Here is a 525,783-nt window from a genome sequence, read left to right on the forward strand (position 1 = left end):
TTAAAAAAAAATCAGTTTTTATTTGGAACATCACTAAAACTCAGTCTGTTTTTCCCGATCCAATGCAAAGGCTAGCAAAGTTCTACCACTGTGCAGAACGTTTCTGTGATAGAATGGAGATAGCTCTAAGATGCAAACCTTTGATCCATTAGACCCCATGAAATATTAGGCTCCCATTAGTTTAATTCAATTTGGTGCATTTACTGAACTACTCTTAAATTTCCAACATTCAGCTATTTTTTTCTTAAGTATATTTAAAAAAAATATTTTATTCCACACATCCATTTCACGTGTTGCCATGTTTGTCAGTATATTCAAAACCATCAGTGGTTTTAAATGCATTGGATCCATCAGGATTTTCCTAAAAAGGTCTAAGTAAAAATACAAAGTAAACTGACTGAGTTGATTTCTCCCAGTATGATTTATTGCTTTTGAATTTGCTCCAACTGCTGAACTCGCCACAAGTCATCACTGCCTTGAAAGAATTTGGTACAGTAAAATAGGTCCTGAGATGTGAGTGTATATCGCTTTAGTGATGTCATTACACAAGTTGTTATGACAGGTACATAATGCACATTACATGTAGGTCTCCTCTTTTCCAGAATAAAGAGCTCCAGTCTGCTCAATCTTTCTTGATAGTTACATCCTCTCAATTCCGGTAACATTCTTGTAAATCTTTTCTCCAACATTTTAATATTTTTTTATAGTATGGAAACCAGAACTGCACACAGTACCCCAAGGGTGGCCTAACCAAGGTTCTATATACATTTAACATTACCTCCCTGCTTTTTTATTCTGTTCACCTGGAAATAAACCTCAGTTCTTTGTTCGCACTAGTTATGCTCTTATCATCTTGTATTGCTACTTTTAATGATTTAATATCTGTATTCCCATTTAGTTTCTTAGCTTTTAAGGAATAAGTGGCCTCCTTAATCCTCCTACCAAAATGAACCACCTCATACTTAGCTATATTGAATTTCATTTGCCATTTATCCACCCATTCTGCAAGCTGTTTGTCTTCCTGATTTTGGTGCAAGTCTTCCACATTAGCTACACACACCAATTTGGCATCATCTGCAAATTTCAACACCATTCCTCGAATTCCTGAATGCATATAATTTATGGATATGTAAACAAGTGATCCCAGCATGGATCCCTGCAGGACACCACTTCCCATTTTCTGCCAGTCTGAGAAACTTCCCTTATCTCCTACCCTCTTTGTTTCAATCCCTTCTGCTACCTGGTCCTTAACTTCACATGCCCTGGCCAGTGTCACACTGGCCTATCGGTCCCTGGATTAGTTCTATCTCCCTTTCTGAAAATAAGAATTACATTTGCTGTCCGCCAGTCCTCTGGCACTATTCCTTTTTCTATTGAATTTTTATATATGGATACTAGTGCCTTTGCTATTTCCTCCCTAGTTTCTTTGAGTATCTGTGGGTGCAATCCATCCTGATCTTGTGTCTTGTCTTCTTTACGTTTGGCTAGTATCTCCTTTCTTTCTATCTTAACTTTTGTAATATCCCTCTTGACTTCTTCTACTACTGTCATTTCCTCTTTGTTACTCTCCTCAGTGACTATTTATTCATCGTTGCTGGGTCAATATCCTGGAATTCTCTACCTAACATCATTGTAGGAACAGTCAGCAGGACTGCAGTGGTTCATGAAGAAGGCTCATCAGCACCTTTGTGGAGCAACTAAATGAGCAATAAATGTGGCCTTGCCATTGTCCCACATGCTGAGAAAAAAAAATATTTATAGTAGCACTGTGGAATTTCTACAATATTTCTGAGAAAAGTATGACATGAACTTTGGGAGTTTGCATGCAAGTATTAATTCTTAATAGATTATGTTAGTTTTCTTTTGTAGGAACAATTATACTGTAGAGGTATAACTACAGTAACACAGTGAAGATGTTTGAAATTTTACTGCTGCTTTCAGTGTTTTGATTATTTTTGTTGGTTTATACCTCTTCCTGTCATTTTCAAATGCTTCAAATACTCTTGAGAATATTTATTTTTATTTGAAGATTGTCATTCAGAGAACTGAAATGGAGTGCAAACCAAACCTTGCCCACAGCCTTTTATATCAAAAAGATGGTTGTTATTACAGCTCGCCAATGATTATTCTTGAGAAATAAATGTGTTCCTTTTAACAGTTTTCCCCCCCCACTCATTTAACCCCTAAAGCCATAAAGATTCCATCACAACAACTGTTCCTTTTTTGATTTATATATAGCCATATTTATTTGGCCACAGCAAAATGTGAAAAAGTCTGATTGACAGAAATCTTCTATCTTTGCATTATAGGGACTTAAAAAAAATCCAATTTTTCTATGCTTCTACTTATATTGGGTGTGGATCGTTAAAGTGGGCAGCAGGTCTTGCACACCCAATTTTCCGATATGTAATTTTGGGCAGAGCAAAGGGTCAGTGCTATCAGCATGCAAGACCCACATTTCCATTTCTGTAAATTATTTAAATCAGGTTCTATGCTGAATTTCACAGGCGATTCACCCATATAAAATCGGTACATAACAGGGAAGTGGGTCTGGCTTGCTTGGGAGTATCTCTTATTGCTGTTATTCATTGAATGCTAAAATCTATTTTTTTAAGCTATATGTGCATTGAACATCTTGCATACTTTTATTTCCCTTTTACATTTTTGCCTTTTTGTTAAGCCTTTAGTTTACTAAGACACATCTTGCTAGAGTTTTGGCAATTATTGCTGCAATACCTCAGAGGTTGTGTTTGCTGCAATCAATATCCAAGAACTCATGTTTACACACATGTCACTCCTACCTGGTATGTCACAGGAGACCTTTCTTCAACACTCTGCTCCACTGCAGAGGCAGTGACTCAGCTGTATAACCTGCTGCAGGCTTATTTACACATAACTTCAAGCACTTGGATGGCTCTTGCTGTAGCTGTGAAAGTCATTGTGGCATTAACCTTCTATGCAGAAAATCCTGTTGGGCAATCTTCCGGGCGCATCTGCTAGATAAGCCAATCTTCAGTTCATTCCACTATAAAGCAATTAACTGATACTATGTTTGCCAGGTGAAACACCTTTAATCACTTTTCTAGTGAAAGATCTACTGGGGAGAACATAGACCATTTACTGCCTGACAGGCTTCCCAAGAATTCAGGGCATTTTAGATGAAACGCATGAGACTGTTAGGGCTCCACATCAAGCCAAATACAGACAGCAATATAAAGGGGTACCACATAAATGTATAGGTGGTTTCAGACCACAGAAATGTGATCCTGCACATTACTGCCTATTATCCAGGCAGTAGCCATCATGCCCTTAATATCCAGCTGTCCATGGTGCTGGCATTATTTGACAGGCCTGACAGAATGAATGGATGGCTGTTGTGAGACCAGAGCTACCATTTGCATTGTTCCAATTAGGCTGATGGTCCCACTTAGAAATACCCAGGCAACAGCAGTGTGCAGATATGAGACTTATGCTACCATCAGAGTTACTGTGGAGCATACCACAGGGATATTGAAGCAAAGATCCCATTGTATGGACCATCGAGGCAGGGGTACTGCTCTACAATCCAAAGTTTCTAAAATAGTCATCTTCGGCTGCATGCTGCACAATTTTGCCAAGGAGTAAGCACAGATAGAGGTGACTCAGAATTACTTCCAGTAATGCACACCACTTGCTATTGACCAGCTGTGTTTTTCCAAAGAATTTTTACATAGAATTTACAGCACAGAAACAGGCCATTCAGCCCAACAGATCTATGCAGGTGTTTATGCTCCTTACGAGCTTCCTCCAATCTTACTTCATCTCACCGTATCAACATATCCTTCTATTACTTTCTCCCTCATGCCTTAAGAGGAGCAAAAAGAAAAAAAACTGCAGACGTTGGGAATCTGAAACAAAAACAGAAGATGGGGCTGAGTGTTCCCAAGGCTAAGGAAATCGGATAGAGGTGTTTGAAATTATGATGGGTTTTTATAAATCAGGAAAATCCAGAGGGATAGGGGAGGCTCGAGCTGAGTGAAGAAACAACTTACAGGGATTAATATAAAGAGAAAAATTGAGCAGATGGGCCTTCTATTTTAATTTCCAATATGCAATAATTTGCGTTTCTCCATATTGATCTTCAGTTCCCACTGATCCATTACTAAATTCTACTGCTGTCTGTAGTGCTTTGTACTCAGAAGTTGAGCTCTGTGGGATTTTTAAACCATCCACTACCCTGTGGGGAAGCAAAAGGTTTTCTAATCTTGAGATTTGTGTATTTTGTACTTGTGCCCTCTAGTCATTGGCTCAGACTAATGGAATTGGATGTATACTTGAAAAGAAAAAAATTGCAGGGTTATGGGGAAAGAGTAGGGGAGTGGAACTAATTAGATAGCTCCTTCAAATAGCTGGCATGGGCACGATGGGCCGATTGATTCTCCCACATTATTGTTCCAAGAATACGCTGTACCTTCTTTTCACTCAGGCTGAACTATCATCTTTCAGCTCCCTGCCAGCACTGTTACCTTACTACAACCCCACCCAACAAACACTGTCTATACAAAGGAGAGATAAGATCAATATTTATTTTGTAATATTTATTTTACAAATGTGCTGTAAGCCCTACACCCATGTTTTTTTTTGTGATCTTATAAAGCTTATCCTACTCCTCAACCTGAGGCTGTGTCAAAGTGCCCCTTAGTGGGAGGAACAACAGTAGTGGCAGGGTGATGTTGGCTGGTGTGGCGTATTGGGATGGGTATGGCCTAGAACCACTGGGTGCAGATTCATGCAACAGCTGGAACTATGCCACACAATGCAGTGGCTGTGAGAAACATTGGAACATTAGGAACAGGAGTAGGCCATTCAGTCCCTCAAGCCTGCTCCCCCATTCATAGTATCATAGTAGATACAGCATAGGGGGAGGCCATTTGGCCCATCGTGCCTGTGCCGGCTTTTCAACAGAGCTATCCAATTAGTCCCATTCCCCTGCTCTCTCCCCATAGTCCTGCAATTTTTTTCCCTTCAAGTGGTTATCCAATTCCCCTTTGAAAGTTACTACTGAATCTGCCTCTACCACTCCTTCAGATAGTGCATTCCAGATCATTACAACTAGCTGCGTAAAAAATGTTTCCTCATGTCGCCTCTGGCTCTTTTGCCGATCACCTTAAATCTGCGTCCTCTTGATACGGACCCTTCTGCCATTGGAAACAGTTTCTCCTTATTTACTCTATCAAAATCGTTCATGATTTTGAACACCTCTATTAAATCACCCCTTAACTTTCTCTGTTCTAAGGAGAACAACCCCAACTTCTCCAACCTCTCCACATAACTGAAGTCCCTCATCCCTGGTACCATTCTAGTAAATCTCTAAGGCCTTGACATCCTTCCTAAAGTGTGGTGTCCAGAATTGAACACAATACTCCAGCTGAGGTCTAAACAGTGTTTTATAAAGATTTAGCATAACTTCCTTGCTTTTGTACTCTATGCCTCTATTAATAAAGCCCAGGATCCCATTTGTTTTTTAACGGCCTTCTCAACCTTCAAATTTGTGTACATAAACCCCCAGGTCTCTCTGTTCCTTCACCCCCTTTAAAACTGTACCATTTAGTTTGTATTGCCTCTCCTCATTTTACCTACCAAAGGTATTACTTCACATTTCTTTGCGTTAAATTTCATCTGCCATGTGTCTGCCCATTTCACCAGTCTGTCTATGTCCTCCTGAAGTCTGTTACTATCCTCCAAATTGTTTACTCTACATTTCCGAGTTTCGTGGCTGTGGCAGAAGAATGGTCCAATGAGGCTGATGGCTGATCTGCACCTCAACTCCATTTGCTCCATATCCCTTGATACCCTTACCTAATAGAAATCTATCCGTTAAGTAAGGGTATCAAGCGACATGGAGTCTTGAAAGCTCCAACTGTCCTAGCATCCACAGTCTTTTGGGGCAAAGTTCCAAATTTCTACTCCCCTTTGTGTGAAAAAGTGCTTCCTGTTTTCGCTCTTGAATGGCCAGCTCTAAGTTTAAGATTATGTCTCCTTGTTCTTGATTCCACCACCAGAGGAAATAGTTTCTTTGTACCTACCCTATCAAATCTTTTAACATTTTAAAAACCTCGATTAGATTAACCCTCAAAATCTCCTATACTCAAGGGAATACAAGCCAAGTTTATGCAACCTGTCCTCATAATTTAACCCTCCAAGCCCCAGTATCATTCTGCTAAATCTGCAATGGCCCACTATCTTAAGTGGAAGCTGCCTCATTGGACCATTCTTCTGGCACATCCCCAGTTGGAAAACCAACAATTTGGATGAGAGCAGACTGTAGGGTATATCTGATGTGGGTGAAGTCCAATGTTACTGCTCACCAAACACCTCTGAGTCTGTTAAATCTGACAGCAACAGACTTATGTAACCGGCTTCCCAAGGTCTTAATGATGCCAGTTACAGCACTTGTGAGACAAATGTTCTGCACTTGTTCTCTCCTGCTTTGGAGCTTCCTTGCAAATGGCCATGAAGATGCCATTTGTTCCACGGTACTCTGTATTTGAATAAGTCCTTCCAGCATGGTTACAGTGATGTTGAAGTTACACATTCACCACCAGTTGCTGCAGGCTGCACATGGACGACTTAAAGGATGCTGTAAAAGAGTTTTGCTTATGTGTTAACTCCTGTCTGAAGGCAGGCTCAGTAGGCTATCAATCACTTGCTCATATTGTTGAATTACAGCACGGGCTCACAGCATGACCAACGGGGTGAATTTTCTCGGGCCTCTCTCGTTCTGCCGCCATAACTTAGGCAGAAACTCCATTTATGCACGTAAATGGGGTTTCTGCCAAAGCTATGACAGCAGAGCGAGAGAAGCCCCCAAAAAAATCCCCAAGTCTTTCTTTGTCCACTCCTATCACCTCCACTTATTAGTATCTGCTGGTGCTTGGGGCAAGTAGGATGCTTGATGTAACATGCTTCAAAGTGCCTGGATCCATGGAGTCACTTCCTCTGTCCTCCTCATCTTGGGAAGAGAAAGGAAGAACTTTACAACATATGCCCAGACAACAACTTCCAGGTCAGATAAAATAATATAAAAAATTTACACCCATCATGCAGCTGCTTTGCAAATGTAGCCCCTGTTGTAAAATTTAGAAAGGGAGTTGTGAATGAAGGATCATAATAAATATAGAGGATATTTGCTGGGTGGTAGCATCATATCTCCAAATTTGATCTTGCCAGTGCCTTCTACAGATTTATGGCCAAAAAGAGCCATCTGCTTAAACTCTCACAGCTGCTTCAACATAGCTGGCCTACTGTTTGCCTCTTTCTCTCCCAATGGTTGTGAGCAGCATAGCCCTGTAAGCAGAGCACATTTATGAAGATGTTAGCAAGTGCTTGAGCAGCCCAAACAGTATTGTCCTGACAAGTTCCCTACTTGTGCTAGGCCTTCTCACATTAGCTTGCATGGTGTTTTCCCACTGGTATTCTTTTGCAGGTGTCCTGTGTAGTGCTGTGAGTACTATTTTCACTATCATGCTCCTTGTAATTGTGCCATGCGGCATCTGTTGAACGAAGGAATGTTGCAAGACAGGGTCAATGTTCCGTGCATGCTTTGTAGCTTATCTCTCCAAGGGTGTAGGAGATGAATATTTGTATTGGGTCCATGCCTTATATAAAAAAAAGTGGCCACACTTACCTAGGTATTGTTGATGCCACTGGACATTTTTTCCTCATTTGCTCCCACTATGGCAGACCGAGGAGTCTGCATTCACTCGATCAGCAACCTCCATGAATGCAGCTTGCACCCGAGACTTTACAAATGGGTGATCGGCACCGAACCGGGTTTCTTTCCTTCACTAAATTTAGCTCTCATTAAGTTAGGTTCACAGGACAGCAGGGTTGGGATATGTAGATTAGGATCCAGTTATGATTTCTGAACCAAATTGCTGCAGACAATGAAAGATAGTTTAACATTCTAGTGATCGCTCACACACTGCTGCAACAAGTCTACTCATTCGAACTCAGCAGGGATCATTGCAAGTTAGGTTAGTGGATTCTGCTAAAAAAAAAAGGCATTTAGTTCATTCTGCCACAGCCATTTGCTCTTCTAGGCTCTACTAAAACTATTTAATCTCCAGAGAGATGCAAATAACCAGTAAAACTTCTAAGACCAGAAAACTCTGTGAAAGGTCTCTGATTCTCCCAAAAATAATGTAACATAACTCGATTTTTATCAGTCTGATGACACTTACAGATATGGTAGTGTAGTAGTTATGGTACAGGGCTGGCATCTCGGAAGTTATCAGTTCAAATTCCACCAAGTTGCGAAATTGAATTCAATGAATCTGTTCATATGTGGGCAGGCAACAGAAAAAATAAAAATGAAAGTTGCTGGTATGTGGTAAACAGTTAACTTGTTCACCTCTATCTAGTCTGGCCTTCACCTGACACTAGTCCACACAATGTGCTTGAGGCTTGACCCTTCACCCAGCAAGTCGCCCAGTTGTAAAGCAAATGTTAAGTTCCACTACTTTCTCACAGCAACCAAGGACGAACAATGAATGTAACCATGCCAGTGTCACCCATGAACTGAGAATAAAAAAAATTCAACCTCACTAATTACATTTTACAGATAACATTTCCATGATCCCAAGCAGGTTAGAAACTATTGTGTTCTAAGAAGCATTTGATCATTTTGTCTAAGCATATCCTTATAATCTTTCAATCTTATTCTTAAATGGATATTGATCAACACATTTTTTTCCAAGTATTAATCAACAAAGCAATAACTGCTTCTAAAGGGAGTCCCACATTTCTGCTATCCTAGAAGAAAAAATCCTAATCTCTTGTCGTGTATACCATTACTTTTGTACTTATGCTTGTTAGTTCTGTAATCTTAAATACCCTGCTTACATCTACATGTCTTAGTATTTAAATTTTTTTCCCCTCGTTCGTGGGATGTGGGTGTCGCAGGCAAGGCCAGCATTTATTGCCCATCCCTAATTGCCCTTGAGAAGGTGGTGGTGAGCCGCTTTCTTGAACCGCTGCAGTCTGCGTGGTGAAGGTTCTCCCACAGTGCTGTTAGGAAGGGAGTTCCAGGATTTTGACCCAGCGATGAAGGAACGGCGATATATTTCCAAGTCGGGATGGTGCATGACTTGGAGGGGAACATGCAGGTGGTGGTGTTCCCATGTACCTGCTGCTCTTGTCCTTCTAGGTGGTAGAGGTCGTGGGTTTGGGAGGTGCTGTCGAAGAAGCCTTGGCGAGTTGCTGCAATGCATCCTGTGGATGGTACTCACTGCAGCCACGGTGCGCCGATGGTGAAGGGAGTGAACGTTTAGGGTGGCGGACGGAGTGCCAATCAAGCGTGCTGCTTTGTCCTGGATGGTGTCGAGCTTCTTGAGTGTTGATGGAGCTGCACTCATCCAGGCAAGTGGAGAGTATTCCATCACACTCCTGACTTGTGCCTTGTAGATGGTGGAAAGGTTTTGGGGAGTCAGGAGGTGAGTCACTCGCCGCAGAATACCCAGCCTCTGACCTGCTCTTGTAGCCACAGTATTTATGTGGCTGGTTCAGTTAGGTTTCTGGTCAATGGTGACCCCCAGGATGTTGATGGTGGGGAATTCGGCGATGGTAATGCTATTGAATGTCAAGGGGAGGTGGTTAGACTCTCTCTTGTTGGAGATGGTCATTGCCTGGCACGAATGTTACTTGCCACTTATCAGCCCAAGCCTGGATGTTGTCCAGGTCTTGCTGCATGCGGGCACAGACTGTTTCATTATTTGAGGGTTTGCGAATGGAACTGAACACTGTGCAATCATCAGTGAACATCCCCATTTATGACCTTGTGATGGAGGGAAGGTCATTGATGAAGCAGCTGAAGATGGTTGGGCCTAGGACACTGCCCTGAGGAATTCCTGCAGCAATGTCCTGGGGCTGAGATGAATGGCCTCCAACAACCACTACCATCTTCTTTTGTGCTAGATATGACTCCAGCCACTGGAGAGTTTTCCTCCTGATTCCCATTGACTTCAATTTTACTAGGGCTCCTTGGTGCCACACTTGGTCAAATGCTGCCTTGATGTCAAGAGCAGTGACTCTCAACTCACCTCTGGAATTCAGCTCTTTTGTCCATATTTAGACCAAGGCTGTAATGAAGTCTGGAGCCAAGTGGTCCTGGCAGAACCCAAACTGAGCATCGGTGAGCAGGTTATTGGTGAGTAAGTGCCGCTTGATAACACTGTCGACGACACATTCCATCACTTTGCTGATGATTGAGAGTAGACTGACGGGACGGTAATTGGCCGGATTGGATTTGTCCTGCTTTTTGTGGACAGGACATACCTGGGCAATTTTCCACATTGTATGGTAGATGCCAGTGTTGTAGCTGTACTGGAACTAGTTTGGCTAGAGGCGCGGCTAGTTCTGGAGCACAAGTCTTCAGCACTACAGCCAGGATGTTGTTGGGGCCCATAACCTCTGCTCTATCCTATGCACTCAGACGTTTCTTGATATCACGTGGAGTGAATCGAATTAGCTGAAGACTGGCTTCTGAGATGATGGGGATATCGGGAGGAGGCCGAGATGGATCATCCACTCGGCACTTCTGGCTGAAGATGGTTGTCTTTTGCACTCACTCCGCCTTCATTGAGGATGGGGATGTTTTCAGAGCCTTCTCCTCCCATTAGTTGTTTAATTGTCCACCACCATTCACAACTGGATGTGGCAGGACTGCAGAGCTTTGACCTGATCAGAGAATTGCTTAGCTCTGTCTATATAGCATGCTGCTTCTGTTGCTTAGCATGCATGTAGTCCTGTGTTGTGGCTTCACCAGGTTGGCACCTAATTTTTTAGGTACGCCTGATGCTGCTCCTTTTAATTACTTGCATTATGACCCCTTGAAATCTTCCCCCCCCAACCAATGAAAACAATTCCAGTTTTTTTTAATCCTTCCCTTAGTACATAAATCCCTAAATCACAGAATCATCCCTGTCACTTTTCTTTGAACCCGTTTCAATGCAGTGAAGACAAATATTATTATTCAAGAATAAGAGTCCTATGGGGTAGAGGGCTTGTTATATTTTTATTGCACCATTTATTTTTCTAATTAGTTAAAAAGACAGTTCCAAAAATCACAGCATAAAAGTATGTACCATTGCAAATTTTTCTAAACTTATATATTTTAAAATGAATTTGCTGTTCAAAATGAAGGAAATTAACAGAGAGGAAACTTTTCGTCTATCAATTTGGGCTGGATTCCAAATCGGCTGAGAAGCCAGCGTCTACACCATTACCCATTAATTTCCCTACACCCCCCCCCCCCCGGTTTTTCTATATAACCCAAACTTCTGAAAATTCCTTTAAATAGAATATGTATTCTCCTAAGACATTTTTAAAATCATGTACATTTTACAAATACAGGTCACTCGAATGTACCTAATTGAACGTGCGCCGAAATAGAGATGGAACAAAAAAATCACTAGTTCCTATCACTACTTTAAAAAAAATGTATGTAACGCGTTGGAGGGCGGCACACGAATGACAGACACGCTGTGATAAGTAAACACAAATTCCTGAGAGGCTGCATTAAGAAACTTCAACTAAAGCTGGAGTTTTATTTCTTGCAGTCTCGACCCTGTTGCCTCTGGAGTAGATGAAGGTGCGGGAGGGAGTCCGCCCGGCTCAGACCAGCCCGCAAGCGCCGCGGCCGTTAGAATCTTCCATTCAAAAAAAAACACACGGCGAATGGAACCAAGGCAGAGAAGGTTAGGCCGACAAAATAATCACATAACAACACCTACTACACCGTATCTGTGAGAGTTCACAACTGAAAAACACCTCTCCAGCCTTTTTAAAAAAATACCTACCTCCCTTCCTCCTCCTCCTCCTCCTGCTGCTGCTGCTCCTCCTCCGTCCGGCCCCTTCTCCCCGCTGACGCTCGAGCTGCTGCTGCCTGTCACGCAGTGAAACCGGAATTGGATGTCGTCGAGCAAGCGAGTGGGTGGGTGGTGGTAGGGGGAGAGAGGGTACGCTCAAGGTGCAAGCAGACGTGTAAACACCGAGTGGGAGATACGCGCAGGAGAGGGCTGCTCTCTTATCTCTACGCCGCGGCGAGTCTGCCTGGGTGGCCATGGGGCTGCTGGAGCGCGCGAGGAAGCAGTGGTTCCTGGTGGCCATCGTGCTGGTGATCACCTTCGCTAAACTGCAGCCTTCTGTGGGAGTGCATGGAGGTGAGTTTCAACAGTCAGTCATAGAAACCAAGGCAAGGGGAGAGGAACCTGACCATCTCATCAGTCCGACGGCTAACGTTGACCGGCACAGGCCTGTATGGATAAAAAAATTTAGAGAGTAATTTACTCTCATATGTACGTCTGAAGCTCTTCTAATACCTGGTAGTAGAGGGACTATTGCTTTTGATTTGCCTCTGTGCATACACTACACAAACGTTGCACATGACACGTTGCAAATTCACTTCCGTGTTTGCTTACAGCAATGTTATATTATTGGTGTATTAAAACATGAATGAGAAAATATATATCTAGCTACACTATGTTCAACCAACATGGCGGTGTTTATATTTTTATTGTGCTACAAGGGATGCCATGACTAAGTTTCAATGTCCTCCTGAGATAAATGTGAAACATATTTAACAACACTGCCTTTTTGTATCGTCGACGCAGCGTTTTTAAGGCACTGTTTTATTTTAAAATATATATTAAACATACTGGTTATTCTGCACAGTAACACGTGCTAAAATGTTATTGCATTGGTTTCCTAATTTTGGTACAGCTGCCAGGATCTGGTCATTATTAAACTATTAGAATGAACATTACCCGTTTTATTGAGAAATGTATCGAGCTGATGTTTGTGCGGGATGTAACTTCACCTTACATACTCTTTCTTTTAGATCAAAATTATGACCAGATGAAAAAATAATGTTGGGTTTGGGTGTGAATATACAGTTTATCAGAAGTACTGTAGTCACTGTAACTACCAACTTAAATAACCACTTATTTAATATTTTTAATACTATTATGCTTTCTTCTATGTCCAGGATTTTCTATATACTTCTTGACTTCTGATCATTTTTCATTAGCTAAATATAAAGCTTAAAAGATCCTGTCTTTGGATGAGATGTTAAACTGAGGCCCCACCTGCCTGCTCAGGTACATGTAAAAGAATCCTAAACTGAGCAGTGAGTTCTCTCGGTGTCTTGGCCAACATTCCTCCCTTAAACAACACCTTCAAGAACAGATTATCTGGTCACTCATTCATTTGCTGTTTGTGGGACATTGTGTGCGAATAAGCTGCTGCATTTTTTGACGTAACAGTGACTGCGCTTCAAAAAGTAATTGTGGTCTTGACAACTGTGGAAAAATGCTATATAAATGCAAGCTAGTTTGTTTGTTCTTGAAAATGTGATGATCCAAGCTTTATGCTAAGTTTTTTTTCTGAAAAAGTAGCAGTCCTGAATGAGAATGCAATCATTTTAGAAATCTAGATTTGGCTAGTTGGTAAGACTAGTACTAAATCTGTTACAGGAAAATGCGATGAGGTATTTACAGACATTCAGAAGAGCTAATGCACTTCTATTTTGTTATATATTTTGATTAATGCTTGTAAAAATTTGAGAAAATTAATATGCAACTTCAGTTGAGTACAAGACAAAACTGGAGAACAGGTAGCTTATTGTTAATTTCTGTTCGGTTCATTTATTGGCTTTAACATACATTTCAGCCATTTTCTAAGAAACTTTTTTTTACTTAAAAAATGATTTCTGATGTTTTGGCTGAAGCTCTGTTCAATCAGGATAGAAATCATACTTATATTAGAATCATTTTGATGTTTTGATTAACAGTTTATACTAGGAAAAGATACTGTGTGTTTTATACATTCTTTCACTGTAGTATAAAGTGAAAAAAAACTAGTGTTGTAACCCTGATTTTTTTTAAGAGTTTGTGGAACGTTGCCAAATCCTAAAAGTGCCCATTGCTTACAGGGAAACTTTAACGCTTCAAATATGGGTGCTTTTACAATTAAAATGTTATTTTTGTAATTCATTCTACAGAAAAATGGAATCACTTGCCATTTAGAAAACAGTCAACTCTTTTAAAAGCTTTTTTTAGATTAGTCAGTGACATTTGTAGATAAACACTAATGTAAAACAAACTCTGTACAATGGCTATTTTTGGGGAAAGTGAAGAACGTGAGATTTTATAAGTAAAATTATTTTGTGTTTTTTTTAATACATATAGGACCGTTGAGGCCAGAGATTACTATAACTTATGTTGCTGTTTCGACTATATTTTTAAACAGCGGACTCTCGTTAAAGACTGAGGTAAGCTTTTTATGATTCAAAACTAGTGCAATCAAAACATAGGTTTGTAGAATATTGGCGAATTAAACCTGGTTTAATTCTGAACGACCAAAACATTGTTGTTTAGAAATTCTAGCAATATCTAATATTAAACAAATATTTTGTATCTGTCTTCACAGTAGAAGACACAAAAAGCATATCAGAAATAGTAGGCAAGCAAGGCAGTGAGAAATTTAAAGTAATTAATATCAGCGGAGTAAAAGTACTTGAGAAACTATTGGGACTAAAAGCCAAGAAATCGGCTGGACCTGAAGGCCGACATCTGAGAGTTCTAAAAGAGGTGACTGCAGAGATAGTGGATACATTGGTTAAGACCTTCCAAAATTCCCTAGATTCTAGAACGGTCACAGCAGATTGGAAGGTAGCAAATGTAACTCTGCTATTCAAGAAAGGTGGGATAGGGAACTACAGCCTGACATCCATAGTCGGGAAAATGCTGGAATCCATTATTAAGGAAGTGGGAACAGGGCTTAGAAAATCATAATATGATTAGGCAGTGTCAACATGGTTTTATGAAAGGGAAATTGTGTTTGACAAATTTATTAGAGTTTTTTGAGGATGTAACTAGCAGGGTAGATAAAGGGGAACCAGTGGATGTATTATATTTAGATTTTCAAAAGGCATTTGATAAGGTGCCACCTAAAAGATTGTTACACAAATAAGGGCTCATGGGGTTGGCGGTAACATATTAGCAGGGATAGAGGATTGGTTAACGGACAGAAAATAGAGAGTCGGGATAAAGGGGTCATTTTCAGGTTGGGAGGCTATAACTAGTGGGCTGCCACAAGGATCAGTGCTTGGGCCTCAGCTATTGATAATTTATACTAATGCTTAGATGAAGGGACCGAGAGTGATGTATCCAAGCTTGCTGACAATACAAAGCTAGGTAGGAAAATATTCTGTGAGCAGGACACAAAGAGTCTGCAAAGGGATTTAGACAGGTTAAGTGAGTGGGCAAGATGGTGTATAATGTGAGGAAGAATAGAAAAACAGAATATTTTTAAATGGTGAGGAACTATTAAATGTTGGTGTTCAGAGAGACTTGGGTGTCCTCGTACAAGAAACACAAAAGTTAGAATGCAGGTACAGCAACCAATTAGGAAAGCAAATGGCATGTTGGCTTTTATTGCAAGGGGGTCGGAGAACATAGAAACATAGAAAATAGGAGCAAGAGTAGGCCATTTGGCCCTTCGGGCCTGCTCTGCCATTCAAAATGATCATGGCTGATCGTCTAACTCAGTACCCTGCTCCCGCTTTTTCTCCCTATCCCTTGATCCCTTTAGCATTAAGAAATATATCTAGCCCCTTCTTGAATATATCTAATGATTTAGCCTCAACTGCCTTCTGTGGTAGAGAATTCCACAGGTTCACCACTCTCTGAGTGAAGAAATTTCTCTTCATTTCGGTTCTAAATGGCATACCCCGTATCCTGAGACTGTGACCCCTGGTTCTGGACTCCCCAGCCATCGGGAACATCTACCATACATCTAGTCTGTCTAGTCCTGTTAGAATTTTATATGTTTCGATGAGATCACCTCTCATTTTTCTAAACTCTAGTGAATATAGGCCTAGTCGACCCAATCTCTCCTCATACGTCAGTCCTGCCATCCCAGGAATCAGTCTGGTAAACCTTACAGTCAGAAATGGGGGAAATTATAATGGGGAACAAAGAAATGGCAGAACAATTAAATGCATACTTTGGTTCTGTCTTCACAAAGGAGGACACAAATAACCTGCCAGAAATGAGGTGGAGATGCCGGTGATGGACTGGGGTGGACAACACCAGGTTATAGTCCAACGAAGGAGAAAGCCTCCGAAAGCTTGTGATTTTCAAATAAAACTGTTGGACTATAACCTGGTGCTGCCAAAATGTTAGGGAACCAAGGGTCTAGTGAGAGGGAGGAACTGAAGGAAACCAGTATTAGTAGAAAAAATAGTGCTAGGGAAATTAATGGGGCTAAAGGCTGACAAATCCCCAGGGCCTGATAATCTGACATCCCAGAGTACTAAAGGAAGTGGCCCTGGAAATAGTGGATGCACTGGTGATCATCTTCCAAAATCCTATAGACTCTGGAACAGTTCCTACAGATTGGAGGGTGGCAAATGTAATCCCACTATTTAAAAAAGGAGGGAGAGAAAAAACAGGGAATTACAGACCAGTTAGCCTAACATCAGTAGTGGGGAAAATGCTAGAGTCGATTATAAAAGATGTGATAACAGAACACTTGGAGGGCATTAATGGGATTGGACAAAGTCAGCATGGGTTTATGAAAGGGAAATCAAGCTTAACAAATCTACTGGAGTTTTTTGAGGATGTATCTAGTAGAATAGATAGGGGAGAACCAGTGGATGTGGTGTATTTGGATTTTCAGAAGGCTTTTGATAAGGTCCCACACAAAATATTAGTGTACAAAATTAAAGCACATGGGATTGGGGGGAATATACTGGCATGGATTGAGAATTGGCTGACAGACAGGAAACAGAGAGTAGGAATAAACGGGTCTTTTTCCGGGTGGCAGGCAGTGACTAGTGGGGTACCACAGGGATCAGTGCTTGGGCCCCAGCTATTCACAATATATATCAATGATTTGGGTGAGGGAACTAAATGTAACATTTCCAAGTTTGCAGACGACACAAAGCTGAGGTGGAATGTGAGCTGTGCGGAGGATGCAAAGAGGCTCCAATATGATTTAGACAAGTTGGGTGAGTGGGCAAGAACATGGCAGATGCAGTATAACGTGGATAAATGTGAGGTTATCCACTTTGGTTGTAAAAACAGAAAGGCAGATTATTATCTGAATGGTGATAGATTGGGAAAAGGGGAGGTGCCTCGAGACCTGGGTGTCCTTGTACACCAGTCGCTGAAAGCGAGCATTCAGGTGCAGCAAGCAGTTAGGAAGGCGAATGGTATGTTGGCCTTCATTGCAAGAAGATTTGAGTACAGGAGCAGGGATGTCTTACTGCAGTTATACAGGGCCTTGGTGAGACCACATCTGGAGTATTGTGTGCAGTTTTGGCCTCCTTATCTGAGGAAGGATGTCCTTGCCATGGACATTTTGGCAGCACCAGGTTATAGTCCAACAGTTTTATTTGAAAATCACAAGCTTTCGGAGGCTTTCTCCTTCGTTGGACTATAACCTGGTGTTGTCCACCCCAGTCCATCACCGGCATCTCCACCTCATTTCTGGCAGGTTATTTGTGTCCTCCTTTGTGAAGACAGAACCAAAGTATGCATTTAATTGTTCTGCCATTTCTTTGTTCCCCATTATAATTTCCCCCATTTCTGACTGTAAGGGACCTACATTTGTCTTCACTAATCTTTTTCTCTTGACATATTTATAGAAGCTTTTACAGTCCACTTTTATGTTCCCTGCTAGTTTACTCTCATACTCTATTTTTGCCCTCTTAATCAATCTCTTTGTCCTCCTTTGCTGAATTCTGAACTGCTCCCAATCCTCAGGTTTGCGGCTTTTTCTGGCAATTTTATATGTCTCCTCTTTGGATCTAATACTAGCCCTAATTTCTTATTTAAGCTACGGTTTCCTGTTTTATTTTTGCGCCAGACAGGAATGAATATTTGTTGTAATTCCTGCACATGTTCTTTAAATATTAGCCATTGCTATCCACCGTCATCCCTTTTAGTAAAGTTCCCCAATCTATCATAGCCGACTCGCACCTCATACTTTTGTAATTTCCTTTATTTAGATTCAGGACCCTCGTACAAGAGTAAGAAAGTCTTACTACAATTGCACAGGGCTTTGGTACGACCACACCTGGAGTACTGTATACAGTTCTGGTCTCCTTATCTAAGGAAGAATATACTTGCCTTGGAGGCGTTGCAACGAAGGTGCACTTGATTAATTCCTGGGATGAAAGGGTTGTCCTATAAAGAGAGGTTGAGTAGAATGTGCCTGTATTCTCTGGAGTTTAGAAGAATGAGAGGTGATCTCATTGAAACATTTAAAATTATGAGGGGGCTTGACAGGGTAGCTGCTGAGAGATTGTTTCCCTTGGCTGGAGAGTCTAGAACTAGGGGGCATAGTCACAGAATAAGGGGTTAGCCATTTAAGACTGAGATGGGGAGGAAATTCTTCACTCAGAGGGTTATGAATCTTTGGAATTCTCCATCTCAGAGAGCTGTGGATGCTCAGTCATTGAATATATTCAAGGCTGAGATAGATAGATTTTTGGACTCTAGGGGAATCCAGGGATATGGGGATTGGGCAGAAAGTGGAGTTGAGGTTGAAGATCAGCCGTAATCTTATTGAATGACGGAGCAGGCTCGAGGGGCTGTATGGCTTACTTCTGCTCCTATTTCTTATGTTCTTATTAGCCTGTGTTTCATTTTCAATTAATTGTATCTTGTATAAGCCAAAAAGTCATTATATTCTTCTCTATTGCATGCAGGCAGTTAGTTGGATCCAATTATTGGAATGTGGAATTTGTGCCTGTACTCAATATCCAGTTTACTGTCTTGTATTTTAAAATTTTAAGTTGGGAAACTTTTTTGTCTTTTAAAAATAGGAACCCATTTAATAGATAGTAAAATCAATTTTTTGGGGAGTAGCATATTTTCAAGGATTTATTGCAATAATAGTTTTATCAATTCTTTTTTCTTGTTGAGGATGATTATAAGAACATAAGAAATAGGAGCAAGAGTAGGCCATACGACCACCCCCTTCCCCCCCGCCCCCGCCGAGCCTGCTCCGCCATTCAGTAAGATCATAGCTGATCTTCGACCTCAACTCCACTTTCCAGCCCGATCCCCTAGTCCCTTGATTCCCCTAGAGTCCAAAAATGTATCAATCTCAGCCTTGAATATACTCAATGACTGAGCAGCCATAGCCCTCTGGGGTAGAGAATTCCAAAGATTCATAACTCCCTCTGAGTGAAGCAATTTCTTCTCATCTCAGTTCTAAATGGCCAACCCCTTATCCTAAAACTACGCCCCCTAGTTCTAGACTCTCCAGCCAGGGGAAACAGCCTCTCAGCATCTACCCTGTCAAGCCCTCTTAGAATCTTACATGTTTCAATGAGATCACCTCTCATTCTTCTAAACTCCAGAGAGTACAGGCCCGTTCGACTCAATCTCTCTTCATAGGACAATCTAGTGAACCCTTGTTGCACCACTTCGAAGGCAAGTATATCCTTCCTTAGGTGAGGAGACCAAAACTGTACACAGTACTCCACGTGTGGTCTCACCAAAGCCCTGTACAATTGCAGCAAGACTTCCTTACTCTTGTACTCGAACCCCCTTGCAGTAAAGGCCAACATACAATTTGCCTTCCTAATTACTTGCTGTACCTGCATGTTAATGTGTTTCTTGTACAAGGACACCCAAATCCCTCTGAACACCAATATTTAACAGTTTTTCACCATTTTAAAAATATTCTGCTTTTCTATTCTTCCTACCAAAGTGAATAACCTCACATTTCCCCACATCATACTCCACCTGTCACCTTCTTGCTCAGTCACTTAACCTGTCTATATCCCTTTGCAGACTCTTTGTGTCCTCCTCACAGCTTATTTTCCCACCTAGCTTTGTATTGTCAGCAAACTTGGTCCCTTCATCTAAGTCATTAATATAGATTGTCAGTAGCTGAGGCCCAAGCACTGATCCTTGCGGCACCGCACTAGTTACAGCCTCCCAACCTGAAAATGACCCGTTTATTCCTACTCTCTGTTTTCTGTTCATTGACCAATCCTCTATCCATGCTAATATATTACCCCAACCCCATAAGCCCATATCTTGTGTAACAACCTTTTGTTTGGCACGTTATCGAATGCCTTTTTGAAAATCCAAATATACTACATCCACTGGTTCCCCTTTATCTACATCCTCTGATTACATCCTCAAAAAAAACTCTAATAGATTTGTCAACTATGATTTCCCTTTCATAAAACCATGTTGATTCTGCCTAATCATATTGTGATTTTCTAAGTGCCCTGTTACCATGTCCTTAATAATGGATTCCAGCATTTTCCCGACTACTGATGTCAGGCTAACTGGCAGTTCCCTGTTTTCTCTCCCTCCTTTTTTGAATAGCGGTGTTACGTTTGCTGCCTTCCAATCCACGGGGACCGTTCTAGATTCTAGGGAATTTTGGAAGATCACAACCAATGCATCCACTATCTCTGCAGCCACCTCTTTTAGAACCCTCGGATGAAGGCCATCAGGTCCAGGGGATTTGTCGGCTTTTAGTCCCATTAATTTCTTCAGTAGTTTTTCTTTACTAATAATTACTTTAAGTTCCTCATTCTCATTAGACCCTTGATTCCCCACTATTTCTGGTATGTGTTTTGTGTCTTCTACTGTGAAGACAGATACAAAATATTTGTTTAACGTCTCTGCCATTTCCTTATTCCCCATTATAATTTCTCCTGTCTCAGCCTCTAAGGGACACAAGTTTACTTTCGCTACTCTCTTTGTTACACACTTGTAGAAGCTCTTACAATTTGTTTTATATTTCTTGCTAGTTTACTCTTATTTTCTATTTTCTCCCTCTTTATTAAGGTTTCCTCAAGATGTCAGCCTTGGCTAAGAGGTAGCACACTTGCCTCTCAGTCAGAAGGTTGTGGGTTCACGCCCCATTCCAGAAACTCGAGCAGATAATCTAGGCTTACACTTCACTGCAATACTGAGACACTGCTGCATTCAAATCCCAAAAGTGCCCATTTGGTGTCTTTTAGATGAAACGTTAAATTGAGGTCCCATCTGCTCTCTCAGGTGGACATAAAAGATCTCGTGAGACAATTCGAAGAAGAGTAGGGGAGTTCTCCTGATGCTCTGGCCAACATTTATCCCACATCCAACTAAATCAGATTATACGGTCACTTGTCTCATTGCTGTTTGTGAGACCTTGCTATGTGCAAATTGGCTTCAAAGTTTGCCTACATTACAACAATGGCTACACTTCAAAAGTACTTCATTGGCTGTGAAGCGTTTTGGGGCATCCTGAGGATGTGAAAGGGGTTATATAAATGCAAGCTTGTTCTTTCTATTTGTCGGGTCTTTCTATGTTGTGTGGATGCTCTAATAAAGGGTGATGCACTTTCAAGTCTGTGCCAATACTGCTGTAAAACCAGCTGCTAGGATATATGTGAAAATAGCTGTTGATTACTTTTTTTTCCCTGTTGCCCACTCTTAATTTTTCCAATCCCCCTCCCATGGAGAAGTGTTTGCCCTCTGTTCAGTTGTCTCCACGAACACATGGCTGATATTTTCTTAACTCACTATGTAATTAGTTGTGGGCACAAATTTGCATCCTACCAGTTTGTAGCGCAGAGTGCCGCCACAACTAATTTGTATCACTAGGGCTGTTCTTTTAAATTGTGCCATTTTTGGTTAATTTTCATGGTCATAAAAGAAAAATCTCACTGGTGATGTACAAACTCATCAAAAATTCAGTTGCTGCTAGCAGCAGTGCCCGGGAGACCCATGCCCCATTCCAGGAGACTCCCGGGCAATCCAGGAGAATTGGCAACCCTAGTCATTCTTGCTGTTGATCTCTCAGCAGCTCTACTTGTTATTTTTGTTCTTTTGCTTTGTCTTTGGCAGTTATATGAATTGACTCTAATTCTTTGTCTATCTTTTATACACGTAACATTTCATTTCTTGTATTTTTAAGCACTGTGGGAGCTGTATAGTTTGAATTGTATCTTTTGCAAATTTAAGCCGACTTAGATTTGATCAGCTATCACTCCTTAAACGTCCTTGAAAACAGTGAGAGATTTTTTGGCTTTGAATAACTGTTGACCACATTCAGAAATAATTGACTGTTGTACCCTTAACTGAACAAATCAGTCTGTGTTTATTCAAAGTATCTTGGCTCCTCTCTCAACTTTTGCAGGCAACCAGCAAAACCTATCTATTAAGTTAACTTTGCTGTTTTGCATTTCATCGCAGGGATATTTGAACCAATTAAAAATCAGTCAGCAGACGTTGCAGGAAACATAATGGGCTGGATTTTCCTGTGAGTGGTGAAGGAACAGTGCCCACAGTTCGTTAGACTTGCACTTGCCCATAGACTTTTCATGGGCTTTTGCACGTTCATTTCCTCTTATTGGGCACTCAATCCAACGTGGCGCCCTCTACAGGGCATCTGGGACCTGTGTGAACAGGGCAAGCAACTGTATATCCCCATAACCAATCAGATTGAAGCATTGTTAATGAGCAGCGCAGTCAGAACCAGGAAGTATAATTTGGAATAGTGAATTCAATGTCAAATCGGGTACAGACAGCAAAATAAAGAGAGGGTAAAAAATATTGAATTAAGAGACAGAGATAAAAGAGACAGAAACAAAAAGTAAAAAAAAACTTTTAAAAAAAAAATGTCCAATATCATTAAAATGTGAAGGAACGAAACTTGTAAAAGTTAATTTTCAGTGCCAGAGAGGTGGTCTGGCAGTCATTAAGGCATACCATGCCATTAAAAGGGTGCTTCGACTTGAAATGACTTGATGTACCTTTTTTTGGCGATATTAGTTCGTATTCATCAGGTTAGTGCAGGAACTTCAGTTGTTCCATTCATTTGAATGGGGAGCCAGTCGGCGAGATGTTGTTCTCACAAAGCTTACGGAGGAGCAGGGCACATGGTACAGCAACTTCCGGATTTCTGCGTTTAACTGCGCATGTCCGGTCGCCGAAGTTGCTCTATCATTTGCACAGAAATAATGGTGAGCCCTGTTAGCCTCGCCATTATTTTCACAGGAATATCCGGCCCAATGAATCAAGAGCCAGAAACAGCAAATCAAACCAAGTACCACAAAACTGGCCAGTCAAATGATTCAACAATTTTTTCAAGCCCTTGAGTCAGCTATAAGGTTTCCTCACAAACCTGGATACAAATGTGTAATAATTAATCCATAATACTGGGGGAAAAGCCACTAAACTTACATAGTCATTGTGAGAAATGCCTCAAAAATTTTTTCTTCACACAGCATTATTCTCTTCTTGGGGCTTGAATTTATTGTCTTCCCAGAGCTTTGATTATTCAAGAGGGCTGGGGAATTAATCAAGAGAAAGAACTTGCATTTATATAGTGCCTTATCATGCCCTCAGAATATCCCAAAATGCTTAGAACCAGCCGTTTACTTTTGAAGTGCAATCACTGTTGTGTAGGGATATGTGGGATTGGTGAAAATGGTTTGCAAAAAGGGTCACTGCACATCTCAATTTTATTATTTTCAATTATGGCAAATATTGAGATGATATCCTTAACATATTGTGAAACTAAAAACATCACTAACGGAGAATTAGAATCAGCAAATGGTTATGTTTTGGGCCTTTTCTACCCTCCTTATCATAGATTAATATGTCTGTCATATCTTAGATCCCTCTCATGGGTGAGTCCCCAATCCCATACCTTTTGAGAGTGTCTATCCTTGCCTTGAGTTCTGCTTTTGTTAATGTGCCTGAGAAAATGAACCTATCTGGTAATTACATTTAGCAACTAGACTTATACTTCCATAAGATGCCACTCTTGTTTTTGAAAGCAATAGATTGTGACATCAGATGTTGTTTTAAATTCATAATAACAAATGAATTTATTTTACAAAGCATGAACAAGGACGAGTAGTCATATAATATAGTTATCTATATTTCTTGATTGCATTTTAACCCGGGCCTGAATGATTAGAAATGTGAAGAAATTCTTGGTTATACTGTTAAAAGACTGTAACAAAGCAGTATTCTGGTGTTTTATACTTATGATGTAATGGGTTTGAGAAGATGAGTATTCTAGACAGAACAGATCTGAAAAAAAAAGTTGTACACGTTAAAATATGTCTGATAGTTTTGTTCCAGCTTTTCTGCAAGCTTCTGCTGTTATTTTAAAAATTGATCCACTTTTTTCTCCCTTACGTTTCAGGAGCTGACGAGTGCATTGATGCATGTAAAACTTCACGTGTTTGTACAGATCTTTACTCTTGGATTTTTTCCTACTGCTATTTGGTTTTTTCTTAAATTATTAGCTCTGACATCTATAAACCCATGGCTTTTAAAAGGGTAAGTTTTTTCCCTAAAGTTTCTAAAATACTTGACGTATAGGCAATTTTAGTTTGTTTATTTGAGATGTGGGATTTTCTAACCCAAAAGCTTTGGGTTAGAAAGCTTTTGGGTTAGAAATCCAGTGATTACTACTTGTATACGTTTTTAAGTACATGACTGGTAGTCTGCCATGAAGGTTCTTCCAATATTTCCTTCCTGACTTCACCCCCCAAAAACACAAAAAAGTAAATTTGATAAAACATTAGAAATGGGGGCGACAAGAGTACAATACTGACAAAAGCAATATTGCATATCTCCTACTCACACTTGATTCCTTGTAGTAGGATAGAGTTTAGTCTTGTGGGGTTGAGTTCTTGCATATTTGGTTAGAAGTAAATAAAATAAATTTATAAATAAAAGTATTGAACTTATTTAGCACAAAACGCTGTTTCATATTGGAATCATTGAGAAATACCAGCCCCACCCCCTGGGACATTGACGTATGTATTCTAAAACAAGACTTAGCATTGTGCATTTGTATATATCTCTGGGGACTGGAGATCTCTGAAGTAGCTCATTTGGGCTCAAGTTAAGAATGCAAACGCACAAGAGCTACGTTATTACTGAATTTCAATTTTTTTAATATAACTTGATCTCAATTAAAACATAAAACATTGCTTATTACTCTACAAAATGAAGGCTAGTTCCCTATCTGGAATTCAAGTGCTGACTAAATTACTGTAGGTATATATGGATAATGGGTGACAAATGAGTATCATCTTTAATGCTAAGAAGGAAAGGCAGTAACGTTGAGAAAGATGAACTGTCCTGTTGTCGATCCAGCTTTGCTCTATAAAGGTCCCAAACTTTTCAGGTACAGACATTCTACTCTGTGGCCGAGCAATCATATCTGATTTATGTCAGGATAAACAAGCGGTGAAAATTCTGTGTCCTCAGGAAAGCACAGCACCGTTTGTTGCTGTTAGGAACTTCAATATTATATGAAATCTATAACCATCCTGTGATGGAATATTGTAGTTATGTTTGACTTTGGAAAAAAATGATTTATTGCTTTTGGTCTCATCAATGAAGATTTCCTACTCCATGCCAGAGTCCACTGTCTCCAACATTGAAGAGGTGTGGGTAGCTGTCGGTACTCTAAAAGATTATGACTGGAGCAGTAGTGGAAGGGTTGCTAGTGCTCAAACCAGTCTTCTGTGTTTATGCCAGGCGCATAAGAGTTACTATGCTGCAACACAACATTCTGAAGGAGTTCAAAAAGGCCGTACAGACGATGCATCACATAGCGATTTTCTTGTGTAATGGAACAGTGCTGTCAACTGAAGCTCTGTCTATTATACATAGAAGTTCAAATGCATTGGCTGCCCCCTGTTGATATCCCAGTACAATTTTCCCCAAGTCTTTCTGTACCTTCAGTAATCACATGAAACATCAGCCTTTTTTATAGTTCTGATTTAAAAGAAAAATGTAAATTTTGGAAATCAAAGTTAAAGTGCTGGAAATGCATAGTCAGATGATACACATCTGAGAGAGAAAGATAGGTTGCTTTGGGTATGACCATCGTTGGATCTTTCTTGTTGTAGTTCTCTCTGACTGCATCATACTAAGGCACCAAATATGTAAACAAATTGAACTCGGGACCCAGAAGAGATATTTGGAAACTATCGTTACCTAATTTCAGTTTGTGCCTTATTACTTTTGTATTGAAGAAAAATATTATAAAATAGTACATATTGAGGAAAGACAAGAAAGGCCAAAATACCATTTGCCTGTTCTTTGCAAGGCCCAGAAGGACAATGTCCAGTCCGAAGTTAACATTCACCAGAAGCCTCAGGCACCAATATGAATTTGTAACTGGGACAGATGTCCTTTGCATTTTTTAATTGATACCTTTGCAATCTGCTTGTAGTACAAATTTTAGAAATAGGTATTTTACTGAATTTGAAACTGTTTATAAACAGTACACAGGTTTAACCTCTTGAGCTGTGCAAAGCCATAATAGTTCACTTTGTGGGTGGGGGGCACCAATTACCATATCCCGCTGGCTAGTTCATTGTTAAAGTCTTTATATATATATATATATATTTTTTTTAAAAAAAAAATTTTAGGACTTGTTTGGCATATCTTTTCTTATTGAAAGTGCATTACATCAGGTTGCTGACTGCTCTAAATCTTGGTCACAGATTTTGAACTTCAAATCCCTGCCCAACACTCTATAATGGGATAGTCAATAAATATTGTAAAGTGTAATGGATTTGTAATATGAGGAAGACACCTATTTTATTCCATATCAGTTTATAATATCAAGCAGGAATTTCTGATATATAAGCAGATAGCAATGAGTACATACTAACTATGTAAAATGTGTTTTAAGCCATAAGTCACTGAAGAAAATTCTAGTATTGTACTTAGATGTTTACAGAATGGGTATAAAATGCTACTAGAGCTTTAAGGGGTTAAGTTGGTGCAACACAAAACTGATGGACTGGTATAAACAATACAAAATAGGTAAATGTTTTGTTATTTAGCACAATATGGAAAATACCACAGTTCTAAGGTTGTTTTGGGCTTATGTTTTAGTTTGCAGACTGTTGGCTGTATGCCTCCTCCTGTGTCATCTGCTGTAATCCTAACCAAAGCAGTTGGTGGAAATGAGGTGGGTGTGATTTATGTTTTGGTCATTATTTAAATATTAGAGACTAGTTCACTAGAAGTGAATAAATTTCTTTGAATGTTTTTTTGTTTCACTTGTGTCTAGTACTATGTTTATAATACAGGGCGATTTTTGAAATTGGCTCTTTTTACTTGTGGTTTTGACTTCCAGGTTAAAATGGCTTGTTTTAAGCTAAGGTGGTATCACCAGCAGGAGGAAGAAAACGAGGGTCAAACAAAATGGCAATTGCCTTCAGTTGATCTTCTGCTACCTGTGTAACAAATGAATCAATTTCTCTTTTTCCCCAATCCTTTAAAATTTCTCCTCTATCCTAAGCTCATGGGAAATACTTCCATGACTACTGGTTGTCCATAAATAGCCTTTCTTCATGTGTGAGTTGTGCAAGCTATTTAAACTTGGGAACAACCAGCCTATTCACTCATCAGCGCTTTCCAACAAAGGATAAGCGAATAGTGATCAGAAGTGGGAAGTCCGACTGATTTTTTTTTCCCCTTCGTAGTTCAGGGCTGTTGAGGCCAATTGTGGTGAAATTACTGCTGCCCGCGCTGAAATCAGCTAACTCGTCAGAGACCAGGTTCGAACCTGGCCCCTCTCTGGTGCATTTTGTAACTAATGTTATGAAAGTAGTTTGAAGAGCAATTGCTTATACCATTGTTCCAGTCTCCAATGGGTTCAAGCTGGATGAATAATTTCCTTTTAAAACTGGGCATTCTCCAATGGCTGCACACCTACAGAACATGCATATGAATGCAGTGCGCTGGTGCACACAGTTTTTAACTTTTTATTTATTTTTTAGCTAGTTTTAAACCATTAATGAGAGGAACTATTGTGTGGATAAATGCTTCTAGAATCACTTCAGTTGTAGTACATTAGGAGATAAAGGGCTTTGCCAGTCAGAATGGTGGCACCATCACTGACTTTGTTTTTGCTGGAAATCCACAAAACGATCGTTTTCATTAAGTCATGTCTTGTGCAACTATATTGCTTACGGTAGCAAACAGGAGAGAAATTGTGCATTTAGCTATACAGACAGAATAATGCCATTTATATAAAGAAGTACATAGGAACAAGAGTAGGCCATTTGGCCCCTCGAGCCTGTTCCATCATTCAATGAGATCACGGCTGATCTGTGACCTAACTCCATATACCCGCCTTAGCCCCATATCCCTTGGTTAACAAAAATCTATCAATCTCAGATTTAAAATTAACAATTAAACTAGCATCAACTGCCGTTTGTGGAAGAGAGTTCCAAACTTCTACCACTCTGCATGTAGAAGTGTTTCCTAACTTCACTCCTGAAAGTTCTGTCTCTAATTTTTAGGCTCTGTCCCCTAGTCCTAGACTTCCCAACCAACGTAAATAGGGTAGATAGTTTCTCTCTATCAGTTCCCCTTAATATCTTGAAAGCTTCGATCAAATCACCCCTCAATCTTGTAAATTGCAGGGAATACAACCCTAGTTTGTGTAATCTAACCTTGTAATTTATCCCTTGGAGTCCAGATATCATTCTAGTAAAGCTATGCTGCACTCCCTCCAAGGCCAATATATCCTTCCTAAGGTGCGATGCCCAGAACTGAACACATTACTCCAGGAGTGGTCCAACCAGGACTTTGTATAGCAGTAGCATAACTTCTACCCCTTTGTATTCTAGTCCTTTAGCTATAAAAGCCAGCATTCCATTAGACCTTTTGATTATTTTCTGTACTTGTTCATGACACTTCAATGATCTATGTACATGGACCCCTAAGTCTCTTTGGACCTCCACTGTTTCGAGCTTTTCACCATTTAGAAAATACTCTGATCTATCCTTTTTAGGTCCAAAGTGGATGACCTTACACTTGCCTACATTGAAATCCATTTGCCACAGTTTTGCCCATCCACTTAATCTATTACTATCTCTCAGTAATTTTATGCTTCCATCTACGCTGCTTACGATGCTGCCCATCTTTGTGTCATCGGCAAACTTGGATATGTGGCTCTCTATACTGTCATCTAAGTCGTTAGTAAATACAGTGAATAGTTGAGGCCCCAACACAGATCCCTGTGGGACACCACTAGTCACATCTTGCCAATTTGAGTACCTGCCCATTATCCCTACTCTCTGTCTTCTGCCGCTCAGCCTATTTCCTAACCAGGTCAATAATTTGCCCTCAATTCCATGAACTTCAACTTTAGCTAATAGTCTCTTATGAGGGACTTTATCAAATGCCTTCTAGAAATCCATATAAACAACATTCATAGACATTCCCCATACTTTAGTCACCTCTTCAAAAATTCAGTCAGGTTCGTCAGGCACGACCTATCCTTTACAAATTCATGCTGGCTCTCTCTGATAAGATGAAAATTTTCAAGGTGTTCAGTCACTCTATCCTTAATTATAGACTCTAGTAATTTTCTGACAACAGATGTTAGGCTAACTGGTCTATAATTCCCTGGTTTCCCCCTCTCACCTTTCTTAAATAGTGGAGTGACAGGTGCAATTTTCCAATCTAAAGGAATGTTTCCTGAATCAAGAACTTTGGAAGATTATAGTCAGGGCATCTGCAATGTTCTCACCTACTTCCTTTAAAACCCTGGCATGGAAACCATCTGGTCCTGGGGATTTGTCACTCTTCAGTGCCATTATTTTCTTCATTACTGATAAGAACATAAGAAATAGGAGCAGGAGTAGGCCATACGGCCTCTCCAGCCTGCTCCGCCATTCAATCAGATCATGGCTGATCTTCGACCTCAACTCCAATTTCCCGCCTGATCCCCATATCCCTTCGTTCCCTTAGAGTCCAAAAATCTATCCATCTCAGCCTTGAATATATTCAATGACTCAGCATCCACAGGCCTCTGGGCTAGAGAATTCCAAAGATTCATAACCCTCTGAGCAAAGAAATTCCTCCTCATCTCAGTCTTGAATCGCCTCTGTCATGTGATTATGCCCCCTAGTTCTAGACTCTCGAGCCAGGGGAAACAATCTCAGCATCTACCCTGTCAAGCCCCCTCATAATTTTATATGTTTTAATGAGATCACCTCTCATTCTTCTAAACTCCAGAGAGTATAGGCCCATTATACTCAACATATCTTCATAGGTCAACCCTCTCATCCCAGGAATTAATCTAGTGAACCTTCAATGCACTGTCTTTAAGGCAAGTATATCCTTCTTTAGATAAGGAGACCAAAACTGTATGCAGTAATCCAGGTAAGGTCTCACTAAAGCCTTGTACAACTGTACTACGACTTCCTTACTCTAGTACTCCAACCCCCTTGGAATAAAGGCCCAACATGCCATTTGCTTTCCTAATTGCCTGCTGTACCTGCATACTAACTTTTTGTACGAGGACATCCAAGTCTCTCTGATCACCAACATTTAATAGTTTCTCACCATTTAAAAAATATTCTGTTTTTCTATTCTTCCAACCAAAGTGAATAACCTCACATTTCCCCATATTATACTCCATCTGCCACCTTCTTGCCCACTCACTTAATCTGTCTATATCCCTTTGCAGATTCTTTGTGTCATCCTCACAGCTTACTTTCCCACCTAGCTTTGTATCGTCAGCAAACTTGGATACATTACACTCAGTCCCTTTATCTAAGTCATTAATATAGATTGTAAATAGCTGAGGTCCAAGCCTTGCGGCACCCCTCTAGTTACAGCCTGCCAACCTGAGAATTTGCTTATGTTAATTAAGGTGAGTCCCCATCTCTGATTCAAAATTAGTTTCCTTGGGGTGTCCAGCATGCTATCCTCTTCCTCTACTGTAAATACTGAAGCAAAGTAATTATTTAACATGTCTGCCATTTCCTTATTTTCATTCACAGAATCACCATTATTAGTTTTTAAGAGGCCCACATTGCTCTTGACCACCCTCTTTTTCCTAATACAATTGTAAACATTTGTGTTGATTTTGATATCCCTTGCAAGTTTCTTTTCATACTCCCTTTTTGTAGCTCTTACTATCCGATTTGACACTCTTTGCTATTCTTTGTATCTCTCCCACTCACCAGGATCTGTGCTATTTTTACAATTTTGTATGCTTTTTCTTTTAGTTTTATGTTTTGTCGTCCATGGCTTTTTTTTTGGCAAGTAGACCTCTTGCTCCTTAGGGATATAAACTGGTTCTGTATCACATTAAATTCTTTTTTGAACACCTCCCACTGATCTTCTGTTGTTTTACCCATTAACAGATTTGCCCAGTTTACTATGGATGGTCTCTGTCTCATTACGTTGAAGTTGGCCTTCCCTTAATCTTAGCTGATACGGATTTCTCTCATTCCAATACAACATTGAACTCGATCACATTATGATCGCTATTAGATGAATGTTCACACACCGTTAGGCTGTTAACTAAATCTGGCTCATTACTCAATATTAGATCTAATATGACCTGCCCCCTTGTTGGTTCTAGGACATATTGATGCAGAAAGCTGTCCTGAACACACTCAAGAAATTCGCTACCTTTCTGACATGAGCTCATCTGATTATCCCAATCTATAGGAAAGTTAAAATCCCCCATTAAAACCATTCTGCCTTTGCTACATGTTTGTCTAATCTCTGCATTTATACATTCTGCCACTTCATAGCTGCTATCAGGGGGCCTATACACAACTCCCACTACAGTCTTAAATCCTTTTCTATTTCTTAATTCTACCCATAAAGTCTCCACTACCTGCTTAACTCTCGTTATATCCTCTCTTATCATTGAAGTAATTTCATCTTTAATCACTAAGGCTGCTCCTCCCCCTCTACCAGTTTCCCTATTCTTCCTATAGACCTTATAACCTGGTATATTCAGTTCCCAGTCCTGACAGTCTTGCAGCCATGTCTCAGTAACGGTTACCATGTCGTACCCTCTAAGTTGAATTTGCACCTGCAATTCATTTAATTTGTTACTTGTACTCCATCTGTTTGTATAAGGAACGCTTATTTGGGCCACACACCCTAACCTGTCCTTCTGCTCTAGTACTGTTTTTCTCTCACATTTCTTATTTCTCTCTCCTGAATTAATTACTTTATGTCTTTTAGTTTTCCCTTTACCTGTAGAGCCTAAAGCATAATTTCTGACTATTACTCTACTCTCTTTTCGTTTGTTTTAGAATTATTATTTATACTACCTTTTCTACCTGAGACCCACCCCCCCCCCCATTTACTAGGATAAAGTCCTTGTGACTGCCCTATTTATCCTTTTCGCTAGGACCTGGTCCCAGCCTGGTTCAGGTGGAGCCCGTCGCAACAGTACAGTTCCTTCCTGTCCCAGTATTGGACCTCTTGCCTACCTTTTCCTATGTTGTTGATCCCAACATGGACCACAACGACTGGATCCTCCCCCTCCCTCTCCAATATCCTTTCAAGCCGGTTCAAGATGTTCCTCACCCTGGCACCAGGTAGGTAACATGCTACGTGAGACTCTCGATCCTGCTTACAAAGGATGCTATCTGTCCCCCTAATTATTGAAGCCCCTTCAACTACCACATCACGCTTCGCCTCATCCTCCTCCCTTTGGACAGCCTCCTGCTCTAGGGTGCCATGGTCAGCATTCTGGCTGTCCTTCCAACAGTCTTTATCCTTATCCTCACGGGTAGTAAGTACATTGTATCTGTTGGATAGGATCAGTTTCTGCGGATCTTCGTTCTCTATCTCACCTTTATATAAAAAATAAAAAAACACTGTATAAAAACAGGTTGGAAAAATAAAGGGGAAAATTAGTAGCTCTTAAGAGCTTTTGAAATCCATACTGCGACTCATCATTTGATAATTAAAGATTACGGTAGTGTAGTTTTATACTTTAACAGAATTATCCTTTAATGAATGACTTAAATTACCTTTTTAAATATTCTGGCTGTATTGTTACATGTGCATTTTATCATTATATAGGTGAGGGTAGGGGCAACAGTGTAGCAAATGCCCTCCTAGTTGCTGTTGGTGAAGGTTTATAAGCAATTCCTAGCAGTGTGTAAATAGGGTGATATGTCCTTCTTAAAATTTCAAACTCTGTTTCATTCTCACTATGAAAAAATGGTTGCTCATCATCTGCCTGCATGGTAGACATCAGGAACGCATGCAGTGGGGATTTTGAATTGGAAAAAATAGATATTTGCTAAATTGTTGAATGAAATGGGCAGGTGGAGCATGTTTCAGTGGGGGAGCATTTGAGGAACAATGATCGTAGCATCAATAGGTTTAGAATAGTTATGGAAAAGGAGAGGGAACAAGCAAATGTGAAAATGCTTAACTGGAGGAGGGCAAATTTCAGTGAGTTAAAGAGGGATCTTGCCCAGGTGGATTGGAATCAAAAATTGGTAGGCAAAGCTGTAATTGAACAATGGAAGGCCTTCAAGGAGTAGTTGGTTTGGGTACACTGTACACACATCCCTATGAGGGGGAAAGGAAGGGCCTCCAAAGCTAGAGCTCCCTGGATGACAAAAGATATAGAGATTAAAATGAAACAGAAAAAGGAAGCTTATGATGAATGTAAGGTTCATAATACAGCAGACAACCAGGCTGAATACAGAAAGTACAGAGGAGATCTAAAAAAGGGAATAAGAGGGGCAAAAAGAGAGAATGAGAATAGATTAGCGGCTAACATAAAAGGGAACCCAAAAGTCTTTTACAAACATATAAATAGTAAAAGGATAGTCAAAGGTAGTGTGAGACCCATTAAGGACACAAAAAATCTTCTCATGGAGGCAGAGGACATGGCTGAGGCACTAAATGAATACTTCGTATCCGTCTTCACTGGAGAAGAGAATGCTACCATTGTAGCAGTAAAGGAGGAGGTAGTAGCGATATTGGATAGGATAAAAATAGATAAAGAGGAGGTACTTAAAAGATTGGCGGTACTCAAAGTAGAAAAGTCACCCGGTCCAGATGAGATGCATCCTAGGTTACTGAGGGTGGAAATTGTAGAGGCTCTGGCCACAATTTTCCAATCCTCCTTGGATATGGGGATGCCGGAGGATTGGAGGATTACAAATGTTACACCCCTGTTCAAAAAAGGGGAGGGGGATAAACCAGACAATGACAGGCCAGTCAGCCTAACGTCGGTGGTGGGGAAACTTTTAGAGACGATAATCCGGGACAAAATAAGTTGGCATTTGGAAAAATAGGGGTTAATAAATGAAAGTCAGCATGGATTTGTTAAAGGAACATCGTGTTTGACCAACCTGATTGAGTTCTTTGATGAAGTAACGGAGAGGGTTGATTAGGGTAGTGCGGTTGATATGTATATGGGCTCTCAAAAGGCATTTGATGAAGTACCACATAACAGATTTGTTAGCAAAATTAAAGCCCATGGGATTAAAGGGAGAGTGGCAGTGTGGATACAAAATTGGCTAAGGGATAGAAAGCAGAGAGTAGTGGTGAACGGTTGTTTTTCAGACTGGAGGCAAGTATACAGTGGTGTTCCCCTGTGGTAACATCACTGTGGGAGTACCTTCACCACACGGACTGCAGCGGTTCAAGAAAGCGGCTCGCCACCAGCTTCTCAAGGGCAATAAATGCTGGCTTTGGCCGCCCACGTCCCATGAATTAATCAAAAAAAGTCAGTATTAGGACCACTGCTCTTTTTGATATATATTAATGACCTGGACTTGCATATGAGGGTATAATTTCAAAGTTTGCAGATGACACGAAACTCGGAAATGTAGAAAACAATGTGAAGGATAGTAACAGACTTCAGGAGGACATAGATGGACTGGTAAAATGGGTAGACACACGGCAGATGAAATTTAACGCAAGGAAGTGTGAAGTGATGCATTTTGGTGGGAAGAATGAGGAGAGGTAATTTAAACTAAATGGTACAATTTTAAAGGGGGTGCAGGAACAGCGAGACCTGGGGGTGCACATACACAAATCTTTGAAGGTGGCAGGACAAGTTGAGAAGGCTGTTAAAAAAGCATATGGGATCCTTGGCTTTATTAATAGAGGCATAGAGTACAAAAGCAAGGAAGTTATGCTAAACCTTTATAAAACACTGGTTAGACCTCAGCTGGAGTATTGTGTTCAATTCTGGACACCATACTTTAGGAAGGTTGTCAAGGCCTTAGAGAGGGTGCAGAAGAGATTTACTAGAATGGTGCCAAGGATGAGGGACTTCAGTTATGTGGAGATACTGGAGAAGCTGGGGTTGTTCTCCTTAGGACAGAGAAGGTTATGGGGAGATTTGATAGAGGTGTTCAAAATCATGAACTGTTTTGACAGCGTAAATAAGGTGAAACTGTTTCCAGTGGCAGAAGGGTCGGTAACCAGAGGACACAGATTTAAGGTGATTGGCAAAAGAGCCAGAAGCGATGTGAGGCAACATTTTGCTTATGCAGCGAGTTGTAATGATCTGGAATGCACTGCCTTGAAGGGTGGTGGAAGCAGATTCAACAGTAACTTTAAAAAGGGAATTGGATAAATACTTGAAGGAAAAATTTTACAGGGCTATGGTGAACATGCTGTAGACATAGCTAAGCGATTCCACAACCAAAGGATCAGATCAAAGCTCTGCAGTCCTGTCACATCCAGTCGTGAATGATGGTGGACAATTAAACAACTAACTGGAGGAGGAGGCTCTGTAAACATCCCCATCCTCAATGGTGGCGGAGTCCAGCATGTGAGTGCAAAAGACAAGGCTGAAGATTTGCAACCATCTTTAGACAGAAGTGCCGAGTGGATGATCCATCTTGGCCTCCTCCCGATATCCCCACCATCACAGAAGCCAGTCTTCAGCCAATTCGATTCACTCCATGTGATATCAAGAAACGGCTGAGTGCACTGGATAGAGCAAACGCTATGGGCCCCGACAACATTCCGGCTGTAGTGCTCCAGAACTAGCTGCGCCTCTAGCCAAGCTGTTCCAGTACAGCTACAACACTGGCATCTACCCAACAATGTGGAAAATTGCCCAGGTATGTCCTGTCCACAAAAAGCAGGACAAATCCAATCCGGCCAATTACCGCCCCATCAGTCTACTCTCAATCATTAGCAAAGTGATGGAAGGTGTCGTCGACAGTGCTATCAAACGGCACTTACTCACCAATAATCTGCTCACTGTTCCACCAGGACCACTCAGCTCCAGACCTCATTACAGCCTTGGTCCAAACATGGACAAAAGAGCTGAATTCCAGAGGTGAGGTGAGAATGACTGCCCTTGACATCAAGGCAGCATTTGACCAAGTGTGGCACCAAGGAGCCCTAGTAAAATTGAAGTAATTGGGAATCTGGGAAAACTCTCCAGTGGCTGGAGTCATACCCAGGACAAAGGAAGATGGTTGTGGTTGTTGGAGGCCAATCATCTCAGCCGCAGGACATTGCTGCAGGAGTTCCTCAAGGCAGTGTCCTCGGCCCAACCATCTTCAGCTGCTTCATCAATGACCTTCCCTCCATCATAAGGTTAGAAATGGGGATGTTCGCTGATGATTGCACAGTGTTCAGTTCCATTCGCAACCCCTCAGATAATGAAGCAGTCCGTGCCCGCATGCAGCAAGACCTGGACAACATCCAGACTTGGGCTGATAAGTGGCAAGTAACATTCGAGCCAGACAAGTGCCAGGCAATGACCATCTCCAACAAGAGAGAGTCTAACCACCTCCCCTTGACATTCAACGGCATTACCATCGCCAAATCCCCCACCATCAACATCCTGGGGGTCACCATTGACCAGAAACTTAACTGGACCAGCCACATAAATACTGTGGCTACAAGAGCAGGTCAGATGCTGGGTATTCTGCGGCGAGTGACTCACCTCCTGACTCCCCAAAGCCTTTCCACCATCTACAAGGCACAAGTCAGGAGTGTGATGGAATACTCTCCACTTGCCTGGATGAGTGCAGCTCCAACAACACTCAAAAAGTTCGACACCATCCAGGACAAAGCAGCCCGCTTGATTGGCACCCCATCCAGCACCCCAAACATTCACTCCCTTCACCACCGGCGCACTGTGGCTGCAGTGTGTACCATCTACAGGATGCATTGCAGCAACTCGCCAAGGCTTCTTCGACAACTCCTCCCAAACCCGCGACCTCGACCACCTAGAAGGACAAGAGCAGCAGGCACATGGGAACAACACCACCTGCACGTTCCCCTCCAAGTCACACACCAACCCGACTTGGAAATATATCGCCGTTCCTTCATCGTCGCTGGGTCAAAATCCTGGAACTCCCTACCCAACAGCACTGTGGGAGAACCTTCACCACACGGACTGCAGTTGTTCAAGAAGGCGGCTCACCACCACCATCTCAAGGGTAATTAGGGATGGGCAATAAATGCTGGCCTCGCCAGCGATGCCCACATCCCAGGAACGAATAATAAATAAGGAGCAGCGGAATGCAACTAAATGGATTGCTCTTTCAAAGAGCCGGCACAGGCACAATGCGCTGAATTGCCTCCTCCTGTGCTGTACTTACTATGATTTCATTAAAGAGCCTACAACCCAAACACATCTAAGCTCTCAGAATTCTTTTTCAATTGAGAAACTGAAGTAAAGGGCCAAAGCTCATAGTGCAAGACACAGCCAAGGCTGAAAAGAGTAAAAGGGAAATAGTAATTGGTAGATCAAAATGCTAAGGATTATAGAAGGAAAGAAAGCTTGAGTGAGATAAGGGGTTCCAGTGTTTTAAGGTCCTAGGAAAGAATAAGTTAAAGTAGAGTATGCAGCGTGTCTTGATTTCTACACAGTGATGATGCACGGTGGAGGATGAGGAGATTTTCAGCATGGAAAGAATGAGAGAGGAAAATTCAGAGGAATGATTACCATAGTTGTTCTAATTTAAAGTAGAGACAAGAAAGATTGCACTGGAAAGAGAGAGGTTGGAGGCGAGAGATAAGAGGATAGTCTATCAGACAAGAAGCTTTATCTTGCATTTTGTCTTGGAATAAGAATGTGAGGATTGCATTAGAAACACTTCTTTAGATATGGGAGCAGTACTCGAATCATTGATGGACTTTGACTATATAAAGAGTTATGAGCTGCTGAAGGGGGAAAATAAGTGTTTGGCACAGAAAAAGAAATCAAGTTTCTTGAAGGCAGCTTTAACAGTGGAGGAAATATGAATATTCCATTTGAGGAGAGGATACCAAGGACATTGATAGATGAGAAAAGGACTAAGGATGGAGCTGTCAAAGGTAAGAGGAGGCAGTTGTTGATTAAACTTCTGAAATTCATGAAGAAACGGTCTCTGAAGAATTGAAAGAAATAAGATTTTAATTACCCTATTGAAGGGCATGAAGGAAATCAAAATGCAATGATACACTTAGAGAAGATTACAGTTTGTGTGCACTAAGGGCACATGATCTGAAAGTTGTTAAATGTAGAGTGGAATCGGTGGTGTGAGTATATAGTTTTGGATGATGAATGGAGGTCATTGATCTGAAGAGGGAGCAGAATGGGGGAGAGGAGCCAGAGCCCTGAGGAACCCAAGACTTAATGGAAAAGAGTTAGAGGACGAGCCATCAACTACAGTACAATTTGAGAGGAATCTGAATATCTATAAGCATAATTCTGGTATGAGGCTATACGATGATAATTTGCTCTGAAGAACACAATGCCAGATCCTGTCTAAGGTTTTTGTGTTGTCCAAGGCAATAACGGACGATTGACTAAAGTGTTCAAAAACAGCATTCCAGAGGTGTATAATGTAGACAGCAAATTCACCAGTGGAACAGCAATGTTAAAATCAGATTGGCAATCATGGAATAGGCTAGAATATTTAAGACAATGGATAATTAAATTGAGTGTTAACAGCAGTTTCTATAAATCTAGAAAGTAACAATGTAAGGGCAGCAGCGTGGACGTTTTAAGAAATGTATGGATCCTTTTTCTTGGGGATATGGCAAACATGAAGAAATTTCTAAGGAAAAGGAAAGATAGTCCAGGAGTAAGAGAGATTAAACAAACAATATAGGGCAGGGGTAAATTCAGAGGCACGTGTCTCATGGACAGTGGGAGGGCATACCATCAGGACCAGAGTCTAGAAAGCAGGGGTATGACAGACCTAGTTGGAATAAAACTCGAGGTCAGTCATAAGTCGACTAAAATTAAGCAATGGAGCAAGGTTCTTTACAAAATAATTTGAGATTAGAGTTGGAGAAGAAAAGTGAAGTGGAAAGGTCAGCAATTTCTTCAGGAAGGTTAGCAATTATGCCATGAAGATGGAAGCAAGGTGGGAAGGAGAATTCATAGATATTACAAGAAACAACAAGGACCTGAGGAACAGGTGTTGGTGGGGCATTCAGATGACAGTTGATGCTTTTGATTTCAATAACATTGTCTTTATCAGCTCTAATAATAAATTTACAGAAATTACAAGTAGATATAAAATTGGCTCAAGATGTTGCAGACTGATTAAGACTTCTGGAGTGACATGCAGAATTTTTGCAAGACATAGGCATGATGGAACCAACATGCAATACCAGATTTGATAGAAGAGGAAGCGATGAAACCTTTCATGCCAACTAGAATAAAATCAGTTACTTCATTGGCACAGAAGAAGAGTACAAGCGGCAATTGGACCATGTGAAAGCAGTAAAGAATTTTCAAAGACCACCTCAGCAAAAGTTAAATAACTTGCAGTGCCAGGTAAAATGGGAATAGCTTTCAGTGTAATGTACTCCAGGATTTTCTTTAAGAGGCAGATGTGGTCTGATAGGCCCAGCCCTGAGAAGACAGATACGGTGTTAAAAGTTAGAATTGAAGATGAATTTGCCTTTGAATTTACCCCTGCCCTATGTTGTTTGTTTAATCTCTCTTACTCCTAGACTATCTTTCCTTCTTAGAAATTTTGAACATTAGTTGAATTACCATGCCAGTCGGGGATATTGATTTATACGTTGTTCATAAGTTATTAGAGATAGCAAGATCTCTGCATTATTTACAGACTGATAAGTACAAGAAGAATGATTGCTGTGGTGATGAACATTGAAATTTTTGAGACTGGTGATTTCAACAAAGGGGAATTATGCATACATTTTTGATAAACTTTTTGCAGATGAATGTTGTTATATATAACATGATATCTATTTTATAAGAGCCAAATTCATATTTTTTGAAATCAGAAAAATTAGCTGATCATAGTCATACCACAATGAAGCATATTTCTTTCTTTCATTGGCTTATGCCCACCCCTCACACAGTTCCCTTAGTTAACTGTTTACACTCCATTTGGTAAGTGACAGGTCATGTCCCCTTTGGGATGGTGTGTCCTTTGTGATCAGATTTGTTAAATTTTCCTGTAAAGCATAATGGTTTATTGTAATGGTAAAGGTATTACCATTACCTGCAGACAGAATTTAAGCCTTCCTGCCTGTTAGTTGATATTTCTGACCACCAGAAGTAATTATGCTTAAAATTATTTTTTAGTTTTATTCACCCAATAGGGTAACACATTTCCTGTGTATTAAACTGATTGAACACAAATTTAAAAAAAAAATTTAAATGTTAAAATGGCACAACTACAGGAAGGTTTTCCAGTTCAAATGCTCCCATTAAGGTTTATGTAAATATTGGGAACATCATTGTTTCCAGCCTCCACCAAAACCATGTTCCCTTTCCATAAAACTCTATCCCCTCTCTCTGTTGCTTGGTCAGGCTGAGTTAGGCTGTGCAAGTCCCAGAGTTGAAACCCCATATCCTATCCACGATCAAAACCGTTTACTTTCACTGTTGCACCATCATCCTTATCCATGCTTTCATCGGCTCTAGACTCAATTTCTCCAATGCCCTAGTTACTAATCTCCCGATCTCCACCCTCCTTAGAATCTAACTTACCCAAAACTTTGACACTTGTGTCCTGACACGCACCAAGTCTTCCTTGCTCCTCACCGGCATCCTCATTGAACTACACAAATTCCCCGCTCCCTCAATGGATTGAATTTAAAATCCTTGCCCTCGTTGACAAATCCTTCCATGACTTTGCACATCCCAATGTACTAGCCGAGGTTGCGTCCCCGGCCGGGGGGGGGGGGGGTGGGGAAGCGCGGGTCGTTAGCAGGACAATTAATGTAGTTAGTAGATGTCAAGTAGCTGATTTTAAATTGAATGTCACCCAACTTCAAATTTAACGTCTCCATCACGGGTTTCCTGGAACTCCTGAATCTTGCCAGTGAAACAGAGGCGAGATTGAGCTGCAGTTTATGTGGATATTTAAACTTTTAATAGCCCTATTTGAATAAAAGCTCAGTTATTGCAGCTGGTGTCTCAGTTCCCTCTGGCAAATGTTTGGCAGAGAGTTCTTGTGTTGGGACAGCTTTTGCAAAACTTTGGAGCCTTCCAAACTGACAAGATCAGAATGGGTGACGCAATGGATATATTCGAGAGGACATCTGAGGAGGAAGAAAACTACCATGCACGGCAGTCAAGTCATGCTGTGTTGGGATCTGCAGGTGCACAACAAAAATCTGGAGAACAGCAAAGAGGGGAGCTGAGTGGAGAACAGTAGAGGGCAGCAACAGAGGGGCTGAGGCCGCAGGAGGCACTACCCATGTGAGGGAGTATACGGGCAGAGGCTGAGCTTCCTCTCTGAAGAACAGTGCCTACGCAGGCTCAGATTGAGCCGGCAGGTGATCGCAGACATTTGCAGCCTCCTTGAAGAAGAGCTGCTCCCTGCTGGATCTGGTGGCCATTCATTGCCCATCGCAGTAAAAGTCACCGCTGCCCTCAATTTCTTTGCCTCTGGCTCCTGCCACTGCACCACCATTGACATTTCCAGGGTGTGGATGGATGGGTTGTTTGCCAGGGCGTCTGATTACATGAACTTCTCCCTCGATGGCAATAGCCAGAATGAGCGGACAAATGGTTTTGCCTCTCTGGCTGGCTTTCTATATGTGCAAGGCGCAATCGATTGCATACAGGTGACAATCAGAGGACCACTAAATGAACCAGGAGTTTTCATCAACTGAGGGGAGTTTTGGTCCACCAATGCACAGATGGTGTGCAACCATAAGAAGAGATTATTGCAGGTTTGTGCCAGATTCCCTGGCAGCTGTCATGATCCGTTTATACCGCGCCACTCCAACATTCCAGACCTCTTCCAAACAGGAGACAGACTTAAGGGCTGGCTGATTGGAGACTAGGGATACCTCCTTCAAACTTGGCTCATGACACCTTTGAGGAACCCCACCAATGAGGCACAAGAGCGCTACAACCAGAGCCACATGACCAGAGTGGCATGTTGAAGATGTGCTTCAGATGCCTGGATAGGTCTGGAGGCGCACCTCAGTACTCGCCAGCGAGGGTGCCCAGAATCAGCGTGGTGTGCTGCATCCTGCTCAACATAGCACAGCAGAGAGATTTAGAAGTGGAGGAGGACGAAGCTGCTCGACAATCACCCTCTGATAGCAACAAAATTGAAGAAGAGGAGGAGAAATATGAAGATGGGGCACCCATCGCCAGACCAGCCATGCACTTTGCTGCCATCGATGCCCTCATCTCTCACAGGTTCTCTTAGTCAGAGTAGGAAAGAACAGACATTGAAATAATCAATCCGGCTCCCATCACCACCACCACCAACCCCTCCCCCCACCACACAAAATGCTCCTTCAACCATGCATACACCCATTGCACATCCGCCCAATGGATCGCACCATGTATTGGCATTCATTATGAAGCAAACGAAAGGATGACTTACCACTCGAGACGCAATAATGGGCATGATATGGAAGTGGTGCTAATTAATAAATTTTATGTGCCAGTATTAAAAAAAAAGGAAGCTTCACAACATAACACTCCTTCAAACACCCATGTGTGTAACCTTGGTGAACTACAATTTCTTGAACTTACGTCGCCTACCGCTTCTACGTGGTGCATTCCTTGTGGCTTCAGCCGACGTAGAGGCAAGCTGCTATGATCCATGCCCTGAGATGCTTTTGGCCTACGAGCTCTGGGTTTTGGAGCCCGCCAAAGACAGCTCCACCTACACCAGACTGGGCTATTGGGAGAGAAGGCAGCATGTCGGGTACTGGTTGTGGGGGGGGTGGTGGGGGGGAATGGCTGCTACGTGGGAGCGCTTTGAGTGGAGTTCCTATTTCCATGTCCCCATTCCCCATCATCCCTCTCCTGGTCCAGCGCCACATCACTCCTATCACTGCTGGATAGTAGCTTGGTGTAGATCAGTGATGCGTTGTAAAGCCATGGATAAGTTATCTGCCATCCTGTTTAAGGCGGCAGACATGCTGGCTTCCAAAGTCAGCACGACTATGGTCATGGCCTACATAGACTCATTTGAGAGCTGTGCTGGAAACTCCATGGAGGCGGCCACTCTCTTCATGGTAGACATTCTCACTATTACCTGGGAAAACAATCCGCTAGTGTTGGAGTTGGGCTCCTCCACCCTCTCCGCTATTGTGGAGAGTATCCGTGACACGTTTTCCAGTACCTTGCAAAGTTGCAGCTGTACGTCAATCATTCTCATTCTCATTCTCAACGATGGCCCCCGGGTTTAGCATCTGTGTCTAGCTGAGCAGAGCTTGGAGAGGAGTGGGCCGTCCGACGCGGACTCTCCACAGCTGCCCCTGCCACCAATATCTGCTCGTGCTCATTCGTGAGTTGTGATTCACCAGTTGAAAACCCAAATAACTGTGTAACAGGACCCACAAAGTGCCAGTATCTGGGCTGATGCAGTGCATTGGAGGAGGCTGACTATCAGACAGATGCATCAGAGGGTAACTATCAGACGGATGCATCATACTGCACCATGATTGGGGTGAGTGGCAGAGACGGATGGATACTTGGGGAGGTGAGGTCGTGCGTCGAAAGTGAACGATGGGTGATGCTGAAACTTAAGTGTGTGTGAGGAGTGATATGATGGAGTAGGCATGCCAAGACAGAGTGAGATGGGGAGGGGGGGGGTGTTGTACACCACAGAGTGTGGGTGAATCAGCAACTGTACTCACTTTTCCTGACCTGGTTAGGTCACTAAAGTGCTTCCTGCACTGCAGCCAAGATCTGGGCACAGTGCTGCTGCTGCTCACCTCAGCCACCTCCAGCCACGCCTTCGTGGCAGAACCAGGTTTCTTCCTCCCATCACTGGAGTGAATTATTTCCCTCCTGGCCCTCACTGCACTCAGCAGTACTTCAAGGGAACCATCTGTGAACCTGGGTGCTGGCCTTAGCGCTCTCTGAATCCATTGCTTCATTTCCTCCTTTCTCCTCCTCCTTAATAGTGGACTTCAAATCGCCTCGTGGGTGCGCAGTACACCCGCTGCACAGCTTGGCGATGCAAAACCCGGAAGCAAAAGTTATCAGCTTCAATTAAGCTGCGACCGCAGAGTCCGACACGCTCATTTCACTTCCAGATATTGCATGCGAAAATCCCCCCCCCCCCGGGTTTATGTAAAAAACCTCTTTGTAAATAAAATACCTTGGAATATTTTTCTACTTAAAGATACTATATGATACAAGTTATTAATTTATTTTTGGTTGGCTGCCTGTATTTCCTGCACCCAAGCCAGTGATCAATATTAAACCTATCTCAAATCAGTATTTTAGTACATGATGCACAAAAGGATGATTAACTTTTACAGACAAGTCAATCAACATGTTGATGCTAAATCATTGTTACGTTTCAGTTCACTTCCTTCTGAACTCTGACATTCCTTGTTCACATGTACTAGAGTTAAAGAAGATAAACAGGTGAGGGGAAATAATCTTGTTTGATAGTTTCAGTCAGAAATTGCCTAAAGTTCCCAAATAGAGAGTGAATTATTGTGAACAGAATAGAATGTGTATTCTGCATTCTCCAATGCAATTGTGCATTTAAAACTGAAGATCTCAAATAATACAATTATAAACAGCTACAAGGAACCTTGCACTTTCTAAAGAATACCAGTAATGAGTTTGCATGGGACAAGCCAATTTAAACCATTATTGTTTAGCAGTTACTGTATATATTCATGTATCAAAAAGTAGAAACTTATGTTCCCATTTGGAACTAAAATTAGGGCAGGAATCGTCTTCAATGTGATTTATATCCTCCCACGGGTTTTCCTCCAGTGAAACAATTTTGCCAAAGATGGCTGTCCCAATAGCAATACACCAGTGTATTTCTGTCAACAATTCCTTTTGGCTATTATTCCCCTCTTTACCACCTGCACTGTGATATTTAAATGGCAGCTTTCCATTCTAGCTCCCAATTTTAGTCCAAGCTCCCACTTCAGGTTTAAAATTGGAGATGGCCCAGCAAGAGCAGTACAGGGAGATGAGATTGAAAATCTGCAACGCAAGATAAGATTGGAGTTAGAAGGGAATTTGCATTAGTATTTATGTATCAGAGCTTTGGAGAAGTGGAGCAACAGCAGATGGGAATGCAGTGGTGGAAATGAGAAAGAACAGGAAGAAAATGCATTTGTGAAAATTGGCTAGTATGATGGTTAAAACTTTGGTAGATGGAAGCTTTGTAATTTTGACTCTTGTTTTGTACAAGAGACATGGATATTTTGGGAGGGGAGTTGTCTTATACTAGGTTGCCTTGTTCGCAAGTATATACAATAGACTTAATTGATCATAGAATCATTGGTTTCCTTCTGTGCTGTAAGGTTTAATCAGTCTATTGTTCCTGTGCTGGTTTTCTGAAAGAGCTAATCCCATTCCCCTGCCCTTCTCCCATACCCCTTAAAAAAATTCTGTTTCAAATATTTATCTATTTCCATTGTAAGGACAATTATGGATGCTGCTTCCACCCCAAGTTCTGTTAGGACCTTCATTCTGTTGGTAATAAATTTAAGCTCTCTAATTTCCATCTCACTGACCAGTGGAAATAGTATGTCCTGATTTACCTGATCAAAACCCCTCATTATTTTGAACAACTCAATCTTCTTTGTTCCAATGAAAAGAGCTCCAATTTTCCTAGTCTCTCCTTGTAACTAAAGCTTCTCATCCCTGATATCATTTTAGTAATCCCTTCTGCACCCTCTCCATGGCCTTGACCTCCTTGACCTAATGTTAATGTCTCTTAAAGTTTAATTATTGTGTCTGCTTCTGAATTAGGTAGCATTGGTAAACTCATAATAAACTATTCTGTTTATATGAATTAGGAATTAATTGGGTGAATAGAGTGTAGTTTTAAATTCAGATTTTATTCCAAATTTTCTGTTGTGAAATGTACTTCTTATTTTGTATGTGTCTACTAAAAACAATTGGCACTTGTAAAATAAAGGTACATTTAATTTCTATCCAAGGTTGACTTTCTATTGTCAAATTCCTCCTACCAACTGTATTTAAATTGCACATTATAAATGCAATTTAAGAAGGGAGAAGGATAAACTGGGTAACTATAGAATAGTTAGTCTAATATCCATTGTCAGCAAACTCTTAGAATCCATAATTCAGAATAAAATTACTGGCCATTTAGAAATGCATGGATTAATCAAGCTCGGCGAGCTCAGATTTGTTGATGGGAAATTGTGTTTAACAAATTTGATATTTAAAGTTGGTTATGGCAACAGGAGACTGGTTTAGGGTAAATGGATATTGCTCTGATTGGAGAAGGGCTGGATGTGGGGCTTGAATCCACGACTTTTTGACTCTGCGGGAGTGCTACCACTGAGCCAAAGTGATGCATCAGCAGCAGCAACAACATGCATTTATATAGCACCTTTAACATAGGAAAACGTCGCAAGGTGTTTCACGGAAGCGCAATCACACAAGAAAAGGGTCTTGAAGGAGGTGAGAGAGGTGGAAAAGGGGAAAGGTTTTGGGAGGGCATTGCAGAGCTTAGGGCCCACACGGCTGTAGGCATGGCCAGCAGTGGTGGGGCGAAGGGAGTTAGGGATGTGTAAGAAGTCAGAGTTGGAGGCACGCAGTGTTCTCGGAGGGGTGTATGGCTGGAGGAAGTTACAGAGATTGGGAGGGGCGAGACCATGAAGGGATTTGAACATGAAAATGAGAATTTTAATTTGGTCAACTAGAAGCCAGTGTAGGTCAGTGAGCACAAGGGTGATGGGTGAGCGGAAATTGGTGAGGGTTAGGATACAGGCAGCAGGGTTTTGGAACCAACAACAACAATTTGCATTTATATAGCGCCTTTAACATAGTAAAACATCCCAAGGCGCTTCACAGGAGTGTTATCAGACAAAATTTGACACCGTGCCACATAAGGAGGTATTAGGACAGTTGGTCAAAGAGGTAGGTTTTAAGGAGCATCTTAAAGGTGGGTAGAGAGGCGGAGAGGTTTAGGGAGGGAATTCCATAGCATATGACCTAGGCAGCTGAAGACTGAGGCGATAACACTTTTAAGTATTTTGGAGAGGAAAGGAAGGTTGGAGATGCAGCCATAGTTTGCAAGGACAGAGGGTTTGAGGGGGAGGGGAGCGGAAGTGGTGATGACGGCAGTTTTGAAAGGAAGGGAGTACCTGAGGCGAGGGAACTGTTAGCAATGTTAGGTAGCATAGGGGCCAGGAAAGGAAGTTGGCTGGTCAGCAGTTTAGTGGGATTAGTGTCGAGAGAGCAGGATGTAGGCCTCGTGGACAAGATGAGCTCAGAGAGGGCATGAAAGGAAATAGGAGAGAAAGTAGAGAAGGACATGGGTTTAGGACTAGGGCAGGGGGGAATCTTGGGGGAAATTTAGCTTGGTGAGCAAGGGAAAGGGGGTCACCTGTGAGCCAAGTTTTCGTCATGGCCATGATGTCAATGCAGTCATCCACAATATGGTGGACAGACATTCTGGAGGCAGATGCGGAAAGGGACAGTGATTATTGATCCACTGGCAAAGTCTAAGAGTCAGCAATGGGAGGAGTTAGCGAGATAGGAAGGAGGTTGCACGTTTAGCCCCAGTGGGCCCTCTGGGTGGGAAGGTCGGCAGGAGCGGAGGATGGGGCAACTGGGATTGCTGATCGTAAGGAGGCAGCAACAAATGCTTCAATGGGCCCTTTGAAGAATAACAATAGAGGCACGGAGGGTAGCTGTGGGCTTGTCCAAGAGGGTTTCAAGTCTGGGTCTTCGGGAGGAGAGTAGGAAGGCAGAGGATTAGTGAGGGGTTGGGTTAGGTATTTTGGGGGCAAAGAACCTGAGAGGGGAGAAGTAAAAGATGGCATGACTGGGTGATAGGAAGGGGAGGAGATAGGAGAGAAGGCCCAAGAGGGATAAAGAGAAAAAAAAGGGAAGATAGAAGTAATGGGCTCAGGTCTGGAGCAAACGAAAATGCACGTGTAAATGGACACAGAGGAATTTCATGCATAGCAAAGATTAGGATGTATTTATTCTGTTGTAAGAGATCCCGTGGTGGGATGAAGTTGACTTATAGATAGGGTGCAGTCAACTTGGAGCATTGGGGAACTAATATCCAGGTTTGGAGGAGATGTGGAGGGCATGAGTACAGAATCTGTTTGAGGGGCAGGGTATCAGTGAGCGCACTGCTGGAGGTTTTCCTGTGGAAAATTGGAGAGTTGACCATGGGCCAGCATAGCTTGATCCAGGTGATTAGTAGAACACACCAGTAGATCCAGTATACCAGTGAAGGGAGAAATGGAGTCAGCTGCAGTGGGTGGCAAGTGGAAAGTGGCAAAGCCTAGGTCATTCAATAGCAATAGAGCAGAATGCAGAACTGATGGGAACCAGCAGGAGCAGATCAGTGCCAGCTCAGCAGAAAACTGAGAATGCAGGAGCAGGCCAGATGCTTGAATAGAGACAGCCTAGCAAAGAATACAGTCTCCAAAGAAAGTGAAGGCAATGGTGGAGGTCACTATAAGGTCCAGAAGCCAGCGGAGAAATGGACATTGGTGCAGGAGAAAATGGATTTCTGTCCAGAACCCACAAGCAGCAAAACAAAGCTGAGAAACCAACAGTCCACTGAAGTATAGTTAGAAGCTCAGCAGGTAACTGCAAAAGGTGGGGAATGGACCGTAGGCTATAACAGGTTACTGTAACAGAGCAGAGTCATGGTAGCCATGTCTTATAGCGTAGTCCAGTAGAACAGCCAAGTCCTGATGGCAGAGGAAACTAGGAGTTCAGGAAGTCAAATGTGAGCAGAGTTCCAGCCATTGAAAAGAGCACAGTGAAAACAAAGAAAAAGCAGGGATGGCGGGGGTGGGGGGGGGTGAACAAAGTGTTTTGCATAGGTGACTTTAAACTTGTAGCTTGAACTTGTACTTGGGCTAAAATGGACCCACGATTAGGGCAGAGGATCTTAAGCAGTGGAGGAGAGGAGACTTGGAGGGAGGGCAAAGGATGGCAATAGATGGCCAAGGATAGAGTTGCAAAGGAGAGGAGCTCAATTAACGAGCTGCCAGCCCAAGACCCATCTTGAATCTAACTCCAGTTAGTGTACTGAGTGCAGGACTGTACTGCCATAGAGAACTTACATCATAGATTCACCAGGATGATATCATGGATGGGAACTATAGTTATGAGGGGAGACATGAGATATTGGACTATTTCCACGAGAGCATAGAAGGCTATTAGAAGATTTAAGAGATTTTTAAAATTATGAAGGATTTTGAAAGGGTGAATATGTTTGGGTAGTCGTCAAAGAAAGGGAAGAGCGAGATTAGGAGACATTTCTTTACACAGAGGATTGTTGGAACATGGAATGCTTTGCAGTAGGGAGCAGTTGAGGCAGAGATGAATGCATCTTTTAAGGGAAAAGTGGATAAAAATTTGAAGCAGATGAAAATACAGTGCAGTGGGATTCATTTTAGATTGTTCTAATAAAGAGCTGGCACATACGTGATTGCCTACTTCTATTGTGTAAACTTCTGTGGTTCCATTGACCACTGTTGAGGCCTGGAAATAGTTATTGGCGTGGTGGGAAGAGTCAGAAAAGAGGCGCCACAGATAACTTTCGGGAAAATGTGAGTGTAGGCTGAAGTGAAAAAAAATTAGCTACAACTGAGAGCTCTAAACGTAAGTTATTGAATGATCCAAGAGTTTCAGAAGGTAGATTGTTGCCAAAGGACAAATATGCACATACTCAAGGTCAGGACTGTAACCCAAGGGACAGTTGTTTAACTTTAACTTTAAGCTTGAAAACTGCAGTCTATATTTTACTTCATTAATTGAAACTAATGTCCAATAGAAATCAGGAACAGTCTGGCACCAAGAGTAAAGAAATTGATTATACATACTGTGACTCTTTAGCAGCAACATGTGGTGGAGTGATGCAGTCCAAGATTAAGTGAGTAGTGCTGTAGGGGGAAGTGCTTCTCCCTGTCATAAATACTTTTTTAATGTTTTCAACATGAGAGGTGATATCTAATTTCCTTGTGAGAAAGCATTCTGCAAAACACCCATCTTATCTGGAACATTGTGATCAATATCCTGGACCGCAAAGGATGTTGATCCCACTTCAAAATAACAAGAGTTGACTGAACACAGATCTGCTGCATAAGTCATTTGAATGGCTTTCTTGTTAAGAAAATGGGAACTGTTTCTTGTGTAGCAGATGTTGCAAGTAAATATCCCAGACAAATGCTTTAATGACCATTCATATGAGAAAGTACTTCTATATTGAAAGGTCTCTGCCTCCTTCCCCCCCACCCCCAAAAATGTAGCAATTATTATAGTGTGGCAGTGCATTACATTAAAATTACTTAGAGGGATACTTCCTCATTGGTTTTATGTAGATATTGGGGTAGAGTTTCAGCTTTGGGCACAATCGGGAATTGGGCGCATGTTATGGCGGCTGGTTACGTTCGACTTTCTGCTAAAATGCATTTGCATAATCACAAACGTAAAATCTTCATGAACCAGCACAGTACAGCAGCTTAACAGAGTGTAATTGGTGTACACTAGTCAGTTTCTTAGTAAATTAAATATTTTTTAATATGTAAAAACATTGAAAAGGTGCCTGTGCACCTAAGAAAACTAGCTTAATTTGAAGACCCTCCTCAAACGGCTGCAAACAGGCACAATCAGCGGAAACTCGCTATCCTCGTTATTTCATTTGGGGGGTTTGGCCAGTTTCGTGGGCAGGGCTGGCTTCAGCGCAAAAGGTTGCGGAAACTTGAATTACTCCGGACGTAATTTACGCCCAGCCTAAATAAAAATTCCTCGATCTTTTGCTCTGGTTCGGCTGGACTGCACTGATGAAACCAGCGCAGTCCAGTAGAACCTTTACCCCAATATGGTGTGTTTCTGGTATCGGCGAGCACTCCTCTCATTTCTAGTGCTATTGATGTGACTTGCTGACTTCAGTTAGCTTGAATTATTGTGTGACTGCTTTATAGCAAAGCACTACATTCAGTCAATAGGCGGTATATATATTTTTCCTTGATTCAGAGAGCACTATTTGGATATAGCCATAGTTCAGGGATATTAACTAGATTTAGCAGAGAATCCCATCCTGGAGAATCTATGTGTTAAAGGGAATCCCTATGCCCTATATCACTTAAGTGCATCTCCCTCCCCCCGCCCCCCCCCCCCCCCCACCACATGCTTTGTACCAATGGATGTTTATAAAGAAGTGCTGTAAAGAAAATAATGATGGCTAAAGTTCAAGCATTTGATTTTAGGCAAACCTATTTGTATTAGAAAATTTTAAAAAATAACTTATTGTACTCATCAAGTTGATGGAGATCAGTTCTGGGGAGTGGAATGCAATAGTAGGTATTCAAATGTGCCCAATACACCTAAGTTTGTGCCAGCAACAAATACCTGTGCATACAATTTGTCAACAATGGCCAAAACTCTCTTTTTCTCCAGATGTTACCGCAAATACACAAAATTTGGTTTGACATTATAGTCAGAAGACACGAGGACACTTTTACTCTTGTAAATTGGTCACCCATTGAGTGTTTCAGTCAACCATTTCGAGGTCAGGTGTAGCACAGCCAACTGTAAAGTAAAGCTTGAACTTCTGCACTGCACAGTGTGCCTCAATCCAAACCTCACAAAATAATTCTTTACCACATCAGTGTGACATTTTTCCATTTCCCACAGCAGCCGTCCTGTGGCCTCTGAGTGAGATTGCCAATTAGTGCCTCTTTGGGGGCCCACGCTGGATTGAGACTGTCCAAACTCATTTAATTTAAGACACTTGCATCCATCAGACAGTGTCTTTTAATAGCACTTTTGAGAAATTTTCTTTTTTGGCAAATTTCTGAAGATATGTTTTAAAAATTTAGAATTGGAGAAATGTACAAAACATTTCTGAAGACAGTATTTGTGAATTAAAAAAAGCACCAAAAAGATAAAAAGCTACTCTTATCAAACTGTTGTGTCTAGTGTTGTATTTTGGAAGTTAGGGGCTAATTCATTTTACAGTTATATTTGCATGTCTTTCCAGGAATGTTTTTAATTTTTCACCATCATATCTCTCTACTTTTTGTTGTGGAGAATCATTTATAACAAAATTTACAATACAGTGTGCCATTTTTGTGAAATATTCTTTCCTTCTAAGATTTTAGCTGTTGTTTGCATCATTTTTTTTTAAAGAAAACATGATGGGACTGTCACATCGCTGCAATAATGCCATGATTTTACTGGCCTGTACTTACAAAATGTACTTTTCTAATGCCGCTTAAACCATTCCTTGTAGTCTAATTGTTCATTTGACACTTACTTTTAAGTTTTACATTGGACAGTGGTTTTCCAAAGTTTTTGTGTATGGGACCCCCTGCACATATTGATTGGCAGAGAGAGAGAGAGAGAGAAGTGGAAGCATTTAAGGAAGGAGCTCCAGAATGTACAGTTGAGGTGATTGAAGGCTCTGCAACCAATGGTGAGATTAAGGGAGGGGGAGATGCCCAGAGTCAGTGGTCTGAAGGGTGCAGCAAGGCCATGGATGAATTTGAAAACTAGGAGAGAGATTTTAAATTCGATGCATCGGTGGACAGCAAGCCACTTTAGGTCACTGAAGATGTGGGGGGGTGGGAGGTGGTGGGAACGGTGGGGGTGGCAGCAGGATTTTAGAATGGCATAGGATACAGGTGGCTGAATTTTGGAAAAGATGAAATTTGAGGAGAGTGGGAAGCCAGCAAAGAGGATATTGGCGAAATCAAGTCTAAGGTGACAAAAGCGTCGACAAGGAATGCAGCAGTGGATGGATGAGGTTGGGCCGAAGCAGTCTTGGTGATGATGGAATGTGGGATTTCCAGGACAAACAAGAGGCCAGGGTTTTGTATGGTCTCGTTCAGGCTTAGTGTGGTCAGAGAGGAAGAGCAAGTCAGTGGAAAAGGAGTGGAATGAATCGCGGGGGGCCAAAATGATGGTTGCAATCTTCCGAGTGTACAGTTCAAAGATGTTTTGACACCCTATGAGTGGAGAGAGCGGAGAGAGACAAGGATTGATATTGAAGAACTCCAGAGCTGAATACACTGGAGATGAGGTAGTTGCTTTGACAGGTAGGAATGGAACCATGGGAGAGGTGATCAAGGAGGATGGAGTAATTGACCATATCAAACACTGTAGAGAGGTCAAGGAGGAAAAGGAGAGATAATGCACCATGGTCACAGTCACAGAGGATGTCTTCACTAACCTATGTTGGTTCCCTGTCCCCAAATGCATTGAATTTAAAATCCTTGTCCTCGTCTTCAAATTGCTTCATGGCTTCACCCCAACCTATCTCAGAAACTTCTCCCAGCACCCTTCTATCCTTTCCCACACCTCTTACATTTTCCAGCTGGGCTTTGTGCATTCCTCTCTCACTTTTCCTAACGCTCGTTGCAGAGTCTTCAGTTGCCTCGGCACTACACTCTGAAACTTCCTCCTTAAACCTTTTCTCTTTTACCTCTGCTTTTAAAAGCTTTCTAGAAACTCATTTTTTCAACAATGCTTTTATTCACCTCTCCTAACTCTCCTTTGTCTGTTCCTTTGTCCCTTTTACCTATTTTATTTATTTATTTGGCTCTCACTGATGTGTGCAGGGCAGAAACTGGAGTGAAGAGATTTGAACAGTGACTTTTGGGAGCGACAGGCACCGAGCTTGAAGGCATTGACACATTCGAAGACCTTGGAGGGAGGGAAAGGAGGTAATTTGAGAGGATGGGTGGATCAAGGGTGGGCTTATTGAGGAAATGTAGAAATGATAGCAGTTTTGAAAGGAAGAAGGGTGGCACCAGAGCAAAGAAAGCCATTAACGGTGTCTGCAAGCATGGGCCGGAAGAGATGTTGAATGGTCTGGAACTGAGCTTGAGTGTGTTGGGGGAGGGAAGATGGGAGAGAAACTACAGAGTGATAGGGGTGGAGACTTTGTGGGGGATGAGGAAGGAGAGGGGGCTGCACAAATAGTTGTAATATTAAAGACAAAGATCGTCACAAGCTCTTCGCAGTTGGTGCAGTGAAACCTGTACAAATGGACAACCCCATACAACGGACACCTGCAAAAACGGACACTTGTTGACAGTTCCAAATAACTTACATTGTAATAGATACAAACTGCACCTTGAAACCACGGACACTCGCCGACTGTGGACAGCCTTCAATGCAACAAGTCCATCTACAACTTAAAACACGGGACACAAAGGTAAGTGCAAGGCAGCAGCAGGTGTAAGAAATGGCTTTTGTGGAATGGAGATCTCTTTACCCTGCAGCCATTGTGGCAGAGAAACAGTTCTGTATCTCTGGGCTTGAATGCTTGCATGGCTCTAGAGCGGTTTCTCTGCTGTTATGGATGCCGGGTAAAGAACAAAAGCCGGGATCTGCCGGCTGGGAGGTGTGAGAGTCGGGAATCAGGGGTTCCGAAGTGGCGGGGGGGTGCCTGAAATTGCGGTGGGGGGTTGCCTGAAATTGTAGTGGGGGGGTGCGAAATCATGGGGGCTCGAGTTGGAGGAGAAGGAAACTGGGGAATGGGGGCTTGGGGAAGAGGGAGACTGGGGAATGGGGGCTCGGGGGAGTGATGGAGGCTGGGGGGGGCGGTGGTAGATGGAGACTGGGGGCTCGGGGGGAAAGATGGAGAGAAAGGTCTCCCCTCTTCCCCACCCTCGCTCTCCCCTCTTCCCCACCCTCGCTCTCCCCTCTTCCCCACCCTCGCTCTCCCCTCTTCCCCACCCTCGCTCTCCCCTCTTCCCCACCCTCGCTCTCCCCTCTTCCCCACCCTCGCTCTCCCCTCTTCCCCACCCTCGCTCTCCCCTCTTCCCCACCCTCGCTCTCCCCTCTTCCCCACCCTCGCTCTCCCCTCTTCCCCACCCTCGCTCTCCCCTCTTCCCCACCCTCGCTCTCCCCTCTTCCCCACCCTCGCTCTCCCCTCTTCCCCACCCTCGCTCTCCCCTCTTCCCCACCCTCGCTCTCCCCTCTTCCCCACCCTCGCTCTCCCCTCTTCCCCTGCTCACAGGTGGCCTCCTGGTTTTTTGAACTTCTCGCACAACAGCTGCTGGCTCGAAACCACAAATAAAGATTCTCAACTACAGGCGACCCAACCTTTAGAAGGTAAACCCAATAACATTTGTAGACGTCATGTGATCAGACATCATGTGACCTGACACCATGTGATCTGACGCTATGTGTTCAGAACATCATACGGTCAAATCTCCAAGAATGCCTCCAACCAGAGTTGGCAATCTTACTCCACCAGTATGTCAGGTACTGATGAGCTGCTAACAGCCCCATACCCACCCCCCCCCCCCAACCCCCCAGTACTTCAAACATTAGCAGTTGCAGCACATGGAGGAAGGAAGTCCCGGACAGGGGTCTTCAGGACATTAATCCCCCCCAAATTTGGCTGGGATCTCCCAGGCACTCCAGCCCTACAGCATCCACCTCGTCATGAGCAGGCTGCCAACGTAGCAGATCCCAGTATCAGGACATCCCTCCCTCAATAGAAAAGGACCCCGGGATGGTAATGAATTTGGAAACCCAACAAACAGAAATTAGAACTGAAATCACATCCCGCTGGCAGGGCTCCAGAATTAGGCACAATCCCAGGTGAGGGCAAAAAAAAGAAGGAACGCTGCAGGAGATACAGCCAATCCCGGGATATTTGGCTCAGCCGGTTTACTGTACATACAATGACCATTTTGAAAATAAAGCACCTACAAATAAAGGATACCAGATGCAAGTCCCTTAGGTGTCCCTAATTTACAGGTTTTACTGTATGTGAGGTGAGGATAGAGTGGGTTGGGGAATGCGGCTTGAGGCTGCAGTTTGTAATGGAGAAAAGGAGCATTGGGTTGTCTTTGCTTTCCAAGGTGATCCAAGACTAGCAGGAGGATTTGGCCGAGGCAGGGTAATGCCTGACCTGGTCAAGCCAAATCTGGTGATGAACGACTGGTTCGGTTACGCCCCAAGTGCGCTTGAGTTAAGGGAGGAAATATTGAGGCTGTACCAGAGGGAATAGCAGGGATAGGAAACAGTGTGATTTTGTGGCATTGAAGGCATCAAGGCAGAGGCAAGGGACAGGTTGAGCAGTGGCAGAGGTGTCATGGTGGATAGAGGGCTTGGAGGAAAGAGAAGTTGAGCGTTTGAGAGTAAATTCGGGAGGGAGATCTGGTGGAGTTTTTTAAACAAGGGTGGCTGGTGAGGATTAGTAGGTTTGGTGGTAAAGGAGATGAGCAAGTGTTCAGAAATAGCCTTTTGATGATTGAAACCTCAACATCTTTATGGACAATAAACTCTACAGAATCATAGATTGTACAGAAACTATGGTGACTAGTTATGTTATTTCTTTGTCAATCTATTGGTTGAGTCTATTCAAATATAGACTGGGGTAAGATTAAAGTTTGTGGGCAAACATGGGGAGAGGGAATTTGAGAATGCATCCAATTTGCTGCATGTACAATAAGATGGGATGCAGTGCTAGATCTGATTCTGGGTAACTAAGCAGGACCAGTAGGCAACCTGGTGATGGAAGAACACTTGGAAAATACTGACCGTTGAAAATGAGTAAAGAAAAATAAGAATCCAAGATAAAGGTTTTGGGCTGGAAATGAGCTAATTTGCATGGGATTAAAGAAGGACCTAACAAGATCAATTAAGTGCGAAAAAAATAGCAGTTCATTTATTTTAATGGATGGAGAATATGGCAGGTTCATTAACAGGCAGAGTAGGAAAGAACAAGAGAATCAGTTGCAGAAAGTCGGAGACGATCCTAAAGCAGATCAACTGGTAAATTTTAAAGAAATTAATGTCACTATTTGGGAGAAAGGGGTTAATTGTGGACACATCTATTGGAGTGCGACTTGTAGTTCATAACCAAAGACACTAACACTATAAAGACACTATATTTGAAGAAGTGAAAAGTAGCCAACCATTTCTGCTTAGGAGTATGAAATTAAGGAAGAAAACACAGCTTTTGACCTTAATTACTTCTTAAAAAATCACTAGAAGAGTAATGGAAGCATGAGTTGTGTGATTCCTACAGGTCAATTGGATTGCTAGAAGGCAACATGACTTAAAAACTCAATATTCTTAACAAGTAGTCAAGCTCCCTTGGCATTGCACACAAGGAGTGAAGAACATGTATAGCCTTTAGGTGAAGCGGGGTTAGAGGTTAGGGGATAATTGGTACATTCTCTATGGTAAAGGTGCTGCATTCTAACTTTGGACATTGTGGCAAAAGAACAAGTATTTCCAGATATTTTGTGGAACCAGTAGCAGAGAATTTGAATTGGGGAAAAAAATCCTCCTGAAAAGGAATGTACTCAATCTTCATGTGGAGACAAAAGGATAAAATGCTACTATCTGACTTTCAGTCTCCTTGCTGACTGACAGGAACGTGAAGATATCTCAAAACCTGCAGAATATCCATGCTACTTAAGATGTGATTTAGTAGATGTATGGATGTTGCTGCAAAATCATTGAAATAGAAAGCATTAAGGGTGGTTTATGAGTGATGAAAAGAAATGTAACAGTGAGAGCTGAAATCCATTGTGAAGCAGAGAAGACTTGAAGATTATGATAAAAGTGACCAGTGGAAAAACTTTAGTTATTGGGATGTTAGAAAGAAAGAAGAAAGAATTTGTATTTATTTAGTGCCTTTCACAACCTTAGGATGTCCCAAAGCGCTTTACAGCCAATGAAAGAGAGAGGTAACAGTTTGTTAAAAAGTTCAATAGGCCTATTTCTGAGTGGCATGTGGTTTCCGCAGGTATAGAAAGTACATGACCAGAAATTTGTGGCTACCACCAAAAGCAGTCCAGAAGACAGATGTAAATATATTGAACAACATTTTTGTTAGATTCTGAGAAATGCTAGAGACTACTTGTGGTAAATCAGACATATATCTTGCAGGGAGATATCTGCATTTTTTTCCTGGATTTTCTGCAGAAGCACTGTAAGTAGGAAATCTGTATAGTTAGCATAACCAATGTAGTGGCTAGACCTTTAAGGGTTAAATAGGTACAGTTCATATTGTCATTGTATCTTCACTGGCTGTAAAGCTCAAAGTTTAAAATTAAATACAGTGCCCGCTGCTTATAACGTTCGTGTGAACGTGATTTGCCCGTTATATGCAATGGCCGATATAACACATACACAATCTGTAGATCGTGTTAGTGGCCTCGTGCCGGCCGCCTCGGGACCTGCTGCTGATACCCGACACCAGACAGCCAGTTCGCACAACCCCGCTTCTCTCCTTCGCTCACCTGCAGCATACTCTCCGCCTTGTCAGCACCATTCAATTATGCGGTGTTCGTAGAATCCATCCCACTGAATTCTTTACTCATTCACTTCATTCCTCGTTGAAGTTGGAATAGGAAGCTCTAGACACCTGTAGCAGATTATAAAAGTGCTAAATGCTGGACACTGGCACCAGATCATAAGAGCGTTAAACTCTGGACACCGGCAGCAGATCATAAGAGCGTTAAACTCTGGACACCAGCAGCAGATTATAAGAGCGTTAAACTTTGGACACCGGCAGCAGATTATAAGAATGTTAAATTCTGGACACCGGCAGCATCTTATAAAACGGTTATCAAAGGGTAGGTTAATTGGGGTAAGCAAACAGTAAGTAAATCAACAATAATCTCTCAGGTAGTTTAGGAAAAAAAACATTTCTAAATATAATGGACGGGCAGCTGAGGCAATTGCCTGCAATTCCTGCGCCATGTGGGAATTTCAGGATGCCTCATGTGTCCTGGAAGGCCGCTTGTGCAGGAAATGCCTCCAGTTGTTTGAGCTCAAGCTGAGGGTTTCTGAGCTTGGGCAAATGGAGTCACTGCAGAGCATAAGGGAGGCTGAAGGTTTCCTGGATCGTATGTTCCAGGATGTGGTCACCCCGCAGCCACAGAGTTCAGGATAGCAAGTGGATGGCCATCCAAAAGGGTAGGAAGAGGCAGGCAGTGCAGGAATCTTCTGGTTCTGTGGCACACTCAAACCGGTATTCAGTATTGAAAACCAGTGAGAGTGACGACACATCGAAGGAGTGCAGTCCTGAGCATGGCACCATGGGGCAAAGGACTGCACGGGGGGGTGCGGGGGGCACAGTGAAGTGTAGAAATGCAGTAGTTAAAGGGGATTTGATAGTCGGGGACAGACAGGCATTTCTGTGACCGTCGATGTGAGTCCTGCATGGTATGTTGCCTGCCTGGTGGGAGGGTAAAGGACATCACGGAGAGGGTGCAGAACGTTCTGCGGGGGGAAAGGGAGCAGCCAGAAGTAGTGGTCCATGTGGGTACCAACGACATATGAAAGAAAAGGAATGAGGTCTTGCGGTCAGAGTTTCAGGAGCTGGGAAGGAAGTTAAAAAACAGGATCTCAAAGGTAGTAATCTCTGGATTACTCCCAGTGCCACTTGCTAGTGAGTACAGAAATCGGAAGATAAGACAGGTTAATACGTGGCTAGAGACAAGGTGCAAGAGGGAGGGCTTAAGATTCTTGGGGCATTGGGATCAGTTCTGGGGCAGGAGGGACCTGTTCAAGACGTAAGGGTTGCACCTCAACAGAGCTGGGACCATTGTTCTTGCGGGGAGGTTCACTAGTGCTGTGGGGAAGGGTTTAAACTAATTTGGCAGGGGTTTGGGCACCAGGATGTAGCAGTAGAAAGGAGAGACAAGTTGCACAAAGGATTGGAAGAGACTGATAGCACTAGACTGAGAACTAGTACAGCATTAGGTGGGATCAGAATAAGAGGGAATACAAGAAGGTCTAAGATAGGCTTAGAGTGCATGTGTGTAAACGCACGAAGCGTGGTAAATAAGGTTGGTGAGCTGTAGGCGCAAGTAGCTACATGGGAATATGATGTAGTGGCGAGAAAGGAGACCTGGCTCAAAAAAGGGCGGGATTGGGTACTAAATAGTCCTCGATACTAGTTTGGGAAGGGAAAAAAGGAGGGGGGATATCAGTATTGATTAAGGAGAATATTGCAGTGCTGGAGAGAGAGGATGAACTTGAGGGGTCAAGGACATAATCTATTTGGTTAGAATTAGGAAACAGTAGAGGTGCCATTACACTACTGGTTGTATTTTATAGGCCACCAACTAATGGGAAGGATATAGAGGAGCAAATTTGTACGGAAGTTACAAAGAGGTGCAAGAACTGTAGAGTAGTGATAATGGGGGCCTTCAACTATCCTGATATAGACTGGGATAGTAATAATGTAAAGAGCAAAGAGGGGGAGGAATTTCTGAAGTGTGTTCAGGAGAATTTTCTTGTTCAGTATGTTTCTGAACGAGGCAGGAGGCATTGCTGGATTTAGTTCTGGGGAATGGAGTGGGTCAAGTGGAGCAAGTGTCAGTGGGGGAACATTTAGGGAACAGTGATCATAGTATCATAAGGTTTAGATTCGTTATGGAAAAGGACAAGGAGCAATCTAGAATAAAAATACTTAATTGGAGGAGGGCCAATTTCATTGAGTTGAGAACTGATCTGGCCCGGGTAAATTGGAATCAAAGATTGGCAGGCAAAACTGTAATTGAACAATGGATGGCCTTTAAAGAGGAGATGATTCGGGTGCAGTCTAGGTACATTCCCACTAGGGGGAAAGATAGGGCAACCAAAGCCAGAGCTCCCTGGATGACGAAAGAGGTAGGGAGTAAGATGAAGCAGAAAAAGGGAGCGTATGACAGAAGTTAGGTTGATAATACAAGTGAGAACCAGGTTGAATATAGAAAGTACCGAGGAGAAGCAAAAAAGTAAATAAGAGGGGCAAAGAGAGAGTATGAGAATAGACTGGTGATTAACATAGAAGGGAATCCAAAAGTCTTCTATAGGTACATAAGTAATAAACAGGTAGTAAGAGCAGGGGTGGGGGGCAATTAGGGACCAAAAAGAAGATCTATGCATGGAGGCAGAGGGCATGGCTGAGGTGCTAGATGAGTACTTTGCCTCTGTCTTTACCAAGGAAGAAGATGCTGCCAAAGTCACAGTAAAAGAGGAGATAGTTGCGATACTGGATGGGCTAAAAATTGATAAAGTGGAAGCACTAGAAAGGCTGACTGTACTTAAAGTAAATAAGTCACCCGGTCCGGATGGGATGCATCCTAGGTTGCTGAGGGAAGTACGGGTGGAAATTGCAGAGGTACTGGCTATAATCATCTAATCCTCCTTAGATACGGGGGTGGTGCCAGAGGACTGGAAAATTGCAAATGTTACACCCTTGTTCAAAAAGGTGTAAAGATAAATCCGGCAACTACAGGCCAGTCAGTTTAACCTCGGTGGTGGGGAAACTTTTAGAAACTATAACCCGGGACAAAATTAATAGTCACTTGGACAAGTGTGGATTAATCAAGGAAAGCCAGCATGGATTTGTTAAAGGCAAATTGTGTTTAACTTGATTGAGTTTTGATGAGGTAACAGAGAGGGTTGATGAGGGCAAATGCGGCTGATGTTGTGTATATGGACTTTCAAAAGGCGTTTGATAAAATGCCACATAATAGGCTTGTCAGCAAAATTGAAACCCATGGAATAAAAGGGGCAGTGGCAGCATGGATACGAAAATGGCTAAGTGACAGTTAAAAGAGAATAGTGGTGAATGGTTGTTTTTCAGACTGGAGGAAGGTATACAGTGGTGTTCCCCAGGGGTCGGTACTGGGACCACTGCTTTTTTTTAATATATATTAATGGCTTCAACTTGTCTGTTCTGGTCACAATTTCAAAATTTGCAGATGACACAAAACTTGGAAGTGTAGTAAACAGCGAGGAGGATATTAATAGACTGCAAGAGGACATAGACAGGCTGGTGGAATGGCGGACACATGGCAGATGAAATTTAACGCAGAGAAGTGCAAAGTGATACATTTTGGCAGGAAGAACGAGGAGAGGCAATATAAACTAAATGGTACAATTCTAAAGGGGGTGCAGGAACAGATAGACCTGGGGGTATATGTGCACATATCTTTGAAGGTGGCAGGACAGGTTGAGAAAACAGTTTTAAAAAAAAAAGCATATGGGATCCTTGGCTTTATAAATAAAGGGATGGAGTATAAAAGCAAGGAAGTTCCGTTGAACCTTTATAAAACACTGGTTCGGCCACAACTGGGGTGTTGTGGCAAATTCTGGGCACTGCACTTTAGGAGGTATGTGAAGGCCTGAGAGAGGGTACAGAAAAGATTTACTAGAATGGTTCCAGGGACGAGGGACTTCAGTTACTGGATAGACTGGACAAGCTGGAGTTGTTCTCCTTAGCGCCGAGAAGGGTGAGAGGAGATTTGATAGAAGTGTTCAAAATCATGAAGGGTTTAGATAAAGTACATAAAAAGAAACTGTTCCCATTGGCAGAAGGGTGGAGAAGCAGAGGACAGAGATTTAAGGTGATTGGCAAAAGAACCAAAGGCAACACGAGGAAAAATGTTTTTACACAGTGAGTAGTTAGGATCTGGAATGCACTGCCTGAAAGTGTGGTGGAAGCAGATTCAATTGTGGCTTTCAAAAAGGATTGGATAAGTACATGAAGGGAAAAAATTTGCAGGGCTATGGCGAAAGAGTCGGGGAATGGGACTAACTGGATTGCTCTTACACAGAGCCGGCACGGGTTCGATGGGCCGAATGGCCTCCTTCTGTGCTGTAACTATTCTATGATTCTATGATAAACTCTGGGCACCAGCAGCAGATTCTAAAGGCACTAAACTCTGGGCACCGGCAGCAGATTATAAAAGCACTAAACTATGGATGGCGGCAGTAGATTATATATGCGCTGCAAGAATTTCTCACTGATATAATACACTGCCTAATTTGTCCTTCAGTTTTCGATGATTAATGCAGTTTCTCCCAATGAATTGTTTAAAAGCCAATATGAATATATTTTTAAAAAGATGCATCAGTTTTTCATGTGTATTTTACTCATACAATATCACAGGTGAGTAAGCACAGCTGTTTCTGCCCAAAATAAATGGAGCACTTAAGATGTTATAACCCGCAACTTAGAAATTGCCCATAATGCAAATGGATAATGGTTATCACGTTTTGGCTGATATAAGCGACTGCCCATTTTAAACGTGGATGTTTTAAGTGGTGGGGACTGTACTTAACATGATAGCTTGGAAATATTTTAGTTCAAATTTACAACAAAGGTTTCTTTTCTGTTATGGTTTAATATAGTGATGAAGCTGGTACAGAGTTTATTGCAATTACATAACTTTGATTTTAACTGACATGCTTTCTTATCAACCATTTTACAGTTAGTTCACTGATACTAGTGAACTTTTATGTACGGTTAAATAATCAAATTTGCATTAATTCCTGAGTATTTAATAAAACTCAGAGTGCTCATTCTTAATATTTATTGAAGTACTATATATGTAAAACATTTAGTCTTATTAAATATTAACATTCTAGTGAGACTTGGGTATTTATAATAGTTGCTTTCAGACAAAATTAGTGGCCTCTTGTATTTATTACTCCTGGAGGATTTTCTAGGATATTTTTCAGATTGTACGAGCATAATATGCAAATATTTGTACTGTAGCTTTTTGGTTTTCAAATTGGGAAAAATGATTGCCTATTAATCTTAGAAGCCCTTACATTGAGATGACATGGTTCATCTTGTTTTTGTAATGTGCACTGCCAACAGCCAGTTGTGCTTTTGTGAACCTTGAAGAATTATAGTATAATTGCCTTCACTTTATAAATTTGTGTCTTTATTTAAAAGATAATTTTTATTCCAAAGAAAAATCTGGTTGTAATTTTGAAGTTCTGAATTAAAATGGAACAATAGTGATCAAAATATTGTTTATATGTTTTAAAATAATTATTTAATATCCAGTACTTAATAAAAAAACCTTGGTTGGAAATATTTACTGTGCTGGTACTTTATTTAGTGCACATAACTCAGTGTATGTGAAGTCAGGGAGATAAAAAATACCAATTATAAAATGCACAGAAATAGAAAAATGAAAATCTAATTGAGCAAAGATCTGATTATGGCCTCTGAAGTGCACCATGATGCTATACTGAAATCACTGACGCCCCAGAGGAGAAGAGCTGTAAGACCCCCTATAGACATTTGAAGACCATTTTCAAACTATAATCCATTGAAATGCACTGGTAATTTTTTCCTGCCAGGACACTCCCTGCCTTGTGTCACTTCTTGTGTTCTCATGGGACCAAATCAACCAATAACAACCATGTAGCCAGATGTCTGGTTTGTCAAGAATCCCAAAGGCCAACCAGTGGAACACAGCAGCATTTGCTGTGGGCTGAAGATCAAAGATTTTTGAGCATTTCTTTTGGGGCACATTGTGTGTTGCTCATCTTTCAGTTCCCATTCACAGAGAGAATTAAAAACAATAACTGAAGGATCAGTGGAACTGTAAAGCACAACTCTTTTTTTAATTAAAAAAATTGGCAATATGATCCATGTATTCTGCAACAACAAAAATATATTAATTACTAAAATTTTCATTGTGCTGTTGAATATTACCTGGATTTCCAGTTAAAACATAGCAGAATTAAACTGAGGAAAACATTTCACTAAAACTAATTTGCCTTATAAAGCAGTAAACTAAAGTGCGGTGTGCAGTTTCTCCTCCTTTCCCCCGTGTAAAAAAATATTTGTAGGTTATTTAGTACTTAGCTAAATGAGCAGTATTTCCTACCTGGGGTTTACTTGTGGTAGAACAGCTAAACCTGGAAAAAGTCAATTACATAGTTAAAGAAATGATGTACCTTATTTGTGACCTGCTTTAAAAAGATAAAAATGTTGTGCTTTTAATTCCCTTTAGATATGTTTCTTAATTTGCTCTCAAATTTTTGTTTGTCCCTTTTAATATTGAACATTTTGATGCATGGTAACAATATCTGTTTCCAAATTGTAGCTTAGAAGAAACAAAATCTGTACTTCTACATCTCTTAATTGGACTGCTACAGTCTACTGCTTTTAATTCAAAGTTGCTAAATTCAGTGCACATTACCCTAATATTTAGAATTCTAAAATAAACCACAGATACATTAACCTAGTGCTTATGATACTAGACTAGCAACCTAGATGTTGTGAATTCAAATCCTGCAGTGGCAAGTTGTGAAATTAAATTCCACACCAGAAAAACATCCATGAAAGCTTTTGGATAGTCATATAGAAAAAAGAAAGAACGGACTTGCATTTATATAGTGCCTTTCATGACCACAGGATGTCCCAAAGCACTTTACAGCCAATTAAATACTTTTGAAGTGTAGTCAATGTAGGAATCGCGGCAGCCAATTTGCACACAGCAAGCTCCCACAAACAGTAATGTGATAATGACCAGATCATCTGTTTTTTAGTGATGTTAGTCGAGGGCTAAATATTAGCCCAAGACACCGGGGAGAACTCCCCTGCTCTTCTTCGAAATAGTATCGTAGGATCTTTTACATCCACCTGAGAGGGCAGATGGGGCCTCGATTTAACGTCTCATCCGAAAGATAATGTCATTCAGGAAAGGGAGCACTCTACCTGGTCTGCCCTACATGTGACTCAGTCCCAGACTATGTGGTTTTCTCTTAATGTCCTCTGAAGTAAACAATCGCTACCAAGTTCAAAAATAACCAAAACAAAATGAGACTGACTTATTGGCAATGTGCAATGTCCCAGGTAAAGTATCTGGTCTCTCCAAGTCGCACACAATCTTGATTTGGACATATATTATCATTCCTTCATTGTCACTGGGTCATTAGCCTGGAATTTCTTACCTAACACCATCAGTGTAAGGATGGCAGCGGTTCAAGGAGGAGGCCCATCACCTTCTCAGGGATGGGCAATAAATGTGGTCTTGCTAGTGTCACCCACATTCTAAGAGGGGAAAAAAGCTTCTTCTGTTGTGTTTCAACCTCAACTGTAGAAGAGCATTTTCATTGCATATGTGTAAATGTCTCCACTAGCAACTGACTTAAAACTGTCCAAACCATCTTCACTTTAAACCATTAGAGAAGTTATTTCTGGCGCATCAGTCTGAGTGGAATTCAGCCTGAAGTCCATGAGGTGAAATGATGCACTCACTCTGTCCTCAGTGAATGATATTTTAAAGATCTCAGTATGAAGCTAGTTGCTATCTTGGCCTCAATGTTAACTTCCCTGCCTAGCAGAAACCAGGTGGGGATAGTTAAAATGAAGTGGAGGACTTACCCATCGTTTTGTTTGCTGCATCCCCACCTGGGAGTAAAAATCAAGACCCTTGTGTTGCCCAAAGATTGATTTTTTAAAAAAAAAGTATATTTACTAGATTATATGTATTGTACAATATGTTTATACATTCTTGCTTTACCTTTGCTCACTTTATATGCTGCATAATTTTATAATAAATGGGAAAATAAGGTCTAACACTTCCATCCCAATTTATTTTCTATTTATAACCCTAGCAACATATTTTTGAAAGGAATTTATTTTTTGTAGCCCAAGAAAAATCAGAGCGTACAAACATAAGAGTGCACTAGCTAATGGAGACGGGGTAAGAAAGAATGGTAAAAAGACAAAATTAAAGGTTCTTTATCTGAATGCATGCAGCATTCATAATAAGATGGATGAATTGACAGCATAAATAGAAACAATCGGGTATGATCTCGTGGCCATTACAGAGACGTGGTTGCAAGGTGACCAAGGTTGGGAGCTAAATATTCAGGGTTATTTAACATTTCGGAAGGATAGGAAAAAAGGTAAAGGTGGTGGGGTAGCTTTGTTAATAAAGGATGAAATTGGTATAATAGTGAGAAATTATCTTGGTTCAGAAGATCAAGATGTCGAATCAATTCGGGTGGAGGAAGAAATAGCAAGGGAAAGAAATCACTGGTGGGAGTAGTATGTAGGCCCCCTAATAGTAGCTACACTGTAGGGCAAAATATAATTCAGGAAATAAGGGGGGTTGTAAAAAAGGTAATGCAATTATCATGGGCGATTTTAACTTTTACATAGGTTGGACAAATCAAATTGGCAGAAGTAGCCCTGAGGATGAGTTCATAGAATGTATTCCGGACTCTTAGACCAATACGTCGGGGAATCAACCAGGGAACAAGCCATTTTGGATCTGGTAACGGGTAATGAAACAGGATTAATTAATGATCTCCGAGTAAAGGATCCCTTGGGAAGCAGTGATCATAACATGATAGAATTTCACATCCAGTTTGAGAGCGAGGATCTTGGGTCTGAAACTACTGTATTAAACTTAAATAAGGGCAATTACAAAGGAATGAGGGTGGAATTGGCTAAAGTGGACTGGGTAAAAGATTAGATGGTATGATGGTGGATAAGCAGTGGCAAACATTTAAAAAGATATTTTATGACTCACAACAAAAATATATCCCTGTGAGGAGGAAAGACTCCACAAAAAGGGTGAACCGACCATGGCTAACTAAGGAAGTCAAGGATGGTATCAGATTAAAAGAAAAAGCATACAACACGGCAAAGATTACTGGTAAGCCCGAAGATTGGAAAAACTTTAAAAACCAGCAAAGGATGACTAAAAGAATAATAAAGAGGGAGAAAATAAATTACGAGAGTAAACTAGGAAGAAATATAAACACTGACAGTAAAAGCTTCTACAAGTATATAATAAGGAAGATGGTAGCAAAAATAAACATTGTTCCCTTAGAGGATGAGACCGGGGAAATAATAATGGACAACAAGAAAATGGCAGAGGAATTGAACAGATATTTTGTATCTTGTCTTCACAGTAGAAGACTCTAATAACATACCAATAATAGTTCAATCAAGGGGCAAAGGGGAGGGAGGAACTAAAAACAATCACTATCACTAGAGAAAAAGTACTAGGTAAACTAATGGGTCTAAAGGCTGACAAGTCCCCCTGACCTGATGGCTTGCATCTGAGGGTCTTAAAGGAATTGGCTACAGAGATAGTGGATGCATTGATTGTAATCTTCCAGAATTCACTAGATTCTGGAAAGGTCCCAGCGGATTGGAAAACCGCAAACGTAACACCCCCATTCAAGAAGGGAGTGAGACAGAAAGCAGGTAACTATAGACCAGTTAGGCTAACATCTGTCATTGGGAAAATGCTAGAATCCATTATTAAGGAAGTAGTAGCAGGACATTTGGAGATTCATAAAACCATGTTGACTCTCCTTGATTGTATTATGAAGGAGAAATCATGTCAGACAAATTTATTAGAGTTCTTTGAGGAAGTAACGGGCAGGGTGGATAAAGGGGAACCAATGGATGCAGTATATTTGGATTTCCAAAAGGCATTCGATAAGGTGCCACATAAAAGGTTACTGCACAAGATAAGAGCTCATGGTGTTGGGGGTAATATACTGGCATGGATAGAGGATTGGCTAACTAACAGAAAACAAAGAGTCGGGATAAAAGGGTAATTTCCAAAATGGCAATCTGTAACTAGTGGGGTGCGGCAGGGATCAGTGCTAGGGCCTCAACTATTTACAATATATATCAATGACTTGGATGAAGGAACAGAGTGTCTTGTGGCCAAATTTGCTGATGATACGAAGATAGGTGGAAAAGCAAGTTGCGAGGAGGGCACAAAGTGTCCGCAAAGGGATATTGATAGCTTAAGTGAATGGGCACAAGTTTGGCAGATGGAATATAATGTGGGAAAATGTGAAGTCATCCACTTTGGGAGGAAAAATAAAAAAGCAAAGTCTTATTTGAATGGAGAAATACGACAAAATGCTGTGGTACAGAGGGATCTGGGTGTCCTCGTACATGATCATAAAATGTCAACATACAGGTGCAGCTGGTAATCCGGAAGGCAAACGGAATATTGGACTTTATTTCTAGGGAGATGGAGTATAAAAGCAGGGAAGTCATGCTACAACTGTACAGGGTGCTGGTGAGACCACACCTGGAGTACTGCGTACAGTTCTGGTGCCCTTATTTAAGGAAGGATGTACTTGCATTGGAGGCAGTTCAGAGAAGGTTCACTAGGTTGATTCCAGGTATGGAAGGGTTGTTTTATGAGGAAAGATTGAACAGGTTGGGTCTATACTCATTGGAGTTCCGAAGAATGAGAGGAGATCTTATTGAAACATACAAGATTCTGAGCGGACTCGATAGGGTAGATGCTGCGAGGATGTTACCCCTCATGGGAGAACCTAAAACTTGGGGGCATAGTCTCAGAATGAGGGGTCGCCCGTTTAAGATGGAAATGAGGAGAAATTTCTTCTCCCCGCGGGTCGTGAATCTTTGGACTTCTTTTCCCCAAAAAGCTGTGGAGGTTGAGTCATTGAATATGTTCAAGGCTGAGTTAGACAAATTTTTGATCAGCAAGGTAGTCAAAGGATGTGGGGAAAGGGCAGGAAAGTGGAGTTGAGGTAAAATTCAGATCAGCCATGATCTCATTAAATGGCTGAGCAGGCTCGAAGGGCCAAATGGCCTACTCCTGCTCCTATCTCTTATGGTCTTATAGATGAAGCTGTTCAATGATGTCACTTACTCATTGTAATTTCATTTTTGCTATAGTCACATGGTCACCAGAGAGCAGTGAGCACGGTTCATGTCCCAATAAAAGCTGAAATTTTCAGTTGTGTTGTTTTCACAGATTAATCACAGCACTCAAAAAACAAAGAATAAGCCATTACTACAATGGAAATTGTCAATTGGTTACCAGGGACCATATGGAAACTATTGACCTTTTCCTAGGCCCCTGCTGTACGCTATTCATGAACCACTTACTAGGAGGTACAATAAACGTGGTCCATGTTAACTTGCTTCCCTTTTAAAATTTATTCCATCTTCCCCCTTTCTATTGAGTAATGCATTCCATTTGCTGAGTAGGTTTCCTTAATAGCCTAGCTGAGATAGGGAATTTGTCATGTGAAGCATCACCTGCATTTTTGTCCGGCTGAATTAGTAGACAGAAGCATTAAACCGATGACCTACCCTGTAAAAGATTAGGTTCTGTTCCATTGGATTATGTTCTTGATGGTACAATTGCCAAAATAGAAATTTCTATCATTAGTGTATGAATGTGCATGATCTGATTTTTAGACAAAAACTCACTGCCAGGGAGTTGCAGATGCTTATTCCCCTGCTCACCCTGCCCCCCACAGCGTTTTGCCATGACAATATTTTGTATATGGACTGATAGAGACTGGGGGAATGGCTAAACTGAATGTATTTTTGCTTCTGCATTGAAACAAATTGCGCTTTATTAAATTAAGACAGATCTTCTAAAATGCTATGATTTCATCTATTCTTGAATATGTGAAGGAAGCAAAAGGTATCTGGTGACATTAGCCTTGTGGTCCAAAGCCTTTACAGCATGTTAGCAACTGCAGGACAGCTTTCAAATGTGTAATTTTGTTGGATTGAAAATGTAGTTGCTGGGTAGGGGGAGGGGAGAAAGAGAGGAAAATCCTAAAATGTTTGGTAAAGTAAGAATTAATTAACTGAGATAGCCTGAGGTATGGCTGAGAAGTGCAGAAAATTGGTTGACTGCATCTAGTGTCACTCTTCATGGAATCATTTACATTACTTTTAATTGATTGTGTTATTGCAGAATACTGTATTGCACTGTATTCTTCAAATCTTCCTAAAAATATTTGATAACTAACTGCCTGATTTTGAATATGAGAGTCTGATTTTGGGGATGGCTGGCCAGTAATTTTGAGAAATGGAAAAGTAGTCAGAAAAAAAAATCTCTATTTCTAATATTGGATTTTGGAAAAGGTTGTGCAATGGATGCCAATCCCTTATGTATAAAACAACCCACTCACACATGCAAAAGCATATCATTTTGCACATCTGCAAAAACATTTTTTTAATGTCCAGCTCTGTTTAATGTCCCTGTTATCTAGCTTTTCCTCTGTTGTCCAGTTCAGTGGGACAGCCCTTGCTTGGTTCCACTCTTACGTATCCACTTATAGCCATAGCATATCCAGCAATGGTTTCACTTTCCTGTCCTGCAGTATTACCTCTAGATTCCCCCTGAATTCTGTCCTTGGCCCCCTCCTCTTCGTCATCTACATGCTACCCCTTGGCAATAACATCCGCAGACTTGGGGTCAGTTTCCACATGTATGCTGACAACAACCAGCTCTATCTCCCCACCACCTCTATCGACCCATCCGCTGTCTGTGTTGTCAAATATCCCATCCTGGATGAGCTGCAATTTCCCCCAACTAAATATTGGGAAGACTGAGGTGTTTGGCCCCCACCACGAGCTCTTCACCACTAATTCCATTTACCCTCTCCGGCTAAACCAGAGTGTTTGCAATCTCGACATTCTATTTGATGCCGAATTGAGCTTTAGAACCCATGGCCCCGATATTAGAATGGAGGCGGGATGGCAGCAGGGTGGGGGGGTGAATGGGCGCGTGGGTAACCCGACCAATTAAAAAATGCCCATTTCCCACGTGATTGCAATTCAGTTGGTGCCACTTAACGTGGCTTCCGGGTTTGCCGTCCAAAAGCTGCGCAGTTGGGCGTACTGTGCACCCCATCACAGGCTGTCAGCTGGAGGAGCTCTATTTAAAGGGCCATTGCTTCAAAGGCTTTTGCTGGAGCAAACACCCACAGAACACAATGGAGTAGCAGAGGGGCAAGGTTGCTGCAAGGTTTAATGATGCCTCACTCCAGGTGCTACTGGATGGGGTGAGGAGGAGGAGGAATGTGTTTTATCCAGCGGACAGGAGGAAGTGCCCTGCCTCTGACACCAGGAAGGCCTGGCTCGAGGTGGCAGAGGAGGTCACCAGCAGCAGCAACATCTCCTGCACCTGGATCCAGTGCAGGAAGCGCTTCAATGACCTAACTAGGTCAGCCAAAGTGAGTACACTTATCTCCTACATTCCGTGCTGCACATCACTGCCTACCCCCGCCCCACCCTACCAACTCATTCTGCACTGCCAAGACTACTCTTATCACATCACCCCTCACACTCACTTAAGGCTTATCCTCAACTTACTTGCACTTTCTCACCTCCCCATTCGTCACCCCACCACTACCACTCACCCCAATCCTCATCCAGTTTGATAGCTCCGTTTCATACTGACCCTCTGATGCACCTCTTTCACGGTCAGCCTTACCCAAAGTAATGCATTCATCGGTTGGCCACTTCACCATCACTCACTCACACATCCGTACTTTCTCCCCTTCTAGGAGAAGAGAGCGCAAAATGCACGCGAGACGGCGAGGACCGGAGAGGGGCCACAACAAATACTGGTCCTCACAGACGTGGAGGAGGAGGCCTTGGAGATCAGCCGCACCCTCGAGTGCCTGTCTGTCGGGGATGGCGAGGCTGGCACTCCACAACCGTCTGGAGACACAACTTTAACATTCATCACACACAATATGAATTGATATTAACATGCCTTCAACACCTCAGTACACTCATCGCAACATGACACATCTGTGATGATGCTTAATATTGCCTTCTGTTCTCTTACAGGCCCTTCAGCGACCGCAGTGATGGCGGTGGGCGAATCCTTAGAGGACCTGCCGGCCCATGAGGGTGCACCGTCACATCTTAGTGAGTCATCCACCAGCACAGATACTCACACCTCGCTGGGTCCTAGTAGTCAGTTAGTTGGGTTGGCACCCAGTGAGTCACCACACACAAGTGAGCACGAGCAGACACTAGTGGCAGGGGCAGCTGTGGAGAGTCCGCGTCGGTGGGCGCACTCCTCTCCAGGCTCTGCTCAGCTGGACGCAGATGTTGAACCACGGGGGCCATCCTTTAAAAGGAGAATGATCGAGGGACAGCAGCACATTTGCGAGGTACTGGAACAGGTGCCACGTGCACTCTCCACAATAGCGCAGAGGATGGAGGAGTTCAACTCCTGCACGAGTGCAATGGTGGCACAGGTACAGGAGGGAATCTCTGAGATACTGTCACAGAGATGTGAGCAACTCTCTGAGATAGTGTCACAGGTAAGTGCGGGAATGTCTGCAATGGAGAGAAGGCTAGCCTCCGTTGAGCTTCAAGCACGGCCCTAACAATGGTCGTTTGGACTCAGGGTGAAAAACATTCTGCCGCCTTAAACAGGCTGACAGATACTTTAGAAGTGGCCTTACAAATTGTTGTCCAGCAGGGTGGTAGGAGTGATGTAGGCCTGGCCCAGGAGAGGGATGACGGCGAAAGGGGACGCCACTCAAAGCGCTCCCACGTCTCACCCGTTGCCCCCCTCAACCAGTACCCGCAGTGTTGCCTCCTCTCCAAGTGGCCGAGTCTGCCCCTGCACAGGTGCAGGTGGAGCAGTCTTTGAAGGGGCCCTCACGGGCTCCAAAACCCAGAGGGCGTAGGCCCAAAGCATCTAAGCAGTCAGGGCATGAACATGAGCAACCTGCCACTACCTCTGCTGCAACCACAGGGGATGCACCACATAGAAGTAGTCATAAGAGGAAGGCGAAGGTTTTGTGAGCACAAGGGTGTCTGACAGACTGTCATGTTTCTCATTTATATTTGTTTTTTGTTATATTCACATTAAATATTATGATTGTCACCACTACTGCCTCCTTGTCCATTCTTGACTGGCTTTTGTAATAGGGCCCTTTCATTAGGTTCACCATGAATGGCGACACTTGAAGCCACCCATTGGGACACGATACAGTGGGTGTATGTGTAGTTGCAGTACTGTTTTGTGCAAGGAGGGGTGGGCGGCCTGGTGTGGGCACTGCTTTTTCCATGTGGTGTGACGACTGGACTCTTCATGATGTTAGGAGAACCGTTCACATATCAGTGACTCCCTGGCCTCATGAGCAGCCAGGTGAGCCGCTGCCCTGGCCATGGGTTCCTCCTCCTCCTCACTGTGGGTGGCAGATGTGGATGGGGCCTCCTCAAGCGGCACCCCTCTTTGTTGTGCACAACACACTACTATAATGCGTCCCACTCTGTCTGGTGCATATTGAGGCGTTCCCCCAGAACGATCAAGGCACCTAAATCGCATTTTGAACAGCCCTATAGCATGCTCAATTGTAGACCTCATGGCGATGTGGCTGTCGTTATATCGAAGCTGTTGCTCGGTGATGGGGTTCTTCAGAGGTGTCATGAGGTACATGTGCAGGGGGTATCCCTTGTCCCCGAGGAGACAGCCCTTAAGAGTGTTCGGTAAGTGGAAGAGGGGCACAATGTTGGATTCCCTCAGGATGAAGGAATCGAGGCAGCTGGCAGGGAATCTGGCGCACACGTGAAGGAATCTTTTGTGGTGGTCACAAACGAGCTGAGTGTTGATGGAGTGATACCCCTTTCTGTTGATAAACAGTCCTTGCTCGTGTGGAGATGCTCGTAGTGCGATATGGGTGCAATCGATTGCACCCTGCACCCGTGGGAAGCCAGCCACAGAAACAAGCCATCGGTGACCTGCCTTATGCACTTGTGTGCAGACAGACTGAGACCCCGGCGATGTCCCTGGTGGCCACCTGGAATGATCCGGAGGCGAAGAAGTTGAGGGCAGTGGTGACTTTGACAGCGACGGGTAATGAGATGCCGCTTGGCCCAGCCGGGAGCAGCTCGGCACGAAGGAGGCTACAGATATCTGCAACTACCTGACGACTGACTCTGAGCCTCCGTATGCACTGCTCCTCAGAGAGTTCCAGGAAGCTGAGCCTCGGTATGTGGACCCTGTGGCGAGGGTAGTGCCTCCTGCGACGTCGCTCTCTCTGTTGTTGCCCTCTGCGCTCTTGTGCAGGTGCCTGTGATGCAGCACTGTGCTGTGGAGCTCCACGTGGCAGAGGTGGACGCTGTGCCTGGCGAGGCTGGTGATGTTGCTCATCCTCGGATGTAGTGGTGAATGCAGCCATGGCGTCTCCCCCCCCCCCCCCCCCCCCCCCATCTTGATGGTGTGAGCTTGAGGGGGTCCAAAAAGTTGTTAAATATGTGTGAACAGAAGAATTGTGAGTGGAAAGTAAGAATTTTCAGTGAAAACACAAAGATCTCGCAGCCAAAAGTTTGTGTGAAAGAACTGAGTGCCCTGCAGCAAGAACTCACCTTATCTCCCCATCTGTCAAACAAGCATTTGAATGTGCAACTGGCTGCTGCCTGACACACGTCTGGTAGAACATGGAGTGTTTCCCACAGCATGGGAAACACGCTGAGGATGTTTCAAAATCAGACCCCTGCCTCATTGTGGATAAAATTAAGTACTTCAAATATGTACATAAGTCTCTTAACTATCATCCCGCCGGCTATAATTGCCGTTGGGACTTCCGCGTTCGGGGGACACGCGTGCACCCAGACGCGTGAATGGGGAACCCGGAAGTCTGCAGGTTGGAGCCGGGTTCCGAACCCGCTCGGAATTTCCGCGATTTTCGGAGCTCCCGCCCCCAACACACCTGCTACTTCATTCCAAAATCGACCCCCGTATGTTCTCCATCACAAAGATGCCTACTTTCATCTCTGTAATATCGCCTGTTTCTGCACCTGCCTCAGCTTATCTGCTGAAACCCTCATCCATGCCTTTGTCACCTCCATACTCGACTATTCCAGTGCTGTCCTGGTTGGCCTCCCATTCTTAACCCTCCAATGCTCGGGCATTCTCCATCCTCTATAAACGTGACCTCAGCCCAAAAATCTGCTGCTCACACCAGGTCCTGCTCACTCATCACCCCTGTCCTTGCTGACCTACATTGGCTCCTGGTCTCCCAGCAGCTCAAAATTAAAATTGTCATTCTTGTATTTAAATCACTTCATAGCCTTGTCCCTCCCTTTTTAGGTAACCTCCTCCAGCCCTGCAACCTGCCTCAGAGCTCTCTGTTCCTCTGACTGTGGCATTTTGTGCATTCCCCCACAGCGTTCAGCCGTCTATGCTGTGGAATTCACTCCCAAAGCCCTTCCGCCTCCACCGTTCTCTCCTCCTTTATGGCCTTTTTTAAAAACTTGCCTCTTTGTACCTTCCTCCTTGTCTCGGTTTCATTTTCACCTGATTACATGTCTGAATCTCCTTGTGACATTTTTCTACGTTAAAGCGCTAAATAAATGCAAGTTGTTATTTGATGTAGCTTTTGTCATGTGCTACTATATTTCCATCATTTTTTTGGATCAAATTCTAATCCTAATTATTTATTTAACTTGCCTTGTCTGGCAAGTATTACCAGTTCTTGCTTAGATCCATCTTAAATGGAAGGAAAACATGTATGATTAGTCTTGACCCAAAGAAATACAACTCGATTCCATACTGGTACTGTCGTACAGTTAGGGGATTCTTCATTCAGTGGTAGTGTGCTCTGCAGCATATCACAGTGGCACAGCCAGGCGCCACCTTTTCTGGAGCAGCATTGAAGTATCATGGGCACTCCAGACTCCCTCCTTCCCTCTAACTAAAATCCTTGGGTAATTCACGCATTCCTGCAGAATGGTAGAGACCTCGGCTATGTTCCGATTATGGAAACCATAATTAGTGAGGTGGATATACAGTAAAATGGGGAAATGGTTGCAGGGATTGCTCTGGCTTACACCAATCTGACACTTCGGCACCCTGCCAAGGAAGTCAGCCTCGTGGTAGGCATATCTCTGATAAAAGTCAGCTGCATGAGGACTGGGATTAAGCAGTTGGTGATGAGTGAGCCTGGTATGGGATATTGAACTTGGCATCTGGAACATCAAGATGGCTGGCATGTAGAAAACTGACCTGCATAGGCTGTTTAACCACACTGAAGACATATGTTCATCAAATAATTGATGAGGAAGCTCTGAGGCTTAAGTTGATAGCTGCAGGACGATGCATGCAAACACATATTCATGTACCCAGGCTTCAGTACCTACCTAGACTGGGTTATAGAGAAATAAATGTCTCTGCACCACCAACTGGTGGAACCACCATTGAATGAGTTATTATGTATGTCCGTTTAGTCACTTATGTTTTGGGGTCTTTTCTAACTTTCTTTTCCTAGATTATTTTGGCTCTTGTATCTTAAAACTTAAAACATTCTCATAAGTACCACCCAAAACCTCTGAGAATGTCTGCCATTGTCTTGGCATTCAGGTAAGCTTTTGGTAAAATGCTCAGGAAAATTAAACAGCAAATCCTGCTTGGCAATTGCATTTAGCTATTACACTTCTGCCTCAATTAGATCTTTGTTACAAATTCCGGTCTTCCATTGATACCTTCTCAGGTGTGGTGACATCAGTGCTCCATTAAGCGGTCTGATCTGATTCACTTAGTTCAGTTGGTAAATTTTATCAAAGTAATGACTAGTTCAGTTGGTCGCCTTGCTTAATTTACACAGAATAACTCTGCTGCATTCTGTCTCATAGCCCAGGGCATGACTTTCTCCCCCTGCAGTCATCTGAGGCCTTTTTGTCTCAGCAGCTTCCCTGTTGCAAACACTAGACTGCCTTTCAGCTGTCACTGTGTCCCTCTTATCCCCCACTTCACGACAGCAGAAATCAAAGGGCTTTCCAACACACTGGGTTAAAGGTGTTTTCTGATTACCCAGACAAGCTTTGTTTAGTAGAAAGAAATTATTCAAACTTAAAATAGTGCTATGTCATTGGTTCAGTTTATATATGATTGACTGTTCTTTTTAAATTTGAAATGTCAGATGCTGAAAATCCCCAAAGTCCCAGTAACTCTTCTGGGATATAAAAAGGTGGTGTTCTGTTTAAATCAAAAAGTCAGTTTGAAATTATTGAAAGAGAGAATAAAGTTTGGTTATGACCCGTTTTTGGGTCCACAACCAGTAGTGCACAAACAGCACACACCCCAACTGGGAGGCCTGAGGTGGGCCTGAAATCGGACCTCTGGCCTCATTATCAGTTTGTTTGGGGGAGGGGGGCGGGTAGTGCCAATTGCAAGGACAGTGGAGTCAGGGGAGCACTCCTGCTCCTCCTGACTTCACAGGAATATTCTTTTTAAAATGTTTTTTAAAACTTACCTGTTGACTGGCTTAGGCTGCAGCAACCACTTAGGAGTCCCGAGCGGCTCCTGTTCTGCTCAATCAAAACCAATTTCTGCAAGGGAGGTGTAAGGGGACTAATGCCTGTTTTAGGTGTCCCCCAGGGACGCCTGCAAAGCCACTTTTACCAATATGCTGGCATCGGTAAAGCAGGCGCAGCAGGCAGATTTAGCATAGTGTGGATCAAATTTTACCCTTTTATGTACTGTGATTGGATTTAAACAGACTGCCTTTAAATTAAAACTACAACAACATGCATTTATATAGTACCTTTAACATAGAAGAACATCCTGCGGTGCTTAACAGGAGTGTAATCAGACAAAATGGATGCTGAGCCAAGGAAGAAGATATTGCTTGGTCAAAGAGGTGTATTGTAAGGAGGGTCTTAGAGGGGGAGTTGGACGTGGAGAGTGTAGGCTCTAAATGCCTGAAGGTACAGCTGCCAGTGGTGGGGTGAAGGGAGTGGGAGATACACAAGAGGCCATAGTCAGAGGATCGCAGAATTCTTGGAGGGTTGTAAGGCTGGGAGAGGTGACAGATATAGGGAGGGGTGAGACTAGTATGCTTATATGTTCCTAATCAGGCACAATAATTTTATTTCTTTGTCTTGGAGGATTGCAGCAGTATTTCTCTATCCAAATATGGCATACTAGTGTAATTTAAAAGTTTTTTTTAAACCATAGACTAGTTTAAATAATCTGTGATCCTGTACAGTTCAATAATCGTCCTTTATATAAAAATAATGTGCATCTGAACACTCCACAATTACTTCTCTGTCATAGGAAACCTATTTTTAAAAATTGGACAGTGCATTGGGTATTCAGAGGACTAGATGTATGTCTGTGCAAGCCAGAAGTGGGAAAGCTTACTATATTATAACAAAGCTCTAAATGTTGGCTTGCTTAATTACCTGACAATTTCTGTTTATTACTGCTGGTAGCCTGCAAGCATTTTCTGCTGATGTTAATGGAAAGACAGGAGGATGTATTGGTATTAATAGCAGACTGATTGGACATCATGATATTGCATGGTCTGATGCCTTTGGGTAGGCTGTGAATGCTACAGGTTGACAGGCAGGTGATGAGGCAGCTCCAGCCAGGGCCAGCACAGGAGGGCTAGCTAATATGCTGTCTGCCCTGAGGGCCTATGGGAGCACAGTTGGATTATTATGTTAATGCATGAGCCTGCTGCCCTCTTCCTTTCCCAGCTGGGTTCCCTGTTGTTAGGAACTGCTTTGTGGTGACAGAGGAGTAATATGCTTCATGATTGAAAGGGCAAAAGAGCTTGAAAAAAGAACAGATATGTACAGATATGTAAATTTAATAGCAAGACTGTAGGAGGGTTCTAATATATGATTTTCTACAAAGTTCAACAGGAAATGGATCCCATTAGTCAATTTACTGAATGAAATTAATTTTTCTCCCAATTTCTGAATGACAGTAATTTATATTCAGTTGATACCTTATTACATTATGGCATTCAGTTGTTCTGCATTGTACATGTTTTGTGACACTGAACACATAATTTTGTTTCAAAGCATAACCATTGTCAGTATTAGATATGTGTATAGCAGTTTATTGTAAATCGGGCTATAGTTCATTTTTGTTGTGTTAACAGTTGCTAAATATGGAAGGGGATTAATTAATAGTTACTCAGAAGTCTGCTCGAGAAGTTAAGAAATTAATATTTGTAATTACAATGATTTGTAATAACCACTGAGCACAATATATTAATGATTCTAACAGTAAATGGGAATGAATCCTATACGTCTTTATCGCTTAGTACAAGTGCAATAGCTTGTTTAGATTTGGATTTCACACCAGTATGACTTCAGAGCTCAAGCAGCAAGACGGCACAAATGGTAACTTGTGACAGTAGAATCCATGCTCTGGTTCACTGGTTAAAACATATGTATAAGTCACTATAACAGTTACTTTCATGCTGGGTGGTCAAATGACAAAAGATTGCTTGTGCCGGCTTGTAAGACACGTACCCCAGCTAACAAATCATATGTACCTGCAGGAAGGCATTTTGTAGGCTCGTTTGCTGGCAAGAGGGGACATAAGTGCACCAACATGATCTTGTTGCATTGCCGTTTGTCTTACTTGTCCATGGGATCAAATTCTAAGAGGTATGTTGAATTCTAAACTGGTGCACTGTAAATGCTGCAAACTATATCTCGGTGGTCTTGTACTGCAGACTCTGGTTACTTGTGAAAACAAGCCCTACTATTGAATGAATAAATATGAACCTATATCACATTGGAAGATGACTTAAGAATATTTTTGGTAAGTAAGGACTATGATTTTTGGACAATGACTCATATGTAAATTATTTAAATTTTACTTTGCTCAATAACTTTACATTTTGATTTTGATCATTTAGGTACCAGTTAAGAAACAGATAACCAAAAATATTTTAAACCCATGCGGTTTATTTTCACCAGTTTTCCCCTTTCCTCCTCTCGAAGATATTGGCTTCTTGTTGTGACCTGATTCCACAGTTGCCACGCAGCCTTCAGTGCCTAGCCCAAGTGACTATGATTCTTGCACGAGCCTTGACAGCAATTATTGTCAAGCTAAGTGACTGGAGCTAGTAAGGCCGAACATGATACTATCGTGGCTCTGTTCTTTTTCTTCTTTTTCTCTTTTTTTTTACACAGCGAGTGGTTAGGATCTGGAATGCACTGCCCGAGGGTGTGATGGAGGCAGATTCAATCATGGCCTTCAAAACAGAACTGGATAAGTACTTGAAAGGAAAAAAATCTGCAGGGCTATAACGATAGGGCGGGGGAGTGGGACTAGCTGGACTGCTCTTGCATAAAGCCAGCGCAAACTCGATGGGCCGAAAGGCCTCCTTCCGTGCTGTAACCTTACTATGATTCTCCTTTCTTTCTCTCTCTCTCAATCTCTTTCTCTTTCACTCTATTTCTCTCTCCATCCTTCTCTCTCTTTCTCTCTCTTCTCACCTCACTCCCCCGCCCCCCCCCCCATCTCCCACAACCAAGCTGGATAGTATCAGGATCCAAAGCCCTAGCTGATTTCCTCTCTTCCGCATCCTGCAACAGCGCTGAGGCCAATTGCAGCAACACTACTACTGTGCCAACTGAGATCTGCTGATTGAGCTCAGACCGGAGATCAATTCTTTGGCAGAGCTGCTCACTGGATAAGCTCACTGGTGCATCAGGGGAGCCCTTTTCACGGCTCCTTCAAATCGAATTGTCATGTAATCACCATTTATATGGATGTAGTAATTGGCCTAAATTTTTAAAAAAGGCAGCATGAATACTGCAGTTTTGTTCATGTATAGCACAGATTATCTTTTTTAAAACTTTAGGAATGATTTCATCTGGATCACAGTGTCTTGAATTGCTTTGTTTTATTGCAATGTGGTTACCATACATATTCAAGTAAAAAATGACCCAAGTGCAAGACAACACCCCCAGAATTCCGCTTAGACCCTCCCTGTCAAGAATCTACAATTCTCGTATAAGAGTCAACATTGCAAAACTTCTATCCACTAAAGAACATCTACGTGTCAGCTGGTGTCCGCAATGCATTTTCTTTGTTCTTTCTGATTTCAACCAATGCATTTCTGTTAGCTGTTGTTCCACTCCGTTAGCGTTATGATATTTAAATAACAACTTCTGTCTTGACATCCGCTGCTGATTTCTGCCTGGATTACATTGCTGCATTGTCTCCAATTTTAAATCAGCAGCAGGAGCATGGACTGTAGCTGGGATCCCGGGGGAAAAGTTTCCATTTAAATATCACAACACTTGGAGGAATGGAGCAGAGCAGTGGCTGGTAGAAATGGAATGGTATGGTGCTGCAGATGGGTCTGTCTTTGGAAAAACTGTTCTTGTAGAAGGGAAATGTTGAGGTAGAATATGACCTGTGTATAAAATGACTCCTCTACTTCAACCAACAGAGACATAAATTTCCAGTCATATACATGAGTAAATATAGTATTTACAATTTTTTTGCAGTTATTGACCATGGGCCTGTTTTATAATACTTTCTTAAAACAACTTTTTGACTGGATCCCAAATAGTACATCCTATTGAAAGTACTAAACATGTTTTCAGCTTTCTCAAGAAATTGGCTGTTAACGGTGTTGACTCTTCAAGTGAACAGGTCGTTTGCAATTAGGATGATAGATGTGTTTTTAGGGATTCAAAACTATAGTGGAAGTATGATATTGGAGGTACAGAAGTGTTAAACTGTCCTCAGAATGAAAAATTATTTTTCCCACATTTCTCCTGTGCCCAATTTCACCTAGAAAATTAATAAGTCTTTACCTTTTATGTAAATATTTATTTTAGATAAGCTGCATTTTGAGTTCTCTTCTTCCATCTCTGTTAATTTACTCTTTAGCCTGTTCATTTATCTGGAGGATTTACACTCTTGATAGATTCTTTATTTAGATTATCTAGTCTGGATTTCTGTTTTTCAATGCAATTCATTTCAGAACTCCAGAAAAGTTCTTTGTCCAACAGTTTTTCTGGATCACTCTTGAGTTCACCAGATAACGACACAACTGGTAACTTCCCTGGCTAAAAGTGTTTAACATTAATAGGACAAATTGTGGATGCAAAGTAGGAGGGGAAAGGGAAAAATGGAGGTGGGATCAAATGCATGAAGAGAAGGATTTTGAGAAGGTTTTTAAAAGGGTGGGAGGGAACTTGGCAGGAGCATAATGGATGACTAAGATAAGTTAATAGCAAAGAATTCCTTTGTTAGCTCTGCTAATTTCTGGATCAATTACCCAAATATATCATTGCATCAGAAACTTTATTTGCAGCGTTAGTGTTTTTGTATCCATATGGTCTCCTGTAGGAATCCTGGGAATTATTGTGTAGAAACTGATCAACATAAAGGCTTAGGCTAACATTTGATGATCTACTCATTTTCTTTCTTTGGAAGTGCGTGTGTTTGTCAGATCAGTGGATAAATGGATAGCATTCTTGATAATTTTCCTTGATGCACTGTTGAATTTCCTTATTTTGTTAATTACAGTAGTTTTTCAACCTATTTGTGTAATGCAGCGTATTAAGGAAGCTTAGTACTTGATTTACACGAGCTCTCAAAACAATGTGCACAAGTGGCGATTATAAGGCCAAACAACAACAATAACTTGCATTTATATAGCACCTTTAACATAGTAAAACATCCCAAGGTGCTTCAAAGGAGCATTATCAAACAAACTTTGACACTGAGCCACACAAAGAGATATTAGGACAGGTGACCAAAAGCTTGGTCAAAGCGATAGGTTTTAAAGAACATCTTAAAGGAGGAGAGAGAGGTGGAGAGGTTTAGGGAGGGAATTCAAACTTAGGGCTTAGGCAGCTGAAGGCACGGCCGCCAATGGTGGCGTGATTAAAATCGGGGATGCGCAAGAGACCAGGATTGGAGGAGCGCAGTGATCTCACAGGGTTGCAGGGCTAGAGGAGGTTACTGAGATAGGGAGGGGCGAGGCAATGGAGAGATTTGAAAACAACGATGAGAATTTTAAAATCGAGGTGTTGCTGTACCGGGAGTCAATGTAGGTCAGCGAACACAGGGGTGATGGGTGAACGGGACTTGGTGCGAGTTAGGATACGGGCAGCAGAGTTTTGGATGAACTTAAGTTTATGGAGGGTGGAAGATGGGAGGCTGGCGAGGAGAGCTTTGGAATAGTCAAGTCTAGAGGTAACAAAGGAATGGATGAGGGTTTCAGCAGCAGGTGAGCTGAGGCAGCGGCGGAGACGGGAGATGTTACGGGGGTGGAAATAGGTGGTCTTGGTGATGGAGTGGATATGTGGTCGGAAGTTCATCTCAGGGTCAAATAGGATGCCAAGGTTGCGAATGGTTGCTGCCACAAATTGTTCAGACTGAAAAGATACTCAACTCCCTGTGGCTACCTACAGTTCTATTCATTTATGGTTGCCAAGACATGAACTGGTCATCCAGACCCTAGAAGCAGTGCAGTGGAAGACAATGTGACTGATCCTTGGTGTCAGAGCTATAAGAAATGACCTGATAATCTAGGGTTCTTTGGCCTTAAAAAGAAACAGGGCTGTACAACAAGAAGGCCCAGGTTCAGGATTGTGAAGTTCAAATTTAGGACTGATATCAAGAAGTATTTCTTTACACAGAAGGTGATCAACAGCTATTACAGGTTGCTAGAAATGTTGCTAAGGCCAGGGCACTGGACTCATTTAAGGAACAGCTGGATGCTCCAATGGAAAAACGATAGGGTTGGTATTCTGGAAGGATGAGATCAAATGGGCTGAAGGGCTGTCTTCATCTAAATTTATCTTGTAATTGGAAAGTGTGTAGCAGTCTAAGGGTTAATATTGTTCCTTTTTTCTCTAGGTTTAGAATAATCTCTAAGCACATAGAATAATAGATAACTGACAATGAGTTGCAAGGTATTAAATCAATCAGGTGGTGCTTATAACAACACAGTCCATAAAAAAAAAGCTGGACTATTTTCTGGATGTCAGCAGACCCTTGTGGTTGAATTTTATCCTTAGATAGTTTCTACAAAAAATCGTAAACTAATTTTTAAACTACTTGGCAGTTTGTTCTTTGAATGGCATACTGCTTTTCCCAAGCAGTGCTAACAAATAAAAGGTATCACATTGTGATCATATTGCTGTAAGAAATTTGAAGTCCTCATGACATCATGGTCATGATCTCGTGGCCCTTTCCTGTCCCACAGGGTTTAAAAGCATGCCTTATGAGCAGAACCATTAATTGCCTCCCCACTGTTGGAAGATTCTAACTTGTATTTTTTGGAGAGAAGATAGTAATTTCTTCTTCCACCTCCTTTTTCTTCCTCTTTTTTTTCTTTTCTTTTTCCACTGTCTTCCCTCTCCCCAGTAGAGCTGGTTATGAACATGTGTCTGTGTTGATCATTGTAACTGGATATCTTGAGGATTTTGTTAACTCAGAAAGGAGAAGTAGGATAAAGATATGTCCTTTCTGGCAGTTGCATCTCAACACCTATTGCGCAAATGTCATTTCATGAGATCAATTCCCAAAAGACAACAGTTTTGGGTGTACTTAGAAATGTGTAGGACTGGAAAAGACCATTATGGTACATCTGAATGCAAGCAATCTACTATCAACTACTGTTGAAATTTTAGATTGTGAGCAAATCCTGGATCAATTGGAGTTACCTATCTCTAAGTTTTCCTAGGTTCCCCTTTCCTCCACCTCCTATAGACTAATTTTTCAGAGTCCCAGCCAGAGTAGACAAATTTTGAGTCTCGCTGAAAAACACTTCACAACATGCTATTATCATCCAATTTCTGCATTCTTTCCTCATACCTCGTAGAACTGTTATCTCCTGGAACTCGTTTTTGATCACCGTTGGAGTGGAATTTTGCAGATTTCTGTTTTCCCTGAATTGGCCTGGGGTTTTTTTTCTCCCTAGAGATTACATGGCTGCTGGTGGGTGGGGAGCATTGTGGGTTATGATGCTTAGCTGCAACATGACTGCATGGGACAGGCTCGATGGACCAGATGGTCTTTTTCTGTATGTCCTTTTCCTATGTTTCATATGTAACTCAACTCTCTAATTCCAGGGAACAACTTCCTGGCTTTTCTCTGAACAAAGCAACCTGGCTAAGGGACTGCATGACATCTTCCAACTTGTACTTAACTGACTGAGCATTATAACTTACCATTCGGTTTGCTTTGTTTATTGGTGCTGCTGTGTGGTTATTTGGCGTGTTAAGTGTGAAATCTGCCATCATTTACAGATCATTTCCACTTTACCTTGTAGCTATTTTTAGACTACTTATAGCATACTGAGACTTTTTTCCCTTTCAATTTTCAGAATCATGGAATTACCCCTTTGGCTCCATAGTGCTGTTTACTCTCTGGTATCTTGCCCAAGTCACCATTGTTTGTTTTTGTGACCCTGGACAGTGAGTGTTGGCAGGTTATTTTACCAGAGGAGACATCACAGCTGAGTTTGATCCTGTCCTTGCCCAACATCTGTCCAAGTGTTTTACCACGGGTTGCTGGACAATGCTCAGAAGTAGCAACCCTCACTGATTTTTCACTCTCTAATCAGGGATAATGAGGCCAGTTGTTGCACTCTTTTTATTCATTCATGGGATGTGGGCATCGTTGGCAAGGCCAGTATTTATTGCCCATCCCTAATTGCCCTTGAGAAATTGGTGGTGAGCTGCCTTCTTGAACCGCTGCAGTCCATGTGGTGAAGGCTCTCCCACAGTGCTGGTAGGTAGGGAGTTCCAGGATTTTGACCCAGTGATGATGAAGGAACGGTGATATATTTCCAAGTCAGGACGGTGTGTGACTTGGAGGGGAACGTGCAGGTGGTGTTGTTCCCATGTGCCTGCTGCCGTTGTCCTCCTAGGTGGCAGAGGTCGCGGGTTTGTGAGGTGCCGTCGAAGAAGCCTTGGTGAGTTGCTGCAGTGCATCTTGTAGATGGTACACACTGCAGCCGCGGTGCGCCGGTGGTGGAGGGAGTGAATCTTTCGGGTGGTGGATGGTGTGCCACTCAAGCGGGCTGCTTTGTTCTGGATGGCGTCGAGCTTCTTGAGTGTTGTTGGAGCTGTACGCATCCAGGCAAGTGGAGAGCATTCCATCACACTCCTGACTTGTGCCTTGTAGATGGTGGAAGGGCTTTGGGGAGTCAGGAGATGAGTCACTCACCGCAGATTACCCAGCCTCTGACCTGCTCTTGTAGCCACAATATTTATGTGGCTGGTCCAGTTAAGTTTCTGGTCAATGGTGACCCCCAGGATGTTGATGGTGGGGGATTCGGCAATGGTAATGCTGTTGAATGTCAAGGGAAGGTGATTAGACTCTCTTCTTGGAGATGGTCATTGCCTGGCGCGAATGTTACTTGCCACTTATCAGCCCAAGCCTGGATGTTGTCCAGGTCTTGCTGCATGCAGGCATGGACTGCTTCATTATCTGAAAGGTTGCGAATGGGACTGAACACTGTGTAATCATCAGTGAACATCCCCATTTCTGACCTTGTGATGGAGGGAAGGTCATTGATGAAGCAGCTGAAGATGGTTGGGCCTAGGACACTGCCCTGAGGAACTCCTGCAGCAATGTCCTGCGGCTGAGATGATTGGCCTCCAACAACCACTACCATCTTTCTTTGTGCTAGGTATGACTCTAGCCACTGGAGAGTTTCCCCCTGATTCCCATTGACTTCAATTTTACTAGGGCTCCTTGGTGCCACACTCTGCCAAATGCTGCCTTGATGTCAAGGGCAGTCACTCTCACCTCACTTCTGGAATTCAGCTCTTTTGTCCATGTTTGGACCAAGGCTGTACTGCCACCTTGGCTGAGAGCAGATAATAGCACAGATGAATGATCTTATCTGAGACTTCCCTGGCCTGTATGGCTCAGCTACCCACCCTGTAAACTTTTTTGTGGCATTGGAGGAACCATTCATCTGATATTTTTACCAAATATTCTCAAAATTCCATTTTTAGAGATTATTGTGCAGAAATCTTTGTCATCACATTTTCCTGCCTTGATAAGTTAGGTTTACTGTACCCATGACTAAAATTTTGTGCAGATTTAGACAGTTATTTTTTTCATTGGTTGTTAAAACTATAGGTAATCCCAGCACTAAGTACTGTACTGCTACAAACAGGTGGATTGACAGTTGCCAGATAAAGTGAAATCTCATTCCATCTGAAAGGAGTTGCACTAGATTCTATTTTTTTTAAAGTCGGTTGGCTGTCTAACATGTACAGAAACCCGTCATCATGCTTGAATCTCTAAATCAAGATACTCTATGCAAGTGGAGTTTCAATATGCCTGATAGGAAGGGCACACACTCTTCTCGTGGGGACATAATCCACTTGCCAAAGTCCAGGCAGCTTAGCTACAGGTTGGCAGAGCCAAAGGTTAGGGATCCTCAGTTATGTATATAGCTACTGCTGACACTAAGCAACCCCCAGGATAGAGTGGTGGTAAGTTTTCAACTGCTGGTCTAGGCATTACCTCACCTGTTGGGGCATTGGATTGCATGGTTATATGCAACAACCTTAACCTGAATTGAGACGTTGCTGTTATTGAACAACTTCAAGAAAGACCAAAGTGCCCTTCAACTCTGCTCAGTACACTCCTGAAGGATTATGATCCCTAGGAATAACATTTGGGACAGATACCCTTGTATCTTCCAACCAATAGCTTCAAAATCTGCTTTCTAAATATGTGCAGCCATAATACTACACTTGGAGACATCATATCCCACTGTTCAAAATCATAAGTAATGTGCCCTAGATCCCCAGGTGAGTCCATCTACAATACAAAGTCATCCACGAAAAAGAACCATGCTTGGAAATGGAGAAAAGTTTGGAACAGCCACTCTGAGGCCATCCCTTATGATGCATCCAACACACTGTTGATGAAGACATCAAGTAAGCTGGGTGACCGTGCACAACCTTGCTTCACTCATCTTTTGAGAGAGATGGGTTCAGTTGATCCTTCATCTATCCTTATATAGATCTTGGAATTAGAGCACGCATGTTGGATAAAGTCCAAGATTTGGCCATGGACTTCCATAGCTTTCAGCTTCTTTGAGGATCACCTGAGACTTTAGCTTAGATTTTAAAATTGGCATTATTTAAAGGTGGGCAGTAGCTCTTTTTAAAATAAATAGGTTAAAGGAGGGATTACAATAACACAGATGAAAATCTAGGTTACTAGATCAAAAGCTTTATGAAAATCAATGAAAGAAATATGAATGGGTTCGCTCTTCAGGACTGTGAACCTAAAATATGTGGCTGTTTTGCCACCATCCTTCTGATCACCATATGGCCACCTACTAAACACCATCGAATGATAGTTCCCCCTGTTGACGTGTTACTTGTAATCTATTTGCACTCATCTTCCATCAAAGATGCTTTTTTTTAGTGTATTGATCCTTAAGGCATTGTACGTGGTTTTTAAAGGTAAACGGTTCAGTGCTCTTCTCTCTCAATTCTCTTGTGAATCTACCATCCCTTTACTCCCTTTCCTTCAAAAAACTACCTAGTCACACTGTGATGCCTATCCCTCAGGTCTCTGACCTGTCCCTTGCTGTTAGGGAGCTTGTATCACTGGTAGTTCTGATGGATCTGTTTTAAGACACGAACATAATCCACACTGCAATTTTCCTGGGCCCACCACTAACACAACACAGGCATTGAGTATCCTCTAAGCCAGGGTCTACTTTTATACACCCCCTCATTTGCTGGCAACTAACTGGGCTGCTACAATAATGAAGCCATCATGATCAATGGATCAGAGTAATATTCTGGCATGGGTGGAGGATTGGTTATCTAACAGGAAGCAGAGAGTTGGGATAAATGGTTCATTCTCGGACTGGCAACCAGTAGCCAGTGGTGTTCCGCAGGGGTCGGTGCTGGGTCCCCAACTCTTTACAATCTATATTAACGATTTGGAGGAGGGGACCGAGTGTAACATATCAAAGTTTGCAGATGATACAAAGATGGGAGGGAAGGTAGAGAGTGAGGAGGACATAAAAAACCTACAAGGGGATATAGACAGGCTGGGTGAGTGGGCGGAGATTTGGCAGATGCAATACAATATTGGAAAATGTGAGGTTATGCACTTTGGCAGGAAAAATCGGAGAGCAAGTTATTATCTTAATGGCGAGAAACTGGAAAGTACTGCAGTACAAAGGGATCTGGGGTACCTAGTGCAAGAAAATCAAAAAGTTAGTATGCAGGTGCAGCAGGTGATCAAGAAGGCCAACGGAATGTTGGCTTTTATTGCTAGGGGGATAGAATATAAAAACAGGGAGGTATTGCTGCAGTTGTATAAGGTATTGGTGAGACCGCACCTGGAATACTGCATACAGTTTTGGTGTCCATACTTAAGAAAAGACATACTTGCTCTCGAGGCAGTACAAAGAAGGTTCACTCGGTTAATCCCGGGGATGAGGGGGCGGACATATGAGGAGAGATTGAGTAGATTGGGACTCTACTCATTGGAGTTCAGAAGAATGAGAGGCGATCTTATTGAAACATATAAGATTGTGAAGGGGCTTGATCGGGTGGATGCGGTAAGGATGTTCCCAAGGATGGGTGAAACTAGAACTAGGGGGCAAAATCTTAGAATAAGGGGCTGCTCTTTCAAAACTGATATGAGGAGAAACTTCTTCACTCAGAGGGTAGTTAGGTCTGTGGAATTTGCTGCCCCAGGAAGCTGTGGAAGCTACATCATTAAATAAATTTAAAACAGAAATAGACAGTTTCCTAGAAGTAAAGGGAATTAGGGGTTGCGGGGAGCGGGCAGGAAATTGGACATGAATTTAGATTTGAGGTTAGGGTCAGATCAGCCATGATCTTATTGAATGGCGGAGCAGGCTCGAGGGGCCGATTGGCCTACTCCTGCTCCTATTTCTTATGTTATTATGATGCCCTCCGACCCACTCCAGCAGCCAGCCAAATAGCTTTTTACATGGAATTGCATTACAGAAACAGGCTATTTGGCCTAATTAGTCTGTGTTGGTGGTTATCCTCCACACAAGGAATAGTGCATGAATAGGGCATATGCCCTCTTCCTATATCCCGCCACTCTCTTTCAACCACCTAGGGCAAATGCCCTCTTCCTATGTCCCGCCACTCTCTTTCAACCACCCATCTAACCTAGCCTTAAATGTTCTCATGGTCGCTGCATCAATCACCAACTCCAATAATGAAATCCACAGCCTCACAACCCTCTTTTTTAAAAAAAAGTGTCTCTTGCTCTTTGTCCTACATTACTTTTCATTTAATCTTATACGTATGTCCTCTAAGTTCTAGACCCCTCAACCATTGGACACGGTTTGTTTTATCTACCTTTTCCCAACCCGTCATAATTTTAAACACCTCCATCAATTCATCCCATAATCGTCTCTGTTATAACTAAAACAGTTTCGCCTGAACACTGCATGTACAAATTGTGCTCGAGTCTGGTTGCTGGCAGTCACTAATATCCTTTATAGCACACACTACAAGGCACTGCTTCCTTTTTTTAAAAAAAACAGTGCCTTCCTTTTTCTTTTATCAATAATTTAAAAAAAAATTTGTTCATGGGATGTGGGCATCGCTGGAGAGGCCAGCATTTATTGCCCATCCCTAATTGCCTTTGAGAAGGTGGGGGTGAGCCGCCTTCTTGAACCGCTGCAGTCCGTGTGGTGACGGTTCTCCCACAGTGCTGTTAGGAAGGGAGTTCCAGGATTTTGACCCAGCGACGATGAAGGAACGGCGATATATTTCCAAGTCGGGATGGTGTGTGACTTGGAGGAGAACGTGCAGGTGGTGGTGTTCCCATGTGCCTGTTGCCCTTGTCCTTCTAGATGGTAGAGGTCGCGGGTGTGGGAGGTGCTGTCAAAGAAGCCATGGCGAGTTGCTGCAGCATCCTGTGGATGGTACACACTGCAGCCACTGTGCGCCGGTGGTGGATGGGGTACCAATCAATCGGGCTGCTTTGTCCTGGATGGTGTCGAGCTTCTGGAATGTTGTTGGAGCTGCACTCATCCAGTCAAGTGGAGAGTATTCCATCACACTCCTGACTTGTACCTTGCAGATAGTGGAAAGGCTTTGGGGAGTCAGGAGGTGACTCACTCGCTGCAGATTACCCAGCCTCTGACCTGCTCTTGTAGCCACAGTATTTATGTTATAATATTCTTCTTCCTTCTGTTAGGCCCTTCTTCTTCTTGAGATTAGGCTTCTCCTCTCACACCTTGGGCTGGTATTTCTCCCTTCTCAGCCTCAGGTTACCAACTTCACTCTCCCCAGCTTCCCCCAAACACCTGTTGACTTTTACATGCCCTTTTTCTGACTAGTGCCTCAAGTTCTGCAGTCTCACTTGGCTTCCTGGTTCCTATCTCTGGTATCTGATTGCATTCCTAGCATCCACTCCCTGGCCTTGTAACGCTAATTTTTTTTTCCCCTCCTCAGGCTGGGCATATTAGTTTCACATTCCCCAATCACCTGCTCTGAATAATGCTGACTTTTATCAGGCCCTTCATCCAATTCCTGTCTTGGATCAATAAAATGATTTGTCATGTGTTAGCCACAGACCAATTGGAACCCACAAAACATGCAGCAATGGATGAGCTCAGTGCGTGTCACTTATTTCTGAGCCATCTGTATCTAATCTGCATAACCATTAGCCATTTAGCCCCTCATAATTTCACTAATTAGAGTAGATAGAGTTGCAATAATGCCCTAAACCTCCCTGTCCTTTAGCAATGTCAGTGTTGTTACCCTTTTATACTGCCTCTATTAACTATCTCTGGGTTCTTAAACTGGTCAAGCTTTGCTGTCATGGTTTGTGCTATTGGAATAATTCAAGTGGATTACTGCTTTCGAACTCACTGCGATTCCTCTGTTATTCCCTTAAAAAAAATATTTGTAGGTTATGCTATTTCTGTGTAACATGCAGTCAAATAAAATGTTCAATATTGCCTTAGTTCCTGCTGTGTGATTTAAACACAAAAGTCGATCATCAGTCGCTATCTACCTTTATGCCCATCATTGGCAAGAAAAAATCTTGCCAAAAAAATCCACCTTGATCAAATGACACCCGCTTTAATATTGAATAGCAAATTGGCTGGATGTGCTTCTCTTTGTGTGCCATTCTGTGTTCTCAAGTGGAGTTTTTTTTAGATAGGGAGTTGAGTAGTGTATGTCACATAACCACTGTACAGTAGTTCACAACAGAGCGGGAAGAAACATACTTATTTCTTTCAGAATGTACTTCATTTTTCAAAAGGGAATAATTATTTCAAGTAATGGTCCTCAAACTTCTCTTTGTGGGAGGAGAAAACTTTGTAAATGGTCACTTGACACCCCTCATGCTCACGCTCCCATTTATTTATTTATTTATTTTATTCTTTTGGGAACCCACTAAAATTCAGTAAAATAATGAGAACATGCTGCTATTAGCCTGAGGCTATGCTCATTACTAAAGCCTAGATGTTGATTTGTTTTGGATTGTAATGTTATTGTGGTTTGTCCTCTGTACCCTCACTTATATAAAATTAGCCCCTTGTACATATAAATTGACCATTTCCTAATCCTGCATCACCACTTTCCAGATCAGGATATGTAAAGGTTATTAAACAGACTTTAGTTATGTTTCTAGATTATTTTCTCTGATTTGTATGAGTGCATGTTTTGTATCTATATATATATATATATATATATATATATAGATGACAGCAGTGTTGAAATTCCAGCATGTAAGTATAAAATACTCTGAATAAAATTGTCTGGAGAAATAAACCTAGTTTGATATTTATATGTGGTAAATAATGGGTGCAGGCACAGCTGAAACAAACTGTAAAAATGTAATTCGTAAAGATTTTTGTTATTAACTGTCACCATCTGCAGAATAATATACAGATAAATGATGTGTAATACCTAAATTTGTGATTAATAAGTCCCATATGAGATGATGAAGTAATTTCAGATAGTAAGTGAAAAATAGTCAGCAATAGTGTAACATGCAGATATTGTCCTGCTTACATGCTCTCTCTGGTGTCAATCCCATTCATCAATGTCGGCAGACTCTGTTCTCATTAAACCCACTTCCACAAAAAGGACTTAATTTCCTTAAGAGGACAGGACACCTGATTCAATTTAACACACATTACCAAGAAGTTTAATCTATTGCCTCTATTCTGTGAAGGGCCTTGCCTGGATTGAAAGATATATTCATGCTTAAAAAACATGCTGAAAGATATTAAATGTTGCTTAGTTTTATTTTTTTCATTTGCTTGTTGCACTTTGAGTATATTATCTAGCTAATAGTCTTTAGATTTAAAAAAAATTAAATACTAAATAACATCACTTATTTTTGTTTTTGATTGCAAAGCTTTGAAAAAAAATGTCCTTTGGAATTTAATGTATGTAAGTACACCTTTGTTATTAAAATGTAGACTATCAACTGAGGTATAAGACGGTCCTTAATAAATTGATTTCTATCCTTGTCTTTCTTGAAAGTGCTACCCATGTAAGCTGCATGCTGAGAACATACAAATCATTTGTCTTCAAGTGTTGTACCTCTGATCTTGAGCACCAATTGTTCTCTATGCCACTGATACCTCATTCCTACTGTTCTTTAATAATAAGTTCTTCATCTAACTTGAAGAAGACATACATAAGGAATGATTTAAGGCTTCTGATTTTTTTTTCTGTTTTTTTTTCCTGAATTCAGTTTTTTTAAAAATCAAATAAATAAATTTGTGCTTTTTAGGATCAAAGATTAAGTGGAAGTTTATAATTGGAAAACTGTGTTTAATCAGAAAAATAATTTTGGAATGACATAAAATACTTCAAATAAATAATTACATCAAGATATACAAATATATCATGGCAAAATATAATGCTAAAAGGAATTGATGCACAGCAATAGTTCGCATCCTCAGCGTCTGTTTCATGCACTGAACTTCATTCAGCTTTCTGTGTGTAATGTAGGCTACTTCGATGTTCTTGATGTAACAGTTCAAGCAATGACGTAGAGAAAATTTAAATACTTTCTGCGCCATCCAGGGAAAGCAGCTGTGTGTGTTACACCAGAACCATAGTTTGTCAATGTTGACTTTTCAGCATTTTATCAGGTTTAACTCTAATTTTGGAATTCACCTTTTGGGGGTATTTATTGGTTTACTTCAAAAATAAGAGTCAACAATAATCTGCAATGTAACCACTCACTGCGTCAATTGGATGTTTTCTATATTTTCATAAAGAAGCCATATCACACAAAAAGACAGCACAATATGTTGAATCAGTGCAGTATTCTCCTATGAGTTGCTTCCTTTGATTTTTTCCCCTTGCAGTAATTCTTCTGTTCCCTAGCTAGGCATCTCCTTCATCTCAAAGGATACAGCAAGTTAGCTGCTCCCAGGCCACTTCAATACTGCTCTTTGCCAGCCACCAAAAGAACACGCAAGAATGGCCCAGCGGAAAATCCCCAACTGATTTTTCCTCCTCCTTGAGATGAGGGGTGAAATTTTGTGAGACCCCCTGCCATCAATGGATTTTGCATGCAGCGGGCGATTTATCGGAAAATCGTGGGCTGTACTGCCTATGAATTTTCCATCCATTGATTTCAGCAGGTAGAAAATAGCAGTTAATGCACCTGCAATTTTCCAATAAACTATCTGCTATGTGTGAGGCCCCACCATTGGCATAGTGTTTCGGAAATTTTCAACCAAAATGTCTGGTCATTGTTCTGCACTTCCCAACAGCATAGTGACTGCAATTGGTAACCCGGTGAAATGAAAGGTTGAACACACTCTCCCTGCACCCATGCGTCACCTGCAATATTTTATCTGGTAGTAACACTAGTTATCCAAATAATCCATTATACTTATACAGGCATGCTAATTTAAGGTTGTTTACCCACATATCTACTAATAATACTTGTCTGGTCAAAATGCTGCTCCTGACAGAAGCAAATATCTAATGAAGTAGAAGAGTGCCTTGACATTCTGTGAGATCATTTTAAGCACCACCATGTTAAAAGTTGGACTTATCGTGTGTATGATAGACTTGTGCTTTGTGGTGCTTGTGTGAGATACACGGTTGTCATCTCCCTTTGTGATCTCTGTGTAGGAATTGGGAAAATATGTTTCAAATGCCAAATTTTACTTGGGATGGTGTACAACGGTGGGGAAAAGTGTTAAACTACATTACTTTACAGTTTATTACAATGTCTTTATCAAGGCATTGAAAATGTTTCTGTGTGGCAGGAAATACCATGTCACATCCTTGTGAGTGAGCAGAGGTTGTTTGTCTGGATACTGCGATATTCAGGGCACAGTGGAACTGTGGTCCATTGCCATCATTTATTGATAAGTCTAGAAAAATCTAATGAAATTATCAATGTTCTTGAATTAATTATGAACATGAATAAGAAAGCTAAATACTCTGGAGCCAGGGATCTCATTATCTATTCAGTCTTATCATTTGCTCTTTGGGAGCAGTATGTAGGTTTAGCTTTGTCTTTTGAACGTGGCTTTGGATTTGTTCTGATTTCAAATTTACTGTAACTGTTGGCACCTTTTTTTGTTTATGGTGTTTTACAAATAAATAGTGCTAAAGTCTGATGCATTTTACTTAGTTTCTCAGGGGGAGGGGAGTGGTATGGATGTACTTCCCTGGTTTTGAGGGACCAAGCTGGATTTACAGAGCACGTTATCTTCATTACCATGGTACTGTATAATGCTTGGCTGGGTGATGTTCAACATCCTTATCTTGTTTTTATTTAGTCTCTGCACCTTTTCAAGATTTACATCATAATATCTTGGATATTAATGACTTGAGCTGCAATTGTTTTTTTTGTTGTAATAGCTTTTACACTGGGTTATTTTAGGTAAGTCCCAATCATTGCCTGGAAGAATCTGAAATTTGTTACATACAGTATTTGTTAGTGTCTTAGTAGTATCCTGCACTATAGTTCTTTCCGTGTAACTGTCAGTAAAAAATCAAATATATTTACACTGTTGTATTTGTGTTTACTGGGTTAATTTTAGTATGATATAAGCATTTACTGCATTTGACAAGTTAAAATACTGCAAATGTCATTCATCAGTAGCAAGTACTTTATGATGTAAGAAAGAAATACTCAAACAATCTAATCTTGTTTTACAGGCAGCTGCTATTTTCAATTCTGCTTTTGGAAGTTTTCTGGTAAGAGCTTAAGTATTTAATGACTACATTGCAAAAGATTAATTTTGTAATCACTGTTCAATTGCAATGCTTAAGTATTTATTACAGAGTTAATTCTGAAATGAACAAAGGCACAGCGATGGATTTTATTGGCCGGTTTCCTTATTAAAGGCATATTTCAAAAGAAACCATCTGTTTTACGTTATGGTTCACTTTTTAACTTCGGATTTTGTCTTAAATGCACTGATGAATAGGATGAAGATTTTTTCAAAACTGTGTGTGGGCATTCTTTAAACTTTAATCAGATTATTCCTACCTCATAATTTTAAGTCACTTCCTGTAAATACTTTATTAGTATCCTTAATACTGTTGACTTTAACATTAACCTTTTGCCTGCCCTTCCTAATTGTTGCTGCAAATGAATGTTGCAATGACAAAATTTAGGTCACTGTATTGCAGTTATTGAGATTATTTTTACAGTGTAGCAAGGCATAGCTTCCCTCTGGTGGCTGTTAATGTTGACTGGAATGCAATTCTGAAATGTCTCATTTACAGGTTACTATTTATAATGTAAAACTACCTTTCAATAATCTTCTTATAGTGAGTCTTTTCACTACATTTCAAAGCCTTTAGAAATGTATTTTTTAGATGGGATGTCAATTGATTACGTTATAGATGAGATTAAATAGAAGCATGTATCAATATATAGATCATTTTTTATGAGGTTCATCAAATACTCGTTACTGAACATCAAGGGATTGATATTTGGAAGATAAATCATGACCCATGGATAGTGCAGGAAATGATAATTCAATCTGTAGCTATTGTGTGTGTGTGTTTTTTTTTGCTTTCCACTTATCAATTGGTTAGAAGTTCTTTTCTCACGTAACAGTCAAGAGACAAATATCGTACAAACCTTTATATTGATATTTGTTTGATTACTGTAAAACAAAACATTTTGAGAACTTCGATGTTAGATTATTTTTAATGCAGATGCCCTAGTTATATTTGATAAATGAAGACAATTTACATAAATTCCAGACTGTGTGGTTTCTTTGCATTGTGCCAGAGAGAATTGCTGTAAGTTAGAAACATAATTTCATTATCTCCTCCCCTTCATTTTACACATGCTGCTTTACAATAAAGTAGATTAGAATAAATGATTTGATTTCTCTCTTTGATGTACGTAATAATATTTGATGGCAGATCAATTACAGTCTGCTCAATGGTTAGCTAATAAAATCTGCTTGTATCATTATAGTTCCATGTTATGGAAGGTAGAACTTTCACACATGGTGTTTAATATTTTTCTAACTACTGCATTTATTGGAATATGGTGTTAAGTGTTGTGAATATTTCCACAATTACAAATTATTTCAGACAGTGAAAGTTAAATATATAAACAACAAACTCAAACTTAATCACTAATACTTTCAGATGCAACTATTTGTGACAGTAGAAGAATGTTTGTTTGCAAATATGTTTAACCAGTAACCAGATCAACGCGTTCACTTATTAGAATAAGTACAATTATTGTGTTTGTATACCCAGTACCTTGGCTGTAAACATGAGTCTTGAGTAAACTACTTTTTAAAATTACTGGTTTTATTAGTAGTATTTAAACTGATGTTTTTCCCACAGATTTGTTCCAATGAATGTCAGCTTCACACAGACAACGTTTGCACTGTATGTCTATTGAATTGTGGAGATGGTAAACATACTAGTCATGTCCATTTTTCTTGCAAATTTGTGACATGAATTTAATTACTGTGATGGCCAGTAACTCTCAAATTTAATTTTGTTAGGCAGCACCAAGTTGATTTTTAGGGTAATGGATTTCTTTATCCTGGTTGAAAAAATACGTGATCCAAATAGTAACAAGATAGGACAACAATTATTTTTTTTCTAAAAGAGTTGGAGGAACACAGAGTTCTCAGAGGGTTGTAGGGCTGGAGGAAATTACAGAGATAGGGAGGGGCGAGGCCCTGGAGGGAACATGAGGATGAGAATTTTAAAATGGAGGCGTTCGGAGATCGGGAGCCAATACAGGTCAGCGCACACAGGGTTGATGGGTGAAAAGCAAAGGTTTTCAAAAAAAAACGAAACCTCCCATATAAATGGTAGGTGATCATAATAGGAACAGTAATATTTAAGGGCTGTTTGTTAATTTTGTATGAAATTGTTGCGGATTTGGTTTGACTCAATTCCTCACAAGCTGAATGAAAAGTTATTCTGGTTCACTTTCTTTGCGGTGCTTTTCGAGATGCGGACTGCTGGTCTTATTCTGCATTTAATGTTTGGTGTGTGTGTGTGTATAATATTTATAAAGTACGGTTTTCAAATGTTCTCAAGATTCTTCACATGCTTTAAATAGATATGCAGATTTACTCTGCTGACTGTTGTTCATTATGCAAGTTCAACAATGTATTTTTACTTACCGTTGAACTCGGAAAACAAAATTCTAGTATGGCTATACTTTGGTAGTATTTTGCTAGCTGTATGCATGTTGCTGGAAGATAAAAATATTTTAGAAACTACACAATTGTCAGAAAGGATAATTAAAACATGATTGTTCTTATTGGTGTATACCATTTATACCAACACCAAGTCAGTTGCTTCAAAGTAAGCCAATAGTCCCAAGTGAAGCAGAAAAGTATGCTAAAGTTACAATAAACATTGCTGTAGGATAGCCTTTCACCTCACTGTCAGAGAGGCAGATGTTTATCTAATGGGATGCACAAGAAGTTCATTTTGTTTTTTCCTCAATATACATTGAACAGAAATCTAGCAATTAGATTAGACAGTGAAAACTTCAGCAGTGTCTTGTTTTGTTAAACCCAACTTCAACAATTGTATGGGCTATACCTTGTAATGTGCAGTGCAACTAGGTTTGGAAAACGTTTTTAATTCATCATTTGAAGCACTCGTGGTCCATAAAATAAAATCCTATTTCTACATTAATAATGTTGCAGTTGCACAGAAACCTCTCCAAGTAATTTACTTAGATTTTATTTTTAGCCCCCCAAAAATAAACATTTTTGCCCCCTTCCTCATAGGCAAGAGAGAAATATTAGGGTAAGTCACGCTAGGTTGTGCATTCATGATCTTTCCAGTGACTGGTTGAAGACCCGAAGTTTGGGAGCTGGATGCCTGACCACTTAGCTGAGGAATGCTTCATGGCATCTTGGAACCTAAAAGGGAGGAGGGCGGGAATTAAGTTTAAGACAGGTATTTAGACTCTGTTTCCATGCACCTAAAATCTAAAAAATTGATAGAAAAGTGTGTGTGGGGATGGTGGGCTTCCATTGTGCCTGCCACGTTAAAGGGAATTTTAAAACAGTCAGCTGCTGATGAACTTTGGAGAGTGTTGAAATTCTTCTTAGCCAGCCAGAAGCTGTCATTTGTATTTCTATGGTCTTTGTGTCTATTTATTCGTTCATGGGACATGGGCGTCTCTGGCAAGGCCAGCATTTATTGCTCATCCCTCATTGCCCTTGAGAAGGTGGTGAGCTGCCGCCTTGAACCGCTGCAGTCCGTGTGGTGAAGGTTCTCCCATAGTGCTGTTAGGTAGGCAGTTCCAGGATTTTGACCCAGCGACGATGAAAGAACGGCAATATATTTCCAAGTCGGGATGGTGTGTGACTTGGAGGGGAACGTGCAGGTGGTGTTGTCCCCATGTGCATGCTGCCCTTGTCCTTCTAGGTGGTAGAGGTCGCAGGTTTGTGAGATTCTGTCGAAGAAGCCTTGGCGAGTTGCTGCAGTGCATCTTGTAGATGGTACACACTGCAGCCACGGTGCGTCGGTGGTGAAGGGAGTGAACGTTTAGGGTGGTGGATGGGGTACCAAACCAGTGGGCTGCTTTGTCCCGGATGGTGTCAAGCTTCTTGAATGTTGTTGGAACTGCACTCATCCAATCAAGTGGAGAGTATTCCATCACACTCCTGACTTGTGCCTTGTAGATGGTGGAAAGGCTTTGGGGAGTCCGGAGGTGAGTCACTCGCCACAGATTACCCAGCCTCTGACCTGCTCTTGTGGCCACAGTATTTATGTGGCTGGTCCAGTTAAGTTTCTGGTCAATGGTGACCCCCAGGATGTTGATGGTGGTGGATTCGGCGATGGTAATGCCGTTGAATGTCAAGGGGAGGTGGTTAGACTCTCTCTTGTTGGAGACAGTCATTGCCTGGCACTTGTCTGGCGCGAATGTTATTTGCCACTTATCAGCCCAAGCCTGGATTTGTCCAGGCCTTGCTGCATGCGGGCACGGGCTGCTTCATTATCTGAGGGGCTGCGAATGGAACTGAACACTGTGCAATCATCAGCGAACATCCCCATTTCTGACCTTATGATGGAGGGAAGGTCATTGATGAAGCAGCTGAAGATGGTTGAGCCTAGGACACTGCCCTGAGGAACTCCTGCAGCAATGTCCTGGGGCTGAGATGATTGGCCTCCAACAACCACTACCATTTAAATGTGCTGATCTCTATGAATATGTGCATGCCACTGTGCCACAGCTGGTATTGCAGCAGCACCCCAAGAGTCTTAGCATCCCTGCAGTCAGCCTTGGTAAAAGGACAGCACAGTGGTGATGAGCAGTAGGTGGAGAAACAGGGAAAGCAAGTGTGTGTGTGAAGCATGATAGAGCAGCAATAGGAGGAAGGTGCTGGTTTGATTGTGAAGTTTTTCTTTTTATTGAAGATGATTGTATGATCAAGGAGAGAGAGAAATTTGCCCTGTGATATGGAAACAATTGTTCGTGGCTCAGGAGAGGGCCAAATGAATTTCTTCAACATGGCTTCTATCACAAAGTACAAAGAATTAACAACATTCTGCAAGATGTACAGAAACTGCAATGCCATTTTGAATGCTAAATGCCAAAGACAGTATCAAGTCTGTCCCTTATAAGACAGATAGCATCCAGCACTATTACAGGAATTCTTTGTACAGAGCCACTTGCGTGTAATTTACAATGCTGTGGCCTGTTCAGGCGTAGTCAGTGCAGCCACCAGAAAAACCATAGAGGAAGTTCAGTTGAAGCATTTCTCAGATGCACACCAGGGCAAAAGGATTAGTGGCCATTTATCTTTTAAGAACATAAGAAATAGGAGCAGGAGTAGGCCAATCGGCCCTTCGAGCCTGCTCCGCCCTTTAATAAGATCATGGCTGATCTGATCCTAACCTCAAATCTAAATTCATGTCCAATTTCCTGCCCGCTCCCCGTAACCCCTAATTCCCTTTACTTCTTGGAAACTGTCTATTTCTGTTTTAAATTTATTCAATGATGTAGCTTCCACAGCTTCCTGGGGCAGCAAATTCCACAGACCTACCACCCTCTGAGTGAAGAAGTTTCCCCTCATCTCAGTTTTGAAGGAGCAGCCCCTTATTCTAAGATTATGCCCCCTAGTTCTAGTTTCACCCATCCTTGGGAACATCCTCACCGCATCCACCCGATCAAGCCCCTTCACAATCTTATATGTTTCAATAAGATCGCCTCTCATTCTTCTGAACTCCAATGAGTAGAGTCCCAATCTACTCAACCTCTCCTCATATGTCTGCCCCCTCATCCCTGGGATTAACCGGATTTGCACCTGTTTTTCAGATGCTATTTGGGAGCAGGGCATAGGAAAATTTAACCTAATATTTTTAGATAAGCACCATTTTTTTCTTATTTGGTCAACCTTTATACAGTACAGGAGCTTAACTAAATTTGATTTGTTCTTCTAATTTGATTAGATCTGCAAGAATTATATGCAAACTATGCCCCCCACCCCCCCCCAGTTATATTTTTGTCATGTTGGACATGGTGTCCTCCTGCTCCTGCCAGCATAAATCCAGACTTCTCCAAGTGTGGTCTCTATATCCACAGAACCAGGCTCACGAAACCGACCAATATAGCCAGAGAGTGAAGCAATCCAGACAATCAATTGCCTCTGGTTGTCAGATGGATGTATAAAAACAATTCAGGCATCTAACTTCCTGGTCCTAGATGGTGTACATATCAAGAAAAGAAGAGATTGTGATTGATCTCCAGTATTCTTGTCCTCAGCCATCTATCTACCCTGTATTGTAGATGGGCATGAAAAGTATTCAAACTGTATTTCTCCAATGGATAATCCAGCTATTTACCATAATTTTCTTGGGCTTCCAAGCCAAACATGCCAGCTTAGAATTGACAAAATGGCAAATACAAAACTGAGCACAGCCTCCAAACAACAGCCTCAACCACTGAATAAAACCAGTTGTTCCTTGCAGTCTTCTGTTGACCCTGATGCATCAGGTTTTTACCTAAGAGCACATCTAAAACACAAACTAGTTATAGAGTACACATCACTATAAATGTGTACTCCTGCTCCTCCTGGCCCCACAAAGAAAGTTTTAAAAAAAAGTAAACAAAACTTACCTATTTGGGCCTCATCTGGCCCCTTCTCCTCTTCCCTTTGTGGCAGGAAAGCCACAACAGGTCATCAGTTAAAATAGCATTCTGGGCCTACTGATGTCACAAACCCCCCAATATCCACCACTGTAAAAAAAAAAAGTGGCGGGCCTGTGCAAGGCGTGTTGGGGCGCGTTCTCCATTAATAATTCAAACCTTGTGGCAATTTTGTCATTGTGAAACTCTGACTTGTCTGGGAAAGCAGTTCAGAGAATTTTTAATGTGATCTATTTTAACATAATGGAGAAAACCTCTTCACATTTGATGCTTTCTACAAGACAGGAATACAAAAACTATCTGTTGTATCTAAAGTGAAAATTTTAGAAGATGAACAGGCATTAAAAAATCTCTAGCTAGGAATATAAACAATTTTTTAAAATGGTGTGGGGATAGAAACTGTTGAACAATACTTACTAGGTAAGGTTAGTCAATAGATTATAGTCAATTGATCTAATTAGTCAAAATCAGGTATTAATACCTACATTCCAAGAATGTGTTCAACAAATCAAAAGCAGAACTATGCCAGTTCTTAAACTGCTAGGACTGACTCATGTTTGTGTTTCACCAGAATGTACCAGGGCTCCAATGGTTAAATTATGAGGAAAGATTACATAAACTAGGCTTGTATTCCCTGGAATATAGAAGTTTAGGGAGTAATTTGATTGAGGTTTTTAGGATTTTGAAAGGAATTGATAGGGTAAATAGAGGGAATTTTTTTCTGCTGGTGGGGGAGTCTAGGACAAGGGGACGTAACCTTAAAATCAGAGCCAGGCCATTCAGGAGGGAAGTTAGGAAACACCTCACAGAATGGTTGGTAGAAGTGTGGAACTCTATCCCACAAAACGCAGTAGATGCTAGCTCAATTAATAATTTTAAATCTGAGATCGACAGATGTTTGCTAGCCGAGTGCATTAAAGGATATGGAGCCAAGGCGGGTAAATTGAGTTAGGATACAGATCAGCCATGATCTCATTGAATGGTGGAACAGGCTCGAAGAGCTGAATGGCTTACTCCTATTCCTATGTTTATTTCGTCACCAACTAATGTCGATTATGAATGTACCAATCATTTTTGGACTGGAATATTGGCCCTCAAGCTCAGTCCCCTATTTTGGCACAAAGCACACAATAGAAAAGAGAAGGCTGAGGGGTGACCTGGTAGAGGTCTTTAAGATTATGAAAGGGTTTGATAGAGTAGACGTGAGTCACTAATAAATCCAGTAGGAAATTCAGAAGAAGCGTCTTTACCCAGTAAGTGGTTAGAATGTGGAACTCGCTACCATAAGAAGTAGTTGAGGCGAATACCATAAATGCATTTAAGGCAAAGCTAGACAAACACATGAGGGAGTAAGGAATAGAAGGCCATGCTAATAGGGTTAGATGAAGAGGGGTGAGAGGAGGCTTGTGTGGAGCAACGCCGGCATGGACCAGTTGGGCCGAATGGCCTGTTTCTGCGTTGTACATTCTATGTAATTTGCATGCTGGCTACTTTTTCCCACACCACCCTGCTGTTTTACCCCAGTCCCTGATATTCCTTGGTTTGAACGTTGTTGAATTCGTGACTCTGATGAATACCATGAATGAATAAATATTCCAAAGATCTTTTGTAGAATATGCTATTAATGGGCACATACTGTGGGGGAGTAAGAAGATAGGCAACAGAAAACCTGTGAGTATTGTATAGAAGTCAATTCATCTGAGCCTGGTAGGGGTGTGATTAAAATGAATACCCAGGAGTGAATTGGTGACATCAGCTCCTGTGGACAGTGTCTCAGCACCTACGTATAGAATTTAAATGAAACTGTAAGCAAAAAACTGTAGATGCTGGAAATCTGAAACAAAAACAGAAAATGCTGAAGACAGTAGGTCAGTCACTCTCCATGGAGAGAACAGATAAGTCAGTTCTGACTAAGTATTTAGCCCTGAAACATTAACTTACCTGTTCTCTCCACAGATGCTCACTAATTTGCTGATTGTTTTAAATGAAACCAGGCTTAATTTTCTTTTGCAGAATAATGAAATATTTATCTGATCATTTTATTTTTTTTATGGTGATTGTAAATTCTGCCAAAAATCAACAATTTACACCATCATATTTTCTACTTACTTCAAGTGCTTGTCCCTTTTTTTTAAAAAAAAGGGCTTCACATCACATGCTGACATTTTTGAACACTCGATCAATTTTACTTGGTAGATAATTCTCCCTTGAGTCATACATTTCTGGTAGAGGGATATTGATAGATTAAGATAAAAGAGAATGCACTGTACATGGCAACATGGTTGAAAACTGTCTGAAGCAGGTGTTAGAAATGCAGATGAAGCAAACTGACTAAAGACGAAACAAATTTGAAGTGAAAATGCCAGTAGTCTGCTTGATCTGCTCTGTATGTGTAAAGTTTCAGGGACTTAAATTATTAATTCATGTTGTTTCAGGTAGAACAGTGCTTTTAGAAAGGTCGCTTTTTACACTTATTGAGGCTTGTTCAAAATATTGCACATTTCCATTTGTCAACTGGTATGTTTTCTGTTAAATAGTTTATACACGTGGATCTTGTCAAGCACAAATGTTCCATCAACCAAAGCACGATAATGAATTTTTAAATATTTGGTTATTTTTTCAATCTGGTAACTGAAACGTGTTTTCTTTTTAAAAAAAAACATTTAGAATTACTTAGCGTCTTGTAATGTCTCAGAAACATCTCAAAATGCAGTGAATCACTTTGAAGCAAAGAAGGAAGACTATGCTGTAGAAACATGGAGGAGGACAATGTTGATGTTCCAAAAAGAAATAAGAGAACAATGGATCCACGTTAATGTTTTAAAAAATTTATTATGGTAATTTTATCATAAGTATGAACTAATGGCAAACCTTGTAGGAACTGCTCCCAAGATTGTTCTTTCAATCATTCCCTTTTCTGTTACTGGTCTTCGCATTACTTCAATAAATGGTGATTAAAATTTGTCTGCAATAATAGTTTCATACTACAGTGATATGGTTTATTTACTAGAGGAAACTGGAGTTTTGTCATCTGAACTGAGCATTAATTGCACAGTCCCTTTGGCCTTGGAATTGCATGACTACGGGAACTTAAGTTGTTAAGGCTGCAACATTTAGAGATTTGATTGGTAGGAGCTCTTTCTTCTTAAAAATAGTATGCATCTGGAGGGGCAAGTAAGATCCCAAATTTGCATAACTTCTGTCTGTTTGGTCATGCTATGTAAATTAAGGTGTCACAAATTTTATTTGAGCTGCTTTTATTTTTAAAAAGGTATGTACTATTCAGAGACAATCAGAATGGATTTGTAAAAGGCAGGTCATAGTTCACTAATTTAATTGATTTTTTAGGCAATCACAGTGTATAGATAAAGGAAATTCAATGGCGTTGTACATATTGATTTTCAGAAGGCATTTGATAAGGTGCCATTACAAAATCAAAGTACTTGATATATTAGAGAATGTAGTTGCATGGATAAAAAAATAGGGGACAGGAAACACAGAATAGAGGTAAACAGATCAAAAGCAAAATACTGCAGATGCTGGAAATCTGAAATAAAAACAGTAAGTGCTGGAAAACACTCAGCAAGTTAGGCAGCATCTATGGAGAGAGTTAATGTTTCAGGTCGATGGCAACATCATCAGAACTGTTCTGATGCGGTTCTAATGAAAGGTCATCAAACTGAAACATTAACTCTGTTCCTCGCTCCACATATGTTGTCTGACCTGCTGAGTTTTTCCAACATTTTCTGTTTTTATGTGGGTATTAGTGTGCCTCAAGGATCTGTACTGGTATTTCTTTTGTTTTCTTTTGATATAAATGATTTGGACACAAGAGAAATTAATTTGAAGTTTGCTGATCATACCAAATTAGGGAAAACTCTGACGAAGAATGCTGGAGGACATACATTGATTAGTGCAATGAGCAGATAGCTGGGAGATGAAGTTCAATGCAAAGAAATGTCCGGCTAATCTATTTTGGTGGAGTTGGTTGAGGGATTGTAGTGGTACCAAGCCGACATGCAACAGATGTCTGAATCCATGATTTAAATACTGAGAATTGCTGCTTAGTCAGCCCAGTTTTATTAGCATAAACTACATTTAAAGTAATTCATTCTGTGAGGTTGAAAACTTATGATAGTGTCATAAATCTGTAAGTTAAATCGTGATTAGTTGAATACTGTACCAGCTGAAGAATTTTAATGTAGTTAAAGCACACACTGTAATGTTAAAGCAGAATTTTATACCTTGGTACACTAATTGTAGCATTTGTTTTATTAACCAATATGGAGTTATTTATTCTGTAGATTAAGGCAAGAGAATTAAACTGCAATAGTGTCTAAAGTATTAAGAACTGTACAAATTAAATAAAGCCTTGTTATATTTTCTTTTTACCTTAATTGTTTTTTTTCCAATTTTTTTTTTCTTAATTTATTTTTAGGCACTAAGATGCCAATACTAGGGATAAAATGAATAAAACCAGATACTATAGCCAGGATGTATCAATTTTTGTGGGAAACAAAGGGTTAATGGTGTCATAAGCAACTTATTCTACAACACACAAAGTGATGAAGTTGTGAACGGGTTATAGAGTCATAGTCATAGAGTTATACAGCACGGATAGAGGCCCTTCGGCCCATCGTGTCCGCGCCGGCCATCAGCCCTGTCTACTCTAATCCCATATTCCAGCATTTGGTCCGTAGCCTTGTATGCTATGGCATTTCAAGTGCTCATCCAAATGCTTCTTGAATGTTGTGAGGGTTCCTGCCTCCACAACCCTTTCAGGCAGTGAGTTCCAGACTCCAACCACCCTCTGGGTGAAAAAGTTCTTTCTAAAATCCCCTCTAAACCTCCCGCCTTTTACCTTGAATCTATGTCCCCTTGTTATAGAACCCTCAACGAAGGGAAAAAGCTCCTTAGTATCCATCCTATCTGTGCCCCTCATAATTTTGTACACCTCAATCATGTCCCCCCTCAGCCTCCTCTGCTCCAAGGAAAACAAACCCAATCTTATAAATGCTTGTTCATAAATGAAATAATATCTCTTCTGTTATCTCTTATATTTGGTTTCTGTCAAAGATGCACCTGCACACCTGTATAATAAACTTACTAAAAAGCTTTTTTGAATTATGTTGAAGGACACTAAAGTCTTATTTATACTTGAATATGCTTTTACAACAACATAGCTGCTAATGAAGTTAAATTTTCGTAGTGTGCTTTGTGCTAGAATGAGTTTGAGGGCTAATATTCCAGCCCAAAAAAGATTGGTTCATTCACAATAGTTGGTGACAGGATAAAAGCAAACATGGGTCAGTTGTTCAGAACAGGCATAATTCTGCTTTTGATCTGTTAAACACATTAATGCCTGTTCTTGACTAATTAGATCAATTGACTATAATCTGTTGACTAACCTTACCTAGTAAGTATTAACAGTTTCTATTCCAACACCATTTTAAAAAAGTGCTTATATTCCTAGTGAGAGATTTTTTAATGTCTGTTCATCTTCTGAAATTTTCACTTTAGATTTGTATACAACAAATCGTTTTTGTATTCCTGCATTGTAGAAAGTATCAAATGTGAAGAGGTTTACTCCATTGTGCTAAAATAGATCACATAAAAAATTCTCTGAACTGCCTTCCTAGACAAGTCAGAGTTCCACAATGACAAAATTCCCTCATGGTTTGAATTATTAATATATTGGAATCTACGAGGTTCAGCAAATCTGTTCACTGTTATTGATAGGAAACTTCCTGCTTTTATTTTTTCAGACAGACAATGAAATAGGGAGTTCCTCAAGTGGCTACATTCAGTGTGGCTGATGAAATTTACAAGGAATGGTGGGCTTCAGTGTCAGTGACAGTTAATACACATTTAGTGCTTTCGTGATAGACTGCAGTCTGCAGACGTAACAGTGAAAAACTGATTTATCCCTAACTGACTCGACCAACTGTTAACCCTTTGAGTGCCAGATTTATTTTGTAGTTTTCAAGTTTGTGCCTTATTAGATATTCTACTCACTCCCTATACTAAACGAGATTCTAGCATGGCTCCCACCTTTCAGAGAAGCTTAGGTTGGAAAGTACACCCAAAAGCTAGCACAAACGTGGAAACCTTTTAGCCATCCAGGAGCAGGAATGGCAGCTCAGCATTCCTGGTTACAAAGTTTTCAGACGAGATAGAGAAGGGGATAAAAAAGGAGGGGGGATGGCAAGATTGGTTAAGGAAACAATTACAGCTGTGAGGAGGGATGATATGTTAGAAGGATCATCAAATGAGGCCATATGGGTTGAGCTAAGGAACAAAAAAGGGGCTTTCACACAACTGGGAGTGTACTTTAGACCCCCAAACAGTTAGAGGGAGATAGAAGAGCAAATAATGTAGGCAAATTCCTGAGAAGTGCAAAAACAATAGAGTAGTAATAGTAGGGGATTTCAACTACCCTAATATTAACTGGGACACAAACAGTGTGAAGGGTACAGAGGGTGCAAAATTCTTAAATTGCATTCAGGAGAACTTTTTTAGCCAGTAGCAAGCCCAACAAGAGAGTGGGCAGTTCTGGATTTAGTTTTAGGAAATGAGGCTGGGCGGGTGGAAGAAGTATCAGTGGGAGAGCATTTTGGTGATAGTGATCATAATTTAGTTAGTTTTAGCATAGTTATGGAAAAGGACAAAGGTAGAACAGGAATTAAAATTCTCAATTGGGGAAAGGCCAATTTTATTAAGCTAACAAGTAATTTAGCAAAAGTGGACTGGAAACAGCTACTTGAAGCAGTGGGAGGCATTCAAGGGGAAGATTCAAGGGGTGCAGAGTAAACATGTTCCCACAAAGATTTTTCTGGGGCTGCCAAATCTAGAGCCCCCTGGATGTCAAGGAGCATACAGGGTAAGATGAGGCAGAAAAGGAAAGCTTGTGTCAGACACAGAGAACTCAATACTACAGAAAGCCCAGAGGAGTATAAGAAGTGCAGGGGTGAAATTAAAAAGGAAATTAGGAAAGCAAAGAGAGGGCATGAAAAATTATTGGCAAGTAAAATTAAGGAAATCCCAAAAATGTTTTATAAATACATTAAGAGCAAGAGGATAACTAAGGAAAGAGTAGGGACTATCAGAGACCAAAAAGGTAACCTGTGTGTGGAGGCGGAAGATGTTGGTATGGTTCTTAATGAATACTTTGCATCTGTCTTCACAAAAGAGAGGGACGATGCAGACATTGTGGTTAAGGAGGAGGAGTGTGAAATATTGGATGGGATAAACATAGTGAGAGAGGAAATATTAAGGGGATTAGCATCTTTGAAAATAGATAAATTACCAGGGCTGGATGAAATGTATCGCAGGCTGTCAAAAGGAGCAAGAGAGGAAATAGCGGAGGCTTTGACCATCATTTTCCAATCCTCAGTGGATACAGGCTTGGTGCCGGAGGATTGGAGGACTGCTAATGTTGAACCATTGTTTAAAAAGGGAGTGAGGGATAGACCAAGTAATTACAGGCCAGTCAGTCTAACCTTGGTGGTGGGCAAATTCAGAATCAATTCTGAAGGGCCGGGATAAACCGTCACTTGGAAAGGCACGGAGTAATCAAGGACAGTCAGCATGCATTTGTTAAGGGAAGGTCATGTCTGACTAACTTGATTGAATTTTTTGAGGAGGTAACCAGGAGGGTCAATGAGGATAGTGCATTTGATGTAGTCTACATAGATTTTAGCAAGGCTTTTGACAAGGTCCCACATGGCAGACTGGTCAAAAAAGGACAAGCTCATGGGATCCAAGGGAAAGTGGTTAGTTGGATCCAAAATTGGCTCAGTGGCAGGAAGCAAAGGGTAATGGTCCACTGGTGTTTTTGTGACTGGAAGGCTATTTCCAGTGGGGTTCCGCAGGGCTCAGTACTAGGTCCCTTGCTTTTTGTGACATTTTTAATGATTTGGACTTAAATGTAGGGGGCATGATTAAGAAGTTTGCAGATGATACAAAAATTGGCCATGTGGTTGATAGTGAGGAGGAAAGCTGTGGACTGCAGGAAGATATCAATGGGGCTGGTCAGGTGGGCAGAAAAGTGGCAAATGGAATTCAATCTGGAGAAGTGTGAGGTAATGCATTTGGGGAGGGCAAACAAGGCAAGGGAGTACACAATAAATGGGAGGATACTGAAAGGCGTAGATGAAGTAAGGGACCTTGGAGTGCATGTCCACAGATCCCTGAAGGTAGTAGGGCAGGTAGATAAAGTGGTTAAGAAGGCATATGGAATATTTTCCTTTATTAGCCGAGGCATAGAATATAAGAGCAGGGAGGTTATGCTAGAACTGTATGAAACACTAGTTAGGCCACAGCTTGAGTACTGTATACAGTTCTGGTCACCACATTACAGGAAGGATGTGATTGCACTAGAGAGGGTACAGAGGAGATTTACGAGGATGTTGCCAGGACTGGAGAATTTTAGCTATGAGGACTGATTGGATAGGCTGGGGTTGTTTTCTTTGGAACAGAGGATGCTGAGGGGTGATTTAATTGAGGTGTACAAAATTATGAGGGGCCTACGTAGAGTAGATAGGAAAGACCTATTTCCCTTAGTAAAGAGGTCAAGTGATTAGTAGAAGGATTAGAGGGGCGCTGAGGAAATTTTTTTTCATCCAGAGGGTGGTAGAAGTCTGGAACTCACTGCCTGAAAGGGTGGTAGAGGCAGAAACCCTCAACTCATTTAAAAAGTAACTGTATGTGCACCTGAAGGGCCGTGACCTACAAGGCTATGGACCAAATGCTGAAAAGTGGGATGAGACTGGGTGGCTCATTTTCGGCCGGCACAGACACAATGGGCTGAATGTTCTCCTGTGCCGTAAATTTTCTATCATTCTAATAGAATGGCCTCTAACACATTGTACAGTACATAGAGCTGAGAGAAGTTGAGTGTACTGTTCACACGAACTGAAGGAATGGGAAAGATTGTGTGAAGAATTTCTGAAAGGAAGAGATAAAGAAAAAGTGTGAATTTTATATAATGTATAGAATTCCTTTTCAGAATGAAGCAATGTATGCATTTTCCCAATTCACCTGCTTGAATGCTCCTGGTTTGGACTGAGGGCTGAAAAGGATGTATCTTGGCATAAAGTCATGTCTGGGATCACATAGCTGAGGCACAGCCCTGTAGCTATAGGTCTGCAGCCCATTCTCTTGGCATACGTTTCTGGCCCAACGAGGAAGGACGCATTGCTGGACTTGGTTCTAGGGAATGAGACGGGCCAAGTGGAGCAAGTGTCAGTGGGGGGGAGCATTTAGGGAGCAGTGATCATAGTATCATAACGTTAGAATAGCTATGGAAAAGGACTCTGACCACTCTAAAGTAAAAATACTCAATTGGAGGAGGGTCAATTTCAGTGGGATGAGAACAGATCTGGCCCGGGTAAATTGGAATAATTGATTGGCAGGCAAAACTATAATTGAACAGTGGGCGGCCTTTAAAGAGGAGATGGTTCGGGTACAGACAAGGTACATTCCAACGAGGGAGAAATGTAGGGCAACTAAAGCCAGAGCTTCCTGCGTGACAAAGGAGATAGAGAATAAGATGAAGTGGAAAAAAGTGGCATATGACAGGTGTCAGGTTGATAACACAAGCGAGAACCAGGCAGAATATAGAAAGTTCAGAGGGGAAATGAAAAGGAAATCAGAGGGGCTAAGAGTATGAGGATAGACTGGCGGCCAACATAAAAGGGAATCCAAAAGACTTCTACAGACATGTTAACAGTAAATGGGTAGTAAGAGGAGAGATGGGGCCGATTAGGGACCACAAAGGAGATCTACTCATGGAAGCAGTGGGCATGGCTGAGATACTAAATGAGTACTTTGCATCGGTCTTTACCAAGGAAGAAAAAAAAAAGGAAGATGCCGCCAGAGTCTCGGTAAAGGAAGATATAGTTAAGATACTGGATGGGTTAAAATTCAGAAAGAAGAGGTACTAGAAAGGCTAGCTGTACTTAAAATAGATAAGTCACCTGGTTCGGATGGGATGCGCACTAGGATGCTGAAGGAAGTAAATTGCGGAGGTACTGGCCATAATCTTCCAGACATCCTTAGATGTGGTGCCAGAGGACTGGAGAATTAAAATGTTACACCCTTGTTCAAAAAAGGGTGTAAAGATAAACCCAGCAACTATAGGCCAGTCAGTTTAACCTCGATAGTGGGGAAACTTTTGGAAGCGATAATCTGGGACAGAATTAACAGTCACTTGGACAAGTGTGGATTGATTAAGGAAAGCCAGCATGGATTTGTTAAAGGCAAATCATGTTTACTAACCTGATAGGTTTTTGATGAGGTAACAGAGAGGGTAGATGAGGACAATGCAGTTGATGTGTATATGGCTTTTGAAAAAGCGTTTGATAAAGTGCCACATGGTAGGCTTGCTATTAAGATTGTGGCCCATGGAATAAAGGGGGCAATAGCAACATGGATACAGAATTGGCTAAATGACAGGAAACAGAGAGCAGTGGTGAACAGTTGTTTCTCTGACTGGAGGGAGGTGTGCAGTGGTGTTCCCCAGGGGTTGGTGCTGGGACCACTGCCTTTCTTGATATATATTAATGATTTAGACTTGGGAGTACAGGGCACAATTTCAAAATTTGCAGATGACACAAAACTTGGAAGGGTAGTGAACAGAGAGGAGGATAGTGATAAACCTCAAGAGGATATCGATACTCTGGTGGCATGGGCGGACACGTAGCAGATTAAGTTTAATGCGGAAAAATGCGAGGTGATGCATTTTGTTAGGAAAAGGAACAGAAGGATCTTGGGGTATATGTGCACAAATCGTTGAAAGTGGCAGGGCACGTTAAGAAAGTGGTTAAAAAAGCATACGGGATCCTGGGCTTTATAAATAGAGGCATAGAGTACAAAAACATTGGTTTAGCCACAACTGGAGTATTGTGTCCAGCTCTGGGCACCGCACTTTAGGAAGGATGTGAAGGCCTTAAAGAGGGTGTAGAGGAGTTTTACTAGAATGATTCCAGGGATGAGGGACTTTAGTTACGTGGATAGACTGGAGAAGCTGGGATTGTTCTCCTTGGAAGAGGGAAGGTTGAGAGGAGATTTGATCGAGGTATTCAAAATCATGAAGGGTCTAGACAGAGTAGATAGAGAGTGACAGTTCCTATTGGCGGAAGGGTCAAGAACCAGAGGACATAGATTTAAGGTGATTGGCAAAAGAACCAAAGGTGACATGAGGAAAATTTTTTTACACAGCGAGTGGTTAGGATCTGGAATGCACTGCCCGAGGGAGTGGTGGATGCAGATTCAATCATGGTCTTCAAAAGGGAACTGGATCAGTACTTGAAATGGAAAAATGTGCAGAGCTACGGGGATAGAGTGGGGCATTGGGACTAGCTGGTTTGCTCATGCATAGAGCTGGTGCGGACTCGATGGGCTGAATGGCTTCCTTCCGTGCTGTAACCTTCTATACCTTCTGTGATTCTATGAATGTAATTGCGTGGTACAAAGGTGGTAAAATTTGCAGTATTTTTATTCTGTCTTGTCTATCCAGTGACATAAGTACTCTTGGTTGAGGGCAACTATCTACAAACATGAATTCATAGTATCTTAGTAGGTACAGCACAAGAGGAGGCCATTAGGCCCATCGTGTCTGTGCCGGCTCATTGAAAGAGCAATCCAATTAGTCCCAAACCCCTGTTCTTTCCCCATAAGCCCTGTAAATTTTTTCTCTAAGTATTTATCCAATTCCCTTTTGAAATTTACTATTGAATCTCCACCACCCTTTCAGGCAGTGCATTCCAGATCATTACAACTCGTTGCGTAAAAAAAAAAGTTTCTTCATGTCACCTCTGGCTCTTCTGCAGATCACCTTAAATCTGTGTCCTCTTGTTACCGACCCTTCTGCCACTGAAAACAGTTTCTCCTTATTTACTCTATCAAAACCGTTCATGATTTTGAACACCTTTATCAAATCTCCCCGTAACCTTCTCTGTTCTAAGGAGAACAACCCCAGCTTAGAATCAGAGAATCATAGAATGGTTACAGCATGGAAAGCGGCCATTCGACCCGTCGAGTCCATGCCAGCTCTCTGCAAGAGCAATCCAGCTAGTCCCACTCCCCCGTCCTATCTCCGAAGCCATGCAAATTTTTTCCCTTCAAGTACTTATCCAATTCTCTTTTGAAAGCCAGGAATGAATCTGCCTCCACCACCCCCTCAAGCAGTGCATTCCAGACCAGTTTTTTCTCATGTCGCCTATGGTTCTTTTGCCAATCACCTTAAATCTATGTCCTCTGATTCTTGACTCCTCTGCCAATGGGAACAGTTTCTCTATCTACTCTGTCCAGACCCTTCATGATTTTGAATACCTCTAACAAATTTCCTCTAAATCTTCTCTGCTGTAAGGAGAACAACCTCAGCTTCTCCAGTCTATGCGCGTAACTGAAGTCCCTCATACCTGGAACCATTCTAGTAAATCTCTTCTGCACCATCTCTAAGGCCTTCATATCCTTCCTAAAGCGCAGTGCCCAGAACTGGACACAATACTCCAGTTGTGGCAAAACCAGTGTTTTATAAAGGTTCATCATAACCTCCTTGGCTTTTGTACTCTATGCTTCTATTTATAAAGCCCAGGATCCGTATGCTTTCTTAACCACTTTCTCAATCTGCCCTGCCACCTTCAACGATTTGTGCACATATATCCCCAGATCTCTCTGTTCCAGCACTTCTTTTAGAATTGTACCCTTTGTTTTATGTTGCCTCTCCTCCTCCTTCTTACCGAAATGTATGACTTCACACTTTTCTGCATTGAATTTCATCTGCCATGTGTCTGCCCATTCCAGCAGCCTGTCTATGTCCTCTTGAAGTCTATTACTAGCCTCCTCACTGTTCACTGCCCTTCCAATTTTTTGTCATCTGCAAATTTTGAAATTCTGCCCAGTAGAACCAAGTCGAAGTCATTAATATATATCAAAAAAAAAAGCAATGGACCTAGTACCAACCCCTGGGGAACTTCACTGTATACCTCCCTCTACTCTGAAAAACAACCATTCACCACTACTCTCTGTTTCCTGTCACTTAGCCAATTTCGTGTCCATGCTGCCACTGCCTCCTTTATTCCATGGGCTTCAACTTTGCTGACAAGCCTATTATGGGGCACTTTATCAAACATTTTTTGGAAGTCCATATATACCACATCAACCGCATTGCCCTCATCGACCCTCTCTATTACCTCATCAAAAAACTCAATCAAGTTGGTTAAACACAATACAAATGGTGCCATGGGATCTTTAACGTCCACCTGAGGGGGAAATCGGGGCATCTGAAAGCACTCCCTCAGTACTGCATTGCAGTGTCAGCTTAAACTTTGTGCTCAAGTCTCTGGAGTGAGACTTGAACCCATGACCTTCTCACTCAGAGTTGAGAATTCTACCACTGAGCTACGAGTAATTTTGGCAATCCCGTGCTCCCAGTGAGAAGCTTTACTCCAAGGGATCTCAGATTAGAGAATATTGCGTTGTTGCCCTATCTGGATGATTTGTGGGGATCTTAGCCATAGAGAGTGGCCAGAACCTAAATGATGTTTCCTCCTGGGTGCTGGGGGGAAGGGATATAACTGAGGGGTAAATAAACTACTGGAAAGAGAGGCAAAGCAGCCAGAAGTCATGTTTCACATAGGAACCACTGACATAGGAAACGGTGGGTTGCACCGGGGAGATGTATTGAGTCATATTTCTGTGGGTATAGGAGTTACACTGGAGAGACTTTTAATTTGGTGGGTTTTTTTAAAAAACAAAATGCAGAGGGAGTCTGAGAAGTTATAAGAACTTATAAGAAGTTATATGTTCTAGATTGAAGAGGATGGTAATGTCAGGAGTACTTCCACTGCCACACGCTGAACCAGTTAGGCAGAAACCAATTAGATATATCAAGACTTATCTAGAAAGATGATGTAGAAGGGTACAAATTCCTCCAACATTGAGACAAGTTCAGAAAGCTGTTTAGACAAGGTGTACTTCATTTAAACTGGACTGGCACCAAAATCCTTTCAGAGAAGGTTAATAAGGTAGTGGGGGAGGAATTAAATTAATGATAACAATAGCAAAAAATTTAAATATGGAAAAGAATGTTTGCAGGACAGGCTGAAGTGTTTTATACAAAGGCAAGGACCAGAAGGAACAAAGTACCTGAGTTAGAAATATGTGCAATGGTTGTGGGTTGACGAGAATTGGATAAGTACTTGAAGAGAAAAAAATTGCAGGGCTATGGGGAATGGGCTGGGGAGCGGGACTAGCTGGATTGCTCTTGCAGAGAGCTGGCACGGACTTGACGGGCTGAATGGCATCCTTCCGTGCTGTAACCATTCTATGATTCTATGATTTGCCTTTAACAAATCCGTGCTGGCTTTCCTTAATTAATCCATACTTGTCCAAGTGACTGTTAATTTTGTCCCGGATTATCGTTTCTAAGAGTTTCCCCACTATCGAGGTTAAACTGACTGCCCTGTAGTTGCTGGGTTTATCCGTACACCCTTTTTTGAACAAGGGTGTAATATTTGCAATTCTCCAGTCCTTAAGCACCACCACTGTATCTAAGGATGATTGGAAGATTATGGCCAGTACCTCTGCAATTTCCACCCTTACTTCCCTCAGCATCCTAGGATGCATCCCATCTGGACCAGGTGACTTATCTACTTTAAGTACAGCCTTTCTAGTACCTCCTCTTTATCAATTTTTAGCTCATCCAGTATCTTAACCACCTCTTCACTTATTATGATTTTGGCAGCATCTTCTTCTTTGGTAAAGACCGATGCAAAGTACTCATTTAGTACCTCAGCCATGCCCTCTGCCTCCAAGCATAGATCTCTTTTTTGGTCCTTAATTGGCCCCACTACCCGTTTACTGTTTACATGCCTACAGAAGACCTTTGGATTCCTTTTTATGTTGGTCGCCAGTCTATTCTCATACTCTCCCTTTGCCTCTCTTATTTACTTTTTCGCCTCCCCTCTGAACTTTCTATATTCAGCCTGGTTCTCACTTGTGTTATCAACCTGATAACTGTCGTACGCCCCTTTTTCTGCGTCATCTTACTCTTTATCTCTTTTGTCATCCAAGGAGCTCTGGTTTTAGTTGCCCTACCTTTCTCCCTCGTGGGAATGTATCTAGACTGTACCTGAACCATCTCCTCTTTAAAGGCCACCCATTATTCATTTACAGTTTTAACTGCCAATCTTTGATTCCAATTTACCTGGGCCAGATCCATTCTCATCTCATTGAAATTGACCCTCCTCCAATTGAGTATTTTTACTTTAGAGTTGTCCTTTTCCTTTTCCATAGCTAATCTAAACCTTATGACACTATGATCGTTGTTCCCTAAATGTTCTCCCACTGACACTTGCTCCACTTGGCCCACCTCATTTCCCAGAACCAGATCCAGCAATGCCTCCTTCCTCGTTGGGCCGGTAACATACTGGTCAAGAATGTTCTCCTGAACACACTTCAATAATTCCTCCCCCTCTTTGCCCCTTACACTATTACTATCCCAGTCCATATTAGGATAGTTGAAGTCCCCCATTATCACTACTTTATGGTTCTTGCATATCTCTGTAATTTCCCTGCAAATTTGCTCCTCTATATCCTTCCCACTAGTTGGTGACCTATAGACTACCCTCAGTAGAGTAATGGCACCGCTATTGTTTCTTAACTCTAACCAAATAGATTCTGTCCTTGACCCCTCCAGGACATCCTCTTTCTCCAGCAATGCAATATTCTACTTAATCAATACTGTCACCCCACCTCCTATCTTTCCTCCCCTATCTTTCCTGAACACCTTGTATCCAGGAATATTTAGTACCCAATCCCGCCCTTTTTTGAGCCAGGCCTCTGTTATCGCCACAACATCATATTCCCATCTGGCTATTTGCACCTGCAGCTCACCAACCTTGTTTACTACACTTCGTGCACTGACACACATGCACTGTAAACCTATCTTAGACCTTCTTGTATTCTCTCTTAGTCTGATGCCATCTAATACCGTACTATTTCTTACTCTTGTGCTATCTGTCTCTCCCAATCCTTTGTGCCCCTTGTTTCTCCTTTCAATGCTACATCCTGGTGCCCAACCCCCTGCCACGTTAGTTTAAACCCCCCCACCCCCCACAGAACTAGCGAACCTCCCCGCAGGACATTGGTCGCACCCTGTTGAGGTGCAACCCATCCGGCCTGTACAGGTCCCACTTCCCCCAGAACTGGTCCCAATGCCCCAGGAATCTAAAGCCATCCCCCCTCCTGCACCATCTCACCAGCCTCGCATTCATCTGCTCTATCCTCCTATTTCTATACTCACGAGCAAATGGCATTGGGAGTAATCCAGAGATTACTACCTTTGAGGTCTTGCTTATTAATCTCTTTCCTAACTCCCTAAACTCTGCCTGCAGGACCTCATCCCTCTTTCTGTCTATGTCATTGGTACCGATATGGACCACTACCTCTGGCTGTTCACGGTCCCCCATCAAAATGTTCTGCAGCCACTCAGTGACATCCTTGACCCTGGCACCAGGGAGCCAACATACTATCCTGGAATCACGTCTGCAGCTGCTGAAACGTCTGTCTGTTCCCCTAACTATTGAATCCCCTATCACTATTGCTCTCCGGACCTTTCCCTCCCCTCCTGTACAGGTGAGCCACCGATGGTACTGTGGACTTGGCTCTGGCTGCACTCCCCAGACGGACCCTCTCCCTCACCTTATTCAGTACTGAATACTGGTTAGAGAGCGAGATGCCCTCAGGGGACTCCTGCACTATTGGTCCTCCTTGTCTGTCTGACAGTAACCCAGTCCCTCTTTGCCTGTACTCTCTGAAGCTGTGGGGTGACCACCTCCAGAAACGTGATATCCATGTAGCTCTCAGCCTCGCAGATGCACTTCAGTGACGCCAGCTGCTGCTCAAGCTCCAAAACCCGCAGCTCAAGCTCCTCCAGCTGGCGACACTTCCTGCATCTGTGGTTGTCCAGGACACTGGAAGCATCCTGGAGTTCCCACATGGCACAGCATGTGCATTCGATGGGACTGAGGTGCCCTCCCATGCTTCTATTATTTATATTATTAACTAAACTTAACAAAAATAAACTTAAAGACTTAAACAAACACTCACCAGAAAAATGATTCTTCTGTCTCTCCACATAATTGAAGTTCCTCATCCCTGGTACCCTTGTAGTAAATCTTTTCTGCATCCTCTCTAAAGCCTTCACATCCTTCCTAAAGTGTGGTGTCCAGAATTAAACACACTACTCCAGCTGAGGCCTAACCAGTGTTTTATAAAGGTTTAGTATAACTTCCATGCTTTTGTACTCTATGCCTCTGTTAATAAATGTAAGGAATCTTACAACACCAGGTTATAATCTTACAACCTGGTGTTGTAAGATTCCTTACATTTGTCAACCGCAGTCCATCACCGGCATCTCCACATCATGTCTGTTAATAAAGCTCAGGATCCCATATGCTTTTTTAACAGCCTTCTCAAACTTCAAAGATTTGTGTACATAAACCCCCAGGTCTCTCTATTCCTTCACCCCCTTTAAAATTGTACCATTTAGTTTATATTGTCTCCTCATTCTTCCTACCAAAATGTATCACTTCACACTTCTTTGCATTAAATTTCATCTGCCATGTGTCTGTCCATTTTACCAGTCTGCCTATGCCCCCATGAAGTCTGTTACTATCCTCCACATTGTTTACCACATTTCCGACTTTCGTGTCATCTGCAAACTTTGAAATTATACCCTCTCTACCCAAGTCCATGTCATTAATATATATCAAAAAGAGCAGTGGTCCTAATACTGACCCCTGAGGAACACCTCTGTGTACTTCCCTCCAGTCAGAAAGCATTACTTTCTGCTTTCTGTCCCTTCGCCAATTTTGTCTCCATGCTGCCGCTGTCCCTTTGATCCTGTGGGCTTTAATTTTGCTTACAAGTCTATTATGTGGTACTTTGTCAAATGCTTTTGAAAGTCCATATACACATCAACCGCACTATCCTCATCAACCCTCTCTGTTACTTCATCAAAAACTCAATCAAGTTAGTTGATTACAAATTACAATTACTTCCAGGCTATTCAACTTCTGTTCTTGACTCTGATTGTAGAATCATTAATTTTATAAGAAGGTGACAATAAAAGTTTGCCACACAGGGATCAAGGTTGTATTTGACAGTTTTACATAGAATTACAAAGAATTTTACAGCACAGAAACAGGCCATTCTGCCCAACAGGTCTATGACGGTGTTTGTGCTCCAGACGAGTCTCCTCCGACCTTAATTCATCTCACCCTAGCAACATATCCTTCTATTCCTTTCTCCCTCATGTGCTTATCCAGCTTGCCCTTAAATACATCTATGCTAATCGCCTCAACTACTCCATGTGGTAGCGAGTTCCACATTCCCACCTCTCTGAGTAAAGAAATTTCTCCTGAATTCCTTATTGGATTTATTAGTGACTATCTTATATTTGTGGCCCCTAGTTTTGGACTCAAGTGGAAACATCTTCTCTACATCTACCCTATCAAACGCTTTCATAATTTTCAAGACTTCTATCAGGTCATCTCTCAGTCTCCTCATTTCTAGAGAAAAGAGCTCCAGCCTGCTCAGTCTTTCGGAAGTTGTACCCTCTCAGTTCTGGTATCATCCTTGTAAATCTTTTTTGCACTTCCTCCAGTGCTTCTATATCATTTTTGTAATATGGAGACTGGAACTGTGCACAGTACTTGTAAGTGTGGTCTAACCAAGGTTAATAGGTTTAACATTCTCTGCTTTTGAATTCTGTTCTTCTAGAAATGAACCCCAGTGCTTTGCTTGAACCTTTTATGGCTTTATTATTCTACATTGCTGCTTTTAGTGATTCGTGAATCTGTACCCCTAGATCTACCCCATTTAGACCCTTATTTTCCAAGGAGTAGGTGGCCTCCTTTTTCTCCCTACCAAAATGCACCACCTCACATTTATCTATATTGAAATTCATTTGCCATTTACACAACTGTTCTGTGAGTTTGTTAATGTCGTCTTGTATTTTGTCACAGTCTTCCTCAGTGTTAACTATGCCCCCCCACCCCCCAATTTGGTGTCATCCACAAATTTTGATGTTGTACTTCTGAATCCCGAGTCCAGATCATTTATGTAAATGGTGAACAACAGTGGTCCCAGCACCAATCCCTGTGGAATACCAGTTTCCACCTTCCACCAGTCTGAGTAACTACCTTTAGCCCCTATTCTTTGTTTTATGTTTTGTAGCCAGTTTGCTATCATTCTGCCACTTGTCCGCTGACGCCACATGCTCTGACTGCAGTCATCAGTCTACTATGTGGTACCTTATCGAAGGCCTTTTGAAAATCCATGTATATTACATCCACTGCATTACCCTTGTCTACTCTTTCTGTTACTTCTTCAAAGAATTCAATAGGGATGGATAATCATGACCTTCTCTTTTGAAATCCATGCTGACTATTCTTTATTATATTTTCAGTTTCTAGATTTTTTTTCTATTGCATCTTTGAGTAAAGATTCCAATATCTTTCCTACCACAGACATTAAGCTAACTGGTCTATAGCTCCCTAGATTAGTTCTATCTGCCTTTTTGAAAATAAGAATTACATTTGCTGTCCACCAGTCCTCTGACACTATTCCTTTTTCTATTGAATTTTTATATTTATATATTTAATAGTGCCTCTGCTTTCTTTTCCTTAGCTTCTTTGAGAATGCGTGGATGCAATCCATCCGGACCTGGGGCCTTAAGATTTAGTTTGACTAAGAGATACATAGTCAACATTTTAAAGTATCCTCTTAATTAGATTTTTCTGTCGCTTCATTTCTCTTTATTTCTCTTCTATCTTGCAGTATCCTGCAGAGTCATGAAGCCCCAGACTCAATAAAAAAAGAGTTGAACATTCCATTTAGTAAAATTGAATCTTCATTGGTTGTCTGCCATAAGTCTATGAGTTAGTGCAACAAGGATATTTTTCTTTGCTGCACTTGTCTATAGGCTTTACACTCTGTTAGTCAGAAAGAAAGAAAGACTTGTATTTATATAGCGCCTTTCATGACCTCAGGACGTCCCAAAGCACTTTACAGCCAGTGAAGTACTTTTGAAATGTAGTCACTGTTTTAATGTAGTAATGTTGTGAGTATTAAAGATATTTTAATTGAATTATTTCAAGGAGAAGCAATCTTTTCACACATCCATTTGTTTTTAGCTGCATGCACTATATTTTGAAAGAGGTCTTTGCATTTCCTTTGAATAACGTTTAAATTACAATTTTATGATTTTTGGAATATTTCCCAAAAAGGTTACTGTAATTGTAATACCAGTTTTACCCGCAGCCACAGAGTTCAGGATAACAAGTGGGGTGACCATTCGAAAGGGTCGGAAGAGGCAGGCAGTGGAGGAATCTTCTGGGTGTAAGATGAAGCAGGAATAGAGTATATAGGAACAGAGGAACAGGAGTAGGCCATTCAGCCCCTCGTGCCTGCTCCGCCATTTGATAAGATCATGGCTGATCTGTGATCTAACTCCATATACCTGCCTTTGGCCCATATCCCTTAATACCTTTGGTTGCCAAAAAGCTATCTATCTCAGATTTAAATTTAGCAATTGAGCTGGTATCAATTTCTGTTTGCGGAAGAGAGTCCCAAACTTCGACAACCCTTTGTGTGTAAAAATGTTTTCTAATCTCGCTCCTGAAAGGTCTGGCTCTAATTTTTAGACTGTGCCCCCTACTCCTAAAATCCCCAACCAGCGGAAATAGTTTCTCTCTATCCACCCTATCTGTTCCCCTTAATATCTTATAAACTTCGATCAGATCACTCCTTAACCTTCTAAACTCGAGAGAATACAACCCCAATTTGTGTAATCTCTCCTCGTAACTTAACCCTTGAAGTCCGGGTATCATTCTAGTAAACCTACGCTGCACTCCCTCCAAGGCCAATATGTCCTTCCGAAGGTGCGGTTCCCAGAACTGCTCACAGTACTCCAGGTGTGGTCTAACCAGGGTTTTGAAAAGCTGCAGCATAACTTCTGCCCCCTTGTACTCTAGTCCTCTCGATATAAAGGCCAGCATTCCATTTGCCTTATTGATTATTTTCTGCACCTGTTCATGACACTTCAATGATCTATGTACCTGAACCCCTAAGTCCCTTTGGACACCCACTGTTTTTAACTTTTTATCATTTAGAAAGTACCCTGTTCTATCCTTTTTTGATCCAAAGTGGATGACCTCACATTTGTCGACATTGAATTCCTTTTGTCACAGTTTTGCCCATTCACCTAATCTATCAATATCGCTTTGTAATTTTATGTTTTCATCTACACTGCTTACAATGCCACCAATCTTTGTGTCATCAGCAAACTTAGATATGAGACTTTCTATGCCTTCATCTAAGTCGTTAATAAATATTGTGAATAATTGAGGCCCCAAGACAGATCCCTGCGGGACTCCACTAGTCACATCCTGCCAACGTGAGTACCTTCCCATTATCCCTACTCTCTGTCGCCTTTCGCTCAGCCAACTTCCTAACCAAGTCCGTACTTTTCCCTCGATTCCCTCGGCTTCTATCTTAGCTAACAGTCTCTTACGTGGGACCTTATCAAATGCCTTCTGGAAGTCCATATAAATAACATCCATTGACATTCCCCTGTCCACTACTTCAGTCACCTCTTCAAAAATTCAATCAGGTTTGTCAGGCACGACCTACCTTTCACAAATCCATACTGGCTCTCTCTGATTAACTGAAAATTCTCGAGGTGTTCAGTCACCCTATCCTTAATTATAGACTCCAGCATTTTCCCCACAACAGATGTTAGGCTAACTGGTCTATAATTTCCCGGTTTCCCCCTCTCTTCTTTCTTAAAAAGCGGAGTGACATGTGCAATTTTCCAATCTGGAGGGACAGTTCCTGAATCTAGAGAACTTTGAAAGATTATAGTTAGGGCATCCGCAATGTGCTCACCTACTTCCTTTAAAACCCTGGGATGGAAACCATCTGGTCCTGGGGATTTGTCACTCTTTAGTGCTATTATTTTCTTCATTACTGTTGCTTTACTTATGTTAATTTTATCGAGTCCCTGTCCCCGATTCAATATTAGTTTTCTTGGGATTTCCGGCATGCTATCCTCTTTTTCGACTGTAAATACTGGCGCAAAGTAATTGTTCAACATGTCCGCCATTTCCCCATTGTCAATGACAGTATCCCCACTTTCAGTTTTTAAGGGGCCAACACTGCTCCTGACCACCCTCTTTTTCCTAATATAACTATAAAAGTTCTTCGTATTGGTTTTGATATCCCTTGCGAGTTTCTTTTCATACTCTCTTTTTATAGCCCTTACTATCTGTTTTGTGACCCTTTGTTGATCTTTGTATCTTTCCCATTCGCCAGGATCTGTGCCACTTTTTGCCTTTTTGTATGCCCTTTCCTTATGTCTTATACTGCCCATTACCTTTTTAGTTGTCCATGGCTGTTTTTTTTGGCAAGTAGAGTTCTTGCCCCTCAGGGGTATAAACCGATTCTGTATCACGTTAAATGTTTATCAGTCGTTTTACCCATTAACAGATTTGCCCAGTTTACTGTGGACAGTCTCTGTCTCATCCCATTGAAATCGGCCTTGCCCAAGCCTAGAATCTTAGCAGCTGATTCACTTTTTCCCTTTCAAACACTACATTGAACTCGATCATGTTATGATCACTATTGGATAGATGTTCACGCACAGTTAAGCCGTTAACTAAATCTGGTTCATTACTCATTACTAAATCTAGTATGGCTTGCCCCCTTGTTGCCTCTAGGACATACTGCTGTAGAAAACTATCCCGGACACACTCAAGAAATTCACTACCTTTCTGACAGTTGCTAGTCTGCTTTTCCCAATCTATGTGAAGGTTAAAGTCCCCCATTAAGACCACTATGCCTTTCTTACACACTTGTCTAATCTCTGCATTTATACAATCTAGCACTTCAGAGCTGCTGCCAGGGCTCCTATATACAACTCCCACTATAGTCTTAGATCCTTTCCTATTTCTCAATTCAACCCATAAGGTCTCTGTTGGCTGCTTACCTCTTGTTATGTCCCCCTTTATCATTGAAGTGATTTCATCTCTAATCATTAAGGCTACTCCTCCCTCTCTTCCATTTTCCCTATCTCTCCTGTAGACCTTATAACCCGGTATAATTAGTTCCCAATCCTGACCATCCTGCAGCCAAGTCTCAGTAATAGCGATCATGTCATACCCTCCAATTTGAATTTGTACCTGTAGTTCATTTAATTTATTCCTTATACTCCGTGCATTTGTAAAAAGAACTCTTAGTTGGGCCACACACCCTAGCCTGACCTTCAGCTTTGATGCTGGGTTAATCGCCTTATGCCTTCTAGTTTTTATTTTATCTGTCGTGCCAAAAGTACACTTTCTTTCCGCTGCGCTACGCTTTTCCCTTTCACTTGTTCTTGAACAACTGTTTGTACTATTTGTATTGTAGATTTCCCCTGGGTCTTCCCCTCTCTTGCTGCTCTCAACTTTATTCCCTTCTGACTCCCCGCTCAGGTTCCCATCCCCCTGCCACTCTGGTTTAAACTTGCCCCAACAGCACCAGCAAACACCCCCGCGAGGACATTGGTCCCGATCCTGCTCGGGTGTAACCCGTCCTGCTTGTCCAGGTCCCACCTTCCCCAGAACCAGTCCCAATGTCCCAGGAATCTAAATCCCTCCCTCCTACACCATCCCTGCAGCCACGCATTCATCCTGTCTATTCTCCTGCAACTATACTCACTAGCACGTGGCACCGGTAGTAATCCTGAGATCACTACCTTTGAAGTCCTCCTTAAATTCACCTTGCAGGACCTCATTCCCTTTTTTACCTATGTCATTGGTACCAATATGGACCACGACTACTGGCTGTTCACCCTCCCCCTCCAGAATGCCCTGCAGCCGCTCCGTGACATCCTTGACCCTACCTGGGAGGTAACATACCATCCTGGAGTCACATTTGCGGCCGCAGAAACGCCTATCTGTTCCCCTTACAATTGAATCCCCTATCACTATTGCCCTGCCACTCTTCTTCCTCCCCTTCTGTGCAGCAGCGCCACCCGTGGTGCCCCGAACTTGGCTCTTGCTGCTTTCCCCTGATAAGCCATCTCCCCCAACAGTATCCAAAGCAGAATATCTGTTTGAGAGGGAGATAGCCCCAGGGGACTCCTGCTCTACCTGCCTAGTCCTTTTACTCTGCCTGGCGGTGACCCATTTCCTTTCTGCCTGCGTAATCTTTACCTGCGGTGTGACCACCTCACTGAATGTGCTATCCACAATAGTCTCAGCATCGCGGATGCTCCACAGTGAATCCACCTGCAGCTCCAGCTCCGAAATACAGTTAGCCAGTAGCTGCAGCTGGACACACTTCCTGCACACATGGTCGCCAGGGACACTGGTAGTGTCCATGACTTCCCACATAGTGCAGGAGGAGCATATCACGGGTGTGAGCTGTGCTGCCATGACTTGCCTTAGACTCTCAGACTCTCCTCCCGCTCTAGGTCTCTCCTTTTATACTGTGCTCACCTCTCGGACTCTCCTGCCTCACCTGTGATGTCGCACAGTAGTTTTCTCTTGTTGCAGGTCTGCTGCTGCTTCTATTCCCCAATCTCAGTCTTCTACGCTCAGGTCCACTGCCGCTCTGGGGAAAAAGTTAGGAAAAGCAAGGCAAAGCAGCACCTCCTTCCCCCAACTCCCACACTTACCAAACTCTCGGCAGATCACTCTGTCCTGCCGCACTCCGTCCTGTCACACTGACAGGCTCCTGTATTTCTAACAGTTTGTGACTCAGATGAGTCAGGCCTGCCCCACCTTCAAGTACCAGTTTAATCTAGCTAACCAATTAACTTACTGCAGCAGCTCTCTCTGTTGAAGCCTGACAGAAACTTAAAAATTTAAACTTTAAATTTGAACTTAAACAGTTGATAGCAATTGAACTTAAACAGTTGAAAGCAATATGCACTTGATTTTAAAGAGATTAACCCTTAAACTCCCACACTTACCAAACTCTCAGCAGTTCACTGTGTTGTCTGCACACCGTCCTGTCACACTGACTTGAGTTTTTTGATGAGGTATTAGAGAAGGTTGATGAGGGCAATGCGGTTGATGATGTGAATATGGCATTTGATAGAGTGCCACATAATAGGCTTGTCAGCAAAATTGAAGCCCATTGAATAAAAGGGGCAGTGGCAGCATGGATACGAAATTGGCTAAGTGACAGGAAACAGAGTAATGGTAAACGGTTGTTTATCGGACTGGAGGAAAGTATACTGTGGTGTTCCCCACGGATTGGTACTGGGACCACTGCTTTTTTTGATATATGTTAATGGCTTGGACTAGGGTGTACAGGGCACAATTCTAAAATTTGCAGAAAACACAAAACAAGTAGTAAACAGTGAGGAGGATAGTAATAGACTTCAAGAGGACATAGACAGGCTGATGGAATGGGCGGACACATGGCAGATGAAATTTAAGGCAGAGAAGTGCAAAGTGATACACATTGGCAGGAAGAATGGGAAGAGGCAACATAAAGTAAATGGTACAATTCTAAAGAGGGTTCAGGAATAGAGAGACCTGGGGGTATATGTGCACAAATCTTTGAAGGTGGCAGGACAGGTCGAGAAAGCAGTTAAAAAAGCATACAGGATCCTGGGCTTTATAAATATATGCAGAGTACAAAAGCAAGGATGTTCTGTTGAACCTTTATAAAACCGTGGTTCGGCCACAACTGGAGAATTGTGTCCAATTCTGGGCACAGGAAGATGTGAAGGCCTTAGAGAGCTTGCAGAAAAGATTTAGTAGAATGCTTCCAGGGATGAGGGACTTCAGTTATTGGATAGACTGGAGAAGCTGGAGTTGTTCTCCTTAGAGCCGAGAAGGTTAAGAGGAGATTTGATAGAAGTGTTCAAAATCATGAAGGGTTTAGATAAAGTAAATGAAAATAAACTGTTCCCATTGGTGGAAGGGTCGAGAATCAGAGGACAGAGATTTAAGGTGATTGGCAAAAGAACCAAGGCAACATGAGTGAAAACTTTTTTTCGCAGCAAGTAGTTATGATCTGGAATGCACTGCCTGAATGGGTGGTGGAAGCAGATTTAATCGTGGCTTTCAAAAAGGAAGTGGATAAATACTTGAAGGGAAAAAGCTTGCAGGGCTACAGGGAATGCGACTAACTGGATTGCTCTTACAAAGAGCTGGCCTGGGCTCGATGGGCCAAATGGCCTCCTTCTGTGCTGTAACCATTCTATGATTCTAAACTGGGGTTGTTCTCCTTCGAACAGAGAAGGTTAAGGGGAGATTCGATAGAGGTGTTCAAAATCATGAACGGATTTGACAGAGTAAACGAGGATAAACTGTTTCCCATGGCAGAAGGGTTGGTAACCAGAGGTACAGATTTAAGGTGATCGGCAAGGGAACCAGAGGCGACATGAGGAAACATTTTTTTATGCAGTCATTCGTAATGGTCTGGAATGCACTGCCTGAAAGGGTGACGGAAGCAGATTCAATTAACTTTCAAAAGAGAATTGGATAGATACTTGAAAGAAAAAAATTTACAGGGCTATGGGCACAGAGCAGGGGAATAGGATTAATTGGATAGCTCTTTCAAAGAGCTGACACAGGCACGATGGGCCGAATGGCCTTCTTTTATGCTATAACCATTCTAGAGCTGTCCAACCTCTTCCCACTTTCCAGCTCTTGGTCCGTAACCTTGTAGGTTACGGAACTTCAAGTGCACACCCAAGTACTTTTTAAATGTGGTGAGGGTTTCTGCCTCTACCACCTCTTCGGGCAGTGAGTTCCAGACCCCCACCATGCTCTGGGTCAAAAGATTTCTCCTCAGCTCCTCTCTAATCCTTCTACCAATTACCTTAAATCTATGCCCCCTGGTTATCGACCTCTTTGCTAAGGGGAATAGGTCCTTCCTATTCCTGTCTAGGCCCCTTTATACACTTCAATTAAATCTCTCCTCTGCTCCAAAGAAAACAACCTCAGCTTATCCAATCTTTCCTGATAGCTAAAATTCTCCAGTCCTGGCAACATCCTTGTGAATCTCCTCTGTACCCTCTCTAGTGCAATTACATCCTTCCTGTAATGTGACCAGAACTGTACACGGTACTCAAGCTGTGGCCTAACTAGTGTTTTATACAGTTCTAGCATAACCTCCCTGCTCTTATATTCTATGCCTCGGCTAATAAAGGAAAATATTCCCTATGCCTTCCTAACCACCTTATCTACCTCTCCTGCTATCTTCAGGGATCTGTGGACATGCACTCCAAGGTCCCTCTGTTGCTCTACACCCCTCAGTATCCTCCCATTTATTGCGTATTCCCTTGCCTTGTAAGCCCTCCCTAAATGTATTACTGTTGTAATGTAGGCAGCCAATGTGCGCACAGCAAGTCCACAGGAATAAGAGTTGACCATTCAGCCCTTTGAGCCTGTTCCGCCATTCAGTTAGATCATGGCTGATCTGTACCTCAACCCCATTTACCTGCCTTAGCTCCCTATTGGTTGATTCCCTTAATTAACAAAAATCTATCAATCTCAGTCTTGAAAGCTCCAATTGCCCCAGCCCTTTAGAGGAGAGAATTCCAAATTTCTACTATCCTTTGTCTGAAAAACAGCAATGAGATTAATAATACAACAACAGCAACTCACTTTTATAGAGCTCCTTTAACATAGTAAAAGTCCCACAGCGCTTCACAGCAGCGTTATCAAACAAAATTTGACACCGAGCCATATTAGGACAGGTGACTGGCCAAAGTCGTCGGTTTTAAGGGACGACTTAAAGGAGGAGAGAGAGGTAGAGGGGTGGAGAGGTTTAGGGAGGGAATTCCAGAGCTTGGGGCCTAGGCAGCTGAAGGCATGGCTGCCAAAGGTGGAGCAATTAAAATTGGGGATGCGCAAGAGGCAGGAATTGGAGGAACGCAGACATCTCGGAGGTTTGTAGGGCTGGAGGAGATTACAGAGATAAGGAAGGATGAGGCCATGGAGGGATTTGAAAACAAGGATGAGAATTTCAAAATCGAGGTGTTGCCAGACCGGGAGCCAACGTAGGTCAGCGAGCACAGGGGTGATGGGTGAATGGGACTTGGTCCGAGTTAGGATACGGGCAGGAGAGATTTGAATCAGCGTAAGTTTATGGAGGGTGGAAGATGGGAGGCCGGCCAGGACAGCGTTTTTAAAAAATTTGTTCATGGGATGTGGGCGCCGCTGGCAAGGCCAGCATTTACTGCCCATCCCTAATTGCCCTTGAGAAGGTGGCGGTGAGCCGCCTTCTTGAACCGCTGCAGTCTGTGTGGTGAAGGTTCTCCCACAGTGCTGTGTTAGGTAGGGAGTTCCAGGATTTTGACCCAGTGACGATGAAGGAACGGCAATATATTTCCAAGTCGGGATGGTGTGTGACTTGGATGGGAATGTGCAGGTGGTGGTGTTCCCATGTACCTGCTGCCCTTGTCCTTCTAGGTGGTAGAGGTCACGGATTTGGGAGATGCTGTCGATTGGAATAGTCAAGTCGATTCACTCCATGTGATATCAAGAAATGGCTGAGTGCACTAGGTACAACAAAGGCTGTGGGCCCCAACAACATCCCGGCTGCAGTGCTGAAGACTTGTGCTCCAGAACTAGCCACGCCTCTAGCCAAACTGTTCCAGTACAGCTACAACACTGGCATCTACCCGACAATGTGGAAAATTGCCCAGGTATGTCCTGTCCACAAAAAGCAGGACAAATCCAATCCGGCCAATTACCGCCCCATCAGTCTACTTTCAATCATCAGCAAAGTGATGGAAGGTGTCGTCGACAGTGCTATCAAGCAGCACTTACTCACGAGTAACCTGCTCACCGATGCTCAGTTTGGGTTCCGCCAGGACTACTTGGCTCCAGACCTCATTACAGCCTTGGTCCAAACATGGACAAAAGAGCTGAATTCCAGAGGTGAGGTGAGAGTGACTGCCCTTGACATCAAGGCAGCATTTGACCGAGTGTGGCACCAAGGAGCCCTAGTAAAATTGAAGTCAATGGGAATCAGAGGGAAAACTCTCCAGTGGCTGGAGTCATACCTAGCACAAAGGAAGATGGTAGTGGTTGTTGGAGGCCAATCATCTCAGCCCCAGGACATTGCTGCAGGAGTTTTTCAGGGCAGTGTCCTAGGCCCAACCATCTGCAGCTGCTTCATCAATGACCTTCCCTCCATCATAAGGTCAGAAATGGGGATGTTCGCTGATGATTGCACAGTGTTCAGTTCCATTCGCAACCCCTCAGATAATGAAGCATTCCGTGCCCGCATGCAGCAAGACCTGGACAACATCCAAGCTTGGGCTGATATGTGGAAAATAACATTCGTGCCAGGCAATGACCATCTCCAACAAGAGAGAGTCTAACCATCTCCCCTTGACATTCAATGGCATTTCCATCGCCGAAACCACCACCATCAACATCCTGGGGGTCACCATTGACTAGAAACTTAACTGGACCAGCCACATAAATACTGTGGCTACAAGAGCAGGTCAGAGGCTGGGTATTCTGTGGCGAGTGACTCACCTCCTGACTGCCCAAAGCCTTTCCACCATCTACAAGGCACAAGTCAGGAGTGTGATGGAATACTCTCCACTTGCCTGGATGAGTGCAGCTCCAACAACACTCAAGAAGCTCGACACCATCCAGGACAAAGCAGCCCGCTTGATTGGCACCCCATCCACCACCCTAAACATTCACTCCCTTCACCACTGGTGCACTGTGACTGCAGTGTGTACCATCCACAGGATGCACTGCAGCAACTCGCCAAGGCTTCTTCGACAGCACCTCCCAAACCCGTGAACTCTACCACCGAGAAGGACAAGGGCAGCAGGCACATGAGAACAACATCACCTGCACGTTCCTCTGCAAGTCACACACCATCCCGACTTGGAAATATATCGCCGTTCCTTCATTGTCGCTGGGTCAAAATCCTGGAACTCCCTTCCTAACAGCACTGTGGGAGAACCGTCACCTCACTGACTGCAGCGGTTTAAGAAAGCTGTTCACCACCACCTTCTCAAGGGCAATTAGGAATGGGCAGGGTCAAATAGGATGGCAAGGTTACGAACGGTCTAGTTCAGCCTCACAATGGCCAGGGCAAGGGATGGAGTCATGGCTAGGGAACAGAGTTTGTGGCCGGGACCAAAGACAATGGCTTCAGTTTTCCCAGTATTAAGTTGGAGGAAATTTCTGCTCATCCAGCACTGGATGTCGGACAAGCAGCGTGACAAATCAATGATCAAATAATCTGTTTTGGTGATGTTCGTCGAAGGATAAATATTGACCAGGAGAACTCCCCTCATCATCGTCGAAATAGTGCCACGGGATCTTTTACATCCACCTGCGAGGCCGATGGGGCCTCAGTTTAACATCTCGTCTGAAAGAGTGCCCCTCCTCCAGTGTAGCACTGAAGTGACAGCCTAGTTTCCGTGCTCAAGTTTCTGGAGTGACTTGAACCCACGGCCTTCTGACTGAGAGACGAGCGTGTTATCACAGACCCATGGCTGATAGTAATAGGGAAACTATTACATGCATACAATTACAGTCAAATATTAACAGCAACGCATGAAATATTTGAAACAGATGTCATGTTTCATATATCTTAATAGTCAAAAGAAAAGTACATTCAGATAAAAGCTTGCAAGCTTATTCTCCCCACTATTTGTCCATCAGTCATATATTCAGATGGTTAATTCTATACTTGAAAAATTGGTGGCCTCGATTGTTAATTAAATGCTCTTTAAGTTATGAATTTGTAGGTACCAAGTATGATAGTTTCAGATCCTCTATAACAAATTGTTATACTGGTACCTACAAGTAGGATAGCCTGTCAGGAAATACATTGTAGCTTTGCTTCTCATGTTCTCTAATTGCATTTTATTTGACTTTTCTGATCTATGTTACCTTTTCCTTTTTCTCCTATTAATATTTATCTGTATAATTAAAATGTTTGTGTCGTGTTGTTGTACAATATGTCCATAGGGCATGAAAAAGTATCCAGTGAGAATTGGCTTAAATGACATATTCATTAAACAATCAACCGGTCAAAAAGCACAAACACAAAGGTAAATTTTCACTGGCTCTGCCGGGCAGAAACGGGGTGGTAATGCCTGAAAATCACGGGGAACAAACTTACAATCCAGTTCCCACTGCTGTGCTGACTGACACCATTTTGCTCAGGTCCTTTTGTTAGGCAGCCTAGGAGTTTGCCAGAAGGAGGCTTATTTAGATATTTAAATCAGGGTCCTATGACATCAATAGGACCCCAAAGCCATTTTGACTGATCAAGGTGGAAGTAGTGCTGAATGGTGGATTGGGTTGTGAACTCTGGTTGGAGGCATTCCTGGAGGTTTCATCATGTGATGTTCTGACCACATGACATCTGAGCTTGTGATGCATGATCACGTGACATCTCTTAATGTTATTGCATTCACCTTATAAAGGTTGTAATTCAGTAGCTTTGCTTATGGTTTTGCGCCAGCAGCTGTTGCGTGAGAAGTTCCAAGAACCACGAGGCAAAGAGGGGAAACCGAGGGCAGGGAAGAGGGGAAACCAGAGGTGCAAAGAACTTTCATTCCATCAGTAACTAATGGAAACTCACTAATAGTAATACTGGTAACATTCCAATTCCGCTCATAACTAACAGTAATACAACAATGCAGTCTATATGTAACAGGTAATAATAAGTGTAATGCCCTGATACCCTACCTGTAACTAGTAGTAATCCTATAACCGGCTGATATTCACCCTGAAACCACAGCCAGCAATCCCCTGCGCCGCACAAGATGCGGTCAGGCTCCCCATTGATGCCACATTAGGTGGCGAGGGAATCCAAAGAGAGAGGTCCAATCTCTCTCTCCCTATCTCTTTGGACTTCAGTTCTGTGCGAAGGTGACACTCCTCAGTCAGAGGGAATTGGGAACCTGAGTCAGAGCTGATCTGTACTTGGACCACACGTCAAAACTGGGTGGCACAGACTAACCTGAACCAAACCGGGAGATTGCACAAAGTGCAGTGGGCTCAGTGTTTGGGGCACTTCTCACAGGGCACATCATCCTGAACTCATCTCGGCACCAACATTTCTAAACACTCCCTGAGCTCAAACTCAATAAAGGAGAGTTTTCATAGAATTATAGAAATTACAGCATACTAAGAGGCCATTCGGCCTCCGGTGCAAGTGCTCTCTCCTGTAACCCCAATCCCCCGCAAATTCTTTTATATTCTTTTTCAAATATTTATCTCCTTCCCTTTTAAATTAAGTTTTAGTCTTTACCTCAATAGCTATATGTGGCGAAGGATCCCACAATGCTAATAGCCCTCAATTCAAGAACCTTCCACCTCTCATTCCCCCATCGTTCTTCCAGTGGGAATCCTTGGTTTCCGTTCCCTACTTGCCCACCAATGGAAACAGTCTTTCACTATTTACCCACAGAAAAGTCCCCAGTTTTCACTAACCCCTTTACTGGCTGCGCCCCTCTCAGTGCCGCTGCAGCTCACCATGTTGTTGTTGCTGCTCCTGGCTCTGCAGGAAATGCTGGTCCAACCCCCACTTGAGCTCCAATCCTCCAAACTCCCAGCCCCCTTCCCTCCCCGACCTCTTCCCTCCCCGACCTCTCATCCCTTGATCCCCCATCCCCAATTTCCCTCTCTCCCCGAGGCCCCGTTCCCCAGTCTTCCTCGCTTCCCCGAGCTCCCAGTCTCCCTTGCTCCCTGCCCGCATTTCCCATTCTCCATCTCTCTCCCTGAGCCCCCATTTCCTCAGTCTTTTGTAGTGAAAATTTGAGTTAGAGATAACTGTTTTTAATTATTAGGTTTGCTCTTTATTGGAATCGAGATGTATAATAAGAAGGTAAAGTTGTGTATTTTAATTGTAATTTATAATATAGACCACTCTGAAGGGTCAATTCCACGTAGTTAAACCATTGTGTTTGTAAATCACTTTTATATTGTTGCTTGGAACATGTCCTTAAGGGATTTTGTGTCCTTTTTCTATATAACTGGGATAGTGAAATTCTGTTAATTTGACTTACTAGAAATATTAAGCACATTATATCAAATAACTGCCAGCAACAATTCACTCTCCAGTGCTGTGACTTCATTTTAATTGATTTTCTTTCCACGTTCTATCAGCCCATGTGACATTGTTTACTGTGACAAGTTGTTTATTAAATGCATTAAAAGCAAATTGTTTTAAAACGATTTAACATATAATGTGGTTTTGCTGCATTCTATTTGGCACCAGTACAATCATTCTTGGATTAGGTTGCTATTTACAAAGCTTAGGCAGGTTTGACCATTTTATGTGCCATATTGAGGTAAATGGCACACAAAATGGCCAAACCTGCCAAGGTTAATTGGCGAATGCATCTTGGGGCTTTCTAGTGTGTTTATAATTAATGGATATTTGCAATTCCAGTATGCCTTGTGGTAATCTGTTTTTCCTTTCCAAGGAGTTTGTTTATCCAATGCTACCTAAAGGCTTATCCATTTTTTTTTGTTGCCATTTTTGTACACTCTTCTATTGTTTATACAGTAAATCTTAACTATTGGAATTTTTGTCACATGTTAAAAGTGTAGAGTTCTGGATCAAAAGAATTGCAAAAAGATTACTGAAATATGAAGTTGAGTATGGCATAATAGGGTTTATTTTGATGTCCAGGAATGCTCCTGAAGGTGTTAATTTTAAAAGCAGGGACCAGAAAATTCTGTTGTGACTTCATTGAGTACCCACTCCGAATACACATTTCTCAACCCTTTTCTCATTGATAGATGCAGCTTTTGCATTAAATGTACAAGACCTTGATTGTGTGTGATTAATGCATTTAACTGAAGGCAGTGATGTGTAGAATTCACTTTTCCAAGTTTCAAGCAGAGGTCCCACCCATTATTAAATCTTCCCATTCAAACTATGTGCGGAAGATTTAATGTATGTGCGGAAGGGAGCTTACAAAGGGACACAACCACTTAGTAACACAGCCATAGAATCATAAAACATTTATGGCACAGAAGGAGGTTGCTCGGCCCATCGTGACCGTGCCGGCCGAAAATTAGCCACCCAGTCTAATCTCACTTTCCAGCACTTGGTTCGTAGCCTTGTAGGTTATGGCACTTCAGGTGCATATCCAAGTACTTTTTAAATGAGTTGAGGGTTTCTGCCTCTACCACCCTTTCAGGCAGTGCGTTCCAGACCCCTAACACTCTGGGTGAAAAAAAATTTCCTCAGCTCCCCTCTAATCCTTCTACCAATTACTTTAAATCCATGCCCCCTGGTTATTGACCTCTTTGCTAAGGGAAATAGGTCCTTCCAATCTACTCTATCTAGGCCCCTCATAATTTTGTATACCTCAACTAAATCACCCCTCAGCATCCTCTGTTCCAAAGAAAACAACCCCAGCCTATCCAATCAGTCCTCATAGCTAAAATTCTCCAGCCCTGGCAACATCCTCGTAAATCTCCTCTGTACCCTCTCTAGTGCAATTACATCCTTCCTGTAATGTGGTGACCAGAACTGTACACAGTACTCAAGCTGTGGCCTAACTAGTGTTTTATACAATTCTAGCATAACCTCCCTGCTCTTATATTCTATGCCTCGGCTAATAAAGGAAAATATTCCATATGCCTTCTTAACCACCTTATCTGCCTGTCCTGCTACCTTCAGGGATCTGTGGATATGCACTCCAAGGTCCCTCTGTTCCTCCCATTTATTGCGTATTCCCTTGCCTTGTTTGCCCTCCCCTTACACTTCTCCGGATTGAATTCCGTTTGCCACTTTTCTGCCCACCTGACCAGCCCCATTGATATCTTCCTGCAGTCCACAGCTTTCCTCCTCACTATCAACCACATGGCCAATTTTTGTATCATCTGCAAACTTCTTAATCATGCCCCCTACATTTAAGTCCAAATCATTAATATATTCACAAAAAGCAAGGGACCTAGTACTGAGCCCTGCGGAACCCCACTGGAAATAGCCTTCCAGTCACAAAAACACCAGTGGACCATTACCCTTGGCTTCCTGCCGCTGAGCCAATTTTGGATCCAACTAACCACTTTCCCTTGGATCCCATGAGCTTGACCTTTTTTGACCAGTCTGCCATGTGGGACCTTGTCAAAAGCCTTGCTAAAATCTATGTAGACTACATCAAATGCACTATCCTCATTGACCCTCCTGGTTACCTCCTCAAAAAATTCAATCAAGTTAGTCAGACATGACCTTCCCTTAACAAATGCATGCTGACTGTCCTTGATTACTCCGTGCCTTTCCAAGTGACGGTTTATCCCGGCCCTTCAGAATTGATTCTGAATTTGCCCACCACCAAGGTTAGACTGACTGGCCTGGAATTACTTGGTCTATCCCTCACTCTCTTTTTAAACAATGGTTCAACATTAGCAGTCCTCCAATCCTCCGGCACCAAGCCTGTATCCACTGAGGATTGGAAAATGATGGTCAAAGCCTCCGCTATTTCCTCTCTTGCTCCTTTTGACAGCCTGCGATACATTCATCCAGCCCTGGTAATTTATCTATTTTCAAAGATGCTAGTCCCCCTAATACTTCCTCTCTCACTATGTTTATCCCATCCAATATTTCACACTCCTCCTCCTTAACTACAATGTCTGTATCGTACCTCTCTTTGTGAAGACAGATGCAAAGTATTCATTAAGAACCATACCAACGTCTTCCGCTTCCACACATAGGTTACCTTTTTGTGCTCTTTCTTTAGTTATCCCTTGCTCTTAATGTATTTATAAAACATCTTTGGGTTTTCCTCCTTATATCAAATATGGATTTGCTTGCAAAACACCCCAATCGCACATTAATGCTTAAGAGACAAAGAAGAACAAACAAGTTATGCCAAGATGATCAGCTGGCACCAGTGCTGGATTTCACGCACATGCCGTTATGCTATCAACCATGTTTGCAGACCCTTACACACTTCCTTTACAATGATGAGTGTAATTACCTCTGCAGGAAGCACAGAATCATAGAAAGGTTACAGCACAGAAGGAGGCCATTCGGCCCATCGAGTTCTCGCTGGCTCTGTGCAAGAGCAATCCAGCTAGTTCCACTCCCCTGCCCTATCCCCGTAGCCCTGCAAATGTTTTCCTTTCAAGTACTTATCCAGTTCCCTTTTGAAGGTCATGATTGAATCTGCCTCCACCACCCCATCGGGCAGTGCATTCCAGATCCTAACCACTCGCTGTGTTTAAAAAAAAAAAAAATTTTCCTCATGTCACATTTGGTTCTTTTGCCAATCACCTTAAATCTATGCCCTCTGATTCTTGACCCTTCCGCCAATGGGAACAGTTTCTTTCTATCTACTCTGTCTAGACCCTTCATGATTTTGAATACCTCTATCAAATCTCCTCGCAACCGTCTCTGTTCCAAGGAGAACAGCCCCAGCTTCTCCAGTCTATCCATGTAACTAAAGTCCCTCATCCCTGGAATAATTCTAGTGAATCTCTTCTGCACCTTCTCTAAGGCTTTCACATCTTTCCTAAATGCGGTGCCCAGAACTGGACACAATACTGCAGTTGTGGCCGAACCAATGTTTTATAAAGGTTCATCATGACGTCCATACTTTTGTACTGTATGCCTCTGTTGATAAAGTCCAGGATCCCGTATACTTTTTTAACCGCTTTCTCAACCTGCCCTGCCACCTTCACCGATTTGTGCACATATACCCCCAGATCTCTCTGATCCTGTACCCCTTTTAGAGTTGTGCACTCTAGTTCATATTGCCTCTCCTCGTTCTTTCTACCGAAATGTATCATTTTGCATTTTTCTGCGTTAAATTTCACTTGCCATGTGTCCACCCATGCGGCCAGCCTGTCTATATCCTCTTGAAGTCTATCACTATCCTCCTCACTGTTTACTACCCTTCCAAGTTCCAACTGCATAACTGTGCCATCTGCTTGATGAAAACTTCCAGACAACCTGCACTACAGGGATGGCATTGCCAGTAGCAGTTCAAGTTCCCCTCTCAATTTTTGTTTTGAGCTCCTTCCAGACTAGCACAGAGAACATCTGCAGTATCAGCCAATTTACTGTTCACAGGTATATCAAGCAGGTGACTGTTACATTGTTCAGCAGGGCCAGCATCTCCTTTCCAATTGAAAAGGAACATGACACAGCTTCTCAATTTCATGACATTGCTAATTTTGCCAAATCCATGGAGTCACTGATGGCAACCAGGTGGCCATTTGGGACCGTAGACACGGGGGTTCTACTCCATCAGCGTTCAGCTGGCCAGTGATCGGGAACACCAGATCATTTGGGGCAAATCTGCTTCTCCGGCAGCAGTCACAGAGCTTTCATTTTAAGATAATTAATCTTTCTTTGATGATGATCACTCTTATTTGATGATGAAGGCAGACAACAAAAATAGATCCTTAAAGATTGTCAAGTTTTTGTGTCTTTCGAGACCTTTTTACCCTAGATTGCTTTGGCTCTCGTATCTTGAACCACTCTTATAGGTGAGGCCAAGCTCTCCACACCCTTTGAGAGTGTCTATCTTTGCCTGGATCTCTAAGAATGAGTACGGTAATGCGCCCACGTTAACCAACAAACCTTGCTTGGTAATGACTATTAGGTACTAGCCTATTTTATGTCACCATAAGATTTCCATTCAGTCTTGAAAGTGAATAGAGATGCACAACAGACCTTACTTAAAATATAAAAGATCAACTAAATTTATAAAATAAACAATGAACAAGTGAATGATTTAACAGTTATATAATAGTAATAACTTTACCGTACAGCTATATGAGCTCGACTGATAAAATAATAAACAGTTTGTAACTCCAATAACTAATACAATTGCTAGTTCTGGACTTATAGATCACTAGAGGATTCCTCAAGTCTACCTATTATTTCTAAACTATCAAATTCTTTCACCTGAAACTTTCAAGGTAATTGAATGCTGAGAGAAATTTTTAACTAATTTCTTGAAAGAGGTGGTTCCCCTGTGTTTCCGAGAGAGAAACTGCCCTTCTCGAGAGTTCATAGTATCATAGTAGGTTCAGCACAGGAAGAGGCCATTTGGCCCATCATGCCTGTGCCAGCTCTTTGAAAAAACTATCCAATTAACCCCATTCCCCTGCTCTGTCCCCATAGCCCTGTAATTTTTTTCTCTTCAAGTATTTATCCAATTCCCTTTTGAAAGTTAATTGAATCTGCTTCCACCACCCTTTCAGGTAGTGCATTCCAGACCATTACGACTCACTGCGTAAAAATATTTTCCTCATGTTGCCTCTGGCTCTTTTGCGGATCACCTTAAATCTGTGCCCTCTAGTTACCGACCCGTCTGCCATGGGAAACAGTTTCTCCTTGTTTACTCTGTCAAATCCATTCATGATTTTGAACACCTCTATCAAATCTCCCCTTAACCTTCTCTGTTCGAAGGAGAACAACCCCAGCTTAGAATCATAAAATGGTGGTTACAGCACAGAAGGAGGCCATTCGGCCCATCGAACCTGTGCCCAGCTTTTGTAAGAGCAATCCAGTTAATCCCATTCCCCCGCTCTTTTGCCGTAGCCCTGCAAGTTTTTTCCCTTCAAGTATTTATCCAATTCCTTTTTGAAGGCCACGATTGAATCTGCTTCCACCACCCTTTCAGGCAGTGCATTCCAGATCATAACTACTCGCTGCGTAAAAAAGATTTTCCTTATGTTGCCTTTGGTTCTTCTGCCAATCACCATAAATCTGTGTCCTCTGGTTCTCCACCCTTCCACCAATGGGAACAGTTTCTCTTTATATACTTTATCTAAACCCTTCATGATTTTGAACACTTCTATCAAATCTCCTCTTCTATCAAATCTCCTCTTAACCTTCTCTGCTTTAAGGAGAACAACCCCAGCTTCTCCAGTCTATCCACGTAACTGAAGTACCACATCCCTGGAACCATTCTAGTAAATCTTTTCTGCACCCTCTCTACGGCCTTCACATCCTTCCTAAAGTGCGATGCCCAGAATTGGACACAATACTCCAGTTGTGGCCGAACCAGGGTTTTATAAAAGTTCAACAGAACATCCTTGCTTTTGTACTCTATGCCTCTATTTATAAAGCCCAGGATCCCGTATGCTTTTTTAACCGCTTTCTCAACCTTTCTTGCTGCCTTCAAAGATCTGTGCACATACACCCTCAGGTCTCTCTGTTCCTGCACCCCCTTTAGAATTGTACCATTTACTTTATATTGCCTCTCCTCATTTTTCCTACAAAAATGAATCACTTCACATCATGAATCACTTCATCAGCGATCAGCCATGATCATTTTGAATGGCAGAGAAGGGCCGAATGGCCTACTCTTGCTCCTATTTTCTATGTTTCACACTTCTCTGCATTAAATTTCATCTGCCATGTGTCTGCCCATTTCATCAGTCTGTCTATGTCCTCCTGAAGTCTGTTACTATCCTCCACATTGTTTACTACATTTCCAAGTTTCGTCTCATCTGCAGACTTGAAATTATACCCTCTATACCGAAGTCCAGGTTATTAATATATATCAAAAAGAGCACTGGTCCTAATACTGACCCCTGGGGAAATCCACTGTATACTTCCCTCCAGTCTGAGAAACAACCGTTCACCACTACTCTCTGTTTTCTGTCCGCTAGCCAACTTTGTATCCATTATGCCACTGTCCCTTTAATCCCATGGGCTATAATTTTGTTTACAAGTCTATTATGTGGTACTTCATCAAATGCCTTTTGGAAGACCATATACACAAGATCAACCGCACTACCCTCATCAACCCTCTCCGTTCCTTCTTCAAAGAACGCAATCAAGTTAGTCAAACACGATTTTCCTTTTAAAAAAAAAATGTGCTGACTTTCATTTATTAGCCCATACATTTCTAAGTATCAATTAATTTTGTCCCTGATTATTGTCTCTAAACGTTTTCCCACCATCGACATTAGGCTGACTGGCCCATAATTGCCGGGTTTATCCCCTTCACTTTTCTTGAACAGGGGTGTAACATTTGCACTCCTCCGGCGCTAACCCCATATCTAAGGAGGATTGGCAGATTGTGGACAGAGCCTCTCCAATTTCCATCCTTACTTCCCTCAGTAACTTAGGATGCATCCCATCTGGACCGGGTGACCTTTCTACTTTGAGTACTGCCAATCTTGTAAGTAAATTATCTTTATCTACTTTTATCCTATCCAATATCGCTACTACTTCCTTTATTGCTACAATGGAGGCATCCACTTCTCCAATGAAGATGGATGTGAAGTATTCATTTATTGCTTCAGCCATGCCCTCTGCCTCCACAAGTAAATCTCCATTATTGTCCTTAATCGGTCCCACCCTTCCTTTGACTACCCTTTTACTGTTAATGTGTTTGTAAAGGACTTTTGGGTTCCCTTTTATGTTAGCCACTAATCTATTCTCATACGCTCTCTTTGCTCCTCTTATTCCCTTTTTTAGATCTCCTCTGTACTTTCTGTATTCAGCGCTACGTGGCCTCTCGAACATCCAAGATGGCGTCTTGGCTGCGCACACGTTTCCTGCGTGACGTGTGCTGGACGCCATCTTGGTATAGGAGTTAGCGAATGCGCCAATACCGAACACCGGAAGCATGTAAAGTAGGGAAAAAATGGATGCAATCAGTGTGCAATGCTGATTTAAAATGATAGACACCATTTTGGCACTTAATGCTCAACTCAATGCACAGTCTTAACCACCACCGTCTTAACATGTCTTAGAGTGTCTGGAGGACCCCCAGCAGCGCTATTCAAAGGGATCATGCAGGATTTACAGGTTTGTGGCTGGATTATTGCTTCTGTCTGCCGATACATTTGTAACTGTTTTTGGAGGTCTCCTATACTTGAATACTAGGACGTGGGGATGTAGCCTAACATTTAGAGCCAGGACGTGCAGGAGTGAAGTTAGGAAATGCTTCTACATGCAAAGGGTCGGAGAAATTTGGAAAGCTCTTCTGCAAACAGCAGTTTATACTAGCTCAGTTGTGAATTCTAAATCTGAGATTGATAGATTTCTGTGAACCAAGGGTATTAAGGGATATGGAGCTAAGGCGGGTATATGGAGTTAGATCACAGGTCCACCATGATCTCATTGAATGGTGGAACAAGCTCGAGGGGCTAAATGCCACTGCCACTTGCTGCCTTCTGTTATGCGCCACCTTCTTCTGCAAGAAAGCGGGACGTGTGTCTGGGTGATGTGCCTGTCGTGGTTGAATAGCTGCCTGTGTGTGGCCTGAGAGTTGCAGCATGCAACAGTGGAAATGTGTAAGGGTGAGAGGAAGCATCTGATTGAAAGAATTGAGTACTGATGAAAAGAGTTTGTTGGTATGGGGGGTGTAATGCGTGGAGCAGTGGATGCGGCTAATGGTGTAGTTGGTAGGAGATGCCACTTGACAGTTGACCTCACTCACCTTGACTGCTTTGTGTGAAAGCATTGAGCTTCTTCCTGCACTGCATCCATGTTTGTGGTGCTGTGCGCCTGGCATTGACTTTGTTCCCCGCTACCTCCCACTGCCTTTTGGCCATATGTCTGGAGGGCCTCTTGCTCTCCACCCCCCCCCCAAATAGGATTTTTCCCTCCTTCGGTCCACCGCTTGCAACAAGGCCTTTAGTGCATCAGCAGAAAACCTTGGTGCACGTACTCTCGCAAGCATGGTACCAACTTAGATCGGCAGATTGGTGGAGTCTGGCATGCAGATTGGAGGATGTGGGATTTAGTAGTGTGCAACTTTTATTCAGTGTTTTAACATAACTCATCAGTGTGTAAACATAGGGATGGGACCTGCATCTGTGTTTTACGTGTGCGATGTCTGATCTCCGATCAGATTCCGGGCAGACAGCAGACATTTATTTTTAGCAAATAACTGGTACCGGCTACCTTTAAGAGATTTGTAGAGACATCCTCCCTTTGAGATTGGGCTCCCCCTGCTGGTGGAAATTGTGAATTGCATTGCATCGATGTGCAAGGCCTAGATTTCAATGCAGATTGACGGTGAGTACTGAGGCAGGACGAAGTTCTCGTCCTGCCTCAGTTCTCGTCCTGCCTGCGCAGGGGCTATTGGCGCAGGTTAATAGCGGATCATGCTACCTGAACCCAATAATAGGTCCTATCGAATTTTTCTCCCCCTATATCTTTAGTCATCCAGGGAGCTCTAGCTTTGGATGCCCTTCCTTTCTCCTTCATAGGGATGTGTCTACTCTGTACCCGAACCAACTCCTCCTTGATGGCCTCCCATTGTTCAATTACTGTTTTGCCTACCAATTTTTGATTCCAATCCACCTGGGCAAGATCCCGTTTTAACTTGCTGAAATTAGCCCTCCTCCAGTTAAGCATTTTCACGTTTGATTGTTCCTTGTCCTTTTCCATAGTGATTCTAAATCTAATATTATGATCATTGTTCCCTAAATGCTCCCCCACGGAAACATGCTCCACCTGTCCAACTTCATTCCCCAGAACTAGATCCAGCACTGTTTCCTTCCTGGTTGGGCTGGAAACACGCTGTTCCAGAAAGTTCTTTTGAACACATTTCAGGAATTCCTCCCCCTCCTTGTCCATTACACTGTTACTGTCCCAGTCTATATTGGGATAATTGAAGTCCCCCATTATCACTGCCCTATAGTTCTTGCATCTTTCTGTAATTTGCCTGCAAATGTTCTCCTCTATCTCCTTCCCACTATTTGGTGGCCTATAGTATACACCAGTAGTGTAATAGCTCCTCTGTTGTTCCTTAATTCTAACAAAATAGATTCTGTCTTTGACCCCTCAACTACATCATCCCTTTGCAGTGCTATAATAGTTTCTTTGATCAATACTGCCGCCCCCCCCCCCAACCTTTCTTTCCTTCCCTATCTTTCCTAAATACCTTGTAGCCAGGAATATCAAGTACCCAACCTCCCCTTCTTTGAGCCAGGTCTCTGTTATTGCCACTATATCATAGGCCCATTTGACGACTTGAGCCTGCAGCTCACCAACCTTATTTACCGTGCTACGTGCATTTACGCACATGCACTCCAATCTCATAGACTGCCTCGCATTTTCCCCCTGTCTGATCCTTCCTATCTCTGAACTATTCTTTATTCTAGTGCTACTTATTACTCCGAGTCCTCTGTGCACCTTGTTTTTCCTCTCTAATGTTGCCAAATTAGTTTAAACCCTCCCCCATAGCATTAGTTAATCTCTCTGCAAGGACATTGGTCCCAGCTCTGTTGAGCAACCCATCCATCTTGAACAGATCTCTCCAGCCCCAGAACTAGTCCCAGTGCCCCAGGAATAAAAAACCTACAAGGGGATATAGACAGGCTGGGTGAGTGGGCGGAGATTTGGCAGATGCAATATAATATTGGAAAATGTGAGGTTATGCACTTTGGCAGGAAAAATCAGTGAGCAAGTTATTATCTTAATGGCGAGAAACTGGAAAGTACTGCAGTACAAAGGGATCTGGGGGTCCTAGTGCAAGAAAATCAAAAAGTTAGTATGCAGGTGCAGCAGGTGATCAAGAAGGCCAACGGAATGTTGGCTTTTATTGCTAGGGGGATAGAATATAAAAACAGGGAGGTATTGCTGCAGTTGTATAAGGTATTGGTGAGACCGCACCTGGAATACTACATACAGTTTTGGTGTCCATACTTAAGAAAAGACATACTTGCTCTCGAGGCAGTACAAAGAAGGTTCACTCGGTTAATCCCGGGGATGAGGGGGCGGACATATGAGGAGAGGTTGAGTAGATTGGGACTCTACTCATTGGAGTTCAGAAGATTGAGAGGCGATCTTATTGAAACATATAAGATTGTGAAGGGGCTTGATCGGGTGGATGCGGTAAGGATGTTCCCAAGGATGGGTGAAACTAGAACTAGGGGGCATAATCTTAGAATAAGGGGCTGCTCTTTCAAAACTGAGATGAGGAGAAACTTCTTCACTCAGAGGGTGGTAGGTCTGTGGAATTTGCTGCCCCAGGAAGCTGTGGAAGCTACATCATTGAATAAATTAAAAACAGAAATAGACAGTTTCCTAGAAGTAAAGGGAATTAGGGGTTACGGGGAGCGGGCAGGAAATTGGACATGAATTTAGATTTGAGGTTGGGATCAGATCAGCCATGATCTTATTGAATGGCGGAGCAGGCTCGAGGGGCCGATTGGCCTACTCCTGCTCCTATTTCTTATGTTCTTATGAATCTGAAGCCCTCCCTCCTGCACCATTGCTCCAGCCATGCATTAACCTGACTTATCCTATTATTCCTATACTCACTAGCACATGGCGCTGGGAGTAATCTGGAGATTACTTTGCGGTCCTGCTTTTTTAGTTCTCCTTGCGTTTTTTATACCAGGAAGTAAGTGGGCTCGAGACTTTCATTGATTTGAATAGTTAGCCTCTTGGGATAAATGTCAGTAAAGTGCAACCAGAAGTCTGTGTATTTGGGTTTTGGAGGGAACTTCTGACTCAGAGTTCAAATATACCTAGAGTTGAGTTTCAAGCCATGCATCCTATTCATCACCAGGGCTGCTTACTTTCATTTCTGCAACATCGCCCAACATTGTCACTGAAACTCTTATCCACACTTTGGTCACCTCTAAACTCAATTTCTCCAGCGTCATCTTTGCCAACCTCCTGTCCTCTATCTCCTTGCCACCATCCTCCTCCACCATCTGTCCTCTCTGACCCACCTCATGGCACCATCCTCACATGGTTCCATTCTCCCTGTCCAAATATAGCCAGCACATCTCCAGCAATAAGTTTTCTGCCGCCCCTGCTCAATCACCTTCAAAGTGCCCCAAGGTCCATCCATTTCATTAATTACATGCTGCTTCTTGAAAATATTACCAGCTGGCATGAGCTCAGTTTCCACATATATGTTGATACACCCAGCACTACCTCTCCATCATGACTGTCGATTCGACAACCTCTGTGCTGTCAGACTGACTATCTGCCATGAAGTCATAGATGAAGCTTCTTTCAGCACCCTTTGGTCCTTCAACTCTGGTCTTCTGTGCAGTGCTCTTTCATCCCACTATTGGTGCTGGAGCTTTTGGCAGCTTCGGCCATACTCTCTGGAACTCCCTCCCTAAACACCTCTCCCTTTCACAACCCTCCTAAAACCTATCCTTTTGCCCACGAATTAGGGGACCATTCCTAGCTCTTTCACCATGGTTTGGCAGCTGTCCTTTCTTCTTTTTTCCTAATTTAAATATTTTTTCATGGCCCTAATATCATTGAGCACTTGCACTGGTCACATTGTGCTATGCTGAACTCATCTGTAGCATTGAAGATCAAGGGCCTCTGTGCCCTATAGTACACCATCTGATTACTGGCCCCATTCTTTATAAATTCCCCTCTAATCCACATGCCCCTGAAAAGTATACATATATTGTGTATGTGACAAAAAAACATCTTTAACAGCATGATAAATAAGCATATAGTTACATTGATCATGGTGTAAGGGGGGAGCAGGAAGATCTAACTGTGGCTACCTCCTAAAATGAGCAATCGCATTACCAGTAGACCCGTCCAAGTGAGCACTTTTTCTAGGTCTGGGAAGAGGAAACAAGAGACTGAGGGTGCGTGATCCCAACCAGAGGCAGTTAGAATCATTTAACAACTTTGCAAGATTGAAGTGATAAATCCAGAGCTGCATAAGAAATATGACTCAGCATTAAGAGGGAGGGGGTGGTGGTGGGGGGGCGATGTCACTCGCAAGTTCTGATCCTCCTGCAATTGCAGGATTCGCAGGTGCCTTAAGCTAGCGCTGTTGGAATTGGGTGCAAGCATATGTTTCTAAAAGTTTTTCTTTACACACTGAAATCCCATTTGTTGACGCATTTTAACTTTGAGCTACTGGTTATAGTGACATATGTGGCAAAATATTTATCAGCCGTCAAATAACAATGATGATTCTAGATTCTAATAGTTGGTCAGAGTGTAAAAAAGTGAAGATTTTGTGTCACCTGTATGAACTATGTTGCTGTTATCAGAAAGTTATTCAGATGTTCTCAGCATTTCCTTACAGACAGTTGTTGCTGCAGAAATGAAATGTCCATTGTTGATCATAATGCTTCTGTGTTTAGGGCAGGAGAAACCAATGTCGCTACAACATTTTTGAAGCATGACTACTGTAGTTGAGGGTACTTGCAGGGCAGGAACTTTATAGATATTTGATCCATCTTTCGGATGAGACGCTAAACCGAGGCCTCGTCTGCCCCTCTCAGGTGGACATAAAAGATCCCATGGCACTATTCAAAGAAGAGCAAGGGAGTTCTCCACAATATTGGCCAATATTTATCCCTCAACCAACATCACTAATGTAAGGAATCTTACAACACCAGGTTATAGTCCAACAGTTTTATTTGAAAATCACAAGCTTTCGGAGGCTTTCTCCTTCGTCAGGTGAAGTATGGGATTCCTTGAACATTACCGCATTTATAGTCAGAGAACAATACCTGGTGATTACAGATAATCTTTCCAACTGCCCGTTGTCAAGGCAATCAAAGTGTTCAGACAGAGAGATGTTACATACAGGACCACCGAATAAACAAACGGCCAGAACAAAAGACAGAGAGAGAGAGAGAGAGAGAAACATCCGAAAGGAAGAGAAAGAGAGAGAATGACCTGTTGTATTAAAAACAGTTAACTTTTTTTTGCTGGTGGGGTTACGTGTAGCATGACATGAACCCAAGATCCCGGTTGAGGCCGTCCTCAACCGGGATCTTGGGTTCATGTCACGCTACACGTTACTCCACCAGCGAAAAAAAGTTATCTTTTTAATACAACGGGTCATTCTCTCTCTTTCTCTTCCTATCGGATGTTTCTCTCTCTCTCTCTCTCTCTCTCTGTCTGTCTTTTGTTCTGGCCATTTGTATATTTGGTGGTCCTGTATGTAACATCTCTCTGTCTGAACACTTTGATTGCCTTGACAACGGGCAGTTGGAAAGATTATCTGTAATCACCAGGTATTGTTCTCTGACTATAAATGCGGTAACGTTCAAGGAATCCCATACTTCACCTGACGAAGGAGAAAGCCTCCGAAAGCTTGTGATTTTCAAATAAAACTGTTGGACTATAACCTGGTGTTGTAAGATTCCTTACATTTGTCAACCCCAGTCCATCACCGGCATCTCCACATCACAACATCACTAAAACAGATTATCTGGTCATTATCACATTGCTGTTTGATGGATCTTGCTGTGTGCAAATTGGCTGTCGTGTTTCCCAAATTATAATAGTGACTGCATTTCAAAAACCACTTAATTGGTGGCAAAGCACTTTGGGTCGTCCGGATGTTATGAAAGACGCTATATAAATGTAAGTTCTTTCTTCTATTGGTATGCAATGCTCCTGAAGCAAAGCAGAGATACATTGGGCCCAATATTACCATGGTGGCAGGTTCGCGGCGGGGGGCGATTGGGCGCGTGGGTAACACGCCCGGTGAAATCAGTCTGCCCCGCGCGCAATCGCAGGCTGATTTGGATCCACTTACCTCTTGTTCCGGGTTCCCCGCTGGTAAGCTGCGCGGCGGGCGGACTGCGCATGCGCAGTAAGGTCTGTCAGCTGGAGGAGCTCTATTTAAAGGGGCAGTCCTCCACTGACTGATGCTGCAAGAAATAGGAAAAATTACAGCATGGAGCAGCCCAGGGGGAAGGTTGCTCCCAGGTTTAATGATGCCTCACTCCAGGTATCATTGGATGAGGTGAGGAGGAGGGGAGGACAGAGATCGTCCCCCCGGCGGGCGGGAGGAAGCGGCCTGCCTCTGCCACCAAGAAGGCCTGGCTCGAGGTGGCAGAGGAGGTCACCTGCACCACAAACATATCGCGCACCTGCTTAGAGTGCAGGAGGCGCTGCAATGACCGCAGTAGGTCAGCCAAAATGAGTACACTTACTCATTCTCCTACACTCCATCTGCCACATCACCGCCCCCACCCCACATCTCCTTCTGCACTGCCAAAACTACTCTGTCACATCACCCCTCACACCCACTCAAACCTCATTCTCATCTTACCTGCACTTACTCACCTCGCCAGTACTCATCCCGCCACTACCACTCAACCCAATCCTCATACAATCTCATGGCTCATACTCACCCTCTCATGCATCTCTTTCACAGTCAGCCTCACTCAACCTGCCACTACCTGTGCTGCAGCCACAGGGCATGCATCACATATGTGTAGTAGGCAGCGTAAAGCAAACGTGTTGTGAGCATGAAGGGGATGCACAAGGGTGTTTGAGGGTTTGTCATGGTTTTTACTTATATTTAATTTCTGATCAACTCACATTACATATTATATTGTCACCACTACTGCCACATCTTTGCGAATCTTGTCTGGTTTGTGCAATAATGCCCTTTCCTGAGGATCGCAATGAAGACCCACAACTGATGCCACCCATTGTGTCACTGCAGAGTGGGTGTAGTGTATTTGCAGGGCTCTTTTGTGTAGACGACTGAGAGACGTCGGCGATGTCCCCGGTGGCACCCTGGAAGGATGCGGCGGAGAAGTTGTTGAGGGCAGTGGTGACTTTGATAGCGACAGGTAAGAAGATGGTGCTCGGGCCAGCCAGGAGCAGCTCGGCATGAAGGAGGCTGCAGATGTCCGTGACTACATGTCGAGTGACTCTGAGCCTCCGTGTGCACTGCTGCTCAGAGAGGTCCAGGAAGCTGAGCCTCGGTCTGTGGACCCTGTGGCGAGGGTAGTGCCCTCTGCGACGCATCTCTCTCTGCCGTTGCCCTCCTTCCTGCTGTACAGGTGGATGTGTCAAAGCACTATGTTGTGCAGCTCCACATGTCAGAGGTGGACGGTGAGCCTGGTGATGCTGTTTGTCCTCCGAGGAGGTCATGACTGCAGCTACGGCGGCCCCCATCCGGAAGATGTACATCTGAGGGGGTCCGCAAGGTAGGTACATGTGTCTGGACACCGGGGTGAGTGTGCAAGTTGGTGAATTTTGTTGTTAGGTGGAGGCCAAACTTTATCCAAAGTGACAGAGTGGCCTCCTGCAATGAGTGAGGGTCTCCCCCCTCCCCCCCCCCCCCCCCCACCTGTCAAATGGACCTTTGCAGCTGCCACAGGCTGATGGCTGCAACACGTCCATTTGAACTGGGAGTGTTTCCTCCTGTACGGGAAACAGTCCCAGTTGTTTGGAAAATCCCACCCCTCCTAAAATATCACGTTAATCAGGTCTGTAAACGACCTGAAATACCAAAATAAATACTTTAATTGCTGTCGGGAGTCCCACATGCGGGGGCTGCGTGCGCATGTCAGCGCGTCAGTGGGGAACCCGGAAATGGGGCGGGTTGGAGCCGGGGTCCCGACCCGCTCCGGGAATCCCCGATTTTCGTAGCCCCCCCGCCAGGAATGCACCTGATCGCGGGTGCTAAAATAGAGCCCATTATGTCCGAATTTAAGGAACTGGATAAAGGGGGCCACTCAGATCTTCCAAGAACAGTACTACTATTGACAGTGTATTTGTAAGCATTATGTGCTTGAACGTTAACTTTTTTACTTCAATAACTCACAGATGTCTGATGCTTTCGTCTGACTTTTCATTTCTTTGATATTAGATAAGCTGAAACTATAGCCAGATATGTACTGACAGTCTTTAAAAGATTGCTCAGGGATTCTCCTTCGTCAGGTGAAGTATGGGATTCCTTGAACGTTACCGCATTTATAGTCAGAGAACAATACCTGGTGATTACAGATAATCTTTCCAACTGCCCGTTGTCAAGGCAATCAAAGTGTTCAGACAGAGAGATGTTACATACAGGACCACCGAATATACAAACGGCCAGAACAAAAGACAGACAGACAGAGAGAGAGAGAGAGAGAAACATCCGAAAGGAAGAGAAAGAGAGAGAATGACCCGTTGTATTAAAAACAGATAACTTTTTTTCGCTGGTGGAGTTACGTGTAGCGTGACATGAACCCAAGATCCCGGTTGAGGACCGCCCTACAGTACTACTATTGACAGTGTATTTGTAAGCATTATGTGCTTGAACGTTAACTTTTTTACTTCAATAACTTACAAATGTCTGATGCTTTCGTCTGACTTTTCATTTCTTTGATATTAGATAAGCTGAAACTATAGCCAGATATGTACTGATAGTCTTTAAAAGATTGCTCAGGGAAGATTGTTCCAAACAACTGATGCTCTGTTCCATTGGTATAATGCTTCACAGTAAACCTCATATTTACTTGACTGTGATATAGATTATTATTTGTTTATAAGCATGCTTTACATCTTGATCTGTGCTACCATTCTCCTTGTCCTGTCTTGATTTTTGGAGCACTCTGGGACTCAAATATGGTGCACAATGCTGTGTTGGTTTTAAAATGTTCCCATACCTTCAGTACATTGTCCCCATGTGACATCCAGATTTTAGAGTTCAACATTTTGAGAGATTATAATTTGTTTTTAAGCCATTTTTTTAATCAAATATATTTCCTATTAAGTTTTTTACATTTTTTTTGTGAAAACAATGTCATGGTTATAAATATGCGTAGATCATCATTGTGGAGATATTCTTGTATTTGAAAACAATAGCACTAAACCTACAAATTATAATTTTGCTCTGAGCAAGATGTGTGTTGCAGTACTAAATCCAGTTTTGCTAAGCACTGCCTCCAGCATGCCTAAAGCCAAACTTTGTGTTGATTTCACTTCACTTAGGCTTGTCCCTACTTACATATTTTTTCAAAAGTAGTTGATTACTTTATGGGGTCTGCTTTGATTTTTGGGTGACCAACTGGCAGAGCATGCTGGTTGGCCGTCTATTCTGGCGGCAAAGAGCCCCGGCCTCATTTAAATCTTGCAACCGAGCTGCGGGGCACCAAACAGGCGATCTGCTGCAGCCCGCCGGATTGAGGCCACACAACAGGGGTGGGACAGCTGCCAGCAAGGTAAGTTGTTGGGGGTGGGGGGGGGGGGGGCTCGTCCCGGGATGGCATAGGCTCAGATTATTTTTGTAGGTTCCGAAGGAGCACTTCTGTTTTTCGGTTCCATCACCCATGGAACTAGTCACAGGGTGTATCCTAAAATGGCAATCGGGGACCTACTTGCATAATGGGATCCCGATTTCCATATTTAAAAAGGGCCTCTCACCTGAAACATGTGACGCTTTGGACACCCGATGGTAGGCCCCTTTCAAAATGGAGCCGGCTGGATCACTGGCATTAATGGGTCAGTAAGGCTACCGACCCCATTTTGAGGCCATTAACGCCAGGCAAAAGCAGTCAAAATTGACCTCTTCTTGATGCATACTTCTGATTGTAGTTAGGGCACCTAAAACGAAGGTTGTGCCCATAATTGTCTTGAACAACAAGTAATTGGGTGAGTTCCATGATTATTAATTCAATTAGGGTTGGATGAATGTGTGGTGTTTGGTTTGCGTGTGCTACAAATTAGCTTCTCTGATTTATACGTTGCAAGCTTGTTGTCTTCAGCTTTGACTAGCAGGGTCAGAGCGATGAAGTGGAACCTGAAGAGGACCCTTGAATTTAATGGGCTTTGACTGTTATTGTCGTGTCTCAGTGCATCATTGATTGTTAAATCAGTTACATTTTGCAATGTTCGATAGACAGCAGATGAATATTTAGTTTAAAAAGGTTTACAGTTTCATGCTCTACTAAAGGAAAAAATTGTAAGTTATTAATAGTTGATGCCTTTTTTTAAAAAAAGGCAGTAAGATTAGAATTTTTAATAAGAAATCTAGATTCACAAAATATGTTTCTATTGAAGTACAAAGCCTTTAAAAAGAATGTTCCAATGTAAGTTATATAAATTTTGTTGTAAGTATCTTTACTCTTCTTGAACCTCTCTGATTTGTACTTATTGTATCCCTTTATAAAAGTTATTCATGCTGTAGTCTTTATAATTATGTTCCACACTCTTAGCATGGCCCCCACACACTTTTTACATTGTATTGCCCATATCTCTATTTGGCTTTTTTTTTACTTTTTCTGCAAATCTTTCCTTCCCTCGCCTCTCTTTTCTGTATGTCTCTATATATCTCTCAGACATGTTCCTTTGCCGGTGTACTTGAACATGTATGGTTGCATATTGTTAGCTGAACACATATGACCCTCTGATGGGAGTAAGCACATTGTAGCAATTACATTCCAATGTCTTCTCTTGTATTACTTTGTTCTTTGACGGAATATTCTAGAGGATCTGAATTCGGACATACCATACTTCTGTTTTATTTTGGTTAAATCTGGGGTACGTAGTGAGATGGTAGCCAAAGTGAACTAGGTGGGGAGGTGGGTTCAAGGATCATGTGGGACTGAAGCCCCGATATTTACTCGGAGCTGGCAAGAGAGTGGGGGAAGGATTCTCGGACAGGAAACCTGGAAGTGAAGGTTTCACACATGTTGTGACCATTTTGACGGTAGAACATCTTTTAAATTTTTTCAACAGCTTTTGTACCCAACAGCAAGCCACACTGACAGCGATCAGGGTCTTCAGGGTTTGGATAGGGGTGGCTGATCGTTGAGTGTTGCGAGAAATCAGACAACATGGATGGGGCGAATCGGACATCGCTGGGGTGGGGGGGGGGTTAGTGAGCAGTTGGAGACTGCGGGGTGTGGGGGCGAGTCGGAGATCACCGGGGGGTGGGGGGAGCAGTCAAAGATCATGGGTTTCAATCGTGGGGTGTGTATAGTGGTTAGCTTGGGGGGGGGGCGGGGGAAGCACTTCTGCTCCTCCTGTTCCACAGTGATGTAAAGGCACTTACCTCATGGATTCAGCCCTTCTTGCCTCCTTAAAAGATTTCACTGATCTACAGCCTCCTGAGAGCGGGTTGGTTGCCCACTCCTCCAACCAGCCTCTGTTAAAACCGAAAGTGGGTGGGTCGGAGGCGAGTTCCAGTCTGTTTTGAGAAATTTCACATTTTTACCTCCATCCCACCCACCTGTTCTTGGATGTTAAAATTCCTCCCAGAGTGTACAATAGCTGGCGCAGCAGAGGCAGAAAGTGTGGAGTGGGCCTGAGGTATTGGGAGGAGGGTCTAGTTCAGGAGGGTGTTTGATGGAGTTGGCAGGAGCTGAGAGGTAGTATGTAGCCTAGGGCTGAAACTACAGCAGGAGGGCTTGGGCTTGGGAATATTTGGGGAGGATGGCACTTCAAACCACTTGGGGATCTGGGATCAAGCAGCATTCAAATGGTTGGATACTGGGAACGAGCATTCATGGGAGAGAGGGCAAAGCACAGGAGTATAAGCAGGACTAGACATAGATGGGCAGCACAGGCCTGGAAGTAGCAATGCCTAGGAGTGAAGCAGCAGCTGGGAATGAAGGACAGAGCCAGTTGGGGGGGTGGGGGAGAGTGGGAGAGGAGGCATAAGAGTAGGAGGAATGAAGGACAAGCTCAGAATTGGGATGGAGCAAATGGTTGTGAAGACATTGCAATGGAAGACCTTGTAATCACACATATGAGGGGCAAAAAAGCAGTATGAAGGGATACTGAACTCTTTGGTTGCGCATACATGGAAGCACAGAAAATATCATGACCCAAGGCTCAACTCAAGAATCAAAATCTGGAACCACAACAGAAACAAAACTTGAGGCCCCTAAGAGAGGGTCTGTGATAGGGAAACTTATTGGAGATGTTGGAAGATGGATTGGGTAAGTTTTTGTGATTTTTTTTTTTTCCCCCAGAATTGTTGAAATTTTTATTTTTATGCTCTAAATTTTATTTTATGAGGTGGAGTGGGAACTAACATGTTCAAAGCACTGTGTGGGGTGGGTGTATCAGGAAAGTGATTTTTTTTTTGTTGATGGAAATTTTTTGAGACAATGAAGTGCACTGTGTTTGTGAGTGTTTAAGCGTTGTTTGATTGGTTTGAATTTTACTTACTAAAAAGTAAACATTGACTATGCTTTGTGTCCTACAAATGTTAGAAACTTTCCTATGCCCGATGGACATACAGAATTTTTAATTATGAAAAGACGTCACAAATATCAGTATACGGCTGTAAAATATATTAAGAACACAAGAAATTATAAGAAAGAAAAGGCCATTCAGCACATTTAACTAACTCTTCTATTTAAGTCCATGTACAGGATATGCTAAGAAAATTTTCACCTCATACCCCATGCCTTGATACCAAGCCCTCTACTTCATTCTTTGTTAAATTAGCCATCAATTATACATGTATATAGGTCAAAAATGACATTAGAAATTTGTGGTATACATGAACTCATTTTCCTTCCTAAAACTACTTGAAATAGTTTTTAAAAAATCATTTATAATTAAATTCATGAATTGATTCTTCAACTACACCTTGAAAAAGAAAAGAAAAATCATTATGGGGTAACACATTGGAACTTCTGTGGCTGAACTTTTTTTGAATTGCACTGCCTTCAACTAAAAAAAAGTGAGTTTGGGTTGACTCCTTTGAAAATGGTTAACCTTTGATCAACATGGGTGGTGGAGGTGGTAGTAAGAGAGCAATGCCCCATCACTTTTAATTTTAAATAAACAAAATCTATCATCTCCCCTCTTCCCCCACCTTCACTTCCACCATCTCTGTGGTGGTGCAAAACATTAATAATTTTCAAGGGAACAACCCAAACCCATAATTTTTTAAAAGGTAGAGGCAAGGCAATCTGCTAAATTGACAAGATGATGTGTAAGGGTACACAGTGTGAGATGGGATGTGAGCTATTCGGTGTGGCAGCAAGGGGGTGGTTGTAAGTCAGTGAACTGGCATAAAGCAGTACAAAAATAATACAGTCTGGTGTGACTAAAATCAGTTGTTTTCTTTCTAGTTTTTATGAATTCAATTGGAGGGCAGCTGCTGTTTTATTAAGTCAGTGAGACCATGGTAATTTTTTCTTTGTATGTTTGTGCAGTTTTTCTAAGCATTAAATATTTCAGCAGAAGCTGATTTACATCAGAACATGCTCCCCTATGGCTCAACAAGGCCTGAAACATAAAATAGCCAGCTGAGGCTCACTGTCGAGGTTTGCGCGTGAATAATGGTCACTTAGGCAGGGTCCCAGAGATTAACTGGCATGCTCTTTCTTTCCTATCTCCATTATTTTTGTGGTGGTCCTAAATATTGATCATTTTCAAGGGAGACAACCCAAATCCATACTTTTTAAAAAAACAATAAAGCTACTGCACAGCAGCCATTATGCCAATGTGCTATGCCACAATTTTTTTTCTTTTTCCAACACCTCCTGGAGTGGAGGAAGGGTGGGGTAAAATTGGCAGAGAAAGAAAAAAATCTTAAAATAAGTAAGTTGTGTTAATTTCTCTTTTCTATAGATCTACTTACTTAATACATGGGACCATTCTTGCTAATATAAGGATATTTTGATAGTGTAGTGATTCACTTCTGCAAATGTTTTAAAATACCAAATTATTTCCAACTTTTTTGTTTATTATCGATGTATTATGTTTTATTGTTTAAAATACTTTGGGTAGCACCTATTTACTTCAGTTTGAACTACAAACATCATAATATATGATTTACATTACTAGGGAGTATATCAGATTGCATAACTGTGAATAGAGATTTGTTCTCACCCCCCAATCCGATCTGCGGGAGAACTCATCGTACCACATATGGAACGAATAGTTGGTGAATTGTGATGATTCCTTTTTTTCATTTGAACAAGATTTGTAATGCACGGTTTAGAGCATCCATATATCACATTTACATTTTCTGTTTGTAGCATGCAGTAATTATGAATAAATTGCCTGAGGTCTCTAGCAACTTCCTTAATAAAATCAGCAGACATTAATTTGGACATTCATGTGTGAAAGAACCTGTTTGATTTGTTAACCCCATATTCTTGACAAACCAAGCCAGGGATAAAGAATTAACATGTGGCTTGCTCAGTGTCCTATGCAAAGCCCTTGAGTAAGTGAGTGGAGAAAATTTGCTGTATGTCATTGAATGAAGAATTATCTTCTGTTGTGAGGACTGGATAACTCTTAAGCTACACAAGGTCAAGTAAATTATGTGGGACATCCTCACATAGGGTAAATGCTGTATTAATCAGATTCTTCTCCATGATTCCCCATATGCCGAGGGGAATCTATTAACTTAGTATCAAACATTGTTCATATTGAACTTGTGGCCAAAATATTTAATCTCTGACCGTGGTTCGAGACTCGGCATATCACGGAGAAGAATCTGTGTTCTACTACAACCTGGTACATCCAATTCTAACATATTTTACCTTCTGTGCTTAATAGAGTATCTTGATTATTCTGGATTGAGTCCCATTATTAAACCTCACTTGAAAACTAAAAATAATTTTATACTATCTATAGTAAGTAGTGCTTTACAAAGTTTGCTTCATGGGTTAAAAATGACCCTTAATGGGTCTGCTAGTAATATTTTCAAGTAGGAGAGATAGCCAAAGTTCTTTTACCACGGAAGCGTTGATGAGCAAAAGTTGCAAGGGCTTTTGTGTTTTAAATGGCTCTTTCCCAAAGTTCAAGTGCAGTTAGTTGTGTCGTGAAGCTTGTATTATTAAGAGAAGTTCTATTATGCTCCCAAACAATTGTCTTCGGGACAAAAGAAAAGCAGGTCCTTCTACCTCCTAACTTGTTTCTTTTTACGTTCTTACTTGCTCACACATGAGGGACCCAGACTCTCTCCATTGTGGCAGTCAATATTCCTGGTAAATCTGAAAAAAATCCAATTGGAATCTTCCCAAAGCATCACAATCACGTGAAACAGAGTCCAAATAAAAAAAAATCTAATTGCTGGATCCTCTTGCTTGAGAAGAATTTCCTGGGAATTCAAAAAGCGGATGATTTGACAAAATAATGGCCAAATTGCATCATAGCCCTGGAACTGATGGCACTGTTGATTTAAATTCCCAATGAGGTTCCCTACAGTTCAGTATTTTTAGCTTCACTGTTATTCTTCCCTTGCATTGAAATGTGATGCTGGATTTTCCCTCTGCAACAACGGGTGGTCTGGTACAAAATCTTAGTTAAGTATGTTAGAACAGCCATCTAATTTCCAAGCTCTCAAAACATCTGAGCAACAAGTGAACCCAATGTTCATGGTTCTTGCATAATTCCACATGACATAAGACTGTAATTGGGGGCAATTTGGTTAGTGGATCAGATCTTTCTGCCTCAAATAAAAGGCCCATCAGTCCTCCTTTTGAAATACAAAAAACAGGTGGCAGCAAGATATCAACCTGTACTCTGGAAAGAGGTTACAACAGGATACGCCACTGGTTGGTCTTGGGATGTTTGCTATTTTTAATATAATTGTGGATCTCCTATGGCGTTGCTTACAGTAAATCTGGATAGTACATTGCTTTATAAGGGCAGGAGCATTATATTGTTTAATGTGCAATGTATTATTCTGCTGCTGAGATGAAACTGTCTCTTTAAGACCACAAAGTCCAATTTCCGTTAAGTAAACACAGATTGAGGTCAGTCAAAGTTTAATTGGTCTTTAGTGAAAGAAGTTTGCTAATTGAGAGCTTCTTACAAATTTCAGGCAACGGATCAGAATTCAGGATGAAACACCTTACATTCGTTCACTTTTTAAAGTGTGATTGCTAAGATTATAGTCATAGTTTATAACATTCTGACACCTTTGTCAATAAGATCATTTCTGAACATTGTAAACAATTGTTTGTTTTAATACTTTTATTTTTAAGTGTGACATAGAAATTTACATCTGGGCAGGTGTGTGTATGTATAAATCACGGTAAGCTGGAGGACATGATAAGGAAGGTGTAGGGGCGGGGATTTTCCGTTTATTGTGCCTTCATGCCTGTATGCTCATCTCCACTGTCAATTGGTTGAGCATCATTGTATCCTCTTTAGGTCAAAGCCAACTTTCAAGCTAGCACGTATCCGTAGTGTTTCACACCTCAAAGGCATGACAGCTAAAGCATCATGCATCCATAGGGTAAACAAATCACTATTGTCTGAAATAACCACTACCTGTTAAGTTACCAAATATCCAATTTACTAAATGTGAACAAATTTGAAGCAGTTCCATTTGCCAGAAAGGTAGCGAAAGATATCAATAAGAAATAAGTAACCCTGACAAAACCAAAGAGTAAAATTCCTCTTTTTAAAGCTACCATAGACATAGAAACATAGAAAATAGGAGCAAGAATAGGCCATTCGGCCCTTCGGGCCTACTCCGCCATTCAAAATGATCATGGCTGATTGTCTAACTCAGTACCCCGTTCCTGATTTTTCCCCACATCCCTTGATCCCTTTAGCATTAAAAAATATATCTATCTCCTTCTTGAATACATCTAATGACTTGACCTCCACTGCCTTCTGTGGTAGAGAATTCCACAGGTTCATCACCCTCTGAGTGAAGAAATTTCTTCCTCATCTCGGTTCGAAATGGCATACCCCGTATCCTGAGACTGTGACCCCTGGTTCTGGACTCCCCAGCCATCGGGAACATCCTCCCCCCATCTAGTCTGTCTAGTCCTGTTAGAATTTTATTTGTTTCGATGAGATCACCTCTCATTATTCTGAACTCTAGTGAATATAGGCCTAGTCGACCCAATCTCTCCACATATGTCAGTCCTGCCATCCCAGGAATCAGTCTGGTAAACCTTCGTTGCATTCCCTCCATGGCAAGGACATCCTTCCTCAGATAAGGAGACCAAAACTGCACACAGTACTCCAGATGTGGTCTCACCAAGGCCCTGTATAACTGCAGTAAGACATCCCTGTTCCTGTACTCAAATCCTCTTGCAATGAAAGCCAACATACCATTCACCTTCCTAACTGCTTGCTGCACCTGAATGCTCACTTTCAGCGACTGGTGTACAAGGACACCCAGGTCTCGTTGCACTTCCCCTTTTCCCAATCTATCACCATTCAGATAATAATCTGCCTTTCTGTTTTTACAACCAAAATGGATAACCTCACATTTATCCACGTTATACTGCATCTGCCATGTTCTTGCCCACTCACCCAACTTGTCTAAATCACATTGGAGCCTCTTTGCATCAATTACCATTCATGAATGAGCAAATAAACCAACCAATCAAATTGCTTAAACAACATTTTCTCATTTCTTTTGGCAGCTGTATTGTTTTAAGTCAGCCAATTAAATAGTCCTAAAAAAAGTAAAATTTATATCATAAGAAATACTCATCAAGCTAACCATTAAATTATCTGTCTCCTGTTGAAACCCATTCAATACGTTTTACCCCTTTAAGGCCTACATATTGCCAGGGACCTGGAGCTTTAGTTCTGCTCCCTTCCTGCAGCTACTACAGTTTTCTTGGGCCATCCATCTTAACATTTCCATTAAGTACAAGGTCTGTGCCTCAGTGCCCCTTTGCCGCTTTGTGCTCGCAGACCCCAGTGTTCGGACTCCTTTTTAGGCAGGTATGCAAAACTAAGGTTGCACACGTTTCAACCCCTTCCACTCCATTGTTTCTGAAATGATGGGACTCTCCAACTCATCCACAGGCCCCAGTTTGTTGCTGGCCCATTCATCTCAGAAACACATTTAGTGAGCCTGGTAATACTACTTTGCATAAAACTCCTGTTCTCTTAAAACCTCTGGCTCACTCAGTGCCACAAGAGATGTACTATTTTGTCTTTTTCAATTTAAAAAAAATCACATCACCAAGTTTGAAGAAAGAAGCTGAGATCAATAAAGTAATAGTGAGTGTTCTCAGAATCCTCACTGGCAATGACCCTGTTCATGGCTTACTTCAGCAGCTATATACTCTCCTTCACAAGACTTTGGCATTTTATGGGGAGGTACCAGTACCTGTCTCATGTGACTGAAGTGTTCTGTCACTTGCTGGTGCAGACTCTCCTGAATGTTTGAGGATCTATCGACAAGTGACATTTTACGAATTTCTCTTCCTGAATGGAAACTATTCCTTGCTAGGGGATTCCTCATTCTCTGCTGCCCTACCACTGACCTTAGAGATGGCTATAACTGCCTGATTGGATGCAGTCGAACTGGAAGATTAATCTTTAACAGCAATATGCATAATATTGCTGAACAGTACACATGTACTGCCATATGTGCTGATTTAGGGGGAGTAGCTGTTAACCCAGTGTTAATTTGGTGGTGCAGGGAATCCCCAATCTGAAATTAGCCTTTTGCCTCGGTCAGGGCGGGCTTATTGCTGGCTGGTGCGTGGTTCACAGGTAGAAGGCAGGGCCCATTCGCAAAGAGATATTTTTATGGCAAACCAAGCCCAGTCGACCCTGCAAAGTCCTCCTCACTAACATCTGGGGACTTGTGCCGAAATTGGGAGAGCTATCCCACAGACTAGTCAAGCAACAGCCTGACATAGCCATACTCTCAGAATCAGACCTTTCGGCCAACGTCCCAGACTCTTCCATCACCATCCCTGGGTATGTCCTGTCCCACCGGCAGGACAGACCCACCAGAGGTGGCGGTACAGTGATATACAGTCAGGAGGAGTGGCCCTGGGAGTCCTCAACATTGACTCTGGACCCCATGAAATCTCATGGCATCAGGTCAAACATGGGCAAGGAAACCTCCTGCTGATTACCACCTACCGCCCTCCCTCAGCTGATTAATCAGTCCTCCTCCATGTTGAGCACCACTTGGAGGAAGCACTGAAGGTAGCAAGGGCACAAAATGTACTCTAGGTGGGGGACTTGAATGTCCATCATCGAGAGTGGCTCGGTAGCACCACTACTGACCAAGCTGGCCGAGTCCTGAAGGACGTAGCTGCCAAACAGGGCCTGCGGCAGGTGGTGAGCGAACCAACACTAGGAAAAAACTTACTTGACCTCATCCTCACCAATCTACCAGTTGCAAATGCATCTGTCCATGACAGTATTGGTAGGAGTGACCACCGCACAGTCCTCGTGGAGATGAAGTCCTGTCTTCACACTGAGGACACCATCCAATGTGTTGTGTGGCACTACCATCGTGCTAAATGGGATAGATTCAGAACAGATCTAGCAGCTCAAAACTGGGCATCCATGAGGCGCTGTGGGCCATCAGCAGCAGCAGAATTGTATTCCATCACAATCTGTAACCTCATGGCCCGGCATATTCCTCACTCTACCATTACCAACAAGCCAGGGGATCAACCCTGGTTCAATGAGGAGTGTAGAAGAGCATGCCAGGAGCAGCACCAGGTGTACCGAAAAATGAGGTGCCAACCTGGTGAAGCTACAACTCAGGACTACATGCATGCGAAACAGCGGAAGCAACATGCTATAGACAGAGCTAAGCGATTCCACAACCAACGGATCAGATCAAAGCTCTGCAGTCCTGCCACATCCAGTCGTGAAAGGTGGTGGACAATTAAACAACTAACGGGAGGAGGAGGCTCTGCAAACATCCCATCCTCAATGATGGCGGAGACCAGCACGTGAGTGCAAAAGACAAGTCTGAAGCGTTTGCAAACATCTTCAGCCAGAAGTACCGAGTGGATGATCCATCTCTGCCTCCTCCCGATATCCCCACCATCACAGAAGCCAGTCTTCAGCCAATTCAATTCACTCCACGTGATATTAAGAAACGGCTGAGTGCACTGGATAGAGCAAAAGCTATGGGCCCCGACAATATCCCGGCTGTAGTGCTGAAGACTTGTGCTCCAGAACTAGCTGCGCCTCTAGCCAAGCTGTTCCAGTACAGCTACAACACTGGCATCTACCCAACAATGTGGAAAATTGCCCAGGTCTGTCCTGTCCACAAAAAGCAGGACAAATCCAATCCGGCCAATTACCGCCCCATCAGTCTACTCTCAATCATCAGCAAAGTGATAGAAGGTGTCATCGACAGTGCTATCAAGCGGCACTTACTCACCAATAACCTGCTCACTGATGCTCAGTTTGGGTTCCGCCAGGACCACTCGGCTCCAGACCTCATTACAGCCTTGGTCCAAACATGGTCAAAAGAGCTGAATTCCAGAGGTGAGGTGAGAGTGACTGCCCTTGACATCAAGGCAGCATTTGACCGAGTGTGGCACCAAGGAGCCCTAGTAAAATTGAAGTCAATGGGAATCGGGGAAAACTCTCCAGTGATAGGAGTCATACCTAGCACAAAGGAAGATGGTAGTGGTTGTTGGAGGCTAATCATCTCAGCCCCAGGGCATTGCTGCAGGAGTTTTTCAGGGTTGTGTCCTAGACCCAACCATCTTCAGCTGCTTCATCAATGACCTTCCCTCCATCATAAGGTCAGAAATGGGGATGTTCGCTGATGATTGCACAGTGTTCAGTTCCATTCGCAACCCCTCAAAGAATGAAGCAGTCCAAGCCCGCATGCAGCAAGACCTGGACAACATCCAGGCTTGGGCTTATAAATGGCAAGTAACATTCGCGCCAGATAAGTGCCAGGCAATGACCATCTCCAACAAGAGAGAGTCTAACCATCTCCACGTGACATTCAACGGCATTACCATCGCTGAATCCCCCACCATCAACATCCTGGGGGTCACCATTGACCAGAAGCTTAACTGGACCAGCCACATAAATACTGTGGCTACGAGAGCAGGTCAGAGGCTGGGTATTCTGCGGTGAGTGACTCACCTCCTGACTCCCCAAAGCCTTTCCACCATCTACAAGGCACAAGTCAGGAGTGTGATGGAATACTCTCCACTTGCTTGGATGAGTGTAGCTCCAACAACACTCAAGAAGCTCAACACCATCCAAGATAAAGCAGCCAACTTGATTGGCACCCCATCCACCACCCTAAACATTCACTCCCTTCACCACCGGCGCACAGTGGCTGCAGTGTGCACCATCCACAGGATGCACTGCACCAACTCGCCAAGGCTTCTTCGACAGCACCTCCCAAACCCGCGACCTCAACCACCTGGAAGGACAAGAGCAGCAGGCACATGGGAACAAAACCACCTGCACGTTCCCCTCCAAGGCACGCACCATCCCGACTTGGAAATATATCACCGTTCCTTCATCGTCGCTGGGTCAAAATCCTGGAACTCCCTTCCTAACAGCACTGTGGGAGAACCTTCACCACACAGACTGCAGCGGTTGAAGAAGGCGGCTCACCACCACCTTCTCAAGGGCAATTAGGGATGGGCAATAAATGCCGGACTCACCAGTGACGCCCACATCCATGAACGAATAAAAAAAAATTGGTTTCTACAAACTTGGGCACATAATTCAAATTGTCTTTGGGTGTGAAATTCAAGTTAGGGAGTGATACCTGTATCTATTGGAAATGTGAATTATCTGGAGAGGGGAAAACACATGCAGCGAACATCAGCTGCTGTTTCCAGGGAGCAATCTCGTTCTTTTGTGAACAGATATCATGGGGAAAGTAATTAAATCAATAATTTGTTTTAATGGCGAGGTGAAAGTGAAAGAAGTTATTACAGTACAACAATCGTATAGGTGTGAATTGGTTTTTCTTTGCATCGATGCTAAAGTTGTAATGTTAGTCCAGAATTGGGGCCCATCCTGACTCTCGAGTGAAATTTGGATAGGTCATTAGTGTACTATTGAGATAATAGTTTTGAATAATACCAGCAGATATCTGATTGGGTGTCTCAGCTACTGCCGACAGTAAGGTACAATACTTTTTATTAGAAATTGCAGCATTCCTACTTGGATGGTAAGTTTTACCCACATATAACTGCTTGAGAAGATTAATGAATGTTCCCAAATGGGAATGTCCATTCCTCCCTTTTGTGCGCCAATCCCATAATTTTGCTGACAATTGAAAACTTTTATGTTCATTTTAGCTATCTATCATAATTTGCCAAGTCATTCATTAGTTTGGCTAACTTTTCACTAAATTATATCAATTGAGGTAAAATATTACAGCAGTTGTCATTATATGTGTGTTTATGTTAGACCATTATATCACAGCATCTCTTAAATTTGTTTTCAACAACAATTTCCTATACTCCATGCTTGACAAAAAAAATTGAATAATAGTGATGAAGGCCATCATAACCCATCAAAATAGATTTATCGCAAGTAATAATTGTGCGTTTTATTTCTTTAATCTATCCAGGCGGAAATAGTATAAATATTTTAAAACATACGTATTATATGCAGAACATTATTACTTCTCTCTAGTGAACATGCAAAGTATTGATGTAAGAGGTGAGAAAATTTGGTATTGGTGTGGACCTTTTAATGCTTTAATCAGAATCTTAAAAATGTAAATCCTGTCTTTATGAAACTTGGAGGGTATTAGTCATGCGAATGTGAATTATGCAAATCATACCTAATTTACATGTGTATATTTAATTAGAAAAACCTTTCATTATCAAAATTTGTAGGTATCATCATTGTGTTAGGAATAATTATGCTAATTAGGCCTAATTTACATGTGTAAATTAGGTTGATTGCAAAAATAGGTTTTCTCCTATAACTCAAAATTACCATGACATTGGTATATTTGTAATGTTTGTTAATGTGCTTAGAATTTCCTTTCTTATGCCTGTGTAATAGGACAAAATATAAAACGAAGAAAGTGCTGCCTGGCAAACTTTTCATTAACTTTAAAAAAAACTTGGTGAGGAATGTTAGTGCTGAGGAATGGAACACTTTAGGGGTGATTTTAAACCCCAAAGAACGGGTGGGTTGGGTGTGTGGGAGTTGAAAATAGTTGTTTTTTGGGTCGCAACCGCAACCCAGCTTTATTTCTGGGTTTAACATTGGCGCGTAAAAATACAGGCTTTCCACTGGGAATGTAAAGTCCGAAAATTTTGCGGTTGCAACCCAAGAAACAACTATTTTCAACTCCCACCCACCCCCTACCCACCTATTTTTGGGGTTTAAAATTACTCGCTTTCTGCTCTGGGCATTCTTTGTCAGCATAAAGGATTATCAGGTCAGGTATAGCACACTGAAGTGCAGAATTGTACCTACTTCTCTACACTGCCTCAGTTATGTAAAGTGTAATTGTTATTGAAGAGAAAGGGCATGTGGGTGATTTCCTGCCTGGTAGTAATTTTGATGCAGATTTATTGTGACATTGAAATAGATGTTAATGCCTGTTTGCAAATCCTAACATTGAGAGATTTGGTGAGTAAAAACACCAATTTCGTCACTGTTTTGGGCGATATGTGAATCCATTTAATTTTACACTGAAAATTCTGAATAATATGGCATACTGTACTGGAGTTATAAGTACTAGACATGATAATAGACATTAATCTTCTCCAGCAGGACACTGGGGAGGTGCCACTAGGTTGGAAACAGGCCAGTGTGGTATCCAAATTCAAAAAGGGCAACAAATTGGACACAGGCAATCCACAGACCCATCAGTCTTACTTTAGTCATGTGTAAAGTAATGGAATCTATTATCAGATGTAAACTTGAAAATTATCTGTACAATAATAACTTAGTTGGCAGTAGTCAGCGTGGAATCCAAGGGGGAAGATCCTGCATGACCAACTCCTTGACTTCGTTTGAAAGTGGACTCTGGTAAGCCCAACTATGTGTTATGCCTAGATTTCCAGAAGGCCTTTGAATGAATTCCACATGAAAGACTATTAGTTAAGCTCAGAGTTCTGGGGATGTAGGGTAAATCTTGGGTATGAATAAGAAATTGACTGAAGAATAAAAAGCAAGTGGTACTTGTTAGAGGTTGAGGGGGAGGAAATAAGAGATAGGAGCAGGAGTCGGCCATTTGGCCCTTCGAGCCTGCTCTGCCATTCAATGCGATCATGGCTGATTTGATTCTGGCCTCAACTCCACTTTCCTGCCTGTTCCCCCTATCCTTTGACTCCCTTGCTGATCAAAAATTTGTCTAACTCAGCCTTGAGTATATTCAATGACTCAGCCTCCACTGCTCTTTGGGGCAAAGAATTCCAAAGGTTCACAATCCTCTGAGAGAAGAAATTTCTCCTTATCTCCATCCTAAATGGGTGACCCCAATACTGAGTGGGTTGCCCCAGGGATCCAAGTTAGGACCAATACTGTTTCTAATTTACTTCAATGACTTGGACTCAGAAACTCAATGCAAATTGCTCTAATTTGTAGATGACACCAAAGTAGGGCGGCGAGGGCAGTGGCATTGAACGAAGCAGCTCAGAAATTACCGAATGAGTTGAATAAAACATTTAGTGGGCAGAATAATGTTAGATGCAATTTAATATAAACAACTGTGAAGTACTGCAGATAGGAAGGAAAAATGGACAACAGTCTTAGTCCATGACTGGTTTTGAAATAGCTACGGATGAAACTGAAAAAAACAGGAGTCTTGGTCTACTCAGTGCACAACATGTCCAGCCAATGCCGAGCAGCAACCAACAAAGCCAATAAATGTTGAACTATATATTCAAAACAGTAGAATACAAGACAGAGGAAGTCATGATCAAACTATATAGTGCTCTGGTCAGATCACATCTTGAGTAATGTGTCCAATTCTAGTCGCTAAGACACAAAGACGACATTCAATCATTGGAGGTGGTACGAAGACCTGATCTGAAAAGGTCTGAGTTGTAAGAAAAGATTGGAAAAACTTGGAGCTTTTCAGCCTTGAAAGGAATCATCGGATAGATGATTGTATAGAGATTTTTTTTTTCGTTCTTGGAATAAGGGTGCCACTGGCAAGGCCGGCATTTATTGGCCATTCCTAGTTCCCCTGGTGTCTTGCTAGGCCACTTCAGAGGCAGCTAACAGTCAATACCAGTTAAGTGTGGAACCAGCGTCACATATAGGCCAGCCTACCTGAGGACAGCAGGTTTCTTTCTCTGAAGGATGTTAGTGAACCAGTTGTTATTAGTGTCAGACAATCCGACAGCTTTATGGTCACTTTTACTGATACAAGCTTTTTATTTCCCGGTTTTTAAAAACTGAATTCAAATTCTTCAACTGCCATAGTGGGATTTGAACTCACATTCACATTCCAGGCCTCTGGATTACTGGTCAGTAAATAGGAAACATTTTTTCACACAAAAGGTAGTGGAAATCTGGAACTCTGTTCCCTCAAAAGGCTGTGGATGCTGGGTCATTGAAGTTTTCAAGACTGAAATCAATACAGTTTTATTAGGTAGGCGTATCAAGGGACAAGGAGAAAAGGCGAGGAAATGGAGTTGAGGTACAGATCAACCATGATCTAATAGAATGGCAGAACAGGCTCTGGGGAAGAATGGCCTACTCCTGTTCCTATGTTTCCTAAATTGGCCAGAGTCCTAACTCGTGCCCCCCCCCCCCCCCCCCCCCATCTTTCATTTACATGTGGCAGGGCAGACAGTGTGCCGATAGCTGACATCTGTAGCATTGGAGGCAGAGGACGATCTTAGCAGCTGATATTAGGGATGGGGATTTGGTGGGAGTCTTCCTGCCCCATTTCCTTGATTTTCCACCCTGGGACCATCTGTTTTAGAACAGTAATTCAGAGGAAAATCCTCCTTCTGTGTTCAATTCCTAGAGTGGGATTTGAACCTTTGACCTTCTGACTCAGAGGAGAAAGACAACCAATTAGGGTGGGTGCCTTTGTTGTACTTTTACAGGTACAGGCTGCCTGGCACGTATTTAATAATGATCAGGTACCCAGGATTTAGGATGGGGTTGACAATGGGCAAAGTCCCACACTGCCTCACTTCTGCTTCCTTACAAGGGTTCGCGGAATTACGGGCTCATGGACTGTTGTCACTGGAACAGGGAAAGCCAGCAGGAGATTTAGTAGAGATTTTTTTAAAGAGGGGGTTAGGAGAAATCTTTTATGCAATGAGTTGTTGGAGCATAGAATGCTTTGCCACAAGGAGTGATTTCATCTTTTAAACAAAAAGTGAATAAATATTTGAAGCAGAGGAATTTATAAGGCTATGGAAAGAAAGCTCAGTTTGGTTCCCGCAGAACCATTGGGCTCCAGACCTCTTTACAGCTTTGGTCCAAGCATGGACACGAGAGATGAAGTCCAGAGACAAGGGGGTCAATTTTAGGATGGCCGAGCGGGTGCGTTCGGGGGGGGCGGGGAGAGTCCTAAAATTGGGGAATCCTGGAGCAGGTCCAGAGCCCGGCTCGAACCTGCCCACTTCCGGGTTCCCCAATGACGCAAATCGGTGCGCGCGTAGCCCCCGCATGCGGGACTCCCACCAGCAATTAAAGCCGGCGGGATGACAGTTTAGATAGTTAGGGATACTTGAGGTCGTTGACATACCTTATTGGGAAGAGATTTTAGCAGGGATGTGATTTTGGACTCTCCTCAGCATGTTCCCCATGCTGGGGGAAACACTCCCTGTTGTTGCAGACGTGTTTCAGTCAGCAGCCATTGGGAGATGCAGAGGATTCCTTGACAGTTGGGGGGAATACCTCATTCATTGCAGCAGGGCACTCTGTCACCTCAGACAGAGTTTTGCCTGCCACACCGTTGTCTCCACACTCAAAATTATTAAATCATACCCTAAACTCTGCTGTCCAAATACATTTACCTACTTTGCGGACCCCCTCACACTCACACCGTCAGGATGGCAGGGTGGTGGGTGGGTGGGGTTCCATAGCTGCATTCATCATTCCATTGGAGGACGAGCAACATCACCAGCCTCGCCAGGCACGCCGTCCACCTCCGCCACGTGGAGCTACACAACACAGTGCTGTGACACATCCACCTGCACAAAGTAATCGTACAACTACACATACACCCACTGTAGGGTGACCCAATGGATGGCATCAAGGGTGTTCATGGAGAACCTCATGAAAGGGCCTTATTCCACAAGCCAGTCAAGAATGGCCAAGACGTGGCAGTAGTGGTGACAATATAATATGTAATGTGAGTTGATCAGAAATCAAATATAAGTAAAAACCATGACAAACCCTCAAACACCCTTGTGCATCCCCTTCATGCACAAGACACGTTTGCCTTATGCTTTCTACTACACATCCGTGATGCATGCCCTGTGGCTGCAGCACAGGTAGTGGCAGGTTGGGTGAGGCTGACTGTGAAAGAGATGCATGAGAGGGTGAGTATGAGATAGAGCCATGTGATTGTATGAGGATTGGGTTGAGTGGTAGTGGTGGGATGAGTACTGGCGAGGTGAGTAAGTGCAGGTAAGATGAGGATGAGCTTTGAGTGGGTGTGAGGGGTGATGTGATAGAGTAGTGTTGGCAGTGCAGAAGGAGATGTGGGATGGGGGCAGTGATGTGGCAGATGGAGTGTAGGGGAATGAGTAAGTGTACTCACTTCCGCTGACCTGGTTAGGTCATTAAAGCACCTCCTGCACTGTATGCAGGTGCGTGATATGTTGGTGGTGCTGGTCACCTCCTCTGCTACCTCGAGCCAGGCCTTTGTGGTGGCAGAGGCAGGCCACTTCCTCCCGTCTGCCGGGTGGAAGATCTCCCTCCTTCTCCTCCTCCTCACCCCATCCAGTAAGACCTGGAGTGATACATCATTAACCTGGGAGCGGCCTTCCTCCTGGGCTGCTCCATGCTGTAATTTTTCCTATTTTCTGCAGCATCAGTCAGTGGAGGACTGCCCCTTTAACTAAGGCTCCTCCAGCTGACAGCCTATGATGTGGGTGCGCAGTCTGCCCGCTGCACAGCTTTCCAGCACAAAACCCGGAAGCCAAGTGGTTTCAATTTACTTATGATCGCGTGTCAAACCCACCGATTTCACTAGGCGCGTTACCCACGCGCCCAGTCAACCCCCCGCTATCAACCCGCCTACCTACTAATATCGGGCCCAAGGCGAGAGTGACTGACCTTGTTATCAAGACAGCACTAGGGGCTATAGTAAAACTGGAGATCATGGGGGAAACTCTCCAGTGACTGGAGTTATATCTGGCACAAAGGAAGATGGTTATGGTCGTTGGAGGCCAATCATCTCAACCCCAGGACATCGCTGCAGGAGTTCCTCCGGGCAGCATCCTGGGCTCAACTATCTTCAGCGGCTGCATCAATGACATTCCCTCCTTCATAAGGTCAGAAGTTGGGCTATTTGCTGATGATTGCACTGTGTTCAGTTCCATTTGCAACTCCTCAGATAATGAAGCAGTCCATGCCCACATGCAGCAAAACATGGATCCAATCTTCGGCTGATAAGTGGCAAGTAAATCTGCGCCACTAAAAGAGAGCATAACCAACTCCCCTTGACATTCAATGAAAGTACCACTGCCATGTCCCCCACAATCAATATCCTGGAGGTCACCATTGACTAGAAACTGAACTGGACCAGCCTCATAAATGCATTGGCTACAAGAGCAGGTCAGAGGCTGGGTATTGTGTGACATGTGGCTAACACCCTGACTCACCAAAGCCTCTCTACCACTTACAAGGCACAAGTCAGGGGTGTGATGGAACACTTTCCACTTGCCTGTATGGGTGCAGTTCCAAAAACTTTCAAGAAGCCCGGCACTATCCAGGACAAAGCAGTCCGCTTGAACGGCTCCCCATCACCGTACCATGGCTGCAATGTGTACTATCTACAGGATGCACTGCAGTAACTCGCCCAGGCTCCCTTAGCAGCATGTCCCAAACCTGTGACCTCCACCAACTGGAAAGACATGGTTGGCAGATGAATGGGAACACCACCACCTCCAAGTTCCCCTCCAAGTCACATGCCATCCTCATTTGGACATATATTGCCGTTCCTTTATTGTCGCTGGGTCAAAATCATGGAACTCCCGACCTAACAGCTTTGTGAGAGCACCTTCACCACACTGACTGCAGTGGTTAAGAAGATAGCCCACCGCCACCTTCTCAAGGGCAACAAAGGATGGGCAATAAATGCCAGCCATGCCAGTGACGTCCACATCCCGCGAATGAATAATTCTTTTAAAAGTGGGTCAGATTAATTTTGGATTTCTCTAACAAAGTGCCACCACAGACACAGTGGCTGAATAGTCTCCCTCTCTGCTGTAAGGCTCTAATCTTGTATTTTATAAGGTGTATGACAAGAATAAATTATTCAGAGTCACTGAAATATGGTTGCTTTTGTTTTGCCTTTGACTCCATTTTATTCCTTTATTGCTACCAGCAAATGATATTGCATTCAATAGTATTTGACAGCATAACTTAGCAAATACAAAGTATGTTGTTGAGACATTGGATTTGAACAATTTGTATTAACTTCTGACTGACTGTCTTAACCACTGGCAGCAGTTTCACATGCAAGCATTTACTGCCTCAAACTGTCTCAAAAAGTAGAACATCACCTTCATAATCATTATACTGTGTGGGACAGCGTTAATGAATTGTGGTTAATATTAAAATTGTCTTCCCTTTATAAAGCAAAATGTGCAAGTATTCTCTTTGTGCAGTTTGGAGTATACATATATCATAAAGACATTGTTAACCTAATCTGTGGAATAGAATACAAGACTAGGGCAGTAATTAATCATGGAAAAATGTGCCAAAAATCATGGGTGGGGGGAAAAAACACAACAATGGAAACATTTAAAACTGGCACGCTAATGCTTTATTGTTCAGGTGTTGTACATATGGTGGAAATTATGTACATATGGAAAGAGTGAGTGGCTTTAGTGGGAATGGTAACACTCTGCTGAACCAGGAACAGACACTCACTTATTTTCATAGCATCCAGGGAAGCTCTTTTTGTACTCACAGCATAGAGGCTGTTTCCATAAGCAGATTGGGCGTCCTATAACTGAAACCTATGCCTTTATATGTTCTGTGAGGGATTATATGCCACAGGACTAACAATTACCCCAAATTACAGTATAATACACCAAAGATCATCTGGGATTCCGGTCAGGTTCATTATCTGGGCCCCCTAAAGTACTTCAGCCTGCTACCGACCCATTCGAGGCCCTCCCAGGATTGACACCTCACCTCAGGCCCGAACCTCCAAGCCGGCTCAGCATGGAAACTGGGCGAATTCCCGCGCTCCCAAAACCAGTGAGCTGCAGTGGGGCGTTTGCTTGGAGCTGCTGTGTTCTGCTGATTTCTTGCCCATTTCGGGCATTATTTAAAATCACCCCTCAATGTCTGATCTCCTTACCAGATCTCTGGAACTGCTTGTGTGTCCTATCTTAGCTGAACGGGAAGCCAAATGCCTGACCGCTGACCTTCCTCCATCTCTGTATGCCCAGGGATTGGCCAGTCAAGCTGAGAAATTAAACCAGCTACTACCCTCCTATGCTTGAGCTCCAGACAGCTAACCCCCACTGAACTCACATGAGTAAAGTCTTTCCAACATATGTGTTAATATTCTTGGAACATCTTTAATGTACCTCCATTGTCTCAGGCTGATGTGGTGTGCAGAAAGCACCATTCTGGGCAGATGTTTCGTCTGAATTCTAATCTGCATTACTTGAAGGTGTATGTTATGGATTTTATCCTTAATGAGTTAAATTTAATTTAATAGCAGCATCTTAATTTAAATTACCTGAAATTCGTTCGAGGTTAAATAATTAAAAATCCCAAAACATAGCACATATCTATTATAGCTTGGATCATACATAATTTTATTAGCACCTATAGCCAATTTATTTTCAGGCCTCCATGCTGGATTGGACACGGAAAGCCAGCTTCCATCTTAACTCAAGTTATAAAACTATATGACCTAAAGTAGAGAAATTTTCCCTATTTGATTCATGACTATCATATTGTGACAAATCTTTTGTATTAGCATTGAATAAAATCAAGTTTTCAGTCATAAAACTTAGCTTATTAACTATATCATACACTTGTACACTTCACTGTGACCAATAGGAAGAATCTTTATATAGTATTTTTATATAGGTTAAAGTATTGCTTCTTCTGCTGGGTGGCAGAAAACTAGTGACTACCATCCATTGGTGGACCTTTTAGATTTTGTCAGGAAGCTTGCTTTTTTTCATACAAATAACCACCTTGGTAACTAGGCGGACACTAATGTATTACAATTATAGTCAAAGACCCTGACAAAAAGGACAATCTTTCAATCATGACCTACTATGCCTAAATTATTATTTATAATTTAGATGTAGAAGGGTATCTTCTAGTACCCAGCATATTTAACCACAATACATAAGTTGAAATACTTAGTCTGGGGTGGAAGTATTACAGTAGTGTTGCACAAAAATATCCCACAAAATCTGGCAAACCTACATTCCTGGAATCAGACAATTAAGGGCAGTCTTTGGGCTAGTTTGAAGTTTTACCCTCCACTATTTATGGAATTGTGCTGAGATACTCCCCATAGTTGATGTCTGAAGTTGCTTAGCAGGGAGGCTCTATTTGACAGTCTCCACTTCAGCAATAAAATTGATATTTTTAATGGGCATTTCTGCAATCTTTTTTCTGTAGAATTGGCTACCACATTTATTTTTTTATAGTCAAAAAATTTCTACCAAAACCAATATTTTCTCTCAGGTGATGGAAGGGAGAACTTTGAATAAAGACACTACTGACTCAGACTTTCCTTTCTCTTGTACCGATGATTATTATGTAAAATAAGCCCTAAGGAGTTAAAGATGGAAATACTTTGACTTGCAGATGGACCTGTTTTGCCATCTAGTGGCATATCCACAAAATTCTTTTTTTTGCTGCATGAATGCGATGCATCTGGTGATGGATCTCATCATGGAATATCGTAGTATGAAATGAGTGAATATTGAATTGGAAACATAAATTCTGTTGTATCTTTGAAAATTTTAACTGTTGAAATATTCTTATGTAATATCAGATCCTCCAATGAAATTGCTGTTTTGTCATTCTGATCTATTTATTTTTAAAACCTAACATGGGAAAATTCTTTTTAAGACAACATTGTTACTGTAAATGGAGTAAACAAATCAAAATTGCCGCTCCTTTGAAAATGTGCGGTTTCTCAATATCCTTATCATTCATAACCTCTTGTGGAGAAGTGCTTCAACATCCTCAGACTTCGAGAGACTTGGCTTGCAGATGGTGATTTTTTTCCACCTTGTTCAGGCAAACCCTCCCCTTGCTATTTTGTTACTCTACTATCCTTTGCTTTAACCAATGGTGGCATGGCTATCATTTACAAATTACATATTGACCTTTCCAACTACACATCTGCTTATACTTCTCTACTTTTCAACACCTGATCTTTTACTACCCTGCCCATCTCCTTCTTGTAGGAATATAGAAATGTAGTGGACCGGAAAAAACCATTGCGTTCCATTTTCCGAGAGATATCATTTTCAAAGGAGCAGCAATTTTGATTTGTTTACTCCACTTACAGTAACAATGTTATCTTAAAAGGAAATTTCCCATGTTAGGTTTTAAAAGTCAAGAAATATCCTTTCCCACAATACCTCTCAATCCTTTCTATCAAATGTTTTGCAAGATACCTATCCAACTGTCTTGTGAATTTGCTGATAGTCAGCCTCCAGTGTCTCCATTGGCAGTCAGTCCACACATTCACCACCCTCTGAACAAAGTAATTAAATCTAAATTGGCTTCAAATCTGCATGCTGTAAGTTCAAAACTACCTGGTTTGTGGCCAGACTAGCAGTTCATAACCAGATATGGCTTTAGTTTTGTTCCTCTCCCTGCTTAAATCTGTCTACGACTACAAAATTATCCTGAAGAGGAAAATCAAATCCAGACTTATTCTCCACCATCAACCATCTCCTCTGTCCTTCTTTTTCATCTATTCTCTTTGGACTTCTTATAGATGATCCATAGTTGTGCCTCTGCCTTGTGCCTCTGCCTTTTGCCTTACTCTTTTCCTCTTCCAAACCATCTCCCACCATCGTTGCATAACTTTCCTCCACATTCCTTCTTACCCTTACCAAACCTATCTTGTGCATGATGCCAGAGGATAGAGAGGTTGATGATGTTGGCAAGCAGAGGGTTGAAGGAGGGGAGCTGACTCATAAGGGAAGAGGGTCAAGGGAACTGACCCCCTTCCCTTTATGAGTCAACTCCTTCCTCAACTCGCTGTTTGCCAACATCATCAACCTATCTCTATCCTCTGTCAAACACCCTGCATCCTTCAGCTGTGATCACCATCACAGTTCTTCCTTCAATGTTAAGATTGAACAGTTGAATTAAGAACCGAGCAAATGTGTCGACATAGTACAGCAGTTTATTTCAATCCTGAAATACCAGCTTTTTGCCACTAGTATGAGCATGTTACAAATGCTTGAACTCTAGTGGCAGAAAACTGTCACTGATTAGTGTAACACTGAAAAGATTTTACATTTTATCAGTAGGGACTGAATTTTTGGACACATCCTGTTGTTTGACCAATATACTCAAAAAAAAAAATGCCAACTCATTTTCTTTGTAAATTTCTAATTCTGGTAGTATAAAATAAAAACAGAAAATGCTGGAAATACTCAGCAAGTCACGCAACACCTGTGGAGAAAGAAACAGAGTTAATGCTTCAGGTCAATGACCTTTCATCAGAACTCCAGTATAAAATAATGCTGGCCTAATGCACAGAATGAATATGGTAGTTATTTATTTTTAAATATTTATGTGAATTAAGTATAAAGGTGTGATTTGTAGTTTTGTACAGTAATGTTACAGCTTTTTCCGAGTGCCTAAAATCGTGATCGAGCTGCAAGAATATCCTGACGTTATGGTCATTATTGTTTGCCCATGCAGTGCTGCTGAATCCAAAAATTGTACCTGGACAGTTCCATTTATTTTGAAGGCTAGTACATGCATAATAGCTGATCCTTCAATATTACAGCAATCTCACCCTGTCTGTACAAAGCATTTCTAACTTGATTTTTTTTTATTATTTAAAGGTACAAAATATGCTTCAGCAGATGTAGAGCCTTATGGCGTGGCTGCGAGGCCTCCGAAAATAAGCTTAATCCATTAAATGAGTAATGTAGCAGGAGACATAGTCTAAAGTTGATGGGTTAAATTAATGTATCAGTGGACAACAGGGGACAACTCTTTGGAAGTATTTCGAAAATGAACTTATTCAAAATGTTGAATTCTGTCATTTTAATTTAAATTGTAAAATAATAAGTTGTAATTAAGAGAAGGCTGATCAATGTTAATGACAACAAATGCTAATTTATTAGCAAATCAGAAAGATGACTGCAACGTAAGCCAATATTGATAGAATAAAAAAAATCACTTGAAAGGGAAAAAATAGGTGGGTTTGCTTTGTAAGTATTTAAAAATGTTGTTCACAATCATATTTTTCAAATGACTGAAAGCAAAGAACCCCAAAGCATGTAACTAGAATTCTATTATTTCAGTATCATTGTAAAAGTACTCCGATAGGTTAATGTTGCATTATATTCCTTTCATTGTAATTTAAGTTGCTGCGGTTTTCTATACTGTTTTGCTGAGCTTGCATATAAAGCTAGATGCTGCATATAAGGCTAGATTCTGCAGAGCAGTCCACCAGAACCTGTAGGTGCATGTAGATAAAACCATAAAAAAGGTCAATAGCTTTTTTAAGTTTTATAAATAGAGCCATAGGGCAAGATATTAGGAGGGAGGCGGGTTGGCAGCGGGGGGTCAACTGGGCTCGTGGGTAACGCGCCCAGTGAATTCGGGGTGCTCCGCACGCGATCGCAGCCTAATTGAAGGGACTTACCTTGGCTTCCGGGTTTCGCACTGGAAAGCTGCGGAGCGGGCGGACTGTGCACCCGCATCATAGGCTGTCAGCTGGAGGAGCCCTATTTAAAGGGGCAGTCCTTCACTGACTGATGCTGCAGAAAATAGGCAAAATTACAGCAGGGAGCAGCCCAGGAGGAAGGCTGCTCCCCGGTTTAATGATGCCTCACTCCAGGTCTTATCGGATGGGGTGAGGAGGAGGAGGAGGAGGAGGGAGATCTTCCACCTGGCAAACGGGAGGAAGTGGCCTGCCTCTGCCACCACAAAGGCCTGGCTCGAGGTGGCAGAGGAGGTCACCAGCACCACCAATATACCACGCACCTGCATACAGTGCAGGAGGTGCTTCAATGACCTAAGTAGGTCAGCCCAAGTGAGTACACTTACTCATTCCCCTACACTCCGTCTGCCACATCACTGCCCCCATCCCACATCTCCTTCTGCACTGCCAACACTACTCTATCACATCACCCCTCACACCCACTCAAACCTCATCCTCATCTTACCTGCACTTACTCACCTCGCCAGTACTCATCCCAGCACTACCACTCAACCCAATCCTCATACAATCTCATGGCTCTATCTCATACTCACCCTCTCATGCATCTCTTTCACGGTCAGCCTCACCCAACCTGCCACTACCTGTGCTGCAGCCACAAGGCATGCATCACATATATGTAGTAGGAAGTGTAAGGCAAACGTGTCGTGAGCATGAAGGGGATGCACAAGGGTGTTTGAGGGTTTGTCATGGTTTTTACTTATATTTGATTTCTGATCAACTCACATTATATATTATATTGTCACCACTACTTCCACGTCTTTGCAAATCTTGTTTGGTTTGTGTAATAATGCCCTTTCCTGAGGATCACCATGAAGCTCCACAACTGAGGCCACCCATTGTGTCACTGCAGAGTTGGTGTAGGTGTATTTGCAGGGCTCTTTTGTGCAGACGACTGAGAGACGCCGACAATGTCTCCGGTGGCACCCTGGAAGGATGTGGAGGAGAAGTTGTTGAGGGCAGTGGTGACTTTGGCAGCGACAGATAAGAAGATGGTGCTCTGGCCAGCCGGGAGCAGCTTGGCATGAAGGAGGCTGCAGATGTCCGTGACTACATGTTGAGTGACTCTGAGCCTCCGTGTGCACTGCTGCTCAGAGAGGTCCAGGAAGCTGAGCCTTGGTCTGTAGACCCTGTGGCGAGGGTAGTGCCTTCTGCAATGCATCTCTCTGCGGTTGCCCTCCCTCCTGCTGTGCAGGTGGATGTGTCACAGCACTGTGTTGTGGAGCTCCACATGTCAGAGGTGGACGGCGTGGCCGGTGAGGCTGGTGATGCTGTTCGTCCACCGAGGAGGTCATGACTGCAGCTATGGCGGCCCCCATCTGGAAGATGTACATTTGAGGGGGTCCGCAAGGTAGGTAAATGTGTCTGCACAACGGGGTCAAGGTTGCAAGTTTGTGAATTTTATTGTTAGGAGGGTGGTGGAGGCAAAACTTTGTCCAAAGTGACAGAGTGGCCTCCTGCAATGAGTGAGGGTCTCCCCCCACCCACCTGTCAAATGGGCCTTTGCAGCTGCCACAGGCTGGTGGCTGCAACACGTCCATTTCAACTGGGAATGTTTCCCCCAGTAGGGGAAACACAGTCAGTTTAGTTGAAAATCCAACCCCTCCTAAAATATCCTACAAATCAGGTCTGCTAACGACCTGAAGTATCACATTAATTGCCTTAAGTGGGATCCCGCCGACTTTAATTGCAGCGTCCTGCATGTGAGGGCTGCGCGCGCATCTAAGCTGGTCACTGGGGAACCCGGAAGTGGGTGGGTTGGAGCCGGGCTCCGGACCCGCCCCGGGAATCCCCGATTTATGGAGCCCCCCGCCACGAACCCACCCACTCGGACGTCCAAAAATTGAGCCCATAGAGTCCAAGAATGAAGAGGTTATGATAAATCTGTACGAGGCAATGATTAAGCAACAGTTAGAGTAGTGTGTTCAGTTTAGGCAACCATTGGAGAAAGGACATTAAAGCCATAAAGTGTAGATTCACTGGGATGATACCAGTGATAAGAAACAATAGTTATGAGGAGGCATTTGAGATACCGGGACTATGTGAACTGAAGCAGAGAAGGCTAAGAGGAGACTTAATAGAGATTTTAAAATTATGAAGGGTTTTGAAAGAACGAATAGGGAAAGATTATTTCCTCTGGGGAATCTAAAACAGATATTAAGAGAGTGAAGAGAGAGGTTAGGAGAAATTTATTTATACTGAGTTGTTGCAACATGGAATGCTTTGCCACAGTGAGTAGTGGAGGCTGATATTACTGTATCTTTTAAGAGAAGAGTCGATAAACATTTGAAGCAGAGAAAGATCCGGGTTTTTGGGGAGAGAACAGGGCAGTGGAATTAGCTCTGGATTGTTCTGGCAAAGACACGATGGCTGAATGGTTGTCTTTCTGTGCTATAAACTTCTATGGTTCTATGGAAACGTAGGTGTCCAATAGATGTAAGGGGAATCACAGAATTGAAAGATCAGCCTGCTTCCATTGATGCATAACCTTACATACTTTATTTTTTACCTCTCAGTGGCACAGCATGCACCACTCCAATTTTTACACCTCAGCTGTTGCAGAGACTTTCTCTCAATGCTTGGTTATTTGAGAGACCCCGCCCCCACTCCCCACAGCAGTCAAGAAGTCATCCTCCTCATTCTGTAACCTGTTCCCCGGGCTCCTTTGATGCAGCGCACCCTCCCCTCAGTGTACAATCATGCAGAAGAGGAACACAGACGTTTAGTGAGCAGGAGGTGAGCGAACCAACACGAGGGAAAAACTTACTTGACCTCGTCCTCACCAATCTACCTGTCGCAAATGCATCTGTCCATGACAGTATTGGTAGGAGTGACCACCGCACAGTCCTCGTGGAGATGAAGTCCCGTCTTCACACTGAGGACACCATCCAACGTGTTGTGTGGCACTACCACCGTGCTAAATGGGATAGATTCAGAACAGATCTAGCAGCTCAAAACTGGGCATCCATGAGGCGCTGTGGGCCATCAGCAGCAGCAGAATTGTATTCCAGCACAATCTGTAACCTCATGGCCCGGCATATTCCTCACTCTACCATTACCAACAAGCCAGGGGATCAACCCTGATTCAATGAGGAGTGTAGAAGAGCATGCCAGGAGCAGCACCAGGTGTACCGAAAAATGAGGTGCCAACCTGGTGAAGCTACAACTCAGGACTACATGCATGCTAAACAGCGGAAGCAACATGCTATAGACAGAGCTAAGCGATTCCACAACCAACGGATCAGATCAAAGCTCTGCAGTCCTGCCACATCCAGTCGTGAATGGTGGTGGACAATTAAACAACTAACGGGAGGAGGAGGCTCTGCAAACATCCCCATTCTCAATGATGGCGGAGTCCAGCACGTGAGTGCAAAAGACAAGGCTGAAGCATTTGCAACCATCTTCAGCCAGAAGTGCCGAGTGGATAATCCATCTCAGCCTCCTCCCGATATCCCCACCATCACAGAAGCCAGTCTTCGGCCAATTCGATTCGCTCCACGTGATATCAAGAAACGGCTGAGTGCACTGGATACAGCAAAGGCTATGGGCCCCGACAACATCCCAGCTGTAGTGCTGAAGACTTGTGCTCCAGAACTAGCTGCGCCTCTAGCCAAGCTGTTCCAGTACAGCTACAACACTGGCATCCACCCGACAATGTGGAAAATTGCCCAGGTATGTCCTGTCCACAAAAAGCAGGACAAATCCAATCCGGCCAATTACCGCCCCATCAGTCTACTCTCAATCATCAGCAAAGTGATGGAAGGTGTCGTCGACAGTGCTATCAAGCGGCACTTACTCACCAATAACCTGCTCACCGATGCTCAGTTTGGGTTCCGCCAGGACCACTCGGCTCCAGACCTCATTACAGCCTTGGTCCAAACATGGACAAAAGAGCTGAATTCCAGAGGTGAGGTGAGAGTGACTGCCCTTGACATCAAGGCAGCATTTGACCGAGTGTGGCACCAAGGAGCCCTAGTAAAATTGAAGTCAATGGGAATCAGGGGGAAAACTCTCCAGTGGCTGGAGTCATACCTAGCACAAAGGAAGATGGTAGTGGTTGTTGGAGGCCAATCATCTCAGCCCCAGGGCATTGCTGCAGGAATTCCTCAGGGCAGTGTCCTTGGCCCAACCATCTTCAGCTGCTTCATCAATGACCTTCCCTCCATCATAAGGTCAGAAATGGGGATGTTCGCTGATGACTGCACAGTGTTCAGTTCCATTCGCAACCCCTCAGATAATGAAGCAGTCCGAGCCTGCATGCAGCAAGACCTGGACAACATCCAGGCTTGGGCTCATAAGTGGCAAGTAACATTCGCGCCAGATAAGTGCCAGGCAATGACCATCTCCAACAAGAGAGAGTCTAACCACCTCCCCTTGACATTCAACGGCATTACCATCGCCGAATCCCCCACCATCAACATCCTGGGGGTCACCATTGACCAGAAACTTAACTGGACCAGCTACATAAATAGTGTGGCTACGAGAGCAGGTCAGAGGCTGGGTATTCTGCGGCGAGTGACTCACCTCCTGACTCCCCAAAGCCTTTCCACCATCTACAAGGCACAAGTCAGGAGTGTGATGGAATACTCTCCACTTGCCTGGATGAGTGCAGCTCCAACAACACTCAAGAAGCTCGACACCATCCAAGATAAAGCAGCCCGCTTGATTGGCACCCCATCCACCACCCTAAACATTCACTCCCTTCACCACTGGCGCACTGTGGCTGCAGTGTGCACCATCCACAGGATGCACTGCAGCAACTCGCCAAGGCTTCTTCGACAGCACCTCCCAAACCCGCGACCTCTACCACCTCGAAGGACAAGGGCAGCAGGCGCATGGGAACAACACCACCTGCACGTTCCCCTCCAAGTCACACACCATCCCGACTTGGAAATATATCACCGTTCCTTCATTGTCGCTGGGTCAAAATCCTGGAACTCCCTTCCTAACAGCACTGTGGGAGAACCGTCACCACACGGACTGCAGCGGTTCAAGAAGGCGGCTCACCACCACCTTCTCGAGGGCAATTAGGGATGGGCAATAAATGCCGGCCTTGCCAGCGACGCCCACATCCCGTGAACGAATAAAAAAAAAGAAAAAGGTGAGGGAGGAGGAAGAAGATGATGATGATGATCCAGGCCCTGGAAGCTGAACAGAAAACATACACAACCTTGATCTCTAATCTAAAAGGACTGAGTTATGAATAGAAAAACTCAAAATTCTTTAGCCCTGAAAGCAGGCGAATAAGAGGAGACCTTGCAAAGACATATGAGATAATACAATTGAAAATATAAATTTCAAGCCCAATTTTAAGTTAAATCTTCACTGTAGGATAAGGGGTCATAGATATAAAAATACAAACTTGCTGTTTTCCTCTTCAGTGCTGTTTTCACAAGGCACCCCACCAATCAATTCAGTCAAGATTGCAGCAGATGGATTTAAAGAACAAACAGCATTACAGCTCAAATGCATGACCATGGGCTCAATTTTAAAAGTGTGGTGGGATGCCAGAGTTGGGGGGTGGTGGTCAATGGGCATGCAGCAAACCCAACGCGATCACGACTTAATTGGTGGCCATTAATCTTGTTTCCGGGTTTGTCCAAAAGCTGCACAGTGGGCGGACTGCACACCCGCATGACAGGCTGTCAGCTGGAGGGTCTGGATTTAAAGGACCATTGCTCCAATGGATTTTGCTGGAGCAAAGAGCCAGAAGACCCAATGGAGCAGCACAGGGGCAAGGCTGCTCTAAAATTCAGCGATGCCTCACTTCAGCTGCTACTGGCCACAGTGAGGAGGAGGGGGGAGCTATTTTATCCGGCCGACAGGGTGAAGCGCCCTGCCTCTGCCATCAAGAAGGCCTGGCTTGAGGTGTTAGAGGAGGTCACCAGCAACAGCAACATATCCCACACCTGGGTCCAGCGCAGGAAGAGCTTCAGTGACCTAACTAGGTCAGCAAAAGTGAGTAAACATACTGATTCTCCTGCATTCCGTGTACCACATCACCGCCTCCCCCACCCCCCCCCCCACCCACATCATTCTGCACTGCCAAGACTACTCCATCACATCACTCCTCACACACACTTAAGGCTCATCCTCAACTTACTTGCACTTCCTGAGCACTTCATCACCTCCCCATTTGTGACCCCACCACTACCACTCACCCCAATCCTGATCCAGTGTGATGTCTCTGTCTCATACTCACCCTCTGATGCACCTCTTTCACGGTCAGCCTCACCCAAAGCAATGTATTCATCGTTTGGCCACTTCACCATCACTCACACGTCTGTACTTTCTCCCCTTCTAGAAGAGAGCCCAAAATGCACACGAGAGGGTGAGGACTGGAGGGGGGCCACAGCAAATAGTGGCCCTCACAGACGCAGAGGAGAAGGCCCTGCAGATCAGCCGCACCCTCGAGTGCCTGTCCATCGGGGATGCCAAGACTGGCATCCCACAAACGTCTGGTGACACAACTTTAACATTCATCACACACAACTTGAATTGATCTTAAGAATGATTGGCATGTTGAACACCTCGGTATGCTCATCGCAACATGACATTTGTGATGATGCTTAATATTGCTTTCTGTTCTCTTACAGGCCCTTCAACGACCGCAGTGAAGGCAGAGGACGATTACTCAGTGGACCTACTGGCCTCTGAGGGCGCACCGTCACATCTTAGCAAGCCATCCACCAGCGCAGATACTCACACCTCGGTGGGTCCTAGTAGTCAGTTAGTTGGGTCGGCACCTGATGAGTCACCTCACACAAGTGAGCACGATCAGACAATGGTGGCAGGGGCAGCTGTGGAGAGTCCGGGTCGGTGGACACACTCCTCTCCAGGCTCTGCTCAGCTGGACTCAGATGCTGAACCCCGGGGGCCATCCTTTAAAAGGAGAATGATCGAGGGACAGGAGCACATTTGCGAGGTACTGGAACAGGTGCCACGTGCACTCTTCACAATAGCGCAGAGGATGGAGGAGTCCAACTCGTGCATTAGTGGAATGGTGGCACAGGTATGGGAGGGAATCTCTGAGATAATGTCACAGGGACGTGAACAACTCTCTAAGATAGTGTCACACGTAACTGCTGAAATGTCTGAGATAGTGTCACAGGTAAGTGCAGGAATGTCTGCGAGGGAGAGAAGGCTAGCCTCCATTGAGCTTCAAGCAGGGCAGGCAGACAGATACTTTAGAAGTGGCCTTAGAAGGCATCACACATGTCCTCCAAACCATTGTCCTGCGAATTGTAGGAGTGATGTGGGCCTGGCCCAGGAGAGGGATGATGGCGAAAGGGGACATGGAAGTGGGGACGGCACTCAAAGCGCCTCCACGTCTCGCCCGTTGCCCCCCTCTCAACCAGTACCCGCAATGCTGCTTCCTCTCCAGGTGGCCAAGTCAGCCCCTGCACAGGTGCAGGTAGAGCAGTCTTTGGAGGGGCCCTCACAGACTCCAAAACCCAGAGGGCGTAGGCCGAAAGTAGCAAAGCAGCCCGGCCATGGACATGAGCAACCCGCCACTATCTCTGCTGCAGCCACCACCACCTCGAAGTAGTAGGAAGAGCAAGGTTAAGGTTTTGTGATCACGAAGGGTATGCACAAGGGTGTCTGACAGACTGTCATGTTTTTCATTTATATTTGGTTTCTGTTAAAGTCACATTAAATGTTATCATTCTCACCACTACTGCCACATCTTGCCCATTCTTGACTGCCTTTTGTGATAGGGCCCTTTCATGTGCTTCACCATGAACGGCGACACTTGATGCCACCCAGTGCGTCACTTTATAGTGGGTGCAAGTGTAGTTGCAGGACTGTTTTGTGTGTGGGGTGGAGGGGCTGGTGTGGGCACTGCTCTTTCCAGGTGGTGTGAGGACTGGACTCTTCACTCTTTCTGATCTTACGAGAACCATTCACATACGGGTGACTCCCTGGCCTCACGAGCAACCGGGTGAGCCGCTGCTCTTCCCATGGGTTTGCCCTCCTCCTCCTCCTCCTGCTGCTCCTCAATGTGGATGGCAGAAGTGGATGAGGAGATGGGGTCTCATCAACCGGTACCCCTCTCTGTTGCGCCATAATGTGCAGGACACAACACACTACTATAATGTGACCCACTCTTGCTAGTGCGTATTGAAGCGCTCCCCCAGAACGATGGAGGCACTGAAAACGCATCTTCAGCAACCCTGACACATGTTCAATTATAGACCTGATGGCGATGTGGCTTTCGTCGTATCAACGCTGTTGCTCGGTGGTGGGGTTCCTCAGGGGTGTCGTGAGCCACGTGTGCAGGGTGTATCCCTTGTCCCCAAGGAGCCAGCCCTTAAGGGTGTTCGGTGCATGGAAGAGGCCAGGAGGTTGAATTCCCTCAGAATGAACGAATAGTGGCAGCTGCCAGGGAATCTGCCACACACGTGAAGAAATCTTTTGCGGTGGTCACAAATGAGCTGTGCGTTGATGAACAGTCCTGGCTTATGTGGAGGTGCTCAGATTGCTATATGTGTGCAATCGATTGCACCCTGTACACGTAGGAAGCCAGCCACAGAGTGGAATCACACTGCCCTCTCCATCTGGCTGAGGTCGTCCATGGGGAAGTTGACGTATTGCGAGGCTCTGCAAAACAAGCCGTCGGTGACCTGCCTTATGCACTTGTGTGCAGACAACTGAGAGATCCCGGCGATGTCACCAGTGGCACCCTAGAATGATCTGGAGGCAAAGAAGTTGAGGGCAGTGGTGACTTTAACAGCGACAGGTAATGAGATGCCGCCAGGCCCAGCTGGGAGCAGCTCAGCATGAAGGAGGCTGCAGATGTCTGCGACCACCTGACGACTCACTCTCAGCCTCGGTATGCAATGCTCCTCAGAGAGGTCCAGGAAGCTGAGCCTCGGTCTGTAGACCCCACTGGCGAGGGTAGTGCCGCCTGCGACATCGCTCCCTCTGTTGTTGCCCTCTATGCTCTTGTGCAGGTGCCTATGGCGCAGCACTGTGTTGTGGAGCTGCAAGTGGCGGAAGTGCACGCTGTGCCTGGCGAAGATGGTGATGTTGCTCATCCTCGGATGTAGTGGTGAATGCAGCCATGGCGCCCCCCCCACCATCCTGATGGTGTCAGTTTGAGGGGATCTGAAAGGTTGGTAAATATGTGTAAACAGAACAATTGAGTGGAAACCAAGAATTTTCAGTCTAAATGGAAGACCTCCCAGCCAAAATTTGTCTGAGAGAACTGAGTGCCCTGCTATAATAAATCACCTTTTATCCTCATCTGTCAAACAGGCATTTAAATGGCTGCCGGCTGAAACACGACTCCTGCACCAAGTACTTGAATTGTTGTTTTAAATATCGTCCCGCTGGCTTTAATTGCCAGGGGGACTTCCAGTTTCGGGAATGGTGCGAGCACCCAGATGATTGGGTCGTGTGCGTTCTTCAGCGTGTTGGAGCCGGGATTCCTTCTCGCTCCAGAAGATCCCGATTTTCTTTGCCCCCAATGCACCCGGACTTCTGTTTTAAAATTGAGCCCAAGTGTTTAGAAGCATCCATCCCTGTTTATGCTAATATCCAAATTAATTGCTGACCTTTCCAATGGTGAACAATCAGTGCAAACTTGATTGCCATCACTGCCGGAACTTTAAGAAGTTGGATCGTTTATTAGTATAAGTATCCTAAAATTCTGAGTCAGTAGACTGCTTTTAGAGTAATGGATTTTGAAAATTTGAAAAGTTTGAATTCCTTAACATTACAATTATGTTTGTGCAAACACTACTTAATTTATGAAATTAAATAAGTTTCAGTTGAATTCAATACAGTTCATGACAATAACTTATAGATACAAAGTACTGAAATTCCTGGGGCTGGGGAAGGTGATGTTGCAGTGGACTTGCCAGCAGGAGTGCCGGAATTTGGGACAGAACCTGGATCCAACAATGGGTCTGCTCATTTTTGGCCCTGTCACAATTCTGGTACTTTTGGGAGCAACAGACAAATGAGCGGGCATATTATAATAGAATGTAAATGAGGAAAATATATTTTAAAACCTATTTTGCTTATTTGCACCATTAGCAAATCTGGGCGCCAGGGAGACTTGAGTTCCTGGTATACAATATTGTTATTGCTTTGGCGATGGGGGGAAGGAAAATGTAAAATTGCTGAAAGCAACAGGAGAAATAAAAGGAGCATTTTGTCTCTTTATTTTCCCCTCCTTCCCAGAGCCTTGCAGGACTACGAACCTTGTCGCAATGAAATTCCTCCTTCCCTTCTTGTTTAGGCAGGTGCCCAGTTGCGCCAGAAATGATGTGGGAGCCTGCCCTTAACATTTAAATTAAGCTGACGCAGGGTTTTCCACAGGGAGGGTGGAGGTTGCTTTTCAGCCCAGGTTCACTGGAAGTTATTCTAGCCCAGGTTCACTATCCACCGAGGCCTTTCCAAGAATTTCAGGGCCCTTGGTCTATTGTGACAGAAAATAGTGGAAAGTACTTTTTCTTGAAATATTTTTATTAAGCATATAAATGAAAAAATCCTATTTACGTTATTCCGGCACCAAAATTTGCGTTGTCATTCATACACTTACCGCAAGATAGTTCTACGCAATACCCTTATATGTAAGTTTGTCTAGACCAAGCATGCAGAATTTCCCAGAGTACCAGAAATGACTGCAGTGCTTACTTTAAAGAGAAAAAAAGTCAACTTTGATATTAATTAATTATGATTCATTGCATACCTTGCTTGCTGTTTGTCTGAGGTCTGGGAATGAGAAAGTATCAAAGGCAGCCACAATAAAATTCTTAATTACTGTCCCAAGGTTACTTCATTGAGTTTATGAAAGAACCATTTTAAAATCCCCTGTGCACGAAGTACAACTAGGCATCTGGCAATTTCAAGAAAAAAAATCATATTTTGCATTTTGTTTTGTCTTTGTATTTATAATACATCTAGCAGAACTTTCATTGAAGTCTTACTATACCTGTTGCAAACTTTTGTTTGCATCTATAGTTTTGCTTTTTTCAAACTAACATGATTGTCACTCTTAAGTCATTGGAGATTGCAGTAGATTTTAATTTGTTGTCATGAGCAGGGCTACCAGAAAAAATGTACTGGTTAAACTTGCATGTAGCAAAACTGCACAAAAAGCCAATAGAAAAGAGATGTCCAGTGCAGATTTCACAACAACTACTTTAACTCTGTCAATGTAGAAAAACTCCCAAAGTGCTTTATAGAGGGGTAAATAAAAAGAAACAGATGCTGAGACATGGTGGAAGAGTTAGGAGATGTGACTGAAAGCTCAATCAAAAAGATGCGTTTTAAGAAGATTTTTAAATGTAGAGAAAGATAGAGGTGGAGGAGTTTAGGGAGAGAGATCCAGAGAATGGAGCCAGAGGTTGAAGGTTGGGCTACCAGTGGTGGACTGAAGGAAGGTAGGTGCAGGGAAGGCCAGAGTCAGAGGCCCAAAGGATGTGGGAGGGAACATAAAAGCTGAAGGAGGTTTCAAAGGTAGGGTGGGGCGAGGACATGGAAAGATTTGAAGGTGAGGATTTCAAGTTCAGTGCATTGCAGGGCAGGGAGTCAGCGTAGATCTGCGAAGGTGGAGGTGATGGGCGTGTGGGACGATGTGGACAGCTGAGTTTTGAACAAGTTGGAGTTTACGGAAGGAGAAGGATGGGACACTGGCATGGAGAATGTTGTGTTAATCAAGCCTAGAGATGACAAAAGCGTAGGTAAAGATTTCAGCAGCAATTGGGGTGAGGTAAGGGTGGAGACAGGCAATGTTGCACAGATGGAAGTAAGCAGTCTTAGTGATGAATATGATGTGGGCTTTGAAACATAACTGAGTCGAACAGCTCATCAAGACTTCACGTGGTCTGGTTCAGGCTGGTTGAATGACTGGAGAGTGGGATGGGACCATGCAAATCTGATAGTTTTTTGAGGACGTCACTAGGGTAGTGGATGAGGGATAATGTACCTCATACTAGGTTACTTCACAAGATAGAATCTTGTGGTATCAATAGGAATTTGAAACACTGGATTAGGAATTGGCTCCAATTCTGCAGCCAAGAAGTTGTAGTTAATGAATGTGGTTCAGCCTGGAGGCATGTTACTAGTTGTGTCCTCCAGGGATCGGTCCTAGGCCTGTTACTGTTCACCGTCTTTATTAATGAACTGGACAGTGGTGTTGGGAGTATGGTCAATAAATTTGCAGATGACACAAAATCTGTGCAAGGGTCAAGACAGTAGAGGAGTGCAAGCTAATGCAAAAAGATTTAGATGTGCTAGGGGAACGGGCCACACAATGGCAATTGGCGTTTAATTTAGATAAATGTAGTGTCATGCATTCTGGTAGAGCCAACACAGAGCACACATATAATTACAGGGAACAATACTGAAAGAGGTTGAGAGAGGAAAAGATCTCAGTGTTATTGTGCACAGATCACTGCAGGTTTATGAGCAAAGTAGAAAAACTGTAGCTAAAGCTAACAGGGTATTGGGTTGTATTAATAGAATCAGTCATTCAATATAAATCAAAGGACACCATTTTGACATTATACAGGTTGCTGGTCAGGCCACATCTACAGTACTGTGCCCAGTTTTGGTCTCCCCTCATGGTAGATGATATAGTGGCCTTGGAAAAGGTCCAGAGGAGAGCAACAGGAATAATTCCGAGCTTAAAGAACCTCAGATATTCAGATAGGCTCAAGGACCTTGGTGTGTTTACTTTACAGCAGCGAAGACTTCGAGGTGACCTGATAGAGGTGTATAAAATAATTAAAGGGCTGGATAGCATTCTTATTGATAGATTATTTCAGTTTAACAGATTGGGGAGGGCCGAAGGACACGAGTTTAAACTATGCGAGTGTAGGCATAGACTGGATGTTAGGCGGTTCTTCTTTTCCCAGAGAGCAATGAGCCTCTGGAATACATTGCTAACTGGTGTGGTGGGTGCTGACTCTCTGCATGCCTTCAAGAGGGAGCTGGACTGGTGCTTGACTGGGGCAGAGATCACATCATATAGAAGGTAATTATCTTTATAGATAACACTTGGGCCATGTGATCTCCTGGATTGGCTTTGATTGCCTGAGGGGGTCGGAGAGGAATTTTCCAGAGTATTTTTTTCCCTTATTGGCCCTGGGTTTTTTCTCTTTTTTAACCTCTCCCAGGAGATTACATGACTGTGTGGTGGAGGGGAGGAATTGTTTAGTCATGATGCTCTGGCCATCACAGTGTTGGGCATGTTTGATGGACCAGCTGATCTTTTACTGCCTGTCAATTTCATATGTTCATATGATTATCTCATGCATCTTGAAATGCTCAATAATTAATTCTTGAATTAATGGATTTTAAGAGTTAACCCACAACTAAGATTGGATTAACTGGTCTATAGTTATCTGCTTTACCCCTTTCTCCTTTCAGTGCAACATAGGCTACCTCTAGTTCGCTGGCAAAATTTGAATATCTATGGAGAGCTGAAATTTTTTAATCAGCATACTATTAGGACCATGTGACTTATCCATTTTCAGAACTAAATCCCTTCCTACAGTTATTGCTAACTATTTCTACAGTTATTTCTAAGAATTTCCAGTACATGAAATTCTCACTTCTACCATCATTTCTAAATACAGACAAAATATTTATTTAATACATCTCCTAACAAAATATTTAGAATCATAGAATTGTAGAATTATACAGCACAGGAGGCCATTCGGCCCATCTTGCCCGTGCCGGCTGTTTGGAAGAGCTATCCGATTAGTCCCACTCCCCTGCTCTTTCCCCATAGCCCTGCAAAATTTCCCCCTTCAAGTATTTATCCAATTCCCATTTGAAATTTATCAAATCTGCTTCCACCATCCTTTCAGGCAGTGCATTCCAGATCATAACAACCTGCTGCGTAAAAAATGTTTTCCTCATCCTGCCTCTGGTTTTTTTGCCAATTACCTTAAATCTGTGTCCTCTGGTTACTGACTCTTCTGCCATTGGAAACAGTTTATCCTTATTTACTCTATCAAAACCCTTCATGATTTTGAACGTATCTATCAAATCTCCCCATAAACTTCTCTATTCTAAGGCGATCAACCCCATATTTTCTAGTCTTTCTATGTAACTGAAGTCTTTTATTCCTGGTTCCATTCTAATAAACCACCTCTGCACCCTCTCTAAGGCTTTGACATCCTTCCTAAAGTGTGGTGCCCAAAATTGGGCACAATATTGCAGCTGGGGCCAAACCAGTGTTTTATAAAGGTTTAACATAACTTCCTTGCTTTTGTACTCTATGCCTCTATTTATAAAGCCATGGATCCCCTATGTCTCAACAGCCTTCTCAACATGTCCTGCTACCTTCAAAGACTTGTGTACATATACCCCCAAGTCTCTCTGTTCCTGCATCTCCTTTAAAATTGTATCAGTTAGTTTGTATTGCCTCGCCTCATTCCTCCTATCAAAATGAATCACTTCACACTTCTCTGCATTAAATTCATCTGCCGTGTGTCTGCCCATTTCAGCAGTCTGTCTTATGTCCTCCTGAAGTTTGTTACTATCTTTCTCATTGTTTACTACATTTCCGAGTTTCATGTCATCTGCAAACTTTGAAATTATGCCCTTAATACCGAAGTCCAAATCATTAATATATATCAAAAAGAGCAGTGGCCCCAACACCGACCCCTAGGGGACACAACTGCACACTTCCTTCCAGTCTGAAAAACAACCGTTCACCACCACTCTTTGCTTTCTGTCCCCTATCTAATTTCGTATCAATGCAGCTACTGCCCCTTTAATCCCATGGGCTTCAATTTTGCTAACAAGTGTATTATCAAGTGCCTTTTGACAGTCCATATACACATCATCAACCGCACAACCCTTATCAACCCTTTCTGTTACTTCATCAAAGAATTCAATCAAGTTAGTCAAACACGATTTGCCTTTAACAAATCCGTGCTGGCTTTCATTTATTAACCCATATTTTTCCAAGTGCCGATTAATTTAGTCCCCCAGTGTTCGGATGACTGGCCTGTTGTTGTCAGGTTTATCCCTCTTCCCCTTTATTGAACATTTTCAATCCTCCAGTTCTCTGGCACCTCTCCCATATCTAAGGAGGATTGGAAAATTGATTTATTTAATACATCTGCACTAAACCTTAATCCTCCACACCAGATTATCCCTCTTCAGCTTGGAGTGGTCCTCCACTCTCTTTAATTTGTTTACTTTTTTAATATGTTTACTATTTCTATTTCTTTTTCTATTATCTGCTACACTTTTTATATTCTCTTTTAGCCCTTCTAATCTCCATTTTCACCTCATCCACTGGAAAAAGAGTTGATTAATGGGTTTGGGATGTATTGGTGCTTTCCTCAGTGCCCGTGAGGGGTTGCAGAGCAATTTTTAAGGACTTCTGAATTGGTTACAGGTCTCTTTTATTGCCTCTCTCAGGAAGTAGAGGTAACATAGGGCTGGTAAATGGGGATGACATCAACCAAGGATGGGGGAGGGGGACAGAGGATGTCTCGGCTCTGATGGCCTTTTCCCTTTCTCCATACATAAACATTACACTTTCTATATTTCTCATAATTTCCTTAAGTATTGTGAGCCTTAATTTTAATATATGCCTACCTCTTAAGTTTCATTTTAGTTTTAAACTCTTTGTTTCCATGAATTCTAAACGTTGATGCACCCCTTTTGCTGTACAGCAAGACATTTATTTTGTACTCCATCCATATCATATTTAAAGATCTGTTGTCCCATTTGATAACTTTTCTGCTCAGTTGATCTGTGCAAGAACCCTTTTTATCTCACTGAACTTGGCTTTTTCCAGTCCAACGTCCTTATCTTTGACTCCATTATCCTTTATGTTAAACATCGAACATAACTGTTGTGGTTGCTATTTGCCAATTGTTCTCCTATTCTCACATCGTTATTTGTCTTACTTTATTTCCCAAAAATAAATTAAACAATACTTTTCTTGTTGGGTTAGATCTAGGAAATATTCAAGAAAGTATTCTCCATTTTGACCACATATAGATTGGAGATGGGTTGGAAGTGGCATACCCCAAAGGTCAGTGCTGGGTCCACTTTTATTCAGAAGATATAATATAAACTTGGGCGTAGGGAGCACTATATTGGAATTTGCTAATGGCACAAAAGTGGGGGATTTGGCAGACAGCAGGAAGGATTGTAAAAGACTTCAAGAAAACATAGACAGGTTAGTAGAATGAGCAGACAGGTGGCTCATGCAATTTAATACGGCGAATTGTGAGGTAATGCATTTTGGAGGAAAAACAAAGCATGAGAGTATACACTCGATAGAAAGATGCTGCCATGTGTGAAGGAGTAGAGTGACCTTGGGGTTTAAATACATAACTCTTTAAAAGTGTAAGTACAGGTAGATAATGCCAGAAAAAAGGCTAATAGCATTTTGGGCTTGATAAATAGGGGCATAGAGTACAAGAGTGAAGACTATGTCCAGTGGAGTGGAGGAGGCTAAGAGGAGTTTCAGTAGAGGCCTTGAAAATTATGAAGGGTTTTGATCAGGTGAATAAACTGTAATGACTATTTTCTCTGGTTAGGGAGTCAGGGATGAGTCATCAATTAAAATTATGACTAAGAGTGGGAAGTTAGGAAAAAATTATTTACGCTGAGAGTTAAAGCATGGAATGCTTTGCCACATGAAGTAGTTAAGGCAAAGACCATTGCTTCTATTAAGGGAAGAGCAAATAAACATTTGTACTAGAGGAGTGGTATTAGCTTTAGATTGCTCTAGCAGAGAACTGGCACAGACATGATGTGCCAAATGCCCTCCTTTTGTGCTATAAACCTCTATGGTTGTATGAAAATGTTATTGCATACCATAAATGTATACACAGGTTAATGCAAAATGATAGCATATCAAAAACATTTTCACTTACTTATCTTCTACCATCTACTTATCTTGTATCTGCTTTCTGAATCAATAAACTGTCTATCTCACTGAATTTCAGTACACAGATGCACTTTGCTTTTGATGGATTGGGCTCAATTCCAAAGTAACAAATCTGACTCTTTGTGTAAACCCTTTAAGCAGCCACCAGTGCACAGAAGTGTCAGCTTTTTCCCCGCAAACATAATGCCAATTTACTCTTCATGCACAAGGAATTTTCTTTTCTGTCTGAACCATCAGTCAATAATACCTCTTATTGAGAAGCCAACTTTTTTATACAAATCTTCAATTTTCTTTGCATGCTGGACTTTTACCTTTAGAAGCTTCCAAGGATAGCAAATTAAACTTTACAAAAGTTTAAGTTGTGTGTGCAGTGGGTTATTTAAAATGACCCCTTTTAGATAACTTGGCTCTTCACAGAGCAGTAGATGTAACTTTGTGCCCACAATTCGCTGCACTATTAAGGAGCGACTTTAACCCTGCCCACCTGGCAAAAAACGGCTTAAATGCAAGAAAATAACGATTGCCATTGATTTTTATGTGAGCAGAGCTATGATAATTACCTTCTAACTGTTTTGGCAAGGGTAAAGGCAGAACGATGCAAAAGTCCCAGGAAAAGATGGAGTGGCATAATAAATGGCGTAAGTCACTTGCTCCATAATTTCCTCTTTCTTTTGCACCGTTCAAGGGTCCCTATGACGTAGATGCTGCATTACAGTGGCGCAAGATCCAAGGAAGATCTGGACCAATAATTAGGAACTTAAACTGTAATGGTTTTCATAAAATAGTCAAATAGATTATATTTTTATGATCGCATAATGTCATATTGCTGAATGGACCTTAATTTGAACATGCAAAGTCAAATTAAATGCTGGCAATATCCAGAAGTTGTCAAATAAGCATCATACAGCACTTGAATTGAATTCCACAGTGCAAATGATTCACTTTATTAGTTATATGTTATTGATAAACAAAAAGTCATAGTTCTTAAAAGTACTCTCTTGTTCTATACTCAGTTTTGAAGTTGCATATTGTTAATGTCATCTAAAAAGCTGAATTTAAATTTGTATGTAAAAGATCTGTTTTATGACATTATTCCTATCAGTAAAATAATGCTTTTGATGCAGTAGAAAGGGAACTTACTGTTTGGCAGTTTGACTTATGTCTGTCAGCACTGAAAATCTGACATCTTTATGGCATATACTTTATCATTTTGTGTGAAAACGTCACTGTGAAATCCAGTAGCTCTGTTCATCATGCAAAATTAGTAATGACAAAGGAAGTCAAATGATGTAGTTATGATGACATTTTTTTGACAGGTAAAATTTCTTTCTTCTCTAGTATTTTTGGTGTAGTAACTTGAATTTATTATATATACTAGTGGAACTCCTGACATTGCCCACAGTAAGCCCTGATAACTATCTCTTTCCTCCCAGCAAAGGAAGAGATGCCCCACCAAAACATTGTTTCTCTCCCTATCTTTCCCCATTCCCCATCGACAGATTTGTTTTTTCTCTCTTTTTGTCTCTCCCTCCCCTTCAACAGGTTGTATTTCTCTCCTCAGAAATAGTGTCTCTCTCTTTCTCCATAGCTGCTTTTACATCTTTCTGTAGACCAAGTGCACTGTGGGGACCAACATTCCAGGCATATACAGGCTGGCCATAACATTTTGTCCACCACACATGCATAGAGATGTTAATGTGTGATGTCATTGTGACAATACCACCAAAATGCACTGTTGCAGCAGTGCATTTACTAACCCCAATAAGACTGCCAGAAACCAGGAAGACCATTGAAAGACCAAAGACCAGATTTTCATTATCCCTGGTGTAAAAAAGAAATCTGGCAGATTTTCATTGATGTTGCTGGTTGTGAGGGATCTATGCTATGGAGCTGGCAGTTGAAGCATTTTTCATGCTTCTCTTCAACCAATCCAATGGGGAGGGGGGGTCTCTTTTTTTTTTCTCTTTCTCTCTCTCATTTTTTCTCCCCATTAACCAGTTCTCTGTTTCTTTTCCTTCTCTCTCACCTCACCAGATGATCTCTCTCCCTCCCATTCTCTGTCCCCTTCCCACCCCCCACATTGTCTGTGTTTTTGTCTCTTACTTTTCTCCATTTCCTGGTCCATAGTGCTGCTGAAGTAAAGTTGAGAGTTTGTTCATTAGAGATGGACTTCCACATGTGTATTTTGGGGCCTTCATTGTCATATTAGTAGCTGTCAGACTCTTTCAGGCAGGGCCCACCATTTCAAACTTATTTGGACAAAAGATTTCTCGTAGCCTCTCACATACATCGAGCTATGGATATTGGTCCCAGTAAGGGACACTCCTAGAGAACGCAGTTGATTTGGGGTCAATTGACACTTTTAAGAGGGAGCTGGATCAATATCTGTTGAGAGGGGAGCTGTGGGTTAAAGAGATGTTAACAGAACTGTTTGATTTTTTTTTTGGATGGGGATACCTGTATTACTTAAGAAAATTATTAATTTTACATTCATTTTTGTCCATTGAAGAGCATGTATCAACTTTAATACTTACCATCTCTTTCAGGGCATTATTATCACACCACTATTACTTCTGCTGTTTGTGAGTATATACCATTTTATATATGATTGTTTGTGTATTTCAAAAGCGTGTGTCTAACTGTAAAACTCCACAAGCTGAATTTAAATCAATAACTATTTTGTTGTCAGGTTGTATTTGATTGTAAGTTCAGTATGCTGCTGTAAAATTCGTACTGTCAGTGCAAGAAAGTGCTTAACCTTGAAAAGAATTTGTACATTGGCCCAGGTTTTGCTGGAATGGGGCATCTTGCGGCATGCCCTGTTAGTTAGACTTGTTCATGCACGTTTAGGTTTTACCAGTTTTTGCCCACAAAGTTGCTGGAAGTGCGAGCTGATATGAGGGCATCTGGGACCTTGGTGAACAATGAGATTAAAGGATTGAAAAATAAACAGAGGAAGGACTGAGAAAGACGGTGAATTAGAGTGGGTGAATTCAATGTCAAATCAGGTACAGAATGAGAAATAGAGAGGGAAAGAAAGATTGGATTAAGAGAAGGAAACAAGAGACAAAGAAAAAGTAAGAATTTTTTTAAATTTACAATTTGACATTTTTTAAATCTCCAACAACAATTCACAGCCTGCAGGAACGAAACTTCACACTTTTAATTGTTCACTTTCTGGGCAAGAAAGGTTGATTGGCAGTCATTAACAATTATCATGTCATTAAAGGGGTACATACGCTGTTATGTACTAGACTTAACTTTTTCTGGAGAGTTGAATGGGCAATTAATGTGCAAATGCATCAACGTCATGAAAATCACAGGGCGGTTAAGGGCGAGATGCCGTTTTCGTGAAGCTAACAGTGGTGCGGTGCAAATCGTCTATCAACTTGTGGCAATTCGCAATTCACAGGGTATCTCCTCCTCGCCACAAGTTACTGGCCGATTTGCACATTAATAACGCCGTGTGTAATTCGCATGCCGTTACTTTTTCAGCAAAATCTGGGCCATTGTTTCTTGCTGTTCTTACATTTCAGTTTACTTGAGACCCACAGTTTACATGGCATCTTTTAATTCGTATTACTTTGATTAACAAAATGATTGAAAATGGCATAAAATGTATCATAGCATGCCCTGACATTGTCATTAAACCTGCTGACATGGGCGGCGCTGTTGTTAGTAGGAATGTATTGGTAGTAGGGGACAGTATAATCAAGGGGATAGACACAGCTCTCTGCAGCCGAGAACGAGTGGGGGCGAGGAGTCAAGTAAGGGAAGATGTGATAAATTAAAGAAAGAAGACAAGGCAAGAGAGAAAGGTAGCAATAAGGGAGTTGATAATCAAGAGAGTAGCAGGAAGGGACAGAGCATGCAAACTTAAGAGTGCGTCAGCAGATAAAGCTAGATGTTGCAAAAATAGTAAAAAGACAGCACCAAAGGCTTTGTATCTGAATGCACGTAGCAATAGTAACAGAATGGATGAAATGACAGCTTAAATAGAAATAAATATATACGATCTGATAGCCATTTCAGAGACATGCTGCAAGATGACAAAGGCTGGAACCTGAATATTCTAGGGTACTTGACATTTCAGAAGGACAGGAAGCTAGGAAAAGGTGGAGGAGGTGCCCTTTCACCTCCTCCCTTCCCAATGTCCAGGGCCCCAAACACTCCTTCCAGGTGAAACAGCGGTTTACTTGTACTTCTTTCAATTTAGTATACTGTATCCGCTGCTCACAATGCAGTTTCCTCTACATTGGGGAGACCAAACGCAAATTGGGTCATCGCTTTCTTTAACACCTCCGTTCAGTCCACAAGCGTGACCCTGACCTTCCGGTCACTTGCCATTTTAATTCTCCGCCCCACTCCCACTCTGACTTCTCCATCCTCGGCCTCCTACACTGTTCCAATGAAGCCCAACGGAAGCTCAAGGAACAGTACCTCATCTTTTGATTGTGCACTTTACAACCTTCTGGACTCAACTTTGATTTCAATAACTTCAGATCATAACCACTGCTCCCATTTTTTCAGAATGCAGGTCCTGGTAATGGTTCTGATGTTGCCATTTACAACTCCTGCAGACCCACCTTTTGTTTCTTCACTTGCCCCATTACCACCCTCCTTCCCTTGCACCATCATCTCTTTTGTCATTCAATCACTCCTGCCCTCCACCCTATCAGAGACCTTCCCTTTCATTCTTTCCTCCCACCACCTTCCCCCCCCCTCCCCCACCACTTTGCCTGGTTCTGTACTTGCTTAAAAACTGTTAAACCTTTAACTTCTTCCAGTTCTGACGAAAGGTCATCGACCTGAAACGTGAACACTGTCTCTTTCTCCACCGATGCTGCCTGACTTGCTGAGTATTTCCAGCATTTTCTGTTTTTATTTCAGATTTCCAGGATCCGCAATATTTTGCTTTTGCCCTTATGTTTATGAGAAACACTTTTTCTCAACAGTAAACAGTATTGATCATGTAATACGTCTCTGATATCTGCACACACTGGATGTTACTTACCAGGCGTTCACTTATGTAAATTAATTTGTGTTAGCCTTAATAATATCAGAATTAACTACGAATAATTTTTGTTGCACTAATTACTAAATCTAATAAACCATCCACCTAAATACCTTCTTTTGCTTGTTTTAACAATAACGTAGTACTTCTAAGGAATTGCTTGTGCTTTCATGAATTTACCTCAAATGGTAAATTTCTCAATGTGTTGAAGGAGCATAACGAGAAATTCTTAAAAGTGAATGGCGAGTTTTAAAAAAACTTAAAAAGGAAAGATTTTGGAATTTATATTGAGAAGGATTGAATACCAAAGCAAAAGGGTTATAAAGACTATACAGTGGTTAAACCTCATCTGAAATACTGTATGCAATTTTGGACTACTTGCTATGGGAGGTATATAACCACTGGAGAAAGTTCAAAGCAGATTTAACAGGATAATGCCAGGGTTTGAGGAATGTAAATTTTTAAGAAACGGTTAAGAGCTACTAGGGCTGTAGTCTCTCAAACAGAGACAAATGAGGGAGGATTTGATAAGAGGTGTTCGAATTAATAAAAGGAATAGTCAAGTTAGATGTTGGTAGATTATTTCCATTAGTTGGTAAATCAAAGACAAGAAGATACATAAAAACAAAAATGTTTGCATGCAAAGTGTTATCGGCATGTGGCCACAAGTGATGATCGATGCCAAATCGATTACAACATTCAAAAATGTACACAATAATTACTAAAAGAAGAATATAAAAGGGTATATGACAAAACAGGAAAATGGGATTAGTTAGAGGAGAAAGCAGGAAAATAGAACGGTGCAAAATCAATCCCTGAAAGGAACCTAAATTCACCACAGACAAGTAGGGCCAAATGGCCTTCTCTACTCCACTGAAATGTTCATGTTTCATCTCTTTACTTCTTTCTTCATTTGATTTACGGGTGGGTTCGTGAATTGTGAGGAGGATGCAAAGAGGCTTCAAGGCGATTTAGACAAGTTGAGTGAGTGGGCAAATACATGGCAGATGTGGATAAATGTGAAGTTTTCCACTTCGGAAGGAAAAACAGAAAAGCAGAGTATTATTTAAATGGTGATAGATTGGGGAATGTTGATGCATAAAGGGACCTGGGTGTCTTTGTACACCAGTCACTGAAAGCAAATATACAGGTGCAGCAAGCAGTTAGAAAGGCAAATGTTATGTTGGCCTTCATTGCAAGAGGATTTGAGTATAGGAGCAAGGATGTCTTACTGCAGTTATATAGGGCCTTGGTGAGACCACACCTGGAGCATTGTGTGCAGTTTTGGTCTCCTTACCTAAGAAAGGATATATTTGCCATAGAGGGAGTGCAGCGAAGGTTCACCAGACTGATTCCCGGGATGGCAGGACTGTCATATGAGGAGAGATTGGGTCGATTCAGCCTGTATTCACTCGAGTTTAGAAGATTGAGAGGGGATCTCATTGAAACATATAAAATTCTAACAGGGCTAAACAGACTGGATGCAGGGAGGATGTTTCCCCTGGCTGGGGGGTCCAGAACGAGGGATCACAGTCTCAGGATATGGGGTAGGACATTTAGGACTGAGATGAGGAGAAATTTCTTCACTCAGAAGGTGGTGAACCTGTGGAATTCTCTACCACAGAAGGCTGTGGAGACCAAGTCACTGAATATATTTAAGATGGAGCTAGATAAATTTCTATTCATAAAAGGCATCAAGGGGTATGGGGAGAGAGCGGGAATATGGTATTGAGATAGAGGATCAGCCATGATCGTATTGAATGGCGGAGCAGGCTCGAATGGCCAAATGGCCTACTCCTGCTCCTATTTTCTATGTTTCCATGTTGTTCAAATCCCCCTTGCTTATCACATGACAATTCCCTGCAGCACCTTTTCTTGGCCTATGTGTAAAGCATAAATGTGTAGAGCTAAATATTCAGGGTTATTTAACATTTCAGAAGGATAGGAAAAAAGGTAAGGGTGGTGGGGTAGCTCTGTTAATAAAGGATGAAATTGGTATAATTGTGAGAAATGATCTTGGCTCAGAAGACCAAGAGGTCGAATCAATTTGGGTGGAGGTAAGAAATAACAAGAGAAAGAAATCACTGGTGGGAGTAGTATATAGGCCCCCTAATAGTAGCTACACTGTAGGGCAAAATATTAATCAGGAAATAAGGGGGGCTTGTAAAAAAGGTAATGCAATAATCATGGGCGATTTTAACTTTCACATAGATTGGACAAATCAAATTGGCAAAAATAGCCCTGAGGAGGAAATCATAGAGTGTATTAGGGACTGTTTCTTAGACCAATACGTCAGGGAAAAAACCAGGGAACAGGCCATTTTGGATCTGGTAATGGGTAACGAAACAGGATTAATTAATGATCTCAAAGTGAAGGATCCCTTGGGAAGCAGTGATCATAACATGATAGAATTTCACATCCAGTTTGAGAGCGAGGATCTTGGGTCTGAAACTACTGTATTAAACTTAAATAAGGGCAATTATAAAGGAATGAGGGCTGAATTGTCTAAAGTGGACTGGGTAAAAGATTAGATGGTATGATGGTGGATAAGTAGTGGCAAACATTTAAGAAGATATTTTATGACTCACAACAAAAATATATCCCTGTGAGGAGGAAGGACTCCACAAAAAGGGTGAACCAACCATGGCTAACTAAGGAAGTCAAGGATGGTATCAGGTTAAAAGAAAAAGCATACAACATGGCAAAGATTACTGGTAAGCCCAAAGATTGGGAAAACTTTAAAAACCAGCAAAAGATGACTAAAAGAATAATAAAGAGGGAGAAAATAAATTATGAGAGTAAACTAGCAAGAAATATAAAAACTGACAGTAAAAGCTGCTACAAGTATATAAAAAGGAAGAGGATCGCTAAAGTAAACATTGTTCCCTTACAGAATGAGACTGGGGAAATAATAATGGAAAACAAGGAAATGGCAGTGGAATTGAACAGATATTTTGTATCTGTCTTCACAGTAGAAGACACTAATAACATACCAATAATAGTAGAAAATCAAGGGGCAAAGGGGAGGGAGGAACTAAAAACAATCACTGTCACTAGAGAAAAAGTACTAGGTAAACTAATAGGTCTAAAGGCTGACAAGTCCCCTTGACCAGATGGCTTGCATCCGAGGGTCTTAAAGGAAGTGGCTACAGAGATAGCGGATGCATTGGTTGTAATCTTCCAGAATTCATTAGATTCTGGAAAGGTCCCGGCAGATTGGAAAACCGCAAAAGTAACACCCCTATTCAAGAAGGGAGTGAGACAGAAAGCAGGTAACTATAGACCAGTTAGCCTAACATCTGTCATTGGGAAAATGCTAGAATCCATTATTAAGGAAGTGGTAGCAGGACATGTGGAGACTCGTAATACAATCAAGGAGAGTCATCATGGTTTTATGAAGGGGAAATCGTGTCTGACAAATTTATTGGAGTGCTTTGAGGAAGTAACGGGCAGGGAACCAATGGATGCAGTATATTTGGATTTCTAAAAGGCATTCAATAAGGTGCCACATTAAAGATTACTGCACAAGATAAGAGCTCATGGTATTGGGGGTAATATACTGGCATGGATGGAGGATTGGCTAACTAATAGAAAACAAAGAGTCGGGATAAAAGGGTCATTTTCAAAATGGCAATCTGTAACTTGTGGGGTGCAGCAGGGATCAGTGCTGGGGCCTCAACTATTTACAATATATATCAATGACTTGGATGAAGGAACGGAGTGTCTTGTGGCCAAATTTGCTGATGATACAAAGATAGGTGGAAAAGCAAGTTGCGATGAGGACACAAAGTGTCTGCAAAGGGATATTGACAGGTTAAGTGAATGGGCACAAGTTTGGCAGATGGAATATAATGTGGGAAAATGTGAAGTCATCCACTTTGGGAGGAAAAATAAAAAAGCAAAGTCTTATTTGAATGGAGAAATACGACAAAATGCTGTGGTACAGAGGGATCTGGGTGTCCTCGTACATGATCATAAAAAGTCAACATACAGGTGCAGCTGGTAATCCGGAAGGCAAACGGAATATTGGACTTTATTTCTAGGGAGATGGAGTATAAAAGCAGGGAAGTCATGCTACAACTGTACAGGGTGCTGGTGAGACCACACCTGGAGTACTGCGTACAGTTCTGGTGCCCTTATTTAAGGAAGGACATACTTGCATTGGAGGCAGTTCAGAGAAGGTTCACTAGGTTGATTCCGGGCATGGAAGGGTTTTCTTATAAGGAAAGATTGAACAGGTTGGGTCTATACTCATTGGAGTTCAGAAGAATGAGAGGAGACCTTATTAAAACATACAAGTTTCTGAGGGGACTCGAGAGGGTAGATGCTGAGAGGATGTTACCCCTCATGGGGGAATCTAAAACTCAGGGGCATAGTCTCAGAATAAGGGGTTGCCCATTTAAGACGGAAATGAGGAGGAATTTCTTCTCCCAGAGGGTTGTGATTCTTTGGAATTCTTTACTCCAAAAAGCTGTGGAGGCTGAGTCATTGAATACATTCAAGGCTGAGTTAGACAAATTTTTGATCAGCAAGGGAGTTCAAGGATATGGGGAAAAGGCGGGAAAGTGGAATTGAGGTAAAAATCAGATCAGCCTTGATCTCATTGAATGGCAGAGCAGGCTCAAGGGGCCGAATGGCCTACTCCTGCTCCTATGTCTTATGGTCTAAAGTTATAGGAAAAAATATACAGAAACAATGGCAAAAGAGGCCATATTTTCCCCCCTCTTAACTTTAGCAAGAAAGTAAAAAAAAAAGTGATATAAGGTTGGGAGAAGGTGTTGTATGTGTTTAGCACTGATCTGAGAATGTATACCCTTCCAAAAATGGATTACTGAACATGAAAGTGGAAAAAAGCTTATTTTTTCTTATTACGGTTATTAATCAGGAATTTGTGCAACTTTATAGTCAATTTGAAATTTAAGTACTTTACTCCAGGTTAAAACTGGCAATAGTAAGCTTAACAAACAAAGGTTTCATAAGACCATGAGAGATAGGAGCAGGAGTAGGCCATTTGGCCCTTCGAGCCTGCTCCGCCATTCAATGAGAACATGGCTGATCTGATTCTGGCCTCAACTCCACTTTCCCGCCTGTTCCCCATGTCCTTTGACTCCCTTGCTGATCAAAAATTTGTCTAACTCAGCCTTGAATATATTCATATGACTCAGCCTCCACCACTCTTCGGGGCAAAGAATTCCAAAGGTTCACAATTCTCAGAGAAGAAATTTCTCCTCATCTCCGTCCTAAATGGGCGACCCCTTATTCTGAGACTATGCCCCCAAGTTCTAGATTCCCCTATGAGGGGAAACATCCCCTCAGAATCTTATATGTTTCAATCAGATCTCCCCTCATTCTTCTAAACTACATTGAGTGTAGGTCCAACCTGCTCAATCTTTCCTCATAAGAAAACCCTTCCATACCCAGAATCAACCTAGTGAACGTTCTCTGTACCGCCTCCAATGCAAGTATATCCTTCTTTAAATAAGGGGACCAAAACTGTATGCAGTACTCTTCGTGTGGTCTCACCAGCACTCTGTACAGTTGTAGCAAGACTTCCCTGCTTTTATACTCCATCCCCCTAGAAATAAAGGCCAATATTCCAGTTGCCTTCCCAATTACCCGCTGCACCTGTATGCTAACTTTTTGTGTTTCATGTACGAGGACACCCAAATCCCTCTGTACTGCAGTATTCTGTAGTCTTTCTCCATTTATACAATATTTTGCTTTTTTATTCTTCCTCCCAAAGTGGATGACTTTACATTTTCCCACATTATACTCCATCTGCCAAATTTTTGCCCACTGCTTAACCTATCTATATCCCTTTGCAGACACTTTGTGTCCTCCTCACAACTTACTTTTCCAGCTATCTTTGTATCATCAGCAAATTTGGCCACAGTACACTCGCTTCCTTCATCCAAGTCATTGATATAGATTGTAAACAGTTGAGGCCCCAGCACTGATCCCCGTGGCACCCCACTAGTTACAGATTGCCATCCTGAAAATGACGTCTTTATCCCGACCGTCTGTTTGCTATTAGTTAGCCAATCCTCTCTCTATGTTAATATATTACCCCCAACACCATGAGCTCTTACCTTGTGTAGTAACCTTTTATGTGGCACCTTATCGAATGCCTTTTAGAAATCTAAATGCACTACATCTACTGGGTTCCCCTTTATCCACCCTGCTCGTTATTTCCTCAAAGAACTCTAATAACTTTGTCAAACACGATTTCCCTTTCATAAAACCATGTTGACTCCCCTTGATTTTATTTTGAGTCTCTTAATGTCCTGCTACTACTTCCTTAATAATGGATTCCAGCATTTTCCCAATGACAGATGTCAGACTAATTGGCCTATAAATGCCTGCTTTCTAACTCCTTCCTTTCTTGATTTTCCAATCCTCTCGGACCTTAGCAGAATCTAGTGAATTTTGGAAGATTACAACCAATGCATCCACTATCTCCGTAGCCACTTCTTTTAAGACCCTCGGATGCAAGCCATCAGGTCCAGGGGACTTATCAGCCTGCAGACGCATTAGTTTGCCTCGTACTTTTTCTCTAATGTATCACCACAGAAGTGAATTTTATTCCCTCCCTGATTAGCTATTTTCATCAAGGCTCCATAACCTGCCTAACAATTAGAGCACTCCAGAGTAAAAAGTAAAATAAAAATGACTAGCTTTCTAGAAATGAAAATTTGACTTGTATAATAAGTAGTTCAGGAACAAGCATGTTTTTAAAAAACAATATTCAAAAGTGCAAATCCCACATCTATCTAAATCCATAATATATTATGATGTGGAGATGCCGGTGAAGGACTGGGGTGGACAAATGTAAGGAATCTTACAACACCAGGTTATAGTCCAACAAATTTATTTTAAAATCACAAGCTTTCGGAGATTATCTCCTTCGTCAGATGAATGAATGAAAAGGTTCTCAAATCGCATATCTTATACTATGTTGGGACAGCATCACACCAATCAAAAGGTGTCGTTGTTATTCAAACAGGCCAGTCACGGAGAACAGCACGTCCCAGTACACTAGATATACATTGTGTCTATTACACAGGCAGGCAGAAAGAAACTCAAAATGGCAGAGAGAGAGAGAGAGAATTTTAAAAAACATATAATTTTTTTCCCCCTTTTTTTGCTGGTGGGGTTACGTGTAGCGTGACATGAACCCAAGATCCCGGTTGAGGCCGTCCTCATGGGTGCGGAACTTGGCTATCAACTTCTGCTCGACGATTTTGCCTTGTCGTGTGTCTCGAAGGCCGCCTTGGAGAACGCTTACCCGAAGATCGGTGGCTGAATGTCCTTGACTGCTTAAGTGTTCCCCGACTGGGAGGGAACCCTCCTGTTTGGCGATTGTTGCGCGGTGTCCGTTCATCCGTTGTCGCAGCGTCTGCATGGTCTCGCCAATGTACCATGCTCCGGGGCATCCTTTCCTGCAACGTATGAGGTAAACAACGTTGGCCGAGTCACAGGAGTATGAACCATGTACCTGGTGGGTGGTGTCCTCTCGTGTGTTGGTGGAACGGACACCGCGCAACAATCGCCAAACAGGAGGGTTCCCTCCCAGTCGGGGAACACTTTAGCAGTCAAGGACATTCAGCCACCGATCTTCGGGTAAGCGTTCTCCAAGGCGGCCTTCGAGACACACGACAACGCAAAATCGTCGAGCAGAAGTTGATAGCCAAGTTCCGCACCCATGAGGACGGCCTCAACCGGGATCTTGGGTTCATGTCACGCTACACGTAACCCCACCAGCAAAAAAAGGGGGAAAAAAATTATATGTTTTTTAAAATTCTCTCTCTCTGCCATTTTGAGTTTCTTTCTGCCTGCCTGTGTAATAGACACAATGTATATCTAGTGTACTGGGACGTGCTGTTCTCCGTGACTGGCCTGTTTGAATAACAACGACACCTTTTGATTGGTGTGATGCTGTCCCAACATAGTATAAGATATGCGATTTGAGAACCTTTTCATTCATTCATCTGACGAAGGAGATAATCTCCGAAAGCTTGTGATTTTAAAATAAATTTGTTGGACTATAACCTGGTGTTGTAAGATTCCTTACATAATATATTAAAAAGCTTATACCTGCACAGACATCATGGGCTTGATTTTGAAAGGGCAGCTGGATGGCAGCAGGGGAGGGAGGGGTAACCCGAGTACGAAAATCTTACCGTTTCCCATGCAATCGCAAGTTAATTGATGGCCCTTTACGTGGCTTCAGAGTTTGCCTTCTGAAAGCTGCACAGTGGGCGGACTGCGCACCCACATGACGGGCTGTCAGCTGCAGCGTCTGTAGTTAAAGGGCTATTGCTGCATTGGCTTTTGTTGGAGCAAACACCAAGAACACACAGTTTGGAGCAGCACAGGGGCAAGGCTGCTCCAAGGTTCAGTGATGCCTCACTGCAGCAGCTACTGGTGGGGGTGAGGAGGAGGAGATAAGTGCTTTACCCCAGGGACGGAAGGAAGGAAGTGCCCTGCCTCTGCCACCAAAAAGGCCTAGCTCAAGGTGGCAGAGGAGGTCACCAGCAGCAGCAACATCTCCCGCACCTGGATCCAGTGCAGGAAGCATTTCAAGGACCAAACTAGGTCAGCAAAAGTGATTCTCCTACATTCCGTGTACCACATCACCGCCCCCCGCCCCAAACAATTCATTCTGCACTGCCAAGACTATTCCATCACATCACTCCTCACACCCACTTAACACTCATCCTCAACTTACCTCCACTTCCTCAGCACTTCTTCACCTCCCCATTAGTCACCCCACCACTACCACTCACCCCAATCCTCATCCAATATCATGACTTTGTCTCATACTCAGCATCTGATGCATCTCTTTCACGGTCAGCCTCACCCAAAGCAATGCATTCATCGGCTGACCACTTCACCATCACTCACTCACACGTCTGTACTTTCTTCCCTTCTAGGAGAAGAGTGCCCAAAATGGACGTGAGAGGGCAAGGACTGGAGGGGGGCCACAACAAACAGTGGTCTTCACAGATGCGGAGGAGGAGGCCCTGCAGATCAGCCGCACCCTTGAGTGCCTGTCTGTCAGGGACGCCGAGACTGGCACCCGGCAAACCGTCTGGTGACACAACTTTAACATTCATCACACACAACTTGAATTGATCTTAAGAATGATTGGCATGTTGAACACCTCAGTATGCTCATCGCAACATGACACATCTGTGATGATGCTTAATATTGCCTTCTGTTCTCCAACAGGCCATTCAACGACCGCAGTGATGGCAGAGGGCGATTCTTCAGAGAGCTCCAGGCCTCTGAGGGCGCACCGTCACATCTTAGTGAGCCATACACCAGCGCATATACTCACACCTTGGTGGGTCCTATTAGTCAGTTAGTTGGGTCGGCACCTGGAGAATCACCACACACAAGTGAGCACGAGCAGACACTAGTGGCAGTGGCAGGGGCAGCTGTGGAGAGTCCGGGTCGGTGGGCACACTCCTCTCCAGGCTCTGCTCAGCTGGACGCAGATGCTGAACCACGGGGGCCATCCTTTAAAAGGAGAATGATCGAGGGACAGCAACACATTTGTGAGGTACTGGAACAGGTGCCACGTGCACTCTCCACAATTGCCCAGAGGATGGAGGAGTCCAACTCCTCCATGAATGGAATGGTGGCACAGGTACAGGAGGGAATCTCTGAGATAGTGTCACAGGGACGTGCACAACTCTCTGAGACAATGTTGCAGGTAAGTGCGGGAATGTCTGCGATGGAGAGAAGGCTAGCCTCCATTGAGCTTCAAGCATGGCTCACAAATGATTCCATTCAGGCCCTGACAACGGCCGTTCGGACTTTGGGTGAACAACATTCTGTTGCCTTAAACAGGCTGTCAGATACTTTTGAAGTGGCTTTACAAAGCATCACACATGTCCTCCAAACTGTTGTCCAGCAGGGTGGTAGGAGTGATGTGGGCCTGGCCCAGGAGAGGGATGATGGCGAAAGGGGACATGGAAGTGGGGACGCCACTCAAAGCGCTCCCACGTCTCAACCATTGACCCCCTCTCAACCAGTACCCGCAATGCTGTCTCCTCTGCAGGCGGCCGAGTCTGTCCCTGCAAAGATGCAGGTGGAGCAGTCTTTGGAGGGGCCCTCAAGGGCTCCAAAACCCAGAGGGTGTCGACCAAAAGCATCGAATCAGTCAGGGTATGAAATTGAGCAACCTGCCACAGGGGATGCACCATGTAGAAGTAGTAGGAAGAAAAAGGTTAAGGTTTTGTGATCACGAAGGGTATGCACAAGGGTGTCTGACAAACTGTCATGTTTTTTATTTATATTTCGTTTTTGTTATATTCATGTTAAATGTTATCATTCTCAACACTACTGCCACATCTTGCCCATTCTTGACTGGCTTTTGTGATAGAGCACTTTCACGAGGTTCACCATGAACGGCAACACTTGATGCCATCCATTGGGTCACTTGACAGTGGACGTATGTGTAATTGTAGGATTGTTTTGTGCAGGGAGAGTGGGGGAGGAGGCTGGTGTTGATGCTGGTCTTTCCAGGTGGTATGAGGACTGGACTCTTCTCACTTCCTGATGTTAGGAGAACCGTTCGCATATCAGTGACTCCCTGGCCTCACGAGCAGCCAGGTGAACCGCTGCTCTGTCCATGGGTTCCTCCTCCGCCACCTCCTCCTCAGTGTGGATGGCAGATGTGGAAAGGGCCTTCTCAAGCAGCACCCGTCTCTGTTGTGCCATGTTGTGCAGGACACAACACACGATTATAATGCAGTCTGTTGAGTGCCTATTGAAGCGCTTCCCCAGAATGATCAAGGCATCTAAATCGCATCTTGAGCAGCCCTATAGCATGCTCGATTGTAGACCATGTGGCGATGTGGCTGTCGTTATATCGACGCTGTTGTTCGGTGATGTGGCCCCTCAGAGATGTCATGAGCCACATGTGCAGGGGGTATCCCTTGTCCCCGAGGCTCCAGCCTTTAAGAGTGTTCGGTGCGTGGAAGAGGCCCAGGAAGTTGGACTCCCGTAGGATGAAGGAAATCTGACGCACACATGAAGGAATCTTTTGTGGTGGTCACAAACGAGCTGAGTGTTGATGGAGTGATACCCCTTTCTGTTGAACAGTCCTGGTTCGTGTGGGGGTGCTCGTATTGCTGAGGTCGTCCATGGGGATGTTGATATAGTGCGAGGCTCTGCGAAACAAACAGTCGGTGACCTGCCTTATGCACTTATGTGCAGACGACTGAGAGACCCCGGTGATATCACCGATGACACCCTGGAATGATCCGGAGGAGAAGTAGTTGAGGACAGTGATGACTTTAACAGCGATGGGTAATGAGATGCCACCAGGCCCAGCCGGGAGCAGCTCATCATGAAGGAGGCTGCAGATGTCTGCGACCACCTGACGACTCATTCTCAGCCTCCATATGCACTGCTCCCCAGAGAGGTCCAGGAAGATGAGCCTCAGTCTGTAGACCCTCTGGCAAGGGTAGTGCCTCCTGCGACGGCGTTCTCTCTGTTGTTTCCCCTCTGTGCTCTTGTGCAGGTGCCTGTGGCGTAGCACTGTGTTGTGGAGCTGCAAGTTGTGGAAGTGCACACCGTGCCTGGCGAGGATGGTGAAGTTGCTCATCCTCGGATGTAGTGAATGCAGCCATTGCCCCCCCCCAATCCTGTTAGTGTCAGTTTGAGGGGGTCCAAAAAGTTGGTAAATATGCGTAAACAGAAGAATTCTGAATGTAAACCAAGAGTTTTCAGTCTAAACACAAAGATCTCCCATCGAAAAGTTTGTCTGACACACCTGAGTGCCTTGCTGCAATAACTTACCATTTATCCCCACCTGTCAAACAGGCATTTAAATGTCCAACTGGCTGCTGCCTGAAACACATCTCCTTGAACATGGAGTGTTTCCCACAGCATGGGATACATGCTGAGGTTGAATTAAAGTCGCACCCCTGCCTCAATCTCCATAATATTAAAGACTTAAACAAGATCATCTATATCAATAAGTAGTTTAACTATCGTCCCACCGGCTTTAATTGCCGGTGGGACTTCTGGATTCGTGAAGCGTGCGCACACAGGTGCGTCTGTGGCTACCCCGGAAGTCGGCGGGTTGCAGCCAGCTTCTGAACCCACTCGGGATTTTCCTGATTTTTGCAGCCCCCAACGCACCCGCAATTTGATTTTAAAATTGAGCCCCATGTCTGTGCCACTTGATTTCTTGTCACACTTATTGTGTTAATTCTTTTCCATATAAATCCCTATGTCCACACTTAATGGGCCGGAACTTGCTCCACCTGGCGTGGCAAGGCTCTCCGCGCATCCTGCGGATAAAAAGTACAAATGTACTCACTGCGTAGGCCATGATGTCCATTTGCTGAGTTTTGAAATCTTCTCCAGTTGTGCGTTCCAAGATCAGTGCAGGCATGTGAGCATGCAAAGACTGTGGGAATTCCAGCCCCACCCACAAGCAACCAATACTCATTCATTTAAAGTGACATTCCATATTTTGGTCTAAATAAAAATTTGACATAATAACATACCTTATTATAAAAAGGCAAAGAAATGATTTATAATGTACTGAAACATACAGAAATTAAAAGTTTTTTAAAAAATAAATTTTAACTTTTTTTAATGATCAAAAAATATTAAAATAAGAATAAATTTTATTTAATTTTTTTTGTTTTGCAGTCATTATAAGCCACTGCGCTTTTAAAAAGTAGTGTAGGGCTGGTATTTTCAAGCGTACCTTCTCGTGGCGTAAGTATCTTCATTCCAGCTGGGCAGATGGGTAAGTTTATGGATGTTTGCTGATTGTGTTGATTGCAGCGTAGGTGGCCCTTTAACTTGTAACTGCTAAAACGCCAGTGAACCAATTCGCAAGTTCACGATTTCTGGGTTTTACAGCACGTGTGCGCATTCACGAATTTGCTCCGATGCATTCAACGGCGTTTGGGATAAACGCCATTATGGAGCGGCATCCAAGGTAAGTGATTTCTGGGCCATCATGTTTTACCCACGTAAACCTGTTTCGCCGATTGCGCAATTACGGGGGGCTGTTAAGCAGCTTTCTGAGTTGTCTGTGCTAACTTAGCAGCGATCTTGATTTAATTTTTAAATAATTTTTCTCTCAAGTAAATTCATTTTCTGCTTCATATATATATTAAATATTTTATTTTTTATTTTTAATACTTTAATTTATATTATTTTTCCCCCTGCTGCTCCCTGTCCTGTTCCTCTGAAGCCTGTTCGTGGCCACCATGGGAGTGAACTTCCTCCAATTCCCTATAATCTCTGAAAGGAGAGTCTGAATATAGGGCAGTAGCTTTTAAAAAGTGTTCAACTGCTGATTGGGACTATTAGGGAAAGATTTAAATTAGTTAGGGGGTGTTAAAGGATAACCAAAACGTGTGAGAAAAACACCAGCAGGGCATATGGGTGAGGCTGTGGGAGGACAGTTACCCAGATAAGGGTTCTGTACACAAGTATACATAACCTGAGCATAATTGGGAGCTAAATATTCCAGACTATAGGATCTTTAGGAAGGACAGAGAAATTGGGAAACGAGGGGGAGTAGCAAAATTGATAAAAGACACAATTACAACAGTAGCTAAAAGGGATTTCAGTCAGGGTGACCAGGCAGTGGAATCAGTATGGGCAGAGTTAAGGAACAGGAAAGGATTAAGACTCTGGTAGGAGTTGTCTAGTGATGTCGTGGGATGTAACATAAATACGGTGATCAGGGAAGCATGTAGCAAAAACAAAATGGTTATAATGGGAGATTTTAATTTTCACATAGACTGGGAGGAGCAGAACAGCACAAGTAGTAAAGGCAATGAATTTCTAAAATATATTCAGGACAATGTTTTAGAACAATGGGGTTAATTTTAACCCCCAAAATGGGTGGGTTGGGGGTGGGTGGGAAGTTAAAATAATGGGCCGGAACTTGCTCCGATCGGCATGGCAAGGCTCTCCGCACATCCTGTGGATAAAAAGTATGAATGTACTTACTGCGTGGTCCACGACATAAGTTTGCTGGATTCTGAGATCTTCCTTGTTAGTGCGTTTCGGTATCAGTGCAGGCCGTGTGCTCATGGAAACATTATGGGACGACTAGCCCTGCCACAAGCAGGCAAGTTAAACTCATAAATTTAAAGTGACATTCCCTATGTTAGTCTAAATAAAAATGTAACTTACTTTATTATAAAAATACAAGAAATGATTTAATTCACTTAAACATACAGAAGTTAAAAGTTTTTTAAAAATACTTATTTTTAATAATTTTTTTTTGTTTTTTGCAGTCACTATAAGTCATTGCGCTTTTAAAAAGTAGTGTAGGGCTGGTATTTTCAAGCATGCCTTCTCGTGGCGTAAGTATCTTTGTTCCAGCTGGGCAGATGTGTAAGTTTATGATTGTTTGTTGATTGTATTTGATTGTATTGATTGTGGTGTAGTTGGCCCTTTAATTCAGGACTGTCAAAACATGGTTGAACCAGTCAGCAAGTTTGCGATTTCTGGGTTTTAATGCACATTTGTGAACTTGCTCCCATGGATTTGACGGTGGTTGGACAGGACACCATTGAGGAACGGCACACGAGCTGAGTAAGTTCTGGCCCAGTAGCTTTTCAGAGCGGGACCACATCCCAGCTCCAATCCGCCCACTTCCGGGTTTGACCCAGGCGCATTTGGATGCATGTGCATAACAGACACCAGGAAGTTCCGCCCACACAAAGCCAGCGGGCCGATACTTAAAAGGGCGATGTACTTCATTGAAATAGTTGAGGTACTTAAGTTTTTGTGTATTACAAAACCAAAATGAATTTAACCTTACCTGTTCTGGTTTCCCATCGCTTCCGATTAATATCAAGTGAAAGCAAGCGGGAAGGGCTGGATCCATGAAGTGAGGGCCTTTATTGCACTGCTCGTGGGCCCCGAGGAGCAGGAGTGTTTCATCCAGACCCAACAAGCTCACCTGGCGCGACATTACCCACCCTTCCACATGCTGGACTCCCCCCCGATCACAATGCTGGCTGGATCCCCCTGATCTCATATGCTGGACCCTTTGAGCTTGAATGCTGGCTGGACCTCACCGATGCTGATTGGCAACCCCCCCGATCCCCATGCTGGCTGTACCGCCACCTACCTTCCCCTTTCCACCCCGCCTCCCCCCCATCCGATTTGTTCCAGGGCCCATGAGCGATCTCTCCCTCCTGCCCCCGCCGCCCCCCCCACCCCGTTTCACCGCTCCTTTCCCTTCCAACAGGCAGCTAGCCTGTCAATCTGGCTGCCTGGCACGTGGGATACCTAGAAGCCAAATACTCACCTTCAATTGAGTTGTGACTGCAGATTGCGACCCACTCACTTGGCTTCCGGGTTCCCCACACAAATATCTAGGGACGGGCTGGGTCCAAATTAAAATCATGCCCAATATGTTTTAGAACCAACAAGGGAACAGGCCGTATTGGATTTAGTGATGAGTAACAAAGTGAAATTAGTTAACAATCTGATGGTAAGGGAAAATCTTAGGAACAGTGACCATTAATATGATTGAGTTTGGTAAAATTTTAAAGGGGGTGCAGGAACAGAGGCGGATCACATACACAAATCTTTGAAGGTGGCAGGACAAGTTGAGAAGGCTGCTTTAAAAAAAAAAGCATACTGGATCTGTGGCTTTATTAATAGAGGCATAGATACAAAAGTAAGGATGTTATGGTAAACCTTTATAAATCACTGGTTAAACGTCAGCTGGCGTATCGTGTCTGATTCTGAGCACCACACTTTAGAAAGGATGTCAAGGCCTTGGAGAGGATGCAGATAAGATTTACCAGAATGGTACCAGGGATGACGGATGTGGAGAGACTAGAGAAGCTGGGTTTGTTCTCCTTAGAGCAAAGAAGGTTATGGGGAGATTTAATAGAGGTGTTCAAAATTATGAGGGATTTTGATAGAGTAGATAGGGAGAAACTGTTTCCATTGGCAGGAGGGTCAGTAACCAGAGGACACAGATTTAAGATAATTGGCAAAAAAGCCAGGTGGGATATGAGGAGAAATATTTTTACTCAGCGAGTTGTTGTGATCTGGAATGTATTTCCTGAAAGGGTGGTGGAAGCAGATTCATTAGTAACTTTCAAAAGGGAATTGGATAAATACTTGAATAGGAAAAATTTGTAGGGCTTTGGGGAAAGAGCAGGGGAGTGGGACTAATTGAATAGCTCTTTCAAAGAGCCGGCACAGACACAATGGACCGAATGGCCTCCTTCAGTGCTGTATTATTGAACGATTCTATACTTTAAATTTAAATAAGGCAAACATTGAAGGATGAGAAATGAATTGACTGCAGTATACTGGGCTGAACTGTCAATGGGTGAACATACAGTGCTACATATTCAAGTAAATATTTGATATGATACAAAACCAGTACATACTCCTAAAAAGGCAAAGATTCCAAATGTAGTTAAGCAGCCACAGTTAATAAAAGAGGAAACAGACAGTATCCAGTTAAAAGAAAAGGCTTACGTAAATGCAAGGAATAATGGAAATCTAGCAGACTTGGAGAGCTATAAAAAGCAACAGAGGGATACAAAGAAAGTAATAAAAGATGCAAAATGGGATATCAAAGCTAACAGCAAAAGTTTTTATAAATATATTGAGAGAAAGAAAGTGGTAAAAGGGAATGTGGGCCCATTAAAGACAATAAGTGAATGGTAGACATGTATTGAGTTTTCACAGTGGAGAAAGAGGACAAAATACTAGTGGTACAAGGAAACCTAAAATAAGTCAAGAGGAGAAATTTAGTGGGTTTAGTATAAGTAAAAAAATATGTTAATGGAGAAAATAAAGGGACTTAAGATAGACAAATCTCCAAGACCTAATGGTTTTCACTCCATGGTATTAAAAGAAATAGGTAAAGAAATTGCAGATGAGTTAGTCATAATTTTCCAAAGCTCTCTAGATACAGGAATTGTGCCTATGGATTGGAAAATTGCAAATTATACTTCATTATTTAAGAATGGTGAAAGGTAGACACCAGGTAACTACAGACCTGTCAGTTTAACATCAGTTGTGGGGAAGTTACTGGAATCTATCATCAGGGACAGAGTGACTGAACATTTGGACAAGAATGAGCTGATCAAAGAGAGTCAGCATGGATTTGTGAAGAGTAGGTTATGTCTGACTAATCTAGTTGAATTTTTTCACGAGGTCATTAGCCTGGTGGATAGGGGAGTGTCTGTGGATGTTGTCTACATGGACTTTCAGAAAGCATTTGATAAGATTCCACAACAGAGACTATTATCAAAAATGAAAGCACACAGAGTTGGCAGTAACTTTGTGACATGGGTTGGTAATTGGTTGGAAGGTAGGAGATAAAGAGTGGAGATTAAAGGAATGATGGGATGTACAAGTGGTGTTCCCCAGGGCTGTGTACTAAGTCCTCAGCTTTTCAGCATTTATATTAATGACTTGGATGAAGGTATAGAGAGTTGTATGTCCAAGTTTGCAGGTGACACTAAGTTAGGAGGCACAGTGAGTTATGTAGATAGGAGTAGGAAGTTACAAAGGGACATAGACAGACTAAGTGAGTGGGCAAAAATAAGTAGAAGCTGTACATTGTGGAAATGTGTGTGGTCATCCACTGGATCCGAGAAAGACAAATCAGAATATTTTCTTAATGGTGAAAGACTAGGAGCTGTAGAGGAACAAAGGAATTTAGATATCCATGTACATAAATCACTAAAAGCCAGTGCAAGGTACAAAACGTAATCAGAAAAGCTAATAGAATGTTGACCTTTATCTCAAGGGAGTTGGAATACAAAAGCGAGGCAGTTATGCTTCACTTGTACAAAGCCTTGGTTAGAGCCCACCTGAGGTACTGCGTTCAGTTTTGGGCACCACATCTCAGGAAGGATATATTAGCCTTGGAGGGGGCACAGCCTAGATTCACCAGAATGATCATAGAGTTATACAGCACGGATAGAGGCCCTTCGGCCCATCATGATGCCGGGGCTTGAAGGGCTAAATTATGAGGACAGGTTGCATAAACTTGGTTTGTATTCCCTTGAGTTTAGATGGTTGAGGGATGAATTAATCGAGGTGTTTAAAATGATAAAGGGATTCCTTAGGGTAGATACCGAGAAGCTATTTCCTCTGGGGTGGGAATCCAGAATAAGGGGGCATAGACTTAAAAGTAGAGCTAGGCCAGTTAGAAGTGAAATCAAAAAGCAATTTTACTTTTTCTTTCTGTCTCTTTTATCTGAGACTTTCAATCTTACCTTCTCTTTATTTTGCTTTTTCTATCTCATTTTATTGTACATTTACTAACCTTGTCTGGCACTTGTTAGTTTGCATGATTTGTGAATGAACTGCACTTCCTGGTTCGCACAGCATGGCTTGCTTCAAGCTGACTGGTTGAGGGGCCTTGGAGATCTTTCACCACTCATACAGCCCGGGAAAGAAAAGTGAAGTTTTTTAAACTCGCAGTTCAAACAAGTTGCTGCCAAAAAGAATGCGATAACTTAGTGGGCAACTTTAAATGTAATGAGCGGCGAGCATTCCTGGTTCGCCGCTCAGAGCAATTATTATTGATTCATCTGATCTAATTTCTTTCTCTCAGATTTAAGATTCGTTAAAGTCCTGTTCTAGAAGGTGGTTGATGTATGTTTGGGAGTTAATAGTAATCCCTATCATGCACACACGCCCATATGTATCAGCTTTTTCCCAAATAATAATGTAAAGACAGAAAGAAATTTTAGGTATGCAAACAGGAAGGGTTGCACAGACTGAAGTTCATACAAAGTGAACCGTATGGAGCCAAGATGTGCTAATCAGGCTTGGGCGAGGAGTTAAATTCAAAACTGGCGGAGAATTGAAAAAAAAAAATCCTCAACTGTAATGTTTATCTCGTTGTATCAAGGGTTTGGCTGAATCTCAAATACTATAATAAAACACTGGGCTACTGTATTTCCAAGAGGAATTTGAAGAGGAATGATCGGACTGCCACGACAGGCCAGACACATGCAAACCTTTGTGGTAAACCACTTTTTAAAAAATTTTATTGAAGTTTTACCACAAAATTTGCCCTTTCTACTCCCAGTTGAATGAATTTGGGGCATTTATATCATTATATGGCTCATTAGCTGCTTGAGATGTGGTAAAGAATCATGTAAGATGACAGTCTTGGCCCATTGGTAGCACTTTCGCCTCTGAGTCAGAAGGTTGTAGATTCCACTCCAAGGACGTAAGCACATAATCTAGGTTGATACATCAGTGCAGTACTTGAGGGTGTGCTACACTGTCGGAGGTGTTGTCTTTCGGATGAGACATTAAACTGAGGTCCCGTCTGCCCTCTCAGGCGGTCGTAAAAGATCCCATGGCACTATTTTGAAGAAGAGCAGGGGATTTCTCCCGGTGTCCTTCAACCAACATCACTAAACAGATTATCTAGTCATTATATCATTGCTGCTTGTGGGACTTTGCTGTGCGCAAATTGGCTGCCACGTTTCTTACGTTACAGCATTGACTGCACTTCAAAAGTACTTAATTGGTTGTAAAGCACTTTCGGGCTTCCTAAGGTTGTGAAAGCTGCTTTATAAATGCAAGTTCTTTCTTTCGTTGTTATGGGCACTTTGTGATTGAGTTCTGATTTTTCCATAATCACTAACTAAATTGGAATTCTTGGAATCCATGCATTTCAAGACCCACATTCATGCAGTTTTGTTAGTGGGGCATAAACTATGAACATGGCCCAAGATTTGTCCTGAAGTGGAACTTAGTTTTTTTTTACTTTTCAAAAGCATTTGTCAAAAATTTAGTATTTGCACAACAAAAGCTTGTAAAATCTGAAATTTTGCATATGTTTTTGTCTTGGTAGCTGCAAGTACAAATATTTTAAATTCAACTGTAGCCGTCTCATCTTCAAAATCACACGTAGAACTTTCAACTTCAGCGGTGACGTAAAGGCAAAGCAAATTGAGCGGGGTGTATAATGGGCGGCTGATCCAATATCACCTATTTCATACCCCCACCAAAGTTGAAAGTTCCGCCCGTGGACTTCTGTAATAGCGTAAAGTAGAAGCAGAACTGGGAAAGTGGTATAATCAATGGAGTTGTTGATTTCAAATTTACTTAACTCAAAAATTGTAACTCTTCTTTTTGAAACTTGGAGAGCAAGATGTCCTCAACAGTCAGAAGAACTAAAAATATACATTTTAGGTTTGTTACAAGATATACTGCATAGAAATTATATGACTAGGAATTTAACATTTACCGTTTCTATAGTTCAGATCATATTCATGCTGCAATTCCTTGCATTTGAAATATCCCCAAATCTGAACTTCTGGCACATAAACTTTATTGCCCTTTCTGTGACCCCTAGAAATTACATTTGCAAGGGTATAATTAGAAACTTTTACTGCATTAATAAACCTAAGCACTGTTATGTGTATTATAAGTGAGGGTAGATTTCTCATGCCAAAAGTAATGACTTAATCAATTAAATGTATTGATAACATAGTTGTGACAGAAACACAACTGGGGTGACTCTATATGATCCCTTTCTCCTGTGGCAAAGATGGTATATCATTGGCCAGTATATGTGGTTGACTGCTTTGGAATTGTACTTGATTTGACTGTCAGGCGGTCCACTTTTACATCAAAGAAAGGACACTTTTGTAATCCTGACGCCCTTGTGCTCTCAAGTCTTTCTATTTGCTGAATCTTTGTGGACTGCAGAATAGCAACTCCATGAGTAGTTATCTCATGCAAACAACATCAGATGCTACATTACCAGGAACTTGGTGAGAGCAGCTAATAGAATTTTGGATTCTGCCTTTTTGTGTTTTAATCAGTCATCGGTTCATTGAGAAAGCTGATTATTGTACAGGAGTAGTATATTGCTATTACTTTGCTTTGATATAGTATTGTATCTATACATGAACCTGACCAAGTAGTTTAGCCTGGAAACAGTGGTCTAGCAGCATGTTATTCACTTTCTGAGGTGAGAAGTGTGGGTATCCCACATGTTTTTGATTTATCATGATTCAGGATCACATGTTAAACATGAACATGCTAATTGTTGAACATGCTAATCCATACCCAGCAGAGAATAAAAGATGCAGTTTTCAGTTCATAAGGGATTCAGTCTGCTTATGGAAACCGTAGTCTGATCATAAACATGAGAAAAGTATTTGGAAAACCCTGAACTATAACTGCCTAACTTATGCATAATTAAATTGATTATGAAACAAATTCATCACTAACTCAAATTTTAGAAATGTATATTACTTGGTTACAATGTCATGTTGCCGTGTTATTAAATGAAAATGTAACTATATGCACACTATACCTGATAAGTACTAATTCACAGAGCACTTCCTCAGTCTTCTGTAGCTTTTAAGAATTTTCTGCAGCATGGAGGGGAACAAACACACTAGGATGCCATAGAATTCTCAGAAATAAGAAGCTTGCAATTGGCCTCTAAAAAGACACAGTAAGCATAGTGTCTACTGTTTTGGAGTGGGCAAACTGAAAAGGAATGCCATGCCCTGAACCACTCAACTATATTTACTTCACAATGCCTGTGTGCCTAAGCATATTGATGAAATTGGAAAATTATACATATATACTACTTTCTGTAAAACAGAAGCAATTTTCCTGGCACCATTATAAGTTGCATATATCCCTTTAAAGTTTATTAAAGCAGGTTTCTAAAAATGCACTAATTGAAAGGATGGTGTGAATGAGGTATGAAAAAGGAATTTTTAGTTATGCAAAAAATGTAATTCTAATGCAAATTGCTACTGTTTGTCTGTGATTGATACAATATCCAGTGTGCACACACAAAATTCTTTGAGAGATGTACTTTTAATTTGATGTTCATTGAACTACTTCTAAGGCTTTGCATATTGCATGGAAATTATATGACTAGGAATTTAACATTTACCATTTTTGTAGTTCAGATCACAGGAGACCAATGTCCATACTGTAATTCCTTGCATTTACATTTCTAAAACTGGCTCACTTATCCGTGAACCTGTGAAAATGTAAAATTGTATAAAATAAAATGTGGATAAGCATTCCAAGGGATATGGAGCGACAACAGATTCTGGCACCCGGATGGGGGATCCAGTTTTATCAGTATAAACTTGGGGAGCCAGTGTTTGGAGATTGTAGGCAAGATATATAAATAAAACAATAAATTAGGAGACTAAAGCTGTTGAAGGCTGCAGCTACCTATATAATTTTAAAATATTGTTAAATCTGAACTTTTAGCTCACAAACAATACTGGTCTTTTTGTGTCTCCTACAAATTGCATTTGCAAGGTTATAATTCTGGGCTTTTACTGCATTATTTTGCAGAAATGAGCCATAGTCCCTACATCGATATATGATTTTGATTTAAAAAATATAAAATACTTGGACAAAATATGCAGATGAGATTGTGAGCTGAAAATCGCCACAGGGTATACCCTTGAATAATTAAAATTCATTAATTGCCCTTGGCTTTGTTCTACATGGTTAGCTTAATATCTCTGATCTAAAAATTAATTATCTTAAAATGTGTAAATTTAAATAATACTAAAGACCTTCTGTGGCGTTGCTCATGGTGAGCGAGAGGATATGTTGTTTTATCCCATGCAATACATTTCACATACAATATATTATCAGACCCACTGATTTGTGGTGATTGAATAAGCAAATTGCATTTTTATTGCACAGTATTTTGTGAGAGTGTTGAAATTTTTGGGATCAAATTCTATAATTTGATAATAATAGTCAAATTATAGAATTGCATGGAAACTGTAAATCAGTGGCATTGATTATTATTATATGTTCATTAACTACTGTGGTTAATTTTATCCCTTAGCCCAGGTTACAGAGGAAGGAGGATAGGGATGATGTTTCAGATTGTAGGTAGGTTGCAGGTACTGCATGCAGCAGCACTAGAGAGTTGTGGGGATGTAAATGCTTTGGTATTGTTGGCACAGTGATTCTCAAATCTGGGAGTACTTTTTTAAAAATTCGTTCATGGGATGTGGGCGTCGCTGGCAAGGCCAGCATTTATTGCCCATCCATAATTACCCTTGAGAAGGTGGTGGTGAGCCGCCTTTTTAAACCGCTGCAGTCTGTGCGGTGAAGGTTCTCCCACAGTGCTGTTCGGTAGGGAATTCCAGGATTTTGACCCAACGATGATGAAGGAACGGCGATGTATTTCCAAGTCGGGATGGTGTGTGACTTGGAGGGGAACATGCAGGTGATGTTGTTCCCATGTGCCTGCTGCCCTTGTCCTTCTAGGTGGTAGAGGTGGCAGGTTTGGGAGGTGCTGTCAAAGAAGCCTTGGCGAGTTGCTGCAGTGCATCCTATGGATGGTTCACACTGCAGCCATGGTGTGCCGTTGGTGAAGGGAGTGAATGTTTAGGGTGGTGGATGAGGTGCCAATCAAGCAGGCTGCTTTGTCCTGATGGGGGTGTCGAGCTTCTTGAGTGTTGTTGGAGCTGCACTCATCCAGTCAAGTGGAGAGTATTCCATCACACTCCTGACTTGTGCTTTGTAGATGGTGGAAAGGCTTTGGAGAGTCAGGACGTGAGTCACTCGCCGCAGAATACCCAGCCTCTGACCTGCTCTTGTAGCCACAGTATTTATGTGGCTGGTTCAGTTAAGTTTCTGGTCATTGATGACCCCCAGGATGTTGATGGTGGGGGATTCGGCGATGGTAATGCCGTTGAATGTCAAGGGGAGGTGGTTGGACTCTCTCTTGTTGGAGATGGTCATTGCCTGGCACTTGTCTGGCGCGAATGTTACTTGCCACATATCAGCCCAAGCCTGGATGTTGTCCAGGTCTTGCTGCATGTGGGCATGGAATGCTTCATTATCTGAGGGGTTGCGAATGGAACTGAACACTGCAACCATCAGCGAACATCCCCATTTCTGACTTTACGATGGAGGGAAGGTCATTGATGAAGCAGCTGAAGATGGGCCTGAGGAACTCCTGCAGCAATGTCCCGGGGCTGAGATGATTGGCCTCCAACAACCACTACCATCTTCCTTTGTGCTAGGTACGATTCCAACCACTGGAGAGTTTTCCCCCTGATTCCCATTGACTTCAATTTTACTAGGGCTCCTTGGTGCCACACTCGGTTACAAATGCTGCCTTGATGTCAAGGGCAGTCACTCTCACCTCAGCTCTGGAATTCAGCTCTTTTGTCCATGTTTGGACCAAGGCTGTAATGAGGTCTGGAACCGAGTGGTCGTGGGGGAACTCAAACTGAGCATCAGTGAGCAGGTTATTGGTGAGTAAGTGCCGCTTGATAGCACTGTTGACGACACCTTCCTTCACTTTGCCAATTATTGAGAGTAGGCTGATGGGGCAGTAATTGGCCAGATTGGATTTGTCCTGCTTTTTGTGGACAGGACAGACCTGGGCAATTTTCCACATTGTCGGGTAGATGCCAGTGTTGTAGCTGTACTGGATCAGTTTGGCTAGAGGCGCAGCTAGTTCTGGAGCACAAGTCTTCAGCACTACAGCCGGGATGTTGACGAGGCCCATAGCCTTTGCTGTATCCAGTGCACTCAGCCGTTTCTTGATATCACGTGGATTGAATCAAATTGGCTGAAGACTGGCTTCTGTGATGTTGAGGATATCAGGAGGAGGCCGAGATGGATCATCCACTTGGCACGTCTGGCTGAAGATGTTTGCAAACGCTTCAGCCTTGTCTTTTGCACTCACGTGCTAGACTCCGCCATCATTGAGGATGGGGATGTTTACAGAGCCTCCTCCTCCCGTTAGTTGTTTAATTGTCCACCATTATTCACGACTGGGTGTAGCAGGACTGCAGAGCTTTGATCTGATCCGTTGGTTGTGGAATCGCTTAGCTCTGTCTATAGCATGTTGCTTCCACTGTTTAGCATGCATTTAGTCCTGTGTTGCAGCTTCACCAGGTTGGCACCTCATTTTTAGGTATGCCTGGTGCTGCTCCTGGCATGCTCTTCTACTCTCCTCAATGAACCAGGGTTGATCCCCTGGCTTATTGGTAATGGTAGAGTGAGAAATATGCTGGGCCATGAGGTTACAGATTGTGCTGGAATACAATTCTGCTGCTGCTGATGGCCCACAGCGCCTCATGGTTGCCCAGTTTTGAGCTGCTAGATCTGTTCTGAATCTATCCCATTTAGCACGTTGGTTGTGCCACACAACACTTTTTATGGTGTCCTCAATGCGAAGGCGGGACTTTGTCTCCACGAGGACTGTGCGGTGGTCACTCCTACCAATACTGTCATGGACAGATGCATCTGCGACAGGTAGATTGGTGAGGACAAGGTCAAGTAGGTTTTTCCCTTGTGTTGGTTTGCTCACCACCTGCCACAGGCCCGGTCTGGCAGCTATGTCCTTCAGGACTCGGCCAGCTCGGTCAGTAGTGGTGCTAAAGAGCCACTTTTGGTGATGGACGTTGACGTCCCCCACCCCGAGTATATTCTGTGCCCTTGCTACCCTCGGTGCTTCCTCCAAGTGGTGCTCAACATGGAGGTGGACTGATTCATCAGCTGAGGGAGGGGGGTAGGTGGTAATCAGCAGGAGGTTTCCTTGCCCATGTTTGATCTGATGCCATGAGATTTCATGGGGTCTGGAGTCAATGTTGAGGACTCCCAGGGCCACTCCCTCCTGACTCTATCACTGTGCCGCCACCTCTGGGTGGGTCTGTCCTGCGAAGGGGTTGGCGGGTTCTGACGGAAATTACGAAAGGAGACTGCCGAAATAACCGAGAAGTTTCAGCCGCTAGATATCCAGATGTTGCAGCTCTTGTGTAAATGGACAATGGATGTCATGGCTGACATATTGGGGGAATTTTAACCCACCTCCAGCATGAGCGGGAGTGTGGTTCGGGTCGGCGTTAAATTCTGAAGATTCTGAAACCCGACCCCAATTCGTCACGATCCTCGATCTGGCTGGCTGCCAACCGGGAATGGGAGGAAAAAAATTCAAATGCGCTTTTGCTGTTAATTTCGACAGGACTTCCGTGTTCCCCACATTTCCAGGTTTCCTGGCCACTACAATCACCCTCACACCCTCCCCGTCTCCCCATAAATATCAGAGCCATTGCTAGAAGTGTTCACTCAAGTTTTGTTTACATCGGAAGCTAGGCCTCAGTTACTCACTGAACTATGACAACTGTACCAAATAAAACAACTTCAATCCACCCCATTCTGTGCTTAGGCGAATCCATTATTAGGAAGTTTTATGGCACATTGACTGATATATTTTGCTCACACCAATTTATATCCCAGTCTTTAGAGCAAAATTCTAAGGCCTGGAGTAAAATATTGCCATGTTTACTATTTTGCCTACATTACAGTAGTGATTGACTTCAAAGGTAATTAATTGGTTGCGAAGTGCTTTGGAACATCCCGTGGACGTGGAAGGCACTATAGCAGTTCTTTATTTGTTTAAAGGGAGGTACTCCAAAAATCCATAGGTTTCTCACTGTGTGCAGTCATTTAATGCTATTCAGAGGGGCATATTTAGGAAGGCAACTGATATGGATGGAAATGTAGTCGAGTATGTACTTAAATTGAATGGTGACCAAACTAGGTTGGCCGAACTTACCTAAATGTGCAGGACCGCCATATAAGCTGTGAGAACCACTGTACTAGGCACTCGAAATTTCTAGAAAAGAATGGGAAAGAAAATTTGGCGGAGTGTAAAACTGGCGGTTGATTCACTATCGCCTGCTTTTTCACCCGGTGATAAAAGTTAAAATTACCCCCATATAAGTCTACCCTTAATTCCATGTTGCTTAATTTTTAAAAATTTTTGCAGCGCTAAACTCTAACTTTTCTGTGTTACTTGTTTTGTTTAATTCAAATTATTGAATAATTCAGTTTTTTGTGCAAGAACAACTATTCACTTGTTATTTATTGTTCAATAAATTTGCTCGATAGTTATTCTGAAACTGGGTTTGATATGATGCTCAACTGCTTTTTGAAGATGTGAGAAAGTTCCTGTAAGGCACAGGATAAATCCTGTAACTAAAGCAATCACAGAAGGATTTTCTGTTCACTATCTTGAGCTCAATATCAAAAACTCATCTGTATCAGGGCCAGCAAACATACTCCCGAGATCATAAGGAGCTGAGACTCGTGAGAGTAATCTATAATACAAAATCTGAAGTATCTGGAGTAAGAAGGGCAGAATAGATCCAAAAATGTAACAGGAGATTATGCGGTCTGAGAGAATTGGAGAGGGGGGGTGGGGCCTGGGTCTGGGAGAACTGAGGAGCTGTATTTAGGGAATATTAAGGTGATCATGGAATGTCAGACCAGTTCAAGAGGGTTCACAGGATCTGAAAGTTTTTGGGGGTTGATCATGGAGTGTGGAATTCCTGGGCAAAGATCCCAGAGTTATGAAGTGGGGAGAAGCCATGGGATGCAGGAGTATTGCGGGCCCCTGTGCATGGTAGCATTGAGTGAGGCGTGGCCGGCAGCATTAAGGATGTGGGGGTCTGCAGTGTTGAGGGGGGGGGGCAAAGGATTGGTGGGATTGAGAGGCAGGAGTGAGAATGTGCTGAGCTTCCTCTGTCCTTTTTAGGACTGTCAGACACTCTTCGCCTACTGGTGTTCCCCAAGCCACTTGCCCCCTTGGGGCTATCAGCATTTTCAAAATGTTGTTGCTAGCCATCAGCCAATGCTTCTATTTTCATTAGTTTAAAGCACAAAATGCATTAATACGGTATTTTCTGACTGTCGGGGAAGGGAAGAAAGGTATTGGTGCCCAGGGAGGCAGGGGAGAAACAAGAGGTAGCATTGGTTAGGATGGAAAGGCCAGAGACAACATTGAGTGAGAGTTATGATTTTCCCATCCCTCAAGTGGGTCGTGCTATAGAGAACGGTGCAGCAACCACACCTGACTGGGAGATGGAGCTGGCATGACTCATTGACAATCTTGTATATAGAAAATAAGAGCTTGCATTTATATACGGCAGGAGCTAAATTGGGCCGCGTTGCACCTGTTGTATAGGCGCTACACGGACTCCTAAGGACCCAAAATGGCATCCGCGATGCGTGCACACACTTCTAGTGTGATGTTCACCGGATGCTGCCTTGGTAAAGACGTTTGCGCATGCACACCTAACGAACACCGACAGCATGTAAAGTAGGGAGATTGTGCAGTAGATTAGTGTGCAACGCTGATTTAAAGGGACAGATTCGATTTTGGAACTCCATGCTCCAGCCAACGCACTGTCTTAACCTCGCACAGCTGAATAGCTCCTAAACGGGTGGAGGATCCCTCGCCAGTGCTATTTAAAGGGATCATATGGGAGTTGCAGGTTAGTTGCTGGATTATTACTTCTCCTGCTGCTGCATTTGTACCTGTTTTTGGAGATCTCCTATACTTGAATACTAGGACTAGGGGACATAGCCTAAAAATTAAAGCCAGGACTTTCAGGAGTGAAGTTAGGAAATGCAAAGGGTGGTAGAAGTTTGGAACTCTCTTCCACGAACAGCAGTTGATGCTAGCTCAATTGTTAATTTTAAATCTGAGATTGATAGACTTTTGTTAACCAAAAGTATTAAGGGATATGGGGCTAAATCGGGTATGTGGAGTTAGATCACAGATCAACCATGATCTCACTGAATGGTGGAACAGGCTCGAGGCCTACTCCTGTTCCTATAATATTTTAATACTCTACAGGGAGTGGGCTGGCTAGCTGACAGACAATAGCAAGGGCACTGGCGGTGTGGCAGAAGTGCAACAGGAGTGCTGTCACCCTGAGAGAGGACAGCAGGTTCATGTTTCATGGAGCCACTGCCACTTGCTGCCTCTGTTATGCGCCACCTTCTCCCGCAAGAAAGCGGGAAGTGTGTCGGTGAGTATCCTGCAAAATGTTTGGGCGATGTGGCTGTCATGGTTAAATAGTTGCCATTGTGTGTGACCGAGTTGTGGGTGTGCAGCTTGCAACAGTGGTAAAGTGTGAGGGTGCGAGGAAGCATCAGATTGGAAGAGTTGAGTACTGATTGAAAGAGTTGTTGGTAGATGGGTGATGGGGGGAGTAGTGCTCAGCAACCTTCATTCACTGTTTTGAAGGAACTCAACTGTTTGTAAACATAAGGACGGGACCTGTATCTCTGTTTTATGTGTGTGATTTCTGATCTCCATTTAGACTCCGTTCATACCCATATCTTATATTTTCAAAATATAAGAGTCCCGCAAACTTTGAGCAGCCAAACTGTTGCTCATTAAAAATTCTAGTGTTCCCATCATCACCATGGTTCACTATATTGCAGTACAGATTCACTTCGCCATTGACTTCCATCACTTCCTGCAGCCACAGTGCACCTTCCCTTTAAGAGGTGCAGGCTGCCTTTAAGTCGTGCTATCCACTCACGATATCTGGGTCCCCTGCTGGTGGATAGGCACTCAACAGCGCAGGTAGGGCTGGCTGCACGCAGCCGTCATAGAAATCACCAGGCAGCATGAATGTTACATGCTGCATGCATCTCAACGACTGGGCACGGGTTAATCGGCACTGCGATCCTCACGCCCGTTTTCGGGGTTAACCAATTTAACCCCCAGTGTCTTTCGCATCCTCAGGATGTCCACAAGCACTTTACAGCCAATTAATTACTTTTTGCCACTGTTGTTTTCTAGGCAAACGTGGCAGTTTTAATGGAGGCAGCTATCTTTTTTTGTTTGTGAAACTGCATGTACTCAGAAGTTAATTATGGCACAATTTGCTTGGTGGTTGAGCAATCTATCTTTGAAATGATATTGTATGGTGATTGGCAAAAGAACCAAAGGTGACATGAGGAAAAACTTTTTTACGCAGCGAGTGGTTGTGATCTGGAATGCACTGCCCGAGGGGGTGGTGGAGACAGATTCAATCGTGGCTTTCAAAAGGGAACTGGATAAGTACTTGAAAGGAAAAAATTTGCAGGGCAACAGGGATAGGGCGGGGGAGTGGGACCAGCTGGATTGCTCTTGCATAGCGCTGGCACAGACTCAATAGGCCGAATGGCCTCCTTCCTTGCTGTAACCGTTCTATGATTCTGTGCCAGTCCATAGACTGGAGGGGGTAGACGAAATTCATTGTGCATGTACAACCATCACATCAGGATGTCTACAAACATTTGTTTCATTCAAAAGCCTTGCAGATTATTGGAATGTGTATGAAATATATACTGAAGAGGATAGATTTTATATATCTTTATTATTCTCTAAGTATTGGTTGTATCTGTACCTTTTTGTATCTTCTCCTTCTGTGTCATTATACTACTTTTAAATAAATGTGGCTACTGGTTTTAGCCTAAATGTAAAGGTCTGACAATATGGTATTTCATGCCTTTTGGAGTAGACAGTAAGATGTGGTACGATTTACACACATTCTCCAGCAATTGTTGGCCTTTTGGCACGCTATCGCACTCACGACATGTGTACAGGCTCCTAAATCCGTGCCCATCATTCCTGCAACTCTATGTTTGAATTCCTCCAATCAAATTTCCACCCCTGCCACAGTACTGAAACGTCCCTTATCAAGGTTACATATGACATCCTATGTGACTGTGACCATGGTAAACTATCCCTCCTCATCCTTCTCCACGTGTCTGCAGCCTTTGACATGGTTGACCACACCATCCTCCTCCAATGCTTGTCCACCGTCGTCCAGCTGGGTGGGACTGCGCTCACCTGGTTCCATTCTTATCTATCCAGTCATAGCCAGAGAATCACCTGCAATGGTATCTCTCCCTGCTCCTGCAATGTTACCTTTGGAGTTCCCCAAGGATCTATCCTTGGCCCCCTCCTATTTCTCATCTACATGCTGCCCCTCGGCGGCGTCATCCGAAAACACGTCAGGTTCCACACGTACGCTGCCGATACCATTTCTACCTTACCATCACCTCCCTTGACCCCTCCACTGTCTCTCATTCGTCACACCGCTTGTCCGACATCCAGTACTGGATGAGCAAAAATTTCCTCCAACTAAATATTGGGAAAACTGAAGCCATTGTCTTCGGTCCCCGCGACAAACTCCATTCCCTAGCCACCGACTCCATCCCTCTCCCTGGCCGCTATCTGAGGCTGAACCAGACCTTTCGCAACCTTGTCGTCCTATTTGATCCTGAGATGAGATGCTGACCACATATCCGCTCCATCACCAAAATCGACTCCTTCTACCTCCGTAACATCGCCTGTCTCTGCTCGTGCCCCAGCTCATCAGTTGCTGAAACTCTCATCCATGTCTTTGTTATTTCTAGACTTGACTTTCCAATGCTGTCCTTGTCGGCCTCCCATCTTCCACCCTCCATAAACTTGAGCTTATCCAAAACTCTGCTGTCTGTATCCTAACTCGCACCAAGTCCCGTTCTCCCTTCACCCCTGTGCTCGCTGACCTACGTTGGCTCCCAGTCCAGGAACGCCTTGATTTTAAAATTCTCATTCTTGTTTTCAAATCCGTCCATGGCCTCACCTTTCCCTATCTCTGAAACCTCCTCCAGCCCTCCAACCCTCCGAGATCTTTGCACTCCTCCGATTCTTGCCTTTTATGCATCCCTGATTTTAATCGCTCCACCATTCGCAACCATGCCTTCAGCTGCCTAGGCCCTAAGCTCTGGAATTCCCTTCCTAAAGCTCTCCACCTCTCCTCCTTTAAGACGCTTCTTAAAACCTACCTCTTTGACCAAACTTTTGGTCACGTGTCCTAATATCTTTTTATGTGGCTCGGTGTGAAATTTTGTTTGATAACGCCCTTGTGAAGCACCTTGGGATGTTTTGCTACGTTAAAGGTGCTATACAAATGCAAGTTATCGTTGTTTTGGCTCATTGAAGGCTCAGTCTACTTATGGAAACTGCTTAAAAAGGTAGAAACTTCAAACCATAACTGTTTTAACACAAAGTGTAGAACATGAAAATTTATCTTTGTAGGTGCAGAACACTATTATCATTTGAAGGATTTTTCCTTTATTAAAAAATCAAAGTAACAGCAGCAGGAATATAGTGGCAAGAACTGTTAAAAGCTTTGCGAATGCGTATATAAATTTAAAACGTAGCATATATTGCTTGTCAATGCTTGCTAAATGTTTTATCTTTCTTACTTCATATTTCTTTGCAATGGGTTTTAAACTGGAGACAAATCTGGATATAGTTACATGGGAAACCATTAAAACTATTGTGGGTGGGTACACTGTTGATGTGTTTATGTAACCTGTAATATGAGTTCATGTTAATGATATTTAACACTGTTTTGGCAAAAGAAATCAAAACTACACAAATAAAATTATTTTTGATTTAATTTTGCTGTAATAGTATTTATATCAGAAAAGACTTGGGGTTTGCCATTGCTCCACAAATAGTTAACTCTCCCTATAGATGGGCTTTGAAATTCCTTTAGGCCTGTTTTCGGGTCTGAAGTGGGCACCGCACATGAAGTGCGCGCCTCAACCGGGAGGCCCGAGGCCAGCCTGAAAATGAGCCTCGGGCCTCATTAATATTATATGAGCTTGCTGCTGGAGCCTGTTGCGCATCCACAGGCAGCTCGGCCATTTTTTAAAAATGGATATTGGACTGCTTGCCTTGCCAGCAGTGCCCGCTCCCTCCCCGACTCCCCGTAAATATCGGGGCCAAATTGTCTTCGGCGTTTCATTTTAGCCATTCCTTCCCCCTTGCACTATTCATTTTTGTCACTTCTCTGATAATACTTTAAAAAAACTCACTAACGTCAGGTCTGATCTGGAGTAAGTTTCTTGCCCACTCTTCACTAATATTCATAAATCCATTTTTGAAAGGTAGGAATCCCAACCCTAACCCTAATTCCAATCTTGTAATCTTTGATTTACCCTATCTGCATCATGTGAGTTCAATAATGAAGAGTTTTGGCTCCAGACCAATGCTAAACACAATGTGAAGACTTATGTAAGCACCAAATGAAAGGATCTTGAACAGCTTCTAGACAAAGCTTCAAACCCTGTTATGTATACAGAACAGAAAGAATTTAATAATAACTAATAACAATAATGTAGGTCGCTAACTACAATAGCATTTCATCTTCTGCTTTCCACCTTCCATACGCCATTTCCATCTCTCTCTTGGCACAGAATTTTCTAGGTTTTGCCTTATATACCCAACATCCTCTCTTGTTCCCCAGGGATGCACGCCTTCCCACAGAATTGTTACAACAGACAAATTATCCATTAGAACATTTATCCACATTATACCCACATCTACCCGTCTTGTCACTTATGTCTTATGGTTGACCTATGACCTAACTCCATATACCTGCCTTTGCCCCATATCCCTTAATACCTTTGATTAACAAAAATCTATCAATCTCAGATTTAAAATTAACAACTGAGCTAGCATTAACTGCCGTTTGCAGTAGAGCGTTCCAAACTTCTACCACCCTTTGCGTGTAGAAGCATTTTCTAACTTCACTCCTGCAAGTCCTGGATCTAATTTTTAGGCTATGTCCCCTAGTTCTAGTATTCAAGTATAGGAGACCTCTAAAAACAGGTACAAATGCATCAGCAGCCTGAAGCAATAATCCAGCAACTACCCTGTAACTCCTACATGATCCCTTGTAGGATGGAGGGGCTGGTGGGGGGTTCTCAATGCTGTTTAAGACCTGTTCAGCTGTGCGAGGTTAAGACAGTGTGTTGGTTGGAGCGTGGAGTTCCAAAATTGAATCTGTCCCTTTAAATCAGTGTTGCACACTGATCTACAGCACATTCTCCCTACTTTACATGGTGCCGGCATTCGTTATGTGTGTGTGCACGAACACCTTTTCCAAGATGGCGTCCGGTGCACGTCACGCTAGAAATGGCGCCATTTTGGGTCCTTAGGAGTCCGTGTAGCACCTACAAAACGGGCGCTACGCAGCCCAATTTAGAGCCCAATATTTTCTGTATGATGGTAAATGTCAGCTGCTCTCACCTTATTAGGTTTTCTCTTGTTCACTTCCAGTCCACTAAATGTGGGGATTCAATGGTATTAAAAAAATCTAATCATGTATATATTTATTTTCTTAAAGTTCAGATTTGCCACCATTTATTCTGGTGACATTTTAATCCATTTTAATTCAAGTTTATACATAAGCTGTAGGTATAAAAAGAATAAGATTAACGTGTAATAACTGTGTAATTGTCAGCTCATTGCAAATTAAATGCATCAGGTCAGAAATGCAGTTTTAAATGTAACTATGAAATTGCAGTATTCCTGAACTGATGTTAAGGTATGGTACTCATTAGCAATGCCAATGTTTAAAAATTCACCACAAATGCATCTGTTACATTTTTCACAAAGAACAAGGGATACCTGATGATTATATACTTTTTCCATCTAACCAAAATGCATGTGGAGAATTGACTAAACCTCCATCGTAAGTAATGGAGAAAATCAGTACTATATAAAAAAAAATCTTATGTTTGTTCTAGCCATTGACCAAAAGTACTAAACGTGATTGGTTCTAAGGAAAATAACTCATCGTTGCCTGTCTATGTCTTCAATGAATGATAACAAAACAGAACTTCTTACCTGCAGATTCCACAAAACGCAAGTTACAGGATATATATAAAATGTCTTGTTCTGAAATCTATCCTACGTGTATAATAAAACCAATGTTAACTGTAATGTCAGGCAATAATTGGAAAACTCTTGCTGCTTGGATGACGGAATTACTTGTGATGGTGCAATAATTGCTTCAGTCTTATAAATAGCATTATAAACATTCAGGTTTTTTTGTTTATTGCTATAGCTTGCAACTTAAGTCAATGTATTCTATATGTGTGCTCATTTACATTTTATAGCACAATGACTGTATCAAAGAACCTCTCCTTTATCAAAAAAATATTGGTTGTAAAATTATTTCTGCTTTTTATTTGAACATTTTATGTACAGATATAAATATTGAAGGCCGAATATGTTTTAATTCGTTACTAGTATACCAATTCCTTCACTTTTTCTGTTTTTGGCTTTGCAGCTGGGCTCTTCCTCTTCAGTGCCATTTACTTCAATTTTCTCTCAGCTGTTCATGACTGTAGTAGTCCCACTCATTGTAGGACAGGTAAGCACAATTACTGGTATTTCATAAGTTTTCCCTGTCTGACAGCTTCTCTGGTAATGATGTCAGAAGTTGCTCTGAATCTGAAACATGAAAGTATAGGGATGGTATTATGCAGCAGATCAAGCAGAAATCAAACCACAGATTAGAGAAGAAGCTTCACATTAGCATAAATATTCTTCAGAGAAATTCAAATAAGTCATAACGCAAACCAATTTCAGCACAAGAAATGTTTTAGTTCATGGTAATCTTTTTATAAATGATTAATTCTTAATTGACATAATATAAAATTTTAAATATTGAGGAAACAATTGTTTTATATAATTTATTTATTGCTAAACATTACATTTAAATTTAAAATAAAACAGCCAAATTTTGCTGCAACATCATAGAAAATTAATAATATGTTGCTCACACAAAGTCACAGTCTGGTGCTTGGTTTCTCTTTGGTTGTTTTGGCTCCCTGTTTCCCACGACAGAGCTGGATTTAAGTAAGCTGCAGTTGGAATGTTAAAGTAAAATAAAGAGAAATTGAGATAAAGGGTGCCGTCCAGTGATTAAATAAGTAAAATATTAAACTTGGCAATCTAGTAGTTTAGCATGTCATTGTGGTGACTTATTTGCTGATGAAAAATGCTTCTATGACTCAATGTAGAATTTCACTTATTATGAAATCTCATCCTGAAGTATACCTCTCAAAATGTAATGCAGAAAATGTAAAATAAAGATTAAAAATACCATTGTATAGAAGCAAACCATTCCTCTCTTCTGCCTATATGATATATTACCTTCTTAATTGTTTACAATTTTATTTTTAATTATATAGCAGCTAATTGCCTGTGCTCACAGTACTTCAGAGGATACGCAATTTTATGATAGAAGCATTATACTATGTAACACACAATGTATTATACTGTTAACCTCCCATGGCATTGTACACAGACAAAAAATTTGATCTTTCTTCCAGTGATGGTCATTAATTCTCATTTATTTTTCTTTCTCTGTCTGTCTTTCTCTTCCTTTTTCTTTATATTTTTATATCATCAGTAATAACTTGTCTCTATAGAAAATGTCCTAGGGTACCATGAGGGGGAGGAGAAATAAGAGGGGAGATGAAGAGAACAACTTAAGAACTGTGATGGGAGAGTTAGGAGAAGTGACTGAAAACTTGATGAAAAAGTTTAAGAACATGTTTAAAGGTAGAAAGATTTAGGGAAGGATTTCCTGAGCATAGGAGCAGGCTGACAGAAGGTTCTGCCACCAATGGTGAAATTATAATAATAATGCAATCAGCCTAGGAGCTAGAAGTTAAAATACACTTTTTTAGAAGTCTGATAAATGATAGGACCAAGGCATTTGCAGGAAGAAATGGCAAACCCAAACAAACAATTCAAGCTCCAGCCAAATACTCTAAATTGAGCCTTGGGTTCCCAACACAAGAGTAAGTCTCTGGGGGAAAAACTTTCCAGGAATTTACAACAGATTACAGACAACTGTATTAAGTAAGAATAAACATTTTTTTTATGTGTTTCGTCTGAGTATAATTTTTACTTTACTTTTACCGATACATTTTCAGCTGTGGGGGAAAATAAATCACAAATGTTCTTGAGTGATCTGCTTGGTCACTTCCTGCTACTTGCCAATTTGGGTTGGTATTTCCTGCTATTTGCCAGTTTGGGATTGGTAACTTTATTTAAAAGATGAGCTGTTTGATTAGTATCATAGAATGGTTACAGCCCATGCCGGCTGTTTGTAAGAGCAATCCAGTTAGTCCCATTCCCCCTAATGTATGAGGTGTCTTGGGATATATATATTTATATGTATTTATAAAAAGCTAAAAACAAATACACTATGTTGTACTATCTGGATACTTTTGGAAAGTGAAGAAAACTCTTTGATTCACTCATGCCTACCTTCATTCAACATCCTTCAATCTGCTCAGTTTTCTGCTGCTTACCCTTTCCTCGTTTGATTTTTTATCCTAACTTTTGATTTGTTCATATTTAGTCAGTTGGGCATTTGATTGGTAATTTAACAGATAAATCCTTATTTCAGCCAATTACTTTTTTTTGTCCAGTGTTTGGGTGTAATGCCATGACGTATGGCAATTTTGAAAAGTGTGATGCAATGGATTCATGGTGGTTAAATCAGTGCCATCTTTAAACACAAGAGTCCTAACATTCCCTTGTAACCACAATCAATTCAGACAGAATCTTCATGAAGATCTCTACCCAGCATTTCTGAGATACAATTGAATAGCTATAATTAATTTTCCCTTGTCCTGTATATTCCAGAAAACAGATTAACTCCCGTCCTTTGATCTAAAAACCTTTCCTCAGTTCCCCAGTAAAGTGCATGCATGTAATTGTTGTTCGAAGTTATATTTGCTGAACTAAAGGTTGGAAAGAAAATAATGTTCCCTATCAAGTAAAAAATGGTTGAACATTACTTTAATACTAATCTACTTATTTTGGAAGTGTGGTATCCCCACAGATGATCCAAATCACTTGTTGTTATATCATGAAGTCATTTGCAAAATAAATTAAAAGCAAGCTGTCACACAAACCAAAGGAAGAGAAGTAACACAAATTTGAATAAATAAAACATGAAATTAGCACTACCACGATAGTTATTGTGTACCATCACAGTTTCATGTATGAGGTGTCTTGGGATATAGTTTATATATATTTATATGTATTTATAAAAAGCTAAAAAAAAATACTTTGTCGTACTATCTGGATACTTTTGGAAAGTAAAGAAAACTCTTTGATTCACTCATACCTACCTTCATTCAACATCCTTCACACAGCCCTGAAGTTGAGCCAAGTCCTGATCAATGATCTGGAGAAACCATTTGATGGCCAATGTCCCTGATGTCTTTGACATAGTAACGCACTGATTTAAGATGTATACTGACACATGCTACATAAAAGCCTGTGCACATTTCTGAAGGCAATTTTTTCACCTGATCAGGAACAGAGTTCTCCACATTCAGTGTTGCCTATTTAGAGCAGACTATCATGGTAGCTTAAGCTCCTCAGGTTTTTCTTCTCATAGTTTGTAAATGGTTTATACAGATTTTCATGAGTGAAATTAGGAAACACTTCTACACACAAAGGGTAGTAGAGGTTTGGAACTCTCTTCTGCAACAGCAGTGAATGCTAGCTCAATTGTTAATTTTAAATCTAAGATTGATAGATTTTTGTTAACCAAAGGTATTAAGGAATATGGGACTACGGCGGATATACAGAGTTAGGTCACACATCAGCCATGATCTCATTGAATGGTGGAACAGGCTTGAGGGGCTAAGTGGCCTATTCCTGTTCCTATGTTCCTATTTATTGATATGTTTTTTTAAATACTGCTTTGAAATTTTTAAAAAATGATGTCTGCTGGTGCTGTCAATGCTTTTTTTAAATGTTGGTTAATTATAAAATATAGTCAAATAATGCTCTGGTACTGACCGACATACCTGTGTCATTACACATTGCTCTGCACAACTGGCACAGAATGATATCTTATAAGGATCTTGACTTCAAGTTTAGAATTAAACGTGGCAATGTATTTCTGGTTGCTGATGGCCATGATAAGTGTCTGTGATGTCTGTCATCCAAGTGTGACACCACCACTTGTCAAATCTATCTCGATTTCTCAGTCCACATTTCCTGGAACTAACTTCATAGGAATTCCTGAATAGCACAAGGGAAGACTAAAAAGAAGAATAAGCAGACGCAGTAAAGGACCAGTCATGCGTCATCGCAATCAGGCATTCAGTGACTTTCAGTTAGTACCATGCATCACTTGGACAACAGCATGTCAGATTACATTGCTAAGGAAAATCCTTTAACCTCAAAACAGGAAGCAGCTCCAGAACACAAGCATACTTAAGTTACCAGGCAGTTCCATCGGGAGGTCTGCCTCAGTGCCAGCTGACATCGTGGCTTGTGCTCTGATTGACACTTTGGTGCAAATTTGGGGTGAATGGCGAAGACCCAGTATATTCAGACTTCCTCAATCTGCACCATCAGGAGATGCTTTTTGTCAATTCTGGATCCACACCAGAGGAAGTGAAAGAATGGCTGAAGGAGGAGAGGGATGTAGGCAGCAGGAAGGGCCCGTAGGTTTTCTGATGCATACGTCGATGTTCTACTTGCTGAAGTGAGGGCTTTAAGGAGACTGCGAATGGGAAGCCCATAAGAGGGTGGTAGAAATATTATGGAGAGAGGAGGCAGAGGTAGTAAGTACAACCTCTAGATATCTCCACTGCAGAACTGTCACACCGTGCGGAAAGAGGTTTAATGACCTTTCAAGCTAGGACCCGTGGGAGAAGAAAGAGGATCGCTCTCTCCCAATGACCAATCAGATTGCAGAATTTTTGACACGCTGAGAACAGTTTCAGCAAATGGAATGTAAAATCCAGGAAGTGAAATGTGCAACATTAAAATCATTTGTAAAAACAGTTACAGAAAGCAACAAAAAGGGAGGTTAAGAAATAATCGAATTAAATAATAGAAGGAAGGAAAAAGTTTTTAAAAAAATGTTAATGACCGAAAACTATTAAAATAAGGAGTAATGAGATTTCCAAGAAATACCCATAGAATGATTAAATTTCCGTCAGAGAGCAGGATTTATGCCATTGCTGTTTGTGGGACCTTGCTGTGTGCAAATTGGCTGCCGTATTTGTATTACAACATTGACTACACTTCAAAAGTACTTCATTAGCTTTAAAGCTCTTTGGGATGTCCTGAGGATGTGAAAAGTGCTATATAATTGCAAATCCTTCCTTTCGTTTAGTACGCCTGAAAGTACAGGACAGGAAACAGAACTGATACACGTACAGCAGTTGAAATAGTGTGATTTCAGAAGTACGCCTGATTAATGACTGCATTTCTGCTGACATTTTAGCTGTCTCACACATGTTTATGTTCAGTAACTCCAAGTTGGTTACAGTGATAAAGTATTCAGCAATTATTGTTTAAACAAAATTTAATCCAGAAAAGGATGTTAAAGTTTATTCTAATGTTCTTGACAATCTTTGTAGCCCCAGTTTTCCTCAATGCTTTTGGCATAGAAACACCATATTCTGAGCAGGCAGGAGCAGAATTTGGAGTGTTACCTGATTACATTGGGTCTATGGTCTTTTTTCTGCCCATCAAAATTTTTGGCCCATTTGAGGACAGACACATAATACATCTGTCCACAAATGTGCAGGCACATGTGAAAGCAGAATTATGTCAGATGATATTCCCACGTTTGCCCTCATATCAGTGCTGGGTGAAAGGGATACTTGTGCACTCCTAATGTCCAGCATTGCTACGACTCCAGAAGCAGATAAAATTTAAAAGGCCAGGGTTTTCCTACTGCAGTACAGAAACCAAATGGGGCAATTATTTTTGTTAAATTTTCAGGCTGGCCCACATAAGCTGTGGGTGGGCCTTCTTGCCAATTCTGTCCAGTTCCACCCTGCCCCAAATGATTCCATTCTCTGGATGTCGGCCCAGCTGGCAAGGCCGGTATTTATTGTCCATCCATAGTTATCCTCGAGAAAGAGGTGGTGAGCTGCCTTCTTAAACCGCTGCAGTCTGTGTGATGAAGGTACTCCCACAGTGCTGTTTGATAGAGTTTTCCAGGATTTTGAACCAATGACAATGAAGGAATGGCGATATATGTCCAAGTCAGGATGGTGTGTGACTTGGAGGGGAACTTAGAGATGATGGTGTTCCCATCCACCTGCTGCCCTTGACCTCTAGGTGGTGGATGTCATGGGTTTGGAAGGTACTGCCAAAAAAGCCATGGCAAGTTGCTGCAGTGCATCCTGTAGATAGTACACACTGCAGCCGCGGTACACTGATAGTGGAGAGAGTGGATGTTTAAGACAGAAGATGGGCTGCCGAACAAACGGACTGCTTTGCCTTGGATAGTGTCAAGCTTGTTGAATGTTTTTGGAGCTGCTTCCACCCAGCTGAGTGGAGAGCATTCCATCACACTCCTGTCTTGTGCCTTGTAGGTGGAAGAGAGACTTTGGGAAGTCAGAAGATGAGCCACTCACAGCAGAATACCCAGCCTCTGACCATCTCTAGTAGTGATGACATTTATGTGCCTGGTCCAGTTCAGTTTCTAGTCAGTGGTCAATGGTGACCCCCAAGATGTTGATAGTCGGGGACTCAGCAATGGTAATGCCATTGCCTAGGATGCTGCCTTGAAGAACTCCTGCAGCAATGTCTCAGGGCTGAGATTGGTCTCCAATGACTACAACCATCTTCCTTCGTGCCAGGTATCGCTCCAGCCACTGGAGAGTTTTCCCCCTGATCCCCATTGACTTAGGAACAGGAGCAGGCCATTCAGCCTCTCAAGTCTGCTCTGCCATTCAATTAGATTACGGCTGATCTGTACCTCAACTCCAGACCCACAACAATGTGGTTGATTCTTAACTGCCCTCTGAAATGGCCTAGCAAGCCACTCAGTTGTACAATCCCGCTACAAAAAGTCAAAATAAGAATAAAACCGGACGGACCAGTAGGCACCGGATTCGACAAAGGCAAAGACAAACCAAGCCCAGTTGACCCTGCAAAGTCCTCCTCGCTAACATCTGCGGAGTTGTGCCAAAATTGAGAGAGCTGTCCCACAGTCTAGTCAAGCAACAGCCTGACATAGCCATACTCACAGAATCACACCTTTCAGCCAACGTCCCAGACTCCTCCATCACCATCCCTGGGTATGTCCTGTCTCACCAGCAGGACAGACCCACAGCGACACTGTGGTAAACATTCAGGAGGGAATGGCCCTGGGAGTCTTCAACATTGGTACTCCGGACCTCATGAAGTCTCATGGCATCAGGTCAAGCATGGGCAAGGAAACCTCCTGCTGATTACCACCTACGGCCCTCCCTCAGCTGATGAATCAATATTTCTCTATGTTGAGAACCACTTGGAGGAAGCACTAAGCGTAGCAAGGGCACAGAATGTACTCTAGGTGGGGGACTTCAATGCCCATCACCAAGAATGGCTCGGTAGCACAATTACTGAACGAACTGGCCAAGTCTTGAAGGACATAGCTGCCAGACTGGGCCTGCAGCAGGTGGTGAGAGAACCAACAAGTTGGACAAACCTACTTGACCTCGTCCTCACCAATCTACCCGTCGCAGATGTGTCTGTCCACGACAGTATTGGTAGGAGTGACCACCGCACAGTCCCTATGGAAACAAAATCCCTTCTTCACACTGAAGATACCATCCAACGTGTTGTGTGGCACTACCACCGTGCTAAATGGGATAGATTCAGAACAGATCTGGCAGCTCAAAACTGGGCATCCATGAAGCTGTGGGTCATCAGCAGCAGCAGAATTGTATTCCAACACAATCTGTAACCTCAAGGCCCGGCATATCCCTCACTCTACCATTACCAACAAGCCAGGGGATCAACCTTGGTTCAATGAGGAGTGGAAAAGAGCATGCCAGGAGCAGCACCAGGCATACTAAAAAATGAGGTGCCAACCTGATGAAGCTACGACACAGGACGACATGCATGCTAAAGAGCGGAAGCAGCATGCTATGGACAGAGCTAAGTGATCCCACAACCAATGAATCAGAGCAAAGCTCTGCAGTCCTGCAACATCCAGTCGTGAATGGTGAAGAACAAGTAAACAACTAATAGGAGGAGGAGGCTCCGTGAACATCCCCACCCCAATGATGACAGACCCCAGCACATGAGTGCAAAAGACAAGGCTGAATCATTTGCAACCGAGATTCCCACCATCACAGAAACCAGTCTTCAGCCAATTCGATTCACTCGACATGATATCAAGAAACGGCTGAATGCACTGGATACAGCAAAGGCTATGGGCCCCGACAACATCCCGGCTGTAGTGCTGAAGACTTGTGCTCCAGAACTAGCTGCGCCTCTCGCCAAGCTGTTTCAGTACAGCTACAACACTGGCATCTACCCGACAAAGTGGAAAATTGCCCAGTTATGTCCTGTCCACAAAAAGTAGGACAAATCCAATCTGGCTAATTACCACCCTATCAGTCTACTCTCAGTCATCAGCAAAATGATGGAAGGTGTCATCGACGGTGCTATCAAGCGGTAGAGTGAGGGACATGCCGGGCCATGAGGTTACAGATTGTGCTGGAATACAATTCTGCTGCTGCTGATGGCCCACAGGGCTTCATGGATGCCCAGTTTTGAGCTGCTAGATCTGTTCTGAATCTATCCCATTTAGTACAGTGGTAGTGCCACACAACACAATGACGGTGTCCTCAGTGTGAGGAAGGGACTTCTTCTCCATAAGGATTGTGCGGTGGTCACTCCTACCAATATTGTCATGGACAGATGCCTCTGCGACAGGTAGATCGGTGAGGACGAGGTCAAGTAGGTTTTTCCCTCCTGTTGGTTCTCTCACCACCTGCTGCAGGCCCAGTCTGGCAGCTATGTCCTTCAGGACTCGGCCAGTTCGGTCAGTAATTGTGCTACCGAGCCACTCTTGGTGATGGGCATTGAAGTCCCCCACCCAGAGTACATTCTGTGCCCTTGCTACCCTTAGTAGCAGCACTTACCTAATCCTGCTCACTGATGCTCAGTCAGGATTCTGCCAGGACCAATCAGCTCCAGACCTCATTACAGCATTTGTCCAAACGTGTACAAAAAAGCTGAATTCCAGAGGTGAGGTGAGAGTGACTGCCCTTGACATCAAGGCAGCATTTGACCAAGTATGGCATCAAGGAGTCCTCATAAAATTGAAGTCAATGGGAATCAGAGGGAAAACTCTCCTGTGGCTGGAGTCATACCTAGCACAAAGGAAGGTGGTAGTGTTTGTTGGAGGCCAATCATCTCAGCCCCGGGATATCGCTGCAGGAGTTCCTCAGGGCACTGTCTTGGGCCCGATCATCTTCAGCTGCTTCATCAATGACCTTCCCTCCATCATAAGGTTAGAAATGGGGATGTTCGCTGATGATTGCACAGCGTTCAGTTCCATTCACAACCCTCCAGATAATGGAGCAGTCCATGCCCACATGCAGCAAGACCTGGACAACATCCAGGCTTGGGCTGATAAGTGGCAAGTAACTTTTGCACCAGACAAGTGCCAGACAATGACCATCTCCCATGAGAGAGAGTCTGACCACCTCTCCTTGACATTCAACGGCATTACCATCGCCGAATACCCCACCATCAACATCTTGCGGGTCACCATTGATCAGAAACTTAACTGGACCAGCCACATAAATACTGTAGCTGCAAGAGCAGGTCAGAGGCTGGGTATTCTGTGACTCCCCAAAGCCTTTCCACCATCTACAAGGCACAAGTCAGGAGTGTGATACTCTCCACTTGCCTGGATGAGTGCAGCTCCAACAATACTCAAGAAGCTTGACACCATCCAGGACAAAGCATCCCGCTTGATTGGCACCCCATCCACCACCTTAAACATTAACCCCATCCACCACCGGTGCACCGTGGCTGCAGTGTGTACCATCTACAAGATGCACTGCAGAAACTCACCAAGGCTTACTCGACAGCACCTCCCAAACCCGCGACCTCTACCACCTAGAAGGACAAGGGCAGCAGGCACACGGAAACAACACCACCTGAACGTTCCTCTCCAAGTCGCACATAAGACCACCATACTGACTTGGAAATATATCACCGTTCCTTCATCGTCGCTGGGTCAAAATCCTGGAACTCCCTACCTAACAGCACTGTGGGAGTACCTTCACCACACAGACTGCAACAATTCAAGAAGGCAGCTCACCACCACCTTCTCAAGGGCAAATAGGGATGGGCATTAAATGCTGGCCATGAATGAATTTTTTTAAAACTCCATTTATCCACCTTAGCTCCATAATCCCATGATACCCTTACCTAACAAATAAAACTTCAGTTTGCTAGGGCTCCTTGGTACCACACTCGGTCAAATGCTGCCTTGATGCCGGGGCAGTCACTCACCTCACCTGTACTATTCAACTCTAGTGTCCATGTTTGGACCAAGGCTATAATGAGGTCTGGAGCCGAATGGTTCCTGCGGAAACCAAACTGAGCATTGATTAGCAGGTTATTGGTGAGTGAGTGCCAGTTGATAGCACTCTTGACACCTTCCATAACTTTGCTGATGATTGAGAGTAGGCTGATAGGGCAGTATTTGGCCGGTTTGGATATATCCGGCTTTTTGTGGACAAGCCATACTTTATCAATTTTCCACATTATCGGGTAGATGTCAGTGTAGCTGTACTGGAACAGTTTGCCTAGAGGCATGGCTAGTTCAGAAGCAGATGTCTTCAGCACTACAGCCGGGATGTTGTTGGGGCTGATAGCCTTTGCTGTGTGCATTGCACTCAACTGTTTATTGATGTCACGTGTAGTGAATTGATTTGGCTGGAGACTGGCATTTGTGATGGGACCAAGGTGGAGGCGAAGAAGGATCATCCACAAGGCACTTCTGGCAGAAGATGGTTGTGAACTCCTCAGACTTGTCTTTTTAATTCATTGAGGGTGGGGATGTTCATGGAGCCTCCTCCTCCTTTTAGTTGCTTAATTGCACACCACCATTTGCGACTGAATGTTGGAGGACTGCAGAGCTTTGACCTGATCCGTTTGTTGTGTGATCACTTAGCTCTGTCTATAACCTGCTTCTTCCACTGTTTAGCGTGCATATAGTCCTGTGTTGTAGATTGACCAGGCTAGCACCTCATTTTCAGGTACACCTGGTGCTGCTCCCAGCATGCTCTTCTACAGTCCTCATTGAACCAGGGTTGGTCGTTTCGCTTCTTGGTAATAGGAGGGAGTGAGGGATGGGCTGGGCCATGAGGTTACAGATTGTGGTGGAATACAATTCTACTGCTGCTGATGGCCCACAGTGCCTCATGAATGCTCAGTTCTGAGCTGCTAGATATGTTCTTAATCCAGCTCTTATAGTGAGGTGGTAATGCCACATGATACGATGGAGGGTGTCCTCAGCGTAAAGATGGGATTTGGTCTCCACGAGGACTGCACGCATCCCACCATGTGGCCCACTGAAAGTGTTTGGCAGCCTGGCCAACCCCACCCCCTCCCTTCACCTGACAGCCTTTGACAACTTGCCTTTCCCCCTACCCCAGCTGAGACCGTTTTACAGCCCAGCCTCTTTCCCTTGTCCCCTGTCCCCATTTCCCTTTCCATATCCCCTTCCCCATATCCCCCTCTTTCTCCTATCCTCCCCTCCTCCATCTCCTCCCCCAGCTTCCTCCCCCACCACCCTCTCACCTTCACTTCTCCCCTTCCCCACTCCTCTCCAACCCCTTCCCCTTGCCTCCCTTCCTGCCCTGTCTCATCAATTTCAATGGAAATGAAAATCGAATGATTTCTATAGCGGGTGATCCACAACGCTTATAATCAGGATCATTCTTCAGTTGTCAGCTTTTAGAGGTCTGTGTCAGCTTAAGCAACCCCTGCATTAATAGAAGAGTCAGGATGAGCTATCAACTATAGCACTGTTGGAACATTTGAGGGGAAAGTAAATAGCCATTAATATAGCTTTGGAATGAGACCATATGATGATAGCTTGTTTGAAATGGATGGTGCCAGACCTTATCGAAGCTTTAGAATTGTCCAGGGCAATGACAAATGGTTCACTAAAGTGTTGAGCAGAGTTCCAGAGGTGTGAAACATGGGCAACAAGACCACTATTGAAACAGCCATGTTGAAATCCATACTGGTTTGTGGAATTGGGCCAAAACTGATTGAACCAAGGTGTAGTACCAAATCTGCCAGGAGAAGAGTGAGGTGGTTGAACCAGACACAAGAATCTATACAACAGTTCAATTGGTCTTTAATACTGTACTCTTACCTTACATTCAGTGAATAACTATATAACTATTTCTACTAATTATCCCCAATTCAGATTATTTCTACGAGTTGGTGGTGATGTTTTCTTGTTTATTTGTTTTTAAATGTATTTTGTTTAGGCATCATTATTCCAGCTTAAAACCAATGCAACTGTCCATCATCTGTTATTCTGTCATGGTGCATCTAGCAGCCTTCAGGAATTTTTTTAATGTAGAAACTGCCATCTTATTGTTTCATAGAGATGTTTACATTCTTCCTCATTCATTTAACTGGCACCTACAAATGGGGAAAATATCTGTAACACCACCCCTTTGAGTGTTTTGCATCATACAGGGCTGCATTGGTTATGTGGTCTTCACCAAAGAGAACAGTGAATAAGATGGCATCCATTAGGTCATTGCTGAAGGCCAAAAAAATGCACCAAATACTTCCCCGAGGATTCCTGCATAGATATTCCAGTAAGCTGATCATTCATTGCCCGCAGAGAAAGTTGTGTATCATTTGGTAGCTCACCAGAAAAGCAACACAAAGCTAGTTTCTCAATGGATTTGTGATTCAGTACCTTAATTGAAGGCATTAGATTTTGATATTGGGTAGGGAAATTGCATGTTATTGTCATTGAAGATACCAGAAATTGCTCCCGAAATAACGGAGGAGCTCAACAGCACTCTCTGTTTTTAATGGCAAATTGAAGGAGCAAGTTCCCGCGTTTGCACATGCACACTAAAACGCGGAAACCGTGAACTTGCTCCTATTGCTTCGGCCACAATTTGACAGCTTCGAATTAAAGGGCCATCGCATGCTGCAATCATGGAAACTTGCTCAATTACCCAGCTGGAAAGTAACTAATTACGCCACCAAACAGGTACCTTTAAAAATGCCAAGTCTAAACTAAGTTTTAAAAGTGCGGTTAGTCTTAATGACTGCCAAACAACTAAAAAATTAAATTTTAAAAATGTGGAGTCTCATTTAACTCTTTATTTTAATAGTTTTTGGTTATTAAATAAAACATTTTTAAAAATTAAGAAAATTTTTTAAAGTTTATTTTTCCCTTCTGTCTCTTTAATTTAATTCAATTATTTCTTTGACTTTATATTAAAAAAATTAAATTTTTATTTACAATGACATCCAGAGTACTAACTTTAAATGAATGAAGTCTGCTTGAGCAATGAAGGCTGAATTTGTGGACGTGACATGTTTTCCTGACAGATCCTGTGGGCGTGTCTTCTATTCTCACAGACTGTTCCATGCGCGTCAACTCACGCTGCTCGGAGGCTGGGTTGATAGCGCACAATTTTTTGAAAGTTCAAAATCAAGTAATTTGACGCCACAGAGCCCACAGTAAGTATTTTCGTTAATTTAATTCACAGGAGCTGCAGCGAGCATTGCCTCGGCACTCTGCGTGATTTCTGGCCCAGTAACTCTTGAGAAAGTTCAATCTAGTTGTTGCCCATTCTCCTTCACTCTATAAGTGTTGCAAACTGTTCAGTTACAAAGATCCAGCTTTTTTACTCAGTAACTACATCTAATCTGCGCTGGACACATAAATGGCTGGCAAATGTGGTTGAAGTGGGAAAACAATGAGCCTTACTTGACAAAATAAGCAGCTTCAGTATTCTACAAGACCTATATTAGCCCAGTTATGGAATATTGTGAACGTGATTGGTAGATACAGCGAAACATCATCTCTTGCTCCTGGATTAGATCTCTACGCTTGATGAGGATGATCTGCTCCATATTAAATTCCACCCCCTCCAACTATTGCCAGCCTGTTGGACCTCAACAGAATTATGATCAGAGACAGTGCTGTAAGAATCGCTATTCTTAAACCAGCCTCTAAATTTATGCCAGGAGCATAAGAGTTGCTACAGTTGTACCTCATCATACTGTATCAGTCCAAAACTACAAAGAATACATGTATCAAAACTTCATATGCTAGTTCTATTTCTTGCAGAATTCCCTCAGTGGTTTTGCATGGATCTCAGTCTAAGAGTGGAAATTATTTATTTTTTCTGTGTTTGGAAATTTTAGCAGGAAACAGATGCTTACTGATAAATGGCAGGGGTGTAGTAACAAAATTTCTCTGTCAGTGAGAAAATAGCCATTTCCAAGAGCTGTAACTAGTTCCCCCATAAAAGATGCAAAAAGTTGTCAAAAAGTTACGCTTTACATTCTGTCAATTTGTGATCTGTCATTTCTGTATTGCATGTTGATGAGAATTTATGACAAGTAAAATAGTACCATTTATATGCCAAGATAAAATTGTACCTCAGAAACAGATGATGTATTTTGTGAGCTTAAATTAATACTACCCTTTCTATATGTCAATGATCGTATCTTCTTTGCATTACCTTTCATGCATTTGTTAATTGCCACAACAGTATTAGCATTATATGAAGTCTTAATTAAGAATAAAATATTACAGAAGTATAGTAAAATGAACTGGAACTTAATTTATATGTCATGCCAACCACATTTAAGTTTAAACCAGTTTGTATGGTCAAATTAATTTTAATTCCTCTAGTGCTGCTGGGAATGGGATTTTTCATGGCACTATCCATTTTAATTGCTAATTTTTCAATTCAATAACTTTTTTAACTGGAGTTTAATTAAACTTCATACATTTTTTTGACATATGCCTAGTTCCTTTTGAAATGGATATACTGAAAATCAACTGTATGCCTAGTTCACAAATCTTTAAACATTAAAATCTCACACTAGTAACTTGCAAATTAAGTACATAAATAAATCATCCACTGCAGGCAGGCAAATAGATAGATAAATTTGTTCCCCTCATGTACCATTACATAAACAAAGAAATCTATGCACGTAGCATGCTTTGGTTACTGAATTAAGCCCTTCTATATAGGATTAATGATCCATCATTGCCCCCCCTCCTTATCTACATGCTGCTCCTTGGTGACATCATCTACAGACACAGGGTCATCTTTCACATGCATTCTCATTGCACCCGGTTCTACCTCTCAACCCCTCCAATGCCTCTGTGCTATCAGGCTATTTATCGAACATCCTATCTTGGATGAAATGTAATTTTTTTCCAGCTAAACAGTGAGAAGACCGAAGCCATGATCTTTGGCTTCCACCACAAACTCCACACTCTTGCCACCAACTCCACTCTTCCTTTCTGGCCACTGTCTTAGGCTGAACCAGATTGTTTGTAACCTCACCATCCTGTTCAATTATGAGCTGAGTTTCTGACTCTATTTCCTCTCCATCACAAAGACTAGCTGCTTCCACCTCCATTACATTACCCACCTCCACCTCTATTTCAGCCATCTGCTGAATTTTATGGTGGGTGAAGGATGGGAGGTTGACCAGGAGAGCATTGGAATAATAGACTCTGGAGGTAATAAAAGCATGAATAAGGATTTCAGAAGCAGATGTGATCAACTGTGTCATCTGGCAGCGCTTTCTGCTGTTTAGAGGTAGATACACAAGATGTATTCTGTGATCCTCACACGAAAGCCTAGACTAAATAACACTGATCTTTTTGGGTATTTTTCCTTTTTGTATTGGAGAGGTTTTGTGTGGAGATTTATGAGGAAGATGACACAACACCCTTCTAAATGGCACCAATCTAACTCTATAGTCTTCTATGTAATCTGGGTATACATTAGAGTTGCATATGCCCTGAACTCTATGCAGTATTATAAATTTTAGGTTACTCACACAATCAAGTGGACCAATATGGTTAGCTGCTTAATTCAGATTTATAATATATTTGTCACAATAAGTGTTACACATAGTGAAGTTAGAGACTGACCAGTCCACCAAATGCACTGCTTTATTAATAGAACCTAGTATTGTCGATGTTATTTATTGTATTCCTCTTTATGTTGTATACTGACCTTAAATGCATGTCTACTGTAGTGTAGTAATATAATGTGCATTGTAATCCGAAACAATACCAATAATCATTTAATCATTGGAAAATTTTAGTCTCAAAAGCTATGAGTGTTTCTGACATGGAAATGACATCTGGTCCCAAGGTGTTTTTTTGACTTCCTACTTATAAGTTTCATTGCAACATAGAAACATTTCTTTGGTTAAAATTTTATATAGTGCATCTTGGTAAATTGTTAGTATCTGTAAAAGTCCAGAAGATGTCTAAAAAAACTAATTAGCTAAAACATTTAGGAAATATTTTCTATCAAAATTGTTAACTTTGTTGATAACCTGGTATTATTTCATTTTGTTTTTTTTTTGAAGTGGTCATGCTGGTATTCTAAAATGTTTTGAATGTCATTTGTGTTCAGGTTTATAGTTAGACTGGATATTCAGAGATTAAATTATTTAAACTCCCACAACACATGTACTTTTCATTTTCAAGCATGAGTTATAATTTAATTAGAAACTTCTGGTGCAATGCTAGCTGTTTAAATATTAAAATGTTCTAAGGATCACTTTCAATTATCCACCTTTGCGAAATTCCAGAAGATGTCAGATATTTCAGGTTCCCAAAGTTGAGCTTAACATTGTTTGTTTATAGAGAGGAGTACCTGATAATTGCATGCATTCATTTGTGCCAATGGAGGATACAAACTTAAGGGAAACTTAATGGGCATATTTCAGTGACAGCTAGCAAAGAGCATTTGCCATGATTAAGGATGGATTTGAATCTAGTTGAAAATGTGCTCTCATTAGAGTTCCCCAACGGAAGTTGCACTAAAAATGTTAAATTCCCCAGAAGAACAGTTGTGCAGCTAGAAAGCTTTGAAATCCACTGGGGACACCAACTGAATTATTCCATTCCCGTAATGCCACTGTGCTGTCATATTTATTTTGTGATGCCCAACTTGACTCACATAGCCCTTTACAAGATAACCTGCTGATTTTTTTTCTCAATTTTTTTTTCATCAGATTGTTCGAAGATACATCAAGGATTGGCTTGAAAGGAAGAAGCCCCCATTTGGTGCTATCAGCAGCTGTGTGCTGCTTATGATCATATACTCAACCTTTTGTGATACTTTCTCCAATCCAAAAATTGAGCTAGATACCTTTAGTCTGATATTAATTATTTTTATAAGTAAGTAATGAATAAAATTTGGTCAGATTTTATATTATCCTTTCATTGCTACTGTCAAACACATCGTTGTCAGCTGTTCCAGGACTAGATCACACAACAGGCTAAAAGAAATCTGTGACTTATCTACTAGTATGCCAGTGCAATATCCTCAGCATTGTTATCTATTACTGCACTTTCTTATAACACATAGAAATGTTGTAAAGAGAGTTAATTTTGTTTTGGTTATAATTCGCTAATAATGAGTGATAAGAGTTTCTTTCACCTATGCAGAAAACCCCTAACTGATGGGCTCAGCAGAGGCAAGTAAATTATAACGGTCTTTCACATGGAGAGAAAAAAATCACGCTTTTTCAATTAGTTATTTTGTTTCAATGAATTTTTAAGTTTCTCCCCTTCATACGACATCAGTGATTGATGCTGGGTATGGTTTCACAGATAATTGCAGCCCTTTGGTACCTCACCAAGTGGCATCTGTTCATGTTAACCTTGTTGATAGCCTGGTATTACTTCATATTAGTTTTAAACTCATACTGGTGTTCTAAAATGTTTTGGAAGTCATTTGTGTTCAGGTTTACAATAAAATGAGTCAGAAAGTAATCCAGCCATTGGGATATAGAGTACAAAGCAGACAGGGCTGATCTTGCCCATATATCTGCAGTTTCCAGCTGGAGTCACTGGATAGCCATCAGGTGTAGTTATCCTGGCTGATATTTTTCCCTGTCTTAGTCCAGGGATGCCGAGGCCATTTGTGATACTCCCAACAGTGCCTAATAAGATCAGCTAACAGCACATTCAGGGAATCCAACCTGGAAACTGTCTGGCATTATTACCCTGCAGGAGAAAGTTTATTCCCCCCCTTTTTCAAACATTTCATTTCTTTCCAATGATTGTCATTTAATATGTTGTCTTTTAACACAGGATTTTTGGTTTGTTTAATCAGAGTGTAATCTGAACTCCAATGACAGATAAGTCATGTTACAACCAGCCCTTCAAACCAAATTCTGCCATTACAACTCCATTTTCATGCATTTAATTTCATAGTGTTTGTAGGGAAATTAGCATTCATATAGATATAATAATCTGGTTTGAGCTGATCTAACTACAACTTCTGTTAGAAATTATTTTAAAACTACAAGTTACTCTTTAAGAAAAATAAAGTATCTGAGTGTCCAATATGGCGAGGTTCCTACTGGCTGCCAGATATGGCTTCTTTGTTTGAACTACTTGAGGTGACTGGTTTCATTTCCACTTAACAAATGTTATTGTACGGTCACATTTGAATACTACAGTCATTTTAGAAAATATAAAGTGGAACATTATAATGCTGCTTAATATTCAGATAAAATACTCACAATTGCAGTAATAAAATTATAAGTAGCAATGGATAGCTTGAAATTTTAATATTGTTGTCCTTCTTGAAAATTTATATTTGATAGTTGAAAAATTTAACAAGGAAAAGCTTACAATACAGGAAATATAAACTTAAACTTCATGTAAGATGAATTTATCTTTACAGTTATTCAGGTTCTGTTCTAATTGCATTGCAAACTGTATGCAATTTGAAAATATTTCTGTACTGTTGAGGTTTATTAAATATTATTTTCATTTTTCTTTTAGTATTTTCCCTTCAGCTGAGTTTCATGTTTTTAACTTTTATCATTTCTACAAGGTGGGTAATTGTATTCTTGTATGAGTACATTTATATATTTTACTGCATCTCTATTTTCAAGTGGAATATGGTTATTGCAATATGCATAACTTGCAAATTTTTACATAAAAATTAGTCTTAAGAATTTGTTTAGATAGATATATATTCAACTTCTCTTTCTCTTTCAGAAAAAAATCAGGCTTTACAGCTGCAGACACAGTCGCCATTATGTTCTGTGCCACACATAAATCACTGACTCTTGGTAAGTAAATCTCATTTTAGAAAATGCAATGTCAGCGGTACAATCTGTTCTTAAATGTTATTCCTGTTTCCATAATTCAACAATTTATTTATAATGACCAGTTCAGTCAGCATGATTGTTGTTAAATCAGCTAGGATAGTGCAAGAAAACTATAGCACGGACTTTGAAATTTGTCAACATTTTCAGTATCAACATAATTGTTGATTGAGATTGGTGGCATGGTATTAAGGACTAATGTTACGTGCTAACTCTTAAGTTTTTAATTCTTAAAACTTGTCTGCCTAACATTAAAGCTGAGAAATTTCTGGGAGGGCCTTTTGGGCATGAGAATGCACTCTCGACTTGTCTCAAATCCTGGAGTCAGGGGCATTAGCACAATGTGGATAGGCATCTGTGCCATTTTTGGTGTTACTGTATTAGCTGAAGACCTTTTTCAAAAAAAAGTGCTGGAAGGCCCAATTTAAATTTGCCATTTTCCCAATGGGTTTGCCATTGGAAAACCAGCCTTTTAAATTCCAGGGCGCTCACTTCCACCAGGATTGGGTTCTGGTACCCTAGTACACCAACTTTCTGTAGGCATACATCACATTGGGACAGTTGAGGTGGAAGTAACAAGATTTCTATCAGATAATATAATCCCACTAACCCAACGTCTTTTATTGATGCCTGCACTTCTGGCAGAATTTTAAATGGACCAAAAAAGGGCCGGAGACCTAACATAGCCTGGTCCTGCCCCAAATTCCTCCCTTGCCTGCCTGTATTGTGCATTTATCACGTTGCTGAAATGGAGGAATCTCGAGGCTTTAAAGTTTTGTTGGTCTTTGAGAAGAATGTTAGGTGGAATTCCATGTAGAATGATGCATTCGAACTCGAGAGAGATAAGAATGGGCTGGCTGTTTTACACCCTGCCCCACTACTTCCAGGGAGCAAGAGAAGAGGGAGGGTGAAGCAATGGCTAGCAAAAGTGGTATGTGACAACAGATTGACTAAATAAATTATCTTAAAATAAATTTTGTTTTAAGCACCTTTTTTTAGGTCATATTGGTAAATATTGACCAACATGTGAATGTAAAAAGAACATCAGAGGTTTGTTTTATGCATAATACTTCATTTATACCACAACTGCAAACTTGTATTTATTGTGTATTTTCAAGTGATTTACAATAAATTGCTCAGTGTAAATGCAGCAATTCACTGTGATCACAGTTTAGAGTAAAAAATCACACTTCTTTATGTTAGGGTTTGCCTAGTCTGTAGAACAGAGATTTGCACATGGCTCATTTAAACACCAAATATAAAACTCCTTCAATTTTTGAGAGGAACAAAAGAAGAATATGTATTGGGATGAATGACCACATGAACTGAATCTGTACAGTTGTAAGTGTAAACATTGGAAGCAAGCATTTTATGTGGATTATTCTGATCAGAAACGAATGCCATCTGTTTGGAGCTACAGAGAAGGTGTAACTCCCGAAGTACTAAATGCTTGTTGAATTTTCCCTCACTATGAAAATACTCTAAATATTTAAAATTAGTTATTTAAAATATAACTTATCAAATCATTACAAATTCAGTACAATGCAAACAAACAAAAAGTGTTTTATTATTTCGTATATGTTGCATTATACATTATATGTTACATGTATAATGTTTAAGGTTTTGCAAAGGTACACAGTGAAAGATTAACACAAGATTAGTACAAAAGCATAAAGGTGGAAGTTAGAAGAAAATTTTCATGCAAAGGATTACTAAAATATGAAATGCATTACCCCTCAAGTGAAAATCTTATAGGATATGGGGAAAGGGCTGAGAAATTAGATTAGAATAGAAATCTCCTAAGTGGAGCTAGTGCTGGCACAGTCATGATGGCCTCTTGTCCTGAGCTTTCTATGATTTTGAATATTGATTTAAAGTAGAAAACATGAAATACAAGACATACAAATTGAAACATTTAGCTGGTATTATCCAGTTCATCATTGTCACTGTATGTAACATAATCTGCTGATCATTTTAACTACACCTTCTTGGATCTGCAGCATATAAACAGTAAATCAGTATGAACACATTGCACACTGGCTTGCCACATCTGCAATCTTTCAGACATTTAGTCTACATTTGTGGTATGTCGATTGTTGTATATCTTTGGCTTTGCTGCTTGAACATAATAATGGTTAGTAATATGCCATTCATCTACCAAAGAATGTTGCTTTGGAATGGACTGGTATTGCATTACGGGATGACAGCCATCTGATGGAAATTGAAGAATATGCCGATGAAAGGCTATCTTCTATTGGTGGCATGCATCTCAGATTCACTGCTGTGGTTGTTGACAATCATGAAGGTTGAATCAAAAACTGATCTATACAGTTTGACAAAGAAGCAGCTTACAGTTATGATGACTTCTTCATTTACATCTAGGAATCCACGAGGTTGCTTATATTGGTCAAAGACCGTTTGGCACAAATATCATGACCCTCTTCCACAGAATGCTTCTTGCTAAATCGATAAACAACAGTAACACGCCACTTAAGATATAAGCAGACAGGAGAACCAATATGATATGAGAATGAACAGCAGTTCTGTATGCAGCTTTGGATGCCCCATTATGGAAAAGACATTAAAGCCATATAGAGGGTACAGCATAGATTCATCAGAATGATGCCAAGGCTGGGAAACTAGTTATGAAGAGGGACTTGAGATACTGGGACTATTTCCACTGGAGCAGAGAAGGCTAAGTGGAGATTTAATAGAGGATTTTAAAATTGTGAAGAGTCTTGATAGAGTGCATAGAGAGAAATTATTTCCCCTGGTTGAGGAGTCAGTGACGTGGGTTTTTTCAATTTAAAATTGTCACTGAGAGTGAGGAGAGAGGCTAGGAGAAATTTCTTAACGTGGGAAATGTTGGAGCATGAATGCTTGGCCACGGGGTGTAGTTAAGGCAGAGACCATTGCAACTTTTAAGAGAAAATTGGATAAATATTTAAAGCATGGGAGGATATGAGAAAGCATGACAATAGGATTAGTTTTGGATTTCTCTAGTAAAGAACCAGCACAGTTAAGATGGGCTGAATGGTCTCCTTCTGTGCTGTAAACTTTATGGTTCTATGCATTGGAATTGCATTAGAGAAGAGCAACAAGAATGATCCCAAGTGTAAAATGGATGAACTATGAGGAAAGATTATAGAAGCTTAAGCTTTATAATCTGAAGAGAAGAAGGTTAAGGGAGGTGACTCCATTGCAATATGTATAGTATTAAATGACGTAGATAAGATGAACCCAGAATATAAGTCAGTCAGGCCAGTGAGACAAGAGGCCATACAATTAAATCCTGTGAAAAGTAAATTTAAAACAGTTCCTAGCAAAAAATGTCTTTACTCAGATTTTCCAAACCTTTATCAAAATATATCAAGTAAGGTAACGGAGTCAAAGATGTTGATACACTTGAAGCAATTCAATGACAGACTCGGCAAGTTTAAATACTAGAAGCCAAATGTCCTTTTCTTGTCCTTGACTTTTTCCTTATGTGTTCTTAAAAGACACCAAAAAAGCAACCAATTCTCTCTCATTTTTAAGTGAGGCTACCTCATTTTGATTTTAAAATGTAGCACACTTTGATGCAGCTTGATTGTGTCAGACAAGGTTTATAATCCACTCTTTTTGATCATAAAATGCACTCCTAACGTTTCCCCAATGTTGACAGTTGTGTAAGTTGCTCATGAAAATGAAGGAAGTTTGATTCGAGGAGCATAAGAAATAGGAGCAGCAGAAGGAGTAGGCCATACGGGCCCTCGAGCCTGCTCCGCCATTCAGTAAGATTATGGCTCATCTTTGACCTCAACTCCACTTTCCAACCTGATCCCCATATCCCTTGATTCCCCTAGAGTCCAAAATTCTATCTATCTCAGCCTTGAAAATACTTAACGACTCAGCATCCACAGCCCTCTGGGGTAGAGAATTCCAAAGATTCACAATCCCATGAGTGAAGAAATTCCTCCTCATATCAGTCTTAAATGGTCAACCCCTTATTCTGAGACTATGCTCCCTAGTTCTAGACTGTCCAGCCAGGGGAAACAATCTCTCAGCCTCTCAGAATATCTTATATGTTTCAATTAGATCACTTCTCATTCTTCTAAACTCCAGAAAGTATAGGCCCACTCTACTCAATCTCTCCTCATAGGACAACCCTTTCATCCCAGGAATCAACCTAGTGACCCTTCTTTGCACCACCTCCAAGGCACGTATAATCCTTCCTTAGATAAGGAGATCAAAACTGTACCCAGTACTCCAGGTGAGGTCTCACCAAAGCCCTGTACAATTGTAGTAAGACTTCCTTACTCTTGTACTCGAACCCCCTTGCGATAAAGGCCAACATGCCATTTGCCTTCCTAATTGTTTGCTGTACCTGCATGGTAACTTTTTGTTTTTCTTGTACGAGGGCACCCAAATCTCTCTGAAATCAAACATTTAATAGTTTCTCATCATTTAAAAAATATTCTGTTTTTCCATTCTTCCTACCAAAGTGAATAACCTTGCATTTCCCTACATTATACTCCATCTACGACCTTCTTGCCCTCTCACTTAATCTGTCTATATCCCTTTGCAGACTTATTGGGCACTAAATTGGGCCGTGTAGCGCCATTGTTTCGGTGCTACATGGCCTATCCAACATCCAAGATGGCGTCTTGGCTGCGCACGCACGTTTCCAGCGTGTCGTGCGCCAGACGCCACCTTGGTATAGGAATTAGCACAGACACAGATAAGGAACGCTGGAAGCATGTAAAGTAGGGAGAAAATGGCTACAATCAGTGTGCAACACGGATTTAAAGTGATAGACACCATTTTGGGACTTAACGCTCAACTCAATGCACAGTCTTAACCCCGACCATCTGCAAATGGTTGGAAAAGTTGAGCACTGATGGAAAGAGTTTGTTGGTGTGTGGTGCAGTTGGTAGGAGAGGCCACTTGATAGTTGACCTCACTCACCTTGACCACTCATGTCAAAGTATTGAACTTCTTCCTGCACTGCATCCATGTTCGTGATGCTGTGTACCTGGCATTGACTTCGTCCCCTGTTGCCTCCCACTGCCTTTTGGATATGTGTCTGGAGCATCTCTTGCCCCCCACCACCCCCCCCACCACCCGCCGCCACTGCGGATATAGCATGACCCTCCTTCTGTCCACCTCTTGCACCAAGATCTCTAGTGCATTAGCAGAGAACCTTGGTGCACGCACTCTCGCAGGCCTAGTACCAACTCAATCGGCAGATTGGTGATGTCTGGCGTGCAGATTGGAGGGTGTGGGATTTAGTCGTGCGCAACCTTTATTCAATGTTTTAACATAACTCATCAGTGTGTAAACATAGGGACGGGACCTGCATCTGTGTTTTACGTGTGTGATGTCTGATCTCCGTTCAGACTCCGTGCAGACAATAGATTGTTATTTTCAGCAAATAACAGGTACCAGCTATCTTTAAGAGATTTTTAAGAAACATCCTCCCTTTAAGAGATCGGGCTTCCCCTGCTGGTGAAAAGTGCAAATTGCATTGATTCCACGTGCAAGACCCGGGATGGAACGCTGATTGCAGGTTAGTACTCAGGCCAGCCGAAACTTGCTTTCTGCCTGCGCAGGGGGTCATTGGGCGCGGGGTAATTGCGCATCACACTACCCGCCACTGTAGCGGGTACTAGCCAGGTACTGGAGATTTGGGAACAGTCTCGTGTTGTGGGTGGATAGCATATCTGAGCTATGTTTCCCATTCCTGTTCATCAATGCACCAAAAGCAGCTCAGTACAAAATATCGCTGTTAGTTTGTTTTCTCTAAATTGTTTCAGCAGAATCAACATTATTGCCAAAAGCTGGGAAATGGAGAAGCAGCCCCCGCACCATTAGAGCAGCCAGAAGTTATTTATTTCACGGGGGCTTTAAGGATTACTGTGAACACATCCTGTACGTTACATGCTTTGCATCTGCATAGATTTCAGTTAAACTAAGTGCTTATAGGCAGCAGCAGTGGTAAATGAATAAACTTAGAGCAATTAAATAATCAGATGCATTAAACTGTTATGTTAAATTTTGTATTAACCATGTCTTAGTGTGCTCTGCCCATGTTAACAGAACTGTCTTTTGCTCTTATAAGGCCGAATGTTTGATTCAGGCTGACTCAAAATGTATTTTATTTCGATTAAAAATACATCAACTGTGAAGTAATATTCTTAAAAAATACACAACTTTTAATATATTTTAAAATTCTAAATTTTCCGCGGACCATGCCTCCAGAACTCTCTAGGACTGTGTGTTGTAGTGCACAGAGGAGGCAGGAAATAACATTTAGGAGAAATATGGAACATTTTAAATTTGCTGCCTAAACCTCTGCAATAATCTGACCAAAGTGCTCACATGACATTATAAACAATCTGAGCAAAACGTGAGTATTTTATAATTGTCTTCTGAACCTGAAATTGAGATTACATCCTTGAAATGACTCCAGAGTATTTCTTCTTAATAATATACTAATGTAGTGGTGCTCACAGATTTGCATGGATCAGGCCCTTACCTTTGCTGGTGGCCTAGGCTCAGCTATGTCAGAGGTCATAACACCAAGCTGTGGCAGTGTCATGGTAGCGATGGTTCTATTTCAAGTGGGAGGCCAGGCCAAGATTTAGTCACAGAGAAAATTATAAAAACTCGGTAGCACTAAATTTTAATTAAATGTAGTAGGATAGCAATGAAAAGAAAAATTTAAAAAGCACAACTGTACCAATTCCATCCTCTCCTAAATAGAAAACAACTGATTAGGATAAATAACTTGTAAATTTAATTAAGTTTCTGATCACTCTTTGGCAACATTTTTTTAAACAATTAAAACACACCAGAAAACAATCTTAAATCTCCCCAGTTACAAATGAGGAAGTAAATGGTTCATGATGTAATTATTTAGCTAATTACATGTTTTAACAATATTTAGGAATGTAAACTTTTAACAAAATGTAATAAATTATCAAAAAAAACATTTATTTTCTGTGTTATTACTTTTTATTTTTTGTTAGGATATGGGCAAGACTGGCAGGGCTACATTTATTGCCCATCTTAGTCGCCCTAAGAAGGTGGTGGTGCATCTTCTTGGACTGCTGTGGTAATGGTACTCCCACAATCATGTTAGGTAGAGTATTCATGATATTGACCCATTGAAAATGAAGGAACAGTGGCATACATCCAGTCCAGGGTGGTATGCGACTTGGAGGGGAAGTTGCACATGATGGGGTTCCTATGACATTGCTGCTTTTGTCAATCTCAGTGGTAGGTATCATGCGGCTGGGAGGTGCTTGCAAGGTAAGTTTGGTGAGTTATACAGTGCATCTATAGATAATAGATACAGCAGCCATAGTGCGCAGGTCTGTAGGGGATTGATAATGAGGTGGCAGGGGCACCAATCAAGCAGACTACTCTGTTTTTGATGGTATCGGGCTTCTTGAGTGTCTTTGCAATGGTAGAGTCATTGAAAGTCAGGGGAGGTATTTGGGTCTTTTCTTGTGGCATGAATTTTACATGCCTGGATGTTGTTACCACATGGGGCTAGCCCATTATCAAAGAAGTTGCGAATGGAGTTGTACACTAGAATCATCAGTAAGCAGCCCCATTCCTAACAATAATAGAGTGAAAATCATTGATGAAGCTGCTGAAGATAGTTGGGCCAGGGGCACTGCCCTCTTGAACTCCAGAAACAATGTCCTGGAAGTGTGATGATTAGCCTCTGACAACCACAGCCACCTCCCTGTGTGTCGAGTTGATTTCAGTATTAGAGGGTTTTCTCATTGACCCCCAGTTTTGGTGCTATACTTGATCGAATGTAGCCTTGATGTTGAGGGCAGCCATTTTCCTCTGCTATCCAGCTCTTGTGTCCATATCTGGAACAAGGCTGTGATGAGGTCTGGGGCTGAGTGGTTCTGGTGGAAACCAAATTGAGCATCAGTGATCGGGTTGTTGGTGAGTAGGTGTCATTTAGTGTCACTGTTGATTACTTCTTCCATCACTTTTTTGATATTTGAGAGGAGGCCGATAGGATGGTAACTGGCCAGATTAGATGTGTCTTGCTTTTTGTGACATACCTGGGCAATTTTTCGCATTGTTGGTAGATGTCAGTTTCGTAGCTACACTGGAGTAGCTTTGGGGCAGGGAATTGGCCTCTCGGAATTCACTGCCATTGTCATGGTTCAGTCTACTATCCATCAGTTAGGGCCCCAAACTCAAGACAAAGAGGGGTAAAAAGCACCTTTTCTTGACTTTTACTGGGACTGTCTCTTTTTCAAGATTTTTTTTGGAATGTGATTAGTGGACTAACCAATTAGAAAGCAGGAAAAGATAGACACTGCAGACAAGTCAGAAAGATGAAAATTAGAGAGACAAAAATTATTATAAGGATATACTGAGAACTTTTTTAAAACTCGCCAAATGGTGGCAATTATTATTGGCGCGTGATGACATAATTAGGAGATTAACGATTGTGATGTAATCACTGCAGCTGTATGAAAAAGTCATTTTTCAGTTAATTACTGAGAAATATGCAGATCAGTTTGTACTTTAGAATATTCATTTAGCTGTTAAAAGTATCCAGCAGTCTACACTTTGGGAAAAGTGTACAGAATGTATTTTTAACATGAAGTGTGAGAGTGCGCAGTAGAGTTCAGCTTAAATGTAAAACATTCTTCAAAAAATCTACTGTATTTAGTTTCTATGTAAATTATAGTCAATAACAACCATAGAGCATAAAATCACTTAATGATGATACTAATTTTTTTAAGTGAAACTCAGTTTGATTCATTGCTTTCATTAGATTATTTGCCAGATTGCATTTTCACTGATTGATTGCGGATGAGGTGACAATTTGACCCTTAATCATGGTGTGTCGCATTGAACCTGACATTGAGCTATGGCTTGACATTGTTCAGTTGGAAATCCTACATGTTTAAGCTCCCAAGAGTTTGTTAAACAAGAGGAGGGTGTCCTAATGGGAATATGGAGTGTTCATTGTGGCTCAGTTAATATAGTAGTGCTGGGTTTTTCAGCTCCAACCTCATAAATATCCATTCACAATATGAAATTACTTTGTAGAGGGCAGTTGTGTAGATAGAGGTCAGTGATGTTTCTGGGGACATTAAATGTCCCAAGCACTTGAATTCCGTTAAAATCAAATAAAGAAATCTGCTGTATTTAAAAATAGTAGTGTTTTGCCAATGATTGAACTCCTGTTTAGATCAGCCTTCAATAGTATAGAAGCAGTAACTTGAATTACTTTTAAAAGATTTAATGTACAATAAAAACATATTGTCACAAAAAGCCATGTTTTATTATAAATGTTAGCTCTTAAGAGTTGAAGGAAGAGGATTGACTACTAAAACTGTTCTGAAGGAGTCACAGCTATATCCCATTTTATGCACAAAAGATTATAATAATTTAATCTCTTTTACAGTTCATTTCAGATTATATAATTTGATAAAATTATAATTTTTATCTTTTGTTTAATTCAGGAATATTTTAATGTAATAATTACTTTGTGGGCGACAGTAGCATTTGGTGATCTATAATATTGGAAATTACAGTGTTTCTGGTTTACTAAAATTGCACTAAAGACTTATTATGATGACTACCTAGTCCTAAACAATAACAACGCCAATAACGTTGTCTTATCGGGTATATTTTAAAGCTAACTGATTTGCTTTAGTAGTATTGGTGGGGGGTGGGGGGAGGGAAATAAATAAACTGCCAGAAAATGAAAATCAGGAATTCTAGTTCCATTCCATGCAAAAGCTTTTTTATATAGAAAGCTCAATCTTTGTGAAGAGTAAAGCATTTGGCTGGCACAATAAGCCTTATTTGTATACTAATATCATGTTGTCAAAATGTTGTCTTCTCTTACTGTGAAGATGGGAGAATAAAGTCCCTTGATTGTGCATTGCATATGCATACTTAAATAACATAATATATAAAGCTATATTCGCTAAGTACATAAAGCATGTTTTATGTTTATATTGGCTCTTTGTTTCCTCAACAGCAAAGCTGCTATTCATAGGGTACTTCCTCTTGTAAGACAACTTACAAACAATTTAAGTTTACACCATTTTACAATTTACTTAGCTTTATAGGACATTAGGTCCCTCCCAAAAATGGGTGTGTTAAGCATCTTTATTGCATTTTTGTGTCAAAACTGATAAGTTAACCAAACATGGTAAGGCACCTCGTCTCATTAAGCTGCTGGTTCCATTTAAAAATGGATGTAGCGAAAGCCATGTTGGAAGTCTAGATGTTTCCACAAGCACCAACTTGTTCCTCAATGAGTTTAAAATGTTTTAACAGATTTTCACCAAATTTTACAACTACTCCCACTTCATTTGAAAATTGAATTCTAATTGCACTCCAGAGGTCAGTAGATAAATGCAGTGAATGATATTGTACCAGGGTCTCTGGGTGAGTATATGGATGTCAGGTGGAACTCGTCTTGGGCTCAGCTGTGATGCTACCACAAATAGTCTTAACAAAATCACATGATAAATACAGGTGTGGAAGACCATTCAGCCCATTTTAATTCATTGATTCAGAAAGACCCCTACCACCCCACCTTCCTGTTACCGCATCTAATTGCTTCTTAAATAATTCCAGGGGATTTTCATCCTCTGCTCTACCCAGAAGTCCATTACATGTATTGATCAATCTGTGAGAAGAAGAACGTTGATATCAGTCCTAAATTTGCCTTTTACTAGTTTGAAACCGTGTCCCCTCGTCCTACTCTTACAATTTGGCCATATAGTTCACAATTCAACATGTACTGTTGAAGTGCACACATGCCATTTGGACAAGATACTGAATAGAAGACTGTCTTTCTGTGGAATCGTTAACCCCAACATAAGTCACAAACTTCAGGACAGAAAGAGAAAATTGGGCTGGGGAGGAAAGAGCAAAAAGGTGTGCTGGAGACTTAACATGTATCATGTCTCCAAACATCAGGCAAGGACTTGTGTGAAAATTCACTAGTGTTTCCAGTTTCAGAACAGTGTCTTGCTTGCTTTGTATTCTTTAATATATATATATATTTATATAAAAATGAAACCCATATAGTCAGGAAAGCATTTCACAACTTGATGGTGGTCATCTAACAGAGGTGCACAAGGTAACCTCAGGTGACCTAACTGCACAGATAACACATTGTCTGGAATAGTCACTTAACCCTATTAGTGAAGGAATAATGGTTGAATCAGTGCAATTTTAATTGTATTTCTTTTGTTTGTATCCCTGACCACCCATTTTTATATATGCATTGTATACTTTTGGATGCACTTCACTCATTTTTCCCTACAGTGTAACACTTCCATTTACAAAGACCTTTACGTGTCTGTGTATCCTTTTCATTCATACTGAGCTTGTAAATGATTTCTTTGAACATCTGCTATATTTTGAAGGGGAGGGGAGAGAGACTTTTGGAAGTTGCCAGGCCCAGACATCCTACACCCCAGAATACTGAAGGTGGTTTTATGAGAAAATAGCAGTTACTGACCATAATTTTTCACAATTCTGTGAAAACAGGAATTGTATCAAAGGATTGAAAAATGACAAATGTTACACCCCTATTCAAAAAAGAGGAAAGAGATAAACCAAGTAACTAATAAACCAGTCAGCCTCACACTGGTAGTAGGAAACCTGCCAGAAAACATAATAAAGGATACTGTTAGCTATTTGGGTACAGTCACCATGGATTTGTAAAGGGCAGGTCATCTTTGACTAATTTAATCAAGTTCTTCGAGGAAATTACTGAGCGGTTGGACAAATGGAATGCACTGGATGTTATATATTTATACTTTTAAAAAGCATTTGATAAAGGCCATGTAAGACAATTGGAAAGATTAAAGCCCATTGTGTTAAAGACTTTGTAAATAAGGCATTGAATACAAAAACAAGGAAGTCATGCTAAACCTTTACAAATCACTGGTTAGACCTCAGCTGGAGTATTGTGTACAATTCTGGGCACCACACCTTAGGAAGGATGTCAGTGCCTTGGGTACAGAGGAGGTTCTTTGAGGACATAACGTACAGGGTGGATAAAGGGGAACCAGTGGACGTAGTGTATTTAGACTTCCAGAAGGCATTCGACAAGGTGCCACATAAAAGATTATTGCTCAAGATAAAGAATCATTGGATTGGGGGTAATATTCTGGCATGGGTAGAGGATTGGTTATCTAACAGGAAGCAGAGAATTGGGATAAATGGTTCATTCTCGGACTGGCAACCAATAGCCAGTGGTGTTCCGCAGGGGTCGGTGCTGGGTCCCCAACTCTTTACAATCTATATTAACGATTTGGAGGAGGGGACCGAGTGTAACATATCAAAGTTTGCAGATGATACAAAGATGGGAGGGAAAGTAGAGAGTGAGGAGGACACAAAAAACCTACAAGGGGATATAGACAGGCTGGGTGAGTGGGCGGAGACTTGGCAGTTGCAATATAATATTGGAAAATGTGAGGTTATGCACTTTGGCAGGAAAAATCAGAGAGCAAGTTATTATCTTAATGGCGAGAAACTGGAAAGTACTGCAGTACAAAGGGATCTGGGGGTCCTAGTGCAAGAAAATCAAAAAGTTAGTATGCAGGTGCAGCAGGTGATCAAGAAGGCCAACGGAATGTTGGCTTTTATTGCTGGGGGGATAGAATATAAAAACAGGGAGGTATTGCTGCAGTTATATAAGGTATTGGTGAGACCGCACCTGGAATACTGCATACAGTTTTGGTCTCCATACTTAAGAAAAGACATACTTGCTCTCGAGGCAGTACAAAGAAGGTTCACTCGGTTAATCCCGGGGATGAGGGGGAGGAGAGGTTGAGTAGATTGGGACTCTACTCATTGGAGTTCAGAAGAATGAGAGGCAATCTTATTGAAACATATAAGATTGTGAAGGGGCTTGATCGGGTGGATGCGGTAAGGATGTTCCCAAGGATGGGTGAAACTAGAACTAGGGGGCATAATCTTAGAATAAGGGGCTGCTCTTTCAAAACTGAGATGAGGAGAAACTTCTTCACTCAGAGGGTAGTAGGTCTGTGGAATTTGCTGCCCCAGGAAGCTGTGGAAGCTACATCATTAAATAAATTTAAAACAGAAATAGACAGTTTCCTAGAAGTAAAGGGAATTAGGGGTTACGGGGAGTGGGCAGGAAATTGGACATGAATTTAAATTTGAAGTTAGGATCAGATTTGCCATGATCTTATTGAACAGCGGAGCAGGCTCGAGGGGCCGATTGGCCTACTCCTGCTCCTATTTCTTATGTTCTTATGTTTACCAGGATGATACTAGGTATGAGGGACTTCAGTTATGTGGAGAGATTGGAGAAGCTGGGATTGTTCTCCTTAGAGCAGAGAAGGTTAAGGGGAGACCCAATAGAGGTATTCAAAATTAGGAGGGGTTTTGATAGAGCAAGTAGGAAGAAATTGTTCCCTCTGGCAAGTGGGTCGGTAATCAGAGGTCATAAATTTAAAATAATTGGCAAAAGAACTAGAGGGCAAATGAGGAGAAATGTTTCACATAACAAAATAACAACAATTTGCACTTATATAGCACCTTTAATGTTGTAAAACGCCCAAGGCGTTTCACAGGAGCGCTATCAAACAAAATTTGACATCAAGCCACATAAGGAGATATTAGGTCAGGTGACCAAAAGCTTGGTCAAAGAGGTAAGTTTTAAGGAGAGTCTTAAAGGAGGAGAGAGAGGTGGAGAGGTTTGGAGAGGGAATTCCAGAGCTTCGGGCCAAGGCAGCTGAAGGCACGACCGCCAATGATGGAGCGGTTGAAATCGGGGATGCACAAAAGGCAAGAATTGGAGGAGCGCAGAGATCTCAGAGGGTTGTAGGGATAGGGAGGGGTGAGGCGAGGGAGGGATTTGAAAACACGGATGAGATTTTTAAAATCGAGGCGTTCCCGGACCAGAAGCTAATGTAGGTTAGCCAGCATAGGGGTGATGGGTGAACGGGACTTAGTGCGAGTTAGGATACGGGCAGCAGAGTTTTGGATGAGCTCAAGTTTATGGAGGGTTAACACAGAGGGTTGTTAAGATCTGGAACGCACTACCTGAAAGGGTAGTGGAAGCAGATTACATAGGAACTTTCAACGGCAATTGGACATGTACTTGAAGAGGACTAATTTGCAGAGTTATGGGGAAAAAGCTGGGTGCGGGACAAAATTAGACAGCTCTTTCAAAGAGCTGGCACAGGCACAATGGGCCAAATGGTCTCCTGTGTTGTAAGATTCTATGATTCTCGAAAAGGCCTGAATTTCTGTGAGGGTTCTCCTGATCGTCTGCCGCAACTTTAGTGGAAGAGCCATGGAAACCCCGGAAAAATGGCATAAATGCTGTTTACACCATTTTTCGGAGGGTTTTGCTACTCTTCCACCAAAGTTATAGCAGATGAACGGGAGAACGCCTGTGTAGATTCACCCCCAAAGTGGTAGCATGAATAGAGTAATCATTGAATAAAAGAAAGCAAACGGGTAAATGGATGTTTCTCGGATCAGCAAGATGTAGCTAATGGTGTGCCCCAGGCATCTGTATTGAGACCTCTGTGTTCTCCATATACATAAATGTCTTGGACATGGGCATAGAGTGACTAATGTTAAATGTTGCCAGTAATATCAAATTAAGGGCATGGCAAACTGTGAGAAAGAATGCAGGAGACTACTGGAGGATATAGGCAGGTTCGTCAAGTGGGTATTTATGTGACAAATGCGAATCAATAAAGACAAGTGTGAAATGTGAACATTCATCTCTCAACCACCAAAAACATCTCATCTCATTGCTGTTGATTGAACCTTGCTATTTGCAAATTGGCTGCCACATCTATCTACATAATAACAGTGACTGGACTTCAAAGTATTAGCTGTGAACTGAGTTGGGACATCCTGAAAACTTGAAAGTTACGATGTAAATGGTAGTTCTTTTCTTCAAGGAGATGATGATAAATCTGTACAAGACATTAGTTAGGCCACAGTTGGTGTATTGTGTGCATTTTAGAAAGAGTGTTGGAGTTATGGAAAAGGGTAACTACATTCACGATGATACTGAGGTTGATATATATAGTTATGTTAGGAGACATGAAAACTAGCACTGTATTTACTGGAGTGGAAGGATCACTAGAAGTGTTCAAAATTACGAAAGGCCTTGAGAGGGTAAATAGTGAAAGATTATTTTGCCTGGTCAATGAATTGGTTAATAAGGGGACATAAATTTAGGGAATAGTATTGGAAGAATAAAAGGGAAGGAATGTTTTATTCACGCAAAGAGTGATTAAAGTATGGAATACATTACCATAAGTGGCTATTGAAGCCAATTCAATTGCAGTGTTTCAGAGGTAGTTAGATAAACAGCTGGAGAAGAAAAAAATGTAAAGGGTATAGGAAAAGAGTAGGGAAATTGGACAAAAATAGATAACTCTGGTGTACAGCTAGCAATGGCACAGGTCTGATGGCCAATACTGGCTTCCTGCAATGCTTGAATTTCTATTATTCTAATCTCATTCTTACATGTACAGAAAGCAAGGGATAATAATTTTGAATACTTTTTCTTAAAAAAAAATCAACAAAACATTTGCCGGTACTGATATGATGCCAATGTATATTTATTTACATAGCACAATAGACATCTGGTAGTAGAAAATGTCTCTATTACTTAGCTTGGATCATACCTTCAATATTTCAACTTATGTACTCCTCACTTTCATCCATGTAAATAGAAGTCAACAAAATAGCTGAATATTGATTGTGCTAGAATCATATAATTTCATCAAGTTAGAACAAGCCTGCTAAAACCACACCTTAAACCCCTTTCCAACATCACTTCCATACTATCGAGTAAAGTCCCTCGCTTCCTAATGCCCCTACTAATAAACCTAAAATATCTAAGCTACAATAATACCTGACCCAACCTTCTTCTCCAACCTTCTTCTCCAACCTTCTTCTCCAACCTTCTTGCTATGTTTACCTTTGTTCATGTTTTCTGCTAGCACAGAGCCTGAATCATTGTCCATAGTTTGCCCCAGTTCCAAGTCCTGTCCATGGCTGCCATCTGTATTTATTATTAATCAATATTTCCCCCAAAACCCTTTCAATTTATTACTTTGTGATTTAATCAGAACTAATTATGAAGATATTGTACCACAAAACTGATCAATCAAATCACTCATTTGTTCAATGATTTTGGCCTCCATTTTCTTTCATTCAAGTTCAAGAAGAGGATTATCAATTTGTAGATGATGTTCAAAATATGGGAATGGAATTAGAATCATAGACTCTTACAACACAGAAGGAGGCCATTCGGCCCATCATGCCTGTGCTGGCTCTTTGAAAGAGCTAGCCAATTACTCCTCTGCTCTTTCCCTATAGCCCTGCAATTTTCTCCCCTTCAAGTATTTATCTGTAATCACCAGGCATTGTTCTCTGACGATATATGCTGTGCCTTTATGGAACTCTGCACTCACCTGACGAAGGAGGAAAGCTCCGAAAGCTTGTGATTTCAAATAAAGCTGTTGGACTATAACCTGGTGTTGTAAGACTCCTTACATTTGTCCACCCCAATCCATCACCGGCATCTCCACATCATGTCTATTTATAAAGCCATGGATATACATTTTTAACAGCCTTATTAACTTGTCCTGCCACCTTCAAAGATTTCTGTACGCAAACCCCCAGGTCTCCCTGTTCCTGCACCCTCTTTAAAAGTGTATCATTTAATTGTATTTAATTAATAACTATTTCCATTTGGTCTTACAAAAGAGAAAGATATCAGAGAGGAGATGAATCCTGAAGTGGTCGAGAGTGAGAAGAGCGATATTATGATGGATAAAAGGGAAATTTTAGATTAGTTAGGCTAAAAGAAGACAAAGTACCAGAGCCCAACAGGACATATCCTAGGATCTTGAGGGAGGAAATAGGTGAGGCCCTAGAAATTATATTTCAGGGCTGTTTTGAATGTGTATGAATGCCAAAAGACTGGACTGTGGGCAATTTTTAAAATCCATTTTTAAAAGGGGAGGCCGAATTAATCTGGGGAATTACAGGCCAGTTAGTTTAACACCTGTGATAGGGAAAATTTTTAGAGTCTCTAATTAAGGATAAAATTGCCATGCATCTAGATAAAGAAAAAATAGCTTGAAGTAACCAGCAAGGATTTCAAAAGGAACAATCATGCTTGACACACCTCATAGAATTCTTTGAAGAGGTAACAGAGTTACTAGATAGGGGAGATGCAGTGAAAAATGTACATGAACTTTAAGAAAGCCTTTGACAATGTACCACACAAGAGATTGCAAGAGAAAATTTAGTAGTATGGAATCGGGGACAGGATAGAAAACTGGATTAAAAATGGTTAGAAGAGGGAAAACAGTGAGTAGATGTTAAGGGTAGTTTGTCAGAGTGGCTGAATGTGTGTATTGGTGTCCTACAGGATTCAGTTCTGGAGCCACTTTTGTTCACTGTGCATAGTCAGTAATTTGGATATAGGCCTAGAGGGAATGGTGTTGATATTTGCAGATGATACCAGAGGAGGTATAGTTAATTCTTAAGATGATCAAAGGAAGCTGCAAAGGGATAATGATAAGATGGAGGGTTGGACTAAAAAGTGGCAGATGGAATTCAATGTCAGTAAGTGTGAGGTGATTTGAGACATGACTCGGGAGGAACAGGTGACTTTGGACTTATGGTTCCCAAAGCTTTCCACTGCTGGGGAAATTATTGTGATGTGATTGAGTCCTCCTTGTCGTTCAGAGGGTGAACGACAAGGAGGACTGGTTGGGCCGAATGGCCAATTTCCATTGTCATTTCTATTAAGAAATAAGCCATTCTTCCCTGGTTCAAAAGCAAACCAGTTTAAATTGGTTCAAATCATGTCTTCAGATCTCTGTATTAAAACCCCTCAGAGAGAAGACTAGTAGTTTACATTGTTTCTGTTACAGAATTGCACCCAAGAGAGATAATTGATGATCAGATTTGCATATTACATACACAACCTGTAACACAGAGGTGGATGAATGAAGATGTCACTTTGTGAAGAGTTACTTCAAGATTTGATATGTGACAATTATTATGAAAAACTGATTAGATTAGACACACACAGATTATTGTGGAGTTAATGACATCTCACTGTCATTTCTTCAATCACATCACAATCATTTCTTGTAATAATATGTGATAGATTTTGCAATATCTGATCTGCCTTCACATCAAACCATTAAAAAAGATAGAGATTCCTTTAGCAAATGCAATAAAACCTAGCAAAATATATTACAAATCTCAATACAGTTATTGGTATATCAAGAGATATTTATTCAAATGAAAAAATTTATTCACAAGGATAAGCAATAGTGGTCATTTCTTACCAATTATAGATCAATGTAGGATCAACATTTTGTTGAAGCAGTATGATAAATTGTAAGTTACAGAATTTCACTGCGCAATTCTCATACTCCTGAATTATTTGTCCGTGCTCATTGATCAGGTCAATGGGAAACAACCATTTATTTGGTAAGGGAGGAAAACCTTGTAAGCAACCTCTCGCATTTTACCAGTAATCTGAGCATAACGATTACAAATGAGGTAATCTTTAATTCATGTAAATTGTTTTTTTTATATATTATGTTGTAAGAACATAAAGCATGAAATGACAAAAGGTATTTGACCCATCAAATCCAGTCCTTCCACAAATTCCCGTCTACCCTACTTATTTCATTTTGTGAGGGTAAGTTCCGCATAATTTCTCCTAACCCTCAAAGGCAATCGGGTAAAACATTCATTTGTCCATCTCTACTGTTCCACCCTAGCCGGTTGCTTTTCACAGATGAAAATTTCCTGAGCTATTGGCACAGGAACCATTGTGTTCAGCAGTATTTAATTATCTCTACCTGTACTTATCCCTCTAGTTTTCATCCCATTGACAACAAATACTTATTTAGTTGTTTTGGAAGGAGTTAATTGGCATAGCATTGGTGGGAATCTATTCTATGTATCCACTACTTTATGAACAGGGGGAATCTTTTAATCACATCGTACAGGCTTATTAATTTGGTACTTGTACTTATGAACTATAAATTATTTCAAACAAGCAAAAGGACATGAAACTTAACATTATGACCATGTACATTTTCTACAACTGTGCATAGGTGCAGTTCAAAAAATCAGGCAATTGGCTACATGTACATGATTCATGGCATGCCCATTTCCTAATGGGCAATTTCTGGGGTACAAATGAGGCCGCGCTACCAACATACACGGACCTTATTAAAATGAAGTAATCCTTAAAATCAGGACTCTTGCCTGAACTTCTAACAGTGTATTGCTTGCCTAGTTGAGATGGATAATTGTGATCTGCTTTTGCATTTTTTGGTATTAGTCATTTTTGCATTTTGGTTTACTTTTTCCTTTGAGTTCTTGGTTGCTGTGGGCATTTAAATAGCGTTGTACTAAGTGGTGACCATGGCCATTCCTTGCTGGTTTCTGAACATACTGGATGCTTCAGATGAGGAAGAGGAAATCATGAAGTACCACCAAATGAATGAGCTACTGTCTACACCTGTCAACCCTAGAACTTGTGTTTATATTCCCCCTACCACACATACCTGGACATGTCAGAGGAGAACTGTCTTCAGTGACTCTAATTCACAAGATAGGCTGCCACATTGTTGTCATCTGCTGTAGAATGACCAACAGAAAACTTCAGGAACAGGGACAGTTCTTCATGTAGAAGAGAAGGTTACGACAGCATGAATCTTTCATGCTACTGGATCTTTCCAAACCACCCCAATGATAAGTGTCATATCAGGCTGTCTGCAGTGCACATCTCTATCAAGCAAGTGACAGACTGTGTTTGTTAGGAGCAACACCTTCATCACTCTCCCTGTGGAAAGGTGGCACCAGCCAGACAGAGCTTTCACTGGGTGGTAAACTTCCTGCAGCTGGCACCCATTCGAGCGTCAGGGTTCCTCACATCAGTAAGTCCACACTGGCTGCATTTTTGGAAAGGGATGAAACACTGGGGAGGGTGTGGTGTGACCTGGTTCTTAGGAGACATAGGTTAATTCCATGGCTGCTGACCTCACTGAGAAATTCCCCAGTATCAGAGAAGGGCCTTGGCTGAAAACCTGAGCATCTTTTTGCTGTCCACGTCCGCCACCTTCACCTGTAAGAGAAGTATGCCATGCAGCTTTTGCACAATGAAAATGTGTGTGGCCAATAGTTGTACACAATGTTTGAAATGGTACCTCTCAGAAAGTGTGGGAGTTCCCATTTTGGGTTCATGCCACCCTTTTCCTGGAGGCTAGTTATCAGCCCAAAATAGGGCTACCATCCTTTGGTGCACCTGCTAGAGCAGGGACTCCAACTCTTCAGCATCAAAAGGAGCAGTGTTGCCCACATGTCTCTGCCGTGCCATTAAAATCAATTAATTCACTTTTCTGGCCCGACCACAACTTGTGCTTTAATGGCTAGCAGCAGTTCTTTAAGACTTTCTTCCTGGCCAGATTCATGTGGCCTATTCAAATTAGGGGGAAGAGCTCCCAAAAATTGCATCAGGCCAACCTTCTGCTGCAGTTGCAGGCAACCTGCAAATTGGGCCACCACAACCCCTTTTTTGTCAGATGCAGAAAATCAGGGCTGAAGGGTCTATCCAATGACAATACTTTGGATTAATTTTTGTTATCTCATTCCTATGAGAATTTAATTATGTTGTAGGATATGCTTTGAGGTACCTTCAATTAACATAAGATGAAAAAGCATGGGCCACAAAAAGGCATTTCGGTCATCAAGCCCGTTGCTTCCACAGACTGCATATTCATGGACTTCTGACCAGATTTTATAAAATTTTGTAAAATTAGCCCTTTTTCTCAAAAGATGAACAGGTGGGGTAAAAGTTGTTCATAAATACACCCTCGTCTCCTGAAAACTTCAGAATATTTATCTATCCACATATTTTCACTGCTTAACCATGGATGGAAACCCTCCACAGATAGGCTCACTCCCATTAGCACAGGAGCGATCTTGTCCTGTGGAATATTTAATCATCTCATCCAATACTTATTCCTTTAACCTTCAATTACATTTCTAACTAGATATTTATTCAGCTGATTTTTAAAGGAGTTAATCAACATTAATCAGCTGCTTTTACTGGAAGTCTGCTCCAAATATCCAATTCTTTGAGATGGGGGGGAATTCTTCCAACCTGTCTTGTTCAAGGCTCCTTTTAATTTTGAAACTGACCTTTAATTATGGGGCAGCGATCTAAATCAAAAAGCCTGCTCACATCTACATCACCTACATCTCATTATGAATCATTACTTGTAAACAAAGAAAATCAAGGAAACACTTTGGCTCTTTATTGGTTCTGCATCATATACCATTTTAATGTTTTATACCCAACCATACATCTTATGTTGCCACAGGAGGGTACAACCCAAGTATGCCTGTTGAACAGTCAAACTGTTCATCAGAACAAAAGAGTACTACTACCATGGCCTTGAGCTGCTAAATCACCCTTTCCATCATGAAGTCTCTGGATTTTCCTGCTGTATCCATGCCTTGTCTGGCAGTCAGTCCGAAATGTGCACTCCTTACTTCCATGATATCACTTCTGCTTTACAGTAGTCTGGCTTTGAGTTGCCAGGCCTCCAACTCCTAGTGCAGCCGATGACCTGACATTTCTTTGAGTCCCCAGAGCTCTCCACATGCCTGCCATTTTAGTTTTCGATTGGAAAAAGAGAAGACCCCAGGAGACCACACACCACCTCCCAGAAGTGAAAGATCACTTCTGTGAGGTCATCTGTACCACACTTTTGATTCCCCCTTGCCTCGTGGTGGCAGCCTTCTTGGGAAGGTCATCCCCAAGCTAGGATTACACTGCTACCATCAAAAATTGCAAGTCAAGTGGGCAATCTCTACATCATTATTTTAAAGCCCTAGATCATATTGCATCAATCTTCTTTTCCGCAGTAAAAATAAGTTTGGCTCTGCATCTTACCTGATGACAAAAAGTCCTAACTCCTGGAAATATCTTTCTCATTCTGCCCTAACTCTCTCCAACACATTAATGTATTTTTAAGATTGGGTGCCCAAAATTCCAGTGTTCCAAATGTGGCCTCACCGGTGATGTGTGCGACTTCAGTGAGCCCCAATTTATATTTTTAAAATAAGGTGACCTGTTTTTCAGAACCAGTACCAAACAGGTGCTGTGCAACCACCTTATTTACATTAAACTCAGAGGCCTAATGTGCCTAGCAAGCAGCTCATGCACAAGTTCCCAGTCCTCTTTGCATTGACCACCTGCATTGGGACACATTTTAGGCCTCAGGCCTCCATGCCCAATTTTCCAGAGAGCTGGCACCTGATGTGTTTCAGGTGCTATCATATTATCAGCCTCATTGTAATCAGTGTCCCAACTTTAATTTACTTTAAAAATGTTCAATTTTAAACAAGAATTAGCCAACATAATTGAGATATTTGTGTTCTGCATTGTTTTGTTTGATGAGTTTTGTTCATTTAATGCAAGTCCCATCAGACTTTGGGTCCATTATTACTAACCCAATAATGTTTTGGACTGTAATAGCATTTAGCATTGCACGACAACAGTGTGCTTTGAGAAATGCCCATCTGTATTAATATTACTCTGGTATGTTGAAATAATAATGAGTAAAAGCAAACAATCAGTGTTCAAATATAGTTTACTTAATCCTGAAAATGACCTACAACCCAACCCAGCATCAATTTCATCTTTTAAAGGAATTATCAGATGGAGACGCTTCTGCAAATAGCTCACGAAAGCATGTGATATTGTTCCAAGGTTTGATTCCAAGTCTGCTAATTTAGCCAAACTCAACCTGTGCGACAGTGATAGAACTGCAGTTGTCCTGAGTGTCCCTTGGATGAGGGCAAAAAAATTTGACAATGGTTCCTGCTTCTGATTGCTACCCAGTGATCACTGCTCGAAGATGTGTATACATGTGCGTGTGTTGGGTAGGAACGGATCAGAATCAGTTGTGATGTTTTTCCCCTGTTGACGCACTCTATTTAGGCTCATACATGAAATATGGCCACGGTACCAATGGTCTTCGGTGCCTATGTAACTGGACTGTAGTATAAATCATCACCGTTGAAACATAAGGCAAGAAAATTGTGGGGAAATCACCAGTTACATAGGTACTGCTGGTAATTTTTGAGGCTTCTAAACACCCAACAAAAATGATAAATGGTGCTTCTGTGTTCCAAACCATTTGTACCAAAGATAAATTGCTGCTACTTCCTTGTTTGCACATAGCTGAATTGGTATGTGCTACATGCTAGAAAATAATGAAGTATCACCCACTGGTGGCACAGCACTTCTGGTGGAAGACTCAAATTCAAGGGCCAGAATTAAAAATTCTTTGTGGGTAGAGATTAATGATCCTACAATAAGGGCATCAAAGTAGCAATTGGCAACTGTTACTGACCACAAGCTCAAATAGTGCAGATGGTAAGAGTTGGACAAATAAGAGTGGCTGCAGAGATCTGTAGTAAAATCAGAAAATGTGGAAATACACAGCATGTCAGTCAGCATCAATGATGTTATGATGTTTTCATTTGCTACTGTAATAAATTAATATAGATATACAAAACTGTAGAGCCTGGACAAAACTATTGGCAAGCACTTGGGGTACATTTACACTATAATTGTAGTGTTGATGTGGAGTGATTTATATTATATGGGTTAACACCTCCATTAAAATAGCAGCTGGAGGAATCTCATATAATGCATAAAGTATTTTTATGCTAACATCCTCCTCTCCTGAAGGAACCCTACACATTCTTATGTACGGTTCTGTGGGCATGAGGACCTCCTATACCTGGCTTAAGTTGCCATTCTTGATGCGAGAACCTGAACAAAGATTGCTAAAGAAAAAAGACCTTGCATTTATATATTGTCTTGTCGCACCCTTTAGTCATCCCAAAGCGCTTTACAACCAGTGGATTACTTCTGACGTGCAGCCACTGTTGTTATGTAGGCAGCAGCTAATTTTGCACACAACAAAGTTGTACAAACAGAAAATGAACAAATGGCTGGTTAATCTGTTTTTGGTGATGCTGGTTGAGGGAGGAAACATTCTGCTTTTCTTGAAATAAATCCATGGGATCTTTTACATTTACTTGCATGGCAGACAGGACCTGGGTTTAATGTCTGGTGTGAAAAACAGCGTCTCCTACTATACAGCACTCCCTCAGTATTGTGGCAGCCTAGAATATGTGTTCAAGTCTACTAACAGATTGTTCAACTTTTGGGGGCTTATCTTCACCCGCTGGTCACAGGTGCACTGTCCAGCATTACTGATAAAGATCGTTGGAAATCCACATGAAAAAAGTCTTGCGTTTATGTAGCCTTATCACAAATCTCAAAAAAGTTTCAAAGTGCTTCACATACAATGAATTACTTTGTAGTGCAGTGACTGTTTTACTGTATAGCCATTTTGTGCACATTAAATTCCCATAAAAAGCAATGAGATGATTGACTAGTTGACCTATTTTTAGTGGTTTTGGCTGAGGTAACAGGAGAACTCCCTGCTCAAATTTGAGGAGTGCCTTGAGATCTTTTATTTCCACCTGAACACTTGGAATGGGCAGAAAGGACCTCAACTTATTTGGAGGACAGCTACAACCATGAAACACTTCATTAGTACTGCATTGGAATGTCAACATAGATTGTCAGCATAGAGCGGCGGGAAACAGCAAGAGCGGAGCGGGGATAAAAACAGCGCAGAGTGAGAGCTCACCAGAGCGGCGGGAAACAGCGAGAGCGGAGCGGGGATAAAAACAGCGCAGAGCGAGAGCTCACCAGAGCGGCGGGAAACAGCGAGAGTGGAGCGGGGATAAAAACAGCGCAGAGCGAGAGCTCACCAAAGCGGCGGGAAACAGCGAGAGCAGAGCGGGGATAAAAACAGCGCAGAGCGAGAGCTCACCAGAGCGGCGGGAAACAGCGAGAGCGGAGCGGGGATAAAAACAGCGCAGAGCGAGAGCTCACCAGAGCGGCGGGAAACAGCGAGAGCGGAGCGGGGATAAAAACAGCGCAGAGCGAGAGCTCACCAGAGCGGCGGGAAACAGCGAGAGCGGAGCGGGGATAAAAACAGCGCAGAGCGAGAGCTCACCAGAGCGGCGGGAAACAGCGAGAGTGGAGCGGGGATAAAAACAGCGCAGAGCGAGAGCTCACCAAAGCGGCGGGAAACAGCGAGAGTGGAGCGGGGATAAAAACAGCGCAGAGCGAGAGCTCACCAAAGCGGCGGGAAACAGCGAGAGCGGAGCGGGGATAAAAACAGCGCAGAGCGAGAGCTCACCAAAGCGGCGGGAAACAGCGCAGAGCAAGAGCGGACCAACCGGGTTCTGATCAAAAAAAAAATCAAAGAGTGACGTCACAGGTAAAGCAGGTGGGTGGTTGGTGGTGAGTATTTCTTTTTCTTAGAACTGTGGGCAGGTAGTGTTTTTTTTTAGTGAACCTAGGTCCCTAGTATAGTTAACATTTTCTAATTTCAACGTAATTTAAAAGGGGTAACTAAGCTAAGGCAAGTCATGGCAGCAGACCTCGCACCCGTGATATGCCCCTCCTGCAAGATGTGGGAAGTCATGGACACTACCAGTGTCCCTGCCGACCATGTGTGCAGGAAGTGTGTCCACCTGCAGCTACTGACCAATCGTATCTCGGAGCTGGAGCTGCGGGTGGATTCACTGTGGAGCATCCGCGATGCAGATAAACTCGTGGATAGCACGTTTAGCGAGTTGGTCACACCGCAGGTAAAGGGTGTACAGGCAGGAAGTGAATGGGTGACCACCAGGCAGAGTAGGAGGTGCAGGCAGGTAGTGCAGGGGTCTCCTGTGGCCATCCCCCTCTCAAACAGGTATACCGTTTTGGATGCTGTTGGGGGAGATGGCTCACCAGGGGAAGGTGACAGCGGCCAGGTTCATGGCACCGTGGCTGGCTCTGCTGCACAGGAGGGCAGGAAAAAGAGTGGCAGAGCTATAGTGATAGGGGACTCGATTGTAAGGGGAATAGACAGGCGTTTCTGCGGACGCAACCGAGACTCCAGGATGGTATGTTGCCTCCCTGGTGCAAGGGTCAGGGATGTCTCGGAGCGGCTGCAGGACATTCTGGAGGGGGAGGGTGAACAGCCAGTTGTCGTGGTGCATATAGGTACCAACGATATAGGTAAAAAACGGGATGAAGTCCTACAAGCTGAATTTAGGGAGTTAAACTAAAAAGTAGGACCTCAAAGGTAGTAATCTCAGGATTGCTACCAGTGCCACGGGCTAGTCAGAGTAGGAATGACAGGATAGCTAGGATGAATACGTGGCTTGAGAGATGGTGCAAGAGGGAGGGATTCAAATTCCTGGGCCATTGGAACCAGTTCTGGGGGAGGTGGGACCAGTACAAATTGGACGGTCTGCATCTGGGCAGGACTGGAACCAATGTCCTAGGGGGGGTGTTTGCTAGTGCTGTTGGGGAGGGTTTAAACTAATGTGGCAGGGGGATGGGAACCAATGCAGGAAGTCAGTGGGAAGTAAAGTGGTGACAGAAACAAAAGGCAGTAAGGGAGAGTGTACAAAACATGACCGGACAGATGGTCTGAGAAAGCAGGGCAAAGACCAAGGGAAGTCTAGATTAAACTGCATTTATTTCAATGCAAGAAGTCTGATGGGCAAGGCAGATGAACTCAGGGCATGGATGGGTACATGGGACTGGGATGTTATAGCTATTACTGAAACATGGCTAAGGGAGGGGCAGGACTGGCAGCTCAATGTTCCAGGGTACAGATGCTATAGGAAAGATAGAGCAGGAGGTAAGAGAGGAGGGGGAGTTGCGTTCTTGATTAGGGAGAACATCACGGCAGTAGTGAGAGGGGATATATCCGTGGGTTCGCCCACTGAGTCTATATGGGTAGAACTGAAAAATAAGAAGGGAGAGATCACTTTGATAGGATTGTACTACAGACCCCCAAATAGTCAACGGGAAATTGAGGAGCAAATATGTAAGGAGATTACAGACAGCTGCAAGAAAAATAGGGTGGTAATAGTAGGGGACTTTAACTTTCCAACATTGACTGGGACAGCCATAGCATTAGGGGCTTGGATGGAGAGAAATTTGTTGAGTGTATTCAGGAGGAATTTCTCATTCAGTATCTGGATGGCCCGACTAGAGAGGGGGCAAAACTTGACCTCCTCTTGGGAAATAAGGAAGGGCAGGTGACAGAAGTGTTAGTGAGGGATTACTTTGGGACCAGTGATCATAATTCCATTAGTTTTAAGATAGCTATGGAGAATGATAGGTCTGGCCCAAAAGTTAAAATTCTAAATTGGGGAAAGGTCAATTTTGATGGTATTAGACAGGAACTTTCAGAAGTTGATTGGGAGAGTCTGTTGGCAGGCAAAGGGACGTCTGGTAAGTGGGAGGCTTTCAAAAGTGTGTTAACCAGGGTTCAGGGTAAGCACATTCCTTATAAAGTGAAGGGCAAGGCTGGTAGAAGTAGGGAACCTTGGATGACTCGGGAGATTGTGGCCCTAGTCAAAAAGAAGAAGGAGGCATATGACATGCATAGGCAGCTGGGATCAAGTGGATCCCTTGAAGAGTATAGAGATTGCCGGAGTAGAGTTAAGAGAGAAATCAGGAGGGCAAAAAGGGGACATGAGATTGCTTTGGCAGATAAGGCAAAGGAGAATCCAAAGAGCTTCTACAAATACATAAAGGGCAAAAGAGTAACTAGGGAGAGAGTAGGGCCTCTTAAGGATCAACAAGGTCATCTATGTGCGGAACCACAAGAGATGGGTGAGATCCTAAATGAATATTTCACATCGGTATTTACGGTTGAGAAAGGCATGGATGTTAGGCAACTTGGGGAAATAAATAGTGATGTCTTGAGGAGTGTACATATTACAGAGAGGGAGGTGCTGGAAGTCTTAACGCGCATCAAGGTAGATAAATCTCCGGGACCTGATGAAATGTATCCCAGGACGTTATGGGAGGTTAGGGAGGAAATTGCAGGTCCCCCAGCAGAGATATTTGAATCATCGACAGCTACAGGTGAGGTGCCTGAAGATTGGAGGGTAGCAAATGTTGTGCCTTTGTTTAAGAAGGGCGGCAGGGAAAAGCCTGAGAACTACAGACCGGTGAGCCTGACATCTGTAGTGGGTAAGTTGTTGGAGGGTATTCTGAGAGGCAGGGACTGATTAGGAACAGTCAGCATGGTTTTGTGAGAGGAAAATCATGTCTCACGAATTTGATTGAGTTTTTTGAAGGGGTAACCAAGAAGATAGATGAGGGCTGTGCAGTAGACGTGGTCCACATGGACTTTAGCAGAGCCTTTGACAAGGTACCGCATGCTAGGTTGTTACATAAGGTTAAATCTCACGGGATCCAAGGTGAGGTAGCCAATTGGATACAAAATTGGATTGACGACAGAAGACAGAGGGTGGTTGTAGAGGGTTGTTTTTCAAACTGGAGGCCTGTGACCAGCGGTGTGCCTCAGGGATCGGTGCTGGGTCCGCTGTTGTTTGTTATTTATATTAATGATTTGGATGAGAATTTAGGAGGCATGGTTAGTATGTTTGCAGATGACACCAAGATTGGTGGCATTGTGGACAGTGAAGAAGGTTATCTAGGATTGCAACGGGATCTTGATAAATTGGGCCAGTGGGCCGATGAATGGCAGATGGAGTTTAATTTAGATAAATGTGAGGTGATGCATTTTGGTAGATCGAATCGGGCCAGGACCTACTCCGTTAATGGTAGGGCGTTGGGGAGAGTTATAGAACAAAGAGATCTAGGAGTACAGGTTCATAGCTCCTTGAAAGTGGAGTCACAGGTGGATAGGGTGGTGAAGAAGGCATTGGTTTCATTGGTCAGAACATTGAATACAGGAGTTGGGATGTCTTGTTGAAGTTGTACAAGACATTAGTAAGGCCACACTTGGAATACTGTGTACAGTTCTGGTCACCCTATTATAGAAAGGATATTATTAAACTAGAAAGAGTGCAGAAAAGATTTACTAGGATGCTACCGGGACTTGATGGTTTGACTTATAGGGAGAGGTTGGATGGACTGAGACTTTTTTCCCTGGAGAGTAGGAGGTTAAGGGGTGATCTTATAGAAGTCTATAAAATAATGAGGGGCATAGATAAGGTAGATAGTCAAAATCTTTTCCCAAAGGTAGGGGAGTCTATAACGAGGGGGCATAGATTTAAGGTGAGAGGGGAGAGATACAAAAGGGTCCAGATGGGCAATTTTTTCACTCAAAGGGTGGTGAGTGTCTGGAACAAGCTGCCAGAGACAGTAGTAGAGGCAGGTACAATTTTGTCTTTTAAAAAGCATTTGGACAGTTACATGGGTAAGATGGGTATAGAGGGATATGGGCCAAGTGCAGGCAATTGGGACTAGCTTAGTGGTATAAACTGGGCGACATGGACATGTTGGGCCGAAGGGCCTGTTTCCATGTTGTAAACTTCTATGATTCTATGATTATGTGCTCAAATCCTGGAATTGAGCTTAATCCTGCAATCTTTTGATTCAGAGGCAAGAATGCTAATAACTGAGCAAGCTGCCAGGAGAACTTCATTTTTTCAAAGCAATAATAGATGTGTGGGAGTACTATCAACTTAACCAAACTGAAATTCACATGTAGAAAGCTACGGGTTAAATTCTAGAAGCGGGTATTGTCGAAATAAACTTTAAAATCAAAATTACATACTTGATAAAACAATGAATACCCAAAACAATCTTACTGCATTTTTAAATGATAAAACAGGGAAGTAGGGAAAATAGAGAGTAGTCATGCCAGATGACTATTGTGGATCATCTGAAAACAGTTGCACACTTTTTGGCTGGGGAATGGTGCTTTCTATAGAGGGACCTAAAGAGGGAGAGAAAAGTAAAACATGGCATGCCCCATACTATTATACCATACATTTGATGGATTTTGCTCGGGGTTGTTTTGTAACCCAAAAGTAATGCTGACATTACATATCATTTAGTCACTCGGGGTTAGGGCTATCACTAACATTTTTGAAAATACATTATAAAAGTACGTTTTAAAAACAAATCATTTTGCAAAGTTAATGTATTGATTACCAATAGCCCCAAGAACTGACTCTTAATACTGATTCTGCAAAGATAAAAGAAAGAACTTGCATTTGTATAGCGCCTTTCACCACCTCAGGACGTCCCAAAGCACTTCTCAGCCAGTGAAGTATTTTTGAAGTGTAGTCACTATTGTAATGTAGGAAATGTGGCAGCCGAAAGCTCCCACAAACAGCAATGTGATAATGACCAGATAATCTGTTTTAATGATGTTGGTTGAGGGATAAATATTGGACAGGACACAGGGAAGAACTCCCCTGTTCTTCGAATAATGCCATGGGATCTTTTACATCCAACTTAGAGGGCAGACGGGGCCTCGGTTTAATGCCTCATCTGAAAGATAGCGTCTCCGACAGTGCAGCACTCCCTCAGTATTGCACTGGAGTGTCAGCCTAGATTATGTGCTCAAATCTCAAGACAAGCAACTCCTCTCTCTGCCACTCATTGGAGAATAAATTTCATACTTTTTATACCACAGTAACGCACGAGTGGAGCAATAAATGAAAATCCACCCAAGCCTGTGGGAAGAACATACCCTACCAAACTTTGTAAGTTACATGTGCGGGAATTCTCCCCCCCCCCCCCCCAGCAGCCCAGTGTAAAGGACCGGCAGAGAGAAAGAAGCCCAGAGAAAGTGCGGGAAACCCCCCGGTGGCCCGGTATAAAGGGGCAGCGGAGAGAAAGAAGCGCGGGACTGCCATAAAGCAGAGTAGCAATTTGGGTATACAGAAGCAGAGTGTGTCAGGAAGGGACAGAGTTTAACGGTAATTGTGCATCAGTGAATAAGGTCAAATCAGGGAAAAATAGTAAGAAGTTAAAATTAAAGGCACTTTATCTGAATGCAAGAAGCATTCGTAACAAGACAGATGAATTAATGGCACAAATAGAGATAAATGGGTTTGATCTAGTAGCCATTACTGGGACATGGTTGCAAGGTGACCAAGTCAAATCAGTATGGGTGGAGATAAGAAATAACAAGGGGCAGAAAACACTGGTGGGAGTAGTTTATAGGCCCCCTAATAGTAGTTATATTGTTGAACAGAGTATTAATCAAGAATTAAGAGGAGCTTGTAACAAAGGTATTGCACTAATCGTGGGGGACTTTAATCTTCATATAGACTGGGCAAATCAAATTGGCAAAACTAGCTTGGAGGACGAGTTCATGGAATGCATTCGAGACAGTTTCCTAGAACAAAAGGTTGTGGAACGAACCAGGAAACAGGCTATTTTAGATCTTGTCTTGAATAATGAGACAGGGTTAATTAGTAATCACATAGTAAGGGATTCTCTGGGGAAGAGTGATCATAATAGGATAGAATTTCACATTGAGTTTGAGAGTGACGTACTTAAGTGCAAAAGTAGAGTCTTAAACTTAAACAAAGCCAACTACATAGGTATGAGGAGTGAGTAACTACGGTTGATTGGGAAATTAGATTAAAAGATATGACAAGCAATGGTGAACATTTAAAGCAATAATTCATAATTCTCAACAAATATACTTTACATGGAGGAATAAAAACTCCACAGGAAAAGTGATCCATCTGTGGCTAACTAAAGGAGTTAAGGATAATGTTAGATTAGAAGAAGAGCAGTAAGTATGAGGATTGGGAGAGTTTTAGAAACCAACAAAGTTTGACCAAAAAATTGATAGAGGGAGAAAATAGATTTTTTTTAATTCATTCATGCAATGTAGGCATAGCTGGCAAGGCCAGTATTTATTGCCCATCCCTAATTGAACCTTGAGAAGGTGGTGGTGAGCTGCCTTCTTGAACCGCTGCAGTCCGTGTGATGAAGGTTCTCCCACAGTGCTGTTAGGTAGGGAGTTCCAGGATTTTGACCCAGTGACAATGAAGGGACAGTGATATATTTCCAAGTCAATATGTCAGGAGGGGAATTTGCAGGTGGTGTTGTTCCCATGTGCCTGCTGCCCTTGTCCTTTTCGGTGGTAGAGGTCGCAGGTTTGGGAGGTGCTGTCGAAGAAGCATGGGGGATTGCTGCAGTGCATCCTGTAGATGGTACACACTGCAGCCACGGTGCACCAGTGGTGGAGGGAGTGAATGTTTAAGGTAGTGGATGGGGTGCCAATCAACTGGGCTGCTTGGATGGTGTCGAGCTTCTTGGAGCTGCACTCATCCAGGCAAGTGAAGAATATTCCATCACACTCCTGACTTGTGCCTTGTAGATGGTGGAAAGGCTTTGGGGAGTCAGGAGATGAGTCACTCGCCGCAGAATACCCAGCCTCTGACCTGCTCTTGTAGCCACAGTATTTATGTGGCTGGCCCAGTTAAGTTTCTGAACCCCAGGATGTTGATGGTGGGAGATTCGGTGATGGTAATGCTGTTGAATGTCAAGGGGAGGTGGTTCGACTCTCTCTTGTTGGAGATGGTCATTGCCTGGCACTTGTCTAGCGCGAATGTTACTTGCCACTTATCAGGATGTTGTCCAGGTCTTGCTGCATGTGGGCAAGGACTGCTTCATTATCTGAGGGGTTGCGAATGGAACTGAATATTGTGCAATCATCTATGAGAGTAAACTAGCAAGAGATATAAAAATAGATTGTAAGAGCTTCTACAGGTTTATAAAAAGCAGGAAAGTAGCAAAAGTAAACGTAGGTCCCTTAGAGGCTGAGACAGGAGAAATTATAATGGTGAATAAGGAAATGGCAGAGACTTTAAACAAGTATTTTGTATCTATCTTCACATTAGAAGACACAAAAAAATACCAGAAATAATGGGGAACCGAAGGTCTAATGAGAGTGATGAACTTAAAGTAATTAATATCAATAAAGAAAAAGTACTGGAGAAATTAATGGGATTAAAAGCCAACAAATCTCCTGGACCTGATGGCCTACAGCCTAGGGTTCTAAAAGAGGTGGCTGCAGAGATGGTGGATGGATTAGTTGTGATCTTCCAAAATTCTCTAGATTCTAAAATGGTCCCAGTGGATTGGAAGGTAGCAAATGTAACCACGCTATTCAAGAAAGGAGGGAGAGAGAAAGCACGGAACTACAGGCCAGTTAGCCAGACATCAGTAGTCGGGAAAATGCTGGAATCCATTATTAAGGACATGGTAACGGGGCACGTAGAAAATCATAATATGATTGGGCAGCGTCAACATGGTTTGACAAAAGGGAAATCATGTTTGACAAATCTATTAGCGTTTTCTTGAGGATGTAACTAGCAGGGCAGATAAAGGGGAACCAATGGATGCAGAAATTTGGATTTTCAAAAGGCATTCGATAAGGTGCCACATAAAAGGTTGTTACACAAGATAAGGGCTTGTGGGGTTGGGGGTAACATATTAGCATGGATAGAGGATTGGTTAACTGACAGAGAATAGGAATAAACGGGTCATTTTCAGGTTGGCAGGCTGTAATTAGTGGGGTGCCGCAAGGATCATCGATTGGGCCTCAGCTATTTACAAACTATATTAATGGCTTAGATGAAGGGACCGAGTGTAATGTATCCAAGTTTGCTGATGATACAAGGCTAGGTGGGAAAGTAAGCTGTGAGGAGGACACAAAGGGCCCGATATTAGGAGGGCAGCGGGTTCGTAGCGGGGGGTCGACTGGGCACGTGGGTAACGCGCCCAGTGAAATTGGGGTGCTGTGCACAGAATTGCAGCTTGATTGGAGCCACTTACCTGAGCTTCTGGGTTTCACACTGGAAAGCTGTGCAGCGGGTGGAAAAATTACAGCATGGAGCAGGCCGGGGGAAGGCTGCTCCCAGGTTTAATGATGCCTCACTCCAGGTATTATTGGATGGGGTGAGGAGGAGGAGGAGGCAAGAGATCCTCCCCCCGGCGGGCGGGAGGAAGCGGCCTGCCTCTGCCACCAAGAAGGCCTGGCTCGAGGTGGCAGAGGAGGTCACCTGCACCGCCAACATATCGTGCACCTGCATACAGTGCAGGAGGCGCTTCAATGACCTCACTTCGGCTGACCTACTTAGTACACCTACTCGTTCCCCTACACTCCGTCTGCCACATCACCGCCCCCACCCCACATCTCCTTCTGCACTGCCAACACTATATCACATCACTCCTCACACCCACTCAAACCTCATCCTCATCTTACCTGCACTTACTCACCTTGCCAGTATTCATCCCGCCACTACCACTCAACCCAATCCTCATACAATCTCATGGCTCTATCTCATACTCACCCTCTCATGCATCTCTTTCACGGTCAGCCTCACTCAACCTGCCACTACCTGTGCTGCAGCCACAGGGCATGCATCACATATGTGCAGTAGGAAGCGTAAGGCAAACATGTCGTGAGCATGAAGGGGATGCACAAGGGTGTTTGAGGGTGTGTCATGGTTTTTACCTATCTTTAATTTCTGATCAACTCACATTACATATTATATTGTCACCACTTCTGCCACGTCTTTGCGAATCTTGTCTGGTTTGTGTAATAATGCCCTTTCCTGAGGATCACTATGAAGACCCACAACTGATGCCACCCATTGTGTCACTGCAGAGTGGGTGTAGGTGTATTTGCAGGGCTCTTTTGTGCAGACGACTGAGAGACTCCGGTGGTGTCCCCGGTGGCACCCTGGAAGGATGCAGAGGAGAAGTTGTTGAGTGCAGTGGTGACTTTGACAGCGACAGGTAAGAAGATGGTGCTCGGGCCAGCCAGAAGCAGCTCGGCATGAAGGAGTCTGCAGATGTCCACGACTACATGTCGAGTGACTCTGAGCCTCCGTGTGCACTGCTGCTCAGAGAGGTCCAGGAAGCTGAACCTCGGTCTGTAGACCCTGTGGCGAGGGGTAGTGCCTTCTGCAATGTATCTCTCTCTGCAGTTGCCCTCCCTCCTGCTGTGCAGGTGGATGTGTCACAGCACTGTGTTGTGGAGCTCCACGTGTCAGAGGTGGCCGGCGAGGCTGGTGATGCTGTTCGTCCTCCGAGGAGGTCATGACTGCAGCTATGGCAGCCCCCATCCGGAAGATGTACATTTGAGGGGGTCCGCAAGGTAGGTACATGTGTCTGGACACTGGGGTAAGTGTGCAAGTTGGTGAATTTTATTGTTAGGAGGAGGGTGGTGGAGGCCAAACTTTGTCCAAAGTGACAGAGTGGCCTCCTGCAATGAGTGAGGGTCTCTTTCCCCACCCCCCCCCCAACTCTTGTCAAATGGACCTTTGCAGCTGCCACAGGCTGATGGCTGCAACACGTCCATTTGAACTGGGAGTGTTTCCCCCAGTACGAGAAACAGTCCCAGTTGTTTGCAAAATCCCACCCCTCCTAAAATGTCATGTTATTCAGGTCTCTAAATGACCTGAAATACCTTAATGATTACTTTAAGTGGCACCCCGCTGGCTTTAATTGCCAGCGGGAGTCCCACATGCGGGCACTGTGCACCGCCCCGGGAATCCCCGATTTTTGCAGCCCCCCCGCCACGAGCGCGCCCGCTCGGGGATGCGAAAATCGAGCCCAAAGTGTCTGCAAAGGGATGTAGATAGGTTAAGTAAGTGGGCAAGAAGATGGCAAATGGAGTATAATGTGGGAAAAGTTGAGGTTATTCACTTTGACAGGAAGAATAGAAAAACATTTTTTTTTAAATGATGAGAAACTATTGAATGTTGGCATTCAGAGGGATTTGGATGTCCTTGTACACAAAACACAGAACGTTAACATTCAGGTACAGCAAGCAATTGGGAAGGCAAATAGTATGTTGGCCTTTATTGCAAGGGGTTTGGCGTACAAGAGTAAGGAAGTCTTGCTGCAATTGTACGGGGCTTTGGTGAGACCACATCCGGAGTACTGTGTACAGGTTTGGTCTCCTTATCTAAGGAAGAATATACTTGCCTTACAGGCAGTGCAACGAAGGTTCACTGGATTGATTCCTGGGATGAGAGGGTTGTCCTATGAGGAGAGATTGAGTAGAAAGAGCCTTTACTCTTTGGAGTTGAGAAGAATGAGAGGTGATCTCAATGAAACATATAAGATTCTGAGAGGGCTTGATAAGGTAGATGCTGAGAGGTTGTTTCCCCTGGCTGGAGAGTCTAGAACTAGGGGTCATGGTCTCAGGATAAGGGGTCAGCCATTCAGGACTGAGATGAGGAGAAATTTCTTCACTTAGAGGGTTGTGAATCTTTGGAATTCTCTTCCACAGAGGGCTGTGGATGCTCAGTTGTTGAGTATATTCAAGGCTGAGATAGATAGATTTTTGGGCTGTGGGGGAATCAAGGGCTATGGGGATCGGGCAGGAAAGTGGAGTTGAGGTTGAAGATCAGCCATGATCTTATTGAATGGCGGAGCAGGCTCGAGGAGCCATGTGACTTACTCCTGCTCCTATTTCTTCTGCTCTTATGTTCTTTGGATTACTTGATAAATTATTTTCCATTTCCTCATTTCCTACTATTCTTATCTGCCCACAATCACAAGTTAGTTAATTATGTAACTAAATAAAACACGTGCACCAAGCACTAATTATATATTTAATTTGTGTAAATAAGAAGTTGCATTAATTTAACAATTTATCGGCATAGCCCCTGTTTACACAACAAGTTTGCATTCATTGGGCATTAAGGGGATCCTAAACAAATTTGCTGTTCTAGCAGCAGTTACGTTGTTGTTTATCCTGATTCAACTCATGTGTTGGGCAGTTTCAAATTATCAACTTGTGTGCTGGTTAGCAGTACACTATACTGGCCTTACTCAGTTCAGCAGTGTTTTCAATGGATTCTCCAGTTCTACAGTCTGATTTAAATCAGTTACTCAAATTTGAGACATTTTAAAGTAAGAATGGAGTAAATATTGCTGCACCATTTACAGTAAAGGGGATACTAAAAATTGGTAGATTTGCAGTTCATAGTAGGTACAGCACAGGAGGCGGCCATTCGACCATTAATGGGAGGACCCTAGGCAAGACAGGGTCAGAGGGATCTTGGTGTGCAAGTTCACAGATCCCTGAAGGCGGCGGAACAGGTAGATAAGGTGGTAAAGAAGGCATATGGGATACTTGCCTTTATTAGCCGAGGCATAGAATATAAGAGCAAGGAGGTTATGATGGAGCTGTATAAAACACTGGTTAGGCCACAGCTGGAGTACTGTGTGCAGTTCTGGTCGCCACACTACAGGAAGGATGTGATCGCTTTGGAGAGGGTGCAGAGGAGATTCACCAGGATGTTACCAGGGCTGGAGCGCTTCAGCTATGAAGAGACACTGGGAAGATTGGGTTTGTTTTCCTTGGAGCAGAGGAGGCTGAGGGGGGACATGATTGAGGTGTACAAAATTATGAGGGGCACAGATAGGATGGATACTAAGGAGCTTTTTCCCTTCGTTGAGGGTTCTATAACAAGGGGACATAGATTCAAGGTAAAAGGCGGGAGGTTTAGAGGGGATTTGAGAAAGAACTTTTTCACCCAGAGGGTGGTTGGAGTCTGGAACTCACTGCCTGAAAGGGTTGTGGAGGCAGGAACCCTCACAACATTCAAGAAGCATTTGGATGAGCACTTGAAATGCCATAGCATACAAGGCTACGGACCAAATGCTGGAATATGGGATTAGAGTAGACAGGGCTGATGGCCGGCGCGGACACGATGGGCCGAAGGGCCTCTATCCGTGCTGTATAACTCTATGACTCTATGACCCATCGTGCCTGACCGGCTCTTTGAAAGAACTATCCAATTAGTCCCATTCCTCTGCTTTTTCCCCGCAGCCTTGTAAATTTTTTCCCTTCAAATATTTATCCAGTTACTATTGAATCTACTTCCACAACCCTTTCAGGCAGTGCTTTCCAGATCATTACAACTCACTGCGTTTAAAAAAAATGTATCCTCATGCTGCCTCTGGCTCTTTTGTCGATCACTTTAAATCTATGTCCTCTGGTTACAGACCCTTCTGCCACTGGAAACAGTTTCTCCTTATTTACTCTATCAAAACCATTCATGGTTTTGAACACCTCTATCAAATCTCCCCTTAACCTTCTCTGTTCTAAGGAGAACAACCCCAGCTTCTCCTGTCTGTCCACATAACTGAAGTCCCTCATCCCTGGCACCATTCTAGTAAATCTCTTCTATACCCTCTCTAAGGCCTTGACATCTTTCCTAAAGTGTGGTGTCCAGAATTGAATACAGTGCTCCAGCTGAGGCCTAACCAGTGTTTACTAAAGGTTTAGCATAAGAATCATAGAAAATTTACAGCACAGAAGGAGGCCATTCGGCCCATCATGTTTTTGCTGGCCAAAAATGAGCCACCCAGCCTAATCCCACTTTCCAGCACTTGGTTCATAGCTTTGTAGGTTACAGCACTTCAGGTGCACACCCAGGTACTTTTTAAATGAGTTGAGGGTTTCTGTCTCTACAACCCTCTGGGTGAAAAAAATTTTCCTCAGCTCCCCTCTAATCCTTCTACCAATTACTTTAAATCTATGCCCTCTGGTTATTGACCTCTCTGCTAAGGGAAATAGGTCCTTCCTATCCACACTATCTAGGCCCCTCATAATTTTGTACACCTCAATTAAATCACCCCTCAGCTCCCTCTGTTCCAAAATTCTCCAGTCCTGGCAACATCCTCGTAAATCTCCTCTGTACCCTCCCTAGTGCAATTACATCCTTCCTGTCATGCGGTGACCAGAACTGTGCACAGTACTCAAGCTGTGGCCTAACCAGTGTTTTATACAGTTCCAGCATAACCTACCTGCTCTTATATTCTTTGCCTCGGCTAATAAAGGAAAATATTCCATATGCCTTCTTAACCACCTTATCTACCTTTCTTGCCATCTTCAGAGATCTGTGGACATACACTCCGAGGTGCCTCACTTCCTCTACACCTTTCAGTATCCTCCCATTTATTGTGTACTCCCTTGCCTTGTTTGCCCTCCCCAAATGCATTACCTCACATGTCTCCGGATTGAATTCCATTTACCAATTTTTTTTTGCCCACCTGATATCTTCCTGCCGTCTACAGCTTTCCTCCTCACTATCACCACATGGACAATTTTTGTATCATCTGCAAACTTCTTAATCATGCCCCCTATATTTAAGTCCAAATCATTAATATATATCACAAAAAGCAAGGGACCTAATATTGAGCCCTGCGGAACCCCACTGGAAACAGCCTTCCAGTCACAAAAACACCCGTCAACCATTACCCTTTGCTTCCTGCTACTGAGCCAATTTTAGATCCAACTTGCCACTCTCCCTTGGATCCCATGGGCTTGTACTTTTTTGACCAGTCTGCCATGTGTGACCTTGTCAAAAGCCTTGCTAAAACCTATGTAGACTACATCAAAAGCACTATCCTCATCGATCCTCCTTGTTACCCCCTCAAAAAATTCAATCAAGTTAATCAGATACGACATTCCCTTAACAAATCCATGTTGACTATCCTTGATATTCCATGCCTTTCTAAGTGACGGTTTATCCTGTCCCTCAGATTTGATTCCAATAATTTGCCCACCACCGAGGTTAGACTGGCTGGCCTGTAATTACTCGGTCTATCCCTCGCTCCCTTTTTAAACAACGGTACAACGTTAGCAGTCCTCCAATCCTCTGGCACCACGCCTATATCCGGTAAGGATTGGAAAATGATGGTCAGAGCCTCCGCTATTTTCCTCCCTTGCTTCTTTTAACAGCTTAGAATACATTTCATCCGGGCCTGGTGATTTATCTACTTTCAAAAATGCTGATCCCCTTAGTACTTCCTCTCTCACTAAGTTTATCCCATCCAATATTTCACATTCCTCCTCCTTAACTACAATGTTTGCATCGTCCCTCTCTTTTGTGGAGACAGACGCAAAATATTCATTAAGAACCATACCAACGTCTTCCGCCTCCACACGTAGGTTACTTTTTTGGTCTCTAATAGGCCCTACTCTGTCCTTAGTTATCCTCTTGCCCTTAATGTATTTATAAAACATCTTTGAGTTTTCCTTGATTTTACTTGCCAATATTTTTTCATGCCCTCACTTTGCTTTCCTAATTTCCTTTTTAATTTCACCCCTGCACTTTTTATACTCCTCTAAGCTTTCTGTAGTATTGAGTTCCCTGTTTCTGACATAAGCCTTCCTTTTCTGCCTTATCTTACCCTGTATTCTCCTTGACATCTCGGGGGCCCTGGCAGCCCTACCCTTTTTCTTTGTAGGAACATGTTTACTCTGCACTCCTTGAATGCCTCCCACTGCTCTGTCATTGATTTACCTTCAAGTAGCTGTTTCCGGTCCACTTTTGTTAAATCACTTCTTAGCTTAGTAAAATTAGCCTTTCCTCAATTGAGAACTTTTACTCCTGTTGTATCTTTGTCCTTTTCCATAACTATGCTAAAACTAACTGAAATATGATCACTATCACCAAAATGCTCCCCCACTGATACTCCTTCCACCTGCCCAGCTTCATTTCCTAAAACTAAATCCAGAACTGCCCCCTCTCTTGTTGGGCTTGCTACGTACTGGCTAAAAAAGTTCTCCTGAATGCAATTTAAGAATTTTGCACCCTCTATACCCTTCACACTGTTTGTGTCCCAGTTAATATTAGGATAGTTGAAATCCCCTACTATTACTGCCCTATTGTTTTTGCACATCTCAGAAATTTGCCTACATATTTGCTCTTCTATCTCCCTCTGACTATTTGGGAGTCTATAGTATACTTCCAGTAGTGTGACTGCCCTTTTTTTGTTCCTTAGCTCAACCCATATGGCCACATTTGATGATCCTTCTAATGTATCATCCCTCCTCACAGCAGTAATTGTTTCTTTAACCAAAATTCCCCCCCCCTCCTTTTTTAACCCCTTCTGTATCTCATCTGAAAACCCTGTAACCAGGAATGTTAAGCCATGTTTCTTTAATAGCTAAGATATCAAACTTCCACGTGTCTAACTTCATTGCTTTTGTCTGCTATGCCTCTATTAATAAAGCCCAGAATCCCATATGCTTTTTTAATAGCCCTTTCAACTTGTCCTGCCACCTTCAAAGATTTGTGTATGTGCACCCCCAGGTCTCTCTGTTCCTGCGACCCCTTTAAAATTGTACCATTTATTTTATATTGCCTCTCCTCATTCTTCCTACTAAAATGCATCACATCACACTTCTCTGCGTTAAATTTTATCTGCCATATGCCTGCCCTTTTCACCAATCTGTCTGTGTCCTCCTGAAGTCTGTTACTATCCTCCATATTGTTTACTACATTTCTGAGTTTCGTGTCATCTGCAAACTTTGAAATTATATCCAAGTCCAGGTCATTAATATATATCAAAAAGAGCAGTGGTCCCAATACTGACCTCTGGGGACCCCAGTTGTAGAGTAATGGGGATAAAGTTTTAACAGCAAGTAGTGGAAGAATAAATTATCACCATGTGTTTACTTTGTCTTCCCACGGAATGTAACATTTCAGGCAAAAGATTGCTCGCAGATGTCCTTTGAAAGTGCTCCTTATGGAATATCCTGCAATGTCAGCTCCTGTTTGGTGACTTTTAAAAGAGTGAACCATGCATGACATAGAAATATTATATGCCGTACATTAGAGATTTCCCAAGTGCTTGCATTGGGTAGTAATGTGCTGAGAAAGTGCTCTATATCAGCCCACACTCGGTACTTGTTTGATGGTAAAAATGCTCTTGCTAGAAATTACATTAGTAATGAAGAATCCATTTAAAATACGTACCTTCCACCTGCTTTACAGACACTGCATTGTAGTTCAGAAACATTTGATTAATCTTTTATAAACATTTGCAGTACGGCAGCTCAGTGGCCTTGTAAATGAATAGATAGTGCACTACCCTACATGGCATATATCATCATGAAATCTCATTGAGGCTCTGTCAAAGAAAGTGCCACAGTATCAGAGTTCTGACATATTAAAATATATTCATTACTGTTGAAATCTGATCACCGTACCTTTCATTTTGCATACTATCTTAAGTTCACATATAGCGTACAACTATAAGCTTTATCATTCTCACTGATTAATTAGAAGCCATAGAGAACTATGTATCTTCACCTTAGGTTTGCCTTAAAAGATTTCTGTTTCTACAATTCTTAATGTGAGACTGCGTTATGTTTACAAGTCAGCTATATATGGTACTTACATGGTTTCGTGATTATCATGTTGCAAGTTTTGATATGATTTGTTTTCCTGTACACTTACAATCTAATTTATTCTACTTGAAGCCCGTGTCTTTTAATCTAATGTGCCATTCATTCAGTGGGTTCAAAACATACAGTGAGGGAGAACGGTTAGCAAATCCAGTGATAAACCACAAACAAAGAATATACACATGCTGTTTTTCAAAGTATATGAATTTATAACTTGAAAATGGAAATGAAACAAATCACACTTTACTGTTTGCAAATTGTATTTGATCCTTTAAATTAAATATTTTTGGAAACCTTTACAGTAAATTTGTGATATTACATAGTTTTAACTGTTATTAAAAATTTAAAGAATCAAAGACCATTGCTTTAACAGCAGTATTCTCTAAATAAATCACAGCCTTCAAAGGATCACCCATAAAATCCCAAAGCTGTTTGTAGCAGCAATGGAATTGCTAATAGAAACCTCAGGGTAGATTTTCAAGTGACCGCTTTTATCAAGTGGGAGCCCACCGCCCGCCTGATGGAAGCGGTCTGAGGCCTGAAACCTTTATGTGGTTGGACTTCATTAGCATTCTATCGGTGGACTGCTTATCCTTTTGGAGCAACTTGCCGATCGGTGGGGGCATGAAATCCAGCAGCTTCAAAACAGAGTCCAGTTGGTCCAGGTAAGTTAAAGGGGGAGAGGCAATTCCATGGGAGGGCTGTGGAGGGTCAGGCATTAGTAGCGATCGATTTTTCTGGAACCAGGAAGAGCATTAATGCTCCTCCTGGCCCCACAAAAATTGTTACAAACCTTTTTAAAAACTTTTTTTGAGCAGCCTGCTGCGGCTCCTTTAGGTACTGCTATTTAGGCTGCTCAGTGCCAAATACCAATGGGTGGAGCTTGAGCGGCACACCCTGCACCCATTGGTACTTCAAAGTTGCATCAGGATCCTATTGATATCATACAACCCCATTTTACAAGAGCTAGTGAGGCTCCAGTCTGTTTCCGGCCAGCGCCTGGGCCACCCATTTCAAGGCCCCACTCAAATGGCGGAGACCAGACATCAGTGGAAAAGTGATGGTAAATGCTGTGCTGCCATTTTGATTGCACTACCTTCCTGTTCCTGTCCAATTGAGGGGGGAAGGGAGGTGAAAATCAGCCACCCCATTTTTATGTTTAGTCAATATGAACCTGAAAGAGAGATTGTCTTTAATATTGTCTCATGGTTTAAGAACCCAAAACTTGCAAAACATTTCAAAAAATTACAAAAAATTTTGGAAATTTGCAGTTTTTAACAATTAACTTTTTTTGTATCTTTGTTTTCCATTAACAGGAATCCCAATGTTGAAGATAGTGTTTTCAGGGTATGAACATTTATCCCTCATCTCTGTTCCATTACTCATCTATCATCCCACCCAGATTCTGCTAGGTGGTCTATTAGTTGGAACAGTGAAAACCTGGATGGTCACTCGTCAAAAAGTAAGGCCTGCCAAGCCAGATAAGTAACCTAGAACAATTAGAACCGTTATAGTGAGGTTATCAGAAATCTATTTTTGAAAAAAAAATCTGCTCTAATTATTTACCTTCGCTGGCTTTGTTTTACTTTCTTGCAGTTCAGATGGCCCGAACACTTTTCTGTTTTGTCTAATGTAACTTACATCAATTCTGATTACAATTCTAGTCGCTTTTTGAAACCCTTCTGTTTTCTTCAAAGTTTCCATAGGTTTCATGTACTGATTGTCTTAGAAGGTAGGTGACCTGATCCAAGAGTTCCCAGTGCCACTGCCATTGTGGGTCTGAGCCCATCAGCATTTTTTTAAAATTGGGAACATACTGCAGGACACCACCAAGGTGTAAAAGAGCAGATGAGGTAAATTAGTAAAGAGTGGTTAGGTGTTGCCAATTTGGAGTTTTAAAAGCCTGAAAATCATAAGAAGGAAAGAAAGAAGAAAGTAAAAAGTTTCACTGCTTTGAGATCCTGAGAAAGAAAGGGGTAGATTTTAACTATCGGGCCAACTGACCGCCCGATCCTGCTGGCAGAAGACCTGGACCATTTTGAGGGCTGAGCCCGATTACTATGCCACCAGCGAGCTGCGGGTGCTAAATATGGGGGCCCCTCAGCAGTTCACCAGTTCCGGCCCAGTGCAATATTGGACGGCAGGAAGCTAGGTTCGGGGGAATGGGGGTAATCATGGAGGGGTGGTGGATCCCGAGGTTGCAGCAGCCCACGTTATTCTTGTGCAGCCCAGAGGAGCACCTACTCCTCATGGCCCTACAAAATTAATTTTAACTCACCTTTTTGGTGCCTCTTCTGGTAAAACTAGGTGGAACATTAACAGTACACCCTCTGCCTGTTTGTCCAGCACAGTTGCAGTCGGGGTCCTATGCATGTCGTAGGACCCTGATTTGCATATTAAAAGGACTTGCCACCTGAAACAGGCACCCAGCGGAAGGCCCCTTTGAGGATGGAGGGGGCTAGACTGCCAGCGTAAACGGGATGGTTATCCATTTCCGAGCTGCTGCCGCTCTGTTTACACCAGGTGTAAATCTACCCTAATGTGATAGAGTCGGAAACAGTGTGATGAGTCTTAATTTTAACACAATAGGTAAGAGGAACAGCATGGAAAGTGGCATCGTTAGAGCTTAGAAGCAACAGGAAGGAAAAGTTCAGAGGCAGATTGACCATAGCCAATAAAATAGAAAAAGGCCAGAAAGATTGCAACATTGGAGACTAGTGGTGATGAGGAATTGCTGATCAGATGATAAGCTTTTTCGTATATCCTATCCAGAATTGTGACAGCTAGAAGAGTCTCTCTAAATATGGCAGCAGTATTCAAGTCTTAGTGACTTGGGCATTATTGTGAGTCGAAAGTTATTGGGAGGGAGCAAGAATGTTTGGCACAAGAAAGGAAACCAAGTTTTTTGCAAGCAGCTTCAGCAATTGAGAGTCAGGTTTTCCATTTGAAGTCAGAGCAAATAGTGAAATCAGAGGAAATAGTGAAATCAAGAGTGCTGATAGATAAAAGACTTAGAGTGGAGCTGTCAAAGATAAGAGATGTAACTGTTGGTTAAATTTAAGAGACATGAAGAAACTATGTTTGAAGAATTGAAATATACACAGGAGTGCCCTGAGATTGAGTTTCCCTTTTGTTTGTAAAGTTCATTATTTTACCAATTTATTGCAACTTTAAAGCCAACTGTTGATTAGTATTTTTATTAATCTGTGCGTATTTGATTTGATCATTTGGTATAATACAGTGAAACCCAAGCTAGATAATCTCAAGTCAAATCAGCTATCTAAATTTAGGCATTAATTGCACCTTATTTTCCAAAGTGCAACTACTATACTTATTATTCTGCACACTGACAATTTCTTACACATTGTTTAATTTATTAAGAAACAACTCCACCCAAGATCCCCAGATTCCCAATGATTGAATATTTAAAGAAAGAAAGACAGATGCATTGATATAGTGCCTTTCACGGCCTTGGGTTGTCCCAAAGCACTGTACAGCCAGTGAGGTACTTTTGAAGTACAGTCACTGTTGGAATGTAGGAAACGGGTCAGCCAATATGCACACGGCAAGATCCCACAAACAGCAATTGGAATGTTGGAGCATATTTGACTGTTGCCTCCTTATGCTTAACTTTGAATATCAACATCACCTTAATCTTAATATTGGACTAATCAAAAAAGACATGTGTCTGGATATGCACAGCTGAATAAAACCACTACAATCTTATGTCTTTTGTCATTGCTAGTAGAATTTGATTTTTTTTTCAGAATGTAGCCTAGAGAGCTCCTTTGTATCATACATGGTTTACTGAAAGTTTTGTTGCAACTATTTTTATTATTATTTTTCAGCAATAACATTAGCATGTTGGTGCATCAACACATTATGCCATAAGTTGGGAGGTTGCAGATATGCATGTAGATTCCTCACATAGCAAATTCCTGAAGTTAGCAGTGTCAAAAGAGGAAAATGCAGAGCTGACACTGGGAATTTTTTCACATTGATCTGACAACTGCTCATAGACATCATCTTCTAGTTGCCAAGTAGATAGCATTGGTAGAGCCTTGGAAGCAGATTGCTTCCTTCTCTTGTTTGACAATATATTTAACAATGTTGCTCACAGAAAAGAATGCATAATAAGACAAAAAAAATTCAACCCCCAAAAATTCTGAAAACTGGAGATTTGCTATCCATTTTCCCTTGTTCCCCTTTCCTTCTCCAGTTTTTCCTCTTTTTTTCCCCCTTGTCTTCTGAAGACAGTAACTCATGCTAAAGTACAGTTCTTTGTGCAATAGTAAGTTTGTTATTTTTTTCGAAGACTTTATCAACTTTATCACATTGTAAATCATTGCATCAAAAATAATGAATTAGAAAAATGCAGTAACCATTATGTTACAGAAAAAAATATTTCTCACCCCTGTCAAGCTGTTGCAATATAGAATCATAACAATTTCAGAAGAGGCCATTTTGCCTATCTTGCAGCTGCTAGCTCCACATTAGAGCTACAACCTCATTTCCCCACTCTTTCCCTGTACCCTTTATTTTTTTCTACATGTGTTTATGTAATTCCCTTTTAAATGTCATTGTTGACTTTGTTTTAATAGCCACTTGTGCCAATGCATTCCATACTGTAATAAGCCATTGCATGAAAAAAACTCTTCCCTTTATGTTTTAATACTAATTCTAAATTTACGCCCCATTGTTACTAATTTCCCAACAAATGGCAATAACAGTTTACTATTTACTCTCTCATACACTTCTAGTAAATCCACCTTAGTATTCGTTGTTCCAGTAAATGGCAATAGTGGCTACCTCCTACCGAATTACTGTTGACATTTTTGTCATTGTTTATAATTACTGTTTTCTACCTTTATTTGGAATATCAGTCTGATTGAAAAATTCTAGTCAATTGAAAAATACAATTTTGTATTTCAGTACAATATATAATGTCTATATAAGATAGAACCAGAAGTAGGCCTCCCATATTGTTGTTTGTATTATAAAACATAAAAATTGCCGATTGAGCTGTTTAAATAATGTTCTGGGTTGATGAGAGTAAAGATCCCTCTACACTGCCCCAATAATATAAAAAAAGAAAAGTTGCTTTTGTATTGTGCCTTGTTACATCCTAAAGCACTTCACAACTCTGAATGTAGGCAACTGTAGATGCCATTTTGAACACAACAAATTAGATGAATACCCAGTTAATCTATTTTGGTTGAGAGAGGAATGTTGGCCAGAATACCAGCAGACCTCCCAGCTCTTCTTTGAATAGTACTATAGAATCTTTTACATGCATCTTAACAGTCAGGTGAGACCTCAGTTTGACATCTCATTGATTGCACCTCCAGCAACACAGCACTCCCTCAGTACAACACTGAAGTGTCAACCTAAATTATGTACTCAAATCCTGGAGTGGGGGAAGAGACGACAACCTTCAGACATAGAGAGTAGAATGCTAACAACGTGACAACCCCCAAACTCCAAACCTCCTGTCGCACTGGTAGGAGATTTTCTTTTTTCCACACCATTCATCCTTAGGTCATCTTTCAGCAAGTGTCAATTTAATGCCAACTAGTGCTGAAGTATAGGCAGATTTTTGCTCATTTGGAACTGGGTTGACACGGCTCATACTAATTTCAAGTGAGACCCTTATAGCTGTCTTAGAGGAGACTTTCATCTCACCAGTCCAGGAAGTGAAGGGCCAGTGAACCTCTGCACTCCTCCCATACAGTTTATTTTAAAGGTAAAACAAAGCAAATTGAAAGATAACAAGTTAGAAATGCTATGACTTTCACATGATTTATTTTGTTACTTACATGCATGCTAAAAGCAAATTCTGGTATTTTGGACACCAACTTTTAAAAGAAAAAGAATTGCCACTGACTATAGTATGGATGACTTTACCAGATATTTCTATTGTGAAATATATGCCATGTTGATTTGCTGTTTGATTCAAAATTAAAGAAATTGTATTTTTTTCATTCACAGGCACTAAAGCTCACAAGACAGACAAAGATGCCTGTATAACATCAGTGGAATGTTTTATTTTGTATGAATGTACAGTACATGTAGAACCTCCAGAAAACCATTCATGTGAAGATTTATGTTGAAGAATTTTGCATATGCATCTATTTTATTTTGAGGATTTATATATTAAGTGCCTTAAGAGTATAACTGAAGCTTTCAGTTTGATTTTCCTCCTTATGTAAGAACTGTTAGTTGAACAAGAGCAGAAGGCTGCAACAATTTGTTGAAGTTGTATGTCTGATTTAATTTTAAACAACAAAAAATATTTACTAAGTCAACACATGGCATAATTGGCAGATGGTAGCATCTAGTTTTTCGAAATGCCATTCAGCTATCAAAATATATAAAGGGTTTTCATTCACATTTCTGCCCTTCTGTTTTTCTTAAAAAGAAACAAATGTTGCATTGGTGTTTTTTTCCCCCTTAGGCTTTATGTATAATGTTATAACATTAGCTGCCCTCATTTTGTGTTAAATTCACAAAGCTTTTGTCTTTCGTCCCATGAGGATTCCCCATAGTATGTCTAAGTGCTGTTGCGGTGGGCAAGGGGCAGAAATTAACTCTGTTAGTGTCAGCTCCTGTTAAAACCATAGTGCTTGACATTAATCGAATTGAGGAATAGTGGGCATTTTTAAGTAGTTTCTTGCCAGATTGAGGGTAGGCAAGACAATTGATAGAAGACCTCCAATCAAATTGCGTCAGTACCGTTCAGCCAGTCAGATTAATGTATTCAAATGAGACAAAATTAAATTCAGACAAGACATTATTGTTGAACAGTTATTGAATGTGGGAAACACAAAATATTTCACAATCATTCAGTGGTGCAGCCTTCTGCAAACTATCTGCTGGGAGCTCTTCTTTGGATGTATATTAATGTAATTCTACTATTATATAATGACATAACTGAATCTCAAATATGATGATTCAAAATTATGTGTATTGATGAGTTACAGATCAGAAAACCATTTGTTTCATGATGAGTTGCTGGTGAATGCTTAGTGTTCCTTATAGTTCTAATAATAGACATGCAAGTTTGCAGTAATTGGTAGCTGCAAAACAGCCCAATATCAATTCCTTTGTAATTAACTATTAGAAAGAACCCAAAGTTCTGGAAGGTTCTGTATTATTTTATGTTACCAAACTAATATCCTGTAAGGACCTGCACGATTTAATGTTACAAACCTTTATTTTGAGATGGTGTGTCATCGGCAGCACTGGTAAAGGCTAATAAAATGTATGTGTAAAACTACGGTCTCAGGGCTCAGATGACTAAATCCACTTGACCTTCGATGACATGGTGTGTGATTAAAATAGACTCTTCAGTTGGATTACTACTTTGTATCCTTAATAGAGTCAGTCACAATTCCTTTAGACAGTATTGTGTTCATTTATTAAATGCAGTGCAGGAATTTTTTTTATGATTCCACTATAAATTTTGGAGCATGTTCCTTGAAATAATGGGGCCATCAGTAACATATAATTAATAATACAGCAATGTTAACCTAACTCTTATTTGCATCAGCCTATTCTCATGTTTAAGTCACTGGTTAACAGCTGTATATTCATTGCTCTTTACTGAGCTGCTTTCATAGCATGTAATTGTCTCGAACATTTTGTTTTTTATTTGCTTCTGGGCAAAATAGAACCTAGTTGAAGTATCTGGGTCTTTTGGGAGTTATGTAAGAATTTGGAAATTATTGTGGGCCATTATTATTAATGTGTTTAAACCTTAACAAATGTCTAGATGCAAATTATTGTTGGCACCAATTTATTTTATGTTTATTTTCTGTTACTTGATTTCTTTAATCTCATACTAGTGCATTGATGTCTAGTTGGCAATTTTTCTTTTTGCAAGATTTGTCAATAAAACAAAATGATTCCAATTAGCTCACACAGACTTGATACTAGTACTGAAATATATTTTTATAGTCTGTCTAGCTTCTTCTGTTAGTGTTAAGTGTACACACAAGCAAGTTGACTTTATAGTTCTTTGTGATGAGATTGACTAATGCATTCAATATTTTACTTTTAACATTTTATGTGGAATTTATACTTTTTAAAGTTTTACTGTTATGTAATTTTAAGTTAATTGTTAATGAATTATCCTCTAACCTCCATCCTAATTTAAAACTTTTAGTCAGGTCTCTTTTATACATTATTGAAAAAGACACAGCTGTCTTTATTAACTAAAGATATTTATTGCAAAAAAAACTATCGTTGATTGAGTATATTGGTTTCAAAATATTAATAAAAGAACCTAAATAAACATTTACCAATTCTATATAGTTGCTACGAGAATATTTTCTTGTAGTTGGAAGTGCCTAAAATGTAATTAAGTTAGAATCCCTGCTAAAAGCTTGAAGAATAATAGGTTTACAAATTATATATTAAAATCTTTATTGTGTGTGTATGCTCAAGTAACTTCCATCTTCCTGGGATTACAGCAGAACAATTGTAATAAGGCAAAAACTTTACAAATCACATATTTCAACTTTCTTCAGCTAGATATTAGATTTTACCATAAAAACAGAAAATGCTGGAAATACGCAACAAGTCAGGCAGCATCTGTGGAGAAAGAAACAGAGTTAACGTTTCAGGTCGATCCCCTTTCTTCAGAACTGAAAGAAGTTGAAGATTAAACAGTTTTTAAGCAAGTGCAGAGCCAGGGAAAGGGGAGAGGGAGGGGAGGAGAGGAAAGAACAGAAGGGAAGATCTCTGATATGGTGGAGGGCAGGAGTGATTAAATGACAAAAGGGATGGTAGTGCAAGGCAATGAGGGTGGTAATGGGGCAAGTAAAGAAACAAAAGATGGGTAGAGAGAAGCTGTAAATGGTAACATCAGAACCATTAGCAGCACCTGCTGTCCGAAAAAATAGCAGTAGAGGTTATGATCTGAACTTATCTTGAGATCATACTTCAGATGATAACCACTGCTCCCATTTTTTGCATGATTCTCTTCCTTATTTTAAATTCTCCTGGCCATCCATTTTAGAGACTACTTGTTTATCTTACATGCACTTCTCTTTGATATCTTGCATATTTAATAAAAGTTTTAAACATGTTCCATTTTCTTTGCCTTAGCCCTGTTTCAGCAGTACATCCTACTTAATACCTTTTTTCTTCACGCCTCATTCCACTGAAGTTTGCTTTCTTGAAAACCATACTCTGTCCTGGTCCTTGTGAGCATCAATTATCAGATTATCTCAAATTTGATCATATTCTGGTCACATGTTCCTAGAGGTTCCATTACTTCTAAATTATGGACAGCATCCTAATTACTAGTAACAACCAAGTCTAGGAACTCCCCCGATGGGGTTCATGATACATTACATCCCAAAGCAGTGTTCTACCACAGTTTTCAATTTAGCTTTTGACACCGCACTTCCATTTCAACAGTTCCAGCTAATCGGGTTGGAGTTACCTATTTGCACACATTACTAACTGGATATAGCTTTTCTAATCACATCATATAAAATGCTGCTGCTGTCTTTTGCCTGCGCTGGGGATTTTTAACAAACCCCAGTTGTTAGCCCAGTCCACTGCTCATTTTATAGCTCCAGCTAGACTTTCATTTTTGCTCTAGACCCAAGATATTGTTTCAGTGTAATTGACATCCACATTGTCCTCGACATATAAGGCTTACGCTCGCATCATCTCTTGTTCCTGAACAGCCACTATCCCTGCGTGTTGAATTCACTCCCATCTTCTAAATGTGATTCCTCCAATCGTTTATTCTGCCACTTTGTAGCATTTTAATTCCATGGTTCACAACACAATCAATTGTATTTTGAACCTCTTTGAAGTAAACTCTTGAACAAGTATAAACCCATAAGGTTGTATAAATTCGTCCATTTGTTCTTCATTCAAAATGATAACAGAACTTCAGTTTTGGCAAGGGTTTTTATTAATTACGTCAGGTAGCTTAAATGAGCCACACTGTAGCAACAGGGACAGTTTGGAACTATGTAAAATTAAGTTAGGAACAATTACTGAAACATTTGATAGTGGAAGATAAATAGAAACATCTATGCTTTGGGGTTTGAAATGTTCCTACAATATTTATAAAACGCAGTTAAGACCTCAAATATATTTTTCAGGTTGGAGATGTAACAGCTATTGCAATAGATATAGTTTAGTTCCAACTGCAATAGAACTACTTTCTGAATTTAAGGATTTTATAATCTAATCCTGAATTCAATGTCACATAAAGTAAAGATGGCTTGCATGTGGAGACTAGTTTAGGTAGCTAAAATTCTCAATTCATCATTTTGGTTAAAAAAATTATTTGCCTTAATTTTGTTTAGAAATGTGCGACTACAGGGATACCAGTAGACCACTGGACATTTATTCTGAGGGCTTGAGTTTAAATACCAGCTGTAAATGCAATTTGAAGATGAGTCTCCTTCTTTGGCAATTTTAGCAAGACTATTAGATGGAATACTTCACAGTACCTGTCACAAATTGTGCTACATGTTATTATTTTTTGAACTACCAGCAATATTCTAAACAAAGATAAAATGAAGGGGACTGTGTTTTCTTTACTTCTAAGGGGGCTGCTTGCCTTAATTCCTGAGAAACTAGGTTAATGTGCTAAATGTAAATGCCAAGTCCTTTGCTTTGCAAATATTAACAGCATGGTACTCTGTAAATTGCTACTAGCCATTCCATTCAAAACCAAGAATTGTTTATATAAATTTCATCATGGCACAACATCAGACTCAAATGTAGTTTCTTCATGGTTGCATGTAAAAACTGGCTAACTGATATGCATGGAAATGGCATTGAACTGGCCTAAAGTTACAAAATGTTATTCCATTGTAGTTTTGTTTGGTAATATATTTAACATTCATCTTTCATTTGAAGAAATTAAACTGATAAAAGTAGAGTCTATCTTTGTTCTTGCTGTATTCTGGATGATTTTCAGACTAAAGAGGTCCATTAATGTATGGCTCATATATTTTACACGTAACTCCCTACCTAGGGAATACAGCAGGCGACAATATTCTCCAAAGAGCATGAGGAAACTAGACTGTTAAATTTCACTATGACTGTTCTCAGAGCTTTGTCTGTTTTATTCCAAATGGGTGTTTTAATTCCAAGAATCTATTCTAACTGCTGGAGAAAGGAAGGTGACAGCTATGATGAACTGTATGTTATAATCTTAGTTGTCTTGTATTCTATTATTAATCTAATTTGCTGCATTTCATAATTTTCCTTGATTTTGTAAATAAATCTGAATTGTTGTTTTAGCCTGTCAAATCTCTAGTTTATGTGTAATATTTTCAGAATGTCTAGAGTGAGTGTGGCATTGTAGTACAGAGCTACATTTAACTGTTCAATTCTCATGATGGGTACTGATGATTACAGCCTAACTGAGAATTGTGTTTAAACAAACGATAAGCATATTGTTTTGATTCAAGTCTCTTAAATACTATACTACTAAGCAACTCCAATTAGTTGTTATAACCACACGAACTTGAACAAAACTGCCAATTTTCTTAAGCATCCTTTTTCAATCAGTTTGGAGAACAAGCATTTATTGCAGCTTTCACTGACAACGTTCTGAAGAGAAGCATTCTATTTGATACGGCAAAAGATTGCTTTTATAGTTTTTTTTCGCTTACTTTTCTTTTACTGTGGCACATGGGTTACCTATTTTATCTGAATGCTTGTTCTTAGTTGACTGGACATCAGATTCAAGAACAAATAATGCCAAACAGAAGTCAAAAAGCATTTAGTTCATAAAATCAGGTTGCAAATGGATCACAGATCTTTGTGGTAGCTACTTGACACATAGGAATTTGCTTTCCTTAAATTCTCATAACTACTGTAAGTACAAACTTTCCTCGGGTCCATAATGTTTACGTTTTTTCTATTCACAAAATTGTTAGTGCACACATTAAAAAGTACTGAGAATATAATAGACTAAAATCAGAACAGAATGGAATCTCACCACTGCTCTGTGTTCAGGAGCCTTAGAAAAACTGTCGTAGGAAGAGTGTTTTATATGGCTTGTATATGTCAGAGGAAGTTGTAAACATTGCTATGTCAGATAAGTATAGTCGGGAATTTGATCTCTTTCTATGTCAGTTACGATACCATTTACATTGCAGACTAATTTGGGTTCCAGGCCGGGCAGAGTGTACGTACCTTTGCTACTGCCTGACTGGAGCTCTGCATATCTGTGAATACATACACGGGCAAAGCTGTCTCCAAAAAGTTTGAAATGTAAATGTTGAGAGTGGGTAGGAAGAATCCTACTTTCTAAACATCTTAATTTGGGGTCAGGTAGATTTATGATGTATCCACAGGGGTCCAATGGATCCCACGAGTATTTTGCAAACCAAGTTTGACACAATAAAGGAAGAAAGTTAGACTCACACCTCTACTGTTTGACAATGTATGGAATACATTTGATTTATGCTCCATACAATATCAAACAGAAAAGGTGTGAAATTATTCTTCCAGGGACTCTGACTCCACATTCGAGCCAGATCAGCCCCCGACTTCGGATTTACATTGCCAGTTTAGCGCCAACGTGAAGCTGGAAGTGTTCTGAACCAACAGTAAACCTGCAATGTAATGCACCTTTAGTTCCCGTTGGTGGCACTGCTGAGAATAGTGTCTTCTACAAGCTCAATAGCACCACTACCAGCTAATTAGTTGCAGTGCAGCTGTTTGCAAAGTGCGTACTGTATATATTTTTGTTATTTAAAAATAAATTTATACCGTAAAATTTTTTTCTTTAAAAATGTGGAGCTTAATGGCTGTGGAAACTAAAGTGGCTATAGTACTTCTATAATTTAATTCTAAAGTTGCATATTGTTCAATTCTGAATGTAAACCTTACAAATTGGAAAGTCATAATTGTAACCATTTTGACAAAATGTACTTTTGTTGTTGATGCTCTTCCCAAAATAATATCTAAAATGTTGAGTTGAAAGATTCTTTTTGGAGAACATGTCAATTACTGTATCATGTTATTGAAGATTGTTAACATTTTTTAAAGAAGTCTTTCTTAAGTAATGTAATAAGACTTGTAAATAGTATTACTTTGTTATTAATGGGAAGCAATTCTGCTGCTCATGGATAGTGTATCAAATTCAAGTGTTCATTTGTGCCAACAAATTGTGCATAATGTATTCTAGGCTACTGTCAATCAGTCTCAGAGTTCATTTAGTTTCATTTTGTTTGTTTTCATACTAAGTCAGTAATGATTAAAAGTAGTGTACATGGAAGTTTATAAAATGAGGGCTGTGCTTAATAGGCCAACTAAAAAGCATGATCGTTTTTACAAATCCAAACAGTACCTTGTGTACTAATCAGTGTATACCTGGGACAGGGTTTTGCTCTGAAAATAACAGCATGGCTAACGGGGCTCACCATTATTTCAGTGTATCAGGTACAGCAACTTCCAGCGACCACACGTGCAGTTAAACGCGGATATCCAGAAGTTGCTCTACCAAATGCTCTACTCCTCCGTAAGCTGTGCGAGAACTGCATCTCGCCGGCTGACTCACCGTTAAAATGAATGCAACAGCATGAAGTTCCTCTACTGCCCTGATGGATACAAAGTAATCTCGCCAAAAAAGATACATCAAGTTTTTCTAAACAAACTTTTAACGGTGTGATAAGTCTTAATGACTGCCAACCAACCTCTCTGGCACTGAAAGTTAACTTTTACAAGTGTGGAGTCTCATTCCTTCAGATTTTAATTGTTGAACATTTAAAAAAATATTTTTTTTTACTTGTTCTTTCTGCCTCTTTTATCTCTGTCTCTTAATTCAGTATTTCTTACCCTCTCCTTATTTCGCTTTCTGTAACTGATTTGACATTGAATTCACTATTCCAACTTACACCCCCTGGTTCTGACTCTGTGCTGCTTATCAACATGCTTCAATCTGATTGGTTAAGGGGATACACAATTGCTTGCCCCTTTCACACAGGTCCCAGATGCCCTGTAGAGAGCACCGTGTTGCATTGAGCGCCCCATGAGAGGAACTTGCCGCGCAAAAGCCCATGAAAAGTCTATGGGCAAATGCAAGTCTAACAAACGGCGGGCGACGTTCAGAGCAAAATCCAGCCCCTTGTATTTATTGTAATAAATTGAACAGAAGCAACTTCCTTGCTCATTGGTGAAGTGCACTACAGCACAGTGTAAGTTATTTGTACTTTTTGCTCATTTGTTTCTTAAACTTATTCCAAGGAGTATTTTATCTGGTTTTAACTTAACAAATTATTGCCTATTTTCAAAAGATTTTATGTCACATTTTAATAGTTTTGTTGAAATCTAACCCAACATTGTTCTGAGATCAAATTTTTGGCCTGAAAGTTTCATATGTCTGCATGAAAATGGTGGGGTTTAAAAATGTGTCCGAGAATCAATACTGTGTCCACACACAAGTGATTTAATCATTTAGACAGTAGCTCACCATATATAATTGAGAAACTCAACAAAATTAAATTCCGAGCCTCCAGTGATTCAGTGGTTAGGCAAGTGAATTGCTAAGCCATACAGACTGGAGAGATCCCAGGTTCAGTCCCCAGGCTGTGCTGAGTTAACCAATTTCAGTGGTCAGTGGTAAAGATGTTAATAGTTGGGCCTAGCAATGCCTGCTGAAAGTGGAAACATTGTGTGAGAACAGGATCAGACTAAGCCTTAATATCCCCTTCAGTCAAACAGCTTGCCACTTCACATGCCTGGGCTTACACATGAAGAACAGCCATTTTGGCAAGATAGTAGAAGGCAAGTAGCATTTGTGAAACACGACCCTCAACACATTCAGGAGAGGGAGAGAAGAAAATTGGTGCCAAATGAGATGGGGGAGAAAGGTAAGAACGTAAAACTAAATAATGGAGGAAGGAAATAGCAGAACAGAAAGAAAAGAATAACAAACAGCAAATATGAAAATCTATAAGGAGTAATAAAAGACTGGGGAGAGAGAATAAGGCACACATTCTTTAAAATCTATGTGCAGGAATGAAAACATGGAGAGAAAAGTATGGAAATAATTTCTTTACTATCATGTTTTTGGTGCTAACTCACTTGCTTTGTTTATTATACCCACTGTTGTAAATTAACATAATATCAAATTACCCATTGTACCAATCCCTAGAAATGTCTCACTTTTACATAAAACTATAAAAATAAAGATGCCCATTTTCCACATTGCTTTGGTGTGATGCTCCAAAATTATCAAAATGTCACTCCCAATATCTTAAGTGTGTCAAAATTTACAGTATTTATGACATCCTGTTTACAGTAGGAAAGATGTGACTAGAAACTATTTTGGGAAATTTCCTCCAAAACAGGAAGAAAATTAGTTCCACCAGTGTTTATTTTGAATTCTAACAGAACCAGTATTTATTTCACACGCAAGTGTCTCTGTTGCCATTCTGAATGAACCGAGTAGAAACATACACTGCTTTGTAATGACGAGAGAATATATCTTCAGCAGATCAGTTTTCTTGTGTATAAATGATCACTATAAATTGTATTAAACTGCAAATAGGCTTTTTAATAGACACAATAGGGCTGATTACTGCTTCTTAGCAACATGCAGAATTTATAATGTGATGCTTAAACAGATAAACTTGCATTACAAAGCTATTTAATAAAAATATCCAAAATAAAGCAAAGATTGGACATTTACTAAGGTACAATCCACCCATAATTCATCTGTTCCAAACGATTACAAAGCTTCCTTGGGGAAACTGTTTACAAGAGAATGTTCCTTTACAAAAATTAAAATGTTAATACTCTAATTACAGAAAACAAGAATTAATTTAATTTAAGCAGATCTAATTGCAAACCAAGGTGCTCTGTGTTCAGTATTACACTCCACCCTCACTATAATGCAATCCTCTGGAGGCAAGCATTTCGCATGTTGTAATATGAAAGATCAAAAGCTAAGATTTTGTGGCCTTACAACCTTGAGAATGCAAAATTTTCATGCACAACGCAGAGCAAAAATAGTCACAATATCAGTAGTGAGTAGTTCAAATCATACCTGCAAAGGTCTAATTTTCTGAATAGGCACGGGGAAAAAATGTGAAATTTTATACGCAAACAATATAGTAAGATGCTTGTGATTTAAGCACTGGAAAAATGGATGCTCCTTTAAATCACAATTCCTCTTGAGACAGGAAACTGTTCCTAAACTGGAGTTACACTGAAACGGGTGTGAATCCGTGTGACCAGACCTCAAAGTGGGGGTCTCGTTACTTGGCCTAAGCATGCGATCTAATGCCAAATGATACTGGCGCTTTTACATCAATGCAAGCCCCAACTGCTTTACAACAGAATGAAACTGACCATATAACTGCAGACCTAGTCTTTTTTTAATGACTTTCACTCACTTTTAAAATTGTAAGCTGGACACTGTTGAGTGAGGCCTACGGCTTGTAGTGGGTACTAGGAATATCCACTGGTGAACAATTATAAGATAGATTGCTGCTGCTTTCCACTGCTGCAGTAAGAAACCAATTTGAAAACCCCTCAGCAATTTAGATGGTTCATTGTGTAAATACATTGCTTTGTATAGTACAAAGATCCATGCACAGCAGAAAGGTCTAAGGTTTAATTCCTGTTCTGTATTGAGTTAGCCATTCTCAGCTGAGTCACAATTGGCCCTAGTGTCCCTGAGTTGGGGACAAGAGTCAGCTGGAGTTCCAACTTCACTTCCTGTTGAAAAATGCATGCATGCAGACGTCAGGTGTGATGTCTCATAGTAGAATAGCCCATCAAGACTTCCTGTCCAATTTCACAAATGAAGCATAGTTGCTTGTGAGATACCAGCTGGCTGGCACTGTCCATGGAACCATGCTTCAATATAAGTTGCCACCTTCAAACAAGTGGTAAAGGGAAAATCTGTATGTCTATTTTCACGTACCGTCAATTATATTCCTGCATTTTTGGAAGAGGAATACGATCAGCAAATGGAGCAAAGAGACATCTAGCCCATCAAACATGAACTGTAGATTTTCTTCAGCACTTAAAAAACAAGTAATTTTGAATTTGCATCCTGCTCAGCTGAGGACCTGAATCCAGTTCTGTTCAAAAGATTTTTTAAAAACCCATGTAAAGACTTTGGCCCATATTTACTCCTTTTTAAGAGCCTATATCAGCATTGGACAACAATGCTACTGACCTGTGCTAATTCACATAATCTGTGGATATAAACAGCAGTTTAGTAACTAGCCATAATGTATCCATAATGCAAATGGCTACCAATCCAAATAGATTTATTCGGCAGATGCCTAATAAGTCCCTTACTATATCTGCAGTATTGAGACTACCGATGTAAAATTGCACCATCTCTTCTCTTCCTGCCCCTGTTGCAGCCAGGTTGTCTTTATACATGTACCCATTTAGCCCACAGGCAAAAGCAAGAACTAGATGTGGACACTAAACAGCAAATACACTCCCCTTGAAGATGTTCACCAGGCTGTGCGCATAGGGAAAATGTGTAATTGAAAAACTGATTTGTCCTGTGAAATAAGAGCATTCACAATCTATATGTGCAAAAAGAGCAAATGGAGCTGAACACACACAGATTGCAAATCTCCCTCCTTCACTCACACAGAAGGTAGCGTAGCGCATAGTGTTATAACGGAGTGCATTGTAATGAGGGTGTGATGTATACGCAATGAAAACAAACCTTACATCTCTCAATCTGCGATTACTTTCCAGCAGTGGTTGATGGAGTGATCACATTGTATTCAGCCTGAACAAGCACAAAGCTGTTTTCACGTATCTTTCGGACATGCACCAGCTCGCCACTCTCTCCTACACTGATGATGCTGCTGTCCGGGTCCCGGAAGGACACTTCTGTGCGTTTTCGACAGTGTTGGGAAAGAAGATGGCGCAGCCCAACTGCTAGCGCCATCCCGAGAGCAGCAGAGCAACCAAGCAGGATTCCTAGTTGAGGAATGCCCAGCTCTGCTCCTTTAGCAGGACTATCTCCTATACCTGGACCACTTTCTTTCTGTACAGGCCGTGTCACCCCGAGGGACGTGTTTCTGACCACTTTACCCAGATCGGCTCTGGAACCTGAGTTTTTTGCCAACTGCAGGAAGTTTGCTGAAGCACGGTGTGTTGCCAGCTGGTTTTCAGTGAGTGTTGGATTTACATCCTCTAAGTTTGGAAATAGTCCAGAGCCCAGAAACGTTTTGCGTGCTAGGTTTTTGGTATCTTGAGTATCCATGGGTGCCCACTCCGTTTCCTCACCTGGAGTGAAGTCAACAAGCCAGAAGGTAGAATAATCTTGTCCAGTCATTACTGGCAAAGAAACTGCTCCTGAAGATCCTGATTCAACAATTTTAGAAGTGGTCCAAGTATCGACCTTTAAAATAAAATCATGAAAGGGATTAAATACCACAGCAGCCAACCCAATTGTGGTCTAGTTATTACCTGTCCATTATCACGAGATGAACTTGTAGTGATTTCATCACGATGTGTAGATGCCGGTGATGGACTGGGGTTGACAATTGTAAACAATTTTACAACACCAAGTTATAGTCCAGCAATTTTATTTTAAATTCACAAGCTTTCGGAGGCTACTTCCTTCCTCAGGTGAACGATGTGGAAAAATTTTTCCACATCGTTCACCTGAGGAAGGAGGTAGCCTCCGAAAGCTTGTGAATTTAAAATAAAATTGCTGGACTATAACTTGGTGTTGTAAAACTGATTTCATCACAATCACTCATTCTTTGGACTTGACACTGTCATGCTGTGACACTTGTTATCTCCCTTGACACCTACTGCCACTAAAGAAAATTCAGGCTCAAAATGGGAGTGGAGGGAGAGAAACACCCACCATATACTCCACATTTTACCTTGGCCCAGAAATTGATGGAGAAATAATAGCAAATTCACACCACCAGCCATTATTAGTTTGTAAAAAACCCAGGAGATACTCTGTGAGTTCTGATTCGCCACAAATTGCTGAACGATTTGCACCACTCTGCCCTTAACCTCGAAAAAAACGAACAATTTGGAACCTCGCCATCAGCCTCACCATTGACATTCATTGGGTGTCAAGAAATTGCTGGATTTGTGCTGTAGATGCGAATTAACCTCACTGCAGCCATTTAGAGCTGGTAATTCATGTCATAATGACTCTATCAAAGATATGATTTATGGTCCTCTCCCCCACCCCAAGCCAGCACAAAAAAGGAAGTTCAGGCAAGATTAAAAGTCAAACAGTGGAATTTTTATTCAATGCAACAGTTTAAACAAAAATTGAAGTAATTAGTCAATTTAAAAGTATTGCTAGATTTCTCCTTCGACAACAGTTGTAAATGTAAACATGTAAAAATTATTATTAAAATAATTCAAAGTTTCAAATAGTTGTAAATATCTTCTCAGAGAATTATTTAACAGCAGCAACAAGAATAGAATTGAGTAACAAATAAAAATAACTATCAACAAATAACACTGAGTTAACAATAGCAACAAATTTAACAAACTATTTACGAGACTTGCATCCTCACAGGCATGCCTGAGGGTCAGCTGTGATTGAGACTGAGTGGGAGGAGGTGAACTCTGCACAAGAGGGGCACCTATTCCCTCCTGTGCCTCACCCCTCCACGTGCACAAACCCTTGTGCCAAGGGCACAGCCTCTGTGCCTGGCTTGTCCGTCGGGATCAGGGAGTTGGAAGCTGGGTTACTGATGCTGCTCCGAGAGGACAGGGCGTGCAGGTGGGCTGCGACTACTGGCAACTGCCTGCTGTGGAGGGGCATCTGCTGACTGCATCACTGGAGAATCGTCCTCAGAGCCGGGTCCTGCAAAGGAAGTGGCCCAGGCCCCTGCTGCCTTGCTGCTGGTCAGCAGCATGTCCCTCATGGCTCTGGACTGTCTCCGTAATGGGTGCTGCTGCAAGGGGGCACACGGGTGTCAGCTGCAGCACAGTGGAACTTGCTGCAAACATGTCAACTGCCCAACAAGCTGGCAAAGGTTGCCCACATTCTGATTAAGGAGCCTCATCTCCTGGTGCAAGGATCCAAGAAATTGCAGGCTCCTGCCAGGCTCCCCAATCAATTTCCTTTATATTTCTGGACCCCCATCTTACAGGGGGACTGGGATGCATCTCCCCCACCTACCAGTGGTCCCACAGCTTGGCAGATGCCTATGAGAGGGGAGGCACATGTGTCTCACGCAGAGCCAGAGGAGCCAGGATTTGGAGAGGGAGGTATGTTCCCAGAGGGGGGGGTGCGGGAAAGTTTGTTGCGGTCAATCGTCTCTCCCACCACCTCGAGGTGCAGCATGGAGACAGGAGTGACAACGCCACTTTGGCTGCCCTCCCTCTGCGGCATCAGCCTCCTCTTCCTCCTGATGGCCCCCCTGTTCCTCCTCCTCCTGCTGAGTCACCACCTCAGTGCCCTCTGCAGTCCCCATCTCCTCAGGTTGCTTTGGGTCTGTGGGAAGGAAGAACAAAATGTTACCTTGGTGCAGCATGTTCATTTGCCACATCACATAAGTTTTACCTTCACATTCAATGCACAACATAGAAAAAGGCAATTCACCCTAAGCATTGTATGCCAATGCTCACATACTGCACAAGCATTCTCGCACTCTGATCTTCTTTTCCCACCCTGCAACCATGAAAGAGATTTTAAACATGCAGCCCCAGCATGGGACACATGCATTTCACAAATCTCAGACGTCCCTCCTCTCTATCTCAACCTTCTTTGTCTCCAGGAGACAAAGCAAGAAGATGTGACACTCACCTTGCCTGAATCCAACATCTGCTTGGGTCACATCCGGCGTATCCTTGTAACACTACAGCTGCTTGGCCCTGTCCTCATGGGGGGGACAAGTTCCATCAGGAAGGGAGTAAACCCACCCATTAATACCCGCTTCCGGGTATTATGAGCCATCTTACCCTACACAGACAGAAATATATGAAAAAGGGAGCGTCACATGGGTTGCTTACTGGTAGAGTTCTTTTCATGCACTTAAATGTGCTCTCTGCAGCAGAGATAAAGATGTGAAATTCATCACTTTGGGAAGGCTGTCTCCCATGGCAACTGAGTTTTACTACTCACTTGACTTTGGATTTAAACTTCTACAAACAACTTTGTAAAGCAAATTTTTAAAAAGCTCACTGGTCTGCATGACACACAGCTATAAAATTATATTTGTAAACAATTTTACAACACCAAGTTATAGTCCAACAATTTTTATTTGAAATCTACAAGCTTTCGGAGGCTTCCTCCTTCGTCAGGTAAATGTTCAGGAGCTCCTCGAAGCCTACGCATTTATACATATAGAACAATACATGGTGTTTACAGACTGCCCCTGCAACTGCCCGTTGCCAAGGCAATCACCGTGTTCAGACAGAGAGGTGTCACCTACAGAACCCCCGAATACACATTCAACAAAAAAACAAACAGGAAAAAAAAACAGAGAGAGGCAGAAACATCCGGAAGGCAGAGAAAGCCAGCAAATGACCCATTATATTAAAAACAGATAGCTTTTGTTCGCTGGTGGGGTAACGTGTAGCGTGACATGAACCCAAGATCCCGGTTGAGGCCGTCCTCATGGGTGCGGAACTTGGCTATCAATTTCTGCTCGACGATTTTGCGTTGTCGTGTGTCTCGAAGGCCGCCTTGGAGAACGCTTACCCGAAGATCGGTGACTGAATGTCCCATGTGAATGTGGCAAATTCAGTCACCGATCTTCGGGTAAGCGTTCTCCAAGGCGGCCTTCGAGACACACGACAACGCAAAATCGTCGAGCAGAAATTGATAGCCAAGTTCCGCACCCATGAGGACGGCCTCAACCGGGATCTTGGGTTCATGTCACGCTACACGTTACCCCACCAGTGAACAAAAGCTATCTGTTTTTAATATAATGGGTCATTTGCTGGCTTTCTCTGCCTTCCGGATGTTTCTGCCTCTCTCTGTTTTTTTTTCCTGTTTGTTTTTTTGTTGAATGTGTATTCGGGGGTTCTGTAGGTGACACCTCTCTGTCTGAACACGGTGATTGCCTTGGCAACGGGCAGTTGCAGGGGCAGTCTGTAAACACCATGTATTGTTCTATATGTATAAATGCGTAGGCTTCGAGGAGCTCCTGAACATTTACCTGACGAAGGAGGAAGCCTCCGAAAGCTTGTAGATTTCAAATAAAAATTGTTGGACTATAACTTGGTGTTGTAAAATTGTTTACAATTGTCAACCCCAGTCCATCACCGGCATCTCCATATCATAAAATTATATATTTGTCTAATAATCTTTACCTTCCCTGCTCTGGTCAAATCATTATATTTCTTCCTGCACTGGTCCACTGTCCGTGGGACTGTGGATGCTGTAGTGAGGGTCTCTGCCACCTCCCTCCATGTCACCATGCTTATTTTACAGGGAGCTCTTGACCTCTCATTCCCCAGCAGCCGCTGACACCTTATCTCAACGTCATCTAAGAGAGCCCGCAGGCCATCGTCCATGAAGTTGTTGAACCTCTTCTTCTTCTCTTGAGACTTGAGACATTTTTTTTTAATTATTTTCTGTGAAGAAGTGTAGATGCAAAACACTGTTAATTACTTTCTACTGCTTTGTAAAAAGGTTTTAAATAAGCTTTTTTTGATTTTAGTAACTTTTTAAAGTTAGATTAAGGTCATTTCAGAAGTTACATGTCACTCACCTCTCAGTGTCACACCTTAACTGAGTTGATGGCATCTGTTTTCAGCTATTTATATGGCCATGTGGTTGGTCTGTGAGATAGACCATTGGACCCGATGTTCATGAGGTCCCAGATGCCCTGTTGACTTTGCTGCACCGTTATCAATTCGCATTTCCAACAATTTGTGGCGCAAATATAGTGCGATCCGCAGAGTGAGGTAAAAAATCTAATTCACCTCGCTCGCCGTGAGTGCACCACTCCAGCAATTTCTGGGCCAATATATAAACAATAATTAAGATGTTTAAATGACTTCAAAGCTATGATCTCACCTTAAGAAGTCAGATGGCAGTTTAAATTTGCTCAAGTTTCACACTTTCTTCTGAATCCTTTGATAAGTTTACTGCTTTGTAATTACTCTTGGTTATTGCAAAATACTAATTCTTTGGCTTCCCTCACCCAAAAACAATCAAACAAAAACAAAATCTCCCAGTCGATATTCCTGTTCGCCAATGTAGATTCCCACTTATCGACATGATACTCTTACTCAAATTAGATGCCAAGTTTAAAATTCATAATGCTTAATCAAACAATCCAGCACTGCAGAGTTTAGCCCATTCAGACAGTAAATGTGTAATCTATAAAATATAATAATTGTTACATCACACCAATGTGAAAATGAAGTAAATACTTACTTGTGCAATATCACTGCAGTTCACACAGGGCTGAAAGACTAGGTGGAAGTCACTCTTACTGTTCAGAATATCTTTACTAGAATGTCAAATTGTAAGAAGACAATAATTACATTTGTCATAATAAGTACGATTAAATAACAGTTGTTTAAGGTAATTTCTTCAACTGTTTTAAGGTAATTTCTTAATTTGCACAGAATGACCCACAGAGGTATATTCTTCCTCTTTAAGAGTCCAGTCCCTTCCCTTATAAGTTACAGAGCGAAAACACCTAAAAAGACGTAGATTCTCTGAGAAGTTTATACAGTTTATTTCTTCTTCTGGGTACAGTTCTGTTCCACTATGATTTAAGACTCCCCGAAAGGCCTAATGGATAAAAGACTCCTTGCAGTGTAGTACTAAGCCACAGATCCAGAAAGTCCCAGGTTCAAATCCTGGTCTGTGCTGAGCTCACTGATCTCAGCCAGGGATGTCATAACTGGCCAGTTCTCCTAACTAATACCTAAGCACTGTTGGTACATTGGATGAGGATACAATCAGCCTTAGTTATGATGTTCAGTAGCCTTCTTACACTTGCTGAATAGGCTCACACCTGGAAAATGGGCACTCTGCTGAGCAACAGGAGGGCTGGTGACACCCATGCAATTGTATGCCAGCAGGGGAACCCTACCACATTTAAAAATAATGTATTTTAATAGTTTTACTCAAAGTCCTCCACCAAATGTTCTGAGCTGACACTATCCAAGACGCGGCCCTTGAGCTCCTATGATTGAACCCACAAAGTTATTGTTAGGTCCTTTTTCCTTTCTTCTTGTGCACAAAGCCAATTTCAGCAGTTTTCAACTTCAGCTCTTTAACGTTCCTGGGCTTGGAGGAGTGGAAAGAGCTGCTTTTTGATTGGTAGATTTTGAATCATCAGTGAGCAGCCATTTTGTACCAATCAGGAATCAGCCTTTACCATTCCTGTAGGCTTGGGAAATTAAGAGAGCTGAAGCTTCCATGTTTTCAGGCTTCATGAGGGAGGGAAAAGGAGAGAGGAGGGGAATAATGGGAGGAGCCTTACATATTTTTAGGACTTGCATTGCTGAGTATAATCAGATATTGCCCACTCACTGGTCTTGATATGTGCATGCAGCTCCGACAATAGGTTGGATGTCCCTGTTCTAAGTGACATGCTAATGGGCCAGAATTTGCTGAAAAAATAACGGCGTGTGAACGACGGACGCCATTATTAATGTGCAAATCGGCCAGCAAGTTCAGGGGATTAAGAAATATGCCATGAGTTGTGAATCTCCACAACTTGCTGATCGATTTACACCACTCCACTGTTTGCTTCGCACAAACAGCATCTCGCCCTTAGTCTCCCTGTTATTTTTAAGAACTTGCTGGACTTGCACATTAATTGCCCATTAAACTTGCCACAGAAAGTTAAGTCTAGTAACTAATGGCGCGAGTACCCTTTTAACGACATGATAATTGTTAATGACTGCCGATCGACCACTCTAGCACAGAAATAGAACAAGTTAAATTATGGAGTCTCATTCTTTCAGGTAGTGAATTGTTGGAGATTTTTAAAATGTCAAATTTTAAATTTTAATTTTTTTTCTTAGTTTTCCTTTTAGTCTATTTTTTCTCTCTTTCTTAATCCAATCTATCTTTCCCTCTCTTTATTTCTCATTCTGTACCTGATTTGACATTGAATTCACCCTCCTTCTCAGTCCTTCCTCTGTTTATTTCTCAATCCTTAAATTTCATTGATTAAGGAGATACACAGTTGGTTCCATCGTTCACTAAGGTCCCAGATGCCCCTTTGCCCTCGCCACACTGTTATCAGCTCACACCTCCAGCAAGTTAGGACACAAAAATATTTTGAGCAGAAGGGTGCAGGAAAACGTCTAACGGCGTAAGGCGTGAAAGGCCCTGCTCCAGCAAGTTCCGGCCCATCGTGTTGGAAAGCCAGCTTGTGGCTGGATTTTTCTAACCACTTGGCAGATATACCACAGACTCAACTTCCTACAGTAAATTCTGGATAGGGTATGTTACAAATTCTGTGTGAAGTTATATAACACTACACAAGCTGATTATATTGATGTGGTCCTCCCCAGAATAGAGTGCAGGAAGGAGAGCCATTGTTTAATCTCTTATGATAGTGAACCCCAATCTGAAACCAGAAATGGGTAACAATGTGCTGTTGTAACAAATGATTCTGTGAAGCATCAGATACTCCAGAGGAAAAAGTGCACTCCATGAAAACTGTACAACTCTACATATGGTTCAAAACATTCTGCTTGTGAGTGAACTACTGAACCATTTAAAATGTAAATGGAAGAGTTCCCTCCAACACTTTTAGTATAGATATTTTTGCATTTTGAAGAAAATGTTACGGCAGGACTGTATCTACCTTTCCGTGACTCCAAGCTCTATGGTTTTCAACAGAAAGCTGCTCTCCATTGACTGGATTCCAGTCAGAGTGTCTCTGTTCATGGAATTCAGGGATGGCTGCAGATGTCCATCGTTTTGATTCAGAATCAAGCTGGACTCTTGGATTGCAGTGCTGTAATCTTGAGAATATCCGGGCAGTTCAGACAGATACTGTTCCACATTAGCAGCCTGCGATCTGAGGTACAGTTCTGTGGTGATCAGTGGAGTTTGTGAAAATTCCTGTGTCGTCTGAGTAATTGCTTGAGGGTTGATGTAGTCTGCTAACTTCAGAGATGATAAGGCGGAAACTGTATTAACAAGATAGAAATATCAATTTCATTAACACTCATAGGCCAAAGTCTCAAAGATCAATATCCAAGTTATTAGGCAGAGCACACTGAAGGCAAGAATATAATTATACCATCTGTATTGGCATTAGTGGAAACATCATGCTGCTAACAAAAACAAATGATTTAATTACTTAATGCAGAATTATGTTCACCAGTTGAATCTTTGTTTTTAAATATACTTTCAGCACACTTTTGAATCACTACTACTATGGTTCCAATGCAGGAGAGTAAAGTGCTAATTTTTCTCTATCGTAAAATGTCTCAAAAATCCTCTGCCATTGTATTGGGAGGAAATACAACATATAATGGTTGTTTGTACACTGCACACATTCTTTCCATAGTGTGTACTGGAAGCATACTTGTGAGTTAAATGTAAGTATCTATGAAACTGAAGAATTTGCACACAGTGTTTGAGTCAGGCTGCAGTACGTGCATGCAGATTATACTTTATAACTGTTTGTGATCTATATTCCCCGCCCCTCCAACAAATTTTCTCTTTCACTCCTCTCCTGAAGGCAGAGACTTACGCTGAGGTGCAGTTCCATGGGATCTAACCCATACTATCTCACCAGGTAGCTTTTGTTCACTGGAAGTCTAGACATTATAAACAGCATGCTATTTGACTATGGGAGGCATCACAGCAATGACCGCTCCTGCCCTCACCTGTCATCCATTTACGCACACATCCAAGCAAGGGTCACTAGACACTGATCAGAAGTGAAGAGCTCAGGACATGGAGACCTGGTCGAGATCAGCTGACCAAGCACAGAACACAGATCAAACCGGGAACATTCCTGTTCTGTAAGGCTCAATGCCACAGCACTAAAAGCATTTACCCATTGGGTCATCCATAACTGTATTTTATTGATAAATGAGGTGACATAGTAAAGTAGCATTGTGACAGCACAGTGGAGCATCATTGTGCAGCACTGGCAGGCGCAGCTTCATCTCCTCCACCAATGCTGCTCAACTTCCAATCTCAGCTGTGCTGATGTGGGGAAATCCTGAGTACAGGTTAAGGGCCTCCCCACTGCAGAGAAAGAAAAATAATTACCCCTGACCCAGTGTCATAAATATCCTGGTAGCTGGCTGTGAATGGCATTGGCAGAGGCTCTTGAGACAACAGGACACAGAGGTAGAAAAAGGTTGTGATTGATGTCTAAGCAATGCTTCTCCCTTATAAGATAAAAAAAGCTCTCATTCAATAATGTGTTTACAAGACAATATTATGTATATATTAGATATTAAATCCCAAAGAATGACAAAGGGTTCAGATCTTGTATACTGAGGGAGTGAAACTGTTACAACATTTAACTTTTTTCATTATATATTCGGTTTTGATTTTTAGTTTGCAATACACAGTTCCTTGATATTGACTAGAGATGGAGTTCCATGAGCTGAAAACATGATAACCTTGATAAGTGATATTACACATGACTGTGTCATCAGCAAGTGCATCATGAAGGACTACATGATTGTGATAAGAAGTTATGTCTGTTTTGCAGTGAGATACTAGAGTATTTTTTGTGGCTATACTATTCACAACTGTGCACATAACAATATTGACAGATCAAAAAGACATGCACAATGGAATCTTGCTTTTGAAAAAATTCTGACCAAAGCTTGATGAGTTGGAAGTTATCCAGCTGAACTAGATAAACAAGAGCCCAATGTCTTCAAAGCTTTTCACCATGTTTCACTTGAATTCTCTGTCCAAACAGCTGTCTGTGAAGTTGCTGAGGGTTTATATCCAATGTCAGGATGCAAGAGTGAACCTCAACCATGCATCACATCTGACACATCTCACAGCTGGCTTGGGGAGAAGTTTTTGATGTTGGGAGCAGGAAGAGTTATTAATTCATGGTGTTATTCCTTAGCACTTTGATATCAATTTATTTAAATAGAGCATAAGGAAGTGAAATTCCTCTTCTAATAAAAAATGGGAGAAAGCCTGTTTTTTTTTCTCAGTAATGAATGTCCTGCTAAGGAAATGACATTCTCAGAAATGTTATGTTTCAAAGCCACCTATTTTCCCCCCCGATTTCATTATTAATTACAGAGGAAAAACAAGCATTCTCCTGTTTATTGTTAAAAGAGGAATTTCAGACCCAGGTTATAGTTGCTAATGAAGGAATTTATTGCGAAATGTTTTAACATTGTTAGTTAAATGACAGGCGATTTGGTACTTTGATAACCTGAAATCAATATAACACTAAATAATTATTAAATATTAAAATTTACTGTACCTTCAGTAAAGGGAGCAGTCCTTGCTGTGGTGCTGTTGTATACAGATGCCTGGAGTGTTTCCTTTAATTCCTTATTCCTTATCGACATGGAATGATTCTGCTTTTGGTCAGAAATGACACCAGACTCAATTCTGGCCCAGTACACGAAGTACGACTGGACAGCTGAAACACTGCATGTTATACGGGACAAAGGCCACTGATTAGAATGTGATCTCAGGGGACAATGTAATTTTCAATGCTGACTTAGCCAGAGGGCAAACATTTCAATGAACAGCACCATCAGGTAACTGTAATATTGACTGTGTACCTGAACTGGGATTTGAAGTGGGATATGCTGAAATGTAATCAAATGGTCCAAAACATTGTCGATTTTAGCACTCACCTCTTAAGCTGTCAGGAACTAGACCCTTTGCCTTCTGACATGGTCATACAAAGATTTGTGCTGCTCAATGCAGTCACCATGCTGGCCTTCATAAAGCTTGTCAGAAACAAGGTGCACAACCATCATTGTACATAATGTAACTTCATTATAACCTCTTTTACTGGAATCAAGCTTACCATTTTTCAGGGACAGCACATGTTTGCATTTGGCACCTACCAAACAAGATGATCTACACCTGTGGCAGACCCAGCAAGCTGTACCTGAAACTTTGAGTGCTTGGTTTCCGATACTGATTTTAAAAAAAAACTTATTCCTATTTATCCTCTTATTCTGCCTCCTTCCCTCTCCACCGTCCAACTTCCTTTGACAACCAAGAAAGTAGAGCAATGTGACAGGAAGGATATTTCAGGACACAAGCAAAAATTCTGATGATGGGTCACCGACCTGAAACGTTAACTCTGTTTCTATCTCCACAGATGCTGCCTGGCCTGCTGAGTGTTTCCAGCATTTTCTTTCAGGACAAGATAGGTCTTGTTAGCTTTTCCGCTTCTCTTTTCCCCATCCCCTTCCATTCAACATGAAATGGAGGTTAAATTTACCCATTAATGACAGGTGAGGGCTGATGTCACTTGAAGCTAAGGTGTGGACCGGTGTCAACTCTGGGATAGTTCAGTACTTCACTGCTACAGACAATGGGCTGCCCAGACTCCTAACCATGTTTCGGAATGTGGTTGGACATGTTTCAGAATGGATGAAAGATGAATTTGTATTTTCGTTGAATTCTCATTAACAACATTACAAGCCCTCCCTATTGCTAATTTTCTTATATAGTTTTGAATGTTATACATTTTCCATGCATATTAAAAATACAGGCAATAATTACAAAAATTTGATGTCCCCAGTGAGTTGGTCTGGTGCTTTCCAGACAAAGGAGAGGTTTCTCTTCAGTGACTTATCTGAGTGGGTCACAGTATCTCCATCTTCAGAACATTTCAGTAGCTTAGACCCAGAGGAAACGAGAATGAATGTCCCAGCCACTCGGTCATCGGCCACCCGGCGAGCCTGCATCAGGAAGCCCATGAAGTCTCGTGTGCTCCTTACAGTCACTGTGAAGTTTAAGAGATATTCATCAATATCAGAAGATGAGCAAGCAGATCTTTCTCTTCACTCCAGGAGCTACTCTCACAATGCTTCAGCTGGGTATTCTCCACACCACCTTTCTTTATGTCTCCACTCTATAATGGATTTTATTTTCTCCCCCATTCTAGGCTTCCCTGTGCAATGCACCATTATCTAGACAAGGAAGTGGATGAATGACCCACTCTGAGGCCTGTGGTGATGCTGTTCCTAATTTAGCCAACATGCTGAGACTTTCCTGAGTACTTTTGAGGGGTCAGTGAAGAATTTCTGACAGAGGTTCCCGAATTAGCTACTGGTTCCTATTTTTTTTTGCCTCTCCCAGGAAGTGGGGGTATAGAGGAACGAGTCCAGTAAGAAGTGGGGCGAGTGTGTGTGCTCCTGATAGTCTTTTCTCATCCTGACAGCAGAACATGAGACTCACCTCCTGCTCCCTTGATCCCTTCCCCACACAGCTACCCCCTGCAACCCTGCTATCCTGAGGCACGATCCCTCTCCCTTTCAAAACTGTCATCATCACCCCCTCATAAAAACAACCCTTAACCCATCCGTCCTTTCCAGCACCTGCCCCATCTCTAACCTCCCTATCTTTCCTAAGCTTCTCAAATGTGTTGTTGCCTCCCAGTTTCGTGCCCCTCTCTTCCAAAAGTCTCTGAATCACTTCAGTCTGGTTTCCGTCCTACTGACAGCACCAAGACTACCCTAGTCAAAGCCACAAACAGCATTCTCTGTGACTGAAACTATGGTGTGTAATCCCTCCTCTACTCCTCGATTTCTCTGCAGCATTTGATATGGTTGACTGCACCACAATCCTCCATCGCCTCTCTTCCATTATCCAGCTCAGTGGAACTGCCCTCACGTGGTTCCACTCCTATCGATCTGAATGCAACCAGCACATCTCCAGCAATGGCTTCCCTTCCCACCCCTGGAGTCCCCCAAAAATCTATCCTTGCCCCCTCCTCTTGCAGATGATGCCTCTCAGTGACATCATCCACAGGCACAGAGTCAGCGTCCATACATATGCCAATGACACCCAGCTCTATCTATACCTGTTTCCATAATCCCACAACCAGTTTCATGCTGTCTGACTGCCTCTCCAACATCAAGTCATGGATGAGTCAAAACATCCTCCAACTGAACATCAGGAAGACTGAAGCCACCATCATCGGTCTCCACCTTAAACCCCGCTTTGCTTGACACTGACTTCACTCTCCTCTCCAGTAACTCACTAAAGCTGAACCATGCAGAAGACCATACAGAATCTTGGTATCCTGCTCAAACCAGAGCTGAGCTTCAAACCCCCCATTCAATCCACCACCACGACTTCTTACTTCCACCTCCATAATACCTTGGCCCCTACCTCAACTCCTCCCCATCTCAAACTCTCATCTACCTCTAGACTCAGGGGGTTAAATTCGATTAAGCCAGAAACCAGGGGTGGTTATTGTAATCCACGACTAACCCGCGCCCAGTGTTTCCTGAGCAGGCAGAACAAGACAGTCATCCGGCCTGAACACTTATCTGTAAGCAGCATTAAAAACCAGGCCTGACACAAGAATTCAAGGACATGCACACTTTCCAGCAACAGGGGGAGCCCGAATCTCTTAAAGTAAGGCTGTCTCTCTGACAGGAAGCCAAAATCTCTTAAAGGGAGCCAGTACCTGCTATTTGCTGAAAATATCAGCCTGCTGTCTGCACGTAAAACACAGAAGCAGGTCCCTTTCCTATGTTTACAAACTGTTGAGTTATGTTAAAACATTGAATAAAGGTTGCGCACCACTAAATTCCCACATCCTCCAATCTGCATGCCAGACCTCATCAATCTGGTGGTCTGAGTTGGTACCAGGCCTGCGAGAGTGGGTGCACCAAGATGCTCTGCTGATGCACTAGAGGCCTTGGTGCAAGAGGTGGACAGAAGGAGGGACATCCTATATCCGCAGGGGGTGGGGGCAAGACACCCTCCAGACATATGCCCTAAAGGCAGTGGGAGGCAGCATTCAATGCCAGGAGCATACCACCACGAACATGGATGCAGTGCAGGAAGAAATTCAATGTTTAACACGAGTCGTCAAGGTGAGTGGGGTCAACTGTCAAGTGGCATCTCCTTTCAACTGCACCACTCGCCGCATCCACTGCTCCACGCACTACACCCCCATCACCCACATATCAACAAACTCTTTCCATCAGTACTCAACTCTGCCAATCAGATTCCTCCTCTCACCCTTACACATTACCACTGTTGCAAGCCGCCCACCCACAACTCAGAGGCCATACACAGGTGGCTATTCAACCATGACAGGCACATCACCCAGACACACGTCCCGCTTTGTTGCAGGAGAACATAGGAATATAGGAACAGGAGTAGGCCATTCAGCCTCTCGTGCCTGCTCCGCCATTTGATAAGATCATGGCTGATCTCTGTGATCTAGCTCCATGTACCTGCCTTTGGCCCATATCCCTTAATACCTTTGGTTGCCAAAAAGCTATCTATCTCGCATTTAAATTAAGCAATTGAGCTAGTATCAATTGCCATTTGCGGAAGAGAGTTCCAAACTTCTACCACCCTTTGTGTGTAGAAATGTTTTCTAATCTCACTCCTGAAAGGTCTGGCTCTAATTTTTAGACTGTGCCCCCTACTCCTAGAATCCCCAACCAGCGGAAATAGTTTCTCTCTATCCACCCTATCTGTTCCGCTTAATATCTTATAAACTTCAATCAGATCACCCCTTAACCTTCGAAACTCTAGAGAATACAACCCCAATTTGTGTAATCTCGCCTCATATCTTAACCCTTGAAGTCCAGGTATCATTCTAGTAAACCTACGCTGCACTCCCTCCAAGGCCAATATGTCTTTCTGAAGGTGCGGTGCCCAGAACTGCTCACAGTACTCCAGGTGCGGTCTAACCAGGGTTTTGTACAGCTGCAGCATAACTTCTGCCCTCTTATACTCCAGTCCTCTAGATATAAAGGCCAGCATTCCATTAGCCTTCTTGTTTATTTTCTGCACCTGTTCATGACACTTCAATGATCTATGTACCTGAACCCCTAAGTCCCTTTGGACATCCACTGTTTTTAACTTTTTACCATTTAGAAAGGTGGCGCATAACAGGAGACAGCAAGTGGCAGTGGCATTTAGCCCCTCGAGCCTGTTCCGCTATTCAATTAGATCATGGTTGACCTGTGACCTAACCCCATATACCCGCCTTAGCCCCATATCCCTTAATACCCTAGGTTCACAGAAATCTATCAATCTCAGATTTAAAATTCACAAGTGAGCTAGGATCAACTGCCATCTGCAGAAGAGCATTCTAAACTTCTCCCATCCTTTGCGTGTAGAAGCATTTCCTAACTTTACTCCTGCATGTCCTGGCTCTAAATGTTAGGTTATGTCCCCTCGTCCTAGCATTCAAGTATAGGAAACCTCCAAAAACAGTTACGAATGCATCAGCAGCCAGAAGCAATAATCCAGCAACTAACCTGTAAGTCCTGCATGGTCACTTTAAATAGCGCTGGAGAGGGGTCCTCCAGGCACTCTGAGACATGTTCAGATGGTCGCGGTTAAGACAGTGCGTTGAGTGGAGCATTAAGTCCCAAAATGGTGTCTATCACTTTAAATGAGCGTTGCACAATGATTGTATGCATTTTCTCCTTGCTTTACATGCTGTTATTTGCGCATGCGCTACTACCTTTACCATGATGGTGTCAGGCGCAAGTCACGTTCGAAATGTGCGTGCGCAGCCAAGACGTCATCTTGGCACTCCAGGAGGCCACGTAGCGCTGAAACAACGGGCTCTAGATGGCCCAATTTCTAGCCCATAGTTTCTCTAATATTCTCCTTGCTGGCCTCCCATCCTTCACCCTCCTTAAGCTCCAACTTATCCAACACTCAGGTGTCCAAGTCTGTTCTGTACTAAATCCCGTTCACCCATTCCTGGCCTAAACTGTCTCCCTGTCTCCCAACACATTAAATTTAATATCCTCATCACCGTCTTCAAATCCTACCACGGTCCCGTTCAGATATGGTGTCAAAGAGAAACCCAACCAAAAGAAAGGCGAGAGCCATTTGGCCTACTTGTCTATGCTGACTCTTTGTTAGAGCAATCCAAAACTAATCTCACTGCCATGATCTCTCCACATAGGCCTGTACCATCGTCTAATATTCTTCCAATTTTCCATTAAAAGGTGCAATGGTCTCTTCCTCAAGCAATATGTTGCAAAGCATTCCATGCTCCAACAACCCTCTATATGAAGAAATTTACCTTAACCTCTTTCCTCACTCCTACTGACAATTTTAAATTGACAAATCCTCTTCACTGACTCCCCAACCAGAGGAAATAGTGTTTCCCTATGCATTCTATCCAAACCTTTCATAACTGTAAAAACCTCTATGGAATCTCTTCTTAGCCTTCTCTGCTCCAGTGGAAATTGTCCTAGTATCTCAAGTCTCTCCTCCAACCAATAGTTTCCCATCCCCAGCATCATCCTGGTGAAACCACACTGGACACTTTCTATGGCTTTAATGTTCTTTCTATAATGGTTGCCCAAAACTATACACAGGACTCTAAATGTGGCCTAACCAATGTTTTGTACAAACTTTTCATTGCTTATTTGCTCTTGTACTCTATGCCCCATTTATAAAACCTAAGATGCTATTTCCTTTTTTTAAGGCTTTATCTACCGGCACGCGCACTTTTGGGAATTATATATTAGAACCCCTAGATCTCTCTGTTCATCCACACCCTTCAATATCTTTCCATTAAATGTATGCACACATTCTTTGTTTTTCCTCCCAAAATGTATTACCTCACACTTTTCCAAATGAAATTGCATCTGCCACCATAAACTTCAGCTCATCCAAAACTCTGCTGCCCATATCCAATCCTACACTAAGTCCCACTTACCCATTACCTCTGACCTCACTGACCTATATTGGCTCCCACTCCCTCAAGAATTAAATTTAAAATTCTCATCTTCATGTTTAAATCTCTTCATGGTCTTGCTTGTGATGGGCAGGGGTTAAAACCCCTTGAACATTGTGAATTTAAAACCTGCTGGACTTTTGGATATTACATTTGAAGGAAAGGGTTAACTTGTCCCTTTGGATACTACATTTGCTCCTTTGGACAGTATAAATTTAAACTTGCAAAGGCAGCAAAGTGCAGTAAGTTTAAAACTGCAAATGTGCAGAAACTTCAACAAGCTTCAGTTTTCAATAACAACTGATAAGAATAAAAGCAACACTGTACTCAAAACAAATTTGGTTCTCACAACAACTTTGGTTCTCAAAACAATTAACGTGTGCTGAGGTAACAAGAAAACCTTTGGGAAAGACAACTACATCTGGATTCACACGGATAAGAAGATACAACAGGTTTCACACGGTGAAGAGGCTGCACCAGGGTTCACACCCCGTTTGGCAAAAACCATATGAAGATGGGACATTGTGACAACTTCTTTACTGCAGTCAGAGGAGCTGCAATTGGAGGAGCTTTAAGAAGCTTTACCTAGGGGAACGTTGGCTAAAAAGATGAAGAACCTCAAGAGCTACGAAAGAGCTGATTATCTTCCACCTTGATGCTGAAATCCTTGGTTGTGAAGATTGTATGTATTGCTTGATTTGCTTGCTGCTTGTGTGAATTGTTTAAATCATTAAGTAGTCATGTTGCGATCGCATAAATGTATAATGGGTAGGGTAGGGGTGAATGTATTGCTTGATTTTCTTCATGCTTGTGTGAACTTTTTAAATCATTAAATAATCACTTTGATTAACGAACCTACCGCATATGTGTGACTTTCTTTGACTGATCCAGGTTCATTAATCACTGGAATATCTGTATCCCTGCAGATATTGGCATCTGAACAGGGACCTGACATAATCAGACAAAGAAGAGATAGAAAGAGTAAAAATACTGGGTCCAACATCCTGGCAGAAACAAGTTTTTCTGGACAGAGCTGGGTGGCAAGTATGAAAATGGAAGTGGCAGTTCAAGAATACATAGCAACAGAGTTACCTAGGAGAGAGGAATGGTTCCTGATAGAGGACCATCAGTCAGACCCCTTCGAAGCATACGATGATAGATGGACATGCAAATTCAAAGAGTGGCCGAAATTAACGAAACAGGCTGAAACTATATGGCTATTAGCACTCAGCACACAAGAAGAAAATGATGAGAAGGAAAAGCAAGGGTTAGAAATAGAGGTATCTAATCTAATGAGGAAATTGGAAGCGGTAAAGGAACAATTAAGAAAAGCATTGGATATTTGGAAACAGGAGGGACAGAATAGTGAAAAAAGTATCCGGACCCAAGGCCATGTAGAGAACTTTCAAACCCAGGCAATAATTAAAGAAAGTAATTTGACCCTAAATCAGGCAACTCAAAATGAGCTATTAGAGCAATTAAGAAAAATAGTGATGCAGCTGGATGACCTGAAGACAATCATGCGAGTGCAGATGAGCGCCAACAAAGAAAGCCATAGAGGTCCAGAAATATCTCATTCCCGTTGTAAACATAAAATAGCTGAATTAGAAAAAGTCCTGCCAGTAAAACAAGGAATTATCTGCACCATGATAGTGATAGTGAATTAGACCCACCCAAGGAGTAAGGGGCGCTGTGGCCAGCAGATTCACTGTCCTTTATACCCCACAGCAACCACAGGAGCTGTCCAAACAGATTCCCAAATTTGATGGAAAGGGAGATGTGGTAATACATTTCGCAGAGGTAGCCCAGGTTGCAGAGGTTAGGGGGATGGACAAAGCTGAAAAGGTCCAATTGTTGCTGTACACCCTGGGTCAGTGGAGTGCTGAGGCACTCCCTCAGGATAGAAAACATGGTAGAGGATCCTGGGCATAAACCTATGAGTCCGTACTTACTGCCGTTGGATTTAACAAGGGGGATACCAGCGAAGTATTGACCACTTGTATGCAAGAACCCAATGAGCATCCCGAAGTATATGCCAACTGCTTATGGCAATACTATAATAGAGTCTATGGGCCAGGACTAGAGCAGGGTAATCCGGCAGACCATCCCGCCGCGGCTAAGTGGTTAAGGACTACGATTTGTCATGCACAACTATACCTGCAAGCGGCCTGGGGGCATTTTGACCCAGAAAACCTAGCTCAGACGGACCCTATTGTCCTGAGATGGATGGTACTTAAATGGGAGAACAGGAAGTTGGCAGCGAAACCAAAATAACTAGTATGCATCATGCAAGCTCCAGCGTGGAAAAATGAGGACCCTAAAAGAGAGGGGACTCAGAATAAATCCGTGCGCTGATGGGAAATGTTACAATTGTGGTAAAATGGGTCATTTTGCTAGAAATTGTGAATAAAACCCCATCGCGGGAACCCCACAGCCCCACAAGGGAGGCAGGACCCGGGTTGGGGGGGTGGGGGGGGTGAAGAGAACCAGCCAAGCTCTACCCCAGTTTGGCAGACGTGAAAAACTGTATCAAGGATAAATTAGGCTATGACAAATATAGGAGAAAGTTACAAGCTACAGAACGTGTTCTTTTGCTTTCAGTGTACTGTCTCTTTGAAAGCCTGTGTGAGTGCTTTCTTTTTGCTGTTGCGGGCTATGCCCCCTTTCAATGCTTGTTATGTGTTTTTCCCTTTTGTGTAGTGTTACAAAGATTTTGTTTCGCAGTGAAGGCAAACTTTTTTTTCAGTTATATTCAGTATTTTTAGTCTTTTGAAAAGGTGCCTGAAGAAAGAACAAAACAAAAGATGATGTAATTTACTGAGTTTTCATAATACAGTGCTATTTTGATAATTTTATCTGTGCTATATTGTGTTTTGTTTAAGATATTGCTGAATTAAATAGAAGTTATTGGGGATAAATAACCTATTAAATTGTGAAAACCAGACTTTTATTGTGGCCATGATGAAATCCTGGTTATTGTAATTTATGTGAGAGTCTCTAACTCTGGACATGAGATTATCACAAAACAAACTGGCATTTTGAATTTCTTCAATGTTTAATGATTTTGGGACATTTGAGGTGATTCCATTTTGTTTAATTATCTTGGTTGTACTGGCATGTGATAGCTGTTAGAAAACTGACAGCACCCTTTGATCTCATGATTAATTATCTACGAGTCAATAAAATTTTGAACACCTCTTAAATAAATGCCAACATCTGTAACAACAATTGGAGTTTTATCTGAAACACTTGTAGGTACAACAAATGCCAAGCACAACCTACTCTTTTCAAACTGAAATGAACAAACTGAAATGCTGTCTTCCTGACAAGAAGGTGTTTAAAATTAATAGTGATGGTAATAATAATTTCTGCTCGTTTTAACAGATTTTATTATCCAGAATTTAATTGTATTAAGATCTTTATGCAAGTTATCACTGTTTAACAGCACAAAGACTCTTTAAAAAAAAGATCAATTTGAACTTCTTCAAAGCACTTTGTTTTAATTGGATTACAGCTAAAAACTGCTATTGCTTTATACCATTTAAATTAGGGATGCGTGGTCTTGTTTTAAATCAATTCGAATGTTTACAAAGCACTGTTTTCTTCATTTGTCTTGCAAGTCTGAGACCTAAAAAATTTACGGCACAGAAGGAGGCCATTCGGACCATTGTATCCACGCCGGCTGAAAATGAGCCACCCAGCCTAATCCTACTTTCCAACACTTGATCCGTAGTTTTGTAGGTCATGGCACATCAAGTGCATATCCAAGTACTTTTTAAATGCGATGAGAGCCTCTACCACCCTTTCAGGCAGTGAGTTCCAGACCCCCACCACCCTCCCGGTGAAAAAGATTTTTCCTCAGTTCCCCTCCTGCTATTGTGATTGACTCTTCCCTCCTCCCCCCAAAGTTTTGATAAGCAAGAAGCAATTAACTTCTGCATTGCTGAAGTTAATTACCTTTTGAGCTTCCAGCATTTCAATTTGCTGAGTCGCAGCTTTCTGAGTGGAAAGAGCAGTTACTGTACAAACAGTTTTATTGTCCCCTAATAAGGGAAAAATAAGTTCCAAAAGAGAGAGATAAAAAAACTTTGGGAGATTGGACAGAGAAGCAGCGCAGTCTCTCCCACCTTTCTCTAGACATATTTTTCTGGGTTTGTTTCGGTCAAAGGGATAATTCTTTGAAATTTAGTACTATTGTTGCAGTGCTTTAGTCAAACATATAAAATGTTTAAGTTTCTTAATTTAAGTGGATATATCCCCATGATGAGAGAAGGAAATACTGGGCAGTATTTCTGTGCTCCCTTTGCTGACGATTCCTTCTGGAGTGAGATGACTGGATCCATCCACGGAAACGTGCGTCGAGTTCTCTCTGGACCCAGGATAAAAGGTGACAGAAGGAAATTAATGAATTGTTTGTTATGTTTAAACCCCTTGGGTTCTGAATAAGAGCCACAATGGATTTTCTGTTTTTCTTTTCTTTTTAAAGGGATCATGGTTTTCAGGACTGCAAAAGTGTTGGTGCAGAAAGTGATCCAGTGATGTTAAGAATTGAAGATCTTATCTGCAGACATCGACAGATATCAAGGGCTCGATTTTAGGGTCGGGTTTCCTGCGGGTTTCCAGCGGGGGGGGCCCCGAAAATCCCGATATGAGGTCACGTGACCGGATCGCGCCGCGATCCCGACCACTTCCGGGTTCCCCGATGACGTGCGGGGCTGCGTGCGTGGCCCCCGCTGGTGGGAATCCCGCAGGCAATTAAAGCCAGCGGGGTTCCACTTGAGAGTACTTACCTTGCTTGTTGAGGTCAGTTAATGAGCTGAATCAGCTGTCAAAAGAGGAAGTGTGGGATTTTACCTGCATCGCAGCGTGTTTCCCACACTGGGGTAAACAGTCTCTCTCCAACCAGGCGTGTTGCAGCCAGCAGCCTGTGGCAGGTGCCAAGGTGCACCCCACGGGGGAGAGCCCTCACCCACACAGGAGGCCACCGCGTCACATAGGGCAACCCTTGCCCCCCACCACCCCCCGCCAAGCCAGAGGACAGACCGACACGAAACTGCAGCCCCAGTCCGAGGAACCACCCACCTACCCTGCACAACCCCTCAGACCAACAACGGCCAGATGGGTGGTGCGTGGACACCCTCGGAGGACGAACAGCATGACCAGCCCCAGCAGCCTCGCAGTCCACACCGTCCACCGCAGAGACGTGGAGCCCCCCAACACGGGGTTGTTGCACGCCCACCTGCACAGCAGGAGGGAGGGCTACCGCAGAGAGAGACGCATCGCAGAGGGCACTACCCTCGCCACATGGTCCACAGACCGAGGCGAAGCTCCCCGGACCTCTCCGAGCAGCAGTGCACACGGAGGCGCAGATTCGCTCGACATGTAGTCGTGGAGATCTGCAGGCTCTTTCATGCCGAGCTGCTCCTGCCTGGCCCCAGCAACAAGTGCTTACCTGTCGCTGCCAAAGTCACCACTGCCCTCCACAACTTCTCCTCCGCATCCTTCCAGGGTGCAGCCGGCTACACCGCCGATGTCTCTCAGTGGTCTGCGCGGAAGAGCCCTGCAAATACGCCTGCACCTACTCTGCAGTAACACGATGGGTGGCATCAGTGGTGGGTCCTCATAGTGATACCCAGGAGCGGGCATTATTGGACACAACAGACAGGATTCGCGGAGACATGGCAGTGGTGGTGCCGATATAATGTGTGCTGTTTGTTGCTCTGAAATTCAATATAGGTACCACCCATGGCAAACCCTCCGACACCCTTGTGCACCCCCTTCATGCTCACGAAACATTTGCCTTACGCTGCCTACTGCACATATGTGATGCATGCCCTGTGGCTGCAGCACAGGTGGTGGCAGGTTGAGTGAGGCTGGCCGTGAGGGAGATGCACGAGAGGGTGAGTATGGGATAGAGCCATGAGATTGTATGAGGATTGGGTCACGTGTTAGTGGCAGGATGAGTACTGGCGAGGTGAGTAGGTGGAGGTAAGATGAGGATGGGGTTTGAGTGGGTATGAGGGGTGATGTGACAGAGTAGTGTTGGCGGTGCCGAAGGAGATGTGGGGTTGGGGCAGTGTTGTGGCAGATGGAGTGTAGGGGAAAGACTTCGTGTTCTCACTGTGGCTGACCTACTGAGGTCATTGCAGCGCCTCCTGCACTGTATGCAGGTGGGCGATATGTTGGTTGCGCAGGTGACCCCCTCTGCCACCTCGAGCCAGGCCTTCTTGGTGGCAGAGGCTGGCCGCTTCCTCCCGCCCGCCGGGTGGAAGATCTCTGTCCTCGCCCTCCTCCTCACCCCATCTGATGATACCTGGGGTGAGGCATCATTAAACTGGGAGCAGCCTTCCCCCTGGGCTGCTCCATGCTGAAATTTGTTCCATTGGTTGCAGCATCTGTCAGTGGAGGACTGCCCCTTTAACTAGAGAGCCTCCAGCTGACAGATCGTACTGCGCATGCGCAGCCCGCCCGACGCGCAGACCAGCAGCGTGGACCCCGGAGGAGCAGGTAATTGATTCCTATTAGTGTGTTGCCTGCTACGATCGCGCGGGCAACACACTAATTTCACCGAGCGTGTTGACCACGCTCCCGAAACCCAACCCGCCGGAAACCCGCAGGCCTGGTAACATCGAGCCCCAAATGTCACAGGGTGATGACATTTGGACTAAGACTTTGCCTCTCAAAGGCTCGGCTTTAACCCATTCAAGGTTATTTGTTATTTTTCAAGACAGAGTGCTCAAGGGGTGGAGTGGTGGGGGGGGGGGGGAATATGGGCCTCACATCCAAAAGTAATTACAAGCACTTCTGTCTCTACTGTAAAACCACCAAGCCTGGGCATAATTTGTTTGTGAAATTAAAATTGATAAGATTAATTGATATGAGTTGCTGTTCAAGCACTCGAGAAGGAAAGATTTACCTGAAGTTTTACTTGGAACAAAAACAGTCCAGTCTAAGAGGTGTTCCTGCCCAATGCTGTGCATCAAGGAAGAAAGTATTTTGGGGAAACAAAATTGAACATTGACAAGTCCTGTCAGTCCAACAATACTGCTCCCTAGAACTGGAATAATTTTGAAATGACAAAATGGATACAAGCACAATATTTTGGGAAATAAAAGGTCCAAGAAGAGGCAATTAAAAAGAGGGACATAGAATTTGGATTTCAAAAATTCAGGGTTGGTTTCCATTGAGCTAACAATGAAATTGGGACAACTGAGGGCAAGGGAGAAATAATACTAAGCAAGAATTATCCACAAGATAGAAAATGCTAAAAGGGAGAGATGGAGAATCTTTTAAGTACATGATTTCTGAATTGGACAGTAAAGTTCCTTCAGAGCTCATGAATGAGATGAAATGGTAATTAATGGGAAGGAAGAGATTAGCAAAAGTAAATGTTGATCCCCTAGAGGCTGAGACAGGGGAAATCATAATGGGGAATCAGAAAATGGCAGATGCGTTAACAAATATTTTGTATCTGTCATCACAGTAGAAGACACAAAAAGCATAACAGAAATAGTGGGGAACCAAGGGTCTAATGAGAGTGAGGAGCTTAAAGTAATTATTATCAGTAGAGAAAAAGTACTCGAGAAACTAATGGGACTAAAAGCCGATAAATCTCCTGGACCTGATGGCCTACATCTGAGGGTTCTAAAAGAGGTGACTGCAGGGATAATGGATGCATTGGTTATGATCTTCCAAAATTCCCTAGAAACTCGAACGGTCCCAGCAGATTGGAAGTTATCAAATGTAAGCCCACTATTCAAGAAAACAGGGAACTACAGGCCAGTTAGCCTGACGTCAGTCATCGGGAAAATGCTGGAATCCATTATTAAGGAAATGGTAACAGGGTACTTAGAACATTATAATATGACTAGGCAGAGTCAACATGGTATTATGAAAGGGAAATCGTTTTTGACAAATTTATTAGAGTTTTTTGAGGATGTAACTAGCAGGGTAGATAAAGAGGAACCAGTGGATGTAGTATATTTGGATTTTCAAAAGGCATTCAATAAGGTACCACATAAAAGGTTGTTATGCAAGATAAGGGCTCATGGGTAGAGGATTGGTTAATGGACAGAAAACAGAGAGTAGGGATAAACGGGTCATTTTCAGGTTGGCAGGCTGTAACTAGTGGAGTGCCACAAGGATCGGTGCTTGGGCCTCAGCTATTTACAATCTATATTAATGACTTGGATGAAGGGGCCAAGTGTAATGTATCCAAGTTTGCTAACGATTCAAAGCTAGGTGGGAAAGTAAGCTGTAAGGAGGACACAAAAGAGTCTGCAAGCTCTCCTACTGGAGAGCTGCTGTAGTTAGTTAATTGGTTAGCTAGATTAAACTGGTTCCTGAGACAGTAGCAGAGCAGCGCTGATTCATCTGAGTCACAAACAGTAGAAATACAGGGGCCTGTGAGTGCAACCTGCACTGAGTGCAGTGGGCACAGAGTGAGCAATTTGAGAGTTTGGTAAGTGTGGGAGTTTTAAGGGTTAATCTCTTTTAAAATCTACTGTTAATTCCTATTAACTTTTAAGTAAAATCAACTATTTAAGTTCAATTTTAAACTTGAAATTTTTAAGTTTCTGTCAGGCTTAAGCAGAGACAAACAAGCAAGCTCTCCTGCTGGAAAGCTGCTGTAGTTAGTTAATTGGTTAGCTAGATTAAACTGGTTCCTGAAACAGTAGACGTTACAGAGACATGGCTGCAGGGTGACCAAGGCTGGGAGCTGAATCATAGAATCATAGAATCATAGAAGTTACAACATGGAAACAGGCCCTTCGGCCCAACATGTCCATGTCGCCCAGTTTATACCACTAAGCTAGTCCCAATTGCCTGCACTTGGCCCATATCCCTCGATACCCATCTTCCCCATGTAACTGTCCAAATGCTTTTTAAAAGACAAAATTGTACCCGCCTCTACTACTGCCTCTGGCAGCTCGTTCCAGACACTCACCACCCTTTGAGTGAAAAAATTGCCCCTCTGGATCCTTTTGTATCTCTCCCCTCTCACCTTAAATCTGTGCCCCCTCGTTATAGACTCCCCTACCTTTGGGAAAAGATTTTGACTATCGACCTTATCTATGCCCCTCATTATTTTATAGACTTCTATAAGATCACCCCTTAACCTCCTACTCTCCAGGGAATAAAGTCCCAGTCTGTCTAACCTCTCCCTGTAAGTCAAACCATCAAGTCCCGGTAGCATCCTAGTAAATCTTTTCTGCACTCTTTCTAGTTTAATAATATCCTTTCTATAATAGGGTGACCAGAACTGTACACAGTACTCCAAGTGTGGCCTCACCAATGCCCTGTACAACTTCAACAAGACATCCCAACTCCTGCATTCAATGTTCTGACCAATGAAACCAAGCATGCTGAATGCCTTCTTCACCACCCTATCCACCTGTGAATATCCAAGGGTATTTGATATTTAGGAAGGACAGGCAAAAAGGAAAAGGAGGAGGGGTGGCATTGTTAGTAAAGGATGAAATCAGAGTAATAGTGAGAAAGGATATTGGCTCAGAAAATCAAGATGTACAATCAGTCTGGGTGGAGTTAAGGAGCATCAAGGGGCAGAAAACACTGGTGAGAGTTGACTATAGGCCTCCAAACAGTAGTGGTAATGTAGGGAAATCAGAGATGCATGTAACAAGGTTACTACAGTAATCATGGGTGACTTTAATCTACATATAGACTGGCCAAACCAAATTAGCAATAATACTGTGGAGGATGAATTCCTGGAGTGTGTACGGGATGGTTTTTTAGACCAGTACGTTGAGGAGCCAACCAGGGAACAGGCTATCCTAGATTGGGTATTGTGCAATGAGAAGGGGTTAATTAATAATCTTGTTGTGCGGGGTCCTTTAGGGAAGAGTGACCATAACATGATAGAATTCTTCATTAAGATGGAAAGTGAAGTAATCCAATCCGAAACTAGGGTCCTAAATCTAAACAAAGGAAACTACGAAGGTATGAGGAGTGAGTTAGCTATGATAGATTGGGAAGCTTCATTAAAAGGCATGACGGTGGATAGGCAAAAATGCCAGAATCTATTATAAAGGGTGTGATAACAGGACACTTAGAAAATATCAACGGGATTAGACAAAGTCAACATGGATTCATGAAAGGGGAATCATGTTTGACAAACCTACTGGAGTTTTTTGAGGATGTAACTGGTAGAATAGATAAGGGAGAACCAGTGGATGTGGTTTATTTGGATTTTCAGAAGGCCTTTGATAAAGTCCTCCATAAGAGGTTAGTGTGCAAAATTAAAGCACATGGGATTGGGGGTAATATACTGGCATGGATTGAAAATTGGTTAACAGACTGGAAACAGAGAGTAGGAATAAATGGGTCTTTTTTGGGGTGGCAGGCGGTGACTAGTGGGGTACCACAGGGATCAGTGCTTGGGCCCCAGCTATTCACAATATCTATCAATGATTTGGATGAGGGAACCAAATTAATATTTCCAAATTTGCTGACCACACAAAACTAGGTGGGATCGTGAGTTGTGAGGAGGATGCAAAGAGGCTTCAAGGCGATTTAGACAAGTTGAGTGAGTGGGCAAATACATGGCAGATGCAGCATAATGTGGATAAATGTGAAGTTCTCCACTTCAGAAGGAAAAACAGAAAGGCAGAGTATTATTTAAATGATGATAGATTGGGAAATGTTGATGTACAAAGGGACCTGGATATCCTTGTACACCAGTCACTGAAAGCAAACATGCAGGTGCAGCAAGCAGTTAGGAAGGCAAATGGTATGTTGGCCTTCATTGCAAGAGGATTTGAGTACAGGAGCAAGGATGTCTTACAGCAGTTATACAGGGCCTTGGTGAGATCACACCTGGAGTATTGTGTGCAGTTTTGGTCTCCTTACCCAAGAAAGGATATACTTGCCATAGAGGGAGTGCAGTTTAGGTTCGCCAGACTGATTTCTGGGATGACAGGACTGTCGTATGAGGAGAGATTGGGTCGACTCGGCCTGTATTCACTCGAGTTTAGAAGAATGAGAGGGGATCTCATTGAAACATATAAAATTCTGACAGGGCTAGACAGGCTGGATGCAAGGAGGATGTTTCCCCTGGCTGGGGGGGTCCAGAACGAGGGGTCACATTCTCAGGATACGGGGTAGGACATTTAGGACTGAGATGAGGAGAAATTTCTTCACTCAGAGGGTGGTGAACCTGTGGAATTCTCTACCACAGAAGGCTGAGGAGGCCAAGTCACTGAATATATTTAAGAAGGAGCGAGATTGATTTCTAGACACAAAAGGCATCAAGGGGTGTGGGGAGAGCGGGAATATGGTATTGACATAGAGGATCAGCCATGATTATATTGAATGGCGGAGCAGGCTCAAAGGACCGAATAGCCTACTCCTGCTCCTATTTTCTATGTTTCTATATAGATAGGTTAAGTGAGTGGGCAAGAAAGTGGCAGATGGAGTATAATGTGGGGAAATCTGAAGTTATTCACTTTGGTAGGAAAAATAGAAAAACAGAATATTTTTTAAATGGTGAGAAACTATTAAATGTTGGTGTCCAGAGAGGCTTGGGTGTCCTGGTACAAGAAACACAAAAAGTTAACATGCAGGTACAGTAAGCAATTAGAAAGGCAAATGGCATGTTGGCCTTTATTGCAAGGGGGTTGGAGTATAAGAGTAAGGAAGTCTTATTACAATTGTACAGGGCTTTGGTGAGACCACACCTGGAGTACTGCATACAGTTTCGGTCTCCTTATCTATGGAAGGATATACTTGCCTTAGAGGCAGTGCAGCGAAGGTTCACTAGATTAATTCCTGGGATGAGAGGATAGTGCTATGAGGAAAGGTTGAGTAGAATGGGCCTATACTCTGGAGTTTAGAAGAATGAGAGGTGACCTCATTGAAACATATAAGATTCTGAGGGGGCTTGACAGGGTAGAGGCTGAGAGGTTGTTTCCCCTGGCTGGAGAGTCTAGAATCAGAGGGCATAGTCGCAGGATAAGAGGTCGGCCATTTAAGACTGTGATGAGGAGGAATTTCTTCATTCAGAGGGTTTTGAATCTTTGGAATTCTATACCCCAGAGGGCTGTGGGTGCTGAGTCGTTGAGTATATTCAAGACTGAGATAGATAGATTTTTGGACTCTAGGGGAATCAAGGGTATACGGGGATCGGGCAGGAAAGTGGAGTTTAGGTTGAAGATCAGCCATGATCAGATTGAATGCCAGAGCAGGCTCAAGGGGCCGTATGGCCTACTCCTGCTCCTATTTCTTATGTTCTTATGTGTAAAATGGCATGAGGAAGTGATTGAAGGTATGTGTCGGAAGCAGAGAAAGTGCACCACCAAATGGGGTCTAAGGTCATTGCCCTAGGCGATTGAAAAATGTGTGAGTGCACCCACGAGTACATTCTAGTGAAAGTCAGGAAAGTGTAGTTGAGAATAGTTAGTTGATAGCTTTCTCTTGGAAATGTTTGTGTCTTTGCCTATACTGAACAATAAGAAAATGCTTTTGATAGCCTGACCACTACCCGAGACATTGGGACCATGCAGGGGGAGATAAGCAAAGACCTTCGGACACCCCCCCGATCTTTTAATGAGATAACCTGAACGCCCAGGAATGGCTTGTATCGGATGTCAAGTGTGGCATGATCTTGGGATACCAGTGTGTGTGTGCAAATGTGAGGCAACTAGCATGCGGAAATCCATGACGCATTGAAGAACGGATCTCAGACATGCTTAGTTACTTGACAACAGCATGACATGAAGTAGTTAATATGGCTCAGGAGAGTGAGAAAACCTTGTAACCAAGGTACTGGCACATGTTTCATATAGAAAATGACTAATTAATGAAACAAACAGGATATGGTTAAACACACTGGGATTGAAATTCAAGTATCATCCGGACTGTGCAAAGGGTTCATAATGATGTTTGTTATGAATTGGTACCGGTGTTGATATCCCTATCAGAGATAACCTTTTCACCAGGGCTATGCCATCCAGCTCGCCTTAAATTATATAGTGCAGCAGCAGCAACAACAACAACAACAACAACAACAACATAAAACGTCCCAAGGCACTTCACAGGAGCTTTATCAAACAAAATTTGACACCAAGCCACATAAGGAGATACTAGGACAGGTGACCAAAAGCTTGGACAAAGAGGTAGGTTTTTAGGAGTGTCTTAAAGGAGGGGAGAGAGGTAGAGAGGCAGAAAGGTTTAGGGAGGGAATTCCAGAGCTTAGGGCCTCGGCATGTGAAGGCACATCCGCCAATGGTGGAGCGATTAAAATCGGGGGTGCGCAAGAGGCAAGAATTGCGCTTATAGAACGAAAGATACAAAAGCTAGGAGATCATGAATGGTGCGAAGTTGTGTATAATGTGGGACAACACCCATGGATTAGAATAATTAGTATGGCTTTAATATGTACACAATGTATCCTAGTGTTTATTATGATCATTTGCTTATGTGTAATGCGACATTTAATCCGAAAGCATGGCAAGGAAATATTCTTTTTGCGTATGTCATGACAAACCCATCCTAAACGGAATCAATGATAATAAAACCTAACAACCAGGGACAATGCTCAAGGTATATAGAGTGAATCAGTCAGAAGATCAGACAGACTCACTTGAGGAGGGACTCAAGGGCAGGGGTTAAAACCCCTTGAACATTATGAATTTAAAACCTACTGGACCTCTGGACATTATATTTGAAGGAAAGGGTTAACTTGCCCCTTTGGATATTACATTTGCCCCTTTGGACAGTAAAGTGCAGTAAGTTTAAAACTGCAAATGTGCAGAAATTTCATCAAGCTTCAGTTTTCAATAACAACTGATAAGAATAAAAGCAACACTGTACTCAAAACAATTTTGGTTCCCACAACAACTTTGGTTCTCAAAACAATTAACTTGGAAAAACAGTGCTGAGGTAACAAGAAATCCTTGGGAAAGATAACTGCACCTGGATTCACACGGATGAGAAGATACAACAGGTTTCAAACGGTGAAGAGGCTGCACCAGGGTTCACACCCCACTTGGCAAAAATCATATAAAGATGGGACATCGTGGCAGCTTCTTTACTGCAGTCGGAGGAGCTTTAAGAAGCTTTACCCAGAGGAAGGATGGCAAAAAGAAGAAGAATCTCAAGAGCCAAGAAAGAGCTGATCATCTTCCACCGTGATGCCGAAATCCTTGGTTGTTAAGGTTGTATCTATTGCTTGATTTGCTTCATGCTTGTGTGAACTTTTTAAATCATTAAATAACCACTTTGATTAATGAACCTACTACATACATGTGACTATTGTCCAGGTTCATGAATCACTGGAATATCTGTATCCCTACACTTGTCCCAATCTCTGTAACTTCCTCTAGCCCTAAAACCCACCAAGTTCTTTGTTCCTCCAATTCTGAACTCTTGTGCCTCCTTCCCTTCACCCCACGATTGGCAGTCGTGCTACCTAGGCCCCAAGCTCTGGAATTCCCTCCTAAATATCTCTGCCCCTCCTTCTTTAAAACCCTCCTTAAAACCCACCTCTTTGAGCAAGATTTTGGTCAGACCTCCTCATGTCTTCTTTGGCTCGATGTCCATTTTTTTCTGACTACACCCCTGTGAAGCACTTACATTAAAGGTGCTATATAAATGTAAGTGTTGTTGTTATTTTCTTCCTGAAGTCTGTTAGAGTTCTCCTCACTGTTTGTCGGACCTCCTTATTATCAGTAAACTTTGCGACTCTGTTGCCAATAACCAAGACCAAATTATCAATATATACAAAATATATACAAAAAGCAGACCCAGCACTGACCCCTGGGATAGTTTAAAGTGGCAGCCTAACTTAAGGCAACAGTGCAGAATTCTGTGAATTAAATGGATTAAATTCAACAAACAAAAATAGAAAAACAAATCAGGAATTAACAGACACTTAACGATAACAGCAGCCCAGAATGTTAGCCTAATCTAAGAGCTTCTCAATGACCAGAACTGGCCAGTGAAAGAGCTAATGTTTATGTCAGTATTTCCTACATCACTTTGTATCATAGTAAGGTAGACCTCACTATTTTCTCAGGTATCAAACCATTCCTGATCAGTGTAAAATCATTCATTACTCAAAATCAAACTCCAAACAAGACCAACTATAGACCATAACTTCAATTCAGTGTCATTTAAGGTCAATTTTCTCTTGATCTATTCATTCCATAAAGGTTTGCCATTAGTTGTAGCTCCTCTCTCAGTGAGTGGAGAAAGATGTCCTGAAATCCCCTTTACAGCAAATAGAGTCTCTCACATGGGCCGTCCACAGTCTGCAATCTAGCCCAACACTTATAAGGCCACCAACTACATCTAGTGGCAGAAAATCAGTATTGCATAGGCTTTCCTTTTTGTGCAATTCATATTTTAACTAAAATACTAAATCAATTTCTGCTCAATAGCCATTTTACTTCTTTTTATGGTGAGAAGAGATTGTTGTATTGATATAACTCCCTGGTGGTGAGGCTGACCCAGGAGCACATTAAATAATTTTCCATTAGCTGAGGCCCTCATGCAGACTACTCTGCTACAGCACCGCTCAGAGTATTCGTATGTTGTAGGTATCCCGAAGAGAAGATATGCTGTTGTGGATCTGTCCATTCATCGCCTCTGCATTGATTGCACTCACTGCTGTGGCCATTTACGTGTTTAGATGTGTGACTCTTCTCCAAGCAATGTATGATGTCTGTTTGCACAGGTGTAAATAGCATCCTGTGTTGCCAGGCCGCTAATGACAGAAGATGCCATGTATGATGTCACACCAACATTATCACCTTTGCTAAATACACCCACATTTGGGTGGACACTTCCGGTGCAAATGATGCTGGAATATCATTACAGCCATACTATTCCCACCCCAGTCTTCCTCGCCTGAATAACACTGGAAAATGGGCACTAAACCAAAGGAAAATCCTGCTACTAATGCTTAACTTCAGGAATTTAGGACTGTGCTTCCTTAGTGCACCAAGGGAGCCACACAAGCTGCTGATGGCCAGTCTGTACAGTAGACGGAGTAGCCCTTCCCTGGACGCTATACACAGACCAGGCCTTGAGACTTTGCTGTGGCATATGAAACCCTCTAGAAGCTCCACATCTTGCTAACTATATGTGCTTTCAACAATGAAATTTAGGTTAAGGTTGCCAGTTTCAAAATAAGCAAACTCAGGAAACCCATCTTGGCATTGGAATATAAAAGGGGAGGGGAGGGGGCTGAGCAGTGCACCGAGATCTCTCTCCCAAAACCAAATCAAAATAGTGGGTATAAAAAGTACCGTTAGATTGTAAGTCTGCAGCGAAGCCTGAAGTCTATAGCCACAGGCTGATCGGCCTGTAGTTCCCTGGCTCTGATTTGTTTCCTTTTTTGAAAATAGGAACTACATGAGCTAGCTTCCAGTCTAAGGGAACTATCCCTGACTCTATTGAACTATTGAATATAAGGGCAAGGGGCTCACAGAGCACCTGTCCCATCTCTTTAATCACCCTTGGATGGATATTATCCGGACCTGGAGTCCTATCAATTTTGAGCTTTCCTACCCTATCCAAGTTAACATTACTATCTATTTTAATATTAATAATGCTATACAATACAGAGCACCTCCATCTGGAACATAAGCATCATCTACAGGAGTATAGACTAATGCGAAATAGTCATTTAGCAGCTCTGGCATAACCTGAGAATCAGTTTGAATCTGCCCTACGGTATCCTTTAGTGGCCTTATACGGTCCTTAATGGTCTCTGACTTCTGACTTGGCATTTTGCACCATCTTCTTTTCCAGAGATCTCTTGGCTACTCTTATGGATGTTTTTGTCTCCCTCAATTGCATGCGATACTTTTCCCTGTTACATGCCATAATGTGTATCATGGTCCTCAAAAAGACAGGAAGTTTCTGTCTCACCCAGGACTTCTTAAATTTTGAGAGAGACTTTCAATATGGTTCCATTGCCTCATTTAGGCAGTTTTCCAGCAAGACAAGTTGGTTGCAATAGGCATCAAGAATGCTTACCTTTACTTCGCCATTTTCCTACCTATTGGAAGGATTCCAGGGAAAGTATTATCAGAACAAATTCCTTGTTTTGTTTGCAACTTTGAGAAATCTCATATAAAGCCAAAAGCAGTACTTGATATTCTTTGGTGTCTGTTTTTGTACATTCCGTGGAAAGGTCTTTAATTGCTAGTCAATGTGGCAAAGCAATTAACAAGTTAATAGAATGTTGAGATATAGCCAGTACAGTAGAATATAAGGGGCAGTAGAATATAAGGGGTCAGAATCCCTCGGGATCCAATCCCAGAGGTTATGCTGGGATTGCGCCCGCTGGTAAAATGATCCTGGCCTCCACTCACCCCTGAGCAAGGGGACCGATCTATTAAAAAAATATTAAAAATTATTTTCTTCAGGGGTCCAGGTTGCTTGGATCCACCTGGATCCCACCGATGGGGCCCACATCCATCCGTGTGGAGACCAGTACACTTCACCTCACTTGGCATACCAGCTTCCACTGATACACCAGGTCCCAATTCAGGCTTGGGAGTGGGAACTTGGGAGCCCCTGTCACTGCATCAAAGAAATTCCCAAAACAGCACCTCCACCATTTTCCTGGATGTTCCATTAGTCTCTTGCCAGAGTTACAGCAAGAGTCTGGTGGAATTTCCCAAGAGATTTTGGGGCCCAAGTCTTCAGAAGTTATACTAAGGAAACAATGCCCTTTAAATACTGTGCTCAGTCTTGGTCACCGCTACAATATAATGTACTTACACTGAAAAGAGGTCAAAAAGGAGCAACAGAAGAACTGAGCCCAGGTATAAGCTTTGTAGTCTAAAAAAAAGTGGCTAAGATGGAACTTCATCAAAATATATAAAATATTATATATGATATAGATAAGCCTATACTATTACTTCAAAGTATATCAAGAAAGTAGAACTAGAAGACATAAGTAGAAATGAGTAAAAAGTAAGTTTAAAACTGACATCTGGAAGAATTTCTTTAATTAAAGAGTGATAAATGTTAATTTTTTTAAAATTCATTCATGGGGTGTGGGCGTGGCTGGCGAGGCTGGCATTTATTGCCCATCCATAATTGCCCTTGAGAAGGTGGTGGTGAGCCGCCTTCTTGAACCGCTGCAGTCTGTGTGGTGACGGTTCTCCCACAGTGCTGTTAGGAAGGGAGTTCCAGGATTTTGACCCAGCGACGATGAAGGAACGGCGATATATTTCCAAGTCGGGATGGTGTGTGACTTGGAGGGGAACGTGCAGGTGGTGTTGTTCCCATGTGCCTGCTGCTCTTGTCTTTCTAGGTGGTAGAGGTCACGGGTTTGGGAGGTGCTGTCGAAGAAGCCTTGGTGAGTTGCTGCAGTGCATCCTGTAGATGGTACACACTGCAGCCACGGTGCGCCGGTGGTGAAGGGAGTGAATGTTTAGGGTGGTGGATGGGGTGCCAATCAAGCGGGCTGCTTTGTCCTGGATGGTGTCGAGCTTCTTGAGTGTTGTTGGAGCTGCACTCATCCAGGCAAGTGGAGAGTATTCCATCACACTCCTGACTTGTGCCTTGTAGATGGTGGAAAGGCTTTGGGGAGTCAGGAGGTGAGTCACTCGCCGCAGAATACCCAGCCTCTGACCTGCTCTCGTAGCCACAGTATTTATATGGCTGGTCCAGTTAAGTTTCTGGTCAATGGTGACCCCCAGGATGTTGATGGTGGGGGATTCGACGATGGTAATGCCGTTGAATGTCAAGGGGAGGTGGTTAGACTCTCTCTTGTTGGAGATGGTCATTGCCTGGCACTTGTCTGGCGCGAATGTTACTTGCCACTTATCAGCCCAAGCCTGGATGTTGTCCAGGTCTTGCTGCATGCGGGCACAGACTGCTTCATTATTTGAGGGGTTGCGAATGGAACTGAACACTGTGTAATCATCAGTGAACATCTCCATTTCTGACCTTATGATGGAGGGAAGGTCATTGATGAAGCAGCTGAAGATGGTTGGGCCTAGGACACTGCCCTGAGGAACTCCTGCAGCAATGCCCTGGGGCTGAGATGATTGGCCTCCAACAACCACTACCATCTTCCTTTGTGCTAGGTATGACTCCAGCCACTGGAGAGTTTTCCCCCTGATTCTCATTGACTTCAATTTTACTAGGGCTCCTTGGTGCCACACTCAGTCAAATGCTGCCTTGATGTCAAGGGCAGTCACTCTCACCTCACCTCTGCCAGGCAAGGTAGTAGAGGCAAAAATAATGGGGTTATTCAAAATGCAGTTGGGTACTAGTGGGATCAGTTTCAATGGGCCAAATGGCCTTTTCTCAACTCTGATATTTCTCATATACTCTGAGACCTTGAAAAATCTTTTCCTTCTTGTGCAGATTATAACAGTGGACACATTATGATTAATTATATGTGTCCTATAACACTGAACACCAATAACTGGATTCCCTTACCTGGTATTTTGTCCCCAGGGAGATAGGTAGACTTGTTGGTGTACACTGTGATAAAGCTGCCATGTGGATTTTGGGGATGAGCACTGATGTGTTTTGGTTTCATGTCGGCACAAGCAGAGGTACTTGCACCATGAGAGAATCCAGTGGTATAGGAGACCAAGCAAAGCACACCTAACATCCAGACCAGGAGAACCACACGGCTTCTTAACATTTTCAATACAATCTGTTGCAAAACAGCCAGAAATACATATTAAAGCAACATAAGAAAATAAAAACATCTAACAGGGAGTCAGGTCAAGAAGTGGCCAGCCAGCCCAGCAGAGATGCATAGCTTCTCATCCCAGATCTTCTCCCCCTCCAACATAAGAGTGTCTTGTTATACATATTCCTTTAGCTATGTATTTCATTTTCATCCCTTACCTTTTTAAAGCTGAGAATACACTGCAAATGATATGCAAGATATACTACTTGGAGGTAGATATCTGGGAGTAGACTTTCATCTTTATCGCCTGGGCTGTAATCTGGCGGAGTGGATTGTTTGCCCGTTATTGAACCCACCCCATTGTCATTTTATTGATTCCAAATTTACCCCCTGGTATTTAGCAGTACTGGCGAGGAGTCTGGACTTAAGTTACACTAGATGGGCTCTGCACTTTGGTAGCATTGAGAATGGACCTGGGCTTTGGTAGGACTGAGATTGGTCCTGGGCTTTGGTAGCACTGAGAATGGTTCTGGGCTTTGGTAGCACTGAGATTGGTCCTGGGCTTTGGTAGCACTGAGAATGGTCCTGGGCTTTGGTAGCACTGAGATTGGTCCTGGGCTTTGGTAGCACTGAGAATGGTCCTGGGCTTTGGTAGCACTGAGATTGGTCCTGGGCTTTGGTAGCACTGAGAATGGTCCTGGGCTTTGGTAGCACTGAGAATGGTCCTGGGCTTTGGTAGCACTGAGAATGGTCCTGGGCTTTGGTAGCACTAAGGATGGTCCTGAGGTTTGGTAGCACTGGGAGATGATCCTGAGGTTTGGCAGGACTGAGGTGGGGTTTCATGGAGTTTAGCAGCACTGTGGTGGGCTGCTGGGATTTGATATCATGGGGGCAATTCTCTGCTCTGTAGAGGGGAACCTGGGGTTTGCAGAACTCAGGGGTGGAATGTAGTGTTTGACTCACTAGTGGATTCCTAAGGGGTTAAATTTCTGTAGATGCTATGCGGACACCTAAGCCTTGAAAATGGCGTCCGAGATGCACACACACACTTCCGGCGTGATGTGCGCGGGACGCCATCTTGGTAAAGGTGCACCTAATGAACGCCGGCAGCATGTAGAGTAGGGGCATTATGATGTAAATTTGTATGCAACACTGAATTGAAGGGACCGCTGCTATTTTGGAACTCCAGGCCCTAGCCAACGCACTGTCTTAACCTCGCACAGCTGAACAGGTCTTAAACAACATGGAAGCCCCCCCATCAGCGCTATTAAAAGGGATCAAGCAGGAGTTACAGGTTAGTTGCTGGATTATTGCTTCTGGCTCTGATGCATTTGTACCTGTTTTTGGAGGTCTCCTACACTTGAAAACTAGAACAAGGGGACATAGCCTAAAAATTGGAACTCTCTTCTGCAAATGGCAGTTGATGATAGATCAATTGTTAATTTTAAATCTGAGATTGATAGATTGTTGTTCGCCAAAGGTATTAAGGGATAGGAGAGGGCCGATTCTTTGTCAGAGCAGTGCCTGGCGCTGTTTATGTGTGAGTGAATCTAGAAGCTCGGTCCAGGATGTGAAATTGTGGGGTGTTTAGAAAATCACTTGGTCTTAGTGTCAGGTCTGTTCTCATTCTTCTAATTGAACAACTTTTGAGGATATAGTGGGGTGGTTCAGCATTGGTTATTTGCTGCAGTGTATGTTTAGTGCAGAGAAAAATCACATTGGGTGAAGTGATGGGAGGTGTGAGGTTTGCGGTTCGCTGAAGGATTGGGCCCACCAGATGTGCTCATTGCTCCCTCTGTTGGCTGCACTCCATACTGCAAGAGCAGCAGTGTTTGGGGAAGTGCATGCATTGTCAATCTATGAAACCCATTTGCATAAGTGCTCCCTTTTTAGTAAGACGGGTGTGCTAATTATACTCTGTTAGCACTGAAAGTATAGAGAATTGATTATTTAACATCATCTGCTGTTAATCCCCAGACAACTTGCTATACAAAACCCTGGTTAGACCGCACCTGGAGTACTGTAAGCAGTTCTGGGCACCGCACCTTCGGAAGGACATATTGGCCTAGGAGGGAGTGCAGCGTAGGTTTACTAGAATGATACCCGGACTTCAAGGGTTAAGTTACGAGGAGAGATTACACAAATTGGGGTTGTATTCTCTAGAGTTGAGAAGGTTAAGGGGTGATCTGATCGAAGTTTATAAGATATTAAGGGGAACAGATAGGGTGAATAGAGAGAAACTATTTCCGCTGGTTGGGGATTCTCGGAGTAGGGGGCACAGTCTAAAAATTAGAGCCAGATCTTTCAGGAGTGAGATTAGAAAACATTTCTACACACAAAGGGTGTTAGAAGTTTGGAACTCTCTTCCTCAAATGGCAATTGATACTAGCTCAATTGCCGAATTTAAATCTGAGATACATAGCTTTTTGGCAACCAAAGGTATTAAGGGATATGGGCCAAAGGCAGGTATATGGAGTTAGATCACAGATCAGCGATGATTTTATCAAATGGCGGAGCAGGCTCGAGGGGCTGAATGGCCTACTCCTGTTCCTATATTCCTATGTTCCTATTTTCCTATATTCCTATGATATAGGGCTAAGGCAGGTATATGGAGTTAGGTCACAGATCAGCCATGATCTCACTGAATGGCGGAACAGGCTCAAGGGGCTAAATGGCCTACTCCTGTTCCTATCTTCCTATAATAAAGTTTCAATACTCTACAGGGAGTGGGCTGGCTATCTGATAGGCAACAGCAAGGGCACTGGCGGAGTGGCAGGGGTGGGACAGGAATGCTGTCATCCTGAGAGAGGACAGCAGGTTCATCATCCATGGAGCCACTGCCACTTGCTGCCTCCTGTTATGTGCCACCTTCTCCTGCAAGAAAGTGGGAAGTGTGTTGGTGAGTGTCCTGCAAGATGTTTGGGTGATGTGGCTGTCACGGTTGAATAGTTGCCAATGTGCGTGACCTGTGTGGCTTGCAACAGTGGCAATGTGTGAGGGTTAGATGAAGCAGCTGATTGTTGAGTACTGATGGAAAGAGTTTGTTGATAGGTGGGGGGTGTAGTGCGTGGAGCAGTGAATGAGGCTAATGGTGCATTTGGTAGGAGATGCCACTTGACAGATGAACTCACGCACCTTGACCACTCATGTCAAATCATTGCAATTTCTCCAGCACTGCATCCATGTTCATGGTGCTATGGCCCTGGCATTGACCTCAACCCTACTCAGAAGCATATGTCCAGAGGGCCTCTTGCCCTCCCTGCAGACATAGGATGCCCCTCCTTTTATCCACCCTTTGCACCAAGGTCTCTAGTGCATCAGCAGAAAACCTTAGTGCCCATCTCTTGCAAACTCAGATCAGCAGATTGGTGGGGTCTGGCGTGCAGATTGGAGGAGCTGGGATGTAATTTTTAAACAACCTTTATTCAATATTTTAAAATAAAACAACAGTTTTTAAACATAAGGACAGGACCTGCATTTGCCTTTTACGTGTGCGATTTCTGATCTCCGTTCAAACCCACACCTTATATTTTTAAAATGTAAGAGCCCCGCAAACTTTGAGCAGCCAAGTTGTTGCTAATTAAAAATTCCAGAGTTCCCATCATCACCACGCTTCACCACATTGCAGCACAGATTCACTTCACCATTGACTTCCACCACTTCCTGCAGCCACCGTGCACCTTCCCTTTAAGAGGTGCAGGCTGCCTTCAAGTGGTGCTAGCTATTCCTGATATCTGGGCCCCCTGCCGGTGTGTGCAACCAATCAACAGCGCAGGTAGGTAGCGCTGACTGCATGCAGCAATCACTGAAATCACCAGGCAGCATGAATGTTAAGTGCTGCCTGCATTGCAACGACTGGGCACGGGTTAATCGCTCACCGCTATCCGTGCGCCCGTCTTCAGGGGTTAACCAATTTAACGCCCCTAGTGTCCATCAACAGTGAGGAAAAGGGGAGGGCATGTGCCTGCCATATTATTCTGTACAGGAAGTGCATGCTATATGCAAGAGTTTAATGAGATATATTGGCCTAGAAATTGGTTTGGGCCGGCCTGCTAGCACGAACTGGGTGCAGGGAACGATCCCTGTGCCAGAACGGGTAGGCCCGAGGCGCACCTGATTTTGGGCCTCGGGCCTCATTTGCGTGACACTGGCGAGCTGCAGATGCCTGTTGGGGGTCCCCAGGCAGCTCGTCTCCGAAGAAGATTTCAATTTTGGGCCGCTGCATCGCTGTCAGAGGCTCTAAGGTGAGGGAGAGAAGGAAGCGATCAGGAGGGAGAGGAGCGACTGGGAGAGGGGGTAAGTAATTGGGAAGATGGAGGGCAATCAAGAGGGAGGGGGCCAAGTGGGAGCCTGCAATGGTCTTCGGGACTGCTGTGGTGCCAGGAGGAGCACTCCTGCTCCTCATGGCTCCACATTCAGGTGAATATTTTTTAAAGACTTACCTTTTTGCTAGTGGCCTCCAGTTGTCCCTTTAAGGACTGCTGGTTAGGCCACACCTAGATCACATTTTCCTGATAGCAGCCAACAAAGCACCGCTGCAAAGGCTCTAACGCCTGTTTCAGGCACGTGTCCTGGACACCTCTTTTTCTGCCTTCACCAATATGGCAGGTGGCGCACTTCCAGCGTGTAATGAACGTGCGCAGCCTGCCCACCATATTGGATGTTTAGTCGCTCATTTCGCATCTGAAAAACGGGCGCTTCACCATTGAATTTCTAGGCCATAAAATCTATCTGTATAATAAAGTTAAAATAGCACAGAAATGGACATTTCCTGTCTATCACAGCACAATCTCTGTCGCACTTAATTATAGGCAAATTTGTTCTGCACTCATTTCTTGCAGTAGATTGGTTGATGTGCTCATATCATATGCAAATTACTTCCAACAAAAAAGCCGGACGAGTTGAATGGTGAGGAGTATGGTTGGGAAATTATCAAGGAACTAAGCTGTTGGTCTCATAAAGAAATTACTCTGATATGAGCTGGGAGGAGGACAAGGGAATGAGGAAGAGGCAGCTGAGCAGTTAAGCTCTATTTTTGGTACAAAGATATTCAGGAGCTCTTGATGTTAGGTGTCAGAGTAAGAATCAAGAAGCACGGGAAGGAGATCCGAGGCTTTCACTGGAAAGCTGCCTGGAAAAGCTCAGCAGGTGTCTACAGCTCGTTGATCCGATGTTAATGAGGCCCGAGGCCCAACATCGGGTGGGCCATGGGCCTACCCGTTCTGGTGCAGGGCCAGTGCAAACAGATTTCTAAGCCGTGGTTCCTTGGGGACAGGTAGCCCTCTGATACCTCGCTCAAGTGGCCAACCTTCATGTGTAAGCCTAGTCAACAAGTGTCAGCAGACTATTGAACTGTAGGTGGCATTCCAGCCGAGCCCAATGAAGTCCTCACCATCACAATTTCTATTATCAGTCACTGGATAATGATCAGGAGTGAGAACCCTGGCTAATTTTTCCCTCCCTAATCCAGTGACACTGAGGCTAATCGCCACACCCTTACTGAGATCAGCTGACTCAGCACAGACCAAGGATAGAACATGGGATACTCCTAGTTTGTATGCTCCATTGCTCACTGCTTTAACTACCTGAACCATCAGAGCAGCCCAGGGGTATTTCAATTTACTTGTATCAACAACTCGATCTGTTCAAAATTTTAAACTACAGTCCCTTACCACAGGTAATATAAACAACAACATTACTCATTAGAAAGGCCTGCCCTGAAAATGCCGGCAGGGTCTTGGGTAACTGAGCCAGTTCTTGCTTTAGCACGTGGTGTATCTGCACAATTAAGAGCAGCAGAAACAATGAGTGAAACATAGCCAGATGGACAGCAGTGATCACATCGCTGCATGCTGCTGTGTTCAAAAAACTAGGAAAAGATTTTGCCAGACTCTTTACCGGGAGCCAGTGCTTTGAAACAATTGTAATTAGACTTAAACAGGTAAAGGAGAATCACAAAAAATCCAAATTCCAAATTCTGGAGCAGTACAGCACAGTGTAAATGGCGAGCATGCGTACTATCATCAAAATTGATACAAGAACGATATAAGGGGTGAAATTGGTCATTAGTCATAGCGCAAAACAGGCAACAGTGAATCGGCCGCCTGTTTTACACCCGCCCGATTTTCTTTTCCATTGATTTCAATAGAAAATAAAATCGGACAGGAATCTCTATCGCCCGTTTTGCACCATTGCTGATGGCCAATTTCACCCCCTATGTGTTTTAGATACATATTATTTAAACAAATTACGCTTTGAAGATTTAGTCCATTATACCAATCTAAAGTCACCGTTATAGTCTTACCCTCCCTATCCCCACCATCAGTGCACATGCCATCCGTTAAAGGGAAGACAGAAGATCCGCCTCTGGACGGATGTGCAGTTAATCCACTGAAACAAGTAATGCTGCTGTACCGTACGGCATCCATAGGGCTCCTTAAAACAAACCTGATCACTTACCTTATTAATACTTAGGAAAAGTAAAGTAATCATTAAATGGACTGACCTTTGTAGGCATTTCCCTCCAAGACAAGCAGTGTATTAACCACGTGTAATATATCGGGGCTTTCTGATCAGGGAAGCGCATCTGCGAAAAGTGTCTGAACTTTTCCCTCTAATGGCAAGTGCAGCAGCTGTCACTTTAATAATAGTGAAATGTTTTGTAATGCCAGCCTCTTTCTTTAATCCCATTAGCAGCAAACAAAGTTTTTCTTTTTTTTCTCTCTCGCTCTCTCTCTCTCTCTGTCTAATCTGTGTTGTACAAACAAAAAGAAGTTGGTTTAATTTCTGGTCTCCCTGTGTCCATCCCGAAGACTCTAGTTTCCAGTCTTTTGATCTCTTATTGAAGGGTTGAAATTCCCTATAACACAAAGTCTTCCAATTAAATCAGTACATCTGGTTCATGTTATTCACATCACAGGCAATCTACACTTTACATCATGTCTGAAATAATTGTTTCTCCAACAGGATAGTGTGACTCTGCTTAAAACTGAACACATTTCTTATTTTAACTTTCTATGAAAGAAAGTGCCCTTTTATTTACCAGTGAATGGATTTTTAAAAAAAATCACATGCCTCAGTGTTGCCTGACTCTAATACTCATTCTGGGAGCATAACTTGAGAGGTTTTAGATAGAATTAGACAAAGAACATGATGTTAATTCTGTAGGCCCAGTGCAGTCATTATTTTCAAATCAAAAGCTTCACTTAGTTTACTGTTAATGGGAAAGTGCTTGTGACACTTTGAATCTGAGGCTAGGTGCACAGTGAAAAAAGGTCACTAATAGTTCTTCTGATTTAGCATCTTTTCTTCTTGTTTTTTTCTTCCTTTTTCTTTCCTTCATTTGTTACCTTTTTATTCCTCCCTTTCCCATCCTACAGTGTGTGAAAGATTTTGATAACGTCCAACTTTTGTTGTTCCGGCTCAGCGCATTGCAAACAATAACCTGTAGCCCAAGACATTGTTGTGACCCAGACTCACACACAGATCCATCCCAGTAGTAGCAGTTACCCTGTCTGCAACCACACGTATACGTACAGCAACTTTCATGTTTTAAATTTCCAAGTGGTGGCAAAAACATAGGTGTTACTGATTTATACCCACGCTTCATTACAGGAGTCAACGTCTCGAGGTGGAAAGGCTCTGGGTTGTTCAGGGTGGTCACAAAACAAACTACCAGCATTGTGATTTGCAAAATGAATAGCAGCAGGCTCTTAAATCAGCAGCCCCTTTGCCTTGTTATGTGAGCATTTTGTTCCGACAAGTCCATTTGCATTTTGTCCATACGTAACAGATTTTCTTTGGAAAAGACAGCAAGTGACAAATGGTAATCAAGTGAAGACTTCTGGTGCCACATTCTTCCATTTCTAAAGCATGATTTGTAAGGGAACGTGAAGAAGCCTTTTACAACAATGTAATTACATATAAGGTAATGGATGGCCTGGGGTGAATTACAGATCTGTATGCAGCTAGTTAGTTTGGAGTCAGGATGTGTATAAATTGCCCTCACTCAGGCCTAAAACAAACAACTGGCATATCAGCAAGTCATCCATGACAATCCATTATTTATTGCAACATACAAGGTCTATTCTTTAGCTTCCTTCCTTTATGAAAAATGGCTGGTGATGTATTGCAACAGTTGACTACAGGCATGAAGAGGCTGTGATAATTAAGATCAATGTGGTTGTGGTATCAGAGTGGGGACATGGATATCTGACTTTAGTGGTGTAAAATGACAGCAAAATAGTCTACATGCTTTAACAGTCTAATATTTAGGAGATTCGTGTGTGATGAAATTTGCATATATTATAATACAATGTACTACCAGAACAGAAAGATGATAAATGACTATATTTTTTCATTCGTTCATGGGATGTGGGTATCGCTGGTGAGGCCAGCATTTATTGCCCATCCCTAATTGCCTTTGAGAAGGTGGTGGTGAGCCGCCTTCTTGAACCGCTGCAGTCCGTGTGATGAAGGTTCTCCCACAGTGCTGTTAGGAAGGGAGTTCCAGGATTTTGACCCAGCAACGATGAAGGAACGGTGATATATTTCCAAGTCGGGATGGTGTGTGACTTGGAGGGGAATGTGCAGGTGGTGTTGTTCCCATGTGCCTGCTGCCCTTGTCCTTCTAGGTGGTAAAGGTCGCGGGTTTGGGAGGTGCTATCGAAGAAGCCTTGGCAAGTTGCTGCAGTGCATCCTGTGGATGGTACACACTGCGGCCACAGTGCGCCAGTGATGAAAGGAGTGAATGTATAAGGTGGTGGATGGGGTGCCAATCAAGCGGGCTGCTTTGTCCTGGATGGTGTCGAGCTTCTTGAGTGTTGTTGGAGCTGCACTCATCCAGGCAAGTGGAGAGTATTCCATCACACTCCTGACTTGTGCCTTGTAGATGATAGAAAGCCTTTGGGGAGTCAGGAGGTGAGTCACTCGCCGCAGAATACCCAGCCTCTGACCTTCTCTTGTAGCCACAATATTTATATGTCAGGTCCAGTTAAGTTTCTGGTCAATGGTGACCCCCAGGAATGTTGATGGTGGGGGATTTGGCAATGGTAAGGCCGTTGAATGTCAAGGGGAAGTGCTTGGACTCTCTCTTGTTGGAGATGGTCATTGCCTGGCAGTTGTCTCATGCGAATGTTACTTGCCACTTATCAGCCCAAGCCTGGATGTTGTCCGGGCCTTGCTGCATGTGGGCACGGACTGCTTCATTATGTGAGGGGTTGCGAATGGAACTGAACATTGTGCAATTATCAGCGAGCATCCTCATTTCTGACCTTATGATGGAGGGAAGGTCATTGATGAAGCAGCTGAAGATGGTTGGGCCTAGGACACTGTCCTGAGGAACTCCTGCAGCAATGTCCTGGAGCTGAGATGATTGGCCTCCAACAACCACTACCATCTTCCTTTGTGCTAGGTATGAGTTTTCTCCCTGATTCCCATTGACTTCAATTTTACTAGGGCTCCTTGGTGCCACACTCAGTCAAATGCTGCCTCGATATCAAGGGCAGTCACTCTCACCTCACCTCTGGAATTCAGCTCTTTTGTCCATGTTTGGACCAAGGCTGCAATGAGGTTTGGAGCCGAGTGGTCCTGGCAGAACCCAAACTGAGCATCGGTGAGCAGGTTATTGGTGAGTAAGTGCCACTTGATAGCACTGTCGACGACACCTTCCATCACTTTGCTGATGATTGAGAGTAGACTGATGGGGCGGTGATTGGCCGGATTGGATTTGTCCTGCTTTTTGTGGACAGGACATACTTGGGCAATTTTCCACATTGTTGGGTAGATATCAGTGTTGTCGCTGTACTGGAACAGTTTGGCCAGGGGCGCGGCTAGTTCTGGAGCACAAGTCTTCAGCACTACAGCCAGGATGTTGTTGGGGCCCATAGCCTTTGTTGTATCCAGTGCACTCAGCCGTTTCTTAATATCACGTGGAGTGAATCGAATTGGCTGAAGACTGGCTTCTGTGATGGTGGGGATAGCGGGAGGAGGCCGAGATGGATCATCCATTTGGCACTTCTGGCTGAAGATGGTTGCAAACGCTTCAGCCTTGTCTTTTGCACTCACGTGCTGGACTCCACCTTCTTCCCGTTAGTTGTTTAATTGTCCACCACCATTCACGACTGGATGTGGCAGGACTGCAGAGCTTTGATCTGATCTGATCTGTTGGTTGTGGAATCGCTTAGCTCTGTCTATAGCATGTTGCTTCTGGTGTTTAGCATGCATGTAGTCCTGAGTTGTAGCTTCACCTGGTTGGCACCTCATCTTTAGGTACGCCTGGTGCTGCTCCTGGCATGCTCTTTTACACTCCTTATTGAACCAGGGATGATCCCCTGGCTTGTTGGTAATGGTAGAGTGAGGAATATACCGGGCTATGAGGTTACAGATTGTGCTGGAATACAATTCTGCTGCTGCTGATGGCCCACAGTGCCTCATGGATGCCCAGTTTTGAGCTGCTAGATCTGTTCTGAATCTATCCCATTTAGCACGGTGGTAGTGCCACACAACACGTTGGATGGTGTCCTCAGTGCGAAGACAGGACTTCGTCTCCACGAGGACTGTGCGGTGGTCACTCCTACCAATACTGTCATGGACAGATGCATCTGCGAAAGGTAGATTGGTGAGGACGAGGTCAAGTAGGTTTTTCCCTCGTGTTGGTTCGCTCACCACCTGCCGCAGGCCCGGTCTGGCAGCTATGTCCTTCAGGACTCGGCCAGCTCGGTCAGTAGTGGTGCTACCAAGCCACTCTTGGTGATGGACATTGAAGTCCCCCACCCAGAGTATATTCTGTGCCCTTGCTTCCTCCAAGTGGTGCTCAACATGGAGGAGGACTGATTCATCAGCTGAGGGAGGACGGTAGGTGGTAATCAGCAGGAGGTTTCCTTGCCCATGTTTGACCTGATGCCATGAGATTTCATGGGGTCCGGAGTCAATCTTAAGGACTCCCAGGGCCACTCCCTGCTGAATGTATATCACTGTAGTGCCACCTCTGGTCGGTCTGTCCTTCCGGTGGGACAGGACATACCCAGGGATGGTGATGTAAGAGTCGGGGACGTTGGGTGAAAGGTCTGATTCTGTGAGTATGGCTATGTCAGGCTGTTGCGTGACTAGTCTGTGGGACAGCTCTCCCAATTTTGGCACAAGTCCCCAGATGTTAGTGAGGAGGACTTTGCAGCTGTAATGCGGAACAGCTGAACACAAGGTTCTTTTACACTAGTCATGGTAGCCATTAGATCTCCATCTTGCTTGCTTTCCTACGTATAAACAACTTGAAGTTCAGGGAAACAAGGGCATTGTAGACCCACAAAAATGTACTTATACTAATTTAGCATTGGATTAAGGCCTCCTGTTCCTACAAAATAAATGTGGGGTACTGATCCCTCACGTCATATCCTTATCAAGATCATCCCCAAGAGAGTTTGTTCATGTCCGCTCCAACGGTAGGAAGGCACTGTGGCCTACAGTGTCCCAGCTGGAAACTTGTTTGGGGTGCTGGGATCTTTACTGTTTCAGGAAGAGATCCTGACACTGAACAGTTTTGAGTTAGGGTTGCTAACTCTGATTGGAGCCATTCCTGGAGGTTTGACCACATGATGTTCTGACCATGTGACACCCGATGACGTGACATCTACAAACGTTACTGCATTTACCTTATAAAAGTTTGGTCCCCTGTAGTTGAGTATCTTTGCTCATGGTTTTTGTAGTTGTGAGAGAAGCTCCGAAAACCATGAGGCCACCTGTGAGCAGAGGAAGAAGGGAAACCGTGGGCGGAGAAGAGGAGATACTGAAGGCAGGTTGGTGATTTGCAGGGTGGAGCCAGAGGTGGGAGGAACTTTGATTCCACCACCAACTAGTAGTAACTCACTGAAATTGCATCGATAACTGATGGTAATACTGGTAACACTCAGATTTCCCACATAACCAATAGTAATACAATAATTCACTGATAGCAATAAATGTAATGACCCATCCTGTAATATCCTACCTGTAACTAATAGTAATCCTATAAACTCCCTGATATTCACCCTGAAACCATAGCCAGAAATCTGCACAAGGTCTGGTCATTCCCCAGTTGATGCCACTTTAAAAGGCCCCATCACATCCTATCTCCTTGGACTCTGGTTTGGACTCAGGTTCCGTGTGAAGGTGACAACTCTGCACTGGCAGAGCTGATCTGTACTTGGACCAAACGTCAAAACCATCCAGCACAGACTGTCCTGAACCAAAATTAGAGATTGCACAAAGGGCAGTGGGCTCAGTGTTTAGAGCACTTCTCACAGAGCACATTGTCCTAAATTCAGCTCAGCACTACTCCCTGGGCTCAGACTCAATAAAGGAGATTTTCCATAGAATGTACTCTTGGAGGCCATTCGGCCCCTGGTGCAAGTGCTCTCTCCTGTAACCCCGTTCCCCCCAGATCCTTTTATATTCCTCCTTTTTCAACATTTATCCCATTTCTTTTTAAACACTATCTAGTTTGCCTCAATAGCCACGTGGTGAAGCATCCTATGGTCTATTAGCCCTGAGTTCAAGAACCTTCCTTCTCCCTTTCCCCCTTGATTCTTCCAGTGGGAATCCTCAGTCTCCATCCCTATTTCCCACAGTGAGATCCCCAGATTGCACTCACCTCTTTACTGGCTGCTCCTCTCTCGTCACCTCTCTCACTCACCCCTTTGCTGTTGCTGCTCCCGGCACTACAGAACAATGTCCAACCCATTCCCCAGTCTCCCTCTCTGCCCCCGCTCAAGCCCCAATCCTCACAGCCCCCAGTCTTCCTCTATCCCCAGAACCCCCCTTCCAGTTTCCATCTCTCTCCCCAAACCCCCCTCCCCAGTCTTCATCTCTCTCTCTGAGCCCGATTCCCCATCTCTCCCCTTATCGTCCATTCCCCAGTCTCCCTCTCTTCCCCCGAACCCCCATTCCAGTCTTCATCTTTCTCTGAGCCCCCATTTCCCATTCTCCATCTCTCCCCGAGACCCCATTCCCAGTGTCCATCTCTCTCCCAGTCTCCATCTCTCCCCCCAGCCCCCATTCCCGTCTCCATCTCCCCCCAAGCCCCTATTCCCCAGTATCCATCTCTTTCCTGAGCCCCATTTCCCCAGTCTCTCCCCCTGAGCCTCCATTCCCCAGTCTCAATCTCTCTCCCCTGAGCCCCATTTCCCCAGTCTCTCCCCCGATCCCCCATTTCCCCAGTCTCCATCTCTCTCCCCTGAGCCCCATTTCCCCAGTCTCTCCCCCGATCCCCCATTTCCCCAGTCTCCCTCTCTCTCCCCTGAGCCCCATTTCCCTAGTCTCCATCTCTCCTTGAATCCTGACTCCTTAGGCCCCCCAATTGACAATTCCCAAGGCCCCCCGATTCCTGAGGCTCTCCGACTACCGACTCCTGACTCCGGCTCTTTGAGGCGGTGGGGGTAATTTCACCGAGCCAGAGTGCAACTGGCACCTGAATATACGCTAAAGGTGAGGTAGAGCGGTGTCCCAGAGACCATTCACCCCGCACAGGTAGACTGCAGCGCTGACACCCATGTGTGAACTGGCGCTACAACGGACGTTTCTCCCGAGTTGCCAGCAGCAATCACTGACTTCGGGAGACTCCAGCTGAAACCGGGAGGGTTGAGAACCTTATTTTGAGTGAAGGGAACACTTTTCAATAGATCTGTGGAGTAAAGAATTCCCATGATTTTTCAGTGTTGATAAATAATCATATTGAAATGTGTTCTTCGGCCTGCCCCTATTAGGGTCTCCGACAGGACTGCAATGTAACAAAGCAGCAACATTGAGAGCAAGGCACAGAGATCACTCTCCCCAAAATATAAAAGGTAATATGAAAACACTTTAATTAAAATTTGGCAGATGGAGTATAATGTGGGAAAATGTGAGCTCATCCACTTTGGTAGGAAGAATAAGAAAGCAAAATATATATTTTTTATTCATCCATGGGATGTGGGCGTCGCTGGCAACGCCAGCATTTATTGCCCTTGAGAAGGTGGTGAGCTGCCTCCTTGAACCACTGCAGTCGGTGTGATGAAGGTTCTCCCACAGTGCTGTTAGGAAGGGAGTTCCAGGATTTTGACCCACCGACGGTGATATATTTCCAAGTCGGGATGGTGTGTGACTTGGAGGGGAACGTGCAGGTGGTGTTGTTCCCGTGTGCCTGCTGCCCTTGTCCTTCTAGTCGGTAGAGGTCGCGGGTTTGGGTGGTGCTGTCAAAGAAGCCTTGGCGAGTTGCTGCAGTGCATCCTGTAGATGGTACACACTGCAGCCACAGTGCGCCGGTGGTGAAGGGAGTGAATGTTTAGGGTGGTGGATGGGGTGCCAATCAAGCGGGCTGCTTTGTCCTGGATGGTGTCGAGCTTCTTGAGTGTTGTTGGAGCTGCACTCATCCAGGCAAGTGGAGAGTATTCCATCACACTCCTGACTTGTGCCTTGTAGATGGTGGAAAGGCTTTGGGGAGTTGGGAGGTGAGTCACTCACCGCAGAATACCCAGCCTCTGACCTCTTGTGGCCACAGTATTAATGTGGCTAGTCCAGTTAAGTTTCTGGTCAATGGTGACCCCCAAGGTGTTGATGGTGGGGGATTTAGCAATGGTAATGCCGTTGAATGTCAAGGGGAGGTGTTTGGACTCTCTTGTTGGAGATGGTCATTGCCTGGCACTTATCTGGTGCGAATGTTACTTGCTACTTATCAGCCCAAGCCTGGATGCTATCCAGGTCTTGATGCATGCTTCATTATCTGAGAGGTTGCGAATGGAACTGAACGCTGTGCGATCATCAGCGAACATCTCCATTTTTGACCTTATGCTGGAGGGAAGGTCATTGATGAAGCAGCTGAAGATGGTTGGGCCTAGGACACTGCCCTGAGGAACTCCTGCAGCAACTCCTGCAGGACTGTAGCGGTTCAAGAAGGCAGCTCACCACCACCTTCTCAAGGGCAATTAGGGATGCCAATAAATGCTGGCCTTGCCAGCGATGCCCACATCCCATGAACGAATAAAAAAAATCCTGGGGCTAAGATGATTGCCCTCCAACAACCACTACCATCTTCCTTTGTGCTAGGTATGACTCCAGCGACTGGAGAGATTTCCCCCTGATTCCCATTGACTTCAATTTTACTAGGGCTCCTTAGTGCCATACTCGGTCAAATGCCACCTTGATGTCACGGGCAGTCACTCTCATCTCACCTCACCTCAGAAATTCAGCTCTTTTGTCCATGTTTGGACCAAGGCTGTAATGAGGTCTGGAGCCGAGTGGTCCTGGTGGAACCCAAACTGAGCATCGGTGAGCAAGTTATTGGTGAGTAAGTGCCGCTTGATGGCATTGTCGACGACACCTTCCATCATTTTGCTGATGATTGAGAGTAGACTGATGGGGCAGTAATTGGCCGGATTGGATTTGTCCTGCTTTTTGTGGACAGGACTTACCTGGACAATGCAGCATGCAGCAAGAGCTGGGTGTATAATCCCCTGGGGCCATCGCCCTCTCAAACAGATATTCTGCTTTAGATACTGTTGATGTGGAGATGCCGGTGATGGACTGGGGTTGACAATTGTAAACAATTTTACAACACCAAGTTATAGTCCAGCAATTTTATTTTAAATTCACAAGCTTTCGGAGACTTCCTCCTTCCTCAGGTAAATGTTCAGGAGCTCCTCGAAGCCTACGCATTTATACATATAGAACAATACATGGTGTTTACAGACTGCCCCTGCAACTGCCCGTTGCCAAGGCAATCACCGTGTTCAGACAGAGAGGTGTCACCTGCAGAACCCCCGAATACACATTCAACAAAAAAACAAACAGGAAAAAAAACAGAGAGAGGCAGAGAAAGCCAGCAAATGACCCATTATATTAAAAACAGATAACATTTGTTCGCTGGTGGGGTAACGTGTAGCGTGACATGAACCCAAGATCCCGGTTGAGGCCGTCCTCATGGGTGCGGAACTTGGCTATCAATTTCTGCTCAACGATTTTGCGTTGTCGTGTGTCTCGAAGGCCGCCTTGGAGTACGCTTACCCGAAGGTCGGTGGATGAATGTCCATGACTGCTGAAGTGTTCCCCGACTGGGAGGGAAACCTCCTGTTTGGCGATTGTTGCGCGGTGTCCGTTCATCCGTTGTCGCAGCGTCTGCATGGTCTCGCCAATGTACCATGCTCTGGGGCATCCTTTCCTGCAACGTATGAGGTAGACAACGTTGGCCGAGTCACAGGAGTATGAACCATGCACCTGGTGGGTGGTGTCCTCTCGTGTGATGGTGGTATCTGTGTCGATGATCTGGCATGTCTTGCAGAGGTTACCGTGGCAGGGTTGTGTGGTGTCGTGGACGCTGTTCTCTTGAAAGCTAGGTAATTTGCTGCGAACGATGGTCTGTTTGAGGTTGGGTGGCTGTTTAAAGGCGAGTAGTGGAGGTGTGGGGATGGCCATAGCGAGGTGTTTGTCCTCATTGATGACATGTTGAAGGCTGCGGAGAACATGGCGTAGTTTCTCCGCTCCGGGGAAGTACTGGACGACAAAGGGTACTCTGTTGGTTGCGTCCCGTGTTAGTCTCCTGAGGAGGTCTATGCGATTTTTTGCTGTGGCCCGTCGGAACTGTCGATCGATGAGTCGAGCGTCATATCCCATTCTTACTAGGGCGTCTTTCAGCGTCTGTAGGTGTCCATCGCGTTCCTCCTCGTCTGAGCAGACCCTGTGTATTCACAGGGCCTGTCCATAGGGGATGGCCTCTTTGACGTGGTTAGGGTGGAAGCTGGAAAAGTGGAGCATCGTGAGGTTGTCCGTGGGCTTGCGGTAGAGTGAGGTGCTGAGGTGCCCGTCTTTGATGGAGATTCGTGTGTCCAAGAAAGAAACTGATTCTGAGGAGTAGTCCATGGTGAGCTTGATGGTGGGATGGAACTTGTTGATGTTATCGTGTAGTCTCTTTAGTGATTCCTTGCCGTGGGTCCATAGAAAGAAAATGTCGTAGATGTATCTGGTGTATAGTGTTGGTTGGAGGTCTTGTGCAGTGAAGATGTTCTGCTCGAACTTGTGCATGAAAATGTTGGCGTATTGGGGTGCGAATTTGGTCCCCATGGCTGTTCCGTGTGTTTGGGTAAAGAACTGGTTATCGAAGGTGAAGACATTGTGATCCAGGATGAAGCGGATGAGTTGTAGGATGGCTTCCGGAGATTGGCTGTTGTTGGTGTTGAGTATTGATGCTGTCGCAGCGATGCCGTTATCATGGGGGATACTGGTGTATAGTGCCGAGACGTCCATCGTGGTGAGAAGTGTTCCTGGTTCAACTGGTCCGTGGGTACTGAGTTTTTGTAGGAAGTCTGTAGTGTCGCGACAGAAGCTGGGGGTTCCCTGTACGATGGGTTTCAGGATGCCCTCGATGTATCCAGAGAGGTTCTCACACAGGGTTCCGTTGCCTGATACGATGGGACGTCCGGGTGTGTTGGCTTTGTGTATCTTTGGGAGGCAGTAGAAGTCTCCCACGCGGGGATTACGTGGGATGAGAGTGCGTAGGATGCTTTGAAGGTCTGGATCGAAGGTCTTGATCAGTTTGTTGAGCTGGTGGGTGTGTTCTTTGGTCGGATCTGCGGGTAACCGTCTGTAGTGTTCCTGGTTGTCCAGTTGTCGGTATGCTTCTTTGCAATAGTCTGTTCTGTTCTGTATGACTATGGCTCCTCCTTTGTCCTCTGTGTCCGCCGCGAGACTAGTGGGGTCCATTTTGGTAGTGGGGCAGAAATTGAGCCCTCGGCTGAGAACTTCGATTTCGTCTGGTTGCAGGGTGTGGTCGGATAAATTGACAATAGACTTCCCTGTGGTTGCAACCGTGGTACCAGGGGAAGCTTGGTCGTTGCTGGTGGTGATGCCGAGTTTCTCAAGCTTCCTGCTAGTCTCGCGGCGGACACAGAGGAATTCATCAGGAGAATGAGGCTCCGGGAATTCTACCACAAACCCCAAGATTTCAGCAGCGAACCCAATGAGACAATCGACGATCCGGAACAGCAGACAGAGGGATCCGCGGTACAGCAACCGAAGAGGAAAGAGTCAAACTGGACTCCTCCGGAGGGTCGCTGCCCTCAGCTGGACATGTATGCTCAAGCTGTCAGGAAATGCGTCAATGCCAGATTCATCAGCCGCACTCAGAAGACAGTCCAGAATGTCACCCGAGCACAACGCAACGCCATCAACGCTCTCAAGACCAACCGCAACATCGTCATCAAACCAGCGGACAAAGGAGGAGCCATAGTCATACAGAACAGAACAGACTATTGCAAAGAAGCATACCGACAACTGGACAACCAGTAACACTACAGACGGTTACCCGCAGATCCGACCAAAGAACACACCCACCAGCTCAACAAACTGATCAAGACCTTCGATCCAGACCTTCAAAGCATCCTACGCACTCTCATCCCACGTAATCCCCGCGTGGGAGACTTCTACTGCCTCCCAAAGATACACAAAGCCAACACACCCGGACGTCCCATCGTATCAGGCAACGGAACCCTGTGTGAGAACCTCTCTGGATACATCGAGGGCATCCTGAAACCCATCGTACAGGGAACCCCCAGCTTCTGTCGCGACACTACAGACTTCCTACAAAAACTCAGTACCCACGGACCAGTTGAACCAGGAACACTTCTCACCACGATGGACGTCTCGGCACTATACACCAGTATCCCCCATGATGATGGCATCGCTGCGACAGCATCAATACTCAACACCAACAACAGCCAATCTCCGGAAGCCATCCTACAACTCATCCGCTTCATCCTGGATCACAATGTCTTCACCTTCGATAACCAGTTCTTTACCCAAACACACGGAACAGCCATGGGGACCAAATTCGCACCCCAATACGCCAACATTTTCATGCACAAGTTCGAGCAGGACTTCTTCACTGCACAAGACCTCCAACCAACACTATACACCAGATACATCGACGACATTTTCTTTCTATGGACCCACGGCAAGGAATCACTAAAGAGACTACACGATAACATCAACAAGTTCCATCCCACCATCAAGCTCACCATGGACTACTCCTCAGAATCAGTTTCTTTCTTGGACACACGAATCTCCATCAAAGACGGGCACCTCAGCACCTCACTCTACCGCAAGCCCACGGACAACCTCACGATGCTCCACTTTTCCAGGTTCCACCCTAACCACGTCAAAGAGGCCATCCCCTATGGACAGGCCCTGCGAATACACAGGGTCTGCTCAGACGAGGAGGAACGCGATGGACACCGACAGACGCTGAAAGACGCCCTAGTAAGAATGGGATATGACGCTCGACTCATCGATCGACAGTTCCGACGGGCCACAGCAAAAAAATCGCATAGACCTCCTCAGGAGACTAACACGGGACGCAACCAACAGAGTACCCTTTGTCGTCCAGTACTTCCCCGGAGCGGAGAAACTACGCCATGTTCTCCGCAGCCTTCAACATGTCATCAATGAGGACAAACACCTCGCTATGGCCATCCCCACACCTCCACTACTCGCCTTTAAACAGCCACCCAACCTCAAACAGACCATCGTTCGCAGCAAATTACCTAGCTTTCAAGAGAACAGCGTCCACGACACCACACAACCCTGCCACGGTAACCTCTGCAAGACATGCCAGATCATCGACACAGATACCACCATCACACGAGAGGACACCACCCACCAGGTGCATGGTTCATACTCCTGTGACTCGGCCAACGTTGTCTACCTCATACGTTGCAGGAAAGGATGCCCCAGAGCATGGTACATTGGCGAGACCATGCAGACGCTGCGACAACGGATGAACGGACACCGCGCAACAATCGCCAAACAGGAGGGTTCCCTCCCAGTCGGGGAACACTTCAGCAGTCATGGACATTCATCCACCGACCTTCGGGTAAGCGTACTCCAAGGCGGCCTTCGAGACACACGACAACGCAAAATCGTTGAGCAGAAATTGATAGCCAAGTTCCGCACCCATGAGGATGGCCTCAACCGGGATCTTGGGTTCATGTCACGCTACACGTTACCCCACCAGCGAACAAATGTTATCTGTTTTTAATATAATGGGTCATTTGCTGGCTTTCTCTGCCTTCCGGATGTTTCTGCCTCTCTCTGTTTTTTTTCCTGTTTGTTTTTTTGTTGAATGTGTATTCGGGGGTTCTGCAGGTGACACCTCTCTGTCTGAACACGGTGATTGCCTTGGCAACGGGCAGTTGCAGGGGCATTCTGTAAACACCATGTATTGTTCTATATGTATAAATGCGTAGGCTTCGAGGAGCTCCTGAACATTTACCTGAGGAAGGAGGAAGTCTCCGAAAGCTTGTGAATTTAAAATAAAATTGCTGGACTATAACTTGGTGTTGTAAAATTGTTTACAATTAGATACTGTTGGGGGAGATGGCTTATCAGGGGAAAGCAGCAAGAGCCAGGTTCGGGGCACCACGGGTGGCTCTGCTGCACAGGAGGGGAGGAAGAAGAGTGGCAGGGCTATAGTGATAGGGGATTCAATTGTAAGGGGAACAGATAGGCGTTTCTGCGGCCGCAAACGTGACTCCAGGATGGTATGTTGCCTCCCTGGTGCTAGGGTCAAGGATGTCACGGAGCGGCTGCAGGGCATTCTGGAGGGGGAGGGTGAACAGCCAGTAGTCGTGGTCCATATTGGTACCAACGACATAGGTAAAAAAAGGGATGGGGTCCTGCAAGGTGAATTTAAGGAGTTAGGAGATAAATTAAAAAGCAGGACTTCAAAGGTAGTGATCTCAGGATTACTACCGGTGCCACGTGCTAGTGAGTATAGGAACAGGAGAATAGACAGGATGAATGCGTGGCTGCAGGGATGGTGTAGGAGGGAGGGATTTAGATTCCTGGGATATTGGGACCGGTTCTGGGGAAGGTGGGACCTGTACAAGCGGGATGGGTTACACCCGAGCAGGACCGGGACCGATGTCCTCACGGGGGTGTTTGCTAGTGCTGTTGGGGAAGGTTTAAACTAGAGTGGCAGGGGGATGGGAACCTGAGCGGGGAGTCAGAAGGGAATAAAGTTGAGAGCAGCAAGAGAGGGGAAGACCCAGGGGAAATCTACAATACAAATAGTACAAACAGTTGTTCAAGAACAAGTGAAAGGGAAAAGCGTAGAGCAGCGGAAAGAAAGTGTACTTTAGGCACAACAGATAAAATAAAAACTAGAAGGCGTAAGGCGATTAACCCAGCATCAAAGCTGTGGCAGGGGGTTGGGAACCTGAGCAGGGAGACAGAGGAAAGCATGTCAGGAAGGGACAGAAGGTATGGAGTAAAAGGTAAAGTGTTAAAAAAGGAAAAAGCAGGAACTAAGTGTCACAAAACATATTTGAAAGTTCTTTATCTGAATGCACGTAGCATTCGTAACAAAATGGACGAGTTAACGGCACAAATAACTACGTATGGGTATGATCTTGTGGCCATTACAGAAACATGGCTGCAGGGTGACAACGACTGGGAATTAAATATGCCAGGGTATTTAACAATCAGGAAGGACAGGCAGGAAGGAAGGGGAGGTGGGGTGGCTATGTTAATAAAGGAAGGAATCACTGTAATACAGAGAAATGATATTGGGACAAAGGATCAGGATAATGAAACAGTTTGGGTAGAGATAAGGAATAATAAGGGGAAAAAAACACTAGTGGGCGTAGTATATAGGCCTCCTAATAGTTGCAACTCTGCTGGAAGAAGTATTAATCAGGAAATAGTCGGGGCATGTAATAAGGGAACAGCTATAATTATGGGGGATTTTAACTATCATACTAACTGGACAAATCAAATTGGGCAGGGCAGCCTTGAGGAAAAGTTTATTGAGTGTATAAGGGATGGATTTCTTGAGCAGTATGTAACTGATCCTACAAGGGGGCAAGCAACCTTGGACCTGGTCCTGTGTAATGAACCAGGATTAATTAATAATGTCCGAGTTAAGGATCCCCTTGGAATGAGTGACCATAACATGGTTACATTCCATATCCAATTAGAGGGTGAAAAGGTTGGTTCTCAAACAAGCGTACTGAGCTTGAATAAAGGAGACTATGATGGTATGAGAGCGGAATTGATTAAACTGGACTGGGAAAATAGATTAAAGGGTAAGACGGTACATGAGCAGTGGTGTTCATTTAAGGAGTTATTTTACAACTTTCAAAAAATATATATTCCACTGAGGAAAAAAGGGTGTAAAAGAAATGACAGCCATCCGTGGTTAAGTAAAGAAATTAAGGATAGCATCCGACTAAAAACAAGGACATATAAGGTAGCCAAACTTAGTGGGAGGATAGAAGATTGGGAAGTCTTCAAAAGACAGCAAAAAGTAACTAAAGGATTGATTAAGAAAGGGAAGATAGATTTTGAAAATAAATTAGCAAAAAATATAAATACAGATAGCAAGAGTTTCTACAGTTATATAAAAAGAAAGAGTGGCTAAGGCAAACGTAGGTCCCTTAGAGGATGAGACCGGGAAATTAATGGTGGGAAACATGGAGATGGCAAAAATGCTGAACAAATATTTTGTTTCAGTCTTTAAGGTAGAGGACACTAAGAATATCCCAACACTGGACAAACAGGGGGCTCTAGTGGGGGAGGAGCTAAATACGATTAAAATCACTAAGGAATTGGTACTCAGTAAATTAATGGGACTCAAGGCGGATAAATCCCCTGGACCTGATGGCTTACATCCTAGGGTCTTGAGGGAAGTGGCAGTAGGGATTGTGGATGCTTTGGTAATAATTTTCCAAAATTCTCTGGACTCAGCAAAGGTCCCGGCAGATTGGAAAACTGCTAATGTAACACCCTTATTTAAAAAGGGTAGTAGGCAGAAGGCTGGAAATTATAGACCAGTTAGCCTAACATCTGTGGTGGGTAAAATTTTGGAGTCTATTATTAAGGAGACAGTAGCGGAACATTTGGATAAACATAATTTAATAGTCAGCATGGCTTTACGAAGGGGAAGTCATGTGTGACAAATTTGCTTGAGTTCTTTGAGGACATAACGTACAGGGTGGATAAAGGGGAACCAGTGGACGTAGTGTATTTAGACTTCCAGAAGGCATTCGACAAGGTGCCACATAAAAGATTATTGCTCAAGATAAAGAATCACTGGATTGGGGGTAATATTCTGGCATGGGTGGAGGATTGGTTATCTAACAGGAAGCAGAGAGTTGGGATAAATGGTTCATTCTCGGACTGGAAACCAGTAGCCAGTGGTGTTCCGCAGGGGTCGGTGCTGGGTCCCCAACTCTTTACGATCTATATTAACGATTTGGAGGAGGGGACCGAGTGTAACATATCAAAGTTTGCAGATGATACAAAGATGGGAGGGAAAGTAGAGAGTGAGGAGGACATAAAAAACCTACAAGGGGATATAGACAGGCTGGGTGAGTGGGCGGAGATTTGGCAGATGCAATACAATATTGGAAAATGTGAGGTTATGCACTTTGGCAGGAAAAATCAGAGAGCAAGTTATCATCTTGATGGCAAGAAACTGGAAAGTACTGCAGTACAAAGGGATCTGGGGGTCCTAGTGCAAGAAAATCAAAAAGTTAGTATGCAGGTGTAGCAGGTGATCAGGAAGGCCAACAGAATGTTCGCGTTTATTGCTAGGGGGATAGAATATAAAAACAGGGAGGTATTGCTGCAGTTATATAAGGTATTGGTGAGACCATACCTGGAATACTGCATACAGTTTTGGTCTCCATACTTAAGAAAAGACATACTTGCTCTCGAGGCAGTACAAAGAAGGTTCACTCGGTTAATCCCGGGGATGAGGGGGCGGACATATGAGGAGAGGTTGAGTAGATTGGGACTCTACTCATTGGAGTTCAGAAGAATGAGAGGCGATCTTATTGAAACATATAAGATTGTGAAGGGGCTTGATCGGGTGGACGCGGTAAGGATGTTCCCAAGGATGGGTGAAACTAGAACTAGGGGGCATAATCTTGGAATAAGGGGCTGCTCTTTCAAAACTGAGATGAGGAGAAACTTCTTCACTCAGAGGGTAGTAGGTCTGTGGAATTTGCTGCCCCAGGAAGCTGTGGAAGCTACATCATTGAATAAATTTAAAACAGAAATAGACAGTTTCCTAGAAGTAAAGGGAATTAGGGGTTACGGGGAGCGGGCAGGAAATTGGACATGAATTTGGATTTGAGGTTAGGATCAGATCAGCCATGATCTTATTGAATGTCGGAGCAGGCTCGAGGGGCCGATTGGCCTACTCCTGCTCCTATTTCTTATGTTCTTATGTATGGTAGTATAGTGGTTATGTTACTGGACTAATAATCCAGAGGCCCAGAATAATAATCTGGAGTCATGCGTTCAAATCCCACTACAGCGGCTAGGGAATTTAAATTCAATTAATTAAATAAAACCTGGAATTAAAAAAAACAAGCCCCAGTAATAGTGGCCATGAAATACCGGATTGCTGTAAAAACCCATCTGGTTCACTAATGTCCTTTAGGGAGAGGAAACCTTACACGGTCTAGCCTATATGTGACTCCAGACCCACAGCAATGTGGTTGATTCTTAATTGCCCTCTGAAAAGGTCTACTCAGTTGTACAATCTCACTACAAAATGTCATCATATGAATAAAACCGGATGGACCACTAGCCACTGGACTCGACAAAGGCAAACCAAACCCAGTTGACCCTGCAAAGTCCTTCTCACGAACATCTGGGGACTTGCCCCATTGGGAGAGCTGTCCCACAGACTAGTCAAGCAACAGCCTGACATAGCTATACTCACAGCATCATACCTTTCAGCTAACGTCCCAGACTCTTCCATCACTGGGTAATGTCTTGTCCTACCAGTAGGACAGACCCACCACCAGAAGTGGTGGTACAGTGTTATACTGTCAGGAGGGAGTGGCCCTGGGTGTCCTCCAGATCTCATGGTATCAGGTCAAAATTGCGCAAGGAAACCTCCTGCTGATTACCACCTACTGTCGTCCTCCATGTTGAGAAGCACTGAGTGGGAGCAAGGGGACAGAATGTACTCTGGGTGGGGGACTTCAATGCCCATCAGCAAGAGTGGCTCGGTAGCACCACCACTGACTGAGCTGGCCAAGTCCTGAAGGACTATAAGCTGCCAGACTGGGCCTGCGGCAGGTGGTGAGCGAACCAACATGAGGGGAAAACCTACTGTGACCTCGTCCTCACCAATCTACCTGTCGCAGATGCATCTGTCCATGACAGTAGTGGTAGGAGTGATCACCACGCAATCCTTGCGGAGACGAAGTCCCATCTTTGCACTGAGGACACCATTCAGCGTGTTGTGTGGCACTATCACCATGCTAAATGGGATAGATTCAGAACAGATCTAGCAGCTCAAAACTGGGCATCCATGAGGTGCTGTGGGGCAGCAGCAGAATTATATTCCAGCACAATCTGTAACCTCATGGCCCAGCATATTCCTCACTCTACCATCACCAACAAGCCAGGGGATCAACCCTGGTTCAATGAGGAGTGTAGAAGAGCATGCCAGGAGAAGCACCAGGCAAATCTAAAAATGAGGTGCCATCCTAGTGAAGCTACAACACAGGGCTACATGCATGCTAAACAGCAGAAGCAACATACTATAGACAGAGCTAAGCAATTCCACAACCAACGGATCAGATCAAAGCTCTGCAGTCCTGCCACATGCAGTTGTGAATATTAAACAACTAACGGGAGGAGGAGGCTCTGTAAACATCCCCATCCTCAATGATGGTGGAGTCCAGCACGTGAATGCAAAAGACAAGGCTGAAGCGTTTGCAACCATCTTCAGCCAGAAGTGCCGAGTGCTTGATCCATCTCGGTCTCCTCCCGCTATCCCCACCATCACAGAAGCCAGTCTTCAGCCAATTCGATTCACTCCACGTGATATCAAGAAACGGCTGAGTGCACTGGATACAACAAAGGCTATGGGCCCCGACAACGCTGCGGTGCTGAAGACAGGTGCTGCATAACTAGCTGCCCCTCTGGACAAACTGTTCCAGTACAGCTACAACACTGGCATCTACCTGACTATGTGGAAAATTGCCCAGGTATGTCCTATTCACAAAAAGCAGGACAAATCCAATCCGGCCAATCACCGCCCCATCAGTCTACTCTCAATCATCAGCAAAGTGATGGAAGGTGTCGTCGACAGTGCTATCAAGTGGCACTTACTCACCAATAACTTGCTCACCGATGCTCAGTTTGAGTTCTGCCAAGACCACTCGGCTCCAGACCTCATTACAGCCTTGGTCCAAACATGGACAAAAGAGCTGAATTCCAGAGGTGAGATGAGAGTGACTGCCCTCGACATCAAGGCAGCATTTGACCGAGTGTGGCACCAAGGAGCCCTAATAAAACTGAAGTCAATGGGAATCGGGGGAAAACTGTCCAGTGGCTGTAGTCATACATAGCACAAAGGAAGATGTTAGTGGTTGTTGGAGGCCAATCATCTCAGCTCCAGGACATTGCTGCAGGAGTTCCTCAGGGCAGTGTCCTAGGCCCAACCATCTTCAGCTGCTTCATCAATGACATTCCCTCCATCATAAGGTCAGAAATGAGGATGTTCGCTGATGATTGCACAGTGTTCAGTTCCTTTCACAACCCCTCAGATAATGAACCAGTCTGTGCCCGCATGCAGCAAGACCTGGACAACATCCAGGCTTGGGATGATAAGTGGCAAGTCACATTTGCGCCAGACAAGTGCCATCTCCAACAAGAGAGAGTCCAAACACTTCCCCTTAACATTCAACGGCATTACCATCACCAAATCCCCCACCATCAACATCCTGGGGATCACCATTGACCAGAAACTTACCTGGACCAGCTACATAAATAGTGTGGCTACGAGAGCAGGTCAGAGGCTGGGTATTCTGCGATGAGTGGCTCACCTCCTGACTCCCCAAAGCCTTTCCACCATCTACAAGGCACAAGTCAGGAGTGTGATGGAATACTCTCCACTTGCCTGGATGAGTGCAGCTCCAACAACACTCAAGAAGCTCGATACCATCCAGGACAAAGCAGCCCGCTTGATTGGCATCCCATCCACCACTCTAAACATTCGCTACCTTCACCATCGGCGCACCGTGGCTGCAGTGTATACCATCTACAGGATGCACTGCAGCATCTCGCCAAGGCTTCTTTGACAGCACCTCCCAAACCCGCGATCTCTACCACCTAGAAGGATAAGGGCAGCAGGCACATGGGAACAACACCACCTGCACGTTCCCCTCCAAGTCACACACCATCCCGACTTCGAAATGTATCGCCGTTCCTTCATCGTCGCTGGGTCAAAATCCTGGAACTCCCTACCTAACAGCACTGTGGGAGAACCTTCACCACCTGGACTGCAGTGGTTCAAGAAGGCGGCTCACCATCACCTTCTCAAGGGCAATTAGGGATGGGCAATAAATGCTGGCCTTGCCAGCGACGCCCATGAACGAATAAAAAAAAAATTTCCACATTGTCGGGTAGATGCCAGTGTTTTAGCTGTACTGGAACAGCTTGGCTAGAGGCGCAGCTAGTTCTGAAGCACAAGTCTTTACCACTACAACCGGGATGTTGTCGGGGCCCATAGCCTTTGCTGTATCCAGTGCACGCACCCATTTCTTGATATAACGTGGAGTGAATCGAATTGGCTGAAGACTGGCATCTGTGATAGAATCATAGAAGTTTACAACATGGAAACAGGCCCTTCGGCCCAACATGTCCATGTCGCCCAGTTTATACCACTAAGCTAGTCCCAATTGCCTGCACTTGGCCCATATCCCTCTATACCCATCTTACCCATGTAACTGTCCAAATGCTTTTTAAAAGACAAAATTGTACCCGCCTCTACTACTGCCTCTGGCAGCTCGTTCCAGACACTCACCAACCTTTGAGTGAAAAAATTGCCCCTCTGGACCCTTTTGTATCTCTCCCCTCTCACCTTAAATCTATGTCCCCTCGTTATAGACTCCCCTACCTTTGGGAAAAGATTTTGACTATCTACCTTATCTATGCCCCTCATTATTTTATAGACTTCTATAAGATCACCCCTTAACCTCCTACTCTCCAGGGAAAAAAGTCCCAGTCTATCTAACCTCTCCCTATAAGTCAAACCATCAAGTCCCGGTAGCATCCTAGTAAATCTTTTCTGCACTCTTTCTAGTTTAATAATATCCTTTCTATAATAGGGTGACCAGAACTGTACACAGTATTCCAAGTGTGGCCTTACTAATGTCTTGTACAACTTCAACAAGACATCCCAACTCCTGTATTCAATGTTCTGACCAATGAAACCAAGCATGCTGAATGCCTTCTTCACCACCCTATCCACCTGTGACTCCACTTTCAAGGAGCTATGAACCTGTACTCCTAGATCTCTTTGTTCTATAACTCTCCCCAATGCCCTACCATTAACGGAGTAGGTCCTGGCCCGATTCGATCTACCAAAATGCATCACCTCACATTTATCTAAATTAAACTCCATCTGCCATTCATCGGCCCACTGGCCCAATTTATCAAGATCCTGTTGCAATCCTAGATAACCTTCTTCACTGTCCACAATGCCACCAATCTTGGTGTCATCTGCAAACTTACTAACCATGCCTCCTAAATTCTCATCCAAATCATTAATATAAATAACAAATAACAGCGGACCCAGCACCGATCCCTGAGGCACACCGCTGGTCACAGGCCTCCAGTTTGAAAAACAACCCTCTACAACCACCCTCTGTCTTCTGTCGTCAATCCAATTTTGTATCCAATTGGTTACCTCACCTTGGATCCCGAGAGATTTAACCTTATGTAACAACCTACCATGTGGTACCTTGTCAAAGGCTTTGCTAAAGTCCATGTAGGTGGGGCTATCGGGAGAAGGCCGAGATGGATCATCCACTCAGCACTTCTGGCTGAAGATGGTTGCAAACACGTCAATGGAGAAAACACTATAAATGGAGAAAGACTACAGAATGCTGCGTTACAGAGGGATTTGGGTGTCCTCGTACATGAAACATAAAACGTTAGCATACAGGTGCAGCAGGTAATTGAGAAGGCAAATGGAATACTGGCCTTTATTCCAAGGGGGATGGAGTATAAAAGCAGGGAAGTCTTGCTACAACTATACAGAGTGCTGGTGAGACCACACCTGGAGAACGGCATACAGTTTTGGTCCCCTTATTTAAGGAAGGATATACTTGCATTGTAGGCGGTTCACAGAAGGTTCTCTCGGTTGATTCCAGGTATGGAAGGGTTTTCTTATGAGGAAAGATTGTGCAGGTTGGGCCTATACTCTCTGGAGTTAGGAAGAATGAGAGGAGATCTCATTGAAACATATAAGATTCTGAGGGGGCTTGACAGGGAAAATGCTGAGAGGATGTTTCCCCTCATAGGGGAATCTGGAACTAGGGGGCGTAGTCTAAAAATAAGGGGTCACCCATTTAAGATGTAGATGAGGAGAAATTTCTCCTATGAGGGTTGTGAACCTTTGGAATTCTTTGCCCCAAAGAGCAGTGGAGGCCGAATCATTGAATACATTCAAGGCTGAGTTAGACAAATTTTTGATCAGCAAGGGAGTCAAAGGATATGGGGAACAGGCGGGAAAGTGGAGTTGAGGCCAGAATCAGATCAGCCATGATCTCATTGAATGGCGGAGCAGACCTGAAGGGCCAAACGGCCTACTCCTGCTCCCATCTCTTATGGTCTTATGGACCAATTGTATAACCCTACATTAATTAACACAGAACAAACCCTAGGTGATCCATGTAAAATGTAACAGCTGTACACTGTTATACAAAAGACAGAATTACATGAATTATGAAACCCAGAGAAACATTGTATGAATTGAAACACAGAACAAGTCAACAGCAACTTGCATTTCTATAATGCCTTTAATGTAATAAATATCCCAAGGAAGTTCACAGAGGAGAAACAGATGATGAGTAGTAATGGATACATTAGGGGAGATGACCAAAAGCATGTTTGAAAAGATAGCCTATGCGAAGGCTTTTGATGGTAGAGGGAGAGGTACAAAGGTGAAGACTTTAGAGAAAGAATTCCAGAGAGTAGGAATGAGACAACTCAAGGCTTTGGCACTGATGGTGGAGTGGAGGGAGGGAGATACTGAGGGCACAGTGTAGAACGTAGGGCTGGTGGAAATTAAAGAGATGGGGGGGGGGGGTGGGGAACAAGGGTATAGAGGGACTTGTAAACAAGGATGAGGATTTTGAACTTAATATGTTTAGAGGCATAAAGCCATTAGTGGTTGGCGAGGACCAGGAAATAGGTGAGTGGAATTTAGTGTGGGACAGGATGCAAGCGGTCAAGATTTGAATAAGTTGGAGTTTATGTAGAATGATTTCAGTAGGCTCTTGAGGAGGAATTTGAAGAAGTGAAGCCTGAAGGTAATGACCATGAATAAGGACTCTAGGTGGGTACCACTTGTGTTAGTTGGCAGGCTGTTATGCCTCTTTCTCTCTCAGTGTACCAGCAAGTCAGCTACAGTGGATTCCCAGCCACGGATTTAGAATGTTGCTTCAAATAGAGGAACACTAAAGGGTATGGGGGAGCAAACAGGAGAGTGGGATTATAGGTGTCAACCTTGGCTCAGTTGAAATATTTATGCCTCTGAGTCATAAGGTTGTGGGTTCAAGTCCCACACTGGAAACTTAAGCACATTTGAAGCTGACACTTCAATGCAGTACTGAGGGAGTGCTACATTGTTGGAAGTGCAGTCTTTTGGATGGGATGTTAAACTGAGGCCCCATCTGCCCTCTCAGGTGAATGTAAAAGACCCAATGGCACTATTCGAAGAAGAGCAGGGGAGATGTCCTGATCAACATTTATCTCTCAAATAATGTTACTAAAAACAAGTTATCTGGTCATTTACCTCATATTTTATTGTGTGCAAATTGGCTGTTGCAATTCCCTACATTGCAACCTTGACTACACTTCAAAAGCACTTAATTGGCTGTGAAGCGCTTTGGGATGTCCTGAAGTCGTAAAAGGTGCCTATATAAACACAAGCGTTTATCTTATGTAGCCATGTGAGGCAACCATTCTGTGCAGAGCAAGATCCCACAAACAGTCACGAGATGAATAACCAGCCATGGTTTTTTTTAAGTACTGGGAGGTGCACAACATTTGCCTTACATGGCTGATTTTTCTTACCCCCACCCCCAGCCTGGGATCAGTGCTATCAGCAAACCTTAAGATAACAACATTCTCTGCATTTCAAAAAAAAAGTTCATTGTGCAAAGCATTTTGAAATGTTTTGATGTGAAAGGCATTATATAACTGCAAGTATTAACATTATTGTTATTATAATTACTTGTAGCAGAGCAGCACTGGCACGATCTAGGAACAGGTTACCTATCCACCTTCACTATTACGAGTAGCCCAGGGAGACCTACAGGGAAAAAATAAGTGGAAAATAATAAACGCTTTTCAATCAACTAAAATAGCAATTAAGTTAAAGCAGAGTAAGGGAAATTATCGCAATACAAAACAATATACTTGGCAGAGTTGAATCCTTCCACTCAAACTACGTATTAATCCTGACCCAAGCCCTAGTGTTTCCCAGTTAAAAAGAAAAATGCCTTGTTCAACTGTGCAAACAGAGCATCAGCAACAAGAGAGCAAACCGCTCAGATCCTTCCACTGTTCCTTTGCCAGGTGGCATAATACTCAGTAATAATATTTCTTTACATTTATTCATGTCTCACCCTGTCTTTTTTAACATTATATTCATGAACTTCTATTTATGCACTCAAAGATCGTACCTTCAACATTAAAAAACAAAAATTAAACATTTGTACTCCTTTCTTTTTAAGCTTCTTTTCATGTACATTACTGTCTACCACTTTCCTGTTTTCTCCCAAATACTGTAGGTCATGTCAAACTTGCACACCCTAAATATTTGCTTTTATCATACCATCCCAAATATTTGCTTTCAACAAAACTTCTGAGGCAGGGTATTATCAAACAAATCAAACTGCACGTTCAGTTAAATATGGGCTGGGTTAGCCTGGAGGTGGCGCTGTGGTGATAGTTAAGAGGAGGTTGACAAGAGAAGTTAGTATGAGAGTAGAAATGAGGAATTCACTAACTACAACTTTTAATGTTACATCACTTTATAAAACACGATTTAATGGATGTTCCTATGATGTCAGAGCATCAGCTGCCAGTCTACAAGTATTTTTATCAACCATTCAGTTTTTTTTGTTAAAAGTGAGCATAATTTATAATTTTTAGAACATAAATGAAAGCAAAATTTTTGTAATCTTCTCCAAAGGAAGCATGAATTGGTAAACTGCACTCTCCTAGGCCAGCTGCCAGCAGCACATTGCAGTGCAGTGCAAGTTGTTAGCAGTGCAGGCTCAGGATATCTACACAATGGCCACATATCAAATGGACATTCACGGTTGGTCACGATGGATAGAATACTTAAGTGTTAAATAAGTATAGAATAGAAGTTTAAGATGTCCTCAGTGAACCAGGGGAGGAAGGAAGAGAAAACAGCCACTTTTGATTGCTGTACAGTGACCGCTAGTGGAAAATATCTGGGCACAGATCAACCACCTGCATTACCTTGCTGTGCGCAAATTGATCTGCTGTATTACGCTGCATTGTAACAGTGATTACGCTTCAAAAAGTACTTTGTTGGCTGTGAAGCGCTTTAGGACGTCCTAAGGCAAATGTTGTACACTTCCCAGTACTTAAAAAATGCCATGGCTTGTCATTCATCTCTTGACTGTTTGAAGGATCTTGCTCTGCACAGAATGGTTGCCACATGTGCCTACATATGGAAAGAAGTTGCATTTATATATCATCTTTCACAACCTCAGGACATCCTAAAATGCTTCACTGGCAATGAAGTACTTTTTGAAATGTAGGCACTACTGCAATGTAGGAAAATACAAATTGCACACAACAAGATCTCACAAAGAGCAATGAGATAAATGACCAGATAATCTTTTATTGGTGGGTGAGGGGAGCATCAGGCTTAGCCACGATTCCCTTCAAAAAGCCTGATGACGCTTACTGTCTAAACTCTTACTGACCACATGGGGTGATAAATTAGGGTGAGTCGCTACCTTCAGGAAAGGAGTATAATAGAGGAAACAAAACTTATCTGGGAGTGTGTGTTTCAAGAGTGTCCAAATTGTAGTTCATGGGCCACAGAGCCCCTGATCCCTGGCAATCTCTGCCTCAAAGCCCATGCAGCTCAGACCTATTTCCGCATATATTTCTTATGTGCTGGGTTTGTCCTGTTTGAATTTTGTGGGCCTGGAGGTTTGGAAAAGGCTGTCCTCAGCACTGTTGCTTCAGTGGTGGATAAATCCTAAATCAGAACAGTTAGATCTATTAGTATCAGCATTTGAGACATATGCAAATTAATGGCAACATGAATTTAAACGTGATGGGGCCGATGTTATGATTATGTGCTGGCAGCAGGCAACCTTGGCCATCGGCAGCGGGCAACCTCGGCCATCAGCAGCGCATATCAGAAAATCGCAGGCAACGCCTATCAGAAAATCTTTTAAAGGTGTAAGGCTTTTAAGGGACTCATGCCAGGTATCAACTGGTGTGTGTTCCACTGGGTCCTTCAAGGGTGTGAAGGGAGGAATTTCCCAGGGATGTCCGGGTACTCCCTCCCCCCATAGGGCCCCTTGATATGTGAGGGGTGGACAGAAGATCCACCCACAGGACCCTCAACCCAAATTTAAAGGTCCAGTCTAAACGGGGTGGAATCCCGGCAGAGCCAGGTTCTGGCCCATATTCTGGGCCCCATCACTTGGTCCCAAACGGGGCTTACTCCAGAGGAATTTCAGGGCCAAAGAGTCAAGGGCCGAAGGCTATTTTTTTTTGTCATGTAAAGACTGCTATCTTAGATATATCAGCATATGTTTGATGTTTTAAATATCTTCAGAGTGACGGTTTTGCACATTTAAAACAGGATACAGATTATTTTTCACCATTTAGGAAAAGAACAAATATCTGTCAAATATATAAAGCATTGCTTTCCAAGCAGAAGATTTGTGTTTGCTTAAAAAAATTAAGCCATTGCAAGCTGAAAAGTTACAGTTGGTTAATCAGGCATTGTACAGGGAAGTAGACACTTGCAGGTATCAACCCCTGATACAAACCTATCACTAGAAATGGCAATTCCCTTTGCAGTAGTCACTGGTCTGACAGATATAAATATAGGAAAGAATAAGAAATCCATTGGGGTAGAATTTTGCCTTCACCGCCTGGGGGATAATTCGACAGAGCTGATCGCCTGTCCTTTATAGAACCTACCAAACTCAAAATTTGGTGGGTTCTATAGCAATTGGGCGATAAGCTCTGCCAGTTTCCCCTCCACCCCACCCCCCCACCCCCACAGGCAGTGAAGACGAAAATCTAACCCACTACGTTTAACAATGAAAGATCAGAGTCTGGTCTCAAATTCCCAAATCCCCTGCCTCTGGCCCTCACCGTGAGCCCTGCGCTACTGTTAACTTGCTCCACGGCACTCTCACCTCTAATGCTGGCGCTCTTGCTCCCAGCAAAACTATCACTGTCTCCCACCTCCATTGTACAGTCCTCATCTTTGCTCTCTCAAGTCTGAGGGACGTTAACTTGAGTGCACCCAGTGCACAATTGGCCTAGCCATCCATCGCCTGCTCTGGCCTGACTACATCAGGCTCTATTAATCAAAGAAATGTCTGGTCAAATCACTGTCCTGAATGCAGAAATAATCAAAAGCACTGTTTGGTCTATAGAATAATGGGAATTAACAAATCACACTTTTTAAATATATTTTTGGTTCCAGTGCTAAAATGCTATTGTGCTTCTCAAATGGTTAATCCCAACACTTCCACTTTCTGCACCTTCAATCCAGGGCCGAACTGATTAAAGCTGAATGGATGACGTAAACTCCAAGGACTGGAATGAAGCTGCTGCTAATTATTTTCCTCTAGATTTTCAGCAGCTCTCAGCTTGTAAGGGCAATAGCTCCATTGAACCATATGTGGTACTACAAGGGAGACTGCTTTACTGAGCATCATTTTACCTTAATCTAATTATCAACATTTAATTAGTTTTAAGCAGGATAGCAAGGAGAAGCACATTGTCTTATCCTGGCCCCCATCCCCTGTATGTCTCCTGTAGCATTGATCACTAGGGATATTGGGCCTTGGCTGTCCTGCTCTCCCAACAGAAAAAGAGGCCATTTGGAGAAAGAAAAATAAGTAAATCTAAAGATATAAATAGAGGAGGAAAAATGTGAGAAGTCAAATATCATGGAAAGGATCGAAATATAGAAATAAATCGGAACTGAGAAAGTGAAAATAAAAGTATTATTCTTGTTTATTTGAATCAATGACTAGTCAGAACCAGTAGATCTTAGTTCTCTTTTCTCCAGTTCCATTTCTTTCGATATTTGGATCCTTTCCATTTCATTTGATTTCTCTCACATTTTTCCTTCTCTCTTTTTATCTTCATGATTTATGTCATTTTCTTTCACCAAAAGGCCTCTTTTTCTATTGGGAGAGCGAGACTGCCAAAGCCCAATATCCCTTGTAATCATGCTGCAGGAGACATACAGGGGATGGGGGCCAGAATAAGACAATGTGCTCTCCTTGCTATCCTGCCCAAAACTAACTAAATTCATTCCAAATATAGCCAGCACTTTGAGTGACAGGCAAGCCTATCACATCTTTCCAGTGGCAGTAACAATTTTTTTCTTGAGAAAAATGTAACTTCTTTGTACATTTATCTCCTCCTCTTTCGCTTGATATCCATTTTCTCCTTACATCCCTGAGAAGTGCCTTGGGATCTTTTTTATACATTAAATATGCTATATGAATGCAAGGTGTTGTTTGTAGTTTGCTATCATTATAAGTGGGATGGAACTCCCAATCTTAGTAGCCTCCTCCAGCCTGGTTCCACCCTCTTGTGCATCTCCTCTTCCTTTATTTCACTTTTGTCCTTCATCTGCCTAGGTTCCACACTCTTCCCTCCCCAATTTTCTGTGTCCCCCTTCAAGACTCTCGTTGAAACCCACCACTTTGGTGATACACAGAGCACAAGTGACCAGGAGCAGGTGCAGGTGAAAAGGACAGCCCAGGAAACAGCTTGCTGGAGGGCAAGCTCATGTCCTGGCTCTGCTAATGAGGCCAGAGATGCAGATTTTAGGAACCCCACCTTTAAAAGCGAAATGCTTGGTGACTTCAATCTCTATCTCAGCCCTCCACCCTCTCTCCTCTGATTTCACTGCCCTCCTATCCATCCCAAGCCTCCTCATATATAAACCTTCCTACACATATTGACGGCCACCTCATCAATCTTGCCATCTGATGTGGTCTCCTTTCTTCCACGGTCTTAATCACACACAAGGCCATCTCCGACTAATTTCCTGTATCCTTCATCAATCACATTCCTCTATTCCCTTCTAACCCCGCTTCCTTTTGCGTCTGTTCCTTGAATACACTCTTGCCCAAAGTCACTTACAACTGCACTTTCAAACTCCCAACTATCTAGCCATTAGCCCTCCTATTTGCTGCGCTACTTCAGCAGCTGTCTATCTGCTCAACCATTCCCTCACTTCCACCGATTGTTCCCTGATATGGCTGCCATCTTCACTCCTCAGGTCCAAAGGACACATAGTTGAGCATATCTGGTGTACAATTGCTTTAGGCATCCATCACCAAATCTGGCTCGACCACATCAAGCACCATCAGGACTCATCCTCCTCTCCCAAAATTATCCACTAATCCAGGATCATCCTGGAATGCAAACATACAGGGGATACAGAAGATTAGGGAGGGAAGAGTGTGGAACCTAGGCAGATGAAGGACAAAAATGGAATAAAGGAAGAGGAGATGCACAAGAGGGTGGAACCAGGCTGGAGGAGGCTACTAAGATTGGGAGTTCCATCCCACTGATAATGATAGCAAACTACAAACAACACCTTGCATTCATATAGCATATTTAATGGAATGCAAACATAACCTCCAGCCTCTTTTCCCCACAACATAGGAACATCAGGACAGGTGTAGGCCATTCAGCCCTGTGTGCCTGTTCTGCCATTCAATTAGATCATGGCTGATCTGTATCTTAACTTCATCTATTCCCCCTGAATGGCCTAGCTTTAATTTTAAGGTTATGCTCCTTTGTTCTGGACTCCCTCCACCAGAGGAAATAGTTTTTCTCTATCTACCCTATCAACTCCTTTAATCATCTTAAATGCCTCAATTAGATCACCCCTTAATCCTCTCTACTCATGGAATACAAGCCTTGTCTATGCAACCTGTCCTCATAATTTAACTCTTTTAGTAACCATCTCCCCTGACTACTCCACCCTAACCTCCAACAAGTGTGAGGAACTCATGGACATTCATTCAGCTACCTCTGCTGCTTTCCCCTTCCAGCTTGCCCACCACGCCAAACCTCCTCCCAGCATCCACCCGCCCTAGCCCTGAACCTGCATCTTTCTCTAGGTGTTCTCCCATCTCCCCATATGCCCTCTCCAAGCTGATTTCGTTCATGAGACCCACCTCCTAGTGCCTTGACCACATTCCCACTGAACTATTAACCAGCCATCTTCCCTTTTGACCCCCATGCTAGCTGATATTGTAAATGGTTCCCTCTCCTGAGGAACTGTCCCGCTCCCTTTCAAAACTACATCATTCCCCTCCCCACCCCGCACAAAAAATCCACCCTCGACACCTCAGTCATTCCAAAGTGCTACCCACCTCCAATCTCCCTTTCCTCTCCAAAGTCCTTGAACGTGTTCTCACCTCCCAAGTCCCTACCCATCTTTCCCACAACTCCATGTTTAAATATTCCCAATCAGGATTCCACCCCTGCCACAGCGTTGAAATGGCCCTAATCAAAGTCAAAAGTGACATTATTTGTAACTGTGGTGCATTTTTCCCTCCCTACCCTCCTTGATAGTCAACCACACCATCCTCATCCAACAACTCTCTTCCAGCTAAGTGGGACTGCCTTCGCTTGGTTCCACTCTTACCATCTGATTGCAACCAGAGCATCTTCACCACCTCACCGCATAACTTGTGGAGTGCCCCAGGGATCTATTCTTGGCCCCCTCCTCTTCCTCATCTACATGCTCCCCCTTGGCAATATCATCTGGAGACGTAGGATCATGTTCCACATATACGTTAACAATATTCAGCTGTACCTCGCCACCACCTCTCTTGACCCCTTCACTGCCACTGTTCTGTCAGACTGCTTGTCCAACATCCAGTCTTGGATGAGATGCAATTTCCTCCAGTTAAACGTTGGGAAAACCTAAACCATCATCTTCAGCCCCCACAACAAACTCTGTACCCTTGTCACTGATTCTATCCCCTTCCCCAGCCACTATCTCAGAACGTGTTTGCAACCTCGGTGTCCTATTCAACCCCGAGCTGAGCTTCTGACCCAATATTCTCTCCATCACAAAGGCTGTCTACTTCCACCTCCATCCCATCTCAGCCCATCTGCTGCTGAAATTCTCATCTAAGCCTCGTCACCTCCACACTCGACTATTCCAATGCGCTCCTGGCTGGCCTTCCATCCTGTATGGTCTATAAACCATGGTCGTCAAATCTTTTCTGCCCATATCCTATCCAGCACCAAGTCCCACTCACTCGTCACCTGTTCTTGCTAACCTACATGGGAGATGGGTCACCAAACGCCTCCAATTTAAATTTCTCATCCTCATGTTAAATTCCTTCATGACCTTCCACCTCCCAACCTCTGTAACCTCCTCTACCCTAAATCCCCTCCCAGAACTCTCCCTTCGACTCTGGTCCCTTGTGCATTCCACCTTCCTTTCGCACCACCATTGGCAGATATACCTTCATTTGTCTAAGCCCTACGCTTTGGGATTCCCTCCCTAAACCCCTGCACCTCTCCACCTCCCTCTCTACCTTTAAGACTGTCCTTAAAACTCACCTCTTTGACCAAGCTTCTGGTCACCCTTCCTAAAATCTCCTTCTTCGACTCGGTGTCCATTTTGTCCGATTACACCCATGAAGTGTCTTGGGACGTTTTTCTGTTAATGGTGCTATATAAATGCAACTTGTTGATTGTTCCAGGTGACATAAATCTGTGAGCCTTCCTACAGAAGCACAGCCTCCTTCTGGACATCTCAGGAATATGCATATCTTGTCTTAGGCCTAGAAATTCTACTGGGAGGATAAGAACTCCTGCACACACTCCTTCTATTGACTCTCCATGCATGTTTGCTCCTTCCTCATGCTCTTCCTCTAGCCAGGATGGAATTGCCAGAAGCCCCTTAAGAGTTCAGAAAGTTGTACAGCCACTAAAAGTACTTTAGAATCATCTAAGTAACCAAAAATAGAAGCAAAGTCTCCCAAAACATTGCTGCATTTTAGCTGAGTAGGTGAGTATTTTAAATACTTCAACTTGTACCGCCCATGGTTTGTCAGTGGGTTGAGGAACTAGTGGTAGCAATACAAAGAGAGACAAAAATGACACCGGCATCTTAACTGCGTCATTTGATGCCTATTTCCTTCTGGCAGGAGCACCTGCTACCTAAATCGAGGTGCAATCAAAAATCAGAACGAGCGGACCTCCAGCAAAAGACATTGGGAATTTTACTTTTTAAAATTTTCATCCTTCTACCACTCTGGTTACAGGTGTAAACAGAACAATAGTGAAACGAAAATCGGCCCCCTCAAGTCTGCAGGTGACAAAGGCGTGCATGAGAGTTTAGGTAGTAGATGAACTAAGGTGGAGGTGGGGGGAGGCAGCCATGTTACAGAAGTTCTGTTTACACCTGATCTACTCCTGAGGAGCTCGGGAATATCTCCTCCTGATCTTCATCCAAAACCTGTGGCTAGATGTACCAACTCTTCTCAGCTTTAGTGGCATTGCCCATACATTACCCACAAGCTGACAACTTTAAGGGATAAAAATAATTTACCACTAATAATGTAAAAACTGTTCCTACTTTATGTACTGTTGGTTTGAAGTCAACTTCTCAAAGGCCAGGAATTGGTACCCAACATATGAGAGATGGTGTATGAGCCATGAAAAGTAAAACCAGCTTATCTGATATTATGTGCATTTATAAAGTGAACATTTTCTAAATGGTTATTGCAACATCAAAGTTAGAAAACACTGGAACTCAAAGCAGAATGCAAAAAGCCCAATAACTTTCACCAGCTCAAAAGATCACCAGCAGTTTAAAAAAGCCTAAAACTACAAAATGAACAGAATCAAGCATATCCAGAACAATGGAGGTTAGATTTCAAGACTTACTTGCTTCTAATTCTCCTCTAGATTAATAACTCTCAAATAGTGGCACTCTCACTTTTAGATATCCATCTATTACTTCCTCCGTTGCCCGTTCAGTTATCTCCCCACACCACATACTATCCCCAACCATGAGTGGACAGGGAATCTTGCTCCAAGGCCTCTGACAATCCTAATAATGGAGGTGTGCAAGGTGGCCCTAGGGTGACTCTCCCTTGGATTTCCCCCCACTGCAGGGAAGTAACTTGTCTGTGCTCACTGTCCTATTGGAAGATTGCTAACTCACCACATTGAGGACTGTGGGTGAAAAAAATACACACATGCTTCAACTCTGGAGGTACAGATGCAGCTCCAGTGCACTGTGTCAGCCTGGAATAAAAAGATTATATATCAACACAAAGGCTTATGGGAGAAAGAAGCTATTTCTTTTTAAAATTGTATCATCCAATGCAGATTAAAGATTATATAGGCCTGCCATTACAGCACAATGTGGATTACCTACTCTGTACCAAGACCCTGTGTAATATCAATAGTTCTGTACTAGTCTATTGTTAATTGCCACAAACAGCCTAGGGAGAAGATTGCTGCTATTTGCTATTTAAAGCAAAATCTTAAAAGTCATGAAAAGATGCAGCATTTATAATTTCACTATAAATTGCAAACTACATTTTTTTATTGTTATGGTATTGAACTTAAATCAACAAAGTGAGACATGTACATCAAGTCCTTTATTCACAACATTTTCAGCAGTGCATTAACTCCTCCCTAAACAGGTATTTAGCTTTAATTGTGCACAGTACTTCCAAAACAGGCCAGTGCCTGCCTGGAGGACACTTCATGTTTGTTACAAACATCATAGCCATCATCCACTTCAGAGAGAAAGTGTACCAAAATAAAGAACAAATATTTCCAGAAAATGTAAATCATTCTTATTCATGAAAAACTATAACTTATGTACTGCAGATAACCAAAATTTGAAAAGCACAGTGGAACAAGACTGTATTTTCTTTTTAAAAAATCAAACACAAAACTTTTGGTACACAACATCTTCTAAAGTCTTCTCTTCTGTGTGCTTATATACAACACTGAAAGAAAAAGAAAAAAAATGTAAAGATTCTCAAGTTTCAGATAAATAGACTAAACATCAAAGTTATTAATAAATACAGAAGCCATTATTGTGGTTAACGCAAGGGCTAGATGAAACAAACTAACTTCTCAAACTGAAGCAATCCACATATTCCAGCCATGTCATACAGAGGGAGGTAGCTTTCTTCTGAACTATCAATGGCAGCTTTCCATTGAAAAGGTGATACTGCGACAAATTTACTGCATTTAATATACTAGTTTAAAAATTGAATGCTTTGTCGCTGAGTGAGCTGATTGTTTTCTCATCTTCAACATACCATCGATGAACATATCAGTCAAGACTGCTTTCACTCATTTTCCTGGGGGAGGTTTTTAAACTAGTATTACTTTGTAAAGAGATAGACAGACAGACTAGTTAATCTGCCAGAATAGCATTACATTTATCAGACTTTCTCAGTCTAGAAAGATCCTTGTTCCCAGTCTCTAAAATCACTGACATTTGTATTACTGGATAGTTTGCTAAGAGTTACTTTTCTCATGGTCCAAGGTCCTTCTTTCAATAGGACATCAGAGCAGCATATTACATCAGGCATGTGGTATGCTTGGTAGAGTAAAAAAGAAAGGGGGAATTTAATTAGTGGTTGTGACCATTTTGAATAGTTTAAATACTTTGATTTAAAATTGCAAATGGAATGCACAATTAGAAGAAAAACCTTCTAAAGAAAAACACAGCACCATTGACAGATGATGAGGGACTGTGAAGTGGCTCAGGCGGTGTATGTTGCTCAGTGACACAAGCAAGCATGGGCCGTTAGGCCATGTCTCAGAATATTTCATTCTCACAGAACAGAAAGAAAAATACAAGCTCCCCAAATGGATCAGTTGATAGCAACCTCCATAGCGTGACTAGGGAAAATATCCAGGAATGAGATCAGGTAAAGTGGTATTTGTGTGTATGCACAGCAAAGCTCACAACTGTTGCCACTGCAGCTCTACCAAGACCACAGCCATAACACGTTTAAAAGCAAGCATCATATTTTTCTTCCAGAAAGAGAAAAGACAATGAGAAAGAAACAAAATAGACAGTAAGAAAAACAGAAAGCCAGAAAGCAACAGACGCACATGCAAAATGCATTACAAGAAGAGAATTTTTTCAAAAGCCTTTATCCAGAAGAAGTAAAAGTAAATTTACCATTGTTGCCTCGAATAAATGCATCACCGTACTTGTTTTTAAGTTGACCATTTACATATTCTTCCGTTTGTTCCAATGCAATATTCATATAGCCATCCAAACAAGCCAAAACACCTGGCAAATATGAGACAGGTACAATTAAATGCATTACAATCCAGTACAAGAACGTTCAATGTGATTGGTTACAATACTGCTTCATGCAACCTGGTAACAGTTTGCATACATCAGGATAAATGTGGATTTGACAGAACAATAATTTTTTGCCACAGCCTATAGACTTCACTCAGTGACATCAGATGGCAACACAAGAATATCACCCCTTATATCACACTGGAATAAAAATATACAATAAAAAGGATTCTATAAGAACTATTCCTCAACAAGATACTCCCTAAAATTGTCTGTTACAATGGAACTAATCTCCATTTTAAAATGGAAGATTACAAGTTTCAACTGACACTTGGGCCGAGGAAGAATTCATCCCTTCATTAGTTAGAACATCCTGCCTAAGTGGCATGTTCCATATCTTCATTGAGGTAGGTGAGGAGGGAAAGAGGAAAAGGAAAAAAATGGATAACATCCATCTTGTTACAGTACTACAAGCCTTCAGTTAGTTGATAATAGAGTGGCATCAGAAGCAAATGCTGAAATGCTTTATCATTGCAGGCAAAGCTATTTATAAGCAGGAGAATCTAGTACTGAAACACTAATTTAAATTCATTTTAAAAAGTGGAAAACAGCCCTTCAGTTTCCATATACAACATGCACCAAAAAAGCAACAGTACAAACATATCTTAATTTTTTTTTAAGTAGCAGGAACTCTGTGGTGGTCTCAAGGTAACTTGATTAAGTTTTATTCCTTCTCCTCTTAAAGATGTGCCCATTACAACTGCTCTTTTTACTCTGGCACTTCTCAAGAATCTAGGTGGGCCAATATATATTACCTCGATAATCCACACCAGAGTTCAGTTTCACGACCACTGGTCTCCCTATGATCTGTTTTAGAAAATCGCTGGGAGTTTGTTTTCGCAGGCTCATTTTGTATCCTTCAGCCTATACACCTGCATAAGAAAAGAAACATGTTCTCAATAATACAACTAGCATAAGTAATTCACTTTTCAAAGAAGTAACTACAGTTTCTGCACATTTGCAAATCATGCCCATGAGTGGGGGAGGGAGAGACAGAAAGAGCAGAAGACAAGCAGAATGACAGGTTTGGGCAGAGAATTTGTTTTTCAAAAAATTTTGTCCACAAGCAACATAACTGGAGTTCAATAGTTTAATTGAATGTGGAGAAAATTCTCAGGTGCTTTTAGGAAGAAATTAAAGTCAACCTTGAGAAAGCGGTTAAAAAAGCATACAGGATCCTGGGCTTTATAAATAGAGGCATAGAGTACAAAAGCAAGGAAGTTGTTTTGAACCTTTATAAAACACTGATTCAGCCACAATTGTGTCCAATTCTGGGCACCACACTTTAGGAAGGATGTGAAGGCCTTGGAGAGGGTGCAGAAAAGATTTACTAGAATGGTTCCAGGGATGAGGGACTTCAGTTACGTGGATAGACTGGAGAAGCTGGGGTTGTTCTCCTTAGATCAGAGAAGGTTAAGAGGACATTTGATAGAAGCGTTTAGATAAAGTAAATAAAGAGAAACTGTTCCCATTGGCAGAAGGGTCGAGAACCAGAGGACACAGATTTAAGGTGATTGGCAAAAGAACATGAGGAAAAACTTTTTTTTTTCGCAGCAAGTAGTTATGATATGGAATGCACTGCCAGAAAGGGTGGTGGATGCAGATTCAAAAAGGAATTGGATAAATATTTGAAGAGAAAAAATTTGCAGGGCTACGGGGAAAGAGCGGGGGAATGGGACTAACTGGATTGCTCTTACAAAGAGTCGGCACAGGCTTGATGGGCCAAATTGTCTCCTTCTGTGCTGTAATGATTCTATGATTCTAACTTTGTTACTTTAAGTGCCAACCTTAGGCTCAGTGGTAATACTCTCACCTCCGAGTCAGAAAGTAATGGGTTCTAGCCCCACAACAGAGACGTAAGCACATTATCTAGGCCGACACTTACTCAGGGAGTGCTGCACTGGCGGAGGTGCCATCTTTTAGGTGAGACGTTAAACCAAGGCCCCATCTGCCCTCTCAGGGCATCCCATGACACTACTTGAAGAACAGGGAAGTTCTCCTGATGTCCTGGCCAACATTTATCCCTCATCCAAAACTACTAAAATAGATTATCTGGTCATTTATTTTATAGCTATTAGTGGGACCTTACTGTGCACCAATTGATGCCGTGTTTACCTACATTGCCTCATTGAGTACAGTTCAAAAGTACTTCAATGGCTGTGAACACTGAGACATCCTGAGGATGTGAAAGGTGCTATAAATGCAGATTCGTTTTATCTTTCTTTTGTTTTTTTTTTAAAAAGTTTGGTTATACAAAAAGACCTGGAGAAATTGTATTGAGATGCCAGCAAGATCCTATTAGCATACTCTTCTATTCCTTTCTCCCTCGTGTGCTTATCTAGCTTCCCCTTAAATGCATCTATGCTATTTGCCTTAACTACTCCTTGTGGTAGCACATTCCACATTCTTACCACCCTTTGGGTAAAGAAGTTTCTCCTGAATTCCCTATTGGATTTATTAGTGACTATCTTATATTGATGACCTCTAGTTTTGGACTCCCCCACAAGTGGAAACATTTTCTCTACATCTACCCTTTCATTATCTAAAAGACCTCTATCAAGTCACCCCTCAGCCTTCTCTTTTCTACAGAAATGAGCCTCAGCTTATTTAATCTTTCGTGATCAGTATATCCTCTCAGTTCTGGTATCATCCTCGTGAATCTTTTTTGCACCTTCTCCAATGCCTCTATATCCTTTTTGTAATATGGAGACCAGAACTGTGCACAGTACTCCGTGTGGTCTAACCAAGGTTCTATACAAGTTTAACATAACTTCTCTGCTTTTCATTTCTATGCCTCAAGAAATGACCCCCAGTACTTGGTTTGCCTTTTTTAATGGCCTTAGTAACCTGCATGTAGTAAAATGACAAGAAAAGGCAAGTAAAATGTTTAGACACTGCATTAATAATGCAAATCATATCACAATATACTACACTTAAATGAAACTGATCCAGCAGTTTTTCTACTGTATGGTGAGTTTCACCTTGGTGCTGTGCATTAATCCGCTCGTTGATACAAAATGTTAAAATTAAGCTGCAGCAACTTGTGTTCCTACCATAAACAAATAAGTCTGGTTTAAGCACAATCGTTATGCTGCTATTGTGAGTAGAATCTTTTTACAAGACTACCATCACTGACAAAATGAGATGTGGCTGTCATACATCATCTTACAGTGGTGCATTTTGATTTTAAAGTGGTTAACCAATAGAAAAATGACTAAAAGCCAAAGCTCATTCCCCAGTACCACAAGACAATACTACTCCAACATATTCCCTCACCGCTGCAGAGATCTGGTCTCCATGTTATAAAAAGGATATAGAGGCACTGGAGAAAGTGCAAAAGAATTCACAAGGATGATACCAGAACTGAGAGGATATAATTATCAGGAAAGGCTGAACAGGCTGGGGCTCTTTTCTCTGGAAGAGAGACAGCTGAAAGGTGGCCTAATAGAGGTCTTTAAGATTATGAAAGGGTTTGATAAGGTGGATGTAGAGAAAATGTTTCCACTTGGGGGGGGGAGGGGGTGAAGAGAAAGGAAACCAAATCTAGGGGCCAAAAATATAAGATAGTTACCTAAAAATCTAATAGGGAATTCAGGAGAAATTTCCTTATGAGCAATGTGGAACTGGCTATCACAAGGAATAGCTGAGGTGAATAGCATAGATGCATTTAGGGGCGAGCTAGATAAATACATGAGGGAGAAAGGAATAGAAGGATATGCAGATAGGGTTAGATGAAGAGGGGTGGGAGGAGGCTCGTGTGGAGCATAAACGCCAAGATAGTCCAGTTGGGCCGAGTGGCCTGTTTCTGTGTTGTAGACGCTTGTATAATTCTAAGTAGGATATTTATGGAACTCTCATACAAATGATTATATATTAAGGTCTGTCTTTTTATACCAGCAGGTACCTTTAATAAACAGTTAAAAAAAAAGATGAATGTAAACAGAGAGGAAGAGGCTGGAGTTCACCAGGCCCCAGTATCAGCTCAGATACAAACTTCACACAGGCACGGATTCTCTCAGCAGGCCTCACATCCCCGCCGCAACCCCGAGCGAGCGAGTGAGTGAGTGAGCGGATCTTGTGCTGCACACTACACAGTTGGAACTTACAATTCACTAACTGCTCGATTCGAATGTGGCCCGGACAGTTCCAAAAACCTCCTCCTCCTCCCGACTCCTTCACACCAATCGATTCGAATGTGGCCCGGGCCGTTCCAAAACCTCCCCCTCCCGACTCTTTCACACAATCCGCCAATCGCGTGTCACCGCTACGGAAGCTTCGCTGGAAAAGAACTGAAAACAAAGTCGATTCAAACGTCAAAGAGTAAGGTTCAGGTTTTGATGTCGTCAAAGAGTTGTTGCTACATTGTGTTAACAAATGTAACTTATGAAAAGTTGCTATTAATAACTTTTTGCTAGGCTGTGTTTGCAGAATGTTTTCATGCGAATAAATCTATAGTATTTACAAAGGGCATAGCATCCAATTTTCATTCTCCATACCCGGCGGGCCTCTTATGGCATAATAAAAAGGAAAAACTGCAAATGCTGGAAATCTTAAATTAAAAACAGAAATGAGAAATGCTGGAAATACACAGACCTTCTATATATTTCCAGCATGTTCTACTTTTATCTGATATGTCATAAACTTAACCCAGAATTTGCTGGGAAAATAACGGTGAGTTTAATGTGCATTATTAGTGTGTGAATAACGCAGCAATTTGTGGTAAGGAAGAGATACATCGTAAGTTACGAATCGCCGTAAATTGCTGGATGATTTGCGCCGCTCCACCGTTATCCGCGCAAAAACTGGAGCTTGCCGTCAACCTCCGCATGAGTTTCAAGAAATTGCTGCATTTGCGCTGTTAAACTAATTAAGCTTAACGACGTAAGGACCCTTTTAATGATGACATTTATGTTCCTGCAACGCCAATCAACCTCGGAGGCCCAGAAACGGAACAGTTGGCATTGTGGAGTCTCACAACTGCAGGTAATAAATTGTTCCAAGAGGCTTTTTAAATTTTAAATTTTAATCTTACTTTTCCTTTCTGTCTCTTTTTCGTCTCTCTCTTAATCCAATCTTTCTTTCCTTCTCTTTATTTCTCTTTCTGTATCTAATTTGATTCTCATTCACCCTATTTCCTTCTCCATCGTTCCTATGTTTCTTTCTCAATCCTTAAATCTCATTGGTTAAGGAGATAGACTGTTGGTCCTGTCATTCACCAAGGTCTTAGATGCTCCTTTAACCTCACTGCACCATTATCAGCTCGCACTTACAGCAATTTGCAGTGCAAAAAAAATCTCAAGAAGCAGGGTGAGGAGAAAAACCTAACAAACAGGGCATGTCACGAGATGCCCCACACCAGCAAATTCTGGGCCATTACCTGCTGCCAAACCAACAAGGTGATTTTATCAGAGGACACAGACATGAGGTTATGATATCACAATATCTACGTGCAGATCCCTCAAGGACTCTATGGGGCAGAAATTGCTTGCAAAATAACGGTGAGCTGAATAGCACTCACCATCTTAGTGGCGAAATGGAGGAGGAAGTTCCACTGTTCGCACATGCGCAGTGAAACGACGAAATCCAAAACTTGCTCCTACTGGTTTGCCGGTGATATAACAGCTTCAAATTAAAGGTATATCACCGGCTGCAATCAGTGAAATCATTGAAAAAGCAGCAACTTGCTCATCTGCCCAGCTGGAAAGTGATTAATATCACCACAAAACAGGTACATTTAAAAATATCAGGTCTAAACTAAGTTTTAACAACATGGTAAGTATTAATAACTGCCAAATAACCTTTCTGGCACTGAAAATTAAATTTTAAAATATAGAGTCGCATTGCGATTCTAATAGTTGTTGGACATTTTTTAAAAAATTTAAATTTTTATTGTTTCACTTATTCTTTCTGTCTCTTTCATCTCTGTCTTTTAATTCGATATTTCTTACAATCTCTTTATTTTGTTTCTCTAAGTGTTTTTACAATTGATTTTACTGTTGTAGTTTTCACTTCCTGGTTTTTGACTCTTCGCGGCTCATCAAGAATGCTGCAATCTGATTGTTTGAGGGGGGAGAGAGAGCTCCTCTCATCGCGCTCATAGGTCCTAGTTTTGTGCGAGTAAACGCTGGACTGTTTTCAGGTTCCTATTAGAGGAAGTTCCCACAGTAAAGACCACGGATACAATATGGGTAAGTTAGTATGTAAGAAGCGGTGAGTGTGGGTCGGTCACCGTTCACTGCAATTTCCGCCCATCAGAGTAGCGATAATGGGGAACTTCAATTATCCTAATATAGACTGGGGAAAAAAACAGTAAAGGGCAAGGAGGGGGAGGAATTCTGAAATGTGTACAGGAGAACTTTCTTGATCAGTATGCTTCCAGTCCAACGAGGAAGGAAGCAGTGCTGGATTTAGTTCTAGTGGGGCAAGTGCAGATGTTTCGATCCAGCAGGATCTGATGTTATTTATGCCACACCTGATGAGATAATCTTCATGAACTACCTCTTACATTTCAGGGTGTTATTCACAATCTCTGCATCAATTTAGTTCTCACTTAAAATTGATATTTATATCTGGATTGTTTTATTTCCAGAACTAACTTGCGATACAGACACAATATTAGAACGTAAGAAATAGGAGCAGGAGTAGCACGAGCTTGCTGCACCATTCAATAAGATCACTGCTGATCTTCTACCTCAACTCCACTTTTCCACTCTATCCCAATATCCCTTGATTCCCTTAGTTTCCAAAAATCTATTGATCTCAGTCTTGAATATACTCAATGACTGAGCATCCACAGCCCTGGGGTAGAGAATTCCAAAGATTCACAATCCTCTGAGTGAAGACATTTTTCCTCACCTTGGTCCTAAATGGCCAACCCCTTATCTTGAGACTACGACCCCTAGTTCTAGACTCTCCAGCCATGGGAAGTAGCCCCTCAGCATCTACCCTGTCAAGCCCTCTAAGAATTCAATGAGATCACCTTTCATTCTACTAAACTCCAGAAATTATAGGCCCATTCTACACAATCTCTCCTCATAGGACAACCCTCTCACCCCAGGAATCAATCTAGTGAACCTTTGTTGCACCGCCTCTAAGGCAAGTATATCCTTCCTTAGGTAAGGGGACCAAAACTGTACACAGTGCTCCAGGTGTGGTCTCATCAGAGCCCCTTTTAATTGCAGCAAGACCTCCTTGCTCTTATACTGCAACCCCCTTGCAATAAAGGCTTATGTACCATTTGCATTCCTAATTGCTTGCTGTACCTGTATGTTAACTTTTTGTGATTCGTGTACAAAGACACCCAAATCCCTCTGAATATCAATATTCCTTAGTCTTTCACCTTTTAAAAAATATTCTGCTTTTCTATTCTTCCTACCAAAGTGAATAATTTCACATTTCCACACGTTATACTCCATCTGCCATCTTCTCGCCCACTCACTTAACCTGCCTATATCCCTTTGCAGCCTCTTTGCATCCTCCTCACAGCTTACTTTCCCACCTAGTTTTGTATCGTCAGCAAACATGGATACATTGCACTCGGTCCTCTCATCTAAGTCATTGATATAGATTGTAAACAGCTGAGGCCCAAGCACTGATCCGTGCGGCACCCCACTGGTTACAACCTGCCAACCTGAAAATGACCCATTTATTCCTACTCTCTGTTTTCTGTCTGTTAACCAATCCTTAATCCATGCTAATATATTATCCCCAATCCCACAAGCCCTAATCTTGTGTAACAATCTCTTATGTGGCACCTTATCAAATACCTTTTGAAAATCCAAGAAGACTACATCCACTGGTTCCCCCTTGATATGATATTAGGAGCTACGGTACATGTTCTATATCCCACATGTGGCAGAACGCTGACCGTGACTCACTCACAGATCATGAGATTGCCATTTGTGAATTATTGGCGGTGATATTTACGGGGAGGGAATGGGGGAGTGCGGTAGCGGGGGGCGAAACCCGGAGATCCCGGAGACGCGGAGGTCCTGCCGAATTTAACGGCAGGACCGTATTATCATTTTTAAATTTCGTTTCCCAGATTGACAGGCTGGCCGGCTGCCGGACGGGAAAGCCAGCGCAGGAGGCCGGCAATCGAAGCTCGGGATCAGGGCTTGGAAGTGGCGGGCGGCAATCGGGAGGGAGGGCGAGATTGGTGGTCGGGATCAAGGGTTGGGGGGGCGGTGGTCAGCCGATTGTGGGGTGGGCCGGAAATCAAGAGTTGTGTGGGGGGAGGTCGCAGATCACGGCAGCGGGGAGAGGCTACGATCAGCAGAAAGTTTGCTTGAGGGGTCGGGGGGAACATTCCTGCTCTTCCTGGCCCACAAGGAGTGCCCTAAAAAGCACTTACCTTCTGGAGCCGGCTGCTCCCGTCTCCTTTTCGCTGTCGAGGAAACCCAGCACTGGGAAACCCAGCCAGCAACTGTTAAATTTAAACCAGGCTCCCAACTGCACTGTGAGAACCCGATTTAAATATTAGAATGAAGTGTCCCACCTCTCCGAGCTGGAACACTCGCACATGTGGCAACCCACCGCCACAAAAATGGCAAAGGGCACGGAGGTGGCAGGTTGGGGATACATTCCCCGATTTTTAATTTTTAGTCCCCCCCCCAGTCTGGGTTAATATCGACCCCATTATGTCAGCGCAGTCATGGAATCTAACTTATATCTTGTGGGCTTTCAATATGTTTCTGCTACTTTTCATATCATAGGTACTTCAATACCTTTTGAATCATTTTCATGTGTGGTCTCTGCTGAGGCAGTAGCTAGGTGATGTGCTATGTGCACACATCCGACTACATATAGTGTTGTCCCAATTAACATTTTATGGGCGAACTCCCAGCGTGAATAATGCCTCTCATTGGGAATTCACCCAATAGTGGGTTTGAATCATGTGCTGCATCACTTTAAAGGGGCATATCTGCTTTTGTCAGCAAAGGAGACTCGTGACATCGTCAAAATACAGAAGTTAAATCCATGCCCACGAGCACTTGCCCCAGAAGCAGGCGCCCTGATTTACTGGTGAGGCAGTAGAAATATTATTGCAGCAAGTGCTCCAGAGAAGGGAGATGTTCTTTCCTGCAGACAGTCATTGGATGGCAAGACAGGTGGCTCAGGATACCTGACTGGAAGTGGCAACACATATTAATGGCAACTGAATTAATCAGTGATCTGGCTGTAGTTCACAAAAAGTTTAATCACGTCACAAAGTTTGCCAAGGTATTAAGTATGCATGACGTGCACATGTACATGTATCTCACGTTCATACAGTCTTACAGTACTTTGAATACTTCCTATGAACATCCATTATGCAACAGGATACACTTCGTAGCAGCTCCCTTTCCCAGTAAGCTTCCCTCACATCTAAACTGCTATTCCCCTGATAAATCCTTACATGTACTGTACCCGCATGATGGATGTTTATATAATCACACCCATTATTGGCTACACGCTGAGACATGAGTATCCCTGTATAGGCTCCTGCCAATTTCTATTTGTTAGCTTCTTATACTCTGCAGAAGACTGCACATTACAAGAGGGAAAGAAAATGCACAAGAGGGGGAACTTCCAACCTCCATCCTCCTACCCTCTTTGAGAAGGGGCTCGTGAAGCAAGGAATGGAAATGTAGGAGGCCTGGGCCAGCTTAGGTTTTGTAGCAAACTTACCACACATTTTCTTTTCTCTCATCCTATTCATTCACTCACAGGAACCAAACCATATACTGATGCACACATCCATGTTAATCATTCAGTATTGTAAACAATTTTACAACACCAAGTTATAGTCCAGCAATTTTATTTTAAATTCACAAGCTTTCGGAGGCTTCCTCCTTCCTCAGGTAAATCATTCAGTAGATAGCTACATCTTAACAGCTGTCACCAAGACAGCACTGTAATTATTCCTCTTCTGTTTCTTTGGGTATGCCACATGAAGCTGAGTTGGATTCTATAGAACCGGAGGAAGTCAGCACCTCACAGCTTACTGCCATCATTATAACACAGTATTGTCCAATAGAAATTGCTGACTAGCCATAGGTGTGGCTACAGCAACACCGTTTTAGCCACATGCACTAATTTTAGTAGAAAACCCCTTGCATATATTCACACGGGTAAATGTATTTCACATGTGTATCTTTACTTAACAAACCCCTATTACCATTCAGTAACCAAGGAGGTAAAGCAGTCATAACAATCAAAAAGCACGTGCACACTCTGCAATAAATACACAAAAAGATTAAAGTACACATGCATACGCCATGTGAATGAGTATTGAGATCACGTGCCCAACGACAATGTCTGTTACTCTTTTTATTTACTAATCAGAAATGCAATTAGCCACATCTGGATTCCCAATTAGCCACATATGGCTAGTGGCTAACGTATTGGACAACACTGCTCTAAGACTGCAAGTTAGTTAGTTAATTATTTAGAGTCTCCTGTGTCTATTGGCACATGAGGCAACCCTTTTCTCCCACTGCTGTCTGTCCAGAGCAAGATATTTGACTCCGTCAGAGTATTATCTTGCCTTACATTGAGCAGATTGTGATTCTTCACGGTTGATGTTTACATTTGCAAGTTTGTAACAGTCTTGTCTCGGGTTGTTTCTGTAACAAAAGGTACTTTTATGTGGACAGGTCTTTAGCCTGACTTACAACCGCTTACGAGGAGGGCCGATGGACTTCCCCAGCACTGGCCTCTACCCCCCCCCCCCCCCACCCCGCCACCCTAGATCTCTGATCAGCCTCAAGACTCCAGCCCTGGCCTCCCCCCACCCACCCACCGCCCCCCCCCACCCCCGATCACCATTCGCCCTCAAGACTCTTCCTCCCGCTGACTGCCAGGGACCATTCGCACAGGTCCCCAGTTGTGGCTTCCTGTCACCAAATTCCCGCTCCTGCCAGTTAGTGAATCTGGCCGGGTGTTGGGCGGGACTCCGGGAACATTTATTTAAATGAGGCCCTGCTGTTAAGATCGGCAGGGCCTCCACATCCCCAAACTGTCCAGGTACCGGGCTCCCGTGTACCATTCCCGCCCCTCCGTAAAATTCAAGGCCACGGCATCCAGATACATTGGGCATGATTTTAGTATGGAGGCGGGAAGTCAGCGGGTGGGTAAATAATCGCATGGGAAATTCGGAAGTAATTTGAGTGGGTCGGATTGTGCGATTACAACTTAATTGAAGGCACTTAATTTTACTTCCGGGTTTCACTTCTCCAAGCTGCGCAGCGGGCGAACTGCACACCTGCATTCGCAACTTAAAGCAGAGTATTTAAAGGGCCAATGCAAAAATGGATTTTGAAGGAGAAACGAGGAAAAAGCAAAATGGAAGGGCATAGTGGAAAGGCAGCATCCAGGTTCTCGGATGCATCCCTTGAGATACAGGAGGGAGGTGTTATATTCCGGTGATAGGAGGAAAAAACCTGCTTTTGCCACCACGAAGGCATGGCTGGAGGTAGCAGGAGAGGTGAGCAGCAGGAGCATGGTGCCCTGGCCTTGGCTGCAGTGCAGGAAGCATTTTAATGACCTAAGCAGGTCAGGAAAAGAGAGTACATTTGCTGATTCACCCATATCCTGTGTTGTGCAACAACCCCACCCCCCCACCCCCACCCCCCTCACTTTGTGTTGGCACACCTACACCATCACATAGCTCCTCACATCCAGTTAAGTTTCGGCATCAACCATCCTTCACTTTCATTGCACTTCCTTAACTCTCCATTTATGCACCTACCATTGCCACTCACCCCAATCCTGATGCAATGTGAAGTATCTGCCTGATAGTCATCCTCTGATGCATTTGTTTCATTGTCAGCCTCACCCAAAGCAATTCATTCATAGGTGAAAACGTCACCTTCAGTCACTCACAGGTCTGTTCTTTGTCCCCTTGTAGGAGGAGAGAGTGCAAAACGCAAGGGAGAGGTCAAGGACTGGAGGTGGCCCTCCACAAATAGTGGAGCTGACAGATGTGGAGGAGGAGGCGATGGAACTAAGTGGGACAGTTGCATGCCTATCCATCGGAGATGGAGAGACTGGGAACCTGCAATGGTGGGTGACAGAACTAGAACATCTTTCACACACATGGTGAATTGATTTTATCAATGAGTGAACTGTGCCGGACCTTAGTATGGTCTTTGTAAAGATTGTCACTTTTCCGATGAATAATTCATATCACTTTCTGTTGCCTTCCAGGGCCTTCAAGACTTCAAGAACAATCAGGAGAAATGGAAGACATCGATTCCTCAGAGGAGCTCATTCCTTCTGAGCGTGCACCGTCAAAGGACATAGAGCAATGCACCAGCACTGATACCCGCACTTCGATGGGTCCTGTTAGACAGTTAATTGGGTTGTCACCTAGTGATTCACCACTCACAAGTGAGCACGAGCAGACGCTGGTGGAAGGAGTTGCTGTGGAGAGTCCGCGTCGGGGAGAACACTCCTCTCCAAGCACTACTCAGCTGGACAGACATGTTGAACCCCGGGAGTCATCGTTGAAAAGGAGAATGACTGAGGTACAGCTGCATCTTTGCGAGGTACTGGAAAACGCGCTACGCACGTTCTCCACAATAGCGGAGAGGGTGGAGGAGTCCAACGCCATCGCTAGTGGATTGTTGTCACAGGTAAGTGTGAGAATGTCTGCGGTGGAGAAAATGATAGTCTCCATTGAGCTTCAAGCACAGCTCTCAAATGAGCCCATGCAGGCCATGATAACGGCCGTGCAGACTCTGGGCGCCAACATGTTTGCCACCTTAAACAGAATGACAGATACCATATCCGTGGCCTTACAAGGCAGCACACCTGTTCACCAACTTGCTGTCCAGCAGAGTGGTGGGAGTGATGTGGCGCTGGTCCGGGAGAGGGACGATGGCAAAAGTGGACATGGAAGTGGGGACTCCACTCAAAACGTTCCAATTCTCACCCGTTGCCCCTCCCCCTCAACCAGTACCTGCAATGCTGCCTCCTCTCCCGATGGCCGAGTCTGCCCCTGAGTAACCAGGGAGAGGGATGGAGACAGTGGCTAGGGAACGGAGTTTGTGGTGAGGACCAAAGACAATGGGCTCGATTTTCGCACCCGCGATCGGGTGCATTAGTGGCGGGGGGGCTGCGAAAATCGGGGATTCCCGGGGCGGGTCCGGAGCCCGGCTCCAACCCGCCCACTTCTGGGTTTCCCCACTGACGCGCTCACATGCGCGCACAGCCCCTGCATGTGGGACTGCTGCCAGCAATTAAAGCCTGCGGGGTGCCACTTAAGGTATTTATTTAGGTATTTCAGGTCGTTTAGAGACCTGATTAACATGATATTTTAGGAGGGGTGGGATTTTCCAAACAACTGGGACTGTTTCTCGTACTGGGGGAAACACTCCCAGTTGAAATGGACGTGTTGCAGCCATCAGCCTGTAGCAGCTGCAAAGGTCCACTTCACAGGTGGGGGGGGGAGGGGAAGACCCTCACTCATTGCAGGAGGCCACTCTGTCACTTTGGACAAAGTTTGGCCTCCACCACCCTCCTCCTAACAATAAAATTCACCAACTTGCACACTTACCCCGGTGTCCAGACACATGTACCTACCTTGCCGATGACACAAAGATTGGTGGCATTGTAAGCAGTGTAGATGAAAACATAAAATTACAAAGCGATATTGATAGATTCGGTGAATGGGCAAAATTGTGGCAAATGGAATTCAATGTAGACAAATGTGAGGTCATCCACTTTGGATCAAAAAAGGATAGAACAGGGTACTTTCTAAATGGTAAAAAGTTAAAAACAGTGGATGTCCAAATGGACTTAGGGGTTCAGGTACATAGATCATTGAAGTGTCATGAACTGGTGCAGAAAATAATCAAGAAGGCTAATGGAATGTTGGCCTTTATATCTAGAGGACTAGAGTACAAGGGGGCAGAAGTTATGCTTCAGCTATACAAAACCCTGGTTAGACCGCACCTGGAGTACTGTGAGCAGTTCTGGGCACCACACCTTCAGAAGGACATATTGGCCTTGGAGGGAGTGCAGCGTAGGTTTACTCGAATGATACCCGGACTTCAAGGGTTAAGTTACGAGGAGAGATTACACAAATTGGGGTTGCATTCTCTAGAGTTTCGAAGGTTATGGGGTGATCTGATCGAAGTTTATAAGATATTAAGGGGAACAGATAGGGTGGATAGAGAGAAACTATTTCCGCTGGTTGGGGATTTTAGGAGTAGGGGGGCACAGTCTAAAAATTAGAGCCAGACCTTTCAGGAGCAAGATTAGAAAACATTTCTACACACAAAGGGTTGTCGAAGTTTGGAACTCTCCTCCGCAAACGGCAATTGATACTAGCTTAATTGCTAAATTTAAATCTGAGATAGATAGCTTTTTGGCAACCAAAGGTATTAAGGGATATGGGCCAAAGGCAGGTATATGGAGTTAGATCACAGATCAGCTATGATCTTATCAAATGGCGGAGCAGGCACGAGGGGCTGAATGGCCTACTCCAGTTCCTATGTTCCTATGTACCTTGTGGACCCCCTCAGATGTACATCTTCCAGATGGGGGCCGCCGTAACTGCAGTCATGAGCTCCTCGGAGGACGAACAGCATCACCAGCCTCACCGGCCACGCCTTCCACCTCTGACACGTGGAGCTCCACAACACAGTGCTGTGACAGATCCATCTGCACAGCAGGAGGGAGGGCAACCGCAGAGAGAGATGCGGCGCAGAGGGCACTACCATCGCCACAGGGTGTACAGACCGAGGCTCAGCTTCCTGGACCTCTCTGAGCAGCAATGCACATGGAGGCTCAGAGTCACTCGACATTAGTCATGGACATCTGCAGCCTCCTTCATGCCGAGCTGCTCCCGGCTGGCCCGAGCACCATCTTCTTACCTGTCGCTGTCAAAGTCACCATTGCCCTCAACAACTTCTCATCCGCATCCTTCCAGGGTGCCACCGGGGACATCGCCGACGTCTCTCAGTCGTCTGCACAAAAGAGCCCTGCAAATACACCTACACCCACTCTGCAGTGACACAATGGGTGGCATCAGTTGTGGGTCTTCATTGTGATCCTCAGGAAAGGTGATTATTGCACAAACCAGACAAGATTTGCAAAGACGTGACAGTAGTGATGCCAATATAGTATGTAATGTGAGTTGATCAGAAATTAAATATAAGTAAAAACCATGACAAATCCTCAAACACCCTTGTGCATCCCCTTCATGCTCATGACACGTTTGCCTTACGCTTCCTACAGCACATATGTGATGCATGCCCTGTGGCTGCGGCACAGGTAGTGGCAGATTGAGTGAGGCTGACCGTGAAAGAGATGCATGAGAGGGTGAGTATGAGAGAGAGCCATGAGATTGTATGAGGATTGGGTTGAGTGGTAATGGTGGGATGAGTACTGGCGAGGTGAGTAAGTGCAGGTAAGATGAGGATGAGCTTTGAGTGGGTGTGAGGGGTGATGTGATAGAGTAGTGTTGGCTGTGCAGAAGGAGATGTGGGATGGGGGCAGTGATGTGGCAGACGGAATGAGTAAGTGTACTCACTTTGGCTGACCTACTGCGGTCATTGCAGCGACTCCTGCACTGTATGCAGGTGCGCGATATGTTGGTGGTGCAGGTGACCTCCTCTGCCACCTCGAGCCAGGCCTTCTTGGTGGCAGAGGCAGACCGCTTCCTCCTGCCCACCGGGGGGAGGATCTCTGTCCTCCCCCTCCTCCTCACCCCATCCAATAATACCTGGAGTGAGGCATCATTAAACCTGGGAACAGCCTTCCCCCTGTAAGATTCTCAAAATTCACAGATCCCCCAAAACCCGGAGAAAAACCCTAAAAAAAACCCTGAGTATGGGAAAACTTTGGCCATTGACTATAATCCTAAAATGGAAGGATAGTTGAGAGGTCACCAGACGAAATCAACAACACACACACCGTAGAACTTCGGAGAATTAATGCTTCAGACATGTCTCTGTTTTAATGCATAACCAACCGCAGGTGGTTGACACTCAGCACGAATTCAAAAGGCAGTCAGCCATTGAAAGAGGCAACTGCTCCAAACATGGTGGGGCCATGTCTTTGTTTTAATGCAAAACCTATCAACACCTGTTTTGTTGGATACAAAAGGAAGCCTGTATACCAGGTGATCAGCAAATCGGAATTAACAATGACCCATCGGGAGAAGCAATGGCAACATGATGAGGGACCATCAAAAAGCCATCAAAGATTTTTAAGGACTTCGTAAGAACTGTTTAAACAGACACGAAGTGTTTTTTTTTAAAGGGTCGAAGACCATTGTAAGAGAGGGATATAGAAGTGGAAACTCGAAACCTCTCTCGCTCTCTCTCTCTCTCTCTCTCTCTCTCTGGCTTGCTGGCTCTGGTGGGCTGCTTGTCTTGGTTCTGCCTGTCTCTGAAAGGAAAGCAGCTTCCAGCAACAACAAGGCAAGGGATTCTACAGAGAAGGTCAGCAGCTCTAGAAGCAGGCCGACACACAAGAAGAAACCAGAGCAACAGTCCCAGTGACCATCATTCACCTCGCGGCAACAAGGGCCTTACGAAACAACCAACCGAATATTACCACCAACCAACCGGGTAATATTGGGCCACCGCGACCAAAGAAAACCAACTCAGGAGAAAACTGAAGATCCGCAAAGTTTCCACTCTGCAATCTATTTCTGACTTACCTCTGAGTGAATTACTGTCAAGGTTTCGTTTGGTGAGCATTATCCCAGGTCCTTTAGAGTCCAACCTAGCTAGTACAGTGGGATTGGGAGGGGTGAGGTATCTTTCGACTGTAATTTCCCTCGTGTGTACTGAAGTGTTCCCCATTTTATTAGAGTGTTAAGATTGTTGTGTTGTATTTCCTCTCTTGAATAAAGATCAAAGTTTCTTGCACCAAAACCAGTTGTCTGCTGCACTTTGTCACAACCCCCAAATAAGTCCAAGGTCTAGAACCCAGGGAGCGGGAGCGATTCGAACCGTTCAGAAGTCAGAGGTGAAGCTGACACACACCACCACCCCCTACAGAATGGCGACCCAGATGGGACCTTGGCAAAAGGGATGTGACACAGTGGACACTGATTTGGAAGAGAGAACTGTAATGAAAGAGAGGATTTCAGATTATGTGTTCAGTAAGGTGAATATGGAAAAAAAATGGGTCACTAATCTGTTAAAGACTGGGCGCCCGGTAGATGCTGCAGCTAAATGGACAGAAGGAAAGGATCATAAGAAATCCATAGAAACGGCAGTCTGGCTGATGTGCTTCAAGAAACAAATCCAGCTTTTGGACAGGCTTGTTGAAGCACAGGCAGCTGAGATTCGGCAGTCAGCCCTTGAAGTCCAAACAAAGGCCCTAGCAGGGGAGAAGTTACTGTTCGCATTGCAGACTCTGAACCAGGAAAGGGTGCAGTTAGTGGGGGAGCATAAGACCCAGCAGGAATATTTACAGTGTCAGGTCACTGAGGCCCAGAACAACGAGCTGAGGTTGCGGGAAAAGAATGCCCGCCTGGCAAGTCAAGTAAGAGAGCAGGAGGAAAAGGTAAAAGGCTTACAGGCAGCCTATAAGATAGTGAGCGCACAGGGGTTTGAGGATGCAGACCATGGCCCCTGCCAGAAGCAGATAGAGAGTCTGAACCTTGCTCTAAGGACGGCAAAAGGCATGGTATGCCTCATAAGCCCGGGTGCAGCCCAGGTCGACTTCACAGGGAACCTGGGGAGAATGGTTCAGACACCACAGGTAGTGCCAAGGGACGACCCGGTTGAGGAGCAGGAGGGCCCACGACCACCACCCGTAGCGCCAAGCTTTAGCGAAATCTGGCAGGAGAGGGGGGTGGAATTAGGGGCAGAAGCTGAGGAGGAAAACCCCCAGCAAGAGAGGCTGGGACCGGGGCCGATGTGCCCGGCCCGGCAGCAAAGGTTCGGCCCGCCCGCTGATAACGGGGATGAGTGACCCCTCCAAAACCAGTTCGTAGTTCCCCACGGCACCCAACAGCTTAGGGCCATGGTAAGCCATTTAACTAAACTTGCGGCAAATGGGGACCCCTCGGTCCACTTCAGGGAAGTGGAACAAGCAGCAAGCATCAACGAGTGCAATGATGCTGAACAGGCCAAAATGCTGCTATTCTCCCTGGAGAGTAAGCTCTTCCAGTCCCTCTCTGACCAATGTAAGATGGGACAGTGTGATTATGGGGAGCTCAAGGAGGAAGTTCTTGAGGCCATGGGGATGAATGAGGGAAGTCCTTTCTCCCGGGTGGAAAAAACAGTGCAGCTCGTAGGAGAACCCCCGCAGGCTTTTGCAGACAGGTTGTGGCCGGTGTATAGGAGCGCATGCAGTGGGACGCCTAATCGAGCTAACCTGGACCAGGATCAGCGGGCCCACTGGCTCCATTGCCTGGTGGCAAACAGCTTGCCACAGGTCAGGCCCGCGGCAGGAATGTGGTTTGACCCAAAGAATCCCATGACTACCGAACTCACAGTGGTCAGACAATTGACCATAGCTTACCGTAATGGTAAAGGAACTGATGCACACCCACCTAAAGGGAAAGTGCATGAAATGAAACCCGGCCAAGGTAGGAAGGAGTGGCATCAGGAAGGGAATAACCCTTCCAGCACAAAGCTCAACTGTTATGGGTGTGGGAAGGATGGACACTGGAGGAAGGAGTGTAAGAATCCTTGGAAAGATAACAAGGGAAAGAATTCCTCAACCCCAGCCCAAAAGGCAGAGACAGGAATCCCTCCCGCCACGGTCGAGTCATTTTTGGACGCCATGAGAACCCTATTGACTGGCCCAGGGAAGGTAGCAGCCACCACCGGCGCTCTGACCCCATCAGCCCCATCTAACCCACAACCCTGACTAGAGCCAACGCAGCCTGTTTACCTGTGTTCCCTTACCTACGACTTATGGAAGAGACCCCTCGTTGAGATGGAGGTAGAAGACGTAAAGGGGACCCATCTGTTGGACACTGGAGCATCATGTACTGTGATCCATTCAGCTAACCCCACCACCTCACCTTTATCTAACGGGGTCCCATACAGTCTGTCGGGATTCACAGGTAAAGAACAGACTGGCTCATTTTCCATCCCGCTGAACATTCGTTTAGGAACACTCCGCTGTAAGTGGACCTGTATCCTAATGAAGTGGGAAGTGGAGGGTGGAAAAGGGATCCTGGGAGCCGACTTTATTGTAGGCCACGGGATCCTAGTGGATTTGAGGAATCACTGCCTGTGGGGAGCTAATACAGGAAAGGAAGGCGGAGTAGTAGTCATCCCAGGGAAACAGGGGAAGGGGACCCTGTGCACCATGAAGCCTAAAGAGGGTTATAACCTCGAACTCATGGTCAGCAATACCCCAAGGGAGTTCCAGGCATTTGTGTGAGCCCACCTAGCCACATTTGCCACACACAAACACGACTGTGGGAGGGTCAACGGGTTCGAGGTCAGTGTAGATGGGGACCCTATGGCCCGACCACAAAAGCAATATAACTTCCCCAGGGAAGCGGAGCCAGACATGGAAGCAGCCATGTCCTCTTTAGTGCAACAGGGCATCCTGAGACCGATAGCCACCCACGTGAACTCTCCACTGTGGCTGGTTAGAAAACCGGACAACTCCTGGAGGGCCACAGTGGACTATCGGGTGCTCAACAGTAACATCCCAGCCTGTGCACCCACGGTAGCAGCAGTTGCCGACCTGATAGGAAGTATCCCAGCATCCGCGACCACTTTCACGGTGCTGGAAATCTCCAACGGGTTTTGGTCCATCCCTTTAAGGAGAGAGGATCAGTACAAGTTTGCCGTGACCTTTAAAGGGCAACAGTACACCTGGAACTGTCTGCCTCAGGGCTTCCGCAATAGCCCCAGCATTTTCCACCAATGCATGGCAAACAGTTTAAAGGGCTTCAGCCAGCCCAGGCAGATGGTACAATACGTGGATGACCTGCTCCTATTCACCGATTCGAGAGAGGAGCATGGCCCACTTCTGGCCGAACTGCTGGAACTGCTCCGGCAGGAAGGTTTTAAAGTGAACCCAAAGAAAGCACAGATTGGCCAGCAGGAGGTGAAATTCCTGGGCCTAACAATGAGGCTGAGGAAAGAGACGGTAGACTCACCTAGAAAGTGGGTAGAAGTCTTACCGTTGGTCCTAATGGGGATCCGAGCCAGCCAGTCAAAAAGCACGGGGTATTCCCCATACAAGCTCATGACTGGTAGGGTTACGCGGACCCCCACCCATGTGCTCGCCCCGGTGCTCACGGAGGGTCAGCTCAGAGAGGTGAACCGGGACAGCTTTGTCAGGAATCTGTTTGAACACCTTAAACAGGTTCACTGGCAGGCTGCTAGCAACATGGGAAAACAGCATCGGAGTAACCGACTGCTGTTAGAACCCCGTACGCACCACGGGTGGGAGATAGGGGATCAGGGAGTGGGAGCGATTCGGACCGCTCAGAAGTCAGAGGTGAAGCTGACACACACCACCACCCCCTACACCCCTGGGCTGCTCCATGCTGTAATTTTTCCTATTTCTTGCAGCATCAGTCAGTGGAGGACTGCCCCTTTAAATAGAGCTCCTCCAGCTGACAGACCTTACTGTGCATGCGCAGTCCGCCCGCCGCGCAGCTTAGCAGCGGGGAACCCGAAAGAACAGGTAAGTTGATCCAATCAGCCTGCGATTGCGCGCGGGGCAGACTGATTTCACCGGGCGCATTACCCACGCGCCCAATCGCCCCCCCGCCGCCATGGTAATATCGGGCCCAATGACTTCGGTCTTCCTAATATTTAGTTGGAGGAAATTTTTGCTCATCCAGTACTGGATGTCGGACAAGCAGTGTGACAAATGAGAGACAGTGGAAGTGTCGAGAGAGCTGGTGGTGGGGTAGAGCTGGGTGTCATCAGCGTACATGTGGAACCTGACGTCGTGTTTTCGGATGATGTTGCCAAGGGGCAGCATGTAGATGAGAAATAGGAGGGGGCCGAGGATAGATCCTTGGGGGACTCCAGAGGTATTAGTGCAGGAGTGGGAAGAGAAGCAATTGCAGGTGATTCTCTGGCTACGACAGGATAGGTAAGAATGGAACCAGGCGAGCGCAGTCCCACCCAGCTGGACAATGGAGGAGAGGCGTTGGAGGAGGATGGTGTGGTCAACCATGTCAAAGGCTGAAGACAGGTTGAGAATGATGAGGAGGGATAGTTTGCCATGGTCACAGTCACATAGGATGTCATTTGTGACTTTGATAAGGGTCATTTCAGTATTGTGGCAGGGGCGGAAACCTGATTGGAGGGATTCAAACATGGCGTTGCGGAAAAGATGGCGCGGATTTGGGAGGCAACAACATGTTCAAGGACTTTGGAGAGGAAAGAGAGATTGGAGATGGAGTGGTAGTTTGCAAGGACAGCGGGGTCAAGGGTGAGTTTTTTGAGGAAGTGGGTGATGACGGCAGATTTTAAGGGAAGGGGGACAGTACCCGAGGAGAGGGAACCGTTAACTATATCAGCTAACGTGGGGATCAGGTAGGGAAGTTGGGTGGTCAGCCGTTTGGTGGGAATAGGGTCGAGGGAGCAGGAGATGGGTCTCATGGTCAAGATCATAGAATCATAGAATCATAGAAGTTACAACATGGAAACAGGCCCTTCGGCCCAACATGTCCATGTCGCCCAGTTTATACCACTAAGCTAGTCCCAATTGCCTGCACTTGGCCCATATCCCTCGATACCCATCTTCCCCATGTAACTGTCCAAATGCTTTTTAAAAGACAAAATTGTACCCGCCTCTACTACTGCCTCTGGCAGCTCGTTCCAGACACTCACCACCCTTTGAGTGAAAAAATTGCCCCTCTGGATCCTTTTGTATCTCTCCCCTCTCACCTTAAATCTGTGCCCCCTCGTTATAGACTCCCCTACCTTTGGGAAAAGATTTTGACTATCGACCTTATCTATGCCCCTCATTATTTTATAGACTTCTATAAGATCACCCCTTAACCTCCTACTCTCCAAGGAATAAAGTCCCAGTCTGTCTAACCTCTCCCTGTAAGTCAAACCATCAAGTCCCGGTAGCATCCTAGTAAATCTTTTCTGCACTCTTTCTAGTTTAATAATATCCTTTCTATAATAGGGTGACCAGAACTGTACACAGTACTCCAAGTGTGGCCTCACCAATGCCCTGTACAACTTCAACAAGACATCCCAACTCCTGCATTCAATGTTCTGACCAATGAAACCAAGCATGCTGAATGCCTTCTTCACCACCCTATCCACCTGTGACTCCACTTTCAAGGAGCTATGAATCTGTACTCCTAGATCTCTTTGTTCTATAACTCTCCCCAACGCCCTACCATTAACGGAGTAGGTCCTGGCCCGATTCGATCTACCAAAATGCATCACCTCACATTTATCTAAATTAAACTCCATCTGCCATTCATCGGCCCACTGGCCCAATTTATCAAGATCCCGTTGCAATCCTAGATAACCTTCTTCACTGTCCACAATGCCACCAATCTTGGTGTCATCTGCAAACTTACTAACCATGCCTCCTAAATTCTCATCCAAATCATTAATATAAATAACAAATAACAGCGGACCCAGCACCGATCCCTGAGGCATCCAGTTTGAAAAACAACCCTCGACAACCACCCTCTGTCTTCTGTCGTCAAGCCAATTTTGTATCCAATTGGCTACCTCACCTTGGATCCCATGAGATTTAACCTTATGTAACAACCTACCATGCGGTACCTTGTCAAATGCTTTGCTGAAGTCCATGTAGACCACGTCTACTGCACAGCCCTCATCTATCTTCTTGGTTACCCCTTCAAAAAACTCAATCAAATTCGTGAGACATGATTTTCCTCTCACAAAACCATGCTGACTGTTCCTAATTAGTCCCTGCCTCTCCAAATGCCTGTAGATTCTGTCCCTCAGAATACCCTCTAACAACTTACCCACTACAGATGTCAGGCTCACTGGTCTGTAGTTCCCAGGCTTTTCCCTGCCGCCCTTCTTAAACAAAGGCACAACATTTGCTACCCTCCAATCTTCAGGCACCTCACCTGTAGCGGTGGATGATTCAAATATCTCTGCTAGGGGACCCGCAATTTCCTCCCTAACCTCCCATAACGTCCTGGGATACATTTCATCAGGTCCCGGAGATTTATCTACCTTGATGCGCGTTAAGACTTCCAGCACCTCCCTCTCTGTAATATGTACACTCCTCAAGACATCACTATTTATTTCCCCAAGTTCCCTAACATCCATGCCTTTCTCAACCGTAAATACCGATGTGAAATATTCATTCAGGATCTCACCCATCTCTTGTGGTTCCGCACATAGATGACCTTGTTGATCCTTAAGAGGCCCTACTCTCTCCCTAGTTACCCTTTTGCCCTTTATGTATTTGTAGAAGCTCTTTGGATTCACCTTTGCCTGATCTGCCAAAGCAATCTCATATCCCCTTTTTGCCCTCCTGATTTCTCTCTTAACTCTACTCCGGCAATCTCTATACTCTTCAAGGGATCCACTTGATCCCAGCTGCCTATGCATGTCATATGCCTCCTTCTTATTTTTGACTAGTGCCTCAATCTCCCGAGTCATCCAAGGTTCCCTACTTCTACCAGCCTTGCCCTTCACTTTATAAGGAATGTGCTTACACTGAACCCTGGTTAACACACTTTTGAAAGCCTCCCACTTACCAGACGTCCCTTTGCCTGCCAACAGACTCTCCCAATCAACTTCTGAAAGTTCCTGTCTAATACCATCAAAATTGGCCTTTCCCCAATTTAGAATTTTAACTTTTGGGCCAGACCTATCCTTCTCCATAGCTATCTTAAAACTAATGGAATTATGATCACTGGTCCCAAAGTGATCCCTCACTAACACTTCTGTCACCTGCCCTTCCTTATTTCCCAAGAGGAGGTCAAGTTTTGCCCCCTCTCGAGTCGGGCCATCCACATACTGAATGAGAAATTCCTCCTGAATACACTCAACAAATTTCTCTCCATCCAAGCCCCTAATGCTATGGCTGTCCCAGTCAATGTTGGGAAAGTTAAAGTCCCCTACTATTACCACCCTATTTTTCTTGCAGCTGTCTGTAATCTCCTTACATATTTGCTCCTCAATTTCCCGTTGACTATTTGGGGGTCTGTAGTACAATCCTATCAAAGTGATCTCTCCCTTCTTATTTTTCAGTTCTACCCATATGGACTCAGTGGGCGAACCCTCGGATATATCCCCTCTCACTACTGCCGTGATGTTCTCCCTAATCAAGAACGCAACTCCCCCTCCTCTCTTACCTCCTGCTCTATCTTTCCTATAGCATCTGTACCCTGGAACATTGAGCTGCCAGTCCTGCCCCTCCCTTAGCCATGTTTCAGTAATAGCTATAACATCCCAGTCCCATGTACCCATCCATGCCCTGAGTTCATCTGCCTTGCCCATCAGACTTCTTGCATTGAAATAAATGCAGTTTAATCTAGTCTTCCCTTGGTCTTTGCCCTGCTTTCTCAGACCATCTGTCCGGTCATGTTCTGTACACTCTCCCTTACTGCCTTTTGTTTCTGTCACCACTTTATTTCCCACTGACTTCCTGCATCGGTTCCCATCCCCCTGCCACATTAGTTTAAACCCTCCCCAACAGCACTGGCAAACACTCCCCCTAGGACATTGGTTCCAGTCCTGCCCAGATGCAGACCGTCCAATTTGTACTGGTCCCACCTCCCCCAGAACCGGTTCCAATGGCCCAGGAATTTGAATCCCTCCCTCTTGCACCATCTCTCAAGCCACGTATTCATCTTAGCTATCCTGTCATTCCTACTCTGACTAGCCCGTGGCACTGGTAGCAATCCTGAGATTACTACCTTTGAGGTCCTACTCTTTAGTTTAACTCCTAACTCCCTAAATTCAGCTTGTAGGACCTCATCCTGTTTTTTACCTATATCGTTGGTGCCTATATGCACCACGACAACTGGCTGTTCACCCTCCCCCTCCAGAATGTCCTGCAGCCGCTCCGAGACATCCTTGACCCTTGCACCAGGGAGGCAACATACCATCCTGGAGTCTCGGTTGCGTCCGCAGAAACGCCTGTCTATTCCCCTTACAATCGAGTCCCCTATCACTATAGCTCTGCCACTCTTTTTCCTGCCCTCCTGTGCAGCAGAGCCAGCCACGGTGCCATGAACCTGGCCACTGCCACCTTCCCCTGGTGAGCCATCTCCGCCAACAGTATCCAAAACGGTATACCTGTTTTGGAGGGAGATGACCGCAGGGGACCCCTGCACTGCCTTCCTACTCTTCCTCTGTCTGTTGGTCACCCATTCACTATCTCCCTCAGTAATTTTTATCTGCGGTGTGACCAACTCACTGAACGTGCTATCCACGACTTTCTCAGCATCGCGGATGCTCCAAAGTGAGTCCATCCGCAGCTCCAGAGCCGTCAAGCGGTCAAACAATAGCTGCAGCTGGACACACTTCCCGCAGGTGAAGGAATCAGGGATACAGGAAGGAGCCCTGAATTCCCACATCCCACAAGAGGAACATGACACGGCGCTGGGATCTCCTGCCATGACTTAACCCTTAAATTAGCTTAAGAACAACTACAATGTCAAGAGAAAAAAAAAAGGAAAGAAAAACTACTTACCACTCCCTTTAAGGAGTTTACTCCTTTAAATTGTTCTCAATTTAGAGAATGTTAACTACACTAGGGACCTTGATTCACTAAAAAATAAACGCTACTTCCTATAAGACCAGCAGACCTTCCCTTTCCTTTTACTTCAGTTACTGCAGATAAGGAGAAATACTCACCTGAACCTACTCACCAATCAGGTGCCTCCCCTGTGTCGCGTCCCGATCTGATTCCTGACGTCACTTCGAACTCGGTCGCAGCTCCGCTCGGCTCCTCTCAGCTGTTCTCAGCGCTCTGAAATCCCGCCTTTTATCGGACGCTCCCTCCGCTCGGCTCGGCTCCTCTCAGCTGTTTTCAGCGCTCTGAAATCCCGCCTTTTATCGGACGCTCCCTCCGCTCGGCTCCTCTCAGCTGTTCTCAGCGCTCTGAAATCCCGCCTTTTATCGGACGCTCCCTCCCCTCGGCTCGGCTCCTCTCAGCTGTTCTCAGCGCTCTGAAATCCCGCCTTTTATCGGACGCTCCCTCCGCTCGGCTCGGCTCCTCTCAGCTGTTCTCAGCGCTCTGAAATCCCGCCTTTTATCGGACGCTCCCTCCGCTCGGCTCGGCTCCTCTCAGCTGTTCTCAGCGCTCTGAAATCCCGCCTTTTATCGGACGCTCCCTCCGCTCGGCTCGGCTCGGAGAGGGCATGAGGAGAGATAGGAGAGAAACTAGAGAAAGATATGAGTTCAGGGCCAGGGCAGGGAGGAACCGTAGGGGAAGTTTGGCTTGGTGGGCTAGGGGAAGGGAGGGAAGCGGCAGAGACAGCTGAACGGATGGTCTCAATCTTAGTGACAAAGAAGTCCATCAGCTCCTCGAAGTTGTTGTTGGAGGTGAGGTTGGAGGGAGCAGGGGACAGGGTTTAAGAAAAGGGTTTGTGGTGAAGAAGAGGTTATCTTTGTATTCCTGGATAATCCTGGACTACTGAGCAGTTTTGGCAGAGGAAAGCAGGACCTGTTAGTGCTTTATGTGGTCTAGCCAGATCATGCGATGAATGGCTAAACCAGTTGTCCACCATAAATGTTAAAGTCTGCGTCCCTTGGACTTAAGGGAGCAGAAATAAAGCCCGTGCCAGAGGGAATGACCAGGGTGAGAGAGTGTAATGGTGTTAATGGGGACAAGGGCAACAAAGGTGGAGGTGAGGATGTGATTGAGCAGATCGGTAGCTGCAGAAATGTCGTGGTGAATAGAGGGCCAAAGGCTAGACAGTTGGGAATTTGAAAGTGCAGTTGTAAGTGACTTGGAGGAGAGTTTTATGCAGGGGTGGACACAGAAAGAAGTGAGGTTGGGAGGGGGAAAGGGGATGTGGGTGGGGAGGGATACAAGGAAGTGATCAGAGATGGCCTTATCCGTGATTGACATGATGGGAGTGGAACTCCCAGCTAAATATTTGCCTGAGAGAACTGAGTGCCCAGCTGCAATATCTCACCTTTTATTGAGATGTGTCAATCACTGGTTTAAAGGGCCAAAAGAGCTTTGGCTGCGTCTCACCTCCTTTTCAATGCCGTGTTTCAGAAACCATGGGTGACATGTTCAGGAGAAATTAAATCAGTTTCTGTTGCAGAATGCACAATAAGTTAAGTACCGAAAGTGTTTAAATTACCCCTTTAACTATCGGCCCGCCAGCTTTAAGTGGGGATGGGACTTCCAGGTATCTGTTGCGCTCACACATCCTAACATGTCAGGGTTAAACCCGGAAGAGGGCGTGTTGGAGCCTGGATACAGTCCCGCTGAAGAAATCAAATATTTTTACTACCCACCCGCCCCCAGCCCACCCATTCTTGGGGGTTAAAATTACCCCCATTGTTCTTCAGGCACGTCCAAGCCATTCCGCGGGTGCCTATATATATATATATGGCTGGTAAGGTCATTCTGAGTGAGTGCAACCCTGGATGCCCAATTTATATGGGCAAAATTAAGAAGCAGTGTACCTCCAATGTAAAAGCTGGAAAATGACATCAACATCTAAATGATGTCAATTCCAATGTATTATCATATCACAATAAAGCTGCTGCCTGTTTCTAGTGGGAATTTCCGTGGTGCTTATTTTCGCCAGCAGAAATTCACTTCATTTGCATTGTGGGCAGAGATCTAACATAATTGATTTGCTCTGTGCTGCTATAATTGAACACATTTATTGGGCATTATGGGGACTGAAGTGAGGAGCTTAGTATCCATTCAAAAGTCACATTCTATTGATTAAAATTTCTGCATCTGAAGTTTACATTAAATTTTTTGAGATATTAAAATTAGATATTAATGGTGCACTTTTTGTCTCACCAGTATCAAACTTGCATTATAGAAAAATATTTAGGGAAAGGTTGTATAGTTGAAGCAGCACAACCACTTCACAAGTGGTACAAACCAGAGAGTAGCAGGCATTACTCATAATTATCTTTGGTCATTTTTACTGTAAAGCATTTTATTTAGAAGGTGACTTCAGCATCCATCAAAGATAAAATCAATTCATTTTGTTCCATTAAGTTTGACCTGAATTTGCCTCTTCTACTAAGTGAGTCTACCTGAAAAACTCCACAATTTGGTGCTGGTACCTCTTTAAAAAAAATTAGCAGGATTCCCAGTTCTATGATGTGCCAGAAAACAAAGTGCTATGTAGAAATATTAATTCTTTTAAAAGTGATTTCAATCCAACCACTCTCTGTAGCAAAGAATAACATGTTCTAATAACCCTTTACATAAAGAAATCTCTCCAAACTGCTCTCCTCACTCTCTTAATGACAATTTTAAATTGATGGTCCCTTGTTAGTGACTCCCCAACCAGAGGAAATAACTTTTTCTTTCACCCTATCACAACCTTTGATAATTTTAAGAAGATCTATTAAATCTTCTCTTAACCTTCACTACCCCAGTGGAAGTAATCCCAGAATCTTTCCACTGGGCAGGGTTAAAATCGCCCCTACAGTACTCAAATTGTGGCCTAACTATTGCCCTGTGCAAATTTATCATTACCTCTATGCCCTTATTTATAAAATCCAAAATGCCATTGGTGTTATTTATGGCTTTATCTACCTGCTTTGTTCAAGGATTTATGTATTTGAACCCCTAGGTGTCTCTGTTCCTCCACAACCCTTCAGCAGTTTTCATTTAGTTTATGCACTCATTCTTTACTTTTCCGCACAAAATCCATCACTTCACACTTCGCCGTAAGTTGCATCTGCCATCAGCATATTCTGCAAACCTGTCTATGTTCTCTTTAACAGTCCTCCTCACTGTTTGCCAAATTTGTGCCATCAAATTTTGAAATCATGTTCACTATGTTCATGTCCATATACATACAAGAACAAAAGTGGACCAACACTGATCCCTGGGGAACACTACTTCCAACCCTTCTCCAATCCAACCAACACCCATTAACCCTAGTCTTTTGCATCTTGCCTATCAACCAACTTTCTACTCATGCCACTACATGTTCCCTTCTGCCATAGGCTTGAATTTGTGAAACATGCCTCCTGTGAGACACCTTATTGAATGCCTTCTGAAAATGCATAATATTACATCTACTGCATCCCCTTTATCTATACAAGCTATCATTTCTTCAAAAAACTCCATTACCTTTATTAAGCATCACTTGGCTTTAACAATTCCATGCTGGCTGTCCATAATTATCCTATGCATCACTAAATACTCACTAACTTAATCTCAAATTATGGATTCTAGGAGTTTACCCACAACTGACATTAGAATAATAGGCCTATTGTTACCCGACTTATTCTTCCCTCACTTCTTGAACAGGGATGTTACATTGGCTCCTCTCCAGTCCCCTTGGCATAATTTGCATATCTAAGGAGGATTGAAAAGTTGTGGTCAGAGACCCTGTCTTCTCTTCTCTGACTTCCTTCAACAACCTACAATACACCACCTGGACGCAGTGATTTCTCCACTTTGAGTTCTGCTAATTTTTGCAAAATCGATTCCTTTTCTATGATTACCTCAATCATTTTTCCACATCCCCTTCTAGTACAATTACTTCCATTATCATTTGTAAAAACTGATGCTAAATATTTATTTAGTATCTCCACCATTAAGGATTCCTTTATTAATACTGCTACCTCACTTTTTTTGTCCTCTCTATCTCTTCCTGAAAATGTTAGAACCATGAATAATAAGTTCCCAGTCATTGCTAAACCACAGCCATATCTCCATTATAGCTACAATATCATGCTTACCATAGTTACTCATGCTTAAAACTCTCTAATTTTGTTACAAATGCTTTGTGCATACCCATCCATCCTGATTCCAAATTTTTGGCAATCTTACTCTTTTAATTCCTCCTCCTCCTGATCTGTCCTTTACTGTTCCCCCTTTTTCTTTTCAGTGAAGACATGCGAGGTGCTTCTTCATGATACTAATGTCACGTTTGATAATAATTCTGATTGTATAATAAGCTTCATCGTACCGTGCTCTACTTCTGTCCATGGTTGGCACATGGTTGTTACACACCATGGCTGCATACAGTAGCATTGGTCCCCCTGGAGCCAATCTCTGTTCTCCTTCAAATAACGGTGACACAGATGATAGTTTTAAAATGAAAACACCATGAGAACTTCCAGGAAAACACAATTTGGGGCTGGTGGTTGCATACCGTATCCACATTGAGATTTTATAAATCCCTTTCTGGTCATATAGGAAACAGCATTATGCACGGAAGGCTGAATAGCAACAAGGTTGCAGTCAATGAGCCTCTAAACTCTGGGAAAGTCAATAGTTCTGTAGAATTCCACTGCCCTCTCATGTTACTGCTGTTGGTCAGTGGAGAAAGTGATTAAGTCATTGGCCCTGCTGAATAATGCATCTATGGCCTCTTTGATACACCTGTGGGAGCAAACTAGCTGACACTGATGATATCCCCAGTGGTAGCCTGAAAGAAACCTGATGCAAAAATATTGAGGAGCCATGCTGTTTTTCTTCACGTATGTTACATGCAGTGTGGAGCTCTTCCTAAAGCAGATATCTCAATGTCTCCCTGCTAAATCTCAGTCTCCTTAGGCGCAATTGAGTTAATGCTCGCATTTTATTTTCTCTCTAAGTTATCGCATTAATGTTGGGAAATGGGCAGTAAACAAAAGTCATAGTGCACTCCTGATATTGCCGACTCTATTGCACAATTGTCTCCAACATAAAAGTGACAGCAATTTGTACAGGAAGCTTGGTAACTGCAACCAAGTGACATGACTACCAGTTCTTCAACAGAGACCATAGAATTAAGGCTCCAGATGTCTTGTTTCTTCCTAGAATGCACTGCTTCCTTTGTAACTCATGTATCAAATACAGCTTTTTGTTTTTAATCACATTTTTGTTTTGGTGTAAGGTGCTGCCTCAGGTATCTGACTGACCCATGACCTATAATCTCATGCCTAGGATTTGCCCAGTGTGACAGTTTATATTGGAGGGGGGAGGGAAATAGGGGGCGGAATCGGCCTGTTGGTCCTGAGCAGGCTAGGAGTCCACAGTAAAAAGTGAGGATGAATAAATGTCCTGGAGTTTTGTTTGATTACTTAGGGGTTCAGGGAGTATTTATGCAGAACTTTCCTTAAGGAGATGAAAAATGGGGGGTAAAGAGGTAAATCAGGTAACCAGAGACCAGTCAGCCCAACGTTGGTAGTGGGTAACCTTATAGAGGCCATAAGATGGGATAAAATTAATACTCACCCAGAAAGACGTGGCTTAATAAAGGATTGCCAAAATGCATTTGTAAAAGGCAAGTCATATCTGACAACATTAACAGAGTTCTTTGAGGAAATAATGGAGTTTATTGATAAAGGAAATCCTGTAGATGTGTATATGGATTTACAAAAGGTGTTGATAAGGTGTTGCATAGGAGACTTGTTGATAAAATTAAGGCACACGGTATTAAAGGGAGTGTAAAGTTCAGAAAAGAGTGAATAGTGGTTAGTAGATGTTTTTTGGACTGGAGGGATGTAAAGAGTGATGTCCCCCAGGGGTCAGTATTGGGACCATTGCTTTTCTGAATATAAATAAATAATCTGGACTTGGGCATAGAGGGAACATTATCAAAATTTGCAGATGACACAAAAATAAGGAGTATGGTTAACTGTGAAAAGGACTTGAAGCAACCTCAGGCGGACATAGACAATTTAGTGGATTGGGCAGATAGATGTCAGATGAAACTTAATATGGGGAAATGTGATGTGATACATTTGGGAGGAGAAGACAAACACTAAATAATAAAACTTTAAAACAAGCAGAGGAGCAGAGAAACTTTGGGGTTCAGATACACAAATCTTTAGATGTGATAAACCAAAAAAAGCACGCAGGATCCTGGGTTTTACATGTAAGGGTATAGAGTACAAAAGAAAAGAGGTAATGCTAAACCTATATCATCAAAAGAACAAAGGGAGAAGTTAGGATCATTTTTTTTACATATGTAGAGTGCCCTAACAGTAGTGGAAGCAGAATCCATAATAGCTTTAAAGAAGGAAATGGATAAATATTTGAAAAAGAAAAATTTTAAATAGCGCAGCTGTGATCAGCAAATAGCCTCCTTCTGTGGTGTAAAATTCTATAGCTCCGAACTTCAATGGAACGTAAAATCGGGCGGGGTGTAAATCGGGTGTCTGACCTGAACCTGCTGTGTTCTCGCTGGGTGGGTTAGGTTAAAATTGGGGCTTATAATTCTATATGGTAGATTTTACATGGTCTTCATTGGGTGTGGGACTAACAGATCAAATAGCATTTTCTCATTCCATTCTTTATGTTTTTGGAATATTTGTATCTCTACAATTCTCAAAATAAAGAAACTAAAAATCCTTATGCAGCTTTTTTCTTAAAGAGGAAGCCTTGCCATCAGGACCCCTCTTAACAATCAAGCAGTTACAAAGAATCTTTTTATTTTATTTCATCTATTTATGCTGAATTTTTAAAAAGCTTTTTTGTCCAGCCATTGAATATTAAAGCAATTATTGGGGCTATTATCATTAAAGGACCATGAAGACAAATGTTGGAGAGCAGAATTATCATTTGCGGAGATACATTTAAAAAGCCAGGGATGACACAGCATCAACTGAATATGATTATTCAGCTCCTTCGCACTGTTGGGTTCAGTAGTTCCAAATTAGTGTAAATAGCATTCATTCACGGAAAATATTCAATGTAAAATTGTGGAATAGTTGGAATAAAATAAAATGTACTTCTGTTTTATACTGATAATCTGTAACAGTTTAATTTTTTGAATGAGGTCCTGATGGTGAGACCCTACTTCCCTTCAAAGAGGACAACTGCTTCCAATGATGTGAGTTTTCTTTCTCTTCATGAAGTTGCATATTTTCTTTGGGCGTAGTAGGGAATAATATTTTTGTGCAGCAGCCGTAATCATGATATACTTTTTATTCCAAACCAATGTACATATCTTGGTCTCAAAACAGTTTATTGTACCGGTTTCATAGAGGTTCAAGTTAAATGATTGAGCCAACTCACATATAAACATTTCAAACCTGCAATACCCCAGCAAAAATGTTATATACTTAAAGGTTAAGTTTAAAGGGGAACTGTCCATGGGAAAATGTTTGGAAAACTTCATGTGTTGCTTTTAGGATGAGAGAAGAACCATGCATTGTTTTTGTTGGGATTACATCCTGTTCATTTTAACGTGATTCAACTCATTACAATGTGCATCTGTAAACAAAGAAAGTAAGTTTGGCAAGCACTTTTTCTTTAAAACCTGGTACTTTAAGGGTAGAGGGTGGATAAATTAAAGATGAAGGGAAATTAGTAGAATTAATTATTATTTATTAGAATATTCAATAAGGAAGAAAATACTGACTTGTCCATTTTTTTGTAGTGCATTGAAGACTAACAAGTCACAGATTCAATGTGCCAAATGGCCTCCTTCTGTGCCGTATCTTTCTATGAAATCACCTGGGCCAGATAGGGAATTGAAGGAGTCTAGAGAGGAAATTTGTGGGCACTGGCTATAATCATGAAAAAAACCATTGGGAATTGGTGAAGCTTCTCGGGGGTGGAAGCAAGCAAATGTAGCACCTATATTTAATTGCTGTTTGCCCCTAGTTCCTGCTACTCACAGAGATAATTGTTTACTTTCTGTCAAATGTTGTGAAGCACAGGAAAAGTAATAAATAAACTCAGTCAACAAGAGCTCACTAGTCTAAGATCAATAATGGATAAATTAATGGAAATCATTCTAAAGAGTAAGCTGGAGGAGTGCCTATATAGCAATAGCTTAATAAGAAACAGTCAGCATAGATTTAGAAGTGGAAAATCCTTCTTGGCAAACCTCTTCAACTTCTTTAAGAATTTTACAAATAAATTAGATATGGGAACTCGCTGCAATATGGTTTATTTGGTTTTTCAGAAAGCTTTTAACATGTTTCTACATGAAAGACTTTTAATTTAGTTAAAAATTAGGGGACTCTTGGATAAAATATAGGACTGCAAAACAAGCCAGATTAAAAAATAGAAAGTACTCATAAGAAGTGCAGTGTCAGTCTGGCTGCAGTACTGCAGGGGTCAGAACCAGAATCACTGTTGTTTCCTATCTACATGACCTGGATGCAGAAAACAATTGTGAACTTGTTAACTTTGCAGATGGCAGTAAAATAGGGAGAGCACTAGAGACAGAAAATGCAGTTAACAATGTGGAGAACAATTTAAATATTTATGTCTTTCACACATGTATTTCTTTAATCCCTCCAGAAGTGGACTAAGCAACCACTTGGTGAGATGAGGTAATGAATCGTTAAGTTGCTTAATTTCACAGCATGACCATACAGACTAGCAGTGTTATCGAAACTCACTTATTCCATTGAGCTTCATTTTGCTTCCCATACATAAACAAAATAATGAATTTGCCACACTATTTGTCTTAAGTGGACTGACCTCCCCGTATTTTCAGAATTAGCTTACTTTCTGTACCACTATTGGCAACAAAAAATGGAACCCTTGCATTTTGGCCTTCAACCTAGGGTAGAACCTCCTCTCCCTGCAATCTGCTCTTTTTTTCCTGAAGTTAGCCTGACTCCAATGTCAGCTTTCAATCAAATTGAGTACTGCTGAGTTCAAATGAATAGAGTTGTTGCAGCAACTTTCATTGTCTGCTGCAAATTGGCTCAGACACACTGTCTGAATTCTAACCTACACACCCTGCCCCATGCTGCTGTCCTTGAATTTAACCCCCCCCCCAACCCCGAGAGCTAAGTTTAGCTCAATACATTACACTAAGGTCCCCCGTGTAGTCAAAAATCCCAAAACGTGACAGAAACCAATCACTTCCTCAACAGAGTGAAAAGAAAAATAAACATCTGAATAAAGTGGGCCACTGCCAAAGGCATAGGAGGAAATTTCTTCCTCACCATCTCAGCTGGGGACTAATTCATGGTTCTGAGAGACTAAAAAAGGGAAAAGGCAAATATAAAATAATTTTTAACAATTGGTCAGGAAAAATAACCTAAGATAAAAGAACGACCGCCTAGATTGATTCACCATAGATTTATTTTCCAGCAACCTTGTGAGGAAGTACTGAACCTCTGCTCTGTATTGTCGGAATTTTCCTGAGGGGTTCTCCCAATTAGATGCCGTAATTTAAGCGGAAGATTGGCGGAAACCCCGTTTACGCAGTTTACCCAGGATTTCCATTGATCTTCCGCTGTAGTTACAGCGGCCGATCAGAAGAACCCCCAAAGGAAATTCTCGGAGCATGTTCCCTGACGATCTGACTGAGATCAGAAACTTACTATGTGTGGAATCTGGATGTGAATCCATATCCATGTGCCATCTCCTTTCTTTTGAATATCCCTTTAAGGCACAGAAGAATTCAGTTTGCTGTGGAGTCAGTCAAGCAAGATCCAGAACATCTGGGGTGCTGTAAAATAAACTACAGATTGTTTCAAATTATATGATATAAGGCTGTAAGAAGCCTTTCCAAGGGATGCAGACAGCCAATCAAAAAAACAAACTGTTTGTGGGCACCGTCTGCTGGGATATATCAACTGTCAAAAGAAAATATAATACTCTAGTGTGCTCACAGGTGGTTGAGATCAATGGATTTCACCACTCAGGTCCAGGTGTAAAACTGAATAGGAAAAGCAAGGATCATCCAGAGACTTCATACAGATGGTTAGGTCAACAAACAGTCCAAACTAAAAGTTCAAAGTACAGTTGATTCTATATATAGGCAGCCCTGGTGTAAGGCAAATTGTAGCAATATGTCAACATAGAATGTGTGTAAGAGAGGAACTTTCCGAGATCCCATGCTACAGGGTAGGGCCTCACACGCAGTGGGTGGCTTATTAGAAAATCACGGTATTTTGCCCGCAATTTTCCATCTATTAATGTGAATGGATGGAAAATCACAGGCAGAGCATCCACGGTTTTCTGATAAGCCTGTGCTGCTTGCGAGGCTCCACCAGTCCGCACAAGGTTGCCAAAATGAGTGTGTTGACACGTGGCTTGCTTTTACAAAGTTTCTTCAGAATGCATCTGAACTGCACTTCACTCTAAACCTGATGCGCCATCATGGAGGGAGAATACATTGCTCTTTGGCAATGGTTCACACACACATGTTGTACCAGAACATTGTGAAAAGTTGCCATATCAATTTTTTGACCCTGTTGTCCATTAAATGTGGCAAGCAAAAGGCATCAAGTACACTGCCAGCACAAGATAGCTGAAAGTTGTATGTTCAAACACTCACATAAGGTGCTTTGTGGCCTGATGACTTGGATGGCATACATCTTCCTCATATTCCTCTTTCCAACAAATCAACAAGAACCACAACTAGCATTTATATAGCGCCGTTAAAGTAGAAAAAACATCACAAAGTGCTTCAGTTCGATGCGGAGAGGCAGTTTCCCCTGGCTGGAGAGTTTAGAACTAGGGGGCATAGTCTCAGGATAAGGGGTCGGCCATTTAAGACTGAGATGAGGAGGAATTTCTTCACACAGAGGGTAGTAGAATCTTTGGAAATCTCTACCCCAGAGGGCTGTGGAAGCTCAGTCCTTGAGTATATTCAAGACTGAGATCGATAGAGTTTTGGGGCTTGATTTTCACACCCCCAAGCGGGTGCGTTCGTGGCGGGGGGGCTGCGAAAATCGGGGATTCCCGGGGCGGGTCTGGAGCCTGGCTCCAACCCGCCCACTTCCGGGTTCCCCAGTGACGCGCTGACATGCGCGCGCAGCCCCCGCATGTGGGACTCCCGCCGGCAATTAAAGCTGGCGGGGTGCCACTTAAGGTAATCATTTAGGTACTTCAGGTCGTTTACAGACCCGATTAACATGATATTTTAGGAGGAGTGGGATTTTCCAAACAACTGGGACTGTTTCCCGTGCTGGGGGAAACACTCCCAGTTGAAATGGACGTGTTGCAGCCATCAGCCTGTGGCAGCTGCAAAGGTCCATTTGACAGATGTTGGGGGGGGGGGGAGACCCTCACTCATTGCAGGAGGCCACACTGTCACTTTGGACAAAGTTTGGCCTCCACCACCCTCCTCCTAACAGTAAAATTCACCAACTTGCACACTTACCCCGGTGTCCAGACACTTTTACCTACCTTGCGGACCCCCTCAAATGTACATCTTCCGGATGGGGGCCGCCGTAGCTGCAGTCATGACCTCCTCGGAGGACGAACAACATCACCAGCCTCGCCGGCCATGCTGTCCATCTCTGACACGTGGAGCTCCACAACACAGTGCTGTGACACATCCACCTGCACAGCAGGAGGGAGGGCAATGGCAGAGAGAGATGCGTCGCAGAAGGCACTACCCTCGCCACAGGGTCTACAGACCGAGGCTCAGCTTCCTGGACCTCTCTGAGCAGCAGTGCACATGGAGGCTCAGAGTCACTCGACATGTAGTCGTGGACATCTGCAGCCTCCTTCATGCCGAGCTGCTCCCGGCTGGCCCGAGCACCATCTTCTTACCTGTCGCTGTTAAAGTCACCACTGCCCTCAACAACTTCTCCTCCGCATCCTTCCAGGGTGCCACCGGGGATATCGCCAGCATCTCTCAGTCGTCTGCACAAAAGAGCCCTGCAAATATACCTACACCCACTCTGCAGTGACACAATGGGTGGCATCAGTTGTGGGTCCTCATAGTGATCCTCAGGAAAGGGCATTATTGCACAAACCAGACAAGATTTGCAAAGACGTGGCAGTAGTGGTGACAATATAATATGTAATGTGAGTTGATCAGAAATTAAAGATAGGTAAACACCATGACAAACCCTCAAACACCCTTGTGCATCCCCTTCATGCTCACGACACGTTTGCCTTACGCTTCCTACTGCACATATGTGATGCATGCCCTGTAGCTGCAGCACAGGTAGTGGCAGGTTGAGTGAGGCTGACCGTGAAAGAGATGCATGAGAAGGTGAGGATGAGATAGAGTCATGAGATTGTATGAGGATTGGGTTGAGTGGTAGTGGTGGGTTGAGTACTGGCGAGGTGAGTAAGTGCAGATAAGATGAGGATGAGCTTTGAGTGGGTGTGAGGAGTGATGTGATCGAGTAGTGTTGGCAGTGCAGAAGGAGATGTGGGGTGGGGGTGGTGATGTGGCAGACGGAGTGTAGGGGAACGAGTAAGTGTACTCACTTTGGCTGACCTACTTAGGTGATTGAAGCGCCTCCTGCACTGTATGCAGGTGCACGATATGTTGATGATGCAGGTGATCTCCTCTGCCACCTCGAGCCAGGCCTTCTTGGTGGCAGAGGCAGGCTGCTTCCTCCCGCCTGCCGGGGGGAAGATCTATGTCCTCCCCCTCCTCCTCACCCCATCCAATAATACCAGGAGTGAGGCATCATTAAACCTGGGAGCAGCCTTTCCCCTGGGCTGCTCCATGCTGTAATTTTTCCTATTTTATGCAGCATCAGTCAGTGGAGGACTGCCCCTTTAAATAGGGCTCCACCAGCTGACAGACCTTACTGCGCATGCGCAGTCCGCCCGCTGCGCAGCTTTCCAGCGCGAAACCCCGAAGCACCCACGCACCCAGTTGGCCCCCCGCTGCGAACCTGCCGCCCTCCTAATAGCGGGATCTTGGACTCTAAGGGAATCAAGGGATATGGGGATTGGGTGGGAAAGTGGAGTTGAGGTCGAAGGTTAGCATGATCTTATTAAATGGCGGAGCAGACTCAAGGAGCTGTACGGCCTATTCCTGCTCCTATTTCTTATGTTTTTATATGCTTATGTTCACAGAGGCATAAGGAAAAAATGGGCGCAAAGCCAAAGAAGGAGATATTAGAAGGGGTGACCAAAAGCTTGGTTGAACAGGTGTGTCTCAAGGAGGGTGTTAAACGAAGAAAGGGAGGTGGAGAGGTGAACGGTGTATGGAGGGAATCCAGAGCCTGGGGCCTAGGCAGCTAAAGGCATGGCAGCCAAAGGTAGGGCAATGGGAAGAGGAATGAAGAGTCAGAGGAACAGTGTTCTTGCAGGAGGTAGGGTGGGGGTTTGTAGGGCTTGAGGAGGTTACAGGGAAAGGGAGAGGCAAGGCCATCAAGGAATTTAAACACAAATTTGAGAATTTTAAATTTAAGGCTTTGGGGAAGCAGGAGCCAGTACAGGTCAGCACGACAGGGGTGATATGTGAGCTAGACTTGGTGCAAGACAAAATACAATCAGCAGGGTTTTGGTTGAGCTGACATTTATGGAGAGTAAAGGATGGGAGGCCGGCCAGCTGGGCACTGGAATAGTCAGGTCTGGAAGTGACAAAGGCATGGATGAGGGTTTCAGCAGCAGATGGGCTGAGACGGAGCAAAGGCGGTGATATTATGGAGGCATAAGTAGGCAATCTTTGTGATGGAGAGGAGATGGGGCCGAAGAGCATACCAAGGTTGTGAACAGTCTGGTTTAGCCTAAAAGAGTGGCCAGGGTGGTGGGATGGAATCGATGGCAAGAGTACAGAGTTTGTAGCAGGGGCCGAAGATGATAACTTTGGTCTTACTAATGTTTAACTGGAGGAAATTGTGGCTCATTCAAGACAAGATGTCGGACAAGGTAGTGAAAGAGTCAAGGGAGGTGGTGGAGAGGTAGAGCTGGGTGTTGTCATCTTACATGTGGAAGCTGACCCCATGTTGTCGCCAAGGAGCAGCATGTAGATGAGGGCCAAGGATAGATCACCGAGGGACTCCAGAGGTAACAGTGCAGAGACAGGAAGCGAAGTAATTGCTGGAGATACTCTGCCTACAATTGGTTAAGACCATAAGAGAGAGGAGCAGGAGTAGGCCATTCGGCTCCTTGAGCCTGCTCCGCCATTTAATGAGATCATGGTTGATCTGATTTTTACATCAACTCCACTTTCCCACCCTTTCCCCATATCCTTTGACTCCCTTGCTGATCAAAAATTTGTCTAACTCAGCCTTGAATGTATTCAATGACTCAGCCTCCACAGCTTTTTGGGGTAAAGAATTCCAAAGATTCACGACCCTCTCGGAGAAGAAATTCCTCCTCATTTCCGTCTTAAACAGGCGACCCCTTAAGTAAGAGTGGAAACAAGCGAGGTTAGGTTCATCGAGCTGGACAACAGAGGAGAAGTGTTGGAGGAATATGGGGCATCATTTTAGCACCTGCTATCGGGTGCGTTCCTGGCAGGGGGGGGCTCTGAAAATCGGGGAATCCTGGAGCGGGTTCGGAGCCCGGCTCCAACCCGCCCACTTCCGGGTTCCCCACAGACGCACCGACGTGCGCGCGCAGCCCCCGCTGGTGGGACTCCCGCAGCAATTAAAGCCAGTGGGGTTCCACTTAACAATATTTACCTAGGTATTTCAGGTCATTAACAGACCTGATTAAGGGAATATGTCAGGAGGGGTGGGATTTTATTGACAACTGGGACTGTTTCCCATACTGGGGGAAACATTCCCAGTTGAAATGGACGTGTTGCAGCTGTCAGCCTGTGGCAGCTGCAAAGGTCCATTTGACAGGTGTTGGGGGGAGACCCTCACTCATTGCAGGAGGCCACTCTGTCATCTGGACAAAGTTTGGCCTCCACCACCCTCCTCCTGACAAGAAAATTCACCAACTTGCACACTTACCCCGGGGTCCAGAGATGTGTACCTACCTTGCGGACCCCCTCATCTTACGGATGGGGGCCGCCATAGCTGCAATCATGACCTCCTCGGAGGGTGAACAGCATCACCAGCATCATCAGCCTCGCTGGCCACGCTGTCCATCTCTGACACGTGGAGCTCCACAACACAGTGCTGTGACAAATCCACCTGTACAGCAGGAGGGAGGGCAACCACAAAGAGAGATGCGTCGCAGAGGGCACTACCCTCGCCACAGGGTCCACAGACTGAGGCTCAGCTTCCTGGACCTCTCTGAGTAGCAGTGCACACGGAGGCTCAGAGTCACTCGACATGTAGTCGTGGACATCTGCAGCCTCCTTCATGCCGAGCTGCTCCCGGCTGGCTCAAGCACCATCTTCTTACCTGTCGCTGTCAAAGTCACCACTGCCCTCAACAACTTCTCCTCCGCATCCTTCCAGGGTGCCACCGGGGACATCGCCGACGTCTCTCAGTCGTCTGCACAAAAGAGCCCTGCAAATACACCTACACCCACTCTGCAGTGACACAATGGGTGGCATCAGTTGTGGGTCCTCATAGTGATCCTCAGGAAAGGACATTATTGCACAAACCAGACAAGATTTGCAAAGATGTGGCAGTAGTGGTGCCAATATAATATGTTATGTGAGTTGGTCAGAAATTCAATATAAGTAAAAACCATGACAAACCCTCAAACACCCTTGTGCATCCCCTTCATGTTCACGACACGTTTGCCTTACGCTTCCTACTGCACATATGTGATGCATGCCCTGTGGCTGCAGCACAGGTAGTGGCAGGTTGAGTGAGGCTGACTGTGAAAGAGATGCACGAGAGGGTGAGTATGAGATAGAGCCATGAGATTGTATGAGGATTGGGTTGAGTGGTAGTGGCGGGATGAGTAATGGCGAGGTGAGTAAGTGCAGGTAAGATGAGGATGAGGTTTGAGTGGGTGTGAGGGGTGATGTGACAGAGTAGTGTTGGCGGTGCAGAAGGAGATGTGGGGGGTCGGTGATGTGGCAGACGGAGTGTAGGGGAATGAGTAAGTGTACTCACTTTGGCTGACCTACTGCGGTCATTGCAGCGCCTCCTGCACTATATGCAGGTGGGCGATATGTTGGTGGTGCTGGTGACCTCCTCTGCCACCTCAAGCCAGGCCTTCTTGGTGGCAGAGGCAGGCCGCTTCCTCCCGCCCGCCGGGGGGAAGATCTCTGTCCTGCCCCTCCTCCTCGCCCCATCTAATGATACCTGGAGTGAGGCATCATTAAACTGGGAGCAGCCTTCCCCCAGGGCTGCTCCATGATGTAATTTTTGCTATTGGTTGCAGCATCTGTCAGTGGAGGACTGCCCCTTTAAATAGTGCTCCTCCAGCTGACAGAGCTTACTGCACATGCGCAGCCCGCCCGACGCGCAGATCAGCAGTGGGGAACCCGGAAGACCAGGTAAGTGGATCCAATTAGGCTGCGATCGCGCGGGGGGCAGACTGATTTCACCGGGCGCGTTACCCATGCGCCCAATAGCCCCCCCGCCGCGAATCCGCAGCCCTGCTAACACGAGCCCATGGTGTCGTCAACCGTGTCAAAAGCTGCAGAGATCGAGGAGGATGAGGAGGGATATTGTACCGTGGTCACAGATACAGAGGATGTCATTTGTGACTTTGGTTAAGGTTTTCTCAGTGTGATGGCAGGGGTGGAAACCTGATTGCAGAGATTCAAACATGGAGTTGCAGTAAAGGTGGGCATGGATTTGGGAGGCAACAACACAGTCAATGAATTTGGAGAGGAAAGCGAGTTTGGAGATGTTGGTCTACATGGACAGAGGAGTTAATGGTGGGTATTTGGAGAGGGGGTGGTGACAGTTGTTTTGAAAGGGAAGGGGACAGTCCCTGAGCAGAGGGAACCATTTTCAATGTCAGCTAGCAGGGGGGTCAGGAAGGGAAGTTGGGAAGTCGTCAGTTTAAAGGAAATAGGGTCAAGGGAGCAGGACATAATCTCATGGGCGAAATGAGCTTGGAGAGGGCATAAGGGGGGATGGCAGAGAAACTAGAGAGACACATATTGAAGGCTAGGACGGGGGGAGCCTGGAGGGAGGTTTGGCATGGTGGGAAAGGGGATGGGAGAGAAGCAACAGATGCAGCTAAATGGATGGTCTCAACCTTAGTGACAATGAAGTCGGAGGTTATGGCGGAGGGGGTGGAGGAGAGGAGTTTTAGGAGATGGTCAGTAGTGGAGAAAAGAAGCCGTGGGTTATCTTTGCTCTCCAGGATGATCCTGGAGTAGTGGATGGTTTAGGCAGTGACACCCGATAACGCTTTTGTGATCCAGCCAGATCTGGTGCTGGAAGGCGAAACCTGTTGTGCTCCAGATACACTCAAGTCTGGACTTGGACTTGAGGGAGTAAAGATGGGGGTCATACTAGGGGAACGACCGGGACCAGAGAGAGCGTAAGAGTTTTTCTGGGACAAGGGCATCAAAGGTTGAGGTGAGGGATTGGTTAAACAAATTGACAGCTGCACAAGTGTCGTGGTGAATAGGAAGGCAGAGGTTAGGCAGATGGGAGTTTGAAAGTGCAGCTGTAAATGACTTGGGGGAGAGTTTTTTCGAAGAATGGACAGAGAAGGAAATGAGGTTGGAAGATGCTAGGGTAGTGTGGGATATAAGGAAATGGTTGGCGATCGCCTTGTCAGTGATCAAACCATGGGAGTAGAGAGGCAAGGTTGAGGGTGGCTGTGAATATACGTGGCAGAGGTTTAGGGAGGGCAGGAAGGCAGTGATTTCATAGAAGTGAGGGAAAGGGGAGCTGAGATGGAGATTGAAATCACCTTGGATGAAGAGATGACTTGTTCACCGTAGCTATAAGGCTCTTAATTAAAGGTTTAGTCCAGCGGACCCTGTGCAGTGAGCTGCTGGCTGTGTCTTCTGCCTCTAATTATTGCTGCCCTTTTTCTCCTGCTTGATCCATGGCTTTACCCCTTTGTTACTCAAAGTTGTGCAAGACACGGGAGGCTACAGTAATCTTGAAGCTTAACCAGACTGTACTATAGTACATTCTCTGTTCTGAATTGTTGCTTCAGGATGCTGATGTTGTGCTCGACTAAGATCCTGGTGGAAGCATTCATCACACTATATCTCTCCTCAGGTCTTATCCTTGGCTTAATCAATGATTTTATCATCCACGGCTGCAGTGCAAATCCTTGGTCTCCCAGCAGCTATCCCTGCAGTCCCGACGTCCTTCAAGTAACAGCAGGACCGCAGATTGATGTAGGATGACGGAAACATAAGAACTGTCAAGTTAACAGGCATTCATGGACATAGCTCGGTTCCTATATTGTTAGATTACCTGCACACTCGTTTAATGTTCATTAATGGATTAGCATTGGGGATAGCAATGCTTTTGAAATCTGGGGAATCCTGACATACCATAGAAGTAGAGAGCTATTTTATGCTGTTGGCTGTTTTCCAAAAGGAAACTGATGAATTCACTGGCCCTGGCAAACAATGCCCCAGTGATCTGCAAGAAGCAGGTGTGCACTGAAGGTTAGGAGACATGGAAGAAATCGCCTGTAATTGTTTAAAAGGAACCTGCTGCAAAAAGTTCTGAGCCGCTGTAATCTTCGACAGCACCTCCCAAAACCGCGACCTCTACTACCTAGAAGGACGAGCAGCAGACACATGGGAACAACAACAGCGCCTGCACGTTCCCCTCCAAGTCGCACACCATCCTGACTTGGAAATATATCGCCGTTCCTTCATCGTTGCTGGGTCAAAATCCTGGAACTCCCTACCTAAGAGCACTGTGGGAGAACCTTCACCACACAGACTGCAGCGGCTCACCACCACTTTCTCAAAGGCAATTAGGGATAGGCAATAAATGCTGGTCTTGCTAGCGATGCCCACATCCCATGAACAAATTTTTTAAAAAGCCACTGACATAGCTGACCCTGTTGATGTGGTTCCCACGTCTGTCTGCAGGAGCGCGCTCAGTTCTGTGATGGCCTCCTTTGGGGATCGTAGTTTCTGCATACAGGTGCCTTTGGACATGCCCAGATACAATAGTCTGGCACATGGGCGTCAGCATAAAGATGGATCTCAGGTGCAAATACATCAGTCCAGCATGCTCCTGTGATCCTCCTCCTCATCCAGAGGCTGTAAATAGAAAGGTATGCCCTCAGATATACTCGTAGGCTCCTCACAAGGCAACAATCAAAAACCGTTCAGTGAGGAAATGGGCACAGATAACAGATGTAGTACGACTTTAAGAAGTTGGCCGGGATGCTCCAAGATATTGCACTACCTTCCTTTCTCTGACATCAGCAATATGGCAAACAAACAGTAACTTAAAAATATTTATACAAAACCAACAATCTATCTTTAAGAGCAAAGTCCCAATTGATTCACCTGACAAAGGAGATAATCTCCGAAAGCTTGTGATTTTAAAATAAAATTGTTGGACTATAACCTGGTGTTCTAAGATTCCTTCCAATTGAAAAGAAGAGGCCTCACTTGCAGCACTTGTGCTATATGGATGCTGAGCCTTTTAATCGCTGCTGAGGTGCTTCAGTACTTTTGGCAACTCCCCTCATATGCATAATAATCGGATTCTTAATGAGCCTGGTGCACAACTGGTGCTTCTGGGTCATGTTATGATGCATTTGCCATCAACTGTTCCATGAGCCTCAGCACCACCAATGCAGGGGTCCATGGCCTGTTGCATTATGGGTGCTGGAGATCACATATTGGCCCCAAAAATAGGTTAAACTTTAATTTTAAATCTTAAAAATAAACTCAGGTAAGCCACTGGACCAACTTTAAAATTTTAATGATGGCAAAATTGACAAAACAGTCTACTCTTTTCTAACATTAAAAATTTCACCGCCATTTCAACACTGATTATCAGAGCACTGAACATTTAAGTAAACATGCACAGTGCTCTGCTTGATTTGAGAGTGGTGCAATGCCAGCAGTGTAGCTTGACAGTTTAGCTCACATTACTGTAAAGCAAGTGTCACTGTCAAACTGCTACCTTACATAGAATTACATGGAGTGTGAAATTCCTCCATTTCTCTCCCTCCCCCTCATTCTTCTTGAGCCGTGCACCATCTGCAGCCAACAGAGGTAACTTGCTCCTAGGCCTCTGCTAACGTTACATAGAATTACGTAGAATTTTACAGCACAGAAACAGGCCATTCGGCCCAAGTCGTCTATGCCGGTGTTTATGCTCCACATAAGCCTCCTCCCACTCTACTTCATCTAACCCTATCTGCATATCCTTCCAGTCCTTTGTCACTCGTACTTATCGAGCTTCCCCTTAAATACAGCCGTGCTATTCACCTCAACTACTCCATGTGGTAGCAAGTTTCTCCTGAATTCTTTATCAGATTTATTAGTGACAATCTTATATTTATGACCCCTAGTTTTGGACTCCCCACAAGTGGAAACATCTTCTCTACATTTACCCTATCAAACCCATTCATAATTTTAAAGACCTCTATTAGGTCTCCCCTCAGCCTTCTCTTTTCTAGAGAAAAGAGCCTCGGCCTGTTCAGTCTTTCCTGATAGTTATAACCTCTCAGTTCTGGTATCGTCTTTGTAAATCTGAAGTAAATCTACATGAAATATAAAGGTGTCATAAAGAATAGAGTATTTTTTTCCCTAAAAAGCATACTTCACAATTAAAAAACTTATAATTTTGGTGTAACACTATCTGATTATCATTTTTGACATAGTGGAGGTGATGGTTGGAGCTCACAGGCTGCAATTCTACTGGTCACCTGTCACAAGGAATCATCACATTAATATTGCACCATGACCTTTTGCCTGTTTAATATATTAATAAGGGAATGCTTGTGACTTTCATGTTATTTACAACTGTTGCTTGGCCTATGACAAGGTTCAGCTGACTGGCTGTGAACCTGAAGTGGAAATCAGGGATGCTAAAAAGCCTGTCGTCATGTCTCTGGAGAGATACTTGTTATGTGACACAAGACACCACACCTGACAATGCTGTGCTTCCTGTGGATTAAATTGGGAAACAGAGATTTAGTACGTTAATCTGTGTGCAGGATTTTGCTGTATATTATAAATAATGTTTGTGTGAGGGTGGGGTTATTGAATCATAAACTCACCCTCCAAGTAAGGACACATTCACATAGCAACTCCCTTCAACCCAACGTACTAATTCCACAAAGAATGAGGGATGTATTTTTCAGGAGTGCCTCCCCATATAAGTGAAAGCCAGTTATCATTTGTATTCATTTGTGCAATTTTGAAAAAATAAATCTCCCCTCCTGATGGCGCTGACTCACTGAGGTTTGGTTTCAAGGGTAGTGGACAATCTTCAATGGCTATTCTTTACAGTTAAGCCTAGACAGTGACTTGTTGGAAGCAGTCACCCGTAAGGACATCACAGGGAAACCCAATCCTGTCCTCACCTGATACACATGCACTTTCCTGCAAGGGTCACTGGATAACAATCAGGAGTGGGTACAGTGTCTACTTCTCCTATCTCCGGCTTAGAAATGCTTAGGTCAGTGGTAGTGCAGCCCTGACGGAGATCAGCTAACTCAGCATGCACCACGGATCGGACCTGGGATTTTCCTGCTCCGCGTGGTTCAGTGCACCACGGATCAGACCTGGGATCTTCCTGCTCCGCGTGGTTCAGTGCACCACGGATCGGACCTGGGATCCTCCTGCTCCGCGTGGTTCAGTACACGACGGATCGGACCTGGGATCCTCCTGCTCCGCGTGGTTCAGTACACCACGGATCGGACCTGGGATTTTCCTGCTCCGCGTGGTTCAGTGCACCACGGATCGGACCTGGGATCTTCCTGCTCTGCGTGGTTCAGTGCACCACGGATCGGACCTGGGATCTTCCTGCTCCGCGTGGTTCAGTACACCACGGATCGGACCTGGGATCTTCCTGCTCCACGTGGTTCATTGTGCCACGGATCGGACCTGGGATCCTCCTGCTCCACGTGGTTCAGTACACGACGGATCGGACCTGGGATCCTCCTGCTCCACGTGGTTCAGTACACGACGGATCGGACCTGGGATCCTCCTGCTCCACGTGGTTCAGTACACGACGGATCGGACCTGGGATCCTCCTGCTCCGCGTGGTTCAGTACACGACGGATCGGACCTGGGATCCTCCTGCTCCGTGTGGTTCAGTACACGACGGATCGGACCTGGGATCTTCCTGCTCCGCGTGGTTCAGTACACGACGGATCGGACCTGGGATCCTCCTACTCCGCGTGGTTCAGTACACGACGGATCGGACCTGGGATCCTCCTGCTCCGTGTGGTTCAGTACACGACGGATCGGACCTGGGATCCTCCTGCTCCGCGTGGTTCAGTACACGACGGATCGGACCTGGGATCCTCCTGCTCTGCGTGGTTCAGTACACGACGGATCGGACCTGGGATCCTCCTGCTCCGCGTGGTTCAGTACACGACGGATCGGACCTGGGATCCTCCTGCTCCACGTGGTTCAGTACACGACGGATCGGACCTGGGATCCTCCTGCTCCGCGTGGTTCAGTACACGACGGATCGGACCTGGGATCCTCCTGCTCCGTGTGGTTCAGTACACGACGGATCGGACCTGGGATCCTCCTGCTCCGCGTGGTTCAGTACACGACGGATCGGACCTGGGATCCTCCTGCTCCGCGTGGTTCAGTACACCACCAGGTTCTGCATTTACCACTGAGCCATTGAAGAAGCTGAAAAAAATTAAATAATATTTTTTATGACTCAGACCTCAGGCAATCTGAGATCACAGAAATCAGTTCGGGGTGAAATATCATCCATCAATAAATCCCTAGTCTACACAGGAGCCATGTGATAAAAATAATTATCTTTTTTCAAACAGTTTTTTTCTCTCTTTTTCTAATTTATTTTTAAGTACAGTTCTATGGGCACTACCAAGTGGGCATTCTTCACGAATCTAGACAGTGAATGTTGGCATTGACAGGATATTCAACTGTGGATAGGCTTCATGGCCAAGCCTGATCCTGGCCTTACTAGATGTCCACAAATGTGCACATTCCAGCAGAAGTCACTGGATAGCAATCAGAACCAGAAACCTTAGTTGATTTTGTCACTCCCAAGCCCATGGATGCTGAGCGTAATTGTGACAACTCTACCTCAGCTCTAGCTAAAGTCAGCTAAGCCAGCAAGCCTGACATGTTCTTTGTTTATATGGCTCAGTTCACTGACCCATGTCTGACATAATCACAATCAGGGCACTGATATAAAATCCTGAGTCACTTATGATTTTCTGACAGTCTCACTTCCTGCGTGCTTAAATGTAACTTTCCCCGTGGTGGGCTGCAATGCCGCTATTCAGTGCTCCAGCATAGCATATATTTTAGACAGAGAGCTATCCAGAAATCATAACTTCGATCAACCAATATGCACCCGACCAAAGCATTGAGCACATCCTGTTATTACTTCAATGTTCATACCTTGAAGACCAGCTTGCTGACCTCTGTATCCACCTGCTCCTCAGTTGACACTTCAGTTCTGTGGTGCAAAGTGAAGATATAACAGAATACATTGCATTTATTCATTAATGGCTGGGCAGTAAATCTGTCCACTTATCACCAGATAACTGTCCAACGTACCTTAATGCCTGGTAGTATGAAAATAGCCCCCTATATTCTTTTGGTTGATAAAGGAGCCACAGCTTGTAATCATGAGAATCCAAATTTGGTACATTGACAAGTGGGAATTAATATTCCATTTTAACACTTTTAAAAATTGAAGAACACTGGAGAGAAAATTAAATAAAATGTAAAAATAAATAAAACAAAAATGTAATGAGACAGGGAGACATCCAGTCACCAGTACTATCAGCCAGATATACATCCTGGGAAATATTTGGGTTGAACACCCTTTGACAACATGAAGGGGAGAAAAGAGAAATGGAATAGAAACACAAAAATAAATTACAAAAAAAGGAGATGTGAAGACCTTTTTTAAGAAAGAAAAAAGCCAACTACAACATTTGTTAGATGGGATCTGACCCAGAAATCAGAAAATAATCTGGCCATTCTGTGGTATTATACAATGAATTAATCATTGCCAACGTTCCTTTATTTCTTGTCAAAACATTTCTTTTCCAATACGAGTACTGATGAGTGATGATGCTATGGTCTAGCTCCAGGGATGATCCAGGTAGAAAAGCTTGTCTCAGAAAACGGCTGGGCTGACTTGTTATGATTGAGCATCTAAAGGAGCGATTGAAAACATTCAACAATTTTTCACAAAACAATGGAGCATTGGAACAAGAACATCCTATTCTCACCTGTGAAACAAATTGTTCTCAAAAACAGGATGTAGTTATTAAACACCTTCACTTGCTAAACATATAGAAACAAATTGGAATTTTATAATAATGTGCTGGGTGTTGGGACTGGTGAGATGCGAATTCATTCTTACAGTGTCACCCACCAAAGAGTTTCCAATTTTAGCGGTATCACTGTGGGGAATTATTGAGCACGGAGGGAGAGAAGTTTAGAGGGAAAGTCACACTTGGGCCATTCCTTTTAGTAACAGAGTAGCAGTGATGGAGATCTGGAAGAAAAGACTATCCTCCCTGCACCTCATAGCTGTGGATGGTGTTTGGCATAAAGACATATAGTTATGAAAAAGGAGGAAATTAATTCATTTAAATGGTTGGAAAATCATGTGCATAGCGTCTCCAAATTTCTGATATGCTCTGGTGGCTGACAAGTTGAAAAATTGCCCATTGAGTGTTAAAGAACAAAATGTGTTACTCTCTTAAAACATAAATGTAATTCCAATAAATGGGATGATTTTAAGTGATGGCACTATTAAGTTTGGAAATGTCATAGTTGAGAATACGAACATATGAAAATGACAGGCAGGGAAAGACCAGCTGGTCCATCAAGCCTGGAGCATTATGACTAGACCCTTCCTAACCCCTGTAATCTCCTGAGAGAGGCAGAAAAACAGAAAAACCCAGGACCAATAAGGGGAAAAAAATCTGGAAAATTCCACTCCGACCCCCTCAGGTGATCAAAACCAGTACAGCAGTTCACATTGACCATGTGTATGTTAAATATAAATCTCCTTACCTTTTATATGATGCAATCTCTGCCCCAACCAAGAATGGGTCCAGCTCCCTCTTGAAGGCATACAGAAAGTCAGCACACACTGGAAAAGCCACAACGCATTTGCAAGGCTCACTACTCTCTGAGTACATACGTCTTTTGTACACAGGTTTAGTAAGACCAGACTGACCAAATATTTGCATTAGGCCTAAGAAATACCAGCCTCTTTTACCAGTAAATTTCTTTCCTTATTGAGGTGAGCGATGTCAGTGCTTGTGCATGCATCAGCCTGGCTCAGTTGGTAGCACTCTCACCTTTGAGTCAGAAAGTCGTGAGTTCAAACTGCACTCCACAACTTGAACACATATTTCAGGGTAGCACTGAGGAAGCACATCATTGTTGGAGGTGCCATTTTTCAGATGATTTATTAACCCAAGATTCTCCTGTACCTGTTTAAGTGGATGATAAAAATCGAAAAAGAACAGGGAGTTTCTGGGTGTCCGGGCCAATATTCCTCTCTCAGTCAACACCACCAAAAACAGATTAACTGATCACTTATCTCATTGCTGTTTGTGGGATCTTGCCATGTGTAAAATGGCTTCCACATTTGCCTTGATAGTAAGTCATTACATTTCAAGGTAAGTCTCTTATGGACATTTTTGAGAGATGTGATAAGATACATACCTTGCCCAAGTCACATCTAAACCTTGACATTGAGTGTCAGCAGGCTATTTGATCTTGGAGGCATCACAGCTAGATTCTGATCTCATGTAACTTCCACACATATGCACTTCCATCAGTGTCCTCTGGATAGTGATCAGGAATAGGAACCTTGGGCAGTCATCTCCCTCCATAATACAGGAGCATTGGGGCCAGTAGTGACTGCCACCTTGGTTGAGATCAGCTACTTCACTACATACCAGGGATGAAACCTGGGACCATCTCAGTCTGTATTGCTCAGTCAGTCACTGAATAAACTGCTAAGCCATCTGGAGGCACCAAAAAAGTTTCTAAAAGCACTAGCGATAGTGCTCAGGCATGTGCAGTGATTTTAAACTTTTTTTTTAAGTGACACTTTCCTTCAGCCAATCCCGACACGGCGGCCGAGTCAGGGAAAACTGCTGTGCAGAAATTGGAGATGAACATAATCGATAAGAGCCGTTAAGGAGGCGGCAACAATGCTTTTAGGCTTGCATGATTTGGGAGTGCAGCCCAGTGAGCCTGTTTAGCACAAGCAAACTCCCGAGGTCTTGTGAATTTGCTGAACCTATGATCTTTTTGGAATACTGACCCTCTCCCCCCAAACTCAGCCAGTGCAAAAGCCCATGAAAAGTCTATGGGCAAGTCCAAGTCTAATGAGTGGCAGGCACCATTCGTTTGTCACTCAGAGCAAAATCTGGCCCAATGAAGCTGTCGGCAAAGTTGTAAAACTATGTTTTTCAATTAAATCAAGTGTTGTATTAGAGTTCTATTAGAATAGACCCGGGCACAGGACATTAACAACAGTACTTTATTGGGAGGCACTGTTCTTCCAGTTTCTAACTGTCTTTCCAATCTAGGATATTTTCTCATAATCAGTCACAACCGGTGGGCAGCGGCTCCTCCTCTACTGACATTCACTCAGCATTACCCACCGCCCCCGCCGCCTGTCCTTACATTACATGTGACTGGCTAATACCTTGATTTCTGACAAAGGGTTTGTTTTCCTATCCAGTTACCACATCTTTTCTCTGTACAAACGCTACTATACATTTCTAGGATTTTCTTTTTTATTGCAGATATACAGCATTTGCCATTTTTCCCTTTTATTTGACTTATAACCCTACATCATAACTAGATAACATGCATGGTATAAATAAAACATATTATTTTCAATTTCATATGGAAAATATTTGTCAAGGAACAAGATCAATAGAACCGAATGTATGACTGATTTTTAAATCATTCTTGCATTGGATAGATAAGGTTCCCTTCTGAAATATTCTGATTATAGTAGACCCCAATTCTCTATAACAGGAATATCTTGTGTTTTTTGTGATTAGTTGGTTGGTTATAAGAAATTTGTGAGAATTTTGCCTTTTCTGTATGCAGAAAGTATAACAAACTGTAATCTATAATTAGGGACCACAGTGACTTCATAACACTTGAGGACTGATCATATGTGTTGGAATTCCAATTAACTACAGTGACAGTATTTCTAACAGTGAGAAAGGTTATGTAATGATAATGTCACTTTCAGTACTCACTGTCTTCCTATGGAACAAATCCCCCAGCTAACAACAACTTTGAGATAATTTACCCATTAGAAACATATCTGTCAATGTGTCACAGCATTTTAATGGAATATACATTGGAATGGCTCAGTACATCTGGTATGATAGGCCGCATGGCTTGAAGGGCTCATGATTATCTCAGCCCACACTTTCGATCATTATGGTGTCACATTGTTCTAAACATGTCACTTTGTGCATTGTCTGTCAATTATACAGCCGTTAGATCATTTCCCAGAGGTGCGTATTAGTATAATTATTTCTAATGACGCTGTGCCAGGAATTGCTACAATTGCATACACAAGTGTACTGTATTGTAGTATATAGTAGTAGTCAGGTCTAAATTGGCATTGAGTTTGTAAATATATTCATTGTCCATTTACAGTCAAGAGTTCCAAACTATCAGCAATTATACTCTATGCAAATAGCCACTTTGGAAGAGTAAATACATTATTACTGCAGCAAAGGAGAGTCTCAGGCTCAATCAGGGCTTTCCACGGATGCATCCAATATCATAAAGTCATTATCTATTTCAAGTATATATGACACAAATCTTGTATGTTTGTTATTTATATATATTAATTTAAAATCTACTTTGTATTAAATATTAAATCTGCCCCCCCCCCAATTTACACAACTGTGCATTCTAATAGAAAAGCCACTGAATTTCAGAATCAGTCCAAGGAATTTAATACATTCACTGAGTCCAAATGATAAAGTAGTCAATAGAATAATCCATTCCTCATTTGAAGCTATATCCTTGTCAAAACTCTGAAGTGTCTGACAGAATTCTTGAATTAGGAAGCTATTAGGAATGCTGTAGTGTTTATGTAAGTAATTGGAATCTGTACGGCAAATGGTAAATACTCCGTGATTTGTTTCGGTGTGAAAAGTGATTATATTTATGCTGAGGATGTATTAATTATATCCTACGCTGCTAAATAAATGTAGCAGTGCCACAATAAAATTATGCAGGATTCAAGTAGACAATGACTGGCATAGGGTTGGAAACAGGGAAACCTGCAGTGCATCATGTCTCACTGACAGGATTCTGTGGTGAAACTAGTAGCACTAACTTGGCAAAGTTGTAATAAAAGAATAGATAATAAAAACTAAGATTAAAAAATAACTTGATCAAAAAGTTTGTACAGCAGCCGATGAAGTGTTGGCTGCAGCTCAGCCTTGCTGCTGCTGCCAAAATGCAGGCTCTGCAGCTGAGTTTTCAGAACAGGCTGTTCCAGGAAACAGAGCCTGCCTGAAAACTCCCTAAAGAGCCAACGACGTTCCTTTAACTTTGCTGCACGGTTTCATTTTAACCATAAAGCGGTATGTCGGACTAACAAAACAAAACAAAAGGATGCTTCTGTTAAACGTTAAGTGCAATATTTTAATTAACACATTTTGGGAACTTTCGGAAGGTAAAACAGGATGCTCCTTTCAAACTGCAAAGATTTTTTTTTACTTCTTGACTTAACACAGATGTTGCAGTCAGTCAATTCTGAGCCAGCACTTTGACCTCTACCCTTTGTTCCATCAGCTGAAAGTGAACTCTTCCAAATCAGAATGGCCAACTCTGGCAAACAGATTCTCTGGAATCTACAGCTCATTTGTTTTGTCAGCTGATGGAAACAAAAAAAACACATCCATTGGTGACAGATTTTCTGCGGCTGAGCTGTTCTTGGTACACTTGTTGGCAGAACAGCTGCAAAGTTTAAAAACCCAAGCACTCTAAACAGTACTTTGTTTAAGGATTACAGGAGCAACAAATTGAATTTAGTAGACTTTTAAAATTTCCCAGGCCTCATGCTGCGGAGGGTCGGATGGTTTGCCGTCTGCCTTGGTCCCCGTCCGTTCGACTCCCACCAGAAGGTAAAATTGGGGCTACTGTGTGAGCTCCTGAGCCAACAGCTTTTGCAAGTTGGAAGTCTGTGGTAGTTCGGTTCTGTAGCCCTGCTTTGGACTCATTTGTTTCCAACTATTTCCTGGGATGATTCCAGAAACCTTCCACCATGTTAGTTTAGGAAGTCTCCATTGTTGATCACAGTATTCTACACCTATACAAATAAGGAGTAATTTTACAAATTTACACTCCTGGCGAGGAACCTTGCCCACCAGGAACGTATATCCAGATCTTAGTCATACGGCCCCATTGATTTTTCCGTCTATATTGGATGGTAAATAATAGGGGTGGGGGTGTGTGCCTGAATTCCTGATATGTACTTCCAGCAGGCAAATATCCATGCCAGGTAGACAGGCTCATAAAATTAAACCGATTGAGTTTTGAGTGGCCCATACTGTTGCTGTGTACCAAAGAAAACAAACAAGATGAACATAGTTTTCACACATTTGAAAAAGTCCTCAAATAGTTCTGTGATTGAGATTGGCTATGTTAATTCTGTTTTTTGAACAAATCGTGTTCAGATCATGTCAAATGAGCCCTGCAATAGACGAGGATCATATCCCTCCCTTAATGCAAGGGGCCTCAAGTCACCAGTGAACAGGATGAAGATCCTTTCCTGACTTCCAGTGACGCAACGAGAAGCACAGCAGCTTGAGGAACAAGCATTATCCAGCTGCCGACTTTTCCCCTTATTTTCCCACAGTCTCAGGAAGCAACAGCTTTAAGGTCGATTAGCAACAGTGCGCTGAAAATGACCTTAAAAAAACTGACCAAAAAAAAACAGGGGCTACTACCTCCCCAGGGAAAAACATGTCAGTTAGCATCCTTCTCCCCGCTCACAACCCTGAGACTTAGAACTGATCCATATACAGAAGGTGGAGACCATCCCATAATCCCTCAAATAATAACACTCATCCTAATGCATAAGAAGAGCATGGATCCAATGCCTCTGTATGTAACAAGACTGTATATGTCGTTGAGAACACAACAGTTCAATGCTTACCCGTTGATATTATCACACTTGTTATCAAACCAATCATCCTGTTTAATAATGTTAAAACTGACTCTCTTGAGGGCTGATAATGTGCCTCTGCTGAAATAAACTGACCTTGCATGATAAAGTGAGGTCAGCTCAATTAAATATGTTAGTGACACTGCAAGTGAGTAGTACATAATACACATGGAGCACGTTATAATGATGGACACTAAATCCTGTAAAATTTGTAAAAACTGTTGCATCCGAAATCCCAATATTAGTCAAAGATTATCAGACATTTACCAACATCCATGTAGGAAAATTGGACTGGCATCTACCATTCATATCTAAGGCTTACAAAATGCCTAAATTAACGTGTCATTGGACTGTCTCACATAACCCAGGCCAACTTATATTAATCATTATGCAAACCAATCCAACCACAACAGGAATGCAATATGACACTGAATGAAGTGTTTTTTTGGGGAAGAGCCCCTGCTTTTCTGTCAGTTTTTCCAGAGTCATCATGACATGCATTAATTAACACTGCTACTAACAATACCTATGATAACACAACAAATACTATCTTAAGGTTAAGCTTTAAGGATTACAATAAATACTTGGTCATATACTAATAGTTGTCAGAATCTAGATCATAATTGGCACAACCTTAATTTGAGTGTATACTAATATCTCAGCATTAGCTGGATTTTATTTAACAACAGAATCATAGACCATATTGAAAGATCACAGCATGGTTTAAAGAAGAAAGAAAGAACTTGCTTAACAAGTTTACATTTACAATTTGTATTCAACGTAGCACCGATAAGTTATCCCTCGGGTATGAGCATAAAACATACAACCTCTATCTTTTAGAAGGTCGGTTGCTGTCGTACTGGACAGTTCTGCTTTCTTCTAGTATGTTCAGCTTTTTCTCTGGGGACACCTGTAGTGGGTTACTTTCATGATTGCTGTCTTCTTTCTTCGGTCGTCTGCTTCTCATTCTAGCGTAACTAACCTTGCAAATGTTATATCTTTGTATCGTTATACTCTTACTTTACTGTCTGAGTTCAGAGACATAAGCTATTAACTATAGCTATGATACACTTGACAAGTTTTACTTCTGTTCCATTAAACACTTAACCATTCTTAATATCCAACTTTTATTTTTAACAATCTCTTTGTTTTTTGAATAAAGAACTTGCATTTATATAGCACCTTCATGACCTCAGGATGTCCCAAAGTGCTTTACAGCCAGCGCAGTATTTCTGACGTGTAGTCACTGTTGTAATGTAGGGAAATGTAACAGTCAATTTGCACATGGCAAGGTCCCACAAACAGCAATGAGAAAAATGGCCAATTAAACTATTTTCATGATGTTGGTTAAGGGATAAATGTTGGTCAGGACACCAGGAGAATTCCTTAGCTCTTCTTCAAATAGCACCATGGGATCTTTTATGTCCATCTGAGAGGGCCTCAGTTTAACATCTCATCCAAATAAGTGTTAGCCTGGATGATGTGCTTAAGTCTCTAGAGTGGGATTTGAACCCACAACCTTCTGCCTCAGAGGTGAGAGTGCTACCAACTGAGCCATGGTTAACATAGATAGTTATGGTAAATCCTTGGTAATACTAGAGTGTATGAGTCCTTTGACTGAGTCACAGCTTTTCAGAATTTAAGGATTTACCCTTTTAGTTTTCCTAGAATGTAGTAGTGTGGTTTTTGAATAGTCAAATTTCCCTACAAGCGCCACTGGGGGCATGGCCAGAATGTCAGGTACCAGAATAAACATCGCTGCCAATTTTTTTCCTGCAACTACTGGTGATTTAAGTCCCCTTGAAGGCCAAAAAATTGTAGCAATAATGAAGGGTGGGCCTATATAAGGGACAGGGCTACCCAGCAGCAAAATTTCTCTCCTCCCCTCTGGACCTCCCTTGAAGCATCCATTGCAAATTTAAATATAGGTTTATTTAAATATGGATTCCCTAATTTAAATATAAGTTCCCAACGCACTATGCACTGGTTGGCCACGTTGGGGAAGTTGAAAGCTTTGGGCATATGGTAGGTCACAGTCATTCACACTCATTAATATGGGGAACTAGTGCCTGATATGTTTCAATGCAACAGGTATTTGCCATTGCATTATTGGTCTGTGTTTTATGACAGATACGCTCTTGGCACTAACCCTCCACATACCTGTACCAGCACAATAGCAGTAAAGCAGGAGGCAGTCCAAGGCGGGAGTGGGGAGCAAAATAGAAATAGAAAGATTGTAGTCATAGGGGTTTCGATAATTAGGGGGATAGATAGCATGAGGGAGAAAGGAATAGAAGGTTATGCTGATAGGGTTAGATGAAGAGGGGTGGGACGAGGCTCATGTGGAGCATAAACACTGGCATGGACCTGTTGGGCTGAATGGCCTGTTTCTCTGCTGTACATTCTTTGTAATTCTATGCAATTTTAACTGCCTCCTATAACCTTGAATTGATAAGCTGCCTGGAAGCTGTTCCCTCCACCCATCTGGAATATCCAATGCATACACAAGACCACCATTGTCTGAAACTAGGGCATAGATGTATGGAATAGGTACAACTCTAGCTCCTCAGACTTCACATTTTACTTTGATCTTCATGACCTCAGCCTGTATCTCAAACCTGTCCTCATAACTAGTTTGTGCTGCACCTCCGGCAACATTACGTGGCAGAGTGGGAGCAGCTCCGTGGAAATTCCCCACCTTTGACTGCAATCTCCCTCGCCCTCACCCCCTCTCGGTCTGTCTGTTCATCCATCCTCATTAAATTGTATCTCCCACCTTTCTGTTCATTTGTTAACCTGCCCGTGTCCTCCTGAAGTCTTTGACAGGCCTGCTCACTCTTTGCCAAACCCGCTACTTCTGTGCACATTGAGAATTATAGTATTTCCCTTCCTATTCCTTAACTCTATGCTTATGGAATCTGTCTTAATGCAAGCCCCCAGGAACATCCTTACTTTCTAGCACTGTATTAGAATCCTTTATTAATACTTTTGCCCTCTCTATCTCTCCTGAAAAAGTCCTGTCCAAATGTAACCCATGTCCCTGTTATACCTACTATACCGTATCTCTCCAGTTATGCTTCTAAATTCCCTCATTTTGTTTTGAATGCTTCGAGTATTCACATGCATACCATTCAATCCTGACTCTAATTTTTTGGAATATTGACCTTTATTCTTTTCTCTTGTTTTCTCATTTAACTTTTTGAATCCCTTGCCCCTTCTACAACAGTGTTTATCTGTCACTGTGTTAAAGTCTCTTTCTTCGCTGATAATATTTTCTCACTATTTATTTCAGTTAATTATTTTGCTACTCTTTCAACAGTTTTATTAATTCTGTTCTGCCTCTCTGACCCCAAGCCTAGACTTTCCCCACCCCTTGCAATATTTACCCTCTCCGCAAGGACTTTGGTGTCATTTATGTAGAAAGAAAGAAAGGATTTGCATTTATATAATGTTTTTCACAGCCTCAGGATGTCCCAAAGCATTATACAGCCAGTGAAATACTTTTGAAGTACAGTCACCATTGTAATGTAGAAAATGTTCTAATATATGCCACAATCCAAGCCATGAAGATCACTATTGAAGCCTGACTAGATGTGAGTATTACACTAGAATATAAACTATATCATGTGATCGCCTGCTTTGCTGTCACAATGCCATACTCTATCTAACTGTATGCATTTATGTTCACCACTTATGTATCACCTAATATGACAACTCAAAAGCAGAAGTCCACTGTATAGGGTGCGCACTTTCACATCTACACTTTAATGTGTTCTACATTTTTATTTTATACATGCCACATTAAAGTTAATGTAGTCATTTGGAATGCAATGAAAAAGAATGTTCTGGTGAAAGGTGATCGATGTGAAATATTAACCCTATGTTTCTCTCTCGGCAGATGCTGCCTGACCTGCTGAGTGTTTCCAGCACTTTCAGTTTTTTTTTATGATAAAGGCTCCTGGTTGATGTGTAAATGATCACTGATGCTGAAATCAATGCCAACTCGTGTTCTCATCTTGTGGGGAGCCTTCCCTGCTCCATTTGATGTTAGCTGAGCATGTTCACTTTGATTTCTCATGGTTTAAATGTATGTTTTTGGTAGAGGATCTCCTCAAATAAAGAAGTTTATGAGAAAAGAATGTTAAAAATCCAGACATAGAACATGTAAGGGGGTAAGTACTTTACATTTATTTCTCCTTTATGGATGATAATAGTACTACTTTATACCTAGCTAATGTAATAAAAATGTATAAAAAATAGGAAGAGCAAACTGTAATATATACCAAAATTTTTTGTTAAAATTGAAATTTATAATTGAAGTATTCCATATTAACTCCTTTTTAAAAAAATTACATATAAAATTTGTATTAAGAGCAACTCATTTTTGCAAATTGTTACCAATACAGATGAAAATATTTGATAGTAAATTAATGTAGTAAGACCTTTTTGCTACAAATAAAATAAATTCTTTACACATTTTGAAAACATGTTCATCTTTGTTTTATTTCTTTGCCATTAATTTAAGAAAGAACGTGCATCTATATGGCACCTTTTATGACCTCAGGACACCACAAAATGCTTTACATACAATGAAGTACTTCTAAAGTGTAGTCACCGTTGTAATATTGGGAAATGCACAGCAAATTCCCACGAACAGCAATGAAATAAATGACCAGATGATCTGTTTTAGTTATGTTGGTTGAGGGATAAATAATGGCCAGAACACTCGGGAGAACTCCTCTGCTGTTCTTCAAATAGTGCCATGGGATCTTTTACGTCTACCTGAGAGGGCAGACAGGGCCTTGGTTTAACATCTCATCTGAAAGACAGCACTCCTGCTCTTCCTAACACCACAAAAATAATTTTTCACTTACCTTTTTGGGGCCTCTTTCTCTTCATTGCCTGGTACAGTTGGGCGGTGCATGCATGGCGCACATCCCGCCCATTAGAACGTACATTTGCAATCAGAGTTCTATAACTGACGTAAGGCCCCGATTTGCATATTTAAGCAGCCTTACACCTGTTTAATTTACACACCGGCCTGAATATTGCAGCAGGTGGGCCTTGGGCATCAATGGAGCAGCTGAGGTCCCCCCCCACCCCTCTATTTTCAACTGCTGACAGCCTGTTTTTCAGCCGCAAAGCGGGCAGCCATGAATTGAATTTCTCCCCCCGGTGTTCATAAAAGACTCTAAAAATTCAACAAGAACTCGTTTTAAATATTTTTTTTTTCATCACCAAGATCTTTTCTCTTTCAGCTGCAAGAAAATCCATTGATGCAGAAGGTACTCCTTTCACTTACTAAAATATGTGCCTTTTACTTAAGAATTCACAAAACTGATTCTCCGTAAATTTCTGGGCATCATAAAGTAGGACTAGTTAAACATACAGATCCAAAAGAACATTCATCAATTAATTGCATTCTCAGAAACTAAATAATAATGATAATGCTACATTTTTTAAGCTTGCAGACAAATATCACTACAATCTTGCCAGGGCTATTGTCGGCTTTTCGTTTTTTCTCTTTGTGTCCAAGGTTTCTTGACTGGTTTTATTTCACTAACCACTATACCTGTTTACTCCTGTTACAACTGTTTCATCAGCAAAAGTTAAATAATTAAATTAAGTCCTTAAAACATGTGACTCTGCGGGGCAATTAATGCCTACTCACTGACCAATCAGACTGTGCTATTTTAATACATTTACTATAGAATAAATTCTAATGAAGGGTTACATTCAAAATGGTATATTTCTCTTTCAGCTGCTGACTGATCTGTTGTGCATTTCTAGAATTTTCTGTGTTTATTTAAGAAAGAACTTGCATTTATATAGTGCCTTTCAAGTCCTCAGGACATCTCAAAGCCCTTACAGCCAATTAAGTACTTTTGAAGTGTAGACATTATTGTAATATAGGCAAACACAAGCAACCAATTTTCACAAGATCGCACAAGCAGCGTTGAGATAAATGATGAATTAATCTGTCTTGGTGGTGTTGGTTGAGACAATTGCCCCGCACTACTTTAAATAGTGCCGCAGGATCTTTTACATCCACCTGAAAGGGCCGATGGTTTAACGTCTTATCTGAAAGACAACATCTCTAACAGTGCTACACTCCCTCTGACTGATGATCAGTGGGAAATGTTTAAAGAAACATTTAACGTGATACAGAACTGGTTTATACCCCTGAGGGGCATGAACTCTACTTGCCAACAAAAACAGCCATGGACAACTAAAGAGGTAAGGGACAGTATAAGACATAAGGAAAGGGCATACAGAAAGGCAAAAAATGGCACAGATCCTGGCGAATGGGAAAGATACAAAGATCAACAAAGGGTCACAAAACAGATAGTAAAAGCTACAAAAAGAGAGTATGAAAAGAAACTTGCAAGGGATATCAAAACCAATACGAAGAACTTTTATAGTTATATTAGGAAAAAGAGGGTGGTCAGGAGCAGTGTTGGCCCCTTAAAAACTGAAAGTGGGGATATTGCCATTGATAATGGGGAAATGGCGAACATGTTGAATAATTACTTTGCGTCAGTATTTACAGTAGAAAAAGAGGATAGCATGTCGGAAATCCCAAGAAATCTAATATTGAATCGGGGACAGGGACTCAATAAAACTAATATAAGTAAAACAACAGTAATGAAGAAAATAATAGCACTAAAGAGTGACAAATCCCCATGACCAGATGGTTTCCATCCCAGAGTTTTAAAGGAAGTAGGTGAGCACATTGCGGATGCCCTAACTATAATCTTTCAAAGTTCTGTAGATTCAGGAACTGTCCCTCTAGGTTGGAAAATTGCACATGTCACTCTGCTTTTTAAGAAAGGAGAGGGAAACCAGGGAATTATAGACCAGTTAGTCTAACATCTGTTGTGGGGAAAATGCTGGAGTCTACAATTAAGGATAGGGTGACTGAACATCTCGAGAATTTTCAGTTAATCAGAGAGAGCCAGCATGGATTTGTGAAAGGTAGGTCGTGCCTGACAAACCTGATTGAATTTTTTGAAGAGGTGACTAAATTGGTAGACAGGGGAATGTCAATGGATGTTATTTATATGGACTTCCAGAAGGCATTTGATAAAGTCCCACGAAAGAGACTGTTAGCTAAGATAGAAGCCGAGGGAATCGAGGGAAAAGTACGGACTTGGTTAGGAAGTTGGCTGAGCGAAAGGCGACAGAGAGTAGGGATAATGGGAAGGTACTCACATTGGCAGGATGTGACTAGTGGAGTCCCGCAGGGATCTGTCTTGGGGCCTCAATTATTCACAATATTTATTAACGACTTAGATGAAGGCATAGAAAGTCTCATGTCTAAGTTTGCCGATGACACAAAGATTGGTGGCATTGTAAGCAGTGTAGATGAAAACATAAAATTACAAAGGGATATTGATAGATTAGGTGAATGGGCAAAACTGTGGCAAATGGAATTCAATGTAGGCAAATGTGAGGTCATCCACTTTGGATCAAAAAAGGATAGAACAGGGTACTTTCTAAATGGTAAAAAGTTAAAAACAGTGGATGTCCAAAGGGACTTAGGGGTTCAGGTACATAGATCATTGAAGTGTCATGAACAGGTGCAGAAAATAATCAATAAGGCTAATGGAATGCTGGCCTTTATATCTAGAGGACTAGAGTACAAGGGGGCAGAAGCTATGCTTCAGCTATACAAAACCCTGGTTAGACCGCACCTGGAGTATTGTGAGCAGTTCTGGGCACCGCACCTTCGGAAGGACATATTGTCCTTGGAGGGAGTGCAGCGTAGGTTTACTAGAATGATACCCGGACTTCAAGGGTTAAGTTACGAGGAGAGATTACACAAATTGGGGTTGTATTCTCTCGAGTTTAGAAGGTTAAGGGGTGATCTGATCGAAGCTTATAAGATATTAAGGGGAACAGATAGGGTGGATAGAGAGAAACTATTTCCGCTGGTTGGGGATTCTAGGAGTAGGGGCACAGTCTAGAAATTAGAGCCAGACCTTTCAGGAGTGAGATTAGAAAACACTTCTACATACAAAGGGTGGTGGAAGTTTGGAACTTTCTTCCGCAAAAGGCGATTGATGCTAGCTCAATTGCTAATTTTAAATCTGAGATAGATAGCTTTTTGGCAACCAAAGGTATTAAGGGATATGGGCCAAAGGCAGGTATATGGAGTTAGATCACAGATCAGCGGTGATCTTATCAAATGGCGGAGCAGGCTCGAGGGGCTGAATGGCCTACTCCTGTTCCTATGTTCCTATGTTCCCTCAATACTACACTGAAGTGTCAGCCTAGCTTATATGCTTAAGTATGTAACTCAGAGGTGACAGTGCTATCACTGAGCTATGACTAACAGCATAAATTAATATATTATTATTTCATTGTGTCAGCCAAGGCTCAGTGGTAGCACAACAGCCTCTCATATCAGAAGGTTGTGGGTTCAAGCCGCACTCCAGAGACTTGAGCGCAAAATCTAGGCTGATGCTCTCGTGCAATATTGAGGGATTGCTGCACTGTTGGTTGTGCCGTCTTTCGGATAAGACATTAAACCGAGGCCCAGTCTGCCCTCTCAGGTGGACGTAAAAGATCCCACGGCACTTTTTGGAAGAAGAGCAGGGGAGTTCTCTCCAGTGTCCTGGCCAATATTTATCCTTCAACCAACATCACTAAAAAAAATGATCTGGCCATTATTACATTGCTGTTTGTAAGTCCTTGCTGTGTACAAATTGGCTGCTGCATTTCCTACATTACAACAGTGACTACACTTCAAAAGTATTTCATTAGCTGTAAATAGCTTTGGGGCATCCTGAGGTCGTGAAAGGCGCTATATAAATGCCAGTCTTTTTTTTCATTGACAGATATATTCATAATACTTGAAAAAGATATTTTTGCAGAGCAAAAGAACAAAAATATGTTTTATGCTTGCAATGTATTATTTTTACAATGAAACTAAATAATGATCCTTCACACTAATAGATGGCTGGCAGTGAGTTACAAGGCATTCAATCAAGCAGTTCAGATGACATCATTGCCATAAGCCATCAGAAAAAAGCTTGCACCATTTATATGAACATCAGCAGAACCAACAGATTGAATTACTGCTCTAAAATTCAATGCCTGCCATTTGCCAATATGTAGCGAATAGTTTATATTTTTAAAATATTTATCATTATGATGTACTGAGCAAGGTAAAGAATGGTATAATGAGTTTGAAGATAACATCTGATTTAAGGACTGAAGATATATGCATCACACAAATGTCTGTTACTATAGCAGAATACAGAAAAATATGCTAATGGTTACCCAGGAATAAATACAAGACAGTAATATAATTAAGTGGTTCAGAAAACATCATAAATTGCAAGAGCAAAGCTTCTGTGGTTCATAGCTATCATTTGAATTCCTTGATTTGATTACTCTCCAGAAATCACTATTATTTTTGTGATGTACATTTACTCTTAATTTTACAGGGTAGTTTTATTCACTTTTGGGTCTATTTTTGTGCTAAAGGTGAGTGTTAGTGAGGATGCTGACTGCCAATCTGCACCATGATGTTAACATTCAAGGAGTAAAGACCAATATTGTACTGCAGGTTTATTGATAAATATTTTCTAGTTATTTGCCAGTAAATTATATATCAATGCTTACATTTGTATTATAATTTAATACTATAATGTGATATTTATTCATGAACAGAAACTCTCTTACTGTCATGCGTTAGGCACTGGACACATGACATTATGTATCTTCAGTTCCTAAATCAGGTGTTATATTTTCACTCTCATCATATTCATCTTTACTTTATTCAGTGCAACATAATGATTTTAAAATATGAATTATAAACTAAACACTATAAATTAAAAAATACATTGTACATTCCAATGCACAATTTGACTGTTTGAGAGCATACAAATTATGATTAACTGCACACCACAGTGCAACTCTGTGTCTAATACCTCATTTATGAAAGCTTGAATTCAAGTTCAAATCTAATGATTCAAACAGGGTTTAGATATTTCAATGTTTCTACTGTGCCTAAAGATGAACACCATATGTGCGTCAGATCATGTCTATTCACAATTCAACCCACTGATGTGTTGTACGGTGGGGGAGGGGCAGTGAGGAACTGAAATCCATCAGAGATTATAATCAGAGTGGTTACAAAAGCCTGATTCAAATCATTTTGATCCTTACCCAGTTTCAAACCAGTGGCACAATGTGTCCATATTAACCCTAAAGTAACAGCAGGGTTAACAGACTGTTAAATCAGAACAGCTGCAGGATACATACAATCCCAAATGAGCAGCTGTGCTGTAAGCAGTTACACAGATCACATATCCTCTGGAACAGTTGAAAGCAATCCCTGTTTAAATATGGCATATCACAGCTTTAAAGCGTCAGATCTGAACTGTTTACTTATCTTTAACTAAGACAGGATTGTTGAATCAGATCAAAAGCCACTGCGAAACTTTGCTGGTCCCGCTCTTATTATTTCCTTGTGTTTGAGCGCTGTGAAAGGAACAAAAGAGAGCACCAGTCTTGTGGAATTAAACACAAACTTTATTTACAATTTCAGGCCAGATGTACTAGCAGAATCGTGATGACAGAAACTTTAATCAAAGCACAATATGTCGTTTCCTCCCTGACCCATGGGCACTGATTTCCTGCACCTTGCTCTTTTTCCTCTAGCCCATATTTTTAGACAAATGGAGTATTTGAATTTCCACAGATTTTTAATTAAAACATGCAGATGTGCATTTGGTAATATTGATGTCAATCATGCAGGAAAAAAAAATGTTAAGATGTTTTGACAGTATATTTTATTCTCCATCCAAACTAGGAAGATCCCAGGTTCAATCTCCAGTCTGTACTGAGTTATCTGATCTCAGACAGTGGTAAGGATGCTGCAACTGGCCATGGCAGTCCTGGGTTAGGGAAGGCAAAAATCAGGTCCTTATAGATTGCTATATAGCCTGTGCTTCAAACGTATGTGTGTGTGTGTGTGTGTGGAGGGGGGGGTGGGTTGGTGGGGGAGGTGGTGGTGGTGGGGCGGGGGAAAGCTGGAGGAGGGCAAAATTGGGCTCCGCAGTCAGATAGCCTGTCAGCACTCACCGTCAAGGCTCACCCACAAGGCGAGGTATTGGAGGACGATGGGGAATTGTATACCAGTAATGGAGTCAGTGGGGTAGATCTTGACTTTGTACGATAGTATAAAACAGGTGATAGCAAATCGGCAGCCTGTTCTACATCTCTCCCGATTTTTATTTCTACTGAAGTCAATGCAAATAAAAAATCGGGAGAAATGTAAAATGGGCTGCCAATTTGCTATTGCCCATTTTACACTATCGTACAAAGTCACGATCTACAATGACTTCAGAGGAGGAGCGGGGAAAAGCTGGATAAGAGAAAAAAATTGAGAAAAAGAGAGAATATTTTAACGTGAAATGTTTGAACGTTTATGTTAGGATTCATTCATTTTAGATGTAGCGGAGGAAAGGGGACAAGGGGATAATAGAGAAAAGGGTAAAACATGTAACATGCTAACCTGGCACTCATCAGGCCGAAGGATGGGATTCCTAGAACAGGGAGGGGTGGAACAATTACATGCAGATTTCTGATATTCTAGTTTTATTTGTTCCTGAATCAAATCAAAAAAAAAAATCAGGTGAAATCACCTACAAGTGATATGCAGTTTTTCAGGTCACAAACATTTATAATTAAAAAACTTTGGACTTAATCAGTTTTGATCAGCAAAACAACTTTGAAAGGAATAAATACAATGCTTCACGTAAATAACAAAAGCTTCTGACTGTTTTCAGAAAGCATTATGCTAAAAAGAATTGATGTGCTTCCACAGCCCCGCCCCAACTCGATGGGATTTTGTGTATGTAACATAAGTGTCTGGAAGTACTCTGTACATCAATGTTACTCATCGGTTCAGGGAGAAAATGAAGTACTTTGCACCCAAATAAGGAAAGCCCCTAAGTGCGTCCCAGCAAAACTGCAGTAAACACTAATGTTTCAGAGTTTAACTCTAATTTTGGAATGCACCTTTCAGGGCAACATATTTTCAGAAAACATAAAGCTTAACTATATCAGAAAAAATTGATAAATAGAATAACCCAGAACTCATTTCAAAAGTCTGCCCCACGTTAAGTCAAAATGATCAGATCAATTTCTAAAATGCATTACTAGGTGCTGAACTGCTGCTACCTCCTTTGTTTCCTTGACCAGGTAGATGAGGGAAGGGAAAGAGGGGAGGTAATTTTTCAGTTCTTGAGTATAGCTTTCAACGGCCACAAGGAGGTCAGTGCGTACCAGATTACCTTTGAGTGTGGTTTTTAGGCAGTTTGCATTCGAATAGCACTACATATAGACAATGACTGCGTCAACTTTTGGTAGATGGCTGCAAACTGAATGGAGGGGGAAGCAAAACATATTTTGTTTACTGGGTCCGAGCAGGAGGTGGGGTGGCTACTTGGAATATGGGAAATAGTGGCATGTAGGGAAAGAATTGGAAGTTGACAACTCCCTGTTCCTCTTGTGGTTTTGGCCCAAGTAGGTTGAGTGAAAGCTGGGGAGAGTGGGCAAGCTGAAGAGGGTCCAGTGATCAGTGATGGCTCACGTGGCTTCCAAAATCTTTGTTTAAATGGTTGGAGGCAGAGGGACAACCTAAAAGCCTCTGAATTAGTGAGCAATGGAGGATGAGAGGATGGGAAAGGTTACATCCCTGTTCAAGAAAGTGAAAAAAAAGGCCAGCAAATAATAGGTCAGTTAGTCATACGTCAGTTGTGAGTAAACATCTAGGGGTAGATTTTCATCTTTAATACCTGGGCAGAAATCATCACCTGGGTGCAACACAGACAGGAAAATTGGGCCGAGGGATCACTTGTCCATAAGGGAGCCTGTCTGATTTTTCTTCCATTTAAATTAATAATGAGAGGTAATAGTTACAAAGAGAGGCTCAAAAAATTGAGACTTTTTATCACTGGAACAGAGAAGATTAAGTGTTTTCAAAATTACAAAAGGTTTTGAGAGGTTAAATAGTAAAAGATAGTTTCACTGGTTATGAATTGGGAACTAAGGGGTACAAACTGAGAATTATCACTAGAAGAACAAATGGAGACGTTACACGAAATGCTTTCACAAGGGGTTATTAGAAAGCAGAGGGCTGGGTTTTCCTCCACTATAACGCCCTAAATTGGGCAGTGTAGTGGCAGAAAATTTGTTCTCAGGATGTGGGCAACACTGGCAAGGCTGTGTTTATTGCCCTTCCCTAGTTGCCCTAAGGTGATGGTGAGTCTTCTCTCTGAACCACTGCAGTCTTTGTGCCTACAGTACTAGGAATCACAGGTGCAGATCTGCATCTCAGCACTCACCACAATTAGCAGTTAGACGATCAGAGCATATATCTCTTGTGTGAATGTTCACAATCCTTTGTCTAAAAGCACTGGTTGAAAGTACTGGGCATTGGATTTTGAAGCCACATAAAGGCTTCGATAAAAATTGTAGCATCATTTCCACACAGCAAATCAATTCCAAGCAGTAATTCCACTTACTATTCACTGGATGGTTCAGAGTGTTATAGCATTTCACTAGCTTTCGATAGGGGCTGAGCACAAAATTAATCATCATTGCTGCAGCTCTGACAGGGAGATTCAAAGATACTCCAATCCTTTCTTTTCTCCTAGCGAGATAGGGTTGCAAACTCTGGTTGGACCTATTCTTGGAGATTTCATCACTAACCTGCCACCTTCAACAGTCCCACCCAGTCAAACAGCCTTTTATCCCATCTCTGATACTTTATACTTAAACAAGTGTTCAAAGAAAATCTTTTTAAAAACACAATTTTTTTTATGCCTCTGATTTTTCTCCTGGTTTGCTTGCAGGTGTGTCCAGGAGATTAATCTTTAATTCCTGAAGACTCCAGGACAATCCTAAAGGGTTGGCAACCCTAACAGTTTGTGGCATTCCAAAGCTTAGCAATTCTTTTTAGATTTAATTGTTCTTTTTTTCCTGAGGTTTTCAGTTTGTGTTGCAATTATAGTGCATATATTATTCACAATGCCCGGTGTTTGTGGGTATCACATGGTGCAAGGTGATACTGAGGATCTGGAAATAAGCTCTATGTGCAGGGAGTGTTCGGGTTCTAAGCGAGAGTTGCTGTGTACAGGAGACGTTATGTTTCTGAGGGACCATCGCTGGGCATAGGGAGTGTTTGAGGGTTGCTAACCCTCCCAGATTGCCCAGGAGTCTCCCGGTATGGAGCATGAATCTCCTGGACAGTGCCTGGGTGAACTTCCTTTAAATTTCTCGACGCAGCAGCTGCCGCTGCAGAGAAGCCTCCTGCTCAATGACATTACCCCCTGCCGCTGCAGAAAGCCAGCTGGTGGAGAAACAGCCAAGAGTCTGGGGAGGGTTGGGAAGGGTGGGGGAAATGGAGCGGGAAGTTGCGGGCGTGAGTTGGAAGAGGATGAACAGGGACTAGGGGCAGGGATTGCGGTTCGGGGAGGGAGTGGGTGTCCGGGGACTGGGGAAGTCATGGGATTGGAACTTGGGGCAGGGGGAAGAGCGTGACATCGGACTGGGGGTCAGTGCAGGGAGACAGGTGACTTGGTGGGGGGGGGAAGATAGACTGGGAATGGGGGTCGGGGATGGGGACTTGGAGGGAGACTGGGGGTCGGGGGAGAGAGGGGGACAGGGGAATGGGGGTCAGGGGATTTATCCTTGGGCAGGGGAGAGAGGGGGACTGGGTCTCGGGCGGGGGAAGAGAGGGCAAATGCGGTGGGTGTGGGGCCCCTCATTTCCAGCAGAGCCGGGAGCAGCAGCAACGTGGTGCGTGGGAGTGGCATTGAGAGAGGAGTAGCTAGTAAAGGTGCAAATGAAACCTGGGACTTTACTGTTTCCACTGGTGGGCCTATGGGGAACAAGAGGATGGGGACTGAGGATTCTCATTGGAAGAACCAAGGGGGAAGGGAGAAGGAAGGTATTTGAACTGAGGGCTATGAGACCATGGGGTGCTTCAAAAAAGTGGCTATTGAGGCAGAGACTAGAACATCATTTAAAAGGGAATCAGGTAAGTATTTGAAAAGGAGGAATAAAGAAGGATCTGGGGGAATGGGGTACAGAAGAGAGTGCCAGCACCGGCACAGGCGGCCGAATGGCCTTCCCCTGTGCTGTAATTTCCATCATTCTATGAAAACTCTCCTTTATTGAGTCCAAGCCCAGGAAGTGGTTTAAAAATGTTGGTGCTAAACTGAATTTAGGACAATGTTCCCTGTAAATCGTGCCCCAAACACCGAGCCCACTGCCCTTTGTGCGATCTCTTGGTTTGGTTCAAGTCAGTTTTGACATGTGAAATCCAAATACAGATCAACTCCCAAGTAAAACGTCCCAAGGCGCTTCACAGGAGCATTATCAAACAAAATTTCACACCGAGCCACATAAGGAGAGATTAGGACAGATGACCAAAAGCTTGGTCAAAGAGGTAGGTTTTAAGGAGCGTCTTAAAGGATGAGAGAGAGATAGAGAGGCGGAGAGGTTCAGGGAGGGAATTCCAGAGCTTAGGGCCTAGGCAGTTGAAGGCATGGCCGCCAATGGTGGAGCGATTAAAATCAGGGATGCGCAAGAGGCAAGAATTGGAGGAGCACAGAGACCTCAGAGGGTTGTAGGGCTGGAGGAGGTTAGAGAGATAGGGAGGGGCGAGGCCATGAAGGGATTTGAAAACAAGGATGAGAATTTTAAAATCGAGGCATTCCCAGACCGGGAGCCAATGTAGGTCAGCAAGCACAGGGGTGATGGGAGAATCGGACTTGGTGCGAGTTAGGATATGGGCAGCAAAGTTTTGGATGAGCTCAAGTTTATACAGGGTGGAAGATGGGAGGCCGGCCAGGAGAGCATTGGAATAGTCAAGTCTAGAGGTAACAAAGGCATGGATGAGGGTTTCAGCAGTAGATGAGCTGAGGTGGGGTGGAGATGAGCAATGTTATAGAGGTGGAAGTAGGCGGTCTTGGTGATGGAGCGAATATGTGGTCGGAAGCTCATCTCGGGGTCAAATAGGACGGCAAGGTTACGAAGGGTCTGGTTCAGACGGTGGCCAGGGAGAGGGATGGAGTCGTGGCTAGGGAACAGAGTTTGCAGCGGGGACCAAAGACAATGGTTTAGTTCTTCCCAATATTTAGTTGGAGGAAATTTTTGCACATCTAGTGTCGGACAAGCAATGTGACAAATGAGAGACAGTGGAGGGATCAAGGGGGGTGGTTGTGAGGTGCAGCTGGGTGTCGTCAGGGTACATGTGGAATCTGACATTGTGTCTTCGGATGATGTCGCCAAGGGGCAGCATGTAGATGAGAAATAGGAGGGGGCCAAGGATAGATCCTTGGGGGACTCCAGAGGCAATGGTGCGGGAGCGGGAAGAGAAGCCATTGCAGGAGATTCTCTGGCTACGACTGGATAGATAAGAATGGAACCAAGCGAGCGCAGTCCCACCCAGTTCGACCACGGAGGAGAAGCATTGGAGGAGGATGGTGTGGTCAACCATGTAAAAGGTTGAAGACAGGTTGAGAAGGATGAGGAGGGATAGCTTACCATGGTCACAGCCACATAGGATGTGATTTGTTACTTTGATGAAGGCCGTTTCAGTATCATGGCAGGGGCGGAAACCTGATTGGAGGGATTCAAACATGGAGTTGCGGAATAGATGGGCACGGATTTGGGAGGCGACAACATGTTCGAGGACTTGGGAGAGGAAAGGGAGCGTGTTAAAATACAAATTAAGAGCAGGAGTAGGCCATTCGGCCCCTAGAACCTGCTCTGCCATTTGATAAGATCATGGCTGATCTGATTGTGACGTCAACCCTACTTTCCCGTCTACCTACTGTAACCTTTGACTCCCTTGTTAATCAGGAATCTATCTAACTCAGCCTTAAAAATATTCAATGACCCTGCCTCCACCGCTCTCTGGGGGAGTTCCACAAACTCATGACCCTCTGAGAGAAAAAATTTCTCCTCATCTCCGTCTTAAATGGGAGACCCCTTTTTTTAAACTGTGGCCCCTGGTTCTAGTCTCTCCCACAAGGGGAAACATCCTCTCAGCATCTACCCCTTTCAAGTCCCCTCAGGATCTTACATGTTTCAATAAGATCACCTCTCATTCTTCTAAACTCCAGTGTATACAGGCCCAACTTGTCCAACCTTTCCTCATAAGATAACCCCCTCATTCCAGGAATCAGTCGAGTGAACCTTCTCTGAACCGCCTCCAAAGCAATTATGTCCTTTCTTAATAAGGAGACCAAAATTGCACACAGTATTCTAGATGTGGTCTCATCAATGCCCTGTACAACTGTAGCAAAACATCTCTACTTTTATATTCCATTCCCCTTGCAATAAATGACAACATTCCATTTGCCTTCCTAATCACTTGCTGTACCTGCAAACTAACTTTTTGTGATTCATGTACTAGGACACCCAGATCCCTCTGTACCTCAGAGTTCTGCAATCTCTCTCCATTTAAATAATATACTGCTTTTCTATTCCTCCTGACAAAGTGGACAAGTTTACATTTTCCCACATCATACTCCATCTGCCAAATTTTTGCCCACTCACTTAACCTATTTATATCCCTTTGCGGACTCCTTGCGTCCTCTTCGCAACTTACTTTCCTACCTACCTTTGTGTCATCAGCAAATTTAGCAACCATACATTCGGTCCCTTCATCCAAGTCATTGATATAGATTGTAAATAGTTGAGGCCCAAGCACTGATCCCTGTGGCACTCCACAGGTTGGAGATGGGGCGGTAGTTTGCAAGGACAGAGGGGTCAGGGGTGGGTTTTTTGAGGAGGGGGGGTGATGATGGCAGATTTAAAGGGGAGGGGGACAGTACCTGAGGAAAGGGAACCGTTAACAATAACAGCTAACATAGGGGCCAGGAAGGGAAGTTGGGCGGTCAGCAGTTCAGTGGGAATAGGGTCGAGGGAGCAGGAGGAGGGTCTCAAGGTCAAGATGAGCTCAGAGAGGGCATGAGGGGAGATAGAAGAGAAACTAGAGAAAGATGCAAGTTCAGGGCTAGGGCAGGGGGGAACTGTAGGGAAAGTTTGGCTTGATGGGCTAGGGGAAGGGAAGGAAGTGGCAGAGGCAGCTGAATGGATGGTCTTAATTTTAGTGACAAAGAAGTCCATGAGCTTCTCACACTTTTCATTGGAGGTGAGGGTGGAGGGGGCAGGGGAGAGGGGTTTAAGAAGATGGTTTGTAGTGAAGAGAAGCCAGGGGTTATATTTGCATTCCTGGAATAGTGAGCAGTTGTATTACTGTCAATAAGTCATTGTATTACTGATGGTTATGAGGGGAATCTAAGTGTTATTAGTTATCAGCACAATTTCAGTGAGATGCTATTAGTTACTGATGGAATCAGTTCCTTCCACCTCTGGTTTCTCTCCTATGAATCCCTTACCGACCTTCGGTTTCCTTTCTTCACATGCTCGTGGTTCTCAGAACTTCTCACACAACAGCAGCTGGCACGAATCCATGAACAAAGATACTCAACTACAAGGGAACCAACCTTTGTAAGGGAATTTCAATAACATTTGCATACATCAGGTGATCAGCCCTCCAGGAATCAGTACCTCCTACCAGATCAAAAGCAAAATACTGCTGATGCTGGAAATCTGAAATAAAAACAGAAAATGGTGAAGAAGCTCAGCAAGGCCACAAATGCTACCTGACTTGCTGAGCTTCTCCAGCATTTTCTGTTTTTACCTCCTACCAGAGTTGAGCTTCTGATAGAGGGAGGCTGTGTGCGGGGAGCATTCGGGTTGAAGGAGCATGTGGGCAGGGCCAGTGTTCGGGTTCTGGGGGTGGGCGGGGGATGCTGTGTGCGGGGCCAGTGTTCGGGTTCTGAGGGAGGGCGGGAGAGGCACGCTGTGCACGGGGCCAGTGTTTGGGTTCTGGGGGCGGGCGGGGCATGCTGTGCGCGGGGCCAGTGTTCGGGTTCTGGGGGGACGCTGTGCGCGGGGCCAGTGTTCGGATTCTGAGGGAGGGCGGGTGGGGCACACTGTGCGCGGGGGCAGTGTTCGGGTTCTGAGGGAGGGCGGGACACACTGTGCGCAGGGCCAGTGTTTGGGTTCTGAGGGAGGGCGGGGTACACTGTGCGCGGGGCCAGTGTTCGGATTCTGAGGGAGGGCGGGTGGGGCACACTGTGCACGGGGCCAGTGTTCGGATTCTGAGGGAGGGCGGGTGGGGCACACTGTGCACGGGGCCAGTGTTCGGATTCTGAGGGAGGGCGGGTGGGGCACACTGTGCACGGGGCCAGTGTTCGGGTTCTGAGGGAGGGCGAGACACACTGTGCGCGGGGCCAGTGTTCGGATTCTGAGGGAGGGCGGGTGGGGCACACTGTGCGCGGGGGCAGTGTTCGGGTTCTGAGGGAGGGCGGGACACACTGTGCGCAGGGCCAGTGTTTGGGTTCTGAGGGAGGGCGGGGTACACTGTGCGCGGGGCCAGTGTTCGGATTCTGAGGGAGGGCGGGAGAGGCACGCTGTGCACGGGGCCAGTGTTTGGGTTCTGGGGGCGGGCGGGGCATGCTGTGCGCGGGGCCAGTGTTCGGGTTCTGGGGGGACGCTGTGCGCGGGGCCAGTGTTCGGATTCTGAGGGAGGGCGGGTGGGGCACACTGTGCGCGGGGGCAGTGTTCGGGTTCTGAGGGAGGGCGGGACACACTGTGCGCAGGGCCAGTGTTTGGGTTCTGAGGGAGGGCGGGGTACACTGTGCGCGGGGCCAGTGTTCGGATTCTGAGGGAGGGCGGGTGGGGCACACTGTGCACGGGGCCAGTGTTCGGATTCTGAGGGAGGGCGGGTGGGGCACACTGTGCACGGGGCCAGTGTTCGGATTCTGAGGGAGGGCGGGTGGGGCACACTGTGCACGGGGCCAGTGTTCGGGTTCTGAGGGAGGGCGGGTGGGGCACACTGTGCGCGGGGGCAGTGTTCGGGTTCTGAGGGAGGGCGGGACACACTGTGCGCAGGGCCAGTGTTTGGGTTCTGAGGGAGGGCGGGGTACACTGTGCGCGGGGCCAGTGTTCGGATTCTGAGGGAGGGCGGGTGGGGCACACTGTGCACGGGGCCAGTGTTCGGATTCTGAGGGAGGGCGGGTGGGGCACACTGTGCACGGGGCCAGTGTTCGGATTCTGAGGGAGGGCGGGTGGGGCACACTGTGCACGGGGCCAGTGTTCGGGTTCTGAGGGAGGGCGAGACACACTGTGCGCGGGGCCAGTGTTCGGATTCTGAGGGAGGGCGGGTAGGGCACACTGTGCGCGGGGCCAGTGTTCGGGTTCTGAGGGAGGGCGAGACACACTGTGCGCGGGGCCAGTGTTCGGGTTCTGAGGGCGGGCGGGGCACACTGTGCGCGGGGCCAGTGTTCAGGTTCTGAGGGCGGGTGGGGCACACTGTGCGCAGGGCCAGTGTTCGGGTTCTGAGGGCAGGCGGGGCCAGTGTTCGGGTTCTGAGGGAGGGCGAGACACGCTGTGCGCAGGGCCAGTGTTTGGGTTCTGAGGGCAGGCGGGGCCAGTGTTCGGGTTCTGAGGGAGGGCGGGGCCAGTGTTCGGGTTCTGAGGGAGGGCGAGGCCAGTGTTCAGGTTCTGCGGGGGGGGGGGGGGGCCAGTGTTCGGGTTCTGAGGGAGGGCGGGACACGCTGTGGGCGGATCCAGTGTTCAGGTTCTGTGGGAGGGGGGGGCCAGTGTTCGGGTTCTGAGGGGGGATGGGCCAGTGTTTGGGTTCTGAGGTAGGGCGGGGCCAGTGTTCGGTTTCTGAGGTAGGGTGGGGCCAGTGTTCGGGTTCTGAAGGGGGGGCCAGTGTTCGGGTTCAGAGGGGGGAGGGGCCAGTGCTTGGGTTCTGAGGGAGGGCGGGGCCAGTGTTCGGGTTCTGAGGTAGGGCGGGGCCAGTGTTCGGGTTCTGAAGGGGGGGCCAGTGTTCGGGTTCAGAGGGGGGAGGGGCCAGTGCTTGGGTTCTGAGGGAGGGCGGGGCCAGTGTTCGGGTTCTGAGGTAGGGCGGGGCCAGTGTTCGGGTTCTGAGGGGGGGAGGGGCGGTCAGGATGCCGAGGTTTCGAATGTAACAACACGCCCGCACTTTGTTTCTTGTATCGAGCTCCTCGGGACTGGAAACTTTTCCCAAACAGCGAACGCTGAGAATCTCGGACTCGCTGTCGCCGACCGGTGACGTCACTCTCGTTGGCTGTAGCCAATTGGAGGGGGTTCACCTTTCGAGGGGCACAGTGAAGGAATCAGTGGGGATTCCTTGGCCATTAGCGAGTACAGGTCCTAGAGAGAGAAAGAGTTCCCTGAGAGCACGTGGAATGGGCTTGGGGCTGCTGGAGGGTCAATGTGAAATGTTTGTCAGCTAACTTGTATTCAATGACTGGAGATAGTTATAAATAAACTTGATTTATTGAATCTGCAAACTTTTTTTAAGTCAACTTGTGCCACGCGTCGTTTGAGGATTTCTTGTGCTTTTTGTTTTTCCTTTATCGTCAATATATTTGATAAATTTAACGTGAAAGCCCGATGCACACCATGTGCAGTACTTTGGTATCAATCAGTTGGACTCATCCATTTCCATTACTGGATTGAAGTGTTTGACTTTGTTGCTATAACTTTTGATGAAGTGTAACTTTTTTTAACGCAGAGCCAAAGTTAAAACTGTTGATTATAGGATAGATCCGAGAACAACACGTTCAGATAATCCAGCCTGATTAATTTCTGCAATAGAGACGTCTTAAATATAAGTGCATTTTATGAAACATGGATTGTTGGAATAAATTAAACTGTATTTTTATTTTACTTTGGATTTCAGCAATTAGTTACACTCTTAGGCTGTCAGAAAAAAACCTTTAAGAACTTACCAATGTGAGTTTTCCCCCTCCTGCCTTGCAGTTCCTAAATCGTGACCTAACATCGGGCAAGTGGGTTCCAGCTTTGGCTCCGAAATTGGCTATCTGTATACTTGCATACAAGTTTCAACACAGTAAAATTTGTTTCAAGACAGTACAGATCCGACCTCACTATCTTTTTGATTGGGAAGGAAATACCCACATATACCCTTTCCAATAGGGATCATTACTCACTGTTCATTAATTAGTAACTGGAAAGTGAGTTTGTGCAGGTCCAGGATTTGGCTTGGTTGTGATGTCTCCCCACTGTTGAATAAGCTCTCAACATTCAGTGTCTGTGTCAGTGGTACTCAGTCTTGAAGCTATTGTAGCAAATGCTGCTCCACATATCTGAGCTTTGATCTGCACCCTGTCAGCTGTGAGGTATTACGGGAGCTACGATATATATTGGGATGGAAAGAATCATATTGAGAGTATGACCCTCAATAAAAGCTATTGAGTAACCTTGGATTGGTTCATGAGTGACGATGACCCTTAGTCAAGAGATTAAAGTTTTGCATCATTCACAGAACCATATCCCACCATGAATCATTTTCTTCAGCAGACGAGGGCAAAAAAATTGGGCTTTTTTTCCCAAATTCCATGAGTCTTACTTAAACATAAGCACTTTAATCTTGAAATAAGGCTGACTGAACAATGAGTCATTAAATTATAATAATAATGAATCTCAACCACAGGTATTAAGTTGTAGAGAAATCAGATTTAAGTTATCTTTTCTTTACTTAGAGTATATCTACATATATAATCAGGTTGGAGCCTATACCATTTGTTATTGGACTTCAAAATATTTTATCTGTTAGTGGCCTTTGCCTGCAGCACAGAAACTTTTGATGTCTCAACTCTATACTTTGCTGACTATTCAAACTATGAATCACAATGGTCTGGTCTCTGCAGATAGAACTCATAACTCATAACCCTGACTGCACTGGAGATTATAGTAAATAAAAACCAGTACCATTTTGAAACCATTTAATGGAAGTTGGTTAACCGATGGAGTGCTTTGGTGTACCAAAACATTAACAGAAAATTCTGGAAACACTCAGCAGGTCAGTCAGCATCTGTGGAGAGAACAGATGTTTTAGGTATGGACCCTTTGTCAGAACACTGGGTCCACACCTCAAATGCTGACTGACGTGCTCAGTGTTTCCAACATTTTCTGTTTCAGATTTCCAGCATCTGCAGTGTTCTGCTTCTATTTTGCCAATGTTTTGTGCATTGAATAGGTTGTGAGTTCGTGCTTTCATGCTCTACACCTTGATCTGGCTATTGGAGGGGTGCCAGTGGAGGGAAATTGCCTTCCATTAGATGGGAAGAATGTCAACTCCCCTAAGCTCCGGTCACACCAAACAACAGATTAAGAGCCAGATGCTTAAGAGCAGATAATCTTCCTGCCCTCTTGGCCAAACATGAAAAAGACACAGCACATTTTGTTTTCCTGCCATGATATTACAAACTTATTTTTCAGATAAACTAGGTGACACCAACCTTTAGGACCAGAGATTAAGTCTAGCCTAAACTAACTCTTTTAGTTGAATTCTAAAGTAAAATGAGAGTGAAACCTCATCCCAATTCTTAGTGTCAGTGGATCTACAGTGCAGAACTAACCACTATTTCACAAATCAGCAATCTTACTCAGAAAAGTAACAAGGATAGCTGACGGGAAAAGTGTAAAAATCCTCTGGGGTGCTTTAGAGGTTAAAATCTCATTAAATTGAAGCCCTTGGTAAAAATGTTTTACAATAAATGTTTTACAGTCTCTACTACTTTTATACAGAACAGGTGGGACTGATTATCTAATAAGGAACAAGTTTACATTTTATGTTTTATGCTTTTGTTACCATCAGATTTGACTACTGCAATACTCTCCTGGCCAGCCTCCTATCGTCGACCGTCCATGAACTCGAGCTCATACTGTATATCCTAACTCGCACCAAGTCCCGTTCACCCATCACCCCCTTATTGCTGATCTAAATTGACTCCTGGTCCACCAAGGACTTGATTTTAAAATTCTCATCCTCGTGTTCAAATCACTCCATGTCCTTGCCCCTCCCTATCTCAGTAACCTCCTCCAGCCCTACAACCCTCCAAGAACTCTGCATTCCTCCAAATCTGGCCTCTTGTGCATCCCCCATTTCCTTTGCCCTACCATTCGTGGCCATGCCTTCAGATGTCCTGGCCCTAAGCTCTGGAATTCCCTTTCCAAACCTATTCACCTTTCCACCTCTCCTCCTTTAAGACACTTCTTAAAATCTACTTCTTTGACCAAGCTTTTGGTCACCTCGCATAGTGTCTTCTTCTTTGGCTCAGTGTCAATTTTTGTCTGGTAACGATGTTCTACTATGTTAAAGGTGCTATATAAATGCAAGTTGTTGTCTACATAAAGGTTAATCAATATTAATCATGGTAAGGGTCATACATGATTAGACTGCTTTGTATTTAGCCATAGCTATTTCTACCCTAACACTCCAAGATGATGATAATGTTTCATTGTCCAGCATTTAGATTTCTCACCTGATAGCACAAATATTCACCCCCCCTCCATCAAAACAAAATGTTCTGCCCTTTGGATCTCTTTGCACCAATCCCAGGGCTCAGGTAGCAGGTAAGCATGTTACTCCTGAGCTTCTGCCAATTCTTTATACAGAAATATATATGCTCAATAAAAGTTTTTCCCATAAAATTGTCAAATTATAAACTTTGGAGAGCCATAATTTCATAAACTTTCTAATTTGAATGTTTTAAAAAGTATTGAATTATGAAATATGAATATAATTAACATGTCAACAGTAGAATTTTTCCCCATGAGATATGTATACCTTGTGTATGTATCATCTTAAAGTTGTGGTAACCCTAAAATGAACTCAAAAGTGTTGCATTGAAAAATCTGTAGTGGTTCCTTGGAGATGACTTGTCTATCTTTGGGTCCCAGAAAGTTTGTTGAAGCATCAGTCAATCGTTTAAATACTATTAGGTATTCAACCACACAAAGGAGGATGTTCTTTGCAATTGGTATGTCACTTCTAGCAGACACCTATGAATTAACTACTGGATGCAAACAATCCTTTGTTCCCACATTTGCTGAGCAAATGGAGATGCATTAAGATGTGGTTAGGATTGCACCATTGTTATGATTTAAGGCACCATTGTTGCTTTGATGTCTAATGCAATCAAGCTGAATGAGCTGTACCTTCTTTAAGGAATGTGCTTGAACTTCAAAGGTAAAATATCTTTATAACTAATGTATTTTCTTGTGTTTTTCAGTTCTCTATTCATTATGCCTCCACCATCGGATGAGGGATAGTGGTACATAGAGCTCCATATAAGGAATTTTATGTGTGCATTACCAGACCCTGTCGCTGGAACTTTCAACTCAGCATCATTGGAAAGGACGATCGGGGGGTGGTGGGGTGGTGTATAATGGGCGGCCGATCCACAACCTCCCATTGTGTGCACACGCCAAAGTTGAAAGTTTCGCTCAGTGTATTTGTAGAGTTTGCTGAGAGAATCTATAAGAACTATGAACTTGTTTAAAACAGTCAGCCCAGTTTGTATGAAGTGTACTCTTGATTGTTGTACTGTATGATATCGCGTCGATGTTTCTGCTACTGTATTATTTTATCAGTTAATAAATCCAGACAGTAGTTTTAGCCTGCAGGCTGTGGTCTAATGATGTAATTTCTCACTTTTTGAGATGACAAGAGAATGTAGAGGGAAACCAACATGTGAGGAACAGGAATAGGTCAATCGGCTATTTGACCCTGCACTGTCAGTTTGTTAGCAATGGCAGCTGTAACTTTTAATGGCAATTCCTTATTTTTTTCTGTACACCTCTTTTTAAAAATTCATTCTTGGGATGTGGGCATCACTGGCAGGGACGGGATTTATTGCCCATCCCTAATTGCCATTAAGAAGGTGGTGGGGCTTCTTCTTGAACCGCTGCAGTCCATATGGTAAAGGTTCTCCCACAATGCTGTTAGGTAGGGAGTTACAGGATTTTGACCCTGTGATGATGAAGGAACGGCGATATATGTCCAAGTCAGGATGGTGTGTAACTTGTAGGGAATCTTGAAGGTGTCATGTTCCCATGCACCTGCTGCCCTTGTCCTTCTAGGTGGTGGAGGTCACGGGTTACTTACTAAATATCTACTTCCTTTTTAAACAGCTCAAATGATTCTGCATCTGGGATAGTACATTACACATTCTCACAACCCATTTTAAGAACATTTATTTTTAACTAGCTTAAGTCCAAATTTCAAGATTATATCATCTTGTTTTAGATTCCCTCACTATAGGGAAGAGTTATTTCTTATACTCTTCTTTCCCTTCATTATTTTAAATATCTAATCAGGTCACAATTTAAACTCCACATTTCCAGGGAATATAATCCAAGGTTACCCATTCTCTCAGTTTTCTCATCCCATATATTTCCCTGGTGAATTCTTGCTGGACTTTCTCCGAGGCGAGTATATTTTCCCCAAAACTAAGCACAGTATTCCAGGTGAAATCTGACCAACACTCTGTATAACTGCAGTGGTACATGACTTTCTATAGCTTGTGATGAAGCCCTGCATCCCATTGGCCTTTTTGATTGTTTTTTGAATCCCTGAGCTAACTTTTAATTGTTTATTTTATTCAATGTACCTGGACACCTAAATTCCTTTTCTCATCTATCCCATTTTGACGGTATTCGTATCTGCTATTCAACAATAACTTGCATTTATATATGTAAGGAATCTTACAACACCAGGTTATAGTCCAACTGTTTTATTTGAAAATCACAAGTTTTCGGAGGCTTTCTCCTTCGTCAGGTGAGTGTGGGATTCGGATTCCATGGAAGGTTGCCACATTTATAGTCAGAGAACAATACCGCGCAACAATCGCCAGACAAGAGGGTTCCCTCCCAGTCAGGGAACACTTCAGCAGTCAAGGACATTCAGCCACCGATCTTCGGGTAAGCGTTCTCCAAGGCGGCCTTCAAGACACACGACAACGCAAAATCGTCGAGCAGAAATTGATATCCAAGTTCCGCACCCATGAGGACGGCCTCAACCGGGATCTTGGGTTCATGTCACGCTACACGTAACCCCACCAGCGAAATAAAGTTATCTGTTTTTAATACAATGGGTCATTCTCTGTCTTTCTCTTCCTTTCGGATGTTTCTCTCTCTCTCTCTCTCTCTCTGTCTTTTGTTCTGGCCATTTGTTTATTCGGTGGTCCTGTAGGTAACATCTCTCTGTCTGAACAATTTGATTGCCTTGACAACGGGCAGTTGGAAAGATTATCTGTAATCACCAGGTATTGTTCTCTGACTATAAATGCGGCAACCTTCCATGGAATCCGAATCCCACACTCACCTGACGAAGGAGAAAGCCTCCGAAAGCTTGTGATTTTCAAATAAAACAGTTGGACTATCACCTGGTGTTGTAAGATTCCTTACATTTGTCAACCCCAGTCCATCACCGGCATCTCCACATCATAGCATTTATATAGCACCTTTAACGTAGTAAAACATCCCAAGGCGCTACACAGGAGCGATTATCAAACAAAATTTGACACTGAGCCACATAAGGAGATATTAAGAGAGATGACCAAAAACTTGGTCAATGAGGTAGGTTTTAAGGAACGTCTTAAAGGAGGAGAGAGAGGTAGAGGCGGAGAGGTTTAGGGAGGGATTTTCAGAGCATAGGGCCTAGGCAGCTGAAGACACGGGCACCAATGATGGAGCGATTAAAATCAGGAATGCACAAGAGGCCAAAATTGAGGGAGTGCAGAGATCTCGGAGGTTTGTAGGGCTGGAGGAGATTACAGAGACAGGGAGGGCCAAGCCTATGGAGGGATTTGAAAACAAGGGTGAGAATTTTAAAATCGAGGCATCCCCAGACCGGTAGCCAATATAGGTCTGCAAGCACAGGGGTAATGGGTGAACAGGATTTGGTGTGAGTTAGGATATGGGCAGCAGAGTTTTGGATGAGCTCAAGTTTACAGAGGGTGGAAGATGGGAGGCCAGCCAGGAAAGCATTGGAATAATCAAGTCTAGAGGTATCAAAGGCATGGATGAGGATTTCAGCAACAGATGAGCTGAGGCAGGGGCGGAGATGGGCGATGTTATGAAGGTGGAAATAGGCGGTCTTGGTGATGGAGTGGATATGTGGTCGGAAGCTCATCCAAGGTTGCGAATGGTCTGGTTTGGCCTCAGACAGTGGCCAGGGGGAGGGATGGAGTTGATGGCTAGGGAACGGAGTTTGTGGCGGGGACTGAAGACAATGGCTTCGGTCTTCCCAATATTTAGTTGGAGGAAATTTTTACTCATGTCGAACAAGCAATGTGACAAATGAGAGACAGTGAAGGGGTCAAGGGAGGTGGTGGTGTGGTAGAGCTGGGTGTCGTCAGCATACTTGTGGAACCTGACGTCATGTTTTCAGATGATGTTGCCGAGGGGCAGCATGTAGATGAGAAATGGGAGGGAGCCAAGGATGGGTCCTTGGGGGACTCCGGAGGTAACAGTGCGGGAGCGGGAAGAGAAGACATTGCAGGAGATTCTCAGGTTGCGACAGGATAGGTAAGAATGGAACCAGATGAGGGCAGTTCCATCCAGCTGGATGACAGAGAAGAGTTGTTGGAGGAGGATGGTGTGGTCAACCTTGTCTAAGGCTGAAGACAGGTCGAGAAGGATGAGGAGGGCTAGTTCACCACGGTCACAGTCACATAGGATGTCATTTATGACTTTCATAGGGGCCATTTCAGTACTGTGGCAAGGGCGGAAACCTGATTGGAACAATTCAAACATGGAGTTGCGGGAAAGATGAGCATGAGTTTGGGAGGCGACAACAAGTTCAAGGATTTTGGAGAGGAAAGGAAGGTCGGAGATTGGGGCGGTTGTTTGCAAGGACAGAGGGGTCAAGGGTGGGTTTTTCGAGGAGGGAGTGATGACGGAAAATTTGAAGGGGAGGGGGACAGTAGCTGAGGATAGGGAACCGTTAACAATATCAGCTAACATGGGGGCCAGGACGGGAAGTTGGGTGGTCAGCAGTTTGGTGGGAATAGAGTTGAGGGAGCAGGAGATGGGTCTCATGGTCAAGGTGAGCTCGGAGAGGGCAGGAAGGGAGATAGGAGTGAAACTAGAGAAAGATGTGAATTCAGGGCTAGGGGAACCTTAGGGAAAATTTGGTTTGGTGGGCTAGGGGAAGGGAGGGAAGTGGCAGAGACAGCTGAACGGATGGTCTCAATCTTAGTGACAAAGAAGTCCATCAGCTCCTCGCAATTTTTGTTGGAGGTGAGGGTGGAGGAGGCAAGGGAGAGGGGTTAAAGAAGATGTAGTGGAGAAGAGAAGCTGAGAGTTATCTTTGTATTCCAGGATGATCCTGGAATGTTAAGCAGTTTTGGCAGAGGAGAGCAGAACCCGATAGTGCTTTATGTGGTCTACCCAGATCTGGCGATGAATGGCTAAACCAGTTGTCTGCCATAAACGTTCAAGTCTGCATCCCTTGGACTAAAGGGAGCAGAGATGAGGGCCATATAAGGGGGAACAACCAGGGTGAGAGAGAATAATGGTTTTAATGGGGACAAGGGTACCAAAGGTGGAAGTGAGGATGTGATTGAGCAGATCGGTAGCTGCAGAAATGTTGTGGTGAATGGAGGTCCAAAGGCTAGACAGTTGGGAATTCCCATGTTCAAAGCATACAACTTCACATTCTGTTACATTAGATTTCCTACCCATGTCACAAGGTTGCCTCCTATTCCATGTGTCTCAATTTTAGCTAACAGTCTCTTATGTGGAACCTTGTCAAAAGTGTTCTAAAAATCAATGTAAGTGGCACCCATTAATCCTCTGTCCATCACCTCAGTAACTATCAAAGGTTAGTTAGACATAACGTACCGTCACAAAAACAAGCTAACTCTCCTTAATCAGCTTATATTTTTCAAAGTGTTCATTTGTTCTGTCCCTGGTGATGGATTCTAGCAATTTTCCCACTACTGATGTTAAACTCAGGGCCTATTCTCCTTAAGTGATTTACCAAAATACGGGGTTAATTGTTAGAAATGGGCTACATTAATCCATATATGGCACTCAATAGATAATAGTTCCTATTCATTAGGGACTCTGTCTGCTTTTGGAAGCCGTCATCAAGTGTAAACATAAGGAAAAGGTGTAGAGGAAAAGCCTGTAATAATTAATGTTTATAAACTTTACAGAAGGTATTGGGAATACTTAAATTATCAAGCCATTAACTTTTGCAGAGCATGTGTATGTGAGTTGGTAGCATACTACAGAAAAAGGGATTGGGTGGATCTAGTTAATTTTGCCTCTTTTCTGTCAAGGCCACGTATCTTATAATCTTTACTTTTAGGAGATTTTTTTCACTCTCCAGAGCAAACTGTGTTAGCCAGTGGCAAGCAAAGATGTAGTTGGGGCCGTTTTGATTAGGAGAGAAGAAATTACTGGGTCATTTAATAGAGCTGTTTAAAATTATGACAGGTGAGACTAGATAGAAACACATAGTTTCCAGCAATTGAGGAGTCCAGTACAAGGGTTGCCAACTCTGGTTGGACATATTCCAGGAGGTTTCATCACATGACCTCCCGCCTCCAACCGCCCCACCCCACGTGCCCACCATTGGTCACCCGACATGTCCATCTTTGTGGTGCACCACTTTCCCACACCAATTAGAAAGCGAACAGCCTCTTTGTCATTGGATGATTCCTGACTGTTAGTCAAACAGCTTTTTTTTTCCCATATCCAATATTTTTATAACTAATAAACAAATAAGTTGAAAGAAAATGATATAAACACACAATTTTTTTAATCTTCCTGTTATTTTTCTCCAGGGTTGCTTGCAGCAGTGTCCAGAAGATTAATCTTTAATTCCTGGAGAGTCCAGGACAATCGTGGAGGGTGGCCATCCTGACAAGGGAACATAGATATATGATTAAATGTAAGAGATTTAGGACATAGAACAGAATGAACCTTTTTACTTGGAGGGTAAACTCTACCGAAGTTAGTGATTGAAACAGGGACCATGTGAACATTTAAGTAAAGATTAGATTGGTGGCTGAGGAAATGAGAATAAAGGTACGTGGGAACAGAGCAAGCACATGGGATTTGGACTACTGCTTGCAGCGGATAAATACTAACATGGACTGGTTGGGCTGAATAGCCTGTTCCTGTGTTGTAATTTCTTTGTCATTCTTTGTCTGAATTAACTAAACTCATGATAGACATCTTATTCTAATTTTTAACTCAGCATACCAATATGAAAGATTTAGCTGGAGAGTTTTGATTGCATTCTAGATCTGCTATGCTATGGTTATTGTACAAATAGCGGTTTGGTCTGTTATGAGAATGGCACTAGCAGACAGCATTGAGTTACGCTGCCCCACTTGCACCTGTTGTAGTTAGGGAAAGCAGAGCTCTGTGCATTCGTAGTTAAGCACATGCACAGACATCTGCTTATGAGACTACCGGGAATATCGAGGACACTTTATGAAGAGAGGGGGATACAGATTTACATTTCATTATTTTAGATGTTCTCCCTGCCCATGTGATTTATGAAAGTCGAAGTCAGATAGAAATCAGTATTATGCAACCCTTAAATATTGTACTTTATTTAAAAGCAGAAACTTATTTAGTTTAAAAAATGTTATTTTGCCTCAAAATTAGACTTGCTAGGGCTGAATTTCCCCAGTCTTTTCAGGATAATAACTTTGTATTTGGGGTGGGTGGGGTTGAAATTGAGGTCGGACCAGAGTAGGAGCCATTTGATAGTGAATAACAGATTAGTATATTTAAGGGTGTTCACCCTTGCAGATGCACTGTGGCACATAATGACATGGTGGAGGTGAACATTCAGTCAGAGCTGGGTTATCAAAGGGAGCATCCAAGGTTAGCTGCAGCTGTCTCCTCACAGTGAGAGAGAAGGAATATTCTAGGATAAGGCTACCACACATTGGTCTAATACATATCAACAGACTATTTTAAGAGATAAGAACAGGTCACCTCCCTATTCTTCTGAATCAAGGAACACTTAAAGAGGGGGAGAATCTCTAGTAAATTAAAAATCATATGTCTATGTGCACTTCCTGCCTATAAAACCTTGCTTCCTGTTGTCACATTTGTCACACGTTTCTAAATTCCTTTAATGGAAACTGCCTACGTAGACTTTTCATCATATACTGCCTCCAATCACATCATTTTGACCAGAATTCCTCTGTGGTCACTTTTGTTACCATCTAATTTTGCAACAAATGTAGCATTTCTCACCCACACTACCTAGAATAGCTTTACACTTATATAGTTAATGTAGAGTAATTGAAATGGAACTGTTGGCTGCTCTCAATTTTATCTATTTTTAAAAAAATAGCAGTAACGAGAGTGAATAAGCAACTCCTTATCACTGAATACTGTTCACAATTTAAAAAGTGCACTCTCGGTAACATGATTTGGTGATGTCTTCAGCCAGTGAAAACATATACATTTTAAAAACTTTTGACTGACATTTTACTGCTCCTTTCTCTCTTTTCAATAATACTGTCTAAGTTACACAATGGATGGTGGTTTTGCAGGAGGAGAAACTTCCAAGTGACATTCGGTCTAGTGAATCAATTTTTCTTTTAATTCCCAGCTTGTAACTTTCACAGTTTCCCATCCCTGTCTGACTTCCTTCACAGATATACATACAATTTCCTGTGCAGCCGTGAAGACAATAGAATCAACTGTCATTTGAAATCCACTGCTTTTATTGGGAGGTTTGTCTTGACATCCATTTTTGTCTGATTATGCCTGTGTGAAGAACCTTGGGATGTTTTTCTACGTTAAAGGAGCTAAATAAATGCAATAAAAACAGAAAATGCTGGAAATAATCAGCAGGTCAGGCAACAGGTGGACAGAGAAACAGAGTTAACATTTCAGGTTGATGACCTTTCATCAGAACTGCTGATTAAATGCAAGTTGCGGTGATTGTTGTTGTTTTCATCAGTTCTCTGGCCAAAGTGGCAAAACATCAAATCCCAAGGTGAAAACTAGCAAGACACATTCCACCTTGCCCATTGTTTGATTATGGAATGGTATTGGCAATCCATGGTTCGTGCATTTGGTTCCTTACTAATTGAAGCAGTATTGCTCTTTAGAAGGTAATTGCCGGGAATGTATCAATAATTATAAAAATTTTAAAATGCCAGATTGATGGTCTTGCAGCTCAGGTGTTTAAAGTGTGTTCAGTTTCTCAGTTAACATAATGGCCTAGAAATCTGTTTGCGCTGGTCTGCCAGCATGAAGTGGACACAGGGAATAATCCCTGCACCTGAATGGATAGGCCCGAGATCCATCTAATATTGGGCCTTGGGCCTCATTATTATCAAACCAGCAAGCTGCAGACACCTAATGGGTGTTCCCAAGCAGCTCACTGGAGAAGAGGTCTTGAAGATCTGGTGCCCTCAGGTAAGTCCTTAAAGGAGACTGGGAGAGGGGAGCGATTGGGAGGGGGAGCGAGAGGGAGATGGGAGCGATCGGTAGTGGTGGCCAGGAGGGAAGGTAGCAGTGGCCTGGAGGGAGGATCGTGGTGGTGAGGATGGGAGGGTAGCGGAGGCGATTGGGGGAGGAGGGTAGCAGCAGCGATTTGGGGTGGGCCATGGTCACGATCGAAGGGGTGGGGGGGTCAAGGTCATGATCTGAAGGGGGGCGGCCCAAGGTTTTAATGTGGAGTTGGGTGGAGCACTCCTGCTCCTCCTGGATCCACATTCAGGTAAGTTTTTTTTAGCAAGCGTACCTTTTTGGTGGTGGTCTGCAGCGGTCCCTTTAAGGACCATCTGTTAGGCTGTATGTAAATCCGGTTTTCCTGAATGCAGCTGGTGCCAGTGCCGGCTGCTTCAGGGCAAACCAATATTGCAGAGAAGACCTCAAACAGGCGTTAGGCCCCTTATTTTCATTTACCTGTTTCAGGCACGGGCTCTGGACGCCTATTTTTTTGCCTACACCAATATGGCAGGCGGCGCACTTCGGGCTCACAATGTGCGTGCGCATCCTGCCCTCCATATTGGAGGCTTAGGTGCCTGTTTAGCTCCCGAAAACCGGGCGTGTGCCAGCAAATTTCTCGGCCCATGTTTGGGGGTTCATTTCTAGTACACCTCTTTATCAGAGCAGTTCATGAAAATGACCCGAAACCCATGTCTAAACTACAACAAATGAAGCCCACAAAACCCAAGCAACTCAGTTCAATTTTCACTTTTATTTGTTACTCACTGCTTCGTTCCATTTGAATTTTGTAGGTCTGGAAATTTAGAGAGGGCTGTTCTAATGTTATTATCTCATTGGTGGTTAAATCCTAAATCAGAACATCAAGATTTGTTAATATCTTCAGCTTGAGATATGTGCAAATTAACAAGAACATGGATTTAAACTCTCTCGCCCCAAAATTCTGCAAACCCATTTAAGGGTTCAGGAATGTGATGGTGGGGGACTTCTGCTCACTATTGACTCAGTCCCAATTCATGGGGACAGGGTCATTTACATACTCTGTACAGGTGCAACAAAGGTCCCACCCAATGAGGTGGCAGAACTTGGATTGGCACCATGCTAGTCCAAGAGGAGGCATTTGAGGACCTTAACTAACTGAAGATTAAAAAGGCGAAAAATAACTTTAATTCCCACAGGGAATGTCTGGGTGGCGGGCTTTGATTTTTTTTTAATGTTCAGGCCTTCAACAGGCCCAAAACAGAACCCATGCTTAAGTACGCTTGAGAAGTGCCCAACCCACCGGCAGTGAGCAAATTCCCACAAGTAATGTGGGCTGGAAACCCAGCCAATCCAGACTCCACCCCAAATTGCACCCCCGGTAAGATTGCACTGCATTTCCACCCTCCCCACCCCTTAGAAATTTGGGCCCAATATGTGGTCCGTAAGCTTCTGTGATATACACCTAATCTGACAATGAAGAGAAAAAACTGTCTAGAACCTATTTACATTCTTTCAGTCTTATATTCTTTATTCTGTACAAACAACAAAGAAATGAATGTTCTCTTCACTATGTGCATGGAAATTGTAAACCTCCTTTTGGATGCATTTATAAAGCCACTACATATAGCTACCAGTGCAATTTTTTCCCCCAATGTAGAAAAGCAGTACCAATGCTTGGTTAATTCTACCTTATTAATAGGCCTCTTAGTCATTACTAGTAAAACTAATAATATTATTCTTAACTTTTAAAATGCCTGTATCTCCTGCTAGATATCAGTTTGGTGATTATTAGAACAGTCTAGAACAGGAAGCTATTATATCAATGGTGTCTACTTTGCATCCCACATAATGCCAAGAAACTAATTGATTGTTTGATCAACCAAAACAGTGGGATGATGTCAACAAATTGAGCTGTTTACAAACTTGATTTTCTGGTTTGCAAGCAAGAAAAACTAGATGACAAGAAAATTTCAAAGTGACAATATCCTTTTTGATGGCCTACATATAACAAAGGTTTAAAACTTTTGAAAATCAATGTGGCTCAGATCACCATTTTCCACATAAACAAAAGTTATAGGCTGTATGAAAATGGAGATCTGTTGAGTGCAGTGAACGTTATGTGGAAGCACTTTGACCATCTAATTAGCATTAGACCATCTAATAGATTGATAGTGTGTACTGATTAGACATATGTGTGGATCATTATGACTTCCTTCCTCTTCCACCCACACACACACAGAACATCACTACACATTGATCACAAATCGCCTGGATCTGGGAGAACTGGCAAATTACACATTTGAAGCAAATTATGTTTGCATTTTACCCTAATCAAGAAAGAAATTCCAAGAGTGCAGTTCATTCTTCTTAAAATATTGCTCTGAAGGTGCAGACTTGTATTGTTGTATATACATTGATGTATATGGTGTACTCGTATACAGATATGACCCTCTAAAAGGTTCATACTAAGCCATAAATGTCTTTATATAAACAATTTTATAACAATCTGAGATGGTGGCAATAATTTAAGCTCCATAATAATTCCATCTCATTTTTTTTCTTTTTTCTGGTTTTCTCCCCTTTATGGAAACGACATGGTTAAATGAGATTAGAACTGTTTGCTCACATGGAGGGTAAATGCCAACACAGTCTGGCTGGGCCGAATGGCCTGCTTCCACGTTATGTTTCTGTGGGTGCAGACACTTCCTCATGGTGAAAGTACATAGCCAACAATAGTCCTCCAATATCTTGTCCAAATGGCCAAAAGTCATATGTGATCCTAGATAGAGATCATTGGCAGGCTAGTTAGGGAGTGTTACAGCCAAGCTAGATTCTTTTCTCACCCTATGTCCACACGGACTCACTTGCAGGATGGCAGTCAAAGGCAAGAATCCTAGTTGATTTTTCCCCATCTTAGTTGGGGGCGTTTAGGCTAACTGCTGTCCCAAGCTGAGATCAGCTAATTCAGAACACATCCAGGAATGAAACTGGGAGCTTTTGGTTTGTAAGGCAGCATTTGTGGAGAAAAGAAAAAGGTTAGGTTAATGTTTCAGGTCTCTGACCAGTCGTCATAGATGTGAAACATTAACCTATCCGTTTTCCTTTCTCCACAGATGCTGCCTGACCTGCTGAGTGTTTCCAGCATTTTCTGTTTTATTTCAGATTTTCAGAATCTGGTAAGTTTCTCCACTTCAGTTTTTAAGATAATTTTTTTCTTTATTTATTCAGGTGGTATTGCCCATCCTTAGTTACCCTGAGAAGGTATTTGTGGTCCTTCTTCTTGAACTGCTGCAGTTGTTATGGTGATGGTACTCCCACAGTGATGTTACCCTCACTGCTAACAAATGCGAGAAGCTCATGGACTTTTTTCTCACTAAGACTGAGATCATCTGCTCAGCTGCCTCTGTTGCTTCCCCTAGCCCATCAAGCTAGATCTTTCCCCAGGCTCCCCTTGCCCTACCTCTGAACCTATTTCTACCTCTAGTTTCTCTCCTATCTCTCCTTGTGCCCTCTCTGAGCTCATCTTGTCCATGAGACCCACCTCCTGCTCCCTTGAGCCCATTCCCACTAAACTTCTGACCACCCAACTTGCCTTCCTGGCCCCCATGCTAGCTGACATTGTAAATGGTTCACTCTGCTCAGGCACTGTGCCCCTCCTTTTCAAAAGGGGGTTCTGTCATCAACCCTCTTCTCAAAAAACCCATCCTTGACTCTTATATCCTTGCAAACTACCGCCCAACTCTAACCTCCCTTTTCTCTCTAAAGTACTTGAATGCGTTGTCACCTCTGAAATCTGCGCCATATTTACCACTATTCCCTATTTGAATCTCTCCAATCAGGTTTCCACCCTGTCACAGCATTGAATTGGCCCAAACCAAAATCACAAATTACGTCCTCTGGACTTGGGCCATAGTGCATTATGGTTTCTTGTTCTCCTTGACCTCTCTGCATCTTTTGACATGGCCAACCAGACCCACCTCCTCCAATGCCTCTCCTCCTTTGACCAGCTCAGTGGGACTACCTCTGTTGGTTTGACTCTTACCCATCCAATTGTAGTCAGAGCATTTTCAGCAAAGATTTGTCCTTGGCACCTTCCTCTTCCTCATCTACATACTGCCCCATGACAATATCATTGCAGACATCGGATCGGCTTCCATATGTACGCTGATGACACCTAGCTCTACCTCTCCACCAACTCTCTCGACCCCCCCCCCCACCACTGCCTCTTTCTTGTCAGACTGATTAACATCAAGGGGGGAGTTTTAACCCCCAAGAACCGGTGGGTTGGGGGCTAGTGGGTAGTGAAAATCATTGATTTTTGTAGTTCAACCGCAACCCAGCTCCAACGCGCCCACATCTGGGTTTAACATGAGTGCATTTGAATGCACATAAACAAATTTAATGTCTCCTGCATGGGTTTCCTGGGACCTCTAAATCTCGCCAGTGAAACGTGGCAATATTCAGCCGAAGTTGATTTGGGCTTTTAAACCTGTGATTGACCCATCTCAATAAAAGCTCAGGTATTGTAGTTCTCTAAGGCAAACATTTGACTGGGAGTTGTTGTGTTGTGACACCTTTAGCAAAAAGGAAGGATATACTTGCCTTAGAGGTGGTGCAATGAAGGTTCATTAGATTGATTCCTGGAGAGTTGTCCTATGAGGAGAGATTGAGTAGAATGAGCCTATACTCTCTGAAGTTTAGAAGAATGAGAGGTGATCTCATTGAAACATACAAGATTCTGAGGGGGCTTGACAGGGTAGATGCTGAAATGTTGTTTCCCCGGCTGGAAAGTCTAGAACTAGGAGACATAGTCTCAGGAAAGGGGGTTGGCCATTTACGACTGAGATGAGGAGGAATTTCTTCACTCAGAAGGTTGTGAATCTTTAGAATTCTCTACCCCAGAGGGCTGTGGCTGCTCAATCATTGAATATGTTCAAAGCTGAGATAGATAGATATTTTGACTCTAGGGGAATCAAGGCATATGGGGATCGGGTGGAAAAGTGGAGTTGAGGTCGAAGATCAGCCATGATCTCATTGAATGACGCAGCAGGCTCGAGGGGCTGTATGGCCTACTCCTGCTCCTATTTCGTATATTCTTATGTTCTTATGTAAAACTTTGGAGCCTGACAAGATTAATATAGGGGACACAATGGATGTATTCCAGAGAATATCTGAGCAGGAGGAAAATGACCATCCACAGCAGTCACATCGTGCTGTATTGGGATCTGTAGGTGCTCAAGAGAGAGATGCACAAAAAAGATATGGAGAACAGCAGAGAGGGGAACAACAGAGGGGCTGAGGTCACAGGAGGCACTACCCACGTGAGAGGATATACGGGCGGAGGCTGAGCTTCCTGGACCTCTTTGAGGAGCAGTCTTACACAGGCTCAGATTGAGTTAGCAGGTGGTCGCAGAAATCTGTAGCCTCCTTGAGTAAGAGCTGCTCTCTGCTGGACCTGGTGGCCACGCATTGCCCGTCGCAGTTAAAGTCACCACTGCCCTCAATTTCTTTGCCTCTAGATCTTTCCAGAGCACCGCCGGTGACATCTCCAGGGTGTGTCAGTCATCTGCACAGAAGTATATAAGGCAGGTGACGGATGGGTTGTTTGCCAGGGCGTCCGATTACGTAAACTTCCTCCGCGACGACAGGGCCAGAATGAGCGGGCAGTGGGTTTCACCTCTCAGGCTGACTTCCCACGGGTGCAGGGCACAATCGATTGCACACACGTGGCAATCCGAGGACCACCACATGAGCCAGGAGTCTTCATAAACTGAAAGGGCTATCGCTCCATCCAATGCACAGCTGGTGTGCGACCACCAGAAGAGATTTCTGCAGGTGTGCTCCAGATTCCCTGGCAGCTGTCATGATGCATTCATTTTGCGCCAGTCCAACACTCCAGACCACTTCCAAACAGGAGATAGACTTAAAGGCTGCCTTCTTGGACAAGGGATACCCCCTGCAAACTTGGCTCTTGACACCTGTGAGGAACCCCACCAAAGAGGCTCAATAGCAATACAACCAGAGCCACATGACCACCAGGTGTGTCATTCAGCAAGCCATAGGCATGTTGAAGATGCGCTTCAGGTGCCTGGCTAGGTCTGGAGGCGCCCTTCAGTACTCGCCAGCGAGGGTCTCCAGACTAATCGAGGTGTGCTGCGTCCTGCACAATATAGCGCAGCAGAGAGGTTTACAGATAGAGGAGGACAAAGGCACTCGTCAATCAACCTCTGTTGGCGACAACTTAGAAGAGAATGAGGAGGATGAGGAGGAGGACGAGAAGGAGGAATATGATGATGGGGCAGCCATCGCCAGACCAGCTGCGCTCATTGCTGCCCGGGATGCCAGGGATGCCCTCATCTCTCCCAGGATCTCTTAATAACAGTGGTGAAAGAGAGACATTGAGATACTCAGACCGGCTGGCACAACCACCAACATCCACCACCCTGCCAACTCCCCAGTCCCTTTGCACTAAACAGTTCTTCAACTACGCAAACACCCATTTCACATCCGCCCAATGGGTACCGTCATGTATTGGCATTTATCATGCAACAAATTAAAGGGCGACTTAACACTTGGGACGCAATAATGGCCAAGACGTGGAAGTGGTGCTAATCAATACATTTATTATGACAACATAAAAAAAAGGAAACTCAACAACATAACATTTCTTCAAACACCTTTGTGCATACGCTTGGTGAACCACAATTGCTTGAACTTACGCTTCTTACCGCTTCCACATGGTGCATCCCCTATGGTTTCAGCAGAGGTAGAGGCAGGCTGTTCAGATCCCTGCCCTGACTGCTGAGATGCTTTTGGCCTACGCCCTCTGCATTTTGGACCCTGTGAGGGCCCCACCAAAGAAAACTCAGAAAACTTTTCTGCACTAAATCTCACGCACCCATTAACCCTTTCCTCACTAACCTACATTGGCACCTGGTCCCCCAATGTCTCAAATTTAAAAATCCCATCCTTATGTTTAAATCCCTTCTTGGCTTCACCACTCCTTATCTCTGTGTCCTGGCCAATGGTTATCCCTCAACCAACAACACTAAAAAATAGATTATCTGACCATTATCTCATTGTTGTTCTTGGGACCTTTCTTTGTGCAAATTGGCTGCTGTGTTTCCTACATTACAACAGTGACTACATTCAAAAATACTTCATTGGCTGTAAAGTGCTTTGGGACATCCTGAGGTTGTGAAAGGGGCTGTATGAATGTAAGTACTTTCAAGTACTTTATTTCTATTTACCTTTAGCCCAACAACCCCCTCCGCCAAACTCTCTGTTCTTCCGACTCAGTCCTCTTGTGCAACTCCCCCCATTTTCCGCACCATTGGCAGCCATGCCTTCAGCTGCTTAGGTCCCACACTCTGGAATTCCTTTCCTAAACCCCTACGCCTCTCCACCCACTTCTCCTCCTTTAAGACCCTTTTTAAAACCCAGCTCTTTGACCACCTCTCCTGAAATCTTCTTTAGCTCTCAACGTCCATTTTATTTGATTACGCTCCTGTGAAGAGGCTTGGGATATTTTTCTACATTACAGGCAGTATATAAATGCACATTGCTGTTGTTGTTAGGAAATTCCAGGATTTTGACTCAGCAATAAAAAAGGAGTGGCAATACATGTCCAACTCAAGGTGGTAAGTGAATTGGAAGAGAATTAAAAGTGATGGTGTCCCATGATCTTGCTGCTCTTGTCTTTCTTGGTGGTAGATGTCATCACATGAGCGCTAGAAATATTGCAGTAAAGAGGGAAAGGAATCTTGCACACAACATTGTCAACAAACATTCTGAGGCTGGTTAAAAAAATGAAACATGCAAACCATTAGTGCAGAGCAAATCTTCAACAAATCATTAATAACACCACAAATGTGGACAGTTTCAATGGTGTGCTATTAATGGAAAAGTTGTTAGACATTTTTTAAAAATTATACAAAAAGTGTTTATTGTAAAATATGTGGTGAACTTTTACTATTACTGACATTTTTTAACCTATGAATTACCTGCTGTCTGTATATAATAATCTTTTGGCTCCCTATCCAGAAATTCTTTACAATAATATAGGAAACAAACAATGAATTTGTATTTATATAGTGTCTTTCACATCCTCAGAATGTCCCAAAACACTTTACAGCCAATAAATGACTATTAAAGTGTAATCACTGTTGCTTGGTTGGCAAACACCGCAGCCAATTATCACACAGCAAGGTCCCACAAACAGCAATGAGATAAATGACTAGTTAAACAGGTTTGTTGATGTTGGTCGAAGGATTAACATTAGCCAGGACACCAAGAGAACTCCCCTGCTCTTCTTTGAATAGTACCATCTTTTATGTCCACATGAGCAGGGGCCTTGGTTAACATCTCATCTGAAAGACAACAGCTCCAACAGTGCAACATTCCCTCACAACTGCACTGAAGTGTGAGCCTAGATTATGTACTCAATGCTTGAACCTCTGACTGAAAGGCAAGAGTATCACCAACTTGAACATTTTTTTTGATTATTTAAATTTTATTTTTGTAATCTGTTTACTAATAGGATCAGTGAAATTAATTGGCTGGAAGAAAAATAGCTGATTGGTTAAATCTGAATTGATGAAATTGACCAGAAATGAACTCAAAAGACATTTGGTTGAGGGACAAGCCTACTGTCTCCAATTTATTTGATTAAATCACCTTGTAAAATTAGGTTGTATACATGCGTAATATATGTTTATAAAGACAAATCGTATGCACATGAAATAAATAAATGAATACAATCTCAAACCTGTAAGACTCTTCCTTTCACATATCCCAACAGTCCCATTACCTTCCAGTTAAATCAAATCTTTAAAGAAGATGCCAGCATTACTCAATAAACAAACCATTTTTTAAAATCCATTAACAATTATAGATTGCAACTAAACATGAAGCAAAACATTATGGAATTTTTTATGAAAGCTGACATATCTTATGGACGCTACTTAAATTTAATTTTAAATTGCAATTTTGAAATCCAGTCTAAGAAAACAAGCTAATAAAAGTCTTATGAAAAGACGCTGTTTAAGTTGTTTTTACTAAACTGTATTTTGCTCTTCCTTGATTAAATAATGAAATTACACAGAATGCAAACAAAATTGTTAGCACTTGTTAATTTGTACCATAACATCTTTTATAAAGGGTTCCTGCAGCAGGCATTATTTTGATTTGAAGTGCTGGAAGTCTGCAGCTTTTAAATTGTATACTGGGTCCACTTTGATCATCCTCAGTAATTTTACTGGGAGTGTCCAAAAAGAGTATATTCATCATTTAGGTGTTGAATACAGGCACAGTTAAATTGTGTAGGTTTCTCTTGTATGGAATAGACTCAGTATTCAACTTAGACAGTGAATATTCCATTTATACCACGAGTACTGCATTAGGCCTTCAAATGCTGCTAACAAGTTCACTCATCTGGGGACAGCTGGGACATGGATTGAGCAAGGAGCCAGAAACCCAGCCCACCTTTAGATATTCACGTGGGGACCCCGGAAGCCAAATGAGTGTGTTGTAATCTGGGATTGCAACTCAACTGAAGGTAAGTACTTGTGTGTCCGGGCTTCCCACGCGCCAGGCAGCCAGATTAACAGGCTAGGTGCCTGTTGGGAGGCAAAGGAGCCCCGAATCGGAGACCGGGGGGGAGGGAGAGAGAGATCATGGGCCCTGTAAGAAATTGGAGGGGTGGGGGAGGTGGCAGAATGTGGACGACATCAGGTGGGCCTTGGATAAGATCAGGGGAGGTCCAATATTGGGGGGTCCAGCATGGGTGGGAGGGCGGGGAGGTTGTCGGTAATGTTGTACCAGGTGAGCTTGTTGGGCCTGGGAGAATCACTCCTGCTCCTCCTGGCCTACCAGCAGTGCAATAAAGGCACTCACCTCATGGATCCGGCCCTTTCCACCTGCTTTCACCTGACGTGAATTGGAAGCGATGAGAAACCTGAACAGGTAAGGTTATAGTTGTTTTGCTTTTGTAACACACAAAAAATAGAAGTACCACAACTATTTCAATGAGGAACATTGCCCCTTTAAGTATTGGCCACTATTTTTATTGCCACTCTGCCCCCCGACACACCCCTTCTTGGGGTTTAAAATTACCCCCTGGACTCTGGAAACTGCAGTTAAGTACACTCATCAACAAAACAGTTTAACTAGTCATTTATCTCATTGCTGTTTGTGGGACCTTGCTGTGTGCTAATTGGCCTTCTTCCTGGTTTTGAAACATAAAAACCAACAGCCAACATAAAAACTCATCAAAGATGCATCTACAACCATGCCAATCTTCCAAGTTTGTGCTTTTAATTCCATGCCATTTTCGATGGTTTTATAGCATTTTTCAGACGAGCAAGTTGGGATGGGAAGCCGCCATTGCCCCAAAAATCAATCCTCCTGGGTTCCCTAACACAATTTCTCCCTTTTTGTAATCGGCCACCTGATTTAAATATATTTGAATGATATCTGCAGTTGGGATTTTTTTTGAACAATTTTTTTAGCATCCTGCCTACACAGCCTTGGACTGTTTCAACAGTGTTGGTTTTTGACCCACACTCACCCACCCACAGTGCTGGCTTCTCAGGAGCAGGCATGGCATTCCCCCTGAGCTTACCTTTGTAAGCCATTATCATTGAGGAGGAACAGCAGGCAGGCTGGAGGAAAGGAGAGTTAGGCATTTAAAAGGGATGCACCCTACCAGATACTAACACCGCTCCCTCACCCCGCCACTCCCAAAGAATATACAGGCGCCTATACAGATCCTATGAGGTGTGTATTAGAAGAGTACACTTCACCAAAGAGGAAACAGAGGAGCTTTGCCACATACTGCATGAAGAGTTGCAGCTACACTCATCTGCCCATGCTGCTCTGTCTGTAGCTACAAGAGTGGCACTGGGTCACTTCAGGCAGCCACAGGGGGATCTCTGTACTATCAGGCAAGGTGCAGTACAGGCATGCATTTATGGTGACTGATTCACTTTACAGGAGAGCTAGAGAATTCATTGACTTTGGCATCACAGCAAGGTAGCAGTGAGATAGGGCCAATCAGTTTTACAAGATTGCTAGCTTTCCCAAGGTCCAGGGTGCAATAGATGACACCTTCGCGAGCTCCTACAGTCAGTCCCCAGAACTTCCTCACCAGGAAGAGCATCCAATCTGAATGTACAGATTGTGTGTGACAACATGATTCACCCTTTGGAATTTGGCCCTCCCTGTTCTCTTCAAAGAAGAAAATCATATCAACAGGTGGCTTGTGGGTGAGCAGACCTACTGCCTGCTCCCATGGATATTGACCCTATTTATTGCCTAAATGTCAATAGAGTAGCACTACGACAAGGCACAAGGCTCAACCTGAGTGGTCATCTAATGGACAATGGGGGTCTTAAAGAGGCATTTGTGCTGCTTTGATAGGTTGTGGAGGGGTGGGGGGGGGCATTTGGCGGGCTCTGTAGTATGCTCTAGCTCATGTCACGCATAGTTGTAACCTGCTATGTTTACACAACCTCACTATACAGAAAGGCCTGGACTTAGACATTCTTAGGGAGGTGGGCGTAATTGCTTTGGAGACAGAAGTACATGGAGGAAAACATCACGATGACCATCACTCAGAGGACTCCTCAGTGACTGCTGCAAGGGGCATCAGAACAAAACTGTTGTCTTCTCTTCTGTTTAACACAATGAACCTTTGTCACCACTGCCTCAACTTCTCCCCCACTTTCAAATAAAGCAGCAGTTCTTCAATCCAGTATCCATCCTGGAACATGCCAACACATTAGATCTCTTTTCTGCTACATCACCATGCCAATACCAATCACCTGATTAAATAGATCAGCACAAAATAAGTGCAGCCTTTGCTGCATGACCCTCATTGTGAAAATTAGAGTATGGTAGGAAGAATAAGGAGACCACATACTCCCTGGAAAATAAGAGTCTAAATGGAGTAGAGGAGCAGAGGGATCTGGGGATGCAGATACACAAATCACTAAAAGTAGTGACGTAGGTTAATAAGGCCATAAAAAAGCAAACCAAGCACTGGGGTTCATTTCTAGAGGGATAGAATTGAAAAGCAGAGAAGTTATGTTAAACTTGTATAGAACCCTGGTTAGACCACACTTGGAGTACTGTGAACAATTCTGGTCTCCATATTATAAAAAGGATATAGAGGCACTGGAGAAGGTGCAAAAAAGATTTACTAGGCTGATACCAGAACTGAGAGGTTATACCTATCAGGAAAGATTGAGCAGGCTGGGGCTCTTTTCTTTAGAAAAGAGAAGACTGAGGGGTGACCTGATAGAGGTCTTTAAGATTGATAGAGTAGATGTAGAGAAGATTTTCCACTTGCGGGGAGACCAGAACTAGGGGCCATCAATATAAGATAGTCACTAATAAATCCAATAGGGAATTCAGGAGAAACTTCTTTACCCAAAGAGTGGTTAGAATGTGGAACTTGCTACCACGAGGTGAAGTTGAGGCAACGAGCATAAATGCATTTAAGGGGAAATTAGATAAACACATGAGGGAGAAAGGAATAGAAGGATATGCTGATAGGGTTAGGTGAAGTAGGAAGGGAGGGAGGAGGCTCATGTGGAGCATAAACACTGGCATGGATCTGTTGGGCCAAATGGCCTGTTTCTTTGCTGTAATTCTAGGAAAACGGAGCATGCTTAAGTGTAGATTCTGTTTTAATACAACAAACTCCAAAGTGAACATAAGCCAACCTACTGTTTTCTCACACTGTGCTTCTCCTGGGTGACTAAACGTGCCTTTCTTTCTCCTATCCTACTGTTTCTTCTAGGTATAACCTGAGGGCCTGTATCACAAGAGGTGGTTGGGTGCTTTTGTGCTACAAAAGGCTCACATGATGATCTGAGGGGGAAGGCGAGCTGCTGTCCTGAGAAATGCCAGCCTTAGGCAAATCAACTCCAGCCATCACCATTCCACCAATCCCTGGATCTGTCCCCACTGATCAGCAGGCTGGCTGGTCTAATGGCAGCAATCAGATTCTGAAAGCCCTGAGGCACAGCAGCATGCATCTCAGCTGTCATGGTCTGGAAGGCGGTATACAGGTTGCTGTCCATTTTGTTCCAACTGCCACCAGAGCTGCAATCTGTGTTTCCGTGGAGACACCAACTTGTCCTGGGCCGCTTCTTAAGTGGAAGCAGATTCCAGTGAACCTGGCATAAGCTCCATTGATGTCTGCAATGAAAAAAAAATTCCCTGATGTTGCCAAAACTGTGGGCTGTAGACTCTAGAGTTACAGCTGTCCGCTGCTGCACATCCTCAGAGATTGACCTCAGAGCCTCCACATAGATGTAATGTTCCTTGATCATCCCTCTTTTCGGGCAAGTACCCATGAGCTCTGGATTGCACAATCCTGAAGCTATGGGCAGCCTTCCCCTCAGCCTTCTCTGGGAAGGTGGCTCATTCTTATCCACTCCCCACTCCTCCAGTTCCCTCATGGCCTGTGAATCACTGAGTGCCACACCCTCACTAATACTACCTAATTCCACCCGGGTGAAAATATCTAAGCTGGTGCATTGGTGCATGGGAGTAAATGACATTAAAATCAAATGACGCAAGGAGTGAGATCGAGGGGGTTATGGCAGAGGAACATGGAACAGAATCTTGGTCCAGGGACTCATAGGTGGGCTTCACCTTGACTTTGTCTCACTCTTCATCATCCTCCTCCCTTTTATCATCCTCATAGTCAATGAGGAAGAAGTTGCACCTCTTCTCCTTCTCCTTATCATTCTCCTCCTCTTACTCATCCTCCTGCACCGCCCCCCCCCCCCCCACCCCTTCTCATTGCTTGGTGGATGTGCAGGTAAGGAAGGTGCAAGCTAATAATGGGTGAACATTAATCCCCTGGGACTAAGGAAACAGAGAAGAGTGTGGAACTTTGTGGCAGTGTGCTGCTTCACAGGGATGCTGCAGAGAGTGTCTTGGCATGCAGTTCATAACTTAGGGACAGCACAATGCCCTCAAACCCGTTGTTTTCTATGGTGCCTTCTCAGCAACTCCATGGCCTGCTCCTTGTAGGAAGTAAGCTTCTTAATGCTGGGAATGCCGTCTTCCGGTTGTGCGCAAGTTTCCTATAACAAGGTTGAGTGAATTAGATGAAGGCTAGCAAATGAGGAATGTCTCGCTGGTGGCATCGAATAGCTGATATAAAAGAGGTGATATTAAACTCTGTTAAAGCGGATGAAAGAGTTTTAAGGTTGTGCAGATGAATAATTGCTGTTAGGGAGATGGTGACATGTAGGCCTAGAATGGGGCCGCGGGCCTCATTATCATTGAACCAGCGAGTTGCAGACACAAAATAAAAGTCCCCAGGCAGCTCGTCAGCAAGGAGGACTCTCAGGTAAGTTGTTAAAGAGGGGCAATTGGGAAGGGAAGGGGGGACGATCAGGTTGGGAGGGAGGGAGGGCAAGCAGGTCGGGAGGGGGTTGGTAGCAATGATCAAGAATGATGAGTAGCGAGCAGAGGCCAGGATCGGGGAGGGTAATGGCAGCGATTGGGGGTGGGGGGAGGTGGTTCCTGCTCCTCCTGGCTCCAGATTCAGGTGAATATATTGTAAACACTTACCTTGTTAATTGCAGCCTGCAGCGGTCCCTTTAAGGACTCCCTGTTAGGCCACATGTTGACCTGATTTTCCTGAACACAGCTGGCCCAGTGCCGGCTGCGTTCAGGGCAATCCAATATTGCAGAGGAGGACTCAAGCAGGCGTTAGGCCCCTTATTTGAATACGCAAAGTGTCTAACACCTGTTTCAAGCGTGGGGCCTGGACGCTGATTTTTTTGCCTACACCAATACACCAGGTGACACACTTCCCTTCCTGATTGTAATGAGCGTGCGCTTCCTGCCCACCATATTGGAGGCTTAGGAGGCCATTTAGTGCCCAAATGTGGGCACGGACGGTCAATTTTCTAGGCTATATTGTAAGATTCCTAGTTAGTGCCCCCTTTAAGCAGATTGCAGTGCGTACGATTAGTTGTGCAGCTGTTAATTTTAGAGGGTGAAGAGTGTACTGCTGTCCAGGCTGCCTAAGAAAGAAAGGGAGAGTGGCTGCTGTGTGAACTTGCCTGCCCTGGTCAGGTCATTGGACTTCTTATGGAACTGATCTGCAGTTCTGGGGGTGAGAGAGTTGGCGCTCATTGCCAGTGCCACCTTCCCCCACGTGCCACATGCATTTTTCTGCAGCTTTCTTCCAAAGAGACAAAGCAATCTGTTTCTCCTTTGCTCAATCTCATCTAAAAGGGTTAGGAGGTTGCTCTCACAAAAATTATTGCCCTTCCTCCGTTCCTCTTTGTCATGCCCTTGTTCCTCTTTTGCAATCAGGTCCTGCATTGCAGCTATCTGACAGTAAATGGAGTGATCCAAATTCTTTACTACTTCCCTGCTGCTCTCCCAATATTTTGCTGCAATCTTCAGCTAGAAATGGCCTTTTAAAAGGCTGTACTCTAATTTATAATCACCCCCAGCATATTACTTCCGTTTTACATGGGATTTGCGTCAATGAATCCTTCATTGGATATGCAAATAACCTGACCCAAGAAATTCTGGAGGATTCAGGTCGTCAAAGCATCTGTGGACCAACTCAGGACTCATTGGTGCAAATCAAACTGAACTCACCATGTGGAATTTTGGGCCCATTACCTTTAATGTTTGTTTTAAACTAATGAAAATCCATTTTTCTAAATCTACCCCTCTCACCTGCCCCATGCCCCCTGCACCTTCACCTCCAACAACTATTTTCTCTGGTTGGGGATTCTAGGACTAGGGAACATAGCCTAAAAATTAGAGCCAGGACTTTCAGGACTGAAGTTAGGAAAAACTTCTTCACGCAAAGGGTGATAGAAGTTTGGAACTCTCTTCCACAAATGGCAGTTGATGCTAGTTCAATTGTTAATTTTAAATCTGAGGTTGATAGATTTTTGTTAACTAAAGGTATTAAGGGATATGGGGCTAAGGATATATGGAGTTAGGTCACAGATCAGCCATCATCTCATTGAATGGTTGAACAAGCGCGAGGGGCTAAATAGCCTACTTCTGTTCCTATGTTCCTTTAAGTGCAAAGAGCTGATGGACTTCTTTGTCAATAAGATTGAGACCATCCGTTCAACTGCCTCTGCCGCTTCCCTCCCTTCCCCAGCCCACCAAGCCAAGCTTCCGCCAAGTTTCCTCCCTGCCGTAGACCTGAACTCGCATCTCTAGTTTCTCTCCTAGAAAAAGAGAAACTAGAGAGCCCCCACATGCCCTCTCCAAGCTTATTTTGTCCATAAGACCCACCTCCTGCTCTCTCGACCCTATTCCCACCAAACTGCTGACAATACAGCTTCCCTTCCTGGCCTCCGTGCTAGCATATATTGCAAATGGTTCCTTCTCCACAGTTACTGTCCTCTTTCTTTTCAAATCTGCCGTCATCACCCCTTCTTCAAAAAACCCACCCTTTCCCCCTCTGTTCTTGTAAACTACCACCCCATCTCCAACCTGCCTTTCTTCTCCAAAGTTATCGCCTCCCAAATCCATGCCCATCATTTGAACCTCTCCAACCAGATTTTCGCCCCTGCCACAGCACTGAAAAGGCCTTTATCAAAGTCACACATGACATCCTATTGACAGTGACCAATGTGCACTATCCCTCCTTATCCTTTTCAACCGGCCTGCAGCCTTTGACAGGGTTGACCACACCATCCTTCTCCAATGCCTCTCCTCCATTGTCCAGCTGGCTGGGACTGCCCTCGCCTGGTTCTGCCCTTGCCTGGTTCCACGTTTACCTGTCTAGTAGTAGCCAGAGAGTCTTCTGCAATGGCTTCTCTTGCCACCCCGCAACCGTTACCTCTGAAGTCCCCCAAGGATCTATCCATGGCCCCCTCCTATTTCTCATCTACATGCTGCCCCTCGGCGGCATCGTCCGAAGACACAATGTCAGGTTCCACATGTACGCTGACGATACCTAACTTTACCTCACAACCACCTCTCTCAACCCCTTCACTGTCTCTGTGTTGTCAGGCTCCTTGTCCGACATCCAGTCTTGCATGAGCCGAAATTTCCTTCAATTAAACATTTTGAAGACCGAAGCTATTGTCTTTCGCCTCCGCCACAAACTCCATTCCCTAGCCACTGATTCCATCCTCCTTCGTGGCCAACGTCTGAGGCTGAACCACACTGTTCACCATCTCGGCATCCTATTTGACCCTGAGATGAGCTTCCGACCCCATATCTTCTCCATCACTAAGACCGCCTACTTCCATCTCCATAATATTGTCCATCTCCGATCCCAGCCTCAGCCCATCTTCTCCTGAAACACTCATCCATGCTTTTGTTACCTCCAGACTTGGCTATTCCAATGCTCCCCTAGCCGGCCTCCCATTTTCCAACCTCCATAAACTTGAGCTTGTCCAGAACTCTGCTGCCTGCATCCTATCTTGCACCAAATCCCATTCACCTATCACCCGTTTGTTTGCTGACCTACATTGGCTCCCAGTCCATCAATGCCTCAATTTAAAAATTCTTATCCTCATGTTCAAATCCATCCATGGCCTCGCCCTTCCCTATCTCTGTAATCTCCTCTAGCCCTACAACCTTCCAAGAACTCTACGTTCCTCCAGCTCTGGCCTCTTGTGCATCCCCAAATTTCTTTGCCCCACCATTGGCAGCTATGCCTTCAGCCATATAGGCCCAAAACCCTGGATTTCCCTCCACAAACTTCTTTGCCTCTCCAACTCTCTCTCCTCCTTTAAAACCTACCTCTTTGACCAAGCTTTTGGTCACCTGTCCAAATATCTTCTTCTTTGGCTTGGTGTCAATTTTTGTCTGATTACGCTCCTGTGAAGTGCATTGGGACATTTTACTACGTTAATGGCACTGTATAAATGTGAGTTGTTGTTGTTGTTGTTGTTGTTGTAAATTTACTCCTATTTTCAAAATGGAGATTAAAAAATGGGAAGGAAAGAATGGGGGGAAATAAGGACAACACATTGGGCAGAATTAAAGTGTTGTTTTAAAAGATTTTTGGTTATAATTGTGTTATTGTTTATTTAATAGTTTAGGGTAAACATCTGGGTAATTAAACTATTCCTGATATTTGAACAGTTTTATACTGTGATACTAGTATTATTTTCAGCGTCACAGTATGTCAGCTGAAAGCAAACAAAATCAGACAGCCCAGAGATACAGCCATTTCCCTCAACCTGGTAGCTGTCTAAGGATAATATATATTGGCCCAGAAATTGATGGGAAAATAATGGTGAGTTCATGCCCGCCTGCTATTATTAATGCATGAAAAAAACAGCAATTTGTGGCGAGGAAGAGATTCGCCATGAGGTGCGAATCGCCACAAATTGTTGCATTAGCCTCACAAAAACCGGAGCTCATCGTCAACTTCCCCATGAGTGTCATGAAATTGTTGCACTTGCACTATAAATACGAATAAATCTCGCAGTAGACATTTAGGGCTGCTATTTCATGTCATAAGGACTCTGTTAATGATGTGATTTATCGTCCTGACATGAAATTCAAACTTGGAGGCAGGGAAACAATTGAAACTCTGGAATCTCACTCCTGCAGGTAGTAAATTGTTCCTGGAGGTTTTTTAAATTTTCAATTTAAATTTTTTAATTTTTTTTTTTACTTTTCCTTTCTGTTTCTTTTTATTCTCTCTCTTAATCCAATTTTTCTTTCCCTCTCTTTTTTCTCTTCCTGTATTTAATTTGATTCTAATTCACCCAATTTTCTTCTCCGTAGTTTGCTCTGTTTCTTTCTATATCCTTAAATCTCATTGGTTAAGGGGATACACTGTTGGTCCCGCCGTTCACCAAGGTCTCAGATACTCTGTTGATGTCGCTGTTATCAATTCACATTTCCAGAAATTTGCGGCACAAAAATAATACAATCTGAAGGGTGAGGAAAAAAATCCAATTCACAGTGCTCAGCGCACAATGCCCCACTCCAGCAATTTCTGGGCCAACATTTTACAATAAATGTAGTATTTTTAAATTGTACTTTTGTACATAATCATTATAAGGCTGGGGTTTGTTAGTGTTTTCTGTCACATCGTATGAATTGCCTTCACCTCTGTACAAAGAGGTTTGGCTACCATTTTGAAATTCATAAATGTGGGAATTGAATATTGAAACTGGGGAAAGCACACTCCTCAGAACAGCTCAGGCTATATTATTTTTTCTATGTATGTTACTGGCAATGGCAGTACATAGTGTAACTCCACGTACGGTGGTGCAAAAATATGTGATTGTATTTGGGCAGCGTAAAGTGGAGTTTCGTGACTACCAAATTAATATTGATAAATTGATTTAAGTGCATTTCCTGAGTGCTTTCATTTCAGCATGTCAGAATTGTGTCTATGTCAGGGATAAAATGACCTCATGCAATATATGAAAGTTAGAGAGCCATTTCCTTTCCTGTAGTAAAGCAGAGATAAAAAATAAAAATAGATCTGTTGGAATCAGTTGGAATACTGTCCCTTTTGCCACTTATATGCTGCTTCAAGGTGCAGAATAGACAATTCAGGGGTAGAGACTGGTTTAACACCTAAATCTAAAATTTGATTGACAGCATCTTCAATGGTTCATCACTGGCATTCCCCCATCCATAGTAACAATGTTTCACTATTGTTGGAAAGGAAAATATGAAAGAAAGAACTTGCAATCCACCTTTCATGACCTCAGATTGCTTTACAGCCACTGCAATCACTGTTGTAATGTAGGAAACGCAGCAGCCAATTTACAACACCTAGTGCAAACTCCCAAATAAATAAAACAAAGCACAATTTGTTACATAAAGTATTGGGTACCTCAAAAACAATAGTTTCCTTTTCAACTAATACATCTACCAATCAATCTGACACATGAACCAATGGGTACAAAAGCTTAAATGATTCTTGCAAGCAAAGTACACGTTTAGAAGGATCAGAATTAACCTTCTTGTTTACAACAGTACAATTGTTGAAATATTGTTGGTGAAATCATACTCTATGGGTTATTTAAGGTGCTTTTTAAGCTAATTACCTGCAAATAGTAAATGGGTACTGCCAATCAACAAGTACAGTATTACCTTCATTTCCACAAAGTAATGGCAGGAGGTTAAGCCATGCAATATAATCTTAGGTGAAATTTCACTCATTTATTATAAAGCGAAAATAGATCACCTGGCCTTTCTTAATGAATGTTCTTTATAACAAATCAGCAATGAACAGTATTTAAATCTGAATTTGCTAGAATATCAGATTTTACAAAATTGTTGATCTATTCTTTTTTAAAAAATAAAAGACAATCTGAGGGAATTAAGGGTGGAAATAGCAGAGGCTCTGGCCACAATCTTCCAATCATCTTTAGAGATGGAAACAGTGCCAGAGGACTGGGGGATTGCAAATGTTATACCCTTGTTCAAAAAAGGGGAGATGTGGTGGGGAAACTTTTACAGACAATAATTTGAGACAAAATTAATTGTCACTTGGAAAAATATGGGTTAATAAATGACAGCCAGCATGGAATTGTTAAAGACAAATCATGTTTGACTAACTTGATTGAGTTCTTTGATGAAGTAACGGAGAGAGTTGATGATGGTAGTGCGGTTGATGTTGTGTATATGGGCTTTAAAAAGGTGTTTGATAAAGTACCACATAATAAACTTGTTGGCAAAATTGAAGCCCAATACTAATTGGATAGCTCCTTCAAAGGGCCAGCACAGGCACGATGGGCTGAATGGCCTCCTGCTGTGCTGTACCAATCTATGATTCCACGAATCTATGCAACAATAATTGAGCACAGATGATGCTAAAACCTAGATTTTCTAGCCCTTTCCCATTGATTTTTTGGCATATATGGGGAAGGAAGGGCCAGAAAACTGCTTTGGGATGCGCATTTCAGATTCCTCGACTCTATGTGTCTCTTTCCCCCGTTTCCTGGTACCCAGGTTGGTGGAAAAGCTGTAAAAATTTCTTCGGGGCCCAGGCCTGTACAGGTGCTCATGGAGCACATCCTTGCATAGGCCAAAGAGGAGAGAATGAAGTTTTAAAATGTCACTTATATGGGCAGCACGGTGTTTTCCACCCTTATTTCAGCTTGGCTCCCTAGTGGAGGACAGTAAAGCCTGCCTCCAGTATGTAAATGACCCCAGATAATGTAGATGATGTTCACAAATATGATTTGTTACTGATAACTGTACTAAATTGATTTTACTATGTCAAAGTATGAGTATAATTTTATTTTCTACTTTCATTTGATGACTTATTAAATAAAATGTTGATTTTAATCACTTCTGCATCTGGTTTATTGTTATTCAGTGTTATTAGCCAGCTACCATTTCAAAATATTTAGATTTTAAAATTTCACTGCTCTGTAAGGCACCTTCCCTCCCTGCAGTTATTTGCAAACAATTGTAGCTTAATGTGAAAAATGCAATTATTTTAACGCTGCTAGTGACCTATTAATATAAGTATAGCATTCATTGTAAGCAAAACAATAACTTTTGCAGGAAATTTTGCTTAAAATACATTCAGTAATGCAATATATTAAAGTTAGTGATGTGCTATAGCTTTATGTCTAACAACAAATAAATATTTTTTAAACTGTATATCTGGAAGTGTTGGTGTATCTCAATGGTGTTAAGTCCTATGCTAAATTTAACTTGAACGGCAATGTTTTGCTCCAAACAGAAAGTATTGCTTATTCAGATGAGATCCAACCCCCAATAATTGTTTTAATTGGTGTTTAGGAAAGGTCAACATTACTTATTCCATTAAAGCTGTGTTTAGTTGTTTAGAGGCAATGCAGATTAGCAGTAACTAACCAGAAGTACTGCTTTATCACAAGAGAGTCAGCAGGCATGCACATGAATGCAATGACGTACAGTTTTATTCTGCAGGGACTGCACTCAAACCCCCGCTCACAGATACAGACATGAGTGCCAAAGGCAGTATGTGCTCATCTCCAGCAATCTTGCCAGCAGATTAGCTTGTGCTGCAGCAATTGATTGATCAGCTGTTTTTCCTGGTTTACAGATCCCTTGGCACCCACCTGCAACCTCAGCGATCCTACTGCACATTAGGCCTTTTGTTGTTGAAGTGCAAGCTATGAAATTGACAACAATGGAATCTATAAAGGGGACTTTGTCTGCCTTCTGTAGGTGGCCATCAACAGATAATTAAAGTTTCAGTTAAACAATCTACACAAATAGAGTACCTTTCTTATCTGATCAGAAACTATTTAGGGCTATTAAAGGTAGCAGACAACTCTCCCATCAACAATTTAGATTAGGGCATATAGGCTCTGCTGAAATAGTAAACCCACAATCCCTCAAAGGATGGGATGGATATGGGAGCAACAACTGGGCAACTGATGAACAAAATTTATTTTTCTAGCTGCAACTGTGCTGTATCATCAGTGTTAACAACTCACAGGAAGGTGCAGGTACGTGTGTTTTGAGGTGTTAGTGCAGAAACAGTCACACCTGATGCCTGATTGGTCTTGTCATCCATCATCCAGATTTAGCTGTTCTGCCTCAAGTAACATCACTTCTGCATCTCTGCAGCCAAATCCCAACACTGTCGAAGAAAAAGATGATCCCAGACTCCTCTTCTCAATGATGAGCTATCTCTTCCAACTGAGTTCCTTTGCTCCCCTCAATCTTCACCAAATGTGAAGACATTATGGAGCCTGAAACTCCTTGGGGACTCAGCCAATCTTCCACCGTAGCTCCAGCGAGAGACTGGTAGAACCTCTCAGCAAACAGCGGAGGCCCAGTTATGGCAGGTTTCTGCCATTTCCGGGAATTTCCTGGTTGCTTTGTAAGGAGTGGAACCTCCATTCACCCTTTACAAGGCAAATGGTAGCCAGGGGTGGAGATGGGGCACGGACTCTTTTATACTAGGATTTTCTGTTCTTCAGCTTCCAGTGGGACCCGGCAAATCCATGGAGCCTTATACACTAAGTGAGTGGAGGCATATTGGCTTCCACAACAGCAGATGTGAGCCCCAACGATGGACTCCAGGTCATATCAGGCAAATGGCTGAGACCCCCAAAGACCAGGATATTTTTTTTTTAATTGATGTAGAATGGCCCCCTCGCTAGGAGGCTAAGAGGGACATGGCAGGCGGGTGCCAGAGTACTTGGCTGACAGGGGCAGGTGAGTGCCGGAGATGTGACCAAATTGGCACTCGCACCTGCCTGCCCCATGCAAATGAGGGGTCCTCCCACTGACCCCACAAATTCTGGCAGGGTCAGCACTGGAGGACACCATCAGGCACAATCCCAAAGTAACTGGCAGGATCCTGACCCAAAGAATTTCAGGTCCATGGTCTTTTTTGTATCAAAGATTGAGACTGTCTGCACAGCTGACTCAGCCTTGCACATTGTCTTCTTCCACCCAACATCCCCACGCCAATCCTTCCCTCATCCCAGTCCCACCCCATATCATTATGTAGCTTTTCCCCCAGGCCTCACCGGGGTCATTTCCTCCATCTTGTAGATCTTGTATTGTGTAATGAGACAGGGTTAATTAATAATCTCACAGTAAAGGATCCTCTGGGGAAGAGTGATCATAATATCATAGAATTTCGCATTGAGTCTGAGAGTGACGTACTTAAGTCCAAAACTAGAGTCTTAAACTTAAATAAAGCCAATTACATAGGTATGAGGGGTGAGATGGCGAAGGTAGATTGGGAAATAAAATTAAAGAGCATGATGATTGAAAAGCAATGGCAAACATTTAAAGAAATATTTCAATATTCTCAACAAATATACATTCCATTGAGAAATAAAAACTCCACGGGAAAAGTGATCCACCCATGGCTAACTAAAGAAGTTAAGGACAGTATTAGATTAAAAGAAGAGGCCTATAATGTTGTCAAGAAGAGTAGTGAGCCTGAGAATTGGGAGAGTTTTAGAAACCAGCAAAGGATGACCAAAAAATTGATAAAGGGAGAGAAAATAGAATATAAAAGTAAACTAGCAAGAAATATAAAAACTGATTGTAAGAGCCTCTACAATATGTAAAAAGAAAGAAAGTAGCAAAAGTAAACGTTGGTCCCCTAAAGGCTGAAACAGGAGAAATTATAATGGGGAATCAGGAAATGGCAAGTGCATTAAACAAATATTTTGTATTTGTCTTCACAGTAGATGACGCAAAAGGCATACCAGAAATAATGGGAAACCAGCGGGCTAATGAGAGTGAGGAACTTAAAGTAATTATTATCAGTAGAAAAAAAAGTACTCAAGAAACTAATGGGACTAAAAGCCGATAAATCCCCTGGACCTGATGGCCTACATCCTAGGGTTCTAAAAGAGGTGGCTACAAAGAAAGTGGATACATTGGTTATGATCTTCCAAAATTCCATAGATTCTAGAGCGGTCCCAGTGCATTGGAAGGTAGCAAATGTAAGCTCGCTGTTCAAGAAAGGAGGGAGAGAGAAAACAGGGAACAAAGGCCAGTTAGCCTGACATCAGTAGTTGGGAAAATCCTGGAATCCATTATTAAGGAAGTGGCAACAGGGCATTTAGAACATCATATTATGATTAGGCAGAGTCAACATGGTTTTTTGAAAGGGAAATTGTATTTGACAAAATTATTAGAGTTTTTTGAGGATGTAATTAGTAGGGTAGATAAAGGGGAGCCAGTGGATGTAGTATATTTGGATTTTCAAAAGACATTCGATAAGGTGCCACATAAAAGGTTGTTATTCAAGACAAGTGGTCATGGGGTTGGGGGTAACATATTTGCATGGATAGAGGATTGGTTAACGGACAGAAAACAGAAAGTAGAGATAAACGGGTCATTTTCAGGTTGGCAGGCTGTAATTAGTGAGGTACTGCAAGAATTGGTGCTTGGGCCTCAGCTATTTACAATCTATATTAATGACTTGGATGAAGGGACCGAGTGTAATGTACCCAAGTTTGCTGATGATACAAAGCTAGATGAGAAAGTAAGCTTTGAGGAGGACACAAAGAGGCTGCAAATGGACATAGGCAGGTTAAGTGAGTGGGTGAGAAGGTGGAAGATGGAATATAATGTGGGGAAATATGAGGATATTCACTTTGGTAGGAAGAATAGAAAAACAGAATATTTTTATATGGTGAGAAACTATTAAATGTTGGTGTCCAGAGAGACTTGGGTGTCCTGGTGCAAGAAACACAAAGTTAGCATGCAGGTACAGCGGCAATTAGGAAAGCAAATATCATGTTGGCCTTTATCGCAAGGGGGTTGGAGTACAAGAGTAAGGAAGTCTTACTACAATTGTACAGGGCTTTGGTGAGACCTCATCTGGAGTGCTGCATACAGTTTGGTCTCCTTATCTAAGGAAGGATATACTTGCCTTAGAAGCAGTGCAACGAAGGTTCACTGGATTAATTCCTAGGATGAGAGGATTGTCCTCTGAGGAGAGGTTGAGTAGAATGGGCCTATACTTTCTGGAGTTTAGAAGAATGAGAGGTGATCTCATTGAAACATATAAGATTCTGAGGGAGCTTGACAGGGTAGATGCTGAGAGGTTGTTTCTCCTGGCTGGAGAGCCTAGAACTAGAGGGCAAAGTCGCAGGATAAGGGGTCAGCCATTTAAGACTGAGATGAGGAATTTCTTCACTCAGAGGGTCATGAATCTTTGGAATTCTCTACCCTAGAGGGCTGTGGATGCTGAGTTGTTGGATATACTACTGGTACTTAAGTGTAACTATCTCACTTGGTCGACTTTTTTCTCTGCATCAGAAGGTTGTAGGTTCAAGCCTCACTCCAGGTCTATGATCTACGCTTATTCTTCAGTGTAGTACTTGGGGAGTGCTGAACTGCTGAAGGTGCAGCCTTCTAGGTGAGATGCTACATCTAGGTCATATCTGCTTGTTCACAAGGCTGGGAGATACCCTGGCCCACATTCTTTGCTCAACCAGAAACAGATTAACAGGTCATTTGTTTCTGCTGTTCATGGGACATTGATGTGTGCAAAATGGCTGCTGCATTTTCCTATATAACAGTGACTGCACTAAAATGTATGCGAGACACTTTGACATGATAATAAAGATCTATAAAAGTGCAATCTCTTCCTTATTTACTGAATAATGAGCTTACCGAACAACAATGTTTCAAACCTTAACCATAAGGTTTCAAAATGGTGTTGCTTAAAAAGTAAAGTAAAATATGGTTCAATTTACTGAATACCTAGTTTTTTTTTCACCTTTTGAGAAGCTAACCACTGAGCTGAGGTGTGAGCCTTGGCTGAGTGGTAGCATTCTCACCCCTGACTTAGAAGGATGTGGGTTCAAGCCCCACTCCAGAGACTTGAACACACAATCGAGGCTGGCACTTCAGTGCAGTACTGAAGGAGTGCTGGACTGTCAGAGATGCAGGAGTGAAATTGATCTTCGGTGGTAGTGCAAACGGGTGACTTCAATGGAAAAGAAAATCGGGTGGGGTGTAAAACTGGCTGCCAAGTTGCTATCTCCCATTTTGCATCACCGTCGAAGACCAATTTCACCCCCATGGTCTTTTAGATGAGATGTTAAACTACGGCCCTATCTGCTGACTCAGGTGGATGGAAACGACCCCATGGTACTTTTTGAGGAAGAGCAGGAGAATTCTACAACATTTATCTTTCAACCAACACCACTAAAAACAGATTATTGTGTCGTTTATCTCATTGTTACCTTGCTGTGTACATATTGCCTGATGTGTTTCCTACATTACAAAAATAACATCATTGGCTGTGAAGCACTTTGGGATGTTCTGAGGATATGTAAGGTGCTATATAGATGCAAGTTCTTTCTTACTTCTAATCTGTCTTTTGACTATTCTAAGATAGAGGTATCAGAATACCTTGGGGTAAATTTCTACTGGGGTTCTTCTGCTCATTTGCCATAACTTTGGTGGAAGAGTTGTAGAAACCCTGTAAAATTGTGCTGTTATGATGGATAAAGCATAGGAACGCTTGTGGAAATTCACTGCCATAGTGTTTAAATCAAATTAAGATTCCAAATAATCTCCTAGTTTACATCTCCCTGGCATCCTGTAGGTCAAGGAATCTGATAATGGGGTACTTTATTGTTGTACGCGAGTTAGGAAGAGAAACTATTTAAGTTGAACACAAGATAACCTAGAGGTGTCTCTTGTCTGGAATAAAAAGGCATTGTTGGTTCCTCAGGAAAGGGTTGGGATGTGAATAATCATGGTCATATCTCAAAATAGCCTAAATTGTTACCAATAGCACCTACACATTGAAACAGTCTGTCATTATTATCTTTTAAGTATCTGTTCCAGAATTTGAATCGCAGAAAATTCCTATCCCATCCTGTTCTTGTCCATTCCAGTAAGGCCCTTCCAGTGGATAAAAGCTCCAATAAGTAGATCAGACTGATAATGTTATAAATGTTGTGGTAGAGAAAGTATTGAGTGGGTGCTCAAGCAATTGGTGATGGGACCATCATTACTTATAATTACACTAATGACTCGGATTCAAAATTCAATGCAAATTGGTCAAATTTTCAGATAATACCAAACTAGGAGGAGCAGTTTATTCTGCGGAGGTAACCAAGGAAATACAAAATAAGTCAGAAAAATATGCAGACCATTGGCAGATGAAAATTAATATGCATATGGGAAGAAAAATGGGCAACAAATGTAATCCATGAATGGTGTCAAAATAAGTAAGGATAAAATTGAAAAAGATCTGTACTTGACGTTCAACATGTCCAACCACTGCAGAGCAGCAATCAACAATGCAAGTAGAATGCTATTGTACAGCTAAAACAGGAGAATACAAGTCTGAGGAAATCATGCTCAAACTGTATAATGCCCAGGTCAGACCACGTCTTGAGTAATCTGTGCAGATCTGGTCAGTGAGTCTCAAAGGAGACATTCAAGTGCTGGAGACCATTCAGAGAAGAGCTATGTGGCTATTCTGTAGTATGAGGTCTATGGAAAGACTGAAGAAACTTAAGGATGGATTTTCTTCTTCCGACTCCTACAGAGTCGAAGCAGGACCGAGGCCAGCTGCCCCAACCCCACTGTCACCCTGGCCTAGTTTCCTTGGTAAGGGGACATTAAGCATTCATGGAAGGCTCATGGCAAGAGTCCTACCAGCAAGTGGGAGCTCACCAGTGACCCCAAGCAAAATCTGGGTGGTGTTGCAGTGGGACCACCACTGCAGCACCTTAAGAGGCTGAAGCCACATTAAACGGGTGGAAGAGCCCTGAAGACTTTAACAATCTCCCACTGAAGGCCTTGACTGAGACCGGGCCCAAATTCCCCCACTCCCACACTGGCATTTGCATGCAGCAGGGGGGAAGGAACAACCAGCGATGGCCCCAGTTGTTAAAACTGGATAGCCATGTGGTGAAGGAAACAATACTAGAGTCTGGTATTTAGTGCCCTTTAGGGAAGGAAACCTGCCGTCCTTACCCGGTCTGGCCTATGTGTGAATCCAGACCTACAGCAATGTGGTTGATTCTTAATTGCCCTCTGAAATGGCCTAGCAAGCCACTCAGTTGTACAATCTCGCTAAAAAAAGTCATAAGAATAAAACCGGACGGACCACCTGGCATCGGACCACTAGGTACCGGACATGACAAAGGCAAACCAAGCCCAGTTGACCCTGCAAAGTTCTCCTTGTTAACATCTGGGGACATGTACCAAAATTGGGAGAGCTGTCCCACAGACTAGTCAAGCAACGGCCTGACATAGCCATACACACAGAATCATACCTTTCAGCCAATGTCCCAGACTCTTCCATCACCGTCCCTGGGTATGTCCTGTCCCACGGGCTGGACAGACTGACCAGAGGTGGCGGTACAGTAATATACAGTCAGGAGGGAGTGGCCCTGGGAGTCCTCAGCATTGATTCTGGACCCCATGAAATCTCATGGCATCAGGTCAAACATGGGCAAGGAAACCTCTTGCTGATTACCACCTACCGCCCTCCCTCAGCTGATTAATCAGTCCTCCTCCATGTTGAACACCACTTAGAGGAAGCACTGAGGGTAGCAAGGGCAGAGAATGTACTCTGGGTGGTGGACTTCAATGTCCATCACCAAGAGTGGCTTGGTAGCACCACTATTGACCGAGCTGGCTGAGTCCTGAAGGACATAACTGCCACACTGGGCCTTCGGCAGGTGGTGAGCGAACCAACACGAGGGAAAAACTTACTTGACCTCGTCCTCACCAATCTACCTGTCACAAATGCATCTGTCCATGACAGTATTGGTAGGAGTGACCACCGCACAGTCCTCGTGGAGACGAAGTCCCGTCTTCGCAGTGAGGACACCATCCAACGTGTTGTGTGGCACTACCACCGTGCTAAATGGGATAGATTCAGAACAGATCTAGCAGCTCAAAACTGGGCATCCATGAGGCACTGTGGGCCATCAACAGCAGCAGAATTGTATTCCAGCACAATCTGTAACCTCATGGCCCGACATATTCCTCACTTTACCATTACCGACAAGCCAGGGGATCAACCCTGGTTCAATGAGGAGTGTAGAAGAGCATGCCAGGAGCAGCACCAGGCGTACCTAAAAATGAGGTGCCAACCTGATGAAGCTACAACTCAGGACTACATGCATGCTAAACAGTGGAAGCAACATGCTATAGACAGAGCTAAGCGCTTCCACAACCAACGGATCAGATCAAAGCTCTGCAGTCCTGCCATATCCAGTCGTGAATGGTGGTGGACAATTAAACAACTAACGGGAGGAGGAGGCTCTGCAAACATCCCCATCCTCAATGATGGCAGAGTCCAGCACGTGAGTGCAAAAGACAAGGCTGAAGCGTTTGCAACCATCTTCAGCCAGAAGTGCCGAGTGGATGATCTATCTCGGCCTCCTCCTGATATCCCCACCATCACAGAAGCCAGTCTTCAGCCAATTCGATTCACTCCACGTGATACCAAGAAATGGCTGAGTGCACTGGATACAGCAAAGGCTGTGGACCCCGACAACATCCCAGCTGTAGTGCTGAAGTCTTGTGCTCCAGAACTAGCTGTGCCTCTAGCCAAGCTGTTCAAGTACTGCTATGACACTGGCATCTACCCGACAATGTGGAAAATTGCCCAGGTATGTCCTACCCACAAAAAGCAGGACAAATCCAATCCGGCCAATTACCATCCCACCAGTCCACACTCAATCATCAGCAAAGTGATGGAAGGTGTCGTCGACAGTGCTATCAAGCGGCATTTACTCACCAATAACCTGCTCACCGATGCTCAGTTCGGGTTCCGCTAGAACCACTCGGCTCCAGACCTCATTACAGCCTTGGTCCAAACATGGACAAAAGAGCTGAATTCCAGAGGTGAGGTGAGAGTGACTGCCCTTGACATCGAGGCAGCATTTGACCGAGTGTGGCACCAAGGAGCCCGAGTAAAATTGAAGTCAATGGGAATCAGGGGGAAAACTCTCCAGTGGCTGGAGTCATACCTAGCACAAAGGAAGATGGTAGTAGTTGTTGGAGGCCAATCATCTCAGCCCCAGGACATTGCTGCAGGAGTTCCTCAGAGCAGTGTCCTAGGCCCAACCATCTTCAGCTGCTTCATCAATGACCTTCCCTCCATCATAAGATCAGAAATGGGGATGTTCACTGATGATTGCAGTGTTCAGTTCCATTCGCAACCCCTCAAATAATGAAGCAGTCTGAGCCCGCATGCAGCAAGACCTGGACAACATCCAGGCTTGGGCTCATAAATGGCAAGTAACATTCACGCCAGATAAGTGCCAGGCAATGACCATCTCCAACAAGAGAGAGTCTAACCACCTCCCCTTGATATTCAACGGCATTACCATTGCCGAATCCCCCACCATCAACATCCTGGGGGTCACCATTGACCAGAAACTTAACTGGACCAGCCACATAAATACTGTGGCTACAAGAGCAGATCAGAGGCCGGGTATTCTCCTCACCTCCTGACTCCCTAAAGCCTTTTTATCATCTACAAGGCACAAGTCAGGAGTGTGATGGAATACTCTCCATTTGCTTGGATGAGTGCAGCTCCAACAACATTCAAGAAGCTCGACACCATCCAGGACAAAGCAGTCCTCTTGATTGGCACCCTATCCACCACCCTAAACATTCACTCCCTTCACCACCAGCGCACATTGGCTGCAGTGTGCACCATCCACAAGATGCACTGCAGCAACTCACCAAGGCTTCTTCGACAGCACCTCCCAAACCCACGACCTCTACCACCTAGAAGGACAAGAGCAGCAGGCACATGGGAACACCACCTGCTCGTTCCCCTCCAAGTCGCACACCATCCCGACTTGGAAATATATCGCCGTTCCTTCATCGTCACTGGGTCAAAATCCTGGAACTCCCTTCCTAACAGCACTGTGGGAGAACCTTCACCATACGGACTGCAGCAGTTCAAGAAGGTGGCTCACCACCACCTTCTCAAGGGCAATTAGGGATAGGCATTAAATGCCAGCCTCGCCAGCAACACCCAAATCCCATGAACGAATAAAAAACAAAGTTGCTTCCAAGCCTTTATTCAAAGAGTTTCCTTTTGCACACCCCACACCCTAGCTAAGCTCTCCTATAAAAAGGATTTAAGACAGTCCCCAAGCGATACCCACTACCTGAATATAATTAACCCCAATTGATACAAATCATACAATTAACGTCAGTAGGGGCAAGGGAAGAGAAATTCAGGTCGGGCAGTGAGGTGGCTGCTGACCTGCATCTTATTTTGTCTCCTCTTCTGCCGTTGTCCCAAACAATTTCAGGCAGAATACTGGAGAAAATCCAGCCATTAGATTTTTTAGCGTTGAAAAGATGTAACTGAGAGGTGAGCTTACAGAGGTCCATAAAATAGTACAGGTGTAAAAAAGGTAAATCCAGGAGATTACTTCAAACTAAATTACAAAAGTAAGACAAGGGGACAAGCTTAAAAAAAAGGTAAATTTAGGATTGGCAGGAAGTTATCCTTCACGTGGTGAATGATGATTACACAGAATAGACTTCTGGGTAAGGTAGTGGAGATAAAAACCCTAGAATAACTTAAGAAAAAATTAGATGTTGCAATGGGGAATGTAGAGTCTTCCTTAAAACATCTATCCAGTACAACATTACACTTTCTTCATTGCTGCATCTAGTTGTTTCTTAAATGATTCCAGGGTTGTTGTCTCCACTGCTCTTCCTGGAAATCCATTCCAAGTGTTGAGCACTCTCTGTGTGAAGAACCTCCCGATACATTTTACTGCTTTGAATCTGTGTTCTCTTATCCTACTCCCATTGCTTAAAGTAATATTCCATACTAGGTAAGGCCTACTTCAACGGGATGGGACAGAGATTGTCCAGAGTAAACTGGGCAAATCTGTCAATGGGTAAAACGACGAAAAATCAGTAGGAGATGTTCAAAAATGAATTTAACGTGATACAGAATCAGTTTATACCTCGAAGGGGTAAGAGCTCCACTTGCCAAAAAAATCAGCCATGGATGACAAAAGAGATAAGGGACAACATAAAAATAAAAGAAAAAGCATTCAAAAATGCAAAAAATAGTACAGATCCTGGCAACTGGAAGAGATACAAAGAACAGCAAAGGGTGACAAAACAGATAGTAAGAGCTACAAAAAGGGAGTATGAAAAGAAACTTGCAAGGGGTATTAAAATCGACACTTTTTTTACAATTATATTAGGAAGAAGAGGGTGGTCAAGAGCAATGTGGGTCCCTTAAAAATGGTGATATTGTAAATGAAAATAAGGAAATGGCGGACATGTTAAATAATTACTTTGTGTCAGTATTTACAGTGGAGGAAGAGGATAGCATGCTGGACACCCTAAGGAAACTAATTTTGAATTAGGGATGGGGACTCACCATAATTAATGTAAGCAAATTAACAGTAATGAAGAAAATAATGGCACTAAAGAGTGACAAATCCCCAGGACCAGATGGTTTCCACCCTAGGGTTTTAAAGGAAGTAGATGAAAACATTGCTAAAGCCCTAACTATAATCTTCCAAAGTTCTCTTGATTCAGGAACCATTCCTTAAGATTGGAAAATTGCACACCATTCTGCTATTTAAGAAAGGTGAGAGAGGGAAACCAGGGAATTATAGATTAGTTAGCCTAGCATCTGTAGTTAGGAAATTACTAGAGTCTATAATTAAGGATATAGTGACTGAACACTTTGAAAATTTTCAGCTGATCAGAAACAGCCAGCATGGATTTGGAAAGGGTAGTTCATGCCTGATGTACCTGATTGAATTTTTTGAAGTAGTGGACAAGGGAATGTCTATGGATGTTGTTTATATGGACTTGCAGAAGGCATTTGATAAAGTCCCTCATAAGAGACTGTTTGCTAAAGTTGAAATTCATGGAACTGAGGGCAAATTATTGACCTGGTTAGGAAATTGGTTGAGCGGCAGGAGAAAGAGAGTAGGGATAATGGGCAGGTACTCAAATTGGCAGGATGTGACTAATGGTGTCCCACAGGGATCTGTGCTGGCGTCTCAACTATTCACTGTATTTATTAACGACTTAGATGATGGGATAGAGAGCCACATATCAAAGTTTGCCGATGATACAAAGATAGGCAGCATCGTAAGCAGCGTAGATGGAAGCATAAAATTACAGAGAGATATTAATAGATTAAGTGAATGGTCAAAACTGTGGCAAATGGATTTCAATGTAGGCAAGTGTGAGGTCATCCACTTTGGACCTAAAAAGGATAGATCAGAGTACTTTCTAAATGATGAAAAACTTGAAACAGAGGAGGTCCAAAGGGACTTAAGAATCCATGTACATAGATCATTAAAATGTCATGGACAGGTACAGAAAATAATCAAAAAGGCTAATGGAATGCTGGCCTTTATATCTAGAGGACTAGAATATAAGGGGATAGAAGTTATGCTACAGCTATACAAAGCCCTGGTTAGACCACACCTGGAGTTCTGGGCACCACAGCTTAGGAATGATATACTAGCCTTGGAGGGAATGCAGCATAGATTTACTAGAATGATACATGAACTCCAAGGGTTAAATTACGAGGAGAGATTACACAATCTAGGGTTGTATTCCTTGGAATTTAGAAGATTAAGGGGTGATCTGATCGTAGTTTTGAAGATATTAAGGGGAACTGATAGGGTAGATAGAGAGAAACTATTTGGGGATTCTAGGACTAGGGGACATAGCCTAAAAATCAGAGCTAGGACTTTCAGGAGTGAAGTTAGGAAACACTTCTACAAGCAAAGGGTGGTAGAAGTTGGGAACTCTCGTCCGCAAATGACAGTTGATGCTAGCTCAATTGTTAATTTTAAATCTGATATTGATAGATTTTTGTTAACCAAAGGTATTAAGGGATATGGGGTTAAGGCGGGTATATGGAGTTAGGTCACAGCCAGCCATGATCTCATTGAATGGCGGAAGAGGCTCGAGAAGCCAAATGGCCTACTTCTGTTCCTATGTTCCTAAGTTCCATTCAAACTATTTCCATACATTTTACTATCTTTCATACCTCTGCAAGATCATGTCTCAGGCGCCTCCTTTCCAAGTTGAAAAGTCCAATTCTCTCTAGTTTTTCCTCATAACTCATACCCCTGAGACTGGGGATCAACATTGTGCATCTTCTCTGCACTGCCTCCAGGACTTGAATGTCTCCCTTGTTTCTCGGCGACCAGTACTTGACACAATACTCGAGGTTTGGTTTGACCAGAGCGCAATCCAGTTTGATCACAATTTCCTTTGACTTGTATTCTACAGTTTTGGCTACATAGTTCAACACTCTATTGGCTTTGTTGATTGCAGCTCTGCATTGGTTGCACATGTTTAGCATTGATTCTACTAAGTCCCTTCTAGGTCTCTTTCAACTTCACCCTTCGCTATTTAACACCTTTCATGAAGTATGCATGTTGCCCATTTTTCCTTCCTATGTGCAATACTTCACACTTATCTGCATTAAATTTCATCTGTCACTATTTGGCACACACACATACTTTGTTTAGCTCATCTATAGTTTCTGGGATGCCTCCTTTAATTTCACTGCTCCTCCCATTTTGGTATCTTTTGCAAATTTAACCAATTTGCACTCAAGTTTCAGAATCCCCAAGTCACTGATGTAAATTAGAAACAGCCACAGAGTTTACCAAGCTTGTTGGTCTTACCTACATTTCTCAACCTGGCAATGCATTAGAAGCATATGCCTCCCCTGAAGGCTATTGAGGAATTATGCCAGCTGCTAGCTGAAGATTTGGAGCCCACATCCACAAAGGAACACAGCATTGTTAGTGGCTGTCATGCAATGGTCACTTTAACAGCCACTGACAATGCTTTTTTTGATGCAGGTTCCTTTCAGGCAGACTTGGGTGACCTTTGTCACATCAGTTGAGCACTGCACTCTTCTGCATAAAGAAAGTCATTGATGCTTTGTTCAGATGGTCTTCTCAGTGTATCATATTTTCTATAGATCCTACAAAACAAAGAGATTGGGCAGTCAACTTTTACAGGCTATCTGGGTTCCATTGGCTGCACTAATGTGACTTTAAAAGCCCCATTTGACAACCCACTCAATTTTGTCAATTGGCATTCTATTAACATCCAGCTAATGTGTGATGCAAATCACATAATATCACATGTCAATGCTTGCTACCCAGGTAGCTGTCATGACTCATTCATATTTCACTAATCTCAACTACATGGCTGGAAACAGTCTCCACAGCCTGGAAATGATATCTGATGTTCCTGTAACACTTTCTTTTTGAAGACAGGGCCCCTGAGATCTGGGTCCCTGGGCTCCTCAGCTGAGGACAGTTGTTCCTTCATCTCCCGTACAGCAATGGTTAGCGGTCCCTCTTTCAGTCCCAGCTCCAGCTGCTTGGCGCTTCACACAATGATATTCCCTTTTGTGAATTAAATCCTCCCAAGTGGGTGCCTGTGGGCTGTGCTTAACTACGTAAGATGCCATGAAGGAGTTGGTACGGTTGGGCTGGATTTGTTGGGCTTGATGTGCCAGACTGTTCTTCTGCATGCGTATCATTTTGTTCATGAGATTGGCCTAGGAGAGTAAAGAAAGGAAGTTATTTTTGGAAGGGTTAACTCTCATATTGTGACCATTCCCACACCCTCACAGCTGAGTCCCAGCAGAAGTCAGTGCCTCCTCCACATTGGAAATGCAGACCGCATCTCTCGAGGCTCTAGGGTTCAGACTATAGAGAGTCCTGTATTCTGGCCTTCAGACATGGGGCAAGATTGCAGGACACATTCTCTCTGAGCTTTCAGAATCCAGTGGAATCTATTGGATTTGCTATCTGACTGATCAGAACCTGTGCCCAGTGCCAGTGGTATGACTTGTATCATCCGACATGAGGCAGCTGTTTCTCAGGATAACAGCATCTGCGAAGCCTTTGGCTTAATCCCTTAGAGGCCTACTCAAAAGAGGCAGGGCCAGGATACCCCAGCAGTCGCACAAGAGAAGTAGCCCACTGTGGGTCCTTCCCAGATCTTGCAATGAGGGCCAACCCAGTTCAAAGAGCTTCTTGTACCCAAGCAGCAGCAGTCCACATCTCATGACATTGCACCTAGATGCAGTACCAGGACAGGTATTAGAAAAGCACATTTGGACACTGTGGGGAATCATAATGACAAAAAGTAGTTTGTCATACTTATTGTAAAAGTAAAATAATGCTGTACTTTGATTTGGATTTATAGTTCCAAGACATTGAGGCCTTGTGAGGTCTGGTAGGGGGGATGTGTCATCGTCATTAATGGGGCAAGGAAAGAGATATGTTTATGTTTGGACCTGGCAGGAAGGCAGGGGAAATGTTGTGATGGAATGCTGCAAAGGGTAACACTTTGATCTAAGGAGAAAGTATTCCTTATGAACTTCCCTGGATGCGGACATGAAAGAGTCCTCCAAGTGCTGATCCTCCTGACACGGATCTCCAGGCTTCTTAGCATTTAGGACCACCATCTCCTGTTATTCAGTGGGTTGTCCTTTCTCAATCACAAAGTTGTGAAGGGCACACAAATAACCGAAATGTGTGAGATGCTCTTGGGAGCATGCAGCAGAGCCTATCCTGAACTATCAAGGCAGTGAAACTTAGCTTTCAGAACCACATAGTCCATTCAATGGTGAATCTGGTGGATGCATATGCCTTCTGCTATCAATGTTTTGCTTTGAGGTTAGCAGTCTAAATGGGGTTAGGAGCCATGGAAGCAAGGGACCCTTGCCTTCCAGAAGAACATCCCAACACTCCACTGTCTTCCCTAGAATAGACCTGGGAGGCTGGAATTCTTCATGATGAAAGCATTGTGACAAAGACCTGCAAATTTGAAATTGACATGCAGGATTTATAATAGCTGGTCCCAGATAATTTGAACATTGAGGGAGTGGAATCCCATTCTATTCAGAGAATTCAATGGCTCCACAGTAGGAGCCCACAGTGAAATGTGGATGTCATCTATTGCCTCCTGAACATTTAGGAGGCCAGTAACACAATAGAACTCAATCACCCTGTCATGATGCTGCCTAGGAGTCAACCCAAAATGGATGAATTTCCTAGCTCTCCTGAAGATGGTATCAGTGACCTGTTGTATGCAGGACCACATGACACCCTGGCTAATGTTGCATAAGGCCCTGGCTACAGCTTGGAAACTGCCCCTGGCATAAAAGATGAATGGTGATGCTGAATTTGACACCCATTGGCAGAGTTATTCTGTTAATTGATGGGAGCTACAGGTCAACATAAAGATGGTGGCATAACCCATCCAGAGTTTCCTTACTGAAGTAACGTGTCCGAAGGCAGATCTCCTCACTCCGTCCCTCATAATATCTATGGGACCTATATAGTTGTTGTGAGGGATAATAGTGGATTGGCCTCATGCTTCTTTGAAGCTGCTCACTCTCCTTTGCTCTCTTCTGTCCTTTCTCCTTCATTAGAATAGCAAACAGATGAATGGCCATTGGAAAACTCATGTTGCTCATTGGATCCCTGTACTCTGGTTGACCAGGGATACTCTCATTCTAGCAGTTTGAAGTACACTCAGTAGCTCTCCAAAGGAAAATAAGTTGATCCAAAGATTCATGCAAACATGAGAATAGCAAAACCTTTCAATGCTGTAAGCACCTTTAAAAGATTCCTTCTGATGCTCTGCTGCTGGTATCCTAACTCGCACCAAGTCTTGTTCACCCATCACCCCTGTGCTCTTTCTTTTAATTCGTTCATGGGATGTGGGTGTCACTGGCGAGGCCAACATTTATTTCCCATCCCTAATTGCCCTTGAGAAGGTGGTGGTGAGCCACCTTCTTGAACCGCTGCAGTCCGTGTGGTGAAGGTTCTCCCACAGTGCTGTTAGGAAGGGAGTTCCAGGATTTTGACCCAGCGACGATGAAGGAACAGCGATATATTTCCAAGTCGGGATGGTGTGTGACTTGGAGGGGAACGTGCAGGTGGTGTTGTGGGGTCCTATGTGTCTGCTGCTCTTGTTCTTCTAGGTGGTAGAGGTGCTATCGAAGAAGCCTTGGCGAGTTGCTGCAGTGCATCCTGTGGATGGTAAACACTGCAGCTACAGTGCGCCGATGGTGAAGGGAGTGAATGTTTAGGGTGGTAGATGGGGTGCCAATCAAGCGGGCTGCTTTGTCCTGGATGGTATTGAGCTTCTTGAGTGTTGTTGAAGCTGCACTCATCCAGGCAAGTGGAGAGTATTCCATCACACTCCTGACTTGTGCCTTGTAGATGGTGGAAAGGCTTTGGGGAGTCAGGAGGTGAGTCACTCGCCGCAGAATACCCAGCCTCTAACCTGGTCTTGTAGCCACAGTATTTATATGGCTGGGCCAGTTAAGTTTCTGGTCAATGGTGACCCCCAGGATGGTGGGGAATTCAGCGATGGTAATGCCTTTAAATGTCAAGGGGAGGTTGGAGATGGTCATTGCCTGGCACTTGTCTGGCGCAAATGTTACTTGCCCAAGCCTGAATGTTGCCCAGGTCTTCCTGCATGCGGGCACGGACTGCTTCATTATCTGAGGGGTTGCGAATGTAACTGAACACTGTGCAATCATCAGCGAACATCCCCATTTCTGACCTTATGATGGAGGGAAGATCATTGATGAAGCAGCTGAAGATGGTTGGGCCTAGGACACTGCCCTGAGGAACTCCTGCAGCAATGTCGTGGGGCTGAGATGATTGGTCTCCAACAACCACTACCATCTTCCTTTGTGCTAGGTAGCTCACTGACCTACATTGGCTCCCACTCTGCCAATTCCTCGATTTTAAGATTCTCATCCTTGTTTTCAAATCCCTCCATTGCCTCGCCGCTCCCTCTCCTTGTCACCTCCTCCAGCCCTACAAATCTCTGCGCACCTCCAATTCTGGCCTCTTGCGCATCCCCGATTTTCATTGCTCCATCTTTGGCGGCCGCGCCTTCAGCTGCCTAGGCCCTAAGGTCTGAAATTCCTTTCATGCCTCTCTACCTCTCTCTCCTCCTTTAAGACTCTCCTTGACGAAACTTTTGGTCATATCTCCTTATGTGACTCGGTGTCAATTTTTGTTTGATAACGCTCCTGTGAAGCACCTATGGGTCTTTTACAACGTTAAAGTACAAGTATATAAATACAAGTTGTTGTTGTTGTCAGGTCAGCCGCTGAGGAAGCTGCGCCTCATTTATATGCATCTAACAAAACTCGGTGCAGATGATATTTAATGGGGGCGCACATCCTGGGAACCCTAACTCCTTTAGCCAAACAGTTCATTAGTATGTGCATGGAAGTGAAAGGACAGCGTAACAATTGGAAACTCCCATTTGGACTGAAAACGTCGGGGGGTCGAAACATGGGTGCTACTATGGTGCAAATGGGTTTGCATGACATTTACAAGCCTCTAAACTGTGCTGTGCTGTGCTGTCATTGCACTCTAAACTCATACTAATACAGATGTTTGGAGCCATTATGCAGTCTTTTCTATGTACAAACCAGCCATCCAACCTCTTCACAGAAATGACCAACTGCCATATGACCAGCTCACAGTACAGTGTCATATACGAACATACGAAATTGACAGGCAGGAAAAGACCAGCTGGTCCATCAAGCCTGCCCCACACCATGATGGCCGGACCATCATGGCTAAACACTTCTTCCTTTCCGACCTCCCCCCACCCTGCAGCCATGTAATCTCCTGGGAGAGGCAAAAAACAGATAACATCTTTTTATTGTTGTAGGTTCCCACAAAATTAAGCAACTATATTGTCCATTTTTACAAACTAATTTAAATAAACTGCTATATTCACTGAATATGCATAATAAAGAAGGTGCAGAGTGCACTTTATGGAGTATGGAAACATAAATGACCTGTGGGGTTTTTGAGTTATGCATCCAATATCCTTTGTGGTTTATTTTTATTTTTCAGTAAACCACGTGGTCCATGCTCCATTAAAACCTTATACAAGAAACGTTCTATATATGGGAGAACAGTGTAGTATATATTTACAGGAAATTACCAAACTATATAATTTGTTGCATTTGTAATTAACTACAAATTATTTCTCTCTAAATCTGTGGTAATGAGGTCCCAAAACCTTTACCATCCTTCAGGGAACATCTTAGAACTATAGATATTTACAGCTCAGGAGGACGCCATTCGGCCTATCATGTCTCTTTGCCAGAGTATTCCAAAACCAATCCCACTTCCTACTCTTCCAATAGCCCTGTGACGTCCTCTGCTTCTTGCTGTTATACTGCTAGTTGTCACTTTACCAGAGCAACTTAGACGACAAAAACATTTTACCTCAGGTTCTGTCAACTTTTATTGTATCACTATTAACAACAACATAGAAATAATTGTATTCCACTCAGATGAAATTTAATTTGTAAATTTGAATGGTGATGGGACTTTAGAGTGTCTCAGTGCTCTAAAGTCCAGTGTCAGGGCAGCTATTACATTCTGTACTTCCCTGAACAGTGAGTTCCCAATCTCAGTTTTGTCAAATAAAGAACAGGCATTTTATCTAAAGGAAGGAGAGACAATAGGCAAACAAGTCACCCTGGTTACTGTCATCCCTGTCTTTGTGGCTGGCTGATGAGCAGCTTTTTAGAAACCTGGAGTGAATTGCCTGCCTGAGTAAAATACAAAATAACTTAAACTTATCCCCTCCTCAAAAAAATGGAATAGTGTAAGACAATGTCCTGACAATTGTTGCCGTACAACTTTATGATGATTTTAACATATGCTCAAATATTACATTCAAGTTTTTGTCCTTCTGTCACCTTCTTCAAGAATATATCAATCATTGTCTGATTATATATTTTATTTTTAGCACCAATAGTCATTTATTTTCAATAAGCTTGTGAGACCAGTTATGTTCCCAGAGATCGACTTGGAAATATATCACCGTTCCTTCATCATCACTGGGTCAAAATCCTGGAACTCCCTTCCTAACAGCACTGTGGGAGAACCTTCATCACATGGACTGCAGTGGTTCAAGAAGGTGGCTCACCACCACCTTCTCGAGGGCAATTAGGGATGGGCAATAAATGTTGGCCTTGCCAGTGATGCCCACATCCCATAAAAAAAAAGTTCCCAGAGATCTCCTGGACTGCTGTCCAGAATAGTTGGACACAGGGGCATGACCAGAATATGGGAAGGATGGTTTTCTTCAGGCCGCATCCACTCCAGAATGTGTCTGGTATGGAGAGCTTGTGAAGTGGGATGTGGTTTGTATGATTTTGAATTGGCCTTTCTGCAATTTGCTGAAGGTAGTGGTGTTTAGGATCTGACTCCATGCCCTTTGCCATTCTTCCTCCCTTAGCAGTTGGCCGAAGTCATGTTCCCAGGCATCCTTCAGGTTTCTATCCTGCTCCTAGTCATGAAGGTAAGAATGGCACATGGGATGAAGATATATCCACAGAAGCTGTGGGGAGTGGAGAAAATTTCCAAGAGTGATGGATCACACTGAATTCTACAAATGATTGCAGGGTTCTGAAGGTAGTGCTTCATTTGGAGATAGTGGTATTGGTCATGTTGGATGGAATGAAATTTGTCATATAGCTGTGGGAAAGGCGGTATCTAGCCCTCATGGAGGAGCTGACCCAATCTGATGATTTCTTTTTCATGTCAGGCTCTACATCCAGCTAAGGCGAGTCTTTCTGTGA

General features: G+C 43.0%; 3 protein-coding genes across 4 annotated transcripts; 1 reads left to right on the forward strand and 2 right to left on the reverse strand.

Moving 5' to 3' along the window:
• Positions 1-11,948: 11,948 nt before the first annotated feature.
• Positions 11,949-305,296, forward strand: slc10a7 (solute carrier family 10 member 7). Of its 2 annotated transcripts, XM_067992302.1 has the most exons (12): positions 11,949-12,200; positions 14,226-14,308; positions 24,217-24,353; positions 26,937-27,012; positions 96,647-96,685; positions 198,943-198,978; positions 236,354-236,437; positions 253,126-253,291; positions 254,909-254,960; positions 255,128-255,201; positions 298,700-298,845; positions 303,372-305,296. In XM_067992302.1, the coding sequence occupies exons 1-12, from the start codon at positions 12,101-12,103 to the stop codon at positions 303,408-303,410; spliced, it is 1,032 nt and encodes a 343-aa protein (XP_067848403.1). In that variant the 5' UTR covers positions 11,949-12,100; the 3' UTR covers positions 303,411-305,296. The 2 variants fall into 2 exon arrangements, with proteins under 2 accessions (XP_067848403.1, XP_067848409.1); XM_067992308.1 differs by lacking the exons at positions 96,647-96,685; positions 198,943-198,978; positions 236,354-236,437; ... (3 more) ...; positions 298,700-298,845; positions 303,372-305,296 and adding an exon at positions 39,386-39,526.
• A 9,794-nt stretch (positions 305,297-315,090) lies between these two features.
• LOC137320729 (reelin domain-containing protein 1-like) lies at positions 315,091-358,389 on the reverse strand. Its single transcript, XM_067982493.1, has 9 exons — positions 358,309-358,389; positions 351,602-351,824; positions 327,004-327,226; positions 325,739-325,908; positions 323,123-323,423; positions 320,725-320,800; positions 319,653-319,916; positions 317,128-317,287; positions 315,091-315,716 (listed from the first exon to the last, which is right to left on the reverse strand). The coding sequence occupies exons 1-9, from the start codon at positions 358,387-358,389 to the stop codon at positions 315,091-315,093; spliced, it is 2,124 nt and encodes a 707-aa protein (XP_067838594.1).
• A 34,330-nt stretch (positions 358,390-392,719) lies between these two features.
• lsm6 (LSM6 homolog, U6 small nuclear RNA and mRNA degradation associated) lies at positions 392,720-400,009 on the reverse strand. The gene is made up of 5 exons (XM_067968364.1): positions 399,995-400,009; positions 398,583-398,765; positions 395,232-395,348; positions 394,288-394,401; positions 392,720-393,094 (listed from the first exon to the last, which is right to left on the reverse strand). The coding sequence occupies exons 3-5, from the start codon at positions 395,323-395,325 to the stop codon at positions 393,060-393,062; spliced, it is 243 nt and encodes an 80-aa protein (XP_067824465.1). The 5' UTR covers positions 395,326-395,348; positions 398,583-398,765; positions 399,995-400,009; the 3' UTR covers positions 392,720-393,059.
• Positions 400,010-525,783: the final 125,774 nt, after the last annotated feature.

The sequence above is a fragment of the Heptranchias perlo genome, chromosome 1, assembly GCF_035084215.1.
Source record: "Heptranchias perlo isolate sHepPer1 chromosome 1, sHepPer1.hap1, whole genome shotgun sequence".
Lineage (NCBI taxonomy): Eukaryota > Metazoa > Chordata > Chondrichthyes > Hexanchiformes > Hexanchidae > Heptranchias > Heptranchias perlo.

What these genes read in the sequence shown, in the direction of transcription:
- slc10a7 (XM_067992302.1), top strand. Translation starts at nt 12,101, where the DNA reads ATGGGGCTGCTGGAGCGCGCGAGGAAGCAGTGGTTCCTGGTGGCCATC. An exon ending in TTCTGTGGGAGTGCATGGAG is followed by an intron (nt 12,201 to 14,225) that starts GTGAGTTTCAAC and finishes TAATACATATAG; the next exon opens with GACCGTTGAGGCCAGAGATT. An exon ending in AAGCAGTTGGTGGAAATGAG is followed by an intron (nt 27,013 to 96,646) that starts GTGGGTGTGATT and finishes CTTGTTTTACAG; the next exon opens with GCAGCTGCTATTTTCAATTC.
- LOC137320729 (XM_067982493.1), bottom strand. Translation starts at nt 358,389, where the DNA reads ATGCGCTTCCCTGATCAGAAAGCCCCGATATATTACACGTGGTTAATA. An exon ending in ACTGCAGTGATATTGCACAA is followed by an intron (nt 319,917 to 320,724) that starts GTAAGTATTTAC and finishes ACTTCTTCACAG; the next exon opens with AAAATAATTAAAAAAAAATG. An exon ending in TCCACAGCAGGCAGTTGCCA is followed by an intron (nt 315,717 to 317,127) that starts GTAGTCGCAGCC and finishes TTGTTGAATCAG; the next exon opens with GATCTTCAGGAGCAGTTTCT.
- lsm6 (XM_067968364.1), bottom strand. Translation starts at nt 395,325, where the DNA reads ATGAGCCTGCGAAAACAAACTCCCAGCGATTTTCTAAAACAGATCATA. An exon ending in CTCTGGTGTGGATTATCGAG is followed by an intron (nt 394,402 to 395,231) that starts GTAATATATATT and finishes CATATTTGCCAG; the next exon opens with GTGTTTTGGCTTGTTTGGAT. An exon ending in ATTTATTCGAGGCAACAATG is followed by an intron (nt 393,095 to 394,287) that starts GTAAATTTACTT and finishes TTTTTCTTTCAG; the next exon opens with TGTTGTATATAAGCACACAG.